Source organism: Bacillus rossius, chromosome 6 (genome assembly GCF_032445375.1).
Source record: "Bacillus rossius redtenbacheri isolate Brsri chromosome 6, Brsri_v3, whole genome shotgun sequence".
NCBI lineage: Eukaryota > Metazoa > Arthropoda > Insecta > Phasmatodea > Bacillidae > Bacillus > Bacillus rossius.
Window position 1 is genome coordinate 56,328,925 of NC_086334.1, and position 525,601 is coordinate 56,854,525.

The 525,601-nt window shown below is 38.1% G+C and overlaps 4 protein-coding genes and 1 long non-coding RNA gene across 7 annotated transcripts; 3 read left to right on the forward strand and 2 right to left on the reverse strand.

Moving 5' to 3' along the window:
- The first annotated feature begins 9,342 nt into the window (after positions 1-9,342).
- Positions 9,343-28,282, forward strand: LOC134533219 (histone H2A.V). 2 transcript variants are annotated; one of them, XM_063370615.1, is made up of 5 exons: positions 9,343-9,545; positions 9,690-9,767; positions 9,967-10,080; positions 24,076-24,205; positions 27,268-28,282. In XM_063370615.1, the coding sequence occupies exons 1-5, from the start codon at positions 9,543-9,545 to the stop codon at positions 27,327-27,329; spliced, it is 387 nt and encodes a 128-aa protein (XP_063226685.1). In that variant the 5' UTR covers positions 9,343-9,542; the 3' UTR covers positions 27,330-28,282. The 2 variants fall into 2 exon arrangements, with proteins under 2 accessions (XP_063226685.1, XP_063226684.1); XM_063370614.1 differs by having other exon boundaries at positions 9,438-9,545; positions 9,967-10,179.
- A 7,235-nt stretch (positions 28,283-35,517) lies between these two features.
- Positions 35,518-77,673, forward strand: LOC134533221 (piggyBac transposable element-derived protein 4-like). Its single transcript, XM_063370618.1, has 4 exons — positions 35,518-41,256; positions 71,770-71,905; positions 75,007-75,055; positions 76,373-77,673. Exon 1 carries the CDS (start codon positions 36,102-36,104, stop codon positions 37,860-37,862), a length of 1,761 nt encoding a protein of 586 aa, XP_063226688.1. The 5' UTR covers positions 35,518-36,101; the 3' UTR covers positions 37,863-41,256; positions 71,770-71,905; positions 75,007-75,055; positions 76,373-77,673.
- On the reverse strand, positions 45,102-373,773 carry LOC134533220 (cadherin-87A). 2 transcript variants are annotated; one of them, XM_063370617.1, is made up of 37 exons: positions 373,344-373,773; positions 259,485-259,517; positions 216,478-216,533; positions 125,322-125,530; positions 120,286-120,414; positions 114,170-114,304; positions 112,223-112,357; positions 108,781-108,973; positions 104,438-104,550; positions 101,917-102,114; positions 101,242-101,397; positions 98,966-99,204; positions 95,873-95,984; positions 94,819-94,974; positions 88,239-88,403; positions 87,505-87,628; positions 85,806-85,997; positions 82,383-82,480; positions 81,882-82,037; positions 80,593-80,725; positions 80,071-80,286; positions 78,245-78,402; positions 76,438-76,710; positions 70,951-71,137; positions 70,017-70,237; positions 68,986-69,183; positions 65,674-65,845; positions 63,899-64,101; positions 63,607-63,724; positions 63,137-63,426; positions 61,158-61,333; positions 60,931-61,066; positions 57,470-57,594; positions 57,291-57,392; positions 56,621-56,741; positions 54,467-54,610; positions 45,102-52,936 (listed from the first exon to the last, which is right to left on the reverse strand). In XM_063370617.1, the coding sequence occupies exons 3-37, from the start codon at positions 216,527-216,529 to the stop codon at positions 52,769-52,771; spliced, it is 5,703 nt and encodes a 1,900-aa protein (XP_063226687.1). In that variant the 5' UTR covers positions 216,530-216,533; positions 259,485-259,517; positions 373,344-373,773; the 3' UTR covers positions 45,102-52,768. The 2 variants fall into 2 exon arrangements, with proteins under 2 accessions (XP_063226687.1, XP_063226686.1); XM_063370616.1 differs by having other exon boundaries at positions 45,102-52,939.
- On the forward strand, positions 94,877-97,673 carry LOC134533222 (uncharacterized). Its single transcript, XR_010075271.1, has 2 exons — positions 94,877-95,879; positions 96,884-97,673. It is a non-coding gene; the product is annotated as an uncharacterized LOC134533222 (long non-coding RNA).
- Positions 373,774-445,934: 72,161 nt separating the features above from the next.
- LOC134533448 (uncharacterized) lies at positions 445,935-493,913 on the reverse strand. The gene is made up of 3 exons (XM_063370971.1): positions 493,745-493,913; positions 471,568-473,004; positions 445,935-446,059 (listed from the first exon to the last, which is right to left on the reverse strand). Exons 1-3 carry the CDS (start codon positions 493,911-493,913, stop codon positions 445,935-445,937), a joined length of 1,731 nt encoding a protein of 576 aa, XP_063227041.1.
- Between the last annotated feature and the right edge of the window lie 31,688 nt (positions 493,914-525,601).

Below are 525,601 nucleotides of genomic sequence, written 5' to 3' on the forward strand. Positions count from 1 at the left end.
ATAATGAGTGTTTACTCTTGACAGTAGGAAAAAAAGTTATAGTGTATAGTCTATAGAAAGCTAATAAAAACCATTGGAAACCTTTTAAGTTAGGTATGCAATAGTGCATGTCACCTTTACATTTATGGCATGGTAATGTTCAGTGAGTGTGTGTGTGTGTGTATATATATATATATATACATACACACTGAACATAACCATATATATGTGTGTGTGTGTGTATATAATTTTTTTTAAATTTGGGATTTGAAAAATTGTATGTTAAGTAATTGGGAGGGGGCCCGACACAATTATTCACACCTGGGCCCTTGGTTTCTCTCAACGGCCGTGAAGCACCACTGGGTGGAAGAAAAATTTTAGGAGCCATAAAAGTCACCAGTCCATATAAAATAAAAGGATAATCTGAAGTTATTGGGGCCCGGTTCTTTTGACCCACTGTCAAATGAATACATACAAAAGGTATTAAATAAAACATGATTCATTGCACAAATTTTCCAGCGCAGAATGAAACAAAAAGAAGACAGGTAGCTACGTATCCTGGGTATTAGTGTGGTAGCATCCAGCTCCGGGATGAGTCCTTAAGTACCGGATGAACAAAATTTGCCATAAGGTAGGACAGTATTATTGAAGATGTCCACATACTAACCAGATCATGTGGGTCTAATGACAGATCCGGAAGCTAAGCAAAGATTTTCAATATGCTATTAAAGAAAAGATCAGTTATGGATCGAAGGTTGAAAGGCTTCGTGGTGCGTAACATATCTAGCCCCGACGATGCTAGTTGGTGACCTGTACAAACCCTATCGGGAGTGACTCCGCAAGGGATGGTTATTGGCTGAAGACATGCATCAAAATGAGATTTACTCTGGGCGACGTTTGTGGATAACATAGTATGATGGCCTGTCACCTTCTGCCATTGGTTATGATGATTGATGATGATTGATGATGATGGAAGATGATTGATGATGATTGATGATGATTGATGATGGATGATTGATGATGATTGTTGATGATGGATGATGATATCTGATTGATGATGGATGATGATATCTGATGATGATGATTGATGATGGATGAAGATTGATGATTTATGATGATGGATGATGGATCGATGATGATGATGGTGGTGATGATGATGATGGCCTACTGGTGTTGTGTTTTATACTGATTGCGGAATTAGTGGGCGCCACTACGTGAGTGGGCACGTGGACCCGACTGGAAACTCTTACTCAGGGCGTCACGTGGCCCGTGTGCGGCGAGATATTGGCCCTCCTGACTCCGGTGTCGACACCTGTACCTAGCCCGCTCTCAGCGTCGGGCACGCTCCTACCTAATCGCAGCAGGCTCTTAGAGCGTCCCACACGCATCTGACCGGAGGAAGGACCCACGTGGCCCCCAAACACAAAAACACGTAACTCGTTTAAGTTGATTTATTTAGAATTTACACGCCCTCTTACACTCTTCTCTTTACATGGTTGAAACGCCCGAGGCACGAATTGGTATAGATTGAGGAGGTGGACCACACACGTGGCCGCCCCAAGCTATTAAGTAGAGTGAAGACTAAAAACTCCTGGGAGTATAAAATCTACTTAAGACACAGCCCCATCGACCGAGAGAGGCCCCGAGGATAATAAAAAAGCGGTTTAGATTAATTAAATATACAGAGCTACCTATCAGTGAATCAACGTTGATGTCCCCGGGGTGTCTGCAGAGACGTCCGCTCTCGGCCAGCTGAAGAAGGAGACTGGGGCGAGCCAAGGCTCGCGGCAGGAAACATGGCGTCCTTCGCGCCGAACACAATTACCGTTATCATTTGTAAGACTGCGTGCCCCAGGTTATTAGAAAGAATAACATGAACCTTTTAAAAAATTAATACATACATACCCACGGCCAGACTTTCTGTAATAACTACTTATACATGGAAAACATTTTAAATAAAGTTTTATATTAGTTCCGTCGTCGCCCGCTAGGGAGCGTCATTGGTCGTGTTTGAACTTACTTTACTAAAATTATCTGATTAAGAAACAAAAGAACACTCACTCTGCTGACCTGCCGTAACATTATTTAGGGGTTAAAAGAAAAAGGCTCACAATATTAATTTAGGTGTTTTAGTGGCACGGAGCACTGAAGCTAAGCGCTCTCTAGCGGCAGTTCATGGCGCGCAATTCAAACACACAAACGACTACGTACGTATCGGTACAAATGCCAGGAAGGATAGGGATGGGGAGGGAAACGGAGGATGACTAGGCTCATGGGGCGAAGCCCCGGCTGAGGTCAATGATGATGATTATTATTATTGCCAGAGATGCCAACTAGCATATTAAGCAGGTCCTGTGTTCTGGTTCACAGGGTAGTTGAGACTTCTTACTCGGGGCATTACGTCACCACGTGGCCGGCAGATGGCAGGTGATGTTCCGGCAATTGTACCCCCCGGCTGTTATAACCTTCAGGGATACTATGCTAATGACTGGTCAGCTAATTACAAAATGATACCGCATGAAATTTTCTATGCTTGGTTTTATTACATACGTTACTCTCTTACATGGCACTACCGTGGCATGGCTTGTTTACGCGTGAACCGAGGTTCCACATGACACGTGTCTGGTGTAACATTAACTGTAATGTGTTAAACTGTTACTCTGTGAGGGCACTCTAGCCTTAATCAAAACCCTAATAGCGCTGAGGCACGTAGCGCTCCACCTTGATTGGAAAGATGTGCTTCATACATAATGAATCATGTACAATGGCTCTTACATGTGACTTGACGATACGTAAACCCTACAGTTGTGGTTACGCTTAAGCGTGGTGGCTACGTTTGCGGTAGCGCACCACGTGAATACACTAAAACCCCTTAAAGCAGGGGGCGATGTTTGTGTAAAATATGTCAACTACTGTAAACTGTAGTTTGTGCAATGTTACGGGTGTGGGGGAATTAGCTGCGGAGTTAGTGGAAGTGGATGATGAACTCACTCCGTGTTGAGGGTGAAAGTGCTGTGAACGGTGAGGAACTCCACGGTCCGGACAATGCTAGCCCTGGTGGCCGGTGAAGGTCAACTGCCTTTGTCCCGCTTAAGTCTAGCCGTTGACAACTGTGCCGCTACCTGCAGCTAACATCGGCTATGCTCTGCCACCCCCGACACTCCAGACAGAAAAAAAAAGGCCATGTCTGCATGCTCATTTTCTTATACTCTCATGTGGTTCGGTAACCAGATTAGTTGGAATTCACCACCAGTCTGGCACATACTATGTATGTGCATATATTTTGGTTCTTAGATCAGATCGGGAGCATCATTGTATAATTTGTGGGAAGAAGTCAAATGTGGAGATTGCACTATGTGATTCAGTATAGAGGCAGATGCGTACACAGGAACTTGATGACAAAGTTTTAATGGTTTGCTAAATAGCATACATTACAGCATTGAAGACTGGTAGAGTTAGGGAGCTTATACATTCCGGAGATTTTGAGGTCAGGAATATAGTATACACAACCAACTAGATGACCTAGTTTAGACCCATATGTTTATAAAATCTGGAGTAGCTTTATCATATAAATTATGCAGTTAACTTACTTCTGTTGAGAGAATTATTTGATGTTATATTGTAAGAAATAATCTATGAAAACTGCACTAGAACTATGATACTTAAAATGGAATCATAGAAGACGTAAGTGTATTCTGGGCAGGAAGATGTTTGGTTCTACACAGTACCTTGGGCGATACTTCTATGCTCTCATCGATCATTATGGTGTGTAGTGGGCATTTCTGCTAATAAAAAAATGCCTTAAGGCCATGTCTATTTGATAGCAGCATCCAGCATAGATGATAAGGCTCTATATTTGCTTCAATATGGAGGGCACATATAGGAGATTATTGCATTGCCCCTAAAAATATGCATAGGAATTTATTTTGTAGGTCTTGTAAGTCAGAAGTCTGGTGTTAGCTACAGAAGTCATATATATACACCCATAGTACATTTTGGCCCTAATGAAGGCTTTATAAAATAACAAGAGAGTAAAAGTATCTCCAATCCATTTACTATTTCTGAAAAGTTTGAGTAAATTGATTGCCTTAAGTAGATGCAGTTTGAGCTACTGGTTTTGGCATTGCCAGATTAACGTGGAGTCCACTATCATATCTAAATACCTGTGATGTTTCACTACTGACATTCTGTAATTAAATTTGGTAATATTGACAGAGCACAAATCCAAATGTTTTCTTGTAAATAGTACAATCCTAGTCTTCTCAGTTGATATTGTAGGGTTGTTGCCTGTTGCCCATTTTTCCAAACACTGGAGAGAGCCGGACATATGTTCCACTGCATGGAAGATAGTATCTGACAAATAATATATTTTAAAAAATCAGCATATGCAATGGATCTGATGAGGGGCCAATGTTGAATATAAGGTCTTGTGTATAATGAATGAAAAACAGAGGGCTCAATACCAAACTTTGGGTTGCGGGGTGGGGGGTGGGGCGGGGGGGGGGGGGTCCCATGATACATAAATCTACCTTATGTAATACAGTCCCATTTTTGATATAAGTAGTTCTGCATGTAATAAATTGGTAGAGAAAAGTGATGAGGGATGGGTCAACAAAAGATACTTAACTCGAAACATAGTGCCCTCATCATCTTCCATTGTGGACCCATCAATCTCCTCTGGTGGATCCACTCCAGGTGTGTTCATCTCGTTTGGGGGTGTTGCAAATATCTGGTAGTTTTACCTGCCCCTCCTCGCCATGGTTGCAAGACTGATTATTGTTTCCAGCATCTGTGTCTCCGAGCTGGGGTTTGTGGCGAATAGGCGATGCATGGTGCAGGGCATTGTGGATGTCTCTCCCCTTTGGCAGTAGTATGCTGTCTCCCTAGGATGACTATGTCACTTCCGCTATGATGTCTTCCGTATTTCTGCTATGCCCATGTGCCAAAGTTGTCTAGATAATCGACTACATGGGGCAGCATTAATATGTGCACATTCCCTTACATGAACATTGGGGAACGTTCCAAGCATATTGTTGTACCAAATAAATCTTCGTGATGGCAAAACTTTTCATTTTGTAAACTTTTATTGCCACAAAAAGAAAACAATCACAAAAATTAAAATATTTTATGGTTCTGGAATTACAACACTTGTAACCCATTAATGAATGAAACCTATTTTGTCATACATATTTAACTGAGCAATTAAGTACTTAGAAAGGTTCTAAGTTCAATTCTTGGAATTACAGGATTTATATATTTTGTTTTTATATAACTTTTATTGTATTTTAACATTACAGTTTAAGAACATTTTATTATGTTATTATTATTTGATCTCACTAATAGTTATAATAATGTTTTGTCAAACTGCCACCTTCTGGCACTGACATGATGATCGAGATGACATTGGATGCAGTAGGCATCAACTAGCAGTTATGCCTGTGTGCCAGTTAGCCGGTGTTGGCCTAACAAAAGTACCCCCGGCTGTTGTAGCAACATGTGACGCTATGCTAAATAGTGGTCTAGTATGTTATGAAATCAGACTCTCGGAATACCGGTAAGATTGTCTTTATTGTGCAGAGGCACTCTTACATGCGCTGCTAAGTGTATGGCCTGGTTACTTCGAGAGCTGGAACATGATACGACACGCTTGTTATGGCCATTTTAACGTGACTACATGGAGTTACATGTCAATGAGTGAATGTTTATTTACTGGCTTTTTCTAGCCTTTATCTACAAATTGATAGGACAGACATGCTTGGCATCTTTAATTAATTTGAAACATAAATGTCCACACACATGGTGCATCTCCGCAAAACTACACATAAATAATGAGAGAGTTGCGAAATACACTATAAGTTACATGTAGCAGCCATCCCCTAATACACATGCTACAACAAAATACAAAACCCTGAACACTAATGACATACAAAACGACCATTTGACCCGTGGGTTTCTAGTATTACATATTAAGAAGAAATATTACCATGGCATAACACCATAAGCTAAGAACTACGCCATTTGGGCGGAATTAAATGCAGGCCTCGAAAGTCCTCTGGCCATACAAATTAAAAATAGTCGATGCTGTGTTCTAATAACTGGCAGGCCTGCGCGAACGAATATGAGCATTTTGATGACTGAGTCCTAATTGTTGAATGCTGCGTCGCGAGGCGCATCAGAAAAATGTGCAATAAAAATGAAAATACAAAAAGTTTCACATGAGGGCACACATATTTAAGTTACGTGGATGGTGAGTTCCGGCCAGTAGTGCAAACTGCCCATGGGGTCAGATGCAGAAAGATTCTATAACTTATGCTATTGTAGTGGTGAATCCAGAGAACCAGGGTTGATGGGAACTGCAGGTTGATACGCACATGGCCTGCTTGATGGTCAACTGCTGAGGCTGTGGATTCCGCGCAGCTCCCTAGCTTCGTTTCCATGAAAATGTGCTATGTGCAAAAGAGTAATACCGGCCATGCTTTCAGCCTAATCGTGCTAATACAGATGTTGGTCATTATTTATTGACGTTGTCTGACCGAAGGCCACCCTAAAGCCCGACCTGCAACCGCCAGTATCCGACCTCGCTAACGGAATGCACCCCTAGCCATGGCCCACCTGAGTCAGGCGAGCACCGGAGCAACAGGTAGAATCAAAGACCATGCACTAATTAACCAGCCACCTCGACCCCAGTTCATTATAAATCAAACACAATTTAATGGTAACGTCACTTTTTATTAAAAACCCCGTCCAAGGGAAGTGCGACGTAGGAGTGCCCGGGTCACTCACGTGTGAGTTTACGTTAATACATTTGTGAGTGCTCCCCTTACAGCCTTCAGCCTAAATTAATTCGAGTATTGTGTAACGTAATTATGACCTCCCCATTTTTTGTGTATAACTCGCCATTGGAGCAGTCAACAAGTGACGAAACAGTCTCCAGTGTGACTCGTATTATTCAAACTTAATTAATGTAAACTTGTTAAATATAATTCTTAGAGAGTATCTGCAAATTAGGTTAATCTTTATTATTTAATGTATGAATTTAGAGTCACTTTCAATCTCTTGTTAATTTGATAATTTCCGAATAACGGAACTTTAGAAACTTTGGCGCGAGAGAACGCTGAGGCATCCCCTCGCGCCAAGGGCAAACGCCAGTACCGAGCAACTCGCGGACCGGGGCGGACTTGTGTCCCACTGGGAGTCTTCATCCTTTGTCTCCACTGAAATTCACTACTGGTAACTATAGTCATAATTCAAATCCTTTTCGTTTCGTAAACTCCCCGAGCGTACCCGGTCATTTTTACGGTGTAGGGCCTAACCCAGCCGCTTAAATATAAACTCCCCGCACAAAGCATTACGTGGAGCAGTTCAGCATACGGCACGGGCCGACTCCCGCCACCAATGACTTTTGGATAATCGCCGAGTGCACAGGCACCGGCAACGACGTAAAGACTTGTAATAAATTTAATAGCGAGCCGCGGTCCACACAGGTGGACCCGGGTATCGCCGTTTTGCAATTATCGGGATTGGCCGCCTCCAATCGACCTCCCCCTCAACCTCGACTGGCGTGAGGACTTTGATTAGTGACGGCGCATCAGAGCGCCCAGTGTCAATTTAGTGTAATTTTCGTAGGATAATTCAATGTACATCGTGTAACTGTAAACTGCAAGTGTAACTTTTCGATAAAATTAAACGTCCACTCCGCACACTTCGTGCGCGACGTGTATACGACAGTGCAAAACCGAATCCCGTGTATATTATTGTGTGAACTTCCCTAACCCAATCAGGAATCAGCGTGTTATGCTGTGCAGGACCCGTAACGTGTCAGTCGCCAGGGATCCCTCCAACCACGACCACCACCGACGGTCCTAGCGGGCCACGCAGGGGCATTCGCACCCAACGACTCAACTCTTGGTTAGACACAGAGCAGCTAGCCTGGCGCCCTCCCGGATACACTTTCATTAAAAACCAGCCTTCCCGCCAGGAACCACGCCAGATCTCGAACACGAGAACCCGGACGACGGCATTATTATATAATTATTGGAATGGTAATATTGTCTAATAATTGCCTGGATTAATTTTAAACTGTATTAATCAGGAGCAAATATACAACAACATCACTGGTCGATTGCCGCTCGGGCGACGATCATAGATCAATACAACTGTCGCTCGTAGCATTATATTTGCTTACTCTGCACTGCGACTGCGCTGAGGTGCGTTCGGGTCGCAAATGTTCTGGCAAGGCAGCGATGTGCCATAGCATTATGTGCGGATTAGAGGAGCACCAATGATTGTCGTCAGTTTAATACATTTGTCGCAGTCCATTAGCACACTTAGCATATTAGGTTGGGATATTACATTAACTGATCATTTACAATAATTTAAATCTTACAAAAACATTCGAGTGATTGATTTCGGGTATGCGAATATATATTTATAAATATGTACATATAAAAAAGAGATTAGGACTTTTTTTTTTTATTTTCTACAAAGCCATGATTTTATTTTGAGCTTGATAATTTTTTTTACATTTGACCTTCAAAACAAGAGAAATGTCACTGTGAACATAATATTTCTGAAAATATCCACATTTGCCTTTAGAGCACAATTTTGGTACTTCTTGGTGAAATTTTGTACAACTGACATTCAAAACAACTTATTTAGAAAAAAGAAAAAGGATGATTTCTGTTCATATGAGGTTTCGAAAACCCACCCCATCACCTTTACATGCATCATAAAGATAAATTTTGTTTCTTTTTAATGATTCACCAAAATAATAATTGTCTGAGTTCGAAAAACAAGGAAAATCACTGTGTTACATTAGGTTTTGAACAAACAAAGCTACCTCATTCCACATTGCAACTTCTGGAAAAAGAATTTCTGCTATACCTACATGAAATTTTGTGCTTTTGTTATTCAAATTCAATAGAAAAAAAAAAAAGTCTCTTTACATCATTTAAACACCGAGAATTACATACTGCATTGAGCTTATATATATATATATATTACAAACTTATCTAAAATTTCATTGTTGTAAAATATTTTTCAATTAAAAAAAGTTTATAACCTTATTTTGCTAATTTTAAGTAAATAATTATTTCAAAATAGAATTCAATAAAAAATATGTGCAAGTCATACGCACTATGTTTGTTTCCTTTTTGTAATTTTCTACTTTTTTGGATGTTAAAATATATGTTTTGTATTTTCAAAAAGAATGAATTAGAATTTAATTTCTTGTTAGTTTTAGTGTTTTTGAAATTTTAATTAATATTATACCTCTGTTGAAATTTAAAAAAATAATATTTGGAATATTAACATTCTTTACTCACTTCTTTTTCAATATATGACTCTGTACTTCCATGATACTAGGAAAAGGAAAAAAAAAGTATTGGTAGCTGGTAACACAAATTTTGATCAATAGATGGCAGCCTCCCGCGCTTTGGTTTCAAAATACATGGTTGTGATTGGCTTACGTAAGCCACGTGACCACTTTCATACCCGCACCGGTTGATGTGTTTGGCGGGTACACATAGCGTTCTTTGCTTTTACGTTGTGATAGGAGAAATACCATGGTAAGTATCGTAAAGTTTTTATGGTTAAAATAAGCCATCCGTGCATGATTTTGACAAAATCGGATTCTGTAAAGTTTCATGTATGTTCTGGCAAAGTTTGGTACCTCTTCCTCAAAAATTAAGTAGTTTTATCTTAATTTTTAGGCAGGTGGGAAAGCTGGAAAAGACTCTGGTAAAGCCAAGGCTAAAGCTGTTTCAAGATCTGCGAGAGCTGGATTACAGGTAATGCAGTTTATTTGTTGTGTATAATTTTTTATGTTTATTTTTTAGATCTATTTTGTTTTTGTTGGTTAGTTAATTTTTATCGATTGTTATGATAACATAACAAGTAAGCAGAAAGTACTAGTATAACCTATATGTGACCGCTATGTAAAAGTGTCATAGTATTGAATATTTTCGAATATAAACGTTTTTGTCATAGTTTCCTGTGGGAAGAATCCATCGGCATTTAAAGAATAGGACGACGAGTCATGGAAGAGTAGGAGCTACCGCAGCTGTTTACAGTGCTGCGATACTGGAATATTTAACAGCGGAGGTAAGGACGCCAAGATGGCTGATGTTTTATTTTCTTTTGTGGCGTCACCTCAAATTTCATTGTAACACGATTTTAATGACTAATGTTCGTATTTGTCGGGTATGTTAAGTGTTAATTGTTTGTAGCCTATTTAGGCTATTATATCATAAGTTATGGATTAAGCTGTATACATTTTGGCGGGAATATTTTACCGTGAACGTGCATGATGGTAGTATTTGTTATTTTTTCTTTTAAAAATGTGTGGTATATTTGCAGTACTATATTTTGGCGTTAATACGATTTGGAATTGATAGCGCTCTTCAGTTTGGTTACTGGTGTATAAGTTTTAATTGAATTAATGCAATTTATTTGCATTTTTGCTTTGCAGTCATAATTTGATAATGATTTTCATTTAAAAAGTTTGAGCATTCCAATAGTTCTCCACTGGAAAGGAAATAACATGCATTTTTTACTACCTGAAATATTTTACAATCATTTCTTCATTTCAAGTAATTCACATACATTTTACCATTCTTGATGATTATTTAGGTTAGGTTAGCTACATTTAATACACTAGAACTTTTGATATTTTGGATAGGCAAGGGTTATTGTTCCTTATCAATATCACATATCCAATTTAATTGCATGATCCTGTATGATAAGTTACGGGTTTAAGCTAGGTAAGTTAAGCTACAACTAACCCAGCCAACTGCCTTTACTATTTTTAAGTATTTTTAACTTAGCTGTGCAACCTTTCACACAATTTGTAAGTTTATTTAATGAAGGTAACTTAACCAACCTATGATTTTTGACGTCTATCATGTACCTAACATAACCACTCTTAAAATGTTAAACTACTTGAAATATCACACCACCCTCTTACATAATGATTGGAAAAATGTCAGGAAATTAAAAAAAAGTTATACGTGGAATATCAATTATAAGTAAAATCAAAACTGGTTTCTTTTTCTTTAGAATAACCCTGTTTTACACTACATGATGTTTCTAACCTAACACAATAAACCATTAAAATATAAAAAGTGTTGCAGTGCACCCCTAGAGAATGATTGGTAAACATGTCTGGATGTAAGTTCTCTAGATCTAATACCATAACAATATTGTTGTCCCCAACATGGTGCTAACATCAATACCACCTCTACATTCTTAACAGGACAAGCACTTGATTATATATAGGGGCTTTGTGTGGGGAACATCACTTGCTTCTTTGCACAAAATGTTTCTTAATAAAATAACTTTTGGGTGTTATATATTACAGCCCTACTTATTCTATTATAGAACACTGTGCCAAGGGTATATTATTTGCATAACATAATGCAATTTCCACAAGAAAGAAAAATTGTGCAAACCAAACATGTATGCTATAATATAGATTCAATGTTCCTATCCAAAACACCCTATCGTACCTACTCTTGTACCGTAGCAAGAATGTACAGGTCATACCTGCCAACTTTTACGGATTGTCCGTAAGTTTTACGGATTTTAATACTATTTTACGGTTTTACGGACGTCTTTAATATCTTACGGATTAATTTTTGCGTGGTGGTTTATTACCGTTCACTGTAAGGGCCATGTATACCTGCCAACTTTTACTGTACCGGCCATGTTACCGACGCACCGACGGAATGAAAACAAAACAAGAGATAGTTATTTGTATTTTGTATATGGTTTGGACTGAACGGTCTGCGGTTGTTTTCCACTTACCGCAACGAAAAAGTGCTTCCTTAAACGGAGGAACGGACCACAATAATTGTGACGTCAGCCTTACCTCCTTGGTCTGTTCCTTGTTCCTTATATTATGTTTAAAATGGCTGACTATTGTTCGTAGTTCCAATTTAGTGCTGTGCAGCCGTTTTTTTCGTGTGTATTTACGTGGTGGGAACCATGAGTAAGCCAGCCAACAAGAAATATGTTCAGACTTACCGTGCTGCGTATAACAACGAATTCCCGTGTACAGTCAAACCTCATTATTACAAACCTGAAGGGATCATATTTTAGCACTTTGTAATAACGAGGGTTTGTATTAACCAAACTATTGAGATATCATGACAAAAAAATTGATTGAACTTTAAATGCCTATATTTACAATTATAAAGAAAATTATACACACCGTTGGTAGTATAAGCTGGCTTCACTACAAAAATGACCATATTTAAACACTGAAGAAAACAAACACAATGCAACACTTACAGAATAAATCATAATACAAACTTCAATAAACTTGCATTCATGACACATTTTCTATTCAAACATTTGGTTTAAAAAAGCATCAATTCTGGTTTGCACTATCTTTTTCTTATAGGCATTGTTTACCACATTCAACTTTGGTCATATATACTGCTGCCGACTCCCTACACATAGTTCTGCCAACAAGATTGTTGCGATCCTTAAAACGTTGTAGCCAACCTTTGCTGAACTTGAAGTCTGAAATTCCTAACCTCAATGCTAGGTAGTATGTCTTCTTCTGAATCATAGGTCCAGAAATTGGCAAGTTTTCTGCACGCATTTCTTAAAACCACTGCAACAATGTAGCTTCCATTTCTTGATGTTTTGGGCCTCGTATTCTTTTTCTTGTTGATAATCTGCACGAACTCGCAAAAGCCGATTCAATCTTTTCACGATTTTTTAATATTGTAGACAACGACGATTGCGGGATATTAAATTCTCTCGCAATTTCAGTTTTCGTTCTCTCTCCATTGTCTACTTCTTCGATAATTTTAACTTTAACTTGCAGTGTAAGTTCGTTGCGTTTACGTTTCGCAGTCATATTACAAACCAACTAACACTCAAAATTGAGGTTAAGATACACGTGCGTGAACAATGGAAAACATCAGAAATTTTTTCCATAGATTGTTTAAACTTCTACGTATGTACATTTCCGACGACTAATATTAATAAGGTATAGAGTTCTTTCCTTTTCGTTATCCGTTTACAACATGGCATCTTTTCTAGTTTAGTTACTAACATCGCCACTAGAGTTGAACTTTTCATCTTGTTTTTCGACCATTTTGCGCTGTAGGATACATACATGTATCTTTGGAGAAACGTTTGTTTACATGACGGTTATGATATGAAGACGATTTACTTTAGACTTTGGCGGTGAAATTCGTATTAACCGTTTACTTATACACGTTAACAGCTACTTGAGGGATCAAAACAACTTCGTAATTCATATTAACCGTATTTCGTATTAAAAGTACTGAATAACATAGGAAATCATACTTTATTTTCCGGGACTGTGAAAGTACTTCGCATAAACGGGAATTTCGTACTAAGCGGATTCGTATTAATGAGGTTTGACTGTATTCTGAAATCGCAAAAAGGAGAAACTTTTGTGTTTTGCACAGTGTGCCGGTGTGATTTTAGTATTGCTCATGGAGGTAGGTCCGACATAACTACACACGTTAAGTGTCCTAAACATAGGAAAAATGTGCTTTCTGAGGAAGAAACTAAGAAGATTGATAGCTTTTTCACCAGTACTGCACACACGGGGTTGGAAGTGACGAAAGCAGAATGTCTCTTTGTTTCGTTTTTGAATGAACATAATATTGTATTAAACGCAGCAGACCACGCTGGTGCATTATTTAGAAAGATGTTCCCGGACTCTGAAATAGCAAAGAAATTTGCTTGCGGTCGTACTAAAGCAACGTGTATCTTAAATGAAATGGCGTGTGATGTAACTTCTGAAGTTGTGAAATGTTTGCAGGTTAGTGCATTTTCCATTGCCACAGATGGAAGTAATGATACAGATGAAAAGCTGTACCAGATTGTAGTTACGTTTTTTGATAATGATGAGAGTAGAATAGTTAGTAAGGTTCTCTCAGTGCCTAAGTTAATCGGTGATTCGACTGGCAAGAACATAGGCAATATGTTGCTTTCACAGCTGAAAATGAAAAATATACCTCTAAAAAATTGTCTCGTTTTGTTCTGACAATGCACCTAATATGGTCTGTTCTAAGAATGGTGTTGCAGCTTTGCTGAAGGAAAATCATGAAGAAATAATAGTTATTGGGTGTTCATGTCACCTAATAAACTTGGCAGCAGAGAAGGCTGTAGCAAGTTTGCCACTAAAAGTAGAGGACATCCTGATAGACATATTTTACTTTTTAGAGAAAAGTGCGAAACGAAAAGAGAGCCTGCAGAAATTTCAACAGTTGCACAATAAAGAAACAAAAAATTTTTTGAAGCATTGCTGTACGAGATGGCTATCACTTGGCAGAAGTTTGAAAAGATTGATGGATCAGTGGGAACCATTACTTAGTTTTTTTTAAACAAGAGGTGTCTGCAGCAAAGAAATCAAGTAATGCCATTTCTCTGTCGTCATACAAGATCCCTAAAATTCAGAAACCTGCAGATGATCCTGTTCCATCAAAGGGAAGTGAAAAACATGGGAAGAGAGTATCCGACGTGGTTGCAGACACTGAGGCAAGTAGCAGTAAACGAATTGCATTGGATGATAGATATAGCAGTGCTCCAGTTTTGAAAAATCAGAATCTGTCTTTGAGCCGTGAGGAAAAATTATTTCTGTTTCTTTCCTCTAAACTGAATTGTACATTTTGTACGTTCCTTCTAAACACGATACCTATGTTTGACAAAGTAAATGTTTTACTTCAGTCTGCTTCACCACAAATACAAATTCTTCAAGAAATTCTCACCACATTACTGAGAGATCTATTATCAAAATTTGTAAAGCCAAAAGTTGTGAAAAGTGGTAATATTCTTCTGCTTAAGTACCATTTGATTGAAAATCAAAGATAAGATGATGAAGTAGTTGTTGGGAGTGAAACTTCAGCTTTAGTGTCTGAACTAGAAAAAAAAGAAAAAGTATTGTTTTTTGCATCAGTGCGGAAATATTTTGTTACTGCATGCGACTATATAGTAAACAAGTTTCCCCTCAAGAGTGAAGTTCTGAAACATGCAGAAGTGGCTCGACTAAATGAGTTTGAAATTGCAAAGTTCTCCTCTGTTAAGTTTTTTGTGGAAAAGTTTCCATTTATCCTTCCTTTGAAGGACAATGAAATAATAGATTCAGCCATGGATGAAGTCCAGCAACAATTTGTGGCACTTCAAGTTGATGACATTTCATCTCTTCTAGAAAAAGAAGGCACTGTTGATGTCAAGTGGGCTGAATTATCAAGAGTTCGTGGAGTAGATGGCTTCCTGAAGTATAACAGACTGTCAAAGATAATGCTATCAATTCTGTCAATCCCCCACAGTAATTCAGAATGTGAGCGCATTTTCAGTATGATAAAAAAAAACAGAACCCAATTTAGGTCCTCCATGTCATCTGAAACTTTGCAGTCTATTTCTGTGTTGAAATCCAGAAATTGTGTTTGTTATGAACAAAGGTTTACCTCAGATTTGTTAGGTAAAGCAAAGAAGGCAACTGCTGCACATTTAAAGTTTTAAAATTGCATCAAGGATGATAATCAGGAGATGACTGAAATATGTAACAAACGTGATATAGCAAGGTATGTCTTTATGTAATCTTGTTTAGTGAATACTATTGCTTTTGTTTTGTACTTGATCATTTTGCTTTTCATATACATGCTGTGTAAATTGGCACATTCTGGATAGGTTTAGTTTCCCAGTACATTTACAATATTGACTGTATTAGATTTTCATTCTAGGCCATCATTATGCCCTTCATGTCATTAGCAAATTAGCAGAAACCAAATGGAATAGAAAAATAGAAAATAATTGCACATAAAGCATGTAAAAAATTGCCGCATTTGGTTTACGATACATTTTCCCAATTTAAAAGTTTTCTTGATGACCAAACTAAAAAGTTGGCAGGTATGATTATAGATTAATAAAATCACTTAAAAAAAATGGAGAAATTCCAAGTTCTTTGATTGAAAAAAAAAAGAGTAGTGTACAGAACCAAAAAACATTAACTTACAGTCTATTATTGATTAATAATAATAAAGTGACCAATTTACTTGCTCTCCTCAAGAATTCCAATTCCTTCCATTTCATCTTCGGTAGAGTTCGAATCTTCACTGCTACTGTCTACACCGCATAGCTGCCAACTTATACGATTTTCCCGTACAATGTACGATTTTGCGCCCTAATGTACGATTGTACTATTGGTGTAAATTATTGTACGATTTCCAAGCTTTTTCCAATTTTTGTCTCATTTGGGTGATTCGTAACAGTAAATCTATACTGATGTCATACAATTACGGTATCGAACATGCGACATGCGGTATCAAGATCGTACACAAGAGAAAACGTTTAGTAGATAATAAAGAAAGCTTGTAATACTGTATTTTCGGAACTAGCATACTCCATTTGTAGTAGTTATGCCATATTTTCACTACAGTGTACCGTAATATTCACTCATTGTACGAACGTAACCTTGAACGCCATTGGCAGTGGAAAATTACCGTGTTTGCTACAGGGAGAAGCTACACATACGCGTACGGGAATTGTTTGTTTTCAAGCATGCGCGGAAATTCGCGGTAAAAATGGCGAGTAAACAGAAAAATAAATCTTATAACCAAGTATTTTTAGATTGTTATAGTAAAGAAATTCCGTGGGTTAGGCGTTCAAAAACTGGCGTCAATTATGCTTTCTGTGCTTATTGCTCGTGTGAAATAAATATTTCGCATGGTGGTAGAAATGACTTGAAAGTTCACGAAGGAACAGTGAAACACACAAGGAATGCTTCACTTGGAAGTTCAACCAACATTAGTAATTTTTTTAGTGTTCAAAGTGACGATTTTAGTGTTATTCGAGCAGAATGTTATTTCACATCATTTATTCTGGAACATAACCTGCCGGTGTCAGTAGCAGATCATGCTGGACCTTTGTTGAGAAAAATGTTTCCCAGGAGCGAAGAATCTAAGAAATACAGTTGTGGACGCACCAAAACCACTGCAATAATTGCAGAAATGGCAAGTGAGCGTCAAAATGTTACAGCAGGTATGTTGAAAAAAGTTCCATTTTCAATTGCTACAGATGGGAGCAACGATGATTCTAAGCTTTACGCAGTTGTAGTGACCTATTTTAGTGAGAAAGATTCTCAAATCAAAATGGATTTGCTTGAAATTGTACCGTTAGAGGGTGCTGCAACTGGGGAAAACATCGGGAAAATGTTACTGAACAGTTTAGAAAAGCATTCCATTCCTGTTAGGAATTACATTGCCCTAGGTTCCGATAATGCATCGGTCATGATTGGCCACAAAAATGGTGTAGCCGCAGAACTTCAGCAACATAATGAAAATATTATTGTTTTGGGATGTGCATGCCATTTACTGCACTTAGCAGCAGAAAAGGGTTCCACAGGGCTTCATGTTCGTGTAGATGAAATCCTTGTTGATATTTACTACTATTTGCATAAAAGTGCTAAACGTAAAGAGCAGCTCAAGAATTTGCAAATCCTCTGTGACAAAAAATCAAAGAAATTCTTGAAACATGTCTCCTAGGTGGCTATCCCAGGGAGAGTGTATCGGTAGGTTAATAGATTTGTGGCAACCCTTAATGTGGTTTTATAAAGAAGAAGTAGATAGTAAGCTTGAATGTCCAAAAGGTTCTTTACATTTGTACAAAATCCCTAAGAAGTTGCCAGGTAAAGTCGAAGAAAGTTCTTGCAGAGCTTCAGATGAAAACAGAAATGCAGGCTTGCGTTCAGGTGAAAGTTCCTTAAAAAGAACTTCAACTTCAGATAACTTTTGTTATGGCAAGAAGCTCAAGCAGTCATGTGAACCAGAAGAGCAAAAAACCATTCCAATTTCGTCACGTCAAGAGAGTTTTCATGTTTCTCACTGATGACCTAAATAAAGCAGTTTGTTATTTTTTGTGGCATGTTATTCTTGTTTTTGATAAGACAAATGTTATCCTGCAATCTCAAACACCTCACATACATCTTCTTAGGGGATTGTTGACAGATGTGTTAAAAGAATTGCTTGTGAAATTTGTAAAACCTCATGTCATCAAGACAACACCAGTACTTGATGTTCTGTACAATAGTGCTACAAACCAGAAGTCCGATGAAGACCTAGTTGTGGGTTGCAATGCATCAAAAGTAGTGGCTACATTGACACAGTCTGACAAATCTAAGTTTTACGCATCAGTTAGGAATTTCTTTAAACTCTCATGTGATTACATTATTTTGAAATTTCCCTTGAAAAATGAAATTTTAAAGCATGCTGAAGTGGTTAATGTGAAAAATATTGAGAGCTCATCATTTTCTTCAGTGAAGTATTTTGTGGACATGTTTCCTGCTGTTCTACTTGTCAAGGATGGGGAGACATGTGAAGAGGCACTAAACATTCTTCAACAACAGTTTTGTTCTTTGCAGGTGGACAATGACATCCCACTGGATTCAGTGGAGAGAATAGACATATTGTGGTCTTACATAGGGAAAATAGGTAGTGGTGTTGGTGGTCTTAAGTATGACAGAGTTGCTCATGCAATGCTATCAGTGTTGGTTATTCCACATAGCAATGCTGAGTGTGAGAGGGTTTTTAGCAGCATTAAAAAAAATAGGACCACTTTCAGAGCTTCAATGTCAGACAAAGTTTTAAACAATATATTGTTGGCAAAACGTACTAACAGCATTTGTTATGAACAAGACTTCGATGAAACTTTTCTCAAGAAAGCTAAATCTGCCACACAATCCCTGCTGCAGAAAAAATAAATAACGTATTCAAGCACCATGATATGTATCCAGTGACATGCACTTAGAATCATTTAAAAAAAAGGTATGTTTCCAAAACCAAATTATTACCATATTGTTTTTTACATTTTTTTTCGTGAACATTATATGTGCAAAACAAAATAATTTTTGCCGCGCCTGTATTACGTATAAAAATTGCCTTTCAATGATTGTACTATAATTGTACTATTTTCTTTTGTAAATTGTACTAATTGCTTTTCTGTAAGGTTGGCAGGTATGACACCGCCAAGTGTAATAATTATTTTGTAGATTTCAATGTCAAAACGAACATCCCGGCTGTAATACTCCTGCTCTAATTTTTCAACATGATTACAAAATGGAAGAACCCAACCTTCTTTTCCCATGGTCTCAAATTGTTCTTCGCAAAGTCTTTTCATGTCATCTATTTTGAAGGACACATTTTTTGATGCAACAATACCCTTAACTTTACCCCGTATACCTTCAATAGGATTCAAGTCGGGATGGTAGGGTGGAAGTCGGAGCGGTGTGTGACCGAAACTTTCAAGAATCTGGTCGACGGAATACACTATGTGCCGTGGCTTATTTATCTTAATAAGTTCGTATAATGTTGGCTTCAGCATGTGTTCAGTAAATGAAATTTTGTTTTCTCGCAGTCATTTTTTCATATCATCTTTTGTTGACGAAGATGTTGTCGGTTTGTTTACGCGGACATTGTGATAGGGTGCATTTTCCAATACCACGACGCTGTTTGTTGGCATGTTTGGTACGAGTTTTTCCCTAATCCACTTCTCATAATTGGTCTGGTTCATTTGGTGGTGATAGTCACTAGTAGCTTGATATGATTTCCACATAATGAGGGCATTTGGCACGAATCCATCTTTACCGTCAGCATGTATCATAATAAAGCGTTGCCCTTTCGCTACTGGCCAAAGGACACCGTTTCATGTTTCATCTGCCCAGCTTTTTTGTTGCACATGCGAGGATAACACATACGATTGATCTACATAGATTATATTCCTGTTTTCATTTCTGAAACGCATAATGCTCTGTATATAGTTAATTCTTTTCTGCCTGATATCATGCTTTTCGATAAGAACGAGGCGGCGAGATTTCGTTTTACGCCACTGAAAACCTTACTTTTTCAGAATTTTACGAAGGGTGCTATCGCAACCTTAAAACCGTATCTCCATCTTCAACTTCTCCCTAAGCTTTGGCACTGTTGACGCACATTTTTCTGTGATATAAAAGTTATAAATTATCCTACGAACTACTCCTTCGTCAAACCCATCCAGTTCGTATTTTTAAGACTTTTTTCTTTTCTTGTTAGGCGTCTCGAACAATCCTTCACTATCTTCGTTAATGTGTTGACCTTTCTTTATATGTTGTACAGTAGCACGAGAAACTCCGGTTGCTTGTGCCGTGCGCAGTTGCACACGTTCAAGAGGAATAAATTACGACATCACACCATTCCGAGCTTCATTTTCCATAAAATTTAACACATTAGGGGAACGTGGGGACGTTTGGGACACAGGGACGTTTGGGACACCATGTTTTGTCAGTGAAATGTTGGTAGAACTACATTGATTTTTTTTTTGTGTAAATAGGTGTTTCCCTCCAATTGTTGTAGGTGTGTTCTTGAATAGATTCAGATAGTGATGTCTTCTTAATAAATTTAAAACCGTTTTTTACCTAAAATCTGTATGATTCAACATTGAAATTATGACTGTACATTTCTGTTAACATTGAACTAGAGGTAAGTGTGACAGTTTTATATAAAAGTACTACTTTTAAGGATTATTTGGAAAAAATAATCTTAAGTAAAAAGTTATAGGTTGTGAGCCTCTGGCTAAGTTTGTTTTTTATTGCACCATGGGAACATTTGGGATGCCTAATATAGGGAGGTTTGGGACATAACTTCAAATTTAAATTATTTGTTTTAAATACCATGTAAAGTGTGCAAAAACTAAGTATGTTATAACTTAACTAGCCAAATATTTCAATAGGTCCTACCTACCTTAAGATTAATTAACTGTAGGCCTAGGCCGAAGCTTTGTAACAATTTGTTCAGTTTTAATTTAATGACTAGACATAGTAATGGGAACTTGTTAAGTTTAAGTAAACAGTTTTCCATTATGTAAGTAATTGCAAACTTATAGGTAAACTCTGAATTATTGGTTGCAATTTGTAAATTTTCTTCAGTAGACCCTAATCATTACGCCTAAGAATACTTATATGGATTTCATCACTTTTTCAGATGTTTTGCCCTTCTCCTCATTTCTTCTGTTGGCTGGAATTCTGCCATATTCTTCCTAGAAGAGATATGCAACAAAGCATTTAGTATAGGCGATTCAAGACATGACCTGTGCGCTGTCTTGATAAGGTTGAGCTTGCTAAATATCCTTTCCACCCCTGCATTGCTGTGTGGAAGAAAAAGCATTGCCTTTGCAAGTTTACAAAGCAGTGGAAAACATGTTTTCCCATTAATTTCATACTGTGACACTTTATGCCAATACTTGTCAGGCTCATGTGTCTTAGCAGTACTCAATTATGCTGGTGGATCCCACAGTGAATATGCAACAAATTCAGAATTCAGTTCATCATATTCATTGCTTGCAATGACATTCGGAAATGCTTTGGCCAAGTTTTCCACCTTTACCCAATCTCCAGACTGCTGTTTAGCTGGATCAAAAATGTCTATGTTCTTCAAAACATCATTCTTGAGTGGGAGAAGATGATGCAACTCTTTTGTACCCATCTCATAAAACTTACGAACACAATTGAAAAATTCTGTCTCTTCCTGTGAGTTTATTTGGTTATTTTCCAAATGTGTTCGTGTGGCATGACCAATGAAGATTCCTGCATTTGGAAGTTGGTTTTGCCTTCCAAAGTCAACAGCTGTTATATCAGGCGCTTGTTGAATTGCACTGAACTAAACAAAACTAGCGGTGAACTGGCGTAACAAGACACTCATTTCTGAGTATAATTTGTGCACATAAGGCCGTTCCTGTTGAAATAGAAGGTTAAATTTCAAGAAACGTGGTAGAGTTGCACTTAAAAAAAAAAATACAGCTTTGCTGACTGTGAGTGCAAAATTTTTTTTATGCGCTGTACTGACTCCATATTACACTCCCTTGGTTCAATTTTTCGAATCAAAATATTCTTGATGTGCTGACCACTGTTCAAGAAGGTGATCAACACAATGCAGCATCGCAAGCCACCTGGTAAACATGGGCGTAATATTTTATGTTCTGGTACATCACGCAACTGCTGAATGTTTTTAAACTCATCTTGCCTTTTGCCAGATACTTTGAAATGTGTGTATACATCTCAGGTTAGCTGTTCACAAAGGTCTGGCAATTCACTGCAAGCATGTGATGCAGCCAAGTGGGCTACATGGCAAGTACAGTGAAGGAACCACACATTTTCTTGCTTGCCTCGAATGCGTGACAATACAGAATTAAATTCTCCTACCATTGACTTAGCTCCATCCGATGACATGCTAATACAATTCTGCCAGGGAATGTTGTCTTCTTTGAAGGAATTGTTTACAACATTAAACAGGTTTTCACCTGTTGCTTTTCCCCTAAGTGCAACTACTTTGTAGAGGTGAGTTTCAACTTCTGTTGTGAAAATTCTAGCCATTACCACAACTTGTCTGGTGACAGAAACTTCTGTAGACTCATCAATTAGCAGGGTAGATAGAGAATTTTTCATGTTGGTAATAATAATCTCCTCTGCACATGAGCCAAGGGCTTGAGTAATAATTTGACTTGTTTTTGTACGGTTACAACTGAAGTTCTTTGCGATTTCACTGTCTGGGAACATTTGGGCCGCTAATTTAGAAAAGCTGTCACTTAGCTTAACTGGCAAATTATTTTCACATATAAAATTTGCCCAGCGCAGTTCAGCATCAACGACTCCATGATTTTGTTTTGCTACAAAATTTAACATTGAGCTACTACTTCTATTACTACTACTGCCACAAGTGAAATTTCTTTTGTGGTAATCCCTTGTTTCATGCCGCCGCAAATCCTTTAGCCCTCCTTTGGCGATGTCAAACTCGGAATTACAAAATTTACACACCGCATGATATTCATCTTTTCCTTTTTTTAGCCACGGAAGTTCCGATTCCCACTCACGTTTATATTTCTGCCTATACACAGACCATTCATGAGATGTCTTAAATTTCTTCTCCATTGTTAAAAGTACCGTTGCTAGCTATGGAAGAATAGCGAAAACATTTCAAATAAATAGCTATTGAACTCAACGAACGTCACAATTTCGTATTCCAATACTGTTTGTTTTTGTCAACAAAATACACCGCCGCTAATAACTCATCTTAGAGCCAGAAAACGCTTATTGTCGCTTTCGACTTACTAAAATCTATCGATTTTCGTAAACGTCTACTGAGTAAAATAACCACACAAATCGATATAACCATGTCTGAAAGAAAAAAAAATAGCTGTTGGCTAACCTGAAATAAAATATTCAGTTGACATGGCGGCGTGATGTTTACCGTTTGCGGTTCGGAGGTTAATGTGATTTAATCACATAAATTCCGAAACTTTTTTAAAACTCATTAAAAAAAGTCTTAAATATCCGTGGAATTTAGTGCTTTGTCCGCGAATCCGGTTTAACCTCTAAAAATCCGTGAAAACTGCAGCCTTGCGATTGTGTGAAGCCTTACTGCGTTATTTTTTCAAAATTCTAAAAGCTGATAAAAGTGCTGAAATTCACATAAATGAAAGTGTTATTGCAGTTGTATACTTGTCAACTTGTATGATTTAACCATGAAATGTAAGGGAAATCATGTAAATCTTTTATTTTAATGGTTTTAAAACATTTGGACATGATTTAAAAAAAAAAATTAAGTTTTTGATGCCATATCAGCATAGCTCCGAAAAAGAAGTGAATTGTTTACGAATTTAATTGGGAACTTTACCTACCATTGAGTGTAACCAACCATGTAGGGCCTATGGTTAGCTAAATGTTTCCTTCCCCAGAAATAAAAAAAAATTATGCCGTACTATTGTGTTTTTTCAGGACATTTATCTATTGTGACCTTGTTAGAATATAGAAAATGTATAATATTTAAGAGTGTATCCTGTTTAGCCACAGCAAATTAAATTATTATTATTATTTTTCTCTCTGAAACAGATTGAACATTAAAAATGTTTAATTTTAAGTAATTGCATGTGTTTGTGTTTGCCACTGTGGAAGGTTTTGTAATTAGAGTCAAGGGCGAAGATGTGCAATAAATGGACTATGGAATAATATATTTTATATTTGATAATGGTTAAAGACATAAGCAACACCCAGAATGTGTTGTGTGACTGGTGCGTGGATGTCTGCAGGTGCTGGAGTTGGCCGGCAATGCGTCGAAGGACTTGAAGGTGAAGCGAATCACGCCGCGCCACTTACAGCTGGCCATCAGGGGAGACGAGGAGCTCGACAGCTTGATAAAGGCGACCATAGCAGGAGGCGGTGAGTGTCCTGTGTCGCTAGTTCTGCTAGCCTCGCATGCGATTCTACCTGATTTAAACCTTACTATATTATGCTTTGTACTCAGAACCTATGAATTCCCGTGATTAAATTATTTTTTTATTTGCGCTGTCATTTTCCCTGTAGTGCTAAGGAATTACTTTCCTGCTTTATGTGAAAGCTGTAAATTATCTATGTCAAGCTCGCAGATTGCATACTTTATCTCGTGCTCAGTAAACTATTTTTAATAACCAGCACACTTTAGTGGTTAGTTTGTACTATGATGATAGTTCTGTCTCGCGTTTGGGTATTGGTTATTTTAAGTTGATAACATAATATATTTTTTGCTATATTTATTTACTAGAATTAACTAAAATTGAGATTATACACACAATTAGAATTCATATTTGTTTGATATGTAAATTCTCTTTGGAAACTTTAAACATCTTTTTTTTTTTTTTTTTTTAATGTTTTGCTTGGCCTTCTAGTTTTAATAAGAATTATTTTATTCAATAATAAATTTTAAGTTTTGTGTTTTTTTTATGAGATATTTTGAACATGGCTTGAGCATTGACGTTAAATTTTTCTTTAATGTAAAGTTAAAGTATTTGTTGAAGAAATACATACAGAATATGAGGTGCATATGTATTAGGTTAGTTTCAGAGTTTCCCTCAATTTACATTTTAATTTGTTCTCCCTGAAAAGTATAAATACCAATTTTGCTGTATTAACTTACTGTTAAATAAAAGGTAAAAATAAATATTAATAGGCTTTTTCATGTGTCATAAGTGATCAAAATTCTTCAGTGCCTCCTTAAAATAGTTTTCAATTTGTATTAATGCTTGAAGGTACAAACCACATACAGTAAAACACCGTTTTAAAGACTTTAGAGCAAACAATTCATTACTACGAACTATGACTTTGGTCCCGTCAGACGTCCATATAACATAACATAAAAAAAATTTCACTAGTACGAATTTTCTCGCTCTAATTTTTAAAATATTCAATAAATATTCATTTGAACGAACACTTTTCTGTCCAGCACGGTAAACGACAAACTGATAAAATCGTCACCATTCACCCACAAACTGCCGTCTTTTTTATTTTGATACGCGCCATAGATGACTGCAATGAACTAGTGTTGAAATTAATGCACAAAACTTGTGTAGCGACTAAAGCGCTGCATTGTGGTGTTTGCTGACATACTCTTTCTTCTATGCTCGCATGATGTGTTTAACCGATGCAAAGTTCTACATCGTACAGTATTGCTACACACATATCTCTGGTCGTTTCCTTGTATATTGTTTGAGAAACGTGGCTATACTAAGAGTATAACTTATTTTTACATGTGTCGGGTCCATTTGTTTTTATAGTTTAAAAAACAGTACTACTGAACATGTCATCTAGGAAACGAAAGGCGATTGATGTGAAAATGAAACTTGAAATGTTGAAAGCAGTAGATGAAGGATTTTTTCTCAACAATTTAAAAATGTAAAATTTTTTTCCTAACTTTTAAATTTTATATTTTTGATTTATTACAGTATTTTTGTAAACAGCTTGTCTTGATTCCAAAGGTAGGCTTACTGTTTTGGCAAACAACTTACTTACGTATTTCTGTATAGTACATATACATACAGTAAAACCTCCACTAACGAATATTCTATTTAACGAAAAACCCCATGCAACGAAATAAAATTTTGGTCCCGCCGAACCTCCATAAGATCAATTCTGTTTTAACCTCTAAATACCGAATTTTATTTTTTCCGAAATAGTGAAATTCCCTTTACAACGAACTGCCGCTTTTGAAAAACACGCAAAAATAAACATCTCCTACAAGACATCCACTAATTTTTTTGCATTCACTGCTTAAAAATACGTGCGTATAACCTTAAAATAATAAGCACCATCGCGGAAGGCATAAATAAACAAAGCATCATGGATAACACACGTCGTGTATAGATGCCACACTTTGTTCAAAATGGCGGGTACATTTAGCACTAGTGGCGGAAACCTCTCGTACCATTGCTCTGGCAAGACGAACAACTAGTATATTTTGCGTTTCTATGGTTAAAGATGCGCACACGCAAATATTTTTAACTATGGTGTAGTACAATTTCCGTTTTTTTCAGTTTTCACTGTTGTTTATTTATTTCCACACGTAGTTACGGGAATCAACACGTTGCTACTGTAAAATGAATTCTAATCCTAAAAAGCGGTGACAGATTGACATTAAAATAAAATTAGAAATTTTAAATGCAGTTGATGAAGGTGGAAAAAAAAGTGATATAGCTAAACGTTTCGACATCCTGGCGTCTACACGTTTGACCATATTATCCAACCGGGAAGTGATCGAAAACAACGCTTCTCTGGTAGGGACAAATCGAAAACGTGTGAAAGTATGTAAAAATGATGATTTGGACAAGATAATTTTTGACTGGTTAATTGAGGCTAGGGCATCAAACATCAACAAAGGCATGCCAGGAAGCACAGGGGATGGGAATTGATAATTTCCAAGCATCAAATGGTTGGCCATTAAACAAGTGTATTCTATGTACTTTTTCATGTTTAATTCCTCATATCATAATAAACAGTCAGAAAGACAGTTCTAGCCATTTATGTGAAGCTTTATGATGACTAGAAATATATCGTGCGAAACCTCCATTTAACAAACCCCTTTACAACAAACACAACAAATTTTTGTCCCCTGAGATTTGTTAAATAGAGGTTTCACTGTACTAGTATGTATGTATGTGGTATGTATCTTGATCCCGAAGTATAGCTGTTAAAGTAATTGATGCTTGTACACTCATATTGGTAGTAGATTTTCTACTTTGTTAATTTAACAAGATCGAGTTATGTTAAAAACCCCAAATCAGGCAATCATTGTGATTTCGGTATAAAGATCTTAATTATAAAAAACTGCCATAATTTTGGTCCCTTCATGTTCTTTGTAATGAAGCTGTACTGTATAACGGTTTTGATAGTGGTAATGTTCAGTTTTAGCTGCCAGTAGTGGTGCCAACATTTGGTGTAACTATTAGAAAGTGGTTTTTGTTTGTTTTCAGGTGTCATCCCACATATCCACAAGTCTTTGATTGGCAAAAAGGGATCTCAGAAGCCTGCATAAGTGTGCTGTCTTTTACGCTACCCGTAATTATGAAGCACGTTTTATAGGGAAGAGACGTTTTGTTGTATGACAAGAGTGGAATAATGATTAGTTCTGTGAAGGAAACGTGTGACAGAAAAGGGGACCTTGATAGTGTGTTAAAGAATGTATAATGTTGTTTGGACGTCATTCCAAATTGGTTTTTATACACTTAGCATTTGGGATTGTGACCATGGTGCCAGTGTAGGAGAGTTAAATGTTATGTCTGATTGCATATTTTTTGTATGTGTTTAATTAATTTGTGTATTTTGTCACAAATAAGCACTTCCACTTGTATCTGCACATAAGAAATGCAGTTATACTTGTGCAATCTAGGCAACACTTTTATACTTTTAGTCTGTAGCTGAGTTCCATTTCTATGCATGAATACAGTGTTATAGTTCAGAATTTTGTTTTATGACTATGTGGAATTGTCATTAGACCAGACCTTTTTTAATTTAATTTCACCCACGCAGATATGTTCCCTCAAATAAATGTCATTTCTTCATGTTACAGATGTAATAGCCATTGTCTAGTGTTTTTCAGGTATAACAACCAGACAGTATTTCCTGACCAAAAGCATGGTATTTAAATTAATGCTGTCTTTAGTTTAGTTTTTCTACAGTTGTGTGTGTTACCATTTACGTATGGTAAATTTTATTTAGTTTGAGTGTGATGGAGCTAAGGAGAAAATAGAACATAAGAATGGTTCGATTCGATCGGCCACGTGTTGAATTGAGTGTTACGATGAATAAAGAATGATGGGCTTTAGTAAATGTACTTCAAGTTTCTTGAGATCTCTGTTGTGAATTTTACTTTCACTTGCTGTGTCCATCAAAAACATTGAATTGAGGAGAGCAATTTTGTCTGAGAATGGTGTTCTGTAGCATGATTTCATTTCATAAACAATAAATATTGACTATTTCTATTAGTTATGTTTTGTGTGTTATTTTAATCTATGTGTTTGCATATAATTTTAAGAACAGATGAATGTCTAAAATTAATTTTTTTTTATTTGTAAATTGTGTATAGTTAACACAAATGTAAAACATACTGTTTATAATTAAAATTTGATTTGGATACTGTAAAGTAAAAATTCACAGAATGGCAAGTAAAGCATGCTAAACATCTGTGAAAGCAGTGAGAGAGTAATTCTCTTTTCAGTGCAGGGAAAATGGAGACTGATGTGATGATTATGGCATGTTTTGTAACATGTCTATGCTAAAAGTTAAGTTTTTTGTTTTGGGAGAGTAAATTGTTTAATGGAGCCACTCCTTGTCGCCTGTGTGGCTTAAAGAGATTACCTATATCCGTTCTACGTAAAATATTACTATATGCTTGCCCTGCTTTCAGCTATGGAGACACTGTGAATTTAGATACACGGGCTGTTACGTGTGTTTTCCTGTTTGGAGATGGGAAAGCATTTTTGTTACAATTTACTTGTGATTTACAGGAAATTTTGCTGCAGAACTTGGAAATTTTCAGAGTTATTCTTGAAAGAACCAAAAAAAGATTTTATCAACTTTTTTATACAATCTGGAAAAAAAAATTCATTTTGTCTTTCTCTACCAGCCAATAGCTTGCTTAACATTTGAGAGTTGATTAGACCATGCTCAACTTATAGCGGGGAAAAAAATTGTATGATGAATATGAACCTATCTTAAATTATATTTATATTATTACCTAATTTATACTGGTAATGTAATGGAAGGAGAAAATGTTTTTTTGGGAAAATATATTTTCTCACATCTCTATCCACACGTAACATACACGGAATAAGTTCCTAAATGCAGTTTGTTAGTTACATACTACATGTCGACTGTAACAGGACCATGTGACTTGGGCGAGGATGTAGTGCTTGGCACTGGTTACAAAATTCAAATTATCACAATATGGTGTTTAAATTAATGTATGCACAGACCTGCCAACTCTCACGATTTTGGTGTGAGGCTCACGATTTTAAGGTCCATCTCACGCCCTCGCGCCAAAATAGTGTTTCCTCACGATTTTTCGGGGCCCCAAGATTTTGTTTGTAAAAGTTACAAAACAAGTTTTGCGAAAGCTTACAGTAACGAGTTTCCATCAATACTCAAGTCACGTAAAGGAAGCAATGTTGCGTTTTATAGCGTGTGCCGTGCTGATTTTTCTATCTCGCATAGTGGAAGAGGAGACATTGTGAAACATGTCGCTACAAAAAAACACAACTAACACGTGAAGTGTATTGCTTCCAATAAAAAAATTAATTTTGCAGTGAACAGTGATAATAGTGTTACACGAGCAGAATGTTATTTTACATCTTTTTTAGTTGCGGCCCTGCATGATCACTACATTACAGCGCTAAATTATGTTCAACTAAATTAAATCTGCAACCTATAATTTGTTGAAATAAATTTTTAAACAGAGACCATGTAACATATGTACAGGTATGTCACTTAAATTTAAAGATTCTCATTTGTTGTTTTTTATATCTAACCTCTATTTATGGGCCTGAAAATTTTTATCGAGGACCTCATGATTTTTTAAATTTGAATGTTGGCAGGTCTGTATGCATCATAAAATATAAAATAACTAATCAAATCATTGCCTGTGTCATTGGAAATTTTTGGTGATATTGAAAAAATATATATTAATTTAAAAACAAACAATTTTTTAAGTATTGAAAACTTTTTATGTTTATAGTAAGTACAAATATTGTTCGGTTATGATTTAATAACTTTTGAAAAATATATCTAAGCAGAGAAATTGGTAGATGCTGTGTTCCATATTATTGTGGTTATTAGTAAATGAAAACAAAGCACTGTTATAACACTTAAACTAAGACAATGTAAAAAAAATAAAACATTAATTCAGCTGACACACTGCTACCAACCTTCAGAACATGCAGGGATGTCGTTAGAAAAGTCACCTTTGCACAATTGGAGATAGTGCATCTGGCTTAAAGAAGGGAGTGGACTATGTCAAGTCTGTGCCCATTTTTTAAGACTCTTGTGCTTGCATAGCCAAAGTAAAAAATTTTTTGGTATACATTTTTTAAGAAATTAGTTAAGTTGCAGGATGAGTGAATTTGACCACGAACTTTGGCATAGGGAGGTTTATCACATAAAATTAAGTTGGGAACTTAGTCTAATTTGCTTTTCAAGACTGGTATGCCTTTGAAGTAGTAGCTGAACCAGTCGTTTTTTGAAAATAGTAAAAAATAAAATATTTATGATGAAAAATTAAGTATCTAGAAAGTGTAATGAAGGTAACCTTACCCTTATTGCCCATAATTTTTTTGTGACTAGAATGAACTTTTTTGAAGGCTGATTATTAATCTATGTGTCCAAAGTAATGAGAAAGGTTGTCTTGTACTACCCTTTATCCCACTGGTTCTTAGGAAAATTAGTTTAAAAATTCGGACTAAATTCTTTAATGCCTGACACAGCTGCCTACAATTGATTGTTAAATGATGTATACACAAATGAAAGTATTGAGAAGAAAATACGGAAATAATTAAACTAAAACAATGGCACACACACAAAGTACATAAACGTGGATGCTGAGCAAACCATATGTCATCAAACACTATGAGAAAAAAATGAGGTTGCACCTTTATTTGTGAGAAGTATCTTCTCATAGACCATAACTTGATAATTAAAGGACCTATACTTTTCAGTACTATAGTTCACAAAGTTTAGCATGTAAAATATGAGGAATACACTACGATTCTGAAGACATCATGCCACAAGAGAGAGCAGCTAAAAAAAAAAATTCCCATTTACTACTGGAACATGTACTTTTATCATAATGTTGATGAGCACTAAGTAGTAATGTTTATGTTGATGTAAGTTGTGCAGTTGTTGAACATGCTGCTCAACTTACATATTAAAAATGCTATATCTAGCTTTTAAGGGGCCCACCTGGTAATGTCAGTGAGGCAGGTAATAAAATAAGTATGGCGCTTGGTGCTTCTAGCGCAGTATCGCCTTTAAGGGCAAGGCTCTGAAGTGGCACGCAATCTTCTTGTGCATAGGAAAACTTTAAAATTTGAATGATCATAACATTTCTGAGAAACAGAAATAAAGGTGTAATGCAAGTCCCTTAAGTGTTTTCAAGAATTTCATTGTTTTATGCCTAAAAATTACTCTGAAAACATGCCTTTTAGCCATTTTAACTCTTATAAAAATACAGTTTACAATCTTAATCCAGAAACAAACTACTTATGGTCCCTCGGCGAATTCTTAAACGCTTTTCGTAAACAGACCTCACTTGGATATCTTGAATAGTTTTCAAATTGTGTAGTTTTTCCTGAAGCTCTGCATACCGTATGTGTGCCTGGGTTGGTGTGACCCTTAAGTCCTACATTCTGTGAACTGTGGCTGCGTAAAGTAAAACATCTTTAAATTATCAAGTTATGTTTTGAGGATGAGAGATTTTTTTTACAAATAAAAGTTAGACTACATTTTTCTCTTGTGGTTGACGCGGGTTTCTTCAGCATTCACGTTTTATTACTTTACGTTACATCTGCAGTTGTTTAAAGTTTAATTATTTCAATGTTTGCTTCGAAATACCACATTGGTGTCATTGTCATTTGCCTATCAATGCCCCTGATTTTAGTCAACTGCTTCAAACTGTGTGTTGTGAATGTTGCACACCTGCCCAGAGTAGTTCAAGGTTGCCTTGAAGTCATTTCGTTACTTTTGACATGTGGATTAATAATCAGCCTTTAAAAACCACATTATTCATTCTCGTCACCAATAAGGGTGTACCCTAAATTATTTTAATTTGTTCTGAAGATTTTCAATGTTTGTGGAACTTTATTCAATTTGACATGCTTGGTAATAATGGGAAATAAGGTGTTACCCTAAATCATTTAAATTAAATTATTTTACTCCAGTGAGAAGATTTGCAATGTTTGTATAATTTGGCACTCTTGGCAATGCACCATAAATTCTTCCTTTGTTTTTTTCATTAAACTACTGGCTCAGCTCCAACTTCAAAGGCTTGAGAAGACCATAAGTTGTATATAGAATTTCAACTTTTTTTATTAGGTTAGGAACCTGCAGCCAAAGTCTGTCTTGTCGAATTCTGACTTACCGTGTGGATGTGGATTTGCTTTAGAAGGCAAGTTGTGTGTGGCATCATGCTTTGTGTCCGTCTTAATGTGTATTAAGTATTATTATTATTATTATTATTATTAGAGTTACGAGATATGCAGTCAATTCTCCAGAAATACGACCCCATCAAATCAACAATCCTTTTTTGAGACATCCAGACATGCAGTGGCAAGAAACTTATGATTTAATAATTTTTATTGTTAGTTAAATTTAGTTTTTAAAACAGGGTATCTCAATTTTTTATATCAATTCATTTTCCTAATATTTAATCCACCAAAAAAGGGTGATGGTTACAGGCCACTGTTTTCCAATAAAATAGTTTTTCATCAGTTTGCTAAAGCCATAACTCTCACAAAAAATTACAAGATGTGAGTATAGTAAGAAAAGTCTTACAACTAATCAAGGAAAACTTTTCTCTGCAGTTATTTCCTTCACCTTAGCTATACTGTCTAATTTTTTTTTTTTGCAAGAGGGACTTAACCAATGGATTTCTTTTGGAAAACATTCATCTTAATTTAATACGTGACTAGATATAAGTTTTTTATGGTTTTATTTTTTAGGTCAATTTAATTTTAAAGCAGGATATTTGTGTGTCATTGTTTTGATTTTTAAAAATTGTTTATTTCATAAAAGTAGTGCATTATTCAATAAATATGATGATAAAATGTTTTTCAGTACTTATTTGACCAAAATGGTATAATTTTTAACTCTGCTGTAGGCTGCAATGCATTAATACAATAAAATAATAATTTGTTATAAGCATGTCCAGGACAGGTCCATAGCCAGGATTTTGTGTTGGAGAGGGTCCAGTATAACTATTAAAACAATTTTTTAAGTAAGTTTTCTTTTCGAGTTTTAAAGGAAAATTGTCGCAATAAAATTCCAGGGAACTGTAGACTTTTAGGAGTTCAACATTTACACTTAGAAATTTAAGAAATGATTTTGTTGGAGAAAAGAAAACTTTTCATTTTATAGTTTTGGTTTATATTTAATCATTGTTAGTACTTTTTTTCTTAATTCAATTGAATGATTTTTTTGTTCAAACAAGTCCTAAATATATATTTAGTGATTTTTTTTAATACGAAGCACACATGTCACGGGTGCAAACCGACATTAATTATGGACTTCTTGCAAACACAATTCCTGCAGCTTCTGTACATGAGCCATGTTGGGTTGGATGTGAGAGGAAACATTTATTGTAGCCAACTTTAAGGGTTACAATAATACTTCCAAATAAAGCTCTCTGTAAACTATGCTGTAGCTAAGTTAGTGTAATTTTCATATTCAGTCACTAATTTTTTTCATTTGAATCCTTGAAGGGAGGGGTCCGGCCCCCATGGACCTTCCCCCTGGCTACTTCCCTGCCTAGAACAAAATTGCTCTACACAATAAATTTACCTAAATCTGCAAGTATTTGTGTATGATAAATGTACGAACATGTGTAAAATAAAAGTGAGTTATTAAAAAAGAAAGTTTGAACAAAGTAAAAAAAAATTCTTATCCATTTGTCCGCACATAATGGTACTAACTTCATGCTAAATATATGACTTACATAGAATTTAATACATTAAAAATTTATTATAATTTTGTGATTTGAGTTTAGTGAAACTGCTGATAAGTGTCGAGACATTTTCATTTCGGCGCTACATGGTGTTCTGTCATGCTTTTCGGTTTTATTGCAATCTACCACAAAATCTTGTCCCGACTGAAGAACATGCATGTGATTGTTGCTAAAGAACCAGCCTACTCAGGGGTGAATTAATGTCAGTGAGGCGGAATGATAAGTGCGATGCTCGCTGTTGTTTTTAGTGTGGTATTGTCTCTAAGCGCAATACTTGGACTGTCGTGCAGTCTTCTCATCGTGCATAGGTGTTATGTATTGGAGCTGTTATAAGTAGAGTAAGTTGGGAAGTAGTAAACTTTAAGGCAGTGTGCATAGATGGCAACTTTGTGAACAACTTTTGTGTACATTCGGGCAGGAACCGACAAGGATAAATTGGTGTTGGAACAATTATGAGCATGGTTTGGTGACAAGGATAAAACAGTTTGGAACAAACAGACGCAAAATTGGCGGGTTTTATTGGTTCAGTGTGTGAGTTTGTACACCAACGAGGGTCTTGGAAATTGTACAGTGAAAGTGAAAGGCTTCAATTTTATTTTATCACGAATAAAATTACGTATGACGAGACAAAATAGACTGCTTTTTTACAGTGTGTGGCGCAGAACTATACAATATGATTACATCTCTTTTGTCTCCACAATCCATGGATGCTGTGTCATGGGTATGTGCTTATGAAGCTAACAAACCATTTTAAGCCAAAGCCCAGTTTCTCCACAGAGATCAACAAGAAGGAAATATGATCGCTGTTTATGTGGCAGAGTTGAGGCAGTTGATCACACACTGCAATCTCCCCAACTGGGAACGCATGTGGGATCAGCTCGTCTGTGGAGTGAGGGACAGAGTGGTTCCACATGTTCTACTAGCTAAAGTCAAGCTCACCTTTAAAGATGCAGTGGAAACTGCAATAGCGGCATAGGCGACTGGGAAAAACATGGCGGACTTAAGAAGTGCCACGACCAAGCATCGGGGTGAAGAGGTCAGTAAAATCTACACAGGACGAAGCCATAACTGTATGAATGACCCACAGGAACTATGAGAAGGCAAATGGAGAATTTAGCCACCAAACTGGTCAGAGGCTGTTATTACCCAGCAGTGTTGGCGATGCAATGGAAACCACGTGGCAGATAAGTGCTGTTATGTCAGGACAGTTTGCCGATTTTGTAAGAACCGGGGGCATATTGAGCATGCGTGCATCACAGAAAAGAAATGTCAACCAGCTATGGACGCAACAGGAAAAGATCAGCCCCACAGAAAATTCCGTGAAGTGCAGCATTTTCAAACGGACACATCGGCAGATGATGTGCATATACTTTGTACAATGTGCAAGAAACAAATCGGCAGAAGCCTTTGTGTATGGAATTGTACCTAGCAGGGAGCCTTCTTACCATGTAAATCACTCCAGCATCAGTTGGCAGACGTTTAAATCTCTGTGGCCTCATGAGCATCCCTTAACCCTAGAACTCTGTCTGGGGTCATTGGGGACCCCAAGCATCTTTCATGTGGCGGAAGGATGTCTAAAATTTAATCTACAAGTCTGAAGTTTAATGACTTTTCTTGCAGCATTAATTAGTTTGCTCATTGAAATTTACGACAAGTTCTACGCACTTGTTTACATACAATTCATAAAAACAGTTAAGATGGGGTCATTTATGACCCCAGATAGATTAAATGTAACTTTTGCTAAGATTTCAAAAACCTATGTATATCCCAGAGATTTTAATGTACATGAGTCGGGTGGGAGTACAAAGACTGGTAGACACTGGGAGTTAACTGGTTGTATTGCCAACTAATTGTTTAGTTTGTAATTGTCAATTGGTTTTCCCGTCTAACACTTTTCATTCCACCAGTCAGGTGGACAACACTGATTTCAGAAAGCGTAATTTGGCAACATTGATTTTAGTACACGTTAGTTGGCTACTCTGAGTTGGTGATGCTACCCTTTGTTGTTATTGTGAGCTAACCTCAAAGTTGTAGATTGAGATTGTTAGCTAAATAACAATTTTGTGTGGGTGTTTTGGGATTCATTCTAGTTCAGTTATGGAAGGTGTAAATTTTGCACGTGGCTACAGTGTAGAACAAGCTATGGAAGACTTGTTTCATAGCAGCAGTGATTCAGATGGTAGTGATGCTGATGATGATGGGACAGAGACACAAATAGAAGAAAATGATGACATTTGTCTGAATGAAATTGAAGTAGAAGAAAATTATACTTCGGATGAAGAAAGAGAAACCCAAGATACAATAATTGTAAGTAGAAGTAGAAATATTGACTGGAGTACTAAAGAACCAACAGTTCGTAGGTTACCATCTCGCAACATACAACGATTTGTATCAAGTATTCCTACTACAGTTGTTGTTAACTCGGCTACTGATTGCTTCAAACAGTTTTTTACAGATGAAATGATAGATATTATAATTCGGTACACCAATCAACGGGGAAATGAACTGAAAATGTCGGGAAAACTATTAGACTGGCGTAATATAGACAGGCGCGAGCTAATTTCATTTTTAGGTTTGCTGATTATGTATGGTGTACAAAAGGGTCGTGGGAAACCTATTGAAGAATTTTGGGATTGTGAATACGGCATTCCTCTTTTCCGTGCTACTATGTCACGGGTACGATTTCAGGCAATCTTGCGTTCCCTTCGTTTCGATGATTGCAACACAAGACTTGAAAGAAAAGAAAGGACTGGAAATAAGGCTGAACCTATACAAGAACTATTTGATTTGTTTGTTGTGCAGTGCAAAACATCTTTTATACCTTCTAGTAACATTACTGTAGATGAACATCTTTGTGTATACAGAGGTCGATGTAGTTTCAAGGTCTACATTCCTTCCAAGCCAGGAAAGTATGGCATTAAGATTTGGTGTGCTGTAGACTGTGAAAATGGTTATTTGGTGAATCTTCAGATTTACACTGGAAAATCATGTGATGGAAGGGAAGTGAATCAAGGCAAGAGAGTGGTCACAGATTTAGTGAAACATCTAGCTCAGAGTGGCAGAAACATTACCACTGACAATTTTTTCACGAGCTTTGACTTAGGTCAAGAATTGTTGAAAATGAACTTAACTCTTGTAGGCACTCTACGCTCTTCACGAAAAGAAATCCCAAATGAGATGCTACCTTCAAAAACTAGAGAAGAAAACACCACCAAATTTGCATGCAGTGGCAAAACACTATTAGTTTCTTATGTTCCAAAAAAAAATAAGGCTGTGATTCTCTTGTCTACACAACATCAGTTATTCTCAGTACCAGTAGAAAACAACTTGAAAAGAAAACCGGAAGTTGTATTGTTTTACAACTCCACAAAATCAGGCGTTGACACACTCGACCAAGTGAGCCGTCATTATTCTGTAAAAAAGGGAACGAAACGTTGGCCGTTAGCTATATTTTATGATCTCGTTGATCTTGCTGCACTCAACGCCTACAGACTTTTCTGCGTAGGCTTAGAGAAAACAGAGAGACGTCTGTTTCTAATGAAGTTGGCTAAAGAAATGGCAAAGCCTCAAGTGGAGCACCGTGTCGGTTTACCACAAGCAAGAAACACGGCTATTGTTAGTAGCATCAAAATGTGTGGATTTGGTGATATTCTAGAAAAAAAACATCCAGAACCAACCCCAAACAATCAAATGAGAAAGCGAGGAAGATGCTTCATTTGCCCCCGGTCAAAGGACACCAAATACAGTTCAATCTGCAAACGATGTAATATATTTGTGTGCAAGGAACATTCTGAAACATTAACTACATGCAAAAACTGTGAAGACGAGTCTAGAATAAATTCTGATGGAGGTGATTGAATGATGTTTGCAGTTAAGTGAAAGAAACTTTTCAAAATGCTGCAAATGTCGTGTAATACTGTATAGTGAACACTAAGAAACATTAAACCATGCAATACCTATGGAAATAACTGGATCAAATTCTGATAAATATTTCCGATACATATTGGCAGTTCAGTAAAATTTTCTTAATGGATTATAGGATGGGGTCAAATATGACCCCAGACAGAGTATTAAGGAAAATTGAGCAGACAGAGTTGTAGGGTTAAAAGAGGTAAGGATTGTGTTACATTCGTGGTCTCAGTAGCACATATTAGGCAGGAAGGAGGTAGAAGTGAAAACAAAAGATGGGAGGATGGTACCACTTGAGCTATTGGTGGTGCAAGGATATGGGTTGTGATTGGGTAGAGCCTCCTGGTAGGGCTGCACCAACTGCAAGATGCTCATTTGAATAGGTTAACGACCAAGCACCCTCATATATTTCAGAGGAGTTGTGTAAATATATTGGACCAGAGGTCCATCACCATCCATCCAGGAAGCAGTCCAGTTATAGTTTTTGCAGTGAGGGAAAGGGTAAGTGCAGAAATAGACTGTAGTGCAGAGGTGTGTTTGAACCAGTGTCTTTTTTAAGGTGGGCTTCACCAGTGATGCCAATCGTAAAAAGTGGTGGTTCGTTCAGGTTGTTCAGCATACAAGAGTATGCTGAACAGTGTGTCAGCAGCAGAGGTATATCCATTGCCCACACTGACAGGCTTTTGCGCTGCTTGACTTAGAGGTAGGTCATATTTGATGATGCCATGGCAAGGCTGCTTACAGTCAACAATGAAAGGACTCTTTAAGGTAAGAAGACTGCCTTTTGGAGTTGGTAGCGAGCCAGCTATTTTCCAATGCCTGATGGCCTCATTGCTCGCAGAGGTCCCAGGAACTGTAGTTTTGTTGGGTGGAATTTTAATAACAGGTAGTAATGTACAGGAACTTGGAATTGTGTACATGAGGTCCTGGAGCGGTTATAAAAGACTGGGTCATAATGTTGATGGGAGGGGAATTCACCCTTTGGAGAGTAATGTTGAAGCAGCTATACATAGTGCACCATAGCCAAGAAATAAGGAAGAACTACAGGCATTCCTTGGGGTTTCAAATGTCTCTGAAAAATACTTAAAGAATGGATCTAAAGTATTGGAGCCATCATAGACTACTTGATAAAGGGACTCTGTGGCAGTGGATGAAAAGACACAGCCAGGCTTTTGAGAGAGCAAAGCAACTGTTGCAGTCAGGTCAAGTCCTTACTATGACCTTGGCAAGCCTTGGATCCTGACTTGTGATGCTTCAGAGTATGGGGTTGGAGCAGTTCTAGCTCATGAGCTAGGGAATGGGGTAGATGCTCCTGTGGCATTTGGTTCCAGAACATTGCAACAGTGTGAGCGCAACTACTCCCAATTGAATAAGGAAGTTTTCGCAGTGATCTTTGGTGTAACTAAGTTCAGGCAGTATCTTGTGGGTAGACATTTTAAAGTTTAAACAGCTCACAAGCCACTCCTAAGACTAATGCATCCTGATAAACCTATTCCAGATACACTTTCTCCTCATTTACTACGTTGGAGTCTGATGCTGGTCATGCATGTTTATGAACTGGAATACAAGGCCAGATCAGAAATTATTCATGCTGATGCTCTTAGCAGGTTGCCCCTGCTCAGCCAGGCATTTACAGTCCCAGCTCCACATGATGTACTCATTCTTGAAGATTTGCCGGAGCCACTTGTTGACTACTTGTAAGAGGCTGCAGAAACAAACAAGATTCCATGTTATCTGTCATGTCATATGTACAGCAAGGGTGGCCAACTGGCATTAAATATGGGGTATTGCAACCTTATGCAAGGCACAATGAGCTTTATGTGCACAAAAATTGTTTGTTATTGTGAGCTAGGGTCATAATACCAACCACCTTACGATCAGTGATGATGAAGATGCTCCACACAAACCATGATGGAATAGTGGCCCAAGCTAGATGCAAGAATTGAGGAAGCGGTAAAGGAATGAGTTACTTGTCAAAGTTGTCACAACAATCCCCCCAAGTTGAAGATGATATCATGGCCAGCTCCAAAGAAGCCATGGTCAAGACTGCATATTGACTTTGCTGGACCATTCCAAGGGATGATCTTTTTGATAGTTGTAGACGCATATTCAAAGTGGCCAGAAGCCAGGAGGGTAAATAGTATGTTGGCTGCAGCAGTTGTGCATGAATTATGGGACATGTTCATTTGTCCTGGCTTTCAGATCTTTCAGATCACAAAAAATAGCATCATTTATGAAGAAAAATGGAATCTGGATGGTATTTTCACCTCCATATCATCCTTCAAGCAATGGACAGGCTGAACGTACTCTACCAACAGTGAAACAGAAACTGAGGAAACTAGCCCAGGGTGATTGGAGAGTACGCTTGGCTCGTATGTTGTTTTCCTTATACACGACCCCTTGTTTAGAAAACCTTAAGACTCCTGCAGAGATGCTGATGAAATGGTGCCAGGAAAATGCATCCGAGTGCACGAGGAGACACTCAGGATATCTCATGAGCCCCAGCGTCGCCAATTTGTTTCTGGTGATGCAGTCTGGCTTCGTAACTACATATTTGCATGAGCCAAAGTGGGTAGCAGGCTGCGTGATTGCAGGTGGACAGTTGATATACAGAGTGCAAGACGAGCAAGGTCATGAGCATCCGCGTCACGTTGATCCAACTGCGGTGTCTGGGCCAGAAAACGGGGACTCAGGACACCTACCACTGTGACATCCATGCTGGGCCATGACCACTCCAGAGCCCATTGGACTTCTGGGGTGCCATCACAGAGGCAGTGAGGGACAGGTCTACAATTGTGGCAAATAGGCAAGCAGTGGCAGCAAATAGGTACTCCCATGTTCCAGACTTGTCACTATTCTGTGGATTTGATTGTCCTGAAGAACATTCTGCCCCCCCCCTCCATGACAAGAAACTTCTTGATTTTGTAACATTCTAAGAGGGGAGAGAACCTGTTATGTTTTGAGACTGTTAGTTTTTAAGTAGGGTATTATGTAGTTATAAATATGTAAGTTGATAAGAAAGTGAGCCATGTCTGAGTTTTAAGAAGCCACTACCGTCAAACGGGGTGACTTGATACAACAGGGTGACTTGATACAGTAAGTAATAATTTTTAAATGCATTAATTTTTTAATACAATATTATTAATTTATAATTTGTTATATATGAAACATATAATGCATATGTAAAACTTTCTTTATGGGCTAAATTCCTTTGTACAAAATGTAAGTTGGTACTACTGAGTCAGATGTAAACAAAGTGCGATAAGGTGTACACAAAAAATTGTTTAAAACTTTGTGTTGCAAAAACTATTGAAAATAATAGCAGAATGTTGATTTTTTTGTGGTAAGTATCTTAATTCTTTATTGATTAACACTTATAATGAACAAAGTATTAATATACAAACTTAATTTAATATAAATTGAACTGTAATTTTCTAAATAATGTGGGGTGACTTGATACATATAATGGCAAACAGCAAAGTATCATTAGATTGTTTTGTATAGAAGTTTTGAATAAAATTAGAATGTTAGTTTTATAAAACCATGCTTTTAAATGTGTTTCAACAATAACCTAACCTCACATTTTGGTAACAACATGCAAATTGGTTACAGAATATGCCAAGAACATATAAAAGAAGACCTGATGCCAGACGGTATGGGAGCAGTTCGCTGCAAAACTTAGATGCAGCACTGGCAGAAATAAAAAGTGGTAGAATTAGCATTCGTAGTGCTGCTGAAAAGTATGGGATTGACAAAATGAAACTATCTCGCCTCATTAATGGCAAACATCAGAAGAAGCCAGGTGGACAGACTGTTTTGTCAAATGAAGAGGAAACTGCTCTAGTTCAGAATCTGCTGACAGCCAGTCAGTGGGGTTTCCCTCTGACTGAATATGATATACGATTGTTGGTTAAAAGTTACTTAGATAGGCAAGGAAAGAAGGTAAAACCCTTTCGCAACAATTTACCAGGCAAAGATTGGATGAAGTCCTTTCTGAAGCGTTACAAGTGTGCTCTTTCTGTGAGACTTGCCAATAACATTAAACACTGTCGTGCAGAAGTGTCTCCAGAAGTCATTAACGAATATTTCGACAATGTGGAAGTAACACTTCAAGGAATTGACCCTAAATCAATTATAAACTACGATGAAACCAATCTATGTGACGATCCTGGAAGAAAACATGTTGTAGTAAAAAGAGGCTGTAAATATCCTGATTTAATACTTCATTCGTCAAAGGCTTCTACTTCAATCATGATGGCTTGTACTGGAGATGGTTCACTTCTTCCTCCATTTGTGATTTATCGCTGACTTAACCTCTGGGACAGTTGGACTAGTGGTGGTCCTAAAGGAACTCGTTATGGACATACAAAGTCAGGGTGGATGGATCAGAAGACTTTCGAGGAATGGTTTCTTTCTACGGCACTCCCTTACCTCATGAAACAGGACGCTCCCCGAGCATTAATAGGTGACAACTTGTCGTCTCACTTATCTCAGTTAGTGATAAGCAAATGCAAAGAGGAAGACATAAAATTCATTTGCCTTCCAAAAAATTCTACTCATATGTGTCAACCACTTGACGTTTTTTTTTTTGCCCCATTCAAACGATACTGGAGACAAATTCTTACCGAGTGGAAAATGAAAGGAAATAGAGGCTCATTGCCAAAAGATCAGTTTCCAGTAATGCTGAATAAACTGATGGAAAAAATTAAAAATTCAGCACCAGCAACTATAAAATCTGGTTTTGAAAAATGTGGTTTGATTCCACTGAACCGTCAAAAGGTTTTGGCACAGCTCCCTACTCCTAGTGATACAAGTTACACTAATCATGCAATGGAAGGATCCCTTTCAGAACTGCTGAAATCACTAAGATATGGTGAAAATGGTACATTTTCAAGAAGGAAAAGGAAACTGAATATACCACCAGGTAAAAGTGCGACTAATATTGAGTCTGAGGCGTCAGATTCAGATGCTGCCGACAATGTGAACAACTTGTCTGGTTTGGAAGATAATGTAAGTATCAGTTCAAGTCTGGAATGTCCCAATGTAAATCATCACCAGCTGGAAGAATCATCTAGACAGAAGGAACAGCAACAGAAGAAACATGTGTCATATGATGAAATACAAGAAAGTGATTACCTCATTATTGAACTCTCTTGTAATGATGGTTCCAAAAAAAGCAACAAAGTAACTAAACAATTTGTTGGGAAAGTTATGTGTATTTCTGGGAATTCAACAGGTGCATCTAGAAGTGTAGAAGTAAAATTTTTACGCAGGTACAAAAGAAGTGAAGACACGTTTGTGTGGCCCCAAATTGAAGACGTGAGTTTCATATATCCACATGAAGTGAGGTGTCTATTGCCACAACCTGAAGAATTGAGATATGGATTGTTAAGATTTCCATTGAAAATATAATTCTGTTAAGCACAACAATTAATGTAACCACATATTAGGATTGCCCAATTGTCTTTTTTTGCTCTCACAATTTGTATGTAATATAAATTTAAATTTTTAAAATAGTTCGTTATTATGGCCCTTGTTTTGCTTGTTAATAATTATTATATAAGTATGATTCATTTATTAAAAAATGTATTGTATCATTTCACCCCTACAACAATATATCATTATACAGTGCTTCAAACATGAATGTGTAACAAGTCACCCCACCAACTGGGGTGAAATGATACACACACATTTTGCACTATATATATCAGCACTGATATATTATGTGAAATCTATGTTACTATTATTCAAGTAGGGACTAAGACTAAACTTTTGGCATAAAAAAAGTAGGGATTTAAAAACACCATATTAATGCAATTTTGCACTGAAGTCTAAAAGTGTATCAAGTCACCCCGTTTGACGGTAACAGAAACAGCATGCTTGGTGAGAAATGGGTATAGGGCAGGGGTCGGCAACCTTTCGAGTCGGAAGAGCCAAAAATTATAATTAACAAAATTTCAAAGTTTTTAAAGAGCCACAAAATTTTTTCATGCCAACAATAAATAGTACTCGCATAAATAAAGTTTTTTGATAAAAAAACTAATCTATTTATTCATAAGAAGTATTTATTTATATATAAGTATTGTTTTTTCACAACAAATTAGATAATATATATGGTCTTATTAGATAATCACTTATTATATTAGTAAAAAATTAACACAATTAAACACTTACTTACAGCACTAACTTGTACTTCAATAACAATTAATTGCGCAAACACATTCAATGGGAGCGTTGGCTTTGCATGGTCTTAGAAAGTTTGGATAAATTTGGCTCATAACTTGTTTTTTTTAAGTTCAAGTGCCTCAACTCGCGGCATTTCTTTTAAAGCTGTCCACTTTTGTTGTGTTACGTACATACATTTCTGGACCTCCAACTCTTCCAACTTGCTTTTCAACTCTGTAAATTTTCCACTCCACAAAGCTTTACTTTTTAAATCGATCAATTGCATTTCTAGAGATCCAGTATCAACTCCAAATGGATCAATGTGGATTTCATTACCATTTGTGTTGAGAGGATTTACTATGAATGCTAGAGTGGTTTTGTTGGTTTTGAATTGTTGAAATCTACCAGCAAATTCATCTTTAATTTTTTTATAACTGTGCTGAAGTATTTTGTGTCAACAGTTGCACTGGTTTTCTCGCGATATTGCTTTAGAAATTGAAAATGAAGTAATTTACCGCTCTGAATATCTTATGCAAAATAATTAATTTTTCTTCGAAACTAACAAATTCTTCTACCAAAACATAGGCTGGGTTTCCCTTTCCTTGCAATTTTAGATTCAGCTCATTTAATTTCGCTGTGATATCCACCATAAAGTAAAAATTTTGCGACCATTTGCCGTCCTCTAATTCAGGGTGATTAATGCCTTTTTCATCGAGGAATGTATTTATTTCATTCAAGCACAAAGCAAAACGTTTCAGCACCTTACCTTTGGAAAGCCATCGCAATTTATTGTAAAGAAGGAGGTCGGAATACTGAGTCTTCATTTCGTTTAAGAATTCTTTAAACTGACGATGGTAGAGTGCTTTTGGCAAGATGCTGTTAACAATCTTGATTACCAAATTCATGACGTCAACTATTTCGGCCAGAAATGTTTGGGCACAAAGTGCTTCTTGGTGTATTATGCAGTGAAACGTAAGAATTTCGTGGTTTATTTTGCTCTGAAGAATCGTTGTTGTCCCTTTATTTTTCCGTCATCCTGCTGGCTCCATCAGTTGCTATTGAAACGATTTAAATTTAAATCGATCTTATTATCTTCGAGGCATTTTTTCACGGCATTCGCTATATCTTCCCCTCTAGTTTGTCCCGAGAGTGGTCGCAATCCTAGAAGTTCTTCTTTTGGACCTTGGGAAGACATATACCTAACAAAAAGGGCAATTTGTGCCGTGTCTTTTATGTCGCAAGACTCATCTATAGCAAGTGATAAGGCAGAAGCCAGTTTAATGTCTTCCTCCTGCTAATATGTTACATTTGGTGACATTTTTGCTATTCTGTCTTGTACGGTTTCAGCGGATAGTGGCAAATCTTTAATTTTTTTCAAGATTTCTGGTTTGTTTTTGGAATCACGAAACAGTTCTTCAGATGCACGAATGAAGCAATCTTTGATATACTCACCATCTGTGAATGGTTTGCATATTTTTGCGATTTCTAGTGATACCGCGAAGCTTGCCAGATTAACATTGCTTGTAGATTGCGTCCAGTTACTTAACATGGAACTTGATTGCTGTTTTTGTTTTTGGAGCTCATCGACAGCTTTTTTTCGTTCTTCACCAGCTGGATATTTACTAGCAAACTGAGTATGTTTTGTAGTGAGGTGTCTCTCTAAATTTGATTTCTTATTGTGTGCGAGTTTTTCGTGGCAAATGAGACAGGTCGGAAGGCCATCTGAGAGTTGCATATGAAAGCGAACGATTCCGTCCAATCCCGATTGAATTCTCGATACTCTTCTTCAGTTCTTCTCTTTATTTTTTTGTAGATGCCATGCTTGCGGTGAAGCTGTAATAAAGAATTTTTTAAATTATTATTTAGGTATCCAAAACAGCAGATGACAAGTTTTGCAATAATTTACTATTTTAATAAAAACACTTTCGCGGTAATATCAAAAAGTGTAATTTGTTTCTTTTTGGACACTTCTTATTGACTTCAAAAAAGGAGTTAGGTATCTTATTTAAAAAATATGTAATATATACATATTATGTATAAATATAATACTTATTATGTTACCTAGCTTTACTTCGGTTTTATTATTATTATATATGTACATACATACCTCTGAGAAGATAATTCGCTTGGAACTCTTCTACTTGAAACAACAAACTATACGTCACAGCCAAATCACTGGTGAAGACGCCAAACTGTCTTGCGTCGAAACGAATTAAATTCTAGATATAAACAACCGACGACGGCGTCATTCGAGAGCTTCCGACGGACCACAGAACAAGGGGGGAGATATAGAAGTGCGACTGATATGTTGGAAACTGAAACCATGTTTGCGCGTCAAGTGGCGCTATCTGTTGGGTGGGTCCGTAAGTACTAGTAAAACGAAAACCTTGGGGGGTGGATAGCTTTAAATTGATAATTTAACTACTTGATGACATATTGTTTAGTAAAATATAACAAGCGTGGAAAAAAAAACAGGCTTACTACTGGTTTGTAATAAAAAAGTATTTTCTGTATAAATGACCTGGTAATGCAGTATTTCTGGTACGGAACAAAAGAGCCGCAGCTTCACATCCAAAGAGCCGCATGTGGCTCGCGAGCCGCAGGTTGCCGACCCCTGGTATAGGGAAATCAAATTGAACGTTGGAATGGTAGGTAAACAATACATTTGAAATAAAATTTTCTATGTAATAACTTGTCAATAATTTATTTAATTTCTTACAGTTTAAAAAATAAAATTATTGATACAGTACATTATTTGTGTTATATACATATGTATTAATATCTTTTGCTTTATTTACACTCATTTAGAAAATGCCAAATAAAGTTTAAATCAAAACATTTCTATTGAAAGTACTTATTGTGAGTACAGTTCATAAAATTGTTGCCTTTAATATTAGGTACTGTGTGTATGTGATGCCCAATATGGTGGATGAAGTAGAGATTTATTGCAGTTAGCGCTGTTTATACATGTTGCAGATCTCTTACAAGAACTACCAAAGTTTTCAGCTTCGTAATACATAGTTACAAAATCTTTTATGATTTTTTACATAATTAGACAGAGTGAAAATAAACAACACACATTGACAAAGCTTCAAACCACACTCAATAAAATAAGTTTTATGTAGCACAACTGTGCAGTATAAGGGCTTGATCATGCTTTTATTCAATTTTTTTTTTGCTACAACGTAGTTAATATTTAGACATTAACAAAGCTTCCCAGGCTCTGTGGTTTGGTAACACTAGGGTTGCACACAAAACAAGAAAACTCCAAAGCAACTGACCAAAAATATTTATTTTTGGTAGTGTAATATTATGTTAATTATGCTCTGCACAATTTTTTTTTGCTTATTAGTAAGGCTGATTTTTTAGTTCAGCAAAATGTTTTGGTGGGAATTGGGATGAATTAAATAAAAAAAAATTACTGAAACAAAGAATGTTTACCAAGTATGTAATTATTGTAGAATGAATAAATTTCCTGAAATGTCCTTTATAATATTAAAAACATACATCGTAAGGTTTTTTTTATACCATGTTCTAACATTTAAAGTATTTATTTTTTGGTTTGTTTGATCAAGATGTAGAATAAAAGGGGGCAAACATTTTCTTGTGCTATGAAGCGGACATTTTTTTTTTGTCAAACCTGGAAATTGTAGTAGTTTTTATCTAAGTTTACATTGCGTAATGTAGTGGAAAATAAAAACCTTTCACATAAATAAATCCTGGGATGTTCTTTTCCTGTTTGAAGGGGAAACAACTTTAGAGATCCCAAAACTTCTCGAATTTCGAGATTTTACAAAGCCTTACATATTAGCGAACAGATAAACAGTCATAGCCCAGTATTTATTCACAGCGCATAGTGCAGGTAGTTAGGTTCAAAAATAAATATTCAATAGAAATAAAAAAGAAACAACTGTAAACATAATACAAGCCAAGTGACATGCAAAAAAAAAATCATGGTCATGCTCTTAATCAACACACTTGCCTATATGCATATGACTCACATTTATTACAGTAAATCAGGCTCACAAAAATCTGAGTTAAGAAGTTCTTAAATGGACATAAATTCCAAGTTTCTTAAGCGAGAAACGACTCACTGGGAACCTTACAATGGGTTTACTTCACGGGGTGTATGTGACTATACGCATACTTAAAACAGAAATGCTGATTTAAAAAATTGGGTAAAGTCTATGCCTTGTCAAATCATAAAATATAGTACAAAGTTTTTACTTGTATGCATGATAAAATAGAACCCAAACTGGTGGAGGTTGATCATCGGTCGAGTGAAGAGACACAAGAGGACAATGAGAGAGTATCTCACACTTGAGTATGCTACGGAAATGATTTCAGGTTCGTGAAGTTTAGAATACGCGAAGGACCAGCAAGGGCCACACCGGGAGCTCTTGTGACGCAGGCAGATGCAGTAGCTCTACTCTGTTGGCAAAACTGCAGGCCACTGCATCGCCCAACACGGCAGGCTTCTTACAAGTCACGGAGTAAAAGAAAAAGCACTGGAATGCATAGAACATGACTGATGCTACTGAAGTCCACATTCCACGCAAATGAGGTGAAACCAATGGGACCTGACTCAACAAGTACAGAGACCGCTCACATGAACATATTACCCACTTAAATCAATTTAAGACCGTTTTCTAAGAAGATGGTCACTTGTGCATAAGGCACCATCTTAGATGGCTAAAGTTCTCTAGGAATGTAATAATTACAACTTTATAAAGTTTTCACCCTTTTACAGTGCCATTGTAGTAACAATGTACATTACTAGAGTCCCGTGAAAGTGGTTTTATTTTTCCTTAAATTTTGTTTTGAAAAAATCAAATTTCAGTTTTATTTCGCTGTTTTGGGTTTTCATGTTTAACTTTTGAGAATGGTTTTATTAACTACAAGTTTTGCTTGGCTAAATAATAGTGGCACGGCGTATACTGCACTTTAAAGTCAACACTGTTGGCAAATAAAAATTGTAGGCTTGAAACAGCTCGGAACGGCCCGGTGTCGCCTAGCGCGCTGCCTCGGCACGGCCCTGTGCCGCTTCGTCCGGTGCCTTGGCACGGCATGTCTCAACTTAGTATTCTTGTAATATTTCTTGCTGCTGTTCTTTGTCCCGTTGACGCTCAATTCACTTGCTCTGCGGCCGTGTTGCATTTGCTGTGAAGTGTAGTTACGGAAGTTAAAGGTCACTGATTTTGCTTATCAATCGGTGTAGTGCCATGTGTTCATGTTTACGAGTAGGTTGCCAAGCCAGTCAAACGTAGTTGAAAGCATGAGGTTGTTAACCGTTCAACATGAAAGGAAGAATTAAAAATTAATATTTCTCTACAAGATTAATGTGTAAATACAGCTGTAAGGCGACAGTTTGCAGCAAAGAAGTGGGTTGAAAATCATGGCAGCTATATTGTGTTGAAAACATCGCCGGTATTTTTTTTATTAACTTTGTGTTGATGCTCAGGTACGTTTTTCTCTTTTTAATTTGTTTATGATTGCAGTTACTGCTTTCGTTTCAAATTGTCATGATTACGTGACGGGAATACTGTAAATCATTATTTACTTTCATTACTACAAAGCGGCCATGTTGGAACTTGGAAAAATGGCGATGTGCAGTTAACGTCGTGTTTACTTATTTTTTGCGATGTCTTGCATGGGTGGTCTAATTCATTAGCCAGAGTCTAATTATTATCTTGGCACAAAATACTCAAAATATTAATATCAGTTTTATTTCTCGATGCTGTGCGATTTCGGTGTTTTGTCGCGAATTAAGGTAAATTGCGGTTATTTCGCGATATCGCGGTGTTATTTCGCGATATCGCGATTCGTGAAATTTCCGTGTCTCTATACATTACATAAGTTCACATATTGATGTAATTAAAAAAAAATGTATTTCTATAAATTACACATGGGACATGTATAATAAGACTATTTACTGGAATAAATAATAATATAATTTTTAAATTTTTTTAACTTTCAGGGTTCTATCAATTTACCAATGTCCATCTTGTATGAAGTTACAAAATTATTGTAATTTTTTAATCCTATGGAAGAAGAATAGACATCTATTCGCATCCGATGAAGAGTGTGAGGTGATAAATAAAAATAACTGTGGTCAAAAGTTGCATAGGTGAAAAAAAAATTGTACCTAACATCGGTCAAAAGTGGCATAAGCTAAAGCAATAATATGCATCAATTCTTGATACAGTCAACACTTACAGAATCGCAAGAATCGAGGAATTGAGTCTGACATCACTACTTACAGTAGACTCCTGATTACCCGGGTGCGAGTTATCGGGTTTGTGGGTTAACCATCCCATATTTCACTTTCATAAACAATAAACACAAAAATAATTTTGCACTATTTATTTTTTTAATTATTGTGATCTTTTGATGTGACAGAGTGTTTTATGCTGTGATTCAAGTCAAAAAATGCTGCCAAAAAAAAAAAAACAGCTGGTAAGTTTTAGTGTGCATCATGAACTTCGAAACTGCTGGGGTAAATTATAAACACACCCCTGCAAGCCATGCGGCCTTGTGTTCCGTGTGCCCTTGCGAACCGTGCTCAGGCGCGGCTGTTCCGTGACTCATGCGAGCGATAACAGGCCTGCGTAGTTTCAAGGCGCAGTCGCAACCCAGCAGGATTTTTTCTGTCATAACTTTAGACAGTAATGTCTAATAATAAGTGCAAACAAGTGGTTCTTGACTTACAACAAAAATTTAAAATTATTGATCAGGTAGACACAAAATACAACTATGTTTTAGTGATCTGTACTGCAACATTTTCTGTAAATTACGCCTGCTATTACGTACAACCTTCTACAGTGTTTGTCTAGAAATTCAGGATAGAAAAATTCCAATTAAACAGTTTTTTTTTCTTCGACATTGCTTTAACCGTGTTTTTTAGTTATCCATGGACCCCTTGTCAGTCATTATCTCGGATAATTGGGAGTTCACTGTTTCACTATTCTGTTATTAAATGTAAAAACTTCTTGTTACGATTAAAAAATATATGGTACTTAAACTTTAAGTGAGATTTACTTTAAAGTGAGGTAAATCGTTACAAGTTTTGAGACTTGAGGCGATAGGATCTTCCAGATTGCATCAGGCAGTTTTAATCACTCAGATGGAGACTTTGTTATGAATATGACAATATGAGTCATAGTGCATAGCATCGAGAAGCGCAACACCGTACTTACAATTACTTATCGATAAAGCCAATGAGCATGAAGCATAAATAACAGACAAGACAGATGTGGGAAGATGGCCAGTGTTCTTGTGGCAATAAATGTTTGGCTCTTAACTGTGTTTCTTTTATCAGATTATTAATTTCACTTATTTTATATTTTGGGTAAAAATTGCACAATTTTACAATACCTAATATTTATTATATAACAGAGGGCTCTGTGACAATGAACACTTAGTGTTTGTATTTTATGTAAAGGTATTTTCTCCCAGTAACAAAATCAAGAGTTGTAAACTGCTTATAATTATAATTACCTGCAACTGAATTGATAACAGATGAAAAAACTACAAAAATTAAAAGGGAATTTACTTTGTATAACTTAAATTACCAAACTAACTTTTTCTGCAACATTAGTCATGGACTTACATTATATGCTGACAAACACACAATATAGCAGTATAGGTAATGATCATGTTTTATGTGCAACAAAATCACTGAGAAGTATGTCATGGACTAATTATTTGTCATTCTAATATGCTTAACATAATGCAGGCCATGAATTATCGTTAGTTGACATTTTAAGCATTTGAGATCTGCAAACCCTCGAGACTGCAATTTACTCAACTTAGCATTTAACTAGCATCCAGTTGTATTATATAATACCTACCAAAAAACACAATAAAATATGGTTTCCTGGGACATCTTATGGTAACACTCACATTACAATAATGACTGTCAATCATTAAACTGTATTTGTCAGCCAGTATAAAATATTTTACACACACTACTTTGAAATAATGTATTGGTACATAACTTAGTTCTGTTCTGTAAATTGCCTAAAATGTAACATATATGTACATATGAATTGCTGAAATACTAATGTTATGAGATAAAAAAAATCATTCAAGAAATATATTGACAACATTCTAAAAAGAAAGGTACATAATTACAAGCCACTGCTACCAACACGAGTAAAACTTCATTAATTCAACATTACAGTGTTACAAATGTGTTCCACACATCATCTTTATACAATGTTCTCTCTAAAATTGAATTATGAAGTTTAACAGTATCACCCAGCTATGTAACAGATAAATGTTTTCTCTAAAAATTGCCTAAGCAAACAGGTTTATACTTACAAACATGTAAAAAATATTAAGCACCATTTTAAAAAAACACATGTGCACTGTGCATGTATATTCACAGTCTTCTGGTCTGTTTCTTGAAAACATTTTGCACTCAAAATATGTTTCCATTGGTTGCCTAGAACCCAAAAATAATTTTGTCAGTCTCCTGTGCATCTGAGGTCTATCACAACTATATAGATTTTCGGTACAAAACTTGCTGCTCGGAAAACTGTCGACAACAGGTTTGTGAAAGATCCATTACAGGAATTGTAGCAAACTGTAATTTCTCAAAGAAGAAAGTTTGCATCGTATAAATTAAAACTGTCGTTTATCAACACTATTGGGCACTCCATGAGCTTAACTGGCAAAACATACCAAAGTTAAATAAGTTCAGCTACAAACTCTGGCTGCCCGTGTTTGTTGATGCTCAGGGCCATCTGCGATCCGAAGGGATCTTGGCCGACTGTCGTAGAGCTGGTCGCTGGGTTCAACGTGGAGTTTGGAACTTGGAACGTAGACCCGTGAAAGCCGAGAGATGCTTCGAACATCTGCTGGAAACAAATAATACTTGGAAATAATAACATAACCAGTTCAAATACATGGTATTGTTCCTTCATAACATAATATATATGTATACAAGAATTGACGTCGACCGGGGTACACTCCTCCTAAGCCCGACGTGATCCATCTGCCACCAGCCACTCCCTCCTCAATATTCTCAGTGCTTCTGTCGTCTTATGTGCACTTGAACACAGCAGACATGACTTCAGTACCTCGCTCCCTTAATGAGAACAAAGCAATTAATTGTAAACTAGCTTCTTATACCCCAAAGTGTTTTATATTTAGTGGACAGAGTTACAACTTCAAGACCAGCTTTTCTTTTAGCTATAATATAATAAATATTCAGGGACCCAAAAAATTCTGTACTAAGTCAAACAATACCAAAGCCAGCCAAATTAAATTTTTTTTTGTTTTAAATATAATTTTTAATTATGTTAATGTCTACCATCCCATCAGTTGACTAATTTAAATATTGGTTTGTATGTGTTTATTTATTTTCCCCAGTGGCACACTTTTAAATGTGTGTTATGGCCGTCAGACCAGTTGTAAGAAGAGTCTACCTGCCTCTATAGAGCACTCGGATTTGTCCAGTCTGTCAGAGCTCCGAGTACTCTCTCTTTTTAACTTTTGCTTTTCTCTGATCAACGTTCATCTGTTACTTTAATTCATATAAAACGTTTTCTTTTAACTTCAGGGCTTACCTCGGGCAATTTACTGCTTAACCTGAAATTTACTTGATTCGCTTGCAAAAAATTTTGTCGTGTAATACAAACTTCAACGACGTACAGCACATGTGGTGCTCTGGGCCGCTACTTACATAGATTCGTGCCACCGGTTTTTATTGACAGTGTTTAGTGATGTGGAGGAGAGTAAGAGCGAGGGACCTGAACACAGTAGTTGTTGGAGAGTAATTGTTTCTTTCATACGGACAACCACGTGGTGAGACCTCATGCAGACTCAGGCAGACGATCCTCCTGCCTTAAACTGAAACAATCCTCTGTGCAATAGCTGTATAATGTTAATTATATAGTGCTTAGTACTTAAATTGATTATGGCATTATGGCAAAAGAAAAAACCAAGCCATCCTTGTACTAAATTAATATTCCAGCTTTCACAATAATTAATTTCACTCATATTTATCATGTTGGAGAAAAATACACAATATACCAACTGTTTGAAAAAATGAAAATAAAAAAAGCTATAGTAAACATTTTTAAAACTAAAATGTGAGTCCTAAATATAAGTTTAAGTTTACTCTAGATCAATTTTAATGAAGGAAAAAAAAAGTTCACCAATGTTATGATTATCAAAGGGTTGAATTTGTGGAAAAAAAAAAATTACAAAGTAACAATTTAATGCTAGAATATTTTGATATGTTCCCCAATCAGGCAAACAAAAATATTTTAGAAATTATTGTAAAAACAGAGATGGAAGTTTTAAAGTGCTGGATTCAGCGACACGAGCCTGGTCGGCTGTAAGGGGCTGAGAGCCACAGAGAGGAAGGGGGAGCGACTCACGTCTCGGGGCGCGCCGCGCACGGAGCTGTGCGCGCTGCCTGGGCGGTGGGCCGTGCCTCCGGACAGAGTGGCGTAGTCGCCCTGGTCCTCTCCCCCCGGCGGCCGCGCGGGAGGGTGCTGTATCGTGGCGTACGTGTTGTCCACCTGCACAAACCGACCGCTCTCGTCTCAGTCCCGGGGCGTGACAGTTCCATTCCACTGCCGCACGTGCTGGCTTTTTGCAACAAAGAACTTCTTGTGTCGCATCCCCGTCTTTCTTTCTCCCACAGCAATCTCTGTCCTACATTTACAAATGCCACTATCACACTACGAAAAACACATGCAAAATTATAGCTATAAAAAGGATATTTGAATTAAGTATTTAAAGTCACTCTCACAGAATTAGCAAACTAGCCAACAAAGTGAAAACCAGTACAAATATAATTTTAAAGGTTTTCTAAATAAAATAATTAAATATAAAACTAGGTTACCATGATATAATCATCTGATACAACATCTTATTTAAAATATATCATGTCTAAAAAAATACTCTGCTAAGCAGGGGAGAGCAGGGGTCTTGAGCAATACCACAGTTGTGGGAAGGAGGGGGGATGCGGGATTCCTGTTTCCAGATGTTTTTTGATGCCTGAATTTCCCTGATAGTAAAACAATAATTACAAAGTTACTGCTAATAGAATTCATTGAAAACTAGTGATGGGCAAAATCCCATTTTCTCGAATCTGAATCTCGAATTTGAATGCTAAAGAGTACCTACCTTTAATATACCCTTCAAATCTAAATCTAGGTCTCAAGGGTCAAAAATAAAATAATGCACAACAAATAAAAATTTTAACTATGGTGTTGGAACCGTCAACCCTTTAAATGTTCGTTCCACAAACTAAGTTTCCAGAATCAATACATATTGTAATTTTATTTATATAATTACATGTTTGATTACAATATCTTGGGGAATGGTAACATAATATGTATGAAGAAAAAAACTGTACTAGTAAACTTCAAAGGTTATCAGTGTTGAATCTTTTTTCTTCAAATCTTTTTACTTGAATATCGAATCCTTGTAATACTAAGGATTTGATGGTATGTGAGGATTTGATTGGCCCAGCCCTATTGGAAACCTTACAAGTTATGTGATACGCAAATCTCACATTTGCAGTAATGGCCATGGTAAGGTGTGTGCATGTGTTTACGTGTGTGTGTGTACATGTGTACCTGCATGTCCGCGTGCATGTGTATTTTAAAATTGCAGGGTTTGAAAAATTGTCTGTTAAGTGATGGGGACGAAGCCGGACAAAATTATTTGCCCCCGGTCCCTTACTTTCTTTCAACGCCCGTGGATGCATCAGACTTGCAAACAAGAAGTACCATCGATGATTTATTAATGTAAATTCCTATTAAGATGTTTCTCAAGGTACTTAGAGATTCAGACTTACATTTTATTACAAGGATAAAATTTTATGTACCGTATTGATAGGTACAGTGCTAATTTTTTTATACGTATTATGAAGAAATTTTCTTAAGAGTGTTTTACTGTATTTAAAATGAAACTTAGACATGTCACAGCCTATAATTCAAAAACAGTGCTTGAACTTGATAATAGTACTGGCTGCATATTTTTATTAAATAACATATTTATTTCTAAATATGACTTAAACTGTACTAAACAGTACATAAATCATTTTAAATCCATTACAATCTCAAAAATAATTCATCAATAAGCCTTGATCAGTTTTTTTTAAGTGAGTGGTTGATTATAATTATAACAGAGAATAAAGATATTGTCAACATACTGAGCTTTCACATCTTTGTTTAGATCATGTATCAAGTGTATCTATACTATACAATTATACATTACAACTGTGAACCCAAAATCTAAAGAAAAACTTTTTTCTCTCTGAAACACTTCTATTTGAACAACTATAAATCACATACTAATACAATCATTTCTGTCCAAAGAGCTCATAATCATATAAATCACATAAATTTAACCAACTAAATTATTGCATAAAAATTCACATAAATTTAACCAACTAAATTATTGCATATAAATTAAAAGAATCCACACTATTCACATAACTAAAACCAAAAAATCTGACTTCTGGCAAATGACTGGACATGAAAAGGTTACCTAAAATCTCGGTCAAAGTTGTGCAGTACCTGAGAGAAATCTGCCGATTGTCTGCGCTCGTTTGTCTGTGGCGAAGTCGTCAGGACAGCGTTCTCTGGCTCACTGAACACTTGCATTGTAAGCTCTTGCTCCTCGTACAGTTTAAGCTTCCTGTAAACATTTAATTCATGTCAGATATAGGTAATCTCATAACTTTCACAACTCAGCACTGCACAATAGACATAATTTGGTCTTGCCTATATATTAGTTACCCATTGGAAATCAATGTATAAGTACATTCTTACTCTTAATTTTGCTGTTCATATATTTATCAAAATTAAAAGAAGTAAGCAGTATAAACCCCTGTTTTGCTGGCAAGAGATTTTCAAATATTTTATTTTTTATTTCTTTCTTTAACTTTGTCTACAAAGGATTAACCTCTAAAGTTGAACTAAAATCAATTTGTTGTAATTTAATGTACATCAGGGTAAGAATCTACATTGGCATCACATATTGTTTTTTATAGTCCCAGAGTTTCACGAGTAAACAAAAATTAAATGATCAAAACGTTTCAGGAATCAATGGAATAAGGGGGGGGGAAAAAAAAAAAATGAAATTAGTAAAGAGACAGACAGAAAGATGCATTTCCTTTTCAGGATCCTCAGAGTTAGAGCTGAACTGACGTGACTGAACGTGATGAGATCCGCGGCGCTCACTCACTGTTCTATCCAAAGAGGGTTCTCCGTCGTGGTCAGGTCGTCGACAATTTCCTTCTTGATGAGAGCTTCCTTCTTCTTGAGGTCGCTGGGGGGACTGATGATCCTGCAGGAGCAAGCGATCACAGTGTTACATCACAGCACTCGGGCCAGACACGCGGTCGGGAGAGTGGAAACACTGACCAGTTGCGCAGGCAGCAGCAGACGACGATGAACGTGACGCAGCCCACAAACAGCACCACCATGAGAGCAATCAGAGCGGCCAGTGCCGGGTCGAATGCTTCTTCGCGGATGCCAACAAACGCCGGCTGAAAACACAGAGAGTTACAGTTTTAAAAATGCAAGAAATCGTGAGTTTTTGGAATCATTGAAGGTTAACTCTTAAATAACAATAGAGTAAAGGCTCTTTAACCCAGCTTATTCGGCGACACGGCTGTGTTTGATAAGCAATTTTTTTCCGGATTAACAAACGTCAATAAAGATTAATCAGTAATACCAAAGAAAAAATAAACAATCAACTAGAATTAAAAATAAGAGGGAACACAAAAAAAACTTGATTTTTGTCATAAAAATATATTATTAATTTTTTTACAAAATTCCTTTAGTCATCTTCAAAGTACTCTCCATTAGATGCGATACACTTGTCAGTCTTTTTTCCCACTGTTTGAAGCACCTCTAGAACTTTTCAACTTTGATATCCTCCAGAGGCCTTTGCGATGCTGTTTTTGCCGCCTCCACATCATCAAAATGCTTCCCTTTCAGATTTTTGTTCATTCTCAGGAACAGAAAAAAGTCTCATGGGCTAGGTCTAGCGAATACGGAGGGTGGGGAACGACAGACCACACCTGAGAGGCCAAATAGCGGTTCACTCGTAAGGCCGTGTGTGCGGGGACGTTGTCGTGATCACCAAAGTTCCGGGCGTTTCCTCCGCACATCCTCTCGCAAACGTTTTGAAGCTTCCAAATAAAAGTGCTGGTTAACAGTCTGGCCAGGGGGAACAAATTCCCGGTGCACTATTCCACGAACAATAAAAAAGACAATGAACATCATCTTAACATTCTACCTCACTTGTCTTGCTTTTTTGATATGGGGGAGTTGGGAGTCTTCCACTGGCTTGACGCTTGCTTGGTTTCTGAGTCATACCAGTTAACACCAACTCTCATCACTTGCAATGACTTTGATCAAAAAGTTTGGATCACTTTCAATCTCCTTTTTCAAGTCCTGGCTCAAATTCAATCAAATGTTTTTTTTGATCCTATTTAAGAAGGCGAGGAACAAATTTGGCGGCAACATGTCTCATTTGCCTCAGTTAAAAACTGTTGGCACAAGCTCCAACTCACTCCTATTTCTTCTGATATGTTGTCGATCATGAAATAATGATCCTCGATATTTTGGTGGATTTTTCCAACGTTTTCATTGTTTCGAGATGTTAAAGGGCGCCCAGAACGAGCATGGTCTTCAACACTCATCTCACCACGTTTAAATCACCCAAACCACTCAAAAACTTGTATACAGCTCATAGCAATTCTGTTGAAGCATTTGGTAATATTCCGTTGCTGATTTTTCAAGCAGGAAACAAAATTTCAAATGCACTCTTTGTTCTTTTAAATCTGCCATAACGACTTCGCAGGCGGAACACGAGAACAGTAAGAAAAAAAAACAATACTACAATCAAACCTTAACCTACAAACTGATGCCGTCTGGGCAGCTGTTTAGTAAAGGTATCTCCATCTAGCAGGAGAACTCTCTACTACATCTATGAGTGGCAGCGTCTCTCAGTCTGGATTTTTTGGCCCCCACCCCCGTATAATGTTTGAAAAAGTCTCTGATATTACGACAAAACAATGTTGACAATGCATTAATCCACCCGACAAAATAGAATTGTGATCAGCTCGATCACTAATGGATTGCAGAATGTGCAACTGAAGAATGGTGGGATAAAGAATACCAATTGTAGTTTCAACTAAATAAATAAAATGTAATAGAGGAATGGTAATACTAGATTGTCAATAACTATGTAACGTATGTCAGTGGTTGTTTCCATACAACCTTCTGCTATACTGTGAGAGTTTTCATAAATTTTTGTCATTACATATTTAGTTTTTTTTGTTATTATCGATGGGATTTTTTTTTTTTGGGGGGGGGGGGAGGGAGGTGAGGGGAGGAGGATGGTGTATAACTGTCGTGGTTCTGTGCGCTGGGCTCATCAAGTAGGCTGCAGCCAGATTTGGCAAGACAAGTTGTCTGCGTGCCTCGTTGGGAAACAAGCTAGGAGTGCGAGATCACTTGGTGTGGTTGTGAATAGCAGTTTTCCCCCTCCCCTTTTACGGTGGAACGGCACTTCTTGACTGCAGCATAATCAGTGTGCTTGCAGGAAATGGAAGGCGAGAGAGAACTGGATACGATGGTCACATGGAGGTTGGGTAGTAGTGAGGACAGGACTGGCCAGTTCGGGAGCACATGGGAGCGATCGGCCCAATCAGGGTGAGGGTTTGTGGAGTTTAGCGTGGCGTGGGTTTATGTGGCTGGCGAGGGGAGATATGGCAGGCAGAAAGTGTAGTGGACAGATGGGTTTCAGTTTGGTCCATTGTTTTTCGACAAGAAATAGTGACCTGCCTGAAGGAGGTGGTTGAGATGGCCAAGATACGATAAGTAGACATGTCTTTAAGAACGTGCTACTCTCATGAGACGTAGAAAGTAGTAATTGATGATGGTTTATTGGTAGCTGGCATCTCACATATGGTAGGTAGGCTACAAGCATGATTTAGTAGGTAAAATGTATGTTATTTTTGATACGCAAGAGCTCTTTTGATTTCACTAAATTTTTATTAGTTTTGGTTCAACCTTTAGCAAAGATTCTTCTTGGGTTCAAAGTCGGGTATACATTTTTTATAGCTATGTTACAGCAGAGTTATGAGCTCGGTGCGAATTTAGGTTTTTTTTTATTAAGTTTTTTCTTTCTTTCTTTCTTTCTGTTTTAGCGCAGCTACCAGTACCATTAGTTTTGATTTTCATTTGTTTCATAATTAGTATGAGTTTTCTTGTTTGAGAGCTAAGAGTTCCTTAGTAATATAATATTTTTTTTAGTTAATGGAGTATTTTTCTTATTTATTTGTTTTAAATACTACTTTCAGATGCACACTCATCCGAGATGATGTTTTACAGACAGTCAAGGCTTCTCTTTACGATGTTTAGTTAGGTTCATTGTTGTTTTAAATGGTGACTTGGTGTTGTGTCCAAATATGTGAAAGTGGCCAAACATGTGACAGTGTATTGTTGAGAATTTTCACCTTTTTTCTTTCTATTTCTAAACAATCATAACCGTCGGCCCTGCCTCTTAGCCTCGGCTATGGGCCGTTAGGGTGGCTCCAGATACTCTCCAGCAAAAACAAACAGATTCTCTTCTCTTTCACAGACATTTTGTTTAATGCGTTAATCTTTATCAGTCTGAGCATTTGTAGACTTCAGCAGTTCATGATAAAATTACCTGGTGGCTTTACAGAGATTTCTAAAATTTATTTTATGGGAAGAGATGCTCACAACAATACTAACACTGAAAATTTGCTATAACCAAAACTTATTTATACAAATAACTTAAATACCAGTTAATTCAAGGCTAAGGTTTCATTAGTTTCAGTACTCACAACAACGTTCTCAATGGCGAAACCAGCATAGTAATCCTTGAGAAAGTCGTACTTGGCATCGATAACTTTCAGGACTTCTGGGATGGGTGCAATGTTCTGGGTGGATCCGTCCACCACGTGCAGGTACATGTCACACCTGCGACACAAATACATTCACGCTGCCGCATCACGTCGCATCGGGAGGTGCCGTCCCCTGCGGGTCGCCAAGTGTCCCCCCGGACACTCACCAGTCGTGGCGGATCTGCCCCGCGGAGTCGACGTGGTAGCGGATGTCGTCCACCACCACCAGGCTGCTGGTGACGTTCGACAGCTCCGCCACGATCTCGTCTCGCTCCTGGTTCACCTCCTCCGGCGGCCGGGACAGGATCACGCGGATCAGCTGCTCCGGCTCGAAGATCCACACCTGGACATCGTGATGGAACATATGTATGCACTACTTGGCGATGGGTCCAGGGTGTCCACAGTTAGTACTTACCTACTAGATCTAGTACTTTTATAACCTTTTTTTAGTGTTTTAGTACAGATCTAGTACATTTTTCTTTAATATAATAATATTATTGTAACTCCAATATGTTTTATTATTAAGCGTAATTATTTTTAAAAAAACTATGGAATGTATGTGCGTGTGGTGTGATATTTGAGTTCGAGCATTGCAATGTCATTATAACTTATTAAATTGTTAAAAACCATAAAAAATTATAATTAAGTACTTTTTTTCTAATCCAGTACTTTTTTCTCGCCTAAGTTGGTACAAAATATTTTTTCCTTGTGGACACCCTGGATGGGTCTTGAATCTGAACCTCGAATTAGAATTCGCTCTGTTTGACATGAATCTATCAACATGCCTAACAAGATGCTACGGTGTTTCTAGAAATCATAGTCGTGAAATACATCTATCTATAGTGGAAGAGAGTACATCAGATTATTTGTAGAGACAAGATTCTATGGTTTTATTTTTAGGCCAATTTTGTTTTCAAAATGGAGATTTTGGTGTTATTGTATTTATTTTTTATAAATTCTGTTTATTCATAATGGTAGCATATTATTGAACACATATGACACATAAATGTTTTATGATACTAATTTCACCCAAACAGTGTCAAATTGACTGATAATGTACTTAGAACAATAAAAATAAAACTGCAAGTACTTGTACCAAAATGTAAAAAAACAAGTTACTAATAACAATTCTAAGATAAAAAAAGTAAAACAAATTTTTCCAATCTACTTAGTACATACATTTTTGTACAAGCTTCATACTATAAACATTACATTCATTGATTTAAGATATTAAATAAAAAAAAAATATTTTTTTATTATTTGAGATACGTTTTGGTTAAAAATGCTGATTAATTTCATGATAGCAGTTGCATTTCGGTGCTTTATGGTGTATGGAATCAGATTTTAGTCACATGATGTATAGACATGTCACAATACACATATTAGTGTACTGACATGCTTTTCGGTTTATATTGGTGCTATCGCAAATCCAACATAAAATCTGTCCCTAATTATCGGAGTTAAAAATTTCAAAGAAAAATTTCACTGAATTTGAACATAAACGATAATCTATAAATCACATTATGCCAACAAATCAAAAATTATATACCTATCTCATATGAAATAAACTTACGAACAAAATAACCGAACTGAAAGCATAGCATGGTAAGCAGTTTAAATTACAAATGAGTATCATTACAGTATGGACTGCAACGTAACGGGTGAGATTGTCTTTGAAAGATTTGTGCAATGGGAGTGCATGACTTGATGTAAGTTTTTGGACATACGCCATTGCTAACTAAGCACATGTATGTCTGTAGAAGAAAACTACAAAAAAAAAAAAAACAAATAACAAAAACACAAATTAAACAAAAAAATTGCTGTGTTTTTTGTCTCATTTCAACTGTTGTGCCAGCATTTTTAGGGTTCGGTATTTTTGTGCTGTCATCAATTGTGGTTCTTTTTTTTTGTTCTGTTAGTCCAATTTTTCTTATTTTTTTCCCCTTTTTTTGATGGCCCTTTTTCCTGTTGTGGAGTACTGTGTGGTGTTAAATCCTGACAACAGCAATTTTTTGCTTAATTTGTGTTTGTGTCATTTGTGTTTTTTTGTAGTTTTCTTCTACGGACATACATGTGCTTGGCAATGGCGTATGTCCGAAAGCTCACACCAAGTAACGAGTGGGAGTGAGCAGAGGGGGTGACTCACGTGCACTCGGGCGACGGCCTCCCGCCCGGGCGCCGCCCTCTCGCGGGCCACCACTTCCAGCACGAAGCGGTGCTGGTTGTACTCCGCCATGTAGTTGGCCGTCAGCAGCTTGCCCGCCTCCGTCACGTTGAAGGGCGACGGGACGATGGAGCCCGACGAGTGGCTCGAGCCGTACTTGAACAGGTTCGACGCCGCGATGTAGTACGCCAGCGTCCCATTGTCCCCCAGGTCGGGGTCCGTCGCCGTCAGCTTCGTCACCAACTCGTTCACGTTCGCCATCACGTTCACGCCTGGATTCAACCATGGAGGCATGAGTACTCAATATGAAAAAAAATGTGTCTTTCAGTGCATGTTTATTAGTAGCCTTGTATATGTTCATTATATTGAAATTATCACTCACTTTATAATATTTTTAAAATAGTACACATTTATCATTTTGTGAAGTGGTCAGCACAATCAACATTACAAACCTGCATAGTAGTTTCTCTTATCAAACTTTGGAGGGTTATCATTTTCATCCAGGACTATGATTTTAACTTGGGCAATGCTAATGTCCGATTTTAATCTACCCAAATCCGATTTCTCCTCCTGAAATAAAAATAAACACCATTCCCTGATCATAAACAAAACCAATTAGATCTGTATTTTTTTTTAAATGTACCTATCATACTTTATAAGAAATAAGATCTTAGATAATTCAAATGGAAATTTTTCTGGTTTCACAACAGGAAGCATATAAAAAAAAATATTTGGGCGCCTCACCTTAGTTGGATAGTAATTTGGATCATTCGTTGCCTTTATGTACAGTTCGTAGCTGTCTTCCTGCTCCCGGTCAAACACAATGCTCGTGTAGATGCTGCCATCTAGCTTGTTGATGGTGAAGGTGTTGTTGTCATTGCCCAGTATGATGTAGTAGTAGACAAGGGCGTGATTGCCAATGTCGTGATCTATTGCTTCCACTTTACCTGCACAACACAACGTGAATAATTTAAACATGCACAATTCACACTAAGAGCAGGAATACTCATACAAGTTGTTGCAGAACTTTAAACAGATTGACAGAGTACACAGTCAACACTTTTAGGGCAGATGTAAGTTTCACAAGTATGAGCACAGTGTTTTAGTCTGTCAGTCGATACCTGTACGCTTTTTCAGGTAAAAACTTCAATTTACCTTAAATACATTTGCCTGCATTTCAATTGTTTGCCAACTATTTTGAGATGGATTCACAAATGTACGACTGAAAAGAAAAAAATTTCAAGCTTTCTAACCCTGTGTAGCATTCTTATTGACAGGAATTAGAATGAATAAATATACAATACACTACTAACAAATTTTTAACAAATGGTTAAAAAAAGTCAGTCATGCACATTAAATGGTGAATAATTTACTAACTTAGTCTTAAAAATTTTAATTTAACTATTTTTACAATGAAAAGTATTACAGATAATTACATCTGAACAAATAAATAAATAGGTACCTAAATGAAACAATGATAGAACTGCGTATTTAACCAGCTGTCATTCAAAGAAAGTACTGGCAAGACTGGTTCACCAGTCAAGCACTCACTTAAGATGATTTTGTTTATCAGAAGCTCTTTTTATTTTTATATGTGTAAGTATATAAAATTACACATTATATATACATATTATCAATAGCATTATTAGAATATTTGACAGTTTATGCTTATTTACAATTACAACAAACTACATAGATACATCTAAAAAACCAAAATATAATGTACATTTTAATACCTGCCAAAAACTATAAACAAATTAAGAAAAATTTATTTTAAACTCAGTGTAAATAGTCAAAAACTTACAATCATCTCATTTAAATAATAATGATGAAACATAATGTTTGTTTTTGTGTGTATTTACGCTTAATCCATAGTTAAAAAAAAAAATTGAGAGTTAGTTGGTTAAAGATGTTAACTTTTTTTAATGTCTATGCCACAAACTGTTCTAGATAACTGAGCAAAAAGTCACGTTTGAATCAAATGATCAAGAAAACAAAAAGTTATCACTGAGAATGTTTAATAAATATGTATGTAAAACATTTGGCAGTCAGTGATTTGGAAAAACATCTTTTCATAATAGCTGTGTCCTCTTTTGTACAGTCAGCAGCTGAGTTTACTGATAAGCTTTCATTTACATCAGCTGCTGATGATTAATTCTAGGTCGGAAGCTGTACTTTCTGCTGAGGAAAGTCAGTCTCAACGGTAGCAGGCGATAGCGCAAGCCATAAACAGGCACCAGAAAAATGCAATCTTGAACTACATTTCTTCATTGAAAGATTTACCTTTCAAAATACTTCCACATATGGAAGAAGAGAAGGAAAAGGGGGGGGGGGGGGAATCTAACATGCTGCGCACAGAACTAAACAAATCTCCACACTTGACAATGTAAACAATAGTAGCTCGAACAAGCAATGTGAAAAGCATAAGAGAGTTTCACTGTACTAGCCAATAATATTTACTGTGAGCTTATTAGCTAAATTTAAAAGGACAGAAATCATCATTGCTGTGGGTTACTTACCAACAAATTTGGAATCCCTCACATTCTCCAGCACCCGGAACGTATAGGGCGTGGACGATCCGTCGCGAGGGAACTCAGGCACGTTGTCGTTAATGTCTCGCAGCTCAACCACGAGCATGTGCAGTGTTTCGTAGGAAGTGGGCGAGCCGTGATCTTTGGCCACCAGGAACAACTGAAGTCCAGACCAGGTTGCGTTAGCATTCATAACACACTCAGCAAAAAACTCTGCTCATGAATGCATGTACAAAGTTAAAATGTGAAAGTCTATGAACATAACAATGTGGGCAGAATACAGAAAATTTTATCTGACTTTGAAACTGTAAAAAGTAAAACACAATTTTTCTACATAAACAAAGTACAAGACAAACTTTTAATGCTGTTTTATTGTATTGTAATCGGCAGCTTAAGAATTGCAACAAATCAATTTTCGTAGTTAGCAATGGTGTGCCAATGCTAGTTATAAGTTGTTACTCAAATAAAGTATTAAAAATATCTGTCTATTGCTTTTAAAAATAAATGACATCATAGAAAGAACATTTTCGGGTAATTATTCATACAGAACACATTATAATAGGAAAGAAACAAGTTAAAATTCACTTTTTATTCATTATTAAATTTGCAGCTACACTAGGGTCTCGATAATCCGAGCTCCGATAATCCGAGTTCCCAATAATCCGAGTCAGTTTCGGGGGTTATGAGAAAGAAAAAAATATGAATTTTGCAAACACACATACACGTAGGGACGGCCAGGGCTACGTTGAGGAGGAAGGCCTGATGGGGTGAGTTGGGTAAGTGACTGTACATAGCAGGTAGCCGCCCACCCCTGCAGAAGTCGCAAGCATCTATTTTTAGAACATTGGGGGAAACCCCTTTTCTCCGTCGGCCTAGATCCTCCGCCCCCTCGTCACTTCCCCGCGTTCCCTCCAGAGGGCAATTTTTAGTTCCCATAAGTTCTTCGCCGTGAGCACATCTATGTAGTTACGTCCCAGTTCTATTACGAACCAGTATGAGTAAAAGAAAACATACTGAAATATCATTAAGTGATAAATTAGAAGCGCTGACGCGGGTTGATAAAGGTGAGCCGCTAAAAACAATTGCGCGTGATTTAGGAGTGAGTGCTGTTACTGTGGGTGACTGGAGGCGCAACAGACAGAAATTGGAGTTATGGCAAACTCAAAAAAATCTTTCTCAGGCTACAACATCCAGATCTCGTATGAAAAAAAGTGAGTACGAAAAAACAAGTGAAGCTTTGTTTTCATGGTTTTTAGCACAGCGGCAAAAAGGTGTCCCTCTTTCTGGGCCTATATTACAAGAAAAAGCGCAGTATTTTAATATAAATTACAAGAAGGTGAAAGCAATTTTAATGCCAGTAAAGGATGGCTGGATAAATGGAAAAAAAGATACGGTGTGCGGCAATTGCATATCACAGGAGAAAAGCTTTCAGCTGATGCTGCTGGTGCTGAAAACTATGTTCAAAAATTTCAAAGCATGATCGAAGAAGGGGGCTACACACATGATCAATTATATAACTGTGACGAGACTGGGTTAAATTTTAAAATGCTACCTGACAAGAGTCTAGCATCCAAAGACGAGATTTCCGCTCCTGGGCATAAAAAGAGCAAGGAACGAATTACTGTTATGCCATGTTCCAATGCCTCTGGGACACATAAGCTTCGTCCCTTGGTGATAGGAAAATCAAAAAAACCTAGAGCTTTTAAAAATGTAAATATGAACGCACTACCCGTCGCATACAAAAATCAAAAGAACTCGTGGATGAATACGACCATTTTTAAAAATTGGTTCTTCGAGGAATTTGTTCCTTCAGTAGAAACTTTTTTAAAAGAACGACAATTACCGAGAAAAGCACTGTTGGTTATTGACAATGCTCCATCCCATCCAAACGTAGAAGAGCTTTCAAGTGATGAAATTAAAACTGTTTTCCTGCCCCCAAATGTGACTAGCCTCATTCAACCTATGGACCAAGGCGTCATTGCGACAATAAAGAAAAAGTACAGACGCATGCTTCTGACATATATTTTGCAAGAAGAAGAAATTTCATTAGTAGATATGCTAAAAACAGTTAATATAAAAGACGTTATCTATTGGTTAGTTGATGCGTGGTCAGAAATTAAACAGGAAACTATACAGAAATCCTGGTCAAAACTTATAAAACCGAGAGTTTCACAAAGTGAAGAAGAAGAAACAGTTGAAGATGACTGTGATAATATGACTCTATTGAATTTAATGGTGGCAATCCCTGGCTGCGAAATGGAATCCAGTGCTGAAGAGGTTAAGAAGTGGTTAGACAGTGATGAAATTGAAGAATTGACAGATGAGAAAATTATTGAAATGGTCAACAACCGGGATGAGGACACCGAAAAAGACGAACAAGGGGAAGAAGAAACCAACAAAAAAATTAGCCATGCAGATGGGTTTCTACGTTTAGAAAAGGCACTCGAATACGTGGAGCAGCAAGATGACATCACGCCAAATGACGTAATGTTTTTTAAGAAGTGGAGCACACGAGCAGCTGAGAAGCGAGGAGCATTAAAAAAACAAAAAACAATAATATATTATTTAAAAAAATAATAATTATGTATATATTTCTAATCTGCCTTTCAATATGTTTGTATTTTATTTTTATTAAAACATCGACATATGTATTAGAAATTGATTTTGCGTGTTTTTATTCGTATTTCCAATAATCCGAGGTTCTGATAATCCGAGTTGGCCCCGGTCCCATCCAGCTCGGATTATCGAGGTTCTAGTGTACTTTTATTCTGTAAGATTTTTCTCTACAAATGCATTGTCTGAAGATACAACGTGAAATTTAGACAGTTTTGAAAGGTTCGAGAATCTACCTTAAGAGATACACATTTCATCATTATTCAGCTATTACGAGTTCTCGTTACAAGAATATATTCTGCCAATGTCAGTTCTGAAAGTAACAGGTTCCTTTGTAGGCAGTGGTGGATCCAGAATTTTGGTTTGGGGGAAGGCCCTTTGACCCAGCTGAGGGCCTTCTTATAGAAATTTAACATTTGAAAACATACTGTACATGCTTCAAATGGATTAAGTAAGTATAAGTGATTGAAGATTGTACTGTAGGTAGTGTAGTACTAAGAAAGTAGGATGTTATTAAATTTAATTGGAGAATTGTCAGGGGTCGACCCAGATGCATTTTGGTGGGGAGGGGGCCCTTTTTCACCATAACCCCCCCCCCCCCCCCGGGATCCCCGGGAAAAATCTGCAGTTTGCCATGTGTGTAAAAGTGGTAGGTAAAAGGTAATAGTTGCCCAGACATCCACGCACCTCGTACTTGTCCTTGGCCTCCCTGTCCAGGATGATCTTGGTCCTCAGCTCTCCGGTGTCGGGGTCGATGAAGAACTCCTCCGTCTCTTGCTTGTTCTCGTTGCCGACGCGGAAGTGGTAGCTCACGCGGCCGTTCTCCCCCGCGTCCTTGTCCACGGCCTTCACCGTGATCACCAGGTAGTTGGGCAGGCCCGCGCTCTGGGGAGCAGCACACAGGATCAGAGGTAGGTGGAGCTACTGGTGGCCGATGGGGGTGATCCCCCCTCTAACTAAAAATAACTAGAAAGACTTTTCAGGATGTCAGAAATTCCTTAAAATAGTCAAGGTGCTATTAAGCTGGACTCATAATGATCCGTCTCATCCGTCCATCAATTACGTGATATGCAGCCAATCAGATGTATATATTTTAGAGTTTGTTTAACCATTTATAAACGCTTAGCGTACATGGTTCGTAAACTGGTAAAACTTTACAACAGAAATTTCCTCGAAAATATAAGCTGTAATAGTTGTTAGCGGCATCCAAGTGGAAAAATATTATGATGGATATGTGGATCATTGTGAACCACTCGGCTTGCTGATATATATAAAAAAATTCCCTTCCTTCGATCGATGCAAATCACTGGCTATCATACATAACAGGTATATCGCCAACTGCAGTTCAACTGCTTGCAGAAATTGATGCATGCAGAAATTATAGCTTCTTAATTTAGACTCACATTCTCACAATCCTCTAATAACTTTCCCTCCTGCTTGTAGGACAAGTGAGTTTAAATTGGACACAATGAACTGCAATTCTAATCTTGCCATCTTGAAATCATCCAGTGTGTGTTATTTACATCACCTGCTGTTATGAGCAGCATGGTTTCAAAAGTGTTCAGTTTAGAACAAATGTGCTATGTTTATGAGCCAGAGTTGTGATGTTGTAATGTTTTAAAGTCATATGCAAGCCAAATGATGTGATCATCGCTCACTGTACTAAGCACTTTGGAAACAATATAGATGCAGCTGTTAAGGCGAGTGCACTAACTCACCTCGGGAACTTCGACGGTTGCGTTCAGGTTCGACGGCATGATGAACACCGGCTTGTGCTGGTTCACGTTGAGAACGGCGACGTTCACCGTGGCCTGGTCGGTGAACTGGCCGTTCCCGTCGCCGTCGCGACCTTGCACCACCAGCAGGAACTCGCGCGGCTCGCCGACCAGCGACTTGGCCGGGTACAAGATACCCTTCTCCTCGTCCAGCCTGAAAACATCTGCAGCATTCCGCGTGTCAGCATCCCGACGTCCGCGTGAATGAACATTTGTCGTCTCGTTGACTTCAGGTTCATTACAGAGGCATGAGGGGTGAATTGATGAGGTGGAACAGTGACTTAATGCATTGGTGAGGGAAACAGGAGTACCCTGAGGTAACCCACAGGCTCATGGCTAGAAAGGTGTTTGAGAAAATTTTTCATTTTGAAAAAAATTCTGAAACATTTAACTACATATTCTTACCAGAAATTTTTTTCTCCGATAACAACAAAGATTTAAATAATTCAAGATAGGTTGTTACAGGTTATATGAAAATTTATTTTCTGCAGGTTGGTAAGTATTGTTTATTTAAACCACCATTTTCTTTGGTTATTATAAGTTGGTACAGAATAGTATGCGTCCTACCCAACTCTCAAATGTTAAGTGAACCATTGCGTTGTAAAGAAAGCCATTTTAATATTTTATTTTATTCTGTTTGTATAGCAAAAAGGTGATAAAATTTAATTGAATCTTTCTGTGAAAGTATAACTCGTTGATAAATTTTCCGGTAATTTTTTCCAAAAATACTTTTCTGGATAACTAACATCCCTACCCCTGGAAACATCTGCCATGCCACTAGGAATCGAAGGAAGGCGAGTGGTCAGACCAATCAACTACGTTGGCCCTCGAGTTACTTCCAACCTCGGTCCCAGAAGCTGCAAAGGCACGGACTTACCGCCCGTGTTTCCAGACACGATGCTGTACCGCACCGCTCCGTTGACGCCCTCGTCAGCGTCCTCCGCCTCCACCTTGACGATGGGGGCCGGGGGGGAGAGGGCGATGTTCTCGACGATGGACACTGGGTAGTCCCTGCGCAGAAACACCGGCTTGTTGTCGTTCACGTCCAGCAGCTTGATGTGGACCTGCGAACACGACAACGGGACGGGCCCGTGTCTCAGCTCCCTAGCACGCAAGCTAGCCGTGCGTCTACACACAGCAGTGATTCATAAACTAAGGGATGCCAGCCCCCGAGGGGACGTCAGTCTCAGAGGAAAGGGGGTAGAATAATTTGCAGGTTTGTAAATATTTGTGTAATTTTCTAAATATTACTGAAACCTCATTAATTTGTGACATACTTTAACATGTAATTGCTGCAAATAATCATACAAAACTGAAAAAAGTTACATTCAATGGCCATACTGCTTACTTTCTTTCAAGAGACATAGGTTTATTTGCACATATTTTTAACATTGTGAGGTAACAAAAAAAGATGATTAATTTAATAATTTTACTATATTCTGCCAAAAATATTTTTTTTCCATGACAAATAAGATTCTGTTTACATTCCTTCCCGTGGGTACTGACCATAAGTGGCTTGCCACATGTTCGGGAATTACTGACATATGGTGTTAAAAATTAACAAGACTGACCACTCACGATCAGCCTTCAAAACACGAGAGGAGTTGAAACTGTATAACAGAGGACTCAGACTCAGGAGGAACTGTGTTCAAATCCCACTCCATTAACCATGATATCTGTTTACTTTGGTTTTCAGAACCAACTCGAGGCAAATGCTGGGATGGTTCTTCGCAACAGGCCGTGACTGATTCGAGCCCCAAGTTACCCCACTTGTGTCCTGCGAGAGTTCAGTGATCTTGTTGCTGACAAGATGGAAACAAAAATTAATATGGGTGCATATACTTAAGAACGCATGTTAGAAGTTATACAGTAAAATCTCGTTATAACAAAGACTTATAAAGCAAGAGATTTTGTTCTTTATACTGAAATTTCTTTAAACTGAAATATCCCAACGTACATATACTATTCCCATACTACAAAATGCAATGGCAAAACAAAATGGAACTATTTATGTACCTACCCTAAAATCATAAATTATTTGAGCTGCATTATGCTACAGGGTTAGTGGTTTATTTTGAGAAAAACATTAAATTTCAATCTCTGTAAAAGAATATACATTAGAACCTCGTTAATCCGTGATGCGCTGATTCGGGAATAGAATAATCCGGGACGATTTAAAAGTGCAGAAAAAAAAGAGAAGTAAAAATTGTTAGCGCTTAAAATTAACGTCACGCGGGCCGGCAGCCGGCAAACACTGCAAGCCATCTCGTGGGCCGCCAAACTCTGCAACGCTGTTTGTACCGACCCTTTGTGTCGCTCCCCTTTCAGTTGTCACATTTGTCACTCTTTAAACTTGAGGGGGATGTCCTGACTCTGCTTCCCGTCTCCCGTTTGTTTGAATGTTGTTTCTAGAGATGGGTCGTAAAATCACAACCTGTGATTTAGTCACAGATATCAAAAAATCGCAGTCACAGTCTGTGATTCATCGTACGAAGTATCTGTGATCAAAGTAGCAATATCATCAGGCACTGCCTTGTGTGCGACGTAATCAGGAAACTGCGATTTTGCTCCCATACCACCAATGGACGAGCTGCTTTCAATAAACTGTGACTGCTCTCAGACCACCAATAGCAGGACAACTTCAGCGCCTGTGAAACTGTGATCGCTCTCAAATAACCAATGGCAATATTGTTTTTTTTAGTTCTTCCACTTTCCTTCCAGTACCAAAGCACCATCTACGCGTTCGAAAATTGAACTAAACTGTGATAATTCTCAGCCTACCGATAGAGTGCAGGTTCTGCACAAGCCACATAAAATTAAACTTGATTAATTTAACACTTTATGCGTTGCTTTCTCTAATTCAGTAGATAGTGTTGATATACAGTAAAATAATCTGTTTTTAATATAATTTTGAGTATTTAATATTTAGACTTTCGATGGATCCTTCTGCTAAGATAAGGAAAAGAGTGATATTTGGACGTTTTTATAATAATATTGACAGTAATTTTGCAGAATGCAAAATGTGTAAACATAATCTGTCTTACAAAACAGCAACAATAAATATAAACTTTTAGTTATTAAGAAAGCAATACATTTTATTTGGAATTAACGACTTTAGTCATCTTATAGAACGACTATTTTGCATTATATATCTATCATTTTAGCTTGGGAGGTAAATATGGCAAACAGAGTAGCGTTTCGTCTTGAAATGTTAAATAAACATATGGATTTTCCCCTCTACACACTAATATTAATTTGTTTATGATTTAAATATTTCTGTTAATTTTTGAGTTTATCGACAGTAATTTACAAAAACCAATTTGGAATATTTCCTTACATGTATTAGGTACCAATAATAATTTTATTAGTTGATTTTGTGACAAAATTTAATTTTACAGTACAATTTAGGTAATTATATTAGTTTCTATTCATGCTTGAAATGTGCTCTTTACGTATAAATATTTTGAAACGATACACAAATGTCGCGTTATGTTAATAGAATGTGCTGTTTACTCAAATACTTTCCATATTACGGCAGACAGCGCTCCAAATACAAAAGTTCGGAAACTGTGATTGCGCCCATACCACCAATGACAGAGCGACGTTGAGTAATGACAGAGCGACGTTGAGTAAACTGTGACTGCTCTCACGCGACCAACAGCAAGGCAACTTTAGATCCCTAGAAACTGTGATTGTTCCCGAACAACCAATAGCAGAGCATATAAAATCACAACATGTGATAGATATCGAGCGATCGCAAGACTAGCACTTAGTCGATATAGAAACTGTGATTGCTCCTTTACCACCAATGGCATGGCCGTTTTCACCAAACTGCGAATTAAACCGGCGATTGATCCAAAATCACCAATAGCAACGCAGCTTCGATTCCCGTGAAACTGTTATTGTTCCCAAACAATCTATATCTATATATTATTTCTTGGATACACCGAAGCGCTTAATAGAAGAACTACACGCTAATAGTTCCAGACTTGTCGATAGATAGATCCTGTTACCACTGCAATAAATAAACACTATTTTGTGTCTAATACAAAATGTTTTATTTGTATCTTACGATTGTAATAATCTTTTCTGGAGCTATTATTTAACATTAGATAATTATTATAACTGTTGTTGAAGAGAAGACGGACGCAATATTTTTAATTTTTTTATTATTAACATTATTTTCTAGGCACAATTTGAATATTTTAAATGTTAACATTACAAGGTACACACATTTTAGATTTTTTTTTTTTAAATTAACATTTTCTAAGGATTGTTTTTATTTATAATTCTTTTTTGTAACAAAGTTTCTTTTGCAGCATACTTTAATTATAATAGTACTATAAATTCATTAAATAGTGTATTTTGATGTAAAATTATGTCTTTAGTACTTGCCATTTACATTATTATTACTCTCACCATTACAGCAAAAAAAGCTTTAACTGTGATCGAATCACAGATAAAAATCACAGATACTCTAAAAGAGCAATCACAGTTTGAACTGTGATCGGAAAATATAGGTTTGTATCATCTCTAGTTGTTTCACGTGCTGCTGAGTTACTTTCCGCCCGCCAACGCACGGCAGGTGCCTGGTGAGTGACGTGTCTGGCTGGCATTCGGCTGGACGAAGGGGAGGGGGGTGGGGGGGGGGGGGGGGGGGGTGCTACCCAAAATTTATGTGTGCAGGTCAGCACAATCTTATTTTTCTCTCTTCGGCTGTTGTAAATGACCGTGAACTAATGGCTAGGCAGTGCCATATTTTTTAAAGCCGAGACACTAATTCTAATACGGCCGTTACGTGTATTTTTTTTGTGCCTTTGTTTATTCCTTCAAGATTTCAATTTTTTCTTTTAAAGAATACTGTTTCCGTTTTTTTTTATCGTCCATGATGATAAAAATTAATTCAAAACATAAATTGTTTATTTGGTTTCAGCAATGGAGGTCAATTTGAAACCACGAATGAAGAATAATTGAATAACCAGGTAATTGAATAAGATACTCATATAAAGAAGACTTCAACAGGGACAAGTGGATAGTTTTAATTACTATCGTGCATTGGATTCAAGCCCTAGTATGAAAACAGCTACACCATCAGATATTCTGTCGTTAATACATAACAATGGGCTTGAAGACGCATACCCCAACATAATGACAAAACCAGTCTCAGTTGCCTCAGCATAAAAAATTACCTCAGAGACTTAACTGGACAATGACAACTAACGAACCTAAGAGTTAAGTTTCAGTTAAACCTTTCTGTGATTAAATTAATTCATCTCACACTTTGGCAATAAATTAATAGATTGTGTAATAGATTAAGTAAAATCTGTTATTCCTAATATTAGCACTAATTTTTAAAATTAAATACATATATGTTTTGCCTGTTGTTTAGCAGACATGTATTCCAATATCATTTGATGAACCTTTAATTTAATTTACATCATTTATGATAAAAGTGAAATAATACAGCAATTATGCCACTCTTAAGATTATTAGTCAATGGAATCTTTAATAATAGTTTTTGCGGTATATAATTTTGTATCAAAAATGAAACACTACAAATAAATCTTATCCATTTTGGTTTGGCTGGTTGATTTAGGGAAAAATGCGTACTTGCCCCGGGTAAAAACTAGTCTAGTTACGCCCCTGATTAAGGGTTGCGACAACACAACCCCTACATTAAACTGTTGTTACTCAGGAAAAATATTTACAATCATTTTTCTTGCCCTTACAATTAAATCTTATTATAACGTTCTTGAAAAATACACACACAATGTCAATATTTAATAATAAGAGTAGTTTATGCTGAACTGTAGCTAAATAATAAAGTTTGTAGGGATCTGAAAAATATATCTTTTGAAGCAGGCCCGGTGCCAAATAATTTTGTCGGACCCTGTCTCTAGTATTTAATGTACAAATTTTTAAACCAGACAAATTAAACAAAAAAATATATATATAGGAATAACAACTGTAAACATTACAGTGGCCATAACTCTAAAAATTATTGGTGCGTACTACACTACTTGTAAGGTTTCCAAAGAAATTTATTAAGAATAGACTTGCAATTTTCATCCATTCAGGGAAGACCCAAGCATTGAAAAATATATCTGAACTCACCTGGGATCTGCCCCTGCCCCTATTTTGAAGAGCGAAATCTTTTAAAGTGAGTTACTTTGTAATGAGATTTCATTGTACTTCCAAATTTGGCCAGGTTTTTATATATCTTATTATACTAGTCTTTGAGTGCCGCTGATAAATCAACAGTTGGCTTTACTTATAGGTATATGCTTTATACATTTCAGGGTTAAACTTACATCTAACAGCCTACGGTGAAACACACCACCGAGACGGTGGAGTGTGAACATACCGGCACGGACGTTGTTTTCCGGGTGTCCGGGGATGCGCCGTCACTGGCCATCACTTGTATCGTCACGTCGGGGGTGGCTTCGCGGTCCAGCAGGCCTGGGTTCGCGACCTTCACCTCCCCCGAGTTGTGGTCGACGGTGAAGTCCGAGCTGTGCTCCCCCACCAGGCTGTAGCTGACCGCACCGAACACGCCCTCGTCTCCGTCCGTCGCCTTCACGACTGTCACGAGCGTCCCGACCGGGGAGTTCTCCTTCACCGAGGCTTCGTAGCTGTCCTGCCGGCAGATGCACGCTCAACCAAACCATCTGACATCTGCTTCCTGACTACCAACCACCACTTCTGAAAATCCTCTTTCTTTATTTGAATCAACTATCAAATTATTCATGAATATCAAATATTTTTCAAATTAAAATTAAACATACCACCGTTTTTTCTGACTTTTACAGCAGTCAAAGAATATTTAGTACAAAATACAGTAAAATGATAAACGAGAGAATTATATGTGGAACCATAACAGAGTGGTGTAAAATGCAAGAAAATAAAACCCCCCATGGCAATGCATTTTCTTAAATCAATAACAATTTGAAGTTCAAAAATTACTTTGTTGATACAACTGATTATAAACTTAAAAATGTAGTATTTACAATAATTTTTATCATAATCACAGATTATTTTTACACACAGAAAAGATGTGCTATTTGCAAAAAAAAAAAACAATCCTAAGTCTTGTTATCTTCATAATTTTTTTCCATTTAAATATACTGTAAATAAATCTCACTTAACATATCTATTGGTAAAAAATAATTTAAAAAATATTTGGTTTGAAATTTTGAATCCAATACCAAATTATTTATGAACATAAAATATTTTCCTAACACTCGCTGACCCCAACAAATGTATCAAGTCATCACATTACCAATAAAACTATCATTTAAATTTTGGAAATACATAACATCTAGAAGGAGGAAAGAGAATTTGTTGTTTTTTTAGGGTTATCTGCTTGTAATTAAAAAAAAAGTTTTGGAAAGTACTATTCTGGAATGATTTTAGCTGTGTTTCAAAATTTATTCTAGCATAAGTACATTTAGAATAAAAAAAATTTCAAAATAGAGCACTGGATAAAGAGTACACTTTATATATAGTACTTTGCACTAATCCAAACACTTTGAAACATATGTAAATTGTTTTCTTTTGTTTTAATCAATGAGCCAATAAAATATGAAACTATTTTTCCTAAGGTTGTGTATGAATTTACATGTACATACTCATATGTACTTGTCCCTGGAAGTGATATCACCATGGTTGTCTAAACTGGAAGCGAAATTTGCAGGTATGCAAGTAAACAGTTTTGAGTAGGTACTACTCACAACTTTACACAGGCAAAGAAATGTCATTTTACAAATTCATTTTTTAGCTTATATTTGATAAAACACTAAGAAATTTAAACACTCGTAAAATCTTTTTCACACTATATTAGGTAGTGTACTTGCAAAAATATATAACTTTTTTATTCATTTTACTTTATTCTCAGAACAATTTTTTTACCAATATCATTTAAATACTCATGCACAATTTACAACAGGCAGGTAAAGTTGTTTCATACCAAAATCATGCTTTTTCTTTTACACTGGAAAAAATTGCTGTACGTTTTACGAGAGAAGACTTAGTGGTGTTTTGTTCTGCTAAGCCTGCTCCAAATTCAGGGGGTTAGCTTGCTAGATGTTTTTTTGGGGTACGCTTGACTCAAGGTCCTTAGGGGGAGAGTGCGTTGCCCTCTGTGCTCAGCCTCCAAACGTCCTGGTACTAACCTGCGTAAATACTGGAGCCATATCATTCACATTTATCACGTTGACCTTCACGAGGGCACTGGTGGACTTCTGGGGCTTGCCAGAGTCGTACGCCACCACGGTGAAGTTGAGAGCTTTCACTTCCTCGTAGTCGATCAATATCTTGGTCTTCACCAGACCTGCACACAGTATGTCATATTCATGCAACAGAACGATCTTCCTATGAAGAAGTAAGATATATATGTGCTCATTTATGTACATTGCTCACTTATTAAGTTTGGTGTAGCTGATATTTTCCAAAGCCTTAGCCACTACTTAACACTTTTAAACTGACTTTTCACATGCAAAGGACACAGTTCACTACAAACTCATAAAAAGTATGTTTTATCGTGACAACTGCCTAAGCATTTGTACATCTTTATGTAGTTACAATAAGTGGGAAAAATGTAAAAATTGAAGTTTATAAAATTTAAGAACAAATTTGTTTGGACATTTTTTGTTTGGTTTAAATTATGTCTGTTACATGTTACGTTACATACGCAAATTAATAAATGTATGTGATTTTGTTGCCAATGGTCATGGCATAGACCATAATTCAAAACATTATGTCAATTTGCTAAACAACATTCATACAATATTTTGTAAATACCGTTGTAACAAGTTTTTATCATGCAGTAATACTAACTGGTGTAGGAAAAATAAATTCATAGCTAGCAGGGATTGTAAACCTCACCAGCTGTAGATCTGGAAACAGTGTAGATAATAACACATAGTAGGCAAAACAAGAGCTAACAGGCACTTATGAAGACTAACTTGTTGGTTTTACTTGGTTTACTCTGACCCTGATAGTTTACTTGTTCATAGTAGTAGGTTAACTACTCATTTGCAAATAAGTATACATACTTGCTTACGAATTTTGAAATGGCAGCAGTTCAAAAATGAGAATAAGTTTGATGTTCCATCTATTAACATACAGATTATGTACAATTTAATTTTAAGTGTTTTCAGCAAATGAAATTTTGATACGTGGCATACAAAAACATAACTAACAATTTTGTTCAATAAAAAAATATTTATTATATAACTAAATCAGCTTATGAAATTAATTTTCTCACTATATTGCTCTATCAATATTTTCTATGATCTTGCTAAACCAATAAACTGGTTTACGTTAGGTTTTTTATTTGTTCCTGATATCTCCTGCTCTTATATACTTCTACCATCACGGAGGATTAAAATCTGAGATGCTATAGTACAGAAATGACAAACATGTAAACTTTCAATCTGAATGAGTTAACATGGTAAGTTGAGTTGATATAAATTTTTTCTCTGATTACTCTGCTATCCAAATAATATTTGTGTTTGCCACCAGCTTAAGTTCTCTCAAACTGTTTTTTTTTTTTTTTTGCACTGTGATGGAAAAAATAACATTTGGATTCCAAACATTCAAATATATACCATCTATTTTTTTCAATAAAAAAAATAAGGGTTGTATATTTCCTCAATAATTTAGCTAACAATTTTGCTCATATATTATTTTAATCCTGACTCTTGAGATCTATATTTGATATCGAGGGGTGAGTTCGCAGTACTCTTTTAAAACTGAATTTGAAATTTGGATTAGAACATGTAGGATACGATTGATCACTATTTTTAATCCTTTACCAGATGAGGTTACAGCTACAAACTCAACTATATAACTTCCCTAGGCACTAAGACCGTATGACTGTTATGACCCATTAAAACATTATATAAGTGTTAGAACATTAGAACAATTAAAAAAGGTAGATTTTTATGTCTCAGATGCTTTAAACTGACTTCAAAATGACATTCTTCTACTACTGCACCTGAAGCATTGTGAATTTCAAAGTAGTCGCTCTCTGGCTCGATGGCGTAGTACTCAATGTTAGAGTCTGCGTCGGTTGCAGTGAAAGTGTCGAGTATGGTTCCAGGCGGCTGGTTCTCCACCACATCGATGGTGTAGCTAGGGTCCTCCGATGTCCACGGCTTCGCGAATACAGGTGCAAAGTCATTGACGTCCACGATCGTCACAACCAGGATTCCTGAAATGAAAAATTTTCGGTTACTTTCATCAGAAACATTTGAGGCCTGTATTTCCACCTCAAAATAAAGATATAGATAAAATTAATATTTTTTATAGCTTTAAAATGAGTATTACAAAACTCAAAGGATGATTATTTGACTGCTTATCATCTAAGCAATTGTTTTCAGGAATAAAAACTTGATAAATGCAAATTAAAAAAACTGTTTCAGTGAGGGAAGTAACCTATCATTATAAAGTGCTATGCAAAATGCATAGTGCTATAATGTGTCCATGCCACTGCTGCAGACTTTGTGTGGTACGGTACCTTTGCCTTCCTGCGTCGTGGGAGCGGTTACGTCAGTAACCACCACACCTAGCCTCACAACTGAAGCTATCTCACGTATCAGTGGTTTAGCCACTGATACTTCACCTGTTGCTTGATCCACTGAGAAGAAGTCCTGAAAAAAAGTGATAAAAAAAATATTACCTTTGTAATGCATAACTGATATGATGGAACTCCTTTCAACATAAACATCTTTAACACAAAGCATATGCTCATTTTCTGGTCAAAATCGCATCAAACATGACTTTTACACTTCTTTGGAGTAAATATTTTTCTTAATAACCAAGAAAATAAATATAATTTCAAAGGTATTATTTTATAATTTTAAAGGTATTATTTATTTTAATATATATGTACGAAATACATCATTTTTCATAGAATCTGATTCATCTCACTTAAGACTACACAAATCCTGTACTTACAAACATGCAAAAACACAGTTTTGAAAAAAAAAAAAAAAAAAAAATCTGGCAGGTTAAAAATTAAATGCACACAAAATAATTTAACATAAAATATTCTGTGTGTTTTCTGAAGTAATCATTGCACATATATTGATGTGTAACATCTTAGCTCTTCGTATACTGCGTTTGGTTGGAGTAATTTCGTGAATGCAACGGAAATGTGGAACAGGAAGTAATCAATGGAAACATGTAACAAGAAGTAAGGAGTGACGGTGCTGCTATCTATGGTGGATGGCTTGAACCAAAGCTTACAAAGAAAAAGGAAAACATTAGTATATGATTAACGGTTTAATAAGATGGGCAGTATTTTAATCAAATTCCTTGTCGAAAATCAGGTCTAAAACCAGGTTTAATACTTTTTCATGTCTTTTCCGCTTTTATTGGAGCCATTTCATAATAGTTTAAAATTTTCATCAGCTAATTGAACGGTTCAATAGTTGATGTAGCGACTTTTATGATTTCGCCAGTGAATTTTAGTGGCGGGTGCGGAAAGTATGTGTGATACACATCCAGAAATGTAGTTAAAAATACATTTAGTGTATTTTTAAGCTCAGATTTATTTTAAAGAATTGCACATTAAATTTTGTGTCCGAGGCTCAAGTTGCGTATTATAAGTGTACTTGCACCATGACAACGCGTGAATTTGCTCGTTACCGATGTTAGATGTTACACATCACTGGCAAGTACTAAAAGACTCGCTCAAATGTTTTTCTTTTGTGATTTTGGATCAAGAAGTTGACCAAAGGTGGTGAAACACGGTGTACTGTTAGAAATATTGAAATGAAGAAATTTTGTTTGTGACGTAGTGACCTTGAACGCATTGTTGTCCGTGACCTGCCTCCCGTTCTTGTCGATCGCTGTGATTGGCTCTGCCGCCGCGAAGTTCAGAGCAGCGGTGTCGTTGATGTCTGGGTCCTTGGCTTGCAGCGTGTAGAACACCATTCCAGGCACAGCATCCTCCGGCACCTGAGCGGAACACCCCGACCAACTGCTTCGAACACGGTTGCAACAAGGCATGCCGAAACATCGGCACATCATCTTCACAGTCTTGGCCTCAACCAAGGTGTCGAAACAGTAGTTCAGTGTTAGCAGAAAATAAAACAAAAATCAACAAACTTCACAATGGGGCTGCTTTGCTGCAAGATTGAACCATAAATGTCTGTAACACTTACAGTATACTACTTTTTGAATAGGTACTACCCTTGCAGCAAATTATAGTCATAGCAAATGCTCTGACTAAACTTAACCAATAAATCCTATGTATTAATAAAGCATTTACTATTACTATTAGTCAAATGTTTGCCGACATACCTCAGCCCTCTGAGTCGCTGGATAAAAGTACGGGTCCTTATCATTGCTGTTCAGGACGTTGATGGTAACTGTGGTCGTTCCAGTAAGTCGAGGTACACCTGTTCAACAAGAAATAAACAGATCTCACTGAAGTGGTATCCACACTACCTATGGCTGTTAACTTTCAAAGAAGAGCGTAAACATAATGAATATGTACGTTACTGAGTTATTTTCATTTAATTGTTAGCTTTCATTGCACTAGATAAAGACAACTTTCAATTCTCTTGACAGAATCATCCCAGGCATGGCAAAAGGTTTTTAATACGGCCAGACCACTGCCATGAGAGATGAGTGATTTAGTTAGATTATCGAACGTCAATATAGTAGTTTTAACAGGAAAATTAAAGGAAAATTGATATACAGTACAATGGTATTTGAAACAAGTATTAATTATCTACTCCATAGAAAGAAAGCATACAGTTTTATAATGGAAATGTACTCGTGAAATGTGAAATGTATACTGTCAGAAAACAGGAAACATTGTACTGAAATGAAAACCAAAAGTAATGATGAACTCTGAGCGAACTAAAACCGCAAACAGCGCAGTAATGTGACCTGGCGAACATGGTCAACAGCTGCAATCCAACTGAACAAATCTGAATGCGAGCAATTCAATTGTTGCCAGACTACACAATGTGCTAAACCATAGAAAAACGGATTAAACATCTGTCACTGTACGTCTATTATGTTGGGTCATCGTCATGCTAATTGATAAATTAAGAGGTTGGCCTCGAGGTTCAGGAAATTGGACTACCCATTACCAGAACTATATATCATGTTCTATTTATAATTAGAATTAATTAAATAACCCATTGTTTTTTCTTTGCTCTCCAAATATGATATCTCAAAACCTAGGGGCAGGCTATGCTTAGAACTAATTAAGTTTAATACCAGCTTAGCATTAATACATAATTTTCAATAAGATAAGGGGAAAAAATTGTTTGTTTTTTGTATACACACACATTTACCATAATAAGAGAAAGTCAAAAATTAAAAATATTAGGGAGTTTAATTAATGAAATGGCCAAATAAACATGCATGAAATAACAGTAACATGTCAGTAATTAGCTACTTAAAAATCATACCTCAAACAAAAAAAGAACATGGGTGGACTCCATGTGGGTTAGAAGTGAAACGTCCAGATACGACAAATAGGAAATTTTTAGGTTACTCTAATATTTAAAATGTAATCATGCTTTGAAAATAGACCTTTATTTATTAGTTTATGTTTATGTATTTAAAGGAATCTTAGCGTGAATTTATGGGTTTATAACAGTTAAAATATGATACATAACCCTATTGGAATTGTCTATAGATATTGTCATAATTCTAATGGTCACACCAGATCCAACCTCAGGGTTGACAGTTTAGAGTTGCGAATTACAAGTTGCAAATGTAGGCTAAAAGCTAAAGTATGTAAAAGTATGCAAAAAAAATGTGACAGTAAGCAGAAATATGAGAACATATGTAAATGTTTACAAAAAATTGGAAAGAATACAAAATCATGAGCTGCTGCTGTAAAGATGTTTCAGTTCAAAACCTCATTTTTAACCCTGCAATATTGAATAATAGTCATTTACGTACTTTACACACGTTAACTCCTTTACCTACTTATTTCTGTTACTCTGTGATTCTAGTATTACTCTAATGGCTTTAATAGTATGTTTTACTTAAAAATTAACTGAGTAATGTTTTATCAATAAGCTACATGTACTTAACTATTATTATTCATAATGAATGGTTACATCGAGCTCAAGACAGTTTTCACCAAGATTTTGTAAACATAGGTAATGTACATACAGAGAAAAAAAGTTTATATCTGCACTACTAGTCCATTTGTTTCAAAGCCAAATCATCTGTACCAAATTACAAACCACTTGCAATGTACCTACCTACTAAGTATAAACCTACAAAAGTTTGACCCAAGTTGTTAACAATATTTTATACAAAATGATTTTTTACTTTAAGCTCTGAAACTTTAATAGGACACATCTAGGTGATATTTTGAAAGCCATTATCTGATTGTTCTCTAATTATTATTTTATAGGTACTTTGTAAGTGGTTTAAAAGTTTGGAGGTACAGTTACTGCAATGAGACTCATTTGAAGATAATCTATGGACATATTGTTTCCCTGAAGTTAAATAACATGTGAATAAAGTAAGGGATGTTAGTATTCTTCAATAAAATATAGACGCTGATATTTCTGAAGTAATATGTACAGCACACCAATTTAGGAGGTTTGGAATGAAGTACAGTAAGTCCTCTATTTACGTCGTACCGATTTACGTCGTTTCGGATTAACGTCGCTAATGTTTGAGTACTCATGTTTCAATTTAAGTTGTCGCCGATTCACAATAACGTTGTTTACAATGACCGTAAATCTTTATTTTAACCAAAACACCGTATATAATTCGTTTATAATTCTTTGTTTCCTTCGGTAGTTAATTTATGCTATGTAGCGTAAGCTACATGTTCACCGCCTTATCTTATCATACATCATGAGGGACGCTTCCTGCTCTCCGCGCGGTGATGCAATACTACCAGCCCGCCTGCTCGGCCACCCACGTATCTCGCACGTAGAAGTGTTATCTACTTCCCGCAACGACACAGCATTTTCTCCTATCCCTTCCGGCCGACCTTGGGCCGTGGCCGGCCGGTGGCCGGCCGGTGGCATGAAACATGGCTCATTTTGCGTCGTTTCTATTTACGTCGCGGTTTTCAGGAACGTAACCCCGACGTAAACCGAGGACTTACTGTACAGGCTTCAGTGGCGTAGCCAGGATTTGTGTATGGGGGGTGTTATGGAGCATGTTCCCCCCCCCCCCCCCCGTATTAAAGCGGGGGGTCCTCCCCCGGAAAAATTTGAATTTTAAGGTGTAAAATAGTGCTATTTTAGCAGTTTTCTGTACTTAAATTTAAATATTGTAATGGTAAAAATTTTTATTAATTTTATGAAATTTGTTTGAGTGATGATTAAGAAATTTAATTAAATATTTGGTGCTAAGGGGGGGGGGGGTTTGAACCCCTAAAACCCCCCCCTGGCTATGCCCCTGAAGGCTTCCGAGGTATACTTATCCTTACAATTTTTTTTTTAAATTTAAATTACTGGCTTTCTGAGCACGTCCATTCAGTCACTATTTTTCACAGTTTGTTATGGGCCTTCAAAACTATGTCAGCCGTCCTGACTTCCACGCAAAGACACGTAGCTTCACACCTGCAGACCTCATGCCATTTCCTATCATCTTTCGCAACTTGCATTCACACTGACAATAAGAGTTCGGAAATTGTACAACTTTAAGGATGTATGCCACTTTTAATGAACATAAAAAAAAAATTCCTTATGAAAGCTCATACCAAAATTATGAAACCACTATTCTACTCACCATTATCCACAGCGATAACTTCTATGGCGTACGTGTTCTTACGGTCATAGTCCAGCTTGCCCGATATGGTAAGCAGCCCAGTTTCGTTGTTCACTGCAAAGTCCTCGAAAGCCCCGGTCTGGATCGCATACGATATCTCAGCATTCATGCCGGTGTCTGCATCTGTCGCTTGCAACTGTTCTATGCTTGTACCTTCACATTTACCACACACACTCCACGTCAGTAACATGTACCTATGTAGACACAAGATTATACAGTTTTTTGTTGTTTTTAATTGTATAAATTCTGTTTATTTATATTTTTTTTTGTGACAAATACATCAAAAAGGAACCTTTAAATTTATTCCACCAAAAAAATGAAATGGTGACTGTGATATAGGATACATTTTTATAATATGTACAATAGTTTGCAATAAGCAATTAAAAGAAAGACATATTCACAACAATAAAAATAAATCTGCAAGCGTGCTTAAAAATTAACTAATATTAGCTATGTAAAAATGAGTTAATAAAAGGTGCAAGAAGATGAAACCAAGTAAAATATTATTTTCTATACATTTGTTTTATAAATTATATAACTTACATCAGAATAATAAATATTAATATTAATGAAGTATATTACAAGTTAGAATTTTTGTAATTTGTTAAAATGTTGAATGAAGTGTCTTATCAGTGTTACACAGTGCATTAACTTGTATTTCAATATTATGTGGTGTAATGACATGATTTCTGGTTTTATATATAAAAAAAAAATTGGGTAGAACTGAAACAAAAGGAAAAGGAAATTAATCATGCATTGAAAATAAACCCTTATACTCTAGTGTCTGTTCATGTCTTCAATGGAATCTTAGAATGAATGAATGGGTTTATGATAGCTAAAATATGATACATAACCCTACTGGAAAAGTTTATACAGATAGTCACAATTCTAATGCTAAAACTGGTTTCAACTTAAGAGTTGAGTGTTTAGAGTTACCAATTATGAGTTGCGGAAGTATGAGAAATTATGTAAAATTATACAAAAGAATGCAAAAGTATGAGACAATATTTAAACATTTAAAAAGTACTGGAAATTATATGAAATCATGTGCTGCTTCTGCTATCTGTAACCGGCTGTAAAGATGTTTCAATTCAAAACTTAATTTTTTTGAAACCCCGTGCCATCAAGCAATATTTGGTGCGCAAGTCACATAACCTACTCACTGCAGTTACCCTGTGATGATGATGTCGCTCTACCGGCACTTGTGTTTCCTTTTGTGTATGAATAGCGACATTACATTCCTACAGAAATCTGGTTAGGAATGTTCAGGTCTTTGTTGCCAAAGGTGGTATCCAGTGGAACTGTGTAAGCACTCAAATTTATTTGTTAAATCTATCTGTAAGAAGTTATGAGCTATTTTTTAATATGTACAAAAAAATGTACTAAAAACTGTATTTTATCTAATAATACGTAATGTTAACATTGCTGTCTTTCATAGACGTGAGTCCGACATACTTTCACAATATAATTTGTGATTTATCTATGGTTATGATATGACTTGTTTTTGAAAACATGCCAAGAATAAAATCTAGTACTGCATAGTCTCTACTACACGATGCTTCAAGGTGTGAAAATCCTGGTCAAGAATTGTTGTCAAGAAAAGTTGCACTTTGAAAACTTGTGTTGCTCCACTGGGAACAGGACACTCGTCTCCACTCACCGACGGGAGTGTCCTCCTGAACGGACGCTACGTAGCTCTCCCTGCCGAACACGGGGTGGTTGTTGTTGACGTCTCGCACCGAGATGTTCACCGCGGCCGTGGTCGTGAACTGCTCGTCGCTCGCCTGCCGTGAAAACAAGCCGGCCTTGCAGCTCCGACCACGTGACGGCCCGGTCCGGCCTCACGCAGCTTCACTATTGCTGCGAAATCTGTTAAATCTCCATTCTCCTTGGGGATATTACGATTTTAACAATTGAATTTATCTTAGTTCTTCAACACAAACTGTTGCAAACTATTTTAATTAAAGGTGTGTTTTTAGAAGCAACAGGGAGTAAAAAAAATAAATAAATAAAACTTGCAGCAAGACCATAAATCTCACAAGGGACAAAAAAATGTATCTCCATTTTTTTTTTAACTTAAAGTAAATACTGGTTATGATTAAATGGTTGTGCTAGATGAACAATTTTGGGATTATTACCTAAGTCCTTTATCCAAACATAGTTGGCAACTGTCAAAAACCAATCAATCTATACCTTAAAAAACAAGGCAGCCACTTAACAATTATATTTTTCAGTAAAATTTTTTTGAAACATATTTAGTGGAATAAGGGACAAGATACAAAATGTACTCGGATAAGTATTATTATTAAATACGTATCTATTTGGGATACATTTAAGTAATGGCTTAAAACAGTTAAAACCACACAAACGTATTACTAATTTCACTGTGCATACCTCAATAGTGAGTTGGATGGGATTGCTGGTTACATTTGTCATGTCGAGGCCTTTAGGGTCAGCTACAGTTATCTCTCCTGTGTGACTGTCAATGAGGAACAAGTTGTTACTATTGCCTTCAACTATTGAGTAACTTATTTTTGAGGAGTTATCAGCATCACGGGCCTGCAACAAAGAGGCAATTTAGATAAGGATCACAAATTAAAATCACAACTGACTTAGAATGTTAAGTACCTATATTAATTAATTAATTAATTAATTTGTTCAATACATTCTGCAAAAACCATATAGTCCAGTCACTGAAGACATAAAAGGAGGCTTTCGCTACAAAAGGTCAAGGAAAGTATTTAATTGGTAGGTTTGTACAGTTCTGTGTCCTAATTAATATTTCGAGTTTGTGACCTTGAGCGACCGCCGCTCGTGCCGCCATATTGAAAAAATGGTACAGAAAACCAGTTTTTCGAGAATATCTTCTCTCCAGCGCCACCTAGGTCAGATATAGTTAATAAAAATTATAGAACATAAAATTTCCTGGAAATTTTGCAGGAAAATATTTTCAATCAAATAAATAGTTCACGAGTTACAGCAGAGTCAAATTCAGGCAAATTTCTACAATTTGCAAAATCGCTACATTTTTTCTCAAAATTTCAGTAAATACAGATTACTTAATATGCACTACTCCACAAAAGTATGTTTTTGAAACACGCGCTAATGTGGTTGATGAAAATCATTGGTGGTGTTACTTGGAGAAGTGGCTTAACGGATAGCGTTCTCACGAATTGCGACATTGAGAATGGTACATATGCACCATGTTTGCGATGGAATTAAAAAAAAAAAAGCATAACAGATGTTAAACAACTTTTTTTTGAACTTTAATACTGTATTTTGTAAAATAAGTGTAAGACAGCATTAATTGAGAACAATATTCACAGTTCAAATTGACTTCGTGAATATTTTAGACATTCAAATGATATGCGCTTAGCATCAAAAAACTAGTATTCCCACAGGCCTAGTTGTTTTACACATGATACGGAACCCCAGGTGCAAAATTTTATGAAGCCTATTTGGAAACCCAGAGATCAGTTCACCTTCCTGTTAAACAGTCGAGCCAGGAGGGCCTAATGGGCCTGAAGTTCTTGGGGCATCGTTCTGTTCGTGCTTCACTCAGAGAAATAATAACAGAAGCAAGCACTGATTTTGGAGTGCACATCGAAATGTATAAATTATGGAAAATGCACCACTTGCTTACTCACTTTGAATAAGTTTGAAATGTGTTAAGCACTCTTGTCTGTCGAGAATTTGTTTTGGAACATTTCCGTTTTGTCCTACATAAAATTTTGTGACATCCAACCCCATTTCGGGTTGTGAATCCCAGCCATGCATGATCATAACTTAACAGAAGCATTAGAATAAACCATTAAATATATTAATAAAAACTATTTAATATCTCTAGCTTTGTGTGTATGTGTATTTATGTTGAATTCACACAACACTAGCACTTGTACTACGTAGGTACATATTTTGAGTTTTATCTAGATATGTTCTCCTGTCAGGTGGAGATTGACACCACCTCTGTGTTGGCGCTGTACTGTACATAACTAGCCAACTCTTGCGAGTATCTGCCAGAGCGTAAGAGCAGCCTTCACCAGGGCTGGCGACCTCACAGATGAAAACAAGCTATTTTTGACAGAAGGACACGAGCATTAGAGAAAGGGCTGTTTAAAGTCACAGGCACTCACATTGTATTCAAATGTTCTGCATTCATCGGGTGTGACACACAAAAGTATCACTGCGGAACTAGATAGTAATTTCATCTTACACTGATCAGAGAAGAGAAAAAAATCCCAAAGGCACTCAGGGATAGACATAAGCATGCAGCAAGAAAGAGCGGTACAAGTTGTTATAAATAAGAAGTTCACTGCAGTTTTATCATCTTGAGTCTTTAATTGCACGTCTGTACAAGCTTACACGTTTTCATTGTTCCTGCCACACAACATGGCCGCCCGGATGTTGGTTAACATGTTGCCAACATAACATCTTACATCTCCTTTACTATATATGGATTGACACTAAAAACATACAAAATTTACACCCAATAAACTACAACCAGTTCACATAGTTACATGGCTCAACAACAGTATCTGTTTACATTTCAAGTTTACATACAAAACACTACAATTAGGTAGCTCACATGCAACTGTGACTGTTTACATTTCCATATGTCTACAACTAATGTACATAATCCTCTAAATAGCGAGGCCTTCTAATAGCCCTTCCTGGCCTAAGGGTTGGCAATGAATCGAGCATTGTTTCTTCACTACCACTGACAGAATCAGAACCCAGTTCAATAATAGAAGTAGCACTTTCATAGTCTCTTGGCAAGTCAGTATCACAACCTGAAGGCACATTATTTACAAAGCCAGGTACTGTCCTTAAGTGTTTTCTGTTTCTCCGGTAGACAGTGCCATCTAATGTCTTAAGCAAATATGAGCGAGGTGTATCATATTTACTAACAATAGTGGCTGGGTTCCACATATTACCTTGTTGAACTCTAACAAACTGATTTGGATGCAATTCAGGGAGGGCTTTCGCACCCCTATCAAAGTACAACTTCTGACTCTCCTGACGTGCCTGTAATCTATCAGGAACATCAGCATGAATGTGTGGTTTAAGCAGATCTGAGTGAGTGGGAATTTTGGACTTCAATCGACGGTGCAACAGCATTTGAGCTGGGGACAGTTGAATACCAGGAATAGGAGTATTTCTGTATTCAAGTAGTGCTAGAGATAAGGGGATTTTACACCCTGATACCTTCCGTAACATACGCTTTGTAATACCCACTGCTTTTTCAGCAAGCCCATTAGACTGAGGGTAGTGTGGACTAGTGGTTTGAACTTTAAAATTCCAACATTCAGCAAACTTCTTAAATTCATAACTGTTGAAAGGCACATTATCAGAGACAATTAAATCTGGACTACCTAAACTAGCAAAAATATGTTCCAACTGTTTGATTACTTCAGTTGATGATTTATCTGTAAGAAGTTTCACTTCTAACCATTTAGAGTAGTAATCGATGACAACTAAGAAATTCTTCCCTGCGAACTGTAAGATATCCATCCCCAAATGAGCCCAAGGCCGGTCAGGTATTGGATGTGGCAACAACGGCTCCTTAGTGTTGCATCTTTGATAGGTTTGACAAACTTCACATCTACCAACAATTATTTCAATGTCCTGGGACATATTAGGCCAGTAAAGTGCCTCTCTGGCTCTGGCTTTACATTTACTGATCCCAAAGTGAGTTTCATGGATTAAAGATAGCATGGCTGGTCTCAGAGATGCAGGCACAAATATTTTTAACCCAACAAAAATCAAGCCATCTACTACTTCCAACAAATGTTTTAACCTCCAAAACATTTTACAGGAATCAGGTAACAACTGTTTTGAAACAGGCCAGCCATCAGAAATAACCTTCATGAGGGCCGAGAGTTGGGGATCCTGTGCTGTAGCTTCTCTGAACTGCTCTTTTTTTTCTTCAGACATGGGTAGATTGGACACCAATGAATGAACTGAAAACTGCAAGTCGTCATGGGAGTTATCATCACTTCTCAGAAATGCCCGAGACAAAGCATCTGCAACATACATTTCAGACCCTGGTTTGTGGACAACTGTTACTGAATATCGCAGCAATTTAAGCCTAATATTCTGAATGCGAGGTGTCAACACATTTAAGTCCTTATTCATGATGCCTACAAGTGGTTTATGATCACTGTGAACTGTTACTGGCCTCCCATATGTAAATTCATGAAACCTTTCACAAGCAAATTTTACAGCCAAAAATTCCATTTCAATTGGTGCCCACTTCTGTTCAGAGCTAGTTAGACTCCTTGATGCAAATGCAATCGGCTTGTCATTCTGTAAGGCACAGCAGCCTATTCCCAGAGAGGATGCATCAGTTTGGATTATGAGTTCCAGGCTTGGGTCATAGACCCCTAAAACAGGTGCAGAAGAAATGAGATTTTTCAGCAATTCAAATGCTGAATCCTGTTCACCTGACCACTGCCAAGGTTCATCGCTGTGAGTAAGGAGTCTCAAAGGAGCAGAGACTTTTGCTAGATTAGGAATGAATCTTCCTACATACTTTACTAAGCCAAGAAAACGTAACAACTCTGTCTTATTACAGGGCACTGGCATGGACACAATAGCTTCAACATGTTTTGTTTCTGGCTCAATACCTTGTGCAGAGATTACATTTCCAACATAGCTTACACGAGATGCTTGATACTGAAACTTAGATTTATTAAGCTTGACATTACATTCTCTAGCTCTGCACAACACCTTACGAACTATTGACTCTAAATCAGACTGAGTGTTTGCTCTCATAATAATGTCATCAAAGTATATCTCAACTCCATCAATATCACCAAATATCTCAGTTGTTTTCCTCTGAAATATCTCAGGAGCACAACTAATTCCAAAAGGTAGGCGATTAAATTTAAACCTCCCAAACGGTGTTACAAAACAACACAGCTCTGAGCTGGCCTCATCAAGAGTGACCTGTAAAAAACCATTAGACAAATCACATGTTGCATAGTACTTGAACCCTGCCAGTCTTGAGGCGAGGTCTTCTGGAGAGGGAATAGGATGCATTTCCCGCTGAATAGCTTTATTAAGGCTATTGGGATCAAGACATATTCTCAGGTCCCCATTTAGTTTTTCAACTATCACCAGATTGTTTACCCATGCCGTCGGACTGGTTACTTTGGTGATGACACCCGCCTTCTCAAGTTCTGTCAAAGCTATCTTCAGTCTATCAAATAAACTACGTGGAACTCTCCGACAAGGGTTAGCAACAGGAGATGCATTAGGATCAACATGAATAGTAAGTGGCTTACCAGGAAACTTTCCTAATCCTGTAAATACATCTTGGAACTCATGTAGTAAGTCCTCCTTAGATGATCCAAAATGTTGATTGATAGCACTGACACGCTGGACCAGGTGCAGTTTCTGGCAAGCTTCCAAACCCAGAAGAGGAACAGCTTTAGGAACGTCCACAACTTCAAACTGTAGGTAATGTAGATTACTGCGCACAACACATGGCAGTGTGATAGACCCTAAGTGAGGTATTTCAAACTCCCCATATGCTCGCAAAACTGGGCCGTTCTTCTGAATGTGATTATCACCTACACCGAGTTTATCGAGCAGAACAAGCGGCAATGTGTTGACTTGCGCAGCCGTGTCAAGCTTGAATTGTACAACTGTGGAGACAACCGTGATTGGTTCCCACCATGACTGATTATCACGAGGAGTGGGTACACCAACTTCAGATATATATAGGTACTGATTAGGATTATAGACTGTTTCATCTTGATGTGACAGTGATTCTACATCCACAGAGACAGCATTGGCTTGACGTAGGTTAGGCTGCCTATTGTGTGTACTATGATCTGTAGATTGTTGACGGGCCGATGGATTCTTACACACTGCTGCAAAATGATTTTTCTGGTGACATTTAGCACACGTTTTATTAAAAGCCGGGCACTGCTTCTCACGTCCATGATTGTATCCACAATAACCACAATTACGACTGGGCTGTTGCCTAACATAACCTGATTTTCCCAGACTTTGGGGTGACTGAATTGACAATACATCCTTAGATGAACTTGCATTTGGATTCCCTGTGGTGCCTTGCATGGCTTTGAGCTGAATACGACTTGCTTCAACAGACCAGCACACATCTACAGCTTTGTCAAGAGTCAAGTCGTCTCCACCTTGCAGCAGCTTCTCTTGCATAACAGAGTCGTTAATTCCCGCCACTAATATGTCCCGGCACAAAAAACTTTCTTGCTGGCCGAACTCACACACGCGTGAAAGATTTTTAAGATCAGTAACAAACTGTTCTATTGCCATACCTTCTGGCCTCCTCGAAGTCAAGAACTGGAACCGATGATACAGCAAATTCTTCCGTGGCGAACAGTACTTATCAAATCGTGCAATCACTGTTTCAAACTTCTCCCGTTCGGTTTCAACGAGGTTGAATGAGTTGTAAATCTCAATCCCTTTATCTCCGATAGCATTAAGTAAGAGTGCAACTCGTGGGATCTCGGCATCATCTTTTATCTTTAAAACTTGCAGATACAGGTTGAATTTTTGCTTCCAAAAGGTCCAGTTTTTGTCTAGGTTACCCTCGACACAAAGGTGATCAGGTGGTTTCGCAAACTTGTCCATTTTGGTCTTGATGGCGAGCCGAACGAACTTTCTACATTCGCAACACGAACACAAATAACCCCGCGCCTGATACCATGTTATAAATAAGAAGTTCACTGCAGTTTTATCATCTTGAGTCTTTAATTGCACGTCTGTACAAGCTTACACGTTTTCATTGTTCCTGCCACACAACATGGCCGCCCGGATGTTGGTTAACATGTTGCCAACATAACATCTTACACAAGTAACAAAATGAAGGCAAAAATGAAGCAACAAAGAAGACAATAAAATGAAAACACACTTAAATTAGGCACAATAAAAAAAACAAACAAGGATACATAATGTAAATAAGCTATACATTTTGTGTTTCCCTTACACTAATTATCAGAGCTGGTTCAAATTTGTTTGCGCCCTCATCAATCGCTGCTCGATAGTTGTGGTTGGGAAAAACAGGGCTGTTGTCGTTTGCATCGAGCAGTGATATCACCAGCGTCACAACAGCAGAGTGGCCTTTACCATCGTTGTCTGTCGCCTGTCAACAAACAAATGTTAAAATTTATTTTTCGTAACTGTACAATTTAAATTTTTGTTATTATTTTAAACATTTACTAGTGGATACAATTACTTTGTAAAGGCTAACCGTCACAAGAAATTTAGTACCAGGCTAAAAAAATAAAACAGTTCCTTTTGAAGATGCAGTAGGTATTTGTGTTTGATGACTGTAGTTCAAAAGCATTGGCTGTTCATAAAGCAAAGAATGTGGTGATACATGGTGGTCGTCTGGGTGGGAAAGAGTGGGGAGGGGGTGCTTTCCCCAGAAGCCGATTATAATGGAATCCTCACTTTTAGTTTCATAGGATTATAATCAGTTAAATACGGTATATCTGAAACATTGTATTTCACAAAGGAAAATTTGGAATGATAATTTTGGAAACAAATTTTCTTGTAATCCATTAAGAAATTCATCTGATAATATTCAAATTTTACTTCTAAGGATATGTACCCTAAAGATGTCATCTTGGGGTTTCAAACTTTTTGTACACAAATATCTATATCATTTAATATTACAAACTTTGGCTCAGTTTGAGTAAAGAACATAATTTAATGAGATGCCTTGTCATAAATAGTGACAGACTGCTACAAATAGTTTCTCCTGTGAAATAATAATTGGTACTTAGCATTGAATTATTATTTTTTTTTCCATTGAGAATGACAACTGTAATAATGTCAATAGACACTATCTGTTGGTCTTGGAAAAACAAACTGTATTATAATAAACGATGGAATACAAAACAAGATTCTTAATGTTAACGAGCCGGGTAGCAACTACCTGGCAACAGCAGCCACCATTTACTCTGCACACTAGGAGTGACGCACTCCGTAGTTGATGTTCACTGCAATTCCACCAAACGCCTGCTGACGTGGCTTACCTTCAAGGTGAGAAAGTACATACTCTTCTTCTCGTAGTCGAGGCAAGGCGCTACTCCCGGGGTAGCACACGGTGCGACGGACACCACACCAGTCTTGTTGTTCACTGAGAAGCTGCCGCAGGAAAGAAAACCAATTAACACAAATTTCTTCTCAAAGTGAACTACAAAATGTAATTAAATACAGTGGAAACATGTTAAAAACCACACAAGCATATATACGTGCATTATACAAATGAATAAGTTATATAAAGTAAAATTCTACAAATAATTAAATATGGCGATCTAGTTATGTCAATTTAAGAAAAAAAAAAATGTTATACAGTGTTTCATCCAACTAAAATATTGCAAGCCAATGGAAACAATAAATAAAATGTGGGGTGCTTGATATCATTTGTCTTAAAATTTTTGTTAGAATATGATTTGTAATAGATTCTCTATCCCTAAATTAAGGATATAGTCAATACGAAAATCTTAGGATACAGTCATTTCAAAAATTTTATGACATAGTCTTTACAAAAATGACTATTATGAACTTAACAATAATGAACTTAAAATTAATAATGGTGCGCTGGATATCATTTGTCTTAAATTTTCTATCACTAATTTTAGGATATAGTCATTATGAAAATGAAAGAAGAGAGCACCCCACACTTTTAGTTATACAGAGTTGTGGAGCATCATTTGGCTGTTGGACATAAAACTTACTTTTAAATTTTAGTTATTAGTTTTTAGTTATTTCAATGTTAAAAGCATGTTTTTTTTTTTTTTTTTTTTTTTAAACATATAGGATTATTATTGTGTTATTATTTCTAAATGTACAGGCCCGGGAGTGTGTACCTGTTCATTATCTCTTAAATATTAGTCACGTACAGTACGTTCCAGCTAGTATAATTACTTTTGAATTTCTGCTGTTTTCTTATGGTAATGAAGGCATCAAAATACAAAAATACTTGTGCTAATATGTTGTCAGTTGCAAAAGATATAAGTAAAGCCACGATTAATTTTTTTCAGTCAAGCTGATGACAGAAATGTCAATGAAAACGGGGACGTAGCCAGGGGGAAGGTCTGGTGGGACCGGACCCGTCCCTTCCAGGATTTAAAAGAAGATGAGAAAACACAAGCAAAGACAATAAGAAAATTACATCAACTTAGCTGCATAAGATTACAGAGAGATTATTTTGGAACGATAATTGTAATCCTTAGTGGGCTACAATAATGTATTTTCTACCTATTATTATAGCCCGAAATGCCTAATACACAGAAGCGGCAGGAAGTGCGTTTCCAAGTTTCATGTATTTAATGATATCAATATTTTTTTTTTTTTATGAGTTCTTTAAAGAAATCATTGACTTAAGAAAAAAAGGATCAAAAACAATTAATCGCACACAAAAATACAAAACGTTCAGTTTTCTTTCAAGCAAAATTTCTATGTGTAAATGTTGGAGTTTAAGTGTCTACTATTCCCTGAGAGTTTAGTGTGACAAGTGAACTGTCTTTTAAAATTCAATTACAAAGAAAACTTACTAAATGTTGGAGTTTAAGTGTCTACTATTCCCTGAGATTTTAGTGTGACAAGTGAACTGTCTTTTAAAATTCAATTACAAAGAAAACTTACTAAATGTTGGAGTTTAAGTGTCTACTATTCCCTGAGATTTTAGTGTGACAAGTGAACTGTCTTTTAAAATTCAATTACAAAGAAAACTTACTAAATGTTGGAGTTTAAGTGTCTACTATTCCCTGAGATTTTAGTGTGACAAGTGAACTGTCTTTTAAAATTCAATTACAAAGAAAACTTACTAAATGTTGGAGTTTAAGTGTCTACTATTCCCTGAGATTTTAGTGTGACAAGTGAACTGTCTTTTAAAATTCAATTACAAAGAAAACTTACTAAATGTTGGAGTTTAAGTGTCTACTATTCCCTGAGATTTTAGTGTGACAAGTGAACTGTCTTTTAAAATTCAATTACAAAGAAAACTTACTAAATGTTGGAGTTTAAGTGTCTACTATTCCCTGAGATTTTAGTGTGACAAGTGAACTGTCTTTTAAAATTCAATTACAAAGAAAACTTACTAAATGTTGGAGTTTAAGTGTCTACTATTCCCTGAGATTTTAGTGTGACAAGTGAACTGTCTTTTAAAATTCAATTACAAAGAAAACTTACTAAATGTTGGAGTTTAAGTGTCTACTATTCCCTGAGATTTTAGTGTGACAAGTGAACTGTCTTTTAAAATTCAATTACAAAGAAAACTTACTAAATGTTGGAGTTTAAGTGTCTACTATTCCCTGAGATTTTAGTGTGACAAGTGAACTGTCTTTTAAAATTCAATTACAAAGAAAACTTACTAAATGTTGGAGTTTAAGTGTCTACTATTCCCTGAGATTTTAGTGTGACAAGTGAACTGTCTTTTAAAATTCAATTACAAAGAAAACTTACTAAATGTTGGAGTTTAAGTGTCTACTATTCCCTGAGATTTTAGTGTGACAAGTGAACTGTCTTTTAAAATTCAATTACAAAGAAAACTTACTAAATGTTGGAGTTTAAGTGTCTACTATTCCCTGAGATTTTAGTGTGACAAGTGAACTGTCTTTTAAAATTCAATTACAAAGAAAACTTACTAAATGTTGGAGTTTAAGTGTCTACTATTCCCTGAGATTTTAGTGTGACAAGTGAACTGTCTTTTAAAATTCAATTACAAAGAAAACTTACTAAATGTTGGAGTTTAAGTGTCTACTATTCCCTGAGATTTCAGTGTGACAGTGAACTGTCTTTTAAAATTCAATTACAAAGAAAACTTACTAAATGTTGGAGTTTAAGTGTCTACTATTCCCTGAGATTTTAGTGTGACAAGTGAACTGACTTTTAAAAGTCAATTACAAAGAAAACTTACTAAATGTTGGAGTTTAAGTGTCTACTATTCCCTGAGATTTCAGTTTTTCAGTGAACTGTCTTTTAAAAGTCAATTACAAAGAAAACTTGCTCATAACTGAAAAGGTAAAATCGTTGTACTTGATTTGCTATCTCCACAAAGCCCTGCGACGGCCCTGGCTCGGAAGAGAGTGCAAGAACGCCTGGACGAACTGGGCCGTGCTCACCTCTCGGAGCCGACGCCGTACAGCGCGTACACGAGGCCCTCCGCGCCGAACCTGCCGCTGTCGCGGTCGGAGGCGGAGCCCGAGGCCACCACCGTCCCGCCGGGGGCGCCCTCGGACACGCGCGCCGCGTAGCCCTCGCGCTCGAACACCGGCGCGTTGTCGTTGGTGTCGGCGACGCTCACCGTCACCGTCGCCGTCGACGACAGCTTCGGGTCGGTGTGCAGCTCCTCCGCTATCACCTGGGCCGAGCCGGGGACGTCAGGGGAGACACCGAGCACTTTCCAAACTGTTCGAGACGTCCAAGTGGTGTGCAAAAAAGAAGGCGCTGAGGGCTGATGGGTGATTTCAAGTCCATAACTCATTTTTAAACTGTATTTTTAGAAGAGCGAAGATGACTAACTCATGTGTTATCAGAATACTTTTCAGATATGAAAAATTCAGGTACAGATTCTTGAAACCACTCAAGGGACTTGCAGTACACCTTCAGCTTCATTTCTCCGCCAGAGTTATGGCTAATGCTCAGATTCCATAGTTGTCCTGTGCACGACGAGGAGACCATGGCTTCGCACTTAGAGGCGATGCCGCGTATGGAGCACCAGCAAGCCTCGTACTTATCGTCCCGCCTCACTAACACAAACACACCTCTGACTGGGCGAGCCCCTTAGCATGTTCGATTTGAAGCAATACAGTGAAACCTCCATGCAACAAAACTGATGGGACCATAGTTTGTTTGTTTGCTGTAAATATGTTCCATACAAAGAGGTGGGTCATAACAAGGCTCGTCAGTTTACAATACCACATTTTCCTTGAATTTCAGACCCAACATGTAGATAAGTATATTTGTCATTGAAATTGAAATAAATTTGTTATAGCAATTGGTTTCTGAAATTAAGTAACTGTTGCAATTTTTACATTCATATTAGAAATGTAGCACTAAACTCCCTTACGGAATACATACAATTGTGTGAGCCATCATAAAATATGTAGTTTATAGTCTTTACCTCTGGAAGTAAGACTCACTTAAAGTAACTTGAAAATATAACATTCATACACACATGCATCATTTAAAATTCTCTATGAAGTAGTTGTAATGGCATGCAGTATTCAATTTCATGTTGCCACTGCTTTGTAAGAAACTTTCAATATTTACTGTATAGCATTCTTTTGCACTGTTATGTTTATGCTGTGAATTATTATTTTTTGCTATATAGAGGTGAAAAATCACAGTTTGACTGGGACTTAGCAAATAGTTTGTTATAAGTTATGATTGTAAGGAGATTCCAAGATACAATTATTTAACTGTACCACATTTTGTTTGATAAGTTAAAATGTAACTTAAAATAACATAAAAATGTGTTTTAGACCATTAAAAATACAGTTTTGGATGTTACTAAATATATATTAAAGTAAAACTAAGCTATAGAATCTATAAATTGTTTAGCATTTTAATGAACATAAATTTGACCAAAATATTAATATTTAAAATTAGAAACACATACATCCAGCTTACGTAAAACTTCAGTAATTAAAATTGTTGACTAGTGCACCGACTTTAGTATAGATGTGTGACTGTATGCAACTGTCCATCTACTATAGTGTTGTATTGAAGCTTAGTGAAGTACTGGTGTGTGGGGTGTCCGTAATGGCGAGACCCGTACATAACATGGAGGCAGTGTGGAATCCATTTTAATATATAATAAATCAATCGTTTGACACCTATTAATAGCAATATTATGGGTGCACGCATGGGTGGCATTGTTAGCCGTAGTGATATTATTATTGGACATAATGAATGAGCAATAGTGTGGAAAATTCCGGAGAAAGAGTACTAGTAAAACTGCACAGCTTAGAGCGGCATGCAATCAATGATTACACCTGCTTATTTGAATATCAACTTCAAAACAACATGAAAAATGATCTTCTAAATTAATATTTAGCAAAAACATTTATAAGTTTTTGCACACAAGACTTTTAACAATAGTTATGTTAAAAAAATAGAGGGTTTTAAAATTCTATCAAGTATTTTTATGGCATGTATAGAATAACAAATTTTTTAAACTATGGTTATTTTATTTTCAAAATTAATGACCAAATATTTTCCTACATAGCTGTTTGTTTCGACATTGATATTGGTATGAAAATTTATTCCTTAGACACTTTTAAAATGAATATTATAGAGGCTTTTAAAATGAATGAGAATAAAGTGTTATTTCTAAATGCGGACTGCCTGAATGAAGAAAAGAAATGATAACGGTATGATAAACATGTCGACTTACCAAGACAATGAACTTCCTCTGGTTTGGGTTCTCGTAGTCCAAGGAGCCATTAGCCACACGGATATTGATGGACGTGGAACCCACAGCTGTGGCAGGCTCCACAGCAAACGCACCTGACACGTCGTTAAGTCGCAACGAGAAAGCCGAGTTTGAGCCCTGGACAACATTTAAAAAGCTGCAGAGAACGTGATAGATTTTTAATATTAACATTAGGTACAATATTATCTTTGAAAGATTTGTGCAATGGGAGTGCATGACTTAATGTAAACTTTTGGACATACGCCATTGCTATGCGTAGCAATGGCATATGTCCAAAAGTTTACATCAAGTCATTAGGTACGATGATGATCACTGAATATTCCTTATATAATAACTGACAATTTCTTTATTTATGTTGTGCACGCTACATTCTGTTCTTGAAAAGTATGAAAATTAAAATCGTGCTTATTTTTTTTCCCTTTCAAAATCATAATAATTTCAGTTGCCAGCCTTTTCTTAATGTTGCAGTTTCAATAAGATACCAAATCATTAAATGTTTAATAATTTTCTCCCAACTTAACAAGTTATGTCAGGTTTGAACTACATGAAGCTACGGGCAGCGTGTACCAACTACTCCCCTCCGCCCCCAGCTCGAGGCAGGCGGGAGGGGTTGTCCGCTCACACGCCACTACTCACCACGTCAGGGTCGTGCACCGTCATGTCCAGGTGGGGCAGCGTGGTGCCGACCGCGATGTTCTCGGGGATGACCGTGCTGTACTCGCGCTCGTTGAACGTCGGGGGCTCGTCGTTCACGTCTTTGATGGTGACCGTGGCATCCGCGGTGGTGGCCGTCAGCGGGTCGTTGCCTGGCACGCCGTCCACTATCTCGCGAGCCTTTACAACAGACGCTCATGCTTGATCTGCGCCCACAACTCCGCTGTGACATGTTGCCGTTAAATTCCGCGAGATGTTAATGTAATAGCAGCAAATTTCAGCCGTGAAAAGTAAGCTTACTCCAAGAAAGAGACCATCGTGTGAATAATTTAGATCAAGAACAAAATCATTAATCTATTAATTGGGGATTATATTGGTCATATTATAAGCTTCAACATGCAACAAAACTCTTGTATCAAACTCAATATCTCGGCAAGGCAGAGGACCTAGCTATTTACTGATGGGAAAATTTTGTGAACTAGTTTAAAAATTAATGCAGTTTAAGTTACGCCCTTGTAATGATAAGTTTTCTCTAAGTGGTTGCAGACTGTAACCTTATAACAGTTACTGGTAGCTTCCTTAATTTTATGGAGATGTTTGTGTGGATACCCTTTTGTAGACTGGAAAGTTCTTCACATACTGCACTAAGACATTTCAATTTTAATACGTGATAGAGATATCATGTTTGAGCTGCGTAATTTTTTGGAAAGCTTACATGAACTTTGCAAAAAACTGAAAGCCCGGGCTATAGAACTTTATTCGTATTTAGATACATCTTTGTATGATGTGTTCATGTAGCTGAAATATTGTATTTAATATTTTTTATCTTTTAACCTGTTCGCCTTTCATGTATTATTTTAGAATTTTATGTACGCGTGCACACAGTTATGCCACTTTGTATTTTAACATATTTTTCTAACCATGTTTTAGCATTAACATTTACCTGTACAAAAAGGTTTTGTAATTTTTGGTGATGCTATTAAAAAGTAAGGTAATCAACTTTTACATTGCTATTCTAATTTTCCCACTTCGTCAACTTTTGTTTGTGAATTTTAAAGGTCTGGTTTTCAGAACACTCCTATGGCGTGAGACCAGGTCAGAGTTCAAATGCTGATTTGAGAGTTATTTTAAATTTTGATCATGATTGTACCGCGATTCGTAGATGGTGCCCCCAGCAAGGTGTCTGATTTGTGTTTGCTGGCTCGCAGTGCTAGTAGTGACCACTACCTGTATATAAATATCAGGCTCTAATAGGGTATGAACTATGAAGCTTGGGAAGATATTATTTATGCCGTTCAGACCAAAAAATATAGCCAAAAATTGGAAAATTTAATATGGCATGGCCTAACTACCCTCAAGTAGTATAACTTTTAACATGAAATATCTTGAAATTTTATTTTATTCACTCTATTTACCTTAAGTTACTAGTTTTATAGTTTGGTTTTATAGAGACAAATAACACATGCTTTTCAAACTCATGGTTGAATAGTTGTTACAAATCTCATTTACACAACAACCAGCTAGTGAAAATTTTATGTTTCCCCAAATTGACTGATATAATGTACCTACAAGACAAGGCTATAATTTTGTGAGGTTAAGCTTCGTCGCAGCAGTTCTGGGCACATAACATGTCAGTTTTTAAGTTTTGACAAGCATATACCGAATTTACCCGAAAATAATGTGACTCTGAAAATAATGCTACCCCTAACTTTTGGATTATGAGTTTATGAAAAAGACTTTACGGATTGGAAATAACAATTAAAGTACATGATACTTGAAAATTATTTAAATTACTAAATATATTCCATATTTATTAGACCCTTTCAGAGAAGGGTCTAGAGAGTGATTCACACAGCCTCTTTCGAAACATGAAACACAGTTACAAATAATATTGTTTTTTATGACTATACCTAGTTCAAAGGCAGTTGTTCAGAAAACAAAGAATCTGGTCATATACGGTGGTCACCTGGGAAGTTGGAAGAGGAGGTGAGGGGGCTTTCCCCAGCAGCCCCAGTGAAGAAAACCAGAAAGAACCCAGTGACAAAACTCCATTTGCACCTCTCTTTAAACCTGCATCTCTCATCTGTCAGTCTGTGCAAACGTTCAGGAAGCCCCGGACTAAAGTGGCATAAGTGATGCAGTTTACAGTCAAAGCATGTATTTTTTTTTTTAACTAAGTGAAGGTTTAGAAGACAGTAATTAACAGCAGTTTAAAGTGGCATAAGTGACACATTTAAGAGACAGAGCTTGCAGTTTTTCAACTAAGCCATTCCCAATGGCAAGATTCAAGTTTACTGTTATAATGTGACCCCCCACTATTAGTTTGCTAAAAACCATAACATTATTTTAAGGAAGCTACAGTATATGAATTATAGAGTTTGACTAGCACCAATAAAAACCAAACAGTGAGATTTGAATCGCACATATTCTGCACTAAATAATACCAACTGTGTTTACGAAGTAAGCCTACATGTAGAGCAACAAATACTGCTGATATACGCACCCTGACAGTAAGATTGATGACTCCAGTTGTATCTGCTAGGGCTTCCTTGTCCAGGGGCTTGGCTGTTCGCAGTTCGCCCGTCCTCGGGTCCAGCAGGAAGTAGTCCAAGGGGTCTGAATGGGGCAGCATTCACTATCATTGATACAGACAAGTGGCAAGGTAGTAGTAAATACACATGTTATATAGTATATACAGGGCCGCAACTAGAGTCTCTGGCACCCGGGGCATGAATGGATTTATGCGCCCCCCCCCCCCCTCTTTTTTTGCACATACCACACCAATAAAGCGGGGGGTCCGGGGGCCCTCCCACGGAAAAATGGTGCTATTTAAGCATTTTCCATACATATACATGTAACAGTTTCTGTGCTACTGTAACTTCCATGCAAAAACGTTTTACCAGTTACCAGTTGTAGTAGGAATTACAATGCAAGCAATTTCGGCGCCCCCACAGCTTTGCGCCCGGGGCGTATGCCCCGCTTGCCCCCCCCCTAGTTGCGGCCCTGAGTATATACAACTCATCCGACCAGTTGGCCCAGTAGCTCCCATACGGGCTGGTTATCACGTTGTCCCTTCACCACAATACCACGAGCGGCAATGGTTTTAAGTTAGTTAACTTCTCGACACAATTAAATATTTTTTAAACTGAGGACATTTAAAAAAAATATTGGGTGATATTTTTTCAAGGTTCATTATTTAAAACTTTTGATTATCAAATTTTTTGTGTGGTCTTTTCAATGTTAGGGTTCCACGCTCATAGCATATAATGAACACGCACAGGATACATGGGACAAGTTGGTGGGGTTGCAGAAAACATTTAATTATGTTTGCCATGAAGGAAAAAAAACCCCACCCCTTTTCAGATCATGTTTACCTATCGATCCAATACCCCTCTTTAAAAACTTTGGTCATTTAATGCTGCTGCCTGATGATACAAAAGCAATTTGGAAGGTGTGAAAAAACACAGAGTTCCTCACACTTTCAGGGCAAGTGATGATGCGATGTGTAAACAGTGACGGCCCCAAACTTTGAGACGCCCTGGGCCATTTGATCTTCCAGGGACCTACTACTGTGGCAAGGGGCCTAACCGGGGGCCTAGGGGGTGTAGAATAGCCCCCTAATAAAATGGTAGAAAAATTTTAAAAAATAAACTCTTCAAACTATGTATTATCTTAAGAAAAATTTAATGTTCTTTCTAGAAATATTGTACTCTGATAAGTTTTATTAATGCTAACGTTCAGATTCCTGTAAAATCGCGTCATTATAAGAGACAGTAAAATGTTTGAAGGTTTTTATTATATGAAATAGTGAAATGTCAATTGAAATTTAAAGGTATTGATTTAAGATTAGATGCAAATAAAAATGAAGATATTCCTGTTCCCATTAATGCTTTATTTTTCACATAAAAACAAATCAAAAGGACCATGAGAAGGAAAATGGCCAGCATGAATCCCTGATGGGCGCAGGGCCCAGGGTGGTCGCACCGCCTTGGAGCCACCCCCACGCACAAGGCACGTCCACAAGGCAACTGTCCGCCAAACTCTCTTACCACTGGACCAGCCCCGTCCTGATTCAGCATTTCTTAACAGCAGTTACAGTGGCCAGTAGCGGATCCAGAGGGGGGGCTAAGGGGCTCAAGCCCCCTCCAAAAGCATCTGGGTCCACTATTGTTGTAGTGTTTGCCTTGATAAAGCCTAGCCTCAGCTGGGTCAAGCCCCACCCAAACAAAAATCCTGGATCCGCCACTGACAGTGGCATTAGTGAACCTCACTACTGGTGAGTATGTGACTGCAGCACAAATCTTCCATGGACACAATACTCACAGAATCATCTTACTGTGTCTGCCCTAATCATACCATGGTCGTTTTTCCATGATGATGGTTGTGGATACACAATCCAGCCTCATGACTGATATTTCCATCATCGTATAATACAGTTAAGATTAAAACTACATCACTTTTAATTTAAGCTAAAGGACTGGAGCAGTCATATACATTATAAACCAAATAACGTAAGTGTTCAAAAATGAAAATGACAGAGACAGAGAGTGCCAAAGCAATCCTGAAATGTAGCCACAGTTACCAAAACCAAACATTTCATTTTACAACAGGTGGTCTCAGTTTCAATATAAATAGGTTCCATGTGGATCAAAAATAAATTTATGTTATACCCAGAGATAAGACAGAACAACTATGAATATGGCCTCATTAAACTATGAATACCTGCAATGGTTGTCCTCCCCATACAATGTGCCTTCCCACACTACTTGTACATATTACTTATTACTCATATGAAATTCTTTAAATCAATAATTCTGATGATACTTGTTTATTACAATTAGGATTTTAATAATTGTTCTAATGCTTGACGCTGATATATACATTTAATCAAAAATCACAGTGTGTATTCTGAAATGTAGACTACGCAACATCAGTACCATAACTTACTGTATTTTTTTACTTGTAAACTCAGAATGAGCTTCATTCACTTTATCGCAACAGATTTCAGATTCCACACTTCTTTTCCCTGTGTTCCTGAAATTCTAATGCACTATAAATCCCCCTCCCTCCTCCTGATGCCTTGAGAAAAGTAAAATAAAAGAACTTACGGGCATGTTAAAAGTGAAATGCCACACACTGGTTGTAATTCTACATCAGCTCACTTAAGGTGCTGCTGACAAAACTGCTGCTGCCATCTGTGTTTTCAGCAGGTAACTTGATAGCTAAAATATTACACATGGATTTGAGATTCAAAGGACTTTCACGCGAATGCAATACATTTGTTTTACTCAAAGGCCCCTTTCAGACCTTTCAACTCTCGGAGCGCCGGAAACATTACGGCGGATGGTCGTTTTACTGGAGGGGACAGGATACCCTGTCACTCAGGTTATGACCTCAATGCTCCTCTCGAGGAAGAGTTGCGAGGGCAAGTCGTCTGCTGGATGTTTGAGTGCATCATCTGCTTCTGTGTTGTTCGCAATGTTCAGTGTGTTGGGATTTTTAGAACAATGAATAACATATGTATCACTATTCAAATTACAATGATGATTATGCATTTATCTCTCATAATATTATGAATAAAGTATTTTTGTCAACATATATTTAGTATTTAATTAATACAGGTCACGAGGAGTATATACTTATTGGCGATCTTAGGTTAAAACACATACAACATAATTTGATTAAGCTCTCATCATTTGTGGCACGACATTAGCTGTTACCTAAGCAGATTCAACTTCAAACGAATCTTTCTATGCAATTGTATTTTTCAAAACGTCTGCTTTTGTACCAAGTAAAAAAAAAACACCGTCAAGTTGTTCTCTTCACCTATATGCGACTTACGAACTGTTTTTGACCTAGGTTCATTTGCTACTAACCCTTACAACTCCTAGGGAGCAAGAGAGATGGCAAGTAAAACGAACCAAATAATTACTGGTGATGTCTAAGTTATGTGTTGTTTTCAAATTTATATAAACCTGAAAATTAATTTTATATAGGTAATGTTAAGAGGCTTCAGAATAGTATATGTAATGTGCAATTAACGTATCCACCACAACAAGGCCTCACCTAAATACACACAGTTTCGCCATAGAAGTACAAGTGGAATATACATGGAGCCAAATAGAAATGCAGTTACACCACTCTCTTCCTGATCGTTAAATATTTTGTATCGCTCAGAAGTTATTGCCTTGAATTTCCTCACTGGCCAATGGTTTTGGAGAGAGGCCTTACAAGATGAAGGGGGGAGGGGGTGAAGGGAAAGAGGAGGGGGATTGGGGAAATACGAAACATCGTCCATAAAAAAAAAATGAGATTCTGGGGGCCTCCCCGAAAAATTAGAAAAATTAACTCTTTTAAAAAAATTTTTTTCTAAGCCAAACTAGAACTTTAATTTTGATGACATTTTTTATTATATCTTGAGCAATTTTTATATTACATTTATGTAATAATATATTATATCTGTAATAAAAGGCAAATTTCGGGGTTCCTTTAGGCACGTTCTACAATGACACGGAGACGGAGTCAGATCTCACGGAACAGAGTTGCTACAACAGCACGCAGACGGAGACGAATCCGTATGGATCAGCTCAGCAATGCTCAGCTCTTCCGTTTACATTGCTATGTCCGACCAATAGAAGCCGAGTACTTGGCTGCGGTGGTAACCATGTTTGTTTATGTTCTAAATACTTTAAATATTGTTTCAAGTACTGGAATATCTGGTGTTTTACTATTATTGGTTTATTTTTTATTATAAATGTAAATTCTGCCCCTCATTGGTTGCCATGCACTGTGGAAGCATGATAGAGCAATGCTCCGGGCTGGAGTCACGGGGAGAGGGATACTCACTGGTGACCAGCTCGTAGGTGACCCTGCGCGGCTGGCCGCGGTCCCGGTCGCGCGCGCGCACCGTCATCACCAGCGTGCCGATGGGGTCGTCCTCCTGCACCACGCCCGACAGCGAGCCCAGGAACTCTGGCGGCGAGTTCTGCACGTCGCGCACCTTCACCGCCAGCACCGTGCTGCCGTGGTGCGTGCCGTCCTGTACAGGGGGCAGCACCGTCACAATCACAGCGCTCACACGCCATCTTGCTTTCAACCGCATTGTTGTGTTTCCACCACATAGTCTGCAGTCGTTAACATAGTGTCTGTTTGAACTCTTTGAAGTGAAGTCATAACATAAATGAATTCACTGCGGTAACTTTTTGTAGCAGTCAGTCACAATTAACTTAAAATATTCCACGAAATTACACGTGTAACATGCTTTAGCGAAGAAAACACCACAGACAATTGTTATGGCCTAAAAAAAAACTGTTGAAACTAAGATGGCGTCTTTTTTTTTGGTAAAAAGAAGAAGAAAAATGCTGACCGGTCTTCAAAGAAACAAAATTATAGTACACAATGGAACAGTTGATGCAGCTTTCAATTGTTGTTTCCTATCGTCACCATGACATGCACGAGGAAGACATCTCTACCAGGAGGGTGTTTCGATAAACTACATCAGCACAGAATATTACGGAAGGGGTGCAATGTGTACACATTGGCGTTCACTTCCTTGAACGTACGTAATGATCTCGAGGATACACAACATGGTGCGGGCCAAAAGACTTATCAGCGCTCCAGCGCGGTGAGAAGGAAGATGAAGGGTCAGCGGGTCGGAAAAAGCAGTAGGGGAAGAAAATACGTATCGGTCGGTGGATTTGAAAAAAAAAATTAACTCATTGGGAACGGCATTTTTCTTTGAGTGCTATGCACATTCAAAATATTCTGATTGTGTAATGCTACACGAACGATAGGTAAAAACACGCACCAAAATCATTACGATGGTTAATGTTTTTAGAACAGTTAGTGTAGCTGGGCGGTGTAGAGTCGGAACTATTTGGTTATTTAGGGCTCCACCTAGCAGTGGTGTATGACTCTGCCGGTCCGTTGCAAACAAAGCTTTCCCTTCGAACTACGGAGCCCAGATCCCAGGACGTTTGACCCACACTACAGTTTGGGAAGCCTTCTTTTCACAGACGAGAGAGCCAAACGTCCGATCGTGCATCTTCGGTTTTTTTGTTCATTGTAAAAGGTTAGGTTAGCTACATTATAAATACTTTAAAACATTGTGGACGGTTGATTTGGTTAGGATAGCTACATTAAAGATACTGTGAAATCATGTAAACGGTTTCCTAGCCCTGGATAGCTACATATTAAAAAGTTATTTGCTAAGCAACCATAAAATGATTTTACAGTATTTTTAATGTAGCTATACTTACCTAATATAACCAACCATCCAAAATGTTTTAAAGTATTTATAATGTAGCTAACCTATCCTAATCGACTGCAAAATTTAATGCCACACCGGTTTATACAATGAGATAGAACAGGGAAAAAAAAGCGAGCACGAACCTCGGGAACTTCGGGTATGGCTCTCTCGTCTGTGAAATGAAGGCTTCCCCTACAGTTTAGTTGAAACAAAACAAAAGAGTAGTATGGATAGCTAGTGCATTTACTGCAACCTTGCTCTTCACTGGCAGTACCGTAGGTTGTATGCCAACTTTTGCATGAAATGCAGTTTTCTTTTGTGGAGACTATATGAATATGTGCATAATACAAAAATTTAAAAATGGCGAAGACTAGAATTACGTCAAAATACAATTATCAATCCTGTGGCAAAACGTAGTTGGTGGAAGACAGTTGTGCATTTAAAATCAGGATGCAAACCAATTAAAATTACTTGTCTTTGTGCCCCAGATAATGCATGACATAACAAAAAACGACGATGGGAATTCTGTACTTACGATGTATGGTGGGGAGGGGGGAGGAGTATTCGGTGGTGTCAGCCTACTGGGCGCTCATCAAGACGATCCAGGTTCAGATCCTGATCGATGTGGAATAGGGTGAATGCAGTGTTTTCTCGGAGTGCTCCTGTTTCCTAACCACAATGTCACGTCCCTGCTACACCCTCGTGTCACATCGCTTCAGTCAATCACTGGTCTAGCAGAAGATGCAGCCGGCATAGGGCAGAAGATCATGACTGATGGAGACCGAAAGTGCCATTTTGCGGTATGTTTTTCCATCAGCCTTCTTTCCAAACATCTGCACATCTCTTCTTAGTCGTTCAGTTGTTCGATAAGGCTCTAAAATGCCTAGAACTTACGTATGGCGAAAGTTTAAACTTTATAGAATGTGAGAATACCTATGTGTGGCAACCAATGGTAGTTGTAAAGTTGAAATGATGTGTGACAATAGCAGTTGTGACTTAGAGGTGGTATTTGCAAATGGTAGTTGTGACATAGAGGTGGATGTAACATTACTATATTTTTTTTTCATAGAGGTGACACGTGTTATGGTAGTTGTGAAGCAGAGGTGATATGTGACACTGGTATTTAACAATGGTTATGCAGCAAGGATAGTTGTGACATAGATATGGTATGTGACAATGGTATAGTTGTTACGTAGAGGTAGTGTGTGATAATGGTATTATTGTTACGTAGATGTGGTATGAGACAATTGTAGATGTGTCGCAGAGGTGGTGTGTGACCTACAGGTGGCACGTGGCAATGGTAGTGGTGACGCAAAGCAGACTCCCCACATCATTCTGTGGGCCCCGTTGCTATAAGTCATGATGCCCCCCACCCCTTTTTTTCTAACAGAGATAAAAAAAAGTTTTTTTTTCCTTTATGTATATTGTTTTAGATATATATATTTTTTACCTTTTCACAATTAATTATTTTTAAAACACATTAAAACTAGTTTTAAGTCAGTGTTTCGATTGTCAACGTAAATTGATTTTGAATAATGGCAAATAAATGAGTGCATGTAAGTGTTCTGCACTGTCAACATGGTGTCACGTCAATTGGTGGTGGTTTTGTTACTCACAGTTGTAGATTCAGACACGTTCTGTACGCACAGCATATTCCGAATAATATTACTCTGGTGTAATATTTCATCGGTAACTAAATTTAGACCTTACTGTTTAATTGTTTTCTATGATTTATTTCAAATTGTCTACTTTTTTGTTTTAAGTTTTATTGTCTTTCATTTGCAGGCCCCCTAGAGCAATAGGCCCCGTTGCCATAGCAACGGTAGCACCGGCCATGTGGGGGCCCTGACGCAAAGATGGTATGTGACAATGTTAGCTGCGGTGTAGAGATGGTATTTGACAATGGTATAGTTGTTACGTAGACGTAGTATGTAACAATGGTATAGTTGTTACGTAGATGTGGAATGAGACAATTGTAGATGTGATGCAGAGGTGGTGCGTGACCTACAGGTGGTGGCACGTGGCAATGCACTCACTCACCGTGGCGTTGAGGACGACGTGGTGGAACTGCTTCTTGGCGTAGTCCAGCGGCTCCCGGAGGACTACGGCGCCGTCGTAGCGGCGCGACGTGGCGTTGAGTGTCACGATGGCGAACCTCGAGCACGGCGCGGAGCCCTGGGGCAGCGCACGACGAGACAAGAGTCGATCAAAGCAGTCAGCTGCAGATGCTACTTGTTGGTTATTTTCAACCTGTGTAGTATTATTTATTTAAAAACCACACACCTACATTTAATTACTTAAAAGAAAAGAAAATTTTTACGGCCGTAACAAGTTTTGAGGTGGTTGCAGAAATTATCCAGACACTCAGTGCTCCACCTGAAATACTTTGTCTATTATTTTCAATAGCTAAACTAGTTGTCTAGTTCCAGCTTTTAAGGCGTAAACCAGCCCTGGGAAGCAAATTAATTAGACCTTAAGTCGTAGTATGTTTTTAATTTATACGCTTTGTAATGAATCTGCAAACGAATTTGTTCGGTCGTATTCAGACTTAACTAGTATAAAATTGCATTTTCTTGGCTTCTGGGCGTAGGCCGTATCAGGTAATTGTATTGCGACGTTTCGGCAGTCATTGCAGCTGCCATCATCAGGTAGACGCGGTCAGACTTAGTCTACCTGATGATGGCAGCTGCAATGACAATTACCTGACACGGCCTACACCCGGAAGCCAAGAAAATGCAGACAATGGCCTTGAAAGCCTGCGATATTTGTTGTATAAAAGTGTAGATCTCGCTAAAACTAATAAAGGTTTAGGGAATAAACTTAATTTTTGGTGACAATAGGGTTACATAATTCTGTTTCAAAGCCTTCTACAATTTTATTTGAATTAGAGTATAGTAACGTTACCAAATTTTCCTCAAAACTTTTCTTAAAATGAACAAGGTTCGTGGATATTGTAAAATTTCATACATGCAAGTTCAGACGGAATATAGGTCGTACATGCCCTTAACCGGCGTTACTTCATTTTGAAGACAGCTGTACATTAAAATACTGATGGGCCAGTGTAGTTTTATTTTATAGCAAGATGCCACTAAAAAAAATCCTTCATATTATAGCTAAAGTTTAGGCGGAAAAATAAAGTTTAATACAATGTTTTTGTGGCAACAATAAGTCCTAAACGAACTGTGAAAGGCATAATTTTGTTCTGAAGACTCTTGCTTATTGAAATAAATGAACATTCAAATCATAAAACATCAGATTTTTCCGCAAGAAGCCATCGAATTGGATATCGCACATACATCTAGCTGAAAGTTCGGCAGCACACTTTTACGCATGTTTACAGTGACGAGAGGTCATAACAATTGCAACTATAATTTCTATACAAAGACATGCCCTCCTCATAAAAAAAAAAATTTAAAAGGCAGCAAAAGACACAGTAAAATTATTCCACGTATTAAGTAGGAACTACACATCTTTATAAGACTGGTCTTAAAAATGTTTATATTAGATTGCAATATGTCCCAAGTTAGACACATACTCAAGAATATACTATTTTGTTCACTGTGAATTATTATTTTAAAAAAGAGGCACAATTTCTTTGTGGAAGTAATTAATTCAAACATTTGTCGCGGAGGCCCTCGGACTCCGTCAAGATCTACAAAATGTCACTCAAAATAAAAATAAAATAACATCTTAAGATTTATAAAAAAAAAAGCATTTGGGGGGGGGGGGGGGTGTGGTAGCAGTAGAGCTGGTACAGGGATGTCTAACATCCTTGGGACAGGGGGTGTAGGGTGTTGACTGAAAAAAAAAAAAAGTATTATTCATCCCACATCGTTTCAGGTTTATTTCCGGTAAACTAAGACCAACACATGAATGAATGGATAAATAATGTAAATAACGCCAAGCTGCTCTGTTCACAATAAACAAATAAATGCCTCTGTTGTTCAGTGGTGAGATGAAACACCAGAGATCAGTGTCACAACTCACCCCCGAGGAGTCGGTCTTCTCGGAGCAGCTGACCTCCAGCGCGTCGCCGATGACGTCAGGGTCCTCGGCGCGGACCTGCTGGAAGATGGTCGTCCCCACGGGGGAGTCCTCGGGCACGTCGGTCTCGTACGGGACCTGCGGCGGTGCGGGGCGTTACATGACGTCTGCTCGTGCGCCGGGGAGAGCTGAATTGTTGCCCGCTGGATGGGCAGCCCTTCAGGATTTTTCTGACAGTGGTTAGTTTCGGTAAGGTAAGGTTAGGTTAGGTCACTTTACAAACTAACCACTGTCAGAAAAATCCTGAAGGGCTGCCCATCCAGCGGGCAACAATTCAGACAACCTTTCAAAAACACCACTGTAAGAAAAATCCTGATGGGCTGCCCTTCCAAGGGGCAAAAATTCAGACAACCTTTCAAAAACATTACTGTCAGAAAAATCCTGATGGGCTGCCCTTCCAAGGGGCAACAATTCAGACAACCTTTCAAAAACATTACTGTCAGAAAAATCCTGATGGGCTGCCCTTCCAAGGGGCAACAATTCAGACAACCTTTCAAAAACACTACTGTTAGAAAAATCCTGACGGGCTGCCCATCCAAGGAGCAAAATTTCAGGATTATTTAAACTCTTAAAGGAGCGTGTTTTCAGAAATTGGATGGGCTGCCCTTCCAGTCTCTGTACAAATAAACCACTGTCAGAAAAATCCTCAAGGGCTGCCCTTCCAATGGGCAACAATTCAGTCGGCACTTACCGCCAACAGTCACTACGTAGTATCATGGGCGTACATACCCGAGGGTGGAGGGCAAAGGTGTCCCTCCCCCCCTCCCTTGGGCCTAACTTGCGCTCGCAAAATCGTGACTGCGAAACAGTGTTGATAGAATGTAAAAGTCAAAACTATATGTTCAACGGAAATCTTTCTGTGTGTATTATAAAGTTTTCTGCTTGCTGCATGCAGATACGCCAAGATTGGGGCAGTAAACAACAATACAAGTGCCCGAATCCAGGGATAACGTGTCGGTTGAAACCTACGCGCAAAACTCTTTGCCCTTTTTTTTCCATTAAGATTTGCGCCCCTGCGTAATATCGTCAGAAATATGTAAGTACTTCATTATGGTACCGTAATAGTTATAAATGTAATTTTGAAAAAAAAAAAATAGATACCACTTAAATATACACAAGGAAGTGGTACTGCTTTACTTCGCTTGAGAAAAGACGCGACTAGTATGAGAAATACTTATAAAAATAATTTTTAGAATTGGTTTTTTGTGTAATTCAATTAAGTCAAATATTAAGTAAATTTAAACACTTCTGGTTCACAATATTATGAAAAATAAGAAGTAAAATACTTAAGGTCCTAAAGGCCTAGGTTTGCCAACCCCCTAAATGCAAAAAGAGTGCTGAAAATGTGGCAAAACAGAAGTGCCTGGTGGAAACATGTTACTGAACGTTAAAAAAAAAAAAAAAAAAAAGACGCTTTATCAGAGTTTATTTCCATGAAATTAATGAATAAAGTAATTCCTGAAAGGTTTCTTAGGTTTATAATATCAGTCGATAAACTAATGAGTAAACAACCTGTATAGACACATTTTTAAATGATGGAAATCGAAGTAATAAAATAATCTTTACAGATAGTTTAATTAGTAACTGAAAAAAAAATCTAAGGATTTGATAAGAGAGAAAATGAAGGGATATTCATGGAGTAATTTATGACCTACGATTGTTAAGAAAATTCGTAATAAAGGACAGAGTTTACTTTTTTCGAAAAATGAACGAGTTATTAATTTTGTTCTGGGTATTCAGGTAGTCAGTCCCCTGGCTGGGCTGACAAATGGCGTACAAAGACCCGGATGTAGACGCGCCATTACACTTGTCTATACATGTTTTGATTCATGGTTAATCTTTAACATGTATCTTTGTCAGTGGAAAAGGCTAAAACTGGCGTTTTCACCGGTAGTGTGTAGTATGTGAATGTATGTATATGTTTGTATGTGTATGTATAACGTATAAGTATACATAATATGTGTGTGAAAATCTCTAAACACAGTACTTTAAGTTTTTAAGTGATAGGGTCACCTCTTAAAGTCTTGTAGAGGTACCTTACCGACGCGGAGACTGCACGTCAGCTCGGCGCCCTGCTCATAGAGACGAAGAGGCGTATGGTGCACGAACTGGTGTCGCCCTTAGCGCCCCCACACCTTTTGAGCTCGTGAGCCTTGCCAGGCACCCACCTAAAGTAATACCTATATACTGAAGCACTGAAGAATAAGAAAAATGTTTATTTTATAACTGAAAATATAGCGCCACTTGTAAGGCAGGTATGTAGCCTAATATGATTCCATGGCTGAGTACGGATGAGAATATGTGTGACAATGATTAAAACGCTAATGTTCATTGGCATAGATAAAACCAATAGCATATAGGTAATCAATTTAGAAATAAAATAAAAAAGTTAGTAACTTTTGTTGAAAGGGTCTGCATGAACCAAAGTGTATTTAAACAAAACATATAACAATTAAAGGGAAACATTTGTATACAATTTAAGTGTAGTAAATAATATTGTTACGAGGCGGCCAGAGATGAAGGTGGAGCGGCACACTGGCCGAGATCATCTCTGAGGCAATCCCGCTGTGAACCAGGTAACGCCCGTCCCTCTCCTTCCACTACAACTACACGGACACCCCATTAGTGGGCCTCTTTCTGTCCCATGGAGTCCGGGGTGCCTCTCAGTTCTCCATCACCTTTTGTTTTACCAACTATGACTAAAACATTTTACAAAATTGATTCGATGAATTTTGGGATACATAAGATGAATATAACTGTACTAAAGCAAATTTAATTTGTAGATAAAAATTCCTTTAAAAGTAGGTTATGTATAAAACGTAAATCTTTGATGGGATCTTAGAATCCGGCCGCGGCTATGGCGTAGGAAAGATAATGGAAGTGTGACAAGAAGACCAAAGAAGACAAGAACATCATTGCCTCACATAGGGCAAGGTGGGGTTATTCGAATCATTTGAAGTTCTAAACCTTATAATAATTCCACATTGTATATGAACAGATAAAAAAACAGAAATTAACGTTACAATTTTGTTATCATACTAAATCAAAATATTTAATTAACTCATTTTCTGGTATGAAATTACTAACGAAAATACTATGCCTTAATGATGTTATCCAAAAAACATTAGTATTATATATAATTATTAAATACCCCAATGATAAGCCGAACTCGTTCACAATTTAAAAATTAAAAAAAAAAAAACGACAATTGTTGCGAATTATAAAATACCAGTAATTTCATAGTAGGTACGACCAAACGACTGGCATAGTACAAACTTCACATTCCACACAATGGCGGACGCAACCTCGACTTTTGGAAGGGACGGATGACCGCAGAGTTTTGCGCGGGGTATGAAATGTATTCTAGTTAAATGTGGAGTCCGAAATTTTTTGCCCCTAGTCATCAAAACTGTGAATTATCTAGTTAAAAAAAATATTACACACAGTTAAATAAAACCAAAAATGTTCTGATTATACATGTTTATAAAAAAATGGAACCAACTTCAAAAGCCGGGTGTGGTCTGAAGAACAATTTTTATTTGTTATCGCTGCAGTTTTTTATTACTGTTTTATAGGGGGCGGAGGGCGGGGGAGATTGCCCCCCACAACCCATCCAATAGAAATGCCACGAGTCCACAACGATTCGAGAGCATCGAGTAAGAAATATTGTGATAATCGAGTATGGGTATAATAATAATCTAGTTTGAGATACCGCAAGAATCAAGTACAGGACAACATCTGCATACGTACGATGTCTGAACATTCGCTCGTGCAAATTAGGACAATGATTTATTTTGTAAACATAAACAAGTACCATCGATAAAATTTGCATTTTTGGCCTAATTAATATGTTTTTATAGCCAACATTTGATTATATGTGCGGGTAAGGGCGCAAATATAAATATTTTTTTTAAGCTTATCATAGAAATGTTTGTGGGTTATGTTGGGTCAAAAAAAACAGAATTAGTTTGGTATTAATCTACTACAAAATTCTGCCATTAACGTTCCAGTGAATCTGTGAAAGTAAAAAGTTTCGGTTTATGAGTTATTTGTGCACCCACGCATCATAAACAATAGGTGCTAACGAAAATGCGCTAGCCAATGTTTGAAAGTGTTTGGAAGTGTTTGGGAGTGTTTGCCGATGAAGTGAATCTTAGGCTTTTTGGATATCGCATGAGAAAGTTGAAAGTTCGGCAACGTGTTATGCTACCATGCGTTGGAAATGGCTTTTGTTACTGTTCGCAGCAAGCAAAGAACAACTGAATACAAAGATAGTCGACTATAACTGTTGTTACTGAAAATATATAATTATTTTAATTCTAGCACGGTCTTAAGGAAATGCGAAACACGTAAGGTATTGCAATAAACTGCTAGTGTTATCTTCGTCGTTCATCGGTAACCTTCGGGTCCATGCGTTTTTCAGCTCAGAGTGTTACTTCCCCTTTACCCCTTTCGTTCGTTATTTCCTTGCCCTTCTGCTTTCACTCTCCTCCCTTAACCCTGTGTTGCGCATGCGTCCCTCTCCCGTTACTTGGTACTATTTTTCATCTGCGGAGGTATACCTTGCCATGTTTATATAAGCCCTGGATTTATATAAAATCCTTCTTACGCTTTTCGTCTCTTCAAGGAAACCCACCTTGAGATCGCGTAGGGGTGCCGCGTATACGGTCATGGGCACGTAAGTGTTATGCTTTGGAGTTGCGTTTGTTGGTTTACTGTAGAGGCTCTTATAGTAATGTAATACGTAACTCTCTTTGCTTAAACTATTTTTCGGCCTGCCATGCTCTAAATTATGTTTGTTGTCAAAATTTGTTCACGTATTTGTGTGATTTTTTTAAATATTGCCCATGATCGGATTCAGTTGCGGTATGTTCTTAAGTGCTCTTGTTAAAGTCTTTAACTTTAATATAAATGTGTCCGTCTCGACGTAAAATGTTAGCATTTAATCATATCGCACTCTTACAATACGTTACTCATGATATACTTGAATTTACGCGATATAACACATTCGTGTTCTAGTAATCAGTAGTTTGATGTGTATTTGCTTTAATCACCCTGGTTCGCATAGAACGTATTTATTCTTGTTCCTATGATATTCTTTTCGTAATCAATGTATGTACGTATAATCCACGTTTTTGCGCTCCTTACGTAAACTACTAAGTCAAAAGCACGCATTTTTGTATTCCAGTTGAGATTACGTATTTGTACGCGTATGAAATCATTTAATCTTTTACTATGTATTTTGTAATTAAGATGAATGTTTGGTATCGGGTTATTTACTAACCCTTGATACGTACACTTATGCTGACGTACAATCTGTTTAAGCGCTCACAATTGTATAACTAAAATGTATCTTGCCATTTGTCCCTTCGAAGACGCTTGTATACACTTCTTCGATATCTGTACATGATAACAAAATTTTCTGGTTGTTGTACCATTTATAATATATTGTTATATTATTAACATTTGAATAAACGTAAACGTTTTAAATTCTCATGTTCTTCTTTAAACATGATTTAATAACTTACAGTTGCTCCTACTATAAGGAGCGAAATGTCAGCTTTTGAGTCATTTACCTTACTTGATCTTTTTTTATTGTTTATTTCTTCAACGGGTTGAAGCCTCCTCTGAAGGAGATATGGTCACAATACTGCACCCGCCACTAGAATTCCCTGCCGGAGCAGCTACGTCGACTATCAAATCATTAAATTTACAGACCAAAATTCTACACTATATAATGAAACGGCTCCAATGAAAGCGTAAAAGACTGGGGAAAAAAAATACTAAACCTCGGCTTTGCACCTAATTTTCAACACAGAATTTTATCAAAACACTGCCCATCCTTTTTGAAATTCATTAAACAGTCAATACTATACAATTTACCTTTGGCTTTGTGAACTATGGTTCGCGCCATCCGCCAGCAAAATGGCAGCATCGCGGTCACACACTTCCGTGCGACTTCCACTCCATTCACGAAATTACTCCCACCATTATGCCGTATGCCGATAGCTAAGATGTTACACGCCAAAACACTGATGTGAAATAACCGAGACACTCACCCCTTTGAAAACTGGAGAGTTGTCATTGTCGTCCAAGATGATCACGGAGATCGGCACCCTGACAATGTTGGGGGCGCCGCCTGGAACCTCGTCTTCCAAGGTCACAGTTAACCTCAAAGTGTCGTTTACCTGAAGCAAAAGTCATACTCCATGCACAAACGTTGACAACCACCCGAACACAAAATGTTCCATGCACAATAAAGACCACTTAGTTTCATCACGAATCTTCATTTTACACTTTCCCGTACTTGCATGAAGTTTATCGGAACCATGCGACGTGAGTGAAGGATAAATTATGTAATTTGACATTTTTAATGCATTTCCCTGACACTCAAGAAACTGAAATGAAAAGTAACTTTGCCGATGTTGCAACGCAAACTGATGATGGACTGCGGGAGGCTGCTTCATGCTGCAGGCCCGCGATCTTCTATCCAGTGGCGGATCCAGAGGTTCACCTCGGAGGGGGCACTCTAGGATTTCAGAATAGCCAGAGAAAAAATGTCTTTAAATTACTAAATTTGTATTTAATCTACTCACACTACACATAACATCCAACCACCATATTTTATGATTCTACAAGAAATTCATTAATTATATTAAAATATTTTATTGGTTTCAGAAACAATCATTTTTGTAGCAAATATTAATGTTGCAGACAACTGGTTTTTCGGGGGGGAGGGGGCACCTGCCCCTGGTGCCCCCCCCCCCCCCCGGATCCGCCACTGCTTCCATCTCGATCCACGTCTCCCACTATTCCCCCGAGGCTCTCCGCGAGAATGCTGGAACGGCTCCTCCCGATTGGTCGCTGCTATTCCCTAGTCTGCACTTTACGCCTGCGTGGCGTTCTTCCGTTTCTTTCGCCGAGACGAGAAACAGTGCGAGTAACCGTGCAAAACAATATACACACACATGTGTAAAGAGTTATAACTGGGGGCAGGCATTTTTCGCGAATAAATCTGAACGCCTACTAGACTGCAACAAGGTATACGCGCACCAGCGGTTTCTTCCTTGTGATTGGCGGTCGTCTGCGAGAGAAGTAGTTGCCTTATTTGGCTGAGCCACTCAGGACGCATTTGGTTCCGCAATGAATTACTGTGATTGGTGTTTTAACAATCATGTACCTGAAAGAAACTCACCCAATCACGAAACACAGACGATGCTACAGTGTTTTAACTTTCAGCTAGTCTCGGAATCTTTTCGCGAAATATGCATGGTCCTAGTTATAACTAGTGATGGGTTGAATTACAATTGTTTTTTTCGAATCCGAATCTGAAATTTGAATCCCGAAGAGTACTTCGAATGTACCCTTCGAATCCAGATCTAGGTCTCAAGGGTACAAAAAAAAATAATGTACAAGAAATTAAAGATATCAAATATGCTGTTGAAACATTTAATATTTTAAATGGTTTATTCATGAACTAAGTTTTGATAATCAATACATATTGTAATTTTATTTATATATTTACACGTTAAAAGTACAATATCTTGGGGAATAATAACATAATAGGTAAGAAGAAAAAAAACCTAGTAAACTTCAGAGATTGTCAGTGTTGAATTTTGTAATTTACTTTCTTTCCTCTAATACGAATATTTCTTCGAATATTTTCCTCGAATATCGAATCCCTTTAAATACTAAGGATTTGACGGTAGTAGAGGATTTGAGTATTTGATTGGCCCATCCAAAGTTATAACGAATACCTTTCGAAACGAACAATTAAAAACAAAATCGTTTAGCTAAACGATGTAATATTTGCCAGAGTCGATACACATAAATATATTTAATTCTATGTTATGTGGGCCTTATGGGGTAGCAGACAGTATGCAGAAAGTTATTTTACCGAAAAGTCGGAGAAACTACTGTCGGTCGAATGGCTTTTCGGTCAAATTACTGCCGGCCAAATGACTGTTGGTCTACAACCGCGGCTCGGGCGTGGCCTACGTTGACGATTTTGATTCGAGCATGACCTTCTGACCGGTCCGAGAACTCCAGACACAGCAACTCGAGGTTGTCAGTGGTCGTACTCGCTGAAGCACGGAGCTCACGTGACGAGTCTTGAGCTCGGTCCCAACTTACGGCATGACTGCAGTTGTGTGCGCGGAGTTGGTCACTCTAAGGGAAGCCTAAGATGCACATCAAGTTCTGTCCCTGCCCGAACACGCCCGAATATTCACCTTCAGCCAACCTCGGGATTTGTTTTATTTTTGCGCAGGGATAATGAATTCAAATATTAAAAGTGGTCGGTTAGGTTAGCTACATTAAAACACTTTAAAACACTATGGACGGTTAGTTAGGTTAGTATTAGTATAGCTACATTAAAATAAACAGAGAAATATATATATATATATATATATAAACCCGAGGTTGGCCAAAGGTGAATATTCGGGCGTGTTCGGGCAGGGACAGAACTTGATGTACATCTTAGCTTCCCGCGCGGAGTTGGTCACTCTAATCAAACACACCAGAGACTAGCACCGGACAGCTCTATATTAACAACACAAGCGAGAGTGTGAAAAATAACCTACCGGCGAGAGATGTAACTACAAATACATTTTACAGATAAATTGTAAAATTATATATTAAAATTATCTGGTGTCAAAATTCATTAACTTTTTTCAAATAAAGTTTAAGAACTGAAGGGTTATTATCTCCCATTAAAATGACTAAAAAAAGGTTTTTCCATGATAAAAGAAATTTATTTTTGTTGTAATAGTGTTGGTATCACATTTATTAAACGGATACATTGCCATACTGGAGACAGAGATTAGGGAAATATACATATGGAGCACAAGGTTCGATTCCGGGCGAGGGGGTGAAGCCAAAAGGGGACTACACGTACCAATATGGCGGCCATTTGTTATAAATGTAACAGCTCAACCTGTATTAGAGGTTAAATTGGAGAAAAAATTTCAACTCATATCATCACATTTGTATTATGAAGATTCGTTTTGGACTTTATATATATATATATATATATATATATATATATATATATATATATAAACATATTAACCAGTCATATTCTAGTCTAATTTTCTTCCAAACAGTTTAACTACAGTCGTTAATAAAAGCAAGCTAGATCAGATGATACAAATATAAACAAAAATCCGCCATATTGGTATGTGAAAATCAGAAACAAATGGGGGAAAAAAACTGCTTCACGTCTGACGGCTAATGCTCCATCTGTATCATTTCCTGATTTCTGACAGGGCACAGCATCTGCCATCTATCGGACTGACGTGACACCAACACTCAGAATTCTGGGTGCTGTTCGGTATTAGTCTCTAGTGTATTCGCTTTATCACTCGACCTTTCCGCTGGAATCACAACAGCTCGTCGGACGCGATGCGTACGGCGCGAATATTTCCACATCCAATCACGTTCGACACATCCGTGACGTCAGCGCTACGTTAATGGCGGACGCGACAGACTTGCCGGTTGGAAATATTTTCTTTTTCCATCGCGTCATGACGCCACGTTACTGCAGAGAGCGACCGAACTTTTTTTTTCGACAGATGGCCACAGTGGTGCTTTGGAAACACAATTACTGCAAGGTTTTTTTGACTAAATTTATCTGTGCAAGCTCTGAAATTTTTTTTCGCACGGCAATTTTTCAAAATAATGAATAGTAAATTTGTACAAACCATATTTCCCTTAAACGTTTTGATTCGATAAAAACCTGCGGGCATTCATAGTTGTCTTATGTTTGGTAAGTAGGTAACAAAAAAGAAACTTGAGCGCGTATTTATTTCAGAATTCGCCAGTGATGTGTTAAACATCTAACCTCGCTAACGAACAAATTCACATGTTCTCATGTTGAAAATACACTTAAAATACGAAATTCGGACTCGAAATTTAACGTAGAATTCTGTAAACTATTGCGAGCGTGATAAATACATGCAAAATATTTCTTTTTCAACTAAATTTCTGGAAGCGATTCAAACTTTGTTTCCGCACCCACTGCTAGAATTCGCTGCCGGAGCAGTTACATCGACTTTTGAATCATTCGATTTGTTGACCTAAATTTAAAACTAGATATTACGAAACGGCTGCGATAAAAATACTAAAACCCAGATTTGGACCTGATTTTCAACAAGGAATTTTATTAAAATACTACCCATCTTGTTAAAATGAACAGTTAATACAATACTATAAAGTTGAACTTTGGGTTTTGTGAACTTTGGTTAGTGCAATCCGCCACAGATGTCCGCATTTCCGTTCCATTCGACGTCCGTTCCATTCACGGAATCACTCCTACCAATTGCCGTATGCCGAGAGCTAAGATATTGCACATAGAAATTATTATTCTGTATTATTGTGTATCTTTTTCGCGCGGGTGAAAACGGCATCCCTGGCGTCGGGAAGCATTCATGTCACAGACGAGAGAGCCACACCCGAAGTTCATGCTAGCTTTTATTTTTCCGTACTACAACAGGTGTATTTATTTGGGATGTAGCTTACTCATACGTCATACGCCGTTCTATCTCAATATATAAACCGGCGTGGCATTAAATTTTGCGGTCGATTAGGATAGGTTAGCTACATTATAAATACTTTAAAACATTGTGGATGGTTGGTTATATTAGGTAAGTATAGCTACATTAAAAATACTGTAAAATCATTTTATGGTTGCTTAACAAATAACTTTTTAATATGTAGCTATCCAGCGTTAGGAAACCGTTTACATGATTTCACAGTATCTTTTATGTAACTATCCTAACCAAATCAACAGCCCACAATGTTTTAAAGTATTAATAATATAGCTAACCTAACGTAATTGACCGTTAGTTATCGTGAGTTGTCCAAAATAATCATTCACGGACACACGGCAAACGAAAAATATGGCGGCGTACAAATAAATACCGTTGCCTCGTTTATGGTCTTTCCTTTTATCAACACCACCATATTTATTTACAATGAACAAAAAAAAAAAAAAAAACCGAAGCTGCAAGATTGGTCGTTTGGCTCTCTCGTCTGTGAAAAGAAGGCTTCCCCTCTTGGCGTCGCGCCATCGCGCTGTTGTTGTTCCAGCACTGACCTCCCTGTCCAGGGGCCGCGCCACGGTGACCGCGCCCGTCCGCCCGTCCACGGCGAGGTGGTCCGTGCCGATCAGGCCGTAGTGCACGGGCGAGCCCTCCGGGTCGCTGCCTTCCAGTTGGTACACCTGCTGCCCCACCGGCGTGTTCTCCGACACCACCGCGTTGTCCATGTCCCTGCTGAAGGCCGGCGGCCGGTTCGCCGTCACGTCTGTGGGCCGGGAACACCGCGTCACCGCACTGCTTCTGTTGGCTCCTCATTAGTATCTAGGTCAAACTTTATAGTCTTAGACTGATTTCACACTCGACATTTGCAAAACTTGCAGAAAAACTTTCATTGTAGCCAACAGTTAAAATTAATCTGTACAGAATGTAGCAAAATAATCACTACGTAGATATATGTAAATCGACGGATGCATAGGACTAGGAGAAAAAATTGCGGCGCGGGGCATATCCAAAATCATGATGGCCAAGACTAAATAATAAGGAATGGACACTCGTCGAGCCAGCTCCAACAATTCAAAGACTAATTCATGCAAACCCAAGCGCAATACTGGCGTAGGCATGCAAAAAGCTAAAAGGGAAAGTACAAACTCTCGACACGAAGATTATTGGAGGATTTCCTCCTTTGCTTTTGCCTGCATTGCGGCCTCATCGGTGCGACGACTGGGATAGTGCGGGCAGTCAACACTTCGAAGAATGAGCTCAAGCAGTTACATTAGATGAGTATACATATGCCTGCAACTGAAAAATCAAATCTTTTATTTCCTGTATTCCCGTGTAGCTAAGCGAGCGATGAAATTGCTGCACATATGATCTTTTAACAGAATACTTTAAGCGCGCCCCCCAATTATTCTGACAGGGAATCACTAATTTTGAAGGCTGTTTCGCTTAATATGATTCAGTTTGAGCTGTGGGGTTGGCACACTTGAAACGCAAAAATCTGCGAGAGAAAGCCGTTGAGTATTTTCATGTAGCTGATAATTTTCAGGAGTTTGCATGCTGTGACGTTTTTGAGAATTGCGACACCCAAAACATTGCAGAAAAATGGTATTTGACCACACCTGATGATGGTTAATAAGTATAAATTGTAATTTCGATCGTCAACACAGACACTGTTTCCGCAATGTTTTGGGTGTCTGTCAGCCCGACAAAAGGCGGCATCAACACAGTAACCATGTAGTTCATCATGCGTGGTCACCTCCTGAAAATTCTCCCATGTCAGCAGGAGCACACAAATTGCATTTATAGAGGGAGGGGGGAATATAACCACTTTACCCGCAGTTTGCTTTCAAATTCTTTCGTTTTGTTGGTGGGAATAATATATTTTAATAGGTATTTTTAGGATTTCGTGTGGGGGGGGGGGGATTTGGTCTCTCTTCCCCCCCCCCCCCCTCACTTGCGTGTCAGTCCCATCTAGAAAAGGAATTATAACACAACATGAAGAAAAATACAATTGGCAGAATTCAATTGTAATTACATACTTTTTTAGTTTAGTGATAATGATGTGGTTTATTATACAATATAGTTAGTTTCATTGCTAATTGAGGCTGCTAAAAAGTCATCAGTTTCAAAACAGAGATACTCATATTTTTATCTGTGTTTATTTTAGCTTGCTCCTCCCTCCCTTCACAAATGAAGATTATAATGGTCCTGTTCACATACTTTCATGACGTATTCCGTTTGTAACCGTCTATTTCCAAACGCTCGTTTCACACTATCTTCTCACCGGCTCTTCTTCACCGCATTAGTCTACAGCATGCGTAAACACTGTTCATGGTTTAAGAACACCTCATCAAACATATTTACAAAAACGCATGTACGTATAATCGTTATCAGAGATCATTTAAAAATAAAATGAATTTAGGGCACTGCACAGGGAGATTACGAATGGCATAGCAGCCAATAAGTTGGTCATCAAATTCAAGCAAACAGAGTGAAAGCCGAACCAAGAATTGACAGACCAGCAATGGCCACACCTGAGAAACATTGGCAATGGTGCAAGCAACGATGTCTTTCAAACGCATTACTTGAATATTTAATTAGAAAATATTGAAACATTTTTATCTGAATCTAATTTTATTTTGATATAAGTTGACTTAAATATTAATCATCTCTTTATAAAACTAAAACCTTTATATATAAAATGTTCGTTTGTTTGTCCCTTAAGCGTTCATAAGCCATTCATCCAATTGCGATGGAACTTTGGTGAGCTCTGATGCGCATGCCCGCAAAGTTTAAGAATTAGTACAACCATTTTACAATAGGTGACGCGCGAATCGTTTTAACATAAGTGTGTATTTCATACATGTAGTTTATCGGCAGTTTGTGTGTTTTCGGTGTATGAGTGCGCACGCATGACAGAATATAATCGAATAAAATATAAAAAAGAGAGTGAGAGAGATAGAGTGATGATAGATAGGGAAATAGAGGAAGCTAGAGAGAAGTACAGAGCATGAGATAGACAAATAAAAAGAGATAGAGAGAGATAAGAGGAGATATAGATAGATAGGTAATATAGAGGCAGAGAGAGATTTAGAGAATTTAGAGATTTATAGAATTATAGAGATATGCCTTGTGTATGTGTACTTACGTTAAACAAATTTTAAAAAAAATTGAGTGAGGCATTGCAACATACGCCGGGCATTAACTAGTAAATTATATATTGCCGTAACAACACTTATTATTTAATGCAGTTTTTTTTGGACAAACGCCATCGCAGTTTTGCACTGTTTGTCATGGAAAGTTCCGAAAATCAACAAAGTAAATAAAAAAAAAATACGAAGATAAAAAATTTACAGAAAACAATACTGATCAGATGATGTCGGCAAACGGAAACCACGATGAAACTAAACAAGTATTATGGACCACACAACAACGACAGCATGGAAAAAAAAAAAAAAAAAAAAAAAAAACATTGAACCTATAAATATCAGACAACACAAGAATTCCGTTGAAGGAACTTAGCCATGAAAAATAATATAACAACACAGACGAACACAGTAGGCTAACAACGACGAGACAGACAACAAACCTGGACAATGCAGCAAACATATAAAAACAGCGATGAAGATAAAGTACTATGGACAACACCACGACGATAGCACTGACAAACACAGAAGGTTTTCAGTGACAACAGCTTATTCAGTTTTGTTTTCTGTGAGTTTTTTATATTTATTTTAATTTTTTTTATTTTCGTAATTTTTCTATGACAAACAACGCAAAACTGCAAAGGCGTATGTCCAAAAAAACTCCATTAAATCAAAATTTCCCATTGCATGAATCACTGAAAGAACTTGTTATTATTTGTTTACTTTTTCTGTTTTTTATTTAATACTAATTTGGTTTGATCCTTTGTATGTCAAAAATTCCCGTAACTGCTGAGCTGAAAAGATTCCGTGAATCCTACAATACAATGAAAGTAAAAAAAGAATATAAATGACAAAGAATGACGAGCGAAGCAACAATGCGTCACGAAGGACGGAGGTAGCCGCCGGCTGTTTCCAGGTACAGTGTCCGGCAAAAGCTGAGGACCATCACATCATTTGTACTAAAATTTAATGCTCTCAAACATTTGGTGCAATTTTTTAGGAAACATGTTTCCACCATGTTTTCATCAAAACATGTTCATATAAATTTAAATTATTGAAATCGGTTTAACTGTTTACAAGTTATGACATTTTACAGGATTTAGAAAGGCAGTCTTATGGTGGAAAAAAAATGTAGACCCATTTTTTTTAGTACCTACATATGTGTTTGATTTTTAAAATTATATCTCTTGTAATGTACTTTGAACAAAAAATTGAAACAAAGAAGAAATAATTTCATACAGATTTTTTCTTCATAATTTTGAAATAAATGTTTTAAGAAAACTTAACCAAAATCTGCCAAAATTGCAAACTTAGCCAGCAAGTTGGGGTTTTCAGTGTTTGTTTGTTTTCGGCTCTAGAGAATGTATCAGACCTCGTCTTGTTGGTTCAGCTTGTATGAAAAATACATATTTAACAATGCCGGCAGATTCCAGGCCGAATTTTGTTCAAAATATTCGTATCATTCACGAGGTAATTACAAAAAAAAAAAAAATGAACTAAGAGACAAGAATATTTTTTGTATCTACTTTTTTTGCCACATAATATAATGCATCGAAATGATGTTATTTTTTTGCCAAATCTGTAAAATTCCATAACTTGAAAGTTAATAAACCAATTTCAATAATTTAAATTTATAAAAAAAATATGTTCTGATGAAAACAACATGTAATAAAAATGATTGCACAGAATGCTTAAGGACACATTTCGTAATAGTCCTGATGTTTTTGACTGGTACTGTGCGTCAACCAGGGTTTGCTTCCAAGCCGACTGTGTTGTAGGCCTCCGATGCCGCCGCGGGCAGCCACGGCGATGTCGCGTCAACGTGAGACAGCCCCCCTTCCTCCCCACCTCCTGCCCCTGGCTGCAAACACGGCCTCGGTGTAAGGCCGACTTTATTTGCAACCTAATTACCCCGCGCAAAGAGGAATGCCGCGGGAGGAGCCCGATAGTAAAAGGGTGGGGGTGGAGGAGGGGTTGGCACGCAGCGAGGGAGGGGCAAGACCTCTCGCTACCTCCCGGGCCCTCATGAGCGCCTGGTACCTGCTACCCAGGAGCAGCATCGCAACAAGCCACCAGAGCGAGCGAGCGAGCGCGTTCCGTTTTATTTACACGGCAGGCAGGCACTCTCATCTCATCGCGGCCTCTCCGACAGACATAGCGCGGAGGGGGAAATTACGTTCCGCGGTTGCCACCGCCGGGGGAGTGCAGTCGATAAACACCCCGGCACGGCGCGGGGAATCGCATTACCCACCCTGCTCCAGCTTGTGTTTCACGGCGTCATGCGGCAAGCATGTACTTATATGCCCTCATGGAATCTCTGGCGGATTTCAGGCCATATAAGCCACTTGCAGACTACTTCAGTTCCAAAGGGTGGTATTTACCCTTGCAAGTCAGCTTCAGAAATTGTGTTCCTGCAAAATACCTAACGACAAATGTTTGAAAATACACTACGATAACGGGGATGGTTTTATTATTAATAATAAATCTCTTGATATTTATGGAAGTACTTACTGTTTCAACGTACAACGCATCATGGGTTTCGCGACCATTGTCCGAAGTTTCTTGGGTTATGAGATTTAAGGATTTAGTCGAGTCGCGGACGAAGGTTTCACCAAACGTTTCGGTCTGCATTGCAGTCGCCATCATCAAATTAACAGTTTTCTACTGAGTAGGAGTAGGATGCGAGCCTGATGATGGCAACTGCAATGACGATCGAAACGTACGGCGAAACCTTCGCCCTCGATGTGGTAGAGACCTGTAAAATTCGCGATTTAAAATCCATAAAGGATATACTCCATGATCCTCTATGCACTCTTGCAAATTAAATCTGCTGATTGGTTACCGACTCGTAACACCTGTTGACTGGAATGATCGTGATTCGCTAATTCTTCTGTTAAAGATTTTTCATTGGCCCAGAGTCCTTCAGATAAACTGTGACCCAATCAGTGAAGCAAAATAATGTCAAAAGTATTTGGACTCTATCCTATCGCGAAATGAATCCGCGAATTTTACAGGTCTCTAACAACTGGTGTGCGATTACACACGTGGAGTAAATGCGATAGCTAGAGACTGGAAAAAGTCGCGATTTCGATGACCTCTAAGATAGACTCCACAACCCCCTACATACTCAGGCAAATGCCTCCTGCTCATTGGTTATTGACTCGTGACACCTGTCAACTGGGAAGCTTGCGATTCGATACTTTTTTGACTGAAGGTTTTTCATTGGCTCAAAGTCCTTCAGATAAACTGTGAGTCAATCACAGAAGCAATATAAAGATACAGTTGTTTGGATTATAGCATATCATGAAATGAACCCGCGAATTTTTCCGGTCTCTAGCGATAGCAACAAGAGCAAGTAATGCTATACAATTTACTCGACATGTATAGTCTATCCTGTTACTGGCCCTAGTTGCTATTTCCGATTTACTCTACCCGTGTAATCGATCCGGTTATTATTTGTCCTAGTGGCTATCCTGTTTACTGTACCCGAGTCGAGTGAGCATGTCGAGATTCAATTGGGAGGAATTGACTGACACGCAGCAGACTGTATTTTCCAGGTTTATAAACTACGCAAGAAACGCAAGACATAAGTTAAACAACGACTTTTTCATGTACCCGTTAACAAACTACTCAAGCCGCAAAAATGCAAAACAAACATCCACCAACTTCCAACATATTGCAGTTTAATTTGCGTTTCAGACGACCATATTTGAAGAGAATTGTTCCGAAAACTTTTAAAGACGCAGACTTTATGTGCATAAATGGCCACAATTTCGCCCCTAAGAAAAATATTTATAGGTGTGTGTTTTAACAGAATTTAATTTTTTTTTTAACGAAATCAGACTAGAAACATAGTCTACAACTTTTGCGTGTTACTTGTCTACACATTCAGTGAAAACTGCTTGAGCGTTTCGACAAGACCACCTTTTGTTTTTGTTAATTTCATCGTATTACATGTTGATAGTATTTCACTAACCACCGATAATAGTTAAGTAAGTGTTAAGTAAGTCAATCAAAAAAAAGTTGGCCATCACCATTTAATTACTAAGAGAGTATATCCATAACTTTATAAAACACCAATGTTGTGTTCAATGTGTCTATTACCTGATGAAAGGAATGAAGAGAAATTATCAGTATTATTGCAATTTTGTTTGTACCGTGAGGAACTCCGTAACATAAAACAATATTTACGGAATTTAAGTTTAATTTACAAACATTTTCATTATCATGCACAATTATGATTCCTAAGTACGATTTTCAAAGAATGTGTGTAAACATATAAATATTAAAAAGGTAATGAAAATTTTGATTTTTAAGGACATAGAACTCCCTTTATAATAATTCTAGAAAAAAGCTTATTAATTTTGTTTTAGTCCTATTTCCTTGGAAATAATTTATGTATGGGATATAAACCAAAATTATAAAACATAATTGAAAAAAAATAAACCTCAAAGCTAAAACGAAAAAAAAAAGAAAGTATTTGGCCTCGTCTTGATAGCGTTGCTGCCAGATCACTGATTTTCAAAACATAAACGTATTTGTACCATGGTAAAATATATTGCTGTACTTAAAACTTTCGAGCCATTACTAAGAAGGATAAAAAAAACTTAAAGTAATGGGTAATACGTAGGGCCATGCAATTTTCGCGATCGCGAAAAAACGACGAAAAACGCGAAATATTCATTAAATCTGATTTTCCCACGAAATTAGCCTTTTTTTTGACAATTCACGATAAAACACGCGAAAAACGCAAAAAATATTTATTAACTCCTTTGTTCAACACAACAGATACAGTGCCAACCTTACTACGAAAATAATATGCAATACGTTTTATAACTGTAAACACGGCAAGAAATTTCAACAATCCTTAAAAATCTGACGTGAGTAGAGTATTAAACTTGTATTCTCATAAATTCATGCGGTAAGGGATGTGGATCGGAAAACAAACGGTATTTTTTTCCCCGTAGCAACGTTACCAATTTATAAAATATTTTTTCTAACCTCAGATAACTTGTCGTATATATAAAGTTGTCAGAAAAAAATTAAATAGAACCATCCGTCGAAACGATCGTGATAATATATTTTATTAACGAAGTCACGCGCCATCTTCTTTGTTGATACTGCAAATTTGACCAAAGAGTCACAGACTCTTTCTATGCATAGATGTGTCTATCCAGATGTAGAAAGCCGCTCACCCGAACAGTTCTGAAGTTTTCCGATCGCAAGTAAAAAAGCACCATAATTAAAGGATTAAAATATTTTTATTTTACGGTCATTAAGTATTTTAAATAACGCCAACCTAACCTAAGATAACGTTTAACTTCGGAAGATTTCAGGTTGTGCTTGTGGTTTCTATTTGAACTGTAAGTTATCCATCCAATACAGCACAATGTTTTTAAAAGGCAATATCGCCACTATTCCAAAATGGCGCCGTTCTGGAAATGTTCAGTATTCACAATGAATGCAACACATTAGGTCCTGAAATTAAAAAAAAAAATTTCTTGGAAGTAATTAATTGTTGGTTAGTTCAACATGCCAAAAACGTGTAAAGGAATTTAAAAGTGATGGCTTTTTTTTATTTTTGATGAAGGAAGTAAAATTATGATGTGCAAGTATTGCACAAGTATTGTAACTATATAGTGTGGAGTGGCTGCGAAAAGACTTGATTCCTGTAACTGCAGTCTGATACTTCAGGCCAACCATTTCAAGCATACAACATTGTTGTACATTTGAAATAAATTATCAATATAAATATACCTATATATGTATATATTTTTAAAATTTATTGCAAGGTATATGCATTAAGTGGCTTGCATATAAATGCATTATATATTATATGCTAAGTTAATTAGTTTTAATATGCTATTCTAAAGTTAATAAAGTGTATATATGCATATTTGTATAGGAAATTCAATGGAAAAATAATTTAAAAAAATAATATTATTTGCCGGTAATTTTTTTTGCCGATTTTTAACACCGCTTTTCAGTTTTTTTAACGAATTTTTATACCGCTTTTACCTGTTTATAATGACGAAATACCTCATTTTTATTCACCACTTTCAGGTGGCCCTAGTAATACGTTATGAGTTCGTGCAATTTTTCACTTTTGCCTCGGGTTAAAAAAAGCGAAGTTATAATACTCACTCAAAGTTATAATAACCTTCACACGCAATCATGCAAAACTGAAGTTTAAACAAAGGACAAAGAGAAATAATCATGGTTTAAATTAAGTATTCAAAATCGTATAATAAATGATATCACATAGATACAAAATAGTTTAGGCTAAATGTTTAATAAGTTGTACAACAGAGTTCGAGCTATTCTAACACAAAGCCACCCACGGTGTAACATGCACACAATATAGTACCAACGTCAAACAGCTACCAAAGTTAAGTTTATACACGCTAGGAATGGTAGCAAACAATGTTTCCCAAAATAACGGCCTAAATTTCCTTAATGATACATTGGATGTCTTCGACGAGTACCTACTGTCGCAAAATTTTTTATAAAAAATAATTTAAATAATGGGTTTATAAACAATACAAGCTAAAAAATGTTAATTTACATACATCGATTAACGTGTTCTGAATTAATTGGCTAAAGTCTGTGCACAGTTATGTTTAACCCAACAAACTTTTAGCTGAATTAATTTGCACTCATAAGTTTCAACAATTGCACGCCAAAAATTACCTTATAAGTAGCCTAAAAAATCGAACACATAGTATTCTGCTGGAATTCCGACGATTAAATTCAATACGTTTTTGAATTACATTCACAAAGTATTATCTTTCAAGAAACTAACTTATTTTTGGTATGGAACGTGCAGTTAAATTTTATAAGCTAGAAACGTTTGAAAATTATATTCACGAAGTAATATTTTGAACGATTTTCAAGAAAAGATTTTTTTTTTTTAAATGGAGTTCGTAACTAAACTATAATTAATCCATTCCATCTAATATGAAAATATTTGGATCCTCGATAGTTTTTCTCTTTCAGTAAAAAATGCAATAAAATACAATGAAAAAAAAAAACTTGTACCACCATGTTGTTAGTAGGAACACGCGTAAGTCAGGTAATGTTTAGTCTGAATTTTGCACAGTTATTAAGAACAGGAATGACCAACAGAGTTCGATTCAAAAATGTGCAAACCAACTGGAATGCATAATAGTCACGTATGTTGATTTCCATTTCCTATGGCAATCAGTCCCGCTTGAACCGGCATCCAACCGAAACACCGTGGATTCGCCCTCCCCTCCCTTAAAAACAGGGCTAGGGTTACAAGGTCAGTTCCTTGGGGCAAATAATGGCATTTTCTGTCCGCAGCCGAAGCGTCTGATTCAAGCGCCGATGCACACCGCGTATTCAATATGCTGATTTCCTTTGAAAACACACCATCGGATATTTTATAGGGTTCAACCAACCCATTTCTCAAAATTACGACATACATTTTGAGCAATTAAAGTTTAGGTCAAATTGAAAATTCATTATTTGGTAGCTACCGGCCAAAATCTCAATTGCCACCTCTGTATATACTCTGTGAAATATCGTCAGCATGGTACGTTATTTAGACTGAATCCTTTGAAGCAATATGACTCAACACCGGTCAAATTTCAGTGCTTAAAGCAACATTCAGTGCTTTTAATTTGGACTGCTGACTCTTTCAATTGCTCTGCTGACTTGTGAAATTTGGATGCTTTGCATGGAACGAGATATTGCGAATAACGTTTATGAAAACCCAGCGCATTAAAAAGCTATATTTCAAAAATATTATTATTTTTTCCGTGTTAAATATACACACACAAACACACACACGACCATTCTTCATTCCCCCCACGTAGTTACCATTTCAGCCATCGACGTGATTGTAAAAGAAAACTAATTTCAGTTTGTTTTCCTCCTTTTAGGTTTGAATTAAATCATCGTGGTTGGTGCGGAGCGGCGTAATTGGCAAATATGGCGCAAACGAAGACCTTTATGACTGCGAGATCGACAATTCATGGCCGGGTGTTCAAAGCATCCCGAAAATGAAACCAGCGAACAACAGATGATAATTTACCTGGTCTCATATTGGCAAAAGCATGATATCAATTGTGTGCATAAAACATAAAAATCCCTCTTTTTTTGTTAACCTACGTGCTCGCTTAACAAGAAAGTATAGCCAGCAAAAATGTAATAAACGACGCAACAAATTAATGACGGAAGTTATGAAAATACACTGGAGTGCAGATATATGCCAACATATGTGAAATATTGAAGTATGATTAAAGTGTATATTTTAAGAATGGTGTTTCACGTAGAGTTAAAAGGTAACGTGTTTATCTTTAAATTTAAAATTGTAGTTTTGGAGAGAAGCGGATTCTGTGAAAAGAAAGTAATAAAATTTAACAAAGGGTACATATTTCTTAATTCCTATAATTTTCCTGTTACACAAAACAGTTACAATTATGTCTACTAGAGTTCCATTAAATTATATTCAGGTCTTTAATTAACAATATCGACTTCATCGTGTTGTAGATACATTTTAAAGCTTGCAAGATGCTAAGTTAATAATATTATCAGCATATTCACTCGCTACGTATGCTAGGGTGCAATATAGTGTTAATGAAACTTGCAGTTCACTAAAAAAATTGCCATAAACAATTCTAAATATAATGTAATTTAATAAAACATCACTATTTTGAAACTGTTTTTATGGAACGTAAAGCACATTATGTTTTTTTTTTCCAAAACGGCAAGCTAACTTTAACGGATAACGAAAATAACCCAATCATGATCAAATCAGTTGTCTAATGATATTTCAAGCCGAGTAACGAGAGATTGGTACATTTTAATTTTTATATTTTGGTGTTATACGGTCATGTGTAACAATTACTGACCATTGAAAACAAAACTAATAAAAACGGGCAACACATTTCACATGATGGCTAAATAATACCATCTATTAAAAACTAATAACTTACACAGTTTTTCGTAACATTTATTAAGCATATTAGATAATATTTATCAAACATAATCGACTTTGCCATGTTAAATTATTTAATTTTATTCTGAGTGCGATACGTGACGGGTGAATTGCGATGCCAATAATCTATATGTTAAAAGCGTAGCGCAGTCGGTGACGGTGGGCGATTCTTTAGGGAGGCTCCGTTCGCATCTCAGAGTTGTTAGAAATTCGTGTTGGTTATGGAACACGTTATTCCGATGATCTCCATGGCAACGGCTGTTGCATTGACGTTGCTTCCTTCGTCCCCATGGCAACGGCTGTTGCATTGTCATTGCGCTCTTCGTCTCCATGGCACCGGCTGTTGCATTGTCGTTGCTTCCTTCGTCCCCGTGGCAACGGCTGTTGCATTTTAGTTGCTTCCTTCGTCCCTATGGCAATGGCTGTAGCATTGCTGAAGATGCTTTCATTTTCAAGGCAACAGATACTCCAGTGTTGATGCCTCATTCGCTTTTGGATTGTAAACCAGTCCTTTAATTATTACTATCTGCCATCATATCGACACTATGTTGGTTAAAATGCGAATTCGAAGGCCCTTAAAAATAATAATGGCATCTTTGATATATATATTTTCCCGTGTATCTTAGTTTTAATGATTTTCTTTACGAGTTTATTTTCAAATTTGTATTAACTTTTTTTTTTTGTTGGAGGCACGGCAGTGGCGTACCCACGAGGCGGGGCATGTACAATGCCTAATGAGCAGTGCGAGAGTGTTCTGAGTTTGGACAACGGAAAACCAGTAGCCATACAATGCCCAATGGCATAAAATTATTGAATATAATTGTAGGGAAATGCATAGTAGGATAGACATATCATAGTTAAGATTTACGAATGTCCACAGGTTTTTTGTTGTTTCTATTGGCTGTAAATTTCTAGAAGTTACACAAAATGCCTTAAAAAAAAATTCACATCCTTGCTGTAAATTCACTGCCAATGTCTGCATATCATCGAATGCCGAGCCGTCTTAGGTACGACGCCGTAGCGGCGACGGGAGGGTTATGGCGATGGAACGGCCGTCGTAACTCGGCCGTCGAACCGTCACTACGACGTAAGAATCATGCTTGACCTGCAGTTTTCCGAAACTGTGGGAGGAACGGTAATTCGCGCGGGGCAAGATAAATAAGAGAGAGAGAGAGAGAGAGAGAGAGAGAGAGAGGAGGGGAAGTGGAAGAGAAGAGAGAGCAAGTTTTTGAAGTGGTAAAATGGTGGGGGAGGTTTGTGGAGAAACTTTACATTGGATAATGCAGGCACCGGAAGCAAATTAATTAGCATTATAATAATATCGGAGATGATTCATTTCTGAAGGTGGGCCGATGTGGCCCGCTGGCATCTTCAAGTCGCTAATGGACGACGCTGGTCGGGCCATCTTTCGATCAGTCACTCGCCACTACACATACAGAGCGGTATCAACACGACTGCCGGCATTCCATCTTGGAAACGAGCACATTTGGGGATGGCCTGCTTGTACACAGAAAGAAACATAAAACAGTTTCAGTCCGCCAAAGAAAAATGTTTCCGTCATTATATCCACCACCAAATATTTGCAATGAAAAGAAAATAATGTTTTAATCTTCTACACGCGAGGCATTCGCAGAACTTAAATCTTAATGATGACGTAGATTGATTCTCGTCTTCTTGCGCGGGACCACAAACGGTTTAACAGTTGCCAGGAAATCTGAATAATCAGCCGATTAAAGCTTTAACACATGAGTATATTATTTTTAATTGTAAGAGAATTACGATTTAGATAATATTATTGAAAATAAGGCTTTACTTTGACGCATTACACACTTCAATTAAGGCTGCTAAAAACGAAATATTAAACATTAACAGTGAGATAAATGCACATGTTCTGACAGTTCTATTGGCGAATAAAGCTACGGTTTCATGTTCTGAAGGAAAGAAGTTCTGAGAGTTCGTCAGAGCAATCAAACAATGCGAATGAAATGGAAGTGCTTACACTGCCTGCAACCGCCTCTGCAGATTACGCACTAACACGTCAGAACTAGTTGGTCATTGAAACCAGATTGATATTTCGCATTTAGTTCTGACGTCTAAGTACTTGTTGTAGGTTATTCATTTGTCAGAAAAATGGATGTATAAATATTAATTAGTATTTGAAAACAAGTGTCTGTGGGATATGCAAGAATTTTTTTTTTATATTTGAACATTGTAGGTGTCACTTTGAAATACTCATATCACTTTATTGGTTGACTAAAAATATATTTAAAGAATATTTGATATTTTCATTTATCGTATACTGCAGCCAACAATCTGTTAACATATATTTGAATTTTTTTAACAAGGTACACATTAATAAATACTTTTATATCGACTTTCAAGGAAACATACATCGTCCATGGGTTCCGTCTTTGCTGGTGGACAGAAGCAAACTGATATCAGAACGCGCATGCACTGAAAACAACTATGTTCTGACGAACAACTCTGACGAATTCATTTTCGTCAGAACACGCATACACGGTAACAAGTTAGCCTTACACATGCTTCCACACTACGGTGCCCCTGAAAAAAAAAGGAGGTGTGAGGTATAATAGGTCATCCGCTTTTGTTTTATGGGCCCCGAATCATTTTCTTCCCCCGTCCTGACTGGCGGGTGGCTTCCATTCTTCAGCTGCTGCTCGGGCGACCTCCCACCCAGGCCTTTCGCTCGCGTGCGTCCGAGTGATGGATGGAATTGCATTCCGTCCTCCCGACGGTGAATGGATGATGGAGGACTGGACAGAACCAGGCAGGCACAGCCGACAGCAGACAGGTGGTCTGTGCTTTCTGACAGAAGGGCCCGCCCGCAAGGCTGACAGCAAAACGGCGCGAAATCTCTCCCCGCGATCCAGATTGAATTACGAAGCTGTTTGCTTTGTGGATGTCGGAACGCCCTGGCACGAGCCCGCACTGACGGGCACTCCGCATTATTCTCCCGCCAAAAAACAACAAGACACAACCCCTCTCTCCGTCCTCCCTCCACTTAAGGTCAGAGCAACCCCTCATTTCTCAACGCTATTCGTCGGCCCTGCGTATACGTCGGGGCTCATCCAAAATCATCCCAGCCCCATCTCTGCAATCCAAGCCGCGTTCCGTTAGTCACACGAAAGCACGAACCTGCACACCAGAGAATCTCGTTCCGTTACTCTCCAGGAGTTCGTTTTCGGAAGATTGACAACAAAAGGACACCAATTGCAAATGGATCTGCAGAATACACTTGTAAATTATTTATCCATAATATTATTTATTTGACACGCATCCAAGATAACACATATTTTGTAAGGACATTTGTTAGATGTGTGCTACACAACATTCCTGAAGATTTAACAATATAAAAGTAAGTACATTCTGAATGCTCTATTTTTATTTCTTGTTATTTTTGTCTTTCACGATATAAATTTTAATGTTGTTAATCATAATACACGGTAGAATAATGGGTTTGGATGCATGTATTATAGTAATTATTGCTATAAATTAAAATTCTAATGACTCTTGTCATTAAAATGTAGCTAAAAGTTATAAAATATTCAATTTAAATATAAAAATTTTCTCATGTAGGCGTAAATACATTTAGAATCTATTATTTATTTGCGGCTTTACATCCTCCCGTTAGTTAAATTTTTTTTTTGGCAGCATAGAAACACGTGCATTGTTGTTCGAGGGGGGGGGGATAATAATATCTCATTTATTATTCTACCGAGATATAAATATAATAATTATATGCATACATAGTTACGTAAAAAAAAACTTTTCCGCGGCGTTTCATTCTGGATTCAAGTAAGCAAGACTTCTTTGAGAAGTAGATCATTTAAAATTAAGTACAAGCCTCCGTATGCTATCATGAAACGCTGACCGTTTTCACTTGTCCAGGGCCAGCCTAGTTGAACAAATATCCGCACTCCGCGCCGCGGCCTTTCACTGGACTCGGAACTGTTTTCAGAAGAGCCCAGGAGTGTTGAATAACACACTTCTCTTCAATAAATTATACCGCGATGTCCTAAACGCGTGACTCCGTAAAAATCGCCCCCCCCCCCCCTTTACCATTACACTCTCGCAATAAACCTGAAATTCCGTAAGTGAAACACGACCGATACTACGCAAACAAATTTTAAGGGTTAACCTGTTGTGGACGATATAGTTGTTTTTATTTTCTCTCTCCCCTCCTGTCAACCAATCCCAGGACGGAGCAGAAGTAAAAAAAATAGTAATGTTATCACAGCGCGCACTCTACCGTCGCTGAATTGCAAATCGACCTTGCGCCGCCCAATTTTGTTTATACGTCCTCGTCAGCGAACAGCGCGGGTTGTATGTGTATAAAAAAACAACCTCCCCCTCCCACACAACACTACGCAGTGAACTGCGACTCGTTACGCTGGGTGACTATTTTTCGGTCATTCTTTTACAACGTATATATTTACAGGGAGAATCGATAGAATACTTCCCCCTCCCCCTAGCCCTTGTCAATGTACTCCCGCCCGAGCCTAATTGCCAAACCGGCGGAGTACAACTGCAGCCGCGCTGGCGCCAGAGTCAACGTTGGGTCCCGTGAACCAATGGCGATTCGCGCGGGGGCGAAGATAAACAAGCAGAGGAGGGCAAGTGGGAGGAGAGAAATGACGTGATGAAGAAGAAGAGGGATTGAGGGGGGGGGGAGGACGGACGCCACAATGAATACCAGCTGCACATGGAGAAATTGAAACAATAACCTTCTGATAATATTCGCGATGCTGTAGTTTGTGCGGGTGTATCGACGAGGCCCGCTGGCGTATCCGAGCAGGCACTGTCGCTCCAAGCACTCCACACCACAGCGTGGTGTCGGCATGGCTGACTCACGGCCCTGAGGTTGTGGGCTCAGAGTCACGTCTCGAATAGTGGCATTGTTTAGGGTTCGTTTGTTCCTACACTAACGCCAAGGAAAAAAAAGTCTGTTACCGCCAATTATTATAATTAACAACTTAGGCTGCCACTAAGTGAGTTATTAGTGAAAACAAGATTTTGTCGACATTAATACAAGGTTTTGTTGAGGTTACAAAATAAATTTGCTGCCTTGGCAAAATATATGGTGGAATCTTTGATGGCATATATATAATATAGACACACATTAATATATACATATATACATACATAAACACACATACATATATGCGCCAACAACGATTCCACTAAATATTTTGTCCAGACAGCAATATAACTTTGTAACCTCACCTCAACAAAACCTTGTATTAATGGCAATGGCGACAAAATCTTGCTGTCACTAACAGGTCACTTAGTGGCAGCCTTAGTTGCTAATTATTATCATTATTAGTGTTTCTCTTAGGTGATATTAATTAATACTTCCTGCAGATAGTTTCTTATATAAACCTTATGATGGTAATTTAATTAATTATTATTTTTACCATCATATTTATTTTTAGAGGTTTTATTTTCCTTACTTTTAATTCTATCTATTTTTTACTGTGTTTGAGTTTGATCGCTGGATAAATCCCCCCTTTTTATTTGCTTTCTACGTTTGTGTTCTTTATTTATGTGTTTGTGTTTTGTATCTGTAATATGTAATAAAGAGATTTATAAAATAATTTTTGTAGGTAAATAGTATTTATTACCAAAATTATGGAAATCGAGTAAGTATACGTGTTTAAATACAATAATTAGATAAATTAGCACGGATGGTTTAGTGGCTGAAAATATTTTTCCAAATATAAAAATTGGAAAGTTTTGGTAGTGTTAGAAATAATACTTGCTCGGCCGTCATGTCAGCTCATGTCGCGATGTATGTCGATGGTTCGATTCCAGGTCAAGGATACCTCACATGAGACAGAACTGAGTGGTTCTGGGCTTTGACGTCACGAAATTTCAAGTCTTGCCTGGTCCAACTCTGCTTTATTACTGCAAAAAACCAACATGTACCTTTATAGCCGCAAAACAAAAATTGACTGAAAGATCAATCCATTAGATTCTTGCCTAACTTAGCCCGACAAGACTACAACAGAAATAAAGTAATTATTTTTTTAAGTTATCCTCAATACCAAACATATTTTTTTCCAGGGTATTATTTCACCCTGAATAAGTGGATGTTAAAAGTTTCGGTCCCTCACGCAATGAGAGTTCGTTTCCTTCTTCGTCTCCTCCTCTTTTATTATTCAAGAACATTTTTTTTATTTCCCGCTACTTTATATCTCACCATTATTACCATTGCACGAAAACTCAAAAATGGTAATTAAATGTTTTATTTGACGATTAATTCCCACCGTCTAGATTAAATACGAATGGTCGTTTACGTAATTGTATAATAGAGGTAAAAATGTACGCGTGTTTTCACAACTGTGATCGCTTGCTCGGTAATAAAGTTTCTCACCTTGCGGAGTATCGGTGCTTGTCAGGAGCGAAGTGGCTACTGACGCAGAAGAGATTGTCCTCGCGGGAGCAGTCTGCTTGCGTGTCAATGCCGCCCTCAGAGCGACGCAGCTGTCTCAAACCATGCTTCGACAAATCTCCTAATGGATGTCTTCACGACTTCCCGAATTCTTTAGAGATTGCGTTTGCAGTTCACAATACCACACGGTTAATGCTAGTTGCAGACATTAGTATGTCTCCCATTCCGGGCCACTGTTTTATATTCACGTTTAACACGTGAACTGGTAGACTTTCTGAGTGGCCGAACTTCAAAATAATAATAAAAAAACATACATGTTGTACATACGTTTTGCACAATTAGTTGGCAAAGTTGAATTTTAAAATATTTATTTGCAGTATGGATAAGGAGAACCAAAGTGTTATAAATAACTGAGAATTTTTGAGTTTAAAGGCAATGCTGGTGGCCACTGAGCAATATGATTTTAATTCTTTCAGAAAAATTATTTAATAATATTTAGTGTTTGAAAATCACAAAAATTATGGGATATTTTTAAAAGGCTAGGTAAAATTAAATAATTTTTAATGAAATAAATTAAACCATAACACATAGTAGCCGGTAAAATTGACTTTAAACCTAAAAAGTTCCAGTTCTATATTCCATTTCATTCATCTTATCCATACTGCACGAAAACCTTAAAAACACAATACGTAAAATTTTGACAGAAAATTTTATCCGAGATTCTTGAATCCGAATCTTGGAATTGTGTATTAAATGAACCTGATGTTGATAGTACAACAGATATATATTTTTTAATTTACTATAAAATTACATAGACAAAGAAAGTTAGCTTACAGTTAGTACAAGTAAGACATTAACAATGTTAAAACCATGTATAACAATCGAGTTCTTGAAATATATTAAAACATGAGACAAAAATCAAGCAACAAGTAAATAAACAACCATTTAAGACGTAGCTAAGTCTATTAAAAAAAACATTTCACAGATATTTTTGCTTCCAAAAATTGTAGCTATTCTTTATGAAAAATTAAAAGAAAAAAAAAATTTCAAAATAAAAAAAAATAAAATTTTTGCTGGCTAATTTAATTGATGAAGAGATTCCTTTAATATTTAATTAAGAGTTTATATACTGTTGTAAATCATATACTAGTACTTATTTCCTTTAAATATAAATGTTTTACTTTTTTATAAATATAGATCTTTTTCTGAAACAGAGTTATACTTTATTTTTATTTAAAAATTGATCTTTATAACTTTATAAAAACTACCGTGACTATTTTATTTGTCAATTCTTATAAATTTTTATTGTGTGTTTAGTTCATTTGAAATACGTGTAATTTAAATGAGAGTAATGACAAGATAATGATATAACGCACACGGCGAGAAGACACACCCTTGACGGCATCTGTGCAAACTTCCTTACCGTCACCAGTGCGCAAAGCGATCGGAAGGAGATGGAACTAAGCTGGCAGGCACACGGACCCCCGCCGCGCCTGCAAGGGAAGCCGGTGGAAAAATGCGAGGGAAATTTCCAGGCCATAAAGCCCGCAATCCGTCTCACGCACAAAACCCTCGCCAAAAAGCGGGCGAAGAGCAATGCTTCGACGTTCGGGAGTAAAACAGGGGGGCTTTTGGGAAGGCACTCGTATTGATAAGCGCTGAACAATTGCCGACCGCCCGACGGCGCTGTGTCGTGGCCGTGGTAAGGGGTGAGGGGTGAGGGGAGTTGATCCGCGAGGATTGTTTGCGCAGTGGAAAAGCTACGGTGTCGTGGGGGAACCGCTGTTTGTCCAAGGGGACAAAAATTTCCCTTCCCCCCGGGCTGGTTTCGTTTGGACTCGCAGCAGCGGAGCGATGGATATGTTGGTCGAGGCTTGTTCGCCATTAAACAATGGCAGGTCCGTGTGGTACAAGGCTGGCGCTAAATTCCGCCCTAGAGCCACCCCCCCCCCCCCCAACCCCGGGCCAGACGGCGGGCCGCGGTTTTGTACGCTATTGCAATCACTGGCACTATAGATATAACGCAATTAACACAGCAATTTTCTTTAGCTATAAATTATTTTAAATCAAAGAATTATAAAATAACCGTTTCCAGGAACTACCTTATTTCCACAACTATAAATTTTGCTAATATTCATGTACGAAATAACTCCACAACAACACTGAAAATATGCGATATTCTGTGTACTTTAGCCATAGTTAATTATTCATCATCACCGAACTGCAGACATCTCGGCTGTGCTATGGAGGCTACCGAGAGATATCTGACAAAGTGGCCAGGGGGTTTATTCTAAGTCACTCAAAAAGGAGTTCTCGATCGTAAAATAACGATCATTGGAAGATTTCACGTGTTCGGTATTCTGAGTTAAGTGTGGCGTCTCGATTCTCGTTGAACTTCGATCGGGACAGCCTGAAAAGACTTGAGAATAAGTGTGCATTTATTTTTAGATAGTCGGCATTTCTTTATTAAACTTTAAAGAGCTAATTCTTAAAGTGTTTCAATGTTTAATGTAAGAATTCGCCTAGTAGCTGTAAAAACACTGTTATACTTTAATACCTTTCAGACTTAATGAAATAATAAAGTGATTGTGTTATATTTAATCTTGCAAGATGTTAATTGTTGTGAACTGCACAGGATTTTTCGTACGATGAATACCATTTTCCTCTAACCTAAATGTACACGTGTGGATACATAGAATAATTTATCGGCATACAGTGGGACACTTCACAATAAATTTCCTTTGTTTCGTGCTAAACAAAGGCATGATGATTCTTTAATTTGTGACACGGTGTTATTCATAATATATTTTTACGAATGCGAGAGACAAGACCACGATGCGCGCCAGGTTCGGAGCTGGCTGGCGGTCACGCACGGCCACTGACGTCACGCGCCGTCCATTGACGTAAAGCATTCCACGCGTGCCTGGCCGGATTACAAGGGTCCTCGCTACCCACCCCTCCCCCACTCCCCGCGCACCATCCCGCCACGGACTATCGTCACCTTTTAGCGGCCTGAGAATTCCGGGCTTAAAGAGGCCGCCGCGAGGAGTGGCGTGAATAAGCGTCACTGTTCTGGATGTTTCGGGCATTGGGGTTCGGCCGGGGATGACGCGACAAGTCACAGCCGCTCTTGACCCTTCGAGAAAAAACACCACGGGTATATAAGCGACGACGCCGGCCTCCGCGGGAGTTCCGGGGGTTCGGAGAGTTCTGTGAGTAGGGGAGAGAGTATCCCCCTCGGGGAGTGATACTGGCGATACCCGCGCGATCAGCGAGAGGTGAAGGGGGCAAGTGACCTTGCTGAGCGAACGTGACCTATCGGGAGGCGATACCTGCGAGAAGGCCTGGCGAGCGATAGTTGAGGACTGTGCTGCGGCGCGGCGTGGGTGAGTGTGCGAAGGAAGCGGACAGAAGAGCGAGCCACTGTCGCGCTAAGCTCCAGTGGAAAGTGTTACTATTTCAATGACCAGTGCAAGACTAATTGTTGTGGACATAAATCACTAGTGCAGTAACTAAATTTATGGTGTAGCAATTAGTAATAAATAAAACCGTACTAATTAATTGGGCTATCCCTTATGATCCCAGTAGTTAGTTATCCCCTCATAAATTGTAACAATATGTTGTTCCTCGTCTTTACTGTATCTTACCGTTTCGCAAGCGCAGAGTTTAAATAAGCAGCTACGAGATAGTGATAAATTACGAAGATGTAACGGCTGTTTAGTGTCGCCGTGTTGTTTGTCTGCAACGCCCGGGAGGGGGCGGCAGAAGAGAAGAGGTGGGGAGTCGGTACACCCGAACATTGCTGAGGGAGCGGACCCTCGTACCGACAGAGCACTTGGAATAGCATCTTCAACACTTGTCGGTAAAACTGATTTGTTCCGATCGGCGAGCGAGCAGTATGTCGGAGTTGACATCGAAATCTCACGACAGAATAAACGAGAAACTCAATGGCGGCTTCAGGATGACTTTTCGGGAGGGGCTATCGCTCAAAGAAAGGTCGTAGTTACAAAAAATGAAAGTGGTCAGATATTGGCCTTGTAATATTATTTACAAATTACAGGTTTCAAATACAGAACCTTAGTAGAACCATGCAACGTTGATGAGATAAAAGTTTAACATATGAAATTAAATATTTAAGTAAACATAAATATACACAAATCAATAAAATTGGTCTCGGGAGGGGCTATCGCCCTCACGGCCCCCCTTCTGGAGCCGCGCTTGGAGAAACTTGGAATGAAGTGGCCAGGCGCGAGTGGCGCAGTCGGCGAATAGCTGGCAGCGTCGCCAGATGAGTGGCGCGAGGCAGCTGCCGGAGGAGGATTTGGCTGTGTGTTCCGTCCCAGACCATTAGTTCTTATTTACGTTTCACGCCGTTAAACGTGCCGACTGTTTGTGTGGCTCAACTTTCACGAATGTAAAAAAAATTAAATCGCATACTTTTTGCATTATCGTAAATAATTGTGCATTATGGATAAGGAGAATGAAATGGAATATAAAACAGGAACTTTTTAGGTTTAAAGTCAATAAATTTTACTGGCTACTATGTAAGTACTATGTGATATGGTAAAATTTATTTGAGATTTTTTTTTAATAATACCCATCCTTTTAAAATGTTCAGAATTAATTATAAAGGCTGAATATAATTAAATAAATATTTCTTAAAGAAATCTCAAACATTTCATGCAATATACACTAGCTTTGCCATAAAAAAAAAGATTTTTATTCCATTTGGTTCCCCTTACCCACACTGCACAAAAATGTTAAAATTTCAACTTTGCCAGCTAACTATGCAAAATGTATGCACTACATATATATTTATTTATTTAGTTGAAGTTCGGCCCTCAAAAAGGCCAACAAGTTTAACCGCGTTAAACATAAACATAAAACACAGACCTGGAACGGGACACACATATTAATGCGGGACACGCCAGAGGAAAAGGGGGTTGTTGTCCTTCGCCGGGGGCCAGCGACCCCCTGCTGGTCAGACGCTTTGTCAAGCGTCGAGAAGCAAGAGCGTTCGCAGAATTCTATTTGATGCGCTGGGGGAGGGTGTGTGTGTGTGTGTGTGTGTGTGTGTGTGTTATAAGAGTGGATAGAACCATTTTGCTCGCTGTGTGCTTTCAAATTCCTTCCTTTTGTTGGTGGGGATGACATGTATTTCAAGATTTCCGGGGGCGATATAATCCCTACCGGTACGTCCCTCGTCAGAAGTCAACGCAGGCAACTTTGGGTGTGATAGGAAATGTGGTGGGGCATGGATTATCTGTAATGTTATGTAGGATCTCATTAATGGAAAATTAATTATATTTCATTATAATATAGAGAATATTATTTATTAACTGTCCTGCAGCGCAAATTCAAATTTTCATCAGCCCACCTGCGAGCCTTCTTCCCCTTCCAACACTTTGTTTTTTTTGTGAGTTCCCCTTCTCCTCTCTGATTCGAGTCAAGTGCACTGGGGCTCGCTAGGCTTCATAAGGGCTGTCACCAGTCATTCCGTTCTTATTAGTCTAGGTTATGTTCAAGTATTCACTTATTTCCAGTCAGGCCTCGTTTATAGCTCCGGCTTAAGACCTCACTCTCGTGATGCAGTTATGAATTTCTCCCATTTGTGCGACGAGAGCGGTATTCAGCACGGTTCGTAATTTATTTAGTTTATTTTATTGTTTGCCGTGTTTTCAGGAGTCTAACAGCAACACCATCAGTAGAGACTGCAAAAATTCGCGGTTTCAATTACCTCTAGGATAGACTCCACGATCCTCTATCTACTGGGATAAATTGCACCTGTTCATTGGATACTGACTCGTGACACGCGTCAACTGGGATGCTTGTGATTTGCTACTTCTTTTGTTGAAGGTTTTTTATTGGCTTAGAGTCCTTCAGATAAACGGTGGTCCAATCACTGACTCAGCATAAAGGTGTACGAGTATGGAGTCTAGCCTACCGCGATATGAATCCGCGAATTATTCCGGTCTCTAACCGTCAGTGCTTAAATTAGTCTTCATTTAGGCAGCTGCCATCAAAATTTAGCGTGTCTTGTATACTGCATTGGTGGGTACGAATGAGTTATGCATGAAATAAGACAACCATGCTGAACGAGCCGTGACTCGTACGCCGCGCCGGTCAGGTTTGCTGGATTTCTCCTTATTTTTAAACTTTTATGCAACTCGTCGTTCACTTCGGCTTATTTAACGTCGGCGGTTGTCATGAATCTTGGTCTGCCCACTCAGGATCGTTTAGTCTTGACTTCTCATGCCTTTCAGCGTTAAATAAGTGTTATTACTGAATTTCGTGACACCCAACCCATGATGCGCTTTGTAAAATTAGCAAATGTTCGCCTTTGTTTGCTTTCCAGCTCACGATTTAGCATCGTGTAGTTAAGGACTGTGTTTGAGCATTCTGATGGTAACTTCTGACTGCCCGCCCGTTTTGACTTGCATTCGTATATGTGCCTGGCACAATGTAAATTGAATCAGCTGTTACTTTCGCGTGGATTAATCCCATCATTTTGTAATCAGTGCTTAAAAGCCAATCATGATAATTATTTCATGTTTAATATGTAATCTTTAAACATGTACGCTTATTTGTTGTAGTTATGTATAATTTATGTGACTTCTCTTATTGCGCTGGTTTAGCGCGAAAAATTTACCTAGTTGTGTGAATTGTAAATTAATGTGCTATTTCAATAATAGTTGTGTTAGAGTTGATCTTTGTATAAGGTATTCTCTGCGCGTCGCTAATAAGTACATGCAAATTTATTATCTTTTCTAATGGAAATTTACATAATATTTTGCATAATGGTTTTACATGTATCTTCATTATTAATGTTTTATTGGATATTTGATATTCGTTTTCCGATGTGCAATTTATTTTAACAAAATATTGCTAAAGATATAATCCGTTAGTGTTAATGAACTGTTTCCTTTTTCTTGTTTAATATAATCAAGCTAATGGAGTAGTGTTACACCGTGGTATCTTTATCGCGATACTCGTTATTGCCGTTTTCATGGTTTCGTCTTTACCTGCACGGTAGCCGTGTCGACGGTTGTTCTGATGGTTGCCCTTGTGTATGCATCATTAAAAAAATATATATATATATATAAGAGTACACGACAGTAATAAAAGAATACTATTGCCGTGTCATTACTGAAACGGTGATCGGAACTCACTATCCTTTGTGTCCCTGATCCAGCTCGGGGCTTTGTCGTATGTTGCTCAGCGCATATGTTCGTGCATCTCGGGGTCCAGTTGGAGTCCCGGGACAGCACGAACAACTGCGCTACTCTGCTGTGATCTGTTTAGTGCCAACACGAGTCTGCCGGTCACTGGACGTACCGACTGGAGGAGACAGAGCTGAGGGACTACTGACCGGGTAATGAGCTGGGCTTCTATCCCGGGGCTGCGGACATGGAGCCTCGCCGCCAGCCAGTTCAGTTTCTTCGCTCTGCCTGAGATTCATCCGCCACAGGCCTCTCCCGGGAGTCATGGTCCTGTTTGGTGCGTTATTCGACGTGAAACTATGCTTCTAGTCCATCAAGACGCTGCCTGCACTTGATAGCGTTGATCCCAAATCAGTCTTTCGTAGGATCGAAACGTATTAGTAAACTGAAGCTTGCAAGTGAGGCTGAGTTTTTTAACGGCTCTTTTAAGTTAAGTGCGGATGAACGTACGTGCAGATGCTTACCAAGGTTACTGTTGATGGTCTTAGCTACGCGGTGTCGAAATCACAGGTCCTGCGTCTTGCTCGTCCCAGGAAAGACTGTATTCAAACTGCATCACCGTACCGCGGAAGGCAGTGGCGAGCCACAGCAGGATCTGCGCAAAGTAGGTCTGCAGGTCTTAAATTTCTGCTGCTCCGTCGCAAAAAACTTGCTCAGGCGTTTCTTCTGCTTGGGCCCGGAGATGTAAGTGGTGCCACTTCGAATTCTGCAGTAGAAAATAATTTACTTCTTGATACAAATATTAATAACGTTTAATTAAATAGGCATTACGTTTTAAAAATAAATAAATTTGATTATTTAGACACGAACAAACACATTATGACTGAACGTGATATAAATTATCTTATATTTTTAAATAAATGTTAATAATTATCTGTGGAGTAGAAATTATGCTGTCTGCCTAAATCCGTGTAAAATGAGCGAAAATCAACATAAATGTTTATTGCTGCTCTAGGACGTAGCACCTCCCAAATGAAAGTATGATGAATGTGTTGTGAGTCATGTAGTGTGTAAAAGCCATTGAGATGTTCATACTTGAGTCACCTCGAGACATGCAACCCAAGTGTGTAAAAAGCCCGGTCCCGAGTCCCGCCATGGTCAACATCCCCGTGGTTCTGGCTGAGTTACAACCCACCCTCAGGGCTGATACGTCTTCACAGTCACAGCTCGAGATGTTCATTCGGCAACTTCCCTTCTGCGGGATGAAGGGGTTCCTTAGTTCAGACTGCCGTCTCGCACTTACACTGGGTAAAGGAGAGAGAAGGGGGGTTGTGAAAGGGAGGGGATAATGAAAGAGGCGGGCTGTCTGCACCCGAGAAAAATACTATCCCTCCCCCCCCCCCCCCCCGCGACAACGCCCGGATATTCCACCTTGCTGCAATTTACGATTATTTTTGTTCTTTTTTAGAAGTATAAAGTAGGTTAGGTTTGATGTGTCAGATATATAAAACTAGCTGCAGTACCCGGCTTTGCCCGGGCTGAACACCGGGTGATATATTGTCCGCGAGTTACAGCAAAATGGATAGCGATATGTCCAGTGTGTTGGACATTAAGAAATGACACATAATTACTGTTTGTGTATCTGTGACCTATGGTTTTCTGTTTACCCATGGCGATCGGTTGAAAGGTTTAGAAGTTGATGCGCTACAGCGCCATCTAGTGGCGAGTTACAAAAAAATGGATAGCATAAAAACCTTCTCCATGATAAAAAAACTTCGATGTGCCAACTTTCATGGCGATCGGTCAAACGGTGTAAGAGTTTATCGACGTCATACATGCCAACATCCAATTATATATATTCTTATATTTCGAAATTTTGGGGCTTTCACTTTTGAGTGGGTGGGGGGGGGGGGGATGTTCAGGACCTCGAATGTTTTGGAACACTCCATCTCGAAAGAAATATTTGAAATTCTTGAAATTTTCGAGATTTTGGGGCTTTGTCCCCAGAGGGGGAGGGGTGATTTTGAGGACCCTGAATGGCAGGGAAACACTAAAAATCGAAAGAGAATGATATTTTAAATTTTCTAAATTTTGGGGCTTTGACCCCTGAGAAGGGGGGAGGGGGTTATGTTGAGGACCCCGAATGGCTCGTAAACACTCCAAATCGAAAGAGAATAGGTTTTCGAAATTTTGGTTTTTTTTATTATTGGGTCTTTGACTCCTTGTGGGGGGAGGGTAGTTTGAGGACCCCGAATGGCTCGGAAACACTCCAAATAGTAAAAAAGTATAATTAAATTTAAGAAATGTTTGAAATTTTTCGTAATTTTGGGGTTTTGCACTCCCCCCTCCCTCAAAATTGGGTGGTAAGTCGACTTTGGGTAAAATTTCCACCATGCCCCAAACACTTTAGTTCGTAATGACTTAATTTTAATACAATTTCCTCCAATTTTTCGAAATTTTGTGGCTTTCACTTTTGCGGAAGGGGAGGGGGTGGAGGTTCAGGACCTGGAATGTTTCGGAACACTCCATCTCGAAAGAAATAATATTTGAAATTCCTAAAATTATCGAAATTTTGGGGCTTATTCCCAGAGGGGGGCGGGGGATTCGAGGACCCTGAATGGCTCGAAAACACTTAAAATCGAAAGAGAAATATTTTTAAAAATTTTAAAACTTTCGAAATTTTGGGGCTTTAACCACCTGGGGGGGGGGGAGACCCCAAATGGCACGGAAACACTCCAAATCGAAAGATATATAAAGGAATATAAGAATGTAGGCATTTACTGTACTCCTATCTACCATAATAGCAATATTGACAAATAGAAAAACTTATTACCTACCTATGAATAATGATTTTTTTCTGCAATTTAAATTGTAATATACAAAAACGGTATTGAAAATTGAAACAAATATGGCGACACTACAAACTGTCAAGATCTTTATATTTTTCCTACTCTCTACTTAGTTCCTTACAATAGAAAAACGTAACGTAATGGCTTGAAAGCTATTGCACGGCAGGCATAGAGGAAGGACACTAACAGTTTGTATATCTATGACACACATTACATAAAATTAAGATATATAGTTTTTAACCCGTTTAATGATTATTTTTTTAGACAAAAGATAGCCTATGTCCATCCCCAGGATATAATCTATCTCCTTGCCAAATTTCATTATGATCCGTTCAGCCGTTCAGCCGGGAAAAGGTAACAAACAGACAGACAGACAGAGTTACTTTCGCATTTATAATATTAGTATTGATTATCGCAAATATTTTTTTTCTTTTTTTTTTTTTTTAAATTTAAAAATTTTCCGAGTAAACAAGTTTCAACTAATTAAACCTGATAAAAAAAAACCTTTAAGGAGCACGTTGGCGCAGAAAAGGCAAGAGTGATCGTGTTTAATTTGCCCTCATTGCGTCATCGCGTATTTGAAAAAAAATACCTTTCAAATAACGAGTTTTTAAGGTGGCCGCTTGGTCGGACGCACGAGCTCTAAAGCGCGGAGTCGATAAGGGCGACTCTGGCTCGCCCACCACACGCCTCTTCGCCCCTACGCGCCAGGCACAGAACTGGCGTGCGGTCTTCACGTTGGTAACGCGCCTCCGTGAGACTTGTAGCGGTGACTCTATCATTTTTATCATGGAACATTAAAGATACGTCACTATACCACTTGCAATACCGTGCGGTGGGACACCTATAAGTACTATTGGCAATGAAACACTTGTAATAAGTCTGAAGCGATTCGTAAACGGCGCGTCAACACCCGGAGTTCTGCACGCCTTTTGGCGACCGAGTCAGGCAACCTTAACGATGTACATTTAATTATTTTTAGAACAGTGTATCTATAGTAAACTTATCAGAAAAAAATACAAAATACATAAGTTTATTGTAATTGCTCATTATTTATAAGTGTAGTTAAAAGTGTATTTGAAAATTCCTGGCGGGGTCACGCCCGGATATTTCGCGAGTGGGAAACGTGGCGGACGTTGCCACGAGCCGGTCGGTTTTCTGGGGGTTTTCCCGTTTCCTCCAGCCATTCATTCCGTCGCTGTCCCGCTCCATTCGTTAGCCTCCTCTAACGAGCTCGACGCTAACTAGCAGTTGGTCCTGAATCAACCCATTCATTACTTTCCTTCGAAGCGAAGAAAGGTAAAGAGTACGTAACGTGAAATAAGAAGTGATAGAAAAAAAAGATGTTTCAGCGTAACTTTTATTAACATAGAACGAAGTTCAGCGGACGCGTGGCAACATTTAGGGAGATACAATAGATTACCAATAAAGTTTCAATAGAAATGTAACTTTAAGTGCACACGAAACAAAGTTGAAACAAAAACAAATTTTATAAACTTCCTCCCGCAGGAAAACACACAACAAGCTTTCCGCAAGAAAACCCGCAGGAAAAAAAGTGCCTGATTTTCTTCTAGAAATAAAATGTTTCTTGAAACGGACTTACTTCGGAATCCTAATCAGTTGACGCACAGTTGTGCCAACAGATACGCGGGGAAATTCCCAGGGCCTAGTTCGCAGACTTGTGCAGTCGTACCAACGTGGGCTAGTTCCGCACTCAACACTCCAGAGTGAGTGGGGAAGCGAGGTCGTGGGTCTGAGTCGACTTGAATACATAGCGAGAACTCACTTTTTAGTTCCGTTACTTGATGAACATCTTCAACTCCCGGTCCGGGGGTTTGCAGTCCACTTAATTTATTATTCGAAACAAAGGATCATTTAAAACTTTCAGCGCAAGTACACTGTCGTGCCAAGTGAAGTAAGACTGTTGACCTAAAAATAAAGTGCGACCAGTTTCTTTACGAAGCAAACAGATTTCAGTCTAGAATACTCGACTCGTTAAAACAAACAAACACACACACACACCTAAACACCTACACACGTGTGTGTAAGGCTCAACCACTTGTCTTATAGGTTTGAAATTGAGAGAATACATTCATTTTATAACACATGAAGCCACTAAGAAGCGATTTTTCTAAATTAATCCTTAAAAAATGTAAAATGGGAGAACAATATTTTTGAGGAAAATATAAGACGGATCTAATAATTCGAAACTTTGTAAAAAAAAAAACAATAACTTTTTTTTTACATTTTTTCAAACCAAGAGTTGAAATAGATGTGCAAAGTTTGTAAAGGACTACAGTTGTAACACAGTTACATAGTTTGAAACTTCGTGAAAGTATTCTAATAGAGAAATATACAAGTTAACAGATAAAATACAGCTAAGTTTATTCTCAAACGTAACACAAAATAACAAAACCTAGATTTCAGTATATTAATATTGCAATTTATCGAATACATAGTTGCTAGAAGGCGCCATGTGCATTTTAAACAATGTCATATTTTACTTTATGTATTTAACTAAATGTTTACCCATACACTCTACACTTATGTATATTATTTCCAAAATCGCTACCAAAACTTACTCTTGTAAACAGACTTCGTATAGACATAAATATAAATGTAACTTCCATGTTGTAATGGTATTTGACAAATACCAAAGCTAAACTTTACAAACAGAATTTTCTTATTTTTGAACTTGCATTTCATTATTATTTACATATTTTAAAGTATGAATTGTATTTGTAAAGGTGTATTATTTACAAAACAAATGGTTTAACGAAAACCGAAATCTAGTTTCTATATACATAAACAGCAGAGAGATCATCTACGAGTTTCATTGCAGAATTACGCGAATAAATATATGGGAAAAGTAGTATCAGCGTTAGTTCAACTAACCAAGCTGACAAAGTGGATAATCAGATCATGAAAAAGTACCATAGTAAGAGAACAAGGTAGATAATCTGTCACATAAATCTGTGTACAGATATTGTAAAGAGCATGTAACCAATAATCAATCGAATATCGAAATACGCTAATTAAAAATATAAAAACAGAATCACTAGAAAACATGACATAGAGGAAATACAAACTATTCTCATTTTTGATGCATACCGTTAAGAGGGCTATGCGTAGTTTGTACTATGAAGAGTTTAGTAAAAACAGTTTCAATTTAAAGTGTTTAACTTTTAAGTGTGTAAATATTTTTAAATAACCTTAATTCCAGAATAATCGTTATATATTTTTACTTTTATCTTTCTTTTTTAAATGTTAAAATAACTTAAACGAGATTGTGCATTTACAGCATCATTTTTAGGCTTGAAAAGTCCCTATTTGGAATATTGGTTTTGTCACTACTATAGCATCATGACATTACGGACTCTGGAAGGCTCAGTGTCTCGCCTGTAGAGGCGACAAGGTGTCTGGAGCGTGCGGCTTTGTCGACCTACCGCTCTTGCGGTTTTCGTGTTCGGACCTGCAGAGCGCCTCCACAAACAGAGGAGCCTTCAGAAACACGAATGAAATGTTTCCGGCATCATGTGGTTTCAGAAAAAAAAGCTTTATTGGATACTACAAACTATCATTGGTTTGTATCCAGCGAAACTAATTTATTTTTACAACCAAATATTGTGTTCGTCTAAAACATTTTTCAAGTGTATCAAAATATATTTTGTACACTAACAATTTTATCCTAATGAATTTTTAAAATTATTTACTTCGGTCAAAAAATATTTTCTACTACAAAATATAAATTTGAATGAACTATAAACCATTACGTATTTCGAAAAATACAAGCGTTACTCTCGGTGGCATACATTTCCATCGTGCATGCATTTCGGACATGGCTTGTGCGTCCCAACATTGAGAGCGCTGTTGCCATCGTCCATTCTCCTCTGTCAGCATGAACACATGCAAGCTCATCATCATCGCTGCAAAAAGTTCACGGACATTCAAATCAACGAAGAGGTCACGACGGGTCAAAACAGGAGTGTCAATGAAGACCTCTCAATTTTTTTTTAAGTAGCAGCACATTCATGAAAGTTGATTGCAAGACATAAATTCATCACTAGCCAAGAAAAAATATGCGTTAAAAAAAGTTTTTTATTTAACCACTTCATAAGCATAATACGAGGGTCATTCCAAAAGTAAAGGAAGTGTTGCTGTGAGGAGCCGCGCAGTTCTGCCAACACCCCCACGCCGCATCATGGACCCGCCCGTTCCTTCACCAGTCCGACGACAACAGCGAGCCGCAGAGGTCGTCTACTGTTCACAGCGCGGCTTGGAACTACAGATCCCACCAACTGTGAACTTCGTAGTGTGAAAGGCTTTTTGAATGGGAAAAAAGTCCTCCCTATCGAAATTTCCATACATGCAGGCAACCGAGGTTTATGGCAATGTCATGAGTGAAGCTTGAATTAGAAAATGTTGCATCATGTTTAACGGCGGGCTAACGAATATTCATGACGAAATATGCTCGGGCCGACCTTCAGTTGTGACTGACGAACTAAAATCAAGGACCGAGAAAAAGAAAACATTATTATTTTTTTTTTGGCCGGGAATCACTATGGAAGTGACAACGAATTGGAAAAGGATGTTAATGACGGTTTCAAACACTTAGCGGTAACTCAGTATGCAGAAGGCATAGAAAAACTGCTGACACGATATGAAAAAATGTTTAAATTTGTAAGGTGACTTTAGAAAAACAGCTAAGGTATCACATGTGTCGTAAAATAAGTTTTGTTTCATTATCTTAAATAAAAATATCTATAGAAAAAAAACTTTTTTTTTTTTTTTTACTTTTAGAACAACCCTAGTACAAGTGTAGCAGAGCTACACGTTTAATAAACATGCTCTCACGATTTTCGCAATTACAAGAACTTCATTTCACGAATGGAAACTTTACAACGGAAGGATAACCAAAAAATAATCGCAAATGAAAAATCCATTTATTTGGTATAACATTGGCTTACTTTAACAAGTATATTTCGACGTTTCTTTACTTAATTCTTTTATCTCTTTTTAAAATATCACTTTGTATTCAATCCTGGATGTTTCGTAGGAATATAAACAAAATAAGGATCAAATGTATATTTTATTGCACTAATAAAAATCTCTGATTTCACTACGGGTAAATTAAGGGAACAAAGGGAAGAGAGGAAAGAAATTACAGTGAGAGAGGAGGCATATAGCTACCACTGCCTCCCTGTACTCAGATCTCATAAAGCGATGGTCTTAGGTTAGATTCAATACCCGGGTATGACTCACATTCATGAGCTTTGAGTACGTTATTTAGTGTTTCGGAGTGCAATATAATCTTGGATGTCTCGTCGCCTTAATAAAAGGAAGGGGTTGGGGGGAGGGGATATAAACTCTAACGTCACACTGGTTTAAACGATTTTCATGCCAGAGATATCTTTCTTAACGTTTGCTATTGAAATTTTAGATTTTTTTTTTTTTACTTGGTTTGGTCTAAATGTGACGTGATGCGTGCCGACTCTTCTAGGAGATCATATCGCTTTGACTGTTGGACCACATGATTCTGAACTCGATTCACTCTGTACTTTACTTTTAGACTTATCTTTCTGTTCACTTAACAAAAGAAACCCTCGCCAGTCTAGGAGTCGATTCCGCAGAGTGTTTTGTGCGAGTTCCGCAGGAGGATAGAAAGGAGGGGGGGGGGGGATAGCGACTCACGTGACCTGGGTTGCAACTCAAGCGCAGCCCGCCGTCCCAGGCGTAGCGGGAACCGGTTTCCCATGTCCGGATGTAAAGAAGGGGGAGGGAGTATTGGAGGCTGAAGAAGAAGAGTGGATGAGAAAGGGGAGAGGTAGAGGAAGGGGACGGGTAGAGGAAGGGTAGGGGTAGAGGAAGAGGAGGGGTAGAGGAAGAGAAGGTTTGAGGAAGAGGAGGGGTAGTGGGGGGAGGGGGGCACTTCCTCATCGAGCCACTCGCAGCTCGCCGGCTGCCCAGGACCGGAAGTGAACTTCTTCACAGTCGGTGGGGCAGGTCATGCCCCGAGGCTATCACGCCGTAACATCGCGACGAAACGTTCATGTAACGGAAAGTGTGGGAAACAAAAACTGTACGTAACACAAAGTTGCACACTTGCATACACGGTCGTAGATCGCGAGGGGAGTGGGGGCTGAAGGGGGCCCGAGCTCCCCTGGAATAAAAAAAAGTCCCTCTCTGAGGGTGCCGGCTTGCGCTTGCGAAATTGTAACTTTGAAAAAACTGCGAAATGGGAACAAGGGACACCCCCCCCCCTAGAATCCTTCTGATTTTCGACCATGCTCGCAAACTTAAACATCTGCATGCTTGCGTACTTGCACATTTGTACACTTGTGCACTTGCTCGCTTGCATACTTGCATACCTTTCTACCTCGCGAAGTCTCACCTCTAGCGCGTGTGGCGGCCACGCAGCCACACGAATTACTCTTTATCTATGAAATAGCTTCTCTAAAAACTGGCCGCAAATTGACCCTTAGTGCTTGCTTGCATCGTGACATCTGCTAGCTCTAGGAGGTCGATCAGTGAGAGTTATCGCTAAACAAACTCCCGACTATTCATGTGTTTTTAAGAAAATGTTGATTTTTTTTCCACTGCAAATAAAATTCAAACTTAAATACCAAGACAAACTAACGTCAAACAGTATTTTATAAAATTAAAAAAAAATATACCTTGTTTTATGTGAATGAGCATTGTGTGTCATTACAATATTCTTTAATATTATTGAATACTTAGCTCAGTCCATGGTCTATAACCTTTATTGAAATAAATTAAAGTTAATTATATTTATTAGGAATTGAATGTGCATGAATTCACATAGGTAATAAAACTTTACAATAGTACAACTAACTATCTTTTGATACTTGCGGAAGGTTTAAAGTATTTACTTTTTAGTAAATATTAAAAAGATGGGCAGTATTTTAATAAAAGTCCTGGTTGAAAATCAGGTCCAAAGCAGGTATTTAACGTTTTTTTTCAATTCTTTTTCACTTTTATCAGAACCGTTTCCTTCCATTTCGTGCTGTTTCCTGCTGCCATCTGTGCTTGATGGTGGCAATCAACGTTTATGATTCAGGCAGCGAATTCTAGCGGCGGGTGGAGAAAGTACTTATTTGAAAAGCTAGTATTTATCATGCTCGGCATTGAACAGCGTACGCATTGCTATGTGGTTTTTTAAGGCCATGTTTAAAAACTATGCAAGAAACGTAATAACGCAAGTAACGCATAATATAAGTTTATTTACAACACGAGAACACATGAAATTGTTCGTTGCCGAGGTTAGATGTTTACACATCACTTAAGACTACTGAAAGACTCGCTCAAACATTTTTTTTTGTTAAAAATTGTTTTTAGAGGCGATTTCATTTCATACCTAACATTTATTGCAGGTAAAACGGTTTTACGTTAATAAAGCGTACAACTTCTGAGAGAACATTTTGATAAATATAACACCAAAATAATTCAACATATTTACATCAGGAAATAATAATTGTGTCCCTAATTTGACCGGCGTGTTGACTTTTACTTGAAAAGTAAATGTTCGAAAAAACTATTTCGTTCGGTTTACAGATAGATATCCAAAATATGAATAAAATAAGTAATTTGATAGCTTACTATGGAATAATATAAACAAAGGATTTTTTTTTCATATTGAACAAAGAAGTCTACAGTCTGAACAATGGTTGACGTAAATAATGAACATCGAGCCGACGGGAGCCGCGTCAGGGGTGTCAAGACTGTCGGCACAAGAGTCGCAGATGTCGGGAAGTGAAGGGACAACTCGTGGGCGCTCTCAGTGGGCGCAACTGAATAGCAGGAATATGGACACTAAAAAACACTGCGCGGTTGAAAAACACCAACATCAAAAATTAGGTTTTAAATACAAAGAAAACATTGAAATTTATTACAAATAATTACTTAAATAAAAATAAAATAATTTTACAAACATTCCTAGTTCAGAATTTATGGAATGAATTATTGAGTATCTGTACTAGAAAAATGTTATACTTAAGATTTTTTTTACAATATTGAATTATCTTGGTAGCAATGAAATAAGCATGGCTGCCATGTTTACATGTGCAGGCGTGTGCTCGTGTGTATTTTTTTTTGCAATTGAAACTGAAGTTACGATTTTCTGCACTGAACTACTTTGTGGCTATGTAGTTTTTAAGTTTCGAAACAAAAGATAAAGCACTTTAACATACTGTTGTGGTTGTTCCGTAACGGAAAATAGATAATCTGGATCATTTATGGTGAATATTCCCAGCAAAGAAATAACAAGAAAAATATCAAGGTAGCCAACATTTTCTTTCGAAAGGTTGACTGTTAGGTTGTTAGGTTGCCGATGAATACCGCACAGTTCGCTGATTTCCAAAGAAAATAGGAGCGTTAGAAGTTGCGACTGTTTGTCTTCCTTGCTCTGTGGGCGCACTAGCAAGGTCGGCGACCGAGCTAACGACCGTATTCCTGAAAGACTGGAAACTCAACGTTGTTTTTCTGTGCCCGCAAACAATCACCAACTACCCTGCCATCTATGAATCTCAAAATGAAGTAACGTGATCAAAAGTGCGTGACGATAGAATGTATTGGGTGATACAATTTCAGAAAGCTGTAGGCCCTAAGTGTTTTTAGTTTTTCGATAATTAATCAGTTCTTATATTAATATTATATTATACCTGCTAATTTCATTTTCTTCCGTTATTATAGACGCAATCAGTTGGTAACATATTACCGTAGTAAAAAAAAACACATTCATACAACAATAATATTAAATTATTATTTATATTTTTACAACTATTTTTTATTTAATTCGTGCTTTTCATTCCGTCATTAACATTTAAATTATTATTTAATTATAAATATTCACGCTCTGTATGAAATCACAAAAGAACTAGCTAGCTGTAGTAGTGGACTGGGTACATGTGGCTGGCTGTTCGAGCTGCCACCCGCTGGACTGAGTCGTCTCGGGCGCTGCTGGGACGGCAGTGATGAAGCCACCGGGTTACCGGGTGACTGATATTTCACTCCTCCCTTCCCCCTTCCCCGCCACAGGGGCCGAAGGCAGCTGTTACGAGCGGGATGGTGCGATTCATCCCACGCGTGTCGATAAAGCGGCGGGATATTCGGCCACATGGCGCGCGAACGGCCCGAAGGGGGGGGGGGGGGGTTGTACAGGGAAAATGCCGGCCACCCCTTTTCCTCTTTATCTCCCCCCCTTCCTACAACCACGCTTCGCGATAACCCATCACCAGGGTTCGAGAAGGGGGGGGGGGAAGGCTAACATGCGGAGGGGATGAGAAACCATACCAACAGTTCTACCAAACAGGGTTTGTAAACAAACATTATATATCGCTTAGCAAAATACATTTGGGAAATGGATAACAACTGGTAGTAGTCCCATTTTACTTTGACAAAGGATTTCTTAGCACGGTTACGATTTCGCAATGGCGAGTAAAGTAAACCCCCTCAGTGCTGTGATTCCAGGGAAGCGGCTCCCTGTTCCACCCCCACTTCCCCCCGGGATTATCACCTATGACTAGAGACCGGAAAAATTCGCAGGTTCATTTCGCGATAGGCTAGACTCCAAACTCGTACACCTTCATGCAGAGTCAGTGATTGGACCACCGTTTACCTGAAGTACTCTAAGCCAATGAAAAGCTTTCAACGAAAGAAGTATCAAATCACAAGCATCCCAGGTAACGCGTGTCACGAGTCAGTATCCAATGTGCAGGTGCAATTTGTCCTAGTACATAGTGGAGTCTATCCTAGAGGTCATTGAAACCGCGAATTTTTCCAGTCTCTACCTATGACTAGAATGGCCCAAATGTTAGCCACGGCACAACCCCGTCAGTGATCTATCTCAGTACATCCACTCTGTACAGAATGGTCAGTGTTGGGTGAAGTAAAGGCCTCCACAACTACGAACGCTATCTTTTGGCGAGCCTGTAGCACGCGCCAGTGTGAATTGTCTGCGCGCTCTCGGAGTGTTGGAGTTTTCGGGCTTTGCCGAGATTGTCAATGGACAAGCTCTTTGTAGAATAATGTCTTCTTGTAGCAGTCACCCTTAATGCAGAACATATTTAAATCCAATATTTGTTAGTTGTCCTACTGTATTGTAGCCGCCTCGCTTCAAGTCATATAGTAAAACCTTAAATCATGTCCTTAAATCCCGATGGGTAAGGAGGAATTAAGCCTCTTACCCCACGGGAAGTCTATAGATTTTCGTCCCTGCTTCATTCCGTTGAATAGCTTCTGCGCTTTTAGAAAATAAAGTATATTTACGGACTTTCCAAAGCAGAATTCACCTCAATAATTGAAGAGTTTTTGATGATTTCAGATAACTGGATCTTCGTAGAAACTAGCCGTATTTCAACTTCATAATGATTTTTGACGTGACAACGTCTAATAAATCGATGAACGCCGGATGCACGCACGAAAAAGGATGACTCATTGTCCCGTTAAGCTTTGTCCCGTTACGATCATTGTACGCTTGCGCCGCATCTATCTCTCTTCCACTCGATTGGAACAACCATCGATTTGACTTTTTCGAGGCACATTAAACTTGAAACAGTCCCATTCGTTTCCTACTTTTCCTATCATCGTCCTATCCTTAACAGAATAACACAGATTGGAAGAAGTTAAATAGCAAACATGTATAAAAGTTATAGTTAAAATAATCTCTTCGTTAAAGTAATAAACATATTTGAATTAATGAGTGCAAATAAAAGTAAATTTATCAATTAAATTGTAGATTGTATCCATACAAAATAGTGATAATTCAATAAAAATGATTCAATTTTATTCATAAAAATATGCAATCATTTCATCAATGTTTTGTTATGACGTTGTCACGTTAAACTATCGTCCGTAAACCGACTTTACAGACAACCAATTTTTTTCTAATGTAAACAGGGTAGAGGAACACTTGGAAGAAATAAGTGTAAATTTGCACAGAGTCTTAGCCAGTTTTTAAATTTATTCCTACACATAAAAATTATTCTTGTAGGTTCATGATCAAAGTAAGTTTTCTTTTTACCCCTTAATTTACGAAGATAACGAAATTTTTATGAAGATCCCTGGATAATTTCTAACCAGTGTTCTTCATATTTAGGGGGAAATTTTTTTAACAATGTACGACCCTCCCCAGTGGCAACGATATGTTGGAACAATGGGTTTAGGCTCACTCCAGGGAGGAAACCCATCGATTAGACGAGACGTCAGCGAGGCGGGTTAGCGATGTTAAGTTCGTTACGGCGTTGGAAGGATTAGGGTAGAGTTTGCTAAAGCTCTCACTTATTGGTTATCGTACAGGATTTATAATTACGTTAAGTCATTACTTAAGGATACTTTTTGCGATTCAAATTCAGAGGTTTAACTATAATTTGTAATGACTATCAATTTAAAATGCTGTTGGTAAGGAAATGACTTTGAAAATAAACGTACTTTGGTTTTGATTTAGTGTTAAATTATATTTAATTAATTTCTGTCTTAAGTTTCAAACTTACGTTAGAAAACGACATGTATATGTCGTGGAAAACAAAAGGTCCTGGTTTTAAGTCTCGCAGCAAGCCAGTTAGCTCTGCCAAATGATTGGTAAATTCCGAGTTTACACCCACCCCCTGCCGCCTTTTTAGTTTTGTGAAGTGATGATAATTTTTGCTTTGTGGGGAAAAAAAAAATTCTCAGTAAAGAGTCCTCGCAAAAAAAGCTTGTTTGGTTCGGGGATGTATTTAAAAATTGTGTTCTTCGTTATTGCAACAACATAATCGAGAATGTTCTTGACGTTCATTTCGCAGCCCACGGTCTTATTAGAGACGTATGCCAAACATTGTACAATTTATGCTCGTACAAAAACGACCGCCACAGAAAGTGTTTAAAACCATGGTTATTATTTCAGTTACGGTTTCCCAGGGGCTGAAACCACGCCAGACCGTGTGCCGGAATGTGCCCCTTATTCGGAATAGTTCTCGTGTGGTAGGTGTGTTTTGTTTTGCCGCAAGAGTCTTGGTTTTAACGAGGAAATTACATGGACATCGCTCGGATTCCGTCTTCCGCGACCTCGCCAATTTGGCCGGGTAATTAGAGCACAGCCGTGGAGGGACGACAGAACTTCCAGCTGCAATTTTCCGATACCCGGCCACGTTACCCCTGCTTGGGAAATGCCGAGAATATGTTGTGCTGACCTTTGTTACGATTTCAATAGTCAGAATAACCATAGAATTTCGAATACACGCCCAGGGAGGGCCGTCGAGATAAATACAGAGCCCCCGGGGAAAACAAAAATTGCCGGGCCGCCTCCCCAAATTTGTAATAAAAAAAAAGACCTGATTTTTTTGGGGTTTTTGGGTTAAAAACAGTTTTGTTTTAGATTTAAACCAGACTTTGTTGATTACGTTAGTTATTTTTGGTTTTCAGCACGTTTTAACACTATTTTCAATTAGAATTTTTATTTTAAGTAAGTTGAATTATTTTTTTTTGAAGTGAAACTTTTTTGCTGTGGAGGCTACAATTTTCGAGCGAGGGGAATAAGTTAAGTATGTGGTAGGGGAACCGGGAGAAGAGGGGAATAGTTAGGTACGTGGTGGGGGAAGCGGTAGAGTAGGAGAAGGCAGGGAATGGTAGAAATGACGCAACATATGTACTTGCATGCTTTCACACTTGCATCCTTGCACAATTGCAGACTTCCATACTTCGACACTTGCACACTTGCTGATTTGCATACTTTGAGACTTGCATACTTACATACTGTACACTCGCACACTTTCACACTTGCACACTTGCGCAATGCATAATTTATAGCTTGCATACTTACATATTCATATTATTTTTGATCTGCGACCTCAGACAAAGAGAATTATGTTTCCTACACCTAATAATATAACAAGCAAGACATTTTACTTCTATCACACATTGACTCTATGTATATATATTTCTGCATAGGCAGCTTATTTGTAAGAAGCGTGATTGAGAGGTTACAATACTCGCGCCTACTGCCAAGGCGACCGAGGTTCGGATCCTGGCGGGGTCAAACCTAAATATTTTGCAAGTGAGAAACGTGGTGGACGTTGCCGTGCTCTGTCGTTTTTCTCGGGGTTCTCACGTTTCCCCCACCCATTAATTCCGTCGCTGCTCCGTACACCATCTCACCTCCCGCATCCTCCAGGCTGGCCGGAGCGACAGGTCTGTCACTCGGGTGGAGCAGCCGGTCCCGTTACATCCATGCAGACCCTGCCTCAAGCAGGGAATAACATGTTGATTTTCATTTTCATTTGTACGGGTTATTATTAGAGACCGAAACAATTCGCGGATTCATTTCGCGGTAGGCTAGACTCCAAACTCGTAAACCTTCATGCTGAGTCAGTGATTGGACCACCGTTTACCTGAAGGACTCTAAGCCAATGAAAAACCTTCAACAAAAGAAGTATCAAATCACAAGCATCCCAGGTAACGCGTGTCACGAGTCAGCATCCATTGAGCTGGTGCAATTTTTGTCCTAGTACGTAGAGGATCGTGGACTCTATCCTAGAGGTCATTGAAACCGCGAATTTTTCCAGTCTCTAGCTTATTATTACGTTTTGTATCCGATATACATACTTAGGTATGTAAAAAAATTTTTTGAATACTAAAATTTAAACAATAAAAAATGTTTAAGTTCCTTTCCTGGAGATGAACTCGGCGCCACCTAGTGAAACGAGCAGTGACGTCACACGCGCGGTCCGCAGGAACGAACCCGCGGCCGGTAGATCCCGCACACGCGCGCGGAACCAGGGATCTGGGCGCTCCCCGCGCGCGCCACGTTTCAATCGCCGTGGGAAGCCCCGCCCGGGGGATTATCTGCGCCGACGTCGTCCCGTCCACTTTAACTACCGGCCGGCGGCGGCAACCCCCCCCCCCTGCTACTCCCTCCACCGCTCCCGGGGCGCATGGCGGACTTGTTATCTGAAGTGGGTACGTAATCCGATTGGCCGCAAATAGCCCCCGGAGGTCTGGCCGAGCTTCCGACGAGCAGCATCCCGGCGGGAAAGAACGGCCAGGAGAGGGAGCCAGGAGGGGGAAGGGCCTAGCGCAGGACTGACCTTTCCCATCTCTCCTCCCCCCCCTTTCCCCCCCTCGCCTTGCTTGCGTGACACCCAAAAACAAACAAACACAACATCGTGAGCTGCGTTCCGAAAAAAACGAAGTTTCCCGACAAAGCCCAGCCTGCGCAGAAATATCTGGACCCCGCCGCCGGAGAGTGAAAGTAAAATGGAAGGCTTAGAACGGCAGAAAATCCCGAACACCGCTTACAAAAAATTTCCTGAAAATTATTCAAGCGACTTCTCGCATCCGACGAAGAAAGAACGCTCGCCAAATGAACAATACACATGTCAGTCCGCTCCTGACCTAGTGACCATTGTTCCTGAAATCACGAGGCGCATTGAGCATTTATAAACACGTTATCGTGTTGAGCTTAGTGTACATGTTTTAAATTATTATCTAGCAAGTCTCCGTTCTGTTGCTCGAAGTATTTATGATGTTGAAGAGTTTGGAATACAGCATTTATGGAATGAATGAGTGGGGAAAACTGAAAAAACCCCAAAACTCACATGTCCAAAAAAACGCCCGCCATGTTTTCCACTTGCGAACAACTAAAATAAACGCTTAACTACTTATGATACTATAGTCTTTGATTGCTTCGTCTTTCATTGTATCGCTTTGCATTGCCGACACTAAAGTTTTGATTTTATTGATATTTATTATATTACATACTGTTGTTGATTTCTGTTATCTCCAGTTTAGTGATTTCTATTTTTTTTCCTGGTATTGATCGTACTCTTTTTGATTTTGCTTCAGGTAAAAATGTCATAAAATTAATACATACTGATTTATTCATATAAAGTTAATATAATTAATATTAAATCCATTGATACTATATGATTTAAGTAATGTGATGATCTGAAGAAGAAAAACGTTCAACACAATTACATTTTGTTGTTAAGTACCGTTTCCACTTACTTTTCACAACCCAACAATTCATTTGCGAAGTTAATCAAACTCCTACGATCAATCATTCTATTTTCGACCCACACGAAGCAACTATGAATTATCGTAGAGGCGGGTACAAGTGATAGTCATACAGCCCCCGAAGCTGTTTCGAGTTATAATAAGTAGTAAATATTGAATTATACATAGATTACACTCTTGTATTTTTGAAGAAAACCAAAGTCAAACTACGAATTTAGATACCTCCAATATCTCGAACAGATTTGCCAACGTGGCGCTTAGATGTTTCATTAGATGAGACGACCGATATTGGAAACTGATTTATTTAGGTTTTATATCCATATGTAGACTTCTGTACATACTATATCCTGTTTGTATTTAATGTTAAGACCTTCAGTTTATATTTATATTTTCCGTCAATTTAGATTCATACCATAATTCTTAAAGAAATCTTGACTGTATCAATGGGAGAACCAGGTTTTTTGTAAAATGTGTGATGAGAATAAGGGAAATGTTTGAACTCAGTTGACCGCCTGAACTTACAAGCCGGCAACCGCGCCTCACACGGCTGTACGGCGGGTTAGTATAACCAACGATCTTCAGGCGAACCTGTCATAACTCATGCCACGCGCTGCGTATTTATTCTGAACGCGGGACTCGATTAAGTAAACTGTCCAATCGAATTGCACTTCGCCTATCAGTGTCCAATCACATCATTGGCGTGGTCAAGTATCCGATGCCGCATAATGCTAATATCTGCATATCTATTGATAGCTAAATAGTGCTCATTTTCACAGCTTGGTGTGTAATGTAGTTCTCAAGAAAACAACTGGTCTATTGCACGGAGGGAAGGTGTTTTATTGTTAATACAATGTTCAAGTTAAGTCATGCGGTAACTTTACTGTGTAGTATTAAAATCGTCTGGTCTCAAAATCGCAACTTCTATCTGCTGAAAAGCTGCGACATATAAAGTAATGTAAAATTCATGCACTAATATTCTTCCTACTGATGCAGCGGGTAGACGTTGTTCTGAGAAGCGTCGAAATCACAACTTTCGCCGCATGACTGACTTCGTGCGTGTGAATTACACGTTCGAGTCAGCAGTGTAAAGCGATGCAATGAACGACGAAGTAGTCAAAGACGTAGTATCATAAGTAGTTAAGTGTTTAGTTTAGTTGTTCGCAAGTGGGGAACATGGCGGGTGTTTTCGTGAACATGTGGATTTTCTCGGAGTTTTTCCCATAAATGCTGTATTATAAACTCTTCACCATCATTTTTTTTACTGACCACGATAGCAATGAGAATTTTAGCATTAATTAATTAAATCGTATCCTAGACAGTAAAACATAACCAAATCGAATTTTTGTAGACAGCAATGCTGTGCAAATAAAGATGCAGTAATGAGTCACAAAATTCCCTTCAAGATCAGATCAGATTCATTTTAAAGATATTGGAGAGCCGAAATTTATCGCTAATGCTTTATATCTTCTGTGCTTTCAAATATCTGGGCATTCGGCTCGAGTTTTATGGATACAAATGGCGAATAATAACATCATGACCAGCCGGTCTCCGTAGCAGAGGACACAGGGCTTTGAATACTACAATTGACTAGTGATTTGTTGGAGACTGGTTTTCGCCCCGTTAAGTTTTTTTTTTGCGTGAATATGTTGACGTGGTTGAAGAAACTTGCGAAGTCGCATGTGATCTACGTGAAAAGAATAGGACAGACACTGCTTAACCTCTCATACTCATCTTGCAGCTTAACAAATCATTGGATGAAAGCCCAATTAATCAAAATAGAGATCATTTTCCCAAAGCACCGATAATGTTAATTTAAAAGCGTGGCCTGTATTAAAAACTATGTGTTAAAATGGCTAGTCAGTAAATATCTAAAAAAAATAACTCCAATAATAATGTCAGTCGGGTCATGCTCGAAAGTAATTTATCTGCGCAGTTGTCATAACTCATTAAAAATCCTCAGTAATAATTTTACTATCATCGCTGGCTGCATGTTTAGTTCATTCACTGTCTTGAGCACAGTGACTGCCACATTAATGCACCGGGCAAAAACGCAAATTGTTTCTCTGCGTAAAAATATTTTTTCTAATTGGCTAATAAATAGTCTATACAAACATATATTTTACCACAGAGCACATTCTCTTAACCAAAATGTGCTTTCGTTAAATCGAGCGTATTTTTATTTGTTCGTTGCACATCAAACTATGTTTAAAAAACAAAATTTTTGTTTCAATAAAACCATTTATTGGTTTAATCGAGTTAAAACACGTATCTTTCCCATTAAAACTGATATTAAAGAACTGCGATATAGGTTAAAAGCAGACGTGAGTATTCACGTCATATGGTTACACACACACGAAAGCCGAATGTGAAAGTACATCAAGATTATAGTGGGTCCCAAATAACTAGGTTGCTGCTATTGCCTAAAAGAATCAATAATTACGCTCAGAAACAAAAGGCTCTTTCTTCACAAGTAAAACAAATATTTATGATTATAGCCACCGAGGACTCCAAAAAGTTGTCTTGAAATGTTACCGTTAGATTGTATTTGTAGTTTATAATTCAAACGCAGAGGAAAAAAAAAAAAGAAGACAACTGAATACCTCATGTAGCCATCTTCAAACAAAAGTGCAACAATATGGCATCAAAAATTGTCTCAAGCAACTGAACTTGAAGCATTAAAAAATAATTATAAAAAGTAAAGCAAAAGAAAGTTTATGAAGGAACAAAATATTGTTAATCTACATTAAAAGTGAGCACACTTCTATTAGCTTTGTTGATTTTTAATAAAACAGACGGAACTGTACGAGGAGTGGGAGGAAGGAGAGAGAGAGAAGCTAATATTGTAAAGCGGCGGGAGGGCGTGTGAGGGGGAGGCGCGCTGATCAAAGAACTCGAGGAACGCCCGCCGCCCAGGAAGAGGCTAGAAGCAGCAGGAGGCAGGAGGGGGCAGCAGGGCGGTGCAGGGCGCAGATCGGCTGCAGCAGCAGGAGAGACGCGGAGAGACGCGGAGAGACGCGGAGCCGGCAGCAGGCACGTGAGACGACTGCGGCGCGAGACGGAGACAGCCTCTGCGCGCCGATTGGAGGCCTTAAGCCCGTGGCGGCGGCGGGTCCTTTGATCTCGGGAACCCCGCCCTCTACGCGGTACTTGGCAACTCTGCTTCCCCCCCCCCCTCCACCGCGTCACCGAGGCCGGCCTGAATGGGAGTCCTGGGCTCGGAACCACTGCACCGAGCCGCGTGAGAGCGGTCCTTGCTGCTCCGGCCGAGTCCAGGCGCTCATCCGAGGACCTTCCAGCTCACCAATCCCAGTGCTTTATTTCACTTTACTGACACCTGGGCGTTATCTGAAGATATACTTCTTTAGGCACGTTATAAAAAAATGACGAGAGTGAATTACTACGATGCACGCGCACCACGAAACGAAGTTTTCAACCGAATGTTAAAAAAAACTATATACAAAAAAAAGGCTACATTCAAAAAACAATTACAAAAGGAATTAATGTTCGCAGGCTTTCACGGCCATTGTCTGAAGTAGCTTGGCTTCTGGGTTGTAGAGTCGCGTCTTTGGCGAATAATTCACCGACGTTTCGGTCGAAATTTCAGTCGCCATCATCAGGGAGCAGTTGCCTACTGCCAAGGACGCGGCTACAACCCAGAAGCCAAGCTACTTCAATTACACGTGTTCTTTTAAATATCATACTTTAGTGCCTAATATAGAATACTAATTCATATAGTTAAAAACACTTATTTATTGTGAATGTTAGTGATATAAATTGTGTCTATAAACTTTTTCAAGTGTCTTTGTATAAGTGACGTTACGTTTCCGTATGTATAACGATGTCAGGTTGCTTGTAAGCTTTCATTGTCGCTAACAGAGAGTGTCTGTGGAAGGTTTAGTTTGTCTCCTGGCCGTTCTCATGGGAGTGTTTGCGAGGTTATGTTCACATATGTACAATTTAACTGTATTATAAATTATTACATTGCTATTTAATAAATGATTAAATTAATACATTAGAATACAAATTAAGCATATTTATAATATCACTCCAGTACTTTTATTTTATTACTATTAATTATTTGCATGCAAAATTAAAGATACCGTTTTATTAAGGTAAGTAGGTATAATTTCTAACGCGTGTGTACATTAAGTACACGAACCCATTTTTTTTCCTTCAAAATAATTCTTGTAAATAGATCTATGTGATTCCTGCCCCCTAGATGAATAAAGCCTCGAAACAGTTCCTACTGAAGACCATACAAAGAAAACAACTTTCTGTACTTTTACAAAATATTCCTTTGGAAACCGTTTGCCAAAAAAATAGTTTGAAATACTACAAGAAATATATTGTTTCTTTGTACTACACATGACTATTGTTATTTTTGCATATATAAATAATGATTTTCGAGATAATACGGAGTATTTCTTACGAAAATTGGTGCAAAATTTTATCTTTTAATCGATGTTTCATTCAAGCATTTATTTTTAACACCATATAAAATATAGTCAAAAATTTAAACAATAAATTAGACTTTATTTTGTTTTATTATGCTTATTAATGTGCTCAGTTAACACTGGAAAACTATGCAGGAAATGGATTACAAATAATTTTAACTATCGGAGGTACTGGGACAACTCAAAGCATAAATGCCCGGATAATAATACGAAACCAGTATTACTGCTACACTATTTTGTAGTGATACATGTAAATGTACCAATTTACAAATATCTGTAACTTTAAAGGAACATTTCTGTTCAATTTACAAAAATAAATGACATAGTAATACCCAAAAATTCAAATAAAATTCTTACCATTACATAACAATGCAATATTTATTTGACATCTACTCACATTTGGTAAAAACTTCTCCCCTCCCCCTCAGTCACGTACGTAACTACTTATGAGCCACACTTCGTACGTGGGTAGGCCGCGCACTGAAAACGTGTTTATATATTAAATAATTAACTTTAATATGTTAGAGCTATATATTTCACATTTCTACCGAAGAAATAAGCGGATAAAGGAAATTTTACTAATATTTTTTTACTTACGGGGGATTTTCAGATAGATTGTAGTATATTGGCTTGATTTTTATATACAAGAACATTAAAAAAAATTGGTTGTCTGTAAAGTCGGTTTACGGACGATAGTTTAACGTGACTACGTCATAACAAAACATTGATGAAATGATTGCATACTTTTATGAATAAAATTGAATCATTTTTATTGAATTATCACTATTTTGTATGGATACAAAGAAGGAGTGAAATGAAATCTACAATTTAATTGATAAATTTACTTTTATTTTCACTCATTAATTCAAATATGTTTATTACTTTAACGAAGAGATTATTTTAACTATAAATTTGTATACATGTTTGCTATTTAACTTCTTCCAATCTGTGTTATTCTGTTGAGGATAGGACGATGATAGGAAGAGTAGGAAACGAATGGGAGTGTTTCAAGTTTAATGTGCCTCGAAAAAGTCAAATCGATGGTTGTTCCAATCGAGTGGAAGAGAGATGGATGCGGCGCAAGCGTACAATGAGCGTAACAGGACACAGCGTAACGGGACAATATGCGTACCGGGACAATGAGTCATCCTTTTTCGTGCGTGCATCCGGCGTTCTTCGATTTATTAGACGTTGTCACGTCAAAATGAAACGCAAAGAGCGCTGTGACTGAAGCTGTTCCAATTACGCGCCACTTGGAGCCCAAGCCACGATAGCTCGATGCCAGGGAATCTTGTCACCCGTGATTCCCTAACACCGGCGATTTTCGCATTACCTCGCCACGCGCCCAGGGGTACAACAGAGCCCTCGCAATTAATCTGCACAATTCCCTGGTAATCCGGCGTTCCGGTTCACAGGGTCGCACCACGGCTCGCAGCGACACAGGCAACAGCTTGTTTATCAACTGCACCCTCATTCTTCTGTAAAGGGACACAAATATCCATAACTAGAGACATGTGAAATTCGCGGATTCATTTCGCGATAGGATAGAGTCCAAATACTTTTGACATTATTTTGCTTCAGTGATTGGGCCACAGTTTATCTGAAGGACTCTGGGCCAATGAAAAATCTTTAACAGAAGAATTAGGGAATCACGATCATTCCAGTCAACAGGTGTTACGAGTCGGTAAACAATCAGCAGATGTAATTTAACGAGTGCGTAGAGGATCATGGAATCTATCCTTTAGGGATTTGAAATCGCGAATTTTACAGGTCTATATCCATAACACATTTCAGATACTTGTAGAAATTACATTAAAATGAAAAAAAAATGAAACCTATATCACAACAAACTACTGGGTTTGAATTCTTACCCGGGCATTTGTGCTTTGTGTTGTCCCAGTACCTCCAATGGTTAAAAATTATTTTTAAACCGTTCCCTGAATACGACCCCAATTTTATAACCAAAAAAGTCCAAATATTGAATATTCGATTATCTTTTTCCATGATTTAAAAAATTGCTTAAACGAAACATATATTTAAATATAAAATTATGCGCCAGTTTGGGTAAGAAATACGCAGTACGTATTATCTCGAAAACGTGTTTCATATATGCAAAAATAACGTTAGCCATGTGTTGTACAAACTTTAAATGTCTTTATCTTTGTATTATAAACATTTCTTTGCAACTGGTTTCCCCAAAGGAATCTTTTGCAAAAACACAGAAAAATATTTTCTGTGTACGTATCAGGATTAGTGCGAGTTATTTTCTTGTTTTAATGAACTCCTGACACGTCTTAAACTAATTATGTTTGTTACTGCGACATATAATAATTATTTCAACATACGATGCAAGAATTGAAACCAGTAATAATTTCCTTTCAGACAACCGGGAAAATTCGTAGTTTAAATTAACGATAATCTTTGATTGATTCATTTGATGGGAAGGACTGTGTACTAAAGACTTTCTGAAAAAAAAAAAAAATTTAATTAAACGGAATATAAACATTTTGTACTTTATTTTTTATATTGTATCGTATTGGTACGTAATTAACCTAATATTAAAATTAATAACGAAACATTTATTCAGCTTAACCAAATGAGTGTACGTGATATTCGAGTACGTAGACGAATGCAATCTGCAATGATCCGCTGAAACTACTGAGAATCAGTAGAAATTCTCTGTACAACTGATGAAAAGGCAATCATCTGTTCGGAACAGTATTAACTGTTTTCAGTGAAATTCCGCAGATTTTAAGTGGGTATAACATTTCCATATTCAGAGTGAGTAAATTATACTCGTGAATGTTTCCAGCCCATACCTACAAATATATCGAGAAAATCACGCGCAACCTAGTGTACAGGGCAACCACGAAGTTTTAAATAAGAAATAATAATAATAAAATAAACAATAACAACTGTTATTGCTATACCTGGACCAAATCACGTCGGATGTGATGTCTGGTAATTGGATGTAGCAATTAAAAATAGCTAATAAATAATGATTCAGATAGTTGGGTAAAAGTACACGAGTGAGATTAGGACTATAATTTTTTTAAGCCATGTAAAATATAAACGAATATTAAATAATTATTAGATTTTATTTTGCTTTATTTGCTTATTAATGTGCGCAGTTGATACTGGAAGCTATTCAGGGGACGGTTTGCAAACAACTTTAACTATAGGAGGTACTGGATTTGTGTATATATGTATCTGCATACATTTGTATGTGTATATATGTGTATTTGCATATATTTGTATACGTGTATATGCATATATATATATGTGTGTGTGTGTTTGTGTATGTGTGTGTATTGTAGTGTTTTCAAGAGAACCGCTTTGACCACCAGCTCTGTACGATTCCGTACAACTCGGCTAGAATAATGCCTTGAAGTAGATCACTTTTCTATTTGTAGGCCTATAACACATGTGTAACTATATTCAAATCTATGTGTATTCAGTCTTATATGTATGATTTTATTATATATTATCCCTCTAGTGTAGTTTCTCTGTGTATAAGAATAAACGATTAGTAATATGAATTTTATTCTTATCCTTATTACTATTATTACGGTAACAACCACAAAAATAATAAATATACACATTTTGTTGTTTAATGTGATTTTTAACATACGTTCGTAAGCGATAAAAAACACATAACACAAGAAATATATACAGTAGAACCTATATTAACCGTGACCCAATTAACCAGGTATTCTTTTAACAGGGTTCTCAATTAAAAATTAAACATATATTTTTTTTTGGGGGGGGGGGGGGGAGGGACCAAGCCCACGAAGTGTAATTCATTAGGGAAGGGACAAGAAAGGAGTAAATCTGTGTATTTTAGGTCATTACAAATAATTTCATTCATAAATATTTTGAAAAATTAATAATTAATGTCGGTAATACTTGTACATTAGTTTTGTATAAATTAATTTTCGAAATTCTGCTGTATTGTATAACCTAAATACATTTGAATTCAATTATCCGTTATTTTCAATTATCCGTGCTGACCTTCCCCAATTATCCAGGTTAATCAAGGTTCTACTGTATATACAATACACATTTATAATCACATATAACCATAAAACTTTTCGTAATAATCTCTGATCAAATTCCACGTAATAAATGTAAAACATATAAAGAATATTACGATGTAGTTTTTAGATTGGGTACAAATTCAGTCAAATGTTCTTTTAACTTCAAAATGTATTAGGTAAAAGGGCACCAAAATATTATGTTTTTTTATCGTTGTTAATCTCTCAGGGTATAATATTATTAATCTGTTAATTTTCTACACAAACAAGTACATTGCTGTCGGTAGAGGTATGAGAATGTTTCTCTCCGAGTGTGACATTAAACATCTACCTTTTATACTTTCAGAAAAAACTGAATTTCTTAAAGATTATAAAAATAAAACAATTTTCACAGATAAGTTCATTAAATTATGTAGCAATTACGATAAAACAGCCAATAACATTCTGTTACAAACTCACCATATGTCCAACATGGCTTATCAGATCACAACTGTAAATCTTGAACATAGAACTCAAAACTTGTATCACAATTTACTACGTGTCGTTAGATACGATATAATTATCACAAAACATTAGACGCTCGTTCATGTAATTCCTTTTGTAGGAAACTAGCTAAATATTTAATATATTGTTGATATTATGCTCAAAATTATAGAGCTAAAATACACAAGGCTTACATTTTAGCCTGCCAGTCTCTATTCTCTTTTCCAATTTTCATCTTCTTGGTCGTATTACTTTCAAACTTTTACTACTTAACAATGCTAAACAGATTTAACATGCATTTAAAATTGGCACCAATTAAGGGCCACATGAAATCGATGTACAACTATGAACTATGACATTAAAGCATTTACGAAATTATACAAAATGTACAGGAAATTTTAAATTTAGCCTAACTATTCCATATAGTTCTTTCAAACTGGTAATTTAGCCACAAAATAATACATGTTACAATATTCATTCGTCGATAAGTTAAACTCCTATGAATAATCCATGCATACATAGAATATATCACTTTTTAGATATCGGAATTTTCCAGTCCGTGGCTAACGATAAATTAAATGAACTTATAGTAAAATTAAGGTTTTAATCATAGGCTGTGTGATATTCTATAGTACAATATGCAAATAAATGTGCATATAAATATCATACATAGCGTAAAGGCCCGGGTAAGAATCCGAACCCAGTATTATTTCAAACACTATTTTGTAGTAATACAGTTGTTTTCGTGTAAACGTACAAATATCTGTAAGATTACATTAATATATAAAAATGACAGTGTAAACAAGGGCCAGATGCATCTCGTTTTTTTTCTTCTGGGGACGTTTCTACTCTCTAAACATTCAATACTTGCAGCACCTTCAATAATCTCATAGGGATGTGAACAGTTTCTTTACTCTTGCCTGAAATCATTTTTTTTTTTTGTTCAACAGCGTTGCTTCAACGCTGTCCGCATTATTCATGCAAAGGCATCGGCACCCTCGCTGCAGGTTTTGTTTGTCTTGACGGCTCGCTATAGCTAAAGAAAGGCGTCCCACGCCTTCCTCCTTCTCCTTCCAGTGCCTTTGCCTGGTTCCGGAAGCGCCGTCGGAAGTAGTCTCGCGTCGATATCCTGTTGACAAGAAGCCATCCGAGTGTCCCCTTGTCGGTGGGCGGCGACGGGAGATCAGCTTACGTCACTTCCGCCAGGCGGGATCGCTGCCCACGCGTCTCCCCTCGTGCCGCGTCTACGCCGAGCAGTGTCGCTCGGAAAAGCTGAGCAGAATGTCGTTCGGAAAAATCGAATAGTGTCTCTCGGAAAAAACGAGCGGAGTATCGCTCGGAAAAACCGAATAGTTTCTCTCGGAAAAACCGAGCAGTGTGTCGTTCGGAAAAAAACGAATAGTGTCTCTCGGAAAAACCGAGCAGAGTATCGCTCGGAAAAACAGAATAGTTTCCCTCGGGAAAACCGAGCAGTGTGTCGTTCGGAAAAAAACAGAATAGTGTCTCTCGGAAAAACCGAGCAAGAGTATCGCTCGGAAAAACCGAATAGTTTCTCTCGGAAAAACCGAGCAGTGTGTCGTTCGGAAAAAACTGAATAGTGTCTCTCGGAAAAACCTAGCAGAATATCGCTCGGAAAAACCGAACAGAGTGTCGCTCGAAAAAACAGAAGAGTAGTCACTTAGATGTAATCAATACTGCTGCGTCGAACCGAGCAATTACCCTACTTTGGCCAGAACGTCCTCCATCCATGACCTTCCATTTGCGCGGATTGTCATTATGAACACACGTGCTAGACGACCAGGCCTTTCAAGTTTATACTGATTTTTACTTTAAGTGAATTTTTGCAGTTTTTATATTAAAGTGAAATTAGCTGATTTTATGACCTTGCTCAAATACTACTGGTCAATTTTTAAATTTTTTTAATTATGTCGTTAAATAGTTCACGTATATGACTTGCACTATATCAAAACTTAGCAAATTTCATCAAGTATTTTTTGAGATCCGTATTGCAAGAAATGCTACAAAACTAAACTTTGAGCTCGTGTAGCTCACAAACTACCAGTTTTAGAGACAATTCTTCACGTATGGAAATTCGTTTATATGTAAACATTATTTAAACACTAAAATCAGGAATAATTTTTTTTTGGGTAATACAGCCTTAACCCTCCTAGATAAAAAGCTGCAATACGACATACTGGAACGTCGAACATGACAATATTTTCACTTATGTGGTTTCAACCAAAAAGTAAGTTGTGTTTCTGTACGAAACATAAAATATCCTGTGCTGAAATATTCTCACATTTTTAAAGCCTGTTTACAACAACCTACTGTGCAAGTATGCAATATATATATATATATATTTAAAACTGAGTAATAGACTTAAGATTTTTTTAGCTATATCAGCAGCCAATTCGAATAGGGTCTCGCGAATGATCGGCGGTTGCAGCCAATCACAAGTTGTATAATGGTTCAGAGCTTGCTAGGTCTTAGCTGGCATTATTTTAGTTCTTAAAAATAGTTTTTACAGAATAAATTTAAAATGAAAAACTTCTAACTCAAACGTTACTACTTGTTGTAACTACAGGCACACCTTGTAACGTCTTAATTTCAATTTTCAATTAGAATATTAACAATACTAGAGCCATATTGTAAAATGATACTTACACCATTCTTTTACATTGAAGCAAAATGCAAACGTTCATTAGGTTTGGAGATACGAGGTTTGTTAGTTCGTCTTTTAAACATTTGCGGCTGAAGTGGGCTAAAAGGGAAATTGTGTTACATGGAAAAATGTTTCAACTATAGGACCTGGAGAGGACGTGAAATTAAATGTTTTAAGGCACTAAATACATAAATGTAAAATCAGACAAAACGTGAAGTTGCGGAAATCGATAATTAGACCAACGTTATAAAAGCCAATGTTACTCGTTCGCTTTTCAAGGCACAGTGTAAAACTATTTGTTCCCACACCTTCCAAAAAATTTGGTCAAACAATGTTGGAGGGTTACGACGAGGAGCCATGTTTGTTGAATGTCTTGAGTTTACATTATATATTTTGCATACTAGCGGAGTTCTAAAATGTGTTGGATGTTTGATGTTTGACGAAATCAAATCAGTCAGTCAGAATATTGTGCATAGTGAAAACGGAAATGACGACCGTTTCTGTCTTAATTTCTAAAAAATACAAAACATTTTAACATGAAAGGAGTATTTATATGGCTTAAAACCACAGTTGTTTTAAATGTTTAGTGATGTATGTAAATCGTAACCTGTTCAACCTTCCATCCAGCACTATTATACATTAATTTTATTATTAGGTGAAGTTAAAATTGAAAACATTGATACTATTGACCGGGTTAAAAATATGTTACAGGTTACTTGTCTCGCTTTATTTGATTGAGAATATTGGAAGCCACATATCGCACATTGTTACTATTCAAACTTTGTTGTCACACATAGTTGAAGACGAAATATTGACAGTGAAAAAGGGAATTTGCAAATTCCCAAGCGTCAGAAACGGTGTGACAATGTAAATTCAATTAAAGGTAGCGCTGATGGCTCAAAACGTTTGGTCAGAGCAAAAAAATAAAAAAAAAATAGTGTGTGACTGCCACACGCGTTAGAAGTAAGTGAAACTTCACTCTTCAAATATCAGTTCGAAAGATGCCACAAAAATCCGATAATTCACTTGAACGATGAAACTGAACAATGAAGGCTGACGTTGAAGGTCCAGAACTGGAAAAAAAGGGCGACATCTTTATTTGTTATCCACCATCCTCCATTCCATCACCAAGAGATCCACTTCAGAGCGTTGCAATTTTCGTTACGCCCTGACTGCTCATCGCCTCTACCTACCCTACTGGCTGTAAAAACATTTCACTTCGATGAAATATCAATAAAAGATACCGCGTAAATGTGTGGATGTAACTATCAGGGGAGTACGCAGCGGGAGGAGGGAAAGGGAATATGTATCACCCTTCTGAAATAAAAAAAAACCGGTAATTGGTCTTTAATGCTTATGCAGTTTATATCAAAGTTTTTAATTTATTTTTTCTAAATAAAATATATTTCAGTTAAGGTACAGTTTCGCAACACAAACACATTTAACTGCTTACTTTTTTTTCAATATTTTACCTTAAAATACAATTGAATACGTTTCATGGATCGATTGCTCCCAGGGACAATGTTCCTTAATTGCACATTCAGTTCCTAACAAAACTTTATAATGCATATATTCAAAATTTAAAAAAAAGATATTTTGGTGATTGTACGGTTTCAAATCACAAACACATTAAACTAATTATTTTATTTTAATATTTTGCGTTAAAATACATCTGGCTATGTTACACAGAATTATTGCTAGCCAGGAACAATGTTCCTGAAAGTTATAAGTAGTTTTCAAAATCAAATATATTTTGGTAATTCTACAGCTTTGCATTATAAAAACAACCAATTAATTTCATTATTTTTATATTTTATTTAAAAAAAAAAATGGTTACGCAATAAGGAAAATATACAAAAAAAAAAACTATCATTCACACCTACAAAAGGAAAAAAAGTTGAAAGCAAACAGCGCAGCGGGCTAAGAGATTCTATTCCCCCCTCCCCCGCCCCCTACAAATGAAATTCTTCGTACGCTCGTGGTAACTATGCAAGTCTATGGTGAACCGAGCGAATGGCCACGGTGAGTTATCAGTTATTGCCCGCGGGCTGTTATTGCTGGTCCCGGAGGAATTCGGGACCCGCCAGGCGCAAGGGGCCGAGGAGGAGGGAATGCGAAAACAGGCCCGTCGGCGTCGTTAGCGGCCGGCGCGTCGGCAGCTCGCGAACAAAAGACAGTCGCGGCGACCCGGGTGGCTGGCGCGCAAGCGAGGTCGCAAGCGGAACTGCAAGAGGTCGTTCCATTAGCCGCGGCGATAATCGACGATGCTCGCCGCACCGTATCCTCCCCCCCCCCCCCCCCCCCGCCGAACAAATTAAGAATCTAACAATCCGTTATTCTGAACACGAATTCATAGACCTGAACAATTTGTCATCTCAGTGACCTCTAGGATAGACTCCAAACTACTGTACATACTCGAGAAAATTTCATCACATTAGCTCACTGGCTGCCGACTGGTGAGACGTTTAAACTTGGTATTATTTAATTTTGATACCTTTTATTATAATAATGGTTCTTATTGTTCGTCATTTTTTTTTAATTTATTGTGATTCCATAATTCTTTAGGTGGGGGTTCCTCTTTGGCCAATAGCATTCCCCACAAACTAAGTTCCAATAGCGGAAGCAGCTTAGAAATATGCATATTTGAATTTTTCCGGTCTCTACAAATTCATAAAGAAAAATGTAGGGGCCATGCAACGGCAACGGGGATCACACGTAGCTCACGTACAATCTGTGGTTTAACCGGTAAAAGAAGCAGTTGAAACTGTTCGACCTTCAGCCATGACTAGAGACCGGAAAAATTTGCGGATTCATTTCGCGGTAGGCTGGACTCCAAACTCGTACACCTTTATGCTGAGTCAGTGATTGGACCACCGTTTATCTGAAGGACTCTAAGCCAATGAAAAACATTCAACAAAAGAAGTATCAAATCACAAGCATCCCAAGTAACGCGTGTCACGAGTCAGTATCCAATGAGCAGGTGCAATTTGTCCCAGTACATAGAGGATCGTGGAGTCTATCCTAGAGGTCATTGAAACCGCGAATTTTTCCAGTCTCTATCCATGTCTTAGCGAAACGTGTGATGAAACGCAACGTAACAAGCAAAGAATTTCGACAATTTGTTGCAAGAACTGCAAGAGAAACATAGCTGTATTATTATCAACTTATGGGTAGAGACCTGCAAAATTCGCGGATTCATTGACCTCCAGGATAGACTCTACTACACTCTACACACTCGGGCAAATGCCACCTGTTCATTGGCTGCTGACTTGTGAGTCGTCTCGACCGAGTGTCTGTGATTCGACACTTCTTTGAGCGAGAGTCTCTAATTGGCCCTCATTAATCCAGATTAACAGTGAACCAATTGCAGAAGCAGCGCTAAGGTATAAATCTTTGAATTGTAGCATATCACGAAGTGAATCCGCGAAATTTGCAGGTCTCTACTTATGGGAAATTAATTAAAATTGGATACATTAAATTACAACTATAGGAAACCTTACAAATTATGTGGACCTCTTTCATGGACTGTTGGAAGTTTTTCCTTTTTTTTTTTTTTAAGTTTTCATTTTTAAACATTTACAACATGTATATTCCTAAATGAAGAGCCGCCGCATGATCTAGCAATACGGTCTTTAGTTATTTCAAGCGGTTGGTACAGTCTGCCTCCCGCGCTATATGAGATGATAACACAGGGTTAGAACAACGACCTCGCTCCTTCGCGAAGCCACAGATAAGGCACGGGACCGTGGCGGGAAAGCAAGGCGAGTCACAAAGGAGCAGGCGGAGCGAACAAACAGGAAACAATGAACGCACGAGAAGTTACACTGTCCACGTACACTATCGAAATACACAGCTTGGTCTACGTTGAAATCTCTGCCGTTTCAGCAGTTCAGCAGTTGAGAGCGGTTCGTTGTGATAATAATTTCGAAAGCGTTATATGTATATGTATAATGGTTTTATAAAATTCTTGGTCACCCATCTGCTAATGATGGCAGGGTGGCTTAAAATAACAAAATGTAAAGTTACTGCATTTGATGTGCAGACGTTTGGCGTGCTACAGGTAGTTTCGGAACGATTACGATGCTTTGGTGCGCATGGTATCGGCAATTAGTGTAAGCAAAGTGTTTCATTATTATTATTTTTCGTAATAATTGTGGAATTCAATCTCACCGGCTGCCATGTGATACGCGTCCGTGCATTGCGGAAGCGGCAGACGTATGGCGAAAGGCAGATGTGTTGTGGGTTCGGATGCGTCTCCGCATCATTGCGGGACGGGCCTTGGAGTTCGTTCGTTCGCCCGGCCGAGAGTTTCTTTTCCGCTCGTCTCTTGTTTAGTTGCGCGATGACCCGCGCGGGGGTTGCCACCGCCGGCCGCCAGGAGCGCCGCGTGCATAATTCACCCGCGCTCAATATTTGAAGAGCGGGCGGATGGCTTGGCTCGCGGCCAGGAGCGCGGTGCTTCTCGCCTCACCTCACGGCGCGCGGTGCTTCTCACCTCACCTCGCGGCGCGCGGTGCTTCTCACCTCAGCTCGCGGCGCGCCGTGACCTGCCGTCGCGTGGCCGAGCAGGATCACGGGCCGGGTCGCGAACCAAGCGAGAACACTACACGCAACACGCCCAACGTCAAACAACGACGTTTCAAAAATACTCGTTTATAAATCTCAGCAAGACGAAAAAACGCAATGCAGGCATCGACGAACTTTCAACTTCTTGCGATTCGGCTTGCATTTTCGACTTCCACATCTGAAGAGAAATGTTGGAAAAACTTTTGAAAACGCAGAATTTTCACGAATAGAAGGCTACAGTGGTAAAATTTCTCACAGTAAAAGAATACAACACTTTGAATAAATTAATTGAAAGTTTTACATATTTTCAAGATAAACGTGAATTATTAGCCAAAGACCCGGGAAGATTTTTTTTGACGTGACAACGTCTAATAAATCGATGAACGCCGGCTGCACGCATGAAAAAATGTCCCGTTACGCACATTGTCCCGTTACGATGTGTCCCGTTACACTCATTGTACGCTTGCGCCGCATCTATCTCTCTTCTACTCGATTGGAACAACCATCGATTTAACTTTTTCGAGGCACATTAAACTTTAAACACTCCCATTCGTTTCCTACTTTTCCTATCATCGTCCTATCCTTAACAGAATAACACAGATTGGAAGAAGTTAAATAGCTAACATGTATAAAAGTTATAGTTAAAATAATCTCTTCATTAAAGTAATAAACATATTTTAATTAACAAGTGGACATAAAAGTAAATTTTAACAATTAATTTGTAGATTTCATTTCACTCCTTCTTTGTATCCATACCAAATAGTAATAATTCAATAAAAATGATTCAATTTTATTCATAAAAGTATGCCATCATTTCATTAATGTTTTGTTAAGACGTCACGTTAAACTATTGTCCGTAAACTGACTTTACAGATAACCAATATTTTTTAAGTGTTTTACGATCTCGAGTTGAAAAGTTGATTACGTCTAGCGACTTTCGGGCTTCATAAATGATATGATTTTCTTTCGTTGGTTGCACGTTGCGATTTTGCGTCGTTGCTTAATATCGGGCTATTGCAATATCGGTTATTTCATTTATTTGTTATTACTATTACCTCAGGTTTTCTCAGAAAATTCATCCCAACAGTGCTGTTGCAGTTTAAGTTTTATCTAGAAGTTTCTTAACCATAATTTAATAAACATTAACTAATAGTAGTTACAAGAACTCACGTAAGTATTAATAATTATGGCAACTTGCGCAACCTTTCACAGCTTATAAATTAACATTTAGTAAATATCTGGTAAACATTTGTTGAAATAGGAATAAATACAAGAAAGTTATTGAAATAAATTTACAGTGAAGTACCTAATGAATAGTTATGGCATTAAAATGAGAAAACCCACATGCCATTAAGGACTCGAGTACAGAGCAGCGGTTACCAACCTTTTAGTTATTTCTTACAGCATACTTACCGTAAATATTACTGTAATCGATGGTAAAACACATACCTATATTTCAGGCCTTCTTAATTTTTTTTTTTACAAAAATTTTTTCTAAATTTTTTCTTCTGGGTTTTAAATTACCTATACATACTTTGTAATAAAAACAAACTACTAAGGATCGCAGGCATTCGCGGCCATTGTCTGAAGTTGTTTGGCTTCTGGGTTCTTGCCGCGTCGAAGGAGAAGATTTCATCGACGTTTCAGTCATCCTTGCAGTCGCCATCTTCAGGGCAGCAGCCACCTACTGTGGTTCTCGGAATACTCTCGCCTGACAGGGGAATTTTATATGGGTGAAACTATATAAATTAATTTTTGATGTGTAAACATTTTAGCTCTCGGTATACGGCATTTGGTAGGAGTAATCTCGTGAAAAGGGAACTGGAGTGTATGAACAAAAATGTGTCGCAAAGATGGCAGTCATACGTGTAGCAACATAAACCCCCATATAGTCACTTTCGTAAACATTAGGGGACATACCAAACTTGTTGGTGGGCCAAATTAAACTTTATAATAGTGAAACTACCCTGGAAATATTTTGTGAACTGAAATAGTCATATTAAAAAAAATCACAATTTTGAAAATACCAAAGAAATCTGGTATTACAATGATTGCAATACATATTCTCCTGAATTCCCAAAAGGCTTAGTAGCATAGCGATAAAGCGCGCGGTTGATTACCTCAATAGGTGTGGTTCAAAAACTTTTTTTTAACTTTTTTAATAACAGTATAATATATTATTAATATAATAATTCTGAATCAGCACATTAAAGTTAAGGTCTGCCCGTAGTATAGGAAGTATTTACAGACTGATTTCGGTCGTTTAAGCATAAACAAATATACAAACATATACTTAGTGTTATAATGTGTGTTTTAAAATGTTTCTGGTTAATATTTTATTAATGCCACAGAAGTATAACTACTAACGTGCGCGAGAACTCTATAGTATTAACGGTTTAGTGAATTTAAACAAGATAGGCAGATTATTTAAAAATGATTTTCCTTGTCGAAAATTAAGTTCAAAGCCTGGTATTTATCGGAGCAGTATCTAGAAGTTAAACATTTCATGTTGTTTTGTGCTGTGTTAATTGCTATCTGCGTTTGATGAAGGCAAGCAACATTTACGATTCAGGCAGCGAATTATAGCGGCGGGGCACAGAAGAAAATGTGTGTGTGTGATTCGGATCCAGAAATTTGTGTATTCGAAAAGCGAATACTTTACTTTATCAGGTTATTCATCACGCCCAGCATTATTTTAAAATAATCACAAGTAGAATTTCGTGTCCGAGTTTCTAATTGTGCCGTGAACAACACGGGAACACGCGAGTTTGTTCCTTACCGAGGTCATGTGTTCACACATCTCTCTCTGGCGAGTACTGGGAGACTCGCTCACATTTGTTTTCTTCTCTTTCATATATACGATCCTTACATCTTAATTTTAGTTTTAAAGCTACTGCATACGTATACCTAGAGACCTGCAAAATACGCGGTTTCGATGGCCTTCAGGATAGGCTACACATACCCCTGTACACTCGGGCAAATAACGCAAGTTCATTGGCTGCCGACTTGTAAGTCGTCTCAGCTGGTTTGTCTGTGATTCGATACTTCTTTGGTTGAGGGTTTATAACTGGTTGAGATTCGTCCAGATGAACAGTAAGCCAATAGCAAAATTATCTAAGAGGTATATGTGTTTGAATTCTAGCCTATCACCGAATGAATCCGCGAATTTTGCAGGTCTCTACGTATACCTAAGCTTTCAAGCTATGAAACGACGTATGATTAAAAAAATATATATAAATGAAAGTCCTGGTTTATTTTTTAGACAGGCGGGTGTCGCCCCAGGAAGTAGTAGAAGAAAAGGGGGGTAGGGGTTGGGAGTGGGGAGATGGTCTGAAGACGTGGGGGGGAAGGAGGAACTCCAGCTCGTTCGATACCGCCGTCACAGCAAGCCCACGGCTCCCCCGTCCGGAGTTCGACTCCACGGCGACACCTCTCGGCGAGCGGCACTCTGGGTAGCCAGCACTCTGCACGGCGGGAGATCGTTCCGTGGTTCGGCACTCTCCGTAGTCCGGCACCAGTCCTGCTGCTCGCGTTCACATTATTTTTATATTCGCTCGCTAAGTTGATAGTCAGTCTAACTTCCTTGTGTGACAAAATACAGTCAGATCTGAGTCGCTAATAACTACCACAACAATAATGCTCGCAACGGATGTATCAAGTCCGTACGTGTTTGTCGCGCAGTACTATTTGTTTTGATTTTCCCGTGACGTCATCGTACCAGTGCAGGCGCAGGCGCGTCATTGCTACGAATTATATCTTTGTGTAATAGTTAGCGTGGAAACGCGTTTAGCTAGGAGATTAATTCGGGTGTCACTGTGAAGAACATGCGAAGCACTACTAGATACAGAAGTGGCATCATAAAAATATTCGGAATATAAGTTAAAATAGGTATTAAATTGAACATTTCAAAAAAATTTTAATATGTAGTCTCATTTGACTCATATGACGCGTCGAAAGGAATCCAAAAAAGTTTAGGAAGTCCAGTGCCAAGAGAATGCTACGGCAGCGTCGAAAAGGAAATTAAGAAAAACTACGTAGCTGGCCCATCGGGCATACAACGGCCAGCGACAGTCCAAACGTCTACGGATCATGTCGTCATTTTATTTAAAGAGCTTGATAATTAAATTACATATTAGTACGAAAGACTTGTTACGATTATATCCTGAAATTTTCACGTAATATCTACTGGTGTACAAGAACTGCGCCTTTCCCTGTGGCTTTTATCTTTCGGGTAAATAACGGCTGTTGACCTTTTGACCGACGCGACGGGTCGCTTCATTTGGCTGCCAGCGATTTAGTTCACCCAGAGTTTATAGTTACTGTCGATTTTCCTTTGAGTGCAGAGTTTTTTTTTTGTTTTCTAGCGGGTTGCATTTTACGACATTAATTTTTTTAAAGGAGTCTAACGTGATTTGACTACTTGACTACCGTTGCCCCAGAAGGATACTCATAGTGTATCGTCAGAACCTGCTATAGCTTTATTTGTATACACGCATTTTTTTTTGCCCATAAGTATATGCAAACTATCTAATATTAATACGTATATTGTTTTACAATATATTCACACAATAAAGCCAACTATGTTTACCTCAATAAACGTTGCATATGTAAATTTTGGTGATCGTTCAATCTAAACATTCGAAAATCAGCAAAATTTTCCTGCAGCAGATGCAGCACAAAAATATGACTACTATTGATCGTACGAGTCTCAACTAAATAAAAAGTAAAGTCCTTACAACGGTTGCTTTTAGATAGTTTCTTCTAAAACTCCTTAAAGTAACCTATTTTCACATACGAGGTTTGGCATCTTCATTGACGATATTATTCCTTCCCGAATCACTTGAACATCGGCAGGAAAAATAAGTTCGCCCATGCGTTACGCGACGCAAATGACAACTAACATTCAGTGGCGGTCCCAGCCTGGAATTTTGGGAAAAGGGAAGGGGGGGGGGGCTGAAGAGTGTTGGTTGGCACGGAACATCTCCCAGTTATATTGGAAGTTCAAAATTAAAAAAGAAATACCATTTTAAGGCTATTTTAAAGCGTTTCTAACGCCTTTAAAAGTAAAAAAAAAAATGTTCACAGTACAGTAGCATTAAAAACACTAAGAATTTGGTACAAAATATAACAAAAAAAAATTGGTTGTCTGTAAAGTCGGTTTACGGACGATAGTTTAACGTGACAACGTCATAACAAAACATTGGTGAAATTATTGCATACTTTTATGAATAAAATTGAATCATTTTTATTGAATTAACACTATTTTGTATGGATACAAAGAAGGAGTGAAATGAAATCTACAATTTAATTGATAAATTTACTTTTATTTGCACTCATTAATTCAAATATGTTTATTACTTTAACGAAGAGATTATTTCAACTATAACTTTTATACATGTTTGCTATTTAACTTCTTCCAATCTGTGTTATTCTGTTAAGGATAGGACGATGATAGGAAGAGTAGGAAACGAATGGGAGTGTTTCAAGTTAAATGTGCCTCGAAAAAGTCAAATCGATGGTTGTTCCAATCGAGTGGAAGAGAGATAGATGCGGCGCAAGCGTACAATGAGCGTAACGGGACACAGCGTGACGGGACAATGTGCGTAACGGGACACTTTTTCGTGCGTGCAGCCGGCGTTCATCGATTTATTAGACGTTGTCACGTCAGAAAATCTAACTTAGTTTAAAGTGAGGCGTGGGCCTTGGAGTAGATGTTTTGGTTATCGCTCCAACTTTTCTTAGTTGTAGGTTTGTGTTTGGGAACTGAGGCCTCCATCAGCCCTGCTAACACCTGACATCACCGACAAGTGGCGCTGCGTCACCTCGCAAGAGCCCGCTTCCTTGATGGCGCGGGCGGCCACTTGGAGAACCCAACGCGCGAATTGGCGGCGCATTCGACCGCCTAATTTACATCCGTAAGCCCGGCCTCGGAGGCACAGTTGCCTTCTCCAGCTGAGGTGGAACTCGGTATTTATTATTTTTTTTTCTCGCCAGCTGCGTTTTCCTCATGAATATGCATGGCGGGAACACGGAAAGAGGAGAGGTAAGCAGAGGTTTAGAGAAGAATAAAGAAGAAGGTCCCGTCCCCCGGTTGGAGAAACAACTTCCGGAACAGCCGTAATTAAACACCGCTCTGTGTTGGATCTCGACTAACTGACTGCCCGGATGGAATGGGGCTGAAAACGTGAAGTAAGGAGCTGAAAAAAAAAAGGGCCTGGGGGATTTTTTTTTTTTCAAATGGGGGGAGTTGGGATAGAACCAGGGAACTTTTACATTTGCAATACGCGAACACGGAGCACTTAGGCTTTCTTCGCAGGGAGATAGTAAGTACCAAAGTTTTCTCGCCAGAAAATGTGCTCGCGCAAAAGCAGACTATGTTTCGAGTTACAAGCGAGAAATTATGACCGAAACATTTCCGAATAAAGTTAGTGACTTTCCGATTAAAGAGAGTTGAGTAGTTGATGGCTTAGTTTTTAAAGTGATTTTACCACGGCTTATTTATCATGGCTTGAAAAACACTGAATCAATATAAACTCACTATACACACGGCGGTCTATATAAAAAAAAGTCGAGGGTGAACTATACTACTTCTCAAATGGTCAAATTACCAATGAAACACTCAAAATTAAAATTTATTTCGATCTTCCTGGCAAATTCATGTTAAACAAACAAAAAGAAAAAATTGGAATCTGCATATCCTATATGATCACCCCCGCCGTTTAAATTAGTTTATTTTTATGAAAAAATCAAAGATAGTCAAGGTTTTCAGAGGACTAGGCGAGGAACCACTCTACAATTATTTGCCTGGAAATATTCAGGGAAAATACTGAAAACTGATATCAGCGTGGCCAGCCCGGGATCTGACCCTGGGTCCTACAAGCTGACAACAGCAACTTATCGCTGCATCACCTCGATATTAGCATCTTTTACCGCCGCCGAGACCAGACACCAAAATTTTGTCACATCCGTGCCACTTTTCTGGTTGGTTCAATACTTAATGTTCGTTCGGGGTTAAACGGATTCGGTCATGTTATTTTTGTTAAGTAAATTATTGGCTTCAAGTCCTAAACATCATACATTCTTACTGAGATCATTGAAAAAACCACTTTCAGACCAAACTAGTTTCCAGCTCGAATACCAGGGTGAGACTAAGGTGTCTACCTGGTTTCGGCGAATGTTAAGGTAAAGATAGACCATATGAAGGTAAAAAACAATTTTATTTGAATTCGTCAAGGAAAATAGCACACAATAAGAGATTTTCTAAAACGTAAAAAACAGTCGCTGTTGACAGTTTTATTAGCATGGACAGGAAAAATCCGCGGGTTCAGCGACCCCCAGGACGGATACCGCAGTTCTACGCACACTTCAGCAGATGTCACCCAATCATTGGCGGCCCAGATTCCTCCAAGGTGAGTTGTTGTGAGCCAATAGCTGAAGCCGCACTGACTATTTAACTATTTGAATTTTAGCTTTATCTCGAAATTAATCCGCGAATTTTTCCTGTATATATTTATTAGTGTTATATGTAGTCATTCTCACAAAATAATTCGATACTAAACGCCAATAACTTTACAGGAAAAAAAAAACTAACTCCATTTAGCGGCCAGTTACAATAAATTTACTTCGAGAATCCCAATTCCTATAACGAAGCAAAATTTCCAATATTAAACTATAAAAAGTTGTTATGGGTTAAAATGTGTTGAAACCAAGACGGCTCCTTTTGTTTAGGCCTACTGTCTTCTTTTACCCTTAAGTGACACGCGAAACTAGAGACATAATATATTTGGCTACTTCAGCAACTGAACTAATGGTACATTGAAATGATCTGACCAACAAAACGAAACTGGCAAAAAAAAAAAAAAAAGAATAAATAAATTTTAGACATTGGTCCGATTGCGAGTTCAATTACCTGTGAGCTGTACTTGACTAGTCATGTGCATAACTGGTGCTTATTTGTCTGTTTATAAGCTGTTGCATATTCGTGGGAAATGGGATTTCATCCAGCTGACTGGACGAGCTACAGGAGATTATTATTTTCATTTTCTTTTTGAATCTTCATTGTCTTACATTCTATAAGAGTGTGATGGGTGGTTGGCAGCTTTTCAGCGGTCACATTTTGATACAATGTTGATTTATTACTAAATGCATTACATAAGGCAGCAAAGGACACCTAAAGTACATAAACGACATACCTCTTCCTCAAATCTGGATGACCATAAGAAAGTTATAAACAATAAATATATTGTTGGCTCAGTTAAATAACGAGAAACTCTGACTTCGGTATCGGCCAATGAACACACTAAAATAGCTCGATAAGAAATGGGGCAGAGTTGAGTCTAACACAGTGAAAATATTCAGCAAAATATCAATGATTAATCTATAGTTATAGAATGAAAAAAAAAATCGCATAACCAATTGGATAGACAACACAATCCTCTGCATACGCGGGCATTGTTACCTGTTCATTGGCTGCTTACTTGTGAGGCGTTTCAAATGGCTAGCCTGTGATCTGTTACTTCTTTTAGTTGAGGTTTACCATTGGTCCGGACTTCTCTATACAAACCGTGAGCCAATAAGAAGAGGTACGGAAATTTCGCGGATTCATTTCGTCGCAAGCTAGAATGAAAACATCCATAGTCAGATACTGTTTGCATGATCGGACCGCAGTCATGTGGACCGCGAAACAACGATGTCCAGGTATGAGTAGAAACTGGAAAAATTCGCGGTTTCAATGACCTCTAGGATAGACTCCACGATCCTCTATGTAGCTAATGGGATAAATTGCACCTGCTCATTGGTAGAGACATGCAAAATTCGCGGATTCATTTCGCAATAGGCTAGCATCAAAACAACTATACCTTCGTACCGCTTCTGCGATTGGCCCACATTTTATCCGGGGAACTGTGAGCCAATGGGAAACACTAAACCATGAAAGTGCCGAATTACGGACAGCCTAGTTGAGACGTCTCACGCGTAAGTAGCCAATGAACAGGTGTCATTTCCGCGAGTATTTAAAGGACTGTGGAGTCTATCCTAGAGGTCAATGAATCCGCGAATTTTGCAGGTCTCTACTCATTGGATACTGACTCGTGACACGCGTTACTTGGGATGCTTGTGATTTGATACTTCTTTTGTTGAAGGTTTTTCATTGGCTTAGAGTCCTTCAGGTAAACGGTGGTCCAATCACTGACTCAGCATAAAGGTGTACGAGTTTGGAGTCTAGGCTACTGCGAAATGAATCCACGAATTTTTCCGGTCTCTAGCCATGAAAGAAATAAGCGAATCGGGTAGTGCCGATCAACAATAGCAGAAAGGTTTCTCGCTGAGAAACCAACCAATGTAAAACCACACTCGGTAGAGCAAATACAAGGCTTTTAATTCTAGCCTGTGTCAGAAGAGTTCGCTCAAATTTCCCGGTCTCTGCCAATAATTAGAGACCGGAAAAATTGGTGGATTAATTTCGCGATAGGGTAAAATTTAAAAATTAAATAAAAAATCCTTCAAGCTGCCTTACCTATTGGCTGAGTGTTTATCTGGACAGTAAACCAACCAAAGAAGCATCGAATCACAATCAAACCAGTTGAGACGACTCGCAAAGTCAGAAGGCAATGAACAGACGATATTTTCCCGAATACACAGAACACTGTGTAGTCTATCCTGGAGGTCATCAATACCGCGAATTTTTCCAGTCCCTACCATTAGAGGCAGGCATTTACCCGAAAAAGATCCGAACTCCTATTAGACTGCAACAAGGTATACCCACACCTGTGGCTCCTTCCTTGTGATTGGCGTCCGTCTGCGAACCATTCAGGACGCGTTTGCTTACGCACTGGATTACTGTGATTGGTTGGTGTTACAATCGATATGTATCTGGGGGGAAACTCATCCCAATCACGAAAAACAGACGATGGCTACAGTGTTTTAACTTACAGCTAGTTTCGAAATCTTTTCGCGAAATCTGCATGACAGTAATATAGGTAGAGACTGGAAAAATTCGCGGTTTCAATGACCTCTAGGATAGACTCCACGATCCTCTATGTACTGGGATAAATTGCACCTGCTCATTGGATACTGACTCGTGACACGCGTTACCTGGGATGCTTGTGATTTGATACTTCTTTCGTTGAAAGTTTTTCATTGCCTTGGAGTCCTTCAGGTAAACGAGGGTCCAATCACTGACTCAGCATGAAGGTGTACGAGTTTGGAGTCTAGCCTACTGCGCAATGAATCCGCGAATTTTTCCGGTCTCTAAATATAGGGAACACCAAGGTTATTTTAATTTCAGTCTTTTGCGATATACGAAACCGCGAATTTTAGAATTTTTTCTCTCAGTATCTACCTGTCGCGTAAGTAGCACGAGCTAACCACGGAGCTTTGACCGCCCTTAGTTCAGTTCGCGAACCAACCAGGTCTCTGGGGAGAATGCAAAGGGGGCCACGCGGCAGGACCTAGAGACCAGGATAATTCGCGGATTCCTTTCGAGACAGGCTGGAATCCAAACTCGTTTAGCTTAATGCTGCGTCAGTGATTGGACCGCAATTTACCTGAAGGACTCTGAGCCAATGGCAAACACTCAACAAAAGAAGTATCGAATCATAAGAATCGCAGTAAACAGGTTTTCCCGAGTCGGTAGCCAATGACCAGGTGATAGTTGCCCGAGTACATAGAGAATCGTGGAGTCTATCCTTGCGGTCATTGAAACCGCGAATTTTTGCAGTCCCTAGCCAGGACCACTCGCTACGGACGCGACAGTCACAGTCGAGGGCAGTGTGGACGCCAGGGGAACAAGGTGTGTTCCGACGGTCCACAGCGAGCGGGCGGAGCAATCAGACCAGCGCTGTGTCCCATCCCCTCCCCCCCAGCGGGGCCGTGTTTGCGCTGCGCCGGAGAGCGAGTTGCGTGGATGGCTGTTTACACGGCCGCAGCGCCGCGCAATCAACCAATGAGCGCGCCGCTCACCGACACATCACCCACTGATAGCGGACACCGGCATACAGTCACGCTCATCGCTGGCTCACAGACTCTGCAACGCAAAAGACGAGCGTACCGCGAAGCACAAATACCAGCCTACTCCATAGAGATGTGTATGAAGTAGAAAATGTAACTGTAAAAATGCAGTAACATTTAAAAAGTGGAACACGCCTTAGTTATTAAGTTAAAGTGTTTGTAATATTCATCATTAGGCGCCTTACGAATAATAACTATGCTTATAATTACTAAAAAAAAACCTATATCTAAGAAAGTTTAGCTATAAACTAAAAACGGTGAACATTTCTCCCTTAATGAAAAAACAAGTTTGCGACACTGAGAATCATTTGATATTGTTACGATTTTCCGCGGGGGTTCGTAAAGGATAGCCCAATTAATAGATTTTATTTCACACACACAGTTTTATTTATTACTACTACTTGTCACTTACAAATAATCCTCTAAGATGGCAAATAATTAACTACACTTAAAGAAATGTCAATTCCCCAGTCACTCGTTTCACACACCTCGCTGGGCCGCACTTCCGGTGCAACTCTCGCCGCAGCACCCCTCGTGGGTCTCCGCCGCGGGACTCCGTCGCCGCACTCCGCCGCCGCCGTCACACCCTTCGCCGGGATCCCACTCGACGCCTCGCTCGCAACTTCGCTCGGGACTCCGCCGCGCCCGCGACTCTATCGCCCGGATACTCCGCCGCGGGAAAACTCCCGACTCCACTGAACTCACTCACTCCCTGCCCTGGAACCTTCGTCCAAGGACTTCGCCACTCTGCCGCACCCGCGGCACTATCGCCCGGAAACTCCGCCGCGGGAGAACTCCCCACTGAACTGCTCTTGAAGGTCGGCCCAACCTCCTTATATAGCCCTTGGGTTCCCGTCCAGAACAATCGGGAATGTCTCCGAGATATCGCGCGACCTTCGCCGTCGAAATGCCCAGAAACGCGTCGTGAGTCCTCGAAGGACGCGGCGGCTGCTCAGAGAACGCCGATAAACGCAACAAGCATCGGGTTCCCACAAAACGCGCCGATAAACATGTCTAAGTCCTTTTATTCCGCAGTGCGGCCTCTTTTAAGTAACTCGATCTGAGGCAGGTGCGCGCTGCGACGGCCAGGATGTCGCGAGACAGTATGACACGAGATACCAGGGAGATGATGCGGGTGGAAGGGGGTGCAGACAGGCCGAACGAGCGCGGCGATGCCAAGCACTGCAGCCAAGCGCGATCGTAACAATATTATGAAATTTGTACTTATTTCCTTGCGAAAATCATTGATTTTTTTAAAAATGCTCATATATTTTAAGTTTTATAATTTTACTTAAAAAAATGTTAGTATTTTAGCATGTATATTGAAGCTCAGTTTCTTAATTATTCCAAATAAGTTTAACTTCTCATGCGTTTACATAAGAACACACGCTTTCTGATTATCCTAAACCAACTTCCATTGCCAAATATTCCCTTTTTACTCTTGCCTTTTTAATATATAGACTACACACTTATATATTTTTAATATTGGTTACATTTGCTTTAGATTTTGGATTAGGGTTACGATAAATAGCAAGTATTCTATTAGGCTTAGATATTTAAGAAGTTGAGACCTTTAGATATGGGGTATCAATTTGTGTTACAACGTTCCTACACTTAACATTTCGGTTTCTGTTCAACGTTATTTCTGACTTAATACTGAGCCCTTTATTTGCTGTCTTTATTTTTTTTTTTTTTTACTTTCTCGCTTGGTTAAAGTGTTGGTATTAGAATCTGAGATTTATCATTTCCTCTTTTAGAATCGTTTGCAGTACAAATCGCATATTTTAGTGCTAATGAAATATATTATTAATTTTTATTAATTTTGGTGAAGATGGGGTAGGAAAAAATCGGCGTGACCTTGCATTTTGCTAGAGAGATTCGGAAGCATTGGTGTTACTGAACCACCAATGTCTTTGACAAAAAAGCTGCACTAGATGAGAACGGCTGAAAAATAATCTTGAATCATCAAAATGGTTCCCTGTTAGAATTAAAATATTATTTCCACCGCTGCGAATAAAAACTTCACTTGACTACTTAACAAATAGCTCGCATGCAAAAAAAGGTTGTAACCATATGATCACAGAACAATGTACGGTGCGGACGCCAGGTGCGTGGTAGCACGATTTTTTTTCCTAAACTAACTAAAACTAAGTGTATTTTGGAGGGGTCCGGGTTAGGTAGGGACCTAGGTGCGTCTCAGGCCGAAGCCTATACGCCTAGTCATGCTGGGATTAGCCATGCAAGGAGAGGGTCGCATGCATCATGTGCTAGGAGGGGATTGGCCAGCCATGGCAACGATTGGCGCCATGACTAACTCCCCTCACTCTTAAATCTAGACTATAACTAGAGATAGGTTGGGCCCAGGTAAAACCTGCATAGACACAGGGAAAACCCTGGGCACATTCATACGTGATGCAAATTGGCATGCATTACGTGTAGGAATTTACAGGAGACAGAGGATGGTCTGGATGAAGTGTTGGTCAGAGTAGAAAAGAATCTACCATGCGGGGGTTGGGCACTTGGACTCGTGGTCTGCTTTGCTTTTTATCCAGGACTGGATTTAGTGACCAGGGACGCAAGCGCCCCTGGTGGTGAGTGGTTACACTGACCACTCACTCCGCCGCCATTCAGCACCTAAAAAACTAAGAAACTAAGACAAAAAAAAAGATAAATGACTTACAAACAAGGCATTTCGTTACGATATATGCAAACACCCAACTCAGGGATTTACGTGCTGTGCTTAAGACAAAACTAAAATAATAACTATAAATATTATTTTTGATTTTGTTTTTTTAATTTTTTTTATTATTATTTTAGAAATATATATTTTTGATGACTATTACTTAGTAGCTAGGACTTATTACTAATTTACAAATCTCTAATATCTACTACTATACTACTAGTTAAATATAGAGGAACTGTCGGCGTATAAAGTTACAGGTGAATTAAGTAAAGACCTATTCGCACTCGTCGCGGCCAAGGGCCGGAGAGACCCGGAGATGGTCGAAGGGTGCCGATGAGGCCGCGACTCGCGACTCGCTGCCTGCCTCTTCTCTCCTCTTCGCTTCGCTTCGCGCACCTTCAGGCGCCTTACGACCTCCCAGTATACACATAGAGCGCACGAATGGAGACGTTGATGGCGCGCAGAAGGCCTCTCACAGCCGGGTTTGAAATGTTTACTGCTGGCGAGCCCCAGGCGGACCCCGCCCACATCGAGGTGCAGACAAAGCGAGGTGCAGAGACGCCCCAACAACGTTCATAAACAATCTTCATCTTTTCAGGTGTACTGGCAAGTAGATCATATAGACAGATTGTTCCGACCTACGGCCGGCATTCTCATGGTCCCTCCTACATGTGCGCCCTATCAGGGTAGGGTGGGAAAAATTTCCAGTTCGTTTATACATTACAGAGCAATAAATTTAAACAGAACTGCTAGGGATCACACCCTATTTTTGATCGGGAAGGTATTAGAGCTTCGGCCCCGTACCACACTCAGCTAACCAGACAGTTGGCTGTGTCCTGAGCCCTAAGACTTTATCAGCACTGGTGACGCCTTCCCCGATCTCCCACATCACATAATATATTACAGACAACACATTCTACAGATACGGCGTGTAATTCCCGTTGTCGTGTACCACCTTCATACTGATATATCACATATCACCGTGTTCTGAGCCGCCAGCTGTTGTGACTCTGGCAACAAACTGCCCCGACGAAGCCACCGGTGCTACACTTGAGACCTGGGGTTAACAAAAGCGTTCCGGCCCGAATATTCATTTCAAGCTAAAACCCCAAACCGTAACAAGCCTTTACAAACACATACACAGTGTGAACTAAAGTTATTTACATTACTCGAATCACTTCCGGCCGTCTGCACTGAATTATTTCAAGGTCATACGTAGGCACACCTGTATTTCGCGAATACATTTCGTGTCAAGGTATTTCACATAAGACTGTAGCTTTTTGTTATGATTATTTGGTAGGGGAAAGATTATGTGGTGAATAGCGGTAAAACATAAATAACAGCGAAATTAAGTCAATACACCGCCAACCACCGAAATTGAACTCAGTAACACCGCATAACAGCGAAATGCAGCGAAATTTACTCTAATTACGTCGATTATGGCCATAAAAATATAAAATTCAGTTCATAAATCTTTAGTTTAGATTTTCAAACTAAAAAACAAAACCTTTAATGTTATGTACAAAGTAAAAAATAAAACAAGTTTTTAGTTTCCATCTATGGTTTTTCGAAGCAGTCTCTAGCTATCACCACACTGCCACGCCTGTAGAGAAACTTTACAAGAAAATGTAGGTACACCTATAATGATTTTGGGCTTTTAACATTGTATATATACTTTTTTGATTATTGAATGTTTTAGATGCAGATTTTTGTGTAACTTACTCTCATCGATATTTGTAGTAGTATTGTTCAACGTACACGTATGAAGTGTCTTACCACAAACTGCTGAAGCAGTTGATCGATGTAATTTAGCTCGATATGTGTTCATTATTACATGTGTTTTAATTTTTAATGACGATAAAGATGAGATCCCCTATTGTTATATCGAACTTTTTTTTTTTATAACACCATACAATCATGGCTCGTGGTGGGCGAGATGGGTTGTCCCCACACTTGACGGGGCCAACGAGAATGTGGGACCGTACCGCTGCACGTACGCAATTCGCCATAGCGCGCCTCTATGGGCCTTTAAGCGGTCACCATACAAATTAATATATTAAATATAAAGGCTCTCTGTGCTTCCATATACCATTCACAATACTGCGTGTACAATTTTTCGTGTTTAAAAACGTCCGTGAAAACACACGTTTCAGCCTTATTCACCGTCCGAAAAAAATACCCTCTAAACACCAACACATGGAACGAAACTTGTACAGGCAAGTGCAATGGTTCTTAAACGCTTTTCGCAGTGACATACTTGTAATACATCCGGAGAGGTTTGTGAAATGGCGCGTCACACCTTAACAAACGGCACCCGGATTAGGTTTACATGCTCGCAGTGAAAATGTATCCATGGAATATGGCAAATTGGTTCCTGTGTTAACAAGACCATACCTATATTCAATGAACATGGTTTCCACTGTTATTGAAGATGCACGCACATACGTAACAGTTTTACGAATTTGCAATTAAATTTGCAAAAAAAATCGAGTGTATTATTTTTAAATATATGGATAACGTTATGAAAGGATATCGTCGAATGCAACAATTTTTGAGTCACCGTGATTCCAGATTTTTTTAAACTATGGAAAACACCGCGAAGAATAATACGGTGAGACGTATAAGCCTGCATAATTCATCAAAGAGACGACAAAAGGCTGCCAGACGTACGTATTGTCCCCCTCACTTTAATTTACATTCCCGCGCGTGACCCGCAGCGCATTATGCCGGGGGATCAGCGGGCTGCATTCATTCCGCGCCGCAGCGCTCTGTGGAAGGTAACTGCCATAAATAATCTCCCGGCGCTGTTGACTAATGCAGCAGAGCCCATCTGGACCCGGTATTTCGTCGCATATAAATTGCATTAGCACCTCCATGGGCCAAGCGCTGTCTCCCTGTGACGAATTCAGAGTTGCTCTGTGTTTGTATTTATATTTATTTTATCGACTGACAAAAATACAGACTAAACAAACAAACTACTAGCAAGAATAAGATAAATAAAAAATGAAACATATGACAGTAGACATAATTTGATGCATAAGATAAAACATAGTTTAAAAATAATTATATAAGAGACACTAAATATATATATTAATATACAATAAATGAGAAATTATAAAAAAAAAACATGTGCAATGCAAGATAAAATTAATGTAAACTACACTATAAATTAAAAACTAAAAAAAATCCCTGCAAAAATATTGTAAATAAACAATAAATACACACATATACAGATAAAGTTTCATTAAAATTAGGATAATATACTGTTACGATTTATTAAAACAAGAAAATTTTAAATCGTCGTGGGAAAACTACTAGGTTCGTAAATGGATAGCCCAATTAAAGATTATATTACTACACAGTTTTATTGAATTCCAATATTTACATCACTAGCAAATACTCTTCTAAACATGCCTAATAATCAATTACACTTAAAAATGTTCATTCCCCAGTCACTCGGTTTCTACACACCACACACCTCTGGCGCAACTCTCGCCGCAGCACCCCTCGTGGACCTCCGTCGCGGGACTCCGTCGCCGCACTCCGCCGCCGCCGACGCACTTCCCTTCGCCGAGGGTCCACTCGACGCTCCGCTCGGAACTACGCTCGGGACTCTCACCGCACCCGCGGCACTCTCACCCGGAAAACTCCACACAACACTGAACTCTCCGCCCTGGAACCTTCGTCCAGGGACTTCGCCACTCTGCGGCACCCGCGGCACTATCGCCCCGGAAACTCCGCCGCGGGAAAATTCCCAACTCCTCACTGCTCGGAGTCCGGCTTCCTGGGCTTATATAGGCCCAGACGCCACTTCTAGAAGTCGCGAGCGCGGCTGGAGCCATTCGCGTCATTCCGCGCCGACCCGACGGCAGAATTCTCGAGACACGCGTCGGCGGGTCGCGTAACTCAGTAGCTGTCAGGTGTCAGATAACGTGCCAAAGGCAGAGCGTCGCTAGGGGAGCGGAGGGAAGGAGGGGGAAAAGCGGCGATCCTTGTAATCTACCAGACGCGCGCGGCACGTCTCAAGTTGTGGCAGCCACATGACGTCAGTGGCCGTGCGGGGCCGCCAGCCAGCTCTGCACCTGCGCGCCGCGGCCCTGCTCACGTTTCGTAACAATGCAATACCTATATCTAATAACAATTTGTTTCTATTTTTCTTACTAGGCCAATTTAAATATTTGAGACAGACATTTTGCAGTGATATTTTCAAACATCAACAGTCCGCGCGCCAGCCGCCCCCTTCTCTCCGCTGCTTCCCCCACTTTCCCCCTTACACTTTCCTTCCCTTTTTGCTTCTCCTCTTTGCATTGAATTGCGCAGTGGGATCAGGGTTTGTCTATTCAAGAGCTGACTTTAGGTGCCTCCCTCTCATTCTTCCGGGTTAATTAGTTTAAATTTACTTGAATCAATGTGTGTTATACACATGTTAGCATTTATCTACTTTATACATATATTGCTTTCTCTGACGTGAGACTTATTATGTACACTAAAAGAATAAATGATTATATTGTTACGTTTCCGAATTGAATGTCTAACTACCATTTATTTAAAAAGAACACAGTAATCCCTGTTTACCGGATCCAGCTCCGGTCCTTCGCTCGTCTGTGTTCAAGCGTAGACGTTTGTGCCTTTCGGGTCTAGTTCGATGCCCGGACAGTACAATTTTAAAAGACGAATGTGATATGTGTTGCCTCATTGGCTCTTCAAGTGCATTCCAAGTGAACACTGCAGCTACAGAGAGGGATTTAGAACAGGCACTGGAGTGACGAATATGAAAACAAAGGCAAGTTGCTCTTGGAACGAGTACCGATATTTTGACGGGAATTTAGGAAGTTAAATCTTTTAGCTAGGTACCATAGTTGGGGGGGGGGGGGGGGAGGCGTTTGAATAAGTAAAGTTTTTCAAGAGAAGTAGACTGTGTAGTTTTCATATAGTTCTAGCCAAGTGGGATCGACATTCATCGGGCAATTGGTTCTGAAACTAGCTCACAGAGCGAGACAGCTTAGGTTAAGTTTCTCTCTGTCAGCAGATTTTTATTCATTGCATTTTAACGCATTATTTTGTTCTAGGCAAAATTCCTACGAGCGTTACAATTTTAAGGCATTGAATTTTATTTGATTATACACATTTTTAACTAAACATTGTCTGTTATTTGTTTTAAAATCATGCACGTTTTCATAGTTTTGTGTTACTAATGCTGGGTTTATGAACTGCGCAAGGAATGCAACGACGCAACAACGAAACGAACAACCAACGCAAGAAAGCACGAAGCAAAACAAAGCATGAAAAATCGCAAAACGTCAGAACTTTTCAACTTGGAATTATTGTAAAATCGTACACAATTTTTTTTTCTTTCTTGGGATTTTTTTGTTGATAATTTATGTTTATCCTGAAAACATACATGGAGTTTTCATTGATTTGATTTAAAAGTGTTATTTTCTTACCGCGCGCAAAAGTTTAAAAAAGTGTAAACTTTTTTTTTTAGTTCCATAATCTTCACAAAATCTGCAATTATCAAAAATGAAAATTCAATATGGCGGGCGAGGCAGAATTTAAGAGCCAAGCAAGGCATATTCTAGTTTTAAGATACATTAGCACATGTTAATAGTTACATGTGCAAGCCAATTCCCGAAAATAGTCTACAGCAATAATGACCTTACATTAAAAAAAAATTATGACAGAACTTCACAAGGTTGAGCACCAAAAATTCATCTTTACAAGTAAATAAAATCAAAATGTCTATGTTTTGCGTTTTAATACATATTTAAAATATTCCATAGCAAATAAGATACATACCTAAACAAAATAAATACAATTTTTGTCTGTCTCTATGGAATGATTTAACTCAATAACTATGGTTTTATTGCCTTAAAATAAAAATAAAATAGTTTTGGACTGTAACCTCAGGATCTATTTTATATATCAAAAATTGATTTCTGCAAAGCAATACAACGCGATGCTTTATACTCACTCCGTCTTATCAAAACAAATAAATAAAATTGAAGTGAAAGTAGATGTAATCTACTAATGCTGAGAATCATCCTGTCCGAGCGAACAAAGTCGCTGGCAGAGCTAGTTCCGAATGCAACTTGCCTCAGGACCGACTCGAAGTCCCGCACGGTGTCGTGAATGGAGGTCGAGTTGGACAGATCGACCTTCGTCACGCGACAAGTGCGTGTGCCATTTCAACTACCAAAGCCTCCAGGGACACTTTGTATGAAAACAACAAAATGAATACAATACCTACAAAAGTACCGGTTCGTTAAATAAACGTAGAAACATTAAAAAAAAAAACTCTGATTTAAGGGGTATAGTGACTTTTCGAACCGGATGACAGCCTTTCATGGAGTCTTTGTGTTCTGTGACCCGATGTACAGTCACGTGGTATGTGTGTTCTTCGGTTGATCCTAAACGGCCATGATCGCTTTATTTGAACGGCTTTGCAAACATAAGTTATTTATGTTATGTTGCTGGCGAAAGAACTAACCACTTAAATAAATTACAGAGAAACAGACGTGTAATGTACCTATAGAGTTGTAAATGGTGTACATCGAAGTCAAAATTATTCCCCAAACTGAAGTGATAAACAAATTATTAAAATTGCACAGCTTAATTGAGAGGTGAATGCGCGCTTGAAGCATTTGGTTGGAAGTTGTCCAGGTACTTAATCATCACTCACGGAAGTAGAGATTTAAGAACCCGTCGCTGCCACACAGGTTCACCTACATAACGGTCACATTATTGGAAACTACCAGGTGGCCCCAAGCTGTCGGGCCCTAGTTCTCACGAAATTCAGGTTATATATATATATATATATATATATATATATATATATATATATATATATATACACACACACACACACACACACACATTATTTCCACGACCAGCTGTTCGGTGGCGGAACCAGATATCCTGCTTCCCAAACCAGGCTCCCTGTAACAACAACATTTCGCCTTACACAGGGAGTCGACGGTACCCCCAACGAGACACAGAAGATTTGTGAAACTTACAAATATAAAATGTCCGGAAATTGCTGGGCATAAATTTAATTGGTGGAAGAGAAATGCCAAAACACGAAGCTATTTCGTGGAACTGCAGTCCTGCTGCGCATTACAACGCGAACAGTGGCGCGCGGTTTGAGTTTCGCGCGCATCCAGGCACTACTCCACTGGCTGGGAGCGGGTACGATCGCAGCGCCGTGACGTCAAAGCGCTCCACGGGAAGCAGGCGAAGAGTGGGTCGAAGAAGTCCGGAGTTAGCCACACACAGCAGCATTCCGGAACACGTCTGTTGCGAAAACGCCCTTGGTGAATGCGCACTGCTTCTGCTGCAATTCCTCTCGCCTTTCTCCATTCACCACGTGACTATCTGCCATCTCTAGAGACTGGAAACATTCGCGGTATCGGTGACCTTCAGGATCGACTACACAGTTTTCTGTACACTCGGGAAATTAAAGCCAGTTCATTGGCTGCTGACTTGTGGGTCGTCTCAACTGGTTTGCCTGTGATTCGATGCTTCTTTGGTTGATGGTTCCTCACTGGCCCGGAGTCGTCCAGATGAACACTCGGCCAATAGGTGAAGCAACTTGAAGTTATATATATATTTAATTTTAGCCTGTTGTGAAATGAATCCGCGATTTTTTCCGGTCTCTAGTCATATCTGCGAATGTAAAGTCTGTCATGCCGTTGTTGTTTATCAAGTCTGCAATGATTTCAGTGTACAGACTAAACTGTCAACATTGCGCTAATCGGCCAAAGCCAAGCGTACAACTGTAACACAACCAAGCATCCACTCTGCTGTAAGCCAAAGGCGGAAAAATGGAGTGAGGTGGTGCAGCAATAAGACAATAAACTTTCATTATAGAGGGCCTTGCTTTGAATCCCAGTCTAACTATCCTGATACCGGTTTTACATGGTTTCAAAAATGTTGCTAGGGAATTTATGGGATACACCTTACTGCTGGCCGAAGCCGATTTCTTTCTCAACCATTCTTCAGTACTCACGATCTTTGTTGGTGAGTACTTTCTGTTTCTAATGAGTTTAATCTCGACCAAACCTTAAGGCTAAAATAATGATAAACGATTCCGGAAAAAATCAATTATTGACCTTCAAGAAAGATGTAAAAATAGACAGTTTTCAGCGGTCAAGTAACACGCACTACCTACCTAGCGTTATGACTGGTGTCCCGACGAAAATAAGGAAGCGCTAAGGGCGACAACAGCGCGCGCATCAACAGCAAAGTCGCCTCTACGAACAACTGTGTAAACGGACTGCAGTTCTTTTGTACCGATGCGAGAAACTATGGAGTGTTTTGCGGTAACCTGTAATTTAATCGTTGGAAAGTATGTAGCGACGTTCGTAGGTTTTTTTATGATTTATATCAGCGTCAAATGCCCATATTGGCTGTGTCGAAGGATCTCGAATTAGAGCGTTCAGAGAAAATAATTCTGTACTTTTAACAAAGATTTGTTTGAAAAACAGTTACCAAGAAATAGTTTGTAATACTACAGGAAATATATTGTAACTTTGTACAAAACATGGCTATGGTCATATTCGCATAAGTATATGAAATACGTTTTCCAGATAATATTGATAATTTCTTACAAAAATTGGCACACAATTTTATATATTAATTGATGTTTTATTTTCTGTTTTATATTCAGTCCTTACATGTCCTAAAATAGTTGAAGACTTTTATCTTATTCTTATGTTTTTACTATTTGCATCACACAGTATTCAAATATTCAAGTTAAAATAACCTTATGATCAATAATTTACGTGAGAAATTCACAAAAATTAAGTTGGAGAATGAAGGGTACAGATTATAATGTAGACAAGTATAAAACGCTTCGTTATTTACGTAACGCGTTTCTGTGCAGACGGATACTAAAAGCACGTTTTCTTAAACACTTATGTTACCAAGCAGTAACGTAAGCACAGCACAGATTCGGACTTATAAAGCGCAAAGCTTTAACAAGCAAGTAAAGATCTGTAGCAAACAATTTGGGATTTCTCCACAAGAACATTTTCGGAGCGAAAGAAGAAGAAAACGTTTAGTCCGGTAAGCAACGGCTTTGCTGCCTCCCCTATCCCCCTAGCGACTTCCTTCAGTTAGAGACGAACTTCTTTGGTATACTGCGTACAAGTTTTGTCAAACCTGGAACTTTTTAACTGGGAGTTCTCACTTATACACCACCTTCTTTTTCTTCTTTCGCGTCCTCCACGCGACCAAATATACGGCAAAAGTTTTCCACTCGCTCAGTGTTGCCACCATGAACTCCTCGACGAAGGAAATTACGTTTTGTGTCCTCCGAGATTTTCCCGATTGAGAATACAAGTCATCCAGAGATGTATTTTTACGTTTCCATCAATACCTGTGCGAATTATGTATAGCGATGAAATTGAAAATGCTAAGAATCATATACAGGCCAGGAAATTAGTATTTTTTTTAAATACTTTCTATTATGCGTCGTCGAGAAGTTCATTGCAGACGGACAAGCAATGTTACAAGACGGGAAAATATGCTTTTGGTAAGCAACCATCCAGCAGTTGTCTGGCGTAACTTTGAAAAACTACACAGTTTTTTTTGTAATGGAACAGAAATATTAATGTAAGATTACAGATATTTGTAAATATGTGCATTTAATTGAACATAAACTGTATCAGTTTGAAATAGTGTTTCAAGATGGCAATACTGTGTTCGGATTGTTACCTGAGCATTTATGCTTTGTGTTGTCCCAGTACCTACGTTAGTTAAAGTTATTTATAAAACGTTCCCCGAATAGCTTTCCAGTATTAACTGCGCACATTAACAAGCTCAAAGCAACAAAATTAAGTCAAATTATTGAGTATTAGATGATCTTTTATACGGTTAAAAAAAAGATTATGCTTGAATGAAAAATCAATTAAAATACAAAATTATGCGAAAATTTTCGTAAGAAATAATTAGTATTATCTCGAAAAAAACTTTATTTTAATATATGAAAAAATAACCATAGCCATTACAAAATCTTTCTTGTAGTATTACAAACTATTTCTCGACAATGGTTATTTTTGGTGAAAGTAAAGAATTAATTTTTTTCTTCTGTGCGCGGAAGTGGAAGTATCCGGACTGGGTCTCAGATGCGTGTCCCTAGCGGAAGTCCGAAGCCATCTCACTCGGTCTTACGCCCGTTGGAAATAAATCTCTTTTTTGACGTGACAACGTCTAATAAATCGATGAACGCCGACTACGCGCACGAAAAAGGATGACTCATTGTCCCGTTACGCACATTGTCTCGTTATGCTGTGTCCCGTTACGCTCATTGTACGCTTGCGCCACATCTATCTCTCTTCCACTCGATTGGAACAACCATCAATTTGACTTTTTCGAGGCACATTAAACTTGAAACACTCCCATTCGTTTCCTACTTTTCCTATCATCGTCCTATCCTTAACATAATAACACAGATTGGAAGAAGTTAAATAGCAAACATGTATACAAGTTATAGTTAAAATAATCTCTTCGTTGAAGTAATAGACATATTTGAATTAATGAGTGCAAATAAAAGTAAATTTATCAATTAAATTGTAGATTTCATTTCACTCCTTCTTTGTATCCATACAAAATAGTGATAATTCAATAAAAATGATTCAATTTTATTCATAAAAGTATGCAATCATTTCATCAATGTTTTGTTATGACGTAGTCACGTTAAACTATCGTCCGTAAACCGACTTTACAGACAACCAATTTTTTTCTTCTTCAGGAATCTCTTTCACCTCATTTGCGATTCGTAGATCGAGGACAATGATTGGCGCATGACCGTCGACATCGGGCTCTTCAGAGACTGTGAAAGGTGACGAGATGCTAACGGAGCATAGACGAAAGAAATGGGCGTAGGGAACCGCGGAAGACACGATCCAAAAGGGCACGCGGCATCATCGTCCGTCACGATTCCTTCTCGCAAAAAAATATTTCTGGTTGCACCCAACTACAAAATCGACCCCGGTCCGTGTTCTGGTGGGATGCGAGTGATCTTACCTTCCCCTGCCACCTTTTATGATATTTTAATTTGTTTGGTTTGACATTTTATTTTAATGGCTTTAAAAAATTTTATTTTTGCTTCCGTAACGAACTTAACGACACAAATGTCCACCCATGCCACACCTGGGACTCGAGCACAGAACCTTTGACGACAGGAAGCCGGCGCTACGGCGCTGCGGCGGCAGGCAACTCAACTACTGAGACTCGCGCAAAAACAAGTTGCTCCAGGAAACAAACACAGAAAGGGGCACAAACCTGCGGAACATTTGTCCAAAGATGGAAGTTTTGCACAGCGTTAGGGTCTACTAAGCTTAATTACAAACCGAAATTCACAACGAAAACATGCTAACATGCAGTAAAGTCTTTTATGATAGCATCTTACAGACGTAGCCTACATACATTAAAATGTTTCTCATAAACGCAGTTTCAACCGTAGACTTACCGTAAAATCATCAAAATAATCTAGAAACGTTATTCTACACAATCGTGTAAAATATTTCTAAGTTGAATACTAAGGATGAATTTAAATCAATAAAGTTATTACGTTATTTTATCAGTCATAACTCATAAAGTAACAATCATGGTCTAGAAGGGATTAAGGGGGTGTGGTTACAAAGAGTCTAGCGCAACTAGAGCCACCCAGGCGCCTGAAGCGGTGCTCCTGTCGCGACAACCCTGAGCGACATGCGTCACTAGCGACCCTGTTGACCAACTTCAGAAGTAGGTGCGTTCATTTGTTTAGGGAATGCTCCAAATGTGTTACGCTTATTAGAGTTAGTATATCTGAGTTAAATTCGCGTAATCAAGAGAATATTTAATCACGTTTATCTTGTAAATGTTTTTTTTATATGTCTACATGGAATTGCAATTAACTAATTTTTTTTAGAACTTGTCGACAGGAACACATTAAAAAATAAGTTAAATAAATATGAAAGTAAATGTGCATCTAACTTTTATTTGTTTGAAGTGGGAAAACGGATTTACTAATGAGGTTAAAAGTCACATAATCTAGGGATCGTACATATTACGTCACATTGCGAATGCGGTATGTTATCACATGATAATATGTTTTCAGTGTGTAAATTATAAAAAAAAAAGCTATAACCTTTATTAAACAAACTTAAATCAATACAAATACTAATCAACAAATATAAATAATGTTAAAGTTATTGACTCATAAAATCACTTTAGTAACGTAGTAGATGTTTTTTTTTTGCCCAGGCTACGTGGTCCACTATAAAAATAGTTCGCATAGGGCGAATGCAGGTACGCGTTTCTTCCCAAAATCATAAGAACACATTGTTATTCTGGTGAAATGGGATACAAATAAAATCCGCTTTTGCATCTATTTGCAATACCCAATTGAAGCAATTCATTAGCGATATTTTACCTATTTAGTAATATCTTTGTTTGCTGGGATATAAACGCCCCAACTGAAACGACAGAAAACCCTGCTCATGTCCGACCGATCCAGCGATCCAATCGATGCATCTCTGTACTGTTGGACTGCTGTAGATCGCTGTCATCTAGGACTTAACTGCACGTTTTCGGTGTGACGCACAAGGTTTACAACGATCAACATTAGTTATGTTACTAGAAAACGTCGATTCTACCGCTGTACAAAAATTCAGTTTTGGAATAATTTTCCATATGTAATAATCTTTTGTTTCTTAAGAGCGAATTTCGCCCCAGCACCAGTGTATTCAGCACCGCAGCAGTACAGTACACGCTACTTATTTTTAAACTAAAAGATGGGTGGCACACTGGCAAGTTTGGACAGTCACCAGTGTGCTAATCATCTCTCTCTCTCTCTCTCTCTCTCTCTCTCTCTCCCCCCTTAATTATGTATTTTTATGTCACCCCGAGTCATTGTGAAATGGTATTTGTGGTTGTTGGTGTATAAAGACAACACAAATTACATCCATGTCTAACCCGGGGTTCGACGAACCCAGAGCCCCCGCACCATAGCCCGGTGTGGTGTCGACTGCGCTACCAGGGCCGACTTCGCTACGACGTGCGGAACGCTTCAGCGATCACATCGATTACGCCAGCCTCTTGAAAAATATGTCAACCTAAATCTTAAGGAATAAACAACGTTTTTTCTTCAAGTGATAATTACGCTGAACAATTTATTTATTTGCGGATCGTAGCTGAGATAAAAATATATATATTTAAATATTGTCCTAAGTATTAACTTGGCATAATTTTTTAACATGTATGTATATAATATATTGTATTTAGATTACCTTCGTGGACTTATGGGGAGACTACGGTGAAAAAAACATTCTTTAATAGGAAGCACTTTAATGGACTGCTGTAATTCGCTGTCATCTGGGCTTAACTGCTGTGACGCACAAGGCATACAGCGGTAAACGTTTGGCATGTTATGAAGCAGGGACGACTCTAACACAGGTAGAAACCTTTTATTTCCTGTGCTAATTAGCACAGTCTCGCCTGCGGTGTGGCCGAGGTCTAGATAAGGGGTAGGTGTGTCGGACAGGGCGAAGAGCCGGGTATTTACGACCTGCTGCGTGGTTGTCGCGGGTAGGGCTGGGGTGTGGGTGGCGGTGTGGAATGGGAGGGTGAGGGAGAGGAAGAGGGAGAGGGGGAGGAGGTAAAGTCTTGGGAGGGGGGAAAGTCGATGAGGGGGGGAAAGTCGGTGAGGGGGGAAAGTCTAGGAGGTTGGGAAAGTCTAGGGAGGTGGAAGGGGCAACGGGAGTGTTGGAGGGGGAAAGGGTTAGGTGGAGGGGAGGGGCCCTGTAACTATGACGTACTGCCGCTGGGAGCAGGCGCCGCGCTACAGATTGCAGACGCCCGGCGCTTCGGCGGAGGGATTTCCCCGAGCCGCCGCCAGGGACGCCACCGTCGCGGGTTACGTTTGTTCCCGTGTACCCGCGGCGTCACTTTGACAAGTGACCCGACGCGCCATTCTTCATCGCACACGACCGAAAATATCGCGCAACGAAGGGGGAAAAACAAAAATACAATAATAAAAAAACACTTGAACGAGTTTTCTTTCAGTATTCGCCACAGACGTGTAACATGCAAATTCCCGTGTTCTCATGTTGCAAAAACACAAATGATACGAAACTCGGACACGAAATATAACGTATAATATTTTAAAATAATGCCAATCGTGATAAAAACGTATACGCAATTTGTGTTTTCAATTACATTTCTGGACGCGAATCACACGTAGTTTCCGCACCCGCCGCTAGTATTCATTGCCGGAGCAGCTACGTCGACTACCGAATCATTCTATTTACACAGCCAAGTTTTAAACTATGTATTGAAAAGACTCCCATAAAAGCGAAAACGTATTGAAAGAAATACTAAACCCCGGCTTTGTACCTGATTTTCGACAATGAATTTGATTAAAATACTGCTCATATTTAAAATATTCATTTAAAAAGTTAAAACTGTGAAGTTTTCATTTGGCTTTGTGAACTTTCGTTCACGCCGTCCGCCACAGATGGCAGCACCGTGGTTACATATTTCCGTTCCGTGCGACTTCCGTTCCATTCATGAAGTTACTCCTACCAAATGCCGTGTACCGAGAGCTAGGATGTTACGCAAAAAAAAAATCAGTTGCCTGGGAACTTTCTGTATGTCACCAAATATACAGAAATAATATGAAGTTGTTCTCGGTCATCTCACAGTTACCCGAACAAAGTTATGAATTTCTCCACACGCATGCCTTACTCAGTTGCATCCGCCTTTTCCTGATTTGTTTTTCTTTTCAAAACGAAGAGAAACGCTCTAAGGTAAACAATGTACTCCAAGATGGTAGCAACGTCGGCTGCTTTTCACAGCGAAAAGCTTAAGATTCATTGAAATTGAATCAGAAGTCGAAACAGTGCCGAACAAATCAAAAGTTCACCGTTCACACTTTCATCTTCGTGGATTTTTTTTTTTTGTTTTTGGAAAAATTTGAACATTTATAACCTTTCATTTTATGTTAGTTATGACCACATAGACGTGAGAAAACTTTTCCTCCATGGGGGAAAAATAAAAAAAAAACGGAATTGTGCGAAGATTTTCATACTTTTAACTGCGATATCACGTATTACCTAGCCTAACTTTTATGTTTACAACATGAAAAAAAGAATTTGAAGGTGCACAAACGCAGATTAGCTGGTGTCTGACTCCATGTATGTGAATCTTGGGTTTCTCTTTATCTGGACAGAGACCAGACATCTGCGCATGCGTCGGGGCGAGGTGACAGGAAAACTCTTCATTTTCTGTGCCCGAGCGACACACATCACGGTCGCTGCCTGTATGAAAGGGGCCCCTCACAGTAAGAAATGGGCCTCACACAGTAGGAATCTTACAGTAGACATACAATCTTCTCATTTGAGAATGCATCTCGTATAGACTAAAAGCTCCTCGCAATGCCAGGTCAATGGGTCGTCGTAGAAACTTCAACGCTGTACTCCAACTTCGGAGTTCTGTGTTCCGTTACACACAGTCAGAGTATGAACGCGAATTCAAGAAAAATGGTTTAGGTTTATAATTATAGTCAGTATCATGTACTTTATTTAAAATTGGACAGTTCTTAAGTAGTACCAATGGTCTACGCATACTTCCGCCCCTGTTGTTCTGTCCAAAGTTTAAATAACTTCATGAGGTGGTCAGTCTTCGTAAACTAATGCTTCGCAAGTGACAGTTGGGAAATGGTTATCACTAATAAAAACTACTTTCGCTGACTGTCTTATTTGATACAAGTTTCATCATACAGACTATAACATTGTTTGAAGGATTTGTTAAGAATTCAATAGGGCAGAGTGGGGCTATTTGGGCCACGGGGCTATTTGGATCGAAATAAGAAAAAGAAAAAAACACCACTTTTTTTATTTTTTATTATTTAGCTAAGACGCCATTTACCGCGTGAGAGCTTGTGAGTGAAGTTGTAAATGGAAGTGCTAGACGGTTTAACTAAATATCTATAATGTATCTCATGTGATATCAATTCAAAATTTGTGAGGTAAGTATTTCCTGTGAAGAAATGGCATTGATGTAGTTTCCGATGTTCGTTATTTAAGATATTACGGGAAAAATAATTGAAACTCTGTGCATTTTATGTTTGTATAGCGGTCTGCAAAGACCACTTCGTCGTTCTATATGACAACTAGCGACATTTGTTGCTTGGTTTCGGAACTATTTGAAGTTTTGAACTTTGTATCCCGTCAGGCTATTTGAACCATTTCTGGCGGGGCTATTTGAATCACACCGGATTTTTCCTTCGTTTACGTTTATATTGCCTTTATGGTTTTTAAATTTAAGGTAAAGAGATTAAATTTAAAAAAAATACAATACTATATACAACAAAATAAGAATTTAGGTTTAATAGTTAAAAGTATATAAATGGTATAAAAGTATCAGAATTAAAATTTATTTATTTTAATGTTTATTGTGAATATATTAATAGCCATATTGTTTGCAGTGAGTAAAAATTAATATTTTTTTATTCCTGAAAAAATAAACTTTAATGATTACTGCTTTTGCATACAGATAAAATTAATTTTTGATATTTACAGAGGTAAATTCAATTTTTTTTCAGATGGTGAGGAATTATAAGAGTAAAAATGTGTACTTGCAGTGGTCTGAAGAAAGAATGGATCAAGCTAAAATAAGTGTCCTAAATGGCCATTTAACAAGAGCTGCAGCATCGCACTTCAATGTTCCATACACAACTCTGCAGAGAAGAGTCCGTGAAGCTCAACTTCAAAGTGATTTGATGAATGATCCTAATTATGCACAAATTTTCAAGAAAAGAAAGGCCATTGGTCACCCCACAATATTTTCACCGGAGCAAGAAATTGATCTCGTGAATAGACTCAAAAGTCTTTCTAGTCGTGGTTTTGGGCACTCTTCTGTCAGTGTGAGAAGGGCAGTGTATCATTTTGCCAAATTGATTTAATAAATCAGCACAGACAAGAAACAAGCCAAGTTATATCGAACAGTTTCATTGAAAACAGAAGCGACAGCGCAGAATGAGGAAACAAAGTGAGAGCTCTACGAGCTCCGAAGAAATTTTGTCAGAAACATCAGATGAAGAAAATACAACATGTGACTTCTGTGGTGTTAGATATTTGGAAGAAAAGTCACAGAGTAAAGGTGACAGGATAAGTTGCCAAAAGTTCTGAATATGGTTCTATGAAATTTGTTTTGGTGCTAATGGAAAAAAAAGAAGAAGAAAAAAATTTCTTTGTGGTAAATGTGTTTGATGATTTCGAGAACTGTTTTAGACTTTATTATTGTGTTAATACGTGCACTATTAGGCAACAAATTACGTGATCCAAATAGCCCCTTGTGCAGTCCAAATAGCCCCACGATTTTTGGATGGTCACGTTGGAGTAGTGCTGTAGTTAATGATTTTTTACCAGGAATTGACTTGACTAAAAATTTTGAAGTTGATTTCATATGATGCAAAAAGTGTAATATTTATGTACGTAATTTTTTGTATTTGATCGGATACAATGTTGAATTATTATTAAGCATTAAACTTGAAATGATTAAAATAGCCCCACCTTACCATATATATATATATATATATATATATATATATACACACACACACACACACACACACACACACACACTAGCTATTGCCCGGCATGCGTTGCAATGCCTCAACCAATTTTTTTTTTGTAATTTGCTTGAAGTAGATACACATATACAAAACATCTCTCTACCTCTGCTCTCTCTCTCTAATTCTCTATCCCTCTATATATGTATATCTCTATACCTCTCCATATATTTATCCACATATATACCTCTCTCTATCTCTCTTTATCTCTATATATCTCCCTCTATACCTCTATTTCTCTCCTCTATATACCTATACCTATATTTCTCTATATATGTCACTCTATAGCAATGCAAATATTAAAAATCTATGTTTTACCTATAGTTTTATATATCACATGTGTGGCATAGGTATGTAAAAACACGCGCGTATTATAATGCATCGTTGAGTCAAAATTTCAAAGGAATCGGTGAAGAACATTCGGAGATTTCAGATGTTGAACGAACGAACAATTACATTTATTTATATATACAGATATTCAATTCATATAAGAAGTGAAATAACGAAGATACCCTGAATTTTACAAAGATACCTGGACAACTTGTAAGTTGTGTTCATCGTAAATTTAATATGCAAATTTTTTAACACCGTAAGAGTAATAATTCATCATTAAACCAGCCACAAAACATGGAGCTGTCGAGTGTTTACGCATTCACTGAAGTTTTCACTCACCTTTGCAGCCGACACTCAGAAACAGCATTAGCAGGAACCTTCGTCCAATCATGGTTCTGCAACAAGATACAAACATGGTAAGTGCCTAATCCAAGGATGCAGAGAAAATGAAAATAAATATATGCTCGTTAATAAAACATAAGAGAAGATAAATCCAACGAGAGTAGGCATTTGTCGGAGAATTTTAATATCAATAACATGCATAGTGATGGACATAAAAATGCTTCATAAGGTTTTCAAACGTGTATCCATCTTACCACTTAAAAAAACAACAAAAAAACCAGAAATCAGTGAAGTGTTACACGATGCAAGGTTAACACGGAGGCTTAAGACACATAACATGCGAGATTACAGTGGGATACAACAGACTCTGTGCTTATTAAGGCCCCCACCTAACTGGACTTGTAATAAACATGTATCTTCATTCACGCCATAATACGTACTCGTACGTACCACTCGCATCCCATAGTTTGCCTACGCTCGTTACAGTCCAAAGCTTTAGCCTAGAGACGATACCGCATTAGAAGCACCAAACGAGCGCCACACTTACCATCCCATTTCATCAATCAAAATAAATCTTGATAATCTCGTTAATATTCCGCGTGTCTTTCGCTATTTTAACGATTCGTTGAGACGGAAACGCAGGCCTCCCAACCCCCCCCCCCCCCTTTCCAACAGGTTTTCGTTGGGCACGGTTCTTGATTTGTTGATTCCGTTAAACGTCAAACGTCCAACAAATATTAGAAGCATTCCTACGTGGAAAACATTTGATGGATGCTCAAGTCATCCGACTTGTCGAACGAACGTGGTTGCTCTACGCACTTGTTTCGATGTCGCCACAAACCGACTTGCCTGGAAGGTGCTGGAAGCGAGATCGTCAGTGCGACAGCGCCGCCGTCGGTATGTTGGCAGCCGTGTTACAGCGCTGGTAACATTTTTTTTGTAAATAAAATACTTTTTTTTTTCTGAATAGTTACGCAACGCCTTTGAATCATTCATTCAGAAACTTGCGTACCCAATAAGAAACACTCGAATTTTCATTGCTTGTTCATCTGAAACTACTGAATGAAAATTTAATTCAGTGTCTCCACATAACTGATAACAAACCTCCGTTAAGACGGGTGAGTGACAAAATGCCTCGTCCTCCTCCAAGGTGGTCCGGGTTGGATTCCAGAATATCTGACGAGTGTGAAACGTGGCGGACGTCGCTGTGTGCCAGTAACCAAGGGCGCTCTCGTTACCCCGCTCATTCATTCCGTCAATGCTCATCATCTAACAGTGTCTCTAATGTCCTTGATGTCGACTAGATGATAAGCCCGATACATTTCCATTTTATTCATAAAAAGAGGCTTACTTAAAAAACAGACATGATATGTATTAGTGTTCACCGTATAACCTACGGCTAGAAAGGCTATATCCAGCTACTGGGAACACAAATAATTTCAACTCCATTAATTGTATGAAAATTAATAAAGGTATTTCACGTTTGTTTAAAAAACTATATAATTTTCCAGTAAAATACACTTTGTTCCAACAGACTATTTCAAAGAAACATTGCAGATAAGAAGTAAAATATTGTGTAACGAATATAAACTAAACAGTGGTTTATGGGTGAAGGCAAAAAAAAATTTGAAACGTTTCAGTGCATTTTTATGAGTATTCTGCGGCATTACAATAAGACTTATGCCTATCAGAAAGGTTTTGATTTTGAAGGCTCATTTCTGAAGTGAAACTTCTTTGGTCGTGATTAAAGTAAAATTTCATGGTCGAATTTTAATACAACGTTTTCGTGAAACATTATTCTAAAACGTTTTTTTAATTTTTATTTTTCCTAACCTAAGTAATAAAACTAAGTGTATTTGGGAGGGGTCTGCGTTAGGGAGAGACTCTAAGTGCGTCTCAGGCCGAAGCCTATACGGTCTAAGCATGCAGGGTTTAAGCCATGCGGGAGAGGTAGCATGCATAATGTGCTAGGAGGGGGATTGGCAGCAATTGGCGCCATGACTAACTCCCCTCACTGACTATTCTAGATTAAAAACGAGATAAGTTGGGCCCAGGTAAAACCTGCATAGACACAGGGAAAACCCTGGGCTCAGCCATGCGGGATGCAAAAATTTCATGCATTAATATCAAGCAGGTTGGTTACAGGAAACAGAAGGATGGTTCCGGAAGAAGAGTTGGACAGAGTAGAAACAAGCTACTAAGCAATGGGCAGGAGCTTGGACATTGCTGTCCGCATTTGGTTTTGGGCAGTACTGGTGTTATTTGGGGGCGACTTTGTCGTTTCCCCCAGGCTGCCAGCCAGCGCGTGTAACTTAAAACTAAAAACTAAGAATGTACTGTAGGCTTGTGTGTATATTAATAAATTTAATTAAGTTAATTAATCGCGAGTTGCTGCATCGGTCCCTGCTCCAGAATGGATGGAGCGTCAGGTCGCCTGTCGCCATCAAAAGGCAGTCGGCACTTTGCGAAATTATCACAATCTGTCATTGCAAAAAAACCTTTGCAACAACATCTACGCTTCATGAGCTACGAGTAATTAATTTAAATAAGTAAACCGCGAGTTGGTCAGGTTTCTGAGGCGAAAAGGACGGAAAATAGGTTGCGGACGGTGCAGAGAACTCGTTCCCTTGAGTGGACTCCACGTGGCATCGTGCGGCTCAGGTTGAACCGCGCCATGCTGCAGGGATAGGCGGGTCGCCTGCGCCTGACGCCACCCGACTGTAGGGAGTATTTGGACTGAGGTGCAACACAACGGGGTTGGGGTTTATTGTGCACCACACCCCTGGCCATCTTCGTAAGAAAATTGTGTTCTTTTATGTACGTAATAATTTAATTACTTGTATACATCAGTAGAGTTTAACAGTGTTATATGAGTATTATTTTATCTGTGTAACCAAGTTTTGTTTGCTGGTCTAATGCTTTTCACGATTTAGTTTGATTTGATTAACTATATCACACATCGTATTATAATTATGAGGCCACGAACATGTAAATATGTTGAGTCCAACAAAGAATTAGCTATTTTAAAAAAAGTTAAAAAAATCCCGTCAGTAGAATATTAATTGATTTTATTTTAAGTTTGTGGCAATATGGTTATAAAGTAAGGAATTACTGTGATGAATGTACGTGCCATTTATTTAACGCGTCGCGGAGCGGCGGACATGTTGTCATTGTTCATTCATTCGACGGCAGAACATTATCAATGCCTATGAATGCATTACAGTATGTCTATGTAGCCTATTGGAAAAATCTCTTGCAATATAACTCAATGGTAAGGTGATATTTGCAGAACTACAAAATCATTCAAGAAAAATGCTCGACCACATCTTATCTAAACATAAAATAAAATAAAGTTAAAAAACTAATTTATTATAATCAATCCTAGCTTTCACATTTACAAAACAAATTATTTATTGTTTGAGTATTTATTGTTAATTAATCAATATTGATTGATCAATAACTATCGATAGCCTGAGCAGTTGTTTTGAAATGGAAATGAGTAATAATTTTGTTGATTCATGTTTATTTAGAAAAATAGTCTTCTTTCTCTCTCGCAGCCGTTTTATCCCTTACGATATGCTTGCGAGTCGAGGTTTGACTTGCCGAAAAGTATCACTTATATCACATGTAATGACTTACACGCGCTCTTTTTATTTAACTGTGCGGTGATCGCGGCTTCAAACCATGTAATCAGTGGTCTCGGGCTCTCTGTATGGATTGCCTTAGTCCTTTATCTCCTTGAGATTGTAGCGGGGATACTCGGCACTGACGTCCAAGGAGGTGCAGGCGGTGCCGAGGTGCATGCGGAAACAGACCTTATCGCAAACAAACCCTCCTCCGTGGAGGGTCTCTTAAGTAGTTTGCAACTAGGAGGGACGCCCCAGAGAGAGAGGCTCGCATCGATTGGCAGAGCAGCTTTGAGGAGAGGCGAGGAACAGGTTCGCTGGTTGGTCCCGTGGTTCCGAAAGCAAGGAGAGACCAACACTAGAATGTTCTGATTGTTTACGCATATCCTGACTCCTGGATTAAGGCTAAGACTACGGGCAAACACTATCCGAGTTCCCGGCAAGCCTCGTGCAAACATTTCCCAAGCATTTTATGGCATGCGATTTGGGAATGTCAAAAGTAAAAGGTTTTGTTGGACCTCCAGTGTTGCAATTCTGTGAAAAATACGTCATGAAGAACATGACGTATGCACATTTACCTGTAAGTACTGGCTACGAAATCTCTGAAAACCACATATTTCATTACAATAATCATAACAGTCGTGGGCTAAACCCAGAAGACAAGATGTATACCTATAGTAACTTTGGACACAAAAGACTCGATTCAAATTTCTGTACAACAGCAGTATTTGTGTAATTCAAATAATACAACCCTATTGTCCTCTATTTTGCTCGCAAAATGTTTCAGAAAGAGCTAACGTTCTGCACTCGCTACCGCCGGTTACAATATTAAAGATGGGCTTAGATACAGCTTGAAGGCTGAAGTTGAGTTATCCTCGTCAATACAAATTCACGCTTGGCTTATAAAAAACATAACACGCTGGATAAACTCTGTTTATTATGTCACATACTTACGTATTTTCAATAACATTTCCTAACAACTATATTTTACTAACAAATTTTTAAATTTTGACAGATAACAAAAGGACACTAATTTTATACGTTTGTTAAATTTTAAGACTATTTTAACAATTATTAAATTGTAGCTCTACGCTGAAAGGCATTCGTCCCATTCTTAGGCGGCGAACTTCTATGAAGAGGGAGTGGAGGGGTTTCAAGAAACTGGTGCACCGTTGCGAAATGTGTTTGCAACTGGATGGCGATTATGTGAAAATGTAAAGTCGATATGTACTAAACCAAAACTAACAATGAAAACATATATATTTTTTTTTAAATTTCAATGTGGAAACGGAGCTTACTTTACGAATGTTCCTCTTATTTGGCCAATGTCCCTAATAATTCTCGTAAACAAATACAGTGCATATATATTTATTTACTTTTCCTCCCGCTCTTTCTAACGTGCCGTCTGCTTTAACCAACTCATCCTACTACCACGCACAGTCAACCCTGGGGTGATCGGGATAGTTTCTGCGAATGTTCAGTCTGACGGAGTTGACTTGTAAGGTTTTCGAAATGAATCCGAAAGTTTCCCTCGATCTCCGAGCAGCGGGTTTGTTGAGGAGGGGACAGGAAGGGTGTGCAATGTGCGGAGGGAGGGGGTAACAACGGGGTCAGGGGGTTGTGTTCGCGGGGAGTGTGTGAGAGAGGTAACAGGGGTTGGCTGACCGCAGAGCTCGGCCGAGGACAGCGGTGGCGACCCAGAAACACACCGCGGCTTTGCCTCACCGCGCACAATCCACGCAACTCTCTCTCTCTCTCTCTCTCTCTCTCTTTCTCTCTCTCACTCACTCTCCGGCCGCCAAGAACTGTAAGCCGAGACACACGCAGAGAAAACCATTTCTGTACGTTTACAGAAGATTCCTTTACGAATCAGTTGCCATGAAATAATTCAAGAAACAAATTGTAACTTCATAAAACACATGGCTATATGAAATACGTTTTTTTTTAAACGATAATACTGAGTATTTTTTTTCTATGAAAATTGGCGCAGAATTTTTATGTTTCAAATTTGATGGAAAATATAATCGAATATTAAACCATTTGACTTCGATTTGTTCCATCATGCTTATTAATGTATGGGAGGTACTCGAAAAAAAAACAACGCATAAATGATCGAGTATGATTACGGACCCAGTGTTATTGCGAACACTGTTTTTTAGTGATGCAATTATTTTCACGTAAATGTAATAAACATACAAAAATCTGTAATTTTACATGGATTTTTATGTTCCATTTGCGAAAAAATAGTCACAATGTGGCCAAGTATTCTCACTCGCACACTTGCACTCGGAAGAAACATCGGAGAGAGCTGTTTCATGTGGTCATATTGTGAGTGCAGTCCTATTGTAGAATATAACATTGTCTTGCCCATGGTTTAAAATAAAATTATGTTTTTATATAGCATCAATAAAAATTTAAAATTACGTGTCAAATTTTGTAAATGCGATAAGAAATATTCATTATTGTTTCCGAAAACATATTTCACATGTGCAAAAAATGTTTCTCAAACTACAATATTTTTATTTTAGTACTATTCAAACTATTTATTGGCAACTGGTTTTCAAAGGAAATTTTATAAATGAGCAAAAAAAAAAATTCTGTGTAGCCATCAACCTGTAGTTAGAGAAATTACGTTTTAAAGTTTAGCCACTAGATTGTCATCCCATTCTGTTATTTTAGAGTAAACTGCTGACTGTCCATTGTTAAATACACGTTCAATTGCAGTGAGAATGCATGCTCGAAGTAAGTATTTATACTCCTACGTGTGCTAGCTACTGCTTGGATTCTGAGTTGGGACTACGTCCGTGGATATTATGTTGTTTCAAACGTTTCGGCATGCTAGTGTTGCAGCCATCTTCAAGGGCGATCAAAAATTGAAAAGCCTGGTGTTCGGGCATACCACAGAGTGGAGCAATATGTGTGTATCGGCTTGGAAGTACTATTTAAAAAATGGAGCAACTTGGGATTTACTTTATTGGTATCAGCATACAGCCCCATTTTTTTAAAAAATCAAGTTCTGAAGATTTAATCAGGAATATGGTGGCCATCAGCAGCGATGCCTTGATGAAGGCAATTTCGGAACCCTGTTGGTAACAATAGGGTTCTTACAACCTTCCGTGCCTAATGATGAGACTTAACTGTATAGGTCCCAAATTGGCTTACGATTTGCCAACAGAATTGTCAAATTCAGCTGATGTTTGAAGTTGGAAGAAATATTTTAAAGCAAACAAAAGACAAATTATTCAATAGAGAACACCGAGAGTCTGGAAAATGGTTAAATTAAAAACATCGAAAAAATTGTTCACTTTTGAAAATTGGTTTCTTATATATAATTAGGGATATTTACATCAGAAAAATAAATTAAAAAAAATTGTTGTGTGTAAAGTCGGTTTACGTACAATAGTTTAACGTGGCAACGTCATAACAAAACATTGATAAAATGATTGATCCAGAAGAAAAGGAAATATCATATTCGGCCTGAGACTGAGCCGTAACAGGTTTTTGCAACCAAATCATTTAGGCATTAAAAATATTATATTCATTGAGGAAGAAATTTTTTTTTAATTTTTCAATCTTTTGCATGATAAAATCTACCTCTGCATACTTTGATGAATAAAATTGAATCATTTTTATTGAATTATCACTATTTTGTATGGATACAAAGGAGTGAAATGAAATGTGCAATTGAATTAATAATTTTTTTATTTGCATTCATTAATTCAAATATATTTATTACTTTTGAAATGTTGCGTGCGCAATATTTATTTTTACAAGTACAAAAAAAAATTCGCAGCTGCCGGGTCTCGAACCGACAACCATTAATTAAAGAGTTAGGTACGCTAACCAAACGCCCACGAGGCCATACTAATGTAACGCAGTTTCAAATGTTATATATATATATATATATAAATATATATATATATATATATAGTATATATATATATAAATGAAACCCGTTTTCCTTGGTCACGGCATCACGCGTGAACGGCTGGACCGATTTCACTAATTTTTTTTTGTTGTGTTTGCTATGGTCAGGAGAAGGTTCTTATGAAAGAAAAAATTAAGAAAATTGTGCGGAAAATTAGAAAATTTAAGAATAATGAATTCCTATTTCCCTTGGTCACGCCATCACGCGTAAATGACTGAACCGATTTCACTAATTCTTTTTTTGTTGTGTTTGTTATTGTCACGAGAAGGTTCTTATGAAAGAAAAAATTTCACGGAAAATTAGAAAATTTAAGAATACTGAACCACCATATATAAAATTATTTCCAAACTAACCCAACACTTTGTACAATATAAATATTTTTAAAGTAACCTTATGACGTTTGACATAGAATTGACAGAATGTTTGCTGCAAATATCTTCAAAGAGGATGTAAAGAAACTGTATCGTTTAGGAAATATTTATCAACATTAACATTTACTACATATTGTACCGGTACATTCGGTACAGAGCTGCTGGCGCAGGCTATTCTGGCTGTTTACATTCTGCCTAGGCCATTGTCATGCCATAATTCGTTATTACTGTGTTGCAGTTTAAAAATAGAAAAACAAATCAATACATTATGTAAACATTTTCTATGTTTGTTTTTGTGTGATATACTTGCTTATAAAGAAGAATACAACCGTTTTCTTTAATTTACAGTTGAATTTTCATTTTTGAACTTTTTTAATGGAACTTTATGTCGTTTGACATATAATTGTTTTAAAGAGCGGCTTGCATTTGCAATGTCAATAAATAAATCGCAAGGGCAGTCGCTAAGTGTATGTGGCATCAACCTAGAAAATCCATGTTTTTCACATGGCCAATTATATGTCGCCTGTTCCCGTGTCGGAAAACCATCAACATTATTTATTTACGCGCCAGAACATAAAACTAAAAATATAGTTTATCAAAAAGCATTAGAGTAGAGAGAAGCAGTGAGGGGTACAGAGACTATTAGTTGATTTATAGAGCGCGCGTGGTATTGAGCTCATTGTTTACTTAAAAATGCCAAGTTGTTCAATAGCAATTTGTAAAAACATTAGTGGAATTATTGAATCCTATGAAATAAACACTATTTTGACAATATATATTTTGTTTTTTATTTAATTAAATTAGTAAGGTCCTTTTCAGTTATAGTGATACCAGGGAATTATGGATTCATTTTTATATGAAGGATATTATAGATTCCAGTTTAAATTGAATAGGTACTCATACCTAAGATAGGTCAGCTATACAAAATAAAGTAGTGCATCATTGCTACGCTAAGGCGGTACGAAGTTCGCCGGGTCAGCTAGTATATTTATAAAAACTTTGTTCACAGTAGGGGTATAATATTAACACGATTTTATAACAAATACGCATCCCAAATACACCAAACTTATTTATAATGTGTTACATTATTTTTTAAAACATTGTGCAAAAGATCCCGGGTGTAATTTGAATTATTATGTGTAACTGTATAACACCATTGTTGGTTCAAAACGTATTTGAATTTTCAACATTACTTTTAAATAACCGTACCGATTGTGCTGAAAATCGTTGGACGATCGTTAAATTACATAATATTAATAATTCAAACGACGAAAATATGATTGAAAAGTCAAATTGATGGTAGTTCCGATCGAGTGGAAAAAAGATGCCACGCATGCGTACAATGAGCAAACAGAACACATCCGTAGTAAGACATCCGTAGTGGGACACTTTTTCGTGCGTACAGCCAACGTTCATCGATTTATTAGACGTCACGTCAATAATGGAACTACCTCCAATCATTTCCATGAAAAAATTTCCCATTAGCGACAAGTTATGCGATTATTGTATTTAATTATAACTTTTCAAAGGCGCTCAGTAATTTTCTCCATTACTCGCAATAAGAAAATTTGTTCGACTCCAACGCCAAAGGTTTTGGGAAGCACTTCAAACTATACGTCGAACAAACGTATTCAACGATGTTTTTTTTAATACAATTTATTGGACATAACGTCTTTGAAGTTTTGCGCTGTTTGCCGTGTCTTGTTTTCCAAGACAAACGGTGCACAACTGCAATGTCTAGACCCCTGCAAAATTCGCGGATTCATTCGGTGATAGGCCAGAATTCAAACAAATATACCTCTTAGATAATTTTGCTATTGCGGCTTACTGTTCATCTGTACGAATCTCAACCAGTTATAAACCCTCAACCAAAGAAGGATCGAATCACAGACAAACCAGCTGAGACGACTTACAAGTCGGCAGCCAATGAACTTGCGTTATTTGCCCCAGTGTACAGGGGGTATGTGCAGTCTATCCTGAAGGCCATCGAAACCGCGAAATTTGCAGGTCTCTAGCAATGGCGTACGTCCAAGAAATTGTAGTATTAAATGAAAATTTCTCCAGCGCACGAATGTCTTTTGTCCGCGATGTCTGTCGGTGGAGCTGTGACGTCACGGGGAGGGATGCGCCCTCGCGCGCCGCGGCGCCATCAATCCACCTGTTCGAGGGCGGACCGCTCAAGGAGGGAGGCGAGGGTTTAATGGATCGAGTCCCATTACCTCTCTTCCCCCCTTCCAACCCCCTCCCGCAAGACTCCTTTAATTATCAAGGGCCGAAGGGGGCAATTTCAACCCCTCGCACTTCTAATAGGCGCCGGCCCTCCATCCTCAGGCCGTTATAACCAACACGAGGTCGTTTTGCAAGAGAGGCTCATTCCGAGCCCGCCCGCCCGGGGGATGAAGATTTGTGATAGCGATGGCGAGGTCAGGAAGATCACTGGGCCAGGCACCAGACACCGCCCGACAGTGTCGGCAACGAAATGGTGCATTAATTCAGGAAAGGTCTTACTTAACTGCAAATTACATTTTTTTTTAAATGGAACAGAAATATTGATTTAAAATGGCAGATATTTATATGTTGTTCGGACGTACTTAACGTCACAATCGAAGATGGCGGCAAGTTTCTATTAAAAATTTTAATTATTTTTTTTTGTTAATGTTCCCGATTTTCTAGCATAAAAAATACGAATATTAAAGACTGCGGCCGTAATTCGAAATTGCAACGATGACGTCATAATTCGAAATGGCGGCCAAAAATCCTAATTCTCAAGGTCATGACCTAAGCGGCTTAGGTCAGTTTGCTTTTAGGACTCTTAAGCAGCTTTTAGGTAATTTGGTTCTTTTTGAGGCAAAAGTCTTTTGAGGTTTTTTTTTTCGAATTCCAAATTTTTGAATATTTTTTGCAGGTTTTTTCCTCGAAAAAGGAATTTTTAATTATCTAATTTTTTTTTTTAAAAAAAATGAAATTTTTTGGCGGATTTGGCCAATATTTGGCAAATTGTAAGTCATTTTTGGTTAATTTTGAAGGTCAAGGTCAAAGGTCATCCAAGATGACCGCCGAGCTCTTGATCATAAACCACGAGCGGCGGACACGCCCGAACATGGCCGAATCCTGACGATTGACAAGCCACCACAAGAATCCTCCACAAAATCGTAGTAGATACTATAAGAATGACATTGCACCAGTTTCGGCTATTATATACTACATATTATATATTTATGTATTGAATAAATTATTGAAACATTCTTTACTGATTTAAAAGATGCAATATACTAACATCTTATACCTGTGATTCCCCTATTTGCTTAGCAAAGAAAAAGTGTACTTAATATTGGTAGATTTTTATTCGTTCGTTGATTGTGTATCCTATTTTTTTTAAATTGCCTTCATCTCAAAAATAATCCAGAAAGAAAAAATTGTCTTTCCCAACTATTATTAAAAGTTAATTTTTAATTGAAGATTTAGAGTATTGTTTTATGTGAGTTAAATAGTATGGTGAAATATTTTTTTTCATTTATTGTATTTTAAATACACAGTAATTAATATAAATTTAGCGATCTGAATTAATGTTTGTGTATGTGCACATACATTTATATAGCCAACACAAACTACTAAGGTTACAAAACAATTTTTTTACAGCAAATTAAACTAAAATTATTACTTTGACAGTTGAAGATTTACATAAAGAAGCTAAACAAATAGTACTACTTGTAGAATTATTTATTTTGTTTTCTTTGTAAAAAATATTCAGCTGTCAAAGTAAACACGTTTGTGAAAATATTCCCATAAAAAAAACCTATTTTGAATAGAATACACAAATGTCTGAATTCAAATTACCCGCCCCTGCTTTTTTTTTTTGGGTTAGTTCCACGAGTGATAACTTGGAGCGCTAGTGTAGAACAAGTAGCACGAAAAAGTGGCGTTGGGTCTCCCATCTTTCCGCAGGTGGATAGTCTTTGCTGGAACCTCCGGAGCGGACCCTGCACGGGCAGGTATACCGCTCCCCGGGGAACACGGGGGTTGGCGACGCTGTTTTTACGTCCCCTCCCGCCGCTAGCAGGAGCAGCCCCTACCCTCCCCTTCTCTTCAGCACTCGGGGCGAGCTGTAAGACCGGGCACACAGGGGAGTAATTAGCCCGAGCGCGACTTCTTCCGGGCGGCAGGCATCGCTTCAATTTCCTGCGGCCCTTTCATACAGTCCCCTTCGCTCACACTGGTCGGCAGTGGCTCCGCGCTGGACCCTGTACACCCCTGTCCATCCCACTGCTACTAGGCACGGCATCAAGTGGAGCGGCTGTGAGGATTGCGCATTAGACTGGCCGCGTTTGAGACTGTTAGGGCCCGGAAAAATTCGCGGTTTCATCCTCTCTATATATATAATTATATATATATATATATATATAATTACACTCATCACAACCTGTACCTCACAGCATTGCTGCCGAGTCCATGGCGCAAAATTCTGTTTTCATGCGCTTAAGCCTGGTTTACACTGGTCGAGTAGAGGGGCGATTCGAATGGTCGAGTAGCAACTCGCCTTTCCACAAGACGCATGTAAACGGTTGAGCGAGTATGAGGTAGGATTTTCTGACCATTCGGCCCAGTTGAAGGGCGAGTCGAGTGGTTTAGATGAACCCCATCCGTTGACATGACGTCACACGCTCGTCTTCACTGCTCGCCCCGTGTAAACGGTCAGTCGAGTATACTACATCAGACATCAGACAGTGCTTGCTCTAGCCCCGCAGTTGTGTTAAGACTATACTGTAGTTTATCGGGGTTCCTGTACGATGAAGTGGACAGAAGAAGAAACTGTTAAGTTTGCCGAGTTATACCGGGAGTGTGAATGCTTGTGGCAAATGTGTAGCCCATCATACAAAAACAAAAGACCATATGTGATATAATTAAATATAATTAAGGAAATGTGTAAAGATGGATTTGGAATGTTAGAAGTAAGACAGAAAATAAAAAACCTACGATCAACGTTCAACCAAGAAATTCAAAAGATCAAGAAATCAGTGAAGTCAGGGTCGGGTACTGCAGATGTATATGTACCAGCAATGAAGTGGTTCGCCATTCTGGAACCTGTCATGAAAAATGCGAAAAGAACAAGCGAGACGCAAAGTAATATGGTAAGTGCATATGTTACCATATAAAACATGAAGTGGTAGTCATACATTTGAGGTTGTTGTACCAAACACTGTGCAGCATAATAAACATATATGTAAGTGTATTGAACCGCCATGTTTGAGTAACACATATACGATAGTAAATAGTTGCACTTGCAAATAGCAAGTTATACAGAAAGAAGGCATGTTTAGGCATAGTATAAAGTAAATATATAAGGAGCATTGTGAATGGCAAATATGATTATTAAACTGCAATAGTCATATTGTATGTGCTGTAAATTGTCTGTTGTATAGGATACAGGAATAGTAAAGTATTTTGTTGTCCAATAATAATAATCCGATGATGTGTGCTGTTCTTACAGGAAGTAGTGCCTGGGGAGGAGGACGATAACATGAACGAAAGTGAACCTAATGCACAACCAAGCACTGAGACAGAATCTGCGCTACATGCATCACCTTCTTCACACACGGCTGACGTAAATCCGCAGACGGTCAGGCGCGGAAAGAAACGTACAAATCAAATACCGCAGAGTATTGGAAACAAGGGAGGACCCAAACGAAGGCTGCAAGAGTTGGCATCTGCTGTCAAGGAGCTACGAGCTGTGAACGAAACATTGCAGCAACCGGAGCCTGATTGTAACGAATATCAGGTATTTGGTAAGTACGTGGCTAAAGCTTTAGATAAGGTGACACCATTGCAAGCAATCTTGGCTCAACAAGATATTCAAGCTGTTCTGACAAAATATAGGTTGCAGACATACACATCTTATGAGTCCATCAGTGTATTGAATGATTCCCATAGCCGTACATCGCCTACAAGCAGTACTATGCCATCTGCTAACAGTAGTTATTACGAAACTTGTGCACGTCCGCTGCCCCACAGTCCATTACCTGAATGTGGATATGCAGGCCAGGAGCCGGTTGTGTGTGTGCCCACTAGTGAACATTCCCAACAGTTTATGACCACAGCTGACATTTTGGCGAACACTTGCAACTCGACAGGTGGTGTTATGTAATGAAATTTGCGTGATTGTGCCTTGTAATTACTTTTGGACTATTTCTCATACATTATTAAACAGGTAGTTAGTGGTTATGTATCATAGCAGTTTGAGTGAAATGCTTTAGGTTTATGTTTATTTTTGTATAACATATATATGGACATTGGCATTGGTTTATTTATATTTATTTACAGTACTTGTACGAGTGTGTGGCCTAATTTAACAACAAGTCAGTCGTTTTGTATGTTTTGTCATGTAATTGTTAGCCGATAGTATACTGTACAAATCTCGACAAGGGATAATCCAATAAATGTTAAATTTCAATACATTATCATGTTTAACATATGCGCATCTTCTAGAGATGACGATGTTCAACAAATGAACTGATTTTGCCAAGGCACAGCACCCTCATTGCTGAAGTAATGTTTCAGCCTGTCCTGTATGTTCTTGCTGAGTTGTGTTGTGCGATGACCACCAAACCTCTCCACTTTCGGAGTTCAGCTACCTCCAATCTCCACCGCCCAGGTATTATGTCACCAGTGTTCACGTTTTCTTCATCCACGGCACCCTGTGGAAGATATGTTGCTGCTGATGTCACTAGTAGCCAATTGTGTATAGCACAGGCAGCGCAAACTAGTTTCGTCACTGTTGTAACCTTGCGCGACAGTTTGCCTTGGAATACACGGAACCGACTGACAAGGAAGCCAAACGCATTTTCTACAATCCGTCTAGCACGACTTAATCGGTAGTTGAATATTTTTTCGTCAACACTGAGAGGTTGCTGTCTTCCTGCATACAGCTTCATCAAGTATGGTTTCAGCGGAAATGCATCATCCCCGACAAGGTAGTGTCCATCAGGAAGCAGTCCGTTTTACAATGGTCGTCTCAGTGAACACTTTTGGAAAACTTCTCCATCGGATTCCGAACCTTTGTGTCCAACTTCAATATAGGAAAAACAGTTCCTATAATCGGAAACAACCATAAGATCTACACTATGTGTCCCCGTATTCACTGTCTCTGTTTGGCGGAACTTCCATTAAAACATGCTTTCCATCTATAGCTCCGCAGCAGTTGGGGATGTTCCACCTATCAAGGAAGCCTGTCGATATCGAATTCCACTCTTCTCTGGTACTCGGAGTCTGAAAGCAAGGTACCTGTATTGTTAGTCCTTTCCCCAAATATTTAGTACATTACACATTACATTATGTTTACGACATAGGAATTTGTGTAGGCTAGTAAGTGCAGGGGGGGAATACGTAATCTGCGTCAGATTGCTTGGAGGCTGAGTCAATAGCCATATTGGCGGGCGAATAAAATAGAGGGAATGAATCAGTGGGAGATAATATTTTGTATGGAGATTGCTGCAGATAGAATATGAATGTGGATATGCTAATTAGTTTTAAATTTTGGTGTCTCACAGTTAGAGCAGACACCTGTATAACACTCACCTTCATGTATTCTTTCAAACTGTCGAAGATGGAATCACACACTTCCGGAATGAAACGGGAAATAGCTGCCTTTGAAACACGGAACATATGTTGCAGAGATCTGTAACTGTTCCCAGTTGCAAGGAAGGTTAACGTCACCTCCAGCTTCACTCGCGGAGATAACGCATCTCTCATTTGTGTATCTATACGCTTAATGTTCGGGGTAATTATGTCTAATAGGGTGTCAAAGTTATTCGGGGTCATTCTCAAAAACGATCTGTACTCATTCATATCCTCCGTCGCTAGCTCTCTCAAAATGAGAACTGATGCACCAAGCATGTCCCTCCTCTTTATCTAATCTCTAACCCACAATCGCTTTTTCCTATTCACTTCTTCTTCTAAAATTTCACTTACTTCGTCTAATAATATTTCTGACACTCGTTTTAAACACAGTTTCACTACACTCCGACGGCGGTAATCGGACATTGTCACTGCGTTGTACAAAGCACGCACGTCTACTGGGATACTATTCACAATTCAGTGTGAACACCAAGCCAAGTACAAGGGCGAGTATATGCTGGGCCGAGTGCTCGGCCTAGCACACTCGACCTCTTTGCTCGACCAGTGTAAACCAGGCTTTACAGTGTAACATTTTCATTGCTCTTTGCTAACCTGTTCCTCCTAGCATTTATGCCGAGTCCGTTGCGCAATTCTGTTTTCATGCGCTTACAGTGTAACCTTTTCATTGCTCTTTGCTAACCTGTTCCTCCTAACATTTATGCCGAGTCCGTGGCGCAATTCTGTTTCCATGTGCTTACAGTGTCACCTTTTCATTGCTCTTTGCTAACCTGTTCCTCCTAGCAATTATGCCGAGTCCGTGGCGCAATTCTGTTTTCATGCGCTTACAGTGTAACCTTTTCATTGCTCTTTGCTAACCTGTTCATCCTAGCATTTATGCCGAGTCCGTTGCGCAATTCTGTTTTCATGCGCTTACAGTGTAACATTTTCATTGCTCTTTGCTAACCTGTTCCTCCTAACATTTATGCCGAGTCCGTGGCGCAATTCTGTTTCCATGCGCTTACAGTGTAACCTTTTCATTGCTCTTTGCTAACCTGTTCCTCCTAACATTTATGCCGAGTCCGTGGCGCAATTCTGTTTCCTTGCGCTTACAGTGTCACCTTTTCATTGCTCTTTGCTAACCTGTTCCTCCTAGCATTTATGCCGAGTCCGTGGCGCAATTCTGTTTTCATGCGCTTACAGTGTAACCTTTTCATTGCTCTTTGCTAACCTGTTCCTCCTAGGATTGCGACCGAGTCCATGGCGCGATTCTGTTTTCATGCGCTTACAGTGTAACATTTTCATTGCTCTTTGCTAACCTGTACCAGGGCAGTGGCGTATACAAGAGGAGTAGCAGAGGTGGGCTTAAGTAGCGTAGCAGTCACCCACTGACTTATCATACACGGTAAATTAGAATAAACATTCAGAATATCCATTTATTTTCATAATTAATTAAAATGTATCGCGATTATTTTACTAAATTAAAATATTAATTATATACGCGTGTTTATATTAATCTTATATATAGTTACTCTTATCACTGACTTACTGACTCTGTAACGCCAAAGAGATAAGTAATCCTTGGAGAAAAGCGTATCACGAATCACAAATATTAGCCTACTCCATAGACTTGAGTATAAAATAGAAAATGGAAATGTAACAATAGAGTAACATTTGAAATAGGCTGCAGCTACGTAAGTGGAACACTCTTTAATTATTCAATTAAAATTTTTGTTGTATTCATAATTTTTTAATGTGTGTCTTAGACGCCTTACGAATAACTAAGCTTATAATTACTAAAAAGACTTATAAGTAGTATAGGATAGCCGGTCCTGAAACTGGCTTCTGGCTGTGGTGCTTGGTGCCGAGCCACATCTCTGACGTCACGACTATCTGTGACGTCACGGCGGCCATCTTGGATGAGTGTAACGGGACACAGCGTAACGGGACATAACGTAACGGGACATAACGTAACGGGACAAGTAGATCACGGCAGCCATCTTGGATCCGCCATCTTGGATCCGCCATTTTGGATGACGTCATTTTGTTTTCTAGAAAATTCCGGCATTGTGTTGTCCGCCATATTGGATGATGACGTCACCGTTGCAATTTACGTTACGGCCGCCATCTTTAACTTTGTTATATATTAACCGATTTTAATGAAATTTTTTTTTAAAAAATTATAAAAAAATTTAAATAATATAAATTTAATAAAATATTTATAAAAAACATACTTTTTAGACACGGTGTTCGGAGTCCTCGGTTCGAACCCGACGAGTGCAAAAAAAATTAAAAATGGCTACCGATCCTTCCCTCTCAGTGGACGCAGGCAGACTGACCCCCACCACTTATGTCAAAGTATACATATCTTCACCTAGTATGACGTCATGTCCGCCATCTTGAAATTTGGACGCCATCTTGAAAATCTTTATTTATTATCCGATTTTAATGAAAAAAATTCCAAAATTCATCAAAAAATTAACGTATTTGAATTCTGTTTGATTATATCGATGTACGTCCTTGGTTCGATTCCCGGCGAGAGTAAACGGTTGATCCTTCCTCCATGAAAGCTACCTAGACTGATCTACCACCTCCAGTACCAAGGTATATATCATCAACTGGTATGACATCATGTCCGCCATCTTGTATTCATCCGCTGGAGACCGTCATCTTGTTTTCATCTGCTAGAGTGTGCCGATACCATGTAGTATAATTTTATGTTCACCATACCTTTGTCCTCATCTGTTGACATTGAACTTTGACCTTGACCTTTGACCTTGAACTTTGACCTTGACCTTGAAATTTGACCTTGACCTTGAAATTTGACCTTGACCTTGAAATTTGACCTTGACCTTGAAATTTGACCGTGACATTGAAATTTGACTTTGTCCTTGAAATTTGACTTTGTCCTTGTCGACCATCATGGATCCGACATTTTATGTTCAGTACATGCTACCAGGAGCTACCACCTGCCAGAGTACTCCATCTTGTGTGTGTACTTGTATTATGGAGTACATTTCCATCTGGATAATTTTATTCTAACCCGCTACAGTGCAGTAATCATTTATTACCGAGGTGCCCCCGCCATCTTGAAATTCGACCGCCATCTTGAAATCATGTAATAATGTAGCTAGAAAAGGGGGAAAAAATCCAAAATTCATTAAATAAATCACTCATTAACTTACATATTGATTCGATTCGCTCCAGTCCTTGGTTCGATCCCTGAATGATGCAAAACATTTAATTTTACATAAAAAATAATAATTTCAATAAACCATGTTCAAAATTCTTAAAGAGACTTTAAATCCTCTACTACCATCATCCTATCAGACATCAAGACCACCATATTGGAAATTCATAATTGTAATGCTAGAGATTCGTGAAAAAGTTCAAAATTCATTAAATAAATTTGTAATCTATATACTGATTGATTAAATCGACTAAGGTCCTTGGTTCGATCCCTGGCCGATACAAATTAACTTTAATTTTAAAAAAGTACCAGAAAAGTGTAAGGTTTGAGAAATAAAACACCTCAAAGTCTTTTACAAACATAATATTTATTACACAATTTCTATCCTACTACAGAATCACTTGCGAAAGCCAGCAATCTTATAAACATTTAGCCCTGCATAGACGTGCATCGACTACTTCTTAGCTCCAAATGGCTCCAAATGCTCCAAACGGCCTTCAAATGGCTCCAACAGCTCCAACAACCTACAAATGCTTGACAGCTCCAAATGGCTCCAAATGCTTCAAAAGGCTCCAAATGCTCCAACAGCTCCAAAAAAAGGCTCCAAATGCTCCAATAACCACCAAATGCTTAACACAGCTCCAAATGGCTCCAAATGCTCCAAACGGCTCAAAATGCTCCTAATGTCTCCAAATTGCTCCAAATGCTCCAAACGGCTCCAAATGCTCCAAATGTCTCCAAATGCTCCAAACGGCTCCAAATGCTCTAAATGTCTCCAAATGCTTCAAAAGGCTCCAATTGCTCCAAACGGCCTCCAAATGCTCCAAATGCTCCAAATGGCTCCAAATGCTCCAAATGGCTCCAACAGCTCCAAAAGGCTCCAAATGCTTCAAAAGGCTCCAATTGTTCCAAGAGCTCCATCTTCAATTGATTCCAACTGATTCCAATTACTTTTCTTATCGAACTTGGCATGGTTACTAACATGTCTTTATTAGTATACATTTTGACTGGCAGTGGTAACGTATTTTGCACCTTTAAGTTATAAGTTTTATTTAGAAATCAGATTTCGATAAATGGTAGATACCATTTGGAAAGAAAATATATTAATTTATCTTCAAGTTTATACACATACATTTAATTTAAGCCATTATTGTATGTAGCCAGCTTCCCTCAGTTCTTTGAGTATGAAGGATATTTCTTTAATGTTCTTAAATAGTTTCCTGCACAAAGCGATCCATGTAGTAGTCGTAGCCTGTCAACCAATATGTTAGGATCTTCCCATGAGGTATAATCAAACTCTTCTGCTGCGTTCATCATCCTTGCATGTTTATAATAAATATTATTATCTCTGGTGTCTAACGTTTTAACACCAACCTCAAGGTCACTTTCGTCATCGTGCCAGAGATTATCACAAGCTTGATCAGGATAATTTATTTTATTACGACGTTTCCATCGTTTTGGTCTCAAACCACCATCACAGTCTTCGCTCTTGCATGCTTTTGGTGCTTCAGCACAGTACTCAATCATGTCAGCCTTAGATGTGTCAGCACAGTCTTCGTTCACGCCAGCTTCTGATGTGTCACCACAGTCTTCAATCATGTCAGCACCACAAACTTGATCAGGATAATTTATTTTATTACTTCGTTTCCATCGTTTTGGTCTCAGACCGCCATCACAGTCTTCGATCTTGCCTGCTTTAGGTGCTTCAGTACAGTACTCAATCATGTCAGCCTTAGATGTGTCAGCACAGTCTTCGTTCACGCCAGCTTCTGATGTGTCACCACAGTCTTCAATCATGTCAGCACCACAAACTTGATCAGGTTAATTTATTTTATTACGTCGTTTCCATCGTTTTGGTCTCAGACCGCCATCACAGTCTTCGATCTTGCCTGCTTTAGGTGCTTCAGTACAGTACTCAATCATGTCAGCCTCAGATGTGTCACCACAATCTTCAATCATGCACGCTTCAGATGATTCATCAAAGTCTTCGACCTTGTAAGCTTCAGATGGTTCTCCATCTTTCTCATTTTCATGGAGACGACTAGATATTGGAGTAAATATATTTTCATTTCTAATGTGGTTACAACTTCCTTCGTTTGTTTTAAATTTTAAATTATTATCTTGATCTAGATCAGTAATTTTAGCATTAGCTTTTTCGCCTTCGTTCCTCTTCCGCGATGTTGTAGCCCAGTCTTCGTTATCTTTATTCATCTTAATTGTACATGTCTTGTAATGTCTATCCAAGTAATATCTTCTACCAAAGGATTTCTGACACTGACTGCAATGAAATGGTTTTTGACAAGGACCCAAATTACACTCGCTTCTCTCATGTCGTTTAGCATTCTTTCTCAAGGTAAACACCTTGCTACAGTATCTACAGTGATGACGTTTCGATACAGCGTCAGATCCTAAATCGGAATTCATATTAGTTACCGAGACTAATGCCAGATGCAAACTAAGAGTTTTAAATTAGATATATTACTTAAATAGAATTTTTTAATTATTTAATCAGCGAGAATTAATTTATCTCATTCAAAGGTACTTTTTGCAAGTAGTTCTGCTTTTCAACAACAGATGTCGCCACATGTTACTTGCAGGTAAATAATATTTAGTTCTTTTATGCGGGATGCGGGATGCTCACTAACGATCGAAATAGAACGATGGCTTCGCTAGACTCCAAGGAGAAGGAAGTTCGTCCATCCTGTTAGTGCTTCAGATTTCTCAGAAATTATTTGACTGAGTAATGATAATTTTTTTTTTTTAATTTCCGCCTGATAAAAATATTACAAGTAATGATTGAGTAGCAGAAGTTCACTAATTATATGCAACCTTGAATAAAAAATGACATGCTTCATTAAGTAAAAAAATCCTTCATGCAGAGATAAATTCCTCATCAGTAACCAGAAGCACTCGGAGAAAACCATCAGATGTCTAGTCAGGAATAATCAGAAGCACCCAGTGAAAACCATCAAAATATTGTCAAGAATAATCAGGAGCACACGGAGAAATCCATCAAAATATTGTCAATATTATGGCGGTTTTCTCCGTGTGCTCCCGTTTATTCTTGACAGTATTATGGTGGATTTCTCCGTGTGCTCCTGATTATTCTTGACAATATTTTGATGGTTTTCACTGGGTGCTTCTGATTATTCCTGACTAGACATCTGATGGTTTTCTCCGAGTGCTTCTGGTTACTGATGAGGAATTTATCTCTGCATGAAGGATTTTTTTACTTAATGAAGCATGTCATTTTTTATTCAAGGTTGCATATAATTAGTGAACTTCTGCTACTCAATCATTACTTGTAATATTTTTATCAGGCGGAAATTAAAAAAAAAAATTATCATTACTCAGTCAAATAATTTCTGAGAAATCTAAGAAGCACTAACAGGATGGACGAACTTCCTTCTCCTTGGAGTCTAGCGAAGCCATCGTTCTATTTCGATCGTTAGTGAGCATCCCGCATCCCGCATAAAAGAACTAAATATTATTTACCTGCAAGTAACATGTGGCGACATCTGTTGTTGAAAAGCAGAACTACTTGCAAAAAGTACCTTTGAATGAGATAAATTAATTCTCGCTGATTAAATAATTAAAAAATTCTATTTAAGTAATATATCTAATTTAAAACTCTTAGTTTGCATCTGGCATTAGTCTCGGTAACTAATATGAATTCTGATTTAGGATCTGACGCTGTATCGAAACGTCATCACTGTAGATACTGTAGCAAGGTGTTTACCTTGAGAAAGAATGCTAAACGACATGAGAGAAGCGAGTGTAATTTGGGTCCTTGTCAAAAACCATTTCATTGCAGTCAGTGTCAGAAATCCTTTGGTAGAAGATATTACTTGGATAGACATTACAAGACATGTACAATTAAGATGAATAAAGATAACGAAGACTGGGCTACAACATCGCGGAAGAGGAACGAAGGCGAAAAAGCTAATGCTAAAATTACTGATCTAGATCAAGATAATAATTTAAAATTTAAAACAAACGAAGGAAGTTGTAACCACATTAGAAATGAAAATATATTTACTCCAATATCTAGTCGTCTCCATGAAAATGAGAAAGATGGAGAACCATCTGAAGCTTACAAGGTCGAAGACTTTGATGAATCATCTGAAGCGTGCATGATTGAAGATTGTGGTGACACATCTGAGGCTGACATGATTGAGTACTGTACTGAAGCACCTAAAGCAGGCAAGATCGAAGACTGTGATGGCGGTCTGAGACCAAAACGATGGAAACGACGTAATAAAATAAATTAACCTGATCAAGTTTGTGGTGCTGACATGATTGAAGACTGTGGTGACACATCAGAAGCTGGCGTGAACGAAGACTGTGCTGACACATCTAAGGCTGACATGATTGAGTACTGTACTGAAGCACCTAAAGCAGGCAAGATCGAAGACTGTGATGGCGGTCTGAGACCAAAACGATGGAAACGAAGTAATAAAATAAATTATCCTGATCAAGTTTGTGGTGCTGACATGATTGAAGACTGTGGTGACACATCAGAAGCTGGCGTGAACGAAGACTGTGCTGACACATCTAAGGCTGACATGATTGAGTACTGTGCTGAAGCACCAAAAGCATGCAAGAGCGAAGACTGTGATGGTGGTTTGAGACCAAAACGATGGAAACGTCGTAATAAAATAAATTATCCTGATCAAGCTTGTGATAATCTCTGGCACGATGACGAAAGTGACCTTGAGGTTGGTGTTAAAACGTTAGACACCAGAGATAATAATATTTATTATAAACATGCAAGGATGATGAACGCAGCAGAAGAGTTTGATTATACCTCATGGGAAGATCCTAACATATTGGTTGACAGGCTACGACTACTACATGGATCGCTTTGTGCAGGAAACTATTTAAGAACATTAAAGAAATATCCTTCATACTCAAAGAACTGAGGGAAGCTGGCTACATACAATAATGGCTTAAATTAAATGTATGTGTATAAACTTGAAGATAAATTAATATATTTTCTTTCCAAATGGTATCTACCATTTATCGAAATCTGATTTCTAAATAAAACTTATAACTTAAAGGTGCAAAATACGTTACCACTGCCAGTCAAAATGTATACTAATAAAGACATGTTAGTAACCATGCCAAGTTCGATAAGAAAAGTAATTGGAATCAGTTGGAATCAATTGAAGATGGAGCTCTTGGAACAATTGGAGCCTTTTGAAGCATTTGGAGCCTTTTGGAGCTGTTGGAGCCATTTGGAGCATTTGGAGCCATTTGGAGCATTTGGAGCATTTGGAGGCCGTTTGGAGCAATTGGAGCCTTTTGAAGCATTTGGAGCCTTTTGGAGACATTTAGAGCATTTGGAGCCGTTTGGAGCATTTGGAGACATTTGGAGCATTTGGAGCCGTTTGGAGCATTTGGAGCAATTTGGAGACATTAGGAGCATTTTGAGCCGTTTGGAGCATTTGGAGCCATTTGGAGCTGTCAAGCATTTGGAGGCTGTCAAGCATTTGGAGGCCGTTTGGAGCATTTGGAGCCATTTGGAGCTGTGTTAAGCATTTGGTGGTTATTGGAGCATTTGGAGCCTTTTTTTGGAGCTGTTGGAGCATTTGGAGCCTTTTGAAGCATTTGGAGCCATTTGGAGCTGTCAAGCATTTGTAGGTTGTTGGAGCTGTTGGAGCCATTTGAAGGCCGTTTGGAGCATTTGGAGCCATTTGGAGCTAAGAAGTAGTCGATGCACGTCTATGCAGGGCTAAATGTTTATAAGATTGCTGGCTTTCGCAAGTGATTCTGTAGTAGGATAGAAATTGTGTAATAAATATTATGTTTGTAAAAGACTTTGAGGTGTTTTATTTCTCAAACCTTACACTTTTCTGGTACTTTTTTAAAATTAAAGTTAATTTGTATCGGCCAGGGATCGAACCAAGGACCTTAGTCGATTTAATCAATCAGTATATAGATTACAAATTTATTTAATGAATTTTGAACTTTTTCACGAATCTCTAGCATTACAATTATGAATTTCCAATATGGTGGTCTTGATGTCTGATAGGATGATGGTAGTAGAGGATTTAAAGTCTCTTTAAGAATTTTGAACATGGTTTATTGAAATTATTATTTTTTATGTAAAATTAAATGTTTTGCATCATTCAGGGATCGAACCAAGGACTGGAGCGAATCGAATCAATATGTAAGTTAATGAGTGATTTATTTAATGAATTTTGGATTTTTTCCCCCTTTTCTAGCTACATTATTACATGATTTCAAGATGGCGGTCGAATTTCAAGATGGCGGGGGCACCTCGGTAATAAATGATTACTGCACTGTAGCGGGTTAGAATAAAATTATCCAGATGGAAATGTACTCCATAATACAAGTACACACACAAGATGGAGTACTCTGGCAGGTGGTAGCTCCTGGTAGCATGTACTGAACATAAAATGTCGGATCCATGATGGTCGACAAGGACAAAGTCAAATTTCAAGGACAAAGTCAAATTTCAATGTCACGGTCAAATTTCAAGGTCAAGGTCAAATTTCAAGGTCAAGGTCAAATTTCAAGGTCAAGGTCAAATTTCAAGGTCAAGGTCAAAGTTCAAGGTCAAAGGTCAAGGTCAAAGTTCAATGTCAACAGATGAGGACAAAGGTATGGTGAACATAAAATTATACTACATGGTATCGGCACACTCTAGCAGATGAAAACAAGATGACGGTCTCCAGCGGATGAATACAAGATGGCGGACATGATGTCATACCAGTTGATGATATATACCTTGGTACTGGAGGTGGTAGATCAGTCTAGGTAGCTTTCATGGAGGAAGGATCAACCGTTTACTCTCGCCGGGAATCGAACCAAGGACGTACATCGATATAATCAAACAGAATTCAAATACGTTAATTTTTTGATGAATTTTGGAATTTTTTTCATTAAAATCGGATAATAAATAAAGATTTTCAAGATGGCGTCCAAATTTCAAGATGGCGGACATGACGTCATACTAGGTGAAGATATGTATACTTTGACATAAGTGGTGGGGGTCAGTCTGCCTGCGTCCACTGAGAGGGAAGGATCGGTAGCCATTTTTAATTTTTTTTGCACTCGTCGGGTTCGAACCGAGGACTCCGAACACCGTGTCTAAAAAGTATGTTTTTTATAAATATTTTATTAAATTTATATTATTTAAATTTTTTTATAATTTTTTAAAAAAAAAATTCATTAAAATCGGTTAATATATAACAAAGTTAAAGATGGCGGCCGTAACGTAAATTGCAACGGTGACGTCATCATCCAATATGGCGGACAACACAATGCCGGAATTTTCTAGAAAACAAAATGACGTCATCCAAAATGGCGGATCCAAGATGGCGGATCCAAGATGGCTGCCGTGATCTACTTGTCCCGTTACGTTATGTCCCGTTACGTTATGTCCCGTTACGCTGTGTCCCGTTACACTCATCCAAGATGGCCGCCGTGACGTCACAGATAGTCGTGACGTCAGAGATGTGGCTCGGCACCAAGCACCACAGCCAGAAGCCAGTTTCAGGACCGGCTATCCTATACTACTCTTATATCTCAAGAAGTTTAGCTCTGAACGAAAAACGGTGAAAATATTTACCATTATCGAAATTTATGTTTGCGTCACTGGGAATCTTTTGATATTCTGCATTTTGTACTTATGCCCTTTCGAAAATATTTGTTTTTAATTTTTTCAATATATTTGTATCTTTGAATTATATATTTTTATTTAAAAAAACCGTTGGTATTTTTTTTATGTATATATGTTTGTACGCCCGAAAGTTTTTTTTGGCATATTTTCTTTTTGGCAGTAACGAATATTGAATTTTAATATAATATTCTTCTTTTGTGGTCAATTAATTTCTTGCTGCTAAAATTATCGGAAAATAGCACAGAAATATCAGAAATAATTTTCATTTCCACATTAATAAATTAATTTAATTTTTAATAAAAATTTCGTATACACTAAATTAAAGTGTTTGTTATATGTATAATTTTTGAACCTTATAACACCTATAGTGTCATTGACTATTTACGAAAAACATTATTGTAAATTTTGAAATGAGTATTGCGTTTTTATAGTATGAAACATAAAAATTGCTGAGTAGGTACTATTAAAATTCACAAAGAGATATGCAATTTAACAATAATAGTAATAATTTGATAAAATTTAGTCAGATTTGCAAGCGGTTTCTTTTTTCTTAATATAAATCACAATACCAAGAAATTCAATTTTGTTTAGCCAGTTATTTATTTCCTTGGACTTTAGAGTGAGTCAATTTGTGAAGTTAAACGTTTGTGGACCTATTGCAAAATAAAGTTGAATTCAAACTAATTAATGTTACACCAATTTTAAGTTTTTGGAATATCAACCTACATTTGGTGTAAAACTAGACGATTTTGTAATTTTTTACAAGGTATATTGCCTGATAGGCAAACAAGGGGTGAGCACAATTCACACTAGATAACAGTGTTAAAAAATGCATACTGTTCAAAACGATCGTTAATTTACAGACACGGTGTATTTTTACACTTATGTTGGGTTTTTTGACTATCAACCTATATTTCGTGTCAAATTACACTAATGTGGTAGTACATAAAGTACATGTAACACATAGTAATAACTAGAGACCTGCAAAATTCGCGTGTTCAATGACCTCCAGGATAGACTCTACTACACTCTACACACTCGGGCAAATGCCACCTGTTCATTGGCTGCTGACTTGTGAGTCGTCTCGACTGAGTGTCTGTGATTCGACACTTCTTTGAGCGAGGGTCTTTAATTGGCCCTCATTAATCCAGATTAACAGTGAACCAGTGGTAGAAGCAGCGCTAAGGTATAATTATTTGAATTGTAGCATATCACGAAATGAATCCGCGAATTTTGCAGGTCTCACTAATAGCATAAAAATACACAAGCTGTGTGTGTTTTTCTGAATAACACATTAAAGGTGTAAAAAAACACTTAAACCGAATGTGTAAATTTATACAAACATTTTTTCCAGTGTGTGCTGCACTCAACCCGGGCAGAGGTGACGAGACAACCCGACCCTTAGATACAGCGGTTAGGGCTCACTGACTCAGTGCCACCACATAACGAGACAGCGCCCGGGCAGTGTTCCTGCTGCTGCACTGGCAACTCGAACAAAAAGAAGAAGAAATATATATGGTGATTTTCGCAGCTACTGCATGGCGGACGTGGAGGGCGCAGTAATTACGACCTCTTTGTACTCTGGCGGCGGTAACTGGAACTAAATGTGCTCGGAGGAGTCAGCGTTGTGTAACAGAAAAGGAGGGTCCGTGTGACAGAAGTTCGTTATTTTTTTTTATTTTTGTCTCGTGATGATTCGATTCATATCTGCACCCGTGCACCCCTGGAAACACACTGTTTGACATTACATAACGACTGGGCTCGGTAAATTCGTTATATACAGGGAATTTAACCAGGAGCATTTATAAATACGAATACACAGTACCCGTGAAGTAGAATGTGTTCTGAGACAAATTATTAAAACAGTTAGCAATGGTGATGATAATAGTAGTATTAATAATAGCGCCGGCTTGGCTGAAAATATATCATCTGCTAGCTGCAGATATCTTACTCTATGGTGTTCTTTTAAACGCCATTTTTCTCTCGCATTGCCCTCTTCTTTCTTCAGTTCTCTTCTTTTCACACTCATCAGTCATACCATTGAATATATATAACTTATAGAAGTCGCGAGGGGATAGGATTTATTATTCCAATTTTCGGATCCAAAACTGTGGTAGTTGTTAGCTCCGCCGCTAGACAGCTCTTCTTTCCACAAGAGGGTACTCGTAGTTACCAGCTTCCACGCCAGAGCGCTGTAGCGTCGTTTTTTTCAAGGTCGTGCGCGTAATTCTCTGTCTCACTCTATCGAGAGGCGGTGCCTTTTGTTGAAATCCGAGCGCTTAGATACGGGCGGGCGCAACTGAATTGGAGGAGTACGGCCACCGAAAAAAAAGTGCGGTTAAAAGATGCCAACATCAAAAATTAAGTTTTAATTATAAGAAAACTACAGAAATTTCTTAAACGTAATAACGTAAAAAAAAAAATACTGACATTCGTAGTTCAGAATTTATAAAATGTGTTAACGGAGTGGCGCATTGAGTAAAATGGCAAAACATAATTTGGAATAATTCTTGACAACGTTGAATGATTTTGGTAGCTATGAAACAACTATGGCTGCGATGACTGTTCAAACGCGTGCACGTGTTGTTATTAGTAACTGAAACTAATGGTATGATGTCATACTTTGTGGCTATGCAGTTTATAATTTTTTTAACATAAGATGAAGCTTTTTTACATAATGTTTTGGCTGTTTCGTAATTCAAAATAAATAATCTTAAACGTTATATGGTGAATATTCCCAGTAACGAATGACCACAAAAAAAAATCAATTTTGCCAACATAGATCTAAAAAGTTAACGATTTACTATGTTAAGTTGCTTATAAATAACGCACATTTCCCGGATCTCCAAAGAAAATAAGAGTTTGTGTTAGAGCATTGAGTTGCCACTCTTTATATTCCTTGCTTTGAGGTTAGATACACAAGTTATGCTCGTAAAAACGATGCGCAAGTATTTTGAATACAAATATATTTTCTTTTAATAACCGAAAGGTAAATATTATTTCCATGAAATATAATACAATACTTTAAACACAGACAACATATAAGAGCTATTTTTTGTTTATTATTCCATCTGGCGTGATAAATATTATATTTTAAAAACAGTTTGTGGATTTTTAATATAAAATAAATATTTATTTATGACATCAATTTAAGTTGTTCAAAAAATTCACTTTGGTATGAATTCAACCAAATTCATGTTATTCAGGGCAGAAAATTAGAAACTACCAAAAAAATATTATCTACGTTGCTGTTTTGTGTAAATCTGTGCACGGACTTTGTAAGTGATATATTTATAATTCCTCATTTTAGCAACCCATTTTAACACAAGAGAAAAAGGATTTTATACTAAAAATTATTATGTTAAACCATTAATTAGCAGGAAACATGTATGAATAATCTATTTAAATTTGCATTTGAACAGTGAATATTATTTTGCAATATAAATATATTTTATCATCGTATATTACGGATGAAAAGTTTGTATTTCCATCTAATCAGAAGTATTATGACACAGTTAATTAAATTGCTTTACAAGTTTTTATTCACATGAAAATCATTAAAAATTGGTTGGGAAGTTATATAAACATACAAAAACAAATCATTATACATACAATTTTATTATCTTAGTGGATTTAAATTAATGGTGTCCCAGTGACTACTGCGAAGAAAAAAGTCTTGCGAAAGGTTTCCTCGTAATTGAAATTCGTCAAAAAAAATCTATCTCTCATTTTTGGTGACATTTCTGACAAGTGGTACGATGAAATTTGAGACTGACAAATTAATGTTGTGAAGCAATAAACAAAATATCACATTCGTGAACTACAAATGTATAGTTGTTTTTATTTTATAGTAAAAGTGTATCTAATAACCCGTGGCTTTGCTCACGTAATTTACGGGTATTGCTGATATTCTACCATTTTAAGAAAAGTATGTATTAAATTCCAAAGATTATTGAAGAATTATACACAAAGAACTGTCAAGTATAGAACATATTTAATAAATAAAAATATTTTTACGGCTTATTTTTAATTGGTTTAGCGTAAGCCTATTTTAACTTTTATTTAAAATTAAGAACCTACCTTATTTTCTATCTCCCGGTTTAGTGACTTTGAGAATATATTTTTCCTTGATGAAATCTTAACTCTTTTCCATCTGACGAAGAAGCCAATTAAAAAATAAACTAAGACTCGCGCACTTATTGTATGTTAAAACTGCCATCGTTTTAAAATACTGTAATTTTTTCGTTATAGTCATGCTTAGGATAATAACATAATATGCCTTATTACGCATACATTTCAATATTCATGAAACCAATGCATTTTTATTTTAAATGTAGAGCAGTTACCAAATTTCTTATCTCGCATATTGATTTTTCGGTATGGCTAGTATTACTTAAACTAAATTTTTGAATTTTCACTGATGTACTCTTTTCACTTTTCTATGTGATTTAGAAAATATAGCAATATACATAAACCAATTAAACCAAAATCATCCTGAATTTTTATTACCGAAAAAAGTTAAATACAAAAAATTTTAATATGCGTATTTTAATATATATATATATATATATATATATATATATATATATATTGCCAATACTGATTTAGTGGGTTCCTTTTTATTTATTTTTAAAAATAATATCTACCCCTTTTACTACTTAATAGATAACATTAAATAAGAGAAGGTTGTTTAAGGTATGTTGATTTTCCTTGCCAATATCTAAAAGTAAATTTTTACAAACGCGAAATATAGTTTAAATAAGAATTTACTTTTAAAATTAAACCATATTTTGAACGGAACACTGACTATTGGCTCAATACAAAGTTTTAATAGCTAATTTTCTCTTCACTCGGGTACAGAATCCCATCATTCAGTGATTTCCGTGGCTAGCTTCTTTTGGGATTTCATTATTCTCAAACGACGGTAAGGGAAGCTCCTCTTCAAGGTCGCCTAACGAGCTGATAAGACCTGCCGGGTAATTTGAATCGTTGGTCTGGTATTTTCGAAGAGGGGGGGGGGGGGGGTGGTGAAGGATGTCGCGACTGGGCTGGTTAACCTAGTTCTGCCAAATACCGCCAGGGGCGTATACGGCCGATACACAGCGATGAAAGCGATCGCAGCGGCGGAGCTTGGAACTACAACAATTCTTCTGAGAAACCGGACAGAAAATTTAACCTGGGCTCGCGACTTCTATACATTATATATATTCAATGGTCATACCTTCCCCTTCTCCCCCGATCAATCATTCCACTTTAAATCAAACTTTTTCCTATTTTTCTCCTGCAGAATTTATTAACTTTTTCTAAAGTTATTTATATGATTATTCCTTGTCAATTTTTTTTTTATTTCTTTAATTTTAAAATTTTTATCTTCGACGTAGTTAAATTTCAACATTTCCTCCATGTTTTCTTTCAGCAACTTTTCAAGTGGTTTTATAGTTCTTCCATACGAACTTCACGGTTTTTTTTGACGTGACGTCTAATAAATCGATGAACGCCGGCTGCACGCACAAAGTGTCCAGTTACGCACATTGTTCCGTTACGCTGTGTCCCGTTACGCTCATTGTACGCTTGCACCGCATCTATTTCTCTTCCACTCGACTGTTTATAAAGTGAAGTGAAAAGTTAATGTGGTTTTCATTGCTTATTACAACAACAATTTCGGCAATAAAGGTCAATTAATCTTGCATTTTAAAAATCTAATTACTAGAATAATTTCAAGTATTTATTCTTTAATTATTAAAATAAAAATGATTCAATTTTATTCATAAAAGTATGCAATCATTTCATCAATGTTTTTTTATGACGTTGTCACGTTAAACTATCGTCCGTAAATCGACTTTTCAGACAACCAATATTTTTTAGAAAAATAAGACTCTTTATCCGTGAACACTTACGAATAAGAACACACACACATTTGTGTCACATGCCTTGATTACTTGTGTTTCAAGGGCGCGGCTCTAGGTTCTTGCGGTGGAGTATCAAGTTACCCAAGAATGAATCACATAAATAATAACATTGTGCAACGGGTCGCTATGGCGCAGTGGCAAAACAATGACATCGCACTTCGGAGTACTTAGTATGCCTAATTACATCACTGCTGACGAAAAGTTAACATAATATTATTTTATTGTTTGTTGTTATTGTGATTTATAATAACACTAAATGTTGCTAATTTTTTTTGTTGGATTTTTTTTGTTTGTTTGTATATTTCTGTATCTGGCTGCGTGGTACAGCTTTATGCCTGTTAGCCAAATGCTGATATTGCCAACCTGTCGTGGATTTCCCTCCAGTATAGCTCATCAGCTCTTGATGCCAGTTATGGGGAAGGAGGGGGGGGGTTGTCTACCTATTAACAGTGACCAAATTTGCCCTTGTTGTATGTGTTGTGTCCACCGCTAATGCCCTCGGCTGTTGGTGGGAATGTAACAATATAACAATAATATAAGTTTACTTAAAAGACGCAACAACTAGCCGTGCACACCAAAATTCTAGGTTCAGAAATGCGTTTTGATTTGGCGAGTTATTTGCGCGAGTCACAAATTAAATGGTCATACTGCAAAATAAACTTGAATCGAAACCCTTTACGGAATGAGCTGTAGTTAACGAATCATTTAAATGCACATTTGACAAACACAAATGGTCGAGCGGGACACCAGGGTAACCAACCACGAAATAATCTCCGGAACATTAGATTAGTTAACTTAAATTAAATTAAGTGAAATCCAAGTTCCAGAACCATTCGTTCTCAAGACGCCACATCTTAACGAATGCGTTTTTCAAGTTCACAGCTGAATAATATATATCAAACAAATAATAATCCGTAGTTTAAAAATATTTTTGCTGTAAAGTTATAAAAAAAAATTGAATTTACGTAATTTCACATTAAATATTTCGCGATTTTATTATTGCAGTCGTAAATAAAACTTTGAAAAGAAAATAATACCAAACTAGTTAATTTTTTTTTTTTAAAGCGGTTTGTATTTGTGAATGTCAGGATTAATATTTGGAGTGTTGAACTGCCAGTTCACCAGCAGTTCGTGCTTTAAACGTCACCTGTTCGGGCGCGGAATCGATAAATGCAGCAGTGTCTGACGTCTAGCCCACTTCGGAGCACTCAGAAGCGGCGAGGGGCCCACGGCGGGACTATGGAGGAGCGCTGCTGGAACGCATGTGCAGGGGGGGGGGGGGCCAAGAAACCACCCTCCCCCCCCCCATCCCAATGACAACGTCCGAAACGTAGTCCAGCGGGGGAGAGGGTAGCAGACGCGCGCGCGTCGGGTCGTTACCACAACGCCGAAATACCACAACGCCGAACGTACAATAACGCCGAATGCCAAATTGACCGCAACGCCGACAGCTAGAAAACTGCTGTGTACCACAACGCCGAAAAATGTTGCTGTGTGGAGGGGGGGGGGGGGGGGCACATGAGCAAAATTAAAAACATCGAATGAATTTGTGTGTGTTTCTTAAATGCATCTTAACGCCGAAATACCACATCGTAACCTAACCTAGCCTAACCTAACCTAGCCTAACCTAACCTTACCTAACCTAACCTTTGTGGCAGTCCTGCAATGACATTTTTCGGCGTTAATGTATTTCGGCGTTGTGGTAATTCCGCGTTGTAGTGCGTCCCAGCGCGCGTCCAGGGGCTGCACATGCGTGCTGGATGGATACTGTCTGCAGCCGCGCTACAGCTGATAGCGCGCGTCATATTTGCTGAACAAAAAAAAAAAAACATTTGTTAGTGTGTAGTCCTATTGCGCTGTGCAAACAGTTTCATATGACTGTGTTTATTGTTGAACATATTATCTATCGGTATACGACATTTGATAGGAGTAATTTATTGAATGGAACGGAAGTCTCATGGAACGGATATGTGTAACCACGGTGGCTCCATCTGTGGCGGATGGCGCGAACCAAGGTTCACAAATCCAAAGGGAAAGTTTATAATGTTAACTTTTTAATGCATTTTAACAGCATGGAAAGTATTTCAATACAATTCCTTGTCGAAAATCAAGATAAATGCCGGACTTTAGTTTTTTAAAAGTCTTTTTCGCGGTTATCGGAGCAGTTTCAATGTATAGTTTAAAATTTTCGTCTGCTAACCAAATGATTCAGTAGTTGTCTTAGGTCATCCGGCAGCGAGTTCCAGCGGCGGGTGCGGAATCTTCGTTGAGAAATGTAGTTGGAAACACAATTTGCGTATATATTTATAACGCTAGGTATTATTTAAAGAATTCTACGTTTAATTTCGTGTCCGAGTTTCGTATGTATTATAATTATTTTCAACGTGAAAACACGTGTAATTGTTCGTAAACGAAGTTTGACGTTACACATCTCTAGCGAGAAAAAGCATTTTTTAAATTTGTTCATTCACTCATGAGCAAACTAGGCTCCTGCTTGTCTTATAATTGGCACGTAAAAAAATATTTGCTTCATGAAAACATCACTCTATCAAAACATATATTTACTGAAATATTAAATATTACGTTGATTACGATTTCATAAAAAAATTATATATATATAGAAATACTGAACATAACTTTAATAACGTTGCCTTTAATTAAACTGGTTTTAAAGAAGGAATGTCTTACGTCTTTTCCTGATGTGGCAAGTGAGAAATCATTCATGGCACCGAGTGTGTTCAGTGTGTTTAGTTTCTGAAAACGGGAGTTATAACACGTTCTTGTAGCCACTGTGAAGCGCACTCAGGCAAAGCACGGAGGCGCTCCACGTAATACCAGTGCGGCAGCTCGGAGCAGTGATGGTCACCCCTGGCCCAGCCCCGATTCCCGCGCGCGGGGCTCACAGTCACGCCAATCCCATTTTTTTCCTAGCCTAAATTATTCTAAGTGTGTAAGGGGAGGGTCCAGGTTAGGGGAGGACCTAAGTGTGTCTCAGGCCGAAGCCTTTACACTCTACCATGCGGGTTTTTAACCATGCAGGACAAGGGCGCGTGCATCGTGTGCTTATTGGGGTTTACTGGCCAGCCATGGCAGCGATTGGCGCCATGGCTGACGCCCCATTGGTCGCCTAGCTTAAAAGCTAGCTAATGTGACCCAGGTAAAACCTGCATAGACGCAGGGAAAACCCTGGGCCGGGTCATGCGGGGATCAAATATCATGCATTAAGCAAGCAGGTAACTACTGGACAAGAGGGAAGAGGGTCCAGGTAAGAAGAGTTGGAGGGGCTGAAAATTCAACCATGCAGGGGTTGGGTGCTTGGGCCTTGCGGCCCGCATTGTTATGCACTCCTGGGTTATTATTAGCCAGGGGCGCATGCGCCCCCAGGGGCGGGCGACTTCACTCGTCAGCCCAGCCCAGCTGCCCAGGCAGCCACTGATTAGCCGAGAGCACAAGTGCTCTCGACGATGGGCAGATGAGCCAGTAAACCGGCTCTAACTGCGGGCGCACGGTGTGCCAGGCAGCCTGGCGTTGCGCCATCTTCATCTTCCTCACGCCAATCCATTCCCACCTTCCGAGGTCCGAACAGCTCCGAACAGCTCCGAAGTTCCCCGAAGTTGGCCGCTCGCTCGTGCAGTGGCACACGTTTATAGGATAAGAACGCGCGGGACTGATGTTGGGGTCTTCTTTCGTAGACTTTTAAGCGACGGGGAAATAAGAGGATTGTCAGGCTTCATTAACAACACTCTAAAATAGTGTGTACGGTCGATCATATTTAGGTTAGCTACAACAAATATACTGAGAAATCGTATGAACGGTTGGTTAGGTTAGGTTAGCCACATTAAAATACTATAAAATAAAATCAGTTAATTGGTTGGTAATTTCAAAGCAAACCATTAAAATTATTTTACCGTTTTTTTTAATGTAGCTCTCCATACCTAACGAACCATCTACTCTTTTAAATTTTTTTTAATGTACCTTACCTAACCAACAGTCACATGGTGTCGAATATATGTAGGCTAAAACTGTCTTGTGTCTCTACAGTATGACGAACGCTGCGCGCTCTCTACAATCCAATGATAACTACGGGTTGTCAAAATTGTAACCCGTATTTTCAAAGTTATCATTATTTGTTTATGACTAAATTATAACATAGTTTTAAATTATACCTAGTTGCACTGTCATACAGTTTTATTTTTTTTAATGCCTTTTCGCTGTGTAAATTCTGCAGATGTTCACGAAAGCAATACATACGGATGAATCACGCGAGTCCGCCATCTTTTCCGAGATTTCTGAGACATCCACAGGGGTGATCGCAAGTGTTCACACGTATATTTACGTTCCAATGGATTTCCCATTCCATTCGTGAAAAATCACTCCTACCCAATGGCGCACACCGAGAGTTCAGATGTTACACGCGGGGAAACAAACCGAACACGCACACACGCGGTCTCGGGACGGACTGGTGCGAAGGAATCGAAGGATAGCAAGACACGTACACACTTGCGTGACATGGAGGGAGTCGGGCGCTGCCAGGGAACAAGCCACACACACGGGAAGCCTTCATTTCACAGACGAGAGAGCCACACCCGGAGTTCCCCGAAGTTCATGCTCGCTTTTTTTCCCCGTTCTATCTCATTGTATAAACCGGTGTGGCATTAAATTTTGCGGTCGATTAGGATAGGTTAGCTAATTTATAAATACATTAAAACATTGTGGATGGTTGGTTATATTAGGTAAGTATAGCTACATTAAATATACTGTAAAATCATTTTATGGTTGCTTAGCAAATAACTTTTTAATATGTAGCTATCCAGGACTAGGAAACCGTTTACATGATTTCACAGTATCTTTAAGTAGCTATCCTAACCAAATCAACCGTCCACAATGTTTTAAAGTATGTATAATGTAGCTAACCTAACCTAATTGACCATTAGTTATCATGAGTTACAATGAATAAAAAAAAAACCGAAGATGCACGATCGGGCGTTTGGCTCTCTCGTCTGTGAAATGAAGGCTTCCCCTCACACACACCAGGCCACCACGCGGCGTCACGTGGTGGGTGGTGGGGGTTGTGGAGGGGGAAGGAGTGCGGAAGGAGTGCGGAAGGAGGGGGGGATGTAGGGGGAAGGAGTGGCGGCAGTTATTGGGATTCCTGCGCAGACAGCGACACCCCACCCTTCTGCTACGCCCCGCTTACAGGCGCCTGGGACACGCGTCTGAGGCCAGCTCCACCGGAGGACAAGTCTGGACTACATGCCCGCGTCACCACCTTACCATTCCACACTCTTAATAAAACCGCGAAATACGAAAACAACGTGCTTTGATCTGAAAAGTCACAACACAGACCTGAATGTACCATAATTCTGTCCCTTTGCAATACCAAGGTTTGTGTTATTATATGATTCGTAGATCAAACTGAAATAAAGTTAAAATAAAAATAATTTTTTCTCATGTAGTTCATATGTAATACTATTAAAACAAATACAACATGCTTCAAGGAAAGTGCAGAAAATTTTTATACAGCACCAAATGTACTATTTACTTGGGAATTGTTGAATACAATTTTAAGAGGGCTACATACACCTGTGGCTGAAAAAAAAAAATGTTTGTACTGCACTACATTTAAAAGAATGTAAGACAGAAGAATACAGCAGGGGTTAAAAAAAATAATCACAAAAAGACATCATTTTGGAAGAATGTCATACATAAGATTTTTTCCCCAACCCTTCACTGACCCAAAGCAATGGCATCCGTATTATTTTACTAGTAACATCACAATTTTTCTTTAAATTATTCTAGGATAATTGTATCAATTATCCTTTACTACATGTAATTGTCTACTTTTGGATCGAAAACTATTTGCATTACATAACATATTTTTATATTAATAAATTACTTATCACTATAGCTTGTATGTAATTTCTAGGGACTGTGAAAACACTTTTCACTAATGAGAGTTTTGTATTCATAGGGTTTTTAATAATGGGGGTTTACTGTAAAAACTAGTGGGTATGTTTCTGACTTGTTTTGAATGAAGTAAGTTATATATCGTTTATTATTAATTGCAGCTTAATGTAATGCATGGCTTAAATTTGCTTTCTTATGACAGTTATAGTAAAAATATTTTCATTAAATTTAATTATTATCGTTACTTATCAGCAAGATTAATAGCAGTTTAAAGTTCTAGCCAAACATGGTATTCGCAAATACCATTTGTGCAGTTAGGATAGTCCATGTTATCTGCTAGAAGTTATTTAAAGGTATTTGAAAAATTATTTAATAAAATACCTTTAAAATTTATATCTAAATATAAATATGTTTAAAATTACACACAATTAAACCTTAATGATGCTGATATATTTTTTTCGTGAGTTCGATGAACGTCTTATTAGACGGTCGGGCGTCTAATATTTCTAACAATCGAGAATTGGCTGAAGTGCCACATACAGTTTAAAATCCTACCCTTCGTATTCTACAATAAAAGAGAACATAAGATTAATTCCCGAAATACCTCCTGTTTTTTTAGTTATATTTTAAAAGCACCCGCACTACTATGTCTGATATTATACTCTTATATCAAGTTAATTATTCAACTCTTAGAAAAAAATAATACAACTGTGAAAAATACAATGTGAAAGGGTGGGGGGAAGAGGTGGGATAAAATTGAAGTTTTTAAAAAAAAATATTGGAGTTCATTTTTTCTATTTATGCATTTAAAGGAAGTTATTATATTTTGACCTTTTAAAAGTCATTCGTTTATGTTAGTTTGTACGACACAAGGGTTTTTTTTTTCTAGCGCGTGTTCTACGATACATTAGACAGCATTATTTTCGTGCCACTTATCTATACATTTTATGATTTTTATTAAAATAACAAATATATATATTTCTTGTCGATGTCAACCAACTCTAGCTCGTGACAACGATCACCACAAAATTACTATAACTTTTGACGTGACAACGTCTAATAAATCGATGAACTCCGGCTGCACGCACGAAAATGTGTCCCGTTACGCACATTGTCCCGTTACATTGTGTCCCGTTACGCTCATTGTACGCTTGCGCAGCATCTATCTCTCTTCCACTCGATTGGAACAACCATCGATTTTACTTTTTCGAGGCACATTAAACTTGAAACACTCCCATTCGTTTTCCTACTTTTCCTATCATCGTCCTATCCTTAACAGAATAACACAGATTGGAAGAAGTTAAATAGCAAACATGTATAAGAGTTATAGTTAAAATAATCTCTTCGTTAAAGTAATAAACAAATTTGAATTAACGAGTGCAAATAAAAGTAAATTTATCAATTAAACTGTAGATTTCATTTCTCTCCTTCTTTGTATCCATACAAAATCGTGATAATTCAATAAAAAGGTTTCAATTTTATTCATGAAAGTATGCAATCATTTCATCAATGTGTTGTTATGATGTTGTCACGTTAAACTATCGTCCGTAAACCGACTTTACAGACAACCCATTTTTTTTTTAGATGAATATTTTCATTTCTATAACGCGCTGCTGTGTATCCCATCGCAGCGAAAGTCAAGGAGCCGAATGTCCCCACGAGCGTTGGGCGTTACGTCTCGCTGGCGCGGGTTGGAGACGCGCTGCTTCATCGGAAGGCAATTTGTTTCTCCGTCGCCCGGGAGCCATAAATTACACTCAGCATCCAGGCGTCGCGCCACGGCGTTTCACACCCCTTCCCCCTCCCCCGGAGCACTTTCCCCTCTTTACCCCTTCTCCACCCATCAGTCGCCCACTCCACGCCTTCGTAACATCTTCCCCTATCTTTCAAAGTCCTCTTCCTATCGGCGATAACTTCCAGGCGTGGTGCTTCTTCTTCGGCGCCCTCTACCGCACTCGGTAACTGCTACGACGCATGCGCGGCCATTGCAACAAAACACGTGAGCGAGTCTCACAGTACTCGTCAGGGATGCGTGTAGCGTCTAACCTCGTTAGCGAGAACAATTTCATGTTGCAAACACACTTGTCATACGAAACTTGGACACGAAATTTAACGTAGAATTCTTCACAATAATGCCGGGCGTGATAAATACCTATATATGCAAATTGTGTTTTCATTCGTAAAAGAGAGTTTTTTAGTTTTTTGGATTTTTTGTGGTGTCATTTCTATTTTTTCTTCTAAAAACTGGAAATGTTTGACTTTTAGCGGATTTTTGGGTGAATTCTGGCAAGTTATGGTGTCAATTTTGGTGAACTTCGATAATATTGAAGTCAAGGTCATTAAATATGGCGTTCGTAATGTTACTATTAAAGATGGCGGTGGACACAGGAACCACACTCCTACGACTGCCGCCGAATATGCATTTATATACTACTTTTGGATTTTAATACAATTTACTTATAAAAACTACATTAAAACACCTTAATCGTCCTTGTTTGACGGTAGTCACTTAATAAAATCCTATTGAAAATTATTAAAAATTATTTTTATTCTCAATATTATCATTAGCCTATTAATTGCGAAGAGTGATATAGTAGAAAGTATGCATTACATTTTATACAATGTTCACTTTTACGAGGTTTTAGAATTATCTATGGTAAGTAGTAATTAATAAAATTTTAAAAAACCTAAAATGGTCTTATGAATATTTTCTTTAATATCTCCATAACTAACTTGTTTTGTTCCAAAAAAATTATACACATGAATTATATAGGCTCGCCTATACGACAACACAGATGATGGCAGGATGATCTGTCGGAGGCAGATGGCTTATGCTTACGTTTTTAGTGTTATTTATAACAGCAAAGAAATTGCTTCGAATGAATGGCGATATTAGCGTATGACTTCAGGCAAAACCCAAGTTTTATGGATGGGAACACGTTGTTCTCAACTAATCGTATACCTTACTACAACGTGTCTATTTTTTTGCGACACAAAAAATATTTAAGATAAAAAATTTGCTGTAGAAGTTTTTTTTAAAAAAATGTAAATTTCATTGAATACAAATTGCAGCGAAAAAGTGCAGAAAACAGCCTTTTAAGGATATCAGAGTTGTGCTGTAAAATCTTGTGTCAGGCTGGCTATGCCAGGCCTGCCTTGTGACAAAAAGCGTCTAGCTTACATCATCGGCTCTATGTACGAAATTAAATTAAAAGTATTCATCACCAAAACTAAACCTATGACAATGAAGTTTATGAAATATATTACATTATACGGGCTGTAAACCTCGTTGTAAATTGAGACGGTTACGCGCAATGACGTACACTTGGTAAGGAATCACACCGGCTGGATGCAGGATGACTGGACCGAGATGCCAACCAGTGTCCTCTGGGATGCGAATAGAGTATCTTGCCCAACACTGCGCCACACCGCTCCATAGTTACAGAACACAGACCTCAGAAAACTAGTACCTTTGTGGGAACCCTGTGTGATCACATCGCTACAACCGTTGCTCTAGCTAATTCTTTGATACCGAGAAGAACGTTAGAAATTTTCGAGCGCCCTAGTTCATCAGGAAAGTCCATACGACTGTGAAACGAAAACGGACCAGAATTCTGAAGTCTTGTCTGTCAAACCTATCCCCGAATTTTCCCGATGACAATAGATCGGTAGAGGGGTATTCATTGACTGCGTGTACTGTTGTAGAAGTCAGGGACGCCAATCTGTGATTCGGAAAAAAAAAGAAAAGAAAAAAAGGGGGTCGAAGTACGCTGTCAAAGTATTTTTCTCGTGAGGTAAATCGACAAAAATAATATTACCAGGCGATCTAGGCTTATACACATGTAAGAAGTGGAAAAAATTATAATTAAAAAATATATATTTTTTTCTTCAATAATAGTTTTGGCATTACGTACTACGTTTATCATTGTTTCACAGATACAACTGCCTCTAAAGTTTTAATTCCTGAGGAACCCTCTGCCCCCCTTCCCCTGCAGGGATCTAATTACGTCCATAGTATAATCAATTAGTTTTGGCATTGACATAAGGTGATACTGTTTTTGTTCTCCAACAATAACCAAATGCCACTGCAATATCACCGAGAGCAACAAACAGTAGGGCAGATTATTCTCATATAATTTGCATTTCTTGAATTGTCACTATCTTCATAATATCCCTGTTGAGGGTAAAATTAGGTTTTATTTTTTAAAAGTGTCAGTTTATTAAATCTAAGTTTCTAAAATTCCTTAATATGATTTATCTCTAATCAGCTTGGTTTTCATTCGGGTGAGAGGGACGCATCTTGGTCCGCCGACAGCGAAGACGCGCCGGCCACCAAGATGGCGACCCCGCCCTCCCCCCGGCATGCCCCGCGCCTACAGGCCAGCAGCCCATAAACAGCTTTGCCCCGACGCGCCGGTGCTTCGAGCCTTGTAATCCAGGGCGCAGCACCTCGCCTCCTACCCGCAACACCCCCCCCCCCCCCCCACCAACTTCTCTCCCTGACCAAGTTGGCCAGCGAACCACTCAATCGCGGGAAGCCTTCTTTTCACAGACGAGAGAGCCAAAACCCGAAGTTCCCCGAAGTTCATGGGTTTTTTTCCCGTATCTTTAATGTAGCTATCCTAACCAAATCAACCGTCCACAATGTTTTAAAGTATTTATAATGTGGCTAACCTAACCTAATTGAACATTAGTATCCTTTTATCAACACCGCCATATTTATTTACAATGGACAAAAAAAAAACCGAAGATGCACGATCGGCCGTTTGGCTCTCTCGTGTGTGAAAATGATTCCCCTCACTCGCTCGCTCACTCACCTGCGTGGGTCGACTCCGCCCGCTGACAGCAGCCTGCAACCAGAACAAGACGGACCATCAACTCCTCGCATACGTCACGTCTCCGCTGAATCTATCACACAAAACAGGCTACTCCATCGACAAACATAACCATCACTCATATTTAAGTTGATGTTGATTACTTTTGAATATGATAATTTTTTATCTAATAAATTATTTACTTAACTTAAATAATGTAATGTAAAATATCATATTGCAGGTCTGAATATGTATGAAATACATTTAAGTTAATTATTTTATTCACTACCTAATATTTTATTAATTTTTAATTAAAGTGTTTCTTATTGCTGATTTTTTATTTTTAGTATTTTTGTTTTTATTTCACGTGAATTGTTTATATATTATTTTCTCTGGTAGCTATTGAAAGTGTTGTTTTCTTTTAATAGTAGCCAATTTTTTATACCATTTGTTTTTGAATCAAAGAAATACATATCAAAATAAAACAAAGTATATTTGTTCTGAAAATAGTATTTAAATTAGTTACTACTTAGTTTTGATTTTTATTTAATTTGTGCCAATTTTTTGTAATATTATTTTATATTGTGAATAACGTTAAAATACCGCAAGTCATAAAACAGACTAGTGGCCCTCACACTCAAGCTTGCTTTTGTGTGTGTCAAATATTAGACTTCATACATACTTTAGCCCTGTCTTAATCCAGGCTGTCATGTTGATAAAAATAGGGGGAAAATATTTTCACTTATTTTAAATAATAAAAAAACATTATACAGTTACACAATTAGTAGTAAAATAATACAGCTACTAAAATCTGAAAATATGTTTGTTTCTCAAACACGACTAAAAAAAGAAACAGATTCGTACCAAATTTTACTTGTCAACACATGACCTGGCCCAAAATGTAGTGTACTTTTTCTTATCGTGAAAACTTTAATAGTTCTTAAAAAATATAAGTACCACAATGGTGACTGCATTAGTCACGGAATAGTGTAATCCCTTAATAGAATATGAGCATTTAAGAATAGTTCTATAATAAAAATTTAAACCGTCAATGGCTGTTTACAGTAGCCAGTTAGTTACACGAGGATATTATTAAAGTGTCTTATTAGCAATGCGCCAAACTATATCCACATAACTATTCACAAAAGGCTATGACATTATTTTATGTATCAAATACTTTTTCTCATTAATTCGGAACGGATGAGAAAGTTCATTTCAAAGTACCTACTGGAAATTCACGTGTTTATTTTAGTGACGTAAATAAGCAATATGTTTTCGATATTTTTGGTCATTAATCGAAAAATTTATCATACCATCTTCAGAAATTGAAACAAGAATAATTAATAATAAAATACGAAAAAAACCGTTGTAACTGGAAATGTTATTTGTTTAGTGTTTGCAAGATCAGTTTTTATATACGCCCAGGAAAATAAACTTCGAACATTATAAACATTGTCGTAACTATAAATGTAAAGTAACATAATAAAAAAAGAGCTGGCACCTAAAGGAAACATAATGTTCTCGTGTCCATAAAAGGAATATATATATATATATATATATATATATATATATATATATATATATATATATATATATAATTGAGTGGGTACCAGACAGAAAAAAAATATCACACACTTCTAAGTGCTGCGCTGTCCAGTCAACTAAATAATTAAATACTAGCTTCAGCAGCTTAGAGCCAATGCTAGAACCACAATAGCGGAACGCTAAGGACGCGATTAGACGGCAGAATGTCGCGTTATTGCGAGCATGCAGTCTTCACCCGCGCGAGAAACAAGAAATAAACAATTTTATATTAAACCAGCCGTGTGCCCGATGGGGAATTTTTTTTTTATCTTCATCATTGATGAATTGCCAAAAACACAGATACAACTGACTTTTATTTATAAACAGAAGTCTAAACACCAAAATTCCACATTAGTAACATCAGAAATGATAAACTTCCATACGAATTTTCATCCCCTTCTTAACCCCTTTAGGGAACGAATTTTCAAAAGTCCTTTCTTAGTGCTTACGTACATTACATAAGGAACTCCTAAGCAAAATGTCATGCTTCTAGATCCACCGGTTTAAGGGGCCCGCCTACATGCAGTGCAAAGTGAGCTGCAGAGGTTTAACAATTAGTTGTTTTTATCGAAACTATTTGACATGCGATTACCGATTTCGGATATAAAAGAGATTAAGGTACCGGGCATGATCCTAAAGTTGTTTAAGATGTCTCAGACATATAGTCGATTAGTAAATGCATGCTGAATAAGCCTAATTAGCGTATTTTCAGAGGCACGCCAAGCTCACAGTTTTCATTACTATTGCGTAAAACCACTTTTGGATCGTGCACCAATCCTTTCTCTTTCGCTGCGTATATAATTTGCACTAGGTCACAACGGAAAATTTTGAGAAAAACCGTGATTTCTACGACGTGTGCTGCGCGAATGTTCTTCCCGGTATGTGGCGCCGCCACGGCCGCTTGACCTTGGATGACGAGGCAGGATAGGGGGGTCTCCGCGCTGCCTTTCTTCCTGTCCTCTTTCAGTTGTGCTTCGCTTGCCCGGACTGAATACTCACCCCGGCTAGGCCGGGCCTGTGGACACCAGACCGGGCTGAGTACACGCGTATTCCACAGTTAGTTGTGTTGAGGCCGAACGACATTAGAATTCAGCGTGACTGCAGGCGGGGTCATAAGGCAAGGTTACGACAGAATGCACCTCGGAAGAAGAACAAAACCATTAAAGGAAGTAAACGCCAAATCGTTGGGCATAAGTAATATTTCATTATACAAGTGATATATTCAAATCGATTTTATATGGCTTTGTTAGTTACGTATTTATTAATTTTATTTTATATGTGGCCAATAATATTTTTAATGGTATAAATTTATATGCAATCAACACTTTTAACCAAAATATGCATTTAACCATTTTAAAAACGCCAAGTTGAAATAAAGAATTTCACGTAACATTTAAAAAAGTATTTTTTTTTAACTTCAATTGTGAATGAACGTAAGAATAAGAAGAGCCTTTTTTTTTGGTGGGGGGGGGGGGTTCTTATTTGGTAAGCAGAATTTGGTGCCCAAAGCAATTAGCTACAAACTGTTCGGTGTGTGCAAACATGCATAAATATTGCAGTATTTCAGACAGTGTAAGTTTAATTTGGACATAGAAGCTTGTCATTATAGTCACAATTAAAACAAATAGTATTTTGCCGGCTGTCCATGGCTGACTGTGATAGTTTGTAGTGGGAACACCTCTACACATTTGAAAATTTTTATACAGAAAACAAGAATAATAAGTCATAAATAGCATTTGTTGCATGTTATTAATGGCCGTACGATTAGTTCACACTTCTATGTTTTTTTCCGGTGATTCAAACCATAAACGTCGGAGTCTAGCAACATACGTGCGGTTCTGGAAGTTGGAAGTGTATGCGTTCGGAGACGTACACGTGTCAATCTCGCTAAGCTCAGACTCACAGTTGACAAACGGAACTCCGTGAGAGCGGTTCAAAAAAAGTATCATATTGCATTATCGCCGCTGCTAATTGTAAAACCTTGACGAATTCCACAGGTTACTAAGAGACGTGTAATGTGTAGCCGCCGCTAAAATAAGAAAAAAACGACGCTGTGTTTATACTAATATCTCGTGTCACTTAAACCTCTCTGTGCGCTGGCGTGTTACGCATTGCGGAAAAAAGTTATCGTCTGTGCACATACCGTTCCACTCGTCTCACGTCACATTCTCATCAAGCACCCGAGCCCGGCAGTCGGACTGCATGCCTGACATTATAGCCCGCAGAATAAAACCATTTGGATATAAATGTTCAATTTTTAGTTTCTTTTGCTTACGAAGAGGCGACGCCGGACGTTTCGGCATCTAGGACCTTATTCACAATGCGCAGTCCGCAGTTTGACAACCGGCAGGCGGCAGTCGGAGATAAACTGTTCCACAGACAGCAGTCCAGCAGTCGCCAGTCGAGCAGTGGGATATCATCTAACTTCATTTCGGACTGCCAGACCGTCCCGGAGCAATGGCATACAAGAGATCCCACGCGGAATGACTGAAGAGTTTTAACATCAGCCGTCGTGTTTAAAATCTGCATGGATGCAACTGACAAAGTATTTTATAAAATTGACAAAGCTATATTCTGGCTGCAGGCACGGCGGCTCAAACAGAATGGATAAGTTGTTTCTGGTTGAGGCAAACGAATGGTGTTTAACCATTCAAAAACATGGCATATGAACATCCGAGGCCAAAAATTCTGATGCCATTAAGACCAGGTGACATCAGGATGAAAGAAGAAAAGTTAGTGCTCCTGGAATACCCTCACGGGTTCAATCCTAGGAGGTGGAGGTGGTGAGGCTAGGCCGGGCTTCGGCCCGAAACAACTTGCCAGACCGCCAGCTGCCAAAATATTTTCACCTATCAGAAAATCTTTCGCGATGATGTGGTTTAATCAAATACTCCCTTGGTCATGTTATGTAATTTTGACTGGCGACTCCGGACTGCTGACTATGAACTACGTGTTGCCTACCGATGCTACGCTAACTGCAATCCTAAATTTTGCTTTGGAATTATACAAAAAAACATTTACCACCTAAAACCCTGCAATGAAAATATTTAGCAAATATCTCAAATTTTAAAATTGATTTTTTTATGTTACCTTCTTTAATATCGATATTAATGATAATACCAATTTTAAAGCTTTAATAAAACCGGCCCGTTGTCGTACATCAGGTTTTTTCTATTTACGATATTCATGAACACTGTCGTTTTTACATGTTTTATGTATAACGTATTCTATATAACTAATATTAAACAATCGAAGGATTATCAGCATTTGTTGTGAAACTTTCCTATAATGTAATAATAACACGTGTAGGGCCTATTGACGAAACAATCGTTCGTTAAATTTTTGTAATACGTATATATGTAAATTTGAGGCAACATTCCTTTTAAACTTGCTGTGCTTATTCAAAGGAAACGTGCAATTAAAAATAATGCATCACTAGAAATGAAATTATTTTAGGAATGTGTATCTGATGAAAGACGATCCAAGGATGAATCTTTCGCACATACTGTATGCTGATGTAGAATGTAACGCCGACCCTAGTTGTTTCATGGTACGGAAAACTTAAAATTTTGTAATGAAAATTTTTGAACTGTAAATGGACCTTTCTTTTCCATTTACAACGACGCGTCTTCACAAAAAAAAAAATATTTTTGTCAAAAATATTTAGTTAATAATTTTTCCTTAAAATATTCTCATCAATACTAATATTATAAATGCGAAAGTAACTCTGTCTGTCTGTCTGTCTGTCTGTTTGTTTGTTACCTTTTCCCGGCTGAACGCCTGAACGGATCGTAATGAAATTTGGCAAGGAGATAGATTATATCCTGGGGATGGACATAGGCTATATTTTGTCTAATAAAAAAAAAAAAAAAAAAAATTAAACGTGTTAAAAAAATATATCTTAATTTTATGTAATGTGTGTCATAGATATACAAACTGTTAGTGCCATTCCTCTATGCCTGCCGTGCAATAGCTTTCAAGCTATTACGTTACGTTTTTCTATTGTAAGGAACTAAGTAGAGAGTAAGAAAAAAATAAAGATCTTGACAGTTTGTAGTGTCACCATATTTGTTTCAATTTTCAATACCGTTTTTGTATATTACAATTTAAATTGCAGAAAAAAATCATGTTTCATAAACACATAAATAGTGAGTGTGTGTCATTTCTCTATGTCCACGAGGTCTTGCCGCGTCAATTTTCTCCTTCGGGCGAACCCGTCCGCTTAGTTAAATAAACAGCTTTTATAGTTGAATGATTTCATGATTTATTTCATGAAAATCTGCTCTCATAAAAAAGTAAGTTTTATAGTCATTCAATATGTATCTCTTTCTCTCTCTCTCTCTCTCTCTCTCTCTCTCTCTGAAGATCAATCTATGAATCGTTACACATTTATTTCCTTTATTTTTTTTATTTTGATTTGATACAATATGATTTCACTAAAAATCTATTTCTACCCCTTCCTATTTTCATTTCCACATTACGAAGTTTCACTTCTTCCGCGCGGAGGGACTCCACGCAATATTTTTGCATGCAATTAAGAACTATTTTTTAATGATGCCAAAGAAGTATAACTTCTCATGCGCGTACCTAAGTACACGCACCCATTTATTAAATTTAATTTCTTCTATATTTTTTCTCCCTACCTAGGGCACTCATAATTCTTTTAAATTTCACGTGTATGTTTTCAATGTCATTCAAGTTGTACAATTTTTTTTGTCAAATTGGTCATTATTTATACTTTGTTTTATTGTGGAAACATACGTATTTTAGGTATTATGACAAATAAAAAAAATTAATTACACTAATATTCTTAGGTTTTTATTGTGTGGATAGGTTGAAGTTTAATATTAAGTAGGTATATAAATTCGTAAACTTATAAATTTCTTCGAAATTTATTCATAGGTTGGTAGGGCCTACTATTATTTATATTTGTATAGTTTGAAGTTTAATATTATGTATGTACGTAAATTCTTAAACATAGAGTTATTTATTAATTTATTTAGAAAATTATTAATAGGTAGGTAATAAGTTTTTCTATTTGTCAATATTGTTATTATGGTAGATAGGAGTACAGTAAATGCCTACATTCTTATATTCCTTTATATCTCTTTCGTTTTGGAGTGTTCCCGAGCCATTCGGGGTCCTCAACATCAACCCTCCCCCCCCCCCCCAGGTGGTTAAAGCCCCAAAATTTCGAAAGTTTAAATTTTTTAAAAAATATTTTTTTTTTTTAGATTTTAAGTGTTTTCGAGTCATTCAGGGTCCTCGAACACCCCGCCCCCCCTCTAGGAAAAAGCCCCAAAATTTCGATAATTTTAGGAATTACAAATATCTATTCTTTCGAGATGGAGTGCTTCGAAACATTCGAGGTCTTGAACCTCCACCCCCCCCCCCTCTCCCTTCCACAAAAGTGAAAGCCACAAAATTTCGAAAAATTGGAGGAAATTGTATTAAAATTAAGTCATTACGAACTAAAGTGTCCGGGGCATGGTGGAACTTTTACCCAAAGTCGACTTCCCACCCAATTTTGAGGGAGGGGGGGGGGATGCAAAACCCCAAAATTTCGAAATATTTCTTAAATTTAAGAATACTTTTTTACTATTTGGAGTGTTTCCAAGCCATTCGGGGTCCTCAAACTACCCTCCCCCCACAAGGAGTCAAAGACCCAATAATTAAAAAATTTCGGAAAATTTCCAAAAGCCTATTCTCTTTCGATTTTGAGTGTTTACGAGCCATTCGTGGTCCTCAACAACACACCCACCCCCCTCAGGGGTCAAAACCCCAAAATTTAAAAAAATTCAAATATCATTCTCTTTCGATTTTTATTGTTTCTCAGCCATTCAGGGTCCTCAAAATCACCACTCCCCCTCTGGGGACAAAGCCCCAAAATTTCGAAAATTTCAGGAATTTCAAATATCATTTCTTTCGAGATGGAGTGTTCCAAACCATTCGAGGTCCTGAACATCCACTTTCCGCAAAAGTGAAAGCCCTAAAATTTCTAAATATAAGAATATATATAATTGGATGTTGGCATGTATGACGTCGATAAACTCTTACACCGTTTGACCGATCGCCATGAAATTTGGCACATCGAAGTGTTTTTATCATGAAGAAGGTTTTTATGCTATCCATGTTTTGTAACTCGCCGCTAGATGGCGCTGTAGCGCATCAACTTCTAAACCTTTCAACCGATCGCCATGGGTAAACAGAAAATCATAGGTCACAGATACACAAACAGTAATTATGTATCATTTCTTAATGTCCAACACACTGGACATATCGCTATCCATTTTGCTGTAACTCGCGGACAATATATCACCCGGTGTTCAGCCCGGGCAAAGCCGGGTACTGCAGCTAGTAAATATATAACCCTTATAATATCGTCGAATTGCATTCTTATTTCCATTATTTTTTTCACTTATTGTGACATAGTAGGCTATTCAAAAAATATGACGAAGTTGCATACAAATATATCGGGGCTCCTTGCGCTGCCTAATGTTTCAAAATGCTCTCGCTGAAAATAATATAATGACTTCATCTAACTTAAGAGCATTTATTTAACTTCTAAAAATCGTAAAAATCGTACTTTATTCATAAGAAAATAAACATTAATGTTTATATTTAAAAAAATGTATTTCACTGGGTGCTTAATTCTGTATATTATTTTTGTTTTTATCTTCTGCCAGCCATTTTACAAAACAGATAATGCGCGTTAGATATTTTGACCTTGAGTGCTTTGCCCTGTGTCGTGCATCTCTGCGCCCGGCGAGCCGAGCCAGTCGCTCGGGGAGAGTGTTTATTAGGCTAACGCTATGTCACGTAAGTTAATACTGTGAAATGTTTTGTAATTTAGATTCTGAATTATTATTTTATTGTTTCCAAGTAAATCTGTCTATATGCCGAGTTTGATGTGCTCTTAATAATTAGGTACAGGCTGAGAATCTCGAACTATGCTATCTTACACCTCTGTCGTGAGGCACCTCTATCAAGAAGTGTGTGACTGAGTGGTATGTTTTGTGATCGAGTTGTAATTTTTGATGTTTAACATCTTGGCTCTCTGTATAAATGGATTGTCCGCAACCGAAATTGCTTTACATATTGTTACAGTAAAAAACTATGCCTGTAAGTACCATGAAGAAATTCAGTCAGTGTATGTTGGAGGATTGCGTAAGCAAGTAACTTTGCATACAGCAATATTGAACTACTTTAATTCTGAATAGGAAAAGCTTAAGTAAGTTTTAATATGACAGTGACACACAAGTTCCTTTCCTTTTGATTCGGGCTAAAGCATACGAAATAATTACAATTTATCTAGCGTAACCACATATTATATTTGTCGTTGTAGCAGTTAGAACCATACAGAAATGGGACCTGTAGAGTGTCAAATATGTAGTAAACAACAAAACAATACTGCCACATACATTATGAAACATAAATTTGGGCAAAGCATGAATCATAAAAATGAGATATGCCATGACTGATTTCCTACTGTTTATGACGTAAATTAGAGGTGTAGTAAATCTAAGTGAGTGATACTTTGGTCTAAATTTGGTAGATTTAAATTTAATTTGAACTTATTGTACTGTAAGGTCCCTTGTTTAAAATCACTGGTTTTTAACCAACTTCACAGTTGTACAATACATGTGAAAAAAAAATTAACAATAAGAAATCTAGTTTTATATGCACACACACTTTATATGTATATATGTAAATGCATACACATATTTACATATCAAATGTATATATATATATTTATGATTGCGACCACTACGATGCCCATTCCCTTAGCAGTTTCCATAAAAATTTTCTGTTAGCGCGCCTGCTCCCGTGTGGGTAGCATTTCAGCAACCTTTCAAGGGGTTTGTAACTGGGAATAAAGGTTTTCATACCGAAAATATTAGCTAAAACCGTACTAGAACGTGTTCGATTTTTTCTGCTTTACCCACGAGCCAATGTTGCCAAGATGATTGACCCGCGTGTAAGAACATAAACCTGTATATATTAACTTATGCAAACATTAGGAAACGTATTAGTTTCCCAAATTAAATTTTATGGTATTGGAGTATTCTGAAATATATTTGGTAAACTAAAATAGTTACAGCATTGCTCTACTGATAATACATAATCTCCTACAAAAGTTCCCATTGACTTTGTTGTGCGTCTATAAAGCGCGCTATTTTTCAACTTAGGTAATGGAATATAATTTTTTTTCGATAAAATATTACTGATTCAAAAAATATGCTTACAGCAAATACCTACTAAAACATTTTATTTGTTTATCCTATTGTTATAATAACATTAAATTTATAGCTTAGTCATTTGGTTTGATTGTTTAATACAAGTAGTTTTAACAAATAATTAATTATCTAAATTTATTAGGAAATTATTCTCCATATATTATTACTGAATAAACTTAGCAAATCATAGAAACCCCACACCTGTTAGTCTAAACGAAAATGCGATGGTTTTCCTTCACTTCAGATTTCAGTTTACTATGCGAACTACTACATTAAACTGAGCGTGTTTATTTGTCTCACTTGTTAACGAAAATTGTTAATTACAATTTCTTTTAAGTAGTAGAATAAGTTAGTAACCAATCAGTATGTACGTACGTATAAAATATGTGAATCGGGACCATTTGGAATTAGTACAATACAAATAGCACATTTAATATTGTGAATTAGTTGAATGAGCTGTCTTATTTATGTTATCTTATGAATATATAATAAATAAACTACATTTGAGCAAACTTCATTAATTTTACAATTGTTCGGTTTTTTTTAATACCGCACAAATTTGTTTTATTTTTTGCAAGTGAAGTCAGGAAGATTAAATACCAAGTTCATCCACCAGGTTACATTATTTTTAAATACACCGTGAGATTTTTTATATATTTTCAGTAATTGGTTGAATGGACAATAACATGTCTATCCTAGCCCAAAAAGCATGATTTGTCGGCAAATGCGTTGTTAGGTTTTCTGTTAGTATTCTAGGTATCGTGTGAATGGAGTAACTAATTATTTCTTCTCTTCTGCTAGATAAACTTTTGCTCATTTTTATCCCCATGGGTATAATTGAAGGTATAGCATAAATTTGGCAGCTGTGTAATGGGCTTAATTTAAATGAAGAATATTCGGTCCTAACCTTCACAAACAATAACTGGAGGATTAAATTCTGAAGTGTAAGAAGTTGAAACGCCAACGTACGAAACATATGTTCCAGATTAGGTTATCAACTAAATTTAAAAAAAAAATGCTTTCTTCAAAGTCATTTAAAAACCAATTCCAAAAATTCTTTTTCATCAGAAATTATGTTTACCTTTTTTACTTGCACATACTCCCCTTTAGAACAAGGTTTTTTTTAAACCGATATAAGTTAAATCTACGCTAAAGTTTAATGACAGGAAAATGTATTAAACTGGGCATGTTTATTGGTTCAAGCAGAGCTAGAAAATTTTATCATTCAGTTACCAGTAATTTAATAGGTCTGTACTTTTAGGTAATATTATATCGATCTTAAAAATTGCAAGACTTGTGTTTCTATAATAAGCAGATAGAGCATTATAATTTGGGAAACTGTTGGCGTAATATAGGCTTATACTGTGCGTCTTGTACGGGATAGCCTAGCGTGTGGATTATTCAGGACACAAATATGCATTGCTGTGGACAGGGAAGCGAGCGGTCGCCAGCTACACGTTCCTTATCACCACGGCCTGTTATCATTCTCTCATTCTCTGCGTCTGTCTTTTCCCCTCCTCCCGCGTTGCGTTCAAGGTCGCGTCAAGGAAGAAGGGAAGAGGAAGGTGGCCGGAGCTGTGTCCCCCCCACTCCCCAGCTGCCCTCCTCCCTGCTCAGTGTTTCTTCGACTCGCCACCCTGCTTGGAGGAAAAACTACAACTCTTGAGCCCGAGCGGTGAAAAAATCGGCCACGAGGCGGGCCCCTTAAGCTGTGCGTTGTATGTATGTCTGCCAGTCAGTGTTACAGTTTTATTAAGAATATGTTTCCTGTCATGACATGCGCACCAAACTTACGACTATCAACTTTAACAATATTTTATTTTATTTCCGACATGTTTGAGATAAATAAATTTGATTAAAATTTAACACTCGTGCGGAAAAAAATAGCTATGGGTGAAAACATTTCTAAGATTTCGCGGGTAAAGTTAGTAAACCAAAAACTTTAAAATAAGAAGTATTGCCACATGCGCCAGTCCAGCCATCTTTCGGGGGGAAAAAATGAAGTTCGTTTTAGTAACTTCGCACCCACGACGCAATAGGAAATAGAAAACCTTTTTATTCGGAAAACATGCGGCAACGGCGAATTTTGTGGACAAGGAACGTAATTGGTTAGTAAAATGAAATATATTTTATTCGCACCACGTCCCGACACGCTTCACTATTGTGACTCCAGTGAGTTCCCGCGGCAGTAATGGATGGACTCGCCGATCCGCGTATAGACGCAGCCGCGTCATTGAAAGCGACGCCAACACGTACTGCGAGAATCTCGCTCGTAATTCTGTTAGCGTCTCGACGCACGAGCTGCGCGTCAGGACTCATTTGTATGTCGCCGCCCGCCCGCAGCTCCGCACAGTCTCCGTGTTTCGGAACAAACTCCAAGTTCCCGCGAGTTCGCGGCGCAGTAATAACTTGACGCGAGCGACGAACACAGTCAACCCACGGCGAGCGAAAAGTTATAATCTTAATTGCACTCAGGGGAAATTCGTCCGTAGGATTCGAAACTCGAAGAGCAAAAAACTTAAAAGAAATTACTTAAAGTTTAGCGTTTTCCAAAGAAAAAGTGTGTTATTTGTCATATATATGTGGTTAAGTAAAAGATTCTCGTGAATACAATATGAAATACGTTATTAACTAACATACAGTCCTGTCATGAAGGAAATAATCTGTAAAAGTAATAGTTAATTAAAATATATTTAAATTTGCAACTACATGATACTTTAATAATTACAATAAATATAAAAAATGCTTAAAAAAATAACCATTTACAATGGATATTTCAAATAATTAAGAAGAAACCAAATAAGACAGAAAAATATGGTAATTTTGAACTAAACAAGCTGTCACGGAATTTATAAGATAACTTATTGAAAAAACAAATACTGAATGAAGAAGTGTGACTTCACATGACATAAGGGTAAGTCCAAAGCATAAGTGTGTGTGTTATATTTCTTTGCCTTTTACTGATCCCCCATTTTCAAGAGGAATGACCCATTATGTTTGTATTCCTATATCTATATTTTGTTGAATATAGCCAACATTTACAAAACACTAAGATTAATATGGTTATCTGTACTTTAGGCAAGCTATGAGTTTAGTCACAACCAAACTCCGACAAGCAAACTTTACTCACTATCTACAATGTGTAGGTACCTATACTCTAAGACAACAACTCCGGGGAAAAGACAGGAGAAGTAATGCAAACATTTTTAGCAGTCAAAAAATGTTTTGCTGCAGTATGTTTTATGGTGAAATAAAAATACACACTTTTGTAGAAGTCTGCCAAACTATTATTTTGTTAGGGACTCTAAAACAATATTATTTTTATACAAATTTTTTTTTCTAGTTGAATTTTTATTGAATAGTTATTGGCGTTTAAAGCGAAGTGTTTCAATGTGCCAAGAAAGAATAGTATTCGGTGTTTGAACTCGAAGTTTAAAATACGATCCAAATTTAATACCGAACAAGACAGATATCTATCGTTAATCGTTACTTGTAATGTTTGGATTAGAGCGGTGGTTACTGCCGCACATACAGTATAAATTTAACGTTGAAGGTTTAGGGAGTAAGTACCATAATTAGCAGCTGTAAAATACCTCCGCTGTGCTCAAATTAATCGCTGAAAATTATTGTTCACTTCTTCACATTACCTCAACCTCTTTATGGAGAATCGCATTCAATTAAGTTACGATAAAAACTGTCTGTCTTATTTTCAAATGCCTTTGGCATAAAAGAAGCCAGATATTTTTTTTGTGGAGAAATATCCCTTGAATTAAAAAAAATGTAATTCAATTGTAGAGTTATATTTTTATTCCGTTTATTCTCGACATGTTGATACAGTTTTGTACAAACAAAACACTAGCTATCAGTCTCCTCAATAGCGCAGGCGGTTACAAGCTAGTTCTGGGTTCTAATCCTAGATGCGGGATGGATATACACACAATTCTATTCACGAGTGTTTGTAGGCTCAACAAGGTGGTTTAGTCAGCAACAATTAACAATCAGCACCCCCGCATTGTTGCTGGGAATGTATGTGCGTACTAAACATACGAAGTTTTGTAAAATTAAAATTAAAATTTGTATCCACACCTTTTAGGTCCCTTGTAAACAAACTACTCAAGGGTGCATTTGCTCAATTTATTTATTATCAGATGAAAACCAAATACGCCACAACTAAAATGCAGTTTAATAGGGAAGTAATCAAATCAAGGGAACTTGGCAGATGAACTCTAACAAAGCTTTAGTTTCTAGAGCCTTAAGGTGGAAATCGAGCGACCAATGATACATCTTACACAGAGTTGAGTGTGCAGTCAGACATTCAGCAGGCTCGCTAAGCAATATTGCGACACAATATCATTTTGCTTCTATCAAAGTATCTACTCTTTGATCAGCACAGACTGTGCACACCACTGATATATTGTGCACAAAATTTACACTCTATACATTAAACCGTTAATAAAATGCTACGAATCAGTAAAATTTCGCAATAAAACAGTTGAGACTTCTCCATTAAAAATATTTATGGAGCGAATTACCAGTCTTCAATTAAATTCCAAAGAAATTCACTATGCTATTGGATAGAATCACAGGGCTAGACTACTGGCCGAGTTTTGACCAGATTCAACCCCGGAGCATAAAATATATAAATTTAATAATAACAATGTTTTGTATATGCCCAAATTTTGTGTTTGATTGTCTCGAGCAAAAAGTCATATTTTAAAATGTAATTTAATTTATTTTATTAGGTAATTATATTACGAAAATATAACCTTAAATAGCAAAGAAATAATAGCGAATTTTTTTGTTAAATATTAATAATTCTTAAATTAAATAAGCATTAAATTTTCATTGATGTTCTTATATATGTTCTATTTAGACAGTGTATAGGTTATCTTTGAAGTTACAGTATTTTTTTTCTAACAAAATTTTTTTCTCAGCAACAACATAGTCTTTAAAAACGTTTTTGGAATTTTTCGTTAGAAGCAACGTATATTTGCAATTAACCCCCTATTCAAAGAAACAGCTGCGGCAAATAAATTGATATTTTTGTAGAGACTTTCCCTTGTCGCCAGAAGACAACATAATCACCGAGAGGTGCCTAAACTACAGCGAGTATCTCACGTAAAGTAAAATTCGCAGAGGCCTGTGGCAAGAAAAAAAATGTTAAGTGTTCAGTGTTGAGATATTAGAGGAATCGTGCTTCACTTCTGCATTATTTGCTATGATTCCAAGTTTGAAGAATGTGCCTGAATTAGCGGCATGACAGGTCATAAATAGAGAGCTGCAAAATTAAGCGTTATTTTTTCATCACACTCTAGAAAGCATTTTAATGGAATTTATCATTGAAGCACGGGCTTTTTTTGAAGCACCCTGAAGAGACGAGAAAACACCAATGAGAAACACCTGCAAAATAACAGACTGAACCACTTGCGGCCCGGAGAGAACGCCAATGATCACGTGGCATTGACTCGACTATGCAAATGCTTATGGAGTCTTGCCTCATAGAATAAAATAACAAAAATTTTGAATTAACCTGCTCATATACAATTTGTTCATACAATAATGTCCCAGTTTCAATGGTACATTACTAACATTTTAATTTAGACTATTTACAACAAATCATACATTATAATTGAAGGTAAAAATACCCTAGTTTGTTGTTACAAATGTTCAATACGTGCACATTTAGTTATACGGCATACACCAAACCCAAAGTACAATTATTCTTCCCACACTTTGGTTAACACGTCCGAAGTAATGGAAGCTGTAGCCTCTTCAATTCTGTGATGTTTTATAAAGCCGCAAGGGAAAAATGTTAGGTGAACGCGGAGGCCTGCGAAAACAAAGCTCTGTTTTCGACTATTACGACAGACCAATACAACGGTCAGAGACGGTCATCCAACGGTCGTACAGAGAGATTTAAATGGAGAGGGGCTCCATCCGTTGTCAAAAAAAAAGTTTACAGGCTCATCCTTTACTAATAACGCTCAGGAGTCGCCATTTTGCGTAGGTGGCGCTACCGGCGAGAAAACAACAAAGCAGTATCTTATCTAAAACTGTTTTAAGGTAATCTTTAATTCTGACCTTGAACCAACGCTCTACAACGCTTACAGTTGATATTGTTAAATTTAATAACATGGAAATTCTTTTATGAACATACTATATAATAAATTCCCAAGTCTCTTAACAATGTTTTTTTTTTAACAGGCTCCGGGTGGAAATGCTAATTACTTCACGTGGGGTGATTCAATGAAATAAATTAATCTGAATTTACCAAAGTAGTGCATAGGGTGGTAAAATGTTAGGAATGGTAATTATATTTCACGCTGATAATTTTTTAAAATCAATCTTCCTACTTGAAAGAATTATTCGAAGAACGGATGACATGACACGTTAACAGAAATGTATTGAAGTGTGTGAAGCCCGCGAGGAGTGACTTCTCAGACGGCGGCTAGCGCGCCGGGATGTCTCCCGGCGACACGCAGCAGGACAGGGGTTCCCCTCTCCCCCGGCCCAGAGAGCCGTAGTTCCCCCGGGGGAGGCGAGCTCGATAACGCCCGCCTGTTTGCACCCTCATTTCCCTTTCCAATCTCCTCCGGCATCGGCCGTCTCCCGCCAGAGCCGAGATTACCTAACTGCCCTGCTCAGGGTCTGTCCCCCCGGCCGCACGGCGCTGATGAGCACGTGAATAGCCTGTAAGGCCGCGACCAGGGCTCACCAGGAGACGCGATATCCCGGCAGGCACAACGACACAACGCGCAAGTAGCCTAGACGACAACCAACTGTAACCACATGGGATATTTTTTTTTAATGTAAATAGAACAGAAACATTTATGTAACAATTACAGATACTTGCAAATATGTACATGTACATGAAGAAATAACTGTGTATTACTACAAAATAGTGTTCCCTAAATAGCATTCCAGTATTAACTGCGCACATTAATATGCAAAAAAACAAAATATATTATTGAATATTCAATAATATTTTCCATGGTTTGAAAAAAATTATGCTTAAATGAAACATCAATGAAAAATTAAAATTATGCACAAATTTTTGTAAGAAACTTATTTCATATATGCAAAAATAACCAAAAGCCACGGTTTGAACAATGTTACAATATCTTTCTCGTAGTATTGCAAACTATTTCTGGGAAAACTGGTTTCCAATGGAATCTTTTGTAAGAGTACAGCATATTTTATTTTTCCTGTGTAAAGACATGTATTTTACGCGAAAAGATTTTGAGGCCAGCTGTGTGTTAAAAATCTCTTTCAGGTACATATTTACTTATCGACACACGCATCCTGAATGGCCTGGCCAATTCTCTTGAAGATGACCGCCAATTACAAGGAAACAATCGTTAGTGCGGATATAACTTACTGCAGACTAATGAGCGGTCAGATTTATTCGCGAAAAATATTTGCCCCTAACTATAGCTGTTATTACTAGGGCTACGTTGATGACGCATGTATATAACATAAATTCGGATAATCTGCAAAATAAAATTACCTAATATTATTCACCTTCACTCCACAGTAACAAGGTAAAAAAATCAAATAATGAAAACAGCAAACGTAAACGCGAGCGGAAACACAAGAAAATGAATAATGGCCAAGTCTAAATTAGAGTTCTCGTGTCTCGCTGGTATTATTAAAACGTTGAATATTTGAAAGGAAAAAAAAATTATAAATAAAAAATAACTTCTTTACATAATATTTTCGTATTATTTATACAAACTAACAGCCATTACTGAATAAAAATACCGTAGACATGTTGCAAACATATTTACGTTTATTAAGTAATTTTCGCCAGTTACTAAATAGCAATTGAATGACTGGGGAATGAAGGAAAGTCAGGTATTCCGGAACTAAGCCAGCGGTTACGTACGGGAGATACAGAATGACGAGGAAGTGAGGTTATTTGAGAAACATACCATACCCAGTGTTGCCAAGTGATCGAAACCAAAACCTACCAAACGCGAGTGAGATATGCCCTTGCAAAAGTCGTGAAAAACCAGCAATATTAATTATGACCAAACTGGATAATATTATTTTATACTAAAACTGGTTTTAAAATTATATCAAGGTTTAAGAGCCTTCATTATTGAACTATTAGAAGAGCGCCTGAATTTTTTTTGGATTTATGTACACGAGATTTTTTGCGAAATATTTCGAGACCAGCTACATAGTACATGCCCACACGAATCACAGCGACTTTGTGCGCAAGCAAATGGGCCATGAATGGTCCGGCCGAATAAGGCAATTACTTCTCTTGCAGACAGCCGCCAATCGCAGAGGTGCGGCCACACCTTTCAGTTGCCTAGCGACCACTCGGAATACCTACACTGGAACAACTGTGTTTCTTCAAATGGACCACACTTCTTTAGACAAACCCTTCGATAGGCTACATTAAAGGAGGTCGAATCATAAATTATTTTTCTTTTATAATTTCATGGTTTTGCTTACAAATTTAAATTTATACATAATATAACTGTATTTTATTGTTTATAAAAAATTATAAACTGAAAGAATTCACCTTCGACCTATAACATCACCGTCACCATCTTGTATTTTGTCATTTACTTTCACCATTTCGTATTACATAATTTCTGTTCGCCATATTGGACTATGTCATCATTATCTTTTGACCTATGACATCACTGCTGCCATATTGGACTATGTAATATTCGCCTTTGACTTATCACACTATCACCACCATCTTGAATTACATCCTCATAACCTTTTGACCAATAACATCTCCACCAACATCTTGGATTATGTCATCACCTTTAACATCACCGCCACTACATTCACCTCTTCGTAGTCATCATAGTGTTCCCACTCCCATTCCGCTTTTCCACCTGGTGATGATGACATTTTCAAAGATAACATACGTCAAGATGGTGCTGGTGAATCACCAGTGGTGGTGATGATGTAGTCTAAGATTATTTTAGTAATGTCATAAGTCAAAGGTGCTGATGAAAAAAATCCAATATTGCTGCCTCCAGAAGTTGAAATCTATATGGCGAGTAAGCATATAGCGAAAAGTGCTACCCACGAGAGTTTGGGTGCTCGATAATGTCATCGTAACGAAAAGTGAACACACAGGAGTGGGGCACTCGATTACGAGATGGCGGGTAAGATGACATATTAAAATTGTCTGAAAGTTCTAGAGTCCAAGATGGCGGACGGAAATTACATAACACAAGATGTACATATTAAGTGGAATGATAGATCATGAGAAAATTGAATCCAAAATGTCAGCTGGAAATTACATAATCCAATATGGCGGCAGAAAATGATGTAAACTAAGATGACGGACATAAATAACATAATACAATATGGGGACTGAATTTCGTTAACCATAGCAGTGCAGGGATATACAAAACCATAGTTCTAATATTTATAAATAATATTAGCCAATATGATGGACAATCCTGAAAGAATTATTTCATGCATGAACCGACCAATTATAAATCATATTCCATACACGTAGAGGATTGTTGGGTGGAGTAATGGGGAATACCAAGCCGCTTTGCGGATATGAGTGGTGACTTAGATAATGGTGGAATGGAAAAAATTTATAGGGAAATTTTGTGGAAAAACGGAACATTTTTGGAGGAAAAAAAATAAATTTTATGGTAAAAACTGTAAATTAGGAGGAAATAGGGAAATTTTTGAGAAATTTTGGGGAACAGGTGATGTCAGGGGTCAAAGGTTACGAATCCTGAATCCTATGTCTCAAGCCTCTGCACTCGGAGGTACATAATCATACTGCTCTCACGATTTTATATTCTTAATATATGTGAGAATTAAAATATAATTCATTCTTTAAAGTTCACTAAACCATTAGATAAACAATTTTTAATTTTTACAAATATTAGTGAATATTTAACGATAGTTCAATTACGATTTTTTAAAATCATAACCAAAAAAACATGATAGAAGCAACATTATTTAGAACACTGGCTTCTTAAACGCCACTTTGCATAAACACAAAATGTATTTAACTAATACGAAACTAAGTAGTCTGACAGCGTACTTAATCACTGGAGCCCATTTATTTCTTAGAATGATAGCAATTGAATTTGTTAGTTTCACATTTTATAAGTTGAAAACTGTTCAGTGAGAACATTCCTGGCTAATTCCGAATTCGGAGGAAAAACAGAAGATAATAAAATAATTTGGTACTTTTATTTTAGCAACCCGTCAAGGCAACATAAACCACTTAGGTGATGTTTTATTTGTGGCTTGAATTTAGTTTCCTGAATTAATTTCCACGCGTGAGGGGGTTATCTTTGCATGGATTTTTTTTTTTTTTTTAGATGTGTTTAGCTGTACCTTAATAATACGGGGACTTAATCTACTCATGTTGTAGCTGCAACTGCTGACATGGTGGGGGAATGAGGATTTTATATTCGTACAAGAGAGAAGTAAATATACACCATAGGGTTTATGTACATTGCCCGTGGATATATTTAAATCTGTTGCGACTGCGTCCTTTTTTATTTAACACATTCACCAACCTGAGCTAAAATAAATATTACGGTGGCGTCAGACACCACGCTAAAAATAACGTCAACCTTTTTTTTTTCTCGCTCTCGCGAACAATTTACCGCTAGAATACTGGCTGGTATTTTTATAATGCGAGCTCGAGTTGGGTACATTTGCAAGGAAAAAAATAAATCCCAGTTTCACTTACATCAAATTTAGTTATTATTTTTTAACGAGAACATAAAAGTTTTGTGGCGTTTAAGTACACAAACCTACACACATCTACACACAAACACACATACACATATATATATCTATATATACACACACGTAACACCTTACTTGCCTTGCTAATAATAATAATAACAATAATAATAATAATAATAATAACAATAATGCATGAACTGCCCCTCTGAAATATTTTTTTAAGGAACGGTTTTTATCACAGTTTCATAAGTTTTTCAAAATACTTTCTAGCGGTCAACATAAGAACTCTAAGCAGCTATTAGTCAGTTGTTTGTGTCAATTTTTGAGGCGATATCTACACATTTTGTTATTTAGGAGCAATTTTTTGTATAACTATTTTATGCTTGACGGAGACCAAATTTAAGCAATTTCGACTTAAACAACTATTGTATATTGAGACTTAGCGATATTTCGTCGAGTAGCGGAGAGAAAAAAATATTTATTTAGTAGTTTTGTAATTATATGGTCTACGTTAAAACAAGCTGCAAAAAAAATTACAATCATAGCCATTTACCAGTAACAACTTAAGAACAGATTTCTGACAATTATCTAGTTTTTACTCAGTTATTTTTTTTTTCTCGGACGATTGGAAGTCTTCATCTGTGCCTTAAGGTAGTTGCGAGAATCCTACCGTGTCTAGAAAATAACGCGATCCCGAGAAGTCGGCGCCGATATAAAGTAGTTTTGATTAACCGAGCTGCACATGGAGATTGCTGAGCGCCACAGGATTATACGCGAATTCACGAGGGGAGTGTACATTAAAAATTAAAATCGCGAAGAAGAATGGTTACAAATTATCCAGTGATCTTCGCAAATCAACGGTTATTTTCGTCAATTTAACGGTAGCATACATACTGAGTTCAATAACTTTTTATCATAAACTCACAAGAGTCACGTGAAAGTAGCAGGAACCCCGCGCCGGCCCTCTTCACTTTTATTTTCCTTTTTTGCCTAGTTTTCTGTGAAAAATATGGACACTAATGAGAAAAGGAAGAAATAAGTTGTTGTTAGTACGCAATTTCAAGAGCTGGTCAATACCCTTACAATTTCAATTGCATTTTCGTGATTTCATTGGCTCATAATGACGCGATTTCACAGGAATTTGGTCGTTGGGATTTAAAAAAAACTAACCGTAGTATAATTTCTCAGGAAAATAAAATCAAAATCTCTTACGATAAATTAGAAAAACAACCGTCAAAATTTAAGTCACAGGTTGGCTGAAAAAAAGTTGTTTCAAAAATTTTATTTTTCAAATTTCCCTAGGGAGGTTTATTGCATAACCCTCCTCCCTAGGAAAACGCGGTAATGCCCCTCTCAAAAATATGAGGGCCCTGAATAACTAAATAGACCAGCCCCTGCAAAGTCTAGGGACGCCACTGCGAAGTACCAAATAAATATTTGTAAACATGTGGTCTATAGGCAAAAAGAAAAAAAAAACACACTATTTCATTCTCTGTTTAGAACGAAACACAGAATTAAAGGGCCGGAATCAAGCGTGGTTTATAATGGAGAACCATTAATCTGAAACCACGAAGAACTATTTTTTTTTTACTGAGGCGAATTCCTTGTTGGAAAGACAGCAAATTTCGGAGTAATTTGTAACGGTGTAGCGGTGAATATCGCACGCCGTGGGGAGAGACATTGGACCGAACCGATGACCCGTCCCTCGCACAACTTCGGGTCGACCCTATTTCGACCGTGACTAATTGAGGACCGCCGCCTGAATACTCAAACCGGCCCGGACACCAATACCGCTCCCCGTCCTTGAGGCTGGTACAGCGCTGGACAAGGAAACATAGTCAGACACAAAGATATTCCGGCCGGGACACTGTTGTTAGTCACAAGTCTGATTTGCGCACTACTATTTCACATTCAAAATAAAAAGGTGAAGGGGGGGGGGGGAAGGGGGGGAATTTTGAGCGCTTGGAGTCGACGCACGACAGACGTGAAACATTGTGCTTTTTAAGGTATAAATAGAGATAAATTTTTCATTTTCATTCAAACTATCCACATAAAAATAAATGCTAGTTATAAACCCAACTGCACAAATCAATAACTGTTTTCCACACGAATAGTTCAATAGTCTATTCAATAACACGGAAAATTGGTTTAGTTTCCTTGGCATTTTTTTTCTTTTCCACTGACGCGCACCAGAGCATCAATATGTGGATACATAGCTGTGATAATACTTTACAGTAATCGAGATTTCCAATCCTCGAAGTTACACACAAAACGAAAATACAGAGGATTATGGATTTTCTATCACGAATATATATTGTTTCTGGAATAGTTTATGCAATGCATTTGGGACATCACGACTATTTGTTGCTTGCACACATTACTTGACTGGATCGTCATGAGTAAAATTATCTCGAAACAACAACTTTTTTCCCTTCAGTGTCGTAATATATGTGTAATCTTGAGCCATTGCAGACACAAAACATTATCACTATACTGTTTTTTTGTTCTCAATCCAGAGGGCTATTAGAACACAAATATTATCCATGTAATATTAATGACTGCTGCAATTTTCCGTTTAGGTTATTCGTTAAATTCTTGTATTCCAAAAAACGTAAATACATTCAAAATGTTCTAGAACTTTATTCAATTGGAAAAAAAAGGAATCGTAAAGCGTGCAGAAGGTCGACTGGAAAGACATTGAGGGTTGGCTGGAAAGGGTGGAGGAGGGTAAATCGAAGACCCCGCACAACGAAACACCACCCAATAAATAAATAAAGGCCACGTCTCAGAAGGGAATAGAGCCTGCAACTTCCCCGTAACAAGGTTAACTTCCTCGAGTTCTTCGTGTTTGCGACGATAATACCCGGCGTCGGACGTCTCTTCTGGAATAGGGGCCGCTCTGTGACGGAAAGTTTGGCGGCAACAGAAAGAGAAGCTGTATGCTCGCTGAGACTACGGAAAAAAAATATATATATACAATACAATAAGAAATGCTTCTTTCATAAGTTTGGCAGAAATAAAGTGAATATTTTCTTTGTAAGTCACCAATTAATTATTACTTGCACCGAATAAAAAAACGTTTATCTCATTAAGTATATTCACACACGTAAATATATGCATTCCTGAATATTCTATGTAGTGAAATTTTATATAATAATTACATCATCAGAGTTTAAAAATGAGCAGTAAAAGCAGGAAAAGATGAGAGCATGAGTGACTGAGTTTCAGGTAATCTTATTAACTGTCATGCTGCTTTAATGTTAAAAAGTATTATTTTTAAAAATTTTAGCATAGTTGGTTTTCTTAATTTTTCACGGTATATTTGTTTATATATACATTGTTCTAGTAATCATATTTTAAAATATTGCCACTTTAGTCCTTTAAACATGCTTGATGTTTTCAGAAATAACAGCGGCGGTTTTGTTAGACACGTGGCACTTCAAACTGCAACAGACCAGAGCTCAGCTGGATTTTAAAAAATATACTTAAGTTAAGGGGCCGCCTTACTGGGCACACATACGGTCTGCAGAGCTTCAGAAGGAAAAAAAACCACGCTTTTTTAAAACTGCTAAGTATATCAGGATGGTGTCTGCTCATGAAAAGCTTTTAAGGATACACTCAGGGCAAGGCCCCCACATGGCCGGTGCTACCGTTGCTATGGCAACGGGGCCCATGGGTCTAGGGGGCCTGCGAAGGAAAGAAAAAAAAACTTAAAACAAAAAAGTAGACAATTTTAAATAAATCATAGAAAGCAATTAAACAGTAAGGCCTAAATTTAGTTACCGATGAAATATTACGCCAGAGTAATATTATTCGGAATATGCTGTGCGTACAGAACGTGTCTGAATCTACAACTGTGAGTAACAAAACCACCACCAATTGACGTGACACCATGTTGACAGTGCAGGACACTTACACTCATTTATTTGCCATTATTAAAAATCAATTTACGTTGACAATCGAAACACTGACTTAAAACTAGTTTTAATATGTTTTAAAAATAATTGTGAAAAGGTTAAAACAAAATATATAATTAAAACAATGGTACATAAAGGGAAAAAAACATTTTTTACCTCTGTTAGAAAAAAAAGGGGGGGGGGATCATGACTTCTAGCAACGGGGCCCACAGAATGATGTGGGGGGTCTGACTCAGGGCGGATGAATAATTATGTTTCCGTGTTTCGTTTTCCGAAGAATGAAAACTAGCTAAAACGCGTGTTTTTAGAATAGTTTTTTTAGATATTAAACATTAAGCACTTAAGGGACTCTCACAGCACCTTCATCTTCATTTCTCCGCCATATGATGTTACGGTAACCGCTCAGATCTCACAGTTTCCCTGTGCACGACGAGAAGACTCGCGCTTAGAGGCGACACCGCGATAGAAGCACCAGCGAGCTTCGCACTTATCATTCCGACTCACTAGAACAAATACGCCCATGAAAAGGCAGGCCCCATTAAGCGGCGTGGCAATATTCAACGACACAATTCATGTGTATGGCCCAAAGCAGGAAACAATCCCAGCAATTGCCTGGAATTATTCCGGGATTTCCGGGTCAAGTAGCACCCTAAGGCCCGGACTACAATGGCACGGAAACGTAATAAACGGCAACCAATGTGATCGCATTACAAGGTTACGAAATATTAATTTAATTAAAAAATATATATGCTTCGAAATTATAACACTGGCAAAATTCACACAAATAATAAAAATAAATTAAAAAAGTAATAATAGAACACTAGATATACTTGTATTTGAAAGTATTTTACGTATTTATAGCGTAAACAAACATGGCCACCACCACAGCCAAGTACTCGGCTTCTATTGGTCGCACGTAGACGGAAGAGCTAATCCGTACGGATCCGTCTCCGCCTGCGTGCCGTTTTGGAAACTGTGTTCCATGATATACGTCTCCGTCTCCGTGAAGTGGCAGAACTCGCCTAACGCACGGCATACTTTAAGGTTCACACCTGCACTTACACCTAACTCCCTCGGACAACTGATCCCGTTCAGAGCATTAAATCATATTAGGAGATTGGATGGTTCTTGTACATGCCCATGCTGGACATGGGTTCCAAGTAACCGGGGAACAGATAAGCTGTTTCCGATCGCGGGCATGGTGATGACATCTTGAGCGACTGCGTCGAGAGGTTGAGGAAACCCATCCCGACTTCGGCCCCATCATCATTATAGACGGAAACATTGTGATATCTACATTATTCGAAAGGCAGGTAGCACAATCTCAACACCCGGTTGGTTCCAAAAATAATAAACTTCAAACAATTTTCAAAGAACCTAGCCTTACTGTTAAGCTAAATAAAAAAAATAAAAAAATTGAAATAGCAGACAACTTATCGAGTCGAAGTGGGAATTTCGTAAAACAAAAATAAACTTTCGCTATCATGATCCAACAAAGTTTATTTTCCCAAATATTTGTTTAAGAAAATGCAATAAAATGCATAAGCTCCAAAGAATATAGCTTCAAACATCTGCCATCCCGCCGTGAACCCCCAGGCCTCCAGAACGCCCCTGGGACCCCTCGGTCACCCCAGTTGCTCGTGATCCAGTCGAGGCTCATCCACCCTCTACTAGCTCAGCAGGCTAGTACCCGAGCTTAAGTAGCTCAACACTTCCACTCGTGGAGCGGGGACTCCTCTGAGCCGTGCGTCAGGAATGCCAACGACGCGGTCCGCCGGGAATGCCGGACTCGGCGCTCGGATTCCGCCGCGACCCCGAGTCTTCGCCGGCAGTTGGGCGAGTTATGGAGACGGAGCGCGAATTCCAGAGCCGATTACCCTTCCGATAATCCGAGCCCACAGACAAGAGGGCAGGCACAACTATGCGCCCGATAATTATACATCCAAGTACTTTGGAAGCCAATGAAGGACGCCTTCGTGACATATCTGCCGTTACTGTTACGCCAGTCTAAAAGTTGACATATTTTATGCGTACTATCAACACTAAATTTGTTTACAAATAATGATAACAACGAAATGACACAAAATTTGTTATCTCTTGACAAATCCTGATTTTACCATTATAAAATATAACATTAATTTTTTTATAAACCTCCAGTACTTCAAAATTATTTATTTATGGAAGTAAACTGTTGGAAATTACAGTAAATTCGCGGATTTTTTTTACGAAGAAGTTACCTCAAATAAACGAAGAGTTCTTAGTAATTTAAAATAACCGAATCTTCGTAAAAAAAACTACGCCGTATTTCGACACACGTAGGCAGTAGAAGAATTAACCCATAGAATTAACTTTTTTTTAATGTTTTGTTAATATGCCAAGAAAATCTTTTGGATTCACTTTATAAATAAGTAAACCCAGGGTCCGTAAATTTAAGACGATGTTCATAAATTTATGAAGATCCCTGGATAATTTGTAACCTAACCAGCGTTCTTCGTAAATTGAAGTTGAAAATCTTTTAACAGTGCAGCTCAGCGTACGAAATCACCTCGCGTCGCATATTCCAAACTCACGAGCCAACTTTCAAAACTCCTCAGCTACAGAATGGCCAGGTGTTTTTTCCTGTGGGAACACGGTGGAACGACCCAAGGCCCTCGGAGAGCTAGGCACTTGGTCAGAATGTCCAGCGGCGGGAGTGTGAACTGGTTCGCCAGGCAGTTGTGGTCCCATGGGAGGACAATGGGAGTGATCGCACACTCCACATACCTAGTACCATGGGCGTAAATCACTGGGGGGGAGGGGTCACTGAGGGAACCCGCTTGCGCTTGCGAATCGTGACTGTGAAACGGAATTGATAAATGTAAACGCCAAAACTTATATTTTCGCCCCTGCCTAATATAAAAAAAATTATAACACGTTAAAATAGTCCGATTAATAGCGAGATAGTTATTCCAAAAACACCCAAAACCTTCCGATCCCCGACTTAAAAAAAAAAATACTCTGAATCCGCTTCTATTGGATAACAGCGCTCAGCCTTATAGGAGCCAGCGCGATTTCGAAACTTCTTATGTCGTTCAATATTTATTGGCCGTGTTTTTTCACGAAAATATTTATTTTTTTCAGACCAGAAGTTTTATAACTTTGCGGCATTGTCCGGTGTATCGTGGTTGGGTGGGTTTGTTCCTGCTGCACGGTGAGCGCACCAACCACAGCCACCCAGAGCTGAAGCACACGTTTTTGGCCCCGGCCACACGGGGGCAACGGCTTCTCTTGCGGACGGGGACAATCGCTAGAGACCGGAAAAATTCGCGGATTCCTTTCGAGACAGGCTGGAATCCAAACTCGTTTAGCTTAATGCTGCGTCGGTGATTGGCCCGCAATTTACCTGAAGGACTTGAGCCAATGGCAAACACTCAACAAAAGAAGTATCGAGTCATAAGAATCGCAGTAAAACAGGTGTCCCGAGTCGGCAACCAACGACCAGGTGATGGTTGCCCGAGTACATCGAGAATCGTGGAGTCCATCCTAGTGGACAATGAAACAGCGAATTTTTCCAGTCCCTAAGCGTGCCTTAACTGCAGTACAGTGAGCGACCACAGTGTGAGCCGTGGTTCGCCCACACAGCCCGGGAGGCGCCTGCGGACAGGCTCCTTGGCGGGTCGCGACCTCCGACCCCCCGGCCCCGGATGTCGTCAGGCCCATCATCTCATCTGCGCCGCCTCGCGGGGTCTTTCTGCGCCTCTGGCCTCGCGCGCCGTGTGACGTCGCAGCTCCTGGCGGGATCTACTTCGTGAATGGGACGAAGTCGCGTGGTTAGTTTGTAAAGTGACTTAACCTAACCTAACGTAACCTAACCTAAACTAATCAGTCAGAAAAATCCTGAACGGCTGCCCATCCAAGGGGCAACAATTCAGACAACCTTTCAAAAACACTACTGTCAGAAAAATCCTGATGGGCTGCCCTTCCAAGAGGAAAGTTTTCAGGATTATTTAAACACTTAAAGAAACAACAAGTTTTCAGAAATTTGATCGGCTGCCCTTCCAGTCGCTGTACAAACAAAGCATTGCCAGAAAAAATCCTGAAGGGCTGACCTTCCAAGGGGCAACAATTCAGCTCCCCCCTTAAAAACCAAAATTCAAAAGTACAAAAGAAAATTTACAGTTTTACCTAATTAAGGAATTATAACAAGATGGGCAATATTTTAATAAAATTCCTTGTCGAAAATCAGATCCAAAGCCAACGTTTGGTATCTAACTATTTTTTTTTTTTTTTTTTTTTTTTTCGCTTTTATCGGAGCCGTTTCATTACATACCGTAGTTGAAAATGTCGCTCTACGAATCGAAAGATCGGATAGTCGACGTAGCTGCTCCGGAAACGAATGACACGCGGCGGGCGCAGAAACTGCATGTGATTTGCGTCCAGAAATGTAGTTTAAGACACAATTTTCTTGTATTTATCACGCTCAGCATTATTTTAAAGAATTATACGTTAAATTTCGAGTTCGAATTTCGTACTATAGGTAAGTGTATTTGCAACTTGAAAACAAGTGAATTTGCTCGAAGTTAGATGTTACACATCTCTGAAGAGTACTAAAATAATAGCTCACATTTTTTTAAATTCTTTTACTTTCTTTCCAGGAAATACACAAAAAAAATTCCATGAAGGTCTTCGTGAAGTTAACTTGTAACTAAAGATGTAAGATTTCTTGACAAATATTTTTGGGAAATTTTTCCTACCAATTATACTTTCACTGAAACGTACTAATAATTTTTAACGCCTTATTTTTAAACAAAAAAATAATAAATATACTTTTTTCCTTTATCCCCGAATGACTCACTTCACATGTAATAATTGCATAGGACCCATCATACTATCTACAACCTGGAGGAAAAAAAACTGTTCTTTAAACATCACCTACTAACCTGCAGAAAATAAATGATTGTATAACGTACACAAACCTGACGTAATTTATGTTGATAATGGATGAAAAGTAACATTTTCAGAATAAATATGTGGTAATATTTTTCCATAAAACTTTCCGAGCACAAAATTTCCTCGGGAAATTTTCCAATTCACATTTCTACTTGCAACTACTAGACATATAGAAACATACTTCTAGTGGCTCACCTTGACGTAAGTACTGAAACAACGTTAGAGTTCTTGTCTGAACTTGTCAGAAATAGCGAATACTTTGCAGCGTACATCTGGGGACAAAATTGGCAACAAAGCATTATATGGAACAAGAGTGTACGCAGAATTACAATGGGAAAAAAAAAGGGGGGGGGGAGAGAATAGAATAAAACCGCTGTTTGCTTTCATATACTTTCCGTTTGTTGTTGGGAATAATAGATTGGCCCGGGGGTTAAGCCCCTCCCCTACTGCGTAATTCCTAGATTATATAGAATACCTATTTAGTAAATCATTCGTAGTAATTGCCTCTAAACAAAAATAATGAAAATAATGATACGGAAATGCAATATACAACAAGCTGCAATACCGATTTTTTTTTTAAATTTGTCTAACTCGAACAGTAATAATAATTATAATAATGTATAACCCTGAATAAACTGCTGCATACAACAACAACAAAAAAATAATGATTTCAGTTTTTAGTGAAAAATTCACGAGTTTTATTTTTAGGTTATGTCATTATCTAGTCTACAAGACAATCGCATTTTCGACGGTGTTCATACATATAAAATTTGATATTACCTATAAGTAATGCTTATTCACACTACCGTTAGAAACTCATGCACTCTGAGCACGTAAGTGGCTGTTATAAATAGTTTTACGAGTTAGAAACTGAAATTGCCTGTCACCACATCAGGCACGAGAAAGCGCGTTCAAACGGTAGCGTAGCCGCTCCTCGGCACAGCAGCTCGGCGCCGCTTTGACACGCCTGTTGGCAGCACTGCGCCCGCAACGCCGCGGGACTGCCACGTTCCGCGCAGGCAGTCGGGCGAGGAGGTTGGCAACACGCGCGTCGCGCTCCGAGCCCGCCGTGTTCTCTTTGTGGTCCGCACGCTCCGGCCGTCTCGCTTCCTCCGAGGCGACGCCAAAGCCAACCTTCCTGCCCGCGCCGGGGGCGGTGGGACGTTGCTTTGTCGCTCGTCTGGGCACACGTCCAGACCAGTTGTGTTAAAACTTTATAGCATGTAGCATTGTTTGCGTGTTTCGTGATTGGCTGGGCACATATCTGTCATCTTAGCCATCCAATGCGGAATCACGCGCGTCCTGAATGTCCCGGCCAAACAGGGCCACGTACAAGTCCGCCAATCACAAAGAAACAATTACTGCAGTATAATAAGTAGAGTCCCGGACATTTCGCGGATTTCTCTGGCCTCAGGATAGAATTCGAAGTTATAGGTGTGCTCGACCCATGTTTACTTTCCCATTGGTTGATTTCTTAGCGAGAACATTTTTATCCTTGTTATTTGGCACTACCTGATTCGCTTACTTCTCTCCTAGCTGGACATCGTTGGCTCACGGTCGTAGAGGGGCGTGTCCAGATAACTGCGGTCCAATCATGAACACAGTGCGACAGTGTGGAGGTTTGCATTCTAGCTTGCGACTAAATTAATGCGCGAAAATTTCGTGGCTCTAATAATAAGCGATCGGATTATCACACGTGCCTCTAGGTTTCACTTGTTAAAATATCTATAAACTGTATCCCACGAACGAGTGCATTTTTTTTTTTCTGACGGGTTAATTTATCGGGTTAATAAATCGGAATGCTTTATGCAACACCAAAGACGCATACTAAAATAAGAGGGAGACGGCAGAGGAGGCAAGGCCGCACAACAACCGTATTTTAAAAATGTACAAAGAACACGTACAGACACGGCATCGTTGCAATTTTATTACATGTAGGGATCGCGACACCTAAGGTATTTTTTGACGTGACAACGTCTAATAAATCGATGAACGCCGGCTGCACGCACAAAACGTGTCCCACTACGGATGTCCCACTACGGATGTGTCCTATTTGCTCATTGTACGCATGCGTGGCATCTCTCTTTATGCTCATCGTACGCATGCGTGGCATCTATCTTCCACTCGATTGGAACAACCATCTGTTTTACTTTTCAATCATATTTTCGTCGTTTGAATTATTAATATTATGTAATTTAACGATCTTCCACCGAATTTCAGCACAATCGGTACGATTATTTAAAAGTAATGTTGAATATTCAAATACGTTTTGGTGTTTTACAGTTACACATAATAATTCAAATTACACCCGGGATCTTTTGCACAATGTTTTAAAAAATATTGTAACACATTATAAATAAGTTTGGTGTATTTGGGATGCGTATTTGTTATAAAATCGTGTTATAAAAACGAAATAATATTATTCCCCTACTGTGAACAAAATTTTTATAAATATACAAAACATCTGAAACTGTCGTTTTCCAAGTATGGCCTCGTGGCCGTGTGGCGAGCATAGGAAACTTCCGATCCAAAGGTTGTCGGTTTGAATCCCGGGAGCTGCGAAATTTTTTTTGTACTTGTAAAAATAAATATGGCGCACGCAACATTTAAAAAGTAATAAATGTATTTGAATTAATGAATGCAAATAAAAGTAAATTTATTAATTAAATTGTACATTTCATTTCACTCCTTTGTATCCATACAAAATAGTGATAATTCAATAAAAATGATTCAATTTTATTCATAAAAGTATGCAGAGGCAGATTTTATCATACAAAAGATAGAAAAATTTAAAAAAAAATTTCTTCCTCAAAGAATATAATATTTATAACGCCGAAATGGTTTGGTTGCAAAAACCTATTACGGCTCAGTCTCAGGCCGAATATGATATTTCCTTTTCTTCTGGATCAATCATTTCATCAATGTTTTGTTATGACGTTGTCACGTTAAACTATCGTATGTAAACCGACTTTACAGACAACCATTTTTTAATTTAAACCTCTGAAAGCTTTGAAAAAATAGGTTGGCTAGCATGATTAAAGTAAAAGTGTGTTATTGGAGTAAAATACAAGCCAGTAGAAAGTAATTAAAGTTTGAAACCAGTGCACGCCCGGTTTTTCCTCAACTGCGCTTTAAACTGGGCCAACAGGAACAGAATGTTTCAGCACGCGCTGTTTCCTGGTGCAGGACGAATTTCGGGGGTTAATTTAGATCCCGAAATCCAGATCGCAGAGAGCAGTTCTTGTTTGGGGGGTTGGAATGTATCGCCCGGACCGGCGCGGCGCGAGTGTAACTAAGAGACATGGCCCGCGGGTTCACGGAGGAAAAACCGCGCGCTTCCACTCGGTCGCTTGTGCGCGCTGTTCCCTCCTCAACTGCCATGCATCATCAGTGTTTTGTGCTGTTCGCTCCGCGGTGCCGGGGGGAGTTATTTGTTGCCAATTTTCCGGCAGGAGGTCGCCAAATATTTTCACAGATCATAAACGTGATGTATGTACCTCGTTGTGGCCAGAAAGACGGGGCGGGAGAGAGAACAAGATAATAACACACATTATTGATCCTCGGAATACGCAGTTGTTATTAACCGTTAACAATTCTGCTTCGTGTAAAAAATTATGATTTCATATCATAATGCGTATGACAAAAATAAACTTCAATTCGTATTATCAGATCATTTTTAGACAGTACTTAGAAACACTACAGTGACAGAACACGCTTAGTAAATAAATAATTGCGTAAAAAGATAAATAAATATTCGTTCAACTATTGTTCCTGAACAAAATGCAAATTTAAAGAAAAAATGAACTAGAAAATTGCTAATTTATATAACGTTGTTGTGAGGTAAAACAAGTAGAGTTAAATCTGAATGAATAGTAAAACTTATGAAAATTCTTTCACTTGCGTAATTTGAAGCTTAAATACACAAAACCCTAAATAGATATTAGTGAACTGTTATAAATTTTCACATACTACTTACGAAGAACGCAGGTTATAAATTATCCAGGGATTTTCGTTAATTTTACGGGGTTAAGCCTACAGTAAGAACATTCATGTTTTGTCCAAGTGTGTGTTTACTTGGAAGTCGAAATACGGCGTAGTTTATATGGAGATTTAGTTATTTGAAATTATGTACGACTCTTCGTTTGAGTTAAATTCTTCGTTGAAAAGACCTTCATTTACTTTAATTTCTAACAGTGTGAAGAGGCGGCACTTGGACATGCAGACCTAAGAGTTAACTTATGTAACTACTGGAGTATGGAGAAAGTAGCAATGCTTTTCAAAAGAAGAAACCAATATAAAATAAATTTTATTGTTATTATTATATTACGTTCACAACATACTATCTTCCAAATACCTCAAGTGTTCAAACAAAATGAATGTGATTACCTAATGATATGTCGGGAAATAATGTTCCCTATATACAGGTAGTAACTTATCAACATACACAAAAGTTTGTTATGCAAAATGTGAAAGAAAAAATAAAAATACAACAAATAGTCTAGAGTGAGCTTTCAAATAAAAGTTTTCAAAAATATTTTAGAAAATACTTATAACTACGCAACAAATTCCTAAATTAGCGTTTTGAATGAGTAATTTAAATGTGAGACAATTTGGTTGAGAAAAACATTCTCCTTCAGTAGTACATTAAAAGGCTCTGTCTTATTATTTATTGACCACGGTGTTAAGTTAAAATTTTTTACAAATGATTTATTTACATGTAAAAAAATACTGCAGCCTTGGTGAAGTGCAAAAGTTTTTAAGTGTGAGGTGGCAAGATGCATTTTGAGGTATGCCACAGGCAATGACGTTGCTGAATACAGTCGGGCGTACCTACGGGTGGCGGAGAAGAATTAGTGTAGCGTAGAGACTGGAAAAATTCGCGGTTTAAATGACCTCTAGGATAGACTCCACGATCCTCTATGTACTAGGACAAATTGCACCTGCTTATTGGATACTGACTCGTGACACGCGTTAGCTGGGATGCTTGTGATTTGATACTTCTTACGTTGAAAGTTTTTCATTGCCTTGGAGTCCTTTAGGTAAACTGGGGTCCAATCACTGACTGTGACTCAGCATGAAGGTGTACGAGTTTGGAGTCTAGCCTATTGCGCAATGAATCCGCGAATTTTTCTGGTCTCTAGCGTAGCGCAACCGACGGACGGACAGACAATGGACGGATGCAACGCACCATTGTGAATCCAGCCATTCTCGCCGCTAGGTATACTTCGGCCGCGAGCCAAGATAAACAGTTCCTTGGGCGGAAAAAAAAAAATTGGAACTGTAAGTCGATCACGCGAGACTTTAAACTCGATATAAACATGACTGCGTTCCGTTAATCGCGGTCATCAGTAGCGAAGTGGTCCGTGTACCTCGCTTAAAACTCCAGGTTCCTTCACTTACGGAAATTACAGTATATTTAACGGACTTTCAAAGAAGAATTCACCTCAAAAAACGAAGAGTTCTTCTGTAATTTCTGATAACTGAATCTTCGTAGAAATATAACCGTGTTATGACTTACGAGTTTTGTTTTGCGAGTAAAAAAAAAAACACATGGAATAAATCTAAGTTTTTGCAGGAGTATGTTAACAATAATATGATTTTTTTTATAATATGCCAAGATTGCTTTTCTATATTCATATTTAAAGTAGTGAACTTAGTACCTGTAACTTAGTACCGGTAACGTTACAAAGATCCCTGGATAATTTGTAACCAGCGTTTTTCGTAAATTTAAGGTGAAAATTTTTAAAAAGTTTGTCACGGAAAATTTTTTTTTAGTTTGTCAAACAATTTTTTTATCAATAGTTAATTCTTCACTTGTTTATAAAGAAAACCTTCCAGCACGAACCAATCTTCCAAACCAGATTCTGTCCTCTCAAATCCATTCAAACAAGAAGTAACTTATTTCAGTGGGTCAAAACTTTGACCGACATCGATGGCGACGAGTCTCGATAGCTCGATTCTGATCGTGGCGACCGCAGATGAAGTCGCGGCGTGCAAGGCCGCAACACGCCAGCAGGTGGTTCCGTTATCACCTTCCGCAGCGCCATATTTCTGCCATTAATTTCCCGATCACTTTGAGACACGTGCACCAGGCTGCGACTGGGGTCAATGAGGGTGTTGGTTGGTGGTTTGTGTGCTTGTGTGTGTGTGGGGGGGGGGGATGAGGTCCCAGAACAGAGTAGTGTATGTCGAAAATATGGACTCCCTGAAATTACATCCACCCAACAACTGGACGCCTGCTCTGCACTGAAGAAACAGACCGTCAAAACACATTTCTTCATATCAGATCCCGCCAAATATTTTGTGGCGAAAGAAAATTAATTAAGTTGCGTCCAGTAAAAGCCTTATTAAAGACAGCAAATGGTTTTTGTAGCTTTTTAGTGGTTTCTTCAAGACTACATAATATGTTTTCCGTCAGGGGTGTATGTATATGTGTATATATACACACATATATAATTCTTATAATTAATCTTTAAAAGAGTCAAATCTGCACGCCTGTAACAATTTTTCAAAAAACTTAGATTACGTGATTAGACTAATACAGAGGTAAAAAAACCAATTTTAAAATTATTTATGTTTGTTTGTCGCCTTTCTGTCTGCCTGTTTGTTCGTTTGTGAAATTGTCACGCAAATTTCATCCAAATCCATCGATTTGGATGAAATTTGGAATGACGGTAACTTAAATATAGACTAACATATAGGTTTAAAATATTTGTGAGATTCCAATCTTAAAGGAGTGAAAAGGGGTTAGTTTGAAAGTTAGTTTCCAATAATAAATTACAAATCCGAAGCTAAAAATGCGGGATGAACGTATTTGTGTAGGACGAATTAAATTAAACCAAAACATTTAAATAATAAAAACTCTTTTAAGTAGAACCAAATTTTTTTTAATTTATTAATGATACACGCAAATATAAAAAGATGTTACAACAAAGGATACATATAAACCGTCAATTAAAACTGTATACTACATTATTACATGGTTTTAGTTAGAAATGTGGTTGAAATTAAATTGGATTTAAAGATTAAAAAAAATTGAAATAAGTATATTTTTATTAAATTGAACAATCTACGATATTTATGTAACGAATTTCATAAAATCATGAAAAAAAAGGGTAGTTAATAGACTCGCAATAACTTAGGATACTACCCCCTCAACGACGTGTTAAAATTTACAAAACAGTAAAGGCGAGATAACGAGAAAAACAGTAGCATAGCGTGGGAGACAGGGCCTTGAGAGCTATTTATGTGAGATCAACACGATAGATGTCTGGCATGTCTTGTTATGTCACCGTTTTTCAAGGGATATTAATTTAGGAAAATATACTTAATGGGTGTAAACCATAGCGTACGTGTTCATAATTACTATCACGTGTGTGGAGTTTTATCCCGTTAAAAAATTTAATACATTTGCTGACGAAACTTACGGCAAAAAACAAATGCAAGAGAGCTAGCCCGATAAAATTTACATAAAAAACCCGTACAGCAAAGAAATGTCAATAAATAAAATAAAGTGTGAGATCGAGATTTGAATTCTGCTTTTGAGAATTTCCTAACGGAGGGTGTGCAACGCAAGTAAAGACATCAAAGAGAAAAAAAATCAAGTTAGTGAGTCTTTCAATACTTGTCAGAGATGTGTAACATCTAAACACGGTGACGAGAAAATTCATGGTTCTCATGTTGCAGATACACTTTTAATACAAAACCCGGACACTAAATTTAAAGTAGCATTCTTTAAAATAATTCCGAGCGTGATAGATATACCCAAATTATTTTTTGACGTGACAACGTCTAATAAATCGATGAACGCCGGCTGCACGCAAGAAAAAGTGTCCCGTTACGCACATTGTCCCGTTACGCTCATTGTACGCTTGCGCCGCATATATCTCTCTTCCACTCGATTGGAAAAACCATCGATTTGACTTTTCCGAGGCACATTAAACTTTAAACACTCCCATTCGTTTCCTACTTTTCCTATCATCGTCCTATCCTTAACTGAATAACACAGATTGGAAGAAGTTAAATAGAAAACATGTATAAAAGTTATAGTTAAAATAATCTCTTCGTTAAAGTAATAAACATATTTGAATTAATGAGTGCAAATAAAAGTAAATTTATCAATTAAATTGTAGATTTCATTTCACTCCTTCTTTGTATCCATACAAAATAGTGATAATTCAATAAAAATGATTCAATTATATTCATAAAAGTATGAAATCATTTCATCAATGTTTTGTTATGACGTTGTCATGTTAAACTATCGTCCGTAAACCGACTTTACAGACAACCCATTTTTTCAACTACAGCTACGTCGACTATAGAATCATTCCATTTGCAGAGCGAAATTTTGTACTATATAATGTAACGGCTCCAATGAAAGCGAAAAATACTTGGAAAAAAAACTTAACCCCGGCTTTGGACCTGATTTTCGACAATTAAATTAATTTACTAAGGGCCCATCTGGTTAAAATTCATTAAAGAGTTCATGCTATAAAGTATCCCTTTGGCTTGTGAACTTTGTTTCGCATCATCCATCCACAACCGGCAGCATCGTGGTCACACTTTCCCGTTAATCCGACTTCCTTTCTATCCACGAAATTACTCCTGCAGAGAGCAGAAATGTTTACACGCCACGAAATACACATAGAGCCACATGATCGAGCAGAACCTCGTAATTGCCACCGAAGGTTTTATGCACGCCACCAAAAACAGACACAGAATATCGAAACGTGTATATTTTCAGATTACTACATGCTGCCGGGTCGCGCAAAATACAGTTTGTGAACATGTCTGCGCGGGGCGTCACTCTGAAAGCAACTTGATTTTGCAATTACGTACATACCCCGATGTTGACAAAAACGGCAGTGCAATACACGGTTATGGCCTCTTGCGTGTTCAACAGGAATTTAATTAGCTCGCGTGTATCGACGGGCGGGGACAGTTGACGGGGGTTAATAAGCGGGGGCCGATACGATCACAGCGCGCGCAGGGTTGGAACTGCCGGTGGCTGCAGCGGTCCACGATGACGCCTCACGCACTCCATTGGTAACCGTCGAGGCCCAGGCACTTTGCGTGACTCATATAAATATATTTCCGGGCAGCTAGTGACTACCCAAGTTTTCGTTTTCATTAATTCTTTTATTGCGGCAAGAGATTACATATGGCGGCAAGGGATTACATATGGCGGTGAAGCCAAGAAATAATAATGTTAACATACAATAAACTATTCACACACACTAGCTGCGAAACCAGACGGTCATTGTATCTTCCTGTAGTTCATGACACTAATAAAATACAAAAGGATACACTACTAGGAATTACAGTAGATTTACGGACTTTTCAACGAATAAGTCACTTAAAATAAACGAAGAGTGCTTCGTAATTTTATATAGGTAGAAGAAATAAGGGTGTTTTTGCGGGAGTCTTAACACGTGTTTGAATGTTTTGCTACCATACCGAAATTATTTTCGTGGATTCATGTTCAAAGTCAAAAAAACTTAAGTTATAGTACATTTGCGAAAATAACGGTAGATTTACGAATAGCCCAGAATAATTTGTAACTAGCGTTCTTCGTAATTTTAAGGTGAACATTTTTGACAGTGTGTATCTCAGCCCAACTTTATCTTGTAAGCCCATACTTACAGCTGAGATCTGAGATATTGTCTCGTTAAGTTAAATACGGTGAAACACCGTCTTTTTACATATTAGAATTTTGCTCAGATTGTACAAAATGAGCTTAATACGTAATTTAATATAGTACATACAGAATAACACTACAAAAAAATCGTTTTGAGCAAAATAAATCATACAGTAATGATATTACAAGTTATTCAATAAATAATTAATTAATTACATTTTATTTATTTATTGTGCTACCCAACGGACATCGTACAAAAGCAGGCTGATAATATATATAAAAGAAACAAATACAGAAACAAACATACAGGATATATACGTACATATAAAAATATAAACAATATAGAAACAATATAAATATATTGAATACATTGATGTTAATTAATCATCACTATTCGTTAAATATTTTAATAAAGATTATGATGCTAAAAATGGTAAAAATAAATATTGCGTTACGTTATCTTGGCTGGGTGATAAATATAAATATAAATATAGTACTGTTATAAATCTATATGACGTTTGATAGAGGTATCGACTGATTTACTACAACTATTAGTGCAGTAGACACACCGCATTAACATTAATGACCTTGGTGATGTATCTAGTTGCATCTATGGCAGTAGACTGGAATTTTCAGGGATATGCTCTCTTACCTAAAGATACATCCCTAAAAATTATAGCTTACTGGCGTAGAAACTACAAATCTACATTATACGTTATAGCTATAAAATAAGACATTTAAAATATTTCATAGACAATTATTTTATAAATTAAGATTTTCATTCCGATGTAATTCCTAAATAAATTTATTTTTAAGAGTTCAGATGAAGCATGTGCTAGCGATAATGAAGCCAAACAAGCAACGTCGTTGTCAGGTATCGACATGACATTTCTCTTCCCAATATAGTGATAATAAGATACATTAAATGGTTTCTTATGGACAAAAATGAACACGAGTCTTCAAAATGGCACCATGGCTACTTTGCTTAAAAATTTCAGAGCAGTTTTCTGTCAACTGTGAAGTTGTGGGAAGGAGAGGCTGTTTCACACGATTATAACGCAAACTTAATTCCGAAAGATGTCTTGCAAACACCCGTAGTTCAAAGTCACGTCCTAACTGTTACCAGGTATACCATCTGCATTGGTCACACGTGTCATCAATAACAGAATGGTGACCGCATGGGGTGGGGTGACGCACACAAATGAGTGACGTCACATCGACAGCAGGGGGAACCGACAGAACCCGGCGAACATCGGGGGGGCAATCTGGGATAGAATCCCATTCCAAACTGCTTAAGGGCAGTAATGGGCTCAACAGATTAAAAAATAAACACGTGTATTTCTTTTGCAACCGATTCATCGATTATTAAAGGCAGAATCGATAACCACCCCTTCTCCATTTGATTGACAAAAAAAAATACACCATTAGGTAGTTGTTTTGTGGCCAATTAAATTCAAATAAAAAATGTAATAACCCTGCAAACAAAGAGGTGTGTAAATTACGCACGAGTGCAAATAGCTAAAAACCTTTTTTAGGCGCTGTTTACTCTATGGTCAGTGCATGGCACGGTAATTAAAATATTAAATAACTGATTTCTGGTTTTGAGTACGTCAAACAATCGGGGGCGCGGAATTAGCCTTGCCGAGATTGATAATATTTCAGACGTTTAAGTACCTGATTTCCAGCGAGAAAGAAACTACAGGAATATCACTCAACCAGAATTAACAACCTCTTTCCAGACAACAAAAAACTTTTCCCGCGTCAAACGTGGGTGCGGAGGACATTGCAATCACCATCATCAGGTAAACAGTCCCTTACTGAGAGTTTTTTTTCTCCTATCCTAAGTTACTGCAAATGTGTGCGAGGAGGGTCTCAGGCCGAAGTCTATAGGTACACCTTAAACATGCTGGGTCTAAACCATGTGGGAGAGGTTACGTACATATTGTGCTAATGGGTTTATTGCCCAGCCATGGCAGCGATTAGGGCCCTTTTGGTCACCCTAGCTTAAACCGAGCTAAAGTGGCCCACATAAAACCTGCATAGACACATGCGGAGATCAATTACCGTGGATTAAAACAAGCATGTAACAACTAGATAAGAGGAAAAGGTACACGTGAGAAGAGTTGGGTGTGGCAGAAAAAGCCAACATGCTGGGGTTGGGAATTTGGGGCTTTCGGCCCGCACTAACTGAGAGACTCGTTAGTCCTCTTGGACTTTATAACTTTCACCGTTTCTTGATCGGCTGCAGCTGTGGGCCAGTCAGAAGCTTCTTTCCTTCAGGTTGGCTGGATGGTTTTGCCAATTAGAGACGGACTTCGGTGATCATCTCTCTCTCCTCTTCTGACGCGGCCAAAACCCCACGAGTCAAGACAGTAACTCGGCAGGCATGTTCGTCCGCGCGGAAGCCAGAAGCCGTGTGAACGGCGCGCCGCCTGGAGCAATGACCCACACAAGGAGCCCACCGGAGGGCAGACAAGAGACGACTGACGACTGCAATTAGCAGCGGGTCGAGGAACCGCTAAACAAGCGGGTCCCGCGCCGGTACCGCTCGCTGCGGCGCGCGCGGGGAACTAACTGTTACACCCACTCTCTCTTTCCTGGGTTCCCAAACGAACGCCAAAGAAGAAGAAGAGACAAGGGGAAAAACGCGTCTTTGTAGGCTCGGTCTCACACTCATTACTATTACTATCATTGCATTTTATGGCTCGTCTCAAATATCCTCAGTAGATAGTTATTACGTGTTATTTAATTACGTGGCATTTCAAAGCTCAAATTTAACGTTAAATATCTGGTAGGGAAGTTTGGGACGAAAAAAAATACAAGAACACTATCGGAAAATTATTTCTATAAAATCCCTTGGTTAATAGTCATGAAAAGATACCTACTTGTTATGAACAGAGTCTTATCGCTCTGTCTCACGCGCTATGGTGATTTTTTTCTAGTCATTACTATTAGTCATGGGCTATTTCTAAAATTCCAACTCGCTACCTCCCTTGCATCTGCTGTTCTGACAATAATTCTGTTAGCAGATATTCACAAAGTGTAATAAAATATATGTAAAAAGTTGCGCAAGAGTTCGTAATTAACGCCTGGCTGGCCGCACAAGCTCCTAAAGCGCGGGGGCGCTAAGGGCGACAGTTCCTCGCGCATCACACGCCTCTTCGCCTCTACGAGCAAGGCACCAAACTGGCGAGCAGTATTCTATTCGGTAACGCTCCTCTACCAGGCTTGCAGCTGGAACCCTATATTTTTATGCTAAGATTTAACAGAGGTGCCCACCCCACCAAACACTATGACTCACCTCCCCCCCCCCTTCCTAACCTAATAATGCCCCCCCCCCCGGAAATTTTTTATGCCATTTTCTCAATGATTTACTCAATTATTTTAAAATATTATACTTTTTTAGTATTATATTTTAATCACATTTTGCATTAATGAAAATTGATTTTCTAATAATAATTTTGGTCATATCAGGTAATATTTCCATCCTGAACCGACAGATGCCAAACTGCTTTTGTTGAGGAAAGTGCGGGGTTGCCAATTTGATTTACAAGATCCCTTTGAATTATCAAAGCACTAGAAACGTATGTTCACATTAGAAGCTATAATTATGTAAATAATATATACATTTTTCTCATCTTTAACCACCCCCCCCCCCCCTGAATTTTTAATGACGCAGTCTGCGTCGTTACCCCCCTTTGTGGGCACCCCTGGATTTAAAGATAAAGGCGTCCAACACTTCGCTATATCACTTAAGTATAGTGTTTAAAATTTCTCCTGCCTAAATACGTACGTATGGAACTTTTCTCACTGTCAAATAAAACACTCTTCAAACACGAAACCTTGAAACGAAACTTGTAAGGACAAGCACAATGGCTCTTAGATACTATTCGTTATCAGTAGAGACCGGAAAAATTCGCGGGTTCAATGACCTCCAGGATAGACTCCAATATCCTCTACACACTCTGGCATATGCCAACTGTTCATTGGCTGTTGACTTGTGAGTCGTCTCGACTGGGTGGCCTGTGATTCGACACTTCTATGAGTGAGGGTCTCTAATTGGCCCTCAGTCCTCCAGATTAACAGTGGACCAATGGCAGAAGCAGCACTAAGGTATAATTATTTGAATTTTAGCATAACACGAAATGAACCCACGAATTTGTCAGGTCTCTAGTTATCAGACACATTCACGAAATCTTGAGCAGTTTGTTAATGACGCGTTGACATCCAGATCCCTGCACGCCGAATCATCTGAGTACATTTGATTCCTGTAGGGGTGGTTGTATCGAACACCCCACCCTAGCCACATTGAGTGCCACGTGTTACGATCAAGGCGGCCGAGAGCCGCTCTGTTGGCAATGGTAATCATTACTAATATTATAAATGCGAAAAGGTGTTTGTCTGTTTGTCCTTATTCCACGCATCAACGAAGCATCGGATCAACATTATTTTTGTCATATATATAGTTTATGAGCTTAAGAGTGACAAAGACTACATATAATTATGAAATTCCTTCCCTAATGAAGTGAAAAGGGGGTAAATTCAGTTTTATAATAGAAAATCATAGGAGGTAGGACATAGACACACAAACAGTGAGTTTGTCATATGGTAAGGTTATGTGGTAAGGTCATGTGGTTAAGTCTGCAAACTTCCTACCCTTCTCCTTGGCGAAACCCATCCGCTTAGTGAAGCTCGCGGCTGCTAGCGAACTAAAGGCGCTGATAACATTTTAGTTCAAAACTCGTCAATAGATGGCATTTTCTTGGGTTTGTAACGCGCTATATTTTGGTGCGTGCGTCACGTTTTGCCTAGGGATTACCTGCCTCCCCACAAATTTAATCTGCGAACTCTTGATGCACCGAGATTATATGCAATTAATGGGACTTTAAAATCAAAATTTCCCGATTTTTAAAGTGCGTGTCCTGCAGACTTTGAACCGGCGGTGATGTTCCTTTTATCATTATGCAACGCTTCGGCTGGTACTTTATAACTAGAGACCCGGAAAATTCGTGTGTTCAATGACCTCCGGGATAGACTCCAATCACACTCGGGTAAATGCCAACTGTTCATTGGCTGCTGACTTGTGAGTCGTTTCGACTGGGTGGCCTGTGATTCGGCACTTCTATGAGTGAGGGTCTCTAATTGGCCCTCAGTCCTCCAGATTAACAGCGAACCAATGACAGAAGCAGCACTAAGGTATAATTATTTGATTTTTAGCAGAACCCGAAATGAACCCGCGAATTTTCCGGGTCTCTATTCATGACGCCCGAACTGCGAGAGATTGGTGTCTTGAAGGCTGTCCGCGCGCGGGCTGGTGCGACCGGCTCCCAGCTCGGCGGGCAGTCCGACCCACGTCCGTCCTGTCCGTGGGAGCACCGGACAACCTCGCTGCTGTCCGCTGCTGTCCGGCTGCGCTGCTTGCCTCAGGACACAGCCAACTGCCTGGTCAGCTGAGCGAGGTACGGGGCTGTGGCGGTGACTATGCTGGGTTGGTGGTCCCAGCCGCTGGTCGGTGCCGAAGCTCTAACACCCTCCCGATCAAACAACAGGGAGCGATCCCTAGCAGTTCTGTTTCTCTTAAAGCTCTGCAATGTTTATTAAAAGCGAACTGGAACGCTACTCCCACCCTACCCTATTAGGGCGCACATGTGGGAGGGGAACGGGAGGATGCCGGCCGTAAGGTCGGAATAATCTGCGGTGCTGACTACTGCGTGAGGAGACGCCTGCTGTTTCGAGGTGTCACGTGTCCCAGGCAGAATACAACAGTGCAGTGGCGTAGCCAGGATTTGTATATGGGGGGTGTTAAGAAGCATAAACCCCCCCCCCCCCCGTATTAAAGCGGGGGGTCCGGGGGCCCTCCCCCGGGAAAATTTGGATTTTAAGGTGTAAAATAGTGCTATTTTAGCAGTTTTCAGTACTTAAATTTAAACATTGTTATGGTAAAAATTGTATTAATTTTAATATGAAATTTGTTTGAGTGATGAATAAGAAATTAATTAAAGATTTGGTGCTAAGGGGGATGGGGGGGGGGTTAACACCTAACCCCCCCCCCTGGCTATGCCCCTGCAACAGTGTCGCGGGAAGGGTGCGTGGATGCGAATAAGCAGCCTCTCCCGCACCAAGGCAATTAATTCACTGCCTCCTCGTGGTACCGAGGGTGTTCACCAGAGCGAGCTCTGTTCGGGAGTCCACGTCCCTCGACATTTTCCAGACGTTGGAAAGATGCATCTGGTGACGTGGATTGGCCCTCTCTTGAAGAGAGTGAAAAATGGCTAATACGCGTGTTTTCAAAATCATTTTCAGACAGTTCAGATCTTTGCGCTTTTACGAGATACCGCGCTATAAACACCTCTGACTAGGCAGGCACCTTAACTGATAAATCTCTTCACAAGCAAATAACTAAAGTTATGTTATGAAGAAAACGATGAAATCATAAATGCAATATTACGCACGAAACTACACCACCTTACGATTGACACAACTATGACAAGGAAAACGTTAAGCCGGGGGGGGGGGGGGGATGGTGGTTGATTAGTTCGTTTCCCTTTCCGTAACCGACAACACATTGTACAAATCAGAAACAAATACGTGTAAAGTAAGATCATCATACTTGCAGCAATTAAAGATTATACCAGCGCTGGCTAAGTCAGTGCTGCCCTAAAAGTGAATAGTTTACAGGGTAAATTCGGCAGGAAAACCACATTAGTGTGGGGTTGGTAAGACAGGCTATAATAATTATTACTTGCACGAATAGAATATAGTCAGCCATTTTGGGATATATTTATCCACTTAATTATTTAAACACAAACAAATTTCAGTATTAGCCAGTTTGCATGTTTTTTTTTTTTTTTTTTTTTTTTTCCGTGTTTACACACAGTATAACTTGATAGTACACTCAGAGTGTCAAACCTTAGAATACAACACCACTATAGAGAAACATAATTTATTAATGAATATAGTATAGGCCTATATGTGTATAATGTATAAAATACGCAATTTTAACCCTTAATTATACACAATAAGACAGTTAAAACACTTAAAATTATTAATTAAAAAAAATTCCTCCATAAATTATACCACATATTGAATTATCTTTGGTAATAATTGGTTGGGTAGGGTCACACTTTCATAGCGATGCTATTGTTAAAATGACAGGATAGCTGCTAACTACTGGACAGACATAGCATATCGAAGACTACTTATGCCACCAATCCGATGTATTTTTTTTCATGTATATCGTATAGGCTATATAATTTTCAGTTATGGTCAACTGGAGATATCGGATAAATCCGTATTGAGTAAGTTTAGACATATATTTCAATTAAATTCACACCTTCCCGTGTGTTGGAATCAGTCCAAAATAACAGCAAAGTACTGTAAATATGGAATCAAATAAATTGCATTAAATATATCCTCTATCGTATCAATTACCCTGTCTGAAAGATGAAATAAGCTAAATTCTACGTTAATCCGAAGTGCAGGAAGACGGAGTGGAAAATTGGTCTAAAGATGTAAACAAAAATTTACACAAATAACACAAGAAAACAACACTCAAAGATGACGTTTTCGTCAAAAGGCACACACAGGAAATTAAAAAGAAAAGAAAAAAGAAACAAAATACTTTAATGGGTTTCATTTTTTTTTGGAACTTAAACATATTCTTTACGATCAAGACATGTTTAAGCGTAATTCAGTATACAACTAGAATGAAGTAAATTCTAAATCACTTCAACAAGGGTAAAATTTGAAAATGAACTCAGTCAAGCTGGCTGTCACAATAAACAACCATGTACTGGAGACGAGTTTTGCAAAGTTTCGAAAAATCTGATACCACGGTACATGTCTCGTTGGGTGGCGCACTTGTTTCCCCTTCAGAAGCTACTCCGTTGATTGATCGTTAGCAGCGCGACCCAGTAAGTCACGTCCATGCACAGAAGTTTGGCCTATATAATCACGAGGCTGACCCACACACAAGCACACACGCGCGCGTTCCATGATAGATGGCCTGATCGCTGTTTTGCAATTCTCCAAGTCCGCTTCCCGACTGCGAACGCCATAGAACATGGATTTTTAATTTATCGGAAAGCTACTCTTATACCGGAAAACATGTTCCAATACCTGATACACAATTTAAATCACCTAGGCGCAGTACATCCGAAAGTTTTGCGAACTATTCAACCTCCCTCAAATAAGACCCAATTTTAACTTTTAAATTTACATAAATAATGAAAGAAAAAAAACCTTGCTGTTGTGCAGAGAATACCAACCAGGAATAGCATTTACTGTCCTTGTTCAAGAATAAATTCAACTGTCACCAGGATTTTAGATATCCTGATTTTACTGTACGTAACATTTCACAGGCCAGGATATAGCGGAAAGTTAAAAAAAAAAAAAAAAAAAAAAAAAAAAACCAGAGCAGAACAAATAAAACTTATAATAAATCTTTGACGTAGGTGCTTTTATTTTTTTGTACGGCTATTGAGAACACGTTACAGATTACGCGGCTTTCAAACAGAACGAGATAAAGCACTCGGCTAGCTGCGCGGAACAGGTGAATGGATTCATTTCCTCCCGACCCACGAGCAAGTCTTGCACCGACGTGTACGCAGCACACAATCGCTCCATGTTCCGTAGTTAAACCCGTGCGAAAACAAAACAAGCACGGCGCTTTATCTCCCGCGAGCGCTGTGCAAACCCGCGAAGTTTGAATGCACCTGTACTGTTCGTCTGCAACGAGAAGTTCTGACCACGAGCGAAGGGTGCTTCGAATACCTACCACCCCCGTTTGATGGTGCTACAATATCACCATGAGTGATATACAAACGAGCTGACTAGCAAATCAGTGAATTTCACAATCAAATTTAATAGGTGAAATTATATTTAACAGTTTGGTTCCTTGAGATTCACTAATGCTTAATTATTAACTTTATTTATAAATTTGAAGGTTTTTTGGTTGTTTAACTTATGATCTATAAAGAATTTAAAGGAAAAATAATGTAGGTACATATGAAATTAACCTTTGTTTTCTGATAAACTTTCATTATGAAAATATAGCGACGATTTAATCTATTAAATACATGTTTATTTTTAATGTGTAAAGTTATATTCTTTAGCCACTGGCACGTTCGATAGTAATTTGTCCGTGTGTTTTCAATAATTTAGCAGTTTCGTGTGATTAATGCAATTCTATAAGCCATAACAAAATATATTTAAAAAACTATCAAAACTTTGCCAGATTTTGACATTAAAACTTAGGTTAATTTATTCTGCAGATAAGATAGTTTTGTAATAAAGTATGACAGCATTTTAATCAGTGAAGTTTCAATTCTGTGATACATTTAGTTTTTACGCTACACTTAAGTTGGTTACCATGATGAAAAAAAAATTATAACTTCTAAAAGCTGATGTTTACTGTGCATTCCGCCATAGCTTATTTTCTGCTTTGGATCAGTTAAACGCTGTTCATCATTAAAATTTGCATAAAAATATTTATTAAGACATTTTATAGGCTGACTGTTCAAAGGCTGAACGGAATTTTCTGCATGGCGTCGGTTGATCTATCGAGGTCAGGGATTGGGTGAAGGCAAAATAGTAACAAAAAAATGTTTGCCACACATTTGTGGCAATTTTTGTTTATATTTAAATATTTTTCATATTTCAGTATACACGAGGTGGCTTACTAGCGACAGAAAAAATGTCACGTATTTTCAAGCGAACGCGTTCAAATTTTAATTAATTTGCAATCAGATTTCACCCGGCAGTATTTCATTAGGAGTCGACTGGCGTTACGTTGTGCCTCGCAGTAAGCATTACCAACTTAACAGTCAGACACTCAGCACCGTGAAGCTGCTTCAACCCTGAAACCAAAACTACCAAGAAAACGATAGCGAAAGCCTAAGGTCGTCTTTAAATATCGCTTGTTCAAATCTAGGCCTCAGCGGGGCGGAAATTTTCCGGACGTAAAAACCCACGCGGGTAAATGACCGGCCACTACATTAGCGAAGATACTTTCCCAAATTTAATGAAATTTTATTTCATGTGTTGACTTCAGTGGAAAAAAAAAAAAAAAATTGCATCTGCCACAAAAAAAAAGATTTTTGTCAATATTGACCCCAACCAATATTTTGCGATGGCAAAAAACCTTTTTGGTGAGCTAACAAATCCCATTTATAAGCCAATAAAAGTTCGCGTATTCATTTAGTCGCAAGTTTGAATGCAAACCTTCAAACTCTCGCACTGTTTTCATGACAAGACCGCAGTTATTTGGACACACTCCTCTATGACTAAGTCAACGATACCCAGATAGGAGTGGCAATTAACGAGGACAAAAATGTTCTCGCTTAGGAATAAACCAATGGGAAAGCAAACACGGGTTGAGCAAACCTATGCGAAATTTCCGAGTCTCTATCCATGATGCGCCGCAGACACTATTAAAAACACGACCTCAGTCTTACGGCTCTGGAAGCTGACTGACATTCACAACTTGTATAAACTTGACACTGACTCCAAATAGATTTATATTTTGGATGACACCTCGTATGTTCTTGCTACGTCATCAAAATGTGCCGCAGATGAGACGTGACCCGGAGGTAGTTCAAACCAATAACATAACCAACAGTAACAGAATGGTCAAATCTAATGCATCCTCTCGAAGAAAACAGACAACGAACAATTGACTAACACTCGAGAAAACACATTCCTTTTAACCAGTGATATTTCCGGGCTTCTAGCGAGACGGATAGTGATTTTTTTAAGTGAAATGTCTTCACAATCGGTAAAAATATGTCGAGGGGGGGGGGGGAAGAAAAAAACGCGTAACTCTCAGGAGTGGGGCGCTATATCGCATGTTCGCTCGTGTTTACTTGCTCACTCGCATGGTTATTCGCACACATTCTTATGCCTCCGTCTGCAAAGTTACACTTCCAACGGGCAAGCAGCCACGAGTTTATTTAGAAGGTTTTATTTGTGAAGCGTTTTTGGATGGGGGACTGCGTATCTGTATACAGTCGCTGCTTCGCGGCGCGCGCCAGCATCGAGCTGGGCCGACCACACGTCACAGCTGGCTTTCGGCGGTCCGTGCAGGCAGCTCACCGCAAAACAATCACCGCTCCACCCCTGGACCACCCCCGCCCCCTCCACAACCACCGGTGACTCCCGGAGACTAGTTCGTCGCTCGCATCGCCGCACGCGTGCTTTCAATTACCGCCCGCGGTCAAACAGTCAGCAGCTTCCACCACCACGCTCTTTTTTTATTCACGACTCGTCCAAATACCAAATCCAGTTCGAAAAGCAACCATAACATCGTTATTTTTTTTTTGTAAATGGAACATCCATGTAAAAATCACATTTACATTAAAAACAACTGTGTTACCACAAAACATGATGGCTCGCAACAATAGTATTCGGATTCTTGCCCGGGCGTTTATGGCTTGTGTCGTCCCAGTACCTCCACTAGTTAAAAGTTATTTGCGAACCGTTCTCTGAACAAATTTCCAGTATTAACTAAGCACATTACCAAAGCAAAATAAAACAAGATAAAATCCAATTATTGAATCGTCGATAGTTCTTTTCCATGTTTTACAATATATATATATATATATATATATATATATATATATATATATATATATATATATATGTGTGTGTGTGTGTGTGTGTGTATGTGTGTGTGTGTGTGTGTGTGCGCGCGCTTGAATGAAACGTCAATAAAAAAATAAAATCATGCACCAATTTTCTAAGAACGACTCTTTATTACCTAGAAACACGTATTTCATAAATAAGTAGGATATTTTTTTCTGTGCACTTGAGTGCACCTGCTTCGAGGTTTGAAGACAACTCACCGGCAGGAAAGTACGCAGAATTTAATTATGGTGGGTTGGGGGGGGGGGGGAGAGGGATATAATCTCTTTGTCGCCTTTTAGCTATCAAATTATTAATTTTTTTGTGGTGGTGTTGGTATATATATATATATATATATATATATATATAAATAAGGATTTATTAGAATCATTTGGGGGGGAGGGGGGTTTATATCCCCTAATAAGTCCCCTGCTTACGGGATCTTTGTAACCACGTGCCAGAAACTCACGACAGTCGCGGCCCATTTCACTCGCGACTGCCTAGCACTACAACGTCCCCATACACCGCAGGGGGTAATGGTTTCACGTGTCGCCAATAATACAGTGAAACCCTGAACGTCGGTCAGTGACTGGACCACCACCAGAGGTGTGTTGTCCCAGTAGCTCCGTCCCTACTCATGCTCCCTCCCCCGTCCCCGCACTCTCCCTTACCCACGGGGATCGCAGCGTTTATTTCCTTCAGCTGCAGCTGTCCAGGCCGAGAACTTTCTCACTCTGAAACACCAGGGTTCGAGAGAAATGTCTCAACACCACTAACACTATGATCTCCAACACGTAGCCGAAATCGTTTCAGCACAGTCTACTGCGCAGTAATCTCTTTCAGGGGAATTTTTTTCAATTATACTTGGTGTTTTAACATTCCTTCAACAACGATGTAACCAGGGGCAGTTCGCTTGTCCCAGGATAGACTCCACAAGATTTTGCACAAGAAAATCATCGATGTCTGCTCATTGGCTACTGCCACATTTTATCTTTTGACTAGATTGCGCATCATTAGATCGTAGTCATTTTTAATTTTTTTTCCTCGTTGTTTTCTTGTCCTTCTAGGCGTGTCAGATAATGCATCTTCCAATGATGACGCGATTAAAATTAATCCTGTATACGCATGATAACGACGCAAATCCTACACTATAAAAATACAGGATGTCCATAAAAAATGTTCCAGTTTCAATGGTCTATTATAACAGTTTAATTTAGAGTATTTAAAAAAATAATATATCAAATTCGAGATAAAATAACCTAATTTTTCTTACAAATGTCCCATATGTGCATCTTTAGTTATACGGCACAGATACAACCTTAAAGACCAATTCTTCCAACACTTTGGTTAACACGTCCGGAGTAATGGAAGCAATAGCCTCTTCAGTTATGTGTCTCAACTCTGGCAAATAATTAGGTAGCGGCGGAACGAAGACACGATATTTTTAAAAAGCCCCAAAGGAAAAAAAAAATAATTGAATGGCGTTTCCCACAACGTTGAGGCCAGCGAAAAAGAGCTCGGTCTTCTCGACCATTACGACCAATCCAACGGTCAGGAACTTCAACGTTCAAACACTCGGAAAAAAAGAGATTCCAATGGGGAGGGCAAATTGCAGACACGAAACGCTTTGCGCTCAGGGGTCGCCTTCGTGGCGCTGCAAGCGGGGAAAAAACAAAGTTCTCGCACATGCGCTTATCTAAAATTGTTCGAATTACTCTTAAATTGTGACTTTGAACCAAAACTCTACAATACTTACAGTTAATACTATTAAAATTTATAACTGGGGCATTCTTGTATGGAAATACTGTCTTGTGTGACTTTGCTAGGGATGGGCTAATCAAATCTTCAAATCCTCAAATACCATCAAAACCTTATTAATCGAAGGATACAATATTCGAGGGAAAAGATTCGAAGAAAATACTAGTGTAAATGTAGTAAAAAATGTAAACAACTTATATCTCTGAAGTTTACTAGGTGAAATTTTTCTTCGTACATTTCCTCTTACCATTCCCCAAGATAATATTGTACTTTTAATATGTAATTATATAAATAAAATTTCCATATATATTAGTTCTGTAAATTTAGTTTGTAAAATAACCATATAATTATATGTTATAATTTTCCCACACAATAATAGTTAATATTTTTCATTTATTGTGCATTATTTTTATTTTGAGCTTTGACGTCTGGATTCTGATTGAAGGGGTATATTCGAGGTACTCTCTTGGATTCAAATTCGAGTTACGGATTCGTGAAAATTAGGATTCGACCCAACACTAAATTTTACACAATTTGTATGGCAGCAGAGTCTCCCCCTGTCAGTTTAATTTTACACCTGCATGTGTTGATGTGTTTTTACTCTTGTTTTCATACGTAAAATTACTATCAAAAGTGTAAAAATACCACTGTTATGGTTTGGTAAATATGTTATAGCTACAGGCGTATTTTTACTCTGTGATAAACAAAGTTACACATATAGAGACCAGAAATATTTACGAATTCATTTTGCGATAGGTTTAAAATTAAAATACGTGTACATTTAAGCAGCTTTTGCTATTGGCTCACCGTTCATCTGGATGGCTTTTAGCCAATGAGAAACCCCAACCAAACCGTCAGTTAATTTTACTGCATCGTTGAGTAAATTAACATAAAAAAAATATCAACTTGCACTACTTCCAATTATATATTTTATGTTTTGCAGCTAATTGACACTAATGAAAAATGATTATTTTCGAAGGACTTTTAATTTTTATCAACTAAATTCTTTAAACAATTTGAGTGCAACAGAGGAGAATCTATCTCATGACCAGTTGGTGCATAGCCTCCCGTCTAAACCACTTGACCGTCGTGCACACTACAAAATCTTGAATTAATGGGAATAACACTTTCGAATCGTTAGGTAACTAAATTGAGTTTTGTCAGTACACATTGCAAAATACTTTATATGATTTTTACAGTTTATTCACAGTGTAAATTTATTCTGAGAAATATTTTGCACTTTTACGATGACGTATGTGATTACCTACAAGTACACTGTACTTAAAAAGAAAATGAAACATATATATGTGTGTGTTTCATTTTCTTTATATATACACTTGATGTATGAGTGATTTCACCTACACATCCAAATATGTAATTCAAAACTTTATATATGGTAATAAAAATGAACACACTTTTTCTTTTTTTACCAAACCCTGTAGCACGATTTCTTTTTTTTCTTTAGAAATATTTGAGTAAAATTACACAAACTGTACTATTTTAAAAAAAACGAATAAAAATGTTAGATTGCTGAACCTTCTCAGGTGTAGTCTGAAAGTGAAGAGGCCACGCAAGGTAAGCCAGTACAACGTCTGTCAGTTCAGTGACATCTCTCCGAGATCTCCTGCGAGGGACGCATGCGTGAGGAGTGTGAGGCGTGGTCCAGACAGCTACACAACTACACAACCAGGCAAGCGAGGTTTTCCACTCCACGAACTCATGGTGATCGGCTTTAAAAGGAGTGGCCACGATGTCTGGAGCTTCACGCGATTCTACGTCACGGTTATTTCAAAAAGTGCACAGTTCGAAACAAATTGTTTTATTGGTATAACTGGAAAAATTCGCGGTTTCAATGACCTCTAGGATAGACTCCACGATCCTCTATGTACTGGGATAAATTGCACCTGCTCATTGGATACTGACTCGTGACACGCGTTACCTGGGATGCTTGTGATTTGATACTTCTTTTGTTGAAGGTTTTTAATTGGCTTAGAGTCCTTCAGATAAACGGTGGTCCAATCACTGACTCAGCATAAAGGTGTACGAGTTTGGAGTCTAGCCTACCGCGAAATGAATCCGCGAATTTTTCCGGTCTCTATTTATTGGCGTGGAAAATAAAAGCTAAATAAATTTTACAAACATCACCGCTGTACTGAATAAAAATATCACAAATTACCGATATTTAGGCTACTATGTCGGTCATTAAAAAAAAACAGAAAATACTCACATTCTTTACTTTTACTTGCGTTTCTAAACTTATTTTTTTGTAAATGTAACAGAAATATTAATGTAAGATTACAGATATTTGTAAATTTTTACATTTACATGAAAACAACTCTATCACTACAAAATAGTGTTGGCAGTTATACTGGGTTCGGATTATTACCCGGGCATTTATGCTTTGTGTTTACCCAGTACCTCCAATAGTTAAAATTACTTGTAAACCGTTCCCTGAATAACTTTCTAGTACTATTAACAACGCATATTAATAAGCATGGTAAAACAAAATAAAGTAAAATTTTGAATATTTGATTAAAGTTTCCGTGTTTTAAAATAAAATTACAATGAAACATCAATTAAAATATAAACTCATGCGCCAAATTTTGTAAAACAAATTTCCAGTATAGCCTCGAAAAAACAAATTTCATACATGCAAAAATAACCATAGCCATGCGTTGTACTGTAGCATTACAAACTATTTCTTGGCAAAAGTAGCTTGGCTTCTGGGTTGTAGCCGCGTCCTTGGCGAATAATTCACCGACGTTTCGGTCGACATTGCAGTCACCATCATCAGGGAGCAGTTACCTACTGTACAGTAGGTAAGTGCTCGTCGGTGAAATATTCGCCAAGGACGCGGCTACAACCCAGAAACCAAGCTACTTCAGACGATGGCCGTGAAAGCCTACGAACATATTTCTTGGAAACTGGTTCCCAAATAAATATTTCGTAAAAATACAGAAAAAAAATTGGTTGTCTGTAAATTCGGTTTACGGAAGATAGTTTAACGTGACAACGTCATAACAAAACATTGATGAAATGAACGAATACTTTATGAATAAATTTGAATCATTTTTATTTTAATAATAAATGAATAAATACTTGAAATTATACTTGTAATCAGATTTTTAAAATGCAAGAATAATTAACCTTTATTGCCGAAATTGTTATAATAAGCAATGAAAACCACATTAACTTTTCACTTCACTTTATAAACAGTCGAGTGGAAGAGAGATAGATGCGACGCAAGCGTACAATGAGCGTAACGGGACACAGCGTAACGGAACAATGTGCGTAACGGGACTCTTTTTTCGTGCGTACAGTTGGCGTTCATCGATTTATTAGACGTTGTCACGTCAAAAATATTTTCTGTGGTACGGCCTCCCGAAGTGCGACTGTTGGCGATGACGCTCCGGTGAAAAGTTGCGGCGGGCGGTGTACCTCGCCGCTCTTGACCGACGAACGGGGTCTGGCCGCGTCTCGCGCCGGTGACCGACAGTCTGGACGACGGCTCTCCTCAGCCCTTGTAGAGGGAGGTGAGGGGAGGGGCGGCTTACCAACCTCACTGCCCGTCCGGCCACGCAACCAGCATGTGCTGTTGCGCGCGGGTCGTTACCACAACGCCGAAATACCACAACGCCGAATGCCAAATTGACCGCAACGCCGACAGCTAGAAAACTGCTGTGTACCACAACGCCGAAATACAGTAACGCCGAAAAATGTTGCTGCGGGGAGGGGTGGGGGGCGCACAGGAGCAAAATGAAAAACAACTGAATGAATTTGTGTGCTAACCTTACCTAACCTAACCTAACCTTTGTGGCAGTCCTGCAATTATATTTTTCGGGATTAATGTATATCGGCGTTGTGGTACACAGCAGTTTTCTAGTTGTCGGCGTTGTAGTCAATTTGGCATTCGGCGTTATTGTACGTTCGGCGTAGTGGTATTTCGGCGTTGTGGTGCGTCCCCGTTGCGCGACTAAGAGAGACCGGAGAAACCCGCGAACTCTCTGCGTGATTTGCTACAGTTCAAATTTAAGTAGCTTGGCTTCTGGGTTGCAGCCGCGTCCTTGGCGAATAGTTCACCGACGTTTCGGTCGACATCGCAGACGCCATCATCAGGGAGCAGTTACCTACCAGTAGATAACTGCTCCCTGATGATGGCGACTGCAATGTCGACCGAAACGTCGGTGAATTATTATTCGCCAAGGACACGGCTACAACCCAGAAGCCAAGCTATACTTCAGACAATGGCCGTGAAAGCCTGCGGACATTACAGTTCAAATTGTTCCGCCTCTGTGTTTCATCTGCTATTGGTATATAAAGGCAAGATTTATGAATAACGATAAAAAAAAATACCAGTGAAATTAAGACAAAACACCGCAAAAAAAAAAAACACCGAAATGGAAGTCAGTACCCCACATAACACCGAAATGCAGCGAAAATAACCTCAATTACCTCACTGTAGCTATTAAAATATAGAGTTAATTTCATAAATTGTGACCTGTAATTTATTTCAGTATGAATATGCTATGTTTAAGTGTAATTCTATGTAACTCCTCCAATTTACAAGGGTGACTGTAGGAATTTAGATTCAAAAAAATTTACGTTACTTCTGACTGCAGGTTTACATCAGCCAATGAAATGTTGACTCAGTATTTTTAAGCGATTTTTTTGCTGTTATAGTTGCTAAAAACGTCTTATCAGCACATTTTAATTTACAAAAGTAATATGCCTTTTTTTCATCGCACCATAAACACTTCTTACACACTCGTTACTTGCTGAAGAAGAAAAAAACACGTAAATTAAATTGTGTTAATTTGGAAAATTGTAGTCCACACTGAGTACAAGCAAATCATTCAAATTATATCTAAAACGTCTTGCATTTATCAGCATAATTTCACAGAGAGAAGATTCCAAAAGTTGGCTTAACGAGCAGTCGGTTCTCCGCAGTGAAACAGCATAGTTGACATCAGATAAAGCTATAACCCCAACACGATGTTATCATTGTGTCGGTTATTTTTTCTTCCTCCCCCGGCGGAAAACCGCGGAACGTCGACGCGACGAAAAGGGTAGGTGGGGGGGGGGGGGGAGAACGGGAGTGGGCCTCGCGTATCCATCAAAAACGTTATCGCCGGGGCTGTCCTTTTTTTCGGAGTCGCTCCTGTGACGCGGGCCGCCGGCGATGCCGCCCCGACTGGGAATGTTTTCAATCGACAGCCGCGTTATCGGCTTCATGGCGGTACTGGCCATGCCCGGTTAGCTGCCGCGCGCTTATCTCCTTCCCTCGCGGCCAGCCCCGGGGGTTGATGAGAAGGGGATGGGGGGGGGGGGGGGGCATGTGGCCGAGACTACGAGACCGCGGCTGCAGCCAGCGGCGTCGGTGGCCACGTGTACGTTTCAATACAAGGAAACATTACGCTTCTGTTATCATCTATTCATCAGTAGATCCCCCGGAAAAATTAGCGGATTCATGTTGTGATAGGCTAAAATTCAAATACATGTACTTCGAAGCTGCTTTACCTATTGGCCGAGTGTTTATCTGGACGACTCCGGGCCAGTGAGGAACCATCATCCTAAGAAGCATCGAATCACAGGCAAACCAGTTGAGACGACCCACAAGTCAGCAGCTACCTATTTGCCCGAGTGTACAGAGGACTGTGTAGTCTATCCTGAAGGTCATTGATACCACGAATTTTTCCAGTCCCTATTCATCAGGTTTGGTTCTAAGCGCCATCTAACAGCTGAAGACCATTAACAGAATGACACAAAAATCAAACATATAAAACATAAAACAACACACCAAAGACACGATTTCATATAAAAAACACTGTTAACTAACATACAAATTGAAAAAAAAATTACATACAATTACAATAAATGTGACAACACAACAGACGATTGTGAAAATGCTCATAACAAAAATAATGATACGAATACCAATACACTTTAAATTTTTAAGACAAAAGAGCTAATATTATATGTTATAACAGTTTAAAAATATTTTTGTGTTAAATCTTCTTTCCAGTGAAAATCTCTAGTTTGTAACAATAAGTAGTGTTACGATTCACCTGCGGGTTCGTAAAGGATAGCCCAATTAATAGATTTTATTTCACACACACAGTTTTATTTACTACCACTACTTGACACTTACAAATAATCTTCTAAATTAGAAAATAATTAATTACACTTAAAGAAATGTCAATTCCCCAGTCACTCGTTTCACACACCTCGCTGGGCCGCACTTCCGGCGCAACTCTCGTCGCAGCACCCCTCGTGGGTCTCCGCCGCGGGACTCCGTCGCCGCACTCCGCCGCCGCACTTCGCCGCCGCCGTCACACCCTTCGCCGAGATCCCACTCGACGACTCGCTCGCCACTTCACTCGGGACTCCGCCGCGCCCGCGACTCTATCGCCCGGAAACTCCCGACTCCACTGAACTCACTCACTCCCTGCCCTGGAACCTTCGTCCAAGGACTTCGCCACTCTGCCGCACCTGCGGCACTATCGCCCGGAAACTCCGCCGCGGGAGAACTCCCCACTGACCTCCCAACTCACTCTGCCTCGAAGGTCGGCCCAACCTCCTTAAATAGCCCTTGGGTTCCCATCCAGAACAATCGGGCATGTCTCCGAGATATCGCGCGACCTTCGCCGTCGAAATGCCCAGAAACGCATCGTGAGTCCTCGAAGGACGCGGTGGCTGCTCTAAGAACGCCGATAAAGGCGTCTGAGTCATTTTATTCCGCAGTGCGGCCTCTTTTAAGTAACCCGATCTGAGGCAGGTGCGCGCTGCGACGGTCAGGATGTAGCGAGATAGTATGACACGAGATACCAGGGAGAGGATGCGGGTGGAAGGGGGCGCAGACAGGCCGAACGAGTGCGGCGATGCCATGCACTGCAGCCAAGCGCGATCGTAACATTGCCCCCTCCTTAAACCTGTTCGTCCCGAACAGGTAATTCATTTCTTCCCGCATATCCCTTCAATCGGTCTAGATGCACCACTTTCATTCGTCCTCTTTTCCCCCTCTGGATACGGTACACCACATCATTTAGCCGTTTCAATACTTCATACGGGCCTTCCCATGCTTTCTGAAGCTTAGGACACCTGCCCTTCCTTCGCTGAGGGTTATACAGCCACACTAAATCGCCTTCGTGATATCCTGCCGAGTTAGCCTTCATGTCGTACCTTGTCTTCATTCGGTTTGTCGCTATTCGGAGGTTCCTACGGGCTTCGTCATGTATAAATGTCATTCGTTCCTCCAAGCGATTGACATATTCGGTAGTGCTGGTCGACTCTTGGTGAGGATGACCGAACTTGATGTCACAGGGTAGCCTCAACTCCTGTCCAAATACAATACTTGCAGGAGTCTGCCCTGTCGAGTCATGAATGGCAGCCCTATAAGCCATTAGGAATAACTGAATATGTTGATCCCAATCTTGCTGATGTTCGGCCACGACCTTGGCAAGGTGTTCCTCTAGAGTTCGGTTGAACCTTTCCACCATGCCATCCGACTGAGGATGTAGGGCTGTAGTCCTGGTTTTATTTATGCCTAGTAACCGGCACACCTCCTGAAACACTGTGGACTCAAAGTTGCGGCCTTGGTCTGAGTGAAGCTCCATTGGTACCCCAAATCTACAAATGAAGTTGTTGACTAGTGTATCTGCAATGGTGGTAGCCTCCTGGTTGGGAAGTGCATACGCCTCTGGCCACTTACTGAAGTAATCCATCACTACCAGAATATACCGGTTACCATCTTTAGTCTTGGGGAATGGCCCAGCGATGTCGATTGCTATCCTTTCAAATGGAGCTCCCACATTATAGGCTTGCATTTTTCCGCGACTACAATGTTGTGGTCTTTTCCTAGCCGAGCATGTTTCACATTTTCTACACCATGCCTCCACGTCCTGGCGACATTTCAACCAATAGTAGCGTAGGCGGGTCTTACCCAGAGTTTTGTTAATTCCTAGGTGTCCGCCAGAAGTACCATCGTGGATTTCTTTCAACACCTCTGCTACTAGACTCTTTGGAAGTAATAGTTGCATCTTAACTACTTTTCCATTTGGACTTTCCCATGCCCTCATCAGCAGCCCATCCACAAGCCTTAAAGAATCCCATTGTGCCCAATAAGCCTTCACTTCCTTTCGGTCACTAGATACCTCCTGCCATGATGGACGTCCAGTACCCTTTTCCATCCAGCTTATAATGGGTCCCAGGTCAGGGTCTTAATGCTGAGCCGATTTCAAGCTGGCATTGTCCCATTTGTCTTCACCGTTTGTTATAGTAGTTCGCCGAATATCTTCGATTCCCTCATTTTCCTCTGCTCTTTTGCAGTGGTTGCAGTCTACCTTGCAAGGTCTTCGAGAAAGAGCATCGGCATTGCTATGAATTCGGCCCTTCCTGTGTTCAATCTTACAATCATATTGCTGTATCTGTTCAATCCACCTAGCAAGTTGTCCCTCTGGATTCTTGAACTGTAACAGCCACTTAAGTGCAGCATGGTCAGTTCGTAAAAGGAATCTCCTACCATACAGATATTTGTGGAAATGTCGGAAGGATTTTACTACAGCCAGAAGTTCTCTTCTTGTGACACAATAGTTACTTTCAGGCTTAGACAAAACTTTACTGTAGTATGCTATGACTCTTTCATTCCCATCCTGGACTTGGGAAAGTACAGCTCCCAACCCCCTTCCACTTGCATCTGTGTCAAGGATATAGTCTCCATGTTGACGGGGATAGGCGAGAATAGGGCTTGTACACAGGGCTTTCTTGAGGTCTTGAAAGGAAGTCTCGCATGTTGGCGTCCACAGAAATTGCCTCCTTTCCTCGGTCAGCTCATGCAGAGGCTTTGCAATGGCTGCGAACCCAGGTACAAACCTCCTATAGTAGGTACAGAGACCCAAGAAGCTCCTTACATCATGCTTGTTTTCAGGCCGTGGCCACTCCTTTACAGACCGGATCTTCTCAGGGTCTGTTCGGACCCCAACCTGTGATACAATATGTCCGAGGAATGTTACCTCATGTTGAAACAAGAAGCACTTCTTAGGACTTAACTTGAGCTGTGCATGGCGAAGCCTGTCAAATACGTCCTGGAGGTTCTTTAAATGCTCCTTTACAGTATTTACCACCACAATAATGTCGTCCAGGTACACTAGACATGTTTTCCAAGTCAAGCCATGCAGCACAAGTTCCATCAATCTCTCAAAGGTTGCGGGTGCATTACATAATCCGAATGGTAACACAGTAAACTGAAACAGCCCACTTCCTGTTGAGAAAGCAGTCTTCTCTTTATCCTCGGGGTGCAGCTCCACTTGCCAGTAACCACTCTTTAGGTCCAGCGTAGAGAACCATCTGGTGCCAGAGAGTGTGTCAAGTGTGTCATCGATACGTGGGAGGGGGTAGCTGTCCTTTTTGGTGACATCATTCAGCTTCCGGTAATCCACACAGAACCTCAGTTGGCCATCCTTCTTCGCTACCAGAACGACTGGGGAAGCCCAAGGACTTGCAGAAGGCTCTATGACACCACCCTCCATCATACTTGCAATCATCTTCTCTGCCTCTTCCTGTTTCGCTAGAGGAAGTCGCCGTGGTGCTTGTCGGATTGGTTCGGTATCGCCAGTGTTAATGCGGTGATACACGATGCTGGTTCTTCCAAGGTCAGTGTCCCCTAAGGAAAAAACATCTTGATTTCTCAAAAGAAGTAACTTCTTCCATCTCTTCACTTGTCAGATTATCTTGGCTTCGCTCCAATAACTGTTCTAAATTAGGATTAAGTCTCTGCTCGGTATGTATGCTAGGTGAAGAAGACACACAGGCCTACCCAAGAGACTGGTTCACAGCTAGCAATTGGGTCTCCCTGTTTCAGAACCCTCGTTCGCGAATCAAGGTTGGCTACCCTGACTGGTACAACCTCGCCGACCTTAGCAATGCTTCGAGCAATCAGGAGCTTCTCCAATCCTAAAGTCATATCCGGCTCAATCAGGTAGCTCATGTTGCCCCTAGGGTCTCCCATTATTCTAGCAGCTACAATCTGCTCATGGTTTGCTGGAATTGACACAGATTCGCTAACTACTACCTGCATTACAGGAACTTCCAATTGATCAGGGGTAAACAAAGCCACCTCTTCCCCTTTTATACGCAGTACCTGTCCCTCCATGTCAATAAAAAATCCATACTGATTCATTATGTCCACTCCTAGAATTACTTCATCAGTGATATCGGCAACAAGAAATTTCTGTGGTAATGTCCAAGTCCCAATCCTTACTTCCGATTCCAACCATCCATGCACTGGTGCAGTGTCCCCAATGGCTGTTTTAAGCCTGTATGGAATGGGTGTTCTCTTCAGTTTGTCCCTACTCACAAGGTCTGAGCGGATGATAGACACTGATGCCCCTGTGTCAACAGTGAGTAAACACTGTCTACCATTGATCCATCCATTAAGCAACAAACTGTCCTGACCTCTGCGAAGTAAGGATACTGGGAAAACCCTAGGGGCTACCATTTCCCGTAGAGCTGGCATGTGCCCCCTCACACCAGCTACTGCCCGTTTCCCTGTTCTTCTCGCTTGTCTTCTTTCTGTGATGTCTTCTTGTGTGTCGGGCATTCCCGCTGGATGTGTCCTAATTCTTGGCAGACAAAGCACCGTGGGCGTCCTACTCTTCGGGCCTGGGTACCCGGAGAATCATTTAGCAACTTCTTCAATGCCCTGATGATATCTCCTTCATTAGTGTTGTTTCTGGCATTTCCTTCAGTATATGGCTCCAGTCCAGTTCTCCTTGTCCTAATGCTGGTGTTTCTTGAAGCACTGCGTGCCGCTTCAATTTCTAAGGCATGGACCAAGGCATCGCAGCTCTTCTTGTGCCGGGCCAAACGAAGAGTCTGCTGTACTTCTGCATCTCTGATCCCGTCTATAAATGCACTGGTTGCCAGCTGTTGTCGAAATTCTGTTGGTGCATCTGGGTAAGCGAGGTACACAAGACGCTCGATGTCTGCCTCGAATTCCTGGAATGTTTCTGAGGGCCGCTGCTGACGTGTCTTCAGGGCTGTTCTGTATACCTCGCCCATGTGTCGGTCGCCATACCTTAGCTCGAGAGCTTCCACCAGTACCGCATAGTTCTTCTGCTCTGGTACTGGTATGGTCTGAAGCAGCTCGAGTGGAGGTCCTCGCAGGGCCAGGATGAGTGCTGTAGCCTTCTCCTCCTCGTCCCAGCCATTTACCGCAGAAGCTGCTTCAAACTGTCTTCTGTAGACAGCCCACGAGGTTTGGCCATCGAAGGTGGGTGGCTTGAACTTTGAATGACAGGTTGCGGCTTCCACCTTCACATCTCCAGAATAACTGCTTCGTTTCGTAGCACATGTAGCATCCTTTAGCATCCGACGCCATTCTTCGGTTACCGCTGATATTCGCTGTTCTGTGGTGTGCTCGAGTTGGGCCAGCTGTTGTGCTACTAGTTCTTCATGTTCTGCCACATGTTGCTCTAAACACTGTACTTTGCCTTCCAACTGGTTGCTGGTTTCATCGATCTTCTTTTTCATCTCTTCTTGGCAATTATCAATTTTATTCTTCATTTCTTCCTGGCCACTCTTCATTTCATTCTTAATTTCTTCCTGGCTACTCTTCTTCTCGTCCAGCCTATTCGCCATTTTCTCCTGGCTATTCTTCATTTCATTCTTCATTTCTTCCTGGCTACTCTTCATCTCGTCCAGCCTATTCTCCATTTTCTCCTGGCCATTCTTTATTTCTTCCCTGTTACTCTTCATTTCATTCTTCATTTCTTCCTGGCTACTCTTCATCTCGTCCAGCCTATTCTCCATTTTCTCCTGGCCATTCTTCATTTCTTCCCTGTTACTCTTCATTTCATTCTTCAGTTCTTCCTGACCTTTATCAATTTTATTATTCATTTCGGCCAAGAAAGCCACTATGTTTTCCAACTTGTCAGCAGCCATCTTTCTTGTCAACATACACTATTGGTCTTTCGCTGTCACTATTATTCTATCACTACACTATTTATCACCTATGTGCTTAACTACCTACAATTCCTAATACTAACTTTATTCTAGAAAAAGGTAATTCTATTATTATTTTAATTTTAAATTTCTTAAATCTAATCCTAAATCTAATAAATAGGGCTATCCCACTTCTGACACCAAAATGTTACGATTCACCTGCGGGTTCGTAAAGGATAGCCCAATTAATAGATTTTATTTCACACACACAGTTTTATTTACTACCACTACTTGACACTTACAAATAATCTTCTAAATTAGAAAATAATTAATTACACTTAAAGAAATGTCAATTCCCCAGTCACTCGTTTCACACACCTCGCTGGGCCGCACTTCCGGCGCAACTCTCGTCGCAGCACCCCTCGTGGGTCTCCGCCGCGGGACTCCGTCGCCGCACTCCGCCGCCGCACTTCGCCGCCGCCGTCACACCCTTCGCCGAGATCCCACTCGACGACTCGCTCGCCACTTCACTCGGGACTCCGCCGCGCCCGCGACTCTATCGCCCGGAAACTCCCGACTCCACTGAACTCACTCACTCCCTGCCCTGGAACCTTCGTCCAAGGACTTCGCCACTCTGCCGCACCTGCGGCACTATCGCCCGGAAACTCCGCCGCGGGAGAACTCCCCACTGACCTCCCAACTCACTCTGCCTCGAAGGTCGGCCCAACCTCCTTAAATAGCCCTTGGGTTCCCATCCAGAACAATCGGGCATGTCTCCGAGATATCGCGCGACCTTCGCCGTCGAAATGCCCAGAAACGCATCGTGAGTCCTCGAAGGACGCGGTGGCTGCTCTAAGAACGCCGATAAAGGCGTCTGAGTCATTTTATTCCGCAGTGCGGCCTCTTTTAAGTAACCCGATCTGAGGCAGGTGCGCGCTGCGACGGTCAGGATGTAGCGAGATAGTATGACACGAGATACCAGGGAGAGGATGCGGGTGGAAGGGGGCGCAGACAGGCCGAACGAGTGCGGCGATGCCATGCACTGCAGCCAAGCGCGATCGTAACAGTAGTCTATTATCACGATACTGACATAAATGCGCATTAGTAACAAAATCTTTTTTATCAGTTCTGCGTTTAAAGACAAATTAATTTAAACTCTGTCATTAAGGCCTGAATTATCCATTTTCACGTCATTAAGCATATATGAAGATTGAAACTGGAATTTAACACGATACCTTACTCGCATTCATTGTTATATCACTAATATTATCAATAGGTATTCACTAAGTGTAAAAGCTGCGAATTGTGCGGGAGTGTTTGTGGTTATTACAACATGCGCGACGTTTTACACCCATTAAATTACACTAAATAAAAACCTGTTCAAACTATTTGTGACAAAACAACAAGCAAATGCAAGGTAGGTATCATGTTAAATTTTTTGTTTCACCCCTTAAATATTAGTAATAATGACTAAATAAAAAATTCTGCATGGACTGTGAGCGACCGAACCTTAGGGTGGACTTAGCTACATCTTGGAAAATTTTTATACGGTATTCTTTCAGATTACTACTTTACAAATTTATAAAATCAATGTTCTCATGGTGCACACAATGCTCTGTTTTGATATTTTTCTATACTGACATAAAAAACTTATTTACCTCGACTATGGTAACGCACGTCACAAAAATTTTTCATGTCTGGTGGGCCACATTTTAACGCTTAACGAAGAAAAAATTGGAATAAATAGATAAATACCTCAAATAAAGACGAGTTATCCACTTCAAGTGAAAGCCTTAATTATCACGTATTTTAACATTATCAGTAGGGACACCTGTATTTCGCGATCTCATTTCATGTCAAGGTAATTCACAAAACACTGTAGCTTTTTCTAAGAGTCATGGCCAATTGTGAGGGTGCAGCAGTACGGTGACCACATTCTCATTGGCCCCGTCAAGAGCGGGACGACACTTCTCACCGACCTCAGCCAATAACCACAGGAGAAAAGCTACAGTATTTTGTGAAATACCTTGACACGAAATGTATTCGCGAAATACAGGTTTCACTAATTATCAGTATTCAGTACGCAACTTTGATACGAAACACAAAAATAAATGAGAGCTACAGAAATAAATCCACACGAACAGCCCTGAAGTATAAGTAGGGGAAGGTGGGGTAGCTGGACGCAGCGGGTAATGACTGAAGAAGAGGCGCATGTGGTAGCGCTGGCGCCATCATGCGGCGGAAGGAGTAACTTCGTTCTAGTCCCAGTGGCGATGACGTGCGGCTTGAGTTGTGTCGCATATTCGTGTTTTCTTAAATCGCAGGTGTTTCCGCCAATTCGATCAGCAGCAAAGTGTAATTGAAGCATTTGCAGGCTACAAATGATCTACTTTAAAGATTGAACCCCAGTACTCAACTTGGTCCAACATGAGCCAGGTACTTAAAACAAAATATGTACAACCCAAACAAACACATGGAAAGACCCAAACATGAAAGGCCTCCTGAATATGGTATCGGCAATCTCAGGATGCTAAAGTGTCATGATTATGTGCAGATATATGGCCACGTATTTATCCTGAAATTATTTCCAGACCAACGGCGAGTAGAAACTTTTTTTTTTAAAGCATTGTCTATGTTTCGTGGTTGTTTGGGGATTCTTCCAGGTACTGTCAGCACACGAATCACAGCCTTCTCGTGCGGAAACAAACGCGTCCTGAATGGCCCGGCCAATAGGGCAGTGGGTTCTCTTTCAGACGGTCGCCAATCAAAGGGCTGAAAACAATGGAACAATCACTAGCGCACGCACACCTTATACAGCAGTCTAAAAGAGTATTCAGATTTTTTTTTCCGTGAAAAAAAAAAGTCTCCTAAATATATCTCCGCGTGTATAATTCCGCGCTTCAGGATGGAAGGACGAGGGGTGTTAACCCGCGGATCCCTGCTGTCCGTGTGCTCGCCAGTCCTCGCTCCTGGCCGCGGTCGAAGGGCTTATCCCGGCGCTCGGCTGACAGACTCGTCATGAATTATTCCGTCTGCAGGGCCAACCTCGGCGCGGTGTCGCCTGTACCCCGCAGTCTTCTCGTCGTGCGCAGGGGAACTGCGAGGTCTGGGCAGTGACCACAGCACCATGTGGCGGAGATATGAAGATGAAGGTTCAATGCTATTTCCTTGAGTGCTTTCACGAATCTGTACCGGAAGGGTCATGCCTAGAGACTGGAAAAATTCGCGGTTTCAATGACATCTAGGATAGACTCCACGATCCTCTATGTACTGGGATGAATTGCACCTGCTCAATGGATACTGACTCGTGACACGCGTCAACTGGGATGCTTGTGATTTGATACTTCTTTCGTTGAAAGATTTTAATTGCCTTGGAGTACTTAAGGTAAACGGGGGTCCAATCACTGACTCAGCATGAAGGTGTACGAGTTTGGAGTCTAGCCTATCGCGCAATCAATCCGCGAATTTTTCCGGTCTCTAGACATGCCTGGGGGCAGGCATTTTTCGCGAAAAGATCTGAACGCCTATTAGACTGCAACGAGGTATACCCGCACCCGTGGGGTTTCTTCCTTGTGATTGGCGGCCGTCTGCGAGATAAGTCGTTGCCTCATTTGACCGAGCCACTCAGGACGCGTTTGCTTCCGCACTGAATTACTGCGATTGGTGTTGTTACAAATCGATGTGTATCTGGGAGAACCTCACCCAATCACGAAATACAGACGATGCTACAGTTTTTATTAACTTACAGCTAGTCTCAAAATATTTTCACGAAATCTGGATGCCCCTACGTCATGCCTATAATTTATTCTGAAAACACTCGTTTTTAGCCATTTTCACTCTTGTAAAAATACAGTTCTAAAACGAAACACAGAAACTGAACAACTCATCACCCTCCGGCGTATTCTCAAAGCCTTTTATTTTTTTGTAAACAGAATGCACCCTGGTATCTCAGGCAGTTTTCTAATCCCGTGGTTTTTTCCTGAAGCTCTGCACACCCCGGGCAGGCGAGCCCCTCAACCCACTCACTTCGGACGACTCTAGGTCGGACAGTCGACGTATCCGGCGCAGCCAGAGAATTAACACGCCCGCTGTTAACTTGGTGTATCCCATTGTAACTGGGAAAACTCACCAACGTAATTTCCTGTATTTTCCCCGACATCTCCAAGACTCCTATAATGTTCCGTGACAAAAAAATCGGTTGTCTGTAAAGTCGGTTTACAGACGATAGTTTAACGTGACAACGTCATAACAAAACATTCATGAAATGATTGCATACTTTTATGAATAAAATTGAATTATTTTTATTGATATATCACTATTTTGTACGAATACAAAGAAGGAGTGAAATGAAATCTACAATTTAATTGATAAATGTACTTTTATTTTCACTCATTAATTCAAATATGTTTATTACTTTAACGAAGAGATTATTTTAACTATAACTTTTATACATGTTTGCTATTTAACTTCTTCCAATCTGTGTTATTCCGTTAAGGATAGGACGATGATAGGAAAAGTAGGAAACGAATGGGAGTGTTTCAAGTTTAATGTGCCTCGAAAAAGTCAAATGGATGGTTGTTCTAATCGAGTGGAAGAGAGATAGATGCGGCGCAAGCGTACAATGAGCGTAACGGGACACAGCGTAACGGGACAATGTGCGTTACGGGACACTTTTTCGTGCGTGCAGCCGGCGTTCATCGATTTATTAGACGTTGTCACGTCAAAATGTAACTTCAATTATAAAAGAAACATCACTTTGAGAAAATTTTGTATTTCTTAAAAAAAAAAAATTGTGAACGCGTTAAAAATTATTTTTGGAATTTACGTACAGCAAGGTATGTCCTACTCCCAGCCATTATTACAAGCGTGATTCAGCATCTAGTACAGTATTGTATAAATAAGGAATATAATACGACTCAGCACAAATACACACAGACAACAGCATTGCAACATTAAGGAATCAACCTGAATAAAATATGCGCGGCAGATTTGGTGAGTTGGGAAAGGAAGCTGTAGAAATTTTATTGTTTTGATTACTTGAATTAACTATACATATACTGTTTTCCTCTGTGATCCCTGACGCTAGTCACCCTGTACTCCGTAGCACAACTTAATGTATTCCTCGTAAACGGTTCTGTAGTGATAAGGTGGATAAGGTCAAATAAAGGAAGTTTTTATACACCTTCCTTTTGGTCGAACCCGGACTTTTCTGTATAAGAGGGAAACGTCACGAACGTTGCCGAGGTGCTGTCGTTTCCCCCACCTGTTCCATCCAGCCGCTTTACGCTTGATAAGTCTCCTACAAACCTGACTCATTCATTCACAGTACTCCTCAGGAAGAAAACTCCTTGCTCGAGAAATGTCGAATGTACTTGCCGAGCTATATGCTCATAGGTGAATACTCTATCGGCTACCAGCACCGCCCGAAGGAGAAAAATTTAATTAATTAAACTCAGTCACTATTTTAGCTTCAGTGAGTGATGGTTCATAATGGGATAGTTTATTTGCTTCTCGTTAGATATTTTTACCACGTGGAGAATTTTGTGACTAATATATGTTAGATGAAAATTAAAAATAATTATTGGACAATAATCTATTGACGAATAGAACCACATTTGTTTAAAATACAGTTCAAACTAAGTGATTTTTTTTATAAAAACCAAATTTTTGACTAATGTATTTTTAAATAGAATATCTTATTTTATTTAATAAGGGTTTATTTCCTTTCTAAACATTACAAAAGTTTGGTCATTAATGTTTCTTGTGACTTACAGGAACAAAAAATTGCATACTAATCAAGATCTTATCATTCAAATTATCTGAACAAGTTGTAATAGATAATACTCCTCCTCTAAAATAAAAAAAATATATTAAGTAGTTTATTCCTTTTTTGTGGAAAATACCCGACTGTATTGTAAATCACCATTCTGTGGGAAACGCCCATTCTATGGAGAATCCTCATCCTGTAAGGAAATACCCTTTCTGTGGTTAGGTGTTGGTCAGATGTGCAGATTTGCTGGACTTCAGTTTTGATTTATAAATTTTCTGGGTCAACGTGTGTGTCAGAAAGCGGGATGTTGTATGGCTTTCATTTGAACATGGTCAGAATAAAAATAACTAACGTAATAAAAAATCCTGGTTCAAACAAAAAAAAATTCAAGTTTTTTAGTTTTTGAACTTGGTTTTTCTTTCCACTCTGTAAAAAAAGTAGCTACCAACAATCCATGTGTTGTTTCACGGAAGTACAACCCGGAGGCGCTCCACTACGACAGGCTTGCATTTAGAAACTTGCAAAGTTTGCGTTTTTATTTGGCGACAGCCTATACTGTAAATGTCTGTTCACTCAATGGCGAATGCCATGCGAGCATAGGTTCTTTGGCACTCCCTGAAGGACTATAAGCCAATTAAAACCAACTTAAGAATCATAATTAGTAGAGACCGTAAATATTCACGGATTCATTTCGCGATAGGCTAGACTACAAACTCGTACACCTTCATGCAGAGTCAGTGATTGGACCACCGTTTACCTGAAGTACTCTAAGCCAATGAAAAACTTTTAACAAAAGAAGTATCAAATCACAAGCATCCCAGGTAACGCGTGTCACGAGTCAGTATCCATTGAGCAGGTGCAATTTGTCCTAGTACATAGAGGATCGTGGAGTCTATCCTAGAGGTCTTTGAAACCGCGAATTTTTCCAGTCTCTAATAGCTAGGGAAGTGTATTTTTCGCGAAACGATCTGAGTGCTCGTTAGATTGCAATAAGGCACGCCCCCGACAACTGCGTTATAATTGGCGGCCGTCTGCAAGAGAAGCCTTTGCCACCTTTAACCAGGCCAATCAGGACGAGTTTGCTTCCGCACGAAATTGCTGCGTTTCGTGTTCCGACAATATACATCTACCACAGAGAAAATCAACCAATCACAACACTCAGACGATGCTATAATGTTTTAACACACAGTTTGTCACGAAATATTTTGGCGAATAATACACTGCTCTAGTCATAAGTAAAACAGAATTATGCACGACAAGGAAAGACAGTGAAATGTGGTACCAGCTGATGAACACAAAATATTGACTTGATTTTGCAAACTTTTATGGATTATATCCTTGCAATTAAAACAGCACAAATTTTGTACGTCGTAAGTTATGTGAAATTTAACAACAAAAATACGATACGTAGAGTTGGTGATACATACTTCAATATTTTAACCTGTTTTGTAAATTCACATTATTTAGAGACGAAAAAAATCTAACCAATATCTAGCCGATAGTATTTTAATATCATAACAGTGAATATAAAAAAAAAATGTTCTTCTAAATTTGATCGGGCACCATTTGTTCTCAATGCGATAGATAAAAAAAAAAAAAAAAATACAAATTGAAAAGAAGATTCGTTCCGAGCGAAGAGGTAAAACTAAGATACGGTTATTCGAAAGATATCTTCACATGAAACTTTCATGGGAAAAATATACATATCTGTGGTAATTACTACAAATTTTTCCTGTTCTCGAATATTGTTACAGCTTCGATAAATAAAGATCTGCGCAGAGCAAAAAAAAACTGTAATACTTTCTTTTGCCAGCTAAAAACAAAAAAAAAAAAAAACTGGGCCCTTGGACCAGGCGCGAGTAGAATCACAAATCTGCAGATAATACTCGCCGGAGAGGCAGGAACAGGGGGAGGGAATCTTTACGAGCGAACCTTTTTACACTGCAGACGCCGCAAAATGTTCAGAGTATTGGGAAACGTGAACAAGAGAAAAGCAAGTTCCCAGGTTCAAGCTATCGAAGTGGACTGAAATAAAAAAAAAAGCAATAGAAGTAAATTGTGCAGTGGAATATAATTCACCATTTTTCGAAAATAGCTCTGATGTGCTCAACTTATACTATAGAACCCATAATGACTCCAAATAATTTTTTTTTAATGTTATTTAAATGCTCGTACAAACGCATCAAAATTTTGAAAAGAAGATACATTTGTTGTCCTTACTATGTATAACAAATGCTTGTACGTTCGCCAAGTTGTTAAATATTTTACTGTAACTCTCCAAGAATGCGCATTTTATTGCATTTTATAACACAATGCTGTGGGAAATTTTAAGATTTTGCTATAATTGCACGTTAAACATAATTTGAGGAATGCAATACTTGTTTAATTTCGACAAAATATTATTTTTTCTTTAAATGGTATATTTTTTTAGCTAAACATGTTTCGACAACTACATTTTCTGAACAATTGTTATATAAAATTACACATTTGAAAGGATAATTATTTATTTTTCGGGTTTGGAGTTACGGCAATGGAGTGAACAGACAGCGAACATCCTGTACTTTTGAACGAAGTGTGGTTGCAGCTGCAAAACATTACATTAAATAAGTCAGCCATCAACCTTGTGATGTGTACGACTTTATGGTCTCAAATACTCTACGATAATATTTTCACGACAATTTATAATGAAATAAAAGTTTGACACACCAATTTTAACTCTTTAAGTAAACATAAATACATCCTCCAAAATAAAAATAAAAATTTGAGCGAGTCTTTCAGTACTACTCACCGGTGATGTGTAATGTCTAACCTCGAAAAAGAGACAATTCACGTGTTCTCACATTGCACATACATTTATTATACGAAACTTGGAAACAAAATTTTTACGTAGAATACTTTTTAAGATAAGGCCGAGCGTGATATAACACGCAAATTGTAATTTCAACAACGTTTCTGGACGCGAATCATACGTAGTTTCCGCATCCGTCGCTGTAATTCGCTGCCGGAGCAGCTAGTGTACGTCAACTATCGAATCATTCAACTATATAATAAAACTGCCCCGATAAAAGCGAAAAAAAAAGGCCTTTTTAAAAAAAAATTAGTAAACCCTGACTCACGACCTGATTTTAAAAATAAAGGAAATTCTATTAAAAGACAGTCAATCTTGTTAAAATTCATCAACCAGTTAATACGATAAAGTTTCCCTTTGGCTTTGTGAACTTTGGTTCGCACCATCAGCCACAGATGGCAGCACCGCGGTTCCGTTCCCTGACTTCGGTGGCATCCACGTGATTGCTCCCAGCAGGTGCGGTGTACCGAGAGCTCGAGAGCTGAGATGTCACACATGAGCTCGGCAGGGGTTGTAGCCAGGGGCGTAGCCAGGGGGGGGGGTAGGGGTTCAACCCCCCCCCCCCCTTATTTATCACTCAAACAAATTTCATATTAAAATTAATAAAAATTTTACCATTACAATATTTAAATTTAAGTACCGAAAACTGCTAAAATAGCACTATTTTACAACTTAAAATCCCAATTTTCCCGGGGGAGGACCCCCGGACCCCCCCCCCCCCCCCGCTTAAATACAGGGGGCCCATGCTTCTCAACACCCCCCATACACCAACCCTGGCTACGCCACTGGTTGTAGCAGCCCCAGACCTGACTCACGGTCCGCCTGGATCGCGGGTGGATCGATGGAACACGAGATGGAGCGAGCGACGGGGAACAACCCGGATGCGAGTGACGCAAGGCGGGAGCACCGCTCCAAGGCCGGCCCGACCACGGACCTCCCCTCCCCCCGCGGTCCAGACGCGCCCCCCTCGAGGGTCGACCTTCCTGCACGGCCGCCAACCTCCCGGCGCGGCGCCGTCTCTTGCGACACCGCCCCGTCGAGTTGATCCGCGGCGTCACGGGGGAAAGTGACTGGCGCCACCGTATATTTTATCGTGTATTTGAATCCTGTGCTATGGTATCCTTTGTATATTATTCACATCATATACCTACTGCAAGAAGATACAATGAACTAAGGTATGGTATGGAATTGCAGCTGCGTGTAATTTAAGTGTTTAATTATTTACTCTCTATGTTATTGTTATAGGCAGGCATTTTTCGCGAATGAATATGAACGCCTGTTAGATTGCAACAAGGTACACCCGCATCAGCGGTTTCTTCTTTGTGATTGGCGGCCGTCTGCGAGAGAAGTCGTTCCCTTGTTTGACCGAGCCACTCAGGACGCGTATGCTTCCCCACTGACTTAGTATGATTGGTGTTGTAACAATCGACATGCGCCTGAAAGAAATTCACCCAACCACGAAACACAGACGATGCTAAAGTGTTTTAACTTATAACTAATCTCGGAATCTTTTCGCGAAATATGCATGGCCTTAGTTACTGTATTTCGAGGCTTATGCCATCTGCACTCTATATCCGCTTAATAAAATAATTTATAAAACTGAAACCAAACCGCGTTAGACTCGGATTAGAATTCAGGGCGAGGGCGGATGTCTGGAAGACATCACCAACACCTCCCAGTTAAACGGCGAGTCAGATATTATTTTTTTGAAAACTAACAGCTTTCGAAAGCCTGTATTAATTTATTTCTGATGTCATGAAAAAATGTATTACCGAATATATGTAGCTTGGCTTCTGGGTTGTAGCCGCGTCCTTGGCGGATAATTCACCTACGTTTCGGTCGACATTGCAGTCGCCATCATCAGGGAGCAGTTACCTACTGAGGTTCTTACCAATTACCCTGCCTTTATATACTCTCGCCTGAGGGGAAGGTGCTTCCTGATTGGCTGCAGCTGTAGGCCAATAAGAGCCTTTCTTTCTTCTGGTTTTGCCAATCAGGGGCGATCTGTCTGATGTTGGATGCGGAGCTATGTTTTGAGGATTTCTAAAGAGTGGGTTCCATATTTTACTTAATTTGTAGCCATCTTCTCTATTAATGTTTGCTGGGTGTTTTAATATTTCTACTGATTCTCGAATGTATCATTTCTTGTATTGTCGGGTGTTGGATATGGTGTGGAATGGGTCGAAATTTCGATTATTTTTTCTGTTGTTTTAAAAAACTATGCTTGAATTAAATATAAATTATAAGTATAAAATTATACAACTATTTTCAAAACACGCATTTCATATATGCAAAAATAACCACAGCCATGTGTTGTACAAATTACTACATCTTCCTTGTAGTATTATAAACTAATTCTTGTCAACTAGTTTCCAAAAGGACTCTTTTGTAAAATTACAGAAAATTATTTTCCTGTTTGGACATGCACCGGAAGTTAGAAGTTTTAATACTTTAATACTGAGACGTTATTTCCTTGTGCCAAACTACCTGGTGCACTTGTGTTTCGCTTCAAACGTCTACAGGAAGAACACACCCACATTGCTCACTATACATAAGAGAAAAATCCTTCGTTATTGCGGCTGTATATTCTGTGGCTATTTGGCAGTACACACGTTCTTAACAAGGGGTAGTGAAGGGAGAAAAGAGCTAAAAATATATTATAAAAAGAACAAAATAGGATTTTTAAAACAGATTCAATGTGCATTCGGAACTTCCCCCTTAAAAAAATTGATGCGTGTATTAATGTACGCGTGTTAGAAGTTATCCTTACTTGGCGTAGTAGAAAACTAACTTTATTTTGCATACAAATAATTAATAGATATAAAATAATGAAAAAAATTGGATGGTATTATCAAAACGAATGGTGAATAAAAAATTTGAACAAATTAATAAATGAAATAAATACTCAGTTTTCAACATTAATATGAACACGTGTATGAAATTATTAGTAAAACAATCGAGAGGATTTTAATTGATAATGAAAATCAATAAATATGCCAAATCTTGAGTATTATTAATTTTAATTATTTCTTAAATGATAACGTAACAATTTATAATTTATAATGCAAATAAATTATACAAACGGGAACCAAACCTCACTTATATAAAATACTTGAAAAGGTTTACAGAAACAATTTCTTTTACAAATATTGACAATAAATAGCTTTTTTCTTTAGTTTCATGGACCAGTATTCAATATCGATCATTTAAGCATGTGATATAAAAGCAAATATATAATTTTTATTTGTATGTAGCCTTTTTTCAGCCTGTGAAAATGTTGTTGCATCTTTTACGCGCATCGTAACAATTCCCTCTCATAATTTTTTTCATTCTTTATTATTTTATTTAGACTTTTGTTTGGGGGAGTTCAGGCGTGTACGTATTCTCTTACACTCAAGCATGAGACAAGGAAAAAAAAGTATAATAATATAACGCGCTTAAAGAAGTATAACTTAAGAAGAAAATAATTTATGTAGCCTATCAAAATTCACGGCTCTAAGCCTTTTCTCTCGGCGCTACGGGAACGAAAGACCAGCAAGCAAACTTTCGCTTTGGATCGATATACGAGCAGCAAATTTAAAATTTGTAAAAAAATTTTCGTAAAATTGCATTTTTCTTGCAACACATAATAAGTCAATGAAAGGCTTGAAAACTGAAATTACTTAATTTCATTTTCGGTTTTTTAGATAAGTTACAAAATTTTATAACAACCAAACATAATTTACATCTGGCTCAGGTAATGTCAAAATGCCGCACACTTGCTTTAGGTGGGGGTATTTCATTTTAGTCAAGGTCTTGGGTAATCGAATATTCGCCGTGAGTAATTAAAATCAAAATTTTGTTAGAGGTGTGTGTGTCAGATATTGCAGAACTAGGATCGAGTTTATTTGAACAACTTTGATCGTAACAGTGGCTTATTTCGGTAAGTCGCCAACCACACAGAAATTGCACACAACACGTGTTGCAGTGTTACACGTTCGGTCCGATCCACCACTCACGTTGGCAGCACTGCGGCGCGCGGCCTTGCGACACTGCCGCCCGTGGGTGGCTGCAGAGAAGTGGGGGGTGAAGGGTGTCACTGACGTCTGCAGAGCTGTCCGGCGGGTTGCGTCACCGCTGCAGCCACGACCACCTCGCGGACTGATCTCTCTCCAGACTAGACTCTACTTGCCTGTGCACAACCAATACTTAGGGACTGGAAAAATTCGCGGTTTCAATGACAAATAGGATATACTCCACGATTCTCTATCTACTCGGGCAACTATCACCTGGTCATTGGCTACCGACTCGGGACACCTGTTTAGTGCGATTCTTATCATTCGATACTTCTTTTGTTGAGTGTTTGTCAATGGCTCTCAGAGTCCTTCAGGTAAATTGCGGTCCAATCACTGACGCAGCATTAAGCTAAAAGAGTTTGGATTTCAGCCTGTCTTGAAAGGAATCCGCGAATTTTTCCGGTCTCTACCAATACTTCTTACAGTGCTCGTTACGCAGGGGCGCCTCGAGTATTAATATTTGGGTTGGCCCGGACTGTACCGCAGGGGCGTATGCATAGTTTTGGGAGACCGGGCTGTACCATGGGTCTGGTCCCCATACAAGAGGGTAGTCCAGTGAATGTTTTAAAATTCACATGCAAACTGGTAAGTTTTGTGGCTTTCTGAGCGCAATTGATCTCCTCTGAAGTCCAATATGTAGAAAATATTTATCGCAAGAATTCCTATACACGTGTAATTTTATGTCAACTTTAATACATATAAAGGCAAAAAAAAATTGTCAGGATTAAACTTGTGTTAATATAAGGTGAATACTACAACACGTCTCCTACGTTAATGTAAAATGTTATAAATCTGCAGATGAATGTTTAGTTTCATTTCATTGTGAGCTGCCCTTCTCAGAGGAGCAGAAGATTACAATTTGTAATGAAAATAAGATTTACTTTTCTTTTAGTTTTCAAAATAAACCTAACGTTTAACACGAATTATGTATTTTTGCAAAAAAGTCTTATTTCCAATTCTCTATTTTGAAAATGTTGGATAGGCCCGCGCCTACCCGCTGGAGACGCCATGTACTTTTTCGAAAATTAACTTCAAGACCAGCTGTGTGTTAAAACTCTGTATCATTGTGTGTGTTTCGTGGTTGGCCGGGTTAATTTAAGGTACATGCATGTCTACTGCCAGCATAGCAATCATTCACCGTAAAAAACATTTTTGTACTTTTACAGGGAAAGTCCTTGGAAACTCAGTTGCCAAAGATATCACTTTTAAAACTGCAAGGCAGAGAGAGCTTTGTACCATTTGTAACTGTGCAACGCTCTGTCTTGTAGTTTTACACGTAATATCGTTGACAACTGGATTTTTAAGGCTTTACTTTGTAAATGTTTTTCAGTGTAGCCATCCAGTACGGAAGTAAACGCAACCTGAATAGCGGGTCCAAAAAGGGCAATGGCTCATCTTGCATACGGACGCCAATTGCAAGTAAACAATAGCTGGCTTGGAGATACCTCGTTATAGTCTAACGGGCGATCAGCATTTTCGCGTTAAACACATTTCACATCTCACTGGTCGATAATGATAACCTTATCTCTAGTTATTGCTGACGAACACCCTGATTACTGATGAACAGTCAGTTTTCAACAACAATACTGGAACACTGAGAAGAAAAAAATAAATAAAACTTTGTGTCCGCTTTGAAATTTACTTAGGAGCTATCGTGCAGCGATTTTCGTTCACACAAATCAAAATTTTCAGTTCTGAATTTAATTTGAAATTTATTTAAAACACTTCCGAGCATTTAAGTTGTAGCTTGCCTATAACTAGAGGCACGGAATTTTCGCGCATTCATTTAGTCGCAAGATAATAATGCAAACCTGCACATTCCTGCGCTGTGAGGAGAAAAATAAGCGAATCAGGTAATGCCAATAAACAAAAACAAAAAAAATGTTCTCGCTAATAAATCAGCCAATGTTAAAGCAAACATTGGCAGAGAAAACATAAGGCTTCGAATTTTAGCCTGACGCCAAACGAATTCGCTAAATTTCCGGGTCTGTACCTATACCAAACCAGTTCCCTCTACAATTCATTCGAACATAAAGGAATTTGCAACTGAAGAGTTAAATGTTAACCGTTGCCTATAGGCTATCCGGTGCGTGTTACGAAAACAATGGCCCCACCACATCATTGAAGGGAACGCATTAAATAAGTTTGGAAGGCAACTTGGTGGTAAAATCTACTGCAAAATGATAGGCACTAGACAATAATTTAAATTAATATATAAATAGAGACCAAAACATTCACTTTTTTCTTCAATTAATTCTAGGAACACAGTCCTGTGTTTACTCGGGCCAACGCCACCTGTACATTGGCTACCGATTAGTGAGACGTCTCAACTGGGTAGCCTGTGAGCCGGCTATTGTTCAATTGAGGGTTTCTCATTGGTGGTATAACTTTCGGGAAATATTTAGAAACTAGCTAACAGTTAAGACACTGTAGCATCGTCTGTGTTTCAAGATTGTTCAAGTCTCTTTAAGGTGCATATCTACTGCCAGCACACCAATCACAATAATTCAGTGCTGATTCAAACGAGTCCTGAATGGCCAATTCAAATAAGACATTGACTTCTTTTGCGGAAGGTCACCAATTAGAAAGAACGTGGGCATACCATATTGCAGTCTATTCTTGAGAAATGACTGCCCCTGCCTATAAACTGTGTGTAATTAGCCCATTAGCAACATCGTCATATATATATAGGTAATACTATCGCGAAATTAATGCACAAATTCATTCTGTCCCTATATTTACGTACCTAAATACAGTAAAAATTGTGATAAGAAAAGCTATTATTATTTTTATATTAATTTTTATTAATTTTATTAATTTTATCATCGCTGCAATTAGTTGAGGCTGCATGGTTGGCTTCTGGGTTCTAGCCACGTTGGAGGCGAATGGTTCATCAAAGTTTCGGTCGACATTGCAGTTGTCATCTTCAAAGTAGCAGTTTACAGTCGTAGACAAACTCCAAGCAGAGCAGAGCAGGCCTGTACAAACCTGCCAACCGTCGTCAAACGACCTACATGCTCATTGTAAATTGCTACCCTGAAGATGGCGACTGCAATTGTCGACCGAAACGTCGGTGAAGCCTTCGCCTCACAAGTTAATCGAAACGTTACACTGGAAGGTCAACAGGTAGGGGCAGGCATTTTTCGCGAAAAGATCTGAACGCCTATTAGACTGCAACAAGGTATACCCGCACCTGTGGTTTCTTCCTTGTGATTGGCGTCCGTCTGCGAGAGAAGTCGTTGCCTTATTTGACCGACCCATTCAGGACGCGTTTGCTTCCTGCTGAATTACGGTAATTGGTGTTGTTACAATCGATATGTAGCTGGGAGAACACCACCCAATCACGAAACACAGACGATGCTACAGTGTTTTAACTTACAGCTAGTCTCGAAATCTTTTTACGAAATCTGCATGCCCCTATCAATAGGTCTTGTCGGATGGATTCAAGTTGTTGGCATTGGCCTCCAGATGGTAGCTCGCTCAGATTTTATTGTTACTGTTGGTTTTCATTTCAGTCGAGAGTATCCTGTTTTCTAGCGGGTCACATATTTGTAGGGATTTTTTGAAGAATACCAATGCTCATCATTATATATTTTTTTTCTTTTCTACCAAGCAACATATTACAACTTGTATTAAATAACACTATATTGTATATAAATTGGTAATTCCGTTAAAATTATATCGACGTTTAATAATACAGCAAAATCGCTGTCTATAACGTGCCGCATTAAAGACATTTCAGTGTTTTAATGCCTGACAATCTCGGCGAGTTGTACATAGGGAGTGGAAGAATTCTAGGTTTCGATGACCTTCAGGGTAGACTACACAGTTTTCCGTATACTCGGGCAAATAACGTCAGTTCATTTGCAGCTGACTTTTGAGTCGTCTCAAATAGGTTTGTACATGAATCTAATCTTCTTTGGATGAAGGTTTCTCATTGGTAGAGACCGGAAAAATTCGCGGATTCATTTCGCGGTAGGCTAGACTCCAAACCGTACACCTTTATGCTGAGTCAGTGATTGGACCACGGTTTATCTGAAGGACTCTAAGCCAATAAAAAACCTTCAACAAAAGAAGTATCAAATCACAAGCATCCCAGGTAACGCGTGTCACGAGTCAGTATCCATTGACCAGGTGCAATTTGTCCTAGTACATAGAGGATCGTGGAGTCTATCCTAGAGGTCATTGAAACCGCGAATTTTTCCAGTCTCTACTCATTGGCCCAGAGTTTTACAGGTGAATAGTTGAGCAGCTCAAAGGCATATTGTACGTTTGAATATCAGCCTGTCGCTGAACTAATCCGCGAATTCTTACGGCCTCTAGATACACACCTACCTAGTGAACGTGAACTGGTTGCAGTAATTGATAGAGACTGGAAAAATTCGCGGTTTCAATGACCTCTAGGATAGACTCCACGATCCTCTATGTACTGGGACAAATTGCACCTGCTCATTGGATACTGACTCGTGAGACGCGTTACTTGGGATGCTTGTGATTTGATACTTCTTTCGTTGAAAGTTTTTCATTGGCTTGGAGTACTTCAGGTAAACGGTGGTCCAATCACTGACTCAGCATGAAGGTGTACGAGTTTGGAGTCTAGCCTATTGCGCAATGAATCCGCAAATTTTTCCGGTCTCTAGATATTAGCCTGTCGCTGAACTAATCCACGAATTTTTCCGGTCTCTGGTTACACACCTACCTAGTGAACGTAAACTGGTTGCAGTAACTGAAGGTCGTCACGGGAGTTAAGAAGGAATGGTGCACTTCCTCTTCCAGGACGTAACCGGCGAGGCTTTGGACAGCCCTGCGCGCCATCTCGGGCGCGTAATCGGCTCCATACTTTCTCTTGGTCTGAGGCGGTTCTGGAGGCGGCGGCCCACCTGGGGGAGAGTGTGCGCTGCCCGCCTCGCCGCGACAGCTGCTGCGGCCCTGCTGCTCGCCGCGGCACAAACACCGAGGCTGTGGTTGTGAGTCAACAAGGCCACGCGGAGCACGTCTGGGGTCGCCGTGATCCGCTCACCCATCGCGCCGTACAACTGGCAACTGGCCTGCTCGGCAGAACACGGCGTGCACAGCTTCGGAAGAAACCACGCCGTTTGGAAACTGCTCAAGGCATGGTCGGACTTCTGGGATTGGCGATGGGAAAATACGTGGGGGGGGGGGGGGGTTAGGACCCGATCACCCTGGAATCAAGAAGCTTTCAAATTCGCGACTGTGAAACAGGGGTTAATAAAGATAAAAATTCAAAACTATGTTTTATGGACTTAGAGACCGGAAAAATTCGCGGATACATTTCGCGATAGACTAGACTCCAAACTCGTACACCTTCATGCTGAGTCAGCGATTGGACCACCGTTTACCTGAAGGACTCTTAAGCCAATGAAAAACTTTCAACGAAAAAAGTATCAAATCACAAGCATCACCAGGTAACGCGTGTCACGAGTCAGTATCCATTGAGCAGGTGCAATTTGTCATAGTACATAGAGGATCGTGGAGTCTATCCTAGAGGTAATTGAAAACGCGAATTTTTCCAGTCTCTATTTACGGTAAACCTTCTGTGTTTTTTAAAACATTTTCTGCTTATTGCATTTTTATATGCCCCCATATGGGCCAGTATACATACAACATACAAACACCAAGCACCTATCCAGATATGACTCGTGTCGGTTAAAACACACGCGCGAAATTCTCGGCATTTCCCCCCCTTCCCACACCCGGCCCCCATGAATTTCCGCGGGCCCCCACTTGAAAATCATAAAGATTTGCGCCCCTGATACAAGATGTCAGAGTGGCGTATGTTTACGAAACGCTGAGGGTGGATGAGTAGTTCTGTCTCCTGATTTCGTTTTTAAACTGTTTTTTTTTTCTTTTTTTTCTTTTTTCATAAGAGTGATAATGGCTGAATCGCGTGTTTTCAGCACCACTTCAAAGCACTCAAGGGAAGGAATAACACATTTATCGCCGTTTCGCCTTATAATGTTATGGTTACCGCTCAAATCTCACAGTTGCCCTGTGCAGGACGAGAAGACTGCGTGCCAGCTTACAGCCTCGCGCTTAGAGGCGACACCGCGCTGAATGCACCATCGAACGTCGCACTTATTAACACCCCCCCCCCCTTACAAACCCTAACACATAAACACCCTTGTCCAGGCGGGCCCCTAAGATTCTGTTAATCTTCTTGTCATTAATTTTATTTGAGGACTTTTCCAGCAAATTTATTACGATGCTGTATTGCACACCATATTTCGTTTCACATTTTCTCAGTCGACATTTAATAAATATTATTTTATAGCTGTAAAGATTTACGCATGTGTTCATGATGACGATTACTTATAAATTATGATATAATTATACATGATAAATAACAAATTATAAATGATAAATTTTATAATGTATAAATAATTATTATAAATAAATTTTTTTTATAAATGATAACTTATCAATTATGATAATTATGATAACATTATATTTTACAGTTCAAACATGTCATTTCGTGAACATCTGGTGAGAAAATTCGTGTCCCAATGACATGTGTGGACGAACCAACGGAATAAATTTAAAGGAAAATACCTTGATTCATTATGTTGAAAAGAAAAAGAAACATACTCGGATGTGAGACCCAGAATTAATTTTTCAAAAGTTCGAAACCTCGCATTTCGGACACGTCAAGTCAGCAGCCATTGAAAAACATTTTGTATTTTGTATTAACGTTACGGGTACTCTAAGATGTAAAAATTAAAGAATGACGCTATTGAATCCGTGATAATAAATTCAATTCCTATGCAATGGCTTCGACAGGACGTGCCTAAACTCTGGCCTCAAACACACAAATGATGATTCTGACAAAGGCGGCAGTTGAATCAGGTGAAAAATAAACCAATACCCGTTGGTTTTCCGCCTAAGGCAGGGTATACGTGGAATGGATATAGGTGAGGTTCATTATATTTACTAAAAACAAAATAATAAGTGGGTTTATTTTTCCTTCGATGGCAGCGTCATTAGTAACGGAAACGCAAAAATACAGAAATCAGGAATATCAGGGAAAAAATCGACCAAGGACTACTTCAAAACTTATTCCAGCCTTTACCTAAGTATATTTTGGCAAGCAATAAAAGAACCTAATAGAGGATGACTGGACCTATAGATTTAGGAATTGTCAGAAGATGACATGCTGTGATGTATTTAGTCACATTTATCTAAACATCGCCATGTTGCTACATTCAAAATGTTGAGGAAACAGTGTTTGACCACGGCTGTTAAGGTTGATATGTATAAATTACAAATTGAATAGTTTACCGCCGTTACTTTTACCGCCGTTACTTCTATGAAATAGTCTTAAGAACCGGTTTTCATATTGTAAACTATATATATTAGTATCACGCTTAGATTGCAGTACAGAGTACATGACACCCAGTGCAGCCAAATTTACACTACTCGGCCTGTTAACACTGAGAATATTATTTTGAATTCTACTTTTTTTTTATTTTGGCTATCTGTTGTTTTTTCTAAGACCATAAAATAGTATTACTACAGTTGAAGTAATTATTTAAAAAAATTCAATTTTAAACTCCAAATAATATTTGACAGAAAAAAAACTATTTTTAGCCGTCTGTAAATATTTATGACCAGGTATTCCATTAAATTATGTGAAATACTCAAACAGAGCGAAGATTCTTAAAATTAAATAATAAAAAAAAATGTAAACAAAAAAGTTGAAACCAATATGGCTTATTTCAGTTGCGTATATTTAGAAAAAAAAAAATTAGATGATGCTTTTGACGAAGTACAAGAAAATTAATTTCTAAAATTCACACTCCAAATTTCCTTGATAAAAATGCAATGCTTCAGATACATTAATAATAATTCATTATATTATAAAATTGTGTCTAAAACTGTTGTGCTCTAAGACGTAGGCTATATCTGGCAACAGAACACACAGAAACCAGGACAGCTCGATGGCATAAATCGTGCATTGAAAAGAGAAATAAATGCCCATTATAATGCACATTGCAAACTAAGGTTAAGACAAGCTATACGCTTGTTGGAACACAGAGAAGGGGAACGAGTGTCATTACACGGAGATGATACCAGCCAATGATAGGATCACATATCACATACTTCGGGCCGGATCATAAAGGAACACTTGCCATGCCTTCACCGGTACCTGAAAATTACTTTGCAGAACTGGCTCTATGCGTGAATGTGTTCGCTCCATCTGGAACGCAAAACAGGAATGCCAGGACAGACCATTACAGAAACGAAATTTAACCGTTTTTGAAAGGAGACAGAAAAAAATGATATTAGGCGTAACTTTTTAATTATGTTTTGAATCTTATCGAACACCGTTGTGATGGATCATATCCTACAAACACAGGGAGAACACTAGTCTGACGTTGGCTGTATAAGGGTGGAGGTCGAACATATTTAAACACCATATTTTCCGGTGTTTGATATTAGTATGTTTGTGCCTGATGACGAAAACAGATGCCAGTTCCCGAAACGTCGGAACTGCTTTGTCATAGGAAACCTGCTGTGTTCGTCTGTGCTTTCGTCGTTTTGTTGTCCATAATACCTGTTTAGTTTCATCGTTGTGTCCATCTGTTCAACAACAGATATTTTTTTAGGCTTGTCTTCTGTGGGTGTACGTTTTAACTTTTATTTCGTACTAGCCATGTGCCCGATGGAAAAGTATTTGATCCTCGTTTTTGATGAATTACCAAACATGCTTATACAAATGACTTTTATTCATAAACAGAAGCCTAAACACCGATTTCCGTGTTTTTTACTTCAAAAACGACCAATTTTCATACCCTATTAAACCTCCCTAGGGGATGAATATTAAAAAAAATCCTTTCTGAGTGCTCACCTAAATTATATAAGGAACTCCTTTGCAAAATTTCATGCTTCTAGGCCCGCCGGTTTAAGCTGTGCGTTGTCTATAAGTCAGTCAGTGTCCCGCGACAAACAGTGCAAAACTGCAACGGCTGAGTTACAAAAGGTTGCCTTGAATGTACGAACACGGGTTGTTTTCCGCCAGCATGGCAAGGGCCGCTTGCTGGACTGAAAAGTGGAGTCGCGCTGGGTCCATGTGACCGCGCCCCTGGCTGGACCGGTGTGCGATGCCAGACGCTGCTTGACTGCGAGGTCAGCTGACCGCTGCTGTGCCGAGCACCGCCCAGCTCTTCTGGTCCACGCGGTGGGGAGGAGAATACATGTCCCGTGCTTCTACGAAAGATTCCTTTGGATACCGGTTGCCAATAAATGATTTGTTATATTACAAAAAAAAAATACATTGCAACTTTGCACAACACGTAGCTAAGGTTATTCAGTTATTACAAAAATTGGCACACAATTTAATATTTTAATTAATGTTTCATTCAGGCATACATTATTTAAACATTTTGAAATAAAATCATATATTCACCAATTTTACATTATTTATTTTTTAACTGTGTTAATTAATATTCGCAGTTAATACTAGGAAAGATATTAAGGGAAAGGTTTAAAAACAACTTTAACTATTGGAGGTACTGGGACAACACAAAGCATGAATGCCCGAACCCAGTATTTTCTTGTAAATATCTGTAGGTTTGGGTGATATTTCTGTTTCCAAATTAAATGACAATGTACAGGAGACGCCGCGGACAGCCAGGAGACTCATGAAGCATGGGGAGAGATGAAGTTCGAGCAGGGAAGGAGAAAATGAGACCAGCACGGGGCCGCGAGAAAGAAAAATCCCGCGACGGAACTGCATGTCGGTGTTTAGTCTGTGTCACGTAACTCGCCTCGAACTTGGCAGTTATCAAAAAATGTATATTGTCAATGTTAAGAGGAATATACCTATCGCGAAAAGATTTCTTCGAGACAAGCTGTGTGTTAAAATATCGTGGCATCATCTGTGGTTCGCGACTGTTTGATTTTTATATCTGGTCCATGTCTACTGTCGGAACACGAATCGCAGCAATTTTGTGCGGAAGCAAAATTGGCCTGGTCAAAGGTGGCAATGGCTTCTTTCGCAGACGGCCTTCAGTTATAACGAAGAAGTAGAAACCGGAAAAATTCGCGGATTCATTTCGCGGTAGGCTAGACTCCAAACTCGTACACCTTTATGCTGAAAATCGTTCACATTAATAAGTTATACATTTTGCGCTCGGCTCTCCATAAACATACTAGTGTTAGCTGTCACGTTCTGTGAAGCATAACTCACTTTTAAGGTTAGCAACCCGAGGAATGAACATTAAAAACTACGCTTACTAACGAAACACTTGTTAGGAAATTTAATTTCCTGGCATTCTGATGTGTGTGTGGACTGTACGCTTCGAAATACGATTTGCAAAATGTGATTCCGACTTATCCGCATGGAGTCTAAGGGTATCTTTAGTAGCAAAGATGTGATTTCCGAGAAATTAACTTAAAATAACACGATTCCCTACCGTTGCCTTTCCCGCTTTCATTAGTTTTGGAAGAGTTCAAAGGAAAGACGATCGCGGAATGAGCTAGTTAACGGAACACATCACGGATGAAGCTTCAAATGAATGAAGGCTGATAAAACCACGAAGGTCAAGTATAGCGGCTGCGTACCGAAAACGGAAAGATCGTTTCAAACGCACCGTCCAGCAGCAATTTTCTTCCCTTAATTACGACTCCCTTTTTGAGAACGTTCATTACGGAGGCTGTAGCAGGCGAAACGTTCCTAATGGACGAGCAATCTCGTTAAAACAAACCAGTCACGTTTCCGTCCAAGTTTTTTTTCTTTTCTTCTTCTCTCGCTTTCTCGCCGAAAACACCCCCTCGACGGCGAAGCCTACGGCGTGAAAGATTACCGAAACCCACCCCGCACAGTCCCGCCCGCCCATCAGCCGCAATTCAATCTCGATAAGAGCGGGGCGCGGGGTGGGGTGGGGGCGGGACGGAGAGGCATTATCGCGGCTGCAAGTCCCGACGAAGACGTAACGAACAGGCGCCTGTCTGCTTCCTGGTCAAACAACCGGGTCCCACACTATCCCGCGTCGTGTTCAGACTTCTGCCTGGACTCCTATTCAGGTGTCCGTCAATACCAACAAACCTAATTCGCTGCCAAAAAAAAAAAACTCCGTTCCAAAAATACTCGACACAACAGCATTACAACAAAAATAGATTGAATCCAAATACAATATGCACGACCCTGTCAAAGGAGTTAGCGTTATAGGATGAGCGTTTCGTCTAGCCATTACATTTATATTTCCCTGACTATTTCCTAAACAGAAGATCAAAATTCCCTGATATTTCCGACTGGAATTTCTATTTGATGAAGTAAATGGTACAACTTTGGCGCTAGAATTTCCTAGCTCAATAAGATGAAGTCACGGAGGGAAAACAGCAACATCCGAATGAAAAATAAAAGTATTTTCTTTATGAACACCAACAGGACAGTGAACTCCAGCCTACGCTGGCCTGAAAAGAGATTCTACCTTTTTTTTTAGGGATGTCCTGAATCGTAAGGATGGATTCGACAGTTATTAGCATACTTACTCGTCAAGCAGTCTTCAAGATTAGGGTAGTACACATACTTCAAGTTCAACCTGAAAGTATTTTTTTCCCCCTCGCGCTGAGCGTGACGCACAGCGAGGCAATTAGAGAACAACCACACAAATAAGGGCTGCTGCAGAAGGAGTCGCATAAGCCCTACTGTAAAAAAAGTGAGGTTGTCTTTCAGTACTCGCCAATAATGTATAACGTCTGACCTCGGTAAAAAAGCAAATTCATTTGTTCTCATGTTGAAAAATAAACTTATAATACGAAACTCGTAGAATTCTTTAAAAAATAATGTCGAGCGTTATGAATATTCGCAGCCGGGATCGTAAAAGTGGTTTACCACCATCACGCGCAGAGAGCAGCACGTTCACTTAATCGACTATCGTGCTATTCGATAAGTAGAAAGAAATTTTAAACTATATTATGAAACGGCTCCGATAAATGCAAACAAGACTTGAAAAAATAATAACCCAGGGATTTGAACTTGATTTTTGACAAGGAATTTTATGAAGAAAAAAAATTGCCCATATTTTTAAAATTCACTAACCAGTTAATACGATAACGTTTAATTTTGTTATTGTGAACTTCTTGTTCGCGCCATACGTCACAGATAGCAGCACCATAAACAACAACTTCCTGTTACAAATTTCCGTCGCATTCACGAACTTAATTCCACCAAATGCGGTATACCAAAATCTAAGATGTAACACATATAAAAAAAAACCGAACATTTTCATGCAATGTTTCGGGAAACGCCAGAGCCCCACTCTGTGATCTGAAATTGAAAATGCATCACGAAACGGCATTTAGTCTGAAGTCCAACTTGTAGCTTATAGACGTACAGAGGCGCATCTCCTGAGAGGATATTCGAGTTCAAATACCTTTAAAGTTGTCATTTCCAATCCCGTGATGAAACTCACAGTTTCATAACATTGTTTATCTTAAGAAAAATTCAGTATTCCTGGAAACATTGAGTGCGTTTGAGGGAGAAAAACTTTAGCGTCAATGTGACATTCTCTTGCGCATCATGCAACCCAACGTCTCTTTTCGCAACTCCTTTATGAAGCGAACAGCTTGAATCGTTAACGCTAACGTGGAAAGTTAGCAACGTCTTGCTCAGGGATGTTTACAAGTGTCGGTAGACATTAAAGCGTGCAAAAAAAAAAATAGTTGGAGTCTGAAGTTGAATTCCATCATAAAATAGTTTTTATGAAATAAAATATAATAAAAATTCTATAGCGAATTCTAAACGCGAGGTAGATTCGCTACTCATCTATTGGAAGATATTTGTGTGCAGCACATGGTAGCAGGGGCGAAAATCTGTAGGATTCCTAGGGGTCCCACGGGATTACGTTTATTATTCCCGTTTCACAGTAACGATTTTGTGAGTACAAGCGGGTCGCCTTCAGTGAGGGGCTTTTTAATACCCTGGCGGGGTGTGAGGGGGGCACCTGACCCACCCGGGTTCTACATAGGTACATGCCTGGTAGGGTTACATTCCACTTGGAACAACACAACGCGGACGTTCTAAAAGTAATCAAGACTCAAATAACTATGAACAAATCGTCTTACTTCTGTCTATGAGTCTTCTAAAAAATGTTGTTTGTTGCAAAAACAACAAAAACAAAAAAAGGGAAATAAATGTATCTTTTTTTTTAACTCCTTTACCCGTTAATTCAATATTTGTAAAATATATTTGGTAAGATTCTGTTCAATGCAGAGATAGAACACGCATTATGTTAGAATGCCAACCTACGCCGCAGGAAGGAACAATTTACGTGAAAACGTGTTTGTTTTCAGTTGGAAATTGTAGTGAGCACAAGACTTGGTGAGACAGCTTCCGTCGTGGATGTGTGTGGATTTTTGTGTTTGATGTGTAGATGGCTAACAAGGTCGTCATTTGAAAGTTAACTTAGTTTTTTATACAACCCAGAGCGTTTGTTTATCTCTGGAGGCAACATTGCATTCAAAATTCAACAAGTTGAGCCAACACTGCTAAAAGTATTATGTATATTTGGAAACATTTTGATATTTTTCTCTTTAAGAAAAATAGTGTAAAAAGTACCTCATACATCGTAAACTTTTTTAGGTATTGTAAAGTTGAAGTTTTATATATTTTGTGTCGTGTGACAGTTCAGTGTTAGTTTGAAACAGTTTTCTTAAAAAAGTAAATCAGTAAATTCATCAAGCTAATTCACTGCTGAATGACATATTTGAATGTATTGAAATACAGCTATTTTGAAAAATAATGTTAAGACTAAAATAACAATTTTAACGAAAAAAAAATTAAAAACTTTGGGTGATTTATTGCTCACTGTTTTTATGCACCTCTCATTTTGAGATGGCCTAGTGATGATTTTAAGGAAATAATGGCAACAAAAAAATGAATAAAGGTTTTTTTTTGCCTTCTGACGTGGGTGCGTTTTTATGTCTGCACATTGGTATTAGTAGAGCTGTTGTAATACCTCTTAAATATAGTTTTAAACGTTGCGAAACCAGTTAGATAAAGTTATTGAAGCACAATCCAAATCCTCAGACCAACAAAATCATGAACCAAATGCCAGCAACTAAATTCGTTAAGAGGATTGTAAAAATATACAGACATCTCAACGGGATTAAATGCTTTATGCGCCATTTTGATCACTCCAGTTCTTGTATTTTGCAGCTAAAAGGGACTTGTGTAAATAACAGTATTTAACTGTAAAACAAATGTATAAACGTACAAGTGGGACCTTTGACACAAGAACCATACAGCCCTAAATCCCATCCGCCTTTTAATCAGAGCCGTTGAAAGCCGATAAAACTGTGAATGTTGGAAAAGGAAACACACACACACACACGCACGGAAGTGGGTTCGTGGGGATTCTCGGGGATTACGAGAATTCGCTTCCACTCGGGGAAGTGTCCGGCGTTCCTGCGCACTCGCTGCTTTGTCCCCGGCTGAGCCGGCGGAGGTAGTGAGTCGTCAGGGGTAGTGAGTAGACATCCCCTCCGCGGAGAACTGGCCCTTTGTCCGCGGCGTCCAGAGAAGCCTCCTCGCTCGTCAGAGCTGTCCCCGGGGTTGAGGGGGCGTGGTGTATCCCATATCGCTTTGCTTCCATGGTTCCACGTTTTTACTAGGGATTTACATGTCCTCGAATACCATCAAATCCTTGGTGTTCAAAGATTATGATATATTCGAGGAAAAAGATCCGCAGACAAATATTAGAGAAAATAAGATATATTTAAAACCTCTGATAACCTCTGAAGTTTACTACGTCAATTCTTTCCTTAATACGAAACTTGTTACCATTCCCCAGAATAATGTAATTTTAACATATAAATATATAAATAAAATGACAATATGGATTGATCATGGAAACTTAGTGGAAAAAAAAAATCATTTAAAGGGTAGAATATTTCAACACCACGGTAAAATTTTATTGTACATAATGATTTTTTTTTTTTTAACTTGACACTTATGTTCGGATTCGAGGGGAGTAGTATAGCTTGGTAGATCTTGGGACTGGAGTGGGAGTGAGGTGCTGGTTCCGGGGTCCGCCATCTTGGATTGTGACGTCAAGCGGCCATATTGAATGACCTTGACCTTGACCTCAGTCTCCATCTTGGTGTCGGTCATCTTGATATAGAGCGCCCCAATTCCCAAACGTTGCAATTTTCTTTATGGTCACCATATTGAATTCCGACGCCACGTCCACCATCTTGAAACTGACATCAAAATCACTTTTTTCGATTCTGACAACAAAACCGCCGTCATGTTGTCGTCTGATGGAGGCCGGCATATCGGATGATATCACGACCGCCATATTTGTTTTTTTCTATTCTGCCAGAGGCGCCATCTTGGATACCATCATATTTTTACTTCTGTTTGTTCCTAGAGAAAGCCCGCATTGCTCTGTTTCATGCACATAAGGTCGATGTTCCACTACTTGCCAATGTTGTTGTGGTCCTTACCAACATATTACATTTGGGAGCGCGGTGATTCGAACCATGACAGCTCCGACCTCTAGACACGAACCACCTGTTATAGATTCTTGAAAGCACTCAAGTACTTGCATTACAGCTTTATTTTCATAGCTGTGCCACATACTGACATGGTTACCGCTGGATTCTCATAGTTGCCCTAAGACTGCGCGCCAGTCCACACAGCCTTGCGCTTAGAGGCGATACCGCGCTGGAAGCACCAGCGAGCGTAGCGCTTATCGTCCCGTCTCACTAACACAAGTACCTACACCCCTGACTGATGACGTGAACGTACAGAACGATGGCGTCCATCACGGAGGAACTATGAAATTCTCCAAAGAGGGCGATATTCCCCGCTTGTTGACGGTGAACGCCCCGTGTCAGCAGTGAAGCAAGCGAGCCCGTCCTAACGCCGGGCCGCACCTGGATCTCACCGCCGAGCAACGCGACCCGGAATACTTGATTCCCACCCCCCCCCCCCTCTTCTCTCCCGGGCAAACCACGTGACTCCTCGGCTCCGTGACAGACGGGCGCGGCCATTCCCGTCACGGCGCGCGGCGGAAACACGCCCGGTGCGGGCCCTTGGAGGAGGAGCCAGCATTCACACGGCCCCGACCAGTCCGCGCGCTCGTCGGCGTGATGAACAGCAACCATTTGCATGTACCTCTAAGTCACGATAATAACAACAATAACATCAAAAAAGAAAAAACCGCATGTACTTTTACGTCACAATAATAAGAATAATAACATCAACAAAGCAAAAACCGCATGTACTTTTACGTCACAATAATAATAAGAATAATAACATCAACAAAGCAAAATCCGCATGTACATTTAAGTAACAATAATAAGAATAATAACATCAACAAAGAAAAAAACACATGGACTTTTAAGTCTCAATAATAAGAATAATAAAAACAACAAAAAACTGCAAATACGGTTAAGTCACTATAATAAGAATAAGAAAATCAAAAAAGCAAAAACCTTACAAAAAATGTAAAAAAAAAAATAAGTAGTAGATTTGATTTTTGGTAGATAAAGTATAGCATCCGCAATGTGCGGCCTCGCGAAAAGCGCATGGCGCAAAGCTCAATATAGAACTTAATATTTAAGCGCCTAAGTTGTTAGCGTCCGCCCACTCGGACTAGCGGCTGACGCGTCTGGCTGGTGGGCCCAGAGGCCCTGGTTCGGTTCCCGGCCGTGGAGGACATTCTTCAAGCCTTATCCCCGGGCCCAGGACTGGGAGTTTGTGAACCTAGCGTCCAAGTGCCCGAACCCCTGCATGATGGACCCTTCCCTGCCCCGAGCAACTCTTCTTCCGAACCATCCTCTTTATCCTGCATGTCCGTGCCAAGGGTTCCTGCGTCTGTGCAGGTTTTACCTGGACTCGACTTAGCATAGTTTCATATAGTTTAAAGATAGGGTGTTAGTCATGGTTGACCAGTCCTTGAACAAGCACACGATGCATGCGACCCAGCATGACTAGGCGTTTAGGCTTCAGCCTGAGACGCAGGCTGAACCCCTCCTACACAATAAACTTAGTTTTAGTTAGGTTAGGGAAAAAAAGATGCGAGATTACATAGATGCATACGATTCTAGTGCATTTAAAATGACGCTCAAACTAATCTAGCGAACTTTTCGTTATAGATATGATCACCTAGTCGTGCAAAAACCTCCCCAACAAGAAAACAAAATTACGGAAATTTCAAATTTTATTTATGTAACAAACACAACCTAACCTACTGCTTACTTTGAAACAGAAGAAAAAAAAAACGGCACATGCACGAACGCGGATTATTCAAGCGTACGATTCCAGGCAAGTGAATACTAGGTTTCTCCTTGCAGAAAGGTTAGAAGAGGAAGGGAAAAGGCGGGAGAGAGAAAGAGGGTTCGGGGTTATGGTGACACGAGGAAGCATATTATTGTATGCGGCCCATCCTGCAAGGCTGATTCCCAGCCTGAGTCGACGTATATTCTCAGGTCTGAGACGCACTCAAGTCCCACCCAATCACAATAACGTTGGGCGTATTCAAAATAATGTTTTCTATGGAATTATAAAGATTTTTTGTCCTTCACCTCCTATTTTTTTCCCCGCCTCTTGAGCTAATGGTTGCTATTACCAAAATGACCTTCAAACAAATGTTTTCTCAAGAGGTTAAATTTTTTATAACAGTTGCACTATTAGGCATACTAAGGGAGTCGTAGTTACATTTCAGTTTTTCAAAGAATTTCAGTGTTTCATTTATACTTTATTAATCAGATTTTCAATCCCAACGAAGTCACAGAGATTTTTCCATCTTTATACTTTAAGCAAGTAATTTGTGCAAGATCACGACAGTTAACCGTGCAGTCCATAACAAATTAATATTTACACACAGATCATTATATATCGATAGAGACTGGAAAAATTCGCGGTTTCAATGACCTTTAGGATAGACTCCACGATACTCTATGTACTGGGACAAATTGCACCTGCTCAATGGATACTGACTCGTGACACGCGTTACCTGGGATGCTTGTAATTTGATACTTCTTTCGTTGAAAGTTTTTCATTGGCTTAGAGTACTTCAGGTAAACGGTGATCCAATCACTGACTCAGCATGAAGGTGTACGAGTTTGGAGTCTAGCCTATTGCGCAATGAATCCGCGAATTTTTCCGGTCTCTATATATAGATAAGCACACTGTTTGAGTCTAATATGGATTTCATCTATACAGGGAACATGAAACGGAAAACTTGGTGGAAATTGCACCATCGAAATCCACCTGAAACGCACAGCCCGTAACTTACGCAAGTTCTCAAACAATGGAATTTATTAATACGGAATCAACTCGTTACGGTTACCGCTCAAACGTAGGTAGTGGTTTCTCTGTGCACGACGAGAAGGCTACGCGCCAAGATACCGCCACGGGATAAATCAAGGACAGAAGCATCGTCTGACGGGATGAAGAGTGTTTAGTTTGTGATGGTGTCGGCCCTTTTTGTAAGCAGGGGAATGTGCTAACATCCAATGAGAGAGAGAGAGAGAGAGAGAGAGAGAGAGAGAGAGAGAGAGAGAGATTTCGCTGAAATCAAACAGACCGACATTCCCCGTCGCTTCCCTGCCTGCTTGTTCTGCGACACCGCGCTAGACGCACCAGCGAGAGGGTCGCACTTTGTCACCCTGCTTCACTGACACAGCAGACAAGGCGGGTATCTCAAAGAACCTTCGTTTACACTCGCATCCTGACGAGGTCAGCAGCCCCCGGAGCCGCCAGTCCCACGCACTGCACGAGGGAAGCCACACAGAGCCACACGGAGCCACACAGAGCCGCTTGTCGGCGGGACCCGGACAGACCCTCCAGTGTTGCCGCGGTAGCACGGTGAAGGCTGCAGGAGGGGGGACCATCCTCCCTCCCACCACTCCCCATGTGCTCTGGCGGACAACACTGCTGCCCCGTAAGTACCTTCACGGATTACCACATCCGCGCTCACGTACTCCGTTCTGTTTTTGCTGGATTCAATATTTAATACTTAATATTTAATTCAACCAAAACACAACCAGTGGCGGATCCAGAGGTTCACCTGGGATTTCAGAATAGCCAGAGAAAAAAATGTCTTAAAATTACTAAATTTGTATTTAATCTACTCACACTACACATAACATTCAACCACCAGATGTTATATGATTCTACAAGAAATTCATTAATTATATTAAAATATTTTATTGGTTTCGGAAACAATCATATTTGTCGGCAATATTAATGTAGCAGACAACTGATTTTTCGGGGGGGGGGGGGGGGGGGAGGGACTTGCTTGCCCCTTGTGCCCCCCCCCCCCTGGATCCGCCACTGAACACAACATGGGTTAAAAGATTGAAAACGGCTCTGTATAACTGACCACTGCGGTTCACAAGTCGTGATCAAACACACATTGCGGACATGCTGATACTCTGTTTTCTCGAAATACTGTTCTTTTCTTTACTCTGTTTTGATTATGTACGCCATGTGTATTAGGCGAAGGTTATAAAATGATAGATGTAATTTATAATTTTTTTTTAATTTCAGGAGAGAAAAGAGAGAATCTTCAGTACAATGACAGCATTACTTTGAGTGAGCAAAGCAATTGCTCGCCAGCTAAATCCACTCGTTGAGGGAGGAGAAAAAAAACTCGCTAAAACGTAATCACGCTGATCGTTATTCTCCGTAAGTTCGCTAATGGATTGCCATCGCAGTGTTTTAATTGGTCGTGGAAGTCAATCGATGAAAACAGTTGAGGAAAAAGAACTAAAAAAAAAAAAATTTGTTGGTAGATTTAGTTTTTAATTGAAAATTTGTAAAAAAAAAAAAAATAGTACACCTCGTGACTCAAATATAAAACATACGTAAACACGTGAGTGTTTCACTCCCCCCGGGTGCTCGACCGTCGCCGAGCCAGCGACAAACACGCCCGAGAGAGCTCTGTAAGTCCCGGCCGACGAGCCGCCTGCAACTTGGCCCAGTGTAATCGAGGCTTAATCCGAGGGGGGGGGGGGGAAGAGCTGTAGTTCGGTAACCCTGTTTCCCTTTCGTCGGACGGCATCGCGCCGACGGAGAGGCTCACAGGGGAATTTGCATTTATCCCATGCATGCGTAATGCGAGAGCAGGTTCGCGGGCGTCTGGGGCCAGTCCTCGAGCGACACCGGCCAGAGTCTGTGCCACGTCACTCGTCTCGATCTCGACAGTTCCCGGTGGCTTCCGTCTTCCCGACTGCCACTCGGTCTTCGTTGCGAACACTGACAACCACGTGAAGTTGTTAACAAGCCCTGTTGACGGAGCAACATAGGCACAATGATACGCAGAGACTGGAAAAATTCGCGGTTTCAATGACCTCTAGGATAGACTCCATGATACTCTATGTACTGGGACAAATTGCACCTGCTCATTGGCTACTGACTCGTGACATGCGTCAACTGGGACGCTTGTGATTTGATACGTCTTTTGTTGAAGGTTTTTCCATTGGTTAGAGTCCTTCAGATAAACGGTGGGCCAATCGCTGACTCAGCATAAAGGTGTACGAGTTTGGAGTCTATAGCCTATCGCGAAATGAACCCGCGAATTTTTCCGGTCCCTACTGATAGATACCACTTTTGATAACCGTCACATTAGAGGCAAAGTTACATGAGACACACTATACAGTCATATTCTGGTTTTCTGCCTATAGCTTCATAACTGACATACTATTTGTCGACAGAGCGCTCTAAATTAGCTGATGTAAGCAGCAAACATGTGCTTTATTCACATTAGGATTTCTAACTTGAAAATTTACGGAGTTCGATGACTCTTGGATTAGTCTATGCACACTCGGGTGAATATTATCGCGTGTTCATTGGCTCCTTACTCACTCACAAGTTTCAGCTAGACTGCTGTGGATTCGTTAGCTATTGGGCTGAGGATTTCTCACTGGCCTACAGTCCTCCAGATAAACTGAACGCTAATTTTTTTTCCCGGACTCTTTATTTATAAATTTCATAATGTGCCAAATATGTCCACCATGATTGGAAAACTTTGAAATTTGAGTTTTTTTATTTGGCAGCAGACTACACTGCAAACTGTTATACCTTGAAATAACCTGTACTATTGGTTCACGGGTAATATTATAGGTACTAACTGAAGGAATATAACAATGTGAAAAATATGTGACCCAGTCATGTGCAACCAGTCAAGTGCCCTGTACTGATGATGATGCATAACAATGCTAGAAAATTACACGAATTTCGCAGGTTGTATTTACGATTAGACGCAGTGAATTTTCGCGAAACAATCTGTTCGCTTACTAAAATGCAATAAGTTATTTCTATGAAAGTAATTTCTGATTTCTGATTTGCTGCCGTTTGCAAGAGAGACGCGTTTGCTTCCGCACGGAAATGCCTAGATTCGTGTCCTCACAGTGGGCGTGCATGTTAAAAAAACTTAGCCAATCACGAAACATAGGCGATGATACAGTGCTTTTACACACAGATGGTCTCAAAATCTTTTCACGAAAAATCACTGGCCCTAGTTATTATGCATGATTTCGGCAGGTTAAATGGCGAATAAGTAAGGTCGTGTATTTTTTTTAATTTTTTTTTATAGCAAAACGATTTCCAGACCAGCTGAGCGTTACAACTGTGCAGCATTGTCTGTGTTCCGTGGTTGGCTGTGTTTTTCTTTCAAGCAAATGTCTATTGTCAGCGCGCCAACCATTTCCATCCAGAGCAAAAGAAAACACGTCTCCTGAATGGCCCGACCAGACAGGGCAGACGGCCACCAATTCCAAGGGAACAATCGCTAGCACAAGCATACCTAGTTGCAGTCCAATGAATTGGTCAGATATTTTCGCGAAAAATGCACGGCCCTACAAATAAGTAGAGACCTGCAAAATTCGCGGATTCATTTCGTGATATGCTACAATTCAAATAATTATACCTTAGCGCTGCTTCTACCACCTTGTTCACAGTTAATCTGAATTAATGAGGGCCAATTAGAGACCCTCTCTCACAGAAGTGTCGAATCACAGACACTCAGTCGAGACGACTCACAAGTCAGCAGCCAATGAACAGGTGGCATTTGCCCGAGTGTGTAGAGTGTAGTAGAGTCTTTTCTGGAGGTCAATGAACCCGCGAATTTCGCAGGTCTCTACAAATAAGTCGTCCGGTGAAGGGGCCACGAATTAGTTTCTGAGGAGTTTGCGCGCGCTGTGCGTTCCATCATAATTAGTACACTATGTTCAAGACTTAGACAACTGAGCACTGTTACGTAATGCACAAAACAAACACGGATTCACGTGCCAGCCTACTAGCTTGTTATTCATAAATAAATATTTTAATATTTTATTAGAATATTTATTTATTTAATTCTGAATATCCTTTGTATCATTTGTCAAAAATATTTCAGATGAAACTTTTATGTAATGCTACAAATGCAAAAAAAAAAAAAAATTTTTACAAATCAAGTGTAGACTCCAAGAAAGCATCATGGCGCAGCAGTGAAAAATATGTTTTTTTTTTTCATTACTTTATTGTAAAATATTTAATAAGTGACAATTATTAACACATAATAATTTTTTTCGGATATAATAAATAACTTACTAAGAAACTGAAGTGGGTGAGGAAAATATATGTATGTAATTACATAAACATGCTTTTAAAGCATTTTTGAAACTAATGTTTTTTTAAGATAGTATTATTTCAACTTCTCATTTGATAGCAAGCATTTCAGATCGCAGTGCGCTTCGTATAGTTGTGCACTGCAGTTAGTGTTAAACGTTTGATACTGGTAAACAAACACTAAGTAACCACCGTGACCGCAACGTAGTGTAGACGACGCCACCGTGTGAACACGGCTTGCCCCCCCCCCCCCCCTCCCGCGGCCCATGTGAGTACCGCAGCGCGTCGGGAAGTGTGGAGCGGGTTGCGTCACCGCGCCGGCTGTCTCATTGTCTTGTCTTCGAGCGACTTACTCTATGGGAGAAACACTCTCTCCAGACTTCCTCGTATTTGCTCCCACGCCGCATCTATTGCATGGTAGTGTTTCTCAGTTGTTTTAAGACAACGTAGTCGACTGAGGAAGAAATAATTTTGTGTCTGATTTCCATCTGATAAAAAAATATTGCAAGAGGTGATTTGGTAACAGGAATTCACTAATTAAGCGAAACTCTGAATAAAATTGGCTTTCTCATTACGAAATTTAAAAAAAAAAACACGCAGAGATTCTTTCCTCAGAAATAACTAGAAGCACTTGGAGAATATCACCAGAAGTCTCGCCAGGTATAACCAGAAGCACTCGGAGAACACCAACTAAATACTTTCATGATTAACTAGGAGCACACGGATAAACCGAACAAAATATTGACAGGATAATTCAGGAGACACGGAGAAAACCTACGTACGTCTTGCTAAATCAATCTCAGTGAATTACGAGAAATTAAAATTTCAAAACAAAGCCTGGCTTGTGAAAGATCTTTATACTTGCTGAATAAACCACTTAGTTTTAACATTCTTTTTTTTTTCAAAACATTACTTATAATTGGTAGGGTATTGGCAAAAAAATTTTATGGTTGGCCACACAATGTTTTTTTTTTTCTTTGCATATGAACACAGGGTATATAATTTCACGGTATACCTTACACCAGACTGCCTATAAATCATCATGGGGTCATCTGGCCGTGGTTATTTTACTATTACGCGTGATGAGTAGAGACCTGAAAAATTCGCGGGTTCATTTCGTGTTATGCTAAAATCCAAATAATTATACCTTAGTGCTGCTTCTGCTATTAGTTCACTGTTAATCTGGAGGACTGAGGGCCAATTAGAGACCCTCACTCATAGAAGTGTCGAATCACAGACACTCAGTCGAGACGACTCACAAGTCAGCAGCCAATGAACAGGTGGCATTTGCCCGAGTGTGTAGAGTGTAGTAGAGTCTTTTCTGGAGGTCAATGAACCCGCGAATTTCGCAGGTCTCTACAAATAAGTCGTCCGGTGAAGGGGCCACGAATTAGTTTCTGAGGAGTTTGCGCGCGCTGTGCGTTCCATCATAATTAGTACACTATGTTCAAGACTTAGACAACTGAGCACTGTTACGTAATGCACAAAACAAACACGGATTCACGTGCCAGCCTACTAGCTTGTTATTCATAAATAAATATTTTAATATTTTATTAGAATATTTATTTATTTAATTCTGAATATCCTTTGTATCATTTGTCAAAAATATTTCAGATGAAACTTTTATGTAATGCTACAAATGCAAAAAAAAAAAAAAATTTTTACAAATCAAGTGTAGACTCCAAGAAAGCATCATGGCGCAGCAGTGAAAAATATGTTTTTTTTTTTCATTACTTTATTGTAAAATATTTAATAAGTGACAATTATTAACACATAATAATTTTTTTCGGATATAATAAATAACTTACTAAGAAACTGAAGTGGGTGAGGAAAATATATGTATGTAATTACATAAACATGCTTTTAAAGCATTTTTGAAACTAATGTTTTTTTAAGATAGTATTATTTCAACTTCTCATTTGATAGCAAGCATTTCAGATCGCAGTGCGCTTCGTATAGTTGTGCACTGCAGTTAGTGTTAAACGTTTGATACTGGTAAACAAACACTAAGTAACCACCGTGACCGCAACGTAGTGTAGACGACGCCACCGTGTGAACACGGCTTGCCCCCCCCCCCCCCCTCCCGCGGCCCATGTGAGTACCGCAGCGCGTCGGGAAGTGTGGAGCGGGTTGCGTCACCGCGCCGGCTGTCTCATTGTCTTGTCTTCGAGCGACTTACTCTATGGGAGAAACACTCTCTCCAGACTTCCTCGTATTTGCTCCCACGCCGCATCTATTGCATGGTAGTGTTTCTCAGTTGTTTTAAGACAACGTAGTCGACTGAGGAAGAAATAATTTTGTGTCTGATTTCCATCTGATAAAAAAATATTGCAAGAGGTGATTTGGTAACAGGAATTCACTAATTAAGCGAAACTCTGAATAAAATTGGCTTTCTCATTACGAAATTTAAAAAAAAAAACACGCAGAGATTCTTTCCTCAGAAATAACTAGAAGCACTTGGAGAATATCACCAGAAGTCTCGCCAGGTATAACCAGAAGCACTCGGAGAACACCAACTAAATACTTTCATGATTAACTAGGAGCACACGGATAAACCGAACAAAATATTGACAGGATAATTCAGGAGACACGGAGAAAACCTACGTACGTCTTGCTAAATCAATCTCAGTGAATTACGAGAAATTAAAATTTCAAAACAAAGCCTGGCTTGTGAAAGATCTTTATACTTGCTGAATAAACCACTTAGTTTTAACATTCTTTTTTTTTTCAAAACATTACTTATAATTGGTAGGGTATTGGCAAAAAAATTTTATGGTTGGCCACACAATGTTTTTTTTTTTCTTTGCATATGAACACAGGGTATATAATTTCACGGTATACCTTACACCAGACTGCCTATAAATCATCATGGGGTCATCTGGCCGTGGTTATTTTACTATTACGCGTGATGAGTAGAGACCTGAAAAATTCGCGGGTTCATTTCGTGTTATGCTAAAATCCAAATAATTATACCTTAGTGCTGCTTCTGCTATTAGTTCACTGTTAATCTGGAGGACTGAGGGCCAATTAGAGACCCTCACTCATAGAAGTGTCGAATCACAGACACTCAGTCGAGACGACTCACAAGTCAGCAGCCAATGAACAGGTGGCATTTGCCCGAGTGTGTAGAGTGTAGTAGAGTCTTTTCTGGAGGTCAATGAACCCGCGAATTTTTCCTGTCTCTAGTGATGAGTCAAGAGAGTGAGCTGGCTTCTTATGGGTTTGGTAATATTCGAAAGTGTGTAAGAGTGTGTGCAAAGCGGGAAGACAGAGCGCCCGAGCGCAAGAACGGCCAGATGAGTTTTATAGTTGCCTTCCCGCGGGGGTGCTGTTCCAGCCGCCACTTTCCCAAAGATAACGCCTTTATGGCAGCACGAGTCCTTCCAGCTAGGACCCGCTTTCTCGAGCCGCCTGCTGGTTGAGGCGCTGTCATTACTTGGGACGGTATTCCAAGACGTTCGCATGAGGTAGCGAATAAGCACTGCCGTGTTGGGACACAACCCTAACCTAACTCGTGGTCCGTATTCCAGAACGGGCTCAAGCCAAATCCCAGCAAGGGAACAGATCGGCAGCCGTTTTAATAAATGGTGCCCTGCGCGAGGCTAGAAACTGGTTCCAACGCATTCTAGCGAACGTTTAGCATACACCGATACAAGTATGACGGAAAAAAATCTCAGATATAGCAGCACTATCGCAAAAAAAAAAAAAAAAAAAAAGCAAATACACAAAGCAGACACTGCAGGTACTTTTTAATTTGCGATTATTTCTTGTTACGAACATTAAAATGTACAAAAATATCTCAGGATAGTTTCGTTATTATAAAGTTTCATTTGGCACACAAATAGGCTTGGTTCCCTCCCCCCCCCCAAACCCCGGATGTTCGAGAAAGTGAATATATACGAGTTAATGGCACCAGACGCGGGTCCGCCAACTGGACGAAATCGACGAAAAAGTGAGCTCTGAGCGTGCGTAGAAGTTTGGGCAACAGACAGATAACGGATAGGAAACCAAAACCCGTTCCCTAAAAATAAGGCACTGACCGTGTCCCCTTTACGGGTTTGGGAGTGATTTTGTGCACTTGGAATACGATTTAGGATACAGGTATTGCATGTTTAACTCCTAAAACCTTATTTAAGTATCTTGGAATACCAGTCTTAGAAACACTCAAGAAAGAATTATATAGCTATGCCAATTCTAGATGTTGTGGTTCTAACATCTGATGGATTGAAGCTGTTTGTTTCTAAGATATGACAATTATATTTTGTGCGGTTCGGCGTTGTGTGTTTCTAAATAAGTAAATGACAGTTTTTAAATGTTGGTTTCTAATGTATGTGATACAGCAATGAATGTTAATATAATTACGTGTTTCTAACAGTTTTAAGTGCTATTTTTTTCTAAGCAAGAACGATTTAATTAAAATTGTTTCAGAACTGACAACAGGAAAATTTATAGCAATTCATCCCAAAAAAATACTGGTTTTTACTCAAAGACCCTTTATAATAGGTATTATTCACACTTATTTGAAGGATGATATTAAAAATAATAACTACACCCAATGCTGCGTGCAAATAACAAACCTATACCATTTTTGACACGCAGCCGGAGACTATAATGTGGCCATCGAGCTGATAACGTATAATTATTAAAGGTAAACGTCGACCTGAACTGACAGCTACTGAAGAAAAATTTTACAAACATAAATGAAGAGTCTGTAGAACGAAATGAAACAGGCGACTAGAAAATCTAATAACCTAGCAACCTTCAAACACAGGCTGAAGAAACGTCTCTGGAACACCTACTCAGCATGGTTACTTTGCGCTTACCTACTGATAATATAAACGTCAGGAAGAATGGTATTAATGTTATACTATATCATATTGGCAACTGACTCTTAACCTTTAATTACATTTCAACAGGCGTGTATGCCAATTTCGAGTTAAATTAAAATAAGTTTTCTGTTTACCTTTTATCTTGGTAAATTTAGATTTCATTCAAGTTTGTTTTATATCAAGTATTATTTTGCTATGTTTTATTATTATTTTTTTAATATGAAATATTGATTTAGAGAAATGTAAATTTTGAATGTGTTTAAGTGTAAGAAAAGGCGTATCACCTTAACTTCGCCGCCAATAAAGAAAATAAATATATAACTAATATGATTATAAATTAAGTTTCAAACAATAAATATATAAATAATATGGTTACAAATTAAGTTTCAAGCAATGATAGAAAGTCTTGAAAGTGTCACGTAGCCAAGCCTACATTTCATTGCACCAGTGAAATTTCCGTGTCTGTACTCATGAGTGACTCAGAGGGATGAATCAGCGCGTAGCTGAGGTAGCCAATAGAGAGAGTATTTTTTTTCTTCGCAGGACGATGTTATTAGCGCGGCCAGTACCGCAGGCAGGAGAAAGGTCAGGCGCCGAGACCCCACGACGCGATTATCGAAGGCGAACCGCCTGCGGCTCTGCGGGGAAAGCTAAAGAAGCATAGGGTAAGATACAGGAAGGGAAGAGAGAGAGAGAGAAGACTGGGGAGGAGGGGAAAGGGAAATGCCAGTGCGGCGGGAGGCGGGTCGATGTTTTCGCCGCGGGTCGTAGCTCCGGCAGGAATGTAGGCGCGACAAGGTGGGCGGGGAAGGAAGAGAACGGTACCGCGCTCGGCCGCGCGAGGAATCGTGTGTGTCGTTCCCAATTGGCGGATAAACTGACCTACTGCACGCGCTGGTGACCACGGGGGAGCGTGGCTTGTCCCACTGATGGCTGATGAGTAGAGACCGGAAAAATTCGCGGATTCAATGACCTCCAGGATAGACTCTACTACACTCTACACACTCGGGCAAATGCCACCTGTTCATTGGCTGCTGACTTGTGAGTCGTCTCGACCGAGTGTCTGTGATTCGACACTTCTTTGAGCGAGGGTCTCTAATTGGCCCTCATTAATCCAGATTAACAGTGAACCAATTGCAGAAGCAGCGCTAAGGTATAAATCTTTGAATTGTAGCATATCACGAAATGAATCCACGAATTTTGCAAGTCTCTACTGATGAGTAGAGACCGGAAAAATTCGCGGTTTCAATGGCCTTCAGGATAGACTGCACATTTCCCTGTATACTCGGCCAAATAACGCCAGTTCATTGGCTGCTGACTTGTAAGTCGTCTCAGCTGGTTTGTCAGTGATTCGATCCTTCTTTGGTTGAGATTCGTCCAGATGAACAGTAAGCCAATAGCAAAATCATCTAAAAGGTATATGTATTTGAGTTCTAGCTTATCGCCGAATGAATCCGCGAATTTTTCCGGTCTCTACTGATGAGCTACCAAGACCTACCGCTCGCCTCGCACGCAGCTTCCAAGAACACGCGCTGAACCACAGATTACTCACGGCCCCAAGAAGCGAAACTGTCCCGTTTACAGCGAACAGCGGTTGCCAACATGACGCAAACTAGCCCGCAAAATGGCGGAACACAATCCGCCGATCATCGCTCTGGGGCGGGGCTCAGCATAATTGCTTAATGAAGCAACCCCGTTCAGCCATTTCTAACTGCAATTGGGGTACCATCACTACCACAGCGCACCTAAGGGCCGAATGCCAGAACAGGGCATCGGTAGGGGCACGTGTACTTCGCGAAACGATCTGAGCGCTCGTTAGATCGCAACAAGTTATGCCCCGCCAACAGCTTCTTCGTTATAACTGACGGCCGTCTGCGAGAGAAGCCATGGCCACTTTGACCAGGCCCATTGTGCTTCCGCACAAAATTGCTTACGATTCGTAGAGACCGGAAATATTCGCGGATTCCTTTCGAGACAGGCTGGAATCCAAACTCTTTTATCTTAATGCTGCGTCAGTGATTGGACCGCAATTTACCTGAAGGACTCTGAGCCAATGGCAAACACTCAACAAAACAAGTATCGAATGATAAGAATCGCAGTAAACAGGTGTCTCGAGTAGGTAGCCAATGACCAGGTGATAGTTGCACGAGTACATAGAGAATCGTAGAGTCTATCCTAGTGGTCATTGAAACCGCGAATATTTCCAGTCCCTAACGATTCGTGATCCGACAGTATTAAATGTGCCAGAGAGAAACTCAACCAATCACGAATCACAGACTTTTCTACAATGTTTTAAAACACATGTTGTCTGGCAATCTTCTCGGGAAAAATACTTGCCCCTAGGCATAGTTCGTCCCCTAGGTCGAGCCGGGAAAACCAGGCGGCGGGCTGCCGCCCAAAAACTCCAGTTTTGAAGCTATACGGTCTAGATGTTAAGGGGCCCGCCTCGTCAGGTGTGTATGTGTGTTAATGAGGCGGGATGATAAGTGCGACGCTCGCTGGTGCTTCTAGCGCGGTGTAGTCTCTAAGCGCAAGGTTCTGAACTGGCGCGCAGTCTTCTGGTCGTCACAGGATAACTGTGAAATTTCAGCGGTGACCGTAACATTATATGGCCGAGAAATGAAGTCCCTTGAGTCCTTTGAAGAATCTGTACTGGTTGTTTTACGCCCAAAAATTACTCGGAAAACATGTGTTTTAGCAATTTTAAATCTTCTAAAAATACCGCTTAAAAACTTAATCCGAAATCAAAAGTACTTTTCGGCCCGCAGCGAACTCTTAAATGCTTTTCGTAAGCAGACCCCACTCGGATATCTTGTGTAGTTTTGAAATCGTGTGGTTTTGTCCTGAAGCTCTGCGCACCGTGTGTGTGCCCGGGTTATTTACCTAAGTAGCTTTATTGGAAATATTAATCGAAGTGTGGACATAGTTGGATATTAATGTGTGTTTGTTGAATTCAAAGATTTATATTTTTGCAGAACTTCATTTCGTGGACATTACTTAGTTGTGATAATCTAAAGACTTTGTTGTAGTTAAATTTATTTGTGAAGCTAACCTGTGCTGCAACAGTTTAAAGAATTTTTACTTTGTTTGGATCTAATGTGCGGTAAACTTTGACTTGAGAATTTATTACTGCTGGTTAAAGGTTTGTGTGCTGCCGTGTTGTTGACAGTGGGCGGTGGTTCCGCTCAGAAGTGAACTGGTCACCTGTCGGGCCCAGCCAATATGGTCGCTCCCGCTGCGGGGGGTGACCAATTAGAAGCAATGCCGATTCCACTTCACTTCTGAATGTATTAGAATAGTGGCTCGAATTGTAAAGTTCAAGTAACGGCCGGTTGAAGCGCCACTGTCAACTGTGGGACACAGAATGTAAACAAACAGCCACTGATTGTATGTTGAAAGAGTTTTCATGAACAAAGTCATTATTAATTTGAATTTATTTGAAGTTGGTTTAAGTATCTCGCTTTGTCGAGTACTTGGGAAGCAAGAGGCATAAAAATACGTTAATGTTTTCACGTTTCTGCGTATTATAACGATGTGTGGATAGCGACACGCGGTAAGAACGTGTTTGCGAAAGCCTATTGCTATCCACGGTCAATAAAATCAAAAGGCCTGATTTATTTATTTTCTTGGAAAGGAAAAACCCGATGGTTTTGAAATCCCTCAAGCATACGATGCGTTAAAGCGAGGCACATAGTTTGGAATTTTGTTTTGTGGGGAAATGCTGCAGTGTTTGTGTTGATTATATGAAAATAGTTGGTTGATTACTAAACAAAATATTTAACTGCCAAATAAATCGCCATTAAATATTTTAGAAAACCCATGGCTTCTACAATGAAGTTAGCTCTGGTAACTCAAAAATGTGGCCTGCTATAATTTTGTTTACTGAGAAGCGCACGTCATTGCAAAATTTAAATTTTTTTAAACCCCTTGTCCATTGTGAATTTGCAGGCACTTGCAAAATTTGATAAGGTATTTCAAGAGAGTCACGGCCTTTCCATGAAAAAAACAATACAAAAGAAGGAACATTTGTGTTCTTCTAATCTTTAATTCCCCCCCCCCCAAAAAAAAAAGGGTTTCGAAATTCCTAGTGGATTCTGAAATACTAAAAGTGTGTAGGGTAATACAGTCCAGGGATGGTGAGGTAAAAACATTAAAAACGAGAAAAATATTGAAAAAGAGTATAATAATTATAATACGGTAGTTGAAACATTGAACTCAGAAATACCATTTCCCCACTTATCTCTAGTTTTACGGAAAAGCTGCTACCCTCCATATAAACAACTCCTCGGTCGTGCTGCAGGTATCGACGTGTAGAATTTTCACGATTTAACTGTGTTTTTATAGTGCTTATGCACTGTATAATTATAGGATCATAAAAAAAAGTTCAAAACCTTGCAAACTTATTTGCTACACTGGTTTTGTTTATTACCGAGTTGTGTTGTATCTAATTAGATAGAAGGCACAGACGCGACTGTGCGAATGTGGCAGGTCCTTTATGTTGTCCGTATAAACCATGGTTTTAATCCTACTTATGTTTAATTTTCATTGATGTAAAACGTAAAAACATGAATCTGTCTTGGTTTAATAAATAGTTCTCGGACATGAGAACTTTTATTTTTCCTGTTCTAGGCCTACTTACATTTGATTTGTAAAGATATATATATATATATTTTTGCGTGGAGTTATTTAGTTTCCTAAGCGTTGTGAATGTAAGTACCTACTGGGAATGGAATTCTTCTTTCGGAGTTCAACGTAGCAATTAACTTTTCTGTAATCTGCAGTGACGAAGTGTTTAGAGCACACGCTAATGTGCGCTGAGAACTGTACTTGTGCTATCGTCCCTGCTAACTTAAATTTTTGTTATTTAAAACGTTCTTTTTTAAGGTGTGAAATGCTGTTTAAGGCCAAAAGAATGAACTATGACAATGAGGGATGGAACAAAAATTGTACATTATTTAAACGCTTGATGAAAAAAAATTAAATGCTTCTTCACGCCCATATGCAACATGCACAATTCCACCCCACTCCGCGGGTGTCACGTGACACCGTGACGTCAAAGGACGGGACCTCATGTCGTTCATTAGAAACCGTAAAAGGTTCAGCGAAGGAATACGTACCTACAACCCAGTCAAATTGAAAATTTTAAAATGGCCTAGCTCAAAAATATTTTAGACTTAAAAAACATTAAATCTGTTTGTACAGATATTATGATTGTAAATAAACATATCTCTTATTACCACATTAAAAAACATACTGCTGTAAAAAATAAATTGCATTGCATAAATAACAGATAAAGGTACGGCAGTTGCGCGGATTCACTTGGTCGCAAGCTAGATTGCAAAACTCGGTACTCACGCACTATGTGCACGGTTTGGGCCGCAGTTATTTGGACCTCTGCGACCGCGAGCCCACGTAGCGCCGATTAACAAGGGCAAAATTTTCCTCGCTAAGAAATCAGTTAATGGAAAAGCAAACATAAGGCTTTAAATTAAGGCCTGGCGCCAGACTAAATTCTTGGGTCTCTACTAATAGCCTTAAATCTAAAACAAAACAAGTCATAAAACAGTTTTTATAATTTTACTAAAAATGTAAATATGTGTGAAACTGTAGTAGCCATTTAAGTAACCATTGAAAAAGGAAAAGCTTATTAATAGCTTTCTTTTATGTTCTACACAGCAATCGCATTCAAAAAGCTATATTTACATCATGGATTAGAAGTCATTGTGATTAATATAGTTTTGAATTTCAAATAGTTTTCTTACCTTTAAATTTTGAAAAATTGTTCTATAAATTTAAATATAATAAATAATAACATTAATAATTGTTGTATTCTACAAGCCAGCAATTAGAAATTAATGTCCTACAGTTTCAAGTAGGTATCTCGCTCAAACGCCTATTATGAATGCCACACTTAAAGCTTAACGTAGTGAACATGTTTTTGCGGGGATGTGAATTACGTGAAATTTATCCAGGGAATGAACACATTTCGCAAAAATGTTTTCTCAGCACAAGTAAAAATTAGACTTACGCATACATGTAGAGTTTGCAAACCAGGCCGACAGCAAATCTCACACCCGGACTCGATCCGAAGAAGACTGTATTGGTGATTGTGACATTAAATTTCCCTGTTGAATATTTTGTTATTAACTATGTGATTCATTATTAACATTTTTAGGAGATCGTTTGCATTCGTTAGGTGTTTTAAAATATCGTGTCAAGGGAAGGTAGGATACAGCTGAAGGAAAAAACTCAAATTTATAGATCTAAAAATGCTGTCTTAAATATGGAGCCTAAAATTATCCTATAACTGTAAATGATAAATTTTATATATGCAGTTTTAGTTGGTAGGCCTATAGTCTCGGTATACCTGCGGCAATTCTTGGATATGAGCAAATAAATATACAGGAAAACTTGAAATACCCGGTGTTTATAAGCTACACGAAGACCAGAGTTCGTTGTGATTTACTTTTACACGAAATCATACTTTTTTGCATTGACCCGCCGACAACACACAGCACAAACTAAGACTTGAAAGAAGAAGGCAAACTTTATTTTACAAAAAAAAATTATAATTTCATAAGCTCGTCAAACTTACTTGCGCGAAAAAGGAAGCTGATATGAAGTTACTTGTTCGCACAAAGGGTTTCATTGATTACAGGCAAAAAAAAAATCAGTCACAGAGCAGATTAAATAAAATCTAGAACTGGATGGAATCAGAGCGGACCTCGTTCCAAGTGCCCAAATCCCGCGTGGTGGAATTTTTTTTTGCCCAGCTTAAATCATCGTCAGGACCGTTCTCTTTATCCTGCATGCCCCTACACTGTTAATGCAACCCGCAATTACTGTACCCAGGATTTTCCCTGTGCCCCACTAAACTAGTTTTAGCCTCGAGTTAAGATAAGGGAAATAGGCATGTCATCAACTGCTGTCGTGGCTGGCCAATCCCAGCACAAAGCACACTATTAAGGCGACCCTCTCCCTGCGTGGCTGATCCCAGCTATACTCGGCGTATGGACGTCGCGTCGGCCTGAGACGCACTAAGGTTCCTCCCTGAAGGGTTCCATACACGTTCAGTTATAACTTTCAGTTTACATGAATTCAGACCTGAAGAATAAACCAAGAGTAAATGTACTGCGCATTTGTAGCCTCAGCTCAGTTTTTAATCCAGTTAATCCAGTTTCTCCTTCAGTTTTGTGTTAGTTCTCCGGAAAGATGAGAGACTTGCAAACGTTTTTACAATTTCAAAATGACAATGTGGGTTCATTTATTTTCTCCTTTTCCAGGAGAACGTCTGAAGAGGTAGCCTTTATGAATTTTATTTCAAATCCAACAGCTCGAAAAGGGATCTGTAAGTTTTAATAATTAAAGTAGGCTCAAAACCTAATATAATAAGACATGACAAGCAAAAACGTTGCGTCCGACAAAAGTATGGAGTTAACAAACATTTTACGGACTCAATTTTTCGGGTCATCTTATTGGCTTCAGGTCACGTGGTTTACAGGATGTCGGACTACAGTAATATCAGCTTAACCCGGAGCCTTCCTAAAAACACACACTTTAGTTTTAGTTAGGTGTGTGTATGTATATATATGTGTGTATATATGTATATATGTATGTATGTATGTATATATATATATATATATATATATATATATAGAGAGAGAGAGAGAGAGAGAGAGAGAGAGAGAGAGAGAGAGAGAGAGAAAGAGATAGCAGATTGTGTAGCCGCAGAGCTAGGTACGTTTATCTAACAATAATTTTTTTATTTTTCAAATGAGCGGAATCACCTTTCTGCTGCATATGTAAATAAGCTATGATTAGGGCATGTCTTTTTTTGACTTAGCGATATGAGCTCTCCTCAGACTGCAACAAGTTATGTCCAGCCAAAAGCGTCTTCGTTGTAACTGACGGCTGTCTGCGAGAGAAGCCACCGCCACCTCTAGCCAGGCCAATTAGGACTAGTTTGCTTCCGCAAAAAAAAAAAAAAAAAAATTGCTGCGATCCATGTTCTGACAGGTAGACATTGACCAGAGAGCAACTCAAACGATGTTACAATTTTTTAGCACACAGCTTGTCCTTAGCAATAATAATAATGGTAAACTTATTTTCAGGAAAAATAAATGTGTACATTTTTAAGAACTGTAACATATGAGACAAGCTATATGACAAAGACTTTAAGAGTTGAGTATATATATCCTGTAGCGTATAGAAACCGCGAAATAATCACGATGATAGTTATAGCTATTATGCTTTTAATCCTCTTGTGCAATAAAAAATTAAAGAGTTTTTAAGGACACATTTAGTTCATCGTCTTGGTCACTATCAAGAGGTAGACACACATTTGTAATACCACAAAACCCTCAATAAAATAACGATGTTCAATAGTTAAAGCACAAATATTAATTATATAATAAATAAATTAAATCGAACAATGAAGTACTGTGTCGGCCGAGGTCACAGCAAAGGGCAAAGCTGCTGGCGAGGTTCTGACACGTCGACGCGGGGTCTGCGCCCGACAAGTCGACAGTCGCCTGCCACTCGAGACCCGGGCGAGCAGTTCCGCTGCAGCCGAGGCACGAGCAAAAAACAAGTACACCATGAAACACGCGTGACGTCAGCCATCAAAAAATACTCTCTCTTTCTCTCTCTCTCTCCCCCGGGATCGCATCATGCTTCAGACTGAAGATGACAGACTCGGCCAACTGCCGTTTCAACGCCTCGTGCATTCCGCAGCCTCGATCGTTCGTACTGAGTCTTGAGATCGAAGCAAACGCATCGCTGCGAATTAGTCTGTGAAGGAACAGGAACGTCTGTTTTGATGGGAACAAAACTATCTGAAACCCTGAATAATTCAGAGTATTTTATTTTCCATATATGAAAAACCACTAAAAGGCGACGAACTGAAACTGGAAACGCAGTGACGTTTAACGGTCGTGATTAGCTAACAAAATATTTTTTATACTATTTGAATAAGTAATTAAACTCTTGTAGCGATTAGTTTTGAAAATTTACACCTATAATATGTGCGTCGAAACCAGAAAGGTGGGAAACGAATCAATTATATTTGGGAGAAAAATGACAAATTAACACCCTAACTTAGAAGTATATATCTGCAAAAATTCATTACAAAATTCTTACCACGCAAAAAAACTGTAATTATCTGAGAATAGACATGTTGTCATTACCATACCGGTAGGCTTAGTAAAGTCCTAACGATAAAAAAACAAACAATTTGGACAGAGAAAGCGAAGCTTGAATGATGGTTTAAAGGGGATAACGTATTCCTTGCAGAGCTGTAATTACTGTGGCAACACTGTAATTTTCACTAGTGTTTCAACGTGCGAACTTTAATTTACACCTTCATATCCTTGGAAGTTGCAGTACGCATAAAGTGTAAAGCGGAGTAATGGTGGAAAGAAAAAAAAACACTCACATTTCTGTTAAAATAAGCATTCGCCTTACCTTAGTAGAAATCCCTTTTTACAGGCGAGCGAAAACGCCAGGCAGCCCTGCCATTGTTCAAGGAGACGCGGCGAAGCGAAAGATGCGCCACCTAGCGGGTACTCGAGAGATGTTTCCGGGTGTGTGCTTGCGGTATCTTGCCACTTGATGCGTGTACGCACTGTCTACTCGATTACATGCTGCACCGCGCAACCACGCGATCGGCAGGATTGACAACTTCCAACAGGTGGCTTGGGAACTACTAACGCGGCGGCGCGCACTAACAGAATTTTTTTTTTGTTTATACGACTTCCTACGCACTTCCCACACGCCGCGGGTTCCGGAAGAGCGCCGGGAGCGCGGGACGAGGGAAACAGCGGCAACCAGTGTGGGCCCCCGACCCTGAACCGAGCCTGAGGAGAGCGCGCCACGTGACACGACCGTTACGGGCGGAGAGCGCGGACTGCTGGCCGCTGGAGGCGTCGGCGCGGGGTTGCCGCGGCCGCCTCCAGGAGCGCTAGCGGTCCGCGCCGCGCGCGCATGCGCAGAGAGGCCTCGTCTTCTCGCGCCCACACCTGCTTCACAGGGCAGCGAGTCTGCTTGTTTCCCGCTGGTTCCTAGTGTACCCACGTAGTGTCAAACATCCCAAAAGATAGCGGCACTACAGTGAACTAGGTCTTCTGTAAACTCATAGAAAGCAAAAGTATTCATAATCAAATCGTAATTGAAACGTTTATTACAGGACTAAATGGATGTAGTACACGTTAATAAAAAAACTGCGAGCGATTTTTTTAGAAGTCGCCAGCGATGTGAAAACATTTAAATTAGGTGACGAGCTAATTCAAGTGTTCTCATGATGTTCATGTTGAAAATAAACATAATATAAAACTCGGACACGATATTCCGCTTAAATTTGAAGAGCAGACTCTATAGCCTATTGACGCACACATGAAACAACCTTAAACTGTTAGTTTGTTATAACATAAAAAAACCCAAATAATTAATACCTGACACTTTATGATGGTTGCTAAATAACTGAAAATTGGTTGAAATGTTGATTCCGAGCAGAAAAATGTTTACGTCGATCGCGAGCAGAGAACTCTGGTCCAAAACCTTACTTTGAAAATGTGCTATTACTTGAAGAACTTAAAAATTTCAACTGATAAACTATTATTTCATAACCGATAACTGTGTGGCGGAAAAGCACGGTATAGATAGTTTCTTTCAGAAAATAGTTGTAGCTGCTTGTGAATCGATAATGAAATGTACATAGCGCGGTACCTATCGGCTTCACAAAAGTTGCATTACAGTATTTTAGATCGTGTGATGTGAGCTACCTCATAGTTGAGGATTAGATTATCTTTCTTCGATAACCTGTTATCAGAGACCCAGCAACATAACGAAACGGTTATTGTTTCATAATCATTGTTATACTTGTTAATGTATATACCGGTCATCTCTAATAGCAGCACAAAACAACAGGAAATTTTAAACTATTAGAAACAGCTGCGATAAAACACCGGCTTTAGACATGGTTTTAAAAACGGAATTTTATTAAAATACTACCCATCTCGTTTAAATTCACCAAATAGTACTTTAAAGTTTCCGCAAACTTTAGAAGTAATGTTTATATGTAATTACTAAAATATTAACCTGAAACATGAAAAAATATATATCACAATACTAACTATATGTTTGTAAATTTATTTTTTTCTTAAACGACTTATATCAGACTGTAAATACTTCCTGCAACAAACCTTAACCTTATTGAGCTGATTCAACATTATTATATAATATTATCATATTATATTGTTATTAAAAAGAGTAAAAAATTGTCCCAGTGACAGAGTTGAACCACGTCCCTTGAGGTTAAACAGCGCGCTCTCTAACGCTATGCTATCAAGCCAATTTGGAATTTAGAAATAGAAAATGTACTATAATAATTGTAATTCCATATTTCTTAGGTATTTTATAACTTAAGATTACTTCAAATTAGACTATTTTAGTATACCAAATATATTTCAGTGTGGTTTCACTATCATAAAGTTTCATATGGCACACCAATACGTTTGGTATGTACCATAATGTTTGCGTAAGTAACTATATACGGAATTATGTTGCTACACGAGGATCCGCTATCTTTTTGTCACACTTCCGTTTATCGACTTCCGTTCCATTTTAACGAAATTACTCCAACTTAATGCCAAATACGGAGAGCTAAACTGTTTACTCATCAAAAACCAAACATATTATTTAATATTATATTTTTAATTTGGGTTTTTCCCCGGTAATAGTTTACTACCTGGTTGCTTTCATGACGAGGAAACTGAAATAAACAGATGTAAATTAATTGATATTTTATTAGAGAAACATTTTCCGCATAACGCAAGTAAGAATTTGTCAACAAACAAGTCCTCAGGTGTTTTGTCATTATATTATTATACTACGTAATAATTATACCTATCCAGTGCATCCGTTTAGGCCATGGAGGTAATAATCTATGGAGTGGAAGCGTATAACCAAACTTGAAGCATCCTAGCAGACGATGTTGAAAGACAAGGATAGAGCTAAAGGTGGCAAAAACGCCAATGTTTACATTATTTTGAATGGCACCCTTTTAATTTTTCGCTAAATATACGTGATGGTGAAAGCTTGTGCAGCTTTTGGTTGCACTAATAGATTTGGCAGTTGTGGTGGATTAAGTTTCCACAAGTAAGAAACTGTTATTTTCTTTTTGTAAATGTATAATGTGCGTTCATACAGCGAGAGATAAATTTGGCTTTTCAATTTTCCTAACCCAATTTTAAGTGCTGGTGGACGACGTAAATAGTATTGTAAATAGTAAATGTATATGTAAGATATTATATTTATGAACATGTAAATTTAATGTGCTTTTAACGGTCGTTACTTGAAATATGGCGAGTAAACGGAGCACACACGTACGATGCAAGGCAGATGCACTTAAAGTTAATATTTTACATAAATTTTATTCTGTTGACTACAAGCTTGTCATTGTTTTGTCTACCAATTGATAATGTAGTAAAAGTTCCATAATCACGTATCCAAGTTGATATCTTGGTCCTGATGGCATAGGCGTGCGCAGGACTTCAGTATTGGTGGTGCCAGATTACACAACAGCCCTGTCATTCATGGACCCCGAGACTAAAGCGGGGGTCCGGGGGTCCTCCCCCAGAAAAATTTGGATTTGAAAGCGCAAAATGGTGCTATTTAAGGTGTTTTAGAACAAAAACATTAAATACACAGATGTAAAAATGTTAACATTTTTTATGACAAATTATGGCTTTGAACGTTATAATCACCAGGAAAACTACTAAACTATTTACAGTTTTAAGCTTTGTTGAGCCATAAAGTAAATAGCAGAAATTGTTTGCACGGAATTCATGCTGGTGGCTTTGAAAAACCGTACTTATATGTTTTCTGAAGACGCCAAATAAATGCTAGAAAAAAACATTCTCAAATGTTAAGTTTTAAAATCAACAAATGAAGGGAGTTTTTGTAACATACCTAAAATATGTAAAATATTAAAATAATAAAAATACACAAATAAGAGTGGGCAAAAGTTTTAACTTTTCGAATACAACAAAAATGTTTTGTCGGCGACTGCATATAAGTCATCGAATAAGCCTATCCTTTTAACTAACTAAACTCTCTCTATTTTTTTTTTAAATAAACCCTGGCGGACGGCGGCTATTATTCCGTGCGCCTGCCGAGTGGAGTGAACAGTGGACACCGAGCGCGCATTCTATGTAATTCGAGGAGAACTATGAGAAGTATTTACATTTCAGAAGTTTCGTAGCCGCGGCCTGCGTGTACAACACAAGTAATTGCAACTGGCTTGTTTCCGTGTGTATAGTTGGTTCGATTGATAATTGATATACTGATAGTGTTATAAGCACATATCTGTAACTCGACACGATTGGAAAACATATTTTTTTGGAAATAATACGGTTTTTTGTAAGTATGTATTATTTGTGCTTGTAAAAAACAAAATAACGTTAACCCTAATGGTGGTGCCAAGGCACCTGTGGCACCTACCGTGCGCACGCCTATGCCTGATGGCATGATCCTGTAATATCTAACTGCAGTATCTCGAAAACCAGTAGAAATTTAGAAACGCCGTTTTCAAGGTAAGTAGAGGAACGTCATTAGTGTTTAAAAAATGTATCATAGGAACTTTATTGTTTTATTTACGGAAAAGCCGCGACCCAAGAATTTTACCCTTTGTTTATTGTCACTTGTCAAGTGTTTATATATAATCAAATAGGTAACTTATATTGTGAAATATAACTTTGCTGACGAGTCCTATACTACTTGTACCATATTTGTGTAAACGTGTAGTCTCTTGGAAAACAAAGAATTTAATTAAATTCAGTGGCTTCATAAATTAAACATTTGGACTAGGTAAGTTGATTAGCAAAAAAAATGTGCGCATGAACAATTTTAATTATGCATAAAATCACGTTGGCCTACCCTAGGCACTTTCAACTGTTGATGTAAATTAAATTTTAAGGAATATTAAAACAGCATGTTTATTTATTCACAATGCACGAATCTTGAGAAGTATCTACATGTAAACAGCAACACACACTGTGACTTACTCTACACTTTTGCAACCTTTGTACAATTTTCTCATTAACTGTTTTTAAAAAAAATGTTTTATTTGACTACAGTTTGCAGTATAGCATTTCGTGGAATCCAAAAACTCGTTTGAATTTAACATTCGTTAGTTTTGCTTATTACTGTTCTGTGGTTGTAATCTAAAGTATAGTGTCGATTTCATAACACTTCGCATCAGTCGTCGCAGTACATCAATAATAATATTCACAGTAAAAAACAATATCAAGACAATGTTAAAAACCAAGTATTATAGTTGCTCATTGTATTAAACAAACATGCAGAATCGTAAATACTTGAATGTGGTATTGGCAGTTCGTATACTGTCTGTAATTAAATCGTTCCTAATTAAGCACTTATAATACAGTTTAAATGTGAAAGCTATGCTAGCCCTCCTGCGTGGTTCTTTATTACTAATAATATAAAAAGAATAGTTTCATATTTAAATTTTTTCACGCACATTTCCTAAAGCGTCATTCAAAATAACATTGCTGTCTGCTATTCTTTTGCCACCCGCGATGTGGTGGTACGTGTAAACAATCGTCGTGCGCATGCGCAGTCCGAAGATTTTATTTCGGGTACAGGCTTCAATTCATTACCCTTGAAAAGTATGCCTGCTTCCACTCCATAGACTATTACCTCCATGGTTTAGGCTCGAAACGCGTTGACAATCGATGTGGTCGATTCATTCTATCGACACGCACTTTCGATCACGTTACTTCATTTGTAGATTCATAAATTGTGATGTAGCCGGGAATTGTTCGAGGCATTTTTTTTTAGGAAGTGCCGTTTTGAAAAAAAAAAAAACTTTTCTTAACAGTTTTATTTTTACATGAAAGCTTGTACCTTAATCTATTTTTCTACATAAATTACACTACTATTAAGGCACTTACCGTATCATACAACCAGCATTTTAATCCCAACCTCACAGATGTCTGCCGCCTGATTTAACAACCACTGCAGCACTTCAGATAACGACGAAATCGTAACAAAGTTTCTTCTCTTTCACTTTTTCATCAACTTTCTGCACCCAATCTTCAGTAATGACAGAAGGTCCTCATCATGAACGTTCATGCGGCCATCTTTAAACGCTCCAAACCATTTCCGTAACATTCCATCGGTCATAATGTTACCTCCACACACTTCATTGATCTGACGAAAAATTTCAGCCACTTCCACTCCTTTATCACTAAGGAAACGAATCGCAGCGCGCATTTCACAGTCGGTGGAGGCGATTTAAGTACTCGCAAACAAACGTAAAAACGGTCGACTGTTTCCGTAATGGCTTCTGTGGCTTGATTACAGATGTGGGTACACAGCCCTCATGCGTGGAATGCCAACCGCAGCGCGCTGCAGTGGCCGAATTCGAAAACAGCAATTATGGTAAAAAAAAAAAAAAAAAATTCAAATCAGTCATGAGGACTGCCGACAGAAGTGAAAACTTTTTCGCAATTTTTACAAAAAAAAATATTATCATACAACAAATTTGTTTTATCACGTTAGTAAAATAACTCCTAAATTACTATAAAATACGCATTGCATAGTAGTTGTAGAGATTTAAAAAAATTAATAATGTTCTTAATTTTTAGGTTATATTGCTACAAAGACTCCGTTTTCTTCGTTATTCAAACTATATATATCTATAAGTATGAGAATTTCAATATATTTTATACTCACTTTTTACTGCACAGTAATAGTAGGCCTATACTTAAGATCTAAAAGCGCAATAAGTTATACTAATAGGAACATATATAGTGTTATCGTTAACACGTCACGTGACCAAGACGATGAAGACTTACATGAATTTACTCCCTATCCAAACCTTGCCATAGAAGTTTTCACTTCAAAAACACCCCTCGTAAGTGGGTGCAGCAAAATAAGGGAAACTTCTTTTCACAGACGAGAGAGCCAAACGCCCGATCGTGCATCTTCTTTTTTTTTTTTTGGTTCATTGTAAAAGGTTAGGTTAGCTACATTATGAATACTTTAAAACATTGTGGACGGTTGATTTGGTTAGGATAGCTACATTAAATATACTGTGAAATCATGCAAACGGTTTCCTAGCCCTGGATAGCTACATATTAAAAAGTTATTTGCTAAGCAACCATAAAATGATTTTACAGTATTTTTAATGTAGCTATACTTACCTAATATAAGCAACCATCCACAATCTTTTAAAAATATTTATAATGTAGCTAACCTATCCTAATCGACCGCAAAATTTAATGCCACACCGGTTTATACAATGAGATAGAACGGGAAAAAAAAAGCGAGCATGAACTTCGGGGAACTTCGGGTGTGGCTCTCTCGTCTATGAAATGAAGGCTTCCCGCAAAAGAACGCTGAGTTTCCGGTCTCTCGGCAACATGGTTGTTGCGTGCCTGGCCTCCGGCCCTGCGACCGCTAGCGCGAGGAACGCAACACGGCTCTCTCCTGCTGTCGGGAGACCAGTGGCGTGATCGCATTCATTGACGGGCACATTACCTCTCTCCCCACCCCCCATAATCCTAGAATTATAATCATTCCCGCCAACAAAATTGAAGAATTTGAAAGTAAACAGCGAGCAAATTATTTGTGTCCCCCAACCCCCTCCCCAAAGAAATGAATATCTAAGTACGCTTCCGATTTTGCGGGTCGCCCAAACAATTTTTGACGTGACAACGTCTAATAAATCGATGAACGCCGGCTGCACGCACGAAAAAGTGCCCCGTTACGCACATTTTCCCGTTTCGCTGTGTCTCGTTACGCTCATTTTATATTGCTCTTTGCTAACCTGAACCTCCTAGCATTGCGACCGAGTCCGTGGCGTAATTCTGTTTTCATGCATTTCAAGGGAACATTTTCATTGCTCTTTGCTAACCCGTTCCTCCTAAATTGCTGTAGAGTCCGTGGCGCAAATATATTATTTTTGACTGCATTTTGGTGTTGGGTAAGCCATTTTCCTTCACATTATCCTTGAAACACTCCCATTCGTTTCCTACTTTTCCTATCATCGTCCTATCCTTAACAGAATAACACAGATTGGAAGAAGTTAAATAGCAAACATGTATAAAAGTTATACTTAAAATAATCTCTTCGTTAAAGTAATGAACATATTTGAATTAGTGATTACAAATAAAAGTAAATTTATCAATTAAATTGTAGATTTCTTTTCACTCCTTCTTTGTATCCATACAAAATAGCGATAATTCAATAAAAATGATTCAATTTTATTCATAAAAGTATGCAATAATTTCATCAATGTTTTGTTATATCGATGTCACGTTAAACTATCGTCCGTAAACTGACTTTACAGATAACCATTTTTTTTTATTCAAAAGTTGTTTTTCTAGAATTAACTATTGTAATAAAATGAATGTCAAATATGATCCTTTCTCTTTTCTGTCAAATTATTTGTCTCAAAAATTATTTTTTCACTTACTCCGGAACGCATTTACTAATTAAATTTATATTCTACCTAAACTGTACCAAAACCAAAAATTTATACCTACGTATTGCCTAATTTAATTTTTCGAACTTATTTAACACACAAAACTCCTCAATTTCAATCAGTTTTTTTGAAGAGAAACTTCTTTGCTGAGGGGGCTACAATTATCGAGCGTTACGAAAATTTCGATCGTATCAAAGGAATAGTTAGGTACGTGATGGGGGAACCAAAAGAGGAGGGGAGTGCGTCAGCGGCGACGCTACTCCAACGCATGCGCACTAGCGGTCGAATGGGAAGCCAGCAAGGTCGGGGGGAGATAGGTATGTAGCGTAGCATGCTATATGCCAGTTGTAATGGTCGGAAGGGGAGATGGTAGGGGAGAGGTATTAAAGACTCAGCAGTGATTATATAGAATTCTCGTAACGCTGCTTATGTTAGTTTACTCCTCAGTTTTCGTAACAGCTAACGAATGATACTCACATATTTCTTTTATTTTATTAAAAGTATCTACATACAATTTATTTATTCGTGTGGAAAAGAGTTATTGAGTTGTGTAATTAACTTAGCATAGAATAATCATTCATTTTGATGTGAATAGTGTGATTTAAAATGTCAAAAAGGCTTACAGACTTGTGAGATAGACTTTATAAATGTAATTAACGTTCGATTGGAGTTTTTTTCTTTCATTTTATTCAGCTGGAGGGATCGGTGTTCAACATCATGCCTAAAAATAATAAAAATGCAGAAGCAGACAAGAGGTATTATGAAAGGCAACGTGGGAATAAACCGCCAAAAAGAGGCACCAAAAAATTGCCAGTAAACGGATGCGAGAGTACAGGACTCGGGAAAGGGCATATATATATTTTTATTTGACATCATACCCGCAACCTTACTAATTTAAATTATTATCTCATTTCAATAAAAAATACTAATAATTTACCTATATATAAGTAATAAGAAGTTTCACTTCTATCGCGCGTGGACTTGATGCACACTTTTGTTTTTAAAAAATTACATAACTTTCGTAATTTTCTAGAGATCCTAAGGTTAAATTTCCGTTAAGTTACATAAGGGGGTGTCCATAAATTACGTGAGGCGTTTAGGGGAGAGAGGATAGAGTCAATCTCACCCAATCCTACGTAGCGGTGAAGGTTAGCGGTGAACGATAATGGCTTCTACTTGGCGCAGACTGCGTTTCGTGGAACATTGAAGGACTACTATTATCTAAATACGTTCGCAGAGTCGAAGGACATTTGTACTTTTCTTGATGATATCAGACAGGACATAATCAATCAGCTTACTGATGACGTAGCAACAAACGGTCCATTAAAATATAACTTGTGGTTGGACTGTCTATATGGAAAGCCATATCCGTTCGATGACAAAGTGAAAAAGTGTGCATTCAAGACATCGGCTGCAGTAATTTACAGTTCTAACGATGTGAAGCAAACTGTTAAACACGGTGTCCGAAAACTCTGTCAAGAAGAGGAGAACTATGTCAGTAAAGGTTCTGGCTGGACTCTGTCTAGTATAAACCGATTGGAGCTAAGAATTAGTCATTTCACACCGCTGCGGAACTAAATTATTATAAGATTGCTGGCTTTCGCAAATGATCCTGTAGTAGAATAGAAATAATGTAATAAATATTATGTTTGTAAAAGAACTTGTGGTGTTTAATTCCTCGAACCTGTTACTATTATGTTAAATTGATGTTATATTTTTTTTGCATCGTCCTAGATCATACCAAGGACCTTAGTCGACCTAATCAATCAGTATATAGATTATAAATTTATTTAATGAATTTTGGAATTTTTCCCGAATTTCTAGCATTACAATTACGAATTTCCATTATGGTGGTCTTGATGTCTGATAGGATGATGGCAGTAGAGGATTTAAAGTCTCTTTACGAACGTTTAACATGGTTTATTGAAATTATTATTTCTTTTTACATAAAATTAAACATTATTGCATCGATCGAGTATCGAACCGAGGACAGGAATAGATCGTATCAATCTGTAAAATGATGAGTGATTTATTTAATGAATTTTGGAACTTTTCCCGAATTTCTGGCATAAAAATTACGGATTTTCAAGATGGCGTCCAAATTTCAAGATGGCGGGTGTCACAGTAATAAATGATTACTGCACTCTAGCGGGTAAGAATTAAACTAACATGGCGTCAGCGCACTCTCGCCGACGATACAATGATGGTGGCTTCCAGCATCGAAGACAAGATGGCGGACATGGCGTCATACTAGATGACGTTATACATACTTTGAAAAAAAAAGTGGTGGGAGTCAGTCTGCCTGCTGCCACCACGAAAGAAGGATCGGTCGCCATTTTTTAATTTTTTTGCCCTCACCAGGTTCGAACCGAGGACTCCAAGTTCCGTGTCGTAAATGTTAGTTTTTTTATAAATAATTTATAAAAATTTTATTAATTTAATTTTTTATAAATTTTAAAATTGTTTTCATTAAACTCGGATAGTAAATTTAAAGATGGCGGCCGTAACGGAAATTGCAACGGTGACGTCATCATTCAAAATGGCGGAAAACACAACGCCGGAATGTTCGAGAAAACACAATGACGTCATCCAAGATGGCGGATCCAAGATGGCGGATCCAAAATGGCCGCCGGGGTCAAGGTCAAGGTCAAAGGTCAAGGTCACAACCATTCAAGATGGCCGCCGTGACGACACAATCCAATATGGCAGACCGGCTCTCGGCTCCACACCCTGAACCCTGGGCTCGGAAATACTTTCCTATACTACTCACTGCTACATGATTATGCTTGTTTATGCTTAATGCATCTCAAATAATAAGTACAGAATTTTTATTTATCGTAAAAAAACAAAAAAATGGTCAGTTAGTTTTCCAGGTACTAATGTATGAATATGTGACGTCCAAATTCAACTTTCAGTCAGTAAATTTCAGTTATCCTTTGTCTGCTAAAGTACCTATGTTTGCTAAGGTATTGCGACACTTTAATATAACAATAATACTCTAAAGTTGTGCATTTGTGATTCCTACTTAATCCATTAAACTACAAACAATAGTGTTTTGAAAAACCTCTCGTTGCAAATAATGTTTTACGAGAAAAGTCTTCTCTCGTAGTCCTATAGTTAGGGACCGGAAAAATTCGTGGATTAAATTACCTCTAGGATAGCCTCCATTATTCTCTGCATTTCTCAAGTAAACACGCGTGTTCATTGGGTACTAAATTGTGAGGCGTCTCCACTGGGTAGCTCGTGATTAGACGCTTCTTTGGTCGATAGTCTCTCATTGGCCCAGAGAGTTCCAGTTAAACTGCGAGCCAATCGTAGAACCAGCATAAATGTACACAAGTTTGAATTTCAGCCTATCATGAAATGAATCCGCGAATTTTTCCGGTCTCTACCTATAGTTAATAAATTGAAGTAACAACTTTTTAAAACGGCTGGATCCGTGAAAAGCACTGTATATTGAATCAAAATGCTTCTGCCTAAAATACGATTCATTTTTAAAAATATTTGATCATTATACCTACACTTTTACTAGATGTTTCATTCGATCCGTGGGAAACACGAGAAAACTGCGTAGCATGAACGTGACTACACAAGCGCGCAGACAATTTGAATCGAGCCAGTATATCTTCCAGTCTGCAGGAGCAGTTAACCGTATATTTTTCCGTGCCTCGGGAAGTACCTTACAGAGCGCCGCGCGGCTGGGACCAGCTGTGGGTGACAGACAGCACACGTCAGCTGTGGCGGTTCAACGCGGGACATTAACGACCTTCTCTTAGACTATACATATTATAGACTGCTGATTCTCCTATCTTTGCCATACTACGGGCCGAGGCTAACATCTCGATCAGCTGACTGTTGGTATCTAAGCAGAGTTCTCCCATATCACGCAATGTTATCGCGGCATATATTTCATAATATTTTCAGTTTTATTGTTACCAAGAAAGAATATACGACTTATTTACACATTGTAGTAATTAAATGTCGAATCCGTACACATAATTTCCATGAAATACATCAGATGTGCGCCGTTTATTGAATATTATCGGTCGTGAGACAAATGTTATTGTCGGAAGGTTGTGAAAGAAATGAGTTTGAGAAGCCAATTCAGCTGTTTAAAATCAATTTGCGTGGTTTATTGCATACTATAATTTTCTTTTTGTGTATAGAACAATGTTTATGAGCGAGAATTCATTCTTCATTCAACCATTTTGTTAAAAAAAAAAAAAAAAAATTGAACTCTTGAAGATTGCAGGGTTGTAATAATATCGTTATTATATGTACACAGTCTAATGTTTTTTAATTTACACGTTTGTAGACCAAATAATATTGACAATGATAAGTTTGTTTATTTATTTATTTTATTTGTATTACATTGAGCCTTCTTTTGGTAGAAACCATAAGGCTATGGACCATGTCATTTACATATTTACATATTTACAGTTTTACATTTCCATATAGTTTTACATGTACACAGTTTTACATACACATAACTTTGAAGTAAAACAAATAGTAATACAATTTTTCAGATAATCTGAATTACAAATATAACATGTAGTACCCATAAACATTACATGTCAAGCAATTCCTATATTTTTTCTTATAAAAAAAATTAAGCAGGATTTAGGGTATTAGGATATTGTTCTTAGTCATTGTAGCTATACAAGGGAGTCTACTGTAACCAGAATGCTTCCCCTCTTTCAGCAGTATACTCCATAAATTCTTTTAAATTGTAAAATGGATTGCATACAAGTGTATTTTTTTATGGAAGCTTTGTATTTGTGTATGTTGCTGATTTCCATTATTTTGTATTGTAAGGTATTAAATATTATTCTGCCAATGTGCTCTATTCCGATCTCAAATTGAGTAGTGGTGTGTTGTATGGGTCTCAATTTATTGCAGCCTCGAGTATTATGATGATGGACATCTTTATTTCTTTTAAATTTGGTTTGGTGTCTATAGCAGAAAATTAATGTTCTGTATATGAATTCATTTGTAAATGTTAGTATTCCTAATTTCTTAAATATTTTTTCTGCAACTAGATACATTTTTATCTTTAGTTATTATTCAAATGGCTTTTTTTTGGAGTTTTTGTATATTTCCATTTAGTTTGGCATTTCCTCAGATTTCAATATTGTATGACATGATTGTATGGAAATATGCATGATACACAGTTTTAATTGTTTTTAAATCGACTAATTCTACAAGGTACCTCAAGACATAGCAGGCTGAATTTAATTTTTTCGCAATATTAGTTATGTGTTCCGTAAATTTTAATTGCTTATCAGTTATCAATATATACCCCTAAGAATTTTACTGAGTTAACCTGTAAGATATTGTTTCCATTGAATTTTATGTTAAACTTGTTTTCATTTACTTTGGTCCTATTTCTGAATTTAATATAATTAGTTTTAGAGACATTCAATGCAAGTTTGTTGTATTAGAACCAATTTTTCATACGTTCAATGGCTCTGTTGGTCTCCTATACTGATTTTGAAGTTTCCCCAGTGATTATAACTGATGTATCATCTGCAAAAAGGATAAGCTGACCTTGGTGCCCTGTGGCACCCCATTTCTGACAATTGACCAATTTGAATATTTCTTACCAATTACATTTTTAATTTCTACCCTCTGTTTCCTTTCCTTCAGATATGATTCCATTAATTTGTGTGCTGTGCCCCTTATGCCATAGTGATATAGTTTATCTAGGAGAATTGCATGATTGACTAAGTCAAAAGCTTTGGATAAATCACAAAAAATTCCTAATGATAAGGTATTATTATCCAGTGCATTTAAGACTTTATTTATGAATTCATTAATAGCTGCTGATGTTGTTTTACGTTTTTGGAAACCATATTGACTTCTATTTAATATGATGTTATGGGTAAAAAAAAATGAAATAAGTATTTTATATACAACCCATTCAAATATTTTTGCCATTGTAGGTAGGATACTAATAGGCCTATAGTTTTCTGGATTTGTTGGGTTACCTTTTTTATACAGAGGCAGGACCCTAGTTAATTTTAAACAATCAGGTACCACTCCTTCTACCAGTGCTTCCTTAAAGATACATGTAATTGGTTTCACAATTAGGTGTTTGGACATTTTTATTATTTTGTTTGATAATAAGTTAGGAGGAGATTTTGAGGGCATAACCTAAGAGCCAAGCCATTGAATGCTAGCTTCTGAGATAATTGTACATTGTATTGGATAAAAAACATACACGTTTATTTGAACAATAATCGTAATAACATCATGGTGTACAAGGTTGTTAATCTAAGAAAAGTTGTGAAGTGACAAACTCCCAATAAGTGAACTTCAACCTGAAATAGCTTTTTACTGAATTGTTAAAGTTTGACCTAATTCTTTTACATAAGTAACATGAAATTACAATCTTCTTTGGAATAACAAAATATACAATGACCTATGTACTATTAATTTAGGATTCATCATAACAAAACTTAATTTTGAGTGATAGTAATTACAAATTTTTTATAAATAGTTGACAAGAGTTTTCTCCCTGCATTTTCAGCACAGGTTTGTCTTCTACTGTGGCACAACAGAGCCAGCAAAAAAATTTTATAGCAAATATATTTGTGGTCAGTATACCCCGCCAAACGTAAATGTTTGTTATATGGTACAATACTACTTTAGTGCAAAATAAATTATTTACTTAGATTATCCATATTTGTTCACCTAATATTTAATGTGACATGCATCCATTTTTGCACTTTACCTAATAAACTTCTATTTACAATTTGGTCTTGTCGTAATTACACAAAATTGTGCACCACTGAAAAAGTAATGTCAATCTTATGCTGTATGACATAATGTATATAAACATGTGGGGAGACATGTTAACACCTTTTATACACCTAAAAAAAAACTAAGTTAGTAAGCAACTGAATGAAAAGCAGAAAAACCCACAACTCCAATATACCAAGTTTACTGTTAAATATACAACTATTCAAAATAAAACAGTAAACATTCAGAACAAATTTTTGGCATGACATTTTCAACTTTTTTCTCGTTGCACTAAGTTTCTGCTTCACAACTTGCATAAAAGCCTGTGCTTTTCTTGGTGATTTTACTATTTAATCACTGTTAGTAAAATCACCAATGTATGCTTTCCTTAACGGACGTGGTTTTTTCTTTGGTGGTTCAGCACTGTCAGTGGATGAACTGCTGTAAACAAAATTGTTTCAAAATTAAAATGGATATGTTACATCACCACACTTTTTATTATTAACAACAAAATAGTAAACAGTACTTCTAAATCTTTTAATGCAACAAATCATATGATTGAAAATTATCAATTTTTACACAAAACCTTTTCAACAGTTAACAAAACAAGTAGACATGAAAAAAGTGTCCAGTGTAATGCAATAGTTTGTATAAATTATAAAAGGCCTAGTCTTTCATCACCATAACCTGAGTATTAGCATAGCTCATAAAATTATAAAACAATCTTCACATTGACAGGCTCGAAGTGTGCTAGAAGGTCTAGTCATATACAACAGATTTTAGTAAGATTTGGGAGAGAGAAAATTACGCTGGAAATAGTCAAATAGGCCTATATAGTGAAATTTATTTAATACAAACCCCAAAGGATCTAAATGTTCACAGTTTGTAATAATAAGATTTGTATTAACACATATTATAAAAAAATCTCAGAATTACCTAATTCTGATTATTTGATGTAGGCCATAAAAACACCACTTAGGTACCTTTCATGGCTATGTGACAATAATCATTGTTTCAATATTTCTCTTGTATATATTAAATTTACGCCAAATTTTATTCGGTCATTCCTGCTTTTAATTTATTAAAAACGAACCGTCTCTTAACCGTTTACGACAACATTCACAACTACACTGTGCCATTGTATTATTTCAATACAAATAAACACGACTCATGACTACTACACTCATTACTATCATCTATTCGTTTTTTAACCAATTAGGAACCTGGTATCGTAAAACTGACTAGACCCGATGAAAGTTGTAAACAATAAACAATGCATCCTTGGGATTACTAGCTAATAGACGTGGTCGTGTTTAATGTAACTATTAGCGAGTGAAACTATATAACGTTATTACGATTACATAGTAGTAATACTGTCTGCTAATAATTCACATTCGATTTATTAAACCCTATATTAATATAAATATACACAATGCCGAGTGTTGACGTAACTATTAAATACTTAATGGTTTTTACTAATATAACGTGTCTTAACTCACCTGTGAAATGAAATATTGCTTCCTTTTTTAAATGTTTGCGTACAACCATACGCGACACAAGAAATAACCATTTTAATGGTAAAATAACCACGTTGATACACAATAACCCCATATACCCTGTGTACTCGTCACCAACAGTCAGCTGTTGCTCATCTTGCCCTCACAACAAAACGTTCAATAAGCAGTCTATAACTATCTATGGTCTAAGGACCTTCTCATCTGTCAGACGAGTGCCGCCTACAAAACGCATTTCTCCTTCTACGAATATATAGAGCTTAAAGTCTCGGTGACATCGAGGTCCTCTGGCCGGGAAACAGTGGCGGATACAGGAATTGTTTTCCCGGTGGAGGAGAGAATTTGAAATAAAAGTAGAAAATTATTTTAAATTTTTAACACGTGTTAAAAAAAAATACTTATATATAAGTAGAGACCTGGAAAATATGCTGGTTCATTTCGTGTTATGCTAAAATTCAAATAATTATACCTTAGTGCTGCTTCTGCCATTGGTTCACTGTTAATCTTGAGGACTGAGAGCCAATTAGAGACCCTCACTCATAGAAGTGTCGAATCACAGGCCATCCAGTCGAGACGACTCACAAGTCAACAGCCAATGAACAGTTGGAATTTGCCAGAGTGTGTAGAGGATATTGGAGTCTATCCTGGAAGTCATTGAACCCGCGAATTTTTCCGGCCTCTATATATAAGTCATCACTGATATTTTGTATATTGTTACATAACTTCAGGGGGAGAGGGTTGGAGATATATCAGCCATATCCTCCTCCTCTTCATCCCCCACTGGCGGGGAGGATTACTGTAAGATGCACCCGCAAGATTTTACCAAGCCATCTTCGCCCTTATTACTGCTAAAAACCGGCCTTCGGATCTTACACGATAAAATTTTTTTTAACAGATGTGTAACCACGAGAGTTTAAGGTCAGCTTTATATCCCATGGAGGAATTTCGCATTTCCATGAAACTATATACGTATTGAATTTTGTGGTTTTTAAACAATATTGTCATCACATGAGCTTATAAACTACATGTTATCTATTTTTTGTAAAAAGACAGGGAAATAGTTATAAAAATTGCCTCACCAATTACGTCATATTAAATTTTGAAAAGTTCGTTTCAACTGTTTCCATAAGCTGGGTAAACTATACAAAACACAATTTAATTTTTAAAAATATATACACTACTGTGGAGTTAGTCCTAAAGGTCTTTTAAAACCTTTTTTTCTGTTTTTATAGATTTGGTATTTCAGCCACGAGGTGAGAATTAGACAGCCACGAAATGGTTAAGACACTAGCAAAGACTTATTTTTTCTTAAAAAAAAAAAAAAAAAAAAAAAAAAATCACTGATCACTACTTTGTCAGTGCTGGTATTTTTGAGGACGTGTTTAAATGTTTTTATTAAGTAAAATCCCCCTGTGGTGTCTGCAACAGAGATAGTTGAAGTAACAATTGGAACAGTTTACATACAATTACAGTGGCGGGCAACATTAGTTCGCTTGAATTCACTCTTATTCTACAACTGGACCATTTCTCTTCCATGCACCCTGACACACACACATCAATAGAAGAAAGTAATCGTGTCCTGTTGAATCAATCAGGATAAAAAAATTCTTAAAATAGGCCCAGAAAACAATGACCCGGTACTCGTTGTATTTAGGGGGGAAGGGTGATTAAGACTGGAGCTCAATTATTACGAGCGGTGTTAATGAAGGTGGACCTTCAGTTTCCGGTTTGCTACCTTTTATAGAATGATAAATGTATGAACACAAGCTATGCCTTTACACAGTGCATACATTTATTCACAAAAATAATCCTCCCCAGATTGTTCGAGACTGGAGAAATTCGCGGTTTCAATGACCTCTAGGATAGACTCCACGATCCTCCATGTACTAGGACAAATTGCACCTGCTCAATGGTTACTGACTCGTGACACGCGTCAACTGGGATGCTTGTGATTTGATACTTCTTTCGTTGAAAGTTTTTTCATTGGCTTAGAGTATAGTTCAGGTAAACGGTGGTCCAATCACTGACTCTGCATGGAGGTGTTACGAGTTTGGAGTCTGGTCTCATCGCGAAATGAATCCGCGAATTTTTGCGGTCTCTACAGATTGGGTCACAAAAGGTCAGCATAATACATTTGAAAACTGCGCTGAGTGAGCGTGCAGCGGTAGTGACACCCTGGCTCACCTGCAGAAGGTGTCGTTCACCCGAGCGGCCTCGTGATCGCGCAGTCGCTCCAGATCATGTCCGCCCGTCTCGTGTGGATGTCTTCCGTGCCTCGCCGAGGGCTGCGGTCGGACACCCGGCTTGCGGTCCACTGCAACCAGTAGTCCACACAGTGGCGGATCCAAGGGGGGGCACCATGGGGCAAGTGACCCCTCCCCCCCAACCGAAAAACCAGTTGTCTGCTACATTAATATTGCCGACAAAAAATGATTGTTTCTGAAACCAATTAATGAATTTCTTCTAGAATCATAAATATCTGGTGGTTGGATGTTATGTGTAGTGTGAGTAGATTAAATACAAATTTAGTAATTTTTAAGACGTTTTTTCTCTGGCTATTCTGAAATCCTAGAGTGCCCCCTCCGAGGTGAACCTCTGGATCCGCCACTGAGTCCTCAAGAATTTGGCTGCTCAGCTGTCGTCGTTGGAGACCCCGCACTATAGGTCACCGAGCTGTCTCCGGGAGCTGGCCCTCTCTCTTTTCACTGCACGATGTGCGATGGTTAAAAAGTAATACTTGAATGAAACGTCAATTAAAATATAAAATTATGCTTCAAGTTTTTTGTAAGAAATACTCAGTATCATATCGAAAAACGTATTTCGTAAATGTAAAAAATAACAACCATGTCCAGTAAGAAGTTACAATATTTCCTGTAGCACTATAAACTATTTCTTGGCAACTGGTTTCCAAAGCAAACTTTTGTAAAAATATAGAGAAATGTTTTTCTGCGTGGGGACAAAAACAGGGGGCAATATAAGTATATAGTTCTTTTACGTACCCGAGTTCTCAGAGCTTTTCAAGACGATATATATATTTTTTTATTCGTTCATAAAACCTTATGTTTGTTTCTACTGCGTTTGGAGCTTCTCGACCTTGAATTAGATTGCTGGGACGCACTCGAAGAAGCGGCTAGAGTCTGGGAAAGAGAGTATAGCGAAATGCAAAGCAACACAGAGGACTGTGAACAATTTCCTTACAAGAACGAGGCTCTCTTGAAATTATTTTAGTTTTTTTTTTCTGTTGCCGCTCGGGTAGGCACTTTCTCCCATTATTCATTTATGGCTCTTCTTTCCTCTTCTTGTACACGCTGCGCGGTGTTGAAAAATATTGCTGGCGATTTTTTATGCTGCTATATAGTACCTGGGCTTTGCAAAGAAAATAGCCTTACGTTTTACCGCTCTCCACTGCTTACATTAATGCAAAGAAGTGTATTGTTCGTTCCACGTTATTTTTATTAGCATCAGAGATGCATGTAACCCGGGGATAAGTGTAATCACTAGAGACCGGAAAAATTCGTGGATTCATTTCGTGATAGGCTGCAATTCAAACATGTGTATAATTCTGCTGGTTCTGCTATTGGCTCGCGGTTTAACTGGAACTCTCTGGGCCAATGAGAGACTATCGACCAAAGAAGCGTCGAATCACAAGCTACCCAGTGGAGACGACTCATAATTTGGTCACCAATGAACACGCCTGTTTACTTGAGAAGTGCAGAGGATAATGGAGGCTATCCTAGAGGTCATTGAATCCGCGAATTTTTCCGGTCCCTAGTAATCACGTACATATAGATTTGTGTTAGTCTGTTTCCAGTGTGATTAATTGGTTTCCAGCCAGACGGACTGAAACAAAATTAATTTTTCTGAAAAGTGAAGATAAATATGGCCAAACCACACCAATTATTTCTTGCTCTCTGGGTACTGACCGAGTCTGCGAAAATATTGACGTGCTCAAAGTTTCGGCACGTCGCAGCCGTTAATGAGGGTTGGAGATCGTGTATAGGCCCAACAGAAAGCTTAAGACTGTTTGTTCATTTCATGTATTGATATTAAATTTCTTAATTTTTGTACCTAATATTTTTTTTCCGTACCTAAATGCACATTTGTTTTTAAAATAAGTTTTAGATCTTTTGAATACAGCATTTAAGAGGAAGGTTACGATTTATTTTTGGTTAAAATTATTTTTACCATAGAAATTTTTATTTTTTAAGAGCTATAAATTGAAAAAAAATAACTGCTGAAATATTATCGTGATTTTTTTTATTATTTTAACAAGTTTTGGAACAAAATTAAATCATTTAAAATAATGAGAAAAATTTATAACCATTATTATTTTGCTTTTGAAAAAAAAAATACGTTCTGGAAAACTATTTCTGATTATTCATAAATTAAAAAAATATATATTACTATGTTACCGGATAAGCTAGAGAGATGAACTGGTTGACATCTACCGTGGGCACTTTCCTACACATTTTGACACCACGCCGACCTTGCTGGCTTATCCGGTATAAGTGTTACATATTTTTTTAAATTTCTAAATATTCAAACTTTTTCTGAATGACAAATCATATTAAATGCAAAAAAAAGTGGTTACGAAGTTTTCATATTTTTTTAAATAATTTATTTGAAATCTTTAATTAAATAAAATATTTTTAAAAATTATGATAACAGTAAAATAATTTATTCAGATATACGAATCTGTATTAAATAAATAAATTTAGTAATCGTAATACTTTTTTTGTAATTACGATATTTGAATCTTCTTAAACTTAATTCAAAAAACAAACTGTGCCTTTAAGTTCGCAAAAAAAAATATTGGGTACACAATCACAAAAGAATTTAATAATAATAAAACATAAATTAATTTGAACAAAGGGTAACACATTACCAGTGCATTTACGAGGATAGCTAGATAATTCGCAGCCAGTGTTGTTGAATGTCGGCTGGCGTATCCACAAGCGAAAGAGGGATCGTTACCACAACGCCGAAATACCACAACGCCGAACGTACAATAACGCCGAATACCATAACGCCGATTGCCAAATCGATCGCAACGCCGACGGCTAGAAAACCGCTGTGTACCACAACACCGAAATACAGTAACGCCGAAAAATGTTGCCGGGGGGGGGGGGGAGCCACAGGAGCAAAATGAAAAACAACTGAATGAATTTCTGTGCTAACCTTATCTAACCTAACCTTTGTGGCAGTCCTGCAATGACATTTTTCGGTGTTAATGTATTTCGGCGTTGTAGTAATTCGGCTTTGTAGTATACAGCAGTTTTCTAGCTGTCGGCGTTGTGGTATTTCGGCGTTGTGCGTCCCCGCGAAGGAGCACACACCGTCGTGAATGTAGAGACCGCGCCCCGCACCCGGCTGTGTCGCTTGACGCAGCCTCGTCGGTCAGCTGCGTCAGGACGCAGCGAGGTGACGCAGTGGCGACGCCACCACATGTCACTCACTCCGCGAGGAGAGGGCACACCGTTAAAAATGTTCACCTTAAATCTACAAAGAAAGCTGGCTACAGATTATCCAGGGATCTTTGTAAACTAATCGTTATACTCATAAATGTACCGGTGCAAATTACACCTACTTTGAACATGAACCTACAACAATAATGTTGTTGCATAGGAAAAAAAATTTCAAAAACTGGTTATGGCTCATGCAAAAAAAAACAAACACTTATTTCTACACGTGTGCGTTTACCCTGTTTCTACCGGAAATAAAATAGAATTCGGAAGTTTAAATACGGCGTAGTTCCTGTGAAGAACCAGTCATTTATTTAAATAAAAATGTAAATGTTAGTTCGCTCAAAATATTAACCTTCCGAAAGTTCCTCACCGATTGCTTTGAAATTTTGACACAACTTTTCAGTCAAATACGCGCGTGTTTTTATGTACATATGTGAAACTTGTGACAGGTAAAAAGATAGGTCGGTAAAGACATAGATTTTTAATATTTTCATTAATATAGAGTGACACATATAGAGCTGTAGAGAGATTTACAGATATAGGTATATAGAGAGAGATATATAGATATAGAGAGATAAAGAGAGATAGAGATAAGTAGCTGTATAAAAGGCCTATTTAGATGGAGATATATAATTATAGAGAGCGATAGAGATATGCTTTGTATATGTGTACCAACTTCAAACAAATTAAAAAATATATATATATTTAGGCATTGCAACGCATGCCGGGTAATAAAGTGTTTTGAAATAACGAAGAACTCTTCTTTTTTTTTAGGGTAATTCTTCGCTGGAAAGTGTGTGAAGTTATTGTAGTTCCCTAACCGCGAGGAAGGTCACTGCGGCGAGATGCTGGGATGTTTCCCCGCACCGGTACATGGTCCTCGGCGGTTCACCCGGCTGTGACCTTGGTTCTACACGTCGCCGAGCCAGCCGCTACTGCTCGTCCGGGTCCGGCAGTCAACTAGACTGCTGCGACGACAGTGCAGCTTGCGGCACACAACTGTAGCGATGCCTCAGCTCCGGTTACTAGCCCGGACAGCTGGCAGAGGTTGGACAGGCCTCCACCGGACCACGGGTTCACTGGGTGTTTCGAGGGGTCCCGGTGTGATGTGGGAGATCGGGGAAGGCGCCAGCAGTGCTGATAAAGTCTTAGGGCTCAGGACACAGCCAACTGTCTGGTCAGCTGAGTGCGGTAGAGAGGCTGAGGCGGTGACTATGCTGGGAAGCCTTCATTTCACAGACGAGAGAGCCACACCCGAAGTTCCCCGAAGTTTACATGATTTCACAGTATCTTTAATGTAGCTATCCTAACCAAAATAACCGTCAAAAATGTTTTAAAGTATTTATAATGTAGCTAACCTAACCTAATTGACCATTAGTATATCCTTTTATCAACACCGCCATATTTATTTACAATGAACAAAAAAAAAAAAACGAAGATTCACGATCGGGCGTTTGGCTCTCTCGTCTGTGAAAAGAAGGCTTCACGACTATGCCGGGTTGGTGGCCCCAGCCTCTGATTATTGCCGAAGCCCTAATACCTTCCAGATCTAACAAAAGGGAGCGATCACTAGTAGTTCTGTTTTAAATAATAAGCTCTGGAACGTGTATAAAACGAACTGGAATGTCTCTCCCAACCTACCCTGATAGGGCGCATATGTGGGAGGGGACCGTGAGAATGCCGGCTGTAGGTCGGAACAATCTGTAGTGATGCCTGGCCAAGCAACTACTGTCCCCGCTGTCCCCCGTCTGTTTCGCTGCGGAGTCGCTGGAGATGGAAGTGTTCCAGCAATTACCTGGAAAATCTTTCTGAGAACAGAAAAAAAAAAAAAAAATTCAATGAGTTACACTTTCACAAAAACACTCAACTAAATTTTGCCAACCTTTTTTGTAACACAAACAGAACCAAATAAGACATGCGTTTTGTCTTTCTTTACCCCAAAATGGGGTTGGGTAGTACCCATTCCACCTTCTATCAGCCGCTGGTAACAACAAACTATCGTTTAAACAGGATCTTACAATCTGCAGAAAATTAAATTATTGTTCAAGGCGTATTAACCTATCTTAAATAAATTAAATCAAACAGGAAAATAATATTTAAAAGAAAAGCTAAGATCTAATCAAAACATAAATGCATGTAAGACACCGTGACAGTATTTTTCCCTTCAAAAAGTATACATAGGTAGATAAGAATTTAAATAAACATTTAATCTACTGTTGACCATGTAACATTGTCTTCTAGCTATTCAGAAATTCATGGATACATCTTAAATTTAAATTTAAATGTTTGTAAAAATTTCTTTTAATAAGCTCTGTTTTTTTTTTTTTTTAATTTTCGGGCGTCTTATTGTTCCACAACACGTCATCATTACTCTCTTAAGAAAAACTTTGTCTTCAAATTAATACCTTTGGTAATTTCTTCCGGCGTCTTTACAAAAAAAATTTGGAGTGGTAAATGGTGCTTTAAACTACCGTTCATACAGGCAGCTGTACTCGTTGGCCTTTTTTTTCCTTTGAAGGAAATTGTAGCAAAAAATGAGCTTGTTGTGAATTAAACAAAGCGAAAAGAAGAGAAGTGAGACTGTTAAACGCTTTAAAAGACTTTACGAGGCCGGCAGGCGAACCCCTGAGCGCCAGTTACTAAGAAACATTCGAGACGGAAGTGTTTTTTTTCCGACGCTTGTTCTTCAGAAGCGATTACGCCCGTCGCCGTTTTAACGGTACAGTTTCTGCATTAATTTGAGTGTTTGCGTACCGATACGCAAGTTGTTAGGAAGCCAATCAGTCAGTCCGTGGAGGAGAATTGTGAAGCACACCTAAGATGTGAATAGTTTAAAAATGAGGAATAGGAAACATCATACGCTTACCGTAAATTTACAGTATTTCACTTATAACTGTTTGAGTAATAAGATAATTTTGTTTCAAACGTGGTTACTGAAATGTTAATGACGAGGAATAGATTATTTATACAAAAGGTGGAGTTAACTACAAGAAATTTAATTTTCTTCCTAATTATGTAACAAAAAAAACCATTATGACAAGAAAATTTCAAATATTCGTACTCGGCTTGACTGTAATAACTTTAATATAACACCGTATGATAATTTAGTCATAATGATAGAAAGGTATGTTTTATTATTTTATGTTACGACAGTTGATACTTCTAAGTTAATGAAATGCTACATATTTATAATTTACGTTCATATACGTCCATGCAACATAAACACTGGCACTTCCCACTATTAACCATAGGCTAAATGCTCGTGTTTGATGGTAAGGGGAAGAAGAAGGAATTTTTTTTCAGGATATGCTTCAGTAAGCCATTATTATAAAAAAACGTATTATGCAGAAATAATTTTACATCAACAAGTTAATTAATATAAAAATTGAATTTAAGATAAATCAGATAAAGCTTTCAGTAAGATAAATAAATATACAAGAATAAAAAATAGACTAATTTGAAATATAAATATTGCCAATTCATAGACGCCGTTAATTTTACACACACCCCCATGAAGTAATAACATTATGTTGTCAAGGTAAAAAAAATTAAACGTAAAATGGTTTTAGTTGTAGATGCAACATTTATCAGGGCTCTGTAAATTGCACTTTCTCTGACGAGGAGAAAGTATAATTAGCTTCCTGCTCGCACGCGAATGGGGTTTGAACCCCTCATTCTCATAACGAGATCGAGGCACGCTACCGCATGGTCAACCAGGCTCGATCGTGATAAAAACTGTTCACTTTGAACACACTTTAAGTTTTGATATCGAAATTTTACGGAATTAAATTTGACGTGCGACATTTTAAGAATGATAGCTGGATTACATTTTTGCGCAAATATTGCATGTCTAGTTTAGCAGCACGATTTGCTTCCGTAATTTTGTTCCCCCAACCCAACCAGCAATTCTTTTCTTGATCTATGTCGGTTGGGGCTCAGACCAGTTTCCCATTTAGACAATACTTTGACAAGGTGTGCCGCAATCTCTTGTCCTCACACCAGTTGAAGGGTTCGTGGTCCGACTGCCAGCTCCGGGCATCGAACCCCGGGCCCGCCCGGAGTTAAGGTGACAAATAATGAATTGCCTCCTCCTCCCCCCCCCCTAAAAAAACTACCACTGTTCATTTCATTCTATAACTATGGACTGGTTGCGGTGACAATAAAGGAGTTATGGCGACTGTTAACCATGTCTGGATTGAACACACACACACCGTTATAAATTACAGTAAATATACGGACTTTTCAACGTAGAATTTACCTCAAATAAACAAAGAGTTTATCGTTATTTCAGACAAGTGGCTCAATCGTACAAACTAATCCTTTATTTCGACATCAAAGTTTTTGTTCACCGTTATAAACAAGGTACTTAAATACACACGTGGAAGTATTAAGAGTGTTTTGCAGCAATCTTAACGAGTTTTTGAATTTTTGGCTTATTCACCAATGTTATTCTAGTGGATTCATGTTCAAAGCATGTACATTAAGGACCCTCAAATTTACAAACACAACGTTTAGCTCACGAACATCCCTATTTAGTTAGATAATTTAAGGTGAATTTTTTCACAGTTTAGGCAGGGTTTTGTTCGGGGCTCGATTACACGCTGTGTTAAGTGAAATATTAAAAAAAAAAAAGTGGGAGAACTTAGAAATGAGTGAGATCCGGGAGTATGAAATTGGACTCCTGTGCACTGTTAAAAAATTTAACCTTCAATCTACGAAGAGCTGTTTACAAATTTTTCAGAAACAGTCGTAAATTTACTACTATCTTCGTAAATGTACGGACATTAAGTTAAATTACTTTGAACTTGCATCCAAAAGAATATTCTTGGAATATTAAGGAAACATTCAAAAGTTGGTTAAGTCTACAGTAAGAACACTCTTTACCTTTGTTTCGAACGAAAAAGACAAATCGGAAATCGAAATACGATACAGTTTTTACGAAGATTCAGATATTTGAGATTACGAAGAAATCTTCGTTTATTTGAGGTGAATTATTATTTGAAAAGTCCTTAAATTGACTGTATTTTCTATCTTAAGGTCAGTCTTTGTTAAAGCAAGTTGCCGTAAGTTGTATCGCTTGATGCTCTTCGCTCGCACTGGCTTAAAAATGCAAGTATACATCATAAAGGACCTTTCCTCAAGATTAAAGAAATTGTTTGAAGTAAATAGAACACACACCGCCTAGTATTAAGATTTTATTTGCAAAATAAAAATATTTTTGAACGTCAAACAAATGCTTTAAATTTTTTTGAGATTCAGTTATTTTATACATTAAAGAAGTCAATACATTAATTTAACATACAAGCAAGAAGAATTTCTTTCAACGTACAGAATTAAATAAAGTATGACATAAAAGTTTTTTAAGTAATAAAAAAATTCAAAATGATATAAATCTGTAGCTAGAATGAAATCCAGTTAACTCTCTAGTGTATTGTTTCATTATACTTTAAAAAATCTCTTGCCCTGGCGTGTCTACTTAATGTGCTCTTGCTAGGAGTTCGCGTGCCAGCAAGAAAGCGTTATTCGTTGAAGCAGAAAAATAATTCTGCTTTCTCCTTCTCCTCCGCTGAGAAAGTGGCATTTCCCGACCGTTACTAAGTGTTGCTTTCAGAATCGAAATCTTTTTATTAAAACTTTTTTCTCTAACAACTTCACGGTAGTATCTCTTGGGATGTATGCATCTATGAACTGACTCTGATGTATTATATGATACACGCTATTGTTTCTCTTTTTTTTTAATTTGGCCTCTGCAATTACTGAGAGTTTCATCTGGTTTCAGTTAAATTCAATTATACCGTTACCTACATATTGCTGAGAGATATATCTGCATACAAATTGAGCCTTTTATGTAATACTATTTTGTAGTTTACTCGGAAAGAAAGTTAAAAAAATAACTCACTGGCTAAAGCAAATTTGTTATGGAATTCCACATAACGTTTTAGCTAGTTTAACCACACCTAAAAACTCAAACAATCGATGTTTGGTGTGGTTCCTAATTTCAAGACACTAGCTTCATTTGAAGATAGCACGTGATAGTAAACTTACATTTCACAAAGATTCAAGGGTTATTGTAATCTGTACTCACAATGATCCGTACCAACCGTCACCATCCGTCCATCAGGCAATCACATGACCTGAAGCTAATCAGACAGCACGTAAAATTCCATCCATCTGTCCTTCCGTCGAAACCTTATCAAGCTTATCCGCACACACGGATGAAATAACCTCCAAAATGTTAGCAAGACATTGCCGGCAACCTTTACTATCTAAAATATTTTTGTTTATGTAAGTTGATTTGTTTATAGGTTTTCATTAAATGTTTTCAACTTACGCTTGAACGCTATTTTTTTTTCTAAAAGAAAACATTTTAATAAATATTGGAGCAAAAATATTGAGTTTAATAAAATAATAAATGATCGTCAGTCCAATATATCTGTACAATATCCATTTTCACCACTATATTTAAGCCTTCTAGTCAGTTTAGAGCATCTAATTGGAAAGTGTTTGACGTCCGTGCGGATCAATGTGCATCGCTCGGATTGTTGGCGGACGGACGGATGACGGACGGACGGATGACGGATGGACGGTCAGACGCGACGGATCATTGTGAGTTCACCCTGACTTATCCATCAAGAAGCGTTTTAACTTACTCAGTCCCGCAACGCTTTATATTTCAATATCTCTAAGCGTATAAATATAAATATAGTCGCAATGCAGCGATAAATTTAAGAGAACACGAATTAAATAACTTTGGTATAATACGTAAAAAATTGAAACAATTAAACCCGTAAAGGAAGACACGCACTAACAATTACAAATAAACAATGCTGTGACATAAAAATTCAATGCATATGAGAAAAACTTTATTGAAATTTTACTTATGTTTTAAAATCGTTTTCAGGGATATATGTGGTAGTTTAATCCGAAATTAGTTAAAGTTTAAGTACTCCTGATTGATTACTTTTTCAAAAAATCCACGTTTATCTGTTTCGATTTTAAATTATTATACAATACATGGCGCTGAATGTTTATAATAAATTCTTCAATTTACATTACAAATCAGACATTAATATCTTTGTAATGTCGATAGAAGTCGCTACATAGTTCCAAGGTTTCTTAGTAGCCTTCATGAATAGGTCTTTAGTCCAAACACACTCGAAGAGTCAACACCACCTATTTGTCAGTTTGCTAGTTCAGTATATTCCTCAGAATGCAAGTACTCTAGCCCATAACTCATACACCGTCCACATCTCTTCTCACACATCACATACCTGAAATGGAAATTACAAGCTCACTTAAAACAATCAGGCCTTAAAACATCCGAGAAATAATAAATAAATGGTCTGAAGTGGTTTATGGTAAATAATTTAAAAAATAACACGTGGGACCTAAATTATATTGTATTGTTCTATAAACATACTGGAGTGGATTTTAAAATAAAATGACTAATTTGAAACAATTAAATAGATTGGGAATTTATCTGTTTATATTAAATGTCCAAAAAATTAAAAAAAGGTAATAAATAAGTTTGGAGTGGCTAAAAGTTATTAAAAATATTGCGCTTTCAGGTTAAATAAAGTCAAATGAAACTAATAATACATAACGTTGCTTTTATTATCACCAGGGGAATGCATATTTTGTGAAAAGATTCCGAGACTAACTGAAAGTTAAAATACTGTAGCATCGTTTGTGTTTCGTGGTTGGGTGAATTTTTTTTTCCAGGTGCATGTCGCGTGTTACAAATCCAATCTCAGCAATTCAGTGCGAGTGGCGTGGCGGTGAAATAAGGCAACGACCTCTCTCTCAGACGGCCGCCAATCACAAGGAAGATACCTACCGCTGGTGAAGGTGTACCTTGTTGAAGTCTAATAGACGTTCAGATTTTTTTTCCCGCAAAAACTGCCGGTCCCTAATTATCACCTATTCTACAGTTATTTAACTTTTAAATGTATTTATTATTTTAAAGGATGTTTTACGTTATGGTTATGAAACATATATTACGTGTTACAAGTAGCTTTAGCCGACGTAAGGTTTGAAATGTTGTAAAGAAGCAGTACTTTTATTCCGCGTGGACGTGACACTTGAAAGCTGCGGCTTAAGCTTAAGGAAGTGTAGACGCGGGATGCAATAAACCACCAGACTTGCACGAACAGGCTAAGCTGTCAGGCTCTCTGGGATGTTGTGTCGTTTATCTCAATACAACCACCCAGCGCCTTCCGTCCTAATACCCTCTCCGCAAGGGGAGCTACGAAAGGAGAAAATTTTCCACTACCCTCACGTACTGCCGGACTTAAGCTCAATGCACACACCCAACACAACTGCGATCAAACTGATGCTCTGTGTGTGCCACACAAGCTTTCTTGTCCAGTATTTGACTTTGACCCGTGCTTTAATAAATACTTCATGCACCTAATAAAACTAAAATTTATTAAGATGAAACGTATATTAATTGATAAGAGTTCTCGGCTATCACGAAATTCAGTTTGGACGTTAACGAGCGAAGTGTCCACGTACTGAGTTATTGGACCCAACATAACTACTCGAAAAGCAAGTACTTAATAATAGGTACTAATTTTATTGCTATTTTTTCTCATGCATCTATACGTTTTTGAAATATATGAGGTTGCTTAAGCAAAAATATAAATTTTAATAGAACTTAAGTTTCCTTTTGTTAATTTTTTTACAAATAGCAGCTGACTAATATCTTCAATATATGTTCACTAACATAGTGTTTTTATTTATGAAATCAGTAACAGAGTGCATCCTTTGTTAAAAAAATTCAGCGAACTGGTAATAGTTAAAATAACAATATGTCGTTCAGAAAGGAAGGGAAGAAATAAGTCTTTAATACCGAAGACAAGTAATAGCTACCTAGCACATTATTATTATTAAGGGCTGAATGTTTCTCCATTAGCGAATGTTGACGTAGAATGAAGCCCATATAGACAGTAATAGTAGGGTTATACATTCGGGAAGGACGCACAATCACTGGCCAAAAACGTACGCCACGTTTCCCATTAACGAAATTCATAAGTTACACACTGCTGGGGATTAAACTCAAAACACTTACGTGAATGTCAATTTCAAAGACCACCTGCATGAGTATTGGGGTGGCTAAAGGTTTTGTAAAGTATACTGGTCTGTAATAAAAAGAACTTTTAATACATAAATTGTTGAAAATGTTTCGTAACTGCTATGAAAACAAACCATGCTGAGACTGGACGTCAAAGCTAAATATTAATTGAAAATAAAAAAAGTTAGCAAATAATCAATAAACTGAAAAGTTTGATTTTAATTTAAAATAAATATGCTAACTCCTCCAAATAATATTAAATTTGTGTTTTTCGTAATACTTTTGGCAAAGATTTACATTGAATATTTTTCTAGTAAAAAAAATAAAGCTTTAACGTGTGAAGATTTTAATAACAGAAACTTATTATTTTTTAATAAAAAATTGGCTAATTTAAAATTTGCACTCGGAACTACATGAATCATTTGATCTTAGACAATGAGGAAATGGGTAGCTTAAACTTCACGGACTTTTCAACAAAGAACGCACATCAATGAAAGAAGAGTTCTTCGTTGCTCCAGATGACTGGAACTTTGTTTGTGCAGACTGACTCCGCCTGATTCCACTTCCAAGTTCTGTGTACTTCGTACCGTTGTAAACAGTAAACATGCATGTGTGGTTACCGAGGACGTTCGAAGTAAGCAAACGTAATACTAGTAAACTAACGTATCTATCTCCTATTTAATCTGCAAACAGCAACTTTTGTAAATTTACTGAAAAAAATTGTTATTAGTGAAATAATGGGACCAATAAAAAAAATAGCTATCCAATTTCACTGGATAAGTTGTATTGAGGCTTCCACCACGTTTTAACATATTTAAAAAAGTCAATTACTTGTCCGTTGATAACGGTGGAACGTGGTTTCCAACACTGTCGGGCCTGGCGTACATGGCGCCAAGCAGAACTGAATAGGGGTATCGCTTCCTCTCCCGGGGAAGTTTCATTCAGGGGCGTGTAAAAATTGGTCGCTTTACAACCGGCGGCATTTAAAAGCGCTTTCGCCCCATAAATTCTACCAGCACACAGAACGTGATGTTACCGTGAAATGTTTCCGTGCACATCAGCGGATTCACGATAAACAATCCATTTTTCAAGTCCTTGCCACTGAGGGGATGTTCGGGGTACATACATGCTGCTGATAACGGGGGAAAATTAATTCAGATTTGAAAATAAAATGACAGTTAAGGGGGAGATACCGGTACCGAAAAACTCCGTGTTAGTTTAAACAGTAATAACAATCTTCCATTTTTAAATTTCCAATTTTGGAATGTATAGTTTAATAATTACATCCCTGGCACTACAAGTGACTCCCCGCTGCAAATAGTTTTTTCCTCTCAAAGGGTTGGCGTAGAGTATTTACGAGGGTCATTCAAATATACACAGGAATTTGGTTGAATCGACTGAAGCAATGGTGTGAGCGGCCCAGCTTGTATCGGGAGAGGGGAGAGGGGGTAGCATGTCCGCCATGTCGGTGTCGCCGTGACAGCACCGGCGTCAGATGCGCGACCCGCTGTTATTAGTTTTCTCGCGAACGAAGGTGTGAAATAGAGTGAGATTGTGAAGAGACCCAAGCACAATTCATTGACGCTACTCTGAGCAAAACCCAGGTGTTCGATTGGGTCCAGAAGTCTCGAAACGTTCGTGATAAAGTGGTAAATAAAAAAATTGGTTGTCTGTAAAGTCGGTTTACGGATAGTTTAACGTGACAACGTCAAAACAAAACATTGATGAAATTATTGCATACTTTTATGAAAAAAATTGAATCATTTTTATTGAATTATCACTATTTTGTATGGATACAAAGAAGGAGTGAAATGAAATCTACAATTTCATTGATAAATTTACTTTTATTTGCACTCATTAATTCAAATATGTTTATTACTTTAACGAAGAGATTATTTTAACTATAACTTTTATACATGTTTTCTATTTAACTTCTTCCAATCTGTGTTATTCTGTTAAGGATAGGACGATGATAGGAAAAGTAGGAAACGAATGGGAGTGTTTCAAGTTTAATGTGCCTCGAAAAAGTCAAATCGATGGTTGTTCCAATTGAGTGGAAGAGAGATAGATACGACGCAAGCGTACAATGAGCGTAATGGGACACAACGTAACGGGACACTTTTTCGTGCGTGCAGCCGGCGTTCATCGATTTATTAGACGTTTGCACGTCAAAAACTTAAACGGCGTCCGGCGATCGGAGTCAATAAAGATAATATCCAGGCCGTGCGTGAGCTTGTGTAAGGTCCACTGAAAGAGGCATCAGAAGGGGAAAGATTTGAAGACGTCAATGCGGTAGAATTGTACGTGTTCAATTGGCTACTGCGGCAAACAACTTTTTTTTCCAGGAAGGAATCATAAAGCTTCTTATCCGATGGCGAAAATGTATTACTGTTAAAGAAAACTACGTAGAAAAATAATCCATTTCATTTGTGTTTTCATAAATAACAAGTATAAAAAAAATTCAGGTTTTTATTTGAATGGCCTCGTAATTCACTTTTAGGAATGACTTAAACTACAAACAGCCAGTTACCTTGAACTACGAACACTGGGTTTGTTTGACATGCATTCTTGGTTGAAAAGTCCGCAAACTTGCTGTAATTTGCAACTGTGCGTGGGCAACCGAAAATACGTTTGAACGTAGTTCAAAACCGCAATTTGGGTTTCACTTCTCATCATGGGATGAGTTAAGTCAGATACGGACGTGGGGACCACATGGTGAGATGGAGCGGAGACGGAATGCTCTGGTAGGAGAAGCGGGAGCACGCTGAGAAACCCAGTCGCTTCACGGCGTCGTCGCCTCTTTCCACTCGTGAAGATCCTGGGTTCGAACCCGAGACGGGCATCCAAGATGGCCGCCTTGGTGGAGGCGTCCAACCATCACGGCCCCTCCACATATCCCGCACAAATACCAACAGGGGCGAAACATTTACACATTAATTTAGTGAGTGACAGGCCTAACCTTGAACTAATGTTTGCACTTGTTCGCCTATTTTATCACAGCTAAGCCCAACAGTTTTTCGCGAAGAAATGTACTGTCTAATATTTTTCTTGATACTGTGATATACTGTGGTCTACTCAATTTCTGGCCCAAATTAGCTGCTTGTAGACACTTTAATAACCAATATTAAGTCTCCAAAATAACACATTTTAGTTGGTGCTGTTCGAAATAAAAATGCTTATTGTAAAGAAAACAGAGACGATGACATTGAGGAAACTGTGTACGCGTTCATAGAATTTATTAACCAAGTGAGACCTTACTTTGTCAAGTCTGCTGCTGATAGATATAGGCTAAATAACAAATTGTTGCTAATATTTAAGTCCTTATTTGAAACAGCTTAATTTTTTTTGCACAATGTAATTAGTTTTTGTCTTCAAAGGCTTATTTTAAAATTCCTTCTGTTTTAAAATTATTTTGCCCTGTCACGTCTGTGGATTGTACAGCCCTAAATAAGAAACTGTAAAATCGTCTCTGACTTAATGAAATAAGTCTAAATAAATTCTGTTAATGCTGCTTCAAACTGATTCATTATGTGTAAGTTCTGACCAACATCTAATTTAGAGTAGTTTTAACAGTTTTATATGCTAACTTTAAGTGCGGATGGTCCACCACTTGCGAGTCCTACTGTTCACTACACAACTGAACAGAAGAAGCATCTGATTGCTCACCAGCGCGATGGAAAAGGCTTGAGGCGAAACGGATAATCCGGGAAGACGCTCCACTACTGAGAGCACTTTTCCCTGAGAGGACGGTTAAAAGGTTCCACTGGTTGAGAAAAAAAAAGGGGGGGGGGGATTATGGACGAGGGAGGGGGAGAGTGAAGGGTTTCTTGAAAGATATTCTCGCAGAACCAATAGCGGTCATTTTACGACACAAAGGAGCGTCGTGCTCGCTTCTGAGAGAGAGAGAGAGAGAGAGTGAGAGAGAGAGAGAGAGTGAGAGAGAGAGAGAGTGAGAGAGAGAGAGAGAATATCGAACACATGTCAGAAAAATAAAGTTTATTTGAGAGGGTGTCTAAGATTTTGATGAGTTTTGACAACGACCATAATATTGTGGTGGTTTTTAGAGCCCAGACAAAACGTCGTAACCAACACAGCACTCCCAAATATTGTTTCATTTTAAGAATAGCTCAACTTGCCAAATTTACAAAAAAACAGCAAAAAATATTTACAAATTTCAATGCTTATATGTGCAGGAAATGTTTTTTTTATCTTTCAATCCTTGTTTATTTCACCCTTAATAGCAATGATCCGTCTTATAAAAATTTTGTTTCAGATAATCGTTTTTAGGTAAAAATTACAAGATTTACAAACAATTAGAACGGGTTCGTATGTGTGCATACATAGGAGATATGAATTTTTTGACTTTTATCCACTGTTTTTTTTTTCTACCCCTTGTAATTATGATTGGTCGTATCAAAAAATATATTTTGACAAAAGTTTTCGTTAAAACTCATTCGAGTTATAATGCGTTCAAACTGAAGCCATATTCTTCATATTATTGGAGCTGTACGGCTTTCCTGTTTAAAAAAAACCTCTCCTATTTCTACCCCTTGTTCGTATTTTGCCCATTAACGAACTCGAACATTACCATTTCTATGTATCAGTTCCGAAGTGATTAGTGCAAAACTACAGCAGGTATCGTGTCTATAAACCTGTGATATATATATATATATATATATATATATATATATATATATATATATATATATATCACGTATATATGATGATGGTTTTGGGGTCTATAGACCATGAAACGAAAAACTATATAAACCTTTCTGGACGTCACACCATTGTTACAGCTATAATAGGTAGTCTTTCTTCAAATACTTACTACATAAAAGAGAAATGATTTCAGTTTGTTTATTTGGTTATATAATTCTATACTATTTTTTATTAAAATGCTTTTAAACGTGTTTTTAATTTTTATATTTGAAACAAAAAATAACTGAGATACAAACGTGTAATTAATAACATACGGTACCTCAAAAATATAGATTAAAATATATTATAGCGAATCAAGTTAAATGTTTTGTAAGTTCCTGGCGTATATGATTGGCAAACATAAAACCTTTAAAAGAGAGATTTCTTTCAAAAATGTAAGCCGTGTAGATTGTTGGCAGCCTCCAAGTGCAATAACATAATCACAGACATGCGGATTATTGTGAAGCACGGACAGACGGATGGCGGAGGTTCGGAAAATGATCATATGCAAGGGATCATTGAGTGTCCATCCACCCTTGGTGTATATTTAGTATGTTAGGCAGCTAATGTTTTTAAAAATGGTGTGCAAACTAATTTGGTAAAGTAATTAACAGTCGGTAATAAAGTTAATAGTCGATATTTTGTTTTGGTCTGGATTCATATTCAGATATAAAAACTTTTTTTAATTTAAGTGTCACCTAAAGTGACAATTTTTAAGCAAAACCAAAAGAAAAATGTTATACCTACATTTTTCTATGCTTCAATTTGATCAGTAGACAGTCTTGTTCACTTTCCTCTTTAAAATTCCTTCGCTTGTTGTAAGCTCTTGAAACTGATAACTTTATTACTTAACCAAATGCGCAAGACGTAAAAAAAATAAGTTCTTCATATTTCAAGAGTCAGAAATTTTTTCAAACACAATTTTCAGGCCACGAAAGTGGTGTTCTTCCGTGTATCCAGCGCCAGCGTATTTTCCGTTTCAACCCTGTGAGAATTTTAATTACTCCACCCTGAAATGTATTAATTCCCGCCACCGCCCTCCCCCCTTTTTTCCCTTCATCTTTCAGCGTATCCGGCGCAGCCAGGCCAATCCCGAGACTTTAATCTCGGCAGCGTAATTATTTGGCGCGCGGGAGCCAAGTTCTCGCCGGTAAACATGGCCGCTTACCGCCAGTGCTGCCAACCTCCCCGGCCCGAGAAGGAAGTTCGGGCGCACAAAGAGATTCGGCCGAGGGGGTGACGGGAGGGCATACAGCCACTTCTCACTGATAACAGTTATAAATATCGCGTCGGTGTTGGAGGAGGGGAGGTTTTCTTGGAAGCGGGTGAGGGGGGGTGACGGGAAACTCGTAGCGCTGGCCGAAGAGGAAAATTGCACGTCTCCGTACACTGGGCTAATTTAGCGTGAGTTAGCTCCACAACCCTCCCCTCTTCCCCTCACCTAGCCAACCCCTTGTTGAGGATAACTTTTCCTCCCTCGCGCCTTATTCTTTAATCATTCAAGGAAATAGCTCTGCCTGCTTCCCCCAAACCCCCTGTTCTCCGGCAGCATCAACCCATCCCGTAACCCCACCCCGCATTTTTTCTCGTTCGTGTAATTCACCTACTCTCAATATCGGAGTAGCTGGGAAGGCCGAGACAGAATCTTATTTCAACTCGCGTTTTCGGCGTGAGAGATACCATGAAAAACTTTAAATCAAGTATTTTGATGAAATTTTTTTTTCACATCCGTTTTGATTGGCAGCTTCTGAAACTGTATCAGGTCTCTTTGTTTTCTTTTTCTCCCCCGTCTTCGCATTTATCGTGACCAAGGACGCCCACCTGCCTTAAGTTACCGGAAATATAAAAGGCGTTAGTTAATATTGGGGAGCGATAAAGAAGCCATCAGCACGCATAGCAAGTGCTACATCGACTCTATGTACTGGTAGGTTGTCCATCGTGCTGCCTGCAACTACATCCAACAAACTCAAAGCGGTAATTTCCTTAACTATTCTGCTTCCAAAATTTTGTATTTTTGCAGGTGATTTAATTTATTTCAATGAAGTACCCAATGCTGATTGTCTATTAATTGGTTAGTCACTTCAGAGAATGTAATTTAATGCTTTTGAGAACCTTAAAAATAATTAATATTTTAATCTTAGCATTAATTGAAAGCAAGAAATCGCGTGTTATACAATTTGGATTTAACCGGGTGCATGCAACCTTTGTCTCAAACCTATTTATTTTCTAGGATTACATTTATCAAGAAATAAAATTTTGGCTCACCCAAAACCGTGAAAATATGAGTTTTATAGTTTTTTGGGAAACCAAGTTTTATTGATTTGTAAAGAACAAAATTTTGAGTTTTAATACAAAGGCCATATAGGCCCTACATTATTTTAAGCACAAAACTGAAAACCAAATGATTGCAAGCTCTAAATTAATGATAAAATTACATTATAAATTGGCTTTCAAGTTTCTTAAAACCATTAATAAACAATTATTTTTAAATTGATTAAAAATTTTAAAACAAATATCTGTTGTAACAGAACATATTTACTTACAATTATGAACAAAAGAACAGATCTAGAGGACATTAATAACCTAGGATATACCTCCTTAAATGCCAGACTACGTGAAAGTTTTGTTTACTTTCAGTTCACAGAGTGGAAGATGCAGAAGAGAGAAGTCTTCCGTTTTTTTTGTATATAATAAATGGCGTAGATATAAGTTACGTTAAACAGGATGACATTACTGAAATTTTTTTAAAGAAAGTGTGAGTTTTCTGTATCATTTGGGTTAGTAAAAGATAGCATCACAATTAAATACTCTGGTTTCCTGTGAACAGTTGGAAGTCAAACGCTGTTCGGAGAAACTCTCGCAAGAGTACTGGACGCTTTTAAATATTTGGACAGGCTTTGGACGTCAAACCCGTTTCCAAAGCTGACGTATGTATCTTTAACCAAGGGTTGGTTTTAACAACCGATATTGGGAATATAGTTTGAGTACAGATTCTTCTCGGCGCTCTCTAATTTACACTTTACTTAACACATTACATTTTTTTTTAACTATATTCAGTTAAGTTTTATAAACTTTAAATTTGTCGTAGGCCTATAAATATTTAAGTCGGGTTGATAACCTAAGTTTTAAAAATTACAATCAAAACGTAAATTTAGATTTCTTAAAGAGGTTAGTGATCTCAGAGTACTTATTTGGCTTGTCGACTAGAGTTGTTACTTCAGGAAGAAATTAGTTTAGAGTACATGCGTAGTGCATACTAACGACCTGTGTTTCAGAATCCGACACATCCACCATTTTTGAATATTAGTTATTTGGAGATCACGTATTATTTATATGAATAAATATTTGGAAAATGAGATGACGTAAATCTGTATCTATTTTTTAACTGTGAAAAGTCAGGAAAGAACTTTTGGCGAGTGATATCAACGTAATTATTTAGGTGAAAACTTAAAGAGAGAATATTAGAGCGAAATTTTACCAAAATTTAAAAAAGGCGTACACGTGAAGACAATTTTTTTAAGAATCATTACATATTTTGTGGAATATCGGATAAATTTTCATAGATAAAAAATAATGACATGAGAAAGAGATAACCAATACGGCGTGTGATAATTAGCCTCCAGGATGAGGCGTGATGGAACAGTCATTATTTTATCGAGATTAAAATTGTAAACATTTTCATCCCGATAACTAATCTAGTTTTTTCCTCAATTGCTGATTTATTTTATCTTCCTGTGGTTTTTAATATTGAAGAACAATTTCTGTAAATTTTTTATTCTGTTACAAATTTTTCTCATTTTTTTTTACTGAGTAGAAGTTTTACTTATGCAATAGGTAAAAAAATTCGCGCAAGTGGTAATAATTACCAACACTTAAGTAACTTTTAACATCCACTATATCACAATTAGTGTCAATTTGCCTGCTCCTGTGATAATGAAATAAAATTTTTATATATTAAGTATATGCTTATTTTATTCTTGAATTTTTTTGATTGATCCTTGACTTACATAACGTATCTAAACTGCCCACGAGCCAATTATAACATATTTAAAAAATATGTATAGGTATGCATTCCAGTCTCTCTTCAAATAATAACGCAAATTCTTCAGATCTCTATATATATAATTTGTGAAAGAAGTGATGTGCGATTTAGCTGATACAAATAATTTTCTAAATTCTTGTTTTGTGCTTTCCTCCAATCAAGGAGGCATTCAATTAACAACTGCTTGTTAGTTGAAGCAGGCGTAAATCAGCTGCGTCTGAGTTGAATGTCACAAGCCGATATTCCAAAATGTCCCGGCTATCGGAGCGCTTGCTTGCGCCAGTAGTGGATGACAGGCGCATTTTGATTGTAATAGAACACAGAATAGAAGCGTTCTTTCAAATTATTTCCTAATGACTAGCAACTTGAATATATATATATATATACATATATATATATACGTACTATATTTATACTATATATATACCTACAGTACACTCCCGATTATCCGCGAAATTAAGTGGCAAAGCCACCGCGGATAGTGAAATCGCGGATGATCCGCAAAAGAGCCGAAAATAGGAAACAAAAAAGGAAACATTAATTTTAACTTAAAAATCTAAAAATGTATGTACAGTAAAAGTTACAATTAATAGTAAAAATTATTAAATTATGCTAAAATTTTATTATTTTACTGAATAATTAACATACAATACATTTCAGTGATCTAAACATAAAAGTGCTCGGTACTTACTTCCTAACAAGGATACAGTACTGTACGTACGCAGAGATTTAATTAGACACTAAAAAAGCACAACTCTTTAGATTTTACAAATTTTTGAAAAAATCTGTCATTTGTTTTTGTTTCTTACTTTGGAAACATCTTTTCTTAATTCTTGGATTGAATTTCCGCAACATAAGTTTTTCAGCCAACTGCGCATCGTCGTCTTGTTCCTCTAAATAGCGAAGCAGTCCGACGATGTGTTGCACAGCCGCTTCGTGAGTCATCTGCGCCTTCGCACTGGGCTCCCCTGTGGAGTGCTACTGTATACTGCACACAACACACTCGTCAGTAGAGTTCAAATTTGCTCACTTGTAATAAAATACAGATTTACATATGTGCTGTATTTTTTCGTAGCATGCGCGGTTAATCCGCACCACGGATCATCCGCACCACGGATCATCCGCCCGCGGATAATAGGGAGTTTACTGTATATATATACACATACACATATGTACACATATACCTTTAAAATACCTTTGAACACACAGGATATCAAGAATAATCAAATTCAAACCATTACGGTTTTTTTATTTGTTTTTGCCTAAAAAAAAAAAACGGAAATGGTTTTAGTTTCAGTAAATTGAAAGGCTTGTAAATCGCAAGTTCGTGAGAAATCAAAAGTCCCGCTGCTGCAGTTGGCCTACCCTCTCCCTCCCTCCCTCCCCCCCTGCGTCCCTGAACAGTGGATGGCATCCCAGCGCGGCACCGCATTGGCCGATGCGACTGCAGCTGCAGCTGCGCGGGGCGAGGAGTTTAATTCCTGCTAGTCCGCGCATCCGCTCGCAGGGACCCAACTCGCTCGGTGCAAACACGCGGGATCGTTCGCTTCAGGAGAGGAAGCATAACATAGTTGGAAAATAGTCTCCGTTTGCTCACTGATCGCAACCCATTGTGTTGAATTGATTGTTTTTTTTTGTAAATCTCGATAAACAGTTGAAGTACGAAATTCTCAAAAAAAAAATATCCCTACAGTGTTTGGTTTAATTAACAAGCAATAGTAAAACCCAAATAGAAAATAATATGATTCTGCACAAAAAAAAATTACCGGACGTGGAAACCTGTTATGAGCGAATGAGCGACTTTTACTTGCCATTTTTTAATCAACATTCAATAAAATAAAAAAACAGCATATGCTCAAACGCACTCGAGTAGATAGTAAACTCGTACATTGTAACTGAGACTTAAAAGTCCAACCATCATACTCCACAAGACACCTCCTTAAAAACGTTTAAACCCCACTAATAACCTATAAAAAAAACCTTAGGCTTGTCTCTGATATATTCTGGATTGAGGTCTCTTCCGTGAAAATGAAGTGTTTCCAAAGTTTCGGTACGCCTTGTTGTAGAGGCCTTCAAGGGTTATTAAAAATGGTTGCAATAAGGCATGCCGATACGTATGACATTCCAGGGCCCAACCCTGAAGAGAGGAAGTTTATGTTAATAAAAAATAGTTTTAGCGTACGTTAAAACAAATCCTCTCCCGCAACTCTTTTGGCGTATTTCCTTCTATGTACTTCCTGTAGAAAGAAAAAATAAAAACAGGCACGGGATATCTCAATAAACTTCGTTTTAGTTTGGAAAATTTGTAGGGCTCTGCGGCTAGTAAATTTGCGAGGTTGCCACAAATCCTAGTAAAACACGCCACGCCACTGAACTCGTGTTCTCTTGTCCTGCATCCAGCCCCTGACTCCCTCGCGCGCACCGCAGGGTAGGTTACGAGCTCGGCGGAAAGGGGATGGCTTCATCCCTCCGGTATTTATGGCGCTGACAGGGGGCGGGGGTAGCGGAGTTGGGGGGAGCAGGGAGTGGCGCTAACTATGACAAACGGCCGACGAAACAAGTGCAGGGCACACCGCTCTTCATATCACGGGATGCTTCTCACCCCCCCCTCCCCCAGCCACAGGGGAAATCCCCATCCCCCAAATACAACCACTGTCGTGTTTTTCCCATCATTGTGGATCGTTCTTGAAATTATGGCTCCCACAGGTGTAGTCACAAGAGTTGCCAAGATCCTTAGACCCCACAGATTATTTCCAGAAGCGCCCTAAATACGAACCAATATGAGACTCATTCCGAAAAAAAACCGTCACATCAACTTTTATAGCACAAGGCCATGAAATATAATGTAGAAATTGAATTTTTTTATAGAGTTTTTGGGACGAGCCTTATATCGGCTCGTATCTAGAGCGCCGCTGGAACTGTTACGAGACTTGGAACGGTCGCATTGTTCATGAATAACAATAACAGTATCCGAACCACCCGACAGAATTCGATGCGGTTTTGTTTTGTCTGCTCGATATTTTCACTACGGAGACCTGAATGTACAGAAAAAGACAATACAGTGTATAGTTAAAAAAAAAAAAATTAAGACTGTGCATTCCATTTTTTACTGGCCGGATTTCAAAATGAGACTATAATTGATGAACTGATAAATAATCCTAAATAAATAAATATATTAAATTTTTTTAAATTTCCACTTAGAAGGCATATAGCATTATCATTAGGTAGGCTACATCAAGATATCCAACAGTAATTCATATATAAACGAATCCCTCATTAGTTGATCAATCCCAAATCGTACCAAATAAACGAGAAAATTGGTGGTCACCCGTATTTTTAGCTAAAGTTTGGAAACTGTGTCGTTGTTATGGGGAAGGAAAAGGGCATTATTAAGTTTTGAATGTTAATTAATTTTTTATAACTGAGGTGTGTTACATTGTAATAACTTACTTTGGAACTTTCAAAGCAGTAACTTAAAAAAAAATGAAAATTATACGCAAAGTGCTTCGCTTTTAATTCATACATTTCCTCTGCGCAGACGCGTGGAAATAATAATGCCACTTTAGCGTCGTAAGAGAAGGCTGTATCAGATTTTCGAATTCAATGTGCATTGCAAATATAAATGATTCGAGGAAGGGGGAATGGAAGCGGGCGAAATTTTCATTTTCTCTAAGTGGAGTCTAATGAAATTTCTAGCTTAGCAGAAATTTTCGAGCTTTTTAACTACGAGAAGTACCAGCAATTTTACTCAAAAAATATTAGGTCTGTGTTTATTCAAACAACTGAGAGGTCAGTGTGAAACACTTTTTTTATATATAAATTACGTAATCGGATGAAAATATCGCCAAGGAAAAGCTTTTTAAAAGTAATGGAAATGCTGTTTCCCCCGCGCTAAGGGTTGGCACGTGAGATGATTTCCCATCAGCTTATTAAAAGGATCGTGAACGCAAGAAATATGATTAAAGGGGTCCTCTTAAATGAAACGACAGCATGCTTTTACAGGCATAATATAAGAATAAAATATTTTTAACACGAACGCTTTTGTATTGCAACGTTCAAAGCATGCACTTAAATTTTATCATCCTATTACTATTAAATGAGAGATCCCTTTATTTCTGGTATGGTTCTCTCGAAAAAGGCTCAAACGGTTTCAACTGAATTTAAAGTATAGATAATTTTTCATGCGTTGAGGGATAATTTGGGGGGAGGGGGAGGGTTTTTGCACGATAAATCGATGTACCTACGTCCTTACTAAAGAAAATAAATTATTTTCCATTACACATTTTAAATATTAAAATACACCAACAGTATACAAATACTACACCGTAGAGATATGTCTATCACAGAAGTTCGTTTTGTTGTACAATTATTGTTGTACAAAACGAGCAGTAAACAAAAAATATTACACAGTAGACGTATCAATATCATGGAAGTGATAAATTAATAATATTATTAAATCTTCTTACTATCTCATTGTTAGAGGTTCTTACTATCTCATTGTTAAATGCCTGAATCCCTGCGATAATCTCTGCAACCTGGTATCAGTATTTTAGACACACCCTGATGTACTCTGAGTTATTTAGGGATTTTCAGCAAAGTGAAAGTAGAATTATATTTATTCAATTATGAAACGAGAAGAGCAACCAGTAAAATTAATTTTCAGGCCCGAGTTTACAGAGGAATGTGAGCGATAGCCAACAGGCAAATAACGTTAACGTCCATCAACGTCCAGTGTTTCCACAAAGACTGGGGAATTTTTCCTAGTATTTTAAGAATCTTGCAATCAGAAAAATATTTTCTCAATGGAAGAAATTTTTTGCATACGGCGTAACCATATATTTTTTCTGTAACTAAATATATTATAGCGTAATAAAATTTAATGTGTAAAAAAACCTGAATTTGTACACCTAATGATATTTACAATTGAGTTTACGAAATCATTTTGCTTGGTCAACGTCATTCCTGCAGCAAAATATTTGCTGGAAATACTGTACATATTTATTCCAACATACACATATAATAAGCCTATGTTGTTGAAGCAAAGAAACATTTCTCTCAGAGAGATTTTTTATTTTTTTGCAATACGCTAGTATGCACACCTTTGTGGAGTCAACAGAAAAAAAAAACATTTATGAATCGCTCGAAGGATATGAGTGCAGAGGTAAGAAAGAGCACGTGCTTAATGATTCTGCAGCGAAGTACCACATATACAACTGATTGGAAAACAGCTATTAACACGTCTTTAATGAACTGTGTGAGTAAAAAAACTAGGATATTATGTATTGATTGAATGAAATCTCAGTCCGAAGGACGTAAAACCTATTACTTCGGCATGGATCAGTGCATATTGTCGCGGGTTGAAATTTTGCAGGGTTGTTGAAATCAAATTTAGGGACTTTACTGACGGGACTCTGGGCTGGCTGCTCTGTTCACTCGTCAGCGCAAGTGGCGTGACCATGTAATTGGGGCACGGGGCCGGCGCGGCGCGCTGCGGGCTTGCAGAATTTTGTTTGTTTGTTTGGCCGCGCGCTGGCGCAGCCACGGGCCGCAGTTACTGGGGCGCGCTGTCGTAACAAGCCGCGCGGTGTGGCCTGCACATTGGGGTAGAGGGGGGGTAGTCTTCCCAGATGTTCTAGTTAGTTGTTTAGTAAATTTGACTTCAATAACGAGCTTTTGTTATGCTAGGCGCGGCAGGGCGCGCGAATTTAAGCGCAAGTGAGTGGTGACTCGGGGCTCACTCAGGCGGAGGCTATGCGTCTCACCTGTGGTCACGAGTTGTTAGTTCGTTCGTGATGTAGGAATTCAAGCTTTCGGGCAGAAGCTATGGCCGACGCCAGAGGCCACGAGTCGTTTAATTTAAGTTAGGTCATAATGTAGTCATCTTCAAGCTTTCGGGCGGAGGCAATGGCCTTCGTCACTAGTCGTTTAGTTATAATTTTTAAAATGTAATGTTCGTTCGGATTTTAAGGGCAGGAGAGGCCCCTACGTTAGTTTTAAGTAATCGATCAAGAAAGGCTTTTCGGAAAATGTGAGTATGGACTTATCTTTGTTTTAATTTTAAGTATTAATTATGATTTGAGGTATTCGGAAGGACTAGGGAAGTGTTTAGTGAAGTTCTCTCATTCTCTCTCTTGTAAGGTCGTTCAATCGTTAAGGAAGTAAAGAGATTATTGTTTTAAATTGTAATCCCGCTATTTAAATGTTCTTTAAAATGATGTTGAGTATTTGACTTTAAGAATAAAATAATTTTAATTAAGTATTATGTTATTTTGCAAAATCTCCTTAGTTCAGCTCTCACCAGACATCCTGTACGGGATGACGAACCTATGATCCTAGGTACAGTAAAGTATTTTATGAAGTTAAGACTAGTTGATGCCAAGCGAGTTGTTTCTATGTAAAGAGCTACGATTCTCGCCCCCCCCCTCTGAAGGTGGATCGTGACAGAAATGGCGGTGGCACCGGCTAGGTGCACGTGACAGAAATGGTGGAGGCGCCGGGTAGGTTCTATTTCTGGAGAGAGAGAGAGGTAGATTTTTATGTTTATTATTAAGTTAGTTTCAGCTTCTGATAGCAGGTTATTAAGAGTTTACTTGAGGAGAGGATTACGGAATTTTAGTCTATAGTGGAGGAAGTCTTTGAGATTTTTTTTTGACGTAACAGATGTTTATTTGAGGATACTTGTAAGGATAAAGTTTATAGTGATAAGTTGTTTTAAGTCATTGAATTTATTGTAGATTTATATCGGGGATTATTACGTGAGGAGAATACGTTATAAGTTAAATGCTTATTAGAGATAATGCAAGTGGTTTAGTTTTATTAAAGTTAATTTAAGATTGTAGGTTAAGAGAATTATAATTTAAAATAAAAATTTTTGTCGTAAATAGGAATTATTTTCAAGAGAAGTTTGTTTTGTTTTCGTGCGCGTAGGAGACGAGACGTACGAATTAAATCAGTCGAGGGAAGGATAAACGTTAGAAAGGAATTAAAGAGAAAACGAGAGTTTATGTAAAAGAGAGTTATAGAATTTATAGTGATGTTTTGTTTTAATTAGAAAAATGTTGAGAGTTGTTTCAGAACGACACGTCAGTGGACGTGGCAGAATGAACACGTGACGGGGAGGTGCTGAGACCTAGCGGAGAACGGAGGAACCGCAAGCGAGGGTTGGCGCACCTGATGGAATTCGGTGACGTCACGGGCTCATACGGAGACGTGGACGGCCGTGACCTTGTTTTGATCAGCTGTACGGTAACTTAGCGATAAGAAAATAGACTATTGGTTAAATAAATTTAAATTTAAGTGTGTTTTAGAAGAAGAGGAACTTTCAGTATGTAAGTAATTTATTTTAAGAAGTGTATGATGTATAGGCTAGAAGTGTTTCGTTGTAAGTTGTTTATGTTTTTGTTAGTTAAATTCTACCTCGGTTTTAAAAATATTTTTTTGGGATTTGTAAACATTATTAAGGAGGTACACTATAAAATCGATAAGCATTGAGAAAACTGGGAAGGCTAGATTTTGTGTGTAGAGGGAATTTACTCCAAAAGAACAGAGAGACAAAATTAATGTTTTCATTAGGGCGAGGGACCCTAAGGTGAGGCGTTGTGTCCCTGGGAAGAAAGGGAATTGTAGCGCAGACCATAGGAGATGGGCTGACTACGGAATTAAGGGTCAGGAGAATCCTGAGAGTTGTGAGTAGTTTGGGGCAGGAGTTCCCCATGGTAGTACCGAAGTGGCTATCCTGTATGGGATAGGGTACCATTTCAATGAAGTTTGTTGGTGGGGTTAGAGCCCCCTGTGTAGTGGGCCTATAGCAGATAGGCACTACAGTGAATTTGGTTATTTTGTGAGGTAAATTCCCTGGAGGTTAAGTAAGATTGGATTCAGTTAGGAAGGAGGGAAATGAGAAACATTGCTGTAGAGAGTTAGTGTACTTGCCTAATGTGAAATTGAATTTTAATAAATTAATTAATGAGAAAGTTTTTTCTGGTCAAATAATAATGGAAGGGAATTAATTAATTTTTTTGAGTAAGGTGTTTTAAGTAATGAAATAAAATAAGGTGAAGTAATTTGAATAATTGGGGAGGAGTTTCTTCAAGAGTTTAGATAATTGTTTTTGAATTTATTGAGATATTCAGCCAGTGAAGTTTGAGTGTGAGAGATACAGTGAGATTTTAAGGAAATCGGTTGTTTATTAATTAGGACAAATGAGATTTTATGATTAAGAGTCAGTAAGCATAGTTAAAATTTACGACATGATATTTGGTGACAGTTTACAGTTATTAAGGAGAAAACAGAGTAATCTATTTATTTTTATTTTAATGGTTTGAAGATAAGATTATGAATTTTTTTTGGAAGTTTCTTTGGCATGTTGGAATAATTTTTTTTGATTTTTAGAATTTACAGAGAAAATTTAATTGATTTACATTAGTTTGGAGGTTTAACGTTCGATTAGCCCTAACTTGATGGTCGGATCCCAAAAGAATGCCGTAAAACCGATAGCCAATTGAGAGGAATGCGGTAGGCGCTTGTGTAGAGAGGGGTTGTGGGAAAACTCCTTGGGACTGATGGCAGATCAGGGGCCCTAAATAGTGTGTGATGCTGTAAAACCAGTGCAGAGAAAGCCTGGTATGCTTAAATTTTTGGGCACAGGTTATGTAAACCTGGGGTTCCATGGGATTTAGTCATGTTAGCTGCTGTGAGACATTAAGATTTCCAGGCTCCATAGTAAATTCAATGTAAATTTTTGTTTTCTTAAAATAATAAATTTGTTTTTAATTTTTTTTGAGATATTTGATTTGTAACAGTGAATACAGACCCCGAGGAATAAGAGTTGTCATGCTGTGAGAGGAGAAGGTGGTAGGCCTAAAAGGGTACAGGCACCACAGAGGTTATTTGTATTGCATAATTTAAATATAAGGAAACTTGAGAATTTGAAATTTTGTTGTTGGTTTGTACACCCATAAGAAGAGTATAGGCAGAATTTTTATTGTTATGAGATGTCTAATTTAATTGAAAAGAAGAAAGTTTAAAGATGCAAGGTAACATTATTATTGTAATAATTGAAAGAGATTAAGAGGTAGAGAGAAATAGGCAGTTTTTGTTTGTAAGTACTAAAGTTTACATATAGAAATTTAGTAACTAAGAATGAATAATAAGTTAAGTCTAGTGTAAAAGTTTTTTTTAAGTTTGTTAAGTTAAGAGTCACAAGTAAATTTTTTTTAGAGAGAATGTCTTTGATAGGAAGTATTAGAAACTTATGGGAATTTTAGGGTAACATAAATAATGTAGGTAATGAATAATAAATATATGGTAGGTCTTAAGTTAAGATTAACATTTGAAGCAGAATTTAATTAAGAAGAAGGAAAATAAATATGCCTAATGAAAAGAACAAAAAAGGATTTTATGGTAAAGCATTTTTTTAAGTAATAAACAATGAATAATAATGTTGTTTCAGGGTAATGTGTACTAATAATACAATTTTTTTTTAGGACCAAAGAACAGGAATTATGTAATTTAAATTAACATGTATTTTTGAAACTGTTACAGATTCCTTAAGATGAGCTGAGCAGCAGTCCAGTTTACAAGATGACAAGAGTTCGAGAGACAAGATACAAGATCACTGAAACAAGAGCCAAGACTGAAGATTCAAGAGAAGAGAAAGCTGGCAGCCATGGACTTACAAGTGGAGATTAATAAGGTCATGTAAAGTTTTATTTTTTTTTATGGAAGACAGTAACTGGAGTTTTTTTTTTGTTATAAACATTATTTACAGAACTTTTTAGGTTATAGTAATGTAATGGAACTAGTGAGTTGTGGTAGCTGTCAAAAAGAACTAATACCTTAAGTTTAATTTTTAAAGTTAATTTTCTTAATTTACAGAGGGATTAGTAGTTTTTTTTAAAACCTTATTTAGGTTGGAATTTAAATACAATAGCTTATTATAAATGTGTACGAACAGTTCAAGTTCACAGTACTGATAGGTAGGTCAGATGATCTTATTGATTTTGATGATTTGTTGTTTTGAGTTGATTTTTAAGTGTTGTGAATTAGACAATGAAATAGTTCTGAAAACTTAAATTATTTCAAGCTAAGAAATAGTAAAGTTAATTGTAACTCAAAGGACACCAGAATTTAATTTTTTTTTAATTAGTAATGTTTGAAAATTTTATACTTTACAAGAAAGGTTATAAACAAACAGATCGGATGGAACAAGGATGCAGTAAATCACAATTTCATTTAGAATTATTGATTAGCTTTTGAGGTTATGAAGTAAAAGTAATTATAGTTTAAAAGTTTGAATTAAAAAAAATGTTTTTTTTTTATTTGTTTGAAATAGAAAGTTTAAAAGTTAATTAGTCATGATCTAGGTGGGTGATGGGGTGGGAATTGGCCACTCTTTTTCCCTATAACCTCCCTAACATGGCCTTCTATTACATCTAACAGAAAAAAAAAAGAAGAAAAAGAAGACTTATTATTAGTTAGAATGTTTTTTTATGAAGATACCTGATGAACTTTTTTTTATTGTTGGGAAGAATAGTAGCAAGATTAATCAGATGTTTTACTCAGAAGAAGAAGAAGAAGAAGATAAAGCAGTTTTATGACTCGACAAGCCAGAGATTGGTGTTTCCCCTCTGCGCTTCTATTGACTACGTTGTTTACTCTCATGGGATAGCTGGTTCGGCACCATGGAGAGAGATTGGTGGGCATTGTGGTTGCCCCCAGAAGAAAAGAAGAGTAGAAGAGGTTATGGGTGGGTCATGTGAACTGACCTTCAACCCAGTTACTTCGTGGGGACTATTTGCTGTATAGAGAAGATCAAGACTCAAGAGTCAGGGAAAATCATTGGAGGTCATGTTTCCCTTCCTTAAGTTTTTCCTATCAAATTATTTGCCTGATTAGATTATGCTAAGGGTGGGATACTTTATGTTAGCAGTTGAATTAATTAATTTTATTTTTTTGTGTGTTTGCATCCTTGCCCATCGATTGCAGTTTAGTAGTTAGTTTTGTATTTGTCAGGCGTGATGGTAATGCCTGTTGATGATGTTTCAGAATTGTAATCTGTTCGTGATGAGGATGGCACAACTCCGAAGCAGATGTGGGGAGAAGTTGTGAGCTGCCCTGGAAGCCAGTCCAGTAGCTGTTGGAGTTGAGTGGTGTTTGCTGATGGCCAGCCCAGGGAGCTACTCTTCTCGACAACACTGACTTCGAGGAGTTGCACCAACCTTCACGAGATAAGAGTTTAATTAATTGAAACACTGTAAGGACACTTAATTTTTTTTGAAGAACGAAAGAAGTATGGTAATAAACGGAAACCGAAAAAAAAAAATAATAATAATTATCAAGAATTTGCACATTGTTTAACGAATACTGAGAAACTAAGAACAGTAATTTAATTTGTAAAGAGAGCTTCACTAACAGAACAATTTTTTTAGAATTGAGAACTCGAGCCTCTGAAGGTTCCTGTGAGAACAAACCAGATAAAAGTTTTACATTTAATTTTATGAATACTTGTTGTTTTAAAATAAATCTTATGCAGAATCTAGATGTATGTTCAGACAGCAAGGAACTAAGAAAATTATTATTTTTGTGAAATGAGGAATTTATAGTTATGGTTTAATGGAAAAAGACAATTTGTAATTTTGAGGTAGCTCGATGGGGCTCGAGCTCTGTGAGGGGAGGGTTATGTCGCGGGTTGAAATTTTGCAGGGTTGTTGAAATCAAATTTAGGGACTTTACTGACGGGACTCTGGGCTGGCTGCTCTGTTCACTCGTCAGCGCAAGTGGCGTGACCATGTAATTGGGGCACGGGGCCGGCGCGGCGCGCTGCGGGCTTGCAGAATTTTGTTTGTTTGTTTGGCCGCGCGCTGGCGCAGCCACATGCCGCAGTTACTGGGGCGCGCTGTCGTAACAAGCCGCGCGGTGTGGCCTGCACATTGGGGTAGAGGGGGGGTAGTCTTCCCAGATGTTCTAGTTAGTTGTTTAGTAAATTTGACTTCAATAACGAGCTTTTGTTATGGTAGGCGCGGCAGGGCGCGCGAATTTAAGCGCAAGTGAGTGGTGACTCGGGGCTCACTCAGGCGGAGGCTATGCGTCTCACCTGTGGTCACGAGTTGTTAGTTCGTTCGTGATGTAGGAATTCAAGCTTTCGGGCAGAAGCTATGGCCGACGCCAGAGGCCACGAGTCGTTTAATTTAAGTTAGGTCATAATGTAGTCATCTTCAAGCTTTCGGGCGGAGGCAATGGCCTTCGTCACTAGTCGTTTAGTTATAATTTTTAAAATGTAATGTTCGTTCGGATTTTAAGGGCAGGAGAGGCCCCTACGTTAGTTTTAAGTAATCGATCAAGAAAGGCTTTTCGGAAAATGTGAGTATGGACTTATCTTTGTTTTAATTTTAAGTATTAATTATGATTTGAGGTATTCGGAAGGACTAGGGAAGTGTTTAGTGAAGTTCTCTCATTCTCTCTCTTGTAAGGTCGTTCAATCGTTAAGGAAGTAAAGAGATTATTGTTTTAAATTGTAATCCCGCTATTTAAATGTTCTTTAAAATGATGTTGAGTATTTGACTTTAAGAATAAAATAATTTTAATTAAGTATTATGTTATTTTGCAAAATCTCCTTAGTTCAGCTCTCACCAGACATCCTGTACGGGATGACGAACCTATGATCCTAGGTACAGTAAAGTATTTTATGAAGTTAAGACTAGTTGATGCCAAGCGAGTTGTTTCTATGTAAAGAGCTACGATTCTCGCCCCCCCCCTCTGAAGGTGGATCGTGACAGAAATGGCGGTGGCACCGGCTAGGTGCACGTGACAGAAATGGTGGAGGCGCCGGGTAGGTTCTATTTCTGGAGAGAGAGAGAGGTAGATTTTTATGTTTATTATTAAGTTAGTTTCAGCTTCTGATAGCAGGTTATTAAGAGTTTACTTGAGGAGAGGATTACGGAATTTTAGTCTATAGTGGAGGAAGTCTTTGAGATTTTTTTTTGACGTAACAGATGTTTATTTGAGGATACTTGTAAGGATAAAGTTTATAGTGATAAGTTGTTTTAAGTCATTGAATTTATTGTAGATTTATATCGGGGATTATTACGTGAGGAGAATACGTTATAAGTTAAATGCTTATTAGAGATAATGCAAGTGGTTTAGTTTTATTAAAGTTAATTTAAGATTGTAGGTTAAGAGAATTATAATTTAAAATAAAAATTTTTGTCGTAAATAGGAATTATTTTCAAGAGAAGTTTGTTTTGTTTTCGTGCGCGTAGGAGACGAGACGTACGAATTAAATCAGTCGAGGGAAGGATAAACGTTAGAAAGGAATTAAAGAGAAAACGAGAGTTTATGTAAAAGAGAGTTATAGAATTTATAGTGATGTTTTGTTTTAATTAGAAAAATGTTGAGAGTTGTTTCAGAACGACACGTCAGTGGACGTGGCAGAATGAACACGTGACGGGGAGGTGCTGAGACCTAGCGGAGAACGGAGGAACCGCAAGCGAGGGTTGGCGCACCTGATGGAATTCGGTGACGTCACGGGCTCATACGGAGACGTGGACGGCCGTGACCTTGTTTTGATCAGCTGTACGGTAACTTAGCGATAAGAAAATAGACTATTGGTTAAATAAATTTAAATTTAAGTGTGTTTTAGAAGAAGAGGAACTTTCAGTATGTAAGTAATTTATTTTAAGAAGTGTATGATGTATAGGCTAGAAGTGTTTCGTTGTAAGTTGTTTATGTTTTTGTTAGTTAAATTCTACCTCGGTTTTAAAAATATTTTTTTGGGATTTGTAAACATTATTAAGGAGGTACACTATAAAATCGATAAGCATTGAGAAAACTGGGAAGGCTAGATTTTGTGTGTAGAGGGAATTTACTCCAAAAGAACAGAGAGACAAAATTAATGTTTTCATTAGGGCGAGGGACCCTAAGGTGAGGCGTTGTGTCCCTGGGAAGAAAGGGAATTGTAGCGCAGACCATAGGAGATGGGCTGACTACGGAATTAAGGGTCAGGAGAATCCTGAGAGTTGTGAGTAGTTTGGGGCAGGAGTTCCCCATGGTAGTACCGAAGTGGCTATCCTGTATGGGATAGGGTACCATTTCAATGAAGTTTGTTGGTGGGGTTAGAGCCCCCTGTGTAGTGGGCCTATAGCAGATAGGCACTACAGTGAATTTGGTTATTTTGTGAGGTAAATTCCCTGGAGGTTAAGTAAGATTGGATTCAGTTAGGAAGGAGGGAAATGAGAAACATTGCTGTAGAGAGTTAGTGTACTTGCCTAATGTGAAATTGAATTTTAATAAATTAATTAATGAGAAAGTTTTTTCTGGTCAAATAATAATGGAAGGGAATTAATTAATTTTTTTGAGTAAGGTGTTTTAAGTAATGAAATAAAATAAGGTGAAGTAATTTGAATAATTGGGGAGGAGTTTCTTCAAGAGTTTAGATAATTGTTTTTGAATTTATTGAGATATTCAGCCAGTGAAGTTTGAGTGTGAGAGATACAGTGAGATTTTAAGGAAATCGGTTGTTTATTAATTAGGACAAATGAGATTTTATGATTAAGAGTCAGTAAGCATAGTTAAAATTTACGACATGATATTTGGTGACAGTTTACAGTTATTAAGGAGAAAACAGAGTAATCTATTTATTTTTATTTTAATGGTTTGAAGATAAGATTATGAATTTTTTTTGGAAGTTTCTTTGGCATGTTGGAATAATTTTTTTTGATTTTTAGAATTTACAGAGAAAATTTAATTGATTTACATTAGTTTGGAGGTTTAACGTTCGATTAGCCCTAACTTGATGGTCGGATCCCAAAAGAATGCCGTAAAACCGATAGCCAATTGAGAGGAATGCGGTAGGCGCTTGTGTAGAGAGGGGTTGTGGGAAAACTCCTTGGGACTGATGGCAGATCAGGGGCCCTAAATAGTGTGTGATGCTGTAAAACCAGTGCAGAGAAAGCCTGGTATGCTTAAATTTTTGGGCACAGGTTATGTAAACCTGGGGTTCCATGGGATTTAGTCATGTTAGCTGCTGTGAGACATTAAGATTTCCAGGCTCCATAGTAAATTCAATGTAAATTTTTGTTTTCTTAAAATAATAAATTTGTTTTTAATTTTTTTTGAGATATTTGATTTGTAACAGTGAATACAGACCCCGAGGAATAAGAGTTGTCATGCTGTGAGAGGAGAAGGTGGTAGGCCTAAAAGGGTACAGGCACCACAGAGGTTATTTGTATTGCATAATTTAAATATAAGGAAACTTGAGAATTTGAAATTTTGTTGTTGGTTTGTACACCCATAAGAAGAGTATAGGCAGAATTTTTATTGTTATGAGATGTCTAATTTAATTGAAAAGAAGAAAGTTTAAAGATGCAAGGTAACATTATTATTGTAATAATTGAAAGAGATTAAGAGGTAGAGAGAAATAGGCAGTTTTTGTTTGTAAGTACTAAAGTTTACATATAGAAATTTAGTAACTAAGAATGAATAATAAGTTAAGTCTAGTGTAAAAGTTTTTTTTAAGTTTGTTAAGTTAAGAGTCACAAGTAAATTTTTTTTAGAGAGAATGTCTTTGATAGGAAGTATTAGAAACTTATGGGAATTTTAGGGTAACATAAATAATGTAGGTAATGAATAATAAATATATGGTAGGTCTTAAGTTAAGATTAACATTTGAAGCAGAATTTAATTAAGAAGAAGGAAAATAAATATGCCTAATGAAAAGAACAAAAAAGGATTTTATGGTAAAGCATTTTTTTTAAGTAATAAACAATGAATAATAATGTTGTTTCAGGGTAATGTGTACTAATAATACAATTTTTTTTTAGGACCAAAGAACAGGAATTATGTAATTTAAATTAACATGTATTTTTGAAACTGTTACAGATTCCTTAAGATGAGCTGAGCAGCAGTCCAGTTTACAAGATGACAAGAGTTCGAGAGACAAGATACAAGATCACTGAAACAAGAGCCAAGACTGAAGATTCAAGAGAAGAGAAAGCTGGCAGCCATGGACTTACAAGTGGAGATTAATAAGGTCATGTAAAGTTTTATTTTTTTTTATGGAAGACAGTAACTGGAGTTTTTTTTTGTTATAAACATTATTTACAGAACTTTTTAGGTTATAGTAATGTAATGGAACTAGTGAGTTGTGGTAGCTGTCAAAAAGAACTAATACCTTAAGTTTAATTTTTAAAGTTAATTTTCTTAATTTACAGAGGGATTAGTAGTTTTTTTTAAAACCTTATTTAGGTTGGAATTTAAATACAATAGCTTATTATAAATGTGTACGAACAGTTCAAGTTCACAGTACTGATAGGTAGGTCAGATGATCTTATTGATTTTGATGATTTGTTGTTTTGAGTTGATTTTTAAGTGTTGTGAATTAGACAATGAAATAGTTCTGAAAACTTAAATTATTTCAAGCTAAGAAATAGTAAAGTTAATTGTAACTCAAAGGACACCAGAATTTAATTTTTTTTTAATTAGTAATGTTTGAAAATTTTATACTTTACAAGAAAGGTTATAAACAAACAGATCGGATGGAACAAGGATGCAGTAAATCACAATTTCATTTAGAATTATTGATTAGCTTTTGAGGTTATGAAGTAAAAGTAATTATAGTTTAAAAGTTTGAATTAAAAAAAATGTTTTTTTTTTATTTGTTTGAAATAGAAAGTTTAAAAGTTAATTAGTCATGATCTAGGTGGGTGATGGGGTGGGAATTGGCCACTCTTTTTCCCTATAACCTCCCTAACATGGCCTTCTATTACATCTAACAGAAAAAAAAAAGAAGAAAAAGAAGACTTATTATTAGTTAGAATGTTTTTTTATGAAGATACCTGATGAACTTTTTTTTATTGTTGGGAAGAATAGTAGCAAGATTAATCAGATGTTTTACTCAGAAGAAGAAGAAGAAGAAGATAAAGCAGTTTTATGACTCGACAAGCCAGAGATTGGTGTTTCCCCTCTGCGCTTCTATTGACTACGTTGTTTACTCTCATGGGATAGCTGGTTCGGCATCATGGAGAGAGATTGGTGGGCATTGTGGTTGCCCCCAGAAGAAAAGAAGAGTAGAAGAGGTTATGGGTGGGTCATGTGAACTGACCTTCAACCCAGTTACTTCGTGGGGACTATTTGCTGTATAGAGAAGATCAAGACTCAAGAGTTAGGGAAAATCATTGGAGGTCATGTTTCCCTTCCTTAAGTTTTTCCTATCAAATTATTTGCCTGATTAGATTATGCTAAGGGTGGGATACTTTATGTTAGCAGTTGAATTAATTAATTTTATTTTTTTGTGTGTTTGCATCCTTGCCCATCGATTGCAGTTTAGTAGTTAGTTTTGTATTTGTCAGGCGTGATGGTAATGCCTGTTGATGATGTTTCAGAATTGTAATCTGTTCGTGATGAGGATGGCACAACTCCGAAGCAGATGTGGGGAGAAGTTGTGAGCTGCCCTGGAAGCCAGTCCAGTAGCTGTTGGAGTTGAGTGGTGTTTGCTGATGGCCAGCCCAGGGAGCTACTCTTCTCGACAACACTGACTTCGAGGAGTTGCACCAACCTTCACGAGATAAGAGTTTAATTAATTGAAACACTGTAAGGACACTTAATTTTTTTTGAAGAACGAAAGAAGTATGGTAATAAACGGAAACCGAAAAAAAAAAATAATAATAATTATCAAGAATTTGCACATTGTTTAACGAATACTGAGAAACTAAGAACAGTAATTTAATTTGTAAAGAGAGCTTCACTAACAGAACAATTTTTTTAGAATTGAGAACTCGAGCCTCTGAAGGTTCCTGTGAGAACAAACCAGATAAAAGTTTTACATTTAATTTTATGAATACTTGTTGTTTTAAAATAAATCTTATGCAGAATCTAGATGTATGTTCAGACAGCAAGGAACTAAGAAAATTATTATTTTTGTGAAATGAGGAATTTATAGTGATGGTTTAATGGAAAAAGACAATTTGTAATTTTGAGGTAGCTCGATGGGGCTCGAGCTCTGTGAGGGGAGGGTTATGTCGCGGGTTGAAATTTTGCAGGGTTGTTGAAATCAAATTTAGGGACTTTACTGACGGGACTCTGGGCTGGCTGCTCTGTTCACTCGTCAGCGCAAGTGGCGTGACCATGTAATTGGGGCACGGGGCCGGCGCGGCGCGCTGCGGGCTTGCAGAATTTTGTTTGTTTGTTTGGCCGCGCGCTGGCGCAGCCACGGGCCGCAGTTACTGGGGCGCGCTGTCGTAACAAGCCGCGCGGTGTGGCCTGCACATTGGGGTAGAGGGGGGGTAGTCTTCCCAGATGTTCTAGTTAGTTGTTTAGTAAATTTGACTTCAATAACGAGCTTTTGTTATGCTAGGCGCGGCAGGGCGCGCGAATTTAAGCGCAAGTGAGTGGTGACTCGGGGCTCACTCAGGCGGAGGCTATGCGTCTCACCTGTGGTCACGAGTTGTTAGTTCGTTCGTGATGTAGGAATTCAAGCTTTCGGGCAGAAGCTATGGCCGACGCCAGAGGCCACGAGTCGTTTAATTTAAGTTAGGTCATAATGTAGTCATCTTCAAGCTTTCGGGCGGAGGCAATGGCCTTCGTCACTAGTCGTTTAGTTATAATTTTTAAAATGTAATGTTCGTTCGGATTTTAAGGGCAGGAGAGGCCCCTACGTTAGTTTTAAGTAATCGATCAAGAAAGGCTTTTCGGAAAATGTGAGTATGGACTTATCTTTGTTTTAATTTTAAGTATTAATTATGATTTGAGGTATTCGGAAGGACTAGGGAAGTGTTTAGTGAAGTTCTCTCATTCTCTCTCTTGTAAGGTCGTTCAATCGTTAAGGAAGTAAAGAGATTATTGTTTTAAATTGTAATCCCGCTATTTAAATGTTCTTTAAAATGATGTTGAGTATTTGACTTTAAGAATAAAATAATTTTAATTAAGTATTATGTTATTTTGCAAAATCTCCTTAGTTCAGCTCTCACCAGACATCCTGTACGGGATGACGAACCTATGATCCTAGGTACAGTAAAGTATTTTATGAAGTTAAGACTAGTTGATGCCAAGCGAGTTGTTTCTATGTAAAGAGCTACGATTCTCGCCCCCCCCCTCTGAAGGTGGATCGTGACAGAAATGGCGGTGGCACCGGCTAGGTGCACGTGACAATATAATTGAGATAATTATTATGTAACAGTTGACTCCAACATGGAGCCAAACGAAAATGCGAAAAATTAGTTGATTTTACTATCGTAAGGGACTGGAAATATTTCCAATTTATGGGACCTCTACACGGAAAAAAAATTTTGTACTTTTACAAAAACATTTCTTTGATAACCAGTTGTTAAGTAATAGTTTGGTACAACACATTCTGTGGTTATTTTTGTATATATGAAATACGTTTTTCGAGATAATACTGTGTATTTCTTACGAAAATTGGTACATAAATTTAATATTCTAATTGATGTTTCATTCAAGCATAGTTTTTTAACCATAGGTATTACCGAATATTCAATAAATTGACTTACATAATTTTGTTTTAACATGCTTATTAATATGCTTTGGTAATATTAGAAAGCTGCTCAGGGAACGGTTAACAATAACTTTAACTTCTGGGGGTATTGGGACAACACAAAGCATAAATTCCAGGGTAAGGATCCGAACACAGTATTAGTACAAACATTATTTTGTAGATTTACAGCTGTTTTCATTTGAAATGTATGTGTTTACAAATATCGGTAATTTCAAATGAATATTTCAGTTCCATCTATAAAAAAATTGCATTAAGGATAGACTCCACAGTACCTTACTAATTCAGGCAAATAAACCCTGTTAATTGGCTTATTTATTGAGCGATGTCGTAACTTGGTTGTCCGTATTTGGCGATATTCATCTCCTCAAACTTTCTCACCAGACGCAGAAGTAGGTACGTCAAACAGTTGGAATGGTTTAACTTCAGCTTATCACTGCTGTTTTGTTGGTATGCTTAACTTCTCGCATACAGAATTATCTTTAAGTAGGGTATACCAATATATCCCTCTAATTTATAGGCAAACGCATCCCTCGTTAGTTCTATAACCCTAGTATTACAAAATAGACCAGAAAATTGGTTCTCACCCGTATTTTCAGCTAATGTTTGGATACTGTGGTTGTATAGTGCAGGAGCCTAAGGGCTGTGCTGACTCCTCCACCAAGTCTCAAGGGCCAAGCTCGCCATACCAACATTCTGTAAAACTATGGTGGGGTTTGCCTGCGGGCCTAGTTTGGATACCCATGGTATAAGACATTATAAAGTTAATAATGTTATTATTTTTTTCAAATGAGACATGTACCCATTGTCATAACTTACTTTCACAGTTACAAAACTGCAATTAAAAAAGAAAGGATGAACTCAAGGATGCAGTTAAATGGAACTCGGCCATGTCCTGTTGTAAGAATCAACCTAGCTTTTTCCTGATGTGTCTTCGGGGAAGACATGGAGAAACTGAAATCATAAAAAAGCTGGTTCATTCAAAACGAGTCCAGTGACGCGGTTGTATATAAATGGCGATTTTGGCCTGGTGTATTTATTATAGCTGTCCACAGCGATAGTGCTTCTGGCGGGTGACATCAGTGCACTCTAGTTCACAACCAACGTAATAACTGGTAGGAATGTGGATGGAAAATACGAAAGTTGGTGATTATGGTCAACGAACTACACGATCATAGGCATCGAGAAGCGGGACGCCCACCAAACATGGCCGAATTATTACGAATAGTAATTCACAACTGAGCAAGCTACCAAATCGCAGTGCCTTAATAAATACGCGAGGTCAAATTCGAAATTTAAAACATTACTTACCACTGCACCGGATATTTTTAATGTTTGACTATTTGGTAATTTTCATCAGTAACGAGCCACACATATATAACGGGATATGCATTGGTTTGATTAAGCATTTAAGATAAAATTTTATTTTGTTACGAATTCAATGAAACAAAGTTCCACCCATGACCTACCTGGGACTCAAACCCAGAACCCCCGCTACGAAATACATAGTGCATGCAGCAGCGCTACGGAGGTCGGACTCGCTTTATGCCCATCACCAGATATTCCGCGCATTCGTCTGGCGTCTGGCTAAAATAAAAAAAGCCTTATGTTTGCTCCACCAAAGTTTGCTTACATCACCTAAGCTCTTAACGAGCAACCTTTTTTTTTCTCTTGTTAATCCGCACCAGCTGATTCGCTTACTCCTCCCCTGCATGGGCATCGTTGGCTCACGTTCGCAAAAAGGACTGTGGACATAACTGCGGTCCAATCATGAACACAGTGCGCGAGTAAAATGTGTTCACTCTGGCGCTTGCAATCAAAAGATTTTTAAGACCAGCTGTGTCAAAACTTGGTGGCATTGTCTGTGTATCGTTGATGGCTGGGTTTGTTTCAGGTACATGTCTGCTGGAAGCACAGCAACCATAGACACCATTGCCCGGCCAAATGGAGCAATGGGCTGTGAAAAAATATCTGCACAAAAAATTATAAATTTTGTTTTTTAATTAAAAAAAACAATAGGAAGTAAATATTTTACTCGTAAGGCATTTGGTCTTTGCAAAATGATAAGTTTTGGTAGTGTAATGTATTTCTCTATGAGTGTTGTTATGTTAGGAATTTATTAGCATAAAAACAGACGATGTGGACGGAAAGATTTTCGTTTGGAACAGAGAGTCTTTCTTTAGCATTTGACATAAGTGGAAGCGTTTTGTCTTAAATTAGCTTCAATACTACCATGTATTAGTAGATAGCACAGATGTACATAATATATTTTAATATAATTTTTTTGTCAAACATTTTTTTGTCATATAATCAGACATACCTTCAATTTGAAAAATTTAAAAGAAATTGATATTTAATTAAAAATTCCGTATATATCAAACTAATGTCTTTGTTGTATTCATCACTTTTCAACGGCCGCCTTAGGCACCTTACAACCACCTCGTAAATAATATAAATACGCTCATAACTGACTCACTGACTGACTCTGTAACGCTGTATGGATTCTATTTTCATGCGCTTACGGTGTAACATTTTCATTGCTCTTTGCCAACCTGTTCATCCTAGCATTTCTGCCGAGTCCGCGGCGCACATATAACATGCATAGAGGGCATAGAGTCATATTTTGACGATACCGACAGTTTCAGTGATACAGTAGCGAGCATTGGCTCGGTTTGCCACGTTTTTCCCGCTGACGAGTTTCAGTGGGTAAGTCAAGTGAAGGTGTACACTGAATCGAATCCACAGCAAAAGAAGATTATCGAATGACCAGAGACAATTAACAAGCAATGTAGTTGTTCAAGAGGTTCTTCATCAAAAACCAATTTTTTTTTAAAAAATATTTTTATCATTAATTTATAATTTTCAGTTTGCACAATACTAAAATAAATGTATTTTTTATTTCGTGTGTATTAAATTAAAGTGTTTGTTGTATTCACCGATCTTGAACGGGCGTTTTAGGCGCCTTACAACTTACTGGTGGTAGAGAAGAAGCGCGGATGTTCAGTGTCACTGAGTGCCCAGCCTGTGACGGCCCCTCATCTGCTCTGTGGACCTCCTGGAAGTTCTGGCCGCCCTCGGCGACTGCAGGCCACCTCCCCACTCCTCCTTAATGAGCTCGTTATGATTTAATTGCGCGGGAGGTGGTCGGGGGTCGGCTATCGACCGCAGTCGTCCCCGCCAATCAGCGCGCGGGGGTGTCGCGGAGAGAGATCGCGCCGCGGCCGCAGAGCCGTCCACGTCGTCGCTGACATCCGACCGTAATGAGGCTGACCCTCGTCTCGTCGCCCTGGCCCGATCGAGTCCCTGACGGGGGAGGGGGCAAGCAGACAGGCGTTTAGCGTCGTCGTTCGAGCGGTCCTCAACCACGCTCTAACACACGGCAACACTTCCACGTTACTTGATTGGTTCTTACCACGCACAGAAAAATTAAATTTTCTGTACTTTCACGAAAAAGACTACTTTGGAAATACTACAAGGATGATGATATGACTTTGTTCAACACACGGCTACGGTTGTTTTTGCATGTATGAAAAAGTTTTTTTGCAAAATAATGCTGAGTATTTCTTAAGAAAATTGGCGCTTGGTTTTATATTTTAGTTAGTTTTTCATTCAAACATATTTTTTTATACCACGAAAAACATAACCGAATATTCAATAATTCGACTTTGTTTTTGTGTTTTTTTTTTTTTTTTAATTCAGAAAACGGTTTACAAATACTGTACTGGGTCAACAGAAATCATAAATGCCCGTGTAAGAATCCGAAACCAGGATAACGGCAAAAACTATTTTGTTGTGATACAGTTGTTTTTATGAAAATGTAAAATTTATAGATATCTGTAGATTTAAGTAAATATTCCTGTTCCATTATAAAAAAAAACTAACTATGTGCGGAATGTTGCTTTTAGATATTTTGGGAGATACGCCATTTCTGGTTACACTGTATGTCAAAAGAAAAATAATTTAGGATTTTTATGACATACAGTATAACCAGGAATGGCCAAAAAACGTCTTGAAACAGCAATATTTGTTTTACTACTATACACAAAGAGAAACAACCCCACGGTCAGTCCGATCATATACAAAATACTTCGCGGTCGGAATAAAAATATAACAAGAAGTACACTTCATACTTTTTCACGATTTTGGGATATATTAAATTTAGAAAGTACAAATTGTTTAATTTAGCAAAAAAGAGTTACGAAACCAAATTGTGCTTATGACCTCGGTTAATAACACAAACTACGTCTTAAATTATAATAATTATATTGCACATGGCGATATTGGAAATTTTTTTTTTCAAAAATATAAATTAATTTAAACATATATTAAAAAACACTGTTGTTTAAAAACATTGTAAAATAGTATAATTAGGTCAATGTAAATTTTACAACGACCACGTTTTCGCAAATTATTGTAAACATATTGAAAAAATCTCATTAAATTTACATGTTTTTTTAAAATTTAGTATTACTTGATTACTTAAACGAATACTCATGCTAGTGCTATTTCCATTCATTTAAAATCAACTATTGAGCATGACGGTCGAGCAGTGAATACTTCAGAATAGCCTTCCACAGGTCACGGGTCAGATACACCACCAGTTCACTCAGATCAATAGTAGCTTTTATTTCATCTCTGAATGGTGGTCAAAATAAATATCGCTGTAGTTTTCTCAAGGGGTATGTGTTTATGGAGTGGAAGGGGGGGGGGGCATAAATCCGCAGACAAGCCCTCGCGTCCCGAGAGTTGATCTCGCGGGTTTTAACGGAAAAACAAGTCACCTCTGGATAGGGTGCTTGTAATTTGTATGCTGCCCATATGTTGGCCTATATGCATGTTTTAAATATGTACATTTACGTACATACTACCATTTAAAAATACACCAACAGCTTTGATAAATTTACCAAATCATAGAAATGGTTATTTTACTATTTTGAGGGTATTTTCAATTAAACACAGTTGATAAATAAAATCACTAATTTTGAAGGTGTTAAAATAAATATACACCTCTCACAAACATTTTTCGTAGCGTAAAACTATATTTTAACTGTAATTTTACTCATAATGCACGTGTAAATTAATTCTGCATGAGTGAATCACGTAAAACGAGGTACCTACTTGGTGTGTTTGTTTTCTGAATATAACAACAGATGGAGATTTAAAACTTTAGTTTGGGTAAACGGCGTAGAGATAATCGAGTTCACAATAATTTTCGTTTCTAAGTATTCGGGGGAAAAAAGTCCAGATTAAATTTTCAATAGGTCCAATTGAAAAATATAACGAACGACCAATCTTTTATTTGAATATTGACGCCAGGTATACATAACATTATCTAATCTATTTTCACAACCAGGGACCGTTTCCAAAAATTTTTTAAATAAACAAAACGGAAATGGAGAACAATTACGGGGATATGGAACGAGCTAATTCCTGATATTTGATATTCGAATTTCTACCTCAATCATCACTATTGAAAAAAAATTAGCAATTGGCTTTTTTTTCCTATTACGTTAAACAAAGGGGGAATACCTGTTTGTTTGTAACTCAATAATGCTTAAAAAACGAGGGATATTTTTAGTGAAATTTCACGAAAAAAAAAAAAACATTTTACCCCGAAAATTAAACTACGGTTAGGAATAGGGAAAAAGCGAGGGTTAAACAACCGCCAGGATAAATTTTACTGCACTTTATATAGCTAAGCCGACAAAGTGGGTTCATTGGCTGCTGACTTGTTGACAGTATTTTATGGGCTGAAAGTGAGTCGGTACTGCTTTGGTTGTGGATTTATCAACGGTTCGGTTCACCGTGTAAAATAAAAATAAATAAATAAAAATTGCAGAAACACCACCAGGGAAAGCGTTATTCTGCCCATCATGACATTAATAGGTGAATTTTTCTGGTATCTAATGGCTGGTATATAAATAATGTTATTTGTATCTCCAGTTCCCAGTATGTTTTCTTGGGACACTGCAATATTATATATATATATTTTGTTTCTTTAACACAAATTTATTATTTCTTACTTCATCTGTACTCAAGCTATACCTATTCCTAATCTCGCGGAACTCGCACTTCACTCCTCGCCTGTAAAAAAAAGCCCGGTTAAGACTCCGAACCCAATGTTATTGCGAAAATAATTGTGTAGTGGTACAATAAATTGTTTTCATGTAAATTTACAAATTAACAAATATCTGTATTTTTTACATGGTTATTTCTGTTCCATTAAAAAAAAATACAGTGACCATATTAATTTCAATTAAAGTCTTTATGTTAAATTTTAATCAAGGTGACATTTATTTAGTGACGTAATGATAACATACCGCATATTTTCTCCAAATTTTATTAGTAGCTTATATTTAGTTTAATTTGTAAAATGCTGTAAATAGTTACTAACGACACTATAAATTTTATTTATACTTTTATAAAAAGTCACCACGGTAAGTTAAGTTATAATTTTCGCCAAATTTGGTCTTTTAAAAGTAGTCGAAATATCAAGGAGAAAAATGCTGTTATGCGTCAGAAAAATACAAAATTTTTATTTAAAAAAAACATTGCTAAAAGGAATGGAAGTGTTTACACAACAATCGTTACAATATTCTTGATAATTAGTTTTCAAAATATATTATTTTAAGTTTGGGTTTTTGACGTGACGTCTAATAAATCGATGGACGCCGGCTGCACGCAAGAATAAGTGTCCCGTTACGCACATTTTCCCGTTATGCTGTGTCCCGTTACGCTCATTGTACGCTTGCGCCGCATTTATATCTCTTCCACTCGATTGGAACAACCATCGATTTGACTTTTTCGAGGCACATTAAACTTGAAACACTCCCATTTGTTTCCTACTTTTCCTATCATCGTCCTATCCTTAACAGAATAACACAGATTGGAAGAAGTTAAATAGCAAACATGTATAAAAGTTATAGTTAAAATAATCTCTTCGTTAAAGTAATAAACATATTTGAATTAATGAGTGCAAATAAAAGTAAATTTATCAATTAAATTGTAGATTTCATTTCACTCCTTCTTTGTAGTCATTCAAAATAGTGATAATTCAATAAAAATGATTTAATTTTATTCATAAAAGTATGCAATCACATCATAAATGTTTTGTTATGACGTTGTCACGTTAAACTATCGTCCGTAAACCGACTTTACAGACAACCAATTTTTTTAAAAGTTATACCTAACCATCCATTAAAAGCGGTGTGTGCCGCTTCACGTTGTGATATAACTTGTGGGCCGGCTCGTCCACCCCTCCGCGCCAGCAGAGTTCCCGGCACCGCTGTGGGCCAGAGCAAACACCGGCCCCGACAGCAGCATCACTCGTCTGCACCGCAGCCTCGCTTCCTCCATGGCCCGTCCGTCTGCTTCCTCCATGGCGCAGCCCTGCAATCACTGGGAAGCCATCTTTTCACAGACGAGAGAGCCGAAACCCGAAGTTCCCCGAAGTTCATGCTTTTTTTCCCCGTATCTTTTAAGTAGCTATCCTAACCAAATCAACCGTCCACAATGTTTTAAAGTATTTATAATAACCTAACCTAATTGACCATTAGTATCCTTTTATCAACACCGCCATATTTATTTACAATGAACCAAAAAAAAAAAAAAACAATCGAATATGCACGATCGGGCGTTCGGCTCTCTCGTCTGTGAAATGAAGGATTCCCCTGTAACCACCCGGCCTGGATCCTCTCCGGGCGAAGGGTACGCGAATGTTTCCCGCTAACTGGTGAGCGGAAGTTTGTGTACTTGGGGACAATTTTCCTTAAATAATTTTACACATATGTTTATAAAACTTCATTTTATTTAACTTTTGTTTTGATGATTTGGTTACCGTCCCTTAAATCTATTTTACAGCACCCTAACTAATGCCCGACATGCGTTGTAATGACTCATTAATTTTTTTTTGTAATTTGTTTGAAGTTTGTTCACATATAAAAATCATATCTTTATCTCTCGATCTAATTCTATATTTTTATCTATCTAATCTCCTGATATCAATATCTCGCTCGATATGTATCTATACATTACTATATATCTATATCTCTCTATCTACATATATACATCTATATATATATCTCTACTTCTCTTTATCTCTATATCTCTCTATATATTTATCTCTCTGTATCTCCCTTTATATCTCCAACTATCTTTCTCCTCTTTATACCTATATCCCTATCTCTCTGTCTCTCTATTTTTCTTTCTTTCACTCACCTTCCCTACCTCTTTTTCACCCCTTGGGGTTTAAATGTCACCAAATAAAAATATTGTTATTTTCGTATTCGCATGTTTATTATTGGCACTCAATATAATTTATTACGCTTAATTGAATTCTGAAACATTATTATTCATCTTTAAAACATGTACCCCTTTCAGGTTTTAGTTTGCGTTTTTGAATTTTTGGTTGAATGGTTTTCTATGTTAATTATTGGTACCAAATATATTTTCTTTAGCTTGATTATTTTCAGATATCTAATTAATTATCTTAAAACATATTTACCCCTTTTCCACCCTCTTACAGGTGGTATTCTGTAATTATATATAGCCTGGTTTTTAAGTTAGACAAAGAACTTACTAATAAATAAATGTCATCAAAATCCGTCCGGTAGGTTTATTGATGCTCGAACAAACAAACAGACAAAAACAAAAAACCAGAGAAACAGACAAGTAGACGAAAAATTTAAAAACTATATTTTGGAATTCTCAATAATGTATCTAAGTAGGCATTTCCAATAGTTTTTTTTTCTCAATTTTATCCAACGTACAGACTTTTGGCTCCAACATTTTTATTATTAGTATATATCATAGCTCCACCAGAGTTGCATCCAGTGCAAGGGCCACTCAAAACTGCCCCTCATTTAATAAGTAAACTTGGAATTGGATCTCTTCTTATATTGGTTGCGCTTGTTTTGGGAAAAAATTGTGATTTTATTGTTATATATCTCCGGCTCGCATCATCGTAAACCCCGGAAAGTTTTATCGAAATCAGTTTAGTATTTTTTGTGTGATGCTCGAAACAAACAAACGAGATAAAAATATACACCAGTTATTATGTCAGATCATAACCTTTCAAATATAAACAGTTTCATCAAAATCGGTCCAGTAGTTTTTTTTTGCGTCGATCTCGAACAAACAAACAAACAAAATACAGTTACATTGATTTAGGAGATTAAGCTAGTCCTCTCTTGGGAGCAAGGAAAAAACGACGTCGATTCGTCCACGAAGAAGACTGTCATCTAGTGTAGCGTGCTCGCACGAGTCGCAAATTGTATTGCCGTGTTTTTATGCGGGAGCAAAAGACTTCCCTCATCTCTCCCCGTCAATCCTCGAACAAGGAACAGGTCTTCTACTCCTCGGCGGCCGTGGCGTGTTCCCGGCAGCTCTATCACCGCCGCAAGTCACGAAGACGTCCGCCAGGAGCCGGTACCGCCGCGGTTAATGGCCTGCGTGTCTCTCAGGAGTCGCGAGTCGAACAAAGCGGGGCGGGTAAAGAGGAGGCGCAGCAGGACCGGAAGAGGGGAGCAGGGTGGTTTCCGGCGCCGCTCCCTCCTGGGCGGAAGCACCGACAAGAAGGAAGACGAAGAAAGAAAGAAAGAAGCTCCGCGCTCAACGCAGATGGCCGGGCGAAATTCTCTTCCCTGAGGCGTCGTGCCCAGAAACATCTTAAGAGAACCTGCGGACAGGGGTGTCCAACCCACAAATGATGATGGCGCATTCTCCCCACCCCCTCAAACCAACAATCGCCCACCTTAAAAACAGTTATTTACCAAGGACTTTGAATCTGATAGTGTCCAAGCAGGTGGTCCGGGGGTCCTACCAAAAAAAAAGTTTAAAAAATAGGTAATAAATTTTTTTTTTAAATGGAATTATAAAACTAAAGTACTAAGTGAAATATTGCAATTTGGTGGCAGTTAATATTAAGTGATATATAATTTTTATTTTTTTTAGATTTTTTGTTTAATTACTTTTTATCCTCCCCAAGTGTCTGAAATTTCCCCTCAAAATTGTTCTCAGTGGTGCAACTCGTGCCATGGTGCTCCTCCCTCCCCCCTCCCGTGGGCGTACCTGCCTGTAGACGCTTAGACACAGGTCACCTTCACGTAAGTTCTGGTGTCAAGAGATGGTGTCTGACGGTGCAAAGTAACCTCCAGGCGCTTCATAGACGCTCAGTAGTAGAGGAAATGCAGTCTTATTGGTTAGAGCTTCTCTAGCCAACCGTGGCCAGCGAAGACACAAAGTTGTAAATACGAACACAATCTGTAAAACAGTAACATTCTTCCTCTTCTCTTGTCTACAAACTCTTCATACACACACAGAACCGCCAAATTTTACAAATATTTCCTTGGAACTAGTTGACAAATTATTACTTTAGAAACTACAAGCTATTCGCGTAAATAAAGCAACATGTAGCTTTGGAATAAGTTGCCAGTGTCTAACATGACCCGGTTATATTTATGGCTTACTTGTTAAAAGGTTTGTTAAAAACACTTGCATGGGAACTAATAAACACAAGTCTTAGGAGTGCACGTAAGTCATCCATAGAAAGACAGAAGCCTGGGTTCAATAACATTTTAAAACTTAGTTGGGCACAGGAACATTTTCATGAAAATATTTCCTTATCTGAAATAACAAGTATGGCAGTTAAAGTAAGTACATAGTTAAAATGAAGAAACATAACATCGGTTCAAAATTTTACTTGCAGCGTTACAGATAGTTGTGTAGTGACATTCAGAAAGTTTTGCATACATTCTTCAATTTACTTGATGAATTCGCTGTATAATTTAAATATTTATCACTTGATTTAATATTTTCTGTGATGTGCAAAAAAATACAGATCACAAAACTTGCAGCAGATTACGATTCTTTGATTTTCATTGCACTATTCAAACAACCACAAAAATTTTCGGTTTTAAAGACATGATACAGATACAAATCGGATTGACCTCGCTGTGGAAAGAAATACATAAATATGATAGCAAGAATCCTGTCAAAAGTTATAATATGCCTCTCTCGTGGAGAAATAAGTATTAATAAGACATAGTATGTTTTTACAAATTTTTTGACAAAATAAAATATGTTTATTCGTTATTTATGCACATACATTATGATTAGTTAAATTATTTATAATAAGCTATACATTGTAACTTAAGATATCATAATCAGAATTTCAGTCCACAATTTTTTTGAACAGTGGTAAACTTTTTTTTAGTCTGTTACGGTGATTAAGATTTCGTTTCCTGCAGTAAAATTATAATGTTATTTAAACATATTATTATTTTCTGAATATTTTTTGTTTTGTTAACTTAAATATATATTTTTTTAGCTGATTTTTACCGCGTGTTTAGTGAAGGTAAAGAAAAATGAGGATGCAAAATTTTTCTCGCGTAACTTTGTTTCTTTGCCAGTGAGTGTTCCAGATAAGATTCTTTAGTAACAAAAGTCTGCAATGTATTAACCGAATGTTAGAAACCTGGGTAACAAGTACGTATTACGAATGGCTTTCAGGTAGTTTTCTAGAGAAAAAAACCGGTTGGTTACTAATGTAAACCAGCCATTAAAATAATTTACAAACCAATAATTGTGTTAATTACTTCACGTGCGAATGAATATTTTTGAAATGATTATTAAAAACTAATTCAATAAAGTTACGATCTTACGTTGCACGGTTATACAGTCATACAATAATATAATTTCAGTCATTCTGGGGTATTAAGATATTTTAAAATATTTTAAGTGATATTTGGGATTTTATAAGCAATTCTCATTATACAAGATAAAAACAATTATTTTAATAGTAAAGCTCAAAAACACATACTAGCTAAAAATACTTTGGGGACCATAATCATAGATTTTTTGTCGGTGTCACCAAATTCTCAGATAATAGGCAAAAAGTTAAGAAGACAAAACTGAATTGATAAGTTACAGAAACGTATTTAAAAATTAAGGTAGAAATAAAAATATATGTAGACTTTGGTAGAATAAACATGGATCTTCATCAGGTATAGAAATAACTGCGAAGCCAGCAAATACACGGAACTCGTTGCTTAACAAGACAATACCGTGGCAGTGTCAGCCAATAACACGAACTTTTATCCGCGCAGCCGATAAGGAGGTTGATTGATTGCCATTGGCTGGGACTGGAGAGGTGACGCAGCAATCGGCAAAATATCGATGTTTTCAAGTGCTCTCGATCAAACTGCGAGTGTTTGCTGACCGGAACAGAAACCAGACCTGAAACGTGGCTTCTGTTTTCGTCGTATGAGACCCACCGTGTCTCTACTGTGTCGCCTTGCCTTTGTGCATTGATGTATCCACTTTTTTTATTTGTTGTTGCATGCCATCTTAATTTATTCGTCTGGTGTTGTATAAATATTTCCGTTGCTTTATTGCATTTAGTAATCTAATCCGATTCAGTAATGTGTTATTTACATAAATCTTTTACAGCAAAAATCTTGGCATGTTTCTTGGTGTTTAGACATACCTAGTATAAAGCTGTTAAATTTAATTCACACGTCTTCACTAAAGTACTACCAATGTCGCACATTTATTTAAAAAATTGGGAAATTGGTCTACTTATGCGCCAATTTTTAAAATGTCTCCAAATTTTCGTTATATAATCTACACAACCTATCCATACATAAACTTAGCCAATAAATATCATGATTCACAGGTAGAAAATACAAAAATTAAACTCATTAAATAATAATTTGTCCTCTCAAAATGACATCAATCACTGTATATTTAACATTTCGTTTTATCATTATCATAGTTTTGGATCAAATGGGACTCAGACCAGCAACATTGACGGATAAAACAGAATATAGAATTTTTTTTAAAGATTCGTTGACAACGAGGTCCTTATCAGCAGACAAGCAATATTTACAAGTCAGGAAATTAAAGGAGGAAATTGGCCACGGCCTATTTTGAGGATTCATCCTAGCATTTGCCTGGTGTGATTCCAGGAAGTCGTGGGAAACCGAAATCATAATGGACAACCAGGATTTGAACGTGAAGGCAAACATAGTGTCCTAACACCTAACCATCTCGCTTGGTCAGAATTCTGAAGTCAAAATGTTATAGAAAGTGTGAAAATATTTAGTTTCTAAGGGTTATTTAGGGCGTAAGTAGTGAACGCTCTTACGGGCGTGGACCTGCAAAAGGGCCTTGGTGTGTACACAGTTAAATATACGTCTTATGGTTTTACAAAAAAAAAAACATATTATTTCTGAACTTATTTCCAAAATATTTTTATTGTTACTTTAAAATATTATGCACATTTTAGCACACTGCTGTGTGAGAAACAAAAATAATGAAAGCAATTTTAAGTTTCTTCATTTTTTATTTCGGAGACTTGAATATTTGCTGGCTCAGTCAAACCATTAGGATTTAAATAGTCCATGGAAATATAAGGTACAATTTACACTGTTATATTTATAAATTTACTTAGGAAATATTTTGGCAGGTGGTTTCCAATGAACGTGTTTGCAAAAGGACCACCTAATAATCACCGCGCGGCAGGACGTTTGTTCTGGTAGTGCGTGAAGACCTGGTAGTGCGTGAAGACGTGGTAGTGCGTGAAGACGTGGTAGCGCGTGAAGACGTGGTAGTGCATGAAGACGTGGGCGACGGCTCGAGGGAAGAGGAGAAGAGGAACAGCGCAGGACTACAACGACTGCGGCGTGTCGGAAGCCAGCCGCTCGTGCTTTGACGAACCGCCTTGTTCTTGGGCACCAGCCAAGAGAGGACCACTCCTTATGTCCTGGTTCCCTCCCGCCCTTGAGCCATTCAGTGGCTCCGTTCCAGATAGGCACCGGCCCCAAGGGGGACCAGCACCCGCCATCTTGGATAATTACATCTCTCTGCTATAATTCCTTGGTATCACAAGGCGTAAATAATATCTTCCACACCTTCTTTACCTTGTTGCAATCACAGGCTCTAGTCTGTAAGTGCCGCGAGGAAATAACTTATTATTTATCGCGGGCGACTACAAACTATCGTGATAGCCACATCAGTTCACAATATTGTTGACTTCAAAAAAAATCCAAAGCTAAGACCAATGCCATGTAAAAATAAAATATCACGGAATATTTATAGCAAGCGGTATTGCAAAGTATTTTAAATTGCAAAACTTGCGAGGCCTGGTCCCCCTTAAGGATCAGAGCTCCACCAGGTCTCTCACACGAGCGCTGAGGGAAAATGAGCGAAGGAATGACATTTTATTATTCAGGCGACCGTCTTGTTGTGATTCAAGTCACTAGAAACAACAGCACACAGTGACACATATCAACAATAGTGGAGGTAAAGAGATGGCCGTGCCTACGCTCGCTGGTGCTTCTAGCGCGGCATGGCCTCTAGGCACCATCTTCTCGTCGTACGTTGAGCGGTGACAGTAGTATACGAATGTATGTCCTGCGGCTGGCTTCTGGCTGTGGAGCCTGTGGAGCCGACCGCCATCTTGGATTGTGATGTCACAGCGGCCATCTTGGTTGACCTTGACCTTTGACATTTGACCTTGACCCCGGCGGCCATTTTGGATCCGCCATTTTGGATCCGCCATTTTGGATCCGCCATCTTGGATGCAGCGTAACGGGACACGCCGTAACGGGACACGGCGTAACGGGACACGGCGTAACGGGACAAGTAGGTCACGGTCGACATCTTTAAAATCCGCCATCTTTAAATCGAGCGCCCCACTCATTATGAAGAAATTTTCGTCTCTGTCGCCATATTGATTTTTTCTGTTCCACTGGAGGCCGCCATCTTGGATACCGTCGACTCTGTTTCTGTCGTTTGTTCCTAGATAGCCCCAGCGTCACTCTTGAATTTTTTTCTGTTCCACTGGAGGCCGCCATCTTGGATACCGTTGACTTTGTTTCTGTTGTTTGCTCCTAGATAGCGCCAGCGTCGCTCTGTCTCAACACATAAGGTCGATGTTCCATTACCTACCAGAGCTAGTATGGTCCTTATCGACATATCAAATTTATTTTTTTATGCAAAATACATTGGAAGCGCTGTGATTCGAACCAGCGCAGCTCTGATCTCTAGGTTGGAAAACATATGCCTTTAACCGCTCGGCTATCGAGACATTTACCAGACTGAGAATAAAATAAGGTATATAAAAAAATAACATGCATATCGAGACTTGATTTTTTTTTTAAATTTTAAGTAATAATAGCACTACATGTTCGAGACAGATCCGCCATCTTGTAATAAGTCGTAACTGTTGCAATTATCGTTACGCCCGCAATCATTAAAATCCGCAATTTTTATGTTAGAAAATCGGGTAAAATTTTAAAAATCATTAAAAAAAATTATTTAATCGAATAAATAATAAAAATTTAAAAACCACTGTTGCAGTTATCGTTACGGCCGCCATCTTGGATTATATAAATTTTGCATATTTCGTTACACCCGCCATCTTGGTTGAGTACTATGTCATCGTTACACTTTATGTTGCGGCCGTCATATTGGATCCTATTAATGTTGCAATTACCGTTATGGTCGACATTTTTAAATTTAGTCGTCATCTTGGAAATACATAATTTTTATGTTAGAAAATCGGGAAAAATCCCAATATTCGTCAAAAAATTAACTTATTAGAATTCTGATTGATTATATCGATTCCCGTCCTTGGTTCGAAACCGTTAAGAGCATACAACCGATCCTTCCTACACGGAAGCTACCTAGACTGATCTACCACCACCAGTACCAAGGTATACATCGTCAGCTGGTATGACATCATGTCCGCCATCTTGTCTTAGTCCGCTGGAGACCGTCATCTTGTTTTCATCTGCTAGAGTGTGCCGATACCATGTAGTATAATTTTATGTTCACCATACCTTTAACCTCGACTGTAGGCATTGATCTTTGTCATTGACCTTGTACTTTGACCTTAACCTTGACCTTGAACTTTGACCTTGTACTTTGACCTTGAAATTTGACCTTGACCTTGACATTCGACCTTGACATTGAACTTTGACCTTGACCTTGAACTTTGACCTTGACCTTGAAATTTGACCTTAACCTTGACATTCGGCCCTAACCTTGAAAATTATCCTTGACCTTGATCTTTGACTTTGAACTTGACGACCATCATGGATCCGACAGTTATGTTTAGTACATGCTACCAGGAGTACCTACCACCTGCTAGTAGTCATTGCCATCATCTATTTTTTGTCTGATGGAGGACACAATCTTGTGTGTACTCGTCTTACCATTCTAACCCGCTGCAGTGCGGTAATCATTTATTATTACCGAGGTGCCCCCGACATCTTGAAATTCGGTCGCCATTTTGAAATCATGTAATTATTTAGCTAGAAAAGCGGGAAAAAATTCCAATAGTCACCGAAAAAATAAATTATTAATTTACAAATTGATTAGATCAGTTCCTGTCCACGGTTCGATTCTTGAACAGTGACAGTTGTAACTAAATATTAAATAAATTTTAGATTCTGTTTTCCATTACCTTTCGCGGAGTTTATTAATCATTCTCTCTACGAAAAGCAGCTCAAGACAATATACCTGACGAACGAATTAAATACAGCGTCGCAATGCTTTACATGAAAGCCTAGTTTTTTGATATTTAGATTATCCTTTAAAATGTTCATGTACAAAGTCATCCATACATATAGCCCAAGTGTCTCAGGACCATGAGATCGAGTCATGAACAGTAAGTCATATAGTCCATGAACACAGTACACACAGGAAAACGGAATGTACACACAGTACACACAGTACACACAGGAAAAAGGAATTTACACACAGTACACACAGGACAATGGAATATACACACAGGAAAACGTAATGTACACACAGGAAAACGGAATTTACACACATGAAAACGAAAAGTACACACAGGAAAACGAAATGTACACACAGGAAACGGAACGTACACACAGTACTTACAGGAAACGTGACGTACACACAGGAAAACGGAACGTACACACAGTACACACAGGAAAACGGAACGTACACACAGTACACACAGGAAACGGGATGTACACACAGGAAAACGAAATGTACACACAGGAAAACTAAATGTACAAACAGGAAAACGAAATGTACAAACAGGAAAACGAAATGTACACACAGGAAAACGAAATGTACACACAGGAAAACGAAATGTACAAACAGGAAAACGAAATGTACAAACAGGAAAACGAAATGTACAAACAGGAAAACGAAATGTACAAACAGGAAAACGAAATGTACACACAGGAAAACGGAATGTACACACAGGAAATCGGAACGTACACACAGTACACACAGGAAACTGAATGATCACACATACAGTAGCGGAAACACAGGCTTATTTGGAAATCAGGATACAAGAAATAAATCATACTTTTTTTAAAATATAAATAATTCATTTTAATTTCCATTAGTACACACATGACAGTTAATCAAATGATTATTGTATGTAGCCAACGTTCCGAAGTTCTTTAAGTATGGTCGATACTTCCACGATATGCGAGTAGTTCCCTCTACGAACAGATGCCACCATCAGTCTAAGCCGGTCATCCAATATGTTTGGATCTTTCCATTATGTGGAATCAATCTCTTCTGCCACCATCTTCATTGCTTGTTTATTATAAATATTATGATCTCTGGTGTCTTCCGTTTTAACACCAACCTCAGGGTTACTTTCATCATCTAGCCAGCGATCATCACAAGCTTGATCAGATTTATTATAACACGACGTTTCCATCGCTTCGGTCTCAGGACACCAACACATTCTTCGATCTTGTCAGCTTTAGGTTCTGCATCACAGTCTATGTCTTTGTAAACAGCCTCAGAGTCACTGTAGCAATCACCGTAGAAGACAACGTCTTCACTCAGATTACTGCAAGAACTCGATATCGTTGATGTCGAAGGGTCTTCATCGCCTGTATGCTTCCTTTTCAGGAGTCCACAATTTATACAAAGTATGGAGGATCTGCTAAAGATAGACTTGAATGTATTCTCACTTTTCACGGTGTTGATACATTCATTAGTTTCAGTGTTCCCGATACCATCAACATCATTCAATATTTGTTTCTCGTCACGATCGGCGTGCTACGGCTTCCATCTTTTCTATATTAATAATATTATTTGTCTTATAATCTCCGCGTCCGTGTCACTATCACAGATGTAAATCATCATCATAGCTGTCATCAATATTATCATGAGCTGCATCAATATCACTCATTTTATGATATCGTTTCCACATTTCAGTTGTCAGTGATTAACCACAATATATGATTTTGTGAGCTCCATTCTCATTTTCTTTAAAAGCCTAAGTGTGCAGTTTTATTATTTAATCTGTCATCCCATCATCACAAACTCAATTAAATCATCTTAGTATATAGAAGAAAAAATCATCACTGTTCCTTTCATTTAATCATAGGAACCGCATCATCCTTTCCACCTATAGTGTAGTTTCTTGAGCCCAAGAGTCTTTCATTATATATACCATGCAGTGTTCTTCAAGAGATGTGGTGTACTAACAGTTCTACATACAAATCCATCCTATCAATAATTTGTTTACACATAAAAAAACCTTCACGCTATTTTTTTCGTGTTTTACTAAATTATCTCTTCGACTAAAATAATTACCACACATAGTAATTTCTACAAAGGACACTTTGTCCAAGACATTTTAACCATCATCTGTCTGAAAACAACCATGTCCCATCTATATCACAAAGTAAACGAGGGTTAGTGGAGATAGGTCAAACAAGTGCTAGTCCCTCATAGGGTAAGAACCATGTGTTCGATACCTATCTCAGTCAATGTAGCATCTATGTATTTTTCCTACCTCATGTAGAAAAATATCTTACAATGCATACGAATTTAAACTTATTCATGTACGACCAGGCAAAGAATTTAAATTCAAGCACGTCAACCGCAAAATAAAAATTCTCAAGGATAGAGACAGAGACTACACGATCGAGACACGCCTACCGTCACCCGCAAATGAACATTGACCCCTCGCGCGGGAGTTGCAAGCTAGCAGAATGCTGCGACAGTCATATGTTTGCTCGAGACATGCATACATCACGTCGCTAGCCTTCCAACCCATTTCACGTAAAACTCCAGTGAAATCGTAATCCGGCATACGTAAAGTACTTGCTGGAACCACTTCAAAGTATACATCACTGAACCAGAGCAGAAAATTAGCTTACACATGTATAACTTGCTACCATCAAAAAAAAATTTGTAGCACATATACGAGAGGAGTCGAACCCTACATACCATACTGTGAAAGTCGATACTCCGATAATTATAAGCGGCAAAATATTTTAAATCAAGACCCCGGCCAGTATATATTATTTTTTTCATGTTTTAAAAATTCATGTTAGTAATCAGCAACGAAGGAGTGAGTAACTTGGACGAAGAACCGTTTACCAAGTATCCGGAATCTTACTGATACAACCCATCCAGTGCACCAGCTTACTCCGAAGTGTGCGCAATTGATTAACATTATTCAATTTTTTAATATCACGTCCGTAGTGTACACCAATATATGACAGGTTACGATTTAAGACCATAAATTTCCCACAAGTCTGTTAGTTTTATTTCGGGGAGTAATAAATTATTTCTCAGAAAAAATAAATCAAGTTCCTATCAGATTTTCTCTAATGTTACGGTATTACCTGTACCTGCACATTACCAAAACATCTCCCATAAAAAATCTTAAGAATGCAGATGGCATACTCAGACAAAAATAATTTTAACAAAAAAAAAACAGTCTTCAGCATTATTGATAAAAAAATAATACACACAAACAAGACAAAACGCGCATTACAAATTCGACCTAAATTTCGTGTCAAATTTAGTTTATTACATTGAGATAAACGATGTAGGTTAGGGAAAAATATATAAAAAATTCTTTAATTCTATAATTTATTTAAAATTGTACATTTATACACAATAAAATCTGACATGGTATATATATCGTATACATTTCTCAGTTCATGCGACATTCATTTTTATTAAAGAAATTATTATAGTTCGTTTTTAGAGTGACAAAATAAAAATAATTCATACAGATCTCGATACATCAGTTCAGGAGTGTAACACATTAGAGGGCCAGAAATTATGCTAGAAACCCGTCTTTACAAAATTTATAATGTTTTTTCAAGTAAAATTTTCGTGTAACCTGTATTCCGCACTTCTCACACAGAAATTTTACACGTTCAAGATTACTTCTGCAGCCATGCTTTTCATGGATGCGTGTACTTCGTAGTCGTTCAAATCGTTTACCACAGTAGCAGCACTGATACAGATATTCATCGCAATTACCATCGCTTCCCCGCTGTACAACCTGCAAATGAACTTTGCTTTTACAATGCCTAATCAAATTACTTTTGTTTTTTGAAATGTACACCACACGGGTCACACGGAAATGTCACACGATCAGCGTTTCTTCTACAGACATGATTTTCATGTCTTCTTGCATGTTGACGGTATTTAAAACTTTTGTCACAGTACGTAAACAGATGTCTTGTCGTTAGACCTTGAGTCACCGACGGCTCGGAAAGTATCTTACTTACAATGTGCACTGCTGTTGTAGGCGACGAAGTCCCGTATGTTGCATGAGCTGGAGATTTCCCAGTCGACATTGACAGATCATCTGTACTGGATGCCAAAGAATCTGATGTATACACGACTGATGCAGAAGCTGGGAATTGCTCACAAAATGTTGTATTTACCAAATGCGATGTAGTTGCAGGTATCGGAGTCTCCTCTGCGTTCGATAATGCACACATTGAAGTCTCTTGGAGTGAAGAGACAGTAGATACAGCCATCATCGGGATCTCTGGAGATGGTAGCCTCGTTACCATCGGAATCTCTGGAGCTGTCCTCATAGTTGTCATCGAGATCTGCTTCGTCATCATCGCCTCCGTCGTCAGGGACCCCGGTGAAGACGCGAGACCCTCCGTCAAGATCTCTGCAGTCGTTGACCCCGCCACCATTGAGATTTGTACCGATGTCGACGTTGCTACCATTGACTTCGGATACACATCAATATTCATATACAAGACTTATATGCAGACGAGCCAATCCATCAGATCTGCACTGCACCACTACAAGAGGTGGACTGAGGGACCTGCTGTCTAAGACTCGCTTAAATAACCATGTTCGCTTGTATAATACGCAAGTCAATACATCATCCATTGTTATTACTTAAAAAATTAGGAATTTCAAGGAATGAGAATTTAAATTATATATACAAACAACTAATCACACATCCTACATACACGGTTAATTTAGACTTAATAGAGGAGCAAGAGTCTGTGATCAATGGAACTCTCACAACCCAAACAAAATTTAAAGTAGGTACCCAAATTTAAATATTATTATGTAGAGCTACACATAACATCCAACTGACTCCAAATGACTACAGCACATGACTTAAATAATTTATACGATACCAGGCTAGGTCCAAAGTCAATTTTTTTGTACCTCTCATCTACAGTTCAGAGGACCTTCAGTGTTGATATAGCTACAGCCAAGACATGTCCAGTACCATACATCTTCAAAGCCTTCAAAGTCGATCCTTGTTAAGCCTTACGACAAAAGTCTCCGAAACAAGAGACCTACTCTACAAGTTTACTAGACATTTTAAGCTTGTCATAGCACACATCGATAAAAATCTTCGTAAATAACCGCTTCATGACGTAGTAATCGTCTGATTAATGAACTTTTGTTTTTGCCTGATTTCCACCTGTTAAAATTATTTTTTAAGTGTTGATTTGATAATATGACTTCGGAAATTTATACGAAACTCTGAATAAAATTACCTGTCTTAGACACCAAGGACAATGCAGTTTGTCCTTTATGTTAATGCTTCTCAGCTGTCTCAAAGCATATTATTTTTTTGAGTAAGGTTATTATTTTTTTAATCCACCTGATAAAAATATTGTATGTGCTGATTTATTGACAGAATTTTACTAATTAAATGTAACTCTGAATAGAAATGTCATGACTCATTATGTAAAAAAATTCTTCATGCAGGGTTAGATTTCACACAAATAATCAGGAGCACTCGGAGAAAACCATTAGATTTCTCCCAAATAATTAGGAGCACTCGGAGAAAACCATAAGATGTCTAGTGAAGTATAATCAGGAGCACTCGGAGAAAACCATAAGATGTCTAGTCAGGTATAATCAGGAGCACACGGAGAAAACCACCATAATATTGTCAAGAATAATCGGAATCTCACGGAGAAAACCGTCATAATATTGTCAAGAATAATCGGAAGCACACGGAGAAAACCACCATAATATTGTCAAGAATAATCGGAAGCACACGGAGAAATCCATCAGGGAGGATGTCGTTTATAAACACCATAAATTATTAATTTTTTTTTAAAAAGTCCAAATTTAATCCTGCTTAAGCAAAGAGTTCACAAGCTGACTTGTGCTAGAACTCTCATGTTGCTTAAGCAAAGAGTTCTAGCACAAGCTGACTTGTGCTAGAACTGTCATGTTGCTTAAGCAAAAAGTTCACAAGCTGACTTGTGCTAGAACTCTCATGTTGCTTAAGCAAAGAGTTCACAAGCGGGCTTGTGCTAGAACTCTCATGTTGCTTAAGCAAAGAGTTCACAAGCGTGCTTGTGCTATAACTCTCATGTTGCTTAAGCAGGATTAAATTTGGACTTTTTAAAAAAAAAATTGATAATTTATGGTGTTTATAAACGACATCCTCCCTGATGGATTTCTCCGTGTGCTTCCGATTATTCTTGACAATATTATGGTGGTTTTCTCCGTGTGCTTCCGATTATTCTTGACAATATTATGACGGTTTTCTCCGTGAGATTCCGATTATTCTTGACAATATTATGGTGGTTTTCTCCGTGTGCTCCTGATTATACCTGACTAGACATCTTATGGTTTTCTCCGAGTGCTCCTGATTATACTTCACTAGACATCTTATGGTTTTCTCCGAGTGCTCCTAATTATTTGGGAGAAATCTAATGGTTTTCTCCGAGTGCTCCTGATTATTTGTGTGAAATCTAACCCTGAATGAAGAATTTTTTTACATAATGAGTCATGACATTTCTATTCAGAGTTACATTTAATTAGTAAAATTCTGTCAATAAATCAGCACATACAATATTTTTATCAGGTGGATTAAAAAAATAATAACCTTACTCAGAAAAATAATATGCTTTGAGACAGCTGAGAAGCATTAACATAAAGGACAAACTGCATTGTCCTTGGTGTCTAAGACAGGTAATTTTATTCAGAGTTTCGTATAAATTTCCGAAGTCATATTATCAAATCAACACTTAAAAAATAATTTTAACAGGTGGAAATCAGGCAAAAACAAAAGTTCATTAATCAGACAATTACTACGTCATGAAGCAACTGAGAAACGCTATCACACACGAAGATTTCCCTTCCCCTTGAGTTCTAGCGAAGCCATCCTACTGTTGCGATCGTTAGGGAGCATCCTGCATCCCACACAAATCATTGACTGTTTATACAGACAACTGATACATGATGGTTGCTAATATGTGAATAGATTATCTTGTGATTCTTGCTAGGCCATGATATTATTCACTAATTTTTAAATAAGGTCAATGTTCTTCCTCTTGAGATCTAGGGAGGCACACCTTTTTCAAGAGATCGTGAGTGAGCATTCCGTAACCTACAACCAACTTTGGTTGCTTTTACAACATAACATATGAGGAAATATGAAGGTGGGTAGTAAAACTACGTGAAACATGATTTTTTGTTTTCAAAATGAGAAAAAAAAATCTTTTTTCGTAAATAATTGATGAATGTTCATACATAAAAATACGAAGTACCTAAATAATACTTTTAGTGGCTATTCAAACATTATGGAGTACATACAGTCTAGTGAAGGTACGATACTCAAATATCGATCTCGATCTGAAGGACATTGTACATACTGTAGCAAATACTTTGATAAAAGCTATAATGCTCGTAGACATGAATAGAACGATTGTGATAAAAGTCCATTCCGTCAAATACTAAGTTGTGACAAGTGTGGTAGGCGGATGACACGAAGAGAGAATTTAAAAAGACACTATAAAACTTGTAAAGCCAAGCTCGCGCAGGAGATAAAGTACGAAGATGGAGACGATATGCTCGGGGACAGTATGTCTTACAATGAAATTGATCGACCTAGTCTTAAAAGCGATTGTGTTAAAATCTCTCCAGGTCTTGAGAAAAGATATAGCTTAAATGGTGATGGAGATATAAGTAAGGTTGAAGATAATGAAAGTAGCATCTCCAGAAAAAGTGACAAGGCGTCGTATAGTAGACTTCTACAGACTTTGGAATATTTTTTTGGAAAATTAGCAAGTAAGCTTGTTGCCAATGATGGTACTCCAATGTCAAAAAATTCGAAATACTGGAATATGCAAGATGAAGATGTCAGTGTGTTTGATAAAGATGTGGACAGCATCGATGATGATGATGATACAAATTATCATAATCATTATTACAACGATTTTCAGAATATGTTCAGCAAACATTCGAAGAAGATGGTGGCATCAAGTGAAATTGATTATATATCGTGGAAAGACCCGAACGTGTTAACGAACAGGTTGCGACTTTTACTTGTTTCGCAAGATGACGAAATTGTATCAGTTATCAAAGAAACGTGGACTATTCTTGATGAACTTAGAATTTTCGGGTATATATAATAAGTTAGTAATGTGTATTGACTGATGAAATTTTATACTTTTGTATTTTTGATATAAATATAATTTTAAAAATTGTTATTAAAATGAGTCGTTATTCATGCCCTAATAAAGTTCATGTGTATGCTACTTTAAAGAATTGAGTTGAGTATGAATATATTTATATATGTATCTGTGTGTGTGTGGATGAAGGAAAGTTTCCATTTTTCTGTATGTAGATGATGGAAAATGAGTGTCGAAGAAGGAAAGAGTATGTAGAATTAAGTATCGATGATGGAAAATGAGTGTTGAATTGAGTGTTGATGATGGAAATTGAGTGTCGAATTGGGGGTCGATGATGGAAATTGAGTGTCTAATTGAGAGTCGAAGATGGAAATTGAGTGTTGAATTGGGTGTCGATGATGGAAATTGAGTGTCGAATTGAGTGACGATGATGGAAATTGAGTGTCGAATTGAGTGTCGATTATGGAAAATGAGTGTTGAATTGAGTGTCGATTAAGGAAAATGAGTGTCGAATTGAGTGTCGAATATGGAAACTGAGTGTTGAATTGAGTGTCGACTATGGAAAATGAGTGTTGAATTGCGTGTCGATGATGGAAAATGAGTGCCGATGATGGGAAGTGAGTGTTGAATTAAGTGTCGTTGATGGAAAGTGAGTGTTGAATTGAGTGTCGAAAATGGAAAATGAGTGCCGAATTGAGATTAGATTATGGAATGTGAGTGTTGAATTGAGTGTCGATGATGGTTAATTTGCATTTGTGTGCATGTTAATGATGGAAAATGAGTGTTGACTCAAGTGCTTATGATGTAATATGAGTGTTAGTGATGGCTAATGAGTGTAGAATTCCTTGCATCCAGCACTGTGTATGTGTAGCTAGGTTCTGAAGGTTCAATGGATTCCTGGTCCTATATAAAAGTAAACTTTGCTAACATGTTCACTGTCAGGCTTATTTAATTAGCAGTCGGCATGCTGTTAAATATTCGAATGTAAATAAATAATAGGATGTTATTTGACTTCTTTTAGTTTATGTGTGCTGAGTGTAGTCGAGTAGGCTGATATAAGTAAGTGAGGAGCTTAATGTAGAATGATCATGTGTTGACGAATATGATGGTGACCTACTGTATGTTCTTAAACCGAATGCTAGTGGTCTGATAATATTTTGGGTTATTTACGAAGATTTTTATCGATGTGTGCTATGACAAGCTTAAAATGTCTAGTAAACTTGTAGAGTAGGACTCTTGTTTCGGAGACTTTTGTCGTAAGGCTTAACAAGGATCGACTTTGAAGGCTTTGAAGATGTATGGTACTGGACATGTCTTGGCTGTAGCTATATCAACACTGAAGGTCCTCTGAACTGTAGATGAGAGGTACAAAAAAATTGACTTTGGACCTAGCCTGGTATCGTATAAATTATTTAAGTCATGTGCTGTAGTCATTTGGAGTCAGTTGGATGTTATGTGTAGCTCTACATAATAATATTTAAATTTGGGTACCTACTTTAAATTTTGTTTGGGTTGTGAGAGTTCCATTGATCACAGACTCTTGCTCCTCTATTAAGTCTAAATTAACCGTGTATGTAGGATGTGTGATTAGTTGTTTGTATATATAATTTAAATTCTCATTCCTTGAAATTCCTAATTTTTTTAAGTAATAACAATGGATGATGTATTGACTTGCGTATTATACAAGCGAACATGGTTATTTAAGCGAGTCTTAGACAGCAGGTCCCTCAGTCCACCTCTTGTAGTGGTGCAGTGCAGATCTGATGGATTGGCTCGTCTGCATATAAGTCTTGTATATGAATATTGATGTGTATCCGAAGTCAATGGTAGAAACGTCGACATCGGTACAAATCCCAATGGTGGCGGGGTCAACGACTGCAGAGATCTTGACGGAGGGTCTCGCGTCTTCACCGGGGTCCCTGACGACGGAGGCGATGATGACGAAGCAGATCTCGGTGACAACTATGAGGACAGCTCCAGAGATTCCGATGGTAACGAGGCTACCATCTCCAGAGATCCCGATGATGGCTGTATCCACTGTCTCTTCACTCCAAGAGACTTCAATGTGTGCATTATCGAACGCAGAGGAGACTCCGATACCTGCAACTACATCGCATTTGGTAAATACAACATTTTGTGAGCAATTCCCAGCTTCTGCATCAGCAGTGGCGTAGCCAGGATTTGTGTATGGGGGGTGTTAAGAAGCCTGCAACTCCCCCCCCCCCCCGTGTTAAAGCGGGTGGGTCCGGGGGTCCCCCCCCCCCGGGAAAATTTGGTTTTTAAGGTGTAAAATAGTGGTATTTAGCTGTTTTCGGTACTTAAATTTAAATATTGTAATGGTAAATTTTTATTAATTGTTAATATGAAATTTGTTTGAGTGATGAATAAGAAATTTAATTAAAATTTGCTGCTAAGGGGGGGGTTTGAACCCCTAAAACCCCCCCCTGGCTACGCCCCTGTGCATCAGTCGTGTATACATCAGATTCTTTGGCATCCAGTACAGATGATCTGTCAATGTCGACTGGGAAATCTCCAGCTCATGCAACATACGGGACTTCGTCGCCTACAACAGCAGTGCACATTGAAAGTAAGATACTTTCCGAGCCGTCGGTGACTCAAGGTCTAACGACAAGACATCTGTTTACGTACTGTGACAAAAGTTTTAAATACCGTCAACATGCAAGAAGACATGAAAATCATGTCTGTAGAAGAAACGCTGATCGTGTGACATTTCCGTGTGACCCGTGTGGTGTACATTTCAAAAAACAAAAGTAATTTGATTAGGCATTGTAAAAGCAAAGTTCATTTGCAGGTTGTACAGCGGGAAAGCGATGGTAATTGCGATGAATATCTGTATCAGTGCTGCTACTGTGGTAAACGATTTGAACGACTACGAAGTACACGCATCCATGAAAAGCATGGCTGCAGAAGTAATCTTGAACGTGTAAAATTTCTGTGTGAGAAGTGCGGAATACAGGTTACACGAAAATTTTACTTGAAAAAACATTATAAATTTTGTAAAGACGGGTTTCTAGCATAATTTCTGGCCCTCTAATGTGTTACACTCCTGAACTGATGTATCGAGATCTGTATGAATTATTTTTATTTTGTCACTCTAAAAACGAACTATAATAATTTATTTTAATAAAAATGAATGTCGCATGAACTGAGAAATGTATACGATATATATACCATGTCAGATTTTATTGTGTATAAATGTACAATTTTAAATAAATTATAGAATTAAAGAATTTTTTATATATTTTTCCCTAACCTACATCGTTTATCTTAATGTAATAAACTAAATTTGACACGAAATTTAGGTCGAATTTGTAATGCGCGTTTTGTCTTGTTTGTGTGTATTATTTTTTTATCAATAATGCTGAAGACTGTTTTTTTTTTGTTAAAATTATTTTTGTCTGAGTATGCCATCTGCATTCTTAAGATTTTTTATGGGAGATGTTTTGGTAATGTGCAGGTAGAGGTAATACCGTAACATTAGAGAAAATCTGATAGGAACTTGATTTATTTTTTCTGAGAAATAATTTATTACTCCCCGAAATAAAACTAACAGACTTGTGGGAAATTTATGGTCTTAAATCGTAACCTGTCATATATTGGTGTACACTACGGACGTGATATTAAAAAATTGAATAATGTTAATCAATTGCGCACACTTCGGAGTAAGCTGGTGCACTGGATGGGTTGTATCAGTAAGATTCCGGATACTTGGTAAACGGTTCTTCGTCCAAGTTACTCACTCCTTCGTTGCTGATTACTAACATGAATTTTTAAAACATGAAAAAAATAATATATACTGGCCGGGGTCTTGATTTAAAATATTTTGCCGCTTATAATTATCGGAGTATCGACTTTCACAGTATGGTATGTAGGGTTCGACTCCTCTCGTATATGTGCTACAAATTTTTTTTTGATGGTAGCAAGTTATACATGTGTAAGCTAATTTTCTGCTCTGGTTCAGTGATGTATACTTTGAAGTGGTTCCAGCAAGTACTTTACGTATGCCGGATTACGATTTCACTGGAGTTTTACGTGAAATGGGTTGGAAGGCTAGCGACGTGATGTATGCATGTCTCGAGCAAACATATGACTGTCGCAGCATTCTGCTAGCTTGCAACTCCCGCGCGAGGGGTCAATGTTCATTTGCGGGTGACGGTAGGCGTGTCTCGATCGTGTAGTCTCTGTCTCTATCCTTGAGAATTTTTATTTTGCGGTTGACGTGCTTGAATTTAAATTCTTTGCCTGGTCGTACATGAATAAGTTTAAATTCGTATGCATTGTAAGATATTTTTCTACATGAGGTAAGAAAAATACATAGATGCTACATTGACTGAGATAGGTATCGAACAAATGGTTCTTACCCTATGAGAGACTAGCACTTGTTTGACCTATCTCCACTAACCCTCGTTTACTTTGTGATATAGATGGGACATGGTTGTTTTCAGACAGATGATGGTTAAAATGTCTTGGACAAAGTGTCCTTTGTAGAAATTTCTATGTGTGGTAATTATTTTAGTCGAAGAGATAATTAAGTAAAACACGAAAAAAATAGCGTGAAGGTTTTTTTATGTGTAAACAAATTATTGATAGGATGGATTTGTATGTAGAACTGTTAGTACACCACATCTCTTGAAGAACACTGCATGGTATATATAATGAAAGACTCTTGGGCTCAAGAAACTACACTATAGGTGGAAAGGATGATGCGGTTCCTATGATTAAATGAAAGGAACTTTGATGATTTTTTCTTCTATATACTAAGATGATTTAATTGAGTTTGTGATGATGGGATGACAGATTAAATAATAAAACTGCACACTTAGGCTTTTAAAGAAAATGAGAATGGAGCTCACAAAATCATATATTGTGGTTAATCACTGACAACTGAAATGTGGAAACGATATCATAAAATGAGTGATATTGATGCAGCTCATGATAATATTGATGACAGCTATGATGATGATTTACATCTGTGATAGTGACACGGACGCGGAGATTATAAGACAAATAATATTATTAATATAGAAAAGATGGAAGCCGTAGCACGCCGATCGTGACGAGAAACAAATATTGAATGATGTTGATGGTATCGGGAACACTGAAACTAATGAATGTATCAACACCGTGAAAAGTGAGAATACATTCAAGTCTATCTTTAGCAGATCCTCCATACTTTGTATAAATTGTGGACTCCTGAAAAGGAAGCATACAGGCGATGAAGACCCTTCGACATCAACGATATCGAGTTCTTGCAGTAATCTGGGTGGAGACGTTGTCTTCTACGGTGATTGCTACAGTGACTCTGAGGCTGTTTACAAAGACATAGACTGTGATGCAGAACCTAAAGCTGACAAGATCGAAGAATGTGTTGGTGTCCTGAGACCGAAGCGATGGAAACGTCGTGTTATAATAAATCTGATCAAGCTTGTGATGATCGCTGGCTAGATGATGAAAGTAACCCTGAGGTTGGTGTTAAAACGGAAGACACCAGAGATCATAATATTTATAATAAACAAGCAATGAAGATGGTGGCAGAAGAGATTGATTCCACATAATGGAAAGATCCAAACATATTGGATGACCGGCTTAGACTGATGGTGGCATCTGTTCCTAGAGGGAACTACTCGCATATCGTGGAAGTATCGACCATACTTAAAGAACTTCGGAACGTTGGCTACATACAATAATCATTTGATTAACTGTCATGTATGTACTAATGGAAATTAAAATGAATTATTTATATTTTAAAAAAGTATGATTTATTTCTTGTATCCTGATTTCCAAATAAGCCTGTGTTTCCGCTACTGTATGTGTGGTCATTCAGTTTCCTGTGTGTACTGTGTGTACGTTCCGATTTCCTGTGTGTACATTCCGTTTTCCTGTGTGTACATTTCGTTTTCCTGTTTGTACATTTCGTTTTCCTGTTTGTACATTTCGTTTTCCTGTTTGTACATTTCGTTTTCCTGTTTGTACATTTCGTTTTCCTGTGTGTACATTTCGTTTTCCTGTGTGTACATTTCGTTTTCCTGTTTGTACATTTCGTTTTCCTGTGTGTACATTTCGTTTTCCTGTTTGTACATTTCGTTTTCCTGTTTGTACATTTAGTTTTCCTGTGTGTACATTTCGTTTTCCTGTGTGTACATCCCGTTTCCTGTGTGTACTGTGTGTACGTTCCGTTTTCCTGTGTGTACTGTGTGTACGTTCCGTTTTCCTGTGTGTACGTCACGTTTCCTGTGTGTACTGTGTGTACGTTCCGTTTCCTGTGTGTACATTTCGTTTTCCTGTGTGTACTTTTCGTTTTCATGTGTGTAAATTCCGTTTTCCTGTGTGTACATTACGTTTTCCTGTGTGTACATTCCATTGTCCTGTGTGTACTGTGTGTAAAATCCGTTTTCCTGTGTGTACTGTGTGTACTGTGTGTACATTCCGTTTTCCTGTGTGTACTGTGTTCATGGACTATATGACTTACTGTTCATGACTCGATCTCATGGTCCTGAGACACTTGGGCTATATGTATGGATGACTTTGTACATGAACATTTTAAAGGATAATCTAAATATCAAAAAACTAGGCTTTCATGTAAAGCATTGCGACGATGTATTTAATTCGTTCGTCAGGTATATTGTCTTGAGCTGCTTTTCGTAGAGAGAATGATTAATAAACTCCGCGAAAGGTAATGGAAAACAGAATCTAAAATTTATTTAATATTTAGTTACAACTGTCACTGTTGAAGAATCGAACCGTGGACAGGAACTGATCTAATCAATTTGTAAATTAATAATTTATTTTTTCGGTGACTATTGGAATTTTTTCCCGCTTTTCTAGCTAAATAATTACATGATTTCAAAATGGCGACCGAATTTCAAGATGTCGGGGGCACCTCGGTAATAATAAATGATTACCGCACTGCAGCGGGTTAGAATGGTAAGACGAGTACACACAAGATTGTGTCCTCCATCAGACAAAAAAGAGATGATGGCAATGACTACTAGCAGGTGGTAGGTACTCCTGGTAGCATGTACTAAACATAAACTGTCGGATCCATGATGGTCGTCAAGTTCAAAGTCAAAGATCAAGGTCAAGGATAATTTTCAAGGTTAGGGTCGAATGTCAAGGTCAAGGTCAAATTTCAAGGTCAAGGTCAAAGTTCAAGGTCAAGGTCAAAGTTCAAGGTCAAGGTCAAAGTTCAAGGTCAAGGTCGAATGTCAAGGTCAAGGTCAAATTTCAAGGTCAAGGTCAAAGTTCAAGGTCAAAGTTCAAGGTCAAGGTTAAGGTCAAAGTACAAGGTCAATGACAAAGATCAATGCCTACAGTCGAGGTTAAAGGTATGGTGAACATAAAATTATACTAAATGGTATCGGCACACTCTAGCAGATGAAAACAAGATGACGGTCTCCAGCGGACTAAGACAAGATGGCGGACATGATGTCATACCAGCTGACGATGTATACCTTGGTACTGGTGGTGGTAGATCAGTCTAGGTAGCTTCCGTGTAGGAAGGATCGGTTGTATGCTCTTAACGGTTTCGAACCAAGGACGGGAATCGATATAATCAATCAGAATTCTAATAAGTTAATTTTTTGACGAATATTGGGATTTTTCCCGATTTTCTAACATAAAAATTATGTATTTCCAAGATGACGACTAAATTTAAAAATGTCGACCATAACGGTAATTGCAACATTAATAGGATCCAATATGACGGCCGCAACATAAAGTGTAACGATGACATAGTACTCAACCAAGATGGCGGGTGTAACGAAATATGCAAAATTTATATAATCCAAGATGGCGGCCGTAACGATAACTGCAACAGTGGTTTTTAAATTTTTATTATTTATTCGATTAAATAATTTTTTTAATGATTTTTAAAATTTTACCCGATTTTCTAACATAAAAATTGCGGATTTTAATGATTGCGGGCGTAACGATAATTGCAACAGTTACGACTTATTACAAGATGGCGGATCTGTCTCGAACATGTAGTGCTATTATTACTTAAAATTTAAAAAAAAAATCAAGTCTCGATATGCATGTTATTTTTTTATATACCTTATTTTATTCTCAGTCTGGTAAATGTCTCGATAGCCGAGCGGTTAAAGGCATATGTTTTCCAACCTAGAGATCAGAGCTGCGCTGGTTCGAATCACAGCGCTTCCAATGTATTTTGCATAAAAAAATAAATTTGATATGTCGATAAGGACCATACTAGCTCTGGTAGGTAATGGAACATCGACCTTATGTGTTGAGACAGAGCGATGCTGGCGCTATCTAGGAACAAACAACATAAACAAAGTCGACGGTATCCAAGATGTCGGCCTCCAGTGGAACAGAAAAAAAAAATCAAGTGCGCCGCTGGCGCTATCTAGGAGCAAACAACAGAAACAAAGTCAACGGTATCCAAGATGGCGGCCTCCAGTGGAACAGAAAAAAATTCAAGAGTGACGCTGGGGCTATCTAGGAACAAACGACAGAAACAGAGTCGACGGTATCCAAGATGGCGGCCTCCAGTGGAACAGAAAAAATCAATATGGCGACAGAGACGAAAATTTCTTCATAATGAGTGGGGCGCTCGATTTAAAGATGGCGGATTTTAAAGATGTCGACCGTGACCTACTTCTACCGTTACGCCATGTCCCGTTACGGCGTGTCCCGTTACGGCGTGTCCCGTTACGCTGCATCCAAGATGGCGGATCCAAAATGGCGGATCCAAGATGGCGGATCCAAAATGGCCGCCGGGGTCAAGGTCAAAGGTCAAAGGTCAAGGTCAACCAAGATGGCCGCTGTGACATCACAATCCAAGATGGCGGTCGGCTCCACAGGCTCCACAGCCAGAAGCCAGCCGCAGGACATACATTCGTATACTACTGGTGACCGTAACTTTAGATGGCAAAGAAGTGAAGATAAAGGTGCAACACAAGGCTCTTGTGTAATAGTAATATTAAAGTTAGCACTTCTTGTCCATACCAAATTGTGTCAGATAAGGATATATCTAATGTATGAATGACGCCATTCTTTTAAATTTGCACAACTATATGACAACAATATTTATAATATTCAATGCGTAAATTACTCACATAGATACAAGTAACCCTATTATAGCGAACCCTATAAATATAATGACTCCAAACATTATAAAATAAAATTAAAATTAAAAACAATATACGATTAGTGTGGTATCTGTTTTTGATTACGGGTAAGTATAACTTTTCACAAAATGGTCATGAGATAAGTTGATTTATAATCAAATAGATATAATCTTTTTAAACCTAATTAATCATTTTCTGTGTGGCTCCTGTTTTAAAGCACAGGTAAGTTTTGTTACTGGTGTTACGAAACTCACCTTGATGGTTTTATTGCAATGCTCTTGTCAACCGTGGCTTTACCGAAGTTTAAACCGGTAAAGCTGGTGCTCCAAAGAAAACTGGCACTAGCTCTGCCACAGAACTTGTCTAGCATCACCGTCCGTTTACTTCCTTGAGCGTTTGCTATTGTTTTTGGGAAAGTCGACTTAACAGCCAACCGTAGTGTTCAGAAGCAGAGAAGATGAAAGTGTGTAAACACAACCCGGTGGGTTCTCGTGTTCTTCAGATGTACAGGAAATGGAAACGTTTTTCTCTTTCTGTTTGTCTGGGTTGCTGGAGGCTCATCATTCTTTTTGTGGCGTGTTCAATTATTTGACTAGACAGCATCGTAGCTCGATGTAAAGACTTAAATCCAATTGAATAAACAGTACAGAGTTACAGATACTAAGAATAATTTTGGTTGCAACTAAAGCAAACGTATTACTTATTACTATGTATATTTATTTCTTTGATTAGTTCATTGTAAGATCAATAAAAATGGTTTGACACTATTTAAAGCCATTTCCAAATAACATTTTTGTGTAAAAATTAATCAGCACGTACAACTGGCCAATAAAAGTAACAGGGGGTGTGCCGGTTTTAAATATTCATCAAAATATAGAAACAATCATTTAAAGTCAAGAGAATGGTTTTTAACAAAACCGGAAATAAAATTTAAAAATCATTCGTGTAAGCATAATACTATGTACACACAAAATAGTAAGTAATTTTTGGGGGTCATGTTTATTAGTTTTAAACTGTGAAAAACGGTGAAATGAAAGGAAAATTCTACTAATAACTTTAGAAAAATTGTTGAAAGGAATTGAGTTTTGCGTTTTATTTATTTCTGGGGAGTGAGCCTAACCATGCAAAGTCAGCTCAGCTAAAAACTCTACTGCTTATCCGAAAATAAATAATTTACGCTGCATTTATTATAACTAGTTGCTGGTCTATACCGTTCTAGATACTAGTGGATTTCTCTCCTAGTAAACTTCTCAAACCACACTTTACAAGAGGGACAGTCCTATTCATATCCGTGCGAAGGTAAACAACTTTTTGGTTGCCACTTCTGACAGATGCCATCTACGTCTTTCACTTGGGCACGTTGGATTCGCAGTATATAATATAGCAGTTATTGCAGTGGTATTGAGATCTTACAGCGCTTGCCACATTTGTGATAGTTCGATGATGCAAGACGTATAAAAGTGAATAAGTTTGCAGGACAACGTGCTGGCAATTAACCGCGGAATGATAGTCACAATTTATGACTTTTCGTCGAAATTTTTTTTTTCTTATTCTATGGTTTGCATTCGATGTAGTTTGATTACGTCTTAAACATTTCTTTTGTCGCTCACTCTGATTGAAGAAATAAGCTTGTTCCACATTGAGAGGACCAATAAAAATAAAGTTGTTGCATTGAAGAACGTCGGAGATTCACCTGAAAATAACTAAGCCATGCTTAAAATATTTGTTCGAATCGTAGGATTGAGAAGAAGCTACAGTATTTCGCAGATAATCATTTTTGATCAATATGTTTAAGGAACGTGTCCCGTTCCAAGTTTTTTTTTGTATTCACGTTTAACACAGTTAAACTTGCAGACTTTTTGAGTGGCCGAACTTCAACAAATTGAAAAAAAAAAATATAAAAAAAAATATATATATAATGAATAATTTTGCACAATTAGCAGGTAAAGTTGAATTTTAACATTTTTGTGCAGCATGGATAAGGAAAACCAAATGTAATAAATAACTGAATATTATGGATTTAAAGACAATGCTGGTGGACACTGCATGATATGGTTTAAAATTATTTCAGAAAAAAATGTCATTAATTATACTAAGCCTTTTATAATCAAACATTTTGATAGTTATAAAAGACCAAATAAAAATTAATAATTTTTTCGAAAGAAATCAAACTGTATCACATAGCTGCCAGTAAAATTGAATTAAACCTAAAAAGTTCAAGTTTTATATTCCATTTCATTCTTCTTATCCATATTGAACAAAAACGTTAAAAAAAAAAGAATCAACTTTACCAGCTAATCATGCGAAAAGTATGCGATGTATACATTTTTTCATATCTTAAAAGTTCAGCCCCTCAAAAAGTCGGCAAATTTAACCGAGTGGAAAGTAATAATATAAAATAATGACCTCTGACCGAACATACACCCTTAAATAATATAGTTAACATACAAGTGATAATTTGAATTCAAATAACTGAAAAACAAGCAACTAAATTTTAACTTGTTACATTTAAACGTTCTTTCAAGAACTTTATTTTTTTACAACGAATGCCGAATCTAAATTTCGAGTAGGCCTACATTGAAAACTTTCTCCATTAAAGTCTTTGTAAAGGTCTTTCGAAGTGTTGGTAAAAAGGTTAAAGAAAAAAAAACTTATAAGAAACGTAGACGGTTGTCGCGTTCACGTCAAAGCAGCTTTAAAAGATTTCTAGAGACAGAAATTTTTTTTTCTTCTCTGAAATATAAAAGAAAAAAATGTAGCTTCACAGAAGCTGTTAGAAAATAAAACAGAAGCCCACAGTTTGACATGAACTCGTAACACTCCGTTTGAGTTCGTACATTTACTTCTTCATATTTTGAAACCTTTTCTAATTGAAGTATTATTTGTTTTGGAAAGAAAAGGATCAAATGTACTATAGAAAAAAAAACTGTACATAGATATTATATGTAGAGAGTTGACAAAAGAGAGGAAAATAGGGGACAAATACTCTTGAATAATAATATTTAATATAAAAATTCTTAGCCGCATTTCCTCTTCAAGTAACCAAAGTAATATGTATATATATATATATATATATATAAGTAGTATATAAATGGGCATACTGGCGCAGGGTCCAAAGTGAGTTGCGAGGAGGTGGTCAATGACCGACCGACCTCTGACGTCACGGAGACCATCTTGGGTGACCTTGACCTTTGACCTTGACATTGATCCCGGCGGCCATTATGATCCGCCATTTTGTTTTCAGCCATGTTTAATTCCACTATTTTGTTTTCCGTCATTTTTAAATCAAATTTTTTACTCCCTAGGATTGCATTATGAAATATTGAAAATCTGGAAAAACTGGTTTTCTTATCCGATTTTATAGTGATTTTTTTTTAATTTATGAAAAATTGAAATAATAAAATTGAAATAAAACCTTTCCGTCATCTTTGATTTTATAAACGTTGCACTTTTCGTTACGAACGTCATATTGAAATTCCGTAATTTACATTCAATTTTGACGGGAATTGTTTTAATAAATAATAAAAAAAATTAATAATAAAATTTTAATACAAAAAATGTAATTGCGCCATGGAGTCCTCGGTTCTAACCCAGTGAGGGCATCCCTTCCCCTGTGGTGGCTGCTGGCCGACTAACCCCCACAACTTTTTTCCAAAGCATTTATAAAACTTAACCTCCCTCCCCACACCACCCCTACCCCTAAGGTAATATTTAAGCCATAAGTACTGGCTCGTTAGCTCGAGAACCCTTCAGTTTGCAGCAGTTCCTCACCCCGCTTATTCGAGGAGGCAATGTTTGCCTGTTGCGCGAGCGGGGTGAAGATTATATCAGCCATTGTGGCGCTCGTTAGTGGTTCTGCAAAAGGAGACAGAGTTGGCCTATTTACCGAAAGAGTGTGACCGTGTGTCATGTCAACCAATTGGATTTCGACTGCTGTAGGTCATCATCTAGGATTCTGATGTCACAACTACCGTCTTGTTTTCGTCTGCTGGAGCCCATCATATTGGATTCCGACGTCACAGTCACTTTCTTCGTTTCCGACGACGTATCCCCCATATTGGGTGCCACCTTTTTGAGATCACCATCTTGAATTTTGTAATGTCCACCACGTTTCCCTCTGTCTCTACGAACTTGGGTTCCTGCCTTCTAACACAGATCCGTTCCACGCGACTTCCGTTCCATTCACTGAATTTCTTCTACCGAATGCCGTTTACCGAGAGTTAAAGATGTTTACACCGCCAAGTCCATCCCCGGCCGGGAACCGAACCCAGACCTCTTGCCCATCAGCCAGTGACGTTAGTCACTAGACCAAGTGGGCGGACTATCGTTGATGTAGCCTATATATAATATAACACTGTGTAATTCCTAATGACTAGAGGCCTGCAAAATTCGCGGATTCATTCGGTGATAGGCTAGAATTCAAACACATATACCTCTTAGATAATTTTGCTATTGGCTTACTGTTCATCTGGACGAATCTCAACCAGTTATAAACCCTCAACCAAGGAAGGATAGAATCACAGACAAACCAGCTGAGACGACTTACAAGTCGGCAGCCAATGAACTTGCGTTATTTGTCCGAGTGTACAGGGGTATGTGCAGTCTATCCTGAAGGCCATCGAAACCGCGAATTTTGCATGTCTCATTATTAAATGTTTAATTACCCTCCTAACTTGATTAATTTTTATTTATAAATGTCTGGATTAAGTCTTCCAAAGCAAAAGTGCTTTATAAAACGACACAATAACAAAATCAAACATTACATTTGTGACGATTCTGTGTTTTAGTAGGTAGGTATCGCTATGAAACATCGTGTAAACAGTCGTTTTAGCCATTCGTGTCATAATAAATTTCCAATTTAATTTTTTTTCGTACGAACTATGGGAATAAAAATAGTTTTATGAAAAAGTAGTTTTTCGGAAATAAATTTCGTCATTGATTTATGTTTTTTTAAAATTTTTATTTTATTTAAGTCATAAAAGGTCAATTTTCTAATATCTTTCTTTATCGCGCCATTATATGCTTGGCAAATAGACGATCATAAATACTTTAAAATTTTGGATAAAAAAATATAAGAAAATGGATTTTAGTATGTTGTTTTTTATAAAAGATTTTCTACTTTATATATAAAATAAAATGTTTTTATTTTTCATGGGAAAACGTTCAAAACGCGTGCAACCTTTAACAAAACAAACCTAAAAAAAATATATATATATTTTAAAAATAATAATTAAAAAAAACACTAAAACGGTTAAATACGTGTCTCTCTTGAAATTTTTTCCCCCCTCCTCGCGTTGTATTGTGATCCGAGTGGGGACCCGTCCGTCGCTGTCACGCACAGCCTCGAGCGCCACTGACGTGTCACCTGTCACATCACGCACAGCCTCGAGCACCACTGACGTCACGTCACCTGTCACATCACGCACAGCCTCGAGCGCCACTGACGTCACGTCACCTGTCACATCACGCACAGCCTCGAGCACCACTGACGTCACGTCACCTGTCACATCACGCACAGCCTCGAGCACCACTGACGTCACGTCACCTGTCACATCACGCACAGCCTCGAGCACCACTGACGTCACGTCACCTGTCACATCACGCACAGCCTCGAGCGCCACTGACGTCACGTCACCTGTCACATCACGCACAGCCTCGAGCACCACTGACGTCACGTCACCTGTCACATCACGCACAGCCTCGAGCACCACTGACGTCACGTCACCTGTCACATCACGCACAGCCTCGAGCGCCACTGACGTCACGTCACCTGTCACATCACGCACAGCCTCGAGCGCCACTGACGTCACGTCACCTGTCACATCACGCACAGCCTCGAGCACCACTGACGTCACGTCACCTGTCACATCACGCACAGCCTCGAGCACCACTGACGTCACGTCACCTGTCACATCACGCACAGCCTCGAGCACCACTGACGTCACGTCACCTGTCACATCACGCACAGCCTCGAGCGCCACTGACGTCACGTCACCTGTCACATCACGCACAGCCTCGAGCACCACTGACGTCACGTCACCTGTCACATCACGCACAGCCTCGAGCACCACTGACGTCACGTCACCTGTCACATCACGCACAGCCTCGAGCACCACTGACGTCACGTCACCTGTCACATCACGCACAGCCTCGAGCACCACTGACGTCACGTCACCTGTCACATCACGCACAGCCTCGAGCACCACTGACGTCACGTCACCTGTCACATCACGCACAGCCTCGAGCGCCACTGACGTGTCACCTGTCACATCACGCACAGCCTCGAGCGCCACTGACGTCACGTCACCTGTCACATCACGCACAGCCTCGAGCACCACTGACGTCACGTCACCTGTCACATCACGCACAGCCTCGAGCACCACTGACGTCACGTCACCTGTCACATCACGCACAGCCTCGAGCACCACTGACGTCACGTCACCTGTCACATCACGCACAGCCTCGAGCACCACTGACGTCACGTCACCTGTCACATCACGCACAGCCTCGAGCACCACTGACGTCACGTCACCTGTCACATCACGCACAGCCTCGAGCACCACTGACGTCACGTCACCTGTCACATCACGCACAGCCTCGAGCACCACTGACGTCACGTCACCTGTCACATCACGCACAGCCTCGAGCACCACTGACGTCACGTCACCTGTCACATCACGCACAGCCTCGAGCACCACTGACGTCACGTCACCTGTCACATCACGCACAGCCTCGAGCACCACTGACGTCACGTCACCTGTCACATCACGCACAGCCTCGAGCACCACTGACGTCACGTCACCTGTCACATCACGCACAGCCTCGAGCACCACTGAAGTGTCACGTCACCTGTCACATGACGCACAGCCTCGAGCACCACTGAAAAGGCAGGCGCACGACAAAGCAATGGCAAATTGGTATAAAAGTAAGGGGGAGATGTGGCCACTCTTTATTTCTCCGCAGAACAACACACCACCGGCCAATACTCATCGCAAACAAATCCAGGGGGGAAAATGTGGAGTGTAACCTAATTATCGGTCCCCGTATTCCAGACTGTTGAATGAAAGCCACGGCGGGGGGTAGGGATCTGGTTCCTCGCCTCCCACTACGGCGAACCGGGTTCGATTACCGGCTGGAACAACCAGCGGGAGGTGGGGAACTTGACGGACGTTGGTTTCCTCCGGGTCCTTCCGCTGACGTCACAAAAAAAAAGTTGTTTCCTCGCCGCTACGTTGTCACCGCTACCACCTGTCACTCATCTCTGTCATCGCGGGGGTCCGTGGGACCACTAATATCCATCCCATCACAGCGTGTAGCGCGAATAGTGTTTCTGTGGCGTAGAAAGTACGTACCTACGTCACCTGACATAGCTCCTTCCTCGATGTAGGGACAAGGTAAATGGAAGGAGTAGGACGTTAAAAAAATGGCTAACAACTATCCTGAAAATGGCTTAGGACAATTGACGCCCCGCAGTTAGGCGCCATCTATAATTATTAGGCTAAATTTCACACGGCTGAACTATGATTAGATGTTACCTTACTGACCAATTTTATTTTGTTTACTCTTGTGATCTTAGTTAAAAGCATTTATGAGAATCTAGGCAAACATTTTTACTAGCCTGTTTAGGCCTGGTGCCTTTAGTCAGCCCATTTACACAGTATTATTATTATTTTTTGTATATGAGTAGTATGTAAATGACGGTCCGGGCACAGGATCCAGGGTGAGGATTGAGGATTGTGCCGACGGCCATCTTGGATTGTGACGTCACGGCGGCCATCTTGGATGGTTGTAACCTTGACCTTTGACCTTGACCTTGAATTTGACCTTCAAAATGTGTCAAAATTCTCCAAAATTTAGCAAAATTTACCCAAAATTCTTCAAAATTTCCATTTTTGTGGAAAAAAATTCCACCAAAAAATCTGAAAAAATAAAAAAAAAAAATAAAACATTTCTCTTTTCGAGGGAAAAATTCCCGTTTCGAGGGAAAATTTCCCGTTTTTAGTCCTTAAAAATCCCGGTGGCTAGAAATGTCCATATAACGGCTTAAGCATCCATGTCTACTGCCGCAGATAAGCCTCTGACGTCATCATGGATTATGACGTCACTGTTGCAATTATCGTTACGACCGCCATCTTTAACTTTTTTATTTATTATCCGATTTTAATGATTTTTTTTTTAAAAATTATAAAAAAATTCAAATAATAAAATTTTAATAAATTATTTATAAAAATTGTACTTTAACGACACGGAGTTCGGAGTCCTTGGTTCGAACCCGACGAGTGCAAAAAAAATTAAAAATGGCGACCGATCCTTCCCTCACAGTGGACGCAGGCAGACTGACCCCCACCACTTTTACCAATGCACATATACCATCAGGTAGTATGACGTCATGTCCGCAATATTGAAAATCCGTAATTTTAATGCTAGAAAATCGGGAAAAATTTCAAAAATCATTAAAAAAATTAATCAATCGAATTAAATAATAGAAATTTAATAAAATATAACTTATAAACCACTGTAGCATGTATCGTTATGGTCGCCATCTTAGATTATATAATTTTAGCATGTTTCGTTACGCCCGCCATCTTGTCTTCGTCTGCTGGAGACCACCATGTTGTTATCGTTGGCTAGAGTGCGCTGACGCCATGTTAGTTTAATTCTTACCCGCTAGAGTGCAGTAATCATTTATTATTACTGTGACACCCACCATCTTGTCATTTGGCCGCCATCTTGAAAATCCGTAATTATTTAGATAGAGATGCGGGAAAAAGTTCAAAATTCATTAAATAAATTTGTAATCCATATACTGATTGATTCGATCGCTTCCTGTCCTTGGTTCGATACTCGATCGATTCAAAATATATTTTTATTCATGTAAAAAATAATAATTTCAAAAAAAGAAACATGTTCAAAATTCTTAAAGAGACTTTAAATCCTCTACTACCATCATCCTAAAAGCCATCATGGGTGCCGATGATGGAAATTGGGTGTCGAATTGGGTGTCGATGATGGAAAATGAGTGAGGAATTGAGTGACGATTATGGAAAATGAGTGTCGATTATAGAAAATGAGTGTCGAATTGAGTGTCTATTATGGAAAATGAGTGTTGAATTGAGTGTCGATTATGGAAAATGAGTGTTGAATTGAGTGTCGAATATGGAAACTGAGTGTCGATGATGGAAAGTGAGTGTTGAATTGAGTGTCGATGATGGAAAATGAGTGCCGAATTGAGATTAGATTATGGAATGTGAGTGTCAGTGATGGCTAATGAGTGTAGAATTCCTTGCATCCAGCACTGTGTATGTGTAGCTAGGTTCTGAAGGTTCAATGGATTCCTGGTCCTATATAAAAGTAAACTTTGCTAACATGTTCACTGTCAGGCTTATTTAATTAGCAGACGGCATGCTGTTAAATATTCGAATGTAAATAAATAATAGGATGTTATTTGACTTATTTTAGTTTATGTGTGCTGAGTGTAGTCGAGTAGGCTGATATAAGTAATTGAGGAGCTTAATGTAGAATGGTTATGTGTTGATGAATATGTTGGTGACCTACTGTATGTGCATAAATCGAATGCTAGTGGTCTGATAATATTTTGGGTTACTTACGAAGATATTTATCGATGTGTGCTATGACAAGCTTAAAATGACTAGTAAACTTATAGAGTAGGTCTCTTGTTTCGGAGACTTTTGTCGTAAGGCTTAACAGGGATCGACTTTGAAGGCTTTGAAGATGTATGGTACTGGACATGTCTTGGCTGTAGCTATATCAACACTGAAGGTCCTCTGAACTGTAGATGAGAGGTACAGAAAAAAAATTGACCTTGGACCTAGCCTGGTATCGTATAAATTATTTTAGTCATGTGTTGTAGTCATTTGGAGTCAGTTGGATGTTATGTGTAGCTGTACATGATAATATTTAAATTTGGGTACCTACTTTAAATTTTGTTTGGGTTGTGAAAGTTCCATTGATTACAGACTCTTGCTCCTCTATTAAGTCTAAATGAACCTTGTATGTACGATGTGCGATTAGTTGTTTGAATATATAATTTAAATTCGTATTCCTTGAAATTCCTAATATTTTAAAGTAATAACAATGGACGATGTATTGACTTGCGTATTATACAAGCGGACACTGTTATTTAAGCGAGTCTTAGACAGCAGGTCCCTCAGTCCACCTCTTGTAGTGGTACAGTGCAGATCTGATGAATTGGCTTGTCTGCATTTAAGTCTGGTATATGAATATTGATGTGTATCCGAACTCAATGGTAGCAACGTCGAAATCGGTACAAATCCCAATGGTGACGGGGTCACCGACTGCAGAGATCTTGACGGAGGGTCTCGCGACTTCACCGGGGTCCCTGACGACGGAGGCGATGATGACGAAGCAGATCCCTATGACAACGTTGAGGGCAGCTCCAGAGATTCCGATGGTAACGAGGCTACCATCTTCAGAGATCCCGATGATGGCTGTATCTACTGTCTCTTCACTCCAAGAGACTTCAATGTGTTCATTATCGAACGCAGAGGCGACTCCGATATCTGCAACTACACCGCATTTGGTAAATACAACATTTTGTGAGCAATTCCCAGCTTCTGCATCAGTCGTGTATACATCAGATTCTTTGGCATCCAGTACAGATGATCTGTCAATGTCGACTGGGAAATCTCCAGCTCATGCAACATACGGGACTTCGTCGCCTACAACAGCAGTGTACATTGAAAGTAAGATACTTTCCGAGCCGTTGGTGACTCAAGGTCTAACGACGAGACATCTGTGTACGTACTGTGGCAAAAGTTTTAAATACCGTCAACATGCAAGAAGACATTAAAATCATGTCTGTAGAAGAAACACTAATCGTGTGACATTTCCGTGTGACCCGTGTGGTGTACATTTCACAAACAAAAGTAATTTGATTAGGCATTGTAAAAGCAAAGTTCATTTGCAAGTTGTACAGCGGGTAAGCGATGGTAATTGCGATGAATATCTGTATCAGTGCTGCTACTGTGGTAAACGATTTGAACGACTACGAAGTACACGCATCCATGAAAAGCATGACTGCAGAAGTAATCTTGACCGTGTAAAATTTTTGTGTGAGAAGTGCGGTATACAGGTTACACGAAAATTTTACTTGAAAAAACATTATAAATTTTGTAAAGGCGGGTTTCTAGCATAATTTCTGGTCCTCTAAGGTGTTACACTCCTGAACTGATGTATCGAGATCTGTATGAATTATTTGTATTTTGTCACTCTTAAAACTAACTATAATAATTTATTTTAATAAAAATGAATGTCGCGTGGACTGAGAAATGTATACGATATATATATATATAGTGTCAGATTTTAATGTGTATAAATCGACAATCAAAACACGAAGTGGCGTAACTGCAAAAATGCCGATGTTGAGATATACTGGCTACAGACATATCTTTACGTGGTCTATCATGTCACGAAGTGGCGTAACTTAATTCCCAATGGTTTTGAAGATATAATGCTTTTTCATTTCGTCGTAAGTGTTTTGGAGACTATTCAGCAAAACACGTACTGACTTAAGTTAACTTACGCCTGTTCGTGTTTTCCGAAAAAAAAAAATTGTTGACTATTTCTCGTTTTACACGAAGTGGCGTAACTACACGTGGGGCGGTCGGAAAATGCAACCTAATTGTTTTGTTGCACAAAGATGGGAATAGAGGGAAAACACCGGAAGGAAGACTGATACCGCAATACCGCACTATCTATATACTGATCTGCACCACTATCTGCTCGTCTGTCCATCACAACACATGCTTTAGATGTAGAGCCTAGGTAAGCATTTTGTTAAAATATTACTTATTAGGCCTACAACCATAACTAACCCTTAACCACAGACGTGAAACTTTTGTGCGTATATACAGGCGTGAGGTCCCACGCTGCAAATAATGCTGACACTAACACAGACGTGAAGTCAGGTGTCAGATAACCACTTATCGCTCCGGCGGCAGAGAGAAGACTGAATGGTAGGAAGGTACTGAAGATCATGTGTCCACGAGGTTACTGGTTACTGATGGCTGAGGGCGTCAGAACGCTGTGTGGTCCCGGGGACCTCATGTCTGTGGTTAAGGGTTAATAAATTAGTCTGCATATAATTTGTACATCAAGAACACTTATGTTCACCTTTAAATGCATTGTTTGATAAACTGTTTATTAGTGAATTATTACTGCAGGTAAAATTAACTCTAGGCTATTTTGAAGTGGACGTTACAACATACATTGCAAGTTTAATTTTGTATATTTATAATACATTACTTATTGTATCTTACAGATCGACGCTGGAGTTTGCATGCAAGTAAGAAGTGGACTAAAAGAAGATGGACGCTTTAGTGAAGTGGACTGACGGCACCCGGAACGTGGTGAGATTAACTGATTTAATTCCAGTTGATAAGGGCAATGCTTTTAAAAAAGGCTCCAAAGTTAAAATGCTTTACAATAAAACATTTTATTTTGGAACAATAATATTGTTAGAAAACAGTGATTCAGATAGCATGTCTGATGAAGACGAACAGGCATTGGCCGAATTTGTGCCTCTTTCCCGCCTTAAGAGCAATAACAGAGATACCGAAGCTGATCACAACCCCAACACTTCATTTGGAAATACAGATATAGCCTCTAATGTAGACTTAAATTGTTTTGGTAGTGAACCCGATGACAGCGACGCGGATCCAGATTTTACAGAACTGTGCGAATTAAAAAAATGTAAACTAGTAGGTGTTCAAACATGTTGTTGTGGATTGCTTGTTTGCAAATCCCACTGGTCAAAAAATGAATGTGACCATATTGTTTTAACTGATAGCAGCGATGAAAGATTCATTGCTAAATCTCCAAAGAAGAAAAAGAAGAAACCCCAACCTAAGTTTGCAGAAAAGAATAATATTGATAATACAGATCCCATGCATTCTACATGTACTTCCAACGGTTGTAACTTAGAGATTTTTGCAGCTTGTGTGAGATGTCTTGAGTTACTATGATTTAGACATTTTGAGGAAAGTGATGAGTGCAAAAACCATACAGATAATTTAGAAAAATTGGAAACGCTCATCGAAGAGCCAAGAGAGCCAGAAGATTTTGTTACAGAAGGGTCTGCACGAGAATTTCCCTTAGAAAAACGGTACAAAATAAATAGACAGAAAGAAAGAAAACAAAGGAGAAACACTGGTCACGGCTATACACAAGAAAAGTCTTACAATTTAGTTGCTCCAAGAGAAATTAAAGACCGTTGCATTGGTAGATTCTGTGAGAAAACCAAGAAGTCTTGTAGTAAATTTACAGATGAAGACAGACAAAATATTTTCAAGTCGTACTATGCTATGGGTAGTCTTCAATTACAACGAGAGTTCATTGCAAGACACATAGTGTCAGGGGCAACAAAACGCAAAACTACAGTTGGCGACAGTCGTAGAGCACAGTCAAAACAGTATTTTTTAACATTAAAAAATGAAAAAGAAGCAGTGTGCAAAAAGTTTTTTCTTAATACTCTTAGTATTAGTGAACGAACAGCAAGAACAGCTGTTGGAAAAGTAGCAGAGACAGGTGTTTTAGAACCAGAAAAGCGTGGAGGAAGACAGGAAACCCTAGCAGCTAGAGATGCAGATATTCGTAAGCGAATGACCGATCACATCAACAGATTTCCAAGAGTAGAAGCGCATTACTGCAGGGCTAATACAACCAGAGAATTTCTACATGATGATTTGAATATTAAAAAAATGTTTAACCTTTACCAAAGTGAAGATCCCAACGCCAACAAGGGCAGCATCGGGTTATACAGACTTATTTTTAGAAGTTTAAATTTAAGTTTTCATCATCGTAAAAAAGATATGTGTACTCTCTGTATGACTTACAAGACAGGCGATGGAGACACAAAGGACAGAATTAAACAGAGGTATGACCAACACATTGCGGAAAAAACAAAAGTTAGAGCAATAAAGGAAAGGTGTAAAGCAGCAGCAATTGAAAACAAAACTAATGTTTGTTTAGTATTTGACCTTCAGCAAGTAATCTTCTTGCCGAAAACCAACGAGAGCGCCGTATTTTATAAAAGACGCTTATCAGTGTACAACTTTACAATATACGACTTGGGAACCAAGGACTGTCATTGTTTTACTTGGAATGAGTCAATAAGTAAAAGAGGTTCATCTGAAATTGCTTCTTGCATATTCCTCATGCTTAAGGAGCATGATAAAAACAACGTAGGCAAAAAAGTGACTTTGTTTGCTGATGGCTGTTCTGGCCAGAACAAAAATAGTATTCTGCCTGCAATGTTCCTTTACTTTTTGTTCAATAGCTCTAACATTTCTGAAATTAGTTTGAGATTTTTTGAACCTTACCATGGTCAAAATGAAGGTGATGCTGCTCACAGTGCGATTGGCCATGCCATAAATCAAGCAGGCGATCTGTTTGTTCCTTCCCAGCTGGTACCAATAATTAAACTCGCCAGAAGGGCGCATCCTTACATAGTCCATCAAATGGAAACAAGGGACTTTTTGGACTTTAAAAGACTCTCCAAAGAACTGCGCATTCTCACCATTCGAGAGGATAACGAAAAAGGACAACCCATAAATTGGCCTAACATGGTAGAGTATGCTTTTAAGAAAGACCATCCTACAACAGTTTTTTTCAAGAACAGCCATCTTGATGAAACGTACAGGTCATTTACTGTAAAACGTGATGCTGACAAGAACCTGAAGATGCCCCTAGATCGTCTCAACGTTCTACCGCAGGCTATAACAAAAGAAAAGTTCAAGGATCTGATATCACTTTGCGAAGGACCTACTCCCGTTGTAAGGGCTGCAGAGTTTCAGAACTATTACAGGTCCTTACCTAATTAACTTTTCAAAGATTGTTGTCTAGAAGAGATGAAACTTGAATATCGTTATTAGTGTTTCTTCTTTGTTATTGATATTTTATCAATCAATATTATTTAGTTAAGATAAGTTTTTTTATCATTTTGTATGGTTTTTAAAGCTAAACAGTACTGTTATTATTGAAATTGACATCAGGTTATTTTATTTTACTTTTTTTTAAAACAAATTTTTTATTTTATGAAACCAACAAAGTTGAGTATCACTAAGTGGATATTGTAGTTCTGATAATAATTATTTTGCCTAGTTTTTGTTGTTTAGAAATTTTTGTTTAAGAGTGTAGATTTTTCAATGTATACATGTTAGTTTCACTATAGTAAAAATTTTTATGTAAGCAGTTTTCAAACCTCTACTTTTTTAAAACCATAACATATTATGTGAAGCTACTCGATTAAAATTTTTTTTTAATAATACACTGTGTGAAGAAGGCCCAATAATTAATGCTGAGTGATTGAGTTATTTACTGCTAATATGATATACTTTCCTAATAACCTTTAGTGTTTGTACTAACAAACGATTTGTATTGTTATAAGTAATAAAACTTGAACATTTTTCATTATTTAAATGTTTTATTTCGCGGCGTAACTCTGCAATGAATGAAAACAACAAAACACGAAGTGGCGTAACTACAACATTTTTTATATTTTATTATAAATCTTAAAATATAAATTTGTAATAAATAAAGTAATTATAGGTAACCCAAGTCAGACATCTTAAATATATATAAAAAATTAAATGAAGGGTTTTCTAGTTTGGGATTGTGCGGTATAGCACTTCAAACATAGGTGCTTTTCTTATTTTTGCTCTCCTGAAAAGTTGGCATTTTACAGATACGCCACTTCGTGTTTTGATGGTCGAAATGTACAATTTTAAATAAATTATAGAATTAAAGAATTTTTTATTCATTCTTATCTAACCTACATTGTTTATTTTAATGCAATAAACTAAATGGGACCCGTAATTTTGGTCGAATTTGTAATGCGCGTTATGTCTTGTTTGTGTGTATTATTTTTTTTACCAATAATGCTGAAAACTGTTTTTTTTTGCTAAAATTATTTTTGACTGTGTATGTCATCTGCATTCTTAAGATTTTTATGGGAGATATTTAGGTAAAGTGCAGGTACAGGTAATGCCGTAACATTAGAGCAAATCTGATAGGAACTAGATTTATTATTTTTGAGAAATAATTTATTACTTCCCGAAATAAAACTAACAGACTTGTGGAAAATTTATGGTCTTAAATCGTAACCCGTCATATATTGGTGTACACTACGGAGGTGATATTAAAAAATTAAAGAATGTTTATCCCGTTGGCAACGACGACGTCATCAAAAGAGGAGATTTCATCAGTCGCGATACCGTCAGCAGGAGAGACTTTAATGCCGGTGGTGCTGACTACGCAGGAAAACTCGTCGAACTTCGTTTCGCCCTCGATGGAAACTTCAATGGATGGTGATTCAACAACAACTAACGAACATCAGTGTTGTTACTGTGACAAGATTTTCTTAAACAACAGCAATGCTCGACGACACGAGAGGAGAGAATGTGCTAAGAACCATTATCGTAAAATGTTTGGCTGTATTAAGTGTCGCAAGCAATTTACAAGAAATGCTAATTTGAAGCATCACTTGGAGACATGTAAAGGTCCTGCAGAGCGGCAGAAAGTAAAGGTATCGGTGCAACAACGATGCATCGATGTGCATAAGAGTATGCCTGGAGATGGCGTAACTGCTGCAACAACATCATCTGGTTCGGGTCTGAAAGGATCGTCTTCATCACCACGGTATCCTTGCAGCTACTGTGATATGTCGTTCGCATTTTCTCATGATGCACGAAGACATGAGCGGAGTAAATGCAAGAAGAATCTTTCTCGTATAAAGTTTCGCTGTGATGGGTGTCATGAATGGTTTACACGTATTGATAGTTTGCGACGGCATGTGAAAAATTGCAACGGTAAGGTCCGTGTGTCTGCTGAAGAATTACCTGTAGAAATTTCGACTCCTCGCTTTAGATTGGAGACTCGTAAGAGAACAAGCATGAAAATCGATGTGCAGCAACCGATTGGTATGGCGTCTGAACATGAAAATAAACATAAGACTATGTTCGGCGCATTACAAGTGGGTTCTATTGGCGCAGTCTGCATTTCGTGGAACATTGAAAGACTACTATTATCTAAATACGTTAGGTGAGTCGAAAGACATTTGTAATTTTCTTGACGATATCAGACAGAACATAATCAATCAGCTTACTGATGACGTAGCAACAAACGGTCCATTAAAATATAACTTGTGGTTGGACTGTATATATGGAAAGCCGTATCCATTCGATGACGAAGTGAAGAAGTGTGCATTCAAGACATCGGCTGCAGTAATTTACAGTTCTGACGATGTGAAGCATACTGTTAAAAATGGTATCCAGAAACTCTGTCAAGAAGAGGAGGACTATGTCTGTAAAGGTTCTGGCTGGACTCTTTCTAGTGTAAGCAGATTGGAGCTAAGAATTAGTCATTTCACGCCTATGCGGACCTAAATGTTTATAAGATTGCTGGCTTTCGCAAGTGTTCGTGTAGTAAAGTAGAAATTATGTAATAAATTTTATTTTGTGAAATAACTTGTGTTGTTTTCTTTGTCGAACCTGCCACTATTATATTATGTTTATTTTTTTTTCATCTTCATTCCGAATCGTACCAAGGACCTTTATCAATCAGTATATAGATTACAAATTTATTTAATGAATTTTGAACTTTTTCCCGAATCTCTAGCATTACAATTACGAATTTCCAATATGTCGGTCATGATGGCTTTTAGGATGATGGTAGTAGAGGATTTAAAGTCTCTTTAAGAATTTTGAACATGTTTCTTTTTTTGAAATTATTATTTTTTACATGAATAAAAATATATTTTGAATCGATCGAGTATCGAACCAAGGACAGGAAGCGATCGAATCAATCAGTATATAGATTACAAATTTATTTAATGAATTTTGAACTTTTTCCCGCATCTCTATCTAAATAATTACGGATTTTCAAGATGGCGGCCAAATGACAAGATGGGGGGTGTCACAGTAATAATAAATGATTACTGCACTCTAGCGGGTAAGAATTATACTAACATGGCGTCAGCGCACTCTAGCCAACGATAACAACATGGTGGTCTCCAGCAGACGAAGACAAGATGGCGGGCGTAACGAAACATGCTAAAATTATATAATCCAAGATGGCGACCATAACGATACGTGCTACAGTGGTTTATAAGTTATATTTTATTAAATTTCTATTATTTAATTCGATTGATTAATTTTTTTAATGATTTTTGAAATTTTTCCCGATTTTCTAGCATTAAAATTACGGATTTTCAATATGGCGGACATGACGTCATACTACCTGATGGTATATGTGCATTGGTAAAAGTGGTGGGGGTCAGTCTGCCTGCGTCCACTGTGAGGGAAGGATCGGTCGCCATTTTTAATTTTTTTTGCACTCGTCGGGTTCGAACCAAGGACTCCGAACTCCGTGTCGTTAAAGTACAATTTTTATAAATAATTTATTAAAATTTTATTATTTGAATTTTTTTATAATTTTTAAAAAAAATCATTAAAATCGGATAATAAATAAAAAAGTTAAAGATGGCGGTCGTAACGATAATTGCAACAGTGACGTCATAATCCATGATGACGTCAGAGGCTTATCTGCGGCTGTAGACATGGATGCTTAAGCCGTTATATGGACATTTCTAGCCACCGGGATTTTTAAGGACTAAAAACGGGAAATTTTCCCTCGAAACGGGAATTTTTCCCTCGAAAAGAGAAATGTTTTATTTTTTTTTATTTTTTCAGATTTTTTGGTGGAATTTTTTTTCCACAAAAATGGAAATTTTGAAGAATTTTGGGTAAATTTTGCCCAATTTTGGAGAATTTTGACACATTTTGAAGGTAAAATTCCAGGTCAAGGTCAAAGGTCAAGGTCACAACCATCCAAGATGACCGCCGTGACGTCACAATCCAAGATGGCCGTCGGCACAATCCTCAATCCTCACCCTGGACCCTGTGCCCGGACCGTCATTTACATACTACTTATATGGAACAAAAATATACACGCGAAATTGCAAATACATTTGTGCATTAAATGAAAACAATAGTTAAAATTAATTATAAACCGTTCACTGAATAGCTTTAAAGTATTAACTGAGCACTTTATAAGTATAATAAAACAAAATGAAGTTCAATGATTGAATATTCAATTATCTTTTTCCTGGTTTGAAATATATATATGAATGTAACACCAATTAAACATAAAATTATGGGCCAATTTTCGTATTAAATACTCAGAATTATCTTGAAAAAGTATTTCGACAATGCAAAAATAACCATATCCACGAGTCTTACAAGTAAAATATCTTTCGAATCGTATTACAAGCAATTTCTTGTTAACTGGTTTCCAAAGGAGTATTTTGTAACAGTACACAATTTTACTTTCTGTGTAAGAAGAATTCCTTGCTAAAAGTATAGGGATCTGCTTACCTGGCTTTACTTTCGTATCTAAATTAGGAATTACTTAGGGTGACATCGGCACACGTATCAAAAGCCCAGTAGTCCCTATGCTCCAAGCTGCGTCACGCTGCGTGCAACTAAGTGACTTTAAGGTGGCCGCCCGGTTGGCCCGCCGAACATATGTTTTCATATATACATATATACATACACACATTTATGTTTATACTTATATGTATAAACATATATATGTTCCGGGTGTGACCGCGCCATCTAGTAAACTTTCCATATTTACAAAATAATCTGATTACAAATAGCACGTAGGATTCATTGCGCTTTCCTGTGAATTACTTTAACGGTTTCTTCAGTTACGTGTATCTTTGAACAGCAGAAAAGGCCAAAATGTTTTTTTTTTTCATGGGAGTTTTTAAGTTCTGAGTGCAGCATAAACACGTGCAAGGGATCTTTACCATAACATTTCTACCAGAAAATTATATTTTTCCCTCTTTAAGTCCCACATAGGCGCATTTCCGACACGAAGACCGCGCGCCAGTTCTGTGGCTGGCGCTTAGAGGCTGTGATGCGCGTGATGCGCGAGCCATACTCGTCCTTATCGCCCCCTCGCTCTGAGAGCTCGTGCGTCCGGCCAGGCGGCAGCTTTAAGCCGTGCAAATGGGGCCGCGGCAGTAGGCTGAAAATCACTAGGCCAAAGGCACTAGGCCGACAGGCACTAGGCCGAAATGCAGTAGGCCGAAAGGCAGTAGGCCGAAAGGCAGTAGGCCGACAGGCACTAGGCCGAAAGGTACTAGGCCGAAATGCAGTAGGCCGAAAGGCAGTAGGCCGAAAGGCACTAGGCCGAAATTTCGGCCAAATGACTTTCGGCCTAGTGATTGCTACCCGTGCAAATATGTCATGTGAAGCAGAGTGAGAAATTATTTTCGGCCAAGTTCAAGAGCTTTGAATATATGTTTATAAAACAGCCATTCTGTGTAGTCAAGAAATATATAGCCTATATATATTATTTTTGTTCATGCAAATACGGAATAAAAATTCGCTCAGTAATTTCCCGTAAAAATGTGCAAGTATTTCACACTTCACATCGCGATGTTGCACCAAGTAGAATTTTTTTATGCCGCTTATTAACGCTTCCGCTTTGAAACAGTTATGCTAGTCGCGGGTGGCTTACAAACTAAATCTAAGCTAATATTACAGTTATAAACGCCACACTCACAGCTGTTAGAACTTAGAACGTCCGAACTTTAAAAAAAATCTTTCACTTAAGTTGGCGCTTGAATTAAATTGCGCTACGCAAGTCGGGGGAGGTTTGTCGAGGCGATGTCTTATCAAGGCGTAACGAAAAGTGCCACGCACAGGAGTGGAGCGCTTGATGTTTTTTTTTGTGTGGTGGAGAGGGGTAAGAGCGAGAGGACATAACGAGCAAAGTAGAAAGTCAGATAACTAAGACCTTGTTTTGCAGGTTTTCCGTCGTCATGGTTGTTACAACGTACGACCTCCATTGTTCAAGTGGATGAATGAACATTTGGTTTCATCAGCTGAGTGGGTTATTGAAGTATGAAGTTTCATGTATGACGCACACCTTTTTCAAATTCAAATATCTTTTGGGACGTCTGAAGACGGTGTGCGCCGGAGCTACCGACAGGAAGAGCGACGACAGCGAGGCGGCAGGCGCTGGAAGCTCTGTGTGGGGCAGCGAACAATGCCAGCACGTTCCAGTTGGCCACACTGCAACCCCCCCCCCCCCTCGTACAGGAGGGCGCTAAGTGCTCTCTCGCCGAAGAGTGGTCTCCGCGCCTCGCGAGGTGCGCCACTTCCGCCGTGTGCCCCACATGCGTCTCCAGTGGTGACAACTGTGCTCCGTGAACACATCTGGCGTGAGCACTTTCTTCCAGAGTTGTAGCTACGCTTTTTACAAACTCTTTAAGTACTGGAAGTAAACACTGTTCAAGAAATTTACTATACTTATGTGTAGGGATCGGAAAAATTCGCGGATTCATTTCGCGATAGGATAAAATACAATTGGTTACACCTCAGTGCTGCCTCTGCTATTGGCTCACAATTCACCTGGAGGTCTCTGGGCCAATGAGAAACACCCAACCAAAGCTTTATACGAATCACAGGCTGCTAGGTCGGAACGTCTCACAAACAGCAGCCAATGAGGATGTGACATTTGACCGAGTGTACGTAGAACTATGGAGTTCATCCTGGAGGTCATTGAACCCGCGAATTTTTCCTGTCCCTACTTATGTGGTATATTTTCTGTAAACATTATTTTTTTTTCCTCAACAAATATACAGTTTTTAATACAATTCGTAAATTATTATAATGCCTATACGTTAGGTAGTTTGGCAAACTTCTGAATAATTTTATAACAGGGTATAGTTATTTCCTGGTGAATTGCAGACGTTTGATACCAAAGTACATAAAGCACGTTCCAAATGAGCGTCACTTTTACGAAATCACACGAGATGTTCTTGTTGCATTGCATGTTTAAAGAAGCTGTTGAAATTAATAGTAAAATAACCGCAATATTTATATAAATCAGTGGTGGCAGGTCGATTGTTTAGACCTATGCGTGCTGTGTACGCTAGCTTACTTGTCGACGTAATAACAACTGGAACGTAGTCCTGCACTTGACTAAGCGGTGCCTCTACGACTGCTCGTGAAAGGTCATTGTAATATCAGTATCCCGCAGTCTCAGCGGGGACAGGTGTTGTGACAGTGTACAGTCGCAAGAAAACCCAGCATTTGTGCGCCACAGTTACCCAGCCACTAACGTGTGCAGTACTGCACACAGAGTCGATATTGTATCGCGAGAATGATTTTCGACGGAGATAGACTACAAAACACCATGCCTTCTTCGTACTATTTTGGTAGGAAAAAATATTTCTGACAGAACAATGCTAATTTCCAATGAATCGTGATCGTTCTGTAATGAAAGGACTGCGTTCTCGTTGGTCAATCTAGAGCAGTACAAACTAAATTCTCTAGAGAGAGCAAGTGAGGAAATTTATTTTTCAAATACAAACAACTTCCATTTAAGCATAATAAAAAGTCAAGTTTTTCCCCACGTCAATTCACTTTCTATAAATTCACTGCTTAAGGAGTTTAGAAAGAAATATAAAATGATGACTCCAAGACTGCAGAATACAACGGCATTTAGAAGTGTAGTTATAGAATTATCTTGAACACCAGCCGCCCAAGTCTTCAATATGGCCGAAATGGCCAGCAATATGTTGGAACACTATTTGATAGTTATAGTCCAGGATTGAACTTGCCGGGTGGTAGAACCGACCTATGTGCAACCTCGTATAGTGCGGCGGGGCCAATCAGAAGTATCGCCGCCCATCAAAACTAATTAAAAAATAAGTAAATATTTAGTAGAGCCCAATATCCTCTCAACGGGCCTTGATTCATTACATGCAAAAACCAAAATTGTTCCTCTTTAATGCTGATCTACTATTTTAACATCTGATCTTTGATTCCAACTTTATATCGTCCTAATTTGTACGCTGGTAAACTAACTTAAGGGACAGCCTCACAAGTTAGATTATGTAGGGGAGGACGGGGCAAGTTGACGAGCGGGGCAAGATGACGAATGACTTATTTCCACGTCATGGCACTAGATAGCACCACCTAACAGACACTACTAGCGCTCCACACTGGTGGGCACTAAAGAATCGCACAGTGAAGCCGCTGCCACCATTTAGTTGTTTGTTAGATGATGTTCGTACATTTGGTCTGACGTATTGTAATTTTCAAGAACTTCGAAGTAATATCTCATGGACAAACAGGTAAGATATTTGGATATTCAATGCCACACATTATTACCTTAGACTATATACTTTTCTTAACCACTATATATTGTTAACCTTTTATTTTTTTTCCTAGCGAAAAAATCCAATACTAATAACATTGCTGATCGGGGCAAGTTGACTGGGGCAAGATGACGAGTCGTCATCTTGCCCCAAGTGCTTTATACGGTTTTTGTGGTATCCACATACAACTCTTTTATAACTTTTGTTTGATTTTCTGAGCTTTATAATCTCATAAGCAAAATGCAAGTGTCATCACAAGCTCACCCATGAAAGCGATTCTGGTTCAGAGGAGAGCTCAGAGGATAGAACAAGAACGTTTGAAGCAACAAAGACAAGAGTCTAGAGAAGCCAAAAAAGGAACTGTTACTAAGAAACTGAAGCTCGATTCTCGAGAAAAATCCAAGAAGCTCCAACTTTCGACAGGCATGACTTCAGCTCAAATATCCGAAGTGCAGTGTCCAGTGTGTGATGAGATTTATGTCAATCCTCCATCAGAAGACTGGATCGAGTGTTGCAAATGCCACACATGGTGGCACGAGGACTGATCGAACTTTGAAGGAGGAAAATTTGTGTGCGATTATTGTTTATAAAACACCAACTCTGAATTATTTATGTAAGTTAACTATTAATTGTAATTTTCAACAAAGCAAGCCTTTAATAACATGCCTTATATGTAAAAACGCATGTAACAATGTTAAATTAGTTAGTTTACAGTAGTTTGCATTCTAAGAATAAATATGTTTAAACTTGTGTCAAAAATGTCATCTTACCCCGTAGTCAAAGTCATCTTGCCCCGGTAACGGGGCAAGATGGCACATTTGCATTATATTTTTAAAAGGGCAGAATTTTTGAGATAATATAGAAATATAGATTTTTTTTCATGTAGTTACACCACGACAAAAGACTATTCTAATAGTGTCTGGAAAGAAGGAAATCGTATTTCCAAAATTAAAATTATAAAAAATGGTGAACTCTTAACATCGACAACTTGCCCCGTCCTCCCCTACCTATAAACTGGAAAAAAATCTCGGATTCATTTCGAGATAGGCTGAAATTCAAATGCATATACCTTAAAGCTGCTTTACCTTGTTGGCTGAGTGTTTGTCTGGACGGCTTCGGGCCAGTGAGGAACCCTCAACCAAAGAAGCATAGAATCACAGACAAACCATTTGGGACGACTCACAAGTCATCAGCCAATGAACTATCCTTATTTGCCCGAGTGTACAGAGAACGTTGTAGTCTATCCTGAAGGTCATCGAAAGCTAAAATTTTCCCAGTCTCTATATAGGATAAATTAACTCACATTTACAAACAACCCTCCCCCCCCCAACTCACACACACACATCTGGCAATGAAGTTCCAGCTGTGCAACTGAAGCCGGCTATTACGCCTAGAGTGTGTTGCACATTATTAAGGGCCCGGAAATTTCGTGAATCCGTCTTGCGTCAAGCTGAAATTCAAAGCCCTATGTTTTCTCCACCAACGTTTAGCTCTTGTTAGTCGGCACTGCCTGATTCGCTTACTTCTCTCATACCTGGACATCGTTGGCTTGCGGTCGCAGAGGGGCGTGTCCACATGAACACAGTGCATGAGCATTACAGCTTGAGACAAAAGGAATCCACAAAATTCTCGTACCTTTAAAAATTATTGTGACACCTTTTATACGGATAAGAAGGGTTTGAATAAAGAATTAAGGTTTGAAACAAAATTAAAAAATAAATCTACAATATTAAAAGTTCTAATAAATTGTGTTATGATTTGCATTTTTTCTGCGATGACGAAATTACCGAAACATGTGAAACAATTTATTAAAACTGGCAGAAATAATTCAGATATAATTCATACAGGATGAATTTGATCAAAATAATTGCATGATAATATTAAATTATTACTTCTAAGGCAACATAACTGAAAGCTGCCATCTTAGTTTCAACCATTTTTGTCTTTAACTCTTTTTATAATTTGATATTTAATAAAATTTGATATGTTTGATCATTGCAAATAATTAATAGGATGATTTGACATTAATAATAACCAACTGCTACAAATAGTTTTTTTGTGAAATAGTAATTGCTAATTGGTGTTTAGAATATAAACTTTTTCTTGCAGAAGGTATAGAAATTTAATATTACTGCCAAATGACACAATTATATAGGTTAAGGAAAATAAATAAATATAAAAAAAATCGAATTATAGTTATTGATGACACACAAAATAAGAATATTAATGTTAGCAGAAGCAGGTAGCATCAGCGTGGCGACAGGAGGCGCAGTTTTCTCTGTTCTGCAAGCTATGTGTGAGCCAGACTGCAGAACGGCGTGGTTTGGGCCAGGGGGCTGGCTCTAGATTGGGTCTACGATGCGCTTGTTGTACACTAACGATTCCATCCATACCAACATCAGAATGTCATTCACATACAAAACTGAATTATAAATAATTTTTAATAATGTGATTTTGAAACGGTCTGTGATTTTACTTTCATAACATAATTATTTTGACTCGTACAACATTTTAGTGCTGAGGAAACCACGTAATATATATATATATAAAGATGTGAACCAACAAATTTTACACCGTCAGGTTGGAGTCCTTGTTTTTTTAATCGTTTTCGTTAAAAGACCATTGTGTTTTTCATATGCCTGTCTAATTCGTATATTAAAAATAATAAATAGGATGCACAGCTTTTTAATAATATGTACCACTTAAATGTAAAGGAATCAGGAGACCTCAGTAAAAATTTATGTTTAAATACCAACATTTATGTTAACTTTGTGTTACCATGCGTCCTTGAATGTATCAATTGACTCATTAAAGTTACTATTTAATGGTACATTCATATTTGCGTCTTTTCGTTGATTGTTGCTACCACTTAAAATTACGCCAATTTGTGTGTATTGAATTCATTAGATGGGCATTAATGCAAATTAATATCACGATTTTATGAGCCAAATATAGTTATGTATTGTGAAACAAATACGTTAACCTAGCATTGTTTTAGACCACCAACGAACACCACCTTCCATCTCTAACGAAATCTCATAAAAATCCTTAAATTTTACGTCATTGAATAGCAAGACACCAAAATACAAATTAGACAATATTAAATCAAATGTATAAATGTATTTTTAAGCACTAGATCCTGAACGCAAAGATAGCTAAGGGGAACCTAGATCCTGATACATTTCGGGACAAAATTAATTTTTCTTTTTTATGCTTTGTGGTTGGTAGTGTGGGAATCATTAACGACCGATTTCAGAGGAAAAAAATGGGGTGTGGCTGTGTCATGGACACGACCGTGTGTTGTACGTGAATGCGTGTACGTAACAAGTAGTATTTCTTATAAAAAATATAAAATACGCAATTTTTTATTTCAACCCCATATATATTCACTGTAACTATATAACACTAATGTTTTATATATGCAATCGATAGATTTTGACGAGAGCCCTACGATTGAAACTCAAACGAACATCGTAACTTCTCCAAGACAAAAGTTATACTAAATGGAAATCTCGAAACGCAGCAAAATGACCTCAAAATGCCGGCGCTTCCCCCTCCCCCGAGCGCGATGCGTCACAGTCCTCACTTAGAGTGACGAATTCTTTGATCCTTTAGCTATCCAGTGGTGTAATTAAAATTTGGATGGAGATGATAGATATGTAGTTGCAACACCAAACTGTATCCCCCGATTTTTTGACGTGACGTCTAATAAATCGTTGAACGCCGGCTGCACGCACGAAAAAGTGTCCCGTTACTCACATTGTCCCGTTACGCTGTGTCCCGTTACGCTCATTGTACGCTTGCGCCTCATCTATCTCTCTTCCACTCGATTGGAACAACCATCGATTTGACTTTTTCGAGGCACATTAAACTTGAAACACTCCCATTAGTTTCCTATTTTTCCTATCATCGTCCTATCCTTAACAGAATAACACAGATTGGAAGAAGTTAAATAGCAAACATGTATCTATAAACGTTATAGTTTAAATAATCTCTTCGTTAAAGTAATAAACATATTTGAATTAATGAGAGCAAATAAAAGTAAATTTATCAATTAAATTGAATATTTCATTTCACTCCTTCTTTGTATCCATACTAAATAGTGATAATTCAATAAAAATGATTAAATTTTATTGATAAAAGTATGCAATCATTTCATCAATGTTTTGTTATGACGTCGTCTTGTCACGTTAAAATATCGTCCGTAAACCGACTTTACAGACAACCAATTTTTTTTATCATTATTTTTTTGAATTGTCTGCCACGTATTCGCGGCAAAAGGAAAAGGAGTTAGGTGGAATGTCTGCTAAGGTGTGTGCTCCGTGACGGTGCTCGGACGCTGTGGCGAGCGGGAGCGGTGTGCTGGAAGAGCCGTGGACCTCCCCAAGGCCGGTCCCGTTGGCTCGTCTTCCCGGCTGGTCGCTGAACCCGGCCGTGACGTACACCGCCCGCGGGAAGTTTACACGCCTACCGCCGGCACCGCAACGGCGCCACATTTCCCAAACCAATCACTAAGAGACCTGCAAATTTCGCGGATTCATTCGGTGATAGGCTAGAATTCAAACACATAATATACCTCTTAGATAATTTTGCCATTGGCTTACTGTTCATCTGGACGAATCTAAACCAGTTATAAAAACCCTCAACCAAAGAAGGATCGAATAACAGACAAACCAGCTGAGACGGACTTACAAGTCGGCAGCCAATGAACTTTGCGTTATTTTCCCGAGTCTACAGGGGTATGTGCAGTCTATCCTGAAGGCCATCGAAACCGCGAATTTTGCAGGTCTCTACCAATCACTAGAGACCCAGAAATTTCGCGTATTCTTCTGGCTTCAGGATAGAATTCAAAGCTATAGGTGTGCTCAACCAATGTTTATTTTCCCATTGGTTGATTTCTTAGCGAGAGCATTTTTATCCTTGTTATTTTTCACTACCTGATTCGCTTACTTCTCTCCTAGCTGGGCATCATTGGCTCACGGTCGAAGAGGGGCGTGTCCAAACAACTGCGGTGCAATCATGAACACGGTGCGAGAGTGTGAAGGTTTGCATTCTAGCTTGCGACTAAATGAATGCGCGAAATGTCCGTGTCTCTAGTTATTGTGATCCCAGCATAATGCTGGAACCACGTCAGCGCGACGCGACGGGGTAAATAATTATGTCGGGCTCCTTCCCCTTTACTTAACGTACAACACCTTCGAAGTCCACAATTTAAAAAAAAAATCAAATAACTTCAGACCACACATAAAACATTTATTTGTACTTTTACAAAAGATTCTTTGGAAACTAGTTTCCAAGAATTAGTTTGTAATACTGCAAGAAAAAAATATTGTAAATTTGTACAACACGTTGCTATGATTATTTTCGATACATGAAGTACTTTTTGGAAACAATTTTTCTTGTCGAGCTTACGAAAATTAGGAACATAATTTAAATATTTATTAATTTTTTATGCAAGCAAACATGTTTTAAATCGTGGAATTTATAATAGAATTTTAAACAATTGGAATCTATTTTGCTTTATTACGCTTATTAGTTTGCGCATTTAATATTGGAAAGCTATTCAGGGAACGGTTTATGTACATACAAATAACTTTAACTTTTGGAGATCCTGGGATAATACAAAACATAAATGCTCAGTATTAATGCAAACAATATTTTTTAGTGATACAGTTTTTTTCATGGAAATGTACACATTTACAAATAGCTGTAATTTTACATTACGAGTACAATTTTTTTTAAACTGACTTGTTTATCAAAAAATTAGTTCATCTAAGTTTAATATTAACTACGAAAAGTCAATTCACATGAAATTTATTATATATATTTCTCAAACGAGTTACTATAATAAACCTCAGAAACCAAAGAACATAATCTTATTACCAACGCAACAATTTAACCAAGATTAAAACAAATTCTTAAGCTTAATCGCGTCCACGACGCAATGGAAATTGAAATATTTTATAACCGGGAAGTTTCTGTCGCGTCTACCACTTTTCTTGCGCTGACGTCACAGATGCGTCGAACCTGATTGGTTGGAACCTGATTGGTTGGAACCTGATTGGTTGGAACCTGATTTATGGTTGGAAAATTATTCGCCGCGTCCATCTTATCATGCTATTGCGATTCCAGCGGGAGACCTCTTTTATCCACGCGTTTACTGGACTGCCGCACGATTCAAACATTGACTGTAACGATACTTTTCATTCGTCATGTAGCGTATTTCCACACTCTTGAGTTTTGTGACCCGGAACGCTCGCAGTTGCGATGTGCAGTGCTAGAGCGTTTCTTAAAAGCTTTGTTTATTGTGTACATATTTATTCACAGCGCAGGGTTGCCAACCCTGTCACTCCCTCCAAATTCACAACCGCAGTTTTATTTTGCTTGTTTTTTGGTGTGAGAAATTACTGAGAAGTATGTCGGTGAAAGTTGATGTTGAACGTTTCATTGACGAGATGAAATAAAGGCCATTTTTATGGAGTGTAGCCTTTAAGACTATAAGAAATGGGAACTTAAACAACAGTGATTGGTACGACTGCATTTCATATACTACCACCACAGCTGACAATAGCGTTCTCGCATGCAAGCAAGCGGATGAAAGAGGAATAATAAGTGAAATGTGTGTATGTACTCGCTGGCACAAATGCTTTGCTTCATGAAGACGTGTAAAATAAACAAGGTGGTCAAAAGACGAGCATCATGTTTTGATGAAACAGGACAGGATTTCATATGCATTAGTCGATATACGTATTAGTCTTGTGAGACGTTGAAAGTGAAATAATTGCAATACAATAATTGAAAGACTGGATGTTACTAAACAATAAAAGGCTATGAGCTGTTCAATTCCCCACGAAAATAAAGAAAATTTTCGTTGTGAAAAAATTTAAATCTTAAAGAGCAAATTTTTTATCAAAACAGCATTATGCTATTATCATTTTGGGCTTCGATTAACTTGATATTAGAGAAACTACATGCCCACCTTAACGTCCGACGAATTAATTTCACGCCAAAACAACTGTAACTTCGTCATATTACGAAAGAATACTTATTGTATGTTATGTGAAAAGAGCTATAATAGTTTTATATTCTTGCGAAAAAAAGTTTTATACCATTCATTTAATTAAAACACAAAACTATTAAAAGATTAGAATAAATTTTATTTAGACCTATTTAGAGTAGGTTCCTACTTTTCATTATAAGTTTTTCTATCAAATATATTTGTATGATCATTTAATCTTTTGTGTTTTTTATTTTTTTCACTTTCTCATTTATTTGCTTCTCATTTCCCATGAAAATTATGAACTTTTTTTAGTATAAGTTATAGCCCATTCAATTAGATTATTTTTACAGTTACTTATCTAGTTTACATTTTCACTACTAAGCAGTATTTTGCTTGAACCATTATGTAACTTAATAAGTCAGAGATTACATTACAACCGAACTAGTTTCACGCATTAAGATTTAGAAAAACATTAATGAGGATTATAATGTGTTTGCGCTTGTTCTCTATGTCTGTTCGTCTCTCTCTCTCTCTCTCTCTCTCTCTCTCTCTCTCGCGTTTGTGTCAAGTCGAATTGTGAAATTACCCCTCAACTTCAATAATTAGAATGTGAGGATTTGCATTTTTATCCTTATCAAATGAAACACGTTTAACGTCTGGAGGCTATGTAAGCACTTCGCTTACAGTTAAAACGTTTGTCTTAAATGACTGACAGGTACAGGCTAACTAAGCAAACTAGTACTTGTGGGTAAACCCGAGATTTTACGTGAGTTTGTATTTACTGGCACCTGAAGTTTATTATTTAATAATCTATAGAAACAACAATTCGTAGAGAACTGCTAAATTCTAGTTATTATTTAAACACATGCTAAAAGGAATAGAATTTAAAATTTAAAATGTTTTTACATTAGGTCATGATATGTTTTACACACCTCAACAAACAGGAAACTAATAATAAAATACCGAAATTCGTATGATCCAATTAAGATTCAATCTGGTAAAAAAGTAAAATTACTTACGTTAGCAGGCAATGAACAAAATACATAAACTTGTTGATTTTGGCAGGCCTCAACAAGCCGTAGTCTATCAATACGTTATGAAAAACAATAGTTTTGACATTTTTCACGTTAAAAATATCTCGGAAAACCTTTGTTGTCATATTGTGTGAAGCTGTACTCGAGCAGAACGCCAGCAGAAGTACCAGAGATGTTCTACGCATGCGTGTACGTGTTTTGCGCGTTTTCTGGATAATAATTACTGATTTTTAATATGACGGACGTGCCTTCATAATTTAAAATGGTGGAATCCAAAACGGTGGAAAACAAAATGGCGGAAAGTTCTAGAAAACTAAGAGGTAGAATCCAAGATAGCGGCCGGGGTCAAGGTCAAAGGTCAATGTCATTCAACATGGCCACCGTGACGTCACAATAGATGGTGGCCTAAACCACGGCAGCACAGCCAGAATCTAGTTCCCGGGCATACATTTCTACACTACTGACGAGCACTAAATTGTTGCGTTGAAGTATGAACTTAATTAAAATGAACTACCAAACATTTTACATAGCGGCGCAGTGCCGCACTTAAAAAAAAAAATTAACACGGGCATTAGATAAACATTTAAAAGCCGTTAATGTTCACTCACACAAGATAAATGAATTCACTTCGGAGCGTATTGCGTACAGAGCTAGTCACTGCGACTTGTCTTGTGGGACTCGAGAGAAGAGAAATGTCACAGCGAGACTCTGTTTAGTCCTCGTGTGGGCAGTCGACGGGCGCATCCTGCAGGATCTGCGATGAGCGAGGACATCCCTGGGAGTGGGAGTCCTGTCAGCAGCTTGTTGCCTCGTTGTTTAAGGAACTCCTGTACCGTCGGGGGCGGAGCCAAAGGAAGGTTGAAGGGGAAGATTGGATGAGTTCGAGAAGATGAAGGGCCCTTTTTATCCCTGATCTGAACTTATCCACAGGTTATAAAATAAAAAATAAAAAAAACTTTTCTGAAAAAAAAAGTTTTTCTATAAAAATTTTGTTTAAAAAAAAAAACAAAACAAATTTTTGACCCTCCACCATTTTCCGCCTGATTAAGAAACAGCAATGGCTGACTAGCAATAGCCTAATCTGGGTATATGATGACGTTATGAGGTGAGTACATGTACCCCTGAAAAAACAGGACACAGAAGCATTATTTTAAATTTGTTTCGTGTTGCACTTACGTAAAATTTTAGAATAATGACTGGCATCTGAAAAGAACTACACACTTCTGTTTGTTTGGTTCCATTACTCTGGACTTGTGAACCAAAATGTGGAAAGAATGGGAATTTATGTTGGGTGTGTTCCGTATAACTAAATGTGCTCATATTGAACATTTGTAAGAAAAAAAACTAGATTAGTTTTCTTTCAATTTAATATATGATTTTGTTTGTACGTAAACGAAATGAAACTGTTATAATATACCACTGAAATTGGACACTCTGTATATGAGCTGATTATCTACTTCCTGCATGTTAAGGCTGCCTCGCTAATAAAACTTAAATTGAAATACTTATTTCCTGCTCTTAATATTCAAAATAATTATTTTGCTTCATTTCAGTTATGGAGATTACATCTATTAATAAAAGTCGGGACCGACAATGCCAAATAAATATTATTTGATAACTAAAGTGACACAAAAAATGTTCTCGTTAGTACATTCTCAAATTACTTATTAGCCACTCTAAAAAGACTTTCAAGGATCCCCCATTCACTTACTTAACGACTATAATTGTAGAATCCGTAAGTAGTAAACCGAAATATCTCGACACGCAAAGATACACGGGGATGCAATATAATGTATAGGACATGATTCATCGCTGTTTAGGTCCTGCTTTCACTAACGCCCCGCGTACACGGCAGGAAACAGCAATATTTCACCAACTAATTATTGAACTCGCCATTCCATGTTGTTGCGGAAGGAAGTTTTGCAGCAGTCTTGGGAATAACTCAAGGACTTACGTCTCTTGCTCCGGGAACGAGGCCTGGTATTCTTCCGGAGAAGTTTGCGTGGTTATAAAGATGGAGCGAGCCTGGCTACTGGTGCTGGAAACTGGGTAAGCATTCAATAAATCTCTGTGAGATGGAAGGTTCTTTGAAAAGATTAGCTTTTAAAATTCTCGTTTCTTTTTGTTCCCTCTTCTCAAAAATATCAGATCAGAACTTTGAAACATACAATCCACAAAATAAAGTACATAAACATTTTTACATATGAAATAAAGAAAACAGAATATTAAAAATATATGCTTAAGAATTTTATAAAGAAATTTTCTTAAAAGAATTATTTGACTAAAAATAAAAGCAATAAAGTTTTGAATTTAATTTATCTAGGTGACGTAAACAAATATGAATGAATGTTGTCAATAGGGTGCCACATGGATGCAAGAGTTTTCAACAAAATTGTAGCATTAGGCCATATTTATAAACAGATGTCAGACACACACACACAAAATTTTAGACGTTTACACTTATTTGCGTTTGAATACTTATTATGTCAAGCAACTGCGTCTCTATCAGTGAACTGGAAATTAGTTTTAGAAGTAAGGAAGCTTGGGAATCGATTATTAACAAAAAAACCATTGAAATTTTTTTTTGTAATTTAAGGTGAACTTTTTAACAGTTCATGCCATTATAATATATTATGGCATTACGCTCCGTAAAACTGACGATGCCACAATCTTAGATGCTTTGTCACCACTACGCCTTCTCCAAGTCTTCAAGTACTGACTTTATAATTTTTTTGTCTTAATGGTAGATGTAAGTATAGACTGCACATTCTTATGTGCAGTAAAATTTTCTGTGAAGTATCTGAAATAACTTTAGAAACGCCGTTTTAAGTATTTATATCTTTGAAAAAATATACACTGAAAGAAATGTTTGTTCACCTCAAGAAATTATTTTTTGGTGTATAGCGAAATGAAAATATTTTGTTAATTCAAACAAACATTCTGTAATAAGGAAGATTTTTATGACCCAATAAAATTAGTTTGTCAAATCAATCGTAAATTTCGTTAGGTGTAACAAATAAATTTTGTTACTCACCAAATTTGGTTAGGCCTACAACATATATATTGTTACTGCAACTAAATATTTGTTTCGCAATATACAAACAATCTTTTTGCATCAAACTGACCTTTATCTCAGGATGTACTTCATAGGCGCAGCCATGCACACTTGGAGATAAAAGTGATATAAAATCAGGGGTAATGCCATATGACTCGGAAAATATAAGCACACACGTGACAAAGGCATTTAATCCAATGGTTATGACGAAATTTCTTCAAGCAGTGTAATTTTTCCATAAATCTTAATTTATTATTATAACGTATATTAGAGCACGTTGATTTCGCGTATTCATTCGGCAAGAAAGAAGACTTGAAGCAAGTGGTACTTTCACGATCAGCTCACGGTTTTCTTAAAACTCCCTGCAAAACTTTACGCCTATGTAAGCTGCAAAAAAAAAAAAAAAGGTTTGATCCAATAATATGTGCAACCGAGTACCAAGTATATTAATTACATGTCCCTGGTAGAGCCGATCAGTATTTACTTTTCCTAAACTATTTAACTCTACACCTATCGATCGTGCCATTGGTCGACGTGTCCGGAGGGAGGGGGAGAAAAACAGAGGCCAGTCATCTTGTCATATTGCACCCTTAAGCCCCGGGGGGGGGGGGGGGGGTTAAGGGGAGGGTGGAGGGGTGGGTAAAATGGGAATGGATAGAGTCAAGGGTTAGCTATAATTTCAAGGAAGGAGTCAATCGCCATCTACTTGTTTTGAAAAATTTTAATCTCATATCATAATTAATTACTGCAGAAAAAATATTAAAAGTTGGGTTATCAAAGATTCAACACCGCCTGAAGTCCGTCACACCGTTTGTGGGAAAGAAATGGAGCTCATAAATAAGCACTATTTGTACTTTGTTTTTGGTTGTCACCAAGCGACGACTACAATTTTTGGTCACATTTTCTCTTGATTTCAGCCCTACATAACTTAAAAAAAAAATGGAACTTATTAATTTATTTTTCAGGCCAAAACGTTTTAAACCATATTTTGTGCTGGAAGAAGTTTTAATATTAATTTTAACTTTTTTTTTACAATCCGTACTCCTACTGGTGTGATTCATAAGCTATTCCTTTAGTAGATTAAGGTTCTTGGCATACCATATCAATCATTTCATGATTAAGTAAGGTATGTCCAAACGATACATTAGGTGCAAAGTGTTTATTTAATACTTCTGTAAACTTTTTGCGTTCCTAAAAACGTTTTTGGCGGCTAGACGACGGGGAATTCAGGCTACTATGAGAGGAATTTTAGTTTTTTTCAAAAGAAAAATTCATATGACGCATTTTAAATTTTGAATTTTTGAATTTTTTTTTGGCTTATTTCCGTCTAAAATAGAATTTTTGAAGTTTAAAAAGTTTACTTTTTGTAGATTTTTTTCCATTAAAATGGAAATTTTGGCGCACATTAGCGAATTTTTTTGTTTACAAATTTGGAGTCATATTTAGGCAAACTTTGAAGATCAATGTCAAAGGTCAAGGTCAAATTCATCTAAAAGGTCCGCCGTGAAGTCATTAATGATGTAGGTTCTTAGGCAGCAGACACCGCCACCACCACACCCTGAACCCTGGCGCCTGACCGCCTAAGCTACAATACTAATGTGGAAAAGTGAAGTAGATATGTAGTAAACTAAAACTGTGAATAAAAACCTTTTCTTACGAGTTAATTTCTTTTATGACCAAACGGACTTTATTTAAAAATCAACCTTCGTACATTGATGGAATATAACTTGAGGAAATATATTTACAACTTAAGCAAAAAAAAAAAGTTATTTGGAGTGAATCAAAAAGTGCTTTTTTACTCGTCGTTAATTTTTTTGAAAATTTACAAAAATTCTTATCTAGAAAAAATTTTCTCATAAATAAAAATTTAATAACTACGCTAAATGAGAAAAATCACCATTAAGAGTAACAAGAAAACTTCATTGGTCGGTGAATGTTCTGAGTATACATAAAAAGAATGAGGACTCGACGTTTCTGAGTGCCTTGGAGTGTTCTCGGACGTTTTCTGAATTTAAATTTTATCGTTTATAAATTTTGAAGGCTAAGACTCATATTATAATTGCTTCTCTTGCATAATACAAATTTTCTCAGCTTAAATTATTTTTAAATTAAATGGTTATTGATAGTATTATTTTAATTAATAAAAAAAACACTTATCTTCAAAACTGACTATGAAAATTAGTTTTTTAATTCACGACAGGATTGATTAAATTTTTTGGCCGATCTAACAAACGCTTATAATTTTATTCCTGTGATTCTTCAAGTATTGAGACGATAAAGGTCAAAACACTAATAAATTTATTTTGAGCTACGCAGACATAATGGCAAATGTAACAACATCTAATAAAAAAAATAACAATGATTGAGGTGTTGATGTTGCTAAATTTTGAGGAATCCAACTATGTCGGTATACCAGAAGTGAATCCCAATTCCGCATAATTTTCCTATAAACTAAAAGTATTCATTCCTAAAATTTCACTGATATTTAGTACAGGTAAGTTATGAATAATTTTTTAATAATAAAATTTACTAGTATGTTCAATGACAATAAAAATTAACCATGCAAACAAGAAATAGATCTTCCATTTCTAATAAATATTATTCTTGATCTTTTTAATAATTCATAAATGCATGTTTAAATGCTTAGGAAAAAATGTTAAGATAATGAGTTAGCTAATTATTTCTGGAAAAATATGGTTGAATACATTTTGGTGTATGTGCAGAGGCATCGAATTTAGTTACATTAATACTAATTACATTAGTAAGTATATGGATTTTAATTGTGTTTTGTATTTACATTTTATGCAGATGCGCATGTGTAACGGCACCAAACGAATAAATATGACCCACAATAACCTTAAATGTTTAAATTTTGGAGTTTCTTGTTCAAAATATCTAAGTTTAAATGAATTGATGACAATAAATATAAAATATTACATACAATTTTCTTGAGTAATGTCACCAAAGTTTTTAACTCATTACACACCTAAATTAATAATATCGCGAAATACTACAGTTAAATTTATTATAATCAAACTTGTACTGGTAAGGAATATGGCGCGAATCAACAGTAATTAATTTTTTTAAAGATTATCAGTTATTAATCATGTAGTGACAAAGAATAGAAATTTCCATTTACCATTAGCGATACTTTAGAACGATCGATATCAAACATTATACTATTAACTTATTTTAATTTAAATTTAATTATCTGTATTCATAGGAAATTATAAAAAAAAATGTTTGGGTGGAAACTGACAAGGAGTGTTTTCCTGACAACGCCGGTCTTTTAATTCAGAAATTGAAGACGATGATGATAGGAATAATCTTATGGCATTTTAAAGAGAAAATTGTTAAAGTAAAAATGAATTAGTTTATGTTATTTAAAACAATTTAATTTAACATTTTAATAAAATACATACATAAATACAATTGAAAAAGTTAATTTAAATCTTTCTTTTAAGATTTGTAATATTATGTACTTATATTCGACAGGAAGAATTGGCGTACCTCGTGTGAATCACCGTAACGTATTGTAAGTTTTTCAAAATTTAATGATTTATAACCAAGATACAACCCCGTATCCAGCAATATAACAAAATAATAACTTAAATGAAATAGCCAAGTTCCCACCAAAATACTGTATAAGGCATGCAAGATAGAACTAACTTAAAATGCCAATACAAATATTTATAATATGTCAACCAATTATCTGAACATTTGTTGTAGTTGTAGCTATAATGGATAATGTATTAGTCAATTACATGATGAGATTATTACAGTGAATGAAATGGTATTACGTAAATAATTTTAAATAACAATTTAATAGAGTAAAACACTCAAAAAATGTTTTAATGTATAATTTTTTACTTTCAAAGAAAACTATTTCTCAAAATCTTACGGAAAATGTCTAATAACGTTTAAAAGCCTAAATAATGGCCGTTAAATTTCGAATTAGTTTAGGTTCTACTGATACAAAGACACGAAGAATTAATAAGCACAACTTCCTTCCCTTTGATGATCCACCCATTCCGATCACTCTACTGTGACAGTTGCACAAAGGGTTGTTATCTGTTATAACACGGATCTTACCTGTTCGCCGGGTGGATGAATCACTACTGTCCCAGTTGCTTCATCCGAGCAGCTACACAAGCCATGTCAGGCGTGCTTATCTTCTTCAGCACTCTCTCTCCTCTGACGCTTTTCCTTGACTCTGCACCAACCCCCCCCCCTTTTTTTTTTATCGTGGTCAACTCCTTTCAGAGCGCGCGGTTGCGTTCAAGGGACGCGATGATAGACTGCTTTTTAATGTATCGCAACACCTTTTCTCTGATAAACGCCCTGAATGGGGTCAACTTTTCACAGAACCCTCCCGACAAACACTGCTTACCACGCTTTGCGATGTCACACTCACTCACGGGTTAAAAACATACCACCCGTGTTTCTTCACCGATAATGGATTGGGCAAATATTGTAGAAAGAAAAATATGAGAAACTGGTAAGAAATACGCGAGAAAAGTGATGCAAGCGAACATTGGCGGCGTGGAGGTACGTACGTTTTAAATGCGTAAAAATTATTGGAGTGTAAATTAGCTTCAAAAAATGCAGTAAATTGTCTCGCACTTCACCAATGTCCATTGGCCAGAGTTTCTCATATTGACCTATTACAAGGGAATTTATGGAGTACACAAATATATGAAGCACTTCTACTAGAAGTGTGTAAGTATACAAGTGTAGAGGCAAGTTTTCAGTCATGATAATGCATAAGTATGTTTGCAAGTATCATAGTGCGGGAGTATGTGAAGGAGTAAGTATGCAAGAATGTGAGGGTGCATGTATGCGTATGCGCAAGTATGCAAGTGAGAAAATATGAAAGTTTGCTATAGTGCAAACAGGCCACCGAGTGCTGCAGCTGAATTCTGGGTTTACACCAAGCAGTTTTATAGTTGAAGTAGGATACATAAATTCGCCTTCAATAACGTTTACCTGGAGGTTCATACTGCAGGCTAGCAAATTTTTTTTTAACAAACGTAGAGGCGGAAAAAAGCTATAGATTAGTCTAAACTCTACACTTTGTTTGTTAATACCCCGCCCCTACTCATAGACGAGTGAAGCACATCTGAGCGTTGTACTTTTCGTTCTCTTCCTTACGGTTTGTTTGATCTCGACGCACCCCAATAACTGTAATAAAGTTTCACTTAAAAAAATTGTGTGCGTGGAGTCGCCGCGCAAATCAAATTCAAACTTCTTGCTTATTATTAGGTACAGGAAACATAATTCTCTTTGGCAGAGGTTACAGATCAAAACAATATATATGCAAGTATGAGAGCGCTAAATTACGCTATTGCGCAAGTATGCAAGTGTGCAAATAATTAAGTGTGCAAACATGCAAATGTGCAAGTATGCTGTGTAATTGCTACCTCTCTCATGCCATTTCCGCCTCTACCGGTTCCCCCACCAAGTACCTAACTATTCCCCTAATGCGATTGGAATTTTCGTAACTTGTAGTTCCTCAGCAAAGTAGTTTCATTAAAAAAAATAACTGTTCTAAACTCATGAAAAATTGACACATGGTTTGTATAGCAGCTGTGGGGAAAGCATAAATATAGAAAAATATAGAAAAGGGCATCCTGGAACTGGGTTCTGGGTGTGGAGCAGTGTGTACAGGGTTTTTAGTGTGGCGGCTTCTAATGCCTTGGAACCTACATCTCCGATGACGTCACGGTGGCCATCTTGGATGACCTTGACCTTTGACTGTGACCTTGACCTTTGGCCTTGGTGGCCATCTTGGATCCGCCATATTGGATCCGCCATTTTTAAATCAAGGCCCCACTCACTCATGATGAAAATTTCGTCACGGCCGCCATATTGATTTTTTTTCTGTTCCGCTGGAGGCAGCCATCTTGGATATCGTCGACTTTGTTTCTGTTATTTTTTCCTAGTGAGCACCAGCATCGCTCTTGATTTTTTTCTGTTCCACTGGAGGACGCCATCTTGGATACCGCTGACTTTGTATCTGTTGTTTGTTCCTAGAGATCGCAAGCGTCACTCTGTCTATTCACATAAGGTCGATGTTCCACTACCTACCAGAGCTATTATGGTCCTCATCGACATATTAAATTAAATTTTTTATGGAAAATACATTGGAAGTTCTGTGATTCGAACCATTGCCGCTCTGATCTTTAAGTTGAAAAACATTCGCCTTTAACCGCACGACCATCGAGACAGTTACCAGACAGAATTAAATAAGGTTTATATAAAAATAACATGCATATTCGGACTTTTTTTAAATTTAAGTAATAATAGCATCACCTGTTCGAGACAGAACCACCATATTGTACTAAGGCGTAACTGTTACAATTATCGTTACGCCCGCCATCTTGAAAATCCGTAATTTCAATGCTAGAAATTCCGAAAAAATTCCAAAAAATATTTAAAAAATCGCCTACTTTAAATATTTAGTTATTTAAACGATTTCGGTCCTCAGTTTGATTTCCGGCGAGAGTAAACCAGTAATTTATTAATGTATTAAAACAATTCTCAATAAAAAGCACCAGCGTCGCACTTATGATCCCGATTCACTGACACAAACACCCTCCTCCCCCCCCTTTCATGTAGGGTTGATATGGAGGTAAACTGCTGGCTGTTCCGTGCAGTAGCGGTGCCTACAACACGTGACTCACTAACTTTGTTTCTCGTGTAAGTTTAACCATATAAACACACACTGTCACCAATAAGATATTCACGTGTGAATCATTCTAGACGAATGAAACAAATGGTATGCTAACTATGTTGAAATCTAGAACGTGTCGCTATCGTTATGCACCATTAGCGGCACCACAATACGTTACCGTGTAGTTTACGTACATGGCGTTGTCGGTTACCCCAGCTTTTACTTAGCGTTAAAACAGATTCAGGCCCTAAATCTCATTATTCTACTTTTTATTTCAATGTGATCATGAAAAAAAAGTTTAGGAAAAAAACCTAACATAAAACAAAAGTGTTTGAAACGTTTCTTCCCTCCAGATAGACAATACTAAGGATTTGGCGTTGCAAGGTTCTTTTAATTTTGGGCATTGTGGTTAGTTCCTTTTTCTGTGTTAAGCCATGTTAAATTCGCAGCAGCACATAAGAAAATGTAAATGGCACAGTTTCATACGCAGAGCATATAATTCGAATTTACATTCGCACACAACGCAGTGGTATGAAACATCCATTATATTATTGATCTTTATTTACGTCTGTCGAAATTTTCGTTTTTAATAGTTTGATTCTTAGCTATCATTATACAGAGCTCTTGTTTACATAAATAAAGGCAATTAAATTTAACCGTTTTGTTTTAAGCTGGTATCAAATTCCAAGCATTGCCGAGTAAATAAATACGGTATTATATATAAAAATACAATTTTTATCTTTGAAATCTACATAACAAATCAATTGTTAGCTACTCTATAGTTAGCGAGTTATTTCAAAGCTAATAATGTTAGGCTTAATTAAAGTTCTAATGTATACAATTTTTAACGAAAGATAAGATTATACATGTGAATTGTGATTTTTCACATTTAACTGGGTTCAATAGAAAAGGAAGAGCTTCATATTTTATTAAACCTGGGTTATTGTGAAGATACTTGATAGTCATTACAAAACTAAATTAGAAAATGTTTCTATATTTTTTTTGGTATGATGCATAAATTCTGAGTCCAAGAAAATTGCTAGTGTTTGCTAACTTATTTCGACCAAATACACTAAAGACAAATAAAGAAGATAGAAATGCGATTATACGAAATTTCATCGCTTTAGTTTCAGTGGCGCTGTAAAATTACATCATTTTCCTATAGAAGATTAAGCTTTTAGATTCTTGATAATCAATCTTGTTGTTAATAAATAAAACAAATTAAAATGAAAATGAATTTTTTTAAATTCTTAGTTTTCACCCCAAACACTCGTTGCCTTCCACTCGCAGTGTGTGGTAGATATCTCTTGGTCTCCCACCGATTCTAAAGAGGGTTTGGTGGAAGTGGCTGTGCGTCTATGTTTTAATTTGTTTATTTAATGTTCGAATACGTTTCCCCAATAATAATAATATCCATGGATACGGTGGTTGAATAGTTTATGCTGCCTTTGTATCTATGGCAACGATTATTTCATTGTTGACGTATTCTTCAACTCGTGGCAACGGTCATTGCATTGTTGATGCATTCTTCATCTGACAATGGCTAATGCATTGTTGGCGTATTTTTCATCTCTTGGCAACGGCTATTGCATTAATGATACATTGTTCGTCTCCTGGCTACAACTATTGCCTTGTTTATCCATTCTTTATCTCCTGGCAAAGGCATTGCTGATGTCTCCTAGCGAATTTTGAATTCATTACGTGTTCCAGGAATACATTTGCACTCCCTCGAACTGAAGGTTGACTCACCGATCATTTTGCTGCAGAAACTGAACTCTCCAAATTATGTAAACGTCCTCAGAATAACATTATCAAAACGAGCATAATGACAGCAAAAAATATAAACAGGTGTTTATACCGTTAATTTCAACCGGGTACGCCCTTAATGTTTCAACAATTGCATTTTCCTGTGATTTTTGACTTGAAGTTTGATTATCAACAAGCTATCCACCACCCACTATAAATATAAGATTACAATATATTCTTACCCGGGCAAAGCCAGGTATTAACAGCTAGGTGTAGCTGGTTAAGTAAAGGCGAACTGGAAGACACTTAGAAAACTGTTGAATCCAATGTTTCTTCCAGCTATCCTAGTCCTGATGATTTTTTATTTGTTTCATGAGTTTATTTTCAAAATTCTATTTGGTTTTACTCTTTTACTCCGTAGCGAAACACGGGTGCATCTGCTAGTATAAATAAATCTTAGTAACGTTTATTTCTTATAATTTAATTTTATGCATAATTTGCGAGTTATTTCATAATTGGCCATTTAGTGCCTAAGGTAAGTGATAGCTAGTGATCGCAAAAAAGATTTTGACCACTCAAAATAATTCTTTGTTAATCACCATTAGAAATTATGTATATTAAAAATGTGTTAAGGCATGGAAGTTCTTTAACACATTACAACATTATAATCATGTTTTAGTTATACATATATTTTAGTCACATTGTATGCAGAAAGGTTTAAGGCGACTGTACGCACATATTTTAGTGAGTTCCAAACAACTTGTTACATATAGCTGCTTATACATACGATTATTTAAGGAAGAATTGTTTGGGTGAAAGTAAAATGCGCTATTTTTTTCTCTCTCTGTATTTCATGGGGTGATAGATATTTGCAATGCACTCCCATTGCACAAATCTTTCAAAGATAATATGTGATGTATATTTACGCCGCATTTTACGTTAGTATACTAGTACAACAACACGAGAAATGCATCCATTATCATTGGGCAAACGCTGAAACACGACATACTTTGGAATAAACCAAAGCTTAGTGAAAGCAGCAAATGAATGATGACATTCGGAAAAAAAAATTCCGTTAGCATTAACGTCGCAGCTGAACCATTTATGTGTAACGGAATATATCTTTTGAAGTTGAACAGGCAGTCGGGTTTTCATCCCCAACATCCCCTTCAAAACATATCCATTAGCTACTGGACGGAAGGGCATCACTTCACATTTGAACACGTTTATTTTCAACGCAGCATTGCGAAAATAAAATAACCCGTTAAAAATGTTTAAACCCTTGCTGAATGCATGTTAAAAAAAAAAGTAAACGTGAGCGGATAGTAAGTACTTCACGAGTGGGACTACACAAAACAAATATGTCGACAGCGTGCAAAAGAACCTCTGGCAGTACGGCATCCTGCAGCTGCATAGGGCTGGGGACGCACCGGCCGTTTCGGCCCTCGTCGCAGTTGCCATCGTCACGGGGAAGACTTCCCCAGCCATCGCCCGCAAGACAGCTCCAGGAATGCTATCGAATCTTGTCGTTGTTAACAAACACTCGTGGCAGCTTTCAAAAATAACCACTTTGTAATCACGATCCTGTAGCTGATATTTACAAGCCTAGTGCCAGTTTGTTTATCGGAATCATAACTACGGGGAAAAAATAAATTAATATTTCACAATTAACTTCCAAAATATATTTTTGTAAATCGAAAAATATAAAATTCTAAATCTAAACTAATAATAAAACTGTTTGAGGAAAATGTCTGTACTTTGGATGAAATGCTGAAGTAACTATTGCAAATGGCTATTTACATTATCAAAATATCAAAAATATAGTTTTTTAATTTTTTTGTCTGTTTGTTCGAGCATCAATCGAAAACTACTGGACGGATTTAGATAAAGCTTTTTTTAATGGGGAGATCTTTGGCTAACTTAGAAACTAGGCTATATTTAAATAGAGGATTCTACACCTAATGGAGAAGGGAAAGGGTTAAATATGGTTTAACGATAATTAATTATATTTCTGAAAACAATCAAGCTTAAGAAAAGATAATGGTTACCAATAATTAACATTTGAAAACTACCCACCACAATTTTTATATTTAGGGAATTTCAACCCATAAGGGGTTAAAAAGGAATAATTATGCTTTAAAAATTAATAATTATATCTTCGAATTTATTAAGTGTAATTAATGATTTTGGGTACCAATAATAAACATAAATACAAAAACTGACAACAACATTTTTTTTTTGTGAAATTTAGTATCTGAATGTTCTCTAGTTAAAATATTTCTTTATCTTACAGAACCATATGTATTTTATAAAACAAAGTCAATGTAAAAGAAGTACGTTTTTTAAATTATATATTTTATCTGTTAACTTAATTAAGTGTAATAATTAAAATGATTTTGTGTACAATAATAAACATAAAAAACTACTAATCACAGTTTTTATACTGACCCAAATATACAAAAAACACATACCTTCATAATATATTCTTACAAACATGACGATGATAGTAAATAATTGTGCTCGTGCGCAGAATATTAAAGGTAGCCGTTTAGGACTACTTGCACTTATTAATTCATTATCAACTTTGTATTTTCTTTTTTCTTCACAAACTATTTTTCCCAACTTAACTTAAGCTAAATGTATTTGTAGGAGGGTCCGGGCTAGAGAGAGACCTAGGTGCGTCTCAGGCTGAAGCCTATACGCCTAGTCATGCTGGGATTATCCATGCAGGGAGTAGCCATGCAGAGGGATGGTCGCATGCATCGTGTGCTTTGTGCTCGACAAGGTTCCCCTATTTTTCCAACTAAATTAAAACTGTGTTAAGCTGGGCCCGTGTAAAACCTGCATAGGTAAAACTCTGAGCACATAATTCGGCGCGCAACGGGCATCTACTAACATCTTAAGAGAATATAGGATACAGAGGATGGTATAGCTGAAGAGCTGGACAGAGTAGAAAAAAAGTCTACCACTTGGGGGGTTCGGGCCCTTGGACGCATGTTTCCTACTTCCCACAGCTGCAGCCAATCAGTAAGCACCTTCCCCTCAGGCGAGAGTATATACAGGTAGGATAACTGGTAAGAACCTCAGTAGGTAACTGCTCCCTGATGATGGCGACTGCAATGTCGACCAAAACGTCGGCGAATCATCCGCCGAGGACACGGCTACTACCCAGAAGCAAAGCTACTTCGGACAATGGCCGTGAAAGCCTTCCGCACATTATTGACGATCCTCCTTCATATTTTAATCCGTGGTTGGACTATGTGGGCATGGACGCAAGCGCCGCCTGGTTCGTGAGTGGCTGCACTGACCACTCACTCCGCTGTGCTAGTGACTTGGACGGCGCGCGGGCAGGCGGGTGTGCCTGTGTCGGCGAGTGCGTCGCCCGCTGGTGCTTCTAGCGCGCAGTCTTCTCGTCGTGCACAGGACATTTACGAACATAGAGATGTATAGCAAGCAGGGTGTCCACAGTTAGTACTTTCGTACTAGATCTAGTACTTTTATAAGTTTTTTAGTGGTCTAGTACATTTACGCTCAGATATAGAACTTTTTTCTTTAATATAATAATATTACAGTAACTCCAATATGTTTTATTATTAAGCGTAATTTTTTTGAAAACTATGGAATGTATCTGTGTGTGGTGAGATATTTAATTCAGAGCATTGCAATGTCATAATAACTTCCTAAATTGTTAAAACCATAAAAAAATTATAATTTAGTACTTTTTTTTCAAATCTAGTACTTTTTTCTTGCCTAAGTTGGTAAGAAATATTTTTTCCTTGTGGACACCCTGATAGCAAGTCCCTTGAGTGCTTTCAAGGATCTCTTCCGGACGTTTCGTGTATACAACGATTATGTAACAACGCGTTTCAGTCCTTTTCAATCTTCTAAAAAAATACAGTTCGGGAACTAATTGCGGAAACTAAACTGCTCATCATAGTGTTAAATGCTTTCCGTAAACCCACTGAAGCGTGTGTGTGTGCGTGGGGTGGCGGGGCCTTAAGGGCTCCGCCTACCCGTGCACACACACAGTGTGCAGAGCTTCAGGAAAAGCAACGCAATTTCAAACCTACACGATATATCCGAGTGGGGTTTGTTTTCGAAAAAAGCATTCAAGAGTTTGCTGAGGCCGAAAAGTACTTTCGATTTTGGATTAAGTTTTTAAACTGTATTTTTAGAAGAGTTAAAATGGCTAAAACGCGTGTTTTCAGAGTAATTTTTAGGGGTAAAAAAACCAGTACAGATTTTTGAAAGCACTTAAGGGACTTGCATTATACCTTTATCGTAATTTATCGGCCATATAATGCTACGGCCACATCTCAAATTTAACAGTTGTCCTGTGACGACGAGAAGACTGCGCGCCAGTTCAGAGCCTTGTGCTTAGAGGCTTTACTGCGCTAGAAATACCAGCGAGCGTCGCGCTTATCATCCCGCCTCACTAACACACATACGCCCCTGACGAGGCGCGGCCGGTCAATAGAACTGCGAGTCGTTAACTCTCCTCCTGGGGCTTGCCTCGACGACCACAGGTCGCCGGCCAAGAATGGAGGCGTCTGTCGCGGGCGTGCGCAAGCGTACTGCAGGTCACCCATGCACTCTGGTCAACACGAGGGGCCGCTTCCACGTGACATACACTCTGCGACAGCGGAACATTCTCACGAATTCAAACACGCCACTGTTTGATACACGATGAGCTAGCCTGGCACCACACGGATCTGCCTCTACTTGCAGTGTTTCCACACGATATCCCGCCGTGGCATCTGTCAAAAAAAACCGACTTGCTATCTTGTAAAGACTGTACCCAGGTTTTTACTGCGAGTTAGGGACGGAGGTCTTATCGCCGTGCCTGAACGGCCGACCGATAAAAAAAAGGAGCCCCTATTTTTTCCCCCTTACCGGTGGTAGGTAAGTAAACGCGGGGGAACGCTCGTAAAACCATCCCGGGGTCGAAACGAGGGATGCGACTCTCCGAAAGACACCATTTCCTCGCCGTCACGCCTGCCCTCGAAACAGTCCTTTTTTTTGTGATTGCTCCAGTTTATAAACGAATATCCCGTCACCCGTCCAGACGACGTCGTAAACTCCGTACGGGCGAAGTTGAAAGGGTCGGAGTCCTTGTTCCACGCGTGTGCGAGCGTCGTTATGACGGCCGGAAGAGGTGGGATCGCAACGCCGTACCTTAACCGACATTTTATAAAAAGTATAGCCCGTTTAAAGGCGTGTGGTGTTCGATTCGAGCAACAAAATAAAAATGGAAACATGGCATAGGGTCAGACCAAAGGGATTAAAATTTAAAATTTAATTTGATAATCTAAACGCATGGGCGCAAATCTGTTAGATTTCCAGGGGGGGCCCGTGAATTCTGTGGTTTAAGAATTTTGCGCTAGAGGTCAACCGAAACAAGTCTTCTCTGGATGATAAGCTCGTATGTTATACACTATATTTTTACGTAAGTGATATTAAAAATAAAGCAGAGCAACATATGTTTTAGTAATTATATGGATTAATGACTATAAGAAGTGATCTCTCAAACATGTTTGAATAATTTGCTAACCTAAATACATAAAATATCCATGAAAAAATCTATAAAAATAATGTACGTGAATATAATGCAAATAGATAACACCCCACCCATACATTACCATTTTCCAAAAGTGTTTATTCTAATTTCAGATCTTGAAGCAAAATCTTTAGCTAATTCATGTAAACTAAGTTCATCCAAACGACTTTTGTGAACATGACACACAGTCACTGAGTTGAGACGGGTTTGAGTCATGGTACTTCTTAACCATGTCTTCAGACGCCTCAGAGCGCTGAAGCTGCGCTCACCTTCGCATGAAGAAGCTGGAATAACTAAGAGCAATTTCACCAGTTGCTCTACTTGATGAAATAATTTCCTTACCTGCAAGCAAAACAATGTACTAAATGTTTTATATATAGCCTATATACAAAGACGATAATACAATATATATATATATATATATTTTAAATTGTCCTAAGTCGTAACCTATAGAAAAAAAAGAAAAGAAACTATATTTACCTCTGGAATCATAGCTTTCAGCACCCCGATGGCATCATGAACACTGGTATACTTGTATTGAGCATGGAACATCTGCAGTTGAACAGGCGAAATTGCATGGTTAAATTCTGTGTATTCTGTCAGAGAATCAAGAACACAACCTTGAAGAAGTGAATCTTCCAATTTTTTGTAATGTTCAATGCCAGGTTGTTTATACTTTTCTTCAAGTTGCATCACTGCTGTATCAATCATGGCGTAATACTCCTTTCTAAAATGCCTTTCTTCCAATTTTTCCGTGCTTCTCCTGGGTTTCATTATTGGCCGTAAACCATTTTTCTTTGTGATGTCTTCTGCTGACTTAAATACAATTGCAAAGCCTTCTTCGGTCCTTTTATCTTTGTAGGCCTGTGTAACCGTTTTGACGACTTGAAGTGTTCCACTGATTGTTTGGCCAACACCCTGCAAAACTCTGTTCATGTTTTCCAGAGGGGCTAAAATATCAACGGCCATACAGAGTCCAAGAATAATGTTTCCGTCACTCAGAGAATGTTTAAGAGCACTTGCTTTGTTAGATCCTTCACCTTGCATCTCTTCAAGGGCACACATGATGGTTTCATAGTTTTCAAGGATGGATTTCATCGGCAAAACTTTAGCTAACCACCTAGTAGGACAAAGTGGCCGAATATTCACTGCGGATGGAATGTCACACGATTGTATGTTAATGTTTTTAAGAATAACTTTAAATTTTCCGCTCTGACTTATTAAGTTTCCTAAAGAATTTGCCTGCATTATAGCTCAACTTACATGTCCACTACTAGCTGCCACAAGTTCTGCCACTATATGGCTGATATGTGCTGCACAATGAATATAAACAGCTAGTGGTTGAAGTTGTTTTATTCTAGCTTGAACTCCCTTATACTCGCCTTTCATATTTGCTGCACCATCGTAAGTCTGGCCCCTTAATTTACTGATGGGCAACTGCAGCCGACACAATGTATCCACAACAATTTCTGTCAGACTTTCTCCAGTTGTTGAATGCGCTGAGTAGAACCCTACAAAATCTTCATGGCAGGTCAGATCTTCATCAATGTGTCTAATACAAATCGTTTGCTGATCATTCCCTGCAACATCTTGTGTCCCATTAACAATCAAAGAAAACATGCCTGCTTTATTCACATCTTCACATATACTTCTGATTATGTGGTGCGCCATAAGTTCTGCAATTTCATTTTAAATTTGTGGGCTTGTCCATGTAGTTTTATTTACCAACCAAGAAGAAGGTTGGCAATCGTCTTCAGCAAGAGTTTGTAGGACTTGAATGAATGTTCCATCACAGGCATTGTGGCCTCTAATAGCTAAACCTTGTCTCAAACAAAGTTTCAAAGACTTGAAAATTTTCAGCAAACAAGCTTGAGCCTGTATTTGTTGTTGTTTTGTATGAGAATTCAACTGGCTTTCAATTGGTAGTGAATGTTTTTTGTGAGATAACTGTTGGACAGCAAAAACATGGTTTCTACTTTTTTCATGTTTTTTAAACTTTTCTATGGCCTTTTTCCAATTTCGGAAACCATTTGTAACAAATGTTGGATCTGATTGGTTCGAAGAACTGCATGGCAATTTTGTGGATTCGCTGAAAACTGTTATGCATACTTGACAAAGGGCTCCAACCTCTGGTTTTGTCGTAAGCCATGGGAATTCTTTTTTCCAGTGGTTTTGAAAGGTTCGTACCCGACCGCTATGTTTTTGAATCGGAACAAAATCTGTCACATTAAAATATTATTCTGGGTTTAACTTACTACACTCAGACTGAGAGCTCAAACCACTGGTATTGCAAGCATCATGGTTACAACATTCCGCTTTCCTTTCGCAACTTAATTGGCTTGGAAATGAGACTATTTGCTGGGTCTGACTTGTGCTAGGTTGTGATTCTTCTCTTTTGTTTCCCTAAAAACGTAAAGAGAAGAATTCATGTTTTATTATGTCTCAGTCGGCTCGCTGAAGAGGACATCTAATAAATTGAAAGAGCAAAGAGGCTTAGTAAAAGTTGCGTAGTACTATTGTAGTATAATGGGAAAGTAAACACACATAAAATATTGATTGTTTACCCCAATCTTTAAGTTAGTATTTTAGTTTTTCTACTATTTCATATACACACACACACGACACTCTTGCAGACATACATTGGGGTTACAGGCTTACAGCAGACTATTCGGTGCAAGTTTGTGTCTATTCTTCTAATCTTCTATGTTCGTTAAATAATAGATTTTTGAAATATTTTGGGTCATTTATTTAATACAAATATCTTAATATGGAATGTCAACCAACGTGATTTTTTTGTTCGTTTTTGCTCGATATTGAAAACGGCAACAGGTAGACGCTTGAAATATTCACAGAATATTTAGTTATATATTCACTTTAAAAATAAATGATTAAATTAACATAAAACAAATATTTAAGGGGGGCTCCCATACAACAAACGTGAAAACAGAATAAAATTTCACAAATGATGTATTTCTGTTGCCGCTATAACAAGAAATACTAAAACAGTGGGGCTCCCATACAACAGACTTTTTTTTTTGCCGGTTTTATAGATAATGGTACGGAACCCTTCGTGCGCGAGTTCGACTCGCACTTAGTCGGTTTTTTTATGCCACATCACATAATTACTGCGATTCAAATGCTGTTCGTGAAATTCTTTGTTCACAGTTTTTGATGCGCCCTAAAAACCCAAAGCGCCAAAGCTAATAAACGGATCAACGTCAAATGAACGATCGAATCATATTAAAACCCTTAAAGACTATTTTATTTAGTAAAGGCATCAACCAGGTAAAAAAGAAAAAAAACTTAATGACACAAATAAAAAATCTCGGAGATAGAACTATGAAATTTATCCTACAGCTAATTGAACCACATACATTTCTCGGCTTATATTTAGTATAATCAGTATTTTGGCAGTGAATTATTTTGTTAAAATATGCATCTTGATTAGTTATTAAAGAGACGCGTTTGCTTCCTTATTAACTTAAATACGGATGTGTAACGTTTAAATACTTCTTTCTCACTCTTACTTCTGTTTACTCGTGCAGTGTTCCAGTTATCAAATAACAAATGTTATAAACTGATTATCGGCCATGAAATGTGAAAATTATCGTTTGATAATAAAAGGGGAGTGATTTTAAATTCCATATTTACGAGGAAAAAATTTATTCCCTGTATATTCACATGTAACGTACAGAGCAGCTAGCCTTACAGAATGGAGATGAGCTAAAAAATTCCAGAAAATGGTATATAAGTTTCAGTTCGTAAATAAACTAAATTCTGCTATAATTACTCTTAAAGTATTAAGTTGTTTATTTACTGGAAAAAATAACGTTACATAATCACTCAAATAAAATATATTACCTAAATAATAGTCACTACTTATAAAACAATCAAGCTTACCAGGTGAGAATCAGATTCTGTTTTCCGTTTCTTCCGCGTCACGAACTTATCCATGTTGATGTTTGCCAAGAAAGCAGAATACTGGCGCACACGAGAGCAAAACCACTCTAAAAACACACTACCTGAAACCTATAATACTGTCGTTCAGAGGACAAGGTAGTGTGGGTAACAATGGGGAGGAAATGCTAACGGAACTCTACCCTAGCTTCGTACTTTGGAATGAACGGTTTCTAGGAATTAAGGGTTTCAAAGTTCTCACTGGAAAACTCCATACCATGGCTTTCGTAGAAGGGGTAAGGGAAAATAACTACGGAACTCGAAGGTAGGAATGTAAAGCATGTCAAAGTGTCTGTCGTCGTTGTAAATAATAATCTGATATATATATATATATATATATTGTGTACACCATTAACATTAAAATCACGGAGTGGGCCCCCCCAAGGAGGGGCCCATTAATTCCAGGGGGGGCCCGGGCCCCCCTGGCCCCCCCGGGATCTACGCCCATGATCTAAAGGCTCGGTCCCACATGCCATGATGATATTTTTCAAATTCCCTCGTCATTACTTTTATTTAAGGGCTCGTTCTCAAATTTTAACACGGTACTACCTTAGAATTTTTTTGTTCTGTCATGGTGTAAAGGTCGCGTATAAGTTACGAATAATTGCATGAATTTTTACATCCAATTTTATGCGGAGTGAATATTCTTGGAAAACATTAATAATAGTACAACAATTGCAAGGGATATAGCTATCGAGTCGGAATTTCAGAAATAGCCTTTAAATGCCAGAATAGACGAGAAAATTTGGGGGAGGCAAGACATTTGTTCGACGGAAAACTTGGCCCGTTCTACAATGGCACGGAAACGGGACATTTACAAACGCGTCTGCTGCTTCCCCAATTCACGGAAACGTAATTAATGACAACCAATGAAATAGCATTTCAAGGTTACGAAATATTAATTTAATATAAAATATATTTATATAGGTAATAAACGAGATCATAGCATGGTCAGAATTTACAAATATAACAAAATTAAACTGCAGAGTTATAATAAAAACTATATATTCTTGTACTTAATGAATTTTTAACCTATTTAGAACATAAGCAAACATGGCTACCATAGCAGCCAAGTACTCGGCTTCTATTGGTCGCACGGAGCAACGTAAACGGAAGAGTTCAGCATTGCCGAGCTGATACGTGTGGGGCCGTTCCCGTCTGCGTGCTGTTGTAGCAACTCTTGTTCCGTGAGATCCGTCTCCCTTTACGTGATCCGTCTCCGTTTCCGTGCAGTTGCAGAGCGGGCCCTAGAGGCCAGGTCCTGACCTCACGATTATTTCATGTCGTGAACTGCTTTAGTATGCGATAAGCTTCGGCGAGTTCCTTGAGCGAGACGGCGGTGGATTGTAGGGAGCAGACTGCTCTGTACTTCCGCGACGCTAAAAATGACTCGCGGCAAATGGCCCTTGATAAGGTAGGAATAAATCCCCAGATAACTGCATTGAAATGAAAACCTTTAACTAAGAGCTGTGAAACTGATGATCTATTGCCGTGTTTTTATTCCAGGGCTAAAATCATTTATCACAAGCTGACACGACCAGCCACGGCACACAACTTTGTTGACTGCATTTCCCCCTACCCCCTCACCTTACGTAAGAAGAAAGGTCCATGCACAATTTATCACGGGTCACGACAAAGGAAAACCTTTTTTTTCCCTCCTTCCTAGCTGTCTCTTACGTATTCTACCACCGCACAGGGATTTTCACTTCCACATACAAGAATGTTATGTCTTTTATTCATTCCCATAAACATGAAATATTGCCTCATGGCCAAAACAGAATTCCTTGCCGGAGCTATTTTATTGTTCGTGAAATATTTGAAATCTTTCATGTAAAATTTTGAACCATGTTAACGTTGTTTTTTTGCTATAGCATCCAACTATCAGTGGATCGTAAGAAATTTAGTTTACACATTGGATATGGTGTTATACGAAAGGCTACTTTACTTGGACTTCAGTTTAAAATTTCCTGAGCGAGGAACTTAATTCATGTTCTCAAACGGGGAATCGTTGGCCGGGCACTCTGAGGCGCCTAGCTTGAAGGCTGAGGCAAGAACCAATAGCTTGAGCTGAACCCATGGGTTTTTCACAATCATGTATAGTAACCAGATAAAACGGGATTCGAAGCCAGACTTTGTTTGTAGGCATCGTCACTCTGTGTCTCAACTTCACCAACGTCAGTAACATTATTGAAAAAAAAAATGAAAGAAAAAAGTTTATCAGGTTAATTTTATGTTTTACGATATATGAGAAAAATTAAAACACAATTTGTCGTTCTTTTCAAATTAGATAACTTTTCAAGTATCAACAATGTTTTAGAAAAAAAACCTTTTTAACAGATTTAATTCCTTCAAATCTTACTTTTTAAATATATAGAGTCATTTGTGTGTGTGTTGTATATTAAACACGATTAAACCTTATTTGATGTAACTGGAGTTTAAAATATTTTAACTCTTATAAAATGACAGAAATATAGATATGTTTTAAGTTGAAGAGTTAATGACAGATGCAAGAAGAGACAGTATATTATTTAAAAAAATTAATTTTGCAATTATGTCGATTCAACCAGCCCTTAGTGGATATAAAACTATACTTTTATCGTTTTCAAAACAGCAGTATCGTTAATCTTTAAACTTTTCACATATTTAGTGATTCCTCAAGCGACCACAATATTTTGGTATCGTGCTTAATAGTAACAATTGTTTTAAAAATAATTAATTATATTACATTTATACAAGTTCCAAATTATAAATAACTTTTAATGAAATGAAAAAAAGGAATGTATGGTAAATATAAAATTTTAGTGTGAATGTTTAAGTAAGTAAGCACACAGCACCCAACAGGCACAATTAAGTTTTCGCCGTTTCATGTAATTAAGTTCAAATAATGTTCAGTGTAACTTTTCGCCGATTTATGTTATTAAGTTTAAATAACTTTCAGTGTTTAGTTACGTAAATTTCTTTCTCCATAATGATCTAACGTTTACATCACAAAAAATATTTTTCATATAAATTATACCTAAAATAATTTGCAATGTCATAAAATGCAAATTACTTAAATATACATATACGCTGAAATAAATTTAATTTGTTTGGTAATACGTATGATAACAATTAGGGTAAAATTAATATAATTATTAAAAGTTTTAGTTTTTAAAACAAAAAATAACTAAGTAATATTTAATTATGATTTTATTCATTTATTAAATACAATGTCCAGGTTTTTATTATTTCTTGAGTACTACTTAGTTTTTATTAGAACATGTAAGTCGGTAAGTTTATAAAAGTAAAAAAAAAAGAAAAGAATTTTCTTTAACACAATAACTAATTTTTTTCTCGTTCAGTCTCAATCCTTAGTAATAAAGAATTTATCTTTTGGTTGGGAAATTTTTTTAAAAATTAAGCAAAATAATGAAATTTTCACTAATACCACACCGAATATTCTCACGTTAGAAAAATAATATTATGTGCATAAAGATGCTATAATTACATTTTTATTACAGTAAAATAACGTTCTATGACATAATAATATAAAATAACATAACACATAACAAAATTATCTGAGTAGGTGTGAGTTACCTATGTGTGTTGTAAAATTTAAATTTTTTACTCATAAACTTAGTTACCGCTTCTTAATTATTAACTCTTAAACATAGATCGAATTCATATATTAAATAAAAGAAAGCGTTAACGATGTGACGTTGCCATTATGGGGTTAGAATAGGGACATCGAAATAGAAATACGTTCTTCAAATGATTCATGCAATGTTTTTTTTTATTTAATAAATATTTTTTGAACATAGGTACGCCATTGCAGGTTTACACTGTTTATCCTGGAAAAAGTTCGAGGACGCAAAATGAGAAACAAAAATGAAAACACAAATTTACAAAGAACAAGCCTAAATCAACTGATGTAAACAGGTGGATCCAACGATGGAACAAAACATGTATTATTCACCACGAAATGACGTCATCACAGACGAACACATCCAAACTATAAAAATCAGCACAAAAATATCATGGAAGTAATTAAGTCATGAATAACTAACAGCACAGACGAACACAGGGGGCTGAAAGTGACGAGACAGTTTAAAACAATAACAGTTAAATGCAGACAGACAGAAAACCTGGACAACGCAACAAACATACGAACCCAACGGTGAAAATAAACAGGTATTATCGACAACACAACGACGTCAGCACATTCGTTTATTCTGTGAATTTATGTTTTCATTTTTTATTCTTATTTTGCATTCTTCCTTTTTCATGACAACGTTCCAAAACTGCAATGGTGTAGGTATGTCCAAAAAAAATGTATTCAATAAAAATAGAAATATTGATGGAAGTGTACGTGAAAACAGTCTCCCCGCTTGACGGAACGCATTCCACGCTCTGTGGATGCCATCTATATTTTAGTATGTAAAACGCGAAGTGGTTCGTTTCCCTGGAGTCGCACCACCTCCCCTCTTGTCTTCATTCCGCCGCTGCTCAATCACAAGGCTTCTCTTCACGGCACGTTCCGGAGCTGACTCCACCTGCTGACTCCAGATCAGGAGCCTGTCAGTCAGTGACGTATTCTCGCAGTGATGCACCCGTGTGGAGTGTCAATAAGGGCTTTGATTTATAAGGAAAAAAAAAATACAATATCTGAATTCAATGACGTTTTCTCGCAGATATACGCTCGTATTGAGTTATTTAGAGGGCAGTGTCAAGAAAGGCTTTCATTTATAAGGGAAAATTACAATATCTAAACTATTATATCACATTTAAAAGAATAAAAAATATACGAAATCTAGAGAAACTTACGAGGCAGTACATTTTTACAAGAAAACTTTCACTCTTAGGCTATTATAAGACATAACATGAATATTTTAACTAATGTAAGTACGCAAACGTTAATTTTGTGTATTGAAAAATAATTGTGTATTTAAATTATTTTCTATATTAACATGGAAATATTAATTTAATTTTTTTTCAGGTTCACATAGTAGTCTAGGAGTTTCGTTTGCATAATTGCAAGTTGGTAAATCACGTTTAACAACTTGCATAATTATAAAACTGTGATATTTTCACTTTACATTTTGTCGATAGCAGCCTGTGCTTCTAATATGTAATATGTTTTTAGCATGTAAATTATACTTAGTTATTATTGTCCTGTTGCAACGAAGAAAATAAAAAAGTGACCTGCAAACTGTAGACTAATAGATTCGTGAAAGAAAATGTACCTGGACCACAATAAAAGCCAATGTTCTATTATGATTATTGTTACTTGAACCATTTTGTAGAGAAATAACTAAAAAAAATTGGCCATAAATGATGAACGAATACAAGAAAAAAATTATCCGTAAAATACCTAGGAATAATTTTAGATAAACCTTATCTTGGGAATAGCAATTATCATCAGCAGTACAGTCCTCATACTATTGCTTGAAATAATTTTACTGATTAAACAATATGTTAACTAAATGAATCTAGCTTATTTGTTATGGCTTTGTTTTTATAAGTACTAAACTACTGCGCAGGTTTGTTTACTAATAGGTTGGGTCATGCATGCATTTTTCGCAAAAATATTTCCAGACCAGCTGTGTGTTAAAACATTAAAGCATTTTCTATGTATCGTGGTTGGCTGGGTTTGTTTCAGGTACACGGATACTGTCAGCTCACCAATCACAGCCATCCAGTGCGGAGGCCAACGCATATTGAACGTCCCGGCAAAACAAGCCAATGTCTTCTCTTGCAGACGGTCACCAATCATACCTCAATTGCAGTCCAATGAGCGATCAGATAATTTTACGAAAATACACATCCTTAATAATAGGCTATCGGTCAAACTCTAAAAAAAACTTATCAAAATAGAACGCGTGAGTCAGATATTCTTTTAATTTAAGGAAGGTGGACTACATAAATAATGCTCTGCGCGAAACTTAATGACTAATCATGAAAAAAAAACAATGCTATATAATTTAATAAGTGAGTCAAAAGGGAATAATAAACAAAAAACTCTATAGTTTCTGACGGTTAAGCTTGTCAGCATAGTTCCCGTTTACTATTACAACACGATAAATCAGAACTCATTTAAGGTACCAAATGAATATGTATATTTGCAAGCATTGTTTCGCCTCGATGCGTAACCTATAGGATGAGTTAAAATAATTTTTATTTTGTCTCATTCAGGAAACGTTCTGTTATGAATGTTTATATATATATATATATATGTATATATATGCGATGTTTTTTTAATGATATAATTGTATCGAAGACATGAAAAAACGTCACATTCCTAGGCCTTGGAATTTGTCTGATTCATAGGCGAGACACTCAATCAGAGTCTCCAAAATGAATCACATATCTCGTCCCTTCACTCGTGTGTTGACTTCCGCTGATTTAATTCCGTTTCCAGCTCTGACTGACTGGTTGTGTGTTTAACTTGGTAAAACCCGAGAATTTTTAGTGTTGCTTATTCACACCGAGCATAAAAATAAATTTTCGCCAACTATCAGTACCAACGATTTAAATAAAATAAATGAAGTACATATTAATTAGCAAAAAAAAAACATCATACCATATGCCACGAGATGAGATAGCAAGAACTTTGACGAAACTATCAAAAATACTTGGAATAATTAACAGTAATTATATTAGAAAACTCTTGAATAACAAAGTGACCTTAAATGTCCACACTGTTAGAAACTACATAAAATTTTATACGTACTTTCATACGAAGAATGCACATCACATAAACGAAGGGGTCTCAGCAGTTTCAAATATGTGGATATTTTTTTATGAACTAAGCCACATTCTGACTTCCGAGTTCCGTTGTAAACATTGTAAACACGAGCTTGAAATGTAATTTAATTGAAATGTGTTTAAACTTTTCAGAATAATTGAGATTTAATTTTTGTGCTTTTACATAAGGTGTCACATGTCTGAAAAATATTATTTTGTCAAAATTATAAATGACACTTCCGAGGAAGGTAAATTAAATTATATATATTTAAATGCTATTTTTGTTGAATTAAAAGTTGTCAAAATGTCTTACTTTCTCATGTGGTAAATTACTATTAATCTATGAATTTCACTTCAATTGTGTGTATAACATGAACCTAAACAATTATCATCAGTAACACAGTTATTGACATACTTTATTAAATTTTTGGCAGACAAC

What these genes read in the sequence shown, in the direction of transcription:
- LOC134533219 (XM_063370614.1), top strand. An exon ending in CTGCGAGAGCTGGATTACAG is followed by an intron (nt 9,768 to 9,966) that starts GTAATGCAGTTT and finishes TTTTTGTCATAG; the next exon opens with TTTCCTGTGGGAAGAATCCA. An exon ending in CTAATGTTCGTATTTGTCGG is followed by an intron (nt 10,180 to 24,075) that starts GTATGTTAAGTG and finishes GGATGTCTGCAG; the next exon opens with GTGCTGGAGTTGGCCGGCAA.
- LOC134533221 (XM_063370618.1), top strand. Translation starts at nt 36,102, where the DNA reads ATGGAAGGTGTAAATTTTGCACGTGGCTACAGTGTAGAACAAGCTATG.
- LOC134533220 (XM_063370616.1), bottom strand. Translation starts at nt 216,529, where the DNA reads ATGATTGGACGAAGGTTCCTGCTAATGCTGTTTCTGAGTGTCGGCTGC. An exon ending in CACCTACGAGCTGGTCACCA is followed by an intron (nt 104,551 to 108,780) that starts GTGAGTATCCCT and finishes TGCCCCATTCAG; the next exon opens with ACCCCTTGGACTACTTCCTG. An exon ending in TAAGAGAAACTACTATGCAG is followed by an intron (nt 63,427 to 63,606) that starts GTTTGTAATGTT and finishes GGTTGAATCCAG; the next exon opens with GCGTGAACGTGATGGCGAAC.
- LOC134533448 (XM_063370971.1), bottom strand. Translation starts at nt 493,913, where the DNA reads ATGTGGCGCCGTTGCGGTGCCGGCGGTAGGCGTGTAAACTTCCCGCGG. An exon ending in CGCCACAGCGTCCGAGCACC is followed by an intron (nt 473,005 to 493,744) that starts GTCACGGAGCAC and finishes GTGATGTGACAG; the next exon opens with GTGACGTGACGTCAGTGGTG. An exon ending in GGCTGTGCGTGATGTGACAG is followed by an intron (nt 446,060 to 471,567) that starts GTGACACGTCAG and finishes TCTTCCCTCGAG; the next exon opens with CCGTCGCCCACGTCTTCATG.